Source organism: Oryctolagus cuniculus, chromosome 3 (assembly GCF_964237555.1).
Source record: "Oryctolagus cuniculus chromosome 3, mOryCun1.1, whole genome shotgun sequence".
NCBI lineage: Eukaryota > Metazoa > Chordata > Mammalia > Lagomorpha > Leporidae > Oryctolagus > Oryctolagus cuniculus.
Window position 1 is genome coordinate 138,968,095 of NC_091434.1, and position 576,716 is coordinate 139,544,810.

The 576,716-nt window shown below is 44.1% G+C and overlaps 2 protein-coding genes, 3 long non-coding RNA genes, 1 other non-coding gene and 1 pseudogene across 52 annotated transcripts in view; 4 read left to right on the forward strand and 3 right to left on the reverse strand.

Moving 5' to 3' along the window:
- Positions 1-51,153, forward strand: part of LOC103348695 (uncharacterized) — a 126,632-nt gene extending 75,479 nt beyond the window's left edge. For 2 of the 7 annotated variants that reach the window (XR_011387374.1, XR_011387377.1), the window contains exons 6-10: positions 1,474-1,736; positions 8,476-8,938; positions 10,934-11,024; positions 27,559-27,685; positions 28,964-29,274. This is a non-coding gene — a long non-coding RNA (uncharacterized lncRNA). Of the gene's footprint in view, positions 1-1,473; positions 1,737-8,475; positions 8,939-10,933; positions 11,025-27,558; positions 27,686-28,963; positions 29,277-49,580 lie in introns of those variants that run through there. The other 5 variants (XR_011387375.1, XR_011387380.1, XR_011387378.1 and 2 more) reach the window with 5 other exon arrangements.
- LOC127491799 (small ribosomal subunit protein uS2-like) lies at positions 44,732-46,621 on the forward strand (annotated as a pseudogene).
- Positions 51,154-85,966: 34,813 nt separating the features above from the next.
- On the forward strand, positions 85,967-375,370 carry SRPK2 (SRSF protein kinase 2). Of its 29 annotated transcripts, XM_051849698.2 has the most exons (20): positions 95,453-95,497; positions 96,068-96,122; positions 180,066-180,245; positions 211,098-211,161; positions 243,314-243,406; positions 287,976-288,130; positions 321,067-321,175; positions 322,570-322,657; positions 322,871-322,958; positions 326,594-326,700; positions 342,526-342,691; positions 344,141-344,166; positions 345,313-345,559; positions 346,111-346,593; positions 356,818-356,918; positions 357,033-357,140; positions 360,851-360,920; positions 361,573-361,665; positions 362,051-362,143; positions 373,722-375,370. In XM_051849698.2, exons 1-20 carry the CDS (start codon positions 95,468-95,470, stop codon positions 373,904-373,906), a joined length of 2,541 nt encoding a protein of 846 aa, XP_051705658.1. In that variant the 5' UTR covers positions 95,453-95,467; the 3' UTR covers positions 373,907-375,370. The 29 variants fall into 29 exon arrangements, with proteins under 29 accessions (XP_051705664.1, XP_051705666.1, XP_051705673.1 ...); XM_051849704.2 differs by lacking the exons at positions 95,453-95,497; positions 180,066-180,245; positions 211,098-211,161; positions 243,314-243,406 and adding exons at positions 85,967-86,184; positions 274,662-274,736; positions 287,474-287,508; XM_051849699.2 differs by lacking the exon at positions 362,051-362,143.
- Positions 375,371-376,906: 1,536 nt separating this feature from the next.
- KMT2E (lysine methyltransferase 2E (inactive)) lies at positions 376,907-460,670 on the reverse strand. 9 transcript variants are annotated; one of them, XM_070071172.1, is made up of 29 exons: positions 460,340-460,477; positions 439,422-439,494; positions 437,643-437,787; positions 435,414-435,598; positions 423,142-423,256; positions 421,649-421,878; positions 421,089-421,177; positions 418,392-418,472; positions 412,549-412,607; positions 410,935-411,107; positions 410,104-410,142; positions 407,578-407,808; positions 407,346-407,476; positions 404,969-405,086; positions 403,594-403,703; positions 400,679-400,943; positions 399,780-399,878; positions 390,169-390,333; positions 389,538-389,846; positions 385,990-386,244; positions 385,688-385,832; positions 384,440-384,690; positions 384,019-384,075; positions 383,324-383,887; positions 382,090-382,379; positions 381,306-381,394; positions 381,080-381,205; positions 380,816-380,913; positions 376,907-379,901 (listed from the first exon to the last, which is right to left on the reverse strand). In XM_070071172.1, the coding sequence occupies exons 8-29, from the start codon at positions 418,448-418,450 to the stop codon at positions 378,393-378,395; spliced, it is 5,142 nt and encodes a 1,713-aa protein (XP_069927273.1). In that variant the 5' UTR covers positions 418,451-418,472; positions 421,089-421,177; positions 421,649-421,878; positions 423,142-423,256; positions 435,414-435,598; positions 437,643-437,787; positions 439,422-439,494; positions 460,340-460,477; the 3' UTR covers positions 376,907-378,392. The 9 variants fall into 9 exon arrangements, with proteins under 9 accessions (XP_069927273.1, XP_069927269.1, XP_069927272.1 ...); XM_070071168.1 differs by lacking the exon at positions 421,089-421,177 and adding an exon at positions 436,875-437,003; XM_070071171.1 differs by lacking the exon at positions 437,643-437,787.
- On the reverse strand, positions 447,057-447,159 carry LOC127491887 (U6 spliceosomal RNA). Its single transcript, XR_007920819.1, has one exon. It is a non-coding gene; the product is annotated as a U6 spliceosomal RNA (small nuclear RNA).
- A 32,500-nt stretch (positions 460,671-493,170) lies between the features above and the next one.
- LOC103348694 (uncharacterized) lies at positions 493,171-510,127 on the forward strand. Of its 4 annotated transcripts, XR_011387387.1 has the most exons (9): positions 493,236-493,438; positions 506,533-506,678; positions 507,637-507,787; positions 507,985-508,063; positions 508,903-509,003; positions 509,188-509,282; positions 509,473-509,593; positions 509,710-509,776; positions 509,910-510,127. It is a non-coding gene; the product is annotated as an uncharacterized lncRNA (long non-coding RNA). The 4 variants fall into 4 exon arrangements; XR_011387385.1 differs by lacking the exon at positions 509,188-509,282; XR_011387384.1 differs by lacking the exons at positions 509,188-509,282; positions 509,910-510,127 and having other exon boundaries at positions 509,710-509,846.
- Positions 510,128-564,967: 54,840 nt separating this feature from the next.
- Positions 564,968-576,716, reverse strand: part of LHFPL3 (LHFPL tetraspan subfamily member 3) — a 568,228-nt gene continuing 556,479 nt past the window's right edge. For both annotated transcript variants that reach the window (XR_007920724.2, XR_007920725.2), the window contains one exon: positions 564,968-567,288. This is a non-coding gene — a long non-coding RNA (LHFPL tetraspan subfamily member 3). The remainder of the gene's footprint in view (positions 567,289-576,716) is intronic.

Genomic DNA, 576,716 nt, shown 5'->3' on the forward strand with positions numbered 1-576,716 from the left:
ATGGTTCCCTCCCCAGATGGCCGCAACAGCCCGAGCTGCGCCAATCCAAAGCCAGGAGCTTCTTCCGGGTCTCCCACATGGGTGCAGGGGCCCAAGGACTTGGGCCATCTTCTACTGCCATCCCAGGCAATAGCAGAGAGCTGGATCGGAAGTGGAGTAGCCGGGTCTCGAACCGGCGCCCATATGGGATGTCGGCGCTTCAGGCTAGGGCTTTAACCCGCTGTGCCACAGCGCCGGCCCCAAGGTTTGACAACTTCTAACATAAGGGCCTTTTTTGTTTGTTTGTTTGTTTAGATTTTATTTATTTATTTGAAAGAGTTAGAGAGAATGGCAGAGAGAGAGAGAGAGAGAGAGAGGGATCCTTCATCCACTGGTTCACTCCCCAGATAGCCACAATGGCCGGACCTGTACCAATCCAAAGTCAGGAGCCAGGAGCCTCTTCTGGGTCTCCCGCATGGGTGCAGGGGCCTAAGGATTGGGCCATCTTCCACTGCTTTCCCAGGCCATAGCAGGGAGCTGGATCGGAAGTGGAGCAGGCAAGACTTGAACTGGTGCCCATACGGGATGCCAGCACTGCAGGTGGCGGCTTTACCTGCTATGCCACAGCGCCGGCCCCAAAGGGCCATTTTAAGTTCATTTATTCTGCTGTACTATGCAGTTTTCAAGTAATTCATTATTACGCAATTTGCCGTTGTTAAGAAAGTGGTTATTAGGAATGTCAATCGTTTGTCACACGTGCACACACACACTCTTAGTGCCTCTGGATCTAAGCATAGTTTGGAAAGTTTTCTTCTGTGTATATAGTCACCTTTTCTTTACCCATCCTCGTCGTTTTGGAATTTCTGCTAGGGTGTAGTTTGTTAGGAGATTCAACTCTTACTTCCATCATGTTGAAGTCCAGTTTTCCCAATGTCATTAATTATAAAGTCCATCTTACACCTGCTGGGCCTTGTCCTACCTCACCAATGGCTGCAACGAGTGCAGAGGCTGTGGCTGAGACAGGGGTCTTGCCCAGGCTGGTAGAGCTCATGACCAGCTTGGAACTTTTTGCATCTTGACTCCTTCTCTCTGCACTGCAGGGAGCATTATCATGGGAACCGTTCACCAGACCCAGATGGCCATTGACTCAGGCATGCTGAGGGTGCTGCCCCAGCTCCTGAGACACCCCGAACCCTCCATCCAGAAGGAGGCAGCCTGGGCCTTGAGCAATGTGGCTGCAGGGCCCCATCAGTACATCCAGCAGCTGATTGCTTACAACCTGCTGCTCCCTTGGTGACTCTGCTGAAAAATGAGGCATTTAGAGTCTAGAAAGAGGCTGTCTGGATGCTGGCCAACTTCACCATGGAGGCCACAGTGAGCCAGTTGTACCATTTTCTCCACTCAGGGGTCCTGGAGCCCCTGGTAAACCTCCTCACCATCCCAGATGCTAAAATTGTCCTCATCATCCTCAATGTCATCTCATACTTCCTCCAGGAGGCAGAGAAGCTGTGCGAGGAGGAGAACCTGTGCCTTCTGATAGAAGAACTCTGCAGGATGGACTGACTTGAGGCCTTGCAGCTGCACGAGAACCGGCAGGTTGCCCAGACTGCTCCGAGCATCGTCAAGAAGCAGTTTGGGGAGGAAGAAACGGTGGCATCGTTTCACCTGTCCAGGACAAAGGCTACAAACACAGAACGTTCTTAGCAAACTGATGACAAAGCACCCCAACTTCTAAATCAATAGCCAAACCCTAAGAGGTACGTCTTCATGGCACATTCTCCTCTATCTTAGTAAATCACCAGTGGAAAGCTTTTAGAACTCCGTGTTAATAAAAGGTTCAACACTTAAAAAAAAAAAAAAAAAGTCCATCTTTTCCTTACTCGTTAGAATGCTAAATTTCCAATGCATTTATGGCTGTTTCCTGTGTCCTCCTCAGTTCCAAGGTGTCTGCCTTGTCACAGAACCACACAAACTATGAATATTTTAGTTACCAAGGTTTTGTATGTTTTCTGTGTGTTTAATGTAATATTTTAGTCTGGCTCTCCTTGTTCTTTTTCTTGAAAAGTTTTCCTGACTATTCTGAATTGGATTTTCTTTCCTGTGATTTTTATGTCAAGATCCAGACATTTGTGTTGTGAAGCCTGTGTGCTCACTTTCTATCCTGCTTCCCTCTTCTCATCCCTTATGGCTTCACACGGTTTCTCCATTGATGTCTGAGATTTCCAAATCTGCAGTCACGTTATCTGTGATAAGTTTTTGCTTCTCTCTTTCTAGTTTTCTTGCACTGAATTGTTTTATCTTTACTGACTAACTTGGCGAGTACATTTTATAGCAGTGGAGATAGTGAATGTCATTATTTTGTTCCTGATCTTAGTAGTTATCCATCTAATTTTTCTGTATCAATCAAGATACTCACTTTGGGACAGAGGTAGTTGGATTTTATCAGGTTAAGAAATAATGTATTCTTTCCTATTTTGTGAAATTTTATTTTTTAAGATGCTGGCTTTTTTTTTTTATTAGAAAGCTTTTATTTAAGGTATACAAACTTCTTGCATTTCATATATACAAATTAAGGAAAATAGTGATTCTTCCCACCCTGCCTTCCCTTCTGCCCACACCCCTACCATTCTTTCTCCTCCCTCTTACTATTCCCATTCTTATTTTTTACAAAGCTCTGTTTTCGATTAACTTTATACTCATAAGATCAACTGTACACTAAGAGTTCAACAAACAGTATGGAAAACAAAATCCTGAAAACTATTCCTCAACAGCCGAGACAAAGGCTGTTCAATTCTAAAATACTCCTTAATGACTTCAGTTTCATCAAATACTTTTTGCCATCTGCAAAGTTCAAGTTTTTCTTCTTTGAGCTATTAATATAGTGAGTTATATTAATGAATTTTCTAATTATGAGCAACCTTGTACCTCTAGTTAGAGAGGATGAATTTTTTAAGCCTTGGCTATGATGCAGTTCTCACTTTATTTTTTTATTTATTTGAGATGCAGCTGTAAAGGACAGTTAGAGAAAGAGACAGATGAGAGACATAGAGAATGCTCCAATCTGCTTATTCATTCCCCAAGTGGCTGAAATGGACAAGGCTTAGTAGGACTGAAGTTGAAAGCCTGAAATGGAATCTGAGTCCCCCATGTGGATGGCAGTAACCCAATTACTCGAGCCATCACCACTGTCTTACAGGGTCTGGGTTAGTAACTTGGAGTCAGGAACCATAGCTGGGAACCAAACCCAGGCACAGAGATATGGGATGCAAGCATTTTTAATTCCAGGCTAAATGCCTGAGCCAGAATCTAACTTTTGAATGTGATGTTAGATTCTTTTTACTAATACTATACTAAGATTTTTGCATTGAATTCACAAATGAAATTGACTACAGTTTTCTTTTTTTGTTAGGTTGTTGTAGCAACGTTATATTTGCTTAATAACAAATAATTTAGAAGAAAAAATGGACATAAGACACAAAATCAGAATTTCTAGGAAATAATTACAATGAAAGAAAAAATTAGAATCTATGATTTGTAGAAAAAGTAGTACCCCAAGGAATATCCACCATATTAAGTACTTATATCAACACAATTGAAATTGAAAGTAAATGACAGGGCAGGCACTGTGGTGTAGCAGGCAAAGTCACTGCTTGCAGTGCCGGCATCCCATATGGGCGCTGGTTCAAGACCTGACTGCTCTACTTCTGACCCAGCTCTCTGCTATGGCCTGGCAAAGCAGTAGAAGATGGCCCAAGGACTTGGGCCCCTGCACCCACATGGGCAACCCGGAAGAAGCTCCTGGCTCCTGGCTTTGGATTGGTGCAGCTCCAGCTGTTGCGTCCACTTGAGGAGTGAACCAGCAGATGCAAGAAGTCTCTCTCAGCCTCTCTTTCTCTCTCTGTGTAACCCTGACTTTCAAATAAATAAATAAGTCTTACTTTAAAACAAAAGAAAGTAAATGACTCAGACAAGTGGAAAAAGATATAAAAACACCAACTGAAATGTTGAGTTTGATATATAATATTTTGCTCATTTCAAGTAATGGAAAATGGGACTCCTGGTTAGTGTTGTCACATAAGATGTCACATCGGATGGTTAAGAATGACTGACTCTCTTGAGCAGAAAGTACCTAAGGATACAAGATCTGCTTTATGAATATGTTGTTACGTTTTCTATGATAGTGCTTTTGTTCAGTCTACTGAATCCATCTTAGATGGAGAGATGGATGTCAAAGCCTTCTACTCTATTCATGTTCGACTACTTTACTTGGTTCAGGTACAGTTTCCCCTTTATGAAATTTGACAGTATCCCTAAGTCATCAATGTCAACAACTTGTATTATCATTATAAGTGGTGGAACCTTAGCACTGTAAGATGTCTTTGTGGACCTTGCCTGGCTTTTTAACCACTCTTGTAGTTTAGTACTCATTTCGGAAATGACCTTTTCTAATCTTTCTTTGGTTGTCATTAGCTCTTTTTGTATTACCCTTTTGTTTACAAGACTTATTTTCTACCTTCCTTTTTCTGGTCTTGCAATTCTTCCCATGGTTGTTTTAATTTGCTTGATCTCATTTGTTAATATTAGTTTATAGTTTGCAATTTCTTGGGGACCATTTCTTTCTGCTGTGACCTTTGCATTTGTTAGTGTGTTATTCACATCATTTTCAACTTTTCTTGCCTTCCTTTGAACATCTTTTTATGGGGTTTTATTATAATCCATTTTTTTCTTTTCTTTTTTCTTTTTTTTTTTAATTCATTGACTTACATGACAGAGTGACAAGGAGAGAGGTAGAGACAGAAACAGAAACCTTCCACCCTCTGGTTCACTCCCCAAATTCCCAGAAGAGCTGAGGTTGGTTCAGCCCAAAGTCAGGATCCCAGGACTCCATCTGGTTCTCCCACATGGGTGGCAGGTGACCAGGTTCTTAGGCCAACATCTGCCACCTTCCCAGGCACATTAGCAGAGAGCTGGATCAGAAGCAGAGATGTGGTGACTTGGATTGGCACTCTGAAGCCAACCCCTGCAATTCTTTTCTGTTATCCATCTTTAAATTAGATGTGTTTTCCTGTATTTTTAGTCAGAGAAGTATTTTGTGTTTAATATTTCTGTAGGAGGTGGGGGCCAACGAGCATAGCTGTCTCATCTTCACTTCTGCAGTTCCTTTGCTGTTATTACTACCAAGAAACCAAAACTATGGCCTCCGTGTATACCCACTCCCGCAGTCCTCGGTGGCTAAAACTGTTCTCTCCCTTGCTCTCAGTGAAGGAACACTTTCTGCCCCTTAGGATGCGCTTACTTTCTGCTCCACTCCTAGCTGCCTTTCCAATGAAATGTATTTCTGTCCATACTGTATGGAGTTTTCCAGGGTATTTCCGAAGTCCTTAAGGAATGAGGCTGCCTCAGGACTTGCTGATCTTCCTAACCCCCCTCAGAAAATTCTTCCTAACCCCCTCAGAGAGTTTGCGTGTACTCTTTTTTTTTTTTTAAGATTTTTAAATTTATTTGACAGGCAGAGTTACAGAGAGAAGTAGAGACAGAGAGAGAAGTCTTCTATCCACTGGTTCACTCCCCAGATGGCTGCAACAGCTGGAGCTGTGCCAATCTGAAGCCAGGAGCCAGGAGCTTCTTCTGGGTCTCCCACATGGGTGCAGAGGCCCAAGGCCTTGGGTCATCTTCTACTGCTTTCCCAGGCCGTAGCAGAGAGCAGGATGGAAAGAGGAGCAGCCGGGACTAGAACCGGCGCCCATATAGGATGCCGGCGCTTCAGGCCAGGGCGTTAACCTGCTGAGCCAGTTTCGGCCCCTTGCACGCACTCTTTCTGCCAGCCACATATTGGATCCGACTTCCAATGTCACTGATGCTTTCAGATTTGCTTTCTGAGAATTCTGCTCAGACTTAGGTCTCCTCTTGGATCACTCAAGAATTTGGGGAAAATTTTCTGTGATGGGGCTCTTTGGGCATCAGAATTCCCCTGTCACTTCCATCTGCGACTCCTTCACAGCCTTTAAACCTCAATTAGTTTTGCAGGATCTTGCTTTTTTGAGACCGTGTTTCCTGACCCACTGGAGTCCTGGGTTTCAGGGGATGTGTTCCCAGGTGTATGTATTCAGGATGTCTCATATTTTTCTTCTTCCCTCCTACTTGCTCTCTCTCATATGAAGGCATTTGAAGATTCAAAAACTCCATGGCTATCTTGATCTTGCTAGTTCTACCAGTGAGTATCCCTTATTCAAAACGCTTGTGACCTGAAGTATTTCAGATTTCATTTTTCAAAAACTGTTTTTCTCAGATTTTATAATATTTGCCTATATATAATGAGATATCTTAGCTATAAGATCCAAATCTAAACATGAAATTCACTTGTGTTTTATAAATGGCTCATGCAGATATGAGCCTGAATGTAACATTTATAATAATTTTGTCACTGAAACAATGTTTGGGTACCTGAACTACATTTTGACTGTAACCTTTCAAATGAGATCAGGGTGGAGTTTTCCATTTATGGCCATAATGTCAGCACACAAAAAGTTTCAGTTTTTCAGGAATTTAGATTCCTGAAATAACATGGTAAAGGTAATTCCAAGAGAATTCTAGAAATTTGGGCTTAAATAACTCATTGAGAAAAGCGTTTTGGAATTTAGCAAACACTGTGATCATTATATATGTATATTCTACTAAGCAGTATATAATTATCTTGTTTTATGTTCCTGTAGCATTTTATCTTATTTTAGAAATGTAATTGTAATGCATTATCTTCCTTCTTGTCTCTGTATGTCTTCTAGTCACTATATTATTTCTACTAACAATCAGAACATATTTTAAATCAAAACAGCTGCATTATTTTAAATCTTTTACTTTGTCTTTGAATGCTTTCTATAACTTCTATATATCATAAATATCCCAGGGTAAGCCAATCCTAGCACTGAGACCCTAAAGCCATGTTGACTGGCGTTGTTATAAATCTATAATTTGTCCTGTCAAATATCTATGATCATAGTTTTTCAGAGTCATCTTAAAGCAATGTAAACATTTTCACATGCTAGGTAACTTTTTGTCACCTTTTATGATTTTTATGTAACTCTGTCTTGTCCACTGATTTTGCAATTTTTTCAAATTGTGACTCTAGACAGTGATAGATATCCTTTATGATTATAATGGTATCAGGATGTTCATTTTCAACACTGTATTTCAGAAGCATTTACTATATTATTGATTACTTCATTTGCATTTTTTATTTGACAGATGGAGTTAGACAGTGAGAGGGAGAGACTGAGAGAAAGGTCTTCCCTCCATTGGTTCACCCCCCAAAATGGCTGCTACAGCCGGTGCTGTACCAATCTGAAGCCAGGAGCCAGATGCTTCCTCCTGGTCTCCCATGCGGGTGCAGGAGCCCAAGCACTTGGCCATCCTCCACTACCCTCCCGGGCCACAGCAGAGAGCTGGACTGGAAGAGGAGCAACCGGGACTAGCCCATATGGGATGCCGGCGCCTCGGGTGGAGGATTAACCTAGTGAGCCAGGGCGCTGACTCATTTGTATTTTAAAGACAGAGAGGGAAGAGTGAAAGGCAGAATGAGTTCTTATCTGCTGGTTCATACTTCACATCTGCAATGGCCTGGGGCCAAAGTCAGGAGCCAGTACCTTAATGCTAGTGTCCCACATGGGTACAAGGGGCTTGACTGTTTTAATCATCACCATTTCTTCCCAGTGACCACATAGCAGGAATCAGAAGGTGGAGGTGGGACTAGAACACAGGTACTTCTGGCACTGGCACAGAATCCAAGTGCTCCCATGTAGGACAAGAGCATTCTAACCAGAGTCTTATCCAGTGAGACAAAAACTCACTCTGTGTTTATTTTTTGAAATGTAATTATAAAATTATTTTTCATTCAGTTTCCTTATCCTGCTTTTCACTCCAGCTAATCCAGAACCAGGGGCTTTTTCTGGGTCTCCCACATGGGTGCAGGGGCCCAAGCACTTGGGTCATCTTCTGCTACTTTCCCAGGCCATTAGCAGGGAGCTGGATCAGAAGTGGAGCAGCCAGGACTTGAACCAGCATCCATATGGCCTAGAGTGTGAGACAGAAGTTTCGAATTCCCTGAGAAGAGCAAGGAATCTGTTGAGATGATATAAATATCTTTCATATCTAATGTGGTGGTGGTTATAGGTATTTGTATCTGTCAAAAGTTATCTCACTGTACTCTTCAGATGGAAGCAGTTTATATATAAACTTAACAACCTCTTTCCAGAGGGTTAACTCTATTCATCACTTTGTTGATGTTTATGACACTGATGCTGTGTATTTTAATTTTATATATCTAATAACCTAATGGCATATACCTATTATGTGATAGGACCTAGTCATTTAGATTTACCCAAATGCTTGATTAGAAGAAACTCATTTCTATTGTCTCTCCTTCCTTCCCTTCATTCCTTCTACTTCCTGGCTTTTGCTGTGGTGGTTGAATTACCTCAAGTTTGTTTCTTTTACTTTCAGTTGTTACTGGACTCCCTGCATCCTGCCTGAGGAAAGATGGCTTTCCCTTGACCTTGATGTGGAGTAAAGCCGAACCTATTCCCAGATGTTGGGGTCCACGCATCAGGCAGCTGAATAAATGCCACCTCAAAGCCTTTACCTATGAACTCTACCGAACATTACAACATCACAGAATTCAGAACTCATTTCAGGTCTTCCACACAGGTGGCAGGGACAACTAATCGAGCCACCATTACCTCTGCCTCACAGGGTGTGCACTAACAGGAAACTGAAATCTGAAGTGGAGCTGGGACTCAAGTTCAGTCACTCTCACATGGGATGCAGGCATCCTAAGCAGCGTCTTCACTGCTGTGCCAAATGCTCACTTCTGGAATAAAGTTTTTGAAGCACTATCTTAACAGTCGAATGGAGCCACAGAAGCCACTGCCTACCAATGGAATCTTGAGCAAGAACAATGCTGGAGGTAACACACTACTGATTTTAAAATATAATACAAAGCTACAGTAAGCAAAGCAGCATGGCACAGGCATAAAAAAAAAGACATTTCCATGAATGGAGCTAAATAGAGAGTCCAAAAGTAAATCCACACATTTACCATTGATTTGTTTCAAGAAAGACAGCAAGAATGCACAATTAGGGAAAGCACAGTGTCTTCAATAAATTTTGGGAAAACTGGTTATCCACATGTAGAAGAATTAAATTGGACCCTCATCTCACCTCATATATATTAAATATCACTCAGAATCTATTAAAGGAAAGGGTATTTGGTTTGATGGTTAAGATACCTGCATCCGGCCGGCGCCGTGGCTCACTAGGCTAATCCTCCACCTTGCGGCGCCGGCACACTGGGTTCTAGTCCTGGTCGGGGCGCTGGATTCTGTCCCTGTTGCCCCTCTTCCAGGCCAGCTCTCTGCTGTGGCCAGGGAGTGCAGTGGAGGATGGCCCAAGTGCTTGAGCCCTGCACCCCATGGGAGACCAGGATAAGTACCTGGCTCCTGCCATCGGATCAGCGCGGTGCACGGGCCGTGGCGGCCATTGGAGGGTGAACCAACAGCAAAGGAAGACCTTTCTCTCTGTCTCTCTCTCTCTCACTGTCCACTCTGCCTGTCAAAAAAAAAAAAAAAAAAAAAGATACCTGCATCCTACATTGGAGAGCTTGGGTTTGATTCCTGGATCTGGCTCCTGACTCCAGCTTCCTGCCAATGTGCCAATGTAGACTCTGGAAGGCCACATGTGGTGGCTCAAACAGTTAGCTGGGTCCTTGCCACCTGATTGGGAGGCCTGGATTCAGTTCTCAGCTTCCACTTTCAGCTCCATAGTCCTGGTTATAAAGGACATTTTGGGAGAGAATGAGTAAATAGGATTTCTCTCTGTTTCTCTTTCTCTTTATCTCTCTCTCACTCTGCCCCTCAAATAAATAATGTCTTAATAACCCCACATGTTAATCCAACATGTTAATAATCCAACATCCAACTGTTAAGATAGTACTTCAAAAACTAATGGCCACCCTGGGGAAAGCTGCAATGCATACTTTGTCTTTTTTTTTTTTTTTCTAAATTTGTTTATTTGAAAGAGCTACAGAAAGAGAGAGAGAGACAGAGAGAGAGAGAGAGAGAGAGAGAGAGAGAGAGATTTTCCATCTGCTGTTTCACTCCCCAGATGGCTATAATGCTCAGGGCTGAACCAGGCCAAAGCCAGGAGCCAGGAGCTTCATCTAATCCTCACACGGGTGTAGGGGCTGAATAACTTGGGCGGTTATCTGCTACTTTTCCCAGGACATTATCAGGAAACTGGATTAGAATGGAACAGCTGGGACCTTAAATGGGCCCATATGGGAATGCTGGTGTCTCAGGTGGCAGCTTTATGTGCTGTGCCACAACACAGGCCCCCAGGAATGTGTAATCTGAGCTAAATCTGTACTCTGAGTATTTGAGTAAAGCCCTTCAGTGTTGGGTTTTATTTGTGTTCCTGGGATCACAGTTTCTGAGGACAAATTGGCTGTCTGATCATGCTTTCAATATTCTATGGTGAAAAGAGGGATGGTCTTCTAAACCTTGCTCCTGTTTTCTACAAGATTAACCATCATCTTGAGTCTCATTTTTATTTTTTCTCTTCTTTTTTTTTTTAAATACCTATTTATTTATTTGAAAGGCAGAGTGAGAGAGATAGAGAGGTGGGGGAGAGGTCTTGCATCTCCTGGTTCACTCCCCAGATGGCCACAACAGCCAGAGCTGCGCCGATCCAAAGCCAGGAGCTTCTTCCGGATCTCCCATGCGGGTGCAGGGGCTGAAGGACTTGGGCCATCTTCTACTGCTTTCCCAGGCCATAGTAAAGAGCTGAATTGAAGTGGAGCAGCTGGGACTCCAACCGGCGCTCATATGGGCTGCCGGCACTGCAGGCTGCAGCTTTACCTGCTACACCACAGCCCCAGCCGCAGAGTCTCATTTTTCTATTACAGGAGGCATCTCCAGGGAGAGGACAGACACAGGTTCAAGAAGTCCATTCTGCAGGTGGCTGAATATGTGCCCTTTGTATGAACGTTGCCTTAGGTCAGTATTTCTAAACCCTTCAAGAACTTTGGCACAGGTCTTGTGTTTGTGTTCCTGAGAATTTCTCTGTTCAGTTTTATCTCCCAGAGGTGGGAGGGCTGCATAGGGATGACTTGTCTTGGGTCAGGTTTGAGAGGCTTCAGGTTTCACATGCACCATTCTTTTTTTTTTTTTTTTTAACTTTTTAAGGTTTATTTATTTATTTGAAAGTCAGAGTTACAGATATAGAGGTTTTCTTTTCTTTCTTTTCTTTTCTTTTTTTTTAAGGATTTATTTATGGGGCCTGCACTTTGGCACAGTGGGTAAAAGCCCTGGTCTCCAGTGTTGGCATCACATATGAGCGCTGGTTTGAGTTCCGGCTTCTCTACTTCCAGTCCAGCTCTCTGCTATGGCCTGGGAAAGCAGTACAAGATGGCCCTTGTCCTTGGGCCCCTGCACCCATGTGGAAGACTTGAAAGAAGCTCCTGGCTCCTGGCTTCAGATCAGCTCAGCTCTGGCCATTGTAGCCATTTGGGGAGTAAACCAGCGGATGGAAGACCCCTCTCTCTCTGGCTCTACCTCTCTCTGTAAATCTATCTTTCAAGTAAATAAATAAATCTTAAAAAAATTATTTATTTACTTGAAAGTCAGAGTTACACAGGGAGAGAAGGAGAGGCAGAGAGAGAGAGAGAGGTCTTCCATCTGCTGGTTCACTCCCGAGTTGGCTGCAACAGCCAGAGCTGTGCCAATCCGAAGCCAGGAGCTTCTCCTGGGTCTCCCACACAGGTGCAGGAACACAAGGACTTACCCACTTTTACCTGCAGGCAGCAGCTTTACCCGCTACGTCACAGCACTGGCCCCTCATATGCACCATTCTAATCCACAATCTCAGAAGTCTCATTGCTCTAAACAGTGCCTCATCTGGGCCACATATCTCCCTTTTTTCACAGATTGATTAGTTTATTTGGAAGGCAGAGCCACAGAGAAAGGGAGGGAGGGAAGGAGAAAATCTTCCATCTATAAGATCACTCCCCAAATGGCCACAAGGCTGGAGCCGGGCTGGTCCAAAGCCAGGAGCCATAGCTTCAATCTAATCTCTCAGATTGGGTTCAGAGGCCCAAGCACATGGGCCATCCTCCACTTCTTTCCCAGGCATTAGCAGGAAACTGAATTGGAAGTGAAGCAGCCAGGATTTGAATCAGTGCCCATATGGGATGTCAGCATTGCAGGTGGTAGCTTAATGTGCTGTGCCTCAATGCTAGTCCCAAATATTTGCTTTTTTTTTCCAGGCTTGCTTCTAGAGAACCCATTCATGCATCTTTTCCTTTCATTTTTTAAAAGTCAATGATAACATGGATTATGTATTTATGTATTTATTTTAGGTGACAAATGAAAAGTGTGCACTTATCTGGTGGTCAGCATGATGTTCCTTTACCTTTATTTTTTTAGGTGTATTTATTTTGAAAGACAGAGTTGGAGAGATAAAGACACACAGAGAGAGAGAGAGAGAGAGAGAGGTCTTTCATCAGCTGGTTCACTCCCCAATGGCTGCATTGGCCGGAGCTGAGCCAATCTGAAGCCAAGAGCCAGGAGCTTCATCCAGGATTCCCGCTGGATGCAGAGGTCCAAGGACTTGGGTCATCCTCTGCTACTTTCTCAAGCACGTTAGCAGGGAGCTGGTGAAGCAGCCAGGACTTGAACCAGCACCTGTATAGGATGTGGGATGGGTTCTTTAACCTACTGTGCCACAGCACTGGATCCTGCACCTGTCTTTCTAACTGACACAGTTTCACAGGACAGCTACTATTACAATGACCACTCTTTAAAACCGTTGAAATAAATAAGACTGTTTCTTTGAGATACTCCTTGGAATTAAAGGAAAGCAAAACAAAATTCCACCTGTCCAGTGCTCTACTTTCTTTGGTTAGTTGGTGGGGAGAAGGGACAGTGTTCATGGAGCTTTCTCTCTGTATTTGCATCTCTGAAATCTCCATTGAGGCCATTGAAAAGGTTCAGAACATCAAACAGGTGCACTTGTGGCTCTGTCTGAGGGTGCTTTCCCTGTTCTTGTTTGTAGCTTCCCTTCCCTTTTCCAGATTGTGATCAATACATACCTTTCAAAATTGATCCTATTCAGATCCCTATGCCACTTTAGAGACTTCCCAAACCCGAAGGGGTTCTGCCTCCCATTAAATCGTTAAACAGATTGAAATTGAATATGCAGAGTTTTTGACATAATTTAAGGACTTTTTCAATTTGGTTATTAATATAAAAGTTCATAAATTACCTTTTTGAAACTATCTGAAATATTCCTCATAAACATAAATTTTAGGACAAATTAGAGTGAGCTCAGAATATTAATTCAGAGACAGTACTATATATCTTTTCTCAAATTTTTTCATATAAAAATTGTTATAATGTTTTAATTTGTACAAGTTCATGATGACGAATTATGAGAACATGCAGTGCCTTTGAAATGATGTTACAACATACGTTTATTTTTGCAACATTACATTTTTTTTAACTTTTATTTAATGAATATAAATTTCCAAAGTACAGAATATTGATTACAATGACTTCCCCCCCATAACGTCCCTCCAACCCGCAACCCTCCCCTTATCCACTCCCTCTCCCCTTCCATTCATGTCAAGATTCATTTTCGATTCTCTTTATGTACAGAAGATCAGTTTAGCATACATTAAGTAAAGATTTCAACAGTTTGCTCCCACACAGAAACATAAAGTGAAAAATACTGTTTGAGTACTAGTTATAGCATTAAATCTCAATGTACAGCACACTAAGGACAAAGATCCTACATGAGGAGTAAGTGCACAGTGACTCCTGTTGTTTACTTAACAAATTGACACTCTTGTTTATGGCATCAGTAATCACCCTAGGCTCTTGTCATGAGCTGCCAAGGCTATGGAAGCCCCCTGGGTTCACTGACTCTGATCATTTTTAGACAAGGCCATGGTCAAAGTGGAAGTTCTCTCCTCCCTTCAGAGAAAGAACATTACATTTGAAACAAAGGGTATAAAATGTATGTTTGCTAAAAGGTAAAATAAGGATAGCATAACAGGCTGGCACCATGGCTCCCTAGACTAATCCTCCGCCTGCGGCATTGGCACTCCGGGTTCTAGTCCCAGTTGGGGCGCTGGCTCTGTCCCTGTTGCTCCTATTCCAGTCCAGCTCTCTGCTGTGGCCCGGGAAGGCAGTGGAGGATGGGTCCTTGGGCCCTGCATCCGCATGGGAGACCAGGAGAAGCACCTGGCTCCTGGCTTCAGATCAGCCCAGCATGCCGGCTGTAGGGGTCATTTTGGGGGTGAACCAATGGAAGGAACACTTTTCTCTCTGTCTCTCTCTCTCACTATCTAACTCTGCCTGTCAAAAAAAAATTTAAAAAGATAGCACTACAGCTTTTTTTTCCCTATTAGTTTTCTTTTCTGAACTATCTAAGGTACAAAAGATACAGAAATATGTAAGTATAGATAGAAAAATACATTGGTTATTTATCAAGAAATCTGTTGCAAAAAATTAATCCAACATAAATTATGTAATTTTATTCAATGCACTTATAAAATAGATATTAAAACTGGTTAAAATAATGAACATTTATAATTATTTATATATTTATTATTTATATTATTTATATATTTATTATATATAGTATATATTTATATATCCTTGCAATTCTACATATACCCCAAATAGCATTAAATTATTTGCTAAAAATAACCAGTTATGAACAAAATTTTTGCATCACTTAGAAACCAAAAGAAATAGACTAGAATTTGGCTTGTTTTCTGTAAAGTATGTCAGGTATTTTGTGGGCATGCTCTTGAATCATTTTATACAAAATCCCTTCAAACAGCAAAGGTCTCTGCCCATGATTATTTCTTTTTGTGGTGTGCTTTTCAAATCTGCCAGAACAAGACATCGGTAAGATGGCTTACTTCTAGAGACTGAGTCTTACGTTTATGTAGAAGACTGTGTATAAATCTTGATTTTGCCTTCCCAAAATTCAGAAAAATGAAATTTATGTAAATGATATGATTGATTTACAGCTGAACTGCAAATACTCTATCTCTGCCTCTGTTGTGTGACGTCTTTGATTCTGGCCCAAGACAGGGGCAGATTTTTTTTGGTTGTTGTTGTCTGTTTTTAAGATTTTTATTTGTTTATTTGAGAGGCAGAGTTACAGACACAGAGAGGGAGAGACAGAGAAAAAGGTCATCCATTTACTGGTTCAATCCCCAAATGGCCGAAAGGGCCAGAGCTAGGCAGATCCAAAGCCAGGAGCCAGGAGCTCCCTCCAGGTCTCCCACATGGGTGCAGGGACCCAAACACTTGGGCCATCTTCTACTGCTTTCCCAGGCCATAGCAGAGAGGATCAGAAGAGGAGCAGCCGGGACTAGAACCAACGCCCATGTGGGACGCTGGCACACTGCAGGCGGAGGCTTGGCCTACTATGCCACATCGCCGGCCAACAAGCAGTTTCAAAATCTGTTGATGAAAGGGTGAACCTCCCCTGGCAATTCCTCTATTCCAAGGACAGCTTCTTGATTGCTGATGCTCAACGGATCCTACCAAATAAAGTAGCCGGACTTGGTTAGCTGGCTAAAGAGGTGTAAGAGTGCCTTCGGGGAAGTCTGGGCTTAAGTTCTGGCCTAAGTGCAGATTTGTTTCATAGATCCTGGTGGGTCAGCATGTTCTGTGTCTGAGTGCTGAGAGCCTGGTGGGAGCCATCACATTCCTGACCTTTAATGTTCCTCTAACTCTCTGGCTGCCCTCCTCCTTTGTCTCTAGGGCAGTGTTATTGCATGCACTCTGGAGTCTGGTAAGTCCTTTTAAATATCCCAACTGGGTCTGTCAGTTTAGTTCGGGGGAGGGCATATGGTATAACCAATAAGGTACCAAACTGGAGCCACATCCCATATGAGAGTGCCTAGGTTCAAGTCCTAGTCCAGTTCTGATTCCACCTTCCTGCTAATGCAAACCCTGGGAGGTGGTTGGTGGTACTTGAAGTACTTGGGTTCCTGCCATGTACATGGAAACCCAGATTGACTTGTTGGCTCCTGGTTTTGGCTTAGCTGAGCTCCAGGTGTTACGGGCATCTGTGGAGTGAATCAGCACATGGAAGATCTCTGTCTCTGTTTCTCTTGCTTTACAAGTAAAATGAAAATAATTTTTTCTAAGATAATTTTTTTCAAGATTTAGATGCAAAAAATTTTGGCACACAAATAGACATGAATTTTAATTCCATTTGGCCACAGACTTTGTTGGGTACCTTAGTATTAGCTGCCTTTAATAAAGGTGTCCTGTGAATTTAAACTGAATCTTCTGAAACCTTCCAGTAGTTAAATACTTAGTGAAAATAATTAATGCTCTTTTTATAACTAATTTTGTTCATTAATAGTTCATAGTTAATAACTCAAACTGGCCAGTACCGTGTATGCTGTAGTGTGTCATGCATATCCGCCCTTGGCACCTGAACCTTTCTCAAAGTTAATTCACAGTAGAGAACTCAATTAACTGTCCTCCACTGCATCTACCAGTGAGCAAGAAATGAAAGAGCAAATATGGTTCAGTCAATACAAGAATACTTCAAAAAGTTGTGGAGAAGTAGCAATAAATAATGTCTATTTTGGTGTAAAAGATTGAAAGCATGTGCATAGTGTGTTGGTAATGCACACATTCTATGACCTTTTTAAAGACCCTTCATATTTTGGGTAAGCTTTGATAATTATTTACTTATTTGTAGGAGGGAGTGACGTGGTTTCTTGCCAGACGATCATGAAAGAACTTTGGTGGCTTTTCATTTTACTCTCAAACTTCTTGTCCTTGCCCTCAATCTTCCAAAAAATGTAAAGAAGACAAAGGAATTCTAAAAATTGTCAGAATTCTTAGATACCCTACAATTTCAATGTTCTAAGTTATTTATCCCATTGGCCTTAATTTCAACTTAATTACACACACACACACCTTGCTTTTAGTGAATTCACTCTTTTTCCAGTCTTTGTCCTACAGCACGCTGAGAGGAATAAATACTTCCAGTCTTAACATTAATTAAATAGGTATGGGGTGGGGATGGCGGTATTGTGAAGTAGTGGGATAAGCTACCACCTGTGATTCCAGCATCCCATATGGGCACCAGTTCAAGTCCTGGCTGCTCCACTACCCATCCAGCACCCTGCTAATGGCCTGGGAAAAGCAGCGGAAGATGTCCCAAGTGTTTGAGCCCTGCCACCCATGAGGAGACTGGATGAAGCACCTGGTCCTGGCTTTGGCCTGGCCCAAACTTGGCAGTTGTGGCCATCAGGGGAATGAACCAGCAGATAGAAGATCCCCCTTTTCTGTGTCTCTCTCCCTCTCCTCCTCTCTCTCTCTTTCTCTTTCTCTCTCTAACTCTGACTTGTAACTCTGACTTTCAAATAAATAAATAAATCTTTTAAAAAAAATAGTCGTCACAAGGGTACTTTCTGGAATAACCATGTAAGCAACCTGTAGAAGACCTGAAATCTGTAGATTTTTATCTTCTGGAAGAGAAAGCAAAACATTGACCTTGTGCTTCAGTCATTAGGGACCTTATCAGATACTACTAATAGTTATCATTGTAGAACAACTCGAATGTGTTAATTTTGGATTTATGTGTTTAATTAAAAAGCCATACATTTCCTCGGTATCATTGGACTTGTAGTTCCCTTGCAGATCTCAAGCTGAGAATTCTTTATCCCCAAAAGTTAGCAGTTGATCCAAAATCTTCAACTGAAGCTGATGTTTACATAAACTAGCCAACTTTTGCTCGAATCTCTGCACCAGGATTAGGTTTCAGATAGTTCGACATCTTTTCTTTTGTGTCTCTTGAACTAATAACATGCATTGACGGTCCCTGGTGAATGACTACATGATTCTCATTTTCCCATGTCATCATTTCGTCTTTCTCCCTCTCTCTCTCTCTCTTTTCCACTTCTAAGCTCCTATGGGCTTCTGTGTGTGTATTGTTTCAAGTGAGATCAAACATCCATGTGCATTGTCCTCACACATGGTCACTGCTATAAATCTTTTTTTTTTTTTTTTTTTTTTTTTGACAGGCAGAGTGGATAGTGAGAGAGACAGAGAGAAAGGTCTTCCTTTGCCATTGGTTCACCCTCCAATGGCCGCTGTGGCCAGCGTGCTGCAGCCGGCGCACCGCGCTGATACGAAAGCAGGAGCCAGGTGCTTCTGGTCTCCCATGTCATGCAGGACCCAAGCACTTGGGCCATCCTCCACTGCACTCCTGGGCCACAGCAGAGAGCTGGCCTGGAAGAGGGGCAACCGGGACAGAATCCGGTGCCCCGACCGGGACTAGAACCCAGTGTGCCGGCACCGCAGGCGGAGGATTAGCCTAGTGAGCTGCAGCACCGGCCACTGCTATAAATCTTATTGGTGCCACCTGATCCTGCTGGGGAAAAAAATGTAATAGATATTTCCTCAAATATTTTCATAACAAATTTCTTTGTACAGATTTTCTCAGGTACTGATATTTCGCTCATATTGTGAGTCCCAAACTTCAGCTTTTAACTGGTTCAATTTTGCCTCCCCATTGACATAATATGGCTTTTAAAAAAAGATTTATTTATTTATTTAGAAAGAGTTATTGAGAGAAAAGGAGACAGATCTTTTAACTACTGGTTCATTCCCAAATGGGCCACAATGGCCAGGGCTGTGCCCAGTCAAAGCCAGGAGCCAGGAGCTTCATCCAGGTCTCCCACAGGGATGGCAGGGACCCAAACACTTGGACCATCCTGTGCTGCTTTTCCCAGGCCATTAGCAGGGAGCTGGATAGGAAGTGGAGCAAACAGGACATAAAGCAGGATTCACTTGCAATGCTGGCACCATATGCTATGCCACAATGCTGCCCTACAATATTTCTTAAGAGACTATTAGACCTAATTTACCAGGAACGAGAATTACTGTCTCAGTATATCCTGCAGGCACTCTCACTTCCCTCAGAAAGCATGTCTGTCTTTAAAACCCAGGGATTGGTTTACTCCTTTTAGGATAAGCAATATTTCTACTCACCTAGAGTCCATGCCATGCTAGAGAACTGTTTGTAATGTGGACACTATCTCCAGAAACCCATTCAACCAATTTAAATTCATTACCTAGGGAATTCTCATATAATCACACAATCCATGGTTTCTTTTTGGCTAACTCAGAGAGGGAATTTATGCCAGAATATTCCCTGATACAAATATGTAAATACTGGAAGAGACCCAGCTGGATATATAAATACTGCTCCACAGCCTTATTTGTCTGTCCTTGGCCAAGTGGAGCATAAGGGGGAAAAAGAGCAAACCTGGTATCTTTCTGGTGGTAGTTGGTGTCCTACTGCCTCTACACCGTGATGTTTTCCTGCTAAACATAATAATTCCATGTACTATTAATACCAGGTGAGGGCTCTTCATTATCATAATGGAATGATACAAATTAAGTCTACCTCATAATTATGCCTTAGCAAAGACACTGTGCAACCACAAAAATACCAAATATGCATAGATGGCTAACATGAGTAATGGTTACTTTTTCTCCAGTCATAACATTGGCTGTGCTCTGTTTGAATTTCCAGATTAAAATTAGTATATGTCTCCTGTGTTAAGGGAAAACACACACATATACATAATATCTTATGTCCTTCAATCCTTCCCCAAATCACCTAACATAAGCCCGGTGTCGACAATGAGCTTTTCCCATCTCCCTCTTACTAAGATCCTGTGGTTTCCCATGCAATTCCATCCTGTGTCTTACAGGAAGTTTGTAAAACCAACCTCAGGGGTTATAGGTATGTTCCTAGTGGTGCTTGACTATCATTAGCAAGTGATTGACTAATGGAATTGGAGTGCCTTCTAAAGTACCTGACATAGGATGGCTGAATAGGGGACAGGCACACTAACGTAAGCTGCTCTGGGATATGAAAAGGCCAAAGGAAGGACTGTGTTCCCAGGAGTCTGACTGACAGAAATTTTATGCATTGAAGTGAAGAAAAGAAAACCATGTGATGTGGGGAGCAACTCGGACTAGACTGTTACTGGAATTAAGACTTATTCTATGCATCTGCTCTCCCACAATATGGCGCTGAGAAGGGAGAAACAGCTTCTACACAGCTGCCTCCAGTTCAACCAATAAACTGTAGGACCTGCTCCTGATTGGAGGAGAGCAGCGTACTCGGTGTGTGGGTAGCAGAGTTGGGATTGGTGGAAGAGGACTATAAAGGAGGAGAGAGACAACATGCACCAGGAACACCTGAGGAACATCTGAGCGGCCCCCGAGGGAGCCGGCCGGCGGTGTGCCGCTCCCCCGTGGAAGTGGGGAAGGTGGCAGGGGGAACCGCCCCTCCACGGAGGTGGAAGGGACGGTAGCCAACCCGGGAAGAACCAGCAGCAAACCCGGGAAGGGCAGAGCAGGCAAAAGAACAACGCAGGGTCCTGTGTTGTTCCTCCGCGAAGAGGGGGAGCGACAATGTGAGACAAGAGGAGAGAAGATAGAGCCACCACTGTCGCCAGCCATGCGGAGCCGCCATCTTCCCACATAATGTAGGAAGAAATCCCTGCGTGTCCTGTTGCTTGCAGTTTTAGCTGAGAGGGAGTTCCACAGTCACCCACCGACTTGTACGTCAGCCTGGAGAGCTGACTGGGGTCTGAACAACTGCCGGGCTTGGAGCAGGAAGGCTGACTTGGCTTCCTTCCCCTCCCTCCTTCCCACAGAGCGCCGTACTCCGCAGTGAATAGTTGTGCAGTGCAACTCTGTTTTCCAGCCAGCATCATAGTCAGAGTCAGGGTGATGTGCAGGGCACAGGACAGATCCCCTGCAGCCTGCAGCTGTGGGAGTTTTGGGCATTAGCCCCAGAGTTATGTTCATACACTTCACAGGAGCAAGGGGGATTCACTTGAGTTTCTAGGGCCTAACACCAGAAGCAGCCCATAAAATATCTGCTCCCACCCCGGATGATCTGGATAGTGACCCCTCTGTAGCCTGTGACAACAGGACTATAGCAATTCACTCTAAATTTCTTGGTGCCACTGCAATCTATCCATTGGACATAGGAGAGAACCTTCTGCATTCCAGCTCTCTGGACTCATCCCTTCCAGAGTAAAACTTCCTGTGTACATTATAGTCCCCCTGTAGGACTGGAACAGGGTTCAGTTCACATCCCCTAGCCCCAGAACCAGGGCTCTTTGGATTATAAGCTACAGCACAAGTTGGGCTCTCCTAGCAGGACCTGTGAAAGGATCCATCTATATCATGCAGTACTAGAGCTACAGCAATTGGTGCCACAAGCCCAGGCATCACTCAATAGGACAAGAGGGTAGCCAGCCTTGTTTTCCTCAGCACCAAGAGCAAGGCCCTGGCTATCACACTCGACAGGGTGACTGACATTGAACTCTCTGTGGACCAAATATACACACCCAAGGAAACCCTTACTCATCTCAGAGCCACATGTCTATCCCTATGAACTGAAGCAGACTAGTCTACTGCATAACTCATAGACACAGCTGACATTAAGACCAAAAAAAAAAAAAAATCACTCAGAGACTACATTCCTGGGCTCACCTAGAACCAATGCCAAAAAACTCTTTTACAATAAAACCCACTCCATAAAGAAGGGTTGAATATACCAGATGGGCAGATGTCAATATAGGAACACAGGAGACATGAAGAAGCAAGGCAGTATGATGTCTCCAAGAGAACACAATATTCCTGCAGAATTAGATCTTGAACTGAAGGGAATCTGTGAGATGACAGATAAAGAATTCAAAATAGGCCGGCGCCGTGGCTCAATAGGCTAATCCTCCACCTTGCGGCGCCGGCACACCGGGTTCTAGTCCCGGTCGGGGCGCCGGATTCTGTCCCGGTTGCCCCTCTTCCAGGCCAGCTCTCTGCTATGGCCAGGGAGTGCAGTGGAGGATGGCCCAGGTGCTTGGGCCCTGCACCCCATGGGAGACCAGGAAAAGCACCTGGATCCTGGCTCCTGCCATCGGATCAGCGCGGTGCGCCCGGCTGCAGCGGCGGCCATTGGAGGGTGAACCAACGGCAAAAGGAAGACCTTTCTCTCTCTGTCTCTCTCTCTCACTGTCCACTCTGCCTGTCAAAAAAAAAAAAAAAAAAAAAAAAAAGAATTCAAAATAATGGTTGTGGAGGCCAGTGCTGTGGTGTAGCAGGTTAAAGCCCCGGCCTGCATGTTGGCATCCCATATGGGCACCAGTTCCCGTCCCAGGTACTCCACTTTCAGCCTGGCTCCCTGCTGATGCACCTGGGAAAGCAACAGAGCATGGCCCAAGTTCTTGGACTCCTGCACCCATATTGGAGACCTGGAAGAGGCTACTGGCTTCAGCTTGGCTCAGCTCCAACCATTGTGGCCATTTGGGGCATGAACCCATGGATGGAAGACCTCTCTCTCTCTCTCTCTCTCTCTCTGTCTCTACCACTCTCTTTAACTCTGTCTTTCAAATAACTAAGTCTTTTTAAAAAATGATTGTAAGGAAACTCAACGAGATGCAAGAGAATACAGATAAAGGAAATGAGGAAATCAATGAGTGATGTGAATGAAAATACTACCAAGGCAGAACTCATTAAGAAGAAAATTGAAATTTTGGAGGTAAAATCCTCAAACAGTGAAATAAAAAGTACAATTCAGAGCTTTCACAGCAGAATAGACCAAGTGGAGGAAAGAATTTCTGACTTCAAAAATAAGAATTTTGAAATAACCCAATCAGGCAAAAAGAAAAAGAAAATACTTAAGAACTGTTAAACTACCAAATATTCATATTGTAGATATTCCTGAGGGAGAAGGAAAGGGAAAAGGTGTTGATAACCTGCTAAATGAAATAACAGTTGAAGATTTCCCAGGTCTTGAAAGAGACATGGACATCCAGATACAAGAGCTCAAAGAGCTCCAAGCAAACTCAACCAAAAGAGGGCTTCTCCAAGGCATATTTTCGTCAAATAGTCACAGACAAGGAGAGAATTCTAAAGACAGTAAGAAAAAAGTGTCAAGTTACATATAAAGGAAAACCAATTGGATTAACATCAGCCTTCTCAGCAGAAACCCTACAGGCCGGAAGAGATGATATATTTATTCAAGGTCTTACAAATGTTCCAACCAGGAATATTATATGCAGTGAAACTATCCCTTAAAAGTGAGGAAATAAAGTATTTTCCAGATAAGTAAAAACTGAGAGAACTTACCACCAGACCGGCCTTACAAGAAATTCTGAAGGGGGCTGGCACTGTGGGTTAATGCCCTGGCCTGAAGTGCCGGCATCCCATATGGGTGCAGGTTCAAGACTCAGCTGCTCCACTTCTGATCTAGCTCTCTGCTGTGGCCTGGGAAAGCAGTAGAAGATGGCCCAAGTCCTTGGACCCATGCTCCAGCGAGGGAGACCCAGAAGAAGCTCCTGGCTCCTGGCTCCTGGATTTGGATCGGCACAGCTCTAGCCGTTGTGGCCCTCTGGGGAGTGAACCATCGGATGGAAGACTCTCTCTCTCTCTCTCTCTCTCTCTCTACCTCTTCTCTCTCTGTATAACTTTGACTTTCAAATAAATAAATAAATCTTTAAAAAAAATTCTGAAAGGTGTCCTTTGTTATAAGTAAAAATGGAATACATGTCAACACCAAATTCAGTGACAGAGCAGATAGAATTGTTATCCAATCAACGAAATGTCAGGTTTTAGTTCCTACCTATCAGTACTAACCTTGATGTAAATAGATTAAATTCATCAAGCAAAAGACCTAGGTTGGATGACTGAATAAAAAATCAGGACCCAGGGGCCGGCGCTGTGGCTCACTTGGTTAATTCTCCACCAGTGGTGCCGGCATCCCATATGGGTGCCAGGTTCTAGCCCCGGTTGCTCCTCTTCCAGTCCAGCTCTCTGCTGTGGCCTGGGAGGGCAGTGGAGGATGGCCCAAGTCCTTAGGCCCCTGCACCCGCATGGGAGATCAGGAAGAAGCACCTGGCTCCTGGCTTTGGATCGGCTTAGCTCCGACCGTAGCAGCCATTTGGAGAGTGAACCAACGGAGACCTTTCTCTCTGTCTCTCTCTCTCACTGTCTTTGACTCTACCTGTCAAATTAAAAAAAAAAAAAATCAGGACCCAGGGCTGGCACTGTGGCGCAGCGGGTTAAAGCCCTGGCCTGAAGCGCCAGCATCCCATATGGGCGCCAGTTCTAGTCCTGGCTGCTCCACTTCCGATCCAGCTCTGCTGTGACCTGGTATAGCAGTGGAAGATGGCCCAGGTCCTTAGGCACCTGCACCATCATGGGAGACCCAGAAGAAGCTCTGGCTCCTGGCTTCGGATCGGCGCAGCTCCAGCCATTGTGGACATCTGGGGAATGAACCAGCAGATGAAAGACCTCTCTCTCTCTGTCTCTACCTCTCTCTATAACTCTGTCTTTCAAATAAGTAAAATAAATCTTAAAACAAAAAATCAGGACCCTGCAATATTCTGTCTACAAGAAACCACCTGCGGCACCAGCATCCCCTGTAGGTGCCAGTTTATGTCCTGGCTGCCCATCTTCTGATCCAGCTCTCTGCTACTTCCTGGGAAATCAGTAGAAGATGGCCTAAGTGCTTGGGCCCCTGCACCCACGTGGGAGACCTAGAACAAGCTCCAGGCTTTGGATTGGCCCAGTTCTGGATGTTGCAGCCATTTGGGGAGTGAACCAGCAGATGAAAGACCTTTCTCTCTGTCTGTCCCTCTCTCTGTAACTCTACTTCTCAGATAAATAAATAAATAAATATTAAAAAAAGAAATTCACTTCACAAAGATATACACAGACTGAAGATGATGGGTTGGAAAAAAATATACCAGGCAAATGGAAACCAAAAGCAAGCAGGCACAGCTATCCTGATATCAGATTAAAAAGACTTTAAATAAAAAACTGTAAAAAGTGGTAAAGAAGGACATTATATTTCCTTGAAAGGCTCTATTCAGCAAGAAGACATAAAAATCATAAATATATATGCATCCAAAATAAGGCTATCCTGCTATATACAACAAATACCTAAAGTAAGACCTAAAGTAAGAGCTAGGTCCCCGTACATTAATAGTGGGTGATTCCAACACCCCACTTTCATCAGGTCATCCAGACGGAAAATTGATAAAGATATATCAGAGTTGAAACGTTGTCAGATAAATGGACCTAACAGACATTTACAGGACATTTCACCCCACAGCTAGTGAATACACATTCTTATTATAACATGGAACATTTTCTAGGATAAACCATATACTAGGCCACAATCAAGTCTCAGCAAATTTTAAAAGATTGAAATCATTCCATGTATCTTCTCAGACCAAAAAGGAATAAAACTACAAATCAACATGAGGAACAATAGAACACTCACTCATAAATGCTTGGAAATTGAACCACACGTTACTGAATAATCAATGGGTCATTGAATAAATTTAAAAGGACATCAAATTCTTTCTTGAAATAAATGAAAACACAAATATCAAAACCTGTGAGATACAACAAAAGCAGTATTAAGAAAGAAATTTGTAGCATTAAGTACTCACGTTTTAAAAAGAGGAAAAGTCTCAGATTGATATAATGAGCAGGAGGTGAGAAATAATAAGGATCAAAGCAGAAATAAATGAAGTTGAAGCTAAAAAAATACAAAAAATCAGCAAAACAAAATGTTGGTTTTTTGAGAAGATAAATAAAATAGATAAACCTCTGGCCAGACTATCAAAGAGAGAAAAAAATTCAAAATTTGAGATGAAGAAGGAGACGTTACAATCAAAACTATTGAAATCCAAAGGATCATAAGAAACTACTATGAGAGGCCGGCGCCGCAACTCACTAGGCTAATCCTCCACCTTGCGGCGCCGGCACACCGGGTTCTAGTCCCGGTCCGGGCGCCGGATTCTGTCCCGGTTGCCCCTCTTCCAGGCCAGCTCTCTGCTATGGCCAGGGAGTGCAGTGGAGGATGGCCCAGGTGCTTGGGCCCTGCACCCCATGGAAGACCAGGAGAAGCACCTGGCTCCTGCCTTCGGATCAGTGTGGTGGGCCGGCCGCAGCGCGCCGGCCATGGCGGCCATTGGAGGGTGAACCAACGGCAAAGGAAGACCTTTCTCTCTGTCTCTCTCTCTCACTGTCCACTCTGCCTGTCAAAAAGGAAAAAAAAAAAAAAAAGAAACTGCTATGAAAACTATATGCTAATAAACTGGAAAACATCAAAGAAATGATTAAATTCCTAGATTCATATAACCTGCAAAGATTAAATCAACAATGTATAGCCGACCTAAACAGACCCATAACAAGCAGTGGAATTGAAGCAGTAATTGAAAGTCTCCCAATGGGGCTGGCGCTGTGGCATAGCTGGTAAAGCCGCCGCCTGCAGTGCCGGCATCCCATATGGGCACCAGTTCAAGTTCCAGCTGCTGCACTTCAGATCCAGCCGTCTGCTGTGGCCTGGGAAGGCAGTGGAGGATGAACCAGGCCCTAGGGCCCCTGCACCAGGGAAACCTGGAGGAGGCTCCTGGATCCTGGCTTCGGATTGGTACCGCTCCAGCCATTGCAGCCGAATGGGGAGTGAACCGGTGGATCAAAGACCTCTCTCTCTCTCTCTCTCTCTCTCTGCCTCTCCTTCTCTCTGTGTGTAACTTTGACTTTCAAGTAAATAAATAAATCTTTAAATAAAAAAAAGAAAGAAATATAAGCCAACAGAACCATTTTCAGCAAAATGGACACAACTGGAGGACACCATGTTGAGTGATACAAGCCAGACCCAGAAGGACAAATACTGTATATTCTCCCTCATATATGAGAGCTAAAATTTAAAAATAAGAAAAAAAATAAAGAAAAAAGAAATCTGTGTATCAGTATTGTTGCAAATGTACTTTTAAATAACTTTTTTGTATACCTTTGTCAAACCAATGGGTAGGAATGTTATACTTAGGGCCAGAGTTTTGTCATAGCAGGTTAAAGCCAATGCCATCGTCTCGTATGGGCACTGGTTTGAGACCCAGCTGCTCCACTTCCAACCCAGCTCCCTGCTAATGTGCCTGGGAAAGCAATGGAAGATGGCCCAAGTGCCTGGGCCACTGCTACCCACATGGGAGACCTGGAAGACGTTCCTGGCTGCTGGCTTCAGCCTGGCCCAGCCTCAGTGGTTGCAGCCATTAGGGGAATGAACCAGCAATGGAAGATTCTTTCTCTTGCTCTTGCTCTCCCTCTTTCTGTAACTTTGACTTTCAAATAAATCTTTTAAAAAGGGAATGTTATACTACTAGTTTTAATGATCTGTGATTACTTTAAAATTTACTGTACATTTTTCCAGTCAATTATTGTTTATAGCCATTGTCTATATTCCCATGAAACTGTGATCTTTATGCTTTTTACTTGTTAAACTTCTTATTTGGTAAAGTATTAAGCCTTTTTTACTGTAATGCAAATTTAAAATCTGTTATCTCAAAAACTTAAAAAGAAAAGAAAAGGAAAGAGAGAAGGGGAGGAAGGGAGGGAGGAAGGAAGAGAATATTTTTTATTAAAGATTTATTTTATTTTATGGAAGAGTTACAGAGAGAGGTAGAGACAGAGAGAGAGGTCTTCCATCTGATGGTTCACTCCCCAGAGGGCCACAACAGCCAGAGCTGAGCTGATTCAAAGCCAGGAGTCAGAGCTTCTTCCAGGTCTCCCACGTGAGTACATGGGCCCAAGGACTTGGGCCATCTTCTACTGCTTTCCTAGGCCATAGCAGAGAGCTGGATTGAAGAGGAGCAGCCAGGACTAGAACCAGCGTCCATGTGGGATACCAGCGCTTCAGGCCAGGGCGTTAAGCTGCTGCGCCACAGCACCGGCCCTGAGAATATGTTCTTAGAATTGTATCTACAAACATATTTTATGTAATTTGGGTAGACATCTTACATTTCAAGGTTATCACATAATTTAACAAAAATGTACAACCTCAAGGGTCTTCACAATTACTTTAAGAAATTTTCAAGCCAGAACTATTTACATGAAAATATAAAAAAAATGTATATTTAAGGAATAAGATAGCAAAGGGGAGGTGTATCACCAAGGTAAGTAGTAGAGTTAATTGCAAGTTCTGCCGTTCTTGATTCTTCAAGATGCTAAGTGTTTCAATTCATACTTAATGATACTTAAATTGTGGAAATTTTAATATTTGTCCCAAAATACCAGAAATTGTAAAAATTGTGAATTATTGGATAAAATGCCATTACTTGTATATCTGACATTTAATTTTTTAAATTATGGAGTCTACATGCTTTTGTAGTACAATGATTATTCTCTTGTAAAAGAAAAAGAAAACTAGTAAAGAAAAAAGTTTTAGTTAAAAAAAAATTGTATCTACAACTCACATTGAAAAAAACTAGTTATAAATGAAAATTTAAAAAATTTTGAAGGGAAAAAATAAAGTACCTTCATGAAGGTGCTTTAATATACCTTAAATGAAAGGTTTCTGGGGGAAAAAAGTTTACTAAGAAAAAGAAAATAAAGTACCTGACATAGGATCACTTAACAAATATTTACAATCATTTATTGTTATAACTGTTATTGTTTATCACTGCTGCAGTAAATAAGTCAGGTAAACTCATCTCTGATACAGCCAAAAGTAGAGATTTTCCTATCATCAGATCTGCAGAGACAAGAATATCAGTTTGATATTGTCAGTACATTATATAGATGTCTCACTTTATTTTCCTTTATTTTTAGTGCAATATTGCTTATTTAACATCAAACATTTGGGCATTCTAAACCTACAAAAAATAACAATGTTGCAAAGTGTGTTTAAGTACAGGTTCTTGAACTTTCATTGATGGCAGTGGTTCTTAGCTTTGCTAACACTGAAGAGTTCTACAGTTTGTTTAAAAACCAGTTTAGAAACTACTGCAATTATCAAAAAAAAAAAAAAAAAACACCTTGTCATGCCAACTGATCCCCTCTTTTTTCCACAGCTACGAGTGGCAGCAGAATACTATGTCCCTGTATACCAAAACAAGACAGCCTAGAGCGCCAGCCCCTGCAGTGGCGCCTTCCCAAAGCCTCAGTGCCACGCAAGGAACATCTTGAGTTTGTCTCAGTTGTTTGGCTCTTTTTACAAACTATAGATAGGTATGTACAGTTGGTAACTCAGGAGCTCTAGCTCATAACCATAGAGTTTACACCACTTACAAATTAAATGAAAATGCCAGAAACATCTTGAAATGCCTTGTCACACCAACAGCAAAGTGCACAGAGTAAGAAGAACAGGAGAATTCCTTTACCTTTTTTTTTTTTTTTTTTTTTTTTTTTTTTTTTTTTTGACAGGCAGAGTGGACAGTGAGAGAGAGAGACAGAGAGAAAGGTCTTCCTTTGCCGTTGGTTCACCCTCCAATGGCCGCCACTGCTGGCGCGCGGCGGCTGGCGCACCGCGCTGATCCGATGGCAGGAGCCAGGTGCTTCTCCTGGTCTCCCATGGGATGCAGGGCCCAAGGACTTGGGCCATCCTCCACTGCACTCCCTGGCCACAGCAGAGAGCTGGCCTGGAAGAGGGGCAACTGGGACAGAATCCAGCACCCCAACCGGGACTAGAACCCGGTGTGCCGGCACGGCAAGGAGGAGGATTAGCCTAGTGAGCCACGGTGCCGGCCTAGTTCCCTGCTGAGTATTAGAGTATGGTGACTAGAAATGCATGGCTCTGGAGCTGGACAACTTGACAGTTTTGCAATTTCTTGAGCAGATTTCAACCTGAAGACTCTCTATAAAGCAGATATAATATTGCTGCTTTCACTTGTAAGGCACTACCATAACAAATTACCACAAAGTGTGTGGCTTCAATCAAAAGACATTTATTCTTATAGTTCTGGAAGCTGAAAGTCCAAGCCCAAAGAACCAGCAGAGACTTACTTCTCAAGATTCTAGGAAGTAATTCTTGGTCTTTTGCTGTCATCTATCCATGGCGTTCTGTGGCTCCTGGATCGTTACTGTAGTCTCTTCCTCTGTCATACATGGTGCTCTTCCCTAAGCCTCAGGGTCCTTGTTTTCTCGTTTTATAAAGACACCAGTCATTGGATTGGACCCACCTTAACCTAGTATAAACTTAGCTTAACTTAAATAATTTTATCATCCAAGACTGTTTCCAGATAAGGTCACATCCTGGCATTTTGTGTGACATAAACTTTTGGGGGATTTGAACAACTCAGTACACTTACCACATGAAATTATTGGGAAAATTAAATTCCAGAAGCAACGTGAAGTGCATGATAAATACTAGAAAATCTCACTATTGTCACCATAAATTTTGTGAATTAATACCTACAAAGGATAATTCACAAGAAATTGTTTTATTAAATGAAAAGAATTATTTTAGGTCTACTTCTTTTTAAAATACCAATATAGAAAGAGTAGCTTTAGCCATTCCTGACAAGAAAAGCAACTCAGTAGTTCAATTCACATCAACTTGGGATGTGTAATACATTAAAACTTACTCTAAAAAATACATAAGTGTTCCATTTGGAGGTAAGATGGAGTAAGCATACTGTACCCAGACTCTCCCACTGACAATCGCTCTAAAGCCAGGAATAATGGCAGGGCAGTTATTGCAGAACTGTGGTGAGCACATAGTGGCAGGTGGATGGGGAGAGAAGAACAGAACTCAAGTGCCTGTGAGTTCCTAGGTACATGTCAGCCAACCAGAAGGGGGGCACCAGGGTGGTGACAACTGTAGGAGACAGCCTGGAGTCCTGGTTGGAAGAGGAAAAATGCTTAATACTCAAAGAGTGTGAAAATACCTCATCCCCCTACATCTTTTTCCTTTATTTTCTTTGTCCTAGTCCCTCAAAAATTCTGGGGTGGAAGTTGTATCAGATTTAGGTAACTGGGCGAAGAAGAGTCCAAACTATTGCAGCTATGTGGCCAAGCAGTTAAGATGCTGCTTGGAACACCCACATCCCGTATGGGAGTGCCTGGGTTCATCCACCAGCAGTGCTACCTGCTATATGTTCCTGCTTATGCAAACACTGGGAGGCAGCAGGGCGTGGCTCAGTTAACTGGTGCCACCCACATGGGTGATAGATAGAATCCTCGGCTCCTGGCTTTGACCTGGTCTTGTCTATGCTATTGTAGACATTCGAAGAGAGAACTAGCTAATGGGAGCACTCTGTGTGTCTGTCTTTGCCTTGCTAATAAATAAAATGAATAATTTTATTTTTTTTTAAAGTTGAAAATGCAGAAGGAAAATCTTACTATTTTCAGTGCAACTATGCTTCCCAAAGTGTGGCCTCTATTTCTTTTATCCTCCCCATCCTCTCATCACATGGACCTGAACACAGATGTGCTCATGGAAGTACATAGTAGAGCAAGGTAGACAAAACTTGACCAAAAACAGAGCATTAAGAGACTAGAAAGTAACAGGAGGATAACTGTGAGGGAGGAATTTGGAAAAGTGACCCTGTAGTTTATGAACACCTTGGGACCACTTCTAAACTGCCCATACTTGGATCTGACGTTATTCAGCACACCAAAGACTTTTAGAAATGCCTAGGTCTCCTGCTGGCCTTCCAGCGGTATATGATGGACAGATACAAAGATCACTGCAAAGACTGAGAACTGAACAGGTGCTGGAACTACAGTGTACAGAAGGAAGGTGGCACCTTATGGCTGGCACCTAATCATCTAGACTGCCTTCTAAAACGAAAGTATCAATATCTGTCCTAAAGTATTTAAATACCACTCTGAATCTGAAACCTAATATTCAAAAAGTCCTCAGTGCGATGAACAGAAACCATACCACCATGTAATAGCAGTCCCAAAAGAAGAGAAGAGAAATAAACAAAAATGGAAAAAAAATTGAACAAATGTTTTCTAAATTACATGGAATCAAGGATTCCCAAGGATCAAGGAACTCCAAGAAGGATAAGACAGAAGAGACTCATGGCAAGACACATGACTGTCAACTTATCAAGACCAAAGACTCAGAATGCAGAAAGCAAGAGAGAATTGATACCACATAGAAGAGATGATCTGTAACATTAACAGTTAACTTTTCTTAAGAAAGCATAGAGGGCGGCTGGCGCCGTGGCTCACTTGGCTCAACTCCGGCCGTTGCGGCCATCTGGGGAGTGAACCAGTGGATGAAAAGACCTCTCTCTAATCGAAAATGAATCTTGATGTGAATGGAAGGGGAGAGGGAGTGGGAAAGGGGAGGGTTGTGGGTGGGAGGAACGTTATGGGGGGGAAGCCATTGTAATCCATAAGCTGTACTTTGGAAATTTATATTCATTAAATAAAAGTTAAAAAAAAAAAAACCTCTGTCTCTACCTCTCTCTGTAACTCTACCTTTCAATAAATAAAATAAAATAAATCTTAAAAAAAAAAAAAAAGAAGCATAGAAACAAAATGGTGAGAGCCAAAACTTGTCCACCGAGAATTCTATATCTAGGAAAACTCTCTGTTAAAAGTACAGCAGAAATTTTCTCATTCCCAGAAAAGCAGAAAAACACAAAAGACCTTTCCTGAACAAAAAAGCTAAAGTAAGTCTTTCATGCAGAAAGGAAAAGGATATTTGGAGCCATATGAAGAAATAAGAGTACTTGGGGCTGGCGCCATGGCTCACCTGGTTAATCTTCCACCCATAGCGCCGGCATCCCATATAGGCGCCGGGTTCTAGTCCTGGTTGCTCCTCTTCCAGTCCAGCTCTCTGCCGTGGCCCGGGAAGGCAGTGGAGGATGGCCTAAGTGCTTGGGCCCTGCACCCGCATGGGAGAGCAGGAGGAAGCACCCGGCTCCTGGCTCCGGATCGGCGTAGCTCCAGCCATGGCGGCCATTTGTGGGGGGAACCAACGGAAGGAAGACCTTTCTCTCTGTCTCTCTCACTGTCTGACTCTGTCAAAGAAAGAAAGAAAGAAAGAAAGAAAGAAAGAAAGAAAGAAAGAAAGAAAGAAAGAAAGAAAGAGAAAGAAAGAAGAGTAGTAAAGGTGTCTAAGAAGATGCATATGAAAAACAGGCCAGCACCGTGCCATAGCAGGTAAAGTTGCGGCCTGCAGTGCCGGCATCCCATATGGGCACCAGTTCAAGTCCCAGCTGTTCCACTTCCCATCCAGCTCTCTGCTATGGCCTGGGAAAATAGGGGAAGATGGCCCAAGTCCTTGGACCCCTGCACCCACGTGGGAGACCCAGAAGAAGCTCCTGGCTCCTGGCTTCAGATCAGCTCAGGTCCCTGCCGTTGCAGCCATCTGGGAAATGAACCAGCAGATGAAAGACCTCTCTCTCTCTCTCTCTCTCTCTCTCTCTCTCTCTCTCTGCCTCTCTGAAGCTCTGCCTTTCAAATAAATAAGTATTTTTAAAAGATACAGTTTATAACTTTAATTATGATTTTCAAAGATGGTGGAATAGCAATGGGACAGTCCGAATCACACAGGGAAAAATTAATGTTTTATTTTTTAAGATTTATTTATTTATTTGAAAGAGTTACACAGAGGAGGAGAGGCAGAGAGAGAGCTGCTGGTTCATTCCCTAATTGGCCGCAAAGGCCAGAGCTGTGCTGATCCAAAGCCAGGAGCCAGGAGCTTCTTCCAGGTCTCCCACTTGGGTGCAGGGGCCAAGGACTTGGGCCATCTTCCACTGTTTTCCCAGGCCACAGCAGAGAGCTGGATAGGAAGTGGAGAAGCTGGGATATGAACCGGCGCCCATATGGGATGCCAGCACTGCAGGCGGCGGCTTTACCTGCTACACCACAGCGCTGGCCCCTCAAAATTAATGTTTAGAAAGTGTTGAAACTACATGCCTGAGATAAAGCCATGGGAATTCGCAGCAGAAAACCCAGAGAGAACAGCAGAGATGGTCCAGGTCCATGGTGAAAGAGTAAATAAGAAAAATTGGGGGGTGGGAGTGGGAAATGGCAGAGGCTCTGACCTGGAGAGAACACCGGCCCCAGCAGACCAGGTGAGAGGGGCAGGGGAATCGCGGCTTCGAGGAACTGCAGATAGCAAGGGGAGGAAGTGCTTGGCGAACTGCTTCTGAAGTTACATGCAGGGAAGGAATAAATGAACGGATTTGGGGGTGGGGTGCATCTCCCTCCCCCTCCCCCAGCTGGATCTGAAAATGTAAATTGAGTCTGAATTACTGAAGACCTTGATACCATGCTAAGGAGTCACATCTTCATTCTGTAGATTGGAGAAATCCTTAATGGGGCATGTGTTTGGCCTAGTAGTTAAGACGCTAGTTATGACGACTGTACTATATTGAAATGCCTGGGTTCAACACCCGTCTCTAGCTCCTGACTCCAGCTTCATGTGAAACAAACCCTGTGAAGCTGCCATGATGGCTCACATAACTGGGCTCCTGCCACCCACAAGAAAGATCCAGATTGAGTTCCCGGCTCCTGATTCCAACCCTGGCCTAGTCTTGGCTGTTGTGGGCAGTTGGGCAGTGCATCGGTATATAGGAGTTCTGTCTCTGTCCCTCATAAAAATGAACGTTTTTAAAAAGTTGAGGAGCCGAGAAATAGCATCACGGCATCTGTGGTTCTGAAAGATAATTTTGGTGGCTGCTTGGGAAATGGAGGCAGAGGAGGAGAATGATAACACACGTACCAAGAGACGTTGTATCATCATCCCACATCCCTGTTAATTACACACTTCCCTTGTTTGGGTAATGCAAAGGAAAGTCACTCATGGAACCTTTAAGAGTCTGTGCCCTTGTCTGCCTTCTCTTCTTTCTGTGCCCATTGTCTCTGTATGACCTCATTCATAATCTGGGTTCCTACTGCATATGTGCAGACTCCTTAACATATATTTCCTGTTGTGTTTGTATTATCTCCCTCATACAGCCACATCAGAACTGCCTGGGACATGTTTTTGATGTACAGATTTTTTTTTTTTTTTACTTGACAGGTAGAGTTTTAGACAGAGAGAGACAGAGAGAATGATGTACAGATTCTTGATCCTCCCCTCTGAACTAGTAAATATAGATCTCTGGCCGGCGCCGCGGCTCACTAGGCTAATCCTCCACCTTGCGGCGCCTGCACACCAGGTTCTAGTCCCAGTCGGGGCACCGGATTCTGTCCCGGTTGCCCCTCTTCCAGGCCAGCTCTCTGCTGTGGCCAAGGAGTGCAGTGGAGGATGGCCCAAGTACTTGGGCCCTGCACCCCATGGGAGACCAGGAGAAGTACCTGGCTCCTGCCATCGGGTAAGCGCGGTGCAACGGCCGCAGCGTGCCGGCCGCGGCGGCCATTGGAGGGTGAACCAACAGCAAAAAGGAAGACCTTTCTCTCTGTCTCTCTCTCTCTCACTGTCCACTCTGCCTGTCAAAAAAAAAAAAAAAAAAAAAAAAGAGAGAGAGAGAGAGAGACTTCTTGCATGCCCTTATACCATATTGGAATGCACGGGTTCAACCCCTGGCTCTCGATTTCAGCTTCCCGGTCATGCTTATCCTGAGAAGCAGCAGGTGATGGCTCAAACAGTTGGGTTTCTTCATGTGAAAGACCTAGATTGAGTTCTTGGTTTGTTTTTTTTGTTTTGTTTTGTTTTGTTTTTTCTTGAAAGTTAGAGTTACAGAGAGGTGGAGAGAGAGAGAGAGAGAGAGAGAAAGAGAGATCTTCCATCCACTGGTTCACTCCCCAGATGGCCACAATGGCCGTATCTACACCTATCCAGAGCCAGGAGCCTCCTCCATGTCTCAGCATGGGTGCAGGGGCCAAGGACTTGGGCCATCCTCTACTGTTTTCACAAGCCATAGCAGAGAGCTGGATCGGAAGTGGAGCTGCTGGAACTTGCACCATCACCCACATGGGATGCTGTCACTGCAGGGAGTGGCCCTACCCACTATGCCACAGCACCACCCCCTCCCCCTTTTTTAAAGCTTTTATTTAAAGAATGCAAATTTGGGGGGCCAGAGCTGTGGCGAAACGGGTTAACGCCCTGGCCTGAAGTGTCAGCATCCCATATGGGCTACGGTTCTAGTCTCGGCTGCTCCTTTTCCAATCTAGCTCTCTGTTGTGGCCTGGGATAGCAGTGGAGGATGGCCCAAGTCTTTGGGCCCCTGCACCCATGCGGGAGACCCAGAAGAAGCTCCTGGCTCCTGGCTTCGGATCAGGGCAGCTCCAGCCATTGCGGCCATCTGGGAAGTGAGCCATTGGATGGAAGCCCACCCTCTCTCTCTGCCTCTCCTCTCTCTGTAACTCTGACTTTCGAATAAATAAATAAATCTTTAAAAAAAAAAAAAAGAAAAGAAAAAGGAATGCAAATATCACAGGTACAACTTTAGGGATATAGTGGCTTTCCCCCCATACCTACCTTCCCACCCCCACTCCTGTCCTACCGCCTACTCCTTCTCCTTCTCCGATCCCATTCTTCGTTAAGATTCATTTTTATTTTATTTTTTTTTTATTTTTTTATTTTTTGACAGGCAGAGTGGACAGTGAGAGAGAGACAAAGAGAAAGGTCTTCCTTTTTGCTGTTGGTTCACCCTCCAATGGCCGCCGTGGCCGGCGCACTGCAGCTGGCACATCGCACTGATCCGATGGCAGGAGCCAGGTACTTATCCTGGTCTCCCATGCGGGTGCAGGGCCCAAGCACTTGGGCCATCCTCCACTGCACTCCCTGGCCACAGCAGAGAGCTGGCCTGGAAGAGGGGCAACCAGGACAGAATCCGGCGCCCCAACTGGGACTAGAACCCGGTGTGCCGGCGCCGCAAGGTGGAGGATTAGCCTAGTGAGCCACAGCGCCGGCCAAGATTCATTTTTAATTAACTTTATATACAGAAGGCCATCTATACTAAGTAAAGATTTCAACAGTTTCCTCCCAAACACACACAACGTGAAAAATACAAAATGTAAAAGTAAAACTTGAGGACAAGTTTTGCAGTTAATTCTCTTTTTTTTTTTTTTTAAAGTAAATCAATTTTTTAATTTATTTATTTGACAGAGTTAGACAATGAGAGAGAGAGAGACAGAGAGAAAGGTCTTCCTTCTGTTGGTTCACCCCACCCCCCCCACCAACAAATGGCTGCTACAGCCGGAGCTACACCGATCCAAAGTCAGGAGCCAGGTGCTTCTCCTGGTCTCCCATGCGGGTGCAGGGGCCCAAGGACTTGGGCCATCCTCCACTGCCTTCCCAGGCCACAGCAGAGAGCTGGACTGGAAGAGGAGCAACTGGGACTAGAACTGGCCCCCATATGGGATACCGGCACTGCAGGCGGAGGATTAACCAAGTGAGCCATGGCACCGGCCCCAGCAGTTAATTCTCATAGTACAACTCACTGAGGACAGAGGTCCTACATGGAGAGTAAGTGCACAGTGAGTTCTGTTGTTAATTTAACAATCAACACTCATGATGTCAGTGATCACCCAAGGCTCTTGCCATGAGCTACCAAGGCTATGGAAGCCTTTTGTGACCCAAACTCCGACATTATTTAGACAGGGCCATAAGCAAAGTGGAAGTTCTCTCCTCTCTTCAGAGAAAAGTACATCCTTCTTTGATGGCCCCTTCTTTCCACTGGGGTCTCTCTCACAGAGTAGACTGAGTTCTGACTCCTAGCTTTAGTCTGATCCAGCCTCAGTTGTTACAGGCACTTCAAGAGTGTACCAGTGTATGGGAGATCTTGCTCTCTGCCTTTCAAATAAATAAATCAATAAATTGTAAAAAATAAAGTTCCTTGGGTACATCTGATGTACAAGCAGGTTTGCTCTCTGCCTTCCTCAGACAACTAACTCGGCGCAACTTCACTTCTTTCCAGTTCTCCCATCAAGTGACTTAGCCACAACAAGCCATTCAAGCCAAAAATCTCCGAGTGCATTCATTCTACCTTCCTCATCTCTGCTTTTCAAATGATATCCAAATGTCGCTAAGTCTCTGTTGATTTTCTTTCTGTTTCCAATTAACACCCTCCTGTGTAGCCCTAGGGTAGGCTCCTGGGATATTCTGATTTTGTTCCTTCCCAGTTCATTATCAGGCTGAGACCAACAGAATCTTTCTGGCACCCGAAGATGAGGGTGCCATGAAGCATGCATTTCAGTGCCTCCCTATCAGTTATGGAGTGAAGTCCATGCTCCTTGCCTGTACACAAAGCCCTTATAGTTTAGCCAGTGCCTCCCAACACAGCTGCATCAACCAACACTCTTCTCCCTTTTCCTCTGTGTTAAAAACCAGTTTCTAAATTCCTCAGATAACTCCCATTTCCATGAGCTTGCTGCCTCTACCTGGAACACCCTTTCTCCTCAGCTACTCATTTTCTGACTTCTACTAAACTTCAGCAATCATTCCCGGGGGCCAGTCCTGTGGCTTAGTGGGTTAAGTCGCTGCCTGCAGCTCCGGCACCCCATATGGGCACCAGTTCAATTCCTGGCTGCTCCACTCCCCACCCGGCTCCCTGCTAATGCACATAGGAAAGCAGCAGAAGATGGCCTGAGTGCTTGGGCCCTGAACCCATGTGGGAGACACAGAATAAGCTCCTGGATCCTGGCTTTGGTCTGGCCTAGCTCCAGCCATTGTGTTCATTTGGGGAGTGAACCAGCGGGTGAAAGATTCTTTCTCTCTCTCTCTGTAATTAAAATAAATAAATCTTTTCTAAAAAAGAAATTCTCTCTCTGTAATTAAATAAATCTTTTTATAAAGAAGAAATTGTGTGTGTCTCTCCCTCTCCATCTGTAACTCTTTCAAATAAATAAATCTTAAAAAAAAAAAAAAAAGAGTAATCTCTCCAAGAAATATCTTTCCTTAGAAACCCATTTCCCAGTCACCACACCTTGCCTGTCCTACATGTTCACATAGAAACTGCTGGATTCTATTATAGCACTTGTCACACTACCTTGGAATCATTGCTTCTCTGTACTGTTCCTCATCAGACTGGGAAATCCATTAGGAAAGAGACCATGTATTACTCAGCTGTATGTTCTCAGGATAGGTCTAGTATTTATTGACTATTTAACTAATGCTTGTAAACTAATGAATGAGTCTGTGAGAGAGGACATTGATGTGTACATCACAGGGTATGGGGATGCAAATGGATACAATAGAATAGCTTGGCTCTTTTAAGGGTTTGATAATACATTCAGTTTCTAATTGAATCCTGCCAACATTTTCAACTACATGCCAGTTAACCCCGTTAACAGACAAGGAAACTGAGGCACAGAGAGATTAAGGTGCCCCAAGAGTATAATGCTGATGAACAGAGCTGGGAATTGAACCCACATGGTGCACCAGATTTGTGATCAGCAATATTACCAATTGTAAGTTAATATATTGGATTAGCCAGTGTGTTTCACAAAGTCAGAAACTGTGATGAGAGGAAAAACATATAACCTCTATCTGGAAGGTTTGGAGTAAAGGGGTAGATCTGAGGTTCCAGAGGTAGGGGGAGGAGATGAGGAGCTGGGAGAACAGAGTGTCTCACGTGGAACAAACTCGTGTCTTTCTATTCCAAGCCACACAACTGACCAACACCTGAGTCACTGCCCAGGGGCTGATGAAGAAGCTTGGATCATCCATACTCAATTTGATCACCTGAAATAAAATCACTGAATTGGATTTAATTTCAGAATCAGTATTAGTGATAGAGATGCAGTCTGGTGCCAAAATGTAGTCTTCCCTTCCATCAAAGACAGACAGTGACTTCTAAGTGGAATATGTAAGTTACAGTGTTTTTACCCACTCCACAGCTGTCTTTTCAGTCCGTTTGTTTCCTTTGCTGCGCACTAGCTTTGTAGCCTGATGTAGTCCCATGTGCTTTCGGTGTCGTATCCAAGAAATCATTCCCTAGTCCAACATCATGAAGCTTTTCTCTCAGGCTTTTTTCTAAGAGTTTAAATTTCTGCCTTAAAACCTTTCATCCACTTTCACTTGACTTTTGTGTGTGGTGCACAGGTCCAACGTCATCCTAAGGATGATTCCAAGTTTAGGTATCTGTGCCTCTGTTTGGGCTATCATTTATTCCTGTCAGTTTGCACTATGGAATCTTATTTTCATGGGTATTTGATTCTTCAACTGTGTACAGGTAAGTTGTCATGAAAAAAAAAATAGTATTTGCCTGCCTCTTGAAAACCAAGTATTATTTGTGTTTCTTTCTCCTGGGTGCCCTGATGATTTCCAGGTGCTCCCCAATGACCACAGTGACTGATCACCAGACTCTGGAAGTATGGGATAAAACTCTCCTGGGAACTAGGTGACCATAGCCTTTGCTTTACTTTCCATCTTTGTCTCCTAATTCAGACTTCTCCACAGATTTATTCTGATAGATGCATAGTATCTTTTCATGTTCAATGCTCAAACTATTTTATAAAAGGTTTTAATCTAACATTTTTAATTTTCTTAAGTGGAACGTGGTGCCATCACACACTTTAGAAGACAGTGTGTCTCATTCTTCAATGACATTATCTTTTTTTTTTTTTTTTTTTTTTTGACAGGCAGAGTGGACAGTGAGAGAGAGAGAGACAGAGAGAAAGGTCTTCCTTTGCCGTTGGTTCACCCTCCAATGGCCACCACGGCTGGCGCGCTGCGGCCAGCACACCGCGCTGATCTGATGGCAGGAGCCAGGAGCCAGGTGCTTTTCCTGGTCTCCCATGGGGTGCAGGGCCCAAGCACCTGGGCCATCCTCCACTGCACTCCCTGGCCACAGCAGAGAGCTGGCCTGGAAGAGGGGCAACCGGGACAGAATCCGGCGCCCGGACTGGGACTAGAACCCGGTGTGCCGGCGCCGCTAGGCAGAGGATTAGCCTAGTGAGCCAAGGCGCCGGCCCCAATGACATTATCTTTTATTTTTAAGTCAGAATTTTTTTCTTTTTCTTTTTCTTTTTAAGGCAGATAGACACATAGATAGACACACACAGAGAGAGATCTTGTACCTGCTGGTTTAATCCCCATGGGCCTGCAGCAACCAGAGCTGAGTCAAGCCAAACTCAAGAGCCTGTAACTCAACATGGGTCTCTCATGTAGATGGTATAGAGCCAAGTACTGGGGTCGGTGCTGTGGCACAGTGGGTTAACGCCCTGGCCTGAAGCGCCAGCATCCCATATGGGCGCCAGTTTGAGTCCCAGCTGCTCCACTTCCCATCCAGCTCCCTGCTATGGCCTGGGAAAGCAGTAGAAGATGGCCCGAGTCCTTGGGCCCCTGCACCCGCATGGGAGACCTGGAAGAAGCCTCTTGGCTCTTGGCTTCGGATCAGCACAGCTCCGGCCATTGCAGCCATCTGGGGAGTGAACCAGTGGATGGAAGACCTCTCTCTGTGTCTCTATCACTCTCTGTAACTCTGTCTTTCAAAAAAAAAAAAAAAAAAAAGATTAAAAAAAAAAAAAGAACCAAGTACTTTAACTAACACCTGCTGCTTCCCAGGGTGCACATTAGTGGGAAGCTGGGATTTGAAATAGAATAGAGCTGGATCTCTAACCCAGGTCTCTGATATGCAGTGCAGGCATCTCAAGTGGCATCCTAACCACTGTGCCGCATGGCCACCCCAGGAGCCACATTTTTTTAATTTTAGATACTCTTATCATAACACCTATTTGAGTCTCTAAAGGTGTTATCCTATTTGATATTTCTGATTTACATTAAAATGGACTTTCCTAAAGTCTCTTCAGTTTCTTTATGCTACATTTACGGTTTATAAAGAAGCACTTTCCTCATGTCCATCCACATTTCCAGTTAGTTGTTCCATATGGGTTAGAATGAAGTCCAGAATCGTCATTTGCCTCACCGTTGTGTCTGCCAGCTGAGGGAGGATGTGCTTACCGAGTGAATAGCATAGCAGGCACCCGGTCTTTAGAACAGGCTCCTGGATGCCTGAAAAACTGAAGATGTTCACACTGTCACTTATTCCTGTGCCATATGTGCACAGGAAGTCCTGTGCCTCATTAATGCGGCAGCATCCATGTACTACAGCAGGCTGGGCAGTCCACCAGTCCACGCTGCCTGCCCCCTCAGTCCTGTCTCTCTCTCTTCCTTTACTCTAAACACTCTGTGCTCTGCTTTTTGTGCATTCACTTTTGAAAATAAAAGCATATAACTTTTTAAAGATTTATTTATTTATTTGAAAGGCAGAGTTACAGAGAGGCAGAGAGAGAGAGAGAGAGAGAGAGAGAGAGAGAGAGAAAGTCTTCCATGCATTGGTTCACTCCTCAAATGGCTGCAACGACCAGAGCTGGGCTGATCAAGAGCCAGGAGGTTCTTTGGGGTCTCCCACGTGGGTACAGTGGCCGAAAGACTTGAGCTATCTTCCACTGCTTTCCCAGGCCATAGCAGAGAGCTGGATCAGAGGACTTCCTGTTTTTTTGTGGGACTATAAGTCGATCAGAAAAGCACTCCAGACTTCTTATTTTACTAGCTCTACAGCAAATCAGTATCTGGGGTCAGAGTGACTCATCAACGATGTGATTAGAATGCTGAGAAACAGAAGAAGATACAAGTATTGCTCAACACAGGCCACAACAATCACCACTGATTATGAAGATAATAAAGTCAGCAAATGGGATTAATTGTCTCCCAAACACACTCTAAAAGATGATTTGAAATTTTTACTTGATGAGACTACATATGTGTCTTGGTGGAAACCACCATTAGGCCTTTCTTTCTCATTAAAGAAAATGTAACTAAATTAGAGTCACTCTTGTGTACTTAAATGCCATCTTAACAGAAGAAAAATGATGTATGTGGAATCTGAAAAACGGAGTCTTGGTCGTTTTGTGCTGCTGAAACACAATGCAGTGAGCACTGTAGCCAGGCATTCTGCACACAGATGCAGCCGAGCTAGCATTGAAAATAGTCACAGAATAATTCAGGAACAGGCGTTTACCTGTTCACCTAGAAGTTAAGAAACCTGCATCCCTCTTTCAAGTGCCTGAGTGTCATTCTTGGCTTTGGCTCCTGACTCCTGCTCCCTGCCAATGCAGGCCCTGGAAGCCAATGATGATGGTTCAGATACGTGGGTCTCTGTCAAACACCTGGAGACTTGCACTGATTCCCTGGCTCTGGGCTTTGGCCTCCCCTGGCCTTGGCTGTTGTGGGCATTTAGTGAGTGAACCCGTAGAAGAGAGTTCTCTTTGTCTGTCAAATAAATAAATTATTTAAAATTGGGTTTGTACTACAAACATAGGGACTTTTTTCTTGTCACCCCCCCAATTCAGTATAATGACTACTTACACAGCATTTACATTGTTATCATTTATTATAAGTGATCTAGATATAATTTAAAATATGCAAGATGTAAAAAGGTTATATGCTAAAATTATGCTTTAAAGGACATGAGAATCCACAAATGTAGGCATCTCCAGGCAATTCTGGACTCAGTTGCTCAGATACCAAGGGCAACTGCACCTGCAACTGAGTAACTTATAAATAGCAGTTCATTTTATTACAGTTGTGGAGATCAAGTCCAAGATCAAGGTGCCAGCAGCTTAGGGCCCAGACTCTGCTTTCTAGACAGTGCCTTTAATGCTGAATCCTTTGGCGGGAGGAACACTGTTCCTCACACAGCAGAAGAGGGGTGAATCCATTCCCACAGGCCCTGCTCATAGCAGAGTCATTCACTCATGTGGGCTCTGCTCTCCCATAAGCCCACCTGCCCCACTGCTGCTCTGGGTATCCAGTTTCAATCGGAGGTCTGGAAGGACAAATACCTTCAAAGATAGCAAGTGGATAACCTCTACCTCAAATGGAAAAATGTGGCAGGGTTTATTTATCCTATCAGTGTTCAGGAGACAGGATATTCTAATTTTTATGCTTAATGCAGGCCAACAAAATGAAAAATATTTAGTTACTAAATTTGACAAAAATATGTTTTTGAAGGATCGTCCCTGTGGTGTAGCAGGTTTAGCCACTGCCTGGGAAACCACCATCCCATATGGGTGCCGGTTCATTGCCCGGCTGCTCCACTTCCCATCTAGATCTCTGCTAATAGGCCTGGGAAAGCAGCAAGAACTTGGGGCCCTGCCATTCATTTGGGAGACCCAGATGTAGTTCCAGGCTCCTGGCTTCAGCCTGGCCCATCCCTGGCCTTTGTCATTTGGGGAGTAAACCAGTAGATGGAATGTCACTCTCTCTCCTTCTCTCTCTGTAACTTTGCCTTTCAAATAAACAAACAAACCTTTTAAAATGGTATATCTTGAAATAGAAACAAGTCTGGGGCCAGCGCTGTGGAGTAGTGAGTTAACTCCCTGGCCTGAAGGGCCAGCATCCCATATGGGTGCCGGTTCAAGACTCGGCTGTTCCACTTCAGATCCAGCTCTCTGCTATGGCCTGGGAAAGCTTGGGCCCCTGCACCCTCGTGGGAGACCCAGAAGAAGCTCCTGGCTCCTGGCTTAGATCGGTGTAGCTCCAGCCGTTGTGGCCAATTGGGGAGTGAACCATCAGATGGAAGACCTCTCTCTCTCTCTCTCTCTCTCGTCTCTCTCTGTGTAACTCTGACCTTCAAATAAATAACTAAATCTTTAAAAAAAAGAAATAAAAAAAAGAAATAGAAACAAGTCTCTTAACAATCTCTCTCCTCACAGCTGTCTTGAGGAAGAACTGACAGACAATAAATACATTGCACATATGAACGTATGCGGTTTGGTGAGTTTAGCATATCCATTCACATGTGAAGCTGGCACCACAGTCACATTAATGACCATATCCATCAGCCCCAAAAGTCTGTTTGTGCCACTGTGTGGTCCCTTCTCCCTACTCCTACCCTTCCCCAAGCATTCACTGCCCTGTGTCTGTCCCTACAGAGCAATCCTAATTTTCTAATATTTTATGTGTATTTTATGTGTATTGAATCTTGTGGGTCTGGCTTTAGAGATTCATCTGTGTTGTGTGCATCAATAGTTCATGCCCTTTCATTATGAAGTCATATTTTCTGTTCTACTCACCAGATACCAGAATCTTAAGAGTTATAATTCACCCTTGTCCCATGGACATGTGTCCTCCTGTAACAAAGCTTCCATGAATCCTCCTGTCCCTGGCAAAATGGATCAAACCAATTTCTGCAGGCACACAGCTGAGGGCAGCCTGTGGATGGAGCAGTCTCCAGCTGAGGAACGGGAGGCCTCTGGGAAGTCAGTGCCTCCCGCATCTGGACACTATCTTCCAGTCACCCCAACATGGAATTGGGGAGGTGTCATGTGAGCTATCAAACAGTGGATACACATGCAAAATGTCCTGGTTAATGATGACTAAAATATGGGAAAGACTCCGTTCTCTTCCCTCAGCTTCCATGTCATTTCAGACTGCCAGCGTCACCTGTGCAACACCTGTGAAGATTGGCATGGACACAGGGTACTGACACTTGGATGTTGCCTCTGTCTACCAAAATGAATAGTACATGGGGCCTTTCCGAGCTACCCTGCAAGGGGCCCATATGGCATTGTTCTTGATTCCCAGCATAACTTAAGGGGAAGCTGACACAATGTCCAGAGCCCTTGATGTCCTGCAAATGAAGGAGGAGGACGTCCTCAAGTTCCTTGCAGCAGGAACCCACCTAGGTGGCACAAACTTGACTTCCAGATGGAACAGTACATCTACAAAAGGAAAAGTGATGGCATCTACATCATCAATCTGAAGAGGACCTGGGAGAAGTTGGCGGCTCGTGCTATTGTGGCCATTGAAAAGCCTGCTGATGTCAGTGTGATGTCCTGCAGGAACACTGGCCAGAGAGCTGTGCTGAAGTTTGCTGCTGCCAGTGGAGCTACTCCCATTGCTGGCCTCTTCACACCTGGAACCTTCACTAACCAGATCCAGGCAGCCTTCTGGAACCACAGCTTCTGGTGGTTACTGATCCTCGGGCTGACCACTAGCCTCTCACAGGGGCATCTTCTGTGAACCTGCCTACCATTGCTCTGTGTAACACAGACTCTCCTCTGGGCTACATGGACATTGTCATCCCATGCAACAACAAGGGAGCCCACTCAGTGGGCCTGATGTGGTGGATGCTGGCCCGGGAGGTCCTGCGCATGCGTGGTACCATCTCCTGTGAACACTCCTGAGAGGTCATGCCTGATCTCTACTTCTACAGAGATCCTGAAGAGGTTGAAAAAGAAGAGCAGGCCGCCGCTGAAAAAGCTGTGACCAAGAAGGAGTTTCAGGGTGAATGGATGGCCCCAGCGCCCGAGTTCACCACTACTCAGCCTAAGGTTGCTGACTGGCCCGAAGGTGTGCAGGTGCCCTCTGTGCCTATACAGCAGTTCCCCACTGAAGACTGGAGTGCTCAGCCTGCCACTGAAGACTGGTCTGCAGTGCCCACTGCTCAGGCCACCGAGTGGGTGGGAACAACCACTGAGTGGTCTTAAGCTGCTTGTCACGGTCTCTGAAGCAAACATGGAAATGAGGTTGGCGGAAAATAAACACCAGTTTCTACAAAAAAAAAAAAAAATACATGGGAGGAGCCATCAGGCAGAAGACAGCAGAAGGGAAGGTGCAGAGGGAGGGTGTTTTCTACTGTGGAGAGGTGAGATCTTGAGTTCACCCTCCCTGTCCTTATGCTACTGATGGGTCTGTTACCCCTTTTCTCTTCCAAAGAACCTTGAACTCACTGAGAGGAGAGGGAGAAGCTCCCTGTCCTTCCCCACTCTTAGTTTCCGAGATCTTTCTCCATCCCTGGGCAGTGACATAAGGGAACTTAATTTAAGAAAAGTCAAATCTACAAAGCAGAAAATTAAGACCTTGATGGGAGGAGTGGAGGTGGCTCATATCCCATAAGCCTTTGCCAACACTACCTTGAAAGAGCAGTCTTCTTTCGGCGCCACGGCTCAATAGGCTAATCCTCCACCTAGCGGCGCCGGCACACCAGGTTCTAGTCCTGGTCAGGGCGCCGGATTCTGTCCCGGTTGCCCCTCTTCCAGGCCAGCTCTCTGCTGTGGCCCGGGAGTGCAGTGGAGGTTGGCCCAAGTCCTTGGGCCCTGCACCCCATGGGAGACCAGGAGAAGCACCTGGCTCCTGCCTTCGGATCAGCGCAGTGCGCCGGCCACAGCGCACCAGCTGTGGCGGCCATTGGAGGGTGAACCAACGGCAAAGGAAGACCTTTCTCTCTCTCTCTCACTATCCACTCTGCCTGTCAAAAAAAAAAAAAAAAAAAAAAAAAAAGCAGTCTTCTTTTTCTTTTCTGTGCACCATTTTTCAGGAGAGCACTATTTTTTAATTGAGATCTAATTCACCTACCATGAAGTTTACCACTTTCATTAGAGGTTGTTGGTGTATCCACAAACTTGTGCAAGTATTACCTTTACCTAACTGCAGAACATTTTTGTTACTCCACAAAGAAACTCCATTTCCCTTAGCAGTCACTTCTCATTCCTCTCTCATTGTTTCTTTTTTAAAAAATATTTATTTATTTATTTGAAAGCCAGAGTTACACAGAGAGAGGAGAGGCAGACAGAGAGGTCTTCCATCCGTTGGTTCACCCCCCGGTTGGCTGCAACAGCTGGAACTGTGCCAATCCAAAGCCAAGAGCCAGGAGCCAGGAGCCAGGAGCCAGGAGCCAGGAACCAGGAACCAGGAGCCAGGAGCCAGGAGCCAGGAGCTTCTTCCGGGTCTCCCATGCATATGCAGGGGCCAGAGGACTTGGGTCATCTTCTACTGCTTTCCCAGGCCATAGCAGAGAGCTGGATGGGAAGTGGAGCAGCCGGGTCTCAAACCAGCACCCATATGGGATGCCGGTTCTTCAGGCCAGGATGTTAACCATTGCACCATAGCGCTGGCCCCTCTCCTTGTTTCTGACAGCAGTTGATCTGGCTTACTCTGGGTCTGTAGTTTTCTGATTCTGGACGTTTCGTACAAACAGAATCTACAATGCGTGGCCTTTTGCGCCTAACTTTATTTACAGGGGCCGGCGCCGTGGCTCACTTGGTTAATCCTCCGCCTGCGGCGCCAGCATCCCAAATGGGCATCAGGTTCTAGTTCCGGTTGCTCCTCTTCCAGTCCAGCTCTCTGCTGGCCTGGGAGGGCAGTGGAGGATGGCCCAAGTTCTTGGACCCCTGCACCCGCATGGGAGACCAGGAGGAAACACCTGGCTCCTGGCTTCGGATCGGTGTATCTCCGGCCATAGTGGCCATTGGGGGGTGAACCAATGGAAGGAAGACCTTGCTCTCTGTCTCTCTCTCTCACTGTCTAACTCTATCTGTTAAATAAATTTTAAAAAAATAACTTTATTTACATAGTATAATACTTTCAAGGTTTACCCATGTGAAGGTGAAAATATGCACATCTTTTTAAAAGAAATATTTATTTATTTAAAAGGCAGAGAGACAGAGAGTGAAGGAGAAAGGAGAAGGAATCATATTCTCTCAGTTGGTACACTGCCCAAATCCCTGTAACAGCAAGGCTGATGCAGTCTGAAGTCTGGAATCAGGAACTCCACCTGGGTCTCCCGTGGGGATAGCGTGGACTCAGGTCTTGTATCATCATCGGCCACCTTCCCAGTGCATTAGCAGGAAGCTGAATTGGAAGCATAGTGGCCAGGACTCAAGCCAGACACTCTGATATGGGATGTGGGGGTCCCAGGTGGCCCAGAGGGTTATGCCTGTTGCTCATGCATACCGTATTACCTAATAATTTCCCTCCTGAACACCTACTTCCTAAAGCACTTTTGTCTGATACCCTCAAATTTTCCTCTTAGGGGTCCTGGAACCAATCCCCTGTGGAAACTGGGGGAAACTGCATGTTGTGTTTAATAATAGTAATTGTCTGGGTTTTCTGTTTAAGGTAAACATAAGGTGACACCAAAATCATGCCAAATAGAATTTTCAACATTCTTGTCTTATCGGATTATGGGAGAAGTGATAATTAAGGAGAGTAACATTTTAATGAGGCAAAGAGGTATTCAAAAAAGTGTAATAGGCCGGCGCCGTGGCTCACTAGGCTAATCCTCCACCTTGCGGCGCCGACACACCGGGTTCTAGTCCCAGTCGGGGCGCCGGATTCTGTCCCGGTTGCCCCTCTTCCAGGCCAGCTCTCTGCTGTGGCCTGGGAGGGCAGTGGAGGATGGCCCAAGTGCTTGGGCCCTGCACCCACATGGGAGACCAGGAGAAGCACCTGGCTCCTTGCTTCAGATCAGCGCGGCGCACTGGCCGCGGCGGCCATTGGAGGGTGAACCAACGGCAAAGGAAGACCTTTCTCTCTGTCTCTCTCTCTCACTGTCCACTCTGCCTGTCAAAAAAAAAAAAAAGTGTAATAAACTAGGAAATCTGATCCATTTTTGGAAGCAGTGGATTATATTTACTAAAATCAAACAAGCATAAATCAAAAACCAGTTAATAAGCTCACAAATCTAAAAGCCAGCTATGCAGACATCTTCAGCAAGCACACCAAGCAAGCCTCCTGCCTGACATACTTTAAAGTAATTCTCACTATAATGGGTGCTAAAATTGGCAACTAAGAAGAAGGTGGTCAAAATATCTTTACAAGCCTTTTTATTATTATTATTATTTGAGAGATGGAGAAGGACAGGGAGGAAGACACACAGAAAAATGGGGGCAAGGGGAGAGGGGTAGGCTCATCTGTCTGTTGGTTCATACCTCAAATGCCCTCAGTGGCTGGGTAATGTGTGCCATGAGGACTGGAGCCAGGAACCCACTCCAGGCCTCCTGTGCAGGTGTCAGGAACTCAGTGAGCTGTCACGAGTGTGTCCTTCCCAGGGTCTGCGTTGGCTGGAAGCTGGAGTGAGGAGCAGAGTCAGGAATTGAACCCAAGCACTCTGATGTGGTGTGGAACTGGTGACAGGCTAAAGGCAAGTCTCCCCAAAATCCTTTAATTCCCCCCAAAAGTGCATTTGTGTCTACAACCCCGTATTTATGCACACACAGTGTCGATACTGTGCTTCGAGGAATAAAGCACACACAGGGAGACCATGACCCTGTGTACTTCAGTAAAGCCAGGTGAGTGGTTGAGCATCTGTGAGGCGCAGTCGTTAGGATCCCAGCAGGGCCCGGGGGTCACTGCAGCTCAGCCAGCGCCTGTGTCCCGTAGTGGCTGAGGGCACAGACCCTGGTGCCTGATCGCTGGGGTCATGATCCCTGGTCAGTCACTGTGGGTTTAAGTTTATTTAGTTTCTGGATCTCAGTTTCCCTCTCAGTAAAGTGGGGACACTAAGGTCAACCATGTCTGAAGGTGGTAGTGAATTAACACGTGCAAAGCACTGGAACAGTACCTGGCGCAAAGCTGACACTGTAGGTGCTTGTTGGATAAAAGTAAAATAAAACAAGAAACAGAAGTCGGCTGCAGCCGACAGACCGGCGCACCCGGGTTCGGCCACGCCCCTTTCTCCCACCGCCCACCGCCCGCCGAGGGCGCCCTGGCCAGAGAAGCCGATGGTCCCGACCCGCAGCTGCTGCACGTGCCGGGCCGGAGCTTCCGGATCCTGCCCCGCCGGCCGCTTCTCCTCGGCTTCCCCTGGCTTCTCCGGGTGAAACCGCAGCTCGTGTGCGTCCTCTGCGCCGGCGAGGGACCTAGGGCGTCCGCGTGGTGAGAAACGCGCGGCTCCACGCACCTTTCTGCCGGAGAGCGTCCCGTGGCGAAGGAAGAACCCAGATTCCCAGCGTGGTGAACTCCGAGCGTGCGCGAAAGAAGAGGAGGTGGTGCCCGGGACAGAAGCAGCGGCTGCTTATAGAGCGAGAGCCATCAGAGCGTGGCTGCCAGGGCTCAGAGGAAGAAATGCTCAAGCCTCGGGGTTCCAGGAAATCAAGACAGCTTCAGGGTAGAGGCAGGACCGCGGCTGGGCGGCAGGAGTGGCGCTCTTTCTGCTCTGGCTGTGATAATGAGACCCAGAGAGCAGTGGCAGAGTGAGGACGACAGAGCGGGCAACAGGGAATCAGACTGCTCCTGTCAACCGAGCCGTCCCCGACCCGCGTGGACACGTGGGGAGCGTCAGGAACGCATAGAATCTGAATCTGGGGACCACGTTGGGATGACGTAGTGAAGAAGACCTGTGACAATGAAGGCGAACTGTGAACCTGAAGACATCCCCGCGATCCTGCTTGATCTTGGCTTTGACAGCTGCCGTCACAACCCATCTTCGAGGCAATTCTAATGTTTCAAAGTTACATCTCAAGTAAAGGCTAGAGAGTATATAGTTAAAGACAAATTCAGTTTTTGATGTTCTTTTTTGTGTTTGTCACAGACGTGGACAGTGAATTCAGGTTTAACTTCAGCTTGGTCATGGTGCTCACAAAACAAGGAAACACATTAGGTAGCTCATTTTATACAGAAACAATATCCCTTGTATACTTTGCACCTTCTGTGAGCAAGACTTTTAAAATATGGATGTTTACAGCTTTCTGCTGTGGCCCGGGAGGGCAGTGGAGGATGGCCCAAGTCCTTGGGCCATGCACCCGCCTGGGAGACCAGGAAGAAGCTCCTGGTTCCTGGCTTCGGATCGGCGCAGCGCCAGCCGTAGCGGCCATTTGGGGAGCAAACCAACGGAAGGAAGACCTTTCTCTCTGTCTCTTTCTCTCTCTCACTGTCTAACTCTATCTGTCAAATAAAATAAAATAAAATAAAATATGGATGTTTAGTAACTACAACAAGTTGAGCTTAGGGATTCCCAATTCCTCTTTTTCTTGCAGATTTTAAATTTCCAACCTGTTAAGTGCATTTGTGAACCAAATTTGAAGGGAGTTCTGGGTACCGGGTTCTTGCACAAGGTGTCTGGTGAACAAACTCATCAAATGGATTCCCAGCCGTGTTTTCATATTTATCAAATAACTTGGCATTGGGTACAGAAAGGTAAGGAAGCTTAGACTTTGTTTTATTAAAACTTGTACAGAGTCATTTCATAGGGCATATTCTTTGCTTGCAAGGGTTGTGTTGGGGGCACTGGAGGTTCAGAGCCTGGCACAACAGTCAGCTTTACTCTGACATCATCTGAGGGTAGGGGGGCTAGGATCTCATCAGATGGCATGAGTTCCGTGTTCTCTTCCTTGTCACCATGAAACTGACCTCGGCAAAATTCCCAGCCGTGTAACCCTGAAATGATTCCATCCACATTTCAGGTACCACCTCAAAGGGTGTTTTTGTTTTGGTTTTGGTTTTTGGTTTTGTTATCTAGACTAACTTAGAAGAAGCAATCTAATGGTTAAAGTTCTCATTTGTATTTTCTTGAATATTTTCCCACAGGTACTTGTTTAAGAAACTATACAAATCATTGCCCTTTGGTCAGAAAAATAACATCTATCTTACAGAAAATAAGCAACAGAATTTTCACTTCCATGGAACAGTGTAAGAAACAACAAATGGGTCACAGTGGTAACAAAAACATGTTTTCCACTGCTGTCCTCATGTTCAGTTTCTGCTTCTCTGTGATGTTAAGGCAAGAAGGATTAGTCTGCACACCTGTGGCACCTGAGGGTACACATGCTCCAGGATGTGTACCTTACTCCCTCATTAGAGTTAGAAATGAAGCAAAGTCTAAAAGTAGGAACTCATAGAATGGTTCTGGAGTCTGAGAAGAACCAAATCAGAACAAAAGAGCAGGAAGAGGGATTGAAATATTTGCAATAATTTAAAATTTCACCAGGCACCTGTACTATACTTATCACAAGCTGAAGGATTCCTTGAAGCCGCACATAACCATATTTGCTCATTTGGTACGCGCACTTCTGTCAGAGTGGCAGAAAAATGAAGTGGATCACTAGGTCAGGACATCTGCCAGATCTGTGTTCCCTAGTTTCACAACGAGCAAATACAAACACAGTAAGGGCCAACTAGGAAATTAGCGCGGGAAGATGTTGTCACTGAGTTGGCAACTCTGTGTTCAAGTAGATCTTTATTTTATTTTATTTTTTAGATTTATTTATGTGAAAGGCAGAGCCACAGAGAGGCAGAGAGAGAGAGAGGTCTTCCATCTGTTGGTTTACTCCCCAGATGGCTGCAACAGCCAGAGCTGGGTAAATCCAAAACCAGGAGCCTGGAGCCTCTTCTGGGTCTCCCAAGTGAGTGCAGGGGCCCGAGGACTTGGGCCATCCTCCACTGCCTTCCCAGGCCATCGCAGAGAGCTGATCAGAAGTGGAGCAGCTGGGACCCAAACCAGTGCCCTCATGGGATGCCAGCACCGCAGGCAGCAAGCCTTACCCACTATGCCACAGCGCTAGCCCCTCAAGTAGATCTTGACGTCTCTTGCACTATATTTGGATAAAGTTATTCTCTGGGTGTCAAGAGTCTTATCAACTTTATGTTCAGATGATGCTGCATATAGACATATTGTTCAATAAGTGAGTGATATATGGATGAGTGTTTACAAGGGGTAAAAGACTGCATTAATGTGAAAATAGCATGTCTATCAGCTAACTCTTCCCCCTTTGACTCTTTCAGCTGTGGGCTACAAACCATGACCTCAGAGATGGAACAGCCAACCCAGGAGACAACTCAAAGTCCTCAGGTTTGACTTTGTGGATTCTGACATCACAGAAATACCCGTGACCTTCAAGGTAAGTTTAGGTGCCGGCGCACCACACTGATCCGATGGCAGGAGCCAGGTACTTATCCTGGTCTCCCATGGGGTGCAGGGCCCAAGTACTTGGGCCATCCTCCACTGCACTCCCTGGCCACAGCAGAGAGCTGGCTTGGAAGAGGGGCAACCGGGACAGAATCCAGCGCCCGACCGGGACTAGAACCCGGTGTGCTGGCGCCGCAAGGCGGAGGATTAGCCTAGTGAGCCGCGGCGCCAGCCTTAAACTTCCTTTATTGAACTGGCATGTAGTCCCCTAACTATAGTCTATGTTCTAGTTGTCCAGTACCTAGACACACCCTCTTCCCACTCACATGGTGATAAAAATGATCCTCCACAAAACAGGGCAAAATAATATGGACAACTAACAATATACCCACCACCCACCACTGGGAAACTAACTCAAGGAATAGTAGAATCTCAGATCCAACTGCAAGATCTTTGTTTCAAGACTATATCTGTGGCCGGTGCCGCAGCTCAGTAGGCTAATCCTCCGCCTTGCAGCACCGGCACACCGGGTTCTAGTCCCGGTTGGGGCACCGGATTCTGTCCCCGTTGCCCCTCTTCCAGGCCAGCTCTCTGCTATGGCCTGGGAAGGCAGTGGAGGATGGCCCAAGTGCTTGGGCCCTGCACCCCATGGGAGACCAGGAGAAGCACCTGGCTCCTGCCTTCGGATAGGCGCGGCGGCCATTAGAGGGTGAACCAACAGCAAAGGAAGACCTTTCACTCTGTCTCTCTCTTTCACTGTCCACTCTGCCTGTAAAAAAAAAAAAAAAAAAAAAAAAAAAAAAAAAAAAAGACTATATCTGTTCTTCTAGTTCAAATGCAGTCCTTCCTTGAAATCTCTCAATCTGCAGACTCAATAGCAATTTATTTTTCTTAATTTAAAGTAGCATGCAGGGGCCGGCACCATGGCTCACTTGGTTAATCCTCTGCCTGTGGCACCAGCATCCCATATGGGTGCTGGGTTCTAGTTCCAGTTGCTCCTCTTCCAGTCCAGCTCTCTGCTGTGGCCCAGGAAGGCAGTGGAGGATGGCCCAGGTACTTGGGTCCCTGTACCCACATGGGAGACCAGGAGGAAGCACTTGGCTCCTGGCTTCGGATCGGCATAGCTACAGCCGCAGAGGCTATTTTGGGGGGTGAACTAACGGAAGGAAGACCTTTCTCTCTGTCTCTCTCTCTCTCATCATCTAACTCTGTCGAATAAATGAAGAAAAAAAAAAGTAACATGTGGAGTTTTTCTGCCTAAGATGTGCTTGTGTGTGTGTAGCTTTTTTTGTATATGAGGAGGAGATCAAATGGTTTTTTTTTTAAAGATTTATTTTATTTATTTAAAAGATTTACAGAGAGAGAGAGTCTTCCATCTGCTGGTTCACTCCCCGGATGGCCACAATGGCCGTAGCTGTGCCTATCTGAAGCCAAGAGCTAGGAGCTTCTTCCAGAGCTCCCACGTGGTTGCAGGGGCCCAATGACTTGGGCCATCTTCTACTGCTATTCCAGGCCATAGCAGAGAGCTGAATTGGAAGAGGAGCAGCTGGGTCTCAAACCGGCACCCATATGGGATGCCAGCACTTCAGGCCAGGGCTTTAACCCACTGTGCCACAGCACTGGCCCCTCACTATCAATTTAAAAACCAAGAACACACCTAGTATACACAGGTGAAAGTCACTATCCACTTTAGAATTTCATTAAGGGGGCCGACACCGCGGCTCACTAGGCTAATCTTCCACCTTGCGGCGCCGGCACACCGGGTTCTAGTCCCGCTCGGGGTGCCGGATTCTGTCCCGGTTGCCCCTCTTCCAGGCCAGCCCTCTGCTGTGGCCAGGGAGTGCAGTGGAGGATGGCCCAGGTGCTTGGGCCCTGCACCCCATGGGAGACCAGGAAAAGCACCTGGCTCCTGGCTCCTGCCATCGGATCAGCGTGGTGCGCCGGCCGCAGCGCGCCGGCCGTGGCGGCCATTGGAGGGTGAACCAACGGCAAAGGAAGACCTTTCTCTCTGTCTCTCTCCCTCACTGTCCACTCTGCCTGTCAAAAAAAAAAAAAAAAAAAGAATTTCATTAAGGGAAGGAGAGATTGAAAAACAAAATTGGCCACTTGTCCACCAGGTCAGTCAGATTTTTCTGGTCAGGAAAAAGGAGGACTCTCAGTCTACCAATCTGGCTTCCCTGTTCTGTTCTCTGGGAATCAATAGAAGGGCTGTCTCTTCTCTGTGGTCACATCAAAGGCAGATTTTGGGGAAGATGTCTCTTGCATCCTACTCCATGGAAACGTGGGTTTGAGGACTTCCCAATTGCCTTGGTCATCACAGGCTTTTTTTTTTTTTTTTTTAAGATGTATTTATTTATTTGAAAGTCAGAGTTACAGAGAGAGAGAGCGAGAGAGAGAGAGAGAGGTCTTCCATTGACTGGTTCACTCCCCAGTTGGCCACAATGGCCAGAGTTATGCCCATCCTAAGCCAAGAGCCAGGAGCATCTTCCAAGTCTCCTATGCTGGTGCAGGGGCCCAAGGACTTGGGCCATCTTCTACTGCTTACCCAGGTCATAGCAGAAAGCTGGATCGGAAGTGGAGCAGCCAGGTCTCGAACCAGCACCCATATGGGATGCCGGCACTGCAGGCGGCGGCTTTACCTGCTACTCAACAGTACCCGCCCTGTCACAGGCTTTTGTTAGGTGGGGATTCCTGGACAAGGTAATATCCCTTAAACTCTTGATAGGAATTCAGTAAATTCACATTCATTCAACTCCATGAATGAGTAATGAAAACTAGAAATCTTACATGATCATGTTTATTATATCTATTCTTTGGCCTCTGTGTTTTTTTTTTTTCAAATATTTTTGTTAAAATTTGTATTATTTATTTGAGAGGTTGAGTTAGACAGTGAGAGGGAGAGAGAGAGATAAAGGTCTTCCATCTGCTGGTTTATTCCCCAGATGGCAGCAATGGCTGGAGCTGAGCCGATCTGAAGCCAGGAGCCAGGAGCTTCTTCTAGGTCTCCCATGTAGATACAAGGTCCCAAGCACTTGGGCCATCTTCTACTGTTTTCCCAGGCCATCGCAGAGAGCTGTTTCAGAAGAGGAGCAGGCAGGACTATAACCGGTGACCATGTGGTATGCCGGCACCACAGCCAGAGGATTAGTCTACTGCACCACAGCACTAGCCTCAGCCTCTGTGTTTTTGTTTCGTAGCGTAACACCTGCTTGCTCTGCGCAGAACCTCAGTACTTAATAGCACTTATCTTGAAGATCTCTGACTTGAAATAACACAGAACAGAGAGGCACAGAAAATGAAATGTGCTCCTTATTCACAGCTGGTGGTGCAATTTTGTTGGGCAGGGCATCTGTGGCCAAGGTCTTTTGTTTTTAAGATTTACTTATTTATTTATTTAATAGGTTGAGTTATAGACAGGAGAGAGAGAGAGACAGAGAGAAAAGTCTTCCTTCCGTTGGTTCACTCCCCAAATGGCCGATACGGACAAAGCTGCACTGATCTGAAGCCAGAAGCCAGGTGCCTCTTCCTGGTCTCCCACGTGGGTGCAGGGGCCCAAGCACCTGAGCCATCTTCTACAGCTTTCCCAGGCCACAGCAGAGAGCTGGACTGGAAGTGGAGCAACAGGCAGAGGATTAACCTAGTGTGCCACCATGCAGGCACCGGCCCTGGCCTAAGGTCTTGCCTTCAAGGGTAACTTAAGAACTATTATTCACCCAAGGCCCAATTGCAGAGCAAGTTCATTGTGTACCAGCTACTTTGGCAGGTTGACTGATCGATGGTTATTCTAAGTCTACTGCGCCTTGGGCTATAGCTTCTTTCTTTCTTTCTTTCTTTCTTTCTTTTTTAAGGGAAAGGTTTACTGGAGAAAACCCAACAGACTGGAGGGAAGTGGGGAAGAAGGAGAAGGAGAGTGTAAGAGAAAGAGACAGAGAGAGACAGAGATCATGAGACGAAGAGAAAGAGAGAGACACGTGTTGAGGAACAGGTCCTTTTAAAACTTTGCCATGGGTGGGCAGGGAAGTAGGAGCTTCGAATCCCATTAGGATGGGGGTGGGGCTGACACCGGTGGTTGGGCCATGTGGCTACCTGGCTTCCAGCAATGGTGGTGGGGGCTAGAGCCTAGGATGGTGTCAGGACTGCACCATAGATAAGCCTGGGTCATTTTACTAACATTCCCCCCTTTAGTGTTTTATGAAGCAGAAGTTGTATGGGATTACATTAGCACCAAAAGACCAGGAAGAGTATAGGGGTGATGATCTGTCTTTAGAGCTACTTCCTGCTGACATGGGTGACGAGGTACTCTTCGCTGGCATGGGGCAATGTCTCAAGCCACTGTCTCCTGGGCGGGGAGCCGAGTATAACCCTGTAGCAGCATTTGGTTGACTGCCTGGTAGCTGAAGGCTTTGGTTCATTCTATTATCAACTCCTGTAAACACTTAAACAGATAACGGTAGTATAAAAGACAGGGTGAGAATAGCAACCAATGATCCCAAGAGTGGCATTAACCAGGTAATGAGAGGATTTCATAGAGGAGAGGAAAGGTGGGGGGGGAGGTATCTCTGGACCTTTGTGAGGACTGTTTGATGGATGTGGTTTAAAGCTGATCCCAACCAAGACTGGGAGAAAAGCCACTCAACTTTTGCAGGTAGAGTGGTTTGTCTGTAGAGAAATTCTGAACAATCATACAAGATTAAGTGGGGGAGAGGACCATCAGTACACACAGGTCAGGAGTAGAGCCATTGATGTTAGAATAGAGGCTGTGATTATAAAGGAATGAGACCCCAGTTGGGCTAGACAGGGACTAGAACAAAGGACAGAGTCATTACTAGCACCTAAGAAAGGTGCTATCTAAGCCACGACTAAATTTTCAGATCGAGAGGTAAATAGAAACTGACGGAGGGGCCTGATAATAATCTGGTGAGCTTTAAGGCCTTGTCAGTTAGGAGGCCTAGACCTATCTATATCTTCACATGGGGTACATGCTAAGGGAGGTGTGAACCTCCTTGGGGAAGGCACCTGTTGACTTCCATTACCTAGCTGGCCTGGGAGGAAAGCTGGCCAGGTAAAGGCAGGTGGCATCTCTAACAAGAAATTTACAGTTCTGCCTGCAGTGTTAGTAACCCTACTTGGTCATCCCCTCAGCAGCAGTGGTCACTCTGGAAGCTGGGCCAAGTAAAGAGCTCTTTGTCTTGGAGCCAGCAAGATCCTGGCTCTGACCTGGGCGTCCTTCAACTCCAGGGCAGGTCCATTTCTGGTGATCCAACTCTTGGCTGGCACAGCTGCCAGGGCTCTGTGACTTCTGCTGATGGGCTATAGTTTCTATCACCTGCATGAGTCCAATAGGAGAATACTCATGTGACACGCTAAATGGAGTTCCATGCCATCAACTGGTGTGCTCTGGGGCAGCCCACTGCGCTTTGCTGTCTTGACTGGGGCAGGGGTGAGCAGTGCAGACATGTGACTACCTACCCCCAGGGCTACTCACCATGGAAGAAGTGCTCCCTCTCAGTGGAGCAGCTGGGACTGGAACAGGCAAATTGCAAGCTGCCTCTTAACCCATTGCGCCAGCCAGAGTTTCATTCAGTTCTGACACTATTCACCTGGACCCGGTATCAGATCCCACAAATGAAAGCGCTCAGTCCCACAAAACTGCCCCCATTGCATCGCAAGCCCAAGCTGCATGTACTTCTCTAAATCGAGGTCTGACAGTTTGCTGGAACAGCTCAGAGAACCCCGGGGAACCACTGTACTGATGGCGACTGGTTTATCAAAAGAGTACAACTCCGAACAGCCATACTCATGACATGCTCAGAGCAAGGCCCTGCAGAACTTCTGTGGCCTCCCCAGGAGGAGCACCCTCCCAACAACTCTTTCCTGCTCGCCAGCTCAGCAGTCGAGCCCTGCCCTTTCCCTTCTTAGAGAGGCCTCATACGTACCCGTGAGTGCTTCCATCCTTGACTGTTCCTGATTAAGTAACTCTGACTTTCAAATAAATAAATAAATCTTTTAAAATAATACAGTACAAAGTGGGTAATTCAGTTGAATGCTGCCTGTCCTTGGCTTGAGGTTGCTGTCCACCTCATAAAGAAAAATGGAGGGTTTGTCTTCTCCTCTGTAAGAGCCTCCTGCATAGTTGACTTTGGCATTTACCAGGAATAAGAGGGCTAGGACTGAGGCCTCATGAGTCGAGTTTTCAACTGAGGTCAAAAGAGAAGAGAAGACAGTGGCTGGCACTGTGGCACAGCGGGTTAACACCCTGGCCTGAAGTGCCGGCATCCCATATGGGTGCCGGTTCTAGTCCTGGCTGCTCCTCTTCCAATCCAGCTCTCTGCTATGGCCTAGGAAAGCAGTAGAAGATGGCCCAAGTCCTTGGGCCCCTGCACCCACCTGGGAGACCTGGAAGAAGCTCCTGGCTCCTGGTTTCAGATCGACGCAGCTCTGGCTGTTGCGGCCTTCTGGAAAGTGAACCATCGGGTGGAAGACCTCTGTCTCTGCCTCTCTTCTCTCTGTGTAACTCTGACTTTCAAATAAAATAAATAAATCTTTACAAAAGAGAGAGAGAGAGAGAGAAAGTGACTGTAATCAGAGTATCCACGGTGTGGCGCTGTTACCTCCTGAGCTCAGCCCAGTTTCATGACAGTCACAAAAGTGGGTTCCATCACAATAGTATGTCAATACAGTCCCCTAAGTTATGTTGATTGCACAAATACTCAGAGACTGGGAAACTGAAAGAATTTAATTTGGCTTCTCAGGAATTGCAATTCAGAGACAGAGTCAGATAGCTCAGAAACATTGTTTAATTTCTGTAGGCAGGTGGTGTTGATTTGTTACAAAGTGGTAAAAAATCTTTGGTAGGAATCCTTAAGAGAGAACAGAGTGTGCTTTGACCAGTGCATACTTGGTGAAAATGTCCAGATAAACTTGGACTTGTGTCTGGAGTGTCCAGACCCAATGAAATTATTCAGTCCTGCAGAAGCCTGCAGTAAGAAGGTGGAGGTACCCAGGGTTCACATTCCAGGCAGCAGCTTGAGACACACGCGTCCTGCTCCCTCAATAGTCCCCCAATTCTGTTTTGAAAAGTTCTTCCAATGTTGTTGTCATTCTAATATTTTTTCTTATCTTTTTACAATTGGTAAATTAGTATGTAAAAGTGAAAGGATAATATTCACTAATTTTTTAAGATTTATTTATTTGAAAGAGACAGAGACAGAAGCAGAGAGAGAGAGAGAGAGAGAGAGAGGTCTTCCATCCTCTGGTTCACTCCTCAGACGTCTGCAAAGGCCGGAGCAGTGCCGATCCAAAGCCAGGAGCCAGGAGCTTATTCCTCTGCATCTGCCTCTCTGTAATTCTGCCTTTCAAATAAATAAATAAATCTTTAAAAAAAAAAAAAGACACCATTTGGGATGCTCATATCCTATGTCAGAGTGCCTGGATTCAAGTTCTGACTCCACTTAAAATTTCAAACAAATTTTTAAATGTGTGCATTGAAATATTTTAAAAATGTGTTTAACATTATAATGATAATGAACTAAAACCAGAAATTTGGATATCCATTCTCTTTCTCTGTGAACTGAGAATGAGGGAGGAGAAACTGCTATTGTTTTCTGTCCTTCAGAACTACTTGCGCTCCTTCTGCCTTTTCTTTCTTTTAACCCTGCAAGCTTAGCTTTCGTGTTTTTTAAAAAAATTTTTATTTTTATTTATTTATTTTTTTGACAGGCAGAGTGGACAGTGAGAGAGAGAGAGACAGAGAGAAAGGTCTTCCTTTGCCGTTGGTTCACCCTCCAATGGCTGCCACGGCCGGCACAATGCGGCCGGCACATCGCACTGATCTGAAGCCAGGAGCCAGGTGCTTCCCCTGGTCTCCCATGCGGGTGCAGGGCCCAAGCACTTGGGCCATCCTCCACTGCACTCCCTGGCCACAGCAGAGAGCTGGCCTGGAAGAGGGGCAACCGGGACAGAATCCGGCACCCCGACCGGGACTGGAACCCGGTGTGCCAGTGCCGCAGGCAGAGGATCAGCCTATTGAGCTGCGGCACCAGCTGCTTTTGTTTTTTAAAAGATTCATTTATTTGAAAGGCAGAGTGACAGAGAGAGAGAGAGAGAGAGAGAGAGAGAGAGAGAATCTTCCATCCTCTGGTTTCACTCACAACAGCTGGGGCTAACCAGGCTGAAGCCAGGAGCCAGAAATTCGATCTGGGTCTCCCACATGAGTGGCAGGGACCCAAGTGCGTGGCCCATAATGTGCTGCCTTCCCAGCACATTATTAGGAAGCTGGATCAGAAACCCCAAGTAGACAAACCAGGATGCAAGCCAGCATTGTGGCGTACCGGGCTAAGCCACAGCCTGCAATGCTATCATCCAATACAAGCTCCGGTTCAACTCCCAGCTGCTCCATTTCTTGTCCAACTCTGTGCTAATACTCCTGGGAAAGCAGCAGAGGATGGCCCAAGTACTTGGGCCCCTGTGACCCACATGGGAGACCTAGATAGAGTTCCAGGCTTCTGGCTTCAGCCTGGCCCAGGCCTGGCCATTGCAGCTGTCTGGGGAGTGAACCAGCGATGGAAGATCTTTCTCTTTCTGTCTCTGTCTGTCTCTCTCTGTAACTCTTTCAAATAAATAAATATTTTAAAAAATAAAAATAATATGTCATGGTTTAGCCATTTAAAGATTAATGAATCTTTTGAATATTTCTTTTTTTAAAAGATGTATTTTATTTATTTGAAAGACATAGTAACAGAGAGAGATAGAGACAGGGAGAAAGAGAGAGAGAAAGAGGTCTTCCATTTGCTGGTTCACTCCCTAAATGGCAGTAATGTCTGGAGCTGAGAGGATCCGAAACCAGGAACCTGGAACTTCTTCCAGGTCTCTCATGTGTATGCAGGGAACCCAAGGATTTGGGTCATCTTCTGCTGTTTCCCAGGTGCATTAGCAGGGATCTGGATTGGAAGTGGAGCAGCCGGGACACGAACCAGTGCCTATATGGGATGCCAGCACTGCAGGCCAGGGATTTAACCCGCTGCACCACAGCTCCGGCCCCTGAATATATCTTGAAATTTTTTTTAACTCCAATAGAAATTTTCCTCTTTGAAAACAGTTATCCTGTGGAGATATCTGAGGAACTGACCCAAATAATTCTAGCTAGAAGCGCTTGATTGACACAGTATGTCAGTTTCATTTGAATTATGATCCCTTTTTCTTTGGATGATGAGAACCTGAAAACAAAGACTTTGTGTATACATATATACATACATGTATATACATATATCACATGTCATCATGTATGTATATGTATATATGAAAATGAAGGTGGTAACCAAGGCTTGAAATGAAGGCTATCTGCATTTACTGACTGGTCAACATTTTATATGCTGTTAATAAATCCTACATACATAACATGTTGAGATCAGCCAGCAGGGGGAGCCAGGGCACTACACCTTTTGGCAGCTGGGCGGTCTTCCGCCTCAGTAAGGAAGTGCCATCCAGCTGCACTTAAGCAGGCAGACCTTAGAGATTAGGCACACCAAGTTCTGCGTTTTTCAAATGAGGAAAAGGAAACCCAGGGCAATAAAGTGGCTTACACCAAAGTGAGCGGCGCTCGCTGACTCCCATCCTAGTGCTCTTGCCTCTACCCAGGTTCTCAAAGGCATCGGTACCATCCTCTCAGAACTTGGAAAATGAGGGATGGAGGAGTGTTGTTGATAGTCACGATGACTGGGTGGCACTACTGGTATTTTGATGGATGGTCACCAGACAGAGACATTCACCAGGTCTGTCCATCACCTCACACAACTTCCCCATATCCTATCAGATGTGGGTAGAAAGCTTGTTTATAATTACCTGACCATGGGCCGGCGCCGCGGCTCACTAGGCTAATCCCCCGCCTTTTGCGGCGCCGGCACACCGGGTTCTAGTCCCGGTTGGGGCGCCGGATTCTGTCCCGGTTGCCCCTCTTCCAGGCCAGCTCTCTGCTGTGGCCAGGGAGTGCAGTGGAGGATGGCCCAGGTGCTTGGGCCCTGCACCCCATGAGAGACCAGGAAAAGCACCTGGCTCCTGGCTCCTGCCATCGGATCAGCGCGGTGTGCCGGCCGCAGTGCGCTGGCCGCGGCGGCCATTGGAGGGTGAACCAACGGCAAAGGAAGACCTTTCTCTCTGTCTCTCTCACTGTCCACTCTGCCTGTCAAAAAAAAAAAAAAAATTACCTGACCATGGACAAGAACTTCATTTAACAAATGAGCACAGTATGTTTTGCATGTTTTTTATATACTCTGAATTTTCCAGGTATGCAATTATAATGTAGATGAAAGAAACATTTGACTGGGTTATATTCTGAACCTTTACCAAGAGTTTTTCACCATTTCAAAAAACTGTAACACCTATGTCAGCATCCTTGGGATAGTTAGCTCACTCTGTAACACATCCGTGTGACTTCATGCTTGAAGCTGCCGCATTCACTGTAATTTTATGTACAGATGCAAGTATCTGCCTATTGCACTAAGCCTCCTTGTATTGTCATGCCTAGATATACATGCTGAAAGGCATATTCCTTTATTTCTGCTTTATAATAGAGCATAGAACATTATATTAATTTTAATTAAATTATATTCAAGGAGATATGTTATGATCAATGGATTCCACTTGTGAATAATTAAAACTATTACAAAATGTTTGTAAAAATCTTTGGCTGTAGTCCCCAAATAGATCTACAGATTCAGTGCAGTCTCTGAAAATTCCAGGTGCCTTTTTCACAGAAACAGCGAACTGTTGTACAATGTGTACAAAGGTATAAGGGACCCCCAAATAGCCAAAATAATCTTGAGAAAGAAAGAGTTGGAGACCTCACGATTCTCAGTTTGAAACCCCACAACTACGGTAGTCTAAGCAGTGTGCTAATGCAGTGGGCACTGTGGCTCAGCAGCTTAAGCTGCCTCTTGGGACACCCTCACCCCCTATCTGAATGCCTGGGATCGAGTCCTGCCTTCTCCTTTGAATCCAGCTTCCTAGCAATGCACCTGGGAGGCAGCATATGATGGTTCAGGTGTGTAAGTCCCTGCCACCCACATGGGAGACCATGGAATTCCAGGCTGCTGACTTCCCCCTAGTCTAGCTCCTGCCATCGTGGCCATTTACAGAGTGAACCAGCAAATGGAAGGTTCTCTCTCTCTCTCTTTCTCTCTCTCTCTGGCTTCTCTATCACTCTGCCTTTCAAATAAATAACCTTTTTTAAAAAAAATCTCAAGGCATACTACCTCACACCCATTGGTATGGCGATAATTTAAAATAATAGTAATAATTAAGAGTTTTGGCACAGATGTGGAGAAACTAGAACCCTAATCCATTGCTAGTAGACATGTCAAATGATGCAGCTGCTTTGGAAAACAGTTGGACAGCCTTTTCAAACACTTTAACACGGAGGTACCACATGACCCAGCAATGTCACACGTACTTACATACCCAAGAGAAATGAAAACATACCGATGGAAAAAAAAAGACTTCTACATGAATATTAACAGAAGCATTATTTATAATAGTCAAAAAAGAAACAATTTAAAGATCCATCAACTGAACAATAGATAGATAAAATGTGACATAATAAAAATATAATATTATTCACACATCAAAAGGAATAAAGTACTAATACATGCCACTTGTGGATGAACCCTCAAAACGTAAAGGTAAGTACAAGAAGCCTGGTGAAGCAGGCCTAATGTGGTTCATGTCCGGAATAGGCAAGGCCACAGAGAAAGAATTCTTGGTTACTGGGGGATGGAGGAGAGCAGCAAATCAGAGATATGGGGTTTCTTTTTGAGGTAATGGAAATGTTTTGGAATGAGATAGTTGGTGATCCTTGTACAACATTGTCCATATAATAAAAACAGCTGAATTCTATAATTCAGGATGATTAAAATACTGAATTTCATTTTTATGAATTTCATATCTATAAAACATTGCATAAACAATAATTAACTCATTACATATTAATTAATATTACTAATATCTCAGGGCTGGTGCTGTGGCATAGTGGGTAAAGCTGCCATCTGTAGTGCTGGCATCCCATATGTGCATTGGTTTCAGTCCTCACTGCTCCTGGCTGCTCCTCTTCTTCTTCTTCCTTTTTTAAAAGATTTATTTATTTATTTACTTGAAAGTCAGAGTTACACAGAGAAAAGGAGAGGCAGAGAGAGAGAGAGAGATCTTCCATTCACTGGTTCACTCCACAGATGGCCATATTGGCTGGAGGTGTGCCGATCCAAAGCCAGGAGCTGTTCCCTTCTGATCAGCTCTCTGCTATGGCCTGGGAAAGCAGCACAAGATGGCTCAAGTCCTTGGACCCCTGCACCCACATGGGAGACCCAGAAGAAGCTCCTGACTCCTGACTTCAGATTGGCCCAGTTCTGGCCATTGCAGCCATTTGGGGAGTGAGCCAACGGATGGAAGACACCCCCCCCCCCGTTTCTACCTCTCTCTGTAACTCTACCTTTCAGAAAAATAAATCTTTAAGAAAACTATCTCCATGAAAATAACTGTGAGGGTACCCCATAAGGTATAAAAAGTGGAATTAAAAGGTAAGTTAAGAGGGCCGGCGCCGCGGCTCACTAGGCTAATCCTCCGCCTAGCGGCGCCGGCACACCGGGTTCTAGTCCCGGTCGGGGCACCGGATTCTGTCCCGGTTGCCCCTCTTCCAGGCCAGCCCTCTGCTGTGACCAGGGAGTGCAGTGGAGGATGGCCCAGGTGCTTGGGCCCTGCACCCCATGGGAGACCAGGAAAAGCACCTGGCTCCTGGCTCCTGCCATCGGATCAGCGCGGTGCGCCGGCCGCAGCGCGCCGGCCGCGGCGGCCATTGGAGGGTGAACCAACGGCAAAAGGAAGACCTTTCTCTCTGCCTCTCTCTCTCACTGTCCACTCTGCCTGTCAAAAAAAAAAAAAAAAAAAAAAAAAAAAAAAAAAGGTAAGTTAAGAGGCTAGCATTGTGTTGCAGCAGGTTCGGCAGCCACCTACAACACCGGCATCTCATAGGAGCATGGGTTCAAAGTCCTGGCTGCCCCACTCCCAATCCAGCTCCCTGCTAATGGCCTGGGAAAGCAGCAGAGAATGGTACAAGTTCTTGGGCCCCTGCATCCATGTGGAAGACCTGATGGAATTTCAGGCTCCTGGCTTTATCCTGGCTCAGTCCTGGCCATTGCAACCATGTGGGAAGTGAACTGGTGGATGAAAGATGTCTGTCTCTCCATTTCTTTATGTAACTCTGCCTTCAAGCACATAAATAAACCTTAAAAGAAAAATAAAAGGTAAACTAATTCAGATGCAAAAAAATTTGGAATCTGCGCTGTGTGGCCTAGTAGTTAAGACACTGGTTGAGATACCTACATCCTGGGCCAGCATTATTGCAAAGCAGTTAAAGCTGCCACCTACCACACGACACTGACATCCCATATGGGCACTGGTTGGAGTTCTGCTAATGCGCCTGGGAAAGCAGTGGAAGATGGCCCAAGTCCCTGGGCCCCTGCAACCAGCATGGGAGTCAACTAGCAGATGGAAACTCTCTCTCTTTCTGTCTCTTCATCTATCTCTGTAATTTTGCCTTTTAATAAATGAATAAATCTTTTTGAAAAATTAAAAAAAAAATTGTATAAGAAATTTTGAAATCTGTGCATTGTTTTTTCATAGCACATTTTTTCATGAACTTTTTCAAGAACCCTCATATTCATGAATTTAAAAAATTTTTTTTTTCAAATTTTTAATATATTGTGAATGGCAGAGAGATAAAGACAGAGACAAAGAGAACCCCCATCCTCTAGTTCACTCTCCAAATGCCTATAATGACAAGAGCAGTGCTGGGCCAAAGCTGGAAGCCAGAACTCAATCTGGTTTTCCCATATGAGTGGCAGGGTCCCAAGCCCTTGAGCCATCTTATACTGCCTCCCACAATGCCTTAACAGGAAGCTGGACCAGAAGCAGGGTAGCCAGGACGTGAACCATGACTCCAATACAAAATGTGGGCATCCCAAGCAGTCACTTAACGTGTGCCCCAACGCTTGCCCCCCTTTTTAAAAAATGTTTTTAAAATATGGCTATTTTCATATACTTGAAAAGCAGAGCAAGAGAGAGAGAGAGAGAAAGGGGTCACAAGCCGTGGCCTAGCCTCCTATGCCACAACACCCCCTATGTCTCTCCCTGAACTTTGTTAAGTCTCTGTTAATTTTCTTAGAAGTAGTGAGAGGGGCCGGCATTGTGGTGTAGTGGGTAAAGCCTCCACCTGCAATGCCAGCATCCTGTACAGGTGCTGGTTCATGTCCCAGCTGCTCCACTTCCAATATGGTTCCCTGATAATGGCCTGGGAAGAGCAGTGGAAGATGGCCCAAGTGCTTGGGCCTCTGCCACCTATGTGGGAAACCTGTAAGAAGCTTTTGGCTTGGGTCTAGTGCTGTGGCACAGTGGGTTAAAGCCCCAGACTGTAGCGCCAGCATCCCATACGGGCACTGGTTCAAGTCCTGGCTGCTCCACTTCTGATCCAGCTCTCTGCTATGGCCTAGGAAAGCAGTAGAGGATAGCCCAAGCTCTGTGGGAGACCCGGAAGAAGCTCCTGGCTCCTGATTTTGGATCAGCTTAGCTCTTGCCATTGCGGTTATTTGGAGAGTGATCCAGCAGATGGAAGACCTCTCTCTCTCTCCCTGGCTCTACTTCTCTCTGTAACTCTTTCAAGTAAATAAAATAACCTTGAAAAAAAAAAAAAAAAAAGCTCCTGGCTCCTAGCTGTGGCTTGGCCCATCCCTGGCCATTGCAGACATCGAGTGTGAACCAGTGGTTAGAAAATCTCTGTCTCTACCTCTCTCTGTAACCCTGCCTTTCAAATAAATAAATAAATCTTTTTAAAAACAATGAGAAAAATGACATTGTTTTACATTTTTGCAAATCTCTTTAATGTCTGCTACAAAAGAAGACAGCTGGATTCCCATATCTGCTATTGCATTTACTCTGTTAAAAATTGTTGTTTTGGTTGAAGACTATAGACTGGCCTCACACAGAAGTGTGGTTACAGAATGGAATTTTCTCACCTGTCGGGATGTTTAAAATTGGAATAATTAAAATAAGAAGACTAGTTACACCAAATGTTGGCAAGAATGTGGAGCCTCATAGCTCTCATAGTCTTTTTTTGAATTTTTATTAATATAAATATAACAGATTTCATGTATTTCATAGATAAAATTCTGAGAAGACAACCATACTTCCCTCTCTCCTTCCTCCCTCAATCCTCCTCCTTCCTCTCTTTTTTTCCTTTAATTTTTACAATAATATAATTTCAACTTGCTTTATAATCACAGGCACCACTAACCGTAATGTTCAACAAGTTAAAAAGTAGAAAAAGCACTATTCCACAGGAGTATTGACAAGGGCTATTAATAATAACAAAAAGGGGGGGGGGGTTGGCGACGTGGCTCACTTGGTTAATCCTCTGCCTGCGGCGCCGGCATCCCATATGGGCACCAGGTTCTAGTCCTGGTTGCTCCTCTTCCAGTCTAGCTCCGCTGTAGCCCGGGAGGGCAGTGGAGGATGGCCCAAGTGCTTGGGCACCTGCACCCGCGTGGGAGACCAGGAAGAAGCACTTGGCTCCTGGCTTCGGATCGGTGCAGCACCGGCTATAGTGCCCATTTGGGGATTGAACCAATGGAAGGAAGACCTTTCTCTCTGTCTCTCTCACTCACCGTCTATAACTCTACCTGTCAAATAAATAAATAAATAAATAATCAGACCCTAAGATGTCAGTTTCATTCTCTCCTTTTTTTTTTTTTTTTTAATTTTTGACAGGCAGAGTGGACAGTGAGAGGGAGAGACAGAGAGAAAGGTCTTCCTTTGCCATTGGTTCACCCTCCAATGGCTGCCGCGGCCGGTGTGCTGCAGCCGGCACATCGCGCTGATCCAAAGCCAGGAGCCAGGTGCTTATCCTGGTCTCCCATGGGGTGCAGGGCCCAAGCACTTGGGCCATCCTCCACTGCACTCCAGAGCCATAGCAGAGAGCTGGCCTGGAAGAGGGGTAACCGGGACAGAATCCGGTGCCCCAAGCGGGACTAGAACCCGGAGTGCCGGCACCACAAGGCGGAAGATTAGCCTATTGAGCCATGGCGCCAGCCTCAGTTTCATTCTTATACATTTTTTGTAGTGAATATTAACTACCACATATCAGAGAAAGCATAATATGTGTCTTTTGGGGACTGGACTATTTCACTAAGCATAGTGGTTTCCAGTTGCACCTGGCTCCTGAATGAAATTCTGTGAAGACTGGGATTTTTTTTTTTTTTAAGATTTTATGTATTTGAGAGGTAGAGTTAAAGATAGTGAGAGAGAGAGACAGAGAGAAAGGTCTTCCTTCCGTTGATTCACTCCCCAAATGACTGCAATGGCCGGAGCTGTACCGATCCAAAGCCAGGAGCTTCTTCCTGGTCTCCCACACAGGTGAAGGGGCCCAAGGACTTGGGCCATCTTCCACTGCCTTCCCAGGCCATAGCAGAGAGCTGGATTGGAAGAGGAGCAACCAGGACTAGAACTGGCGCCCATATGGGATGCCGGCACCCCAGGTGGAGGATTAACCTGCTGCACCACGGTGCCGGCCCCAGATGACTAGAATTTGCCAAGTGGGACTGATACGGGGAAACTATGCGGGGAGTTAGGTAGGAATAACTGAGCTGCAGATTTTCCCGCAGCTTCTGTTTCTGCGGCCCTGCATGGCAATCCGTGCACCCACTTTCCATGATGGCCCTGCATCTCTTCTGAGACTGGAGGTACCATGATGGCTAGGTGGAGGTCAAACTCCACGTGGAGATGCCAAGAAGCTCCTGGGAAACCTCGTATGCATTAAATCCCACCCTGTTTGCATGTTCAACTGGGGAGGCACCCCCTACCCATAAAGCAAACTGTTGCCTGTAAGGTGACCCTTTTGGCTTCTTGCCTTGCTACCGGCCCTTCTCCCTACTTTTCCCACGATCTCTGTTCATGGGCAACTCTGTAGCCCTGTTGTGACAGGTATCTCTTCCCGTAGGATTGCCCACTCTCCCATGTGAATGTATTCACATTCTTTTACCTTAAATAAATCCTGGTTTCACTTTTGCAGTAATTTCTGCCTCTGCTTTGGAATCTTATCTCGCATGGGGACAAGAGCTTGAAATAAAAACCAATAAATATATTCCCATAACTGATGGAAATGATGACTATCAATGAAACATTACAGAATTTAAATGATAGCTACATGGGAGTTTTAATACTATTCTCTCTAGTTATGCATATGAGATTTCCCATAGTGCAATTTTGTTCTCTTTTTTTAAGAAGAGATTTATTCTTGTCATGCTCAGAAACTATGAATTGGACTAAATGGCTTCTAATCTTTCCATCTGACAAAGCATATTTCTATTAAGTGATGATCTCCGTTATAAACTTCTGCTTCTCACTGGATGGGAAAACTAAAGGACTCATGGGTCTTTTTACCACTTACTCATAAATCTCTATGTTCATATACTATTGAAAGCATTGCTTTAAGAATAAATAAGTGGCAAGCACTGTGGTGCAGCATGTTAAACTGCGACTTGGGATACCTGCAATGAATATCAGAATGCCTGGTTCAAGTCCTGACTACCCTACACTTCTGATTCAGCTCCTTGCTAATGCACCTGGGAGTTAGCAAATGAAGGTCCAAGGACTTGGGTTCCTCTACCCACAAGGGAGACACAGATGGAGTCCCTGGCTCCTGGCTTCAGCCTGGCCTGGCACTGGCTGTTGCAGGCATTTAGGGAAAGAACCAGCAATAGAAGATAATTGCCTGCACTCCTTCCTCCCTCCTTCCTCCTTCTCTCTGTTGTCACTCTGCCTTTCCAATAAATAAATACATAAGTATTTAAAGATGAAATAAGAACCAGAGGCATATGCCATTTTAAAAAAAGATTTATTTATTTATTTAAAAAGCAGAGTTACTGAGAAAAAGGGAGAGACACAGAGAGAAAGAGCTTCATCTAATTGTTAACTTCCCAGATGGCTGCAACGGCCAGAGCTGGGTCTCCCATGTGGGTAGCAGGGAACCAAACACTTGGTACATCTCCCACTGCTTTTCCCAGGCCATCAGCAAAGAGCTGGATCAAAAGTGGAGCAGCCAAGACAGGAACTGGCATCTACATAGGATGCTGGCATCTCATGTGGCAGGTTTCCTGGCTTTGTCACCATGCCGGCCCCCAGCATATGCCATTTTAGAGCTCCCAAGTCACACAAACATAAATTGTCACCGGAAGGGGAACATGTTTTTTATCAGGGTTAAATACAAAGAAATTAGTTTTTATTTTGACTAGGGAAAACAAAAGTTGGTCTGATATTATCTGATAGCATACAAGTTTTCTAAATAAAAAATTGAGACAGGGACCAGCTCTGTGGCATAGTAGGTTAAACATCTGCCTGCAATGCCAACATCAATATGGGCACCAGTTCAAGTCCCAGCTCCTCCACTTCCAATCCAGCTCCCTGCTGATGGCCTGAGAAGGCAGTGGAAGATGGCCCAAGTCCTTGGGCCCCTGCACCCATTTGGGAGACCCGGAGGAGGAAGTTCCTGGCTCCCCGGCTTCAGATTGGCCCAGCTCCGTCTGTTGTGGCCATTTGGGGAATGAACCAGCAGATGGAAGACCTCTCTCTCTCTGTCTCTGCTTCTCTCTGTCTGTAACTCTGATTATCAAGAAAATAGATAAATCTTAAAAAAATTGAGACAAACTGGAAAACTTATGTGTAGGCACAACGTCTGTAAATTAAATAATTATGATAAACTATTATTTTCAGGAAGTTTGAAATATGACACTTAGAGGTAGGCATTTGACCTAGTAGTTAGGATGCTCATTGAGATGCCTGTGGGGCTGGCTCTGTGGTATAGCAGGATATATATATATGTAAAAATATATATATATATATATATGTATATATGTAAAACCACATCCAAAACAAGTCTCTTTGGAGGTCCATAAATTTTAATTTTTAAAAAAGATTTATTTATTTTATTTATTTGAAAAGACAGAGAGTGACAAGGAGAAAGAGATCTTCCACCTGCCGGTTCCCGTCCCAAATGGCCACAACGGCCAGGTTGGGCTCAGGCTGAAACCAGGAGCCAGGAACTCCATCCTAGTCTCCTACATGGGTAGCAGGGTCCCAAGTACTTGGGCCATCATCCACTGCTTCCCCAGGCACATTAACAGGGAGCTGGATTAGAAACTGAGCAGCTGGGACTGAAACCAGTACTTTTTTTTTAATCTTTTTTTTTTTTTTTTTAATTTATGTGACTGGTGGAGTTATAGACAGTGAGAGAGAGAGAGAGAAAGGTCTTCCTTCTGTTGGTTCACTCCCCCAAATGGCCGCTACGGCCAGCGCTGTGCCCATCCGAAACCAGGAGCCAGGTGCTTCTTCCTGGTCTCTCATGCAGGTGCAGGGACCCTAGCACCTGGGCCATCCTCCACTGTCCCCCCCGGGCCACAATAGAGAGCTGGATTGGAAGAGGAGCACCCGGGACTAGTACCTGGTGCCCATATGGGATGCTGGCACTGCAGGCGGAGGATTAACCAAATGAGCCACGGCGCCAGCCCTGAAACCAGTACTTTGATAAGGGATACCAGTGTCACAAATGGTAGCTTAACTCATGGCACCACAACCCCTGAAGGACTATAATTTTTTTTTTTTTAAGATTTATTTACTTACTTGAAAGTCAGAGTTACAGAGGAGAGGTAGAGGCAGACAGAGATCTCCCATCCTCTGGCTCATTCCCTAAATGACTGCAAGGGCCAGGGCTAGGCCAGACTGAAACCAGGAGTCAGAGGCTTCATTCAGTTCTCTCACATGGTTGCAGGGGCCCAGGTACCTGGGCCATCTTCCACTGCTTTCCCAGCTGTATTAGCAGGGAACTGGATGGGAAGTGGAACAGAAGGAACTCAAACCGGTGCCCATATGGGATGTCTGAGCAGCAGGCAGTGCCTTTACCCACTGTACCACAACACTGGCCCCAGAGGCCCATAATTTTTTAAAAGTATAACAGGGGCTGGCGCTGTGGTGCAGTGGGTTAAAGCTCTGGCCCGAAGCGCTGGCATCCTAAATGGGCCCTGGTTCTAGTCCCGGCTGCTCCTCTTCTGATCCAGTTCTCTGCTAAGGTTTGGGATAGCAGTAGAAGATGGCCCAAGTGCTTGGGCCCCTGCACCCACATGGGAGACCTGGAGGAGGTTCCTGGCTCCTGGTTTCTGATCAGCATAGCTCCGGCTGTTGCGGCCATGTGGGGAGTGGACCAGTGGATGGAAAACCTCTCTCTCTGTCTCTACCTCTCTCTGTAACTCTGTCTTTCAAAGAAATAAAATAAATTTTAAAAAAAATTAAAAAAAAAGTATAACAAATCCTGTGACCCAAAAATTTAAACAAAAACTGATTTAATATAATATTAATATTGAAGTTACAAGCTACCAACAAGGAAATGATATACAAGCAAATAGTTGTACTTTTATTATTTTTGTTTTTTGTTCTCACTTGTACTATCAAACTCTTGAAAGAAAAGCTTATTTAAAGGACAAAAACATTGATCTACTCAAGTCCGACAAAAATTTGACCAGAAATAGAACTTACCAGAACTATTTGGTAAGAATTTATATGTTATCATTATTGATAAACTTTGCCCTGTTTATTATATATTATACTTTTATGGCATATTTTTCTTTCTTTTAGTCATTAAAATCAAATACTGAAATATAAGCAAAAGTAAGTTATCGGCCGGCGCCGCGGCTCAATAGGCTAATCCTCCACCTAGCAGCGCCGGTACACCGGGTTCTAGTCCCGGTCGGGGTGCCGGATTCTGTCCCGGTTGCCCCTCTTCCAGGCCAGCTCTCTGCTGTGGCCAGGGAGTGCAGTGGAGGATGGCCCAGGTGCTTGGGCCCTGCACCCCATGGGAGACCAGGAGAAGCACCTGGCTCCTGCCATCGGATCAGCGTGGTGCACCAGCCGCAGCGCGCCAGCCGCAGCGGCCATTGGAGGGTGAACCAACGGCAAAGGAAGACCTTTCTCTCTGTCTCTCTCTCTCACTATCCACTCTGCCTGTCAAAAAAAAAATAATAATAACTGATTGAACTTAGAGACTTTTTATGAATTTATTATTTCACAAAATAAACCAAAAATCAAAAAAAAAAATGAAAGATATGAAGCAAGTGTTTGCCCTAGTGGTTACAACACAGACGGGACATCCTTGTTCCACAACAGACTGCCTGGATTCCGTGCCTGCTTCCAGCTTCCTGCTAATAATGCAGACCCTGGCAGGCAGCAGGGCTTGGGGCAAGCGCTTGGCTTCCTGCCACCAATGAATGACAGACCTGATTCGAATTCTCAACTTCCAGCTCAGGCCAGGCCTGCTGTCCTGGAGCATCTAGTGAGTGAACCAGCAGATGAGAGCTCTTTTTCTGTTTCTCTGCCTTTCAAATAAATAAAAGCTTAAAAATAAATATATAAATATGGCCGGTGCCGCGGCTCACTTGGCTAATCCTCTGCCTGCAGCATCGGCACCCCGGGTTCTATTCCCGGTTTGGGCGCCGGGTGCTAGTCCTGGTTGCTCCTCTTCCAGTCCAGCTCTCTGCTGTGGCCCGGGAGGGCAGTGGAGGATGGCCCAAGTGCTTGGGCCCCTGCACCCGCATAGGAGACCGGGAGGAACCACCCAGCTTCTGGCTTCGGATCGACACAGCGCCGGCTGTAGCGGCCAATAGGGGAGTGAACCAACAGTAGGAAGACCTTTCTCTCTGTCTCTCTCTCTCTCTTGTTGTCTAACTCTGCCTGTTAAAAAATAAATAAATAGGAGCCGGCGCCGTGGCTCAATAGGCTAATCCTCCACCTTGCGGCGCCGGCACACCGGGTTCTAGTCCCGGTCGGGGCGCCGGATTCTGTCCCGGTTGCCCCTCTTCCAGGCCAGCTCTCTGCTATGGCCAGGGAGTGCAGTGGAGGATGGCCCAGGTGCTTGGGCCCTGCACCACATGGGAGACCAGGAAAAGCACCTGGATCCTGGTTCCTGCCATCGGATCAGCGCGGTGCGCCGGCCGTGGCGGCCATTGGAGGGTGAACCAACGGCAAAGGAAGACCTTTCTCTCTCTCTATCTCTCTCTCACTGTCCACTCTGCCTATAAAAATAAATAAATAAATAAATATATAATTATGTAAAGGCACTTTGTTCTCACTGCGAAGTTATTTATAGATGATAACATTTACAAGGGAATGAAAAGTCTCATGGGAGACACAGGCCTCTGAAACACTAGGGTACAGATTAAATGCCTGTCCCAGAATGTCTATATTTTCCCTCTTCCCTTTATTTTTTAAAATTTTTCTTTTAAAAGTATATTCATTTTTATTTATTTGAAAAGCAGAGCAAGAGAGGGGTAGCTTCCGTTCATGCATTCACTCCCCAAATGCCCAGCACAGCCAGGGCTAGGCCAGGCGGAAGCCAGGATCCCGGAACCCCATCCAGGTGTCCCATGTGGGAGGCAGGGACTCAAGTACTTGAGCCATCATCTGCTGCCTCCTAGATTGCACAGTAGCAGGAAGCCGAAGCAGAGGCAGTGATGGGATTTCATTCCAGTCACTCAGATACAGGATGCAGGTGTTCCAAAATTAAACATGGTTCTTTGAGCTGAAAGTCTTAACTCTAAGAAATGAGTTTCTAGTGGGGAAGTCTCTGTCGTCAATTGAGGGAAAGAAACTTGAGTTGGGAGCCTTTAATGAACCCCTAAATCTTACATTTAAGTAGGTGTTCAGCTCTGTAGAGCTAGGGTTATGAGGTGGGTTCTTTAGAGAAAGCAGACCGGAGACGGCTTTGTAGCTGGCATTGGAAGAAGAGGAGGCAGTGATTTATTCCATGTGTTACTCTATATACAGGAGAACCTAAAGGCAAGGAATTGAATGCAAGAGAAGGCCAAGGGTAAAAAAGGAGAAGTTGGGTAAAAACCCAGCTTAAAATACTTCAAATACAGACCAGTGTTGTGGTTCACTGGGTTAAGCCTCTGCTTGCAACACCAGCGTCTCTTATCATAGCACAGGTTAGAGTCCCGGTTGTTTCACTTCCGATCCAGCTCTCTGCTAATACAGCTGGGAAAGCAGTGAATGGTGGCTCAAGTACTTGGCCCTTTGGGCCCAGCACTGTGGGGTAATAGGTTAAGGTTAAGCCTCCACCTGCGGCACTCGCATTCCATATGGGCGCCAGTTTGAGTAATGGTTGCTTCTCCAACTCCCTGCTAATGTGCCTGGGAAAGCAGTGGAAGATGGCTCAAATGCTTTGCGCCCCTGCACCCATGTGGGAGATCTAGAAGAAGCTCCTGGCTCCTGGCTTCAGATCGGCTCAGCTCTGGCCATTGTAGCCATTTAGGGAGTGAGCCAGTGGATGGAAGACCTCTTTCTCTGTCTCTCCCTCTCTCTGTCTGTAACTCTGCTTCTCAAATAAATAAAATCAATCTTAAAAAAAAAAAAAAAGTACTTGGGCCCTACCATTCATCTGGGAGATCTAGACAGCGTTGCAGGCTCCTGGCTATGGCCTGGACCAGCCTCAGGTAATGCAACAGTTTGGGGAATAAACTAGCAAATGCAAAATCTCTGTCTCTCCCTCTCTGTCAGTCACTTTGCTTTTCAAATAAATAAATTAAAAAAAAATACTTTAAATCACGACTTATTATGGCATATAGTAACAAACCCAGAGAGAACATATTTCAAGGTTGGCTAACTCAGTAGTTTAACTATGGTATGAAGGACCCAAGAGGCCAGCACCGTGGCATAGCAGGTAAAGCCACTGCCTGCAGTGCCAGCATCCCATTTAGGTGCTGGTTCAGGTCTTGGCCGCTCCACTTCCGATCAGGCTCTGCTGTGGCCTGGGAAAGCAGTTGCAGATGGCCCAAGTCCTTGAGCCCCTGCACCCGCATGGGAGACCCGGAAAAATTTCCTGGCTCCTGGCTTCAGCTCAGCTCCAGCTGTTGCAGCCATTTGGGAAGTGAACCAGCAGATGGAAGATCTCTCTCTGTCTCTCCCACTCTCTCTGTAACTCTGCCTTTCAAATAAATTAATTAATTAAAAAATAAATTAAAAAAAAATCTTATGGTGAGAAACCGGAAGCCGGGAGAAAGACAGCGTCTGGATGCAGTGCCAGTAGTATATATTTGTAGTAAGGATGGGTAACATAAGAGGAGGTTATAATAATCCTGTACCTCAAGTATAAAGTTTATTTCATCTTTTTCCCCCTCTGGATTACTCGTTTATACACTCTAAAGAAAACATGGTTTTATATAGCTGAACAAAACATCTTGGGGAAAAGTTATTTCAAAGACAGTGTCACTCCAAGAGGAGGAAGTGACGGAGCACGTTCACAGGCCTCAAGGGGTCTAAGGAGAACCCCCATTGAGAGCCACAGCAGGTGAGACCGACCACATCCTCCGTGCACAGTCCTGCGAGCGAGGGGACGCTCCAAGTGCCATGAAGTCAAGATGCACGATGTTATCTGTCGCTGTTGCTGGTTACTCCAGGACTCCCTATCTGTGCTTTCAGAACACATTGGCCCATTTTTCCAACTGTACGTCCCTGAAAATGTGCAGGATAAGCCTTTTTTCTTTCATTTTGTTTCTTATTTCTCAGCAGAACTCATTTTCTGGACACTCCCAACATCACTATCTCCTCTCTACATAGATTGTAATGCTTGCCAGGAAGTATGAACAAAGAAGTTTGTTGCGATGATGTCCTGTTTATTTGCTTTCAGACAGCTTAAATACTTGCTATCGAGTGTGAGTGTTAAGTATGTCTATAGGACTATGTGCTGTCAGCTCCGTTTTCTGCTTGGAACTCTGGATCGGGTGACAAGAGCTTCAGTTCTCTCTAGACATTTCAGCTGCTGCTGGAAAGTCTGCTTGCTGGCATGGCTGTGATAAGGACTCACACTTCATTGGTTTTCTTTTGGTCATAATTTAATGGTCTCTAGCTCTTGCTACACATACCAAGAGGGCATGGACAATGTCTTAAGATTTGTGAAATGATTTTTTTTTTAAGAGAAGCAATCAATGTGGAAAAAGAAGTGTGTGTTGAGTCAAAGAATTGTGTGTGTCCTGGCTGTCCTGCTACTGGAAAATGAGGAGAGATACCCTTCCCTACTCCATAGGGTGGTTTTGAGACAATATGAAACAAATGGATTCACAGTTTCTAACCAGAAATTGCAACATAAATATAATGTATATTCATCTCATATTACTTTGTCCCTTGTAATAGCTCAAAAATGCCTGTTGAGACAGACTTTGCAGAAACACAGGTGTACATTGGCAAAGCATGCCTCTGGTGAGGCCCAATAGGATGTTATACACACACACACACACATTTGAATAGTAGATTTTAAAAAAGATTTTATTTATTTGTTTGAGAGGTAGAGCTATAGACAGTGAGAGGGAGAGACAGAGAGAAAGGTCTTCCTTCTGTTGGTTAACTCCCCAAATGGCTGCAACGGCCAGAGCTGCACTGATCTGAAGCCAGGAGCCAGGAGCTTCTTCCTGGTCTCGCAGGGGCCCAAGCACCTGGGCCATCTTCTACTGCTTTCCCAGGCCATAGCAGAGAGGTAGATTGGAAGAGGAGCAGCTGGGACTAAAACCGCTGCCCATATGGAATGCTGGCGCCGCAGGTGGAGGATTAACCTACTGTGCCATGGTTCTGGCCCCCCTTTTTTTTAACTTTTAAAATTTATTTATGATGTATCTGACAGGCAGAAAGATGAGCACAAGAACTCCCATCTGCTGATTCTCTCCCCAAATGTTTGCAGTGGCTGGGCTAGGCTGAAGTCAGGAGCTGGAAACTCAATCCAGGTCTCTGACATGGGTGACAGAGACTCATGTTCTTAAGCCATCACCCACTACCACCCAGGGTCTGCATCAGCAGGAAGCTGGAACTGAGAGCTGGAGCTGGAATTTGAACCCAGGTACTCCAATATGAGACACAGGCATCTTAACCACTAGACCAAGTGCCTGCCCTCAGATTGTTATTAAATGACCCAATGATCACACTTCCCTGAATTCACACCTCTGTGTGGTTGCCTCTTGCTGAAAATCTGGCCCTAGTCTTTGCTCAAAATGACAAAATATTGCAGAAGTGACATTCCACGAGTTCTGGAGCCCACACAGCCTGTGCCTCTGTTCCCCTGTGATTTGCCATCTAAAGAAGCCCACCTAGACAACCCAATGATGGAAGACCCTATGGAGAGAGAGGCTCATCCTGCAAGCTTCTGCTCTGGCGGATCCACCAGGACACAGGCAGCGTGTGCGTGAGCCCAGACCAGAGCAGAACTTCCCAGACAGCCCCCAGAGTTGTGAGAAATAGTAAGTTGCTTTTGTCTTAAACTACTAACTTTGGGTTATTCTGCCCTGCAGCAAAAGACAACTGAAGCAATATCCAACTTTTGCTGAGCGGATTCTTTATTAGGTGACTATCAATTTTGCTTTAGACAGGAAAGGAAAAGGAGAGGAAGGGAGTTGAAATGTCGGAGACGTCAGAAACAGGAGGTACTTCTATTGCCTTGCGTGATGACATCAGAATGCATTTGCTTCCTCTCTCATGACAAATAGCGCGAGAAGAGGCACCTGCTTGCTGCTAGTCCAGGCTGGTCACGGCCTGTGATGAGTCGAACAATATGCCTTAGCCACCCAGAGGTTCAAAGCTAAATTGTTGTTAAGCTGTATCTGCTTCCTCATCATTTCGTCAGTATTTTAAAAATCCCCATTTTACAGATTGTTAATGGAACTTCAGTAAGGTTGTGTTCCTTGTAAAAACAGAAGAAAAACATATCTAATAATGTTGTTGTATATATAAAGACATTTCTGATGTTTGTAACGGCATTGTTTTAGAAGCTTATATTTGGTGTTGGTGATTTTTTTTTAAAGATTTATTTATTTATTTGAAAGTCAGAGTTACACAAAGAAGGAGAGGCAGAGAGAGAGACAGAGACAGAGAGAAAGAGAGGTCTTCCATCCGCTGGTTCACTCCCCAGATGGCCACATTGGCCTGAGCTGCACCGATCCAAAGCCAGGAGCCAGGAGCTTCTTCTGGGTCTCCCGTGAGGGTGCAGGGGCCCAAGGCCTTGGGCCATCTTCCACTGCTTTCCCAGGCCATAGCAGAAAGCTAGATCAGAAGTAGAGCAGCAGGGTTTTTGAACCAGTGCCCATATGGGATGCTGGCACTGCAGGCGGAGGCTTTACCCGCTATGCCACAGCACTGGCCCCATTGGTGGTGTTTTAAAAGATTTATTTATTTATTTGCGAGGTAGAGCTATAGACAGTGAGAGGGAGAGACAAAGAGAAAAGTCTTCCTTCCATTGGTTCACTCCCCAAATGACCGCTATGGCCGGAACTATGCTGATCCAAAGCCAAGAGCCAGGTGCTTCTTCCTGGTCTCCCATGCAGGTACAGGGCCCAAGGACTTGGGCCATCCTCTACTGCCTTCCCAGGCCACAGCAGAGAGCTGGACTGGAAGAGGAGCAACCAGGACTAGAACCCAGTGCCCATATGGGATGCTGGCGCCACAGGCAGAGGATTAACCAAGTGAGCCACAGTGCCGGGCCCAAGATTTATTTATTTATTCAAAAAGCAGAGAGAGAGAGCGCAGAGCCAGAGAGATCATCCGTCTGCTGGTTCACTCCGGACGTGTGCCCCAACAGTCAGATCTAGGCCAGGCTGACGCCAGGAGCCAGGAACTCTATCTGGGTCTCCCACGTGAGTGGCGGGGGTGCAAGTACTCGAACCATCTTCCACTGCCTTCCCAGGCACTTTCACAGAAAGCTGAATGGGAAGTGGAGCAGCCAGGACTCACACTGACACTCTGATGTGGGATGCTAGCATTGCAAGTGGTGACTTAACCCATCGCCCCACAGTACTGACTCCTGGATTCTTTTTTAAATAAACAAAAGCAAATACTGTTTTCACTATCCTTCTCCCTGCCCCGTGCCCTGGTTTTTCTTGAGTGGGTTTGAAAATACCAGATGGCAATCAGTCTTCTATGCTGATATCTAGCAAGTTGCTCCTTTGTCTCCCCGGTTAACTCAGTTAACTTGAGACAGAAACCCTGAACTCACAGCAGGGTCTAGAGATTCCCTGGAGACTGAGAGCCATTTGTCAAGGTTTGAGGTGGAGTGAAGCAGGTCATGCTATTTTTTAAAGAAACATTAATTGTTTTTTGAGTTAACTTATTTTAAAAAAATATTCCTTTTATTTATTTGAAAGGCAGAGTTACTTAGAGAGGAGGAGGGGAGGGAGAAAGAGAGATATAGAGATAGAGATATCTTCCATCTGCTGGTTCACTCCCCAGATGGCTGCAACAGTTGGGGTTGGGGCTGAGCCAGGCTGAAGCCAGGAGATAGGAGCTTCATCCGGGCCTCCCACATGGGTGCAGGAACACAAGGACTTGGGCCACCTTCTGTTGCTTTCCCAGGTGCATTAACAGGGAGCTGGATTGCAAGTGGAACAGCCAGGAATTAAAGCTGCCCCTATGGGAATGCCAGTGTTGCCCGCCAGCAGCTTAACTGGTTTCTCCACAATGCTAGGCTCTGAGATAATATTTTAGTTTACATTGTGGTCAAAGGCTTATTGGCTCCACTAAATAAAGATTTCAACAAATAAAAAGACCACAGTCCAGCAGGAAAACAGGCAAGGAGAATATACAACAATCAAAGGAAAAGCTGTTGAATTTCACTCTTTCCCATAAATTTTAAAATAGTCACAAAATCACTAAAACTATAGTAGCACATGATTCCTGTTCACAGGTGATTCTTGAGCCATCACTGGGGTTTGGGGAGGTGGGAAGTGCAGCTTGAAGCCTGAGTCACTCCAAGAATAAATCTCAAGAAGGTTCAGTTCCATCTGGGATTCCCTTGACCACAGGCTGCCCCAGGCCGTCAGCAGCCCTGTTGCTGCCATTGTGTGCGGCTGCTCCTGTGTCAATGTATTTAAGCAGACTGAGGAGAAAGCTTTATCTTGCAGGACAGTAGGAGCAACCTGTGGAAACTGAGACCCGTCTGTCTACAGCTGCCCTGTGGTATTGTGCTGTGTTTATCAGTAAGACCGACATCAACTGGCTGTTTCTCATTGTTTCAACTATACAAAATAACAGGTTTAAATTTCTTTGCTTTCTTGTTTATTCATAACACCTATTGTGTGCCGAGGAACTGAAAAAGGCATTCAGAATATAACACCTGTCATCAAGTATGGGAGTTTTCTTTGAGACTGGAGCATAAAAATTCTGGAGTAGAGGGGCGGCCATTTGATGCAGCAGTTAAACTGTTGCTTGGGAAACCCACGTCCCATGTTGCGGTGCCTGGGTTTGAGACTTGGCTCCATGCTCCCTTCCAGCTTCCTGCTAGTGCACACCCTGGGAGGCAGCAGGTGATGGCTCAAGTACTGGGGTCAGTTTCTTTTTCTTAGAGATTTATTTATTTACTTGAAAGTCAGAATTACACACAGAGAGAAGGAGAGGCAGAGAGAAAGACAGGTCTTCAATCCGCTGGTTCACTCCCCAATTGGCCACAATGGCTAGAGCTGCACCAATCCGAAGCCAGGAGCTTCCTCTGGGTCTCCCACGTGGATGCAAAGTCCCAAAGACTTGGGCCATCTTCTACTGCTATCCCAGGCCATAGCAAAGAGCTGGATTTGAAGTGGAGCAGCTGGGACTTGAACTGGCAGCCATATGGGATACCGGCACTGAAGGCGGTGGTTTTACCCGCTATGCTACAGTGCTGCCCTATGGGTCTGTTTCTTTTTTCTTTTTCTTTTTTTTTTTCTTTTTTTTTTTTTTTGACAGGCAGAGTGGACAGTGAGAGAGAGAGACAGAGAGAAAGGTCTTCCTTTGCCGTTGGTTCACCCTCCAATGGCCGCCGGGGCCAGTGCACCGCGCTGATCCGATGGCAGGAGCCAGGAGCCAGGTGCTTTTCCTGGTCTCCCATGGGGTGCAGGGCCCAAGCACTTGGGCCATCCCCCACTGCCTTCCCGGGCCACAGCAGAGAGCTAGCCTGGAAGAGGGGCAACCGGGACAGAATCCAGCGCCCTGACCGTGACTAGAACCTGGTGTGCCGGCGCAGCTAGGCGGAGGATTAGCCTAGTGAGCCGCGGCGCCGGCCCCCTATGGGTCTGTTTCATGAGTATCTGGTTCCTGGCTTGGGCCTGTCCCAATTCTGGCTGACTATTGAGGACATTTGGGGAGTGAACTAGTGGATGGGAGCACTCTGTCTTTCAAATAAAATAAATAAATAAAAATTTAAAAATTGCAATAGTTCAGAGTTTATTGACTTTTGTTCTAAAATTCTGGAAATTAGATGTGCAATGTTGTCAAAAAGTTTCCAAAGTGCTTTTACCAATAACAGCTTTGATTTTAACGTATTCCTAGCATTCCATATTTGTTAGAGTATTAGTCAAATTTCCAAATCCATCCTAGTACAGCCCTGGGAAAAAATCTTTAGGAGTAATTTCTTTTTTCTTTTCTTTTTTTTTTTTTTTTTTTTTTGACAGGCAGAGTGGACAGTGAGAGAGACAGAAAGGTCTTCCTTTGCCGTTGGTTCACCCTCCAACGGCCACCACGGCCAGTGCACTATGCTGATCCGAAGCCAGGAGCCAGGTGCTTCTCCTGGTCTTCCATGCGGGTGCAGGGCCCAAGGAGTTGGGCCATCCTCCACTGCACTCCCGGGCCACAGCAGAGAGCTGGCCTGGAAGAGGAGCAACCAGGACAGATTCCGGCGCCCTGACCGGGACTAGAACCTGGTGTGCCGGTGCCGCAGGCGGAGGATTAGCCTATTGAGCCGTGGCGCTGGCCAGGAGTAATTTCTTAAAAAAAGATTTATTTATGTTATTTTATTTATTTTTAAAAAATTTTTTTTCCTTTTTTTTTTAAAGATGTATTTATTTGAAAGTCAGAATCACACAGAGAGAGAGGAGAGGTCTTCCATCCAAGGGTTCACTCCCCAATTGGCCACAATGGCCGGAGCTGTGCCGATCCGAAGCCAGGAGCCAGGAGCTTCCTCTGGGTCTCCCACATGGGTGTAGGGACTCAAGGACTTGGGTCATCTTCTACTGCTATCCTGGGCCATAGCAGAGAGCTGGATTGGAAGAGGAGCAGCCAGATCTCGAACCAGCGCCCATATGGGATGCTGGCGCATCAGGTCAGGGTGTTAACCCGATGCACAATAGCACCGGCCCCTATTTATTTATTTTAAAAATCAGAGTTACAAGCCGGCGCCGTGGCTCAATAGGCTAATCCTCCACCTTGCGGCGCCGGCACACCGGGTTCTAGTCCCGGTCGGGGCGCCGGATTCTGTCCCGGTTGCCCCTCTTCCAGGCCAGCTCTCTGCTATGGCCAGGGAGTGCAGTGGAGGATGGCCCAGGTGCTTGGGCCCTGCACCCCATGGGAGACCAGGAAAAGCACCTGGCTCCTGGCTCCTGCCAGGATCAGCGCGGTGCGCCGGCTGCAGCGGCGGCCATTGGAGGGTGAACCAACGGCAAAAGGAAGACCTTTCTCTCTGTCTCTCTCTCTCTCACTGTCCACTCTGCCTGTCAAAAAAAAAAAAAAAAAAAAAATCAGAGTTACAGGGGAGAAAGAGAGAGGGAGAGGGAGAGAGAAAGAGAGAGAGAAAGAGAGAGAGAGAGAGAGAGAGAGAGAGAGAGATCTTCCATCTGCTTGTTCACTCCCCAAATGGCCGCAACAGCTGGGAGCTGGTTCCATCCAAGGCCAGGAGCCAGGAGCTTCATCCAGGTCTCCCACCTGGATGTTAGAAGTCCAAGCACTTGGACCATCTTCCTCTGCTTTCTGCAAGCCATTAGCAGGGAGCTGGATTGTAAGTGGAGTGGCCGGACACGAACCAGCACAGATACGGGACGCCGGCATCACAGGCAGTGGTGTTTAAACACTGCGGCACAACACCAGCCCCAGGAGTCATTTTTGAGCTAACATATTTAAAGTCTTAGATGGAATTTTATTTACAACAAGTTTGTAACTATTATTTTTTTTAAATCCATCTATATTCTGTTTTGTTTGAATGTTGAGCTGAAAACCCTGTTATTTCTACTTTTTAAACAACAGAATGAGATTTTATAAAGGGTTCTCACTTGAAATCAGAGGTGTTTAAAGGAAAGAAGGAAGGACCCAACATGATGATTTAAAAATATGTCCAATGCTTTCTGATAATCCTCCCTTCCAGTGGTTGAGTTTAATTTCACTCTTTTGAGGGGTGGGCATTGCCGTGCAATGAACACCACTTGTGACTCTCACATCTGTATCAGAGACCTGGTTCAAGTCCTGGCTGCTCCATTTCTGTTTCAGTTGCCTGCTAATGTGCCTGGGAAGGCAGCAGGAGATGGCCCATGGACTTGGGCCCCTGCACCCACTTGGGAGACCTGGATGGAGTTCCTGGCTCCCGGTTTTGGCCCACCCCTCCTTTGGACCTGCGCTGTGCTTGTTTCTGGTGAACAGAATGTGGGGAGCAGGCAATGCATTGTGACTTCAGAGGGTAGGTCACAAGAGGCAGTGCAGTCTCTTTCTTGTTCTCCCTTGGCTGCCTCGCTCTGGGGGAAGCCAGCCACTCCAGCAGACCTATGGAGAAGGTGCAGGCAGTAAGGAAGTGAGGCCTCTGCCGCAGCCAGCAGGGAGCTGAGGCCCGCTGACAGCCATGTGGATGAACCATCCCAGTGACACACCTTCCTGCCTCAGTCAAGTCTTGAGATGACTGCAGCCCCAAGGGACATCTCGACCCTCCAGCTCAGAGGCTCCCGAATTCCTGGACCAGAAAAACCGTGAGATAATAAATGTTTGCTGTCTTAAGCTGCTAAATATGGGAGAGATTTGCTAAGCAACAATAGATAACACAATCCTTAATGTGAGTGTGTACTAAGACCAGCTAACGTGTATGCAGTGCATAGCTACTTCTCCACGTGTTATATGTGAACTAACTCCTTAAATCCTCACAACATTTAGAGGGTAGATAATGTTATGAACTGTATTTTGCAGATAAAGCAACTGAGGCACAAAGAGGATGAGATATGTGTCCAAACTTACCCAGATAGCTAAGGACGGAACTGGCATTGGAAGTCTGGCTCTTCCACCCCTGCACTAACTGCTGTGTCAGTTAGCCTGTTGTTGTGATGGTGCTGGTGGCATTGAGAAATACACCATCAGGAAATAGTGAAGGTCAAGTCTGAGTGTTTCAGAGAAAGTGTAGATTAGATATAAACTTTCCTACCAAGTGAACAGCCTTGGACAGTTATTCAGAGGAAAGTAGGTTCTCGTCCACTGAGGACCCTAAAATGGGTTGTATTCAGAAGACCTGTTGAACCTTTTTGTCCTGTGGTGTAAATTCTCCTTCTGAGATGCAGCATGATGTGGTGGCTCCATGGCAACAACACAGTGCAGTTGGTTTTATTTTTATTTTTTAATTTTTTTTTATTTGACAGATAGAGTTAGGCATTGAGAGAGGCAGAGAGAAAGGCCCTTCTTCCGTTGGTTCACCCCCCAAAATGGCCAACACGGCTGGTGCACTGAGCCGATCCGAAGCCAGGAGCCAGGTGCTTCTTCCTGGTCTCCCATGCGGGTGCAGGGGCCCAAGCACTGGGGCCATCCTCCACTGCCTTCCCGGGCCACAGCAGAGAGCTGGACTGGAAGAGGAGCACCCGGGACTAGAACCGGCACCCATATGGGATGCTGGTGCCGCAGGCGGAGGATCAACCAAGTGAGCCGTGGCACTGGCTCCACGCTTGGTTTTATAACATTCTTTACAAGAACTGTTACATTTGGTCAAAATTAAGTTCCATTGTACCAGATTGGGGAAAGATATGTGTGTACTGTGCTTCTCACTTATTTTGGTCATCTGCAGAGACCAAAATGCATCTAGTTCTAAAGCTATGGGGGAGGAGGGCAGGCATTTGGCGAGGCAGTTAAAATGCCACTTGGGACACCTGAATCCTATTATCAGAGTACCTGGGCACTCAGATCCAGAGCCAGGACTCAAACCCAGGGATGCAAGTGTCCCAACTGGAGTCTTAGCCACTAGGCCAAACACCTGCCCTGGTCATCATTATTTTAAATTCATACTGAACACAAACACATACACACATGTTTTCTTACAAAACACTTCTGCACATGAGAGAAAATGTGTCACTTGTTCCAGCTTGTTTCACTTGTCACAGCCATCTCCAGTTCATCAATTTGTTGCATGTTTCAGGAAGATCTTTAATTTATTGTTACTTTCTCACTTAGGACTTCCCAGCCCATCTTCCCTATAAGTTGCTAACTTTTTTTTCCATAAAACTACCACCTTCTAGTAAATATAATGTATATTTCACATATTAATATTATTTTCTATCTTCTAACCATAGAATGTAAGCTTCATGAGAACAGGGAAATTTTCTTGTGCTGTGTGCAGTGCTGTGCATTTAGTAACTAGAAGTCTACTTTATAGGTGTCTGATGAGTGTTTATTGAAAAATTAAATGCAAAAGATCTGGCAAACAGATTGGTTATGTATCAGCCAACCAAGGTTAATCATTACTATTTATTGAAGATTTACTTATTTTATTATCATACTGGCCTATGAGGGTTGGTATTAGTATTATTACAGTTTTCCAGATGTTATAATTAAGTAACCTGCCCAAAGTTAGGCAGAAATTAAATAGCAAGGCCACAGATTCTGTTTCAAGGAATCTCTGAGCTTGCTGAGCAAAGCCTACCCTCCCAAACTGAAATTGACCTTGAAATTAGATAAATTAGATGGTGGCAGACATATCCAAGGGATATTAAGGGGATTTGATTCCTCTTGTGATAGATGAATGTGTGGAGGTGGCAAATAGTGGATAGCAATGTTGGAACGGTGGTAATACGAGGAAATTGTTCATCATGTTTATGCCTTAGAATGAGTATAGTAACGGTGTTCAACAGAGAAATCCATGTCCCCTCTCCAAAGAACCTGTTTTATTTTTTTTTAAAGATTTATCTTTTATTTGAAAGGTAGATTTACAGTGAGAGGGAGAGATGGAGAGAAAGGTCTTCCATCCACTGGTTCACTCCCCAAATGGCCGCAACGGCCATAGGTGAGCTAATCTGAAGCCAGGAGCCAGGAGCTTTTTCCACATCCCCCACATGGGTGAAGGAGCCCAAACACCTGGGTCATCTTCTACTGTTTGCCCAGGCCATAACAGAGAGCTGGATCAGAAGTAGAGCAGCTGAAACTACAATTGGTGCCTATGTGGGATACAAAATGGATTAACCTACTGTGCCACAGTGCTGGTCCCAGAACCTGTTTTACTATGATGTAAAAGATGGGTCATGTTGGCCAGCACCGTGGCTCAATAGGCTAATCACACCTGCGGCATTGGCACCCTGGGTTCTAGTCCTGGTCGGGGCACCGGATTCTGTCCCAGTTGCTCCTCTTCCAGTCCAGCTCTCTGCTGTGGCCTGGGAGGGCAGTGGTGAATGGCCCAGGTGCTTGGGCCCTGCACCCGCATGGGAGACCAGGAGGAAGCACCTGGCTCCCGGCTTTGGATCAGCGCCGTGCGCCAGCTGCAATGCGCCAACCGTAGTGGCCACTTGGGGGGTGAACCAACAGAAAAAGGAAGACCTTTCTCTCTCTCTCTCTCTCACTGTCTAACTCTGTCAAAAAAAAAAAAAAAGTGGGGGCGTCATGTTACATTTTGATATTAACCTTTCGTTAAATACGTAAATAAATAAAAGAAATGAAATAGCAGAAACCAGTGAAAGAGGCCAGTCAGGAAAAGCCACAGATTTTATGATTCTACTTAAATGAACTGTCCAGAATAGGTAAGTCTACAGAGATCAGAACTACCTGAGGGGCTGCCTAGCGCTGGGGCAGGGGAAAGCTGAGGAGAGTAGGGAATGACTACTAATGGATATGGAACGCCTTTAAAAGGGAGACAAAAAATTTTTTTTTTGATAGGCAGAGTGGACAGTGAGAGAGAGAGACAGAGAGAAAGGTCTTCCTTTGCCGTTGGTTCATCCTCCAATGGCCGCCGTGGCCGGCGTGCTGCGGCTGGCGCACCGCGTTGATCCAAAGCCAGGAGCCAGGTGCTTTTCCTGGTCTCCCATGGGGTGCAGGGCCCAAGCACTTGGGCCATCCTCCACTGCCTTCCCTGGCCACAGCAGAGAGCTGGCCTGGAAGAGGGGCAACTGGGACTAGAACCCGGAGTGCTGGCGCCGCAGGTGGAGGATTAGCTTAGTGAGGCATGGCGCCGGCCAAAATGTTTTAAAATTAGGTTGTGGGAGTAGTTGCACAGCCCTGTGAACTGAATAAATTGAATTCCACACTCTAATTTTTTTAAGTTTTGTTTATTTTCATTTTATTCAAAAGACACACACACACAGAATGAGAGAGAGAGAGAGAGAGAGGGAGAGAGAGAGAGAATAGAATCATATGGGCTTTCCATGTGAGTGGCAGAAACCCAGGTACTTGAGCCATCTTCTGCCACCTTCCAGGGTGAGTATTACCAGGATGGGAAGCATTTGTACTTGGAGTGGGGTGCAGGTGTCCGAAGTGGTCATTTACGCTTTGTGCCAAAAGTCCACTTCATGAACTATAAGTGAATGAATGACAGGGGGTGGGGGTGGGGCAGGGAGTGCAGCCTTGTAGTGCAGTGGATTAAGCTGCCACTTGTAACCCCCACATCCTGTGTAAGCACCGGTTAGAAACCTGGCTGTTTCAGGTCTGATCCAGCTCTCTGCTAATGTGCCTGGGAAAGCAGCAGAGGATGGCCTGGGTGCTTGGGCCTCTGCCACCCGTGTAAGAAGCCTGGATGGAGCTCCTGCCTTCTAACTTCAGGCTGGCCCATCCCTGGTCATTGTGACCATTTGGGGAGTGAACCAAAGAATGGAAGATGGATAGATCTCTCTCTCTCTCTCTCTCTCTCTCTCTCTCTTTCTCTCTCTCTCTAACTCTGCCTTTCAAACAAGTAAATCTTAAAAGAGAATGAATTATATGGGATGTGAATTGTATCTCCGTAAAGTTATTTGAAATAAACTGGCTTCAAATTCAGTGCTCATTGGCTTCAAAGCACCTGATTACCCACTAGAAGCCAAGGCAGGAGATGTGGTTGTTTCTGACTTAGGAAGAACACATTTTGCTAGGCCAAAAATAAAAGAAGTACTGAAAAATTGGTCAAATACAAGTCAATTTAACCATGAAAAAAAAAAAAAAAGAGGAGGGGGAACAGTAATTACTGTCAATATTGATACTAAAATGAAAAATAAAGACCAAGAAAAACAGGCGAGTGTAGAGAAAAATAAAAGCTTTTCCTTTAGTAAAAGTGCCGATTAATATAGGTGGAATGATAGGATTATAAATTCGTAGTTCTACAGCCACTAAAGACATAGTTAATTCGGGCAAGCATCATCGAAAATTGTTAGGGAAAAACTATGCAGTCTCAAAGTTATCCCACAGAGAACTCTTTTTTAAGTGAAATGAAATTCACAAACAACGAGATGAACCATTTTAAGGTAAACAATTCAGTGACATTTTGTGCATTCCCAAAGTTGTGCCACCCCACCTCTATTTAGCTCTAAAACACTTTGATCACACCCAAATAAAACCTGGCTCCCATTAAGCAGTTGCTTCCCCACTTCCCTCTTCCCCCCAGTCCCTAGCAACCACCAATCTGCTCTCAGTGATTTTGCCTATTCTGGGTCTTTCATTTCAATGGGCTCATATAATATGTGATATTTTGTATCTGGTTTCTTTCACTTGGTATAATGTTTTTGAGGTTCATCCATGTTGTACTATATGTCAGTATTTTATTCCTTCTTAGGACTGAAAATTATTCCATGGCATGTATACACTACACTACTACACTTTACCCATTCATCTGTGGTTAAGCTTTTTTTTTTTTTTTTTTTTTTTTTTGGACAGGCAGAGTGGACAGTGAGAGAGAGAGAGACAGAGAAAGGTCTTCCTTTGCCGTTGGTTCACCCTTCAATGGCCGCCGCGGCCAGCGCGCTGCAGCCGGTGCACCACGCTGATCCGAAGGCAGGAGCCAGGTATTTCTCCTGGTCTCCCATGGGGTGCAGGGCCCAAGCACTTGGGCCATCCTCCACTGCACTCCCGGGCCATAGCAGAGAGCTGGCCTGGAAGAGGGGCAACTGGGACAGAATCCGTCGCCCCGACTGGGACTAGAACCCGGTGTGCCGGTGCCGCTAGGCGGAGGATTTGCCTATTGAGCCATGGCGCCGGCTGTGGTTAAGCTTTTTAAAAAGATTTATTTATTTATTTGCATGTCAGAGTTACACAGAGAGAGGAGAGGCAGAGAGAGAGAGAGAGAGAGAGAGAGAGAGAGAGAGGAGAGAGAGAGGTCTTCCATCCACTGGTTCACTCCCCAATTGGCCGCAACAGCTGGAGCTACGTCGATCCGAAGCCAGGGGCCAGGAGCTTCTTCTAGGTCTCCCACACAGGTGCAGGGGCCCAAGGGCTTGAGCCATCTTCTACTGTTTTCCAGGCCATAGCAGAGAGCTGGATGGGAAGTGGAGCAGCCAGAACTAGAACTGGCGCTTCAGGCCAGGGTGTTAACCTGCTGTGCCACAGCGTCGACCCCTATGGTTAAATATTTATTTATTTATTTATTTATTTTGACAGGCAGAGTTAGACAGTGAGAAAGAGAGAGACAGAGAGAAAGGTCTTCCTTTTCCATTGGTTCACCCCCCAAATGCCTGCTATGGCCAGCATGCCACGCTGATCCAAAGCCAGGAGCCAGGTGCTTCCTCCAGGTCTCCCATGCGGGTGCAGGGCCCAAGGACTTGGGCCATCCTCCACTGCCTTCCCGGGCCACAGCAGAGAGCTGGCCTGGAAGAGGAGCAGCTGGGACAGAATCCGGCGCCCCAACTGGGACTAGAACCCAGGGTGCCGGTGCCACAGGCGGAGGATTAGCCTAGTGAGCTGCGGTGCTAGCTGGTTAACCATTTTTTTTTTTTTCTTTTTTGACAGGCAGAGTGGACAGTGAGAGAGAGAGACAGACAGAAAGGTCTTCCTTTTGCCGTTGGTTCACCCTCCAATGGCCGCCGTGGCCGGCGCGCTGCGGCCAGCGCATCGCGCTGATCCGATGGCAGGAGCTAGGTGTTTTTCCTGGTCTCCCATGAGGTTACAGGGCCCAAGCACTTGGGCCATCCTCCACTGCACTTCCGAGCCATAGCAGAGAGCTGGCCTGGAAGGGGGCAACCAGGACAGAATCTGGCGCCCCAACCGGGACTAGAACCTGGTGTGCCAGCGCCGCAAGGCGGAGGATTAGCCTATTGAGCCATGGCGCCGGCCTAGTTAACCATTTTTTTAAAAAAAGATCTATTTATTTATTTGAAAGGCTGAGTCATAGAGAAACAGAGGGAGAAACAGACCTTCCATTTGCTGGTTCACTCTCCAAATAGCTACAAGGGCTGGGACTGGATCAGGCAGAAGCTAGGAACCTGGAATTTATTCAGGTCTCCCATGTGGTAGCAGGGACCCAACCACTTGGACCATCTTCTGCTGCTCCCAGGCACATTAGTAGGAAGCTAGGTTGAAAGTGGAGTGGCTGGCACTGGAACCGATGCTCATATGGGATGCTGGCATTTCAGGAGGCGGTTTAACCTGCTATGCCACAATGCTGGCCCTGGTTAGACAGTTTTTATTCCACCTTTTAGTTATTGTAATAAGGATCATATGAGCATTTATAGAGAAAGATTTAAGAACCTATTTTCAATTTTGGTGGATATATACCTAGTAGTAGAATTGCTGATAATTCTATGATAAGAACAGCTGATAAAACTTTTCCAGAGGAACTGCATCATTTTATATGTTCCTCTGCCCCCCCCAAGTAATGTATAAGGATTTTAAAAAAAATATTTATTTATTTGAAAGTCAGAGTTACACAGAGAGAGGAGAGGCAGAGAAAGAGAGAAAGGTTTTCCAACCGATGGTTCACTCGCCAACTGGCTGCAATGGCTAGAGCTGCGCCCATTCAAAGCCAGGAGCCAGGAGCTTCCTCCAGGTCTTCCAAGTGGGTGCAGGGGCCCAAGGACTTGGGCCATCTTCTACTGCTTTCCCAGGCCATAGCAGAGAGCTGGATTGGAAGAGGAGCAGCTGGAACTAGAACTGTAGCCCATATAGGATGCTGGCGCTTCAGGTCAGGGCATTAACCTGCTGCGCCACAGCGCCGGCCCCAAGGATTTTGATGTGTCTAATATTTGAGGGTCAAATTTTATTTTAAAGACTTAGTTATTTGAAAGGCAGAGTTATGGAGAGAGAGATCTTCCATCCACTGGTTCACTCCCCAAATGGCCCCAATGGCTGGAGTTGGGCCAGGCCAAAGCTAGGAGTCAAGAGCTTCTTCGGGTCTCCCATGTGCATGCAGAGACCAAAACACTTGGGCCGTCTTCTGCTCTTTCCCAGGTACATTAGCAGAGAACTGGATCAGAAGTGGAGCAGCTGGGACAACAACAGGTGCCCACATGGGATGCTGGTGTTGCAGTGGTGGTTTTATTTGCTACAACACAATACCAGCCCCCAAAATTCTTGCCAGTACTTGTCCATTAAAATAGCCATCCTATTAGATGTGAAGTATTCTCATTGTAGTTTTGCCTTGGATTTCCCTAAGGACTAGTGGTGATGTTGGACATCTTGTGTGTGTTGGCTATTTGGAAAAATATCCATTCAAGTCCTTTGCATACTTTTGTCTCAGACTACCCTTTAAATACAAAGGGAAAAAGAGATGTTTATCATGGGGAAACCATTAGAATAAACATAACATCACCGTCACTGAACAAGCTGGCATGACTTGGTGCTCTAAGAGGGGTACAGTATCATCCATAGGGTGTAGCTGACAAAATTTTTCAATTCCAGCCTAATCATAGGAAAGCAGTCAAATACGAATTGAACACTCTGCAAAACAGTAGAACTGGATTCTTCAAAAAAAAGTCAATGTTACAAAAGAAAAAAAAATCCAAACCAGGGATTACTCTAGAATAAAGGAGCTAAAAAAGACATGAGAACCAAATGCAATGAAAGACCCTTGACTGTATCCTGAGTTGGAAAAAAAATCAACTAAAAGGGCTAATAAGAGGGCCATTTTGAAAATTCACATATGGCCTGTATATTACAGATAATCATACTGCATCAGTGTTAAATTGTCTTGGAGTGATAATGGAATTCTGATTATGTAGGAGAACATCTTTATCCTCAGTAGAAACCCATTGAAATATTTGGGGATAAAGGGTACAGAAAGCAAATGTGGTGAAATTTTAAATATTGGTGATTATGGGTTCGTATGGCTGTTCATTATATTTTCTTGCGCCTTTTCTGTAGGTTTGATACTTTGGAAAAGAAAAAGTTGCAGGAATCTAAAGCTTTTCAAAATTCAAGCAATGTTTTTATTTTGGTCTTGTTCTTGGGTTTAACATCTTTGGGGTAAGATAAGCTACTTCCGTTAGTTCAGGATCCAGTTGTGTGACCGGGGAGAGAGTCAATGGCCAGGATGCCTATTTTTTCAAAACGATTGTAATGATTTAAATCACTATGGGAGCACTGCGGTTAAATTTGTGTCATCATCGACTTGATTCCCGCCTGTAGACTAGGCAGTCTGGTAAGGTGGACCGGGTTTGGAGCCGCCAGACCTGAATTCGGATCCTGACTGGTTAAACGGTTGGACCTCCGGAGGACTTCATGGCCTTCTTTTAAGATGGAGACCAGAACTACTTGGTGCAGTTCTTTGTTAGGCTAACACGTTCCTCACCGGACTGGGCTTCAATTCACGTGCAGAAGCCGCATCCTATTTGTCAACGCTCTGTGGATCTTTTCATCCCTTAAACTTAACCCAATTCTGAGGGGCGGGTGAAGGGGTGCGGTGGGGTGGGGAGAGAAAACGACTTTGCCAAGGTCACACTGCAAACCTAGGGCCCAGGGCTCCCGGTTCTTGGTCCTGTGCCCTTTCCACGCGCGCCGGATTGGAGGAAGCGGCGCTCATGGGGATGCAAGGATGTAGAGGAGCCAAGGGGGAGAAGAGGCCGCGGGAAGAGAGGTGGTGTGAGCCCCGCGGAGGCGCCGGGCACCGACGGGCGCATGGACAGGCGGCCAGCGCGACCGGCCGGGGTGCGGCGGGCAGGGGCTTTGGCTGGCGAGGGAGGGTCGGCGGGCCGGGGGCCGAGCGCGATGGGCGGCCCCGCGCCCGCCGCAAGGGCGCAGGAGGCGGCAGCCTGGGCCGCGGACCGGGGCGGGCGAGGCCGTGGGCGAGACAGGCCTAGAGGGCGGTAGTCCTCTCGCCACGGGTGGGTGGCGGCGGCGGCCGCGGGGTGGGGGGCGCGCGTGGGGTCCCAATCCCCCCGGACCGCCGGGGGGCGGGGCGGGGGCGGGGCCGGACGGGGGCGGGTCTTGCTGGGTCCCCGCGGGAGCGGCGGCGGCGGCGGCGGCGGCGGCGCAGGCGCGGTTCTGACTCCTCGGCTGGCGGAGTGAGGGGAGGCTGCAGCCCGGCTCGGCTCTGCTCGGCTCGGCTCCCGCGTTGCCGCCGCGGCCGCCGCGGCCGCCGCCGCCGCGAAGCCCCCCGCCCCGCTTCCGCCGCGTAGCGATGAGTTCCCGGAAAGGTGAGCGTCCCGCGGCGCCCCCCGCCTCGCGGCCCTCACGCCGCCCGGCCCGACCGTTAATGTGTGTCTTCTCTTTCCTTAGTGCTGGCCATTCAGGCCCGAAAGCGGAGGCCGAAAAGAGAGAAACATCCGAAAAAGTGAGTCCACGCCGCGCTCGTCTCGGGGTCCCCTCCCTGCCTCGCCGGGGGCGAGGGGCGGCAGCCGGCGGCCGCGCAGGGCAAAGTTGCCCGGGTCCCCCGGGCCGGCGGGCGGGCTGGTCCCCCGGGACGCCGGCGCTCGGCTCCAGCGCGCCCCGCGGGCGGCCCGGGGGGAGGGGCGGCGGGCGGGGGAGGGGTGTGCGGCCCCGCGCCCGCCCCGCCGCGGACCCCCGGGCCCGCGCCCCCAGACCGGGTCTCCGCGGCCGGCGGCGGCGAGCGGCGGGGAGGCGCCGGGCGTGCGCCGGGCTGGCCCGGGGGGTCGCAGGCCCTCCTCAGGAGGGGCCCCGGCGCCCGTGCCTGGCTCCCTCGCGCTGGGCGCGCGCGTGAGGCGGCTGCGCGGCTAGCACCTGGGCGGCGGGGCCCGGGAGGAAGAGGAGCTGGGCGTCTGAGTGGGCGTCGCTGCCGCCGCCGCCGCCGCCGCCGCCTCCTTCTCAGCGAGGCCGCCTCGCGGCCTTTCTGCCCCACACGCGAGCCGGGCGTCGAAGGGATCTCCTGAGACTTGTCCCTGGCGCGAGCTCAGCTCTGAGACCCGTGCGTTTCGGCGCTCGGGTACGTCTTCCAAACTTTGTGCTCGGGTCGAGCGTGACTTTGGTGCGCGGCGGGGCGCGCTGCAAGGCCCTGGGCCGGGGGCGTCGACGTCGCGGCCGCCGCCTGCGCCCGGCCCTGCCCGGGAACCTTTCCCGGAGAGCGGCTTGGGGCCGCCGCTGCCGCCCGGCCGGGCTGTGCCCGTGCCCGTGCCCGCCGTGAGCCTCGTTACCCCTTCCGAACGGGGGCCTCGCTCCGGGTGTGGAGCGAAACCTACTCTGCGCCGTGGCTTGGTGCTTCGGGGAAGGGCGCAGAGGCGTTCCCGTCGCTGTGTCCTTCGCCGCGGCCTTGACCCGTGACGAAGGTGCTGGTGTGTCCACGGCCGGGTGTTTTGTTCGCGGAAAGCCCAACTGCAAAGTGCATGGAGGGCTCCGCAAGCCGGGTTTCGGCTGGACCATGCCTTCCTGAACAGGAACCCGCGAGTGCGGGAAAGGGGTTTCTTAGGCACTTGAAGAACCGCCGGGTCAAGTCGGACGTTGAATTCTCAGGAGGGCGAAAGGCGTGGATTTCTGGTACTTTCAGACGCGTTTAAGAAATTAATGCTAAGCTGTCAGGTCCATTAGAGCCTTCCATTTGGGATTTCCCTTGGCGAACCAGTGATGTTGAGCCTGTAAGTCAGGAGACCTGTAACGGGGAGGATTCGGAGTGAGTGAGGACTGAGTTTTAACCACAGCTGTCAGAGCATTGGTTTATTTCCACGGAGCTCGTTATGTTCAGAAACATAGAAGTTGGGAAAAGCATAGCCTCAGTTTGAGAAATGATTGAATTTGTATATATAAATAGATATGAAGCTACTCGAGAAAGTGGAAAATGGAATTAAAAGTTTCATGCATAAAGTTTTTGAAATGCATGCATATAAGGCATTCATATTAGCGTTCATGAAAGCATATGGTGGGAAAATTGCAAGGACTTCAAAGTTGTCTGAACTGAAAGACCTTTAATTCCATTTCCTGTGAGTTTTATGAAGTACCCCATACACAAGTATGCATGGTTTACTTGAGTACACGTAGAAAATTTGTTTCAATTCAGTGTGTTTTATATCTTAATATTTCAGGGTATGACTTTCATGGTGGTGAATAGCAGTTTTTGGCATGCTACAGTTTGGATTTATGTAGGATATTTATAAAGAGTCAGCGAATATCCACAATGTTCTACTTTCACTCTCATAGGTTAATCTCCCAGTTCCTTCCACTGTGTACATGTGATACGATTTAAGGGAAAGAACACTAGCTATGAGGAGATGAACTGGCTGGTCTGCCATATAATTAGCAAGAAGGGACCAGCCAATTCCCTAGCTGATGCATCGAGACATTGCCGCTTTTCACTTATTCTTTGAATCCAGACATTATCTGCAAGAAACACCGGATGTGATTTAGTCATGTACTCACCAGATACCCGCACATCTTTTGGAGGTGGTCATGGAGCGTTGAATGAAGCACACACAGCTGCTCACGAAGCAGACACTCTAGGGTTTTGGGGAGAACCGCAGAGCGGGTGACAAATAAGATAATTCCAAGATGGTGCGCATGGATAGCAAGGGATTTACGATGGGGCACGTTGAGTAATGATGGTAGTAGATGATGTTGGGCACCATGCTAGGCACTCTGCTGGTTTGCGTGCATTTATACCTTGGGGCAGCCGGAGAGGTGCGTGCTGTGACAGTCACCATTTTACATTGAAGAAAGGGACGCAGCGTGAGTAATGTGTTAGACTGCAGCCTGAGGAGGTGACATCTGAGCAGAAGCTGGAGAGGAGGAGGAGGAGTGGGCTCTGGGGAGGAGAGGGCTGGCAGTGTTTGAGGAACGCAGAGATCCTGGTGACCGGAGTGATACTGAGGCTGTTGGGACAGTCAGGAGTCAGAGTGTGCAGGGCCTCGAAGACTTAGATCTGTGAGGGACAGCATCTTATTTCTGTTGAGAGAGCACTGGCTGTTATGTGGAGAACAGATGGTGAGGGTAAGATAGGAGTGGAAACTGGCCCATAGTAGGACTTGGGCAATGAGAGAGACATCATCATTCAGAATGCAGGGTGTGACCCTGCAGAGAAGGGACTTCAGGAGCCTGGTAGTCTCCAGGTGGTTCCAACAGGGCAAGGTTGCACGTTCAGTTAGTTTGGACTGGAATTCAGTTTTGCTATTCGATTACTTCTCTAGAGGAGGTCAAGGAGCAGTAGGTCTAATTTTAAACAATTTATACAGTGACTGATAAGCTTGAATTATGTGACTCTCTGGGCCTGGCTTGGTGCAATATGATCAATTTGTGTCATTCTTCCCTGGTATATGCGAGCTGGCTCTTCATTAATTTTTTTTAAAGATTTATTTATCTATTTATTTGAAAGGCAGAGTTACACACAGAGAGAAGGATAGGCAGAGAAAGAGAGAGAGGTCTTCCATCTGCTGGTTCACTCTCAGATTGACCACAACTGCCAGAGCTGGGCTGATCCAAAGCCAGGAGCCAGGATCTTCCCCCTGGTCTCCCATATGGGTGCAGGGGCCCAAAGACTTGGGTCATCCTCCACTGCTTTCCCAGGCTATAGCAGAGAGCTGGATCAGGAGTGGAGCAGCTGGGACTAGAACTGGTGCCCACATGTGATGCCAGCACTGCAGGTGGTGCCTCTACCCTGCTACGCTACAACGCCTGCCCTTCTTCGTTAATTTTAGTTTAGTTCAGTTCCATGAGCTTTTATTAATTGAGCCTGTTCCTAGAGGCTACTCTCTTAGTAGATCAGAATTTATAGCTGTCAGGAAAAAAATTAAGATTTCTATATGTAGTTGAGTAAACATTTTTAACTAAAAAAATTTTTTTTTTTTTTTTTAATTTTGGAAGTAGAGTTAACAGAGAGAGGGAAAGACAGGAGATAGAAAGGTCTTCCATTCTCTGATTCACTCCTCAAATGGTTACATCGGCCAGAGCTGAGCTGATCCAAAGCCAGGAGCTTCTTCCTGGTCTCCACGCGGGTGCAGGGGCCCAAGCACTTGGGCCATCTTCCACTGCTTTCCCAGGCCATCAGCAGAGAGCTGGATCAGAAGAGGAGCAGCCAGCACGATCCAGCACCCATTTGGGATGCCGATGCTGCAGGCAGAGGTCTAGTTTACTATGCCACAATGTTGGTCCCAAGTCAAAAATTTAGTACTGGGGCTGGCACCGTGGCACATCATGTTAAGCTGGTGCCTGGGATGCCAGCATCCCATATTGGAGCACCGATTTAAGACCCAGCTCCTCTGTTTCTCATCCCATCCCATGCTAATGCTCCTGGGAGAGCAGCAGAAGATGGCCCAAAACACCCACATGGGAGACCAGATAGAGCTCCTGGCTTCTACCTGGCTTCTACCTGGCCCCAGCCCTGTCCATTGTGGCCATTTGGGGAGTGAATCGGCAGATGAAGATTCTTTCTCTCTCTCTTCCCTTCTGTTTTTGCTACTCTGGCCCCAGCCCTGTCCATTGTGGCCATTTGGGGAGTGAATCGGCAGATGAAGATTCTTTCTCTCTCTCTCCCCTTCTGTTTTTGCTACTCTGCTTTTCAAATAAATGAATCTTTAAAAAATTAATCTTGTTAAATTTTTATAGTGAGTTTAGTTTGCTAATTGTTTTTTTGAGTGGGAGAGAGAGAGACAGTGACAGCAAGCTTGCCATCCATGGCTTCACTCTGTCAATACCTGCAAGGGCCAGAATTGGGCTGGGCCAGAGATGGGGACTGGGAATTTATTTCAGGTATCCCATGTGAGTAGCATGAACTCAACCACCTCAGCCATCACCTGCTGCCTCTCAGGGTCTATACTAGCAGGAAGCTAGAATTGGAGCCAGAGCTCAGACTCCAACCCAGTTCCTTAACAGCTAGGCCAGGTACTTGCCCCAGTTTGCAGATTATGAATTGTGCTGCTGTAAAAACAGGCAGTAGGGAAAAACTGTAGTGTCATGAATCTTACAAATTAGATAAACCAGGTAGCTTAGGATAGATTTTTGCCTTGTCTACAAGTATATGCAGATAACATTTTTATGGTCTTTTTCATTTATTGATTTTTTTATATAACTTATTGAAACATAGTTCATATACCATAAATTTATGAGTTTTACAATTTGTGAGTTTTAGTTTATTCATGAGGTTGTGCAGCCATCATTATTACCTAATTTCATGACATTTTCACTACTTCAAAAAGAAATCTGTGGCCGGCGCTGTGGCGCAGCAGGTTAACACCCTGGCCTGAAGCGCCGGCATCCCATATGGTTGCTGGTTCTAGTCCCGGCTGCCCCACTTCCCATCCAGCTCTCTTTGGCCTGGGAAAGCAGAAGATGGTCCAAGTCCTTGGGCCCCTGCTCGGGCTGTTGTGGCCATCTGGGGAGTGAACCAGCGGATGGAAGACCTCTCTCTCTCTCTCTCTGTAACACTTTCAAATAAATAAAATAAATCTTTAAAAAAAAAAATCCCACATCTGTTTAGAAGTTACTGTCTATTCCCTTAGTCCTCACCTTGGCAACCACTAACTTACTTTCTGTCTGTCTTCCTACTCTGGCTATTTTATGTAAGTGGAACCATGTAATATGCAACCTTGTATCTGATTTCTTTTACTTAGCAAAGTGTTTTGAAATTTCATTCCTATTGTAGCATGTGCTGCTACTTCATTCCTTACATTGCCAAGTAATATTCCATTGTGTTGGTAGACCACATTTTCTTTATCATTTTTCTGTTGTTGGACATTTGAGTTGTTTCTACTTTTTGACTTTTTATCTTTATTTCTTTTAAAGATTTATCTTTTTTTATTTTTTATTTTTATTTTTTTTGACAGGCAGAGTTAGACAGTGAGAGAGAAGAAGACAGAGAGAAAGGTTTTCCTTCCGTTGGTTCACCCCCCACCCCAAATGGCCGCTACAGCCGGTGCACTGCGCCGATCTGAAGCCAGGGGCCAAGTACTTCTCCTGGTCTCCCATGGGGTGCAGGGCCCAAGCACTTGGGCCATCCTCCACTGCACTCCCGGGCCACAGCAGAGAGCTAGACTGGAAGAGGAGCAACCGGGACAGAATCAGGTACCCCAACTGGGACTAGAAGCTGGGGTGCTGGTGCCGCAGGCAGAGGATTAGCCTATTGAGCCACGGCACCAGCCTTAAAGATAGAGTTACAGAGAGAGAGGTCTTCCATCTGCTAGCCAAATGACTGCAACAGCCAGAGCTGAGTTGATCTGAAGCCAGGAGCCAGGAGCTTTTTCTGGGTCTTCCACATGGGTGTAGGGGCCCAGGGACTTGGGCCATCTTCGGCTACTTTCTCAGGCACGTCAGGAGGGAGCTGGATCAGAAGTGGAGCAGCCAGGACTTGAACCAGTGCCCATATGGGATGCTGGTGCTGCAGGCCAGGGTTTTAACCCACTGTGTCACCGTGCCAGCCCCAAAGTGAAAAAAAGTTTTAAATTTAGAGATAATTTTACTTAGAAGAAGTTGTAAAAATATTAGAGTTCTTTATGTACCTTTCATTCAGCTTCTCCCAGTGGTGATATCTTATAAAACCGTAGAACATTGTCAAAACTGGAACATTGCCGTTGATGCAGTTGACACAGTATTTTTTTTTTTAATTTTTTTTTTTTAATTTGACAGGTAGAGTTATAGACAGAGAGAGAAAGAGAGAAAGGTCTTCCTTCTGTTGGTTCACTCCCCAAATGGCCGCCACGGCTGACACCGTGCCCATCTGAAGCCAGGAGCCAGGTACCTTTTCCTGGTCTCCCATGTGGGTGCAGGGGCCCAAGCACCTGGACGATCCTCCACTGCCCTCCCAGGCCACAGCAGAGAGCTGGACTGGAAGAGGAACAACCAGGACCAGAACCTGGCGCCGACACAGTGTTATTAAGAACAAGTTTATTATGGGCTGGCACTGTGTTGTAGCGGGTATAGCCTCTGCCTGCAGTGTTGATTTCCCATATAGGCAACTGGTTGGAGTTCCGGCTGCTCTACTTCCAGTCCAGCTCTCTGCTGTGGCCTGGGAAAGCAGTAGAAGATGGCCCAAGTCCTTGGGCCCCTGCACTGGCGTGGAGATCCAGAAGAAGCTCTTGGCTCCTGGCTTCAGATCAGCCCAACTCTGGCTTTTGCGGCCATTTGGGGAGTGTCCCAGCAGATGGAAGACCATTCTCATTCGTTCGTTCGTTTGTTCTCTCTCTCTCTCTCTCTGCCTCTGTAATTCCTTCAAATAAATAAAAAATCAAATCTTTAAAAAAAAAAATTTACCAGTGTATTTACCATACACTGTTTGTAGTTGTATCAAATTTTATCACTTGTGTAGATTAGGCATTGCCACAAACAGGATGCATTACTATTTTCATCAGCACAAAGAAACTCCTTGTTATCTTTTTATTATTTTTAAATTATATACTTATTTATTTTAAAGAGTTTGATCTTCCATCAGATGATTCACTCCCCAGATGACTGCAATGACCAGGACTGAGCCAGGCAGAAGTCAAGAGCCAGGAGTTTCGCCTGGATCTCCCACGTGTACGGGAGGCCCAAACACTTGTGCTATGTTTTGCTGCTTTCCCAGGGCATTAACAGGAAGCTGGGTCGAAGTGGAACAGCTGGGACAGGGATGGATACCAGCATCACAGACGGTGGCTTTCCCCACTACGCCACAATGCTGCCCTCCCCACCCCCCCAGCCCCCTTCAATGATTTATTTATTTGAAAGGCAGAATTAAAGAGAGGGGAAGAAAGAGAGAGGGAGGGAGGAGGAAGGGGTGGGGAGGGAGATACAGATAGATATCTTCTGTCAGCTGAATCACTCCAGATGACTTCAACAGCCAGGGCTGGGTCAGGCTGAAACAGGAGCCAGGATTCCACCTGGGTTCCCTGCCTGGATGCAAGAGGCCATTCTCTGCTGCTTTCCCAGGCACATTAGCAGGGAGCTAGATCGGAAGTGGAGCAGCCAGGACTGGAGCCAACACCCATATGGGATGCTGGGGTTGCCTCATAGAGGGCCTAATCCTCTTTGCTGCCATGCTGGCCTCCTTGTTACTTTTTAATAGTTTTACTCTTCTTTATCTCCACCTCCTCCCCCACTGCTGTTCCTCATCACTGCAGTTTTGCCACTTGGAGAATGATTTGGAAATGGGAATTTATAGTATGTAACCTTTTGAGATTCACTTTCTTTTGACTCAGTGCATCCCCCTTAAAATTTGTCCTTGTTGTTGCCTGTCCCAGTTGGTCATTCATTTTCACTCCTAAGTAGCATTTCTGTTTCGTGGAGAAACATTTTATCTATTCACCTTAATGAGCATTTGGGTACTTTATAGTTTCTTACTCTTAAAGTTGCTGAATGCTGGTGTACAGGTATTTGGGTGAGCTTGTTTCCATTCTATAGGATAACTACCCAGGAGTACAGGTGCTAGAGTACTTCTGCTTGAATTTGGACTTGCTCACTAGATAGCAGCTTGGTCTTTTGGTGTTTTGGCTATCTCCCTTGATGTTTCTCTGCATAGTTACTTGTGTGGTATTGTTGGCATTGTTTGTGTTTTTTTTCTGTTATGTAGTTAGGTGGATTCATTGAGTATTGCTTTTCCATTTTCTATAGTTTGGATTCTGTCACAGAAAATGAGAGGCATGGGACTGGTGGCACTGGGTCAGTAAATCATAGGTGAGACAGTTGGAATGCAGTGGTACAAGTTTGTATTCTTTCTTGGTAAGCCTCAGCCCTTCTCTGAAGAATATACTCAGCACTCACAAACCCTCTCATGGAAGATGATCACCTATTTTTTACTTCTTATTTTTTACCCATTTGTTGGGTGAGCATTTTGGCATGCCAGGTGTCCAGTAAATATATATGAAGCAGATAATCTAGTGCTGGATGCTGGGACGATTATGACAAATAAAACTCAGGATTAACTGGCAAAAAAGGGGAGATTGCTTTGTAAACAGATCACTGCAGGACAATGTGATGTGCACTGTAAAATTTATTTAGATTTTATTTTATTTGAAAGAGTTACACAGAGAAGGAGAGAGGCAGAAAGAGAGAGAGGTCTTCCATCTGCTGGTTCACTCCCCAGTTGGCCGCAATGGCTGGAGCTGCACCTATCCGGAGCCAGGAGCTTCCTCCAGGTCTTCCCATGCGGATGCAGGGGCCCAAGGTCTTGGGCCACCCTCTGCTGCTTTCCCAGGCCATAGCAGACAGCTAGATCAGAAGTGGAGTAGGCGGGTCTTGAACTGGCGCCCATATGGAATGCTGGTACTGTAGGCAGCAGTCCTACCCACTATACCACGGCACCGGCTCCTTTATTTATTTATTTTAAATAAGTGAGGTCATGTCACCCCTTTTTTTTTAAAAAAAAAAAAAGATTTATTTATTTATTTGAAAGAGTTACAGAGAGAGGTAGAGACAGAGAGACTGAGGTCTTCCATCCTATGGTTCACTCCCCAGATGGCTGCAACGTCTGGAGCTGCGCTGATCTGAAGCCAGGAGCCAGGAGCTTCCTCCGGGTCTCCCACATGGACCCAGGGGCCCAGGGACTTGGGCCATCTTCTATTGCTTTCCCAGGCAATAGCAGTGAGATGGATAGGAAGTGGTGCAACCAGGACTCGAACTGTACCCATATGGGAAGCTGGCAGTGCAGATGGTGGTTTTACGCATTATACCACAGCACAGGCCTTTGGCCCCTTTATTTTTAAGATTATTTATTTGATGAGGCTGGTGCCGTGGTGTAGTGGGTAAAGCTGCCGCCTGCAGTGCCATCATCCCATATGGGCACCAGTTTGAGTCCCATTTGTTCCACTTCCGATCCAGCTTCCTGCTGATGTGCCTGGGAAAGCAGTGGGAGATGGCCTAAGTGCTTGGGCCCCTGTACCATGTGGGAGACCTGGAGGAAGCTCCTGGCTCCTGATCGGGCCAGCTCTGGCCATTGTGGTCATTTGGGGAGTGAACCAGAGGATAGAAGATTCTCTCTCTCTTTGCCTCTGCCTCTCTTTCTCTGTAGCTTTGACTTTCAAATAAGTTCAAAAAAAAAAAAAAAAAAAAAAAGTGAATCCAACTTACATACAAATTTTTTTTTCTTTCTTTTTTTTTAAAGATTTATTTGAAAGGCAAACTAGAGTGACAGAGAGAGAAAGAGAGAGATCTTCTGTACGCTGGATCACTCCCCAAATGCCTACAACAGCTGATACTAGGCCAGGCTGAAGCCAGAGGCCAGAAACTCCATCTGGGTCTCTCGTGTGGGTGACAGGAACTCAAGTATTTGAGATGGCATCTGCTGCCTCACAGGGTGTGCAGTAGCAGGAAGCTGAAACACAAGTGGAGTCAGGACTGGATCCCAGGCACTCCAATCTGGGATGTGGTTGCCTTAAGCAGCTGCTTAACATCCTGCATCCAGTTCGCTGTAGCTCTATACGTTTTAGGTACAGTGGTGCATAGATTGGTAAGGGATGGCTTCAGGAGACTTTTTTTTTTTTATTTTAATGTTAGTATTATTATTTTAATAGCATTTTCTTTTAAATAATAGAAGTAAGTATTATGATATTGGTAGATTCCTATAGGAGGGAACGATTTATAGAAACAAGCAACTGGCACCCACATGGGTGGGTAGGTTGGTTAAGTAACTGCTCATGATGCTTGGCGTCCCATGTTGGAGTACTCATTTGAGTCCCCACTAACGTGCTTCTGATCCAGCTTCCTTCTAATGCACTTGGGAAGGCAGCAGAGTTTTTGGGCCCCTGCCACGTATCTGGGAGACCAGGGGCTTGGCTCAGACTTGGGTGTTGTCCCCATTTGGGGAGTGAACCAATAAACAGATGGTCTTTCTCCCTCTCTGTCACTCTGCCTTTCAAATAATTAATTTTTTTTATTTGACAGGTAGAGTTATAGACAATAAGAGAGAGAGACAGAGAGAAAGGTCTTCCTTCTGTTGGTTCACTCCCCACATGGCCACCACGGCGGCAATGCGCCGATCCGGAGCCAGGTGCTTCCTCCTGGTCTCCCATGTGGGTGCAGGGACCCAAGCACCTGGGCCATCCTCCTCTGCCCTCCCGGGCCACAGCAGAGAGCTGGACTGGAAGAGGAGCAACCGGGACTAGAACCTGGCGCCCATATGGGATACTGGCTCTGCAGGCAGAGGATTAACCAAGTGAGCCATGGGGCTGGCCCCATTTTTTTTTTTTTTTTTAAAGTAAGCATTGGTTGGAGCTCCTCAAATTGTTTTGGAACATTATCTTTTAAACTTGCATGCATTTTTTTTTTTTTTTAAATCTTACTGTTTATATATATGTAAGTGCTTTTCTAAAAATTTACTTTGGATCTAAGAGTATTCTTTTTATTTTTTTCTTTTACTCTTTTGAGGGAGGAGAGAGAGAGATAGCAAGAGATCCTCCACCAGCTTGTTCACTCCCCAGAGGGCCACAGTGATTAGGACTGGGCCAGGCCAGAGCTAGAAGCTTCATCTGGGTCTTCCATGTGGGTGCCAGTTGTTCAGATGCTTGGACTGTCTTGGCTCTGATTTTCCCAGGCAATTATCAGGGAGCTGTATCGGAAGTTGATCAGCTGGAACATGAGCAGGTGCCGGTATGGATGCTTGTATTACAGGTGGTGAATTAACCTGCTACACTGGAATAGCAGCTCTAAACTTTATATTTTATAAAGTGTCTAAGTCCTTTACCTTTTTCTGTTTTAAAGATTTGGGTTATAAAAGTCTTTCTGTTACTGATTTATAAAAATTCTTTGTAGGTTTTTGGAGGAGTTCTTTGTATTATTGTGTATATCTTCCTAAATATTAATGTGTTATTGCATATAATTTTGTAAACTAAAAACAAGCTGGAAAGGAGGCGGACACTTTCCACTAGATCTTTTTTTTTTTTTTTTTTTTTTTGACAGGCAGAGTGGACAGTGAGAGAGAGAGACAGAGAGAAAGGTCTTCCTTTGCCGTTGGTTCACCCTCCAATGGCCGCCGCGGCCGGCGCGCTGCGGCCGGCGCACCGCGCTGATCCGATGGCAGGAGCCAGGAGCCAGGTGCTTTTCCTGGTCTCCCATGGGGTGCAGGGCCCAAGCACCTGGGCCATCCTCCACTGCACTCCCTGGCCACAGCAGAGGGCTGGCCTGGAAGAGGGGCAACCGGGACAGAATCCGGCGCCCCGACCGGGACTAGAACCCGGTGTGCCGGCGCCGCTAGGCGGAGGATTAGCCTATTGAGCCGCGGCGCCGGCCTCCACTAGATCTTGAAGAGCCAGTAATTATTTGCCAAGTAAAATAGGAGGCAGGGCTAGGGCCTCAATGGGAGCACTGAGGTTGATGTCCATTCATGGAGGTTTAAAGTGACTTGACCTGCATGTAGTCCTGGAATGTCAGGCTGGGGTGCAGGGAGTTGGTAAACAATGAATGGGGTTCTAAGGTCTGAAAAGGAATCTGGGAGTTGTTAAGAGGTGCAGATTTTTGATATGCTGTTGTGTGGACCATGGTGTGGAAGCCAGGAGTTTCACTGGAGGAGACAGGTGGTCCTAAGGAGCAGAATTAATTGGATTTCATGGCTATTTAAATTAGGGGTCTAGGCTGAACCCCAGCTAAATTTGTGGGTGGTGTTGCCATTCCTAATGATTGGGGAGTGCAGAATGTGTTAGGAATCATTAGTGATGGTTTTGGCTAGGCTGTTCAAGGTCTCTGGGTGCTTTCTGATTGGAGATATTTAGCCACTGTTTGCAGCTGGAGCACTGAGATGGGCTTGGTTTGGATATAGATATTGAGAGTTGTCAGGTAGTTGATGGTAGCAATTACCTGAAGGCATTGTATGTGAGGATAAGGCAGAAGGTAGGGGTGATAAAGGAGAAACCACAGAGAAATGGGAGAACCAGGAGAAAATTGTTTCACAGAAACTAAGGGAATAAAGCATTTCAAAAAGGAAATGATTAACATGAATCTGGAAGAAAATCTTGGCCTTAGATTCTGGCGGTTAGAAAGTCATGAGACTGCAGCTGGAGCAGCCTCAGCGCACTGCCTTAGGACAAAAGCAACCTTGCAGTTGTATCTGAATAAGAAGACAGAGTAGTCTTTAGAATATTACATGCTGAATAAGCTTTTTTTGTGTGTTTATAAAGTAGAAAAGTTGGAAAGGAAATGGTTCTTAAGTTTTCTTTTTAAATTTTTTAAAAAAAATTTTTATCAGTAAAATGTAGGTGGCAAGTTAGGAAGAGTTTGAAGGTACAAGTGGGAATGGGTATTTTGAGTAGAAGCCCTGGGTTGGCAGGAAGCATTGAGATGAGAGCACAGGGTGCTTTGCACAGGGAGGAATGAGATGGAGAGGGCTGGAGGTTGCATGTTTTTAAATACCTAATGAGGTGCTGTCACAGACCTTGCTGGAATGTTGCACAATGCTCCTATGTGTTAGACTCACATGTTATGTTTGGACAATCCAAAACCCTTCAGTCTGCAAATATCTGGCCCCAAGGGTTGTGGATCTGTGTTAAGTGTTCAGTAAAGTTTGACTCATTTTGTAGTTGTAGGCTTTTATTACTTTTTTTTTTTTTTTTTTTTTTTTTTTTTGTTACTAGTTTATCAGGCTATCTCAGCTCTACTTTATTTCCACCTGTAGTTGAATGTGTTGACTTCTCCATTCCTGCTCTGGTTCTGTTCCTGCTGTAGTTTTGAGTACGTTTTAGTTTCGGCAAGGACTCTCTGAATCTCGCATGCATACCTTATGATTATTGTTTTCAGGTACCTTTAAAATTTTACTTGAGAGGCAGAGAGAGCGAGCGAGCAAGTGAGCACTCCCCATTCACTGGTTTACTCCTGAAATACCCACAATGGCTGTAAGGCTGCCACAAAACACAACAAATACTGGAGTAAGGGAAAGGTTTTTTGGGGGAAACCCGACAGACTGGAGGGAAGGGGCAAGGAAGGAAAAGCAGGAGAGACAGGGAGTGATCAAGAGACATGGGGCCGACAGCGTGGCTCACTTGATTAATTCTCTGCCTGCGGCGCCAGCATCCCATCTGGGCGTCGGATTCTGGTCCCGGTTGCTCCTCTTTCAGTTCAGCTCTCTGCTGTGGCCTGGGAAGGCAGTGAGTGGCGGATGGCCCAGGTGCTTGGGCCCCTGCATCCACATGGGAGACCAGAAGGAAATACCTGGCTCCTGGCTTTGGATAGGCGTAGATGCGGCTGTAGCGGCCATTTTGGGGCTGAACCAATGGAATGAAGACCTTTCTCTCTGTCTCTCTCTCTCACTATAACTATAACTCTGCCTGTCAAATAAAAAAAAAAAGAGAGACAAAAAGATGGAGAGATTGAGATCAAAGAGATCAAGAGAGAGATATCAGGAGAGATGGAGATCAAGAGCCAATTCAGAAACAGGTCCTCTTAAAACTGCCTGGGGGTGGGCAGGGAAGTAGGAGCAGTGAATCCCATCAGGATGAGGGTGGAGCTGACTTCAGTGTTTGGGCCTTGTGGTCACCTGGCTTCCAGCCATGGCAGGGATGTGGGGGCTAGAGCCTAGGATGGTGTCGTGGTATAGATCTTGCCAAAATGGCCAGACCTGAAGCTGGGAGCTAGAAGCTAGGAACTCAGTCTAGATCTCCCGCCTAAATGGTAGGAACCTAGTTACTTGAGCCATCACCGCTGCCTCCCAGGGTACAGGAAGTTGGAGAAAGGATCCGATCCAGAATTAGTGATTGAAACGAGATACTTTTCTTTATGGTATGTGGGCATCTTAACTGTTAGGTTAAATTTCTGACCCTTGTTTTCAGATTTTTAGGTGCTTTTCTTATATATTTGTTAACATATTTTCATATCCCTCTCTCCCTTTTTCCTTTTGCTGTTTGGTATGGGATAATATTGAATTTGTAGATTAATTTGGGAAGCCTGAGGAGTCTTAAATTGAAAACACATATAAAGAATCACTTTTTTCTGTTTTTTAAAGAAAATTTATTTATTTAAAAGGCAGAGTTACAGATACTTACAGATAGGCAGAGAAAGAGAGAGAGAGAGGGAGGGAGGGAGGGAGGTCTTCCATCCACTGGTTCATTCCTCAGATGGCCGCAATGGCCAGAGCTGTGCCGATCCAAAGCCGGGAGCCATGAGCTTCTGGGATTCCCATGCAGGTGCAGGGGCCAAAGGACTTGGGCCATCTTCCACTGCTTTCCCAGTCCATAGCAGAGAGCTGGATAGGAAGTAGAGCAGCCGGGTCTCAAACCAGTGCCTATATGAGATGTTGGCATTGCAGGTGCTGGCTTTACCTGTTCCACCACAGCGCCGGCCCCTGTTTTCTGTTTTTTAAAAATAATTTATATCATATCTAGAAATTGTAGAAATATATAAAGAAGGAAAAACCAAACTTAGATTCTTAACCAGCATGCAAGATATGCACACATGGAACATTGTTAATATTTGGTATATTTCCTTTTGATCTGTTTTTTCCTATTCCTGCATTTTTGTTATTTTTATCATTTCTTTTATGTAATTTTGTGTATTGCCTCCTTATTTTATTACTTGTTACAAACTTTTTTTATGTCTTTAAACATTTTTCATAGTTATTAATAACTACAACATTCTGATTTCCTTAGTTATTCAATTTGCTTAAACATTCCCCTGTTCCTAGAAAAATTGTTTCCAGTTTCCTGACATTATAATACATCTGTAAATATGTTCGTCTACATTTCAGATTTTCTGAGAGAAGGTGGAATGTTGCAAATAGAAATACTGGGTGTGGGCCAGCATTATGGAGCAGGGTGTTAAAGCCACCACTTGCAGCGAGGACGCTGCTGGCATCCCATATGGGCACCAGTTCAAGTCCACTTCCAGTCTGGCTCCCTGCTAATGTGCCTGTGGCCATTTGTGGAGTGAACCAGCAGATGGAAGACCCCTGTTTGTCTCTCCCTTTCTCTTAACTCTGCCTTTCAAAATAAAATAAATAAAATCTTAAAGAAATACTGGGTGAAGGGCAGTGAACCTTTTAAAGGCTCCCAAGTCTTGAAAGGGCTCTTTTCAAGAAGAATCAGCAGCACTGACATAATTATTGTACATAAAGTGGAAAAGCAATGGAAAAGGGAAAAATGAAGTTTGCTTGACTTACAGTGTTGCATTTAAAGAAGAGTAAGGAAGTTAGGAGAAATTGGAGCTGAGAAAGAGTCTGTGTTTTTAGACAGATGTTACAGGGAGCTAGTGAGCAGGTTTCCCACCTGGGATTCAGAACACACATTTCAGAACAGTTAGGACAGCAAGGCCAATGTACTGCAGACAAGGAGGGCTTGGATCTGAAACTTGGAAAATGTCTGTTGGAGCAAAATAAAGGAAGATTAAAGAAGACTAGCTGAAAGAGGGAACCAGTGGGAGCAAAGTCTGAGAATGAGACTTGAGAAAAGGTCATGGGGGCTGGAGGTGTGGTGTAGCGAGTAAAGCCGCAGCCTGCAGGGCTGGCATCCCATATTGGCACCAGTTCTAGTCCCAGCTGCCCCACTTTCGATCCAGCTCTCTGCTATGGCCTGGGAAAGCAATGGAAGATGGCCCAAGTCCTTGGGCCCCTGCACCTGTGTGGGAGACTCTGAGGAAGCTCCTGGCTCCTGGCTTTGGATCGGCCCAGCTCTGGCTGTTGCAGCCAGTTGGGAAGTGAACCAGTGGATGGAAGACCTTTCTCTTTCTCCCTCCCTCTCTCTCTCTCTCTCTGCCTTTCTGTGTAACTCTGACTTTCAAGTAAATAAACAAATATTTAAAAAAAAGAAAGAAAAGGTGATGAGGTTTGTTAATTTAGTTTATCGTTGATGGCCTTCAGATTTTGTGAATATTAGCATTTTTTTTCTTCTTGACAGTTTATAAATTTACCTGTTATCACTTCTTATCGGGTCTGGGCCGACAGTATTATTTATGTAGGAGACTAAGGATTAGAGAAGTTTTGTCTTTTTTTTTTTTTTTTTTTAAAGATTATTTATTTATTTGAAAGAGTTACACAAAGGGGGGGGGCGGGAGGGAGGGAGGGAAGGAAGGAGGGAGAGAGGTTCACTCCCCAACTGGCTGCAATGGCCAGAGCTGCGTGGATCTGAAGCTAGGAGCCAGGAGCTTCTTCTGGGTCTCCCACACGTGTGCAGGGGTCAAAGGACTTGGGCCATCTTCTACTGCTTTCCTAGGCCATAGCAGAGAGCTGGATAGGAAGTGGAGCAGCCAGGACTTGAACTGGCACCCATATGGGATGCCAGCACTGCAGGCAGCAACTTTACCTGCTACGCCACAGCACCGGCCCCTTGCTCTGTTTGTTATGGAGGTCTGATAGGACACCCCCAGATTTTTAATATCAAGTGTAATATTCTTTCTCATTAAAAAAAAAATGTTTGTAGTAGCCAGATTTTTGAGCTTGAGGCCTTAATTCCAGGAGCATTGCCATAGGTCAAAGGTGAAGGCAGAGCAGCCTAATCTAATTTTCTGACCTTGGAATGAGTTGTATGAATGGTTACTCACCAGAGAATTTTTTCTTTCTTTTTTTTTTTTTTTCCTTTGGTGAAGAATGTTTTATTTTGTGTAAATCTTCCAGGGAACATTTCAGATAGTTTCTGTTGTAAGATATCTTATATATAAAGCTGCCCTGGTTTTAAGTCCTCTAATATTCCTTTGAGAAGATAAGCATTGTATGACAACAAGGACTTGGGCCATCTTCTGCTACATTCCCAGGCTATAGCAGAGAGCTGGATCGGAAGAGGGGCAGCTGGGACTCGAACCAGTGCCCATATGGGATGCTGGTGCTGCAGGTAGAGGATTAACCTACTGCACCACGGCGTCGGCCCCCTCACATTTCATATGTGCAATATCATTGACTATTATTGTTAGAAATGCCGTTTGGCAGGGCCAGCCCTATGGCATAGTAGGCTAAGCTTCTTCCTGCAGCGCTGGCATCCCATATTGGGTGCTGGTTTGTGTCCAGCTGCTCCTCTTCTGATCCAGCTCTCTGCTTATGTCTGGGAAAGCTGTGGAGGATGGCCCAAGTACTTGGGCCCCTGTTCCCACATGGAAGACCTGGAAGAAGCTCTTGGCTTCAGATGGGCCCAGCTGCATCCGTTGCGGCCCTTTGGAGTGTGAACCAGCAGATGGAATACCTTTCTCTCTAGCTCTCCCTCTCTCTCTCTCTAACTCTGCCTCTCAAATAAATAGTTTTATAAAAAATGCTTTTTTTGATCAGCGTTGTGGCATAGCGGGTAAAGCTGCCACCTGTGACACTGGCTCCACCTCTGATTCAGCTTCCTGCTATTGTGCTTGGGAGAATAGTGGGAGATGGCCCAAGTCCTTGGGCCCTGCACCCCTGTGGAAGACCTGGATGAGGTTCCTGGCTCCTGGCTTTGGTCTGACCCAGGCCTGGCTATTGTGGCCATTTGGGGAGTGAAACAGTGATTGAAAGAGTCCCCACCCACCCACCCAACTATGTCTTTCAAATAAATAAATTTAAAAAAAGAGAGAGAAATACTTTTTAAATCAGTGAAATGATTTTCCAGAGAACATTTAAAAATTTTTTTAAAGAAATTTTATTTATTTATTTGAAAGGCAGAGTTACAGAGAGAGAAAGAGAAAGGTCTTCCATACAGTGGTTCATTCCCCATGGCCGCAGCAGCCAGAGCTGTGCTGATCTGAAGCCAGAAGCCAGACGCTTCTCCCAGGTCTCCCACGAAGGTGCAGGGGCCCAAGGACTTGGGTCATCTTCTACTGCTTTGCCAGGCCATAATGGAGAGCTGGATCAGAAGTGGAGCAGCCGGCTCCTGAACCAGCGCCCATATGGGATGATGGCACTGCAGGTGGTGGCTTTACCTGCTCTGCCAGCTCCAAGACTTTATTTTTAAGAATAAATTTACAGAAAAGTTGAGAGAGAGTACAGAAAGACCACATGATAGTTACTTTAAACTGTTAGAGATATTGTGCTTCTTGGATCCGTATAGCATTCTGATGCTGGATATTTTCATATTTTTGCTGAGTACCTGTAACAAAGAATTGGACAGTTTTTATTTATTTTCATTCATTGTGTCAAGTTCATTTATTACCATTGCAATTTAGTGACTGACTTATTTTTAAAGTGATTTTATAGAAAAAAACAAAGGCTTGGGGCCGGTGCTGTGGCATAGCAGGTAGGGCTGCCGCCTGCAGTGCCGGCATCCCATATGGGTGCTGGTTCGAGTCCCAGCTGCTCCACTTCTGATCCAGCTCTCTGCTATGGCCTGGGAAGGCAGCAGAAGATGGCCCAAGTCCTTGCACCTTCATGGGAGACCCACAAGAAACTCCTGGCTCCTGGCTTTGAATCGGCGCAGCTCTGGTCATTGCGGCCGTCTGGGGAGTAAACCAGCTGATGGAAGACCTTTCTCTCTCTCAGCTTCTGCCTTTCTGTGGCTCTGCCTTTCAGATAAGTAAATAAATCTTTAAAAAAAGAAAAAAATTAAGGCTTGGGACTGGCTAATTTCACTAAGCATAATGATCTGCGGTTGCGTCCATTTTGTTATGACAGACAAGATTTCATTCTTTTTTTTTAAAGAAAGCTGCTTAGTATTCCATGGTGTGTATTCATACTACAACTTCTTTTATCTTGTAGTCTCAGAAAAGACAAATGCAATCTGTTTTCCCTGATTTATCACAATTTCTTTTATCTAGTAGTCTCAAAAAAGATAGATACCGTATGATTTCCCTGATTTGTGATAACTTATATACAGAGTATAAAAAATGTAATGTATAGAGCAAAATTGACATTTTGAGATTTGATTATTGTTTATAGCCCTTGTCTATACTCCTGAGGAACAGTTTTTTTCTACTTACTTGCTGAATTCTTTATTTAGTGAAGGTTATGCTTGTGATTATGAAGTAAATTGAAAGTATGTCATTGTGGGGCTGATGCTGTGGCACAGTAGGTTAATCCTCTGACTGTGGTGCCAGCATCCCATATTGGGTGCTGGTTCTAGTCCTAGCTGCTCTCTGCTGATGGCCTGGGAAAGCAGTGGAAGATGGCCCAAGTCCTTGGGCTCCTGTACTTGTGTGGCAGACTTGGAAAAAGCTCTTGGCTCCTGGCTTCAGATCAGCCCAGCTTCAGCCATTGCAGCCATTTGGGTAGTGAACCAGCAGATGGAAGACCTTTCTCTCTGTGTCTCTCTGTCACCATCTGTAACTCTACCTCTCAGATAAATAAACAAAAATCTTTGATAAAAAAAATATGTAATCGCAAAAATTCAAAGAAAAATGGAGGAGAAGGTGGGAACCAGGGAGGGAGGATAGGGAGGAATATATCATTATGTTCTTAAAACTGTGTATATGAAATACATGAAATTTGTTCTCTTTATATAATTAAAGCAAATTTTAGAAAAAACTTGTTTATATAGCATTGATGAGGTCATTTGGAATTACTTCCAAGAATTTATTAAAAATACTTACTGCCTTTTAAATTTATCTTACTGGATTGATATCTCTAAGTCTCCCAAATTAATATTGACTAAAATAATTTTAGACTTCCTCAGTTCTTTGAGGTTTCAAATAGTTCTCAGCCAGTGGGTGAGGATTCCACTAAACCATGCTTCCTCCAGCAGTGAGTCGTCTTGTTTCATGTTACACAGGGCAGCTTCTTTTTTTTTTTTTTTGGATAGGCATAGTGGACAGTGAGAGAGAGACAGAGATAAATTTTTTTTTTTTTTTTTTTTTTTTGGACAGGCATAGTGGACAGAGAGAGAGAGACAGAGAGAAAGGTCTTCCTTTTCTGTTGGTTCACCACCCCCCCCCCCCCATGGCTGCTGTGGCTGGCGCACTGCGCTGATCCGAAGCCAGGAGCCAGGTGCTTCTCCTGGTCTCCCATGCAGGTGCAGGGCCCAAGGACTTGGGCTGTCCTCCACTGCACTCCTGGGCCACAGCAGAGAGCTGGACTGGAAGAGGGGCAACCGGTACAGAATCCGGTGCCCTGACCAGGATTAGAACCCGATGTGCCTGCGCTGCAGGCGGAGGATTAGCCTATTGAGCCGCGGCAGTTTCTTACCACCTGTTACCAAAGCCCTGCATTATTCCAGTTGTTCACTTCTTCTTCTTTTTAAGATTTATTTATCTATTTGAAAGTCTGAGTTACAAAGAGGCGGAGGCGGAGCGGTGGCCGAGAGAGAGAGAGAGAGACAGACAGACAGAAGAGTATTCTATCCACTAGTTCACTCCCCAAATGGCCTCAGTGACTGGAGCTCGGCTGAACTGAAGCCAGGAACTTCTTCCAGGTCCCTCATGTGGGTGCAGGGGCCCAAGCACTTGGACCATTTTCCACTGCTTTTCCAGCTGTAAGCAGAGAGTTGGACCTGAAGAGGAGCAGCTGGGACTTGAACCGCCACCCATGTGGGATGCCGGTGCAGCAGGCAGAAGCTTAGTATGGTGTGCCACAGCACTGGCCTGGATAGAACAGTCATATAAGAAAGGCTTTGTAAGGACTTAAATGTTCAAAGTATTACTTCTTTCTGAGGGATAATTTTTGAGAAAAGACCATTGCTTAAATTTGGGCTGAATTCTTAGCCTTTTTTCAAAAAATCCTATCAGCTACATGAGGGGGCTTGGAAAACTTGATGAAAAATGTAAACAATGATACCAGCCATTTAGTCCATCCCTAAAGAATTTAGAGTCCTGGCGCCGCGGCTCACTAGGCTAATCCTCCGCCTAGCCGCGCCGGCACACCGGGTTCTAGTCCCGGTTGGGGCGCCGGATTCTGTCCCGGTTGCCCCTCTTCCAGGCCAGCTCTCTGCTGTGGCCAGGAAGTGCAGTGGAGGATGGCCGAAGTACTTGGGCCCTGCACCCCATGGGAGACCAGGAAAAGCACCTGGCTCCTGGCTCCTGCCATCAGATCAGCGCGGTGCGCCGGCTGCAGTGTGCCGGCCGCGGCGGCCATTGGAGGGTGAACCAATGGCAAAGGAAGACCTTTCTCTCTGTCTCTCTCTCTCACTGTCCACTCTGCCTGTCCAAAAAAAAAAAGAATTTAGAGTCCTGGGAATGTAGCCATGTTAATGCAGTCTTACATTATTAACTAAAGGAAGCAACGTTCCCTTTAAAGATTTTTCAAGATTAGGCAAAAAAGTCAGAGGAGCCAAATCAGGACTGTAAACTGGATGCCTAATGATTTCCCACTGACACTGTCAAAATGGACTTTGTTTGATGAGAGGAGTGAGCCAGGAGCATTGTTGGGATTGGAAGGGCTCTATGGTGAACCTTTCTCAGGCATTTTTCTGCTAAAGCTTTGGCTTGCTTTCTCAAAGCATTCTCTTACGAAAAAGACATTATCATTTTTTGGCCTTCCAGAAAGTCAGCAAGTGGAGTACCTTGAGCATCCCTAGAATCAGGTGCTGTGACCTCTGCTCTTGAGCTTTGATTAAACCATTTCCACCTTTTGGTAGTCATTTCACTGTCTTTAGGATTTACAGGGTAGAGCTATGTTTCAACTCCTGTTGCAGTTCTTCCAAGAAATGCTTCAAGCTCTTGGTCTCTTATTTAAAATTTCCATTAAAAAGCCCTGCTCTTGTTTGCAGCTGTTTTGGGTGCAACAGTTTTGGCATTTATTGAAAAGAAAATAGGGGCCAGCACTGTAGCGTAGCAGGTAAAACAGTGCCAGCATCCTGCTGGCTGCTCCACTTCCAATCCAGCTCTCTGCTATGGCTTGGGAAAGCAGTAGAACATGGCCCAAATCCTTGGGCCCCTGCACCGGCATGGGAGACCTGAAAGAAGCTTCTGGCTCCTGGCTCCTGGCTTCGGATTGGTGCAGCTCTGGCCATTGTGGCCATCTGGAGAGTGAACCAGTGGTTGGAAGACCTCTCTCTCCCTGCCTCTCCTTCTCTTTCTGTAGCTTTTTCAAATAAATAAATAAATATTTTTTAAAGTGTTTTCCAGTTTAATTTTTTTGTTAAGAATTGTATAAATTGACCCAGATGAACTTAGATGGCAATCGTATTGGCTGTTGTTTCTGTGGTTAATAGTTGGTCCTCTTTAATTAGGACACAACAAGATTTTTTTTAAAAAATATTTATTTATTTATTTGACAGAGGGGGAGACAGAAAGAAAGAGAACTTCCATCCACTGGTTTGCTCCCCAGATGACTACAGCTGGGCCATGCCGAAGCTAGGAGCCAAGAGCTTCATCTACGTCTCCCATGTTGGATATCAGGAGTTCAAACACTTGGGTCATCTGCTGCTTTTTCCAGGCCACTAACAGGGCTCTGTATTGAAAGTGGAGTAACTGGGACTTGAATTGGCATATGTATGGCACTTCAGGTGGAGGCTTTACCTGCTATGCCTCAATGCTGGCCCCCTTTGTGTCTCCTCTTAAAATGAGTAACCCATTTGTAAACTGATTTTCCTCACCACTTTTTCATAGAGCACTGGTGACTTCACCATTCTTATACCCAAATTTCACCATAAATCTGCTATATGGTGTTCCCTGTTTTAGTTGCTCTGATCAAGCAACTAAAATGTCTTATCCTTAATGCCTCAAACTAGAGTCTGTAGAAATATAATTATCACAAGTTAATACCAGTTTATTTTGGTGTAAAAAGTTTGAAATTCATGCATAGCTTTTTTTTTAGATTTAAATTTTTTATTATTTATTTGACAGAGTTAGAGAGACAGAAAGGTCTTCCTTCCATTGGTTCACCCCCAAATGGCTGCTATGGCTGGAGCTACGTCAGTCCGAAGCCAGGAGCCAGTTGCTTCCTTCTGGTCTCCCATGAGGGTGCAGGGGCCCAAGCACTTGGGCCATCCTCCACTCACTGCCATCCCAGGCCACAGCAGAGAGCTGGACTGGAAGAGGAGCAACCGGGACTAGAACCCAGCACCCATATGGGATGTCAGCACCACAGGTGGAGGATTAACCAAGTGAGTCATGGTGCCACCCCCTAGATTTATTTATTTATTTTAAAGGCATAGTTACAGACAGGTAGAGGCAGGGAGAAGTCTTCTCTGTCTACTGGTTCACTCCCCAGATAGCCACAACAGTCATGACTGGGCCAGTTGGAATCCAGGAGCCAGGAGCTTTATCCAGGTCTCCCATGTGGGTGCAGGGGCCCAAGTACTTGGACCATCCTCCACTGCTTTCCTAGGCACATGAGCAGGGAGCTGGATTGGAAGTGGAGCAGCCGGGACTGGAACTGGCACCCATATGGGATGTCAGTGTCACAGGTGGATGGATGCTTAACCTACTATGCCACAGCGCCGGCCCCCCGTAGCCTTTTCATAATATGCACTTCCCATGAACTTTATGAAGGTGCCCTCGTACATATAGGTCTTGTGCCATTGATATTAAACTGTTAAATGTTGAATATTTTTACACGTTAGCAATTTTACTAGTAAGTATTTAAGTGAATAATTGGCTTATCAATTCTGGAATGAATTTGTTTCATATATCTAGGACACATTATTAATATTTTTAGGCATTATATTTTTCAAGTCAGGGTCTTAGAACATAGAGCCTAAAAGGATTGGGGCAAGAGAGAACATCTGATTTATAATATTGAATGCTTTAAGCTTGGTTATGTTGCAGTACCTAACACTTAGCTGAGCATGTGTACAGTTGTGTGCCATTGTCCCCTGTACTATTGAGAGGTAGTAGATACAAACAGCCCCTGGTTGGACAGTTTGTGCTGGAGCTGGGCGGGTTTGGAAGATAGGGTGGGAAAAAGGGTGAACAAAGACTTTTAAGCCAAGCTACTGGGAAGCATATGTATTGGAGATAAGATGGATAGTCCACTTAGAAGAGATCCTTTGTTCTGGGCAATTAACTTGTGTGCCTGGCTGCTTCTTCCTTTCAGGGTGTAAAGGCTGCTGCTAGTGTTCTGTTGCAACTAGCTATAAGAGTCACTTTTATAAGGAATTTCATCCTGTTAATTATCTTACTTCTAGAATGTCCCAATGATAGTTTTTTCATTTTTGGGAAGAGAGGTGAGGCATGATGTGTTTTATCCTAAAATAAGATGGTAGTCAATGTTAATTGTGCAATTTATGTGAAATTGACCGCATCTTTCACAAATGGAGTACACTGCGTATGGCTGTGCATCTGAGAATGCAGGGAACATCTTGACCACTGTTTTCAGCCTTGCTTTGTATTAGTGAGACTTTTTAAGTCTTAGGTAGAACTTTACTATCTATAAAGTGGAACAACTGGCTCTGCTTTAGGAGAATTAATTGGCAGGTGAGATCCTGGTCCTGGCCACCTGGCCTTCCCTTCAGCCATTGCAGTGCTCTCCAAGGAGCACAGAATACATTTTATTTTATTATTTTTAAAAATATTTATTTATTTGAGGCCGGCGCCACGGCTCACTAGGCTAATCCTCTGCCTTGCAGCGCCGGCACACCAGGTTCTAGTCCCGCTCGGGGTGCCGGATTCTGTCCCGGTTGCCCCTCTTCCAGGCCAGCTCTCTGCTGTGGCCAGGGAGTGCAGTGGAGGATGGCCCAAGTGCTTGGGCCTTGCACCCCATGGGAGACCAGGATAAGTACCTGGCTCCTGCTATTGGATCAGCGCGGTGCGCTGGCCGCAGCGCGCCGGCTGTGGCGGCCATTGGAGGGTGAACCAACGGCGAAGGAAGACCTTTCTCTCTGTCTCTCTCTCTCTCACTGTCCACTCTGCCTGTCAAAAAAATATTTATTTATTTATTTGAAAGAGTTACACAGAAAGAGAAGGAGAGGCAGAGAGAGAGAGAGAGATATATCTCTGGTTCACTTGCCAGTGGGCTGCAAAGGCTGGAGCTGCGCCGATCTGAAGCCAGGAGCTTCTTCCGGGTCTCCAATGCCGGTGCAGGGGCCCAAGGACTTGGACCATTCTCCACTGCTTTCCCAGGCCACAGCAGAGAGCTGGATTGGAAGTGGAGCAGCTGAGACTTGAACCGGCGTCCGTAAGGGATGCTGGCACTGTAGGCGTCAGCTTTACCCATTATGCCACAGCGCTGGCCCCCAGAATATGTTTTAAAATCCACTGACCTACACCCTTGCATGTTTCTACTGAAGGAGACAGGAAAGCCTGTTGAAATGAAGTCATTTGATGAACTTCCTTTTAGTGCCTAGCCAGAGTTCTGGCTTACCGTCCTGGCTTCTGATTCAGTGGTCTTTGAAAGTGGTATATATGTATATCTTCAAAAGATTTATTTATTTGAAAGGCAGAAATACAGAGAGAGAGAAAGAGGGAGAGAGAGAATGAATCTTCTGTTTACTGGTTCACTCTCCAGATAGCCGCAGTGGCTGAAGCTGGAGCCAGGAGCTTCATCTGGGTTTCCCATGTGGGCCATCTTCCACTGCTTTTCTTGTCCCATGAGCAGGGAGCTGGATCGGAAGTGGAGCAGCAGGGACTCAAAATGGTGCCCATGTGGGATGCTGGCACTACAGGCGGAGGCTTAACCTGCACCACAGCGCCAGCCACTGAAACTGAGACTAATCTGCAGGAAGAGTCCATTTTGGCACTGACAGAGGAGATAAAGTTTCTCGTCCTCGAAGAGAGATTATTGCAAAAACTTTATTTTTGAACTCTTGCTGGGAGAACAAAGTGAAAAAGTATCTTCCTCTGAATGGAGACGCTGGCTTAACCTGTCACGTGGGTTTGTATTATTTTATCTAGTGTACGTGGTAGGGAGGGATAGAAGGTGCTGTATGTGGAAAATCTTAGTCAGAAATAGGAAAGCAGTTGTTTCATTTTTTAATTGGAAAGGCAGAGACAGAGAGAGCTCCCATCTTCTGGTTCAGTTTCCACATGCCTGCATCGCTAGGGTGGGCTTATGCAGGAGGCTAGGAACTCAGTCCAGGTCTCCTACATGGATGGCAGGGACCCAAGTACTTGAGCCATTTCCGGTGCCTCCCAGGAATTTGTATTAGCAGGAAGTTGGAATCAGGAGCTGGAGCTGGAAATTGAATCCAGGCACTCCTGTATGGGACATGGGCCTCTTAACTGATGTCATCACAGGTCCAAAATACCCTTAGAAAACCACTTTCTTTTAATTCATTTATTTGAAAGGAATAGAGGGAGAGAGAGAAAGAACTCTTTTGCTGTCTTGTTCCCCAGATGACTACAACAGCTGGGACTGGGCCAGGCAAAACCATGAATGAAACTCTGCTTGGGGGCGGGGGGAGAGGGGAGGAATATAACAGATTATTTATTTTTAAAAGAGAGGGAGAGACGGAGAGGGAGCCTCCATCCACTGGTTCATTTCCCAAATGGCTGCAACTGCCAGTTCTGGTCCAGGCTGAAGCCAGAAGCTAGGAGCTCCATTTGGGTCTCCATGTGGGTGGAAGGAGCCCAAACATGGGCCATCTTCTAGTGCTTTCCCAGGCCACTAGCAGAGAGCTGGATTAGAAGTGGAGTAGCTGTGATGCTAACTGGTGCCCAGCTGGGTTGCTGGTGTTGCAGGCAGCAGCTTTATCTGCTTCCCAACAGTGCTGGCCCCAGACAGTGTTTTTTTTTTTTTTAAAGATTTATTTTTTATTTATTTGGAAGATAGAGTTACAGAGAGAGGTAGAGACAGAGACAGAGGTCTTCCTTCCACTGGTTCACTCCCCACATCACTGCAATGGCCAGAGCTGAGCTGATTTGAAGTTGAGAGCCAGGAGCTTCTTCCAGGTCTCCCAAGTAGGTACAGGGACTCAAAGACTTGGGCCATCTTCTGCTGTTTTCCCAGGCCACAGCAGAGAGCTGGATCGGAAGTGTGGCAGCTGGGACTCGAACCTGCGCCCATATGGGATGTTGGCACTTCAGGCTGGGGCTTTAACCTGCTGTGTCACAGCACCAGCCCCAGACAGTAGTTTTTTATTTTTATTTTTTAATCTTTTTTTTTTAAAAGATTTATTTGAAAGTCACAGTTATACAGAGAGAGGAGGAAAGGCAGAGAAAGAGGTCTTCCATCCGCTGGTTCACTCCCCAGTTGGCCGCAACAGCCAGAGCTGTGCCGATTGGAAGCCAGGAGCCAGGAGCTTCCAGGTCTCCCACATGTGTGCAGGGGCCCAAGGACTTGGGCCATCTTCCGCTGCTTTCCTAGGCCATGGCAGAGAGCTGGATCCGAAGTGGAGCAGCCGGGTCTCAAACAGGCACCCATATGGGATGCTGGCACTGCAGGTTGCTGCTTTACCTGCTACGCCATAGCGCCAGCCCCAACAGTAATTTTAAAAACGGGTATTGTAGAGGGATACTAGAACAGAGAAGTGAGACACTGAGGCTTTCAGGAAGCAGTTTTATTGTGCCAGCACGGGCTCAGAGGATTTACATCTGAAATCTGAGCCCTGAACAGAGGGTCACTGCCTTATATGTCATTAGTCTCTTTGTCGCACATGTATGGTAACACTCATTGTGATTGCGTGCTCTAATGTTACAGGGTTGCTTTTGCTATAGGATTGCGCATGTGGACATAGTTACCGATAATGCTAACTAGTTCCCCTTAATAGATCTAGCACATTTCCCCCATATATAGTAAACTATACATTGATTGGCTAACACTACAGCATTGAACTGACAAACAGTTCTTAAAACTGGCACAGAAAAACAGGTTACAAGAAAGCAAGTTGAAGCTGTCAGTTCCTCTTCCCCAAGAAAAGCCCTTTTTCTTTACTTGTTTTGGGAGGGCTCCTACCACAGTATTACCATGTTTTTTACCTTAGCTTTAAAAGCTTTGAGTATTGGCTGGCGCTATGGCTCACTTGGCTAATCCTCCGCCTGTGGCGCCTGCACCCCGGGTTCTAGTCCTGGTTGCTCCTCTTCCAGTCCAGCTCTCTGCTGTAGCCTGGGAGGCCAGCGGAGGATGGCCCAAGTCCTTGGGCCCTGCCACCCGCATGGGAGACCGGGAGGAAGCACCTGGCTCCTGGCTTCAGATCGGCACAGTGCCGGCCGTAGCAGCCATTTGGGGAGTGAACCAACGGAAGGAAGACCTTTCTCTCTGTCTCTCTCTCACTGTCTATAACTCCCTCTCTGTCTCTCTCTCTCTGTCTAACTCGGCCTGTCAAAAAAAAAAAAAAAAAAAAACTTTGAGTATTTTGTTGTTGATTAGTAGCTGTAAGGCTATCATATGTATTTAGGGGGTGCTGTGTGATGTTTCTGTGTATGTATATATCGTGTGTTATCTAGTCAGTGTAAATGTTCCTGACTCCTCAAAATATTTATAATTTCTTTATGGTGAAAACATTCAAAATCTGTTCTTATAGTTTTAAAAATATGTATATTTGTTTGAAAGGCAGGAGAGACATAGAGAAGGAGACTGAAAGAGACTGATCTGTTCACTGGTTCACTCCCCTGAATCCCATAGCAGCGAGGCCCAAGTCAGGAGCCTGAAACAGTGCAGCCATGTATGTTGCTGGTATTTGGGAATAAACCAGTTGATGCGAGATCTCTGTCTCTCTGCCTCTCAAATAAATGAAAATAAATAAAATTCAAAAAGTGTCAGCTATGATATTTTGGTGTTTTAGTTGTATTTTAGGAATTTTTAGGAGAGAACAAAAGGGAAGCTACAAATTGTGATAAATTTTCTTTAGCATCTAGATATGTATACATATTTGTTTATTATATTTTATTTTTATTTATTTTGGCTATCTTAGGTCTTTATTTTTCTCAGTAATTCCTGTAAGCAATTTGTAGTAGGTAGGTTGTCTAAACATAGGTCCTCAAAGTGAAGTAGAGCAGTGTAGACACCATCAGCTGAAGAAATCATGAAGAGATACAAGTTGTTCACAGCAGGTGATCTCTGAGTATCTAGGTCTGTAATCTCAAACTAGAATAAGGGGGCAAATAGAGGACTGGTGCATGATAAAAGGAATGAATGATGTCAACAGTGTTTACATTTTTATTTTTTTAAATCATGTTTTGGCAAAGGGTCCAAGAGGGAAATAAACATTTCCATTTCTGTCTTCTGTGTTGGTATCCTTTGTTTTATGGAAGAAATGTATTTTGGACAAGGTTGAAAAAAAAATCACTTTTTGTAAAGGTTATTGTTTCTTGTTAGTTTACATTAAAAGAAAAAGAATTAAAGCAGTGTTTACCCAAGGAAGGATTTCTTAATAGTCTGAATTGGGGACTTTGGCTGATAATGATTAAGGTGGCTACATGTATGGTGTATACCAGAGTTACTGTAAGGGAAGGCAATGCTTTTCCAGTGCTACTGGTCTTAGGATATTTTTCTTTTTCTTGTTTTATTTAAAAAGACTTATTTATTTAAGAGGTTAGAGTTAGAGAGAGACAGAGACAGAGAAAGTCTTTCATCTGCTGGTTCAGTCCTCAGATGGCCGCAATGGCTGGAGCTGAGCTGATCCGAAGCCAGGGGCCAGGAGCTTCTTCCTGCTCTTGCACGTGGGTTCAGAGGCCCAAGCACTTGGGCCGTCTTCTACTGCTTTCCTAGGTGTGTTAGCAGAGAGCTGGATCCTAAGAGGAGCAGCCAAGATGGGACGCTCAAATGGGATGCCAGTGCTGTGGGGGGGAGTTCAGCCTACTGTGCCAGAGCAGCAGCCCCTTAGGATCTTTTTTAGCAGAACTAGAGAAATCCCTTGCAGAGTAGAGATTCATGACTTTTTTTTAGCCTAAGTTTTTAAACATTTTGAAAATAAGCCGTGGCCAGGGCCGCGGCTCACTAGGCTAATCCTCCACCTAGCGGCGCCGGCACACCAGGTTCTAGTCCCGGTCGGGGCTCTAGATTCTGTCCCGGTTGCCCTTCTTCCAGGCCAGCTCTCTGCTGTGGCCTGGGAAGGCAGTGGAGGATGGCCCAAGTACTTGGGCCCTGCACCACATGGGAGACCAGGAGAAGCACCTGGCTCCTGCCTTCGGATCAGCGTGGTGCGCCAGCTGCAGCGCGCCAGCCGAGGCGGCCATTGGAGGGTGAACCAACGGCAGAAGGAAGACCTTTCTCTCTGTCTCTCTCTCTCACTATCCACTCTGCCTGTCAAAAAAAAAAAAAAAAAAAGGAAAGAAAGAAAATAAGCCGTATTCCCTCTTTTTGTGTTTTTGAGTATTTTTCACTATGAAGAATTAAATATGGCTTGAACATGCCTTAATTTTGAGCTGAATATACATGACATTGTATGATACGAAATTGACTTTTTTCCCTGAAATGTCAAGTGCCAAATTTCATGTGGTTCATCATAATATCGTGACTAATATAGCAGTAACATGTATTAAGGATATACTGGTTGGGCATTTTCCTTTATGCTTAATTTGCATTTATAATGTTTAATTCTCACAATCTTAAATTGAGCCTTTAAAAAATTCTCATCCAGGGGCTGGCGCTGTGACTTACTGGGTAGAGCCCGCTGCCTATAGTGCAGGTATCCCATGTGGGCATCAGTTCAAGTCCTGGCTGCTCTACTTCCGATCCAGCTTTCTGCTGTGGCCTGGGAAAGCAGTAGAAGATGGCCCAAGTTCTTGGGCCCCTGCACCCGTGTGGAAGACCTGGAAGAAGCTCCTGGCTTCAGATCGGTGCAGCTCTGGCCATTGTGGCCATCTGGGGAGTGAACTAGCGGATGGAAGACCTCTCTCTCTCTCTCTCTCTCTCTCAATAATTCTTGAAAAAAAAAATTCATCCAGGGGCCGACGCAGTGGTGTAGCAAGTAAAGCCGCTGTCTGCAGTGCTGGCATCCCATATGGGTGCCAGGTCTGTGGAGCACTGGGGACTCAAACCAATGCCCATATGGGATGCCAGCCCTGCAGCAGCAGGTTTACCCGCTACACCACAGTGCTAGCCCCTGACAAATCTCTCTTTCTGCCTCTGCCTTTCAAATACATAAATAAATCTTTAAAAAAAATTTCATCCAGAATCTATTTTTTAAAAATTTTTCCACCAAAGAAACCCTTTTTTTTTTTTTTTTTTTTTTTTAAGATTTATTTATTTACTTGAATGTCAGAGTTACACAGAGAGAGAAGAGGCAGAGAGAAAGTCTTCCATCCACTGGTTCACTCCCCAGTTGGCCGCAACGGTCGGAGCTGAGCCAATCCAAAGCCAGGAGCCAGGAGCCTCCTCCGCATCTCCCACGTGGGTGCAGGGGCCCAAGGACTTGGACCATCTTCTACTGCTTTCCCAGGCCACAGCAGAGAGCTGGATTGGAAACAGAGCAGCAAGGGACTCGAACTGTGCCCATGTGGGATGCCAGCACTGCAAGTGGTGGCTTTACCTGCTGCACCACAGTGCTAGCCCCAAAAGAAATCTTTTATTTATGGAATACAAACTTCATGAATTTCATAAGTACAACTTTAGGAATATAGTGATTCTTCCCACCATACCCACCCACCGAAGAATCCATTTATCTTATTGGAAATGGGCTTCAGTTTTTTACAGGGATTGTCTTTTTTAAGTGACAGAGAGTCTGTCCAAAGCATATCTCAGAGCTCTTGTGGGAAGATCTGGGAAAAGCTTTTTTTTTTTTTTTTTTTTTTAAGATTTAATTTATTTATTTGAAAGACAGAGTCACAGAGAGGTAGAGACCGAGAGCTCTGCTGGTTCACCCCCTAGATGGCTGCAACAGCCGGAGCTGCGCCAATCCAAAGCCAGGAGCCAGGAGCTTCTTCCAGGTCTCCCACGTGGGTGCAGGGGCCTATGGACTTGGGCCATCTTTTACTGCTTTCTCAGGCCATAGCAGAGAGCTGGATTGGAAGTGGAGCAGCCGGGACTAGAACCAGCACCTACATGGGATGCCCGTGCTTCAGGCCAGGGCTTTAACCCGCTGTGCCACAGCGCCGGCCACTGGGAAAGGCTTTTACTTTCTCCTGTTGGCTTGACAGAAAGGATGTGAAATGAAGTTATGGAACCACTTTTCCCCAAGTAGATCCTGAAAATGAACAGAAAACAGAGCCTAATCATGAAGTGAGGACACACGAAATGCTGCTGATGAGTTTAAACCCTCATTGTAGTTGTGTCTGTATAAAGAGCTGCTTGCTGGACTTTTGGTTATTGCTTTATGCCAGACTGAGTTGGATTTTCTAGCACTTAAAACTGAAAGAGCAGCATTATTTGTAACAACCAGGTGGAAACTTCCCAAATGTCTATCAATTGATGACTGGACAAACAAAATGTAGTGTATCTATGCAGTGGAATGTTACTCAGCAGTGAGAATGAAGTACCGCTATGGTACCACATGGGTGTACTTTGGAAACATGCTAAATGAGAGAAGTCAGTCATAAAAAAACCACATTTATGAAATGTCCGGAATAGGCAAATCCAGAGAGACAGGAAATAGATTAGTGGTTGCTAGGGCTGAGGAGAGGGGAAAACGAAGAGTGACTGTTGATGGATGTTTCTGGAATGCTGAAAATATTCTAAAATTGGTTTGGGGTGATGCATGTACAACTCTTTGAATATACTGTATGTTATTAAGTTGTATACTTCAAATTTTTAAAAAGGATTTATTTGTTTGAAAGGCAGAATGACAGAAAAAAGGGTTGGGGAATATCTTCCATCCACTGTTTGATTTTCCCATTTGGCTGCAGTGGCTGGAGCTGGGCTAGGCTGAAGCCAGAAGTCAGGAATGCCATCTGGGTCTCCCATGTGGGTGGCAGGGTTCCAAGCAATTGGGCCATCTGTTACTGCTTTCCCACGTGTGTTAGCAGGGAGCTGGCTTGGAAGTGGATCAGCCGGGACTTGAACTGGTACTCAGTTGGATGCCGTAAGGCAGTGGCTTAACTTGCTCTACCACAATGCTGGTCCCTACATTTTTGTTTTTTAAAAAATTTGAGGGCTAATGTTATGGTATGGTGGGTTAGTTAAGCTGTCGCTTTAGACACTGGCATCCTGTATATGGGCTCCTGTTTGAGTACTGGCTGCTCTGCTTTCTATTGGCTCTCTGCTAATGTGCCTGGGAATGCAGCAGAGGGTAGCCCAAATACTTGGGTTCCTGTTACCCATGTGGGAGATCTGGATGGAGTTCCTGGCTCCTGGCTTTGGCCTGGCCCAGCCCTGACCTTTGCAACCTTTTGGGGAGTGAACCAGCAGATGGAAGATGTCTTTCTCTGTCTCTCCCTTTGTCTCTGTCTCTGCTTTTCAAATGAATAAATAAATCCTAAAAAAATTAGAGACAGAGAGCTCCCATCTTCTGGTTCACTCCCTAAATCCCTGCATTTGGCCCTAGCAGAGACCAAAGCTGGGGATTGGAAGCTCAATCTAGGTCTCTTATAGTGACAGGAACCCAGTCACTTGAGCCATCACTGAGTCTGCATTAGTAGGAAGTCAAGAGCAGAGCTGGATATTAAATCCAGGCACTCTGACATAGGATGTGGACTAAATGCCTGCCCCATATTGTATGCTTTTTAAATGAATTGTATGCTAATGCTAATTTTATCTAATTAAAGCTGTTATTAATAAAACTCCCCAAACTGAAAGAATTCTAGCAGGTAACACTATTAGTCTCATTTTTCTTTTTATTAAAAAAATTTTTTTTTATTAGAGAGAGAGAGATCTTCCATCCACTGGTTCAATCAGCAAATGGATGCAACAGCCAGAGCTGAGTCAGTCTGAAACCACAGCCAGGAGCTTCTTCTGGGTTTCCCGAGTGGGTGTAGGGGCCCAATGATTTGGGCCTTCCTCCACTACCTTCCCAGGCATATTAGCAGGGAGCTGGGTTGGAAGTGGAGCAACCGGGACTTGAACTGGCACCCATATGAGATGCTGGCGTTGTGGGCCAGGTTTTTTTATTTTATTTTTTTGACAGGCAGAGTTAGACAGTGAGAGAGAGAGACAGAGAGAAAGGTCTTCCTTTTCTGTTGGTTCACCCCCCAAATGGCCGCTACGGCCGGCCAGGAGCCAGGTGCTTCCTCCTGGTCTCCCATGCGGGTGCAGGGCCCAAGGACTTGGGCCATCCTCGACTGCCTTCCTTGGTCACAGCAGAGAGCTGGACTGGAAGAGGAGCCAGGTTTTTAACCTGCTGCACCACAGCCCTGGCCCTCTCTCTCTCTCTTTTTTTTTTTTTTAAGATTTTTTTGTTTATTTGAAAGGCAGAATTACAGAGAGAAAGAGAGAAGGAGAAGGAGAAGGAGAGAGAGAAAGACCTTCCATTTGTTGATTCACTCCCCAGATGGCTGCAATGGCCGGAGCTGGGTTGATTAAAGCCAGGAACCAGGAGCTTCTTCCTGGTCTCCTATGTGGATGAAGGGGCCCAAGCACTTGGGTCATCCTCTGCTGGTTTCCCAAGCACATTAGCAGAGAGCTGGATCGAAAGTGGAGCAGCTGGGACTCAAACTGGCACCAATATGGGATGCTGACATCTCAGACAGTGGCTTTACCCGCTGTGCCACAACACTTTCCCCGTAGTGTAATTTTTCAAATGAGAAACTGAAACACAGAGGTGTTAAGGAGCAGGTCTGTTGTCACGAGCTGGTATGTTGTATACTTGGGACAGAATCCAAGCATACAGCTTTGCTATACTGCCCTTTTCAAAGATGAGTAAGAGTCATCCTTGGGAACTTTGGAGCTGGGAGTTCCTAAGTAATTACTTAATCTAACCCTTTCCTCTTACTGATGAGAAAATTGTACCTCAGCTAAGGCAGTGACTTAGTCAGAATTGCCCAGCCAATTAATAGCAATGAGAGATTTATAACCTATTCACAAAGACAGGTTATCAACTAAAGAGTGATTTAGAGTGTACTGAAATGTGTGATTTAGAATAGAATGGAATGGAAAGAGATGTATAGGCATTGTGCCATGTAAAATTAAGGGAAGTTAACTGTGATGACTGAGGGGATTTTTGTAGAGGGAATAGTAGTAGCTAAGCAGAGCCATGAGTGTTGGGAGAGCGGAATGTCTTGAATATGTCAGTGTGCACTTGGAGTGTATAGCAGAATGCACAGGTTACTTTGTGTGGAAACATCAGGAAGCACTGTCATTGTAATGTTAGGGAATTCTGGCTTTCTGAGTAAGCAGTGGGAACCATTGCAGATTTTTGAGTAGCTGAGCAGCATGGTCATCTACTTGAGAGAGGTAAGTGGCAGCCGTGCAAAGGATGGATTGAGGTGGAGCAGAGATTGATTCTATTTAGGTAGAAATCCTAGGGTCTGTTGTAGTGGTCTGGGTATGAGAGGACTCGTGCTTGTGGAAGGCATGGAAAGCAGTGGATAGAGATGTGTCTCTGCATGGGTGGAATCGTTAGGACTTGGCAGTTGATCAGAAGCATCCTAGATTGAGCTTCTCGAGGCAGTTTTGTCTTGTTGACACACATCCATGGAACCTGTTGAAAGCAGAGGGGTGGGGGTGGACGTTGTGGTCTAGCAGGTTAAGTTCAGGACCCTGCATCTTATGTCAGAGTGCCAGTTCAAATCTTGGCTGCTCTGCTTCCGAACCGGCTTCCTGCTAACGCATCCTAGGAGGCAGAGATGACTTGGACTTCTTCTACCCACGTGGGAGAACTGGATGGAGTTCCAGGCTTCTGGCTTTAGCCTGGCTCAGCCCTGGTTGTTTCAGGCATTTTGCAAGTGAACCAGCAGATGAAAATTCTCGCTCTTGTTCTTTTTAAGTAGATGAAAATAAAATTAAAAAAAAAATAGCAAAGGAGGAGAATTATAATATGACTTTGAACATCTCATCCTTGGTGACTTTGGAGATTGTTGTGGTCTGTCAATGAACATAGAAGAGAAGCAAGAATGCTGGCATTGTGGCAAAGTGGGTTAAGCTCCTGACTGTAATTCCAGCGTCCCACATGGGCACAGGTTTGTATACTGGCTGCTCCACTTCTGATTCAGCTCCCTGCTAATGTGCCTGGAAAATCAATGGAAGATGGCTCAAGTGCTTGTTTCCCTGCCCACCCACATAGGAGTCAGATGGAGTTCCAAGCTCCTGGCTTTGGCCTGACCCAACCCTGGCCAGTGTGGCCACTTATGTCTCCCGGTGACTCTGCCTTTCAAATAAATAAATAAATATATATTTTGAAAGCGAGGGAGCGAGAAAGAGAAATTCTGCAGGGTTGGACATGGGGAAGAAAGTAAGGGGTTGCGAGAGAGGCAACATTTTCTAGTTTTGTTGAGGTGGGAGCTGCTTGTGGGATGTCCACATGGAGATGCAGAGCTGGGAATTTGGGATCTTGACTTAGAAGTGAGCTGGAGACTGTGTAGTGCATTTGGGAGTCAGCAAGGCATACACAAAAAGGCTATCATCGAGGGTAAGAATTAAGATGAGAAGAAGACCAGGAGATAACCTTGAGGCTGAGCTACATTTGGAGGGCAAAGGCAGGAAGTGGAGATCAGAGAACTGGTAATTTATTCCCTGGAAAAGCGTAGTATGCAGTGAACTGAATGAAGACCAGTAAGAAAAGGCTATTGGAAAACTTAAGGGAGTGATGGAAATATTCCTTACAGAGAATTGAGAATTTTTAAATCATGATTGTACGTATTGGGAGGCTGCTACTGGAGGGCAGATTGAAGGTTAGTGACAGTGAACATTTGTGAACCTTTACTGCATGTTAGGCACCATGCCACATGCTAGCTGTATTCCATTTCTTTTTTTAAAGATTGGTTTTATTTATTTGCAAGAGTTACAGAGAGAGGCAGAGAGACACGTAGAGGTCTTCCATCTGCTGATTCACTCCCTAAATGGCTGCAACAGCCAGAGCTGTGCCAATCTGAAGCCAGGAGCTTCTTTAAGGTCTCCCACACAGCTGCAGGGGCCCAAGGACTTGGGCCATCTTCTGCTTTCCCAGGCCATATCAGAGAGCTGGATCAGAAGTGGAGCAGCTGAGACTCGAACTGGTGCCCATATGGGATGCTGGCACTGCAGGCGGCGGCTTTACCCGCCACACCACAGCGCCAGTCCCAGGGTAGTGTTTTAATATAATAAACATTTTTCATTTTGTAGTTTCTGTGAGTTAGGAATTCAGAAGCAGGTTAGTGGGTTGGTTCTGGCTCCAGGTTGCAGTCCTGTGAAGCTTTGACTTGCTGGAGCATCTGTTCCAAGCTGTTGACAGGAGGCTTTGCTCTTCCCTATTCTTGAGTGTCCTCACAGTGTGTCAACTGGCTTTATTCAAAGGGAGCAGTGCTTTTTGTGACCCATCCTTGAGAGTCTCAACCTATCACTTCTGCTGCATCTTATATGTTAGGAGGAAGTTAGTGACCCAGCAGAGAGTTCAGGTTCTGGCCTTTGAAGAGAGGCGTATTGAAGACTTTGTGAACCTACTCCTGAAACCACATGTTGGTCAAGTACACTGAGGAGGAAAAGCAGTGGGTGAGGAGTCAGAAGGCTGCCTGCTCCCCAGGAGACTTCAAAGGCACGGTGCTTGTCCTGAGCATGAGTCCTCTGGGAAAACAGGACTGTGAGCACACAACCTGCTTCACAGGAAATCAATCTTGGAGGTGATACGCAGAGAAGCCATCTAAAAGGGGCTGTGCTGAGATTCGTGCTACTTACCCCACTGCTGCTGGTTAATGGCTCTGTCATCTAAACTTGTTGTTTCATCCCTACATGCCTTAGTTTCCTCATTTGTAAAATGGGATGCATTTTAGTGTGTACCCCATGAGTTTATTGTAAGGATTAAATAAGAACACATATAGTTAGCAAAGAGCCCAATAGTGCCATATTGGGTCATATGTTTAATCCAAATATTAGCATACATCATATTTTTAACATCTATTACTTAATAAGTAGTAACTTTAATACTCTTTTCTTGCTGATCATGTGCATTCTGTTATCTTTGTTTTTTGGGCTTTAGCCAGTGCTTGATCCAAGGACATTCTTGTGGATATTTATGAAGGATCCTTGGTTACATAGGGTATTAAGATATGGTTGTAATCTAATACTACTATTATATTACTGCTTTTCTTTTCCCAGTTACTTATATGTTCCTCTTTTACAATTTTAATTAATTTTTTAAGAAAGGTTTTATTTTTTTGAAAGGCAGAGTTACAGAGGGAGAGGCAAAGAGAGCTCTTACATCTTCTGGTTCACTTCCCAAATGGCTGCAACACCAGGGCTAGTCCAGTCTGAAACCAGGAGCCAGGAACTCCATCTGGGTCTCCCACATGGGTGGCAGGGGCCCACACACTGGACCTGTCACTTGCTGCCTTCTAGGCTCATTAGCAGAAACACAGATCATAAATGGAGGCAGAACTCAATCCAGGCACACTGATTTGGAATGCAGACATCCCAGGCACCAGCTTAACTTGCACCACAACACCTGCCCCAATTGTATTTTTTCATTAATACATACTATTTGTAAACATTTTTGAAGTACAGTGTGATGGTTCATGTATATATTGGCTAACAATCAACTAAGGATAATTATTACCTTAAAACTTCAATCATTTCTTAGTGGTGAATGCTTCAAAATCCTCTTTTTAAAATATTTTGAGATGTATACTAAATGTTGATTATATTCACCTTGGTATGCCATAGAACGCCAGTAGGTATTCTGTCTGATTAAAAGTTGTATTCCTTGCCTGATCTCTCCCTGTACCCACTTCTTCTTAGTTTCTGGTAACCATTGTTCTGCTCTCAACTTCTGTGAGATCAACATTTTTGGATTCCTCTTAGATGTGAAATCATATAATGTTTGCTTTTCTGTGCCTCCCTTATTTCACTTAATGTTCTTCAGGTTCATCCATGTTGCTGCAAGTGACAGGATTTCATGCCTTTTTATGTCTGAATTTTATGGTTGAATAGTAAGTATCGTGTATATATACATACCAGATTAATGTGCTTTTTTAAAAGATTTATTAGAGAGGGAAAGAGGTGTTTTCCATCCACTGAGTCACTCCCCAAATGGCTGTGACAACCAGGGCTGGTTGTGACCTACTCCAGGTCGAAGCCAGGAGTCAGGGACTCTATCCAGGTGTCCTGCATGGGGTGGTAGGAGTGCAAGTACTTTGGCTGTCACTGCTTTTCTTTCTTTCTTTCTTTCTTTCTTTCTTTCTTTCTTTCTGTCTGTCTGTCTGTCTGTCTGTCTGTCTTTTGTTATTTACTTCAAAGGTTAGAACATCAGAAAGGGAAGGGGAGAGAGACAGATACAGACAGACCAAAAGAGAGTGAAACTTGTCTTTCATCTAGGAGGGGGAGGGAGGGAGGGAGGGAGGGAGAGAGAGAGAGAGAGAGAGAGAAATATCTTCTGTCTGCTGGTTGATACCCACCAAATAACTGTGAAAGCCATGGCTGGGGCAAGTTGAAATGAGAGCCAGGAACTCCATCTGAGTCTCCCACATAGGGTAACAGGGGCCCTAGCACTTGGGCTATAATCTGCTGCCTTCCCAGGCACATTAGCAGGAGGCTAGAATGGAAGAAGAGGACCTTGGACTTAAACTGGTACTCTGATATTGAATAGCAGCTTTGCAAACAGTGGCTTCATTCACTGCTACAGTGAATGAGGTACCACATTATTTTTATCCACTGATGGATATTTAGGTTGATTCCATATCCTGGCTGTTACGAATTGTGATGTGATAAACATGGGAGCACAGTTTTTTTTTTTTTTTCTTGAGATGCTGATTTCATTGCCTGTGAGTATATACCTGGTTGTGGGCTTAATGGATTGTATGGTATTTCTGTTTTTAATTTTTTGATGAGCCTTCATCCTTCATATTGTTTTCCTTAATGGTTGTACTTTCCACCAACAAGATATGAGGGTTCCTCTTTCTCTACATCCTTGATGGGACTTATTTTTTGTCTTTTGGATAACAGTTACTGTAACTGGGGTGATAGGGTATTGATTTGCATTTCCCTGATGATGAGAAATGTTGAACATCTTTTTGTTTGTTGGCCATCTGTATGTCTTTGGAGAAACGTGTATTCAGATCTTTAGCATATTTTAAGATTGAGTTATGGGGCTGGCACTGTGGTGTAGTGGGTAAAAGCCATCACCTACAGTGCCAGCATCCCATATGGGCGCCGATTCGAGTCCCAGCTGCTCCACTTCCGATCCAGCTCTCTGCTATGGCCTGGGAAAGCAGTAGAAGATGGCCCAAGTCCTTGGGCCCCTGCAGCTGTGTGGGAGACCTGGAAGAAGCTCCTGGCTCCTGGTTTAGGATTGGCACAGCTCCAGCCGTTGCAGCCAATTGGGGAGTGAACCAGCAGATGGAAGACCTCCCTGCCTCCCTCCCTCTCTCGCTCCTTCCTTCTTTCCTTCCTTCCCTCTCTCTCTCTCTGCCTCTCCTTCTCTCTCTGTGTAACTCTGACTTTCAAGTAAATAAATAAATCTTTAAAAAAAAAGATTGAATTACTTGATTTTTCCAATTGAATTTCCTTATATACTCTGAATATTAACGCCATGTCAAGGTGCATAGTTTGGTAGTCTCTCTTTGCTGATTGTTTCCTCCATTGCACAGAAGGCTTTTAGTTTGATGTGTTCTCACTTTTCAGTTTTTGCTTTTATTGCTGGAGAATTTGGCGTTATTTCCCAAGAATCTTCATGCAGGCCTGTGTCCTGAAGCATTTCCCTTGTGCTGTCTTCTAATGATTGCTTAAGTCTTTTATGTAGATCTTTAATTTACTTTGAGTTGATTTTTTGTGCATGATGAGAGGTAGAGGACTAGTTTTCTTCTTCACATGTATATAGTCTGTTTCCCCAGGACTGTTTATTGAAGATCATCCTTTCTCCATTTTGTGTTCTTGGTTCTTTTGTCAAAAATCAGTTGGTTATAAATGAGTGTGGTTGTTTCTGTGGTGTCCTATTCTGTTGGTGTATGTCTGCTTTCATGTTGATAGCATGCTGTTTTGATTATTTTAGCATTGCAGTATATCTTGACATTGATAATGTGTTGCCCCCAACTTTTGTATTTTGTTCAAGATTGCTTTAGCTGTTTGGGATCTTCAGTGATTCGATGTGGATTACAAGATTGTGTTTTCTAGTTCCGTATTGAGTGACATTGATATTTTTGTTGTAGCATGGTAGGATTCAGGTTCTTGTCTCTAATGCAGGAAAGAATTTGAGGATCAGATGGAGGTAAAGGTCAGCAGAGAAGACTTACCTGCAGGCAAAGTGAAATACACACTCAAGAGGGAGCTGTAATCAACTAGGTTCCAGGTTGTCCTTTATATATTTTGGAGTCATAGGGGGTGGTGTCTGGGATAGGGTTTAATTGAAAATTCTTAGGGATGTAGTTTGGGCAGGATTTGAGGATTACCCATTTTCTTGCCCTTTTTTGGAAATCTTGGAACTGTCATGACATCAGGTGCATCATGAGAACAGAAGCATCAGCCATGCTAATTTTATTTTAATGACATTGTAATTAGGTACGAGATCATTGTTGGGATGCAAACAGCAGGACATGTTGGTTAATTTTGGCAAGTAGTGATTTCATGGAAGCCCTGGTTTTCTACTGCATGGGAGGGGAGTGGAGTGGGGGTGGAGCTGAAGGGAGAGGCTGGTGATCTGAACGGACTGTAGGGAGAGGCCAGGAGAAATGAGGGAGGAATATTGTTGGAAGAAAATTTAGGGAAACATACCGGGTAGAGAAAAATGTTAGGGGGGATGAAGCCGCCGCGTGCAGAGAGAGCACGGGGCGTGAATAGATAGGGAATGCGGGGCTGGCGCGAAGGCCGTGGTGCGGGCGTGAAGGGCGTGGAGACCGCGGAGTGTGCGCGCGAAGCCGAGCCGCGCAGAGCCGGGAGCCCGCCGCAGGGCGGGCGCCGGGAAGCCGCGCAGATGAGAGAAGTGTGGGCTGAAGCGACACAAAGCCGGGAAGCCGCCGCGGGGCGGGCGCCGGTGGGGCGAGGCGCCGGGAAGCCACGCAGAGCCGTGAAGCTGCCCTCTGCCGCGGGGTGAGGTGCCGAGAAGCAGCCTTGGGGCGGGCGCCCGGAAGCCGCAGGGATAAGAGAAACAGAAGTTTAGAAGTAAAATGAGAGAAATAGGAATGCTGGCAGATAGAAGTAAAATAGGAGAGATAGGAATGCCCGGAGGTAGAGAAATAGAGAAAAATAAGGCCTCCCCTCAACATGGCAATGAGAGAGCTTGCATTCGGTCTGCCTGATTAGGGAGGTGGTGAGCACCAGCGGGCGGCTAGCAGCTTATGCGCCGCAGGTCACCGAAGACAGGCACGAATCAACACCAATAAGTCTCCCCACAATACGGCAATGAGAGGGCTTGGATTCGGTTTGCCTGATTGATAGGGCTTGTAAGCACCTGCAAGCAGTTCTAGCAGAACAGAGCATGCGCTGCAGGGCACCGAACACAGGCACGCATCAGCGCCTAGAAACCTCCTCACAACATGGTGAAGAGAGGACCCGGATTCGGTTTGCCTGATTGGTAGGCTTGTAAGCACCTGTGGGCAACTCTAGCAAGCAGAGCAGAGTGTGTGCCGCGGGGCACCGAAGACAGGCGCGTATGAACGCCAAAAATAAAAAGAAAGGGGGATCTGTGGGGAGCAACTCGGACTAGACTAAGTTACTGGAATTAAGACTTATTCTATGCATCTGCTTTCCCACAATATGGCGCTGGGAGAGGAAGAAACAGCTTCTACACAGCTGCCTCCAGTTCAACCAATAAACTGTAGGACTTGCTCCTGATTGGAGGAGAGCAGCGTACTCGGTGTGTGGGTAGCAGAGTTGGGATTGGTGGAAGAGGACTATAAAGGAGGAGAGAGACAACATGCACCAGGAACATCTAAGGGGAACATCTATCTGAAGGAACACCTGAGCAGCCCCCGAGAGAGCCGGCCGGCGGTGTGCCGCTCCCCCGCGGAAGTGGGGAAAGTAGCTAGGGGGAGCCGCCCTTCCACGGAGGTGGAAGGGACGAGGTGGAAGGGACGGTAGCCAACCCGGGAAGAACCAGCAGCAAACCCGGGGAGGGCCGAGCAGACGAAAGAACAACGCAGGGTCCTGTGTCGTTCCTCCACGAAGAGGGGGAGCGACAGAGGACTATCTTGCAGTTTTCCTGTTTAGTATGATACTAGATGTGGATATGTTATGGCTTTTGTTATATAAAATACCAGTTGATTTCTCCATAATCTTGAGAGTTATTTGTACCTATGGTCCTTGCTAAGTGGGAGAGAAGTCAACAAGAGGTCTTAGACTGTGGTTCAGGAATCGTTGTAGGAAGTGCCCCCTGTTGATGTCCATCATGCTAAGCTGTCATGAGATGATCCCGGCGCTTTAATAGAAAGTCTATTAGGGCCGACAGCTATGGGGCAGCGAGTTAATGCCCTGACCTGAAGCGCCGGCATCCCATATGGGCGCTGGTTCGAGACCCGGCTGCTCCACTTCCAATCCACTCTCTGCTGTGGCCTGGGAAAGCAGCAGAAGACAGCTGATCAGGAGCCAGGAGCCAGGCGCTTCTTCTTGGTCTCCCATGCGGGTGCAGGGCCCAAGCACTTGGGCCATCCTCCACTGCACTCCTGGGCCACAGCAGAGAGCTGGATGGAAAGAGGAGCAACCAGGACAGAATCCAGCACCCCAACTGGGACTAGAACCCAGGGTGCCGGCGCCACAGGTGGAGGATTAGCCAAGTGAGCCATGGTGCTGGCCAAATTTCCAGTTTTGATATCTGCTTTTTTCATGAGTAAAAGAAACCTTTAAAATATATAAAGCTAATTAAAAAAAAAACTTTTTTAAAGATTTATTTGAAAGAGTTACACAGAGAAGAGAGGCAGACAGAGAGAGAGGTCTTCCATCTGCTGGTTTACTCCCCAGATGGCCACAGTAGCCGGAGCTGCCCCGATCCGAAGCCAGGAGCCAAGAGCTTCTTCCGGGTCTCTCACGTGGGTACAGGGGCCCAAGGACTTGGGCCATCTTCTTCTGCTATCCCAGCCCGTAGCAGAGAGCTGTGGATGTCGGCGCTCCAGGCCAGGGCTTTAACCCGTTGTGCCACAATGCCGGCCCCAAATCTAATTTTTAAAAAGATTTATTTGAAAGGCAGAGTGACAGCGAAAGCGGGAAAGACAGAGAAAGAGATCTTCCTTCGGCTGGTTCACTTTCCAAATGCCAGCAACAGCCAGGGCTGGGTCTGTGCTGTAGCCAAGAACCTGAGACTTCATCTGGGTCTCCTGCCTGTATGGCAGGGGCTGGATCTGCTGCCTCCCAGAATGAATACAAAGGCAAGCTGCGGGGACTCAAACCAGATGCTGTTTTATGCCATATCACCTGGCCCCTTAATTCAGACCTTTGAGATGTCTTTGTTAATGGTAGCTTAGAATTAATTGTGCAAGTTTCCACACAAGGCTTTTCTTAATAGTTGCTTATAAACTTCTGCAGATGACCTAGGTGAAAGCTTCTCTTTATTCATGCAGTTAATTGAAACCAGAGTGGTGTTTTCTTTATTTTTTCTATGGTTAAATATACATAAAATTTATTATTTTAACTGTATAGTTCAATGATGTTAAGTACATTCATACTGTTGTGCAACCACCACCATCACTCATCTCCAGAATTTTTTCTTAATCCCAATGTAAAACTCTATCCTTAGAACCAGAGCTTTTTTTTTTTTTTTTGGCTTGACATGTTATAGACTTACTTGATTTTCAGTTTTTTAAGTGAGAAAAAATTTATCCCACTCTTATTTCCAGCACTTGTAATATATGAATTGATGCTGCTTACTCAGTGTTGTTAAAATGTTTGTAGTAAAGTATATCTTTGTGAAGGTTTCCAGTTAGCTTATTTCATATAAACTTAAGAGAAAGCTTTAATAGCAGCAAAATATTATGGATACCTCCTCAGAGATGATTGTAAGTAATTTAATGTACCTCAGTTTTGTTTTAAATTCTCTTTAGAAAAATTTATCTCATGGAGCTGGCATTGTGGCGCAGTGGGCTAAGCTGCTACCTGTGACGCTGGCATCCATATGAGCATGGTTTCAGTCCCGACTGCTTCCCTTGTGATCCAGCTTCCTGCTAATGTGCCTGGGAAGGCAGTGGAAGATGGGCTAACTGCTTGGGCCCCTGAACCCATGTGGGACCCCTGGGTGAAACTCTTGGCTTTGGACTGGCCCAGTCTTGGTCATTGCAGCCATTTGGGGAGTGAACCAGCAGATGGAAGATCCATTCACCCTCTCTCTCCCACACTTTTCCTTCTCTCTGTAACTCTGCCTTTAAAATAAATGGATAAATCTTAAAAATAAATGACTCTTGAAGCCATTTGGGGATTAAAGATCCCCCCAGTGCTACCCCTGCCTGGCCACTCTGCCTTCAAAATAAATAAATAAGTCTTGGGGCTGGGATTGTGGCGTAGTGGTAAAGCTGTCACCTGTGATGCCCAAATCCCATACGGGCACTGGTTTGAGTCCTGGCTGCAACACTTCTGAGGAAGCTCCAGGCTTCTGGCTTTGGCCTTGTCCATCCTTGGTTGCTGCAGCCACTGGGAGTGAACCATCGGATGGAAGGCCTCTCTCTCTCTCTCTGTAACTCAGCCTTTGAAGTAAATAAAATAAATCTTAAAGAGATATTTCATCTCTCTCATCATAACTTAATTGTTATATAATATGTGTTATCTTTATAATACAGTGTTCTTGAATTTCTTGTAATATTTGGTCATAGCATCCATCTTTGGTTTTGGGCACTTTTTAAAAATGTGAGAATGAATTTAGGATATATCATCATCAAACTCAAAGCTTTATTGGGGAAGACTTTTGGCCTGATGCTTAAGACACCTGCATCCCATATTGAAGGGCCTGGGTTCGATACCTGGCTCTAGCTCCTTGCTTGCTGTGCACCCTGGGAGACAGCAGGTGATGTCCTTAGTAGTTGGGTCCTTGCCACCCACAGAAGAGACTTGTATTTAGTTCCCTGCTCCTAGCATTGTAGGCATTTGGGGAACAAAGCAGCAGATGCTGAGCTCTCTGTTGCTTTCTGCCTTTCAAATAAGTAAATACAGTTTTAAAAACTACTGTTTAGGGGTTGGCATTGTGGCATAGCTGGTAAAGCTGCTGCCTGTGATGCTGGCATCCCATACAGACACCAGTTCATGTCTTGGCTGCTCCACTCCCCATCCAGCTCCCTGCTAATGGCCTGGGAAGGGGGATGATGGTCCAAGGGCTTGGGCCCCTGCCATCCGCATGGGGATGTTAGAGGTGAGATCAGAGACACAAGTAAGTTGTATGGGTATGAGAGACTTTGTCTTGTAGCAGAAGGTTTTCAGATATTAGTGTGTGTAAGGCTCATCTGGATTAAAGATTCTTTGGCGCCGCTTTGAGAGATTCTGAGCTGCACCTCTTAGGAATCCAGGATGTCTGATGCAGGAAGTGAGGTACAAGGTCTTGATGTGTTCTTCTGAGCTCCTACTTGTTAGGAAGAACAGTAGTGAAGGTTGTTCATTAGGAGACTGACACTGGACAAGCTGCTCCAAGAAGAATTATTTGGAATGTATTACGAGGAAGAAAAGTAGTTGAGGTAAGCTAGGAGGCTATCGTAGCAAATAGTTTGCATTTGGAACTCTGTCTAGAAATGATTTGAATTGCTGACATTTCAGACTTAGGGTATAGAAATTGGAAGAGAGATAATCAGACTAGTAATTTGAAACTGGAAATAGTGAAACTCCTGATGGGATAAAGGCCATGAAGAGTGAGGTAGCGTAAAATAAGTTGCATTAAGTTTTAGGAAATGCAAATAGCTGATCTCTGTCTTAGTCTGTTCCAGCTGCTTTAAACGACAGACATTCATTAGTCACAGTTGTAGAAGTTGGAAGGCCTAGATCAGGGTGCCGGCATGGTCAGGTTCTGGTGAGGGCTTTCCAGATGCCTGAGAAAGAGCCATGTTGTCAATGTCTCTTCATCAGGATTCCTAATTCCATTCCTAATTCATGAATTCCTAATTCGTGAATTTATCTCCTCATGAATTTATCTCCCATGGGTCTCACTTCCAAATACTGTCGCGTTCAGGGTTAGGGCTTTACTATACAAATTTTGCAGGGTGCAGCATAGTTTAGTGCTTATCGGTCAATAAAACATTTGGACAGGGGCCAGTGTTGCAGTACAGTGGGTTAAGCCACCACCTGTGATGCCAGCATCTCATATGAGCACCCGTTTGAGTCCGGATTACTTCACTTTGATTCCCGCACCTTACTAATGCACACCCTATGGAGCAACAGATGATGACCCCCAGTACTTGAGCCTCTGCCACCCACATGGGAGATTTGGATGAAGCTCCTGGCTTTGGCCCAGCCTCAGCCATTGAGGCCATTTGGGAAGTGAACCAGCAGATGGAAGATCTTTCTCTGTGTTTCTCCCTGTCTCTGACGCCACATTTCAAGTAAGTCTTTAAAAAAAATATGTTGACATTTTCTTACATAATCACAGTATCTGATAACATTTAACAGAATTCCTTGATATCATCTGAAACCCAATCATTTTTCCATAGTGACTAGCAGGAGTTTCTCTCTCTCTTTAAAAACCAAATTCTCATTTTTAAAAAAGTTCATCTATTTGTAAGCAGACAGATCTCCCACCGGTTGGTTCACTCTTCTGATAGCCACAACAGCCAAAACCATTACCATGGAACTGCATCCAGGTCCTCCCCGGTGGGTGGTGGGGAACCAAGTACTTGAACCATCATCTGCTGTTTCATAGGGTGTGTGTTAGCAGGATTCTGAAATCGAGAACAGAGCTGGGACTAGAAACCAGGCATCCCCAGGGGCGTCTTACCATGGCACCAAACATCTCATGAAGGTCTTTTACAGTGATAGATTTGAAAATAGGAATATTTATTGTTAAATTCATTATGCTTTTTAAAATCTGGAGAACTATAAGAGTGATTTTAAAAGTAGTGTGAGGGGCCAGAATTATTAGAGCTGCCGCCTGCATGTTCTGGCTGCTTCACTTCCGATCTAGCTCCCTGGTAATGGCTTGGGAAAAGCAATGGAGGATGGCCCAAGTGGTTGGGCCCCTGCACTCACATGTGGAGACCAGGAAGAAGCTCCTGGCTTTTGCCTAGCTTAGCCTTAGCTGTTGTAGCCATCTGGGGAGTGAACCAGTGATGGACAATCTCTCTTTCGCCCTTCCTCTTTTTCTTGTTCTCACTCTGTCTCTGTCTGTCCCTCTCTGTATAATGCTTTCAAGTAATTTAAGTCAATCTTTAGAAAAAGAAAAAAGAAAAAAAGCAATGTGATAGGACGAACAGACTTTCTTCAGCCAGTAAATAGTGTAGCAAGAGAAGGTGGAGAGGACAAAGATTGCTGTAGCCTGAAAAGGTAACTTAAAATGCGTAACAGATGTACCTCTAATATTTGGGAAAATTGGTGCAAATAAGCATTAGTTATTATAAAGAAAAAATATTCTGAAAGTAGGTTCATTAAATGTAGGTTTTATGTTCCTCAAATTGTTATATATTAACGGGCCGGCGCCGTGGCTCTATTGGTTAATCCTCCGCCTGCGGCGCTGGCATCCCATATGGGCGCCAGGTTCTAGTCCTGGTTGCTCCTTTTCCAGCCCAGCTCTCTGCTGTGGCCTGGGAAGGCAGTGGAGGATGGCCCAAGTGGTTGGGGCCCTGCACCCGCATGGGAGACCGGGAGGAAGCACCTGGCTCCTGGCTTCGGATTGGCGTAGCTCCGGCCATAGCAGCCATTTGGGGGTGAACCAATGGAAGGAAGACCTTTCTCTGTCTCTCTGTCTATAACTCTGTCAAATAAAAAATTGTTATATATTAAAACAATCTCAGCACACTAATGAAAAAAAAATTTTAATGATTCATTCATTTATTTGAAAGGCAGAGTTATAGAGAGGCAAAAACAGAGGGAGAGAGAGATCTTCCATTTGCTGGTTCACTCCCCAAATGGCCACAATGGCTGGAGCTGGGCCAATCCGAAGCCAGGAGCTAGGAGCTTATTCCGGGTCTCCCACGTAGGTGCAGGGCCCAAGCACTTGGACCATCTTCTGCTGCTTTCCCAGGCACATTAGCAGGGAGCTGGATCGGAAATAGAGACCCCGGACTTGAACAAGGCACCAAATGGGATGTTGGCACTGCAGGTGGTGGCTTAACCTGCTATGCCATAGTGCTGGCCACAGCTAATGGAAATTTTGCATGAGGATATTACCAAAAGTCAAGAAATCAGGGTGGGCATTTGTAGCAATTAGGGCGCTGCTTGGAATGCCTGCATCTTGAGTCAGAGTGCCTGGGTTTGATCCAGCTTCCTGCTAGTGCACACATCATGGGCGGCAGCAGCTAATGGTTCAAGTACTTGAGTCCCTGCTACTTACATCAGAGATCTGGATTGAGTTTCAGGCAACCTGCTCTGGCCTCTCCTAGTGTTGGCTGTTTTTAGCATTTGTGGAATGAACCAGTGGATGAAGATCTCTCTGTTGTTGTGCTCTTCAAATAAATTTTAAAAAGGTAAAGATTATTAATTCATGATATACCTTTAAGAGTGTCACCAAAGCAGAATTTATCATAATTTAGTAAAACATTATAAAGAACAAAAATATACAGATATATTTTTAAAATATTTATTTATTTTCAAGTCAAGAGTTACACAGAGATGGAAGAAGAGGCAGAGAGAGAGAGAGGTCTTCCATCTGCTGGTTCATTCCCCAATTGGCTGCAATGGCCAGAGCTGCACCAATCCAAAGCCAGGAGCCAGAAGCTTCTTCCAGGTCTTCCCACTTGGGTGCAGGGGCCTAAGGACTTGGGACATCTTTTACTGCTTTCTGAGGCCACAGCAGAGAGCTGGATTGCGAGCAGAGCAGCTGGGACTCAAACTGGCACCCATATGGGATGCTGGCACTGCAGGCATCAGCTTTACCTACTACGCCACAGGGCCAGCCCCATTGTCTCTGTTTTATTTTAATAGTAGTGACTATTAAATGTGAAATTACATTATTCAAATATGAGTGTAACCAGTAGGTGGCAGAAAATCAATATATGATTTTAGTTTTAAGAAAATTGGTACTATTTTCAAGGAAAATGGTACAGCTCTTAAGCAATATACATTTAATTTTTCCCACCCACAAAAAAACATTTTGTGCTTATGGCCTTAGTATACATACTTTATAAGTTGAAAAAGTGGTATACATTTATTTTAATGTTTAGTTTGCTTGAAAACTGTGGTTTTTTGAAAACAGTTTACTTGGATGGGGAGAGAGGAGAGGTCATGTTCATATATCACAAATTTTCAGCCTTTGATTCTTTTAAATTGTCCTTTATGTATCACTTCTGTAGATATTTTGTGTAGTTTTGAGGTGGAGGGGAAGCAGTTTTTTTCAAAGTAGAAATCTGCTTCGAGTCTGATTGAGTCCAAAAGGATGAGTAGTGTTATAGTTCTATTATCTGTTTCCAGATTGACCTTTATTTTGAAATGAAAAAAAAAAAAAAAAAGTATTCAAGAGGCAGAGAGAGAGAGACAGAGAGTTCTACCTCTAGTCTGATATTTTACTCCCCAAATTGCTGGCTGAAGCTGGGAACTCAATATAGGTCTTTCATGTAGGTGGCGGGGACCCAACTATTTAAGTCATTACCTTCTGCCTCATAGGGTGCAAATTAGCAGGAAGCTGGAGTCAGGAAAAGAGCCAGATATAGAACCAAGGAACACCAATGTGTCACGTGCGGTGCTGTAGTTTCTATTACCCATTTTCAGATGATCTTTTAGAAAGAGAAGCTAGTTTACAGTTCTGCTGATTGTATGTATATATGTACCCCCCTCCATTCTCTTGATTTTTTTTGCTTCATATTTTGTTTGGTTTTGTTAGGTGGAAAAATGCAGATGGCTATCAAGGATATGGGAACTGGTGTTTTTCTGCTACTATTGTCTTTGTTTGTTTGTTTAATATTAATTTATTTAATGCGCCTGCCCTCCCAGGTGCATAAGCAGGTAACTGAATCAGAAGTGGAGCAGCCAGGGGGCTGGTGCTGTGGCATAGTGGGTAAAGCCACCGTCCCTGGGTAAAGCCACCACCTGTGGTGCCGGCATCCCATAAGGGGGCTGATTTGAGTCCCAGCTGCTCCACTTCCGATCCAGTTCTCTGCTATGGCCTGGGAAAGCAAAAATGGCCCATCTGTGGGCCCCTGCACCTGTGTGGGAGACCAAGAAGCAGATTCTGGCTCCTAGCTCCTGGCTTCTGGCCGTTGCGGCCAGTTGGGCAGTGAGCCAGGGGATGGAAGACCTCTATCTTTCTGCCTCTCCTTCTCTCTCTGTGTAGCTCTGACTTTGAAATAAATAAATACATCTTAAAAAAAAAAAAAAAAAAGAAGTGGCGCAGCGAGGATTCAAACTGGCACTCACAGGATGCTGGTGTTACAAGTGGTGGGTAACCTGCTTTGCTATGGTGCAAGCACCCAGAAATACGTTTTACCTGTCAGAACTCATTTTGCTTTTTCCTATTCTCCTCTTTTTATCCTCATTAATGAATATAATATTGTAGTGATTTTCTTTTCTGTCTCTTTCAAACCACTAAGCTTTTAGGTTCAAAATTTTTTGTTGGTGTGCATGTTTGGCCTAATGATTAAGACATCGGTTCCGTTGCCTCCATTCCATTTCAGAATGGCTAGGTTTGAGTTCTGGGACCACTCCTGATTCCAGCTTCCTGCTAATGTACACCTTGGGAGGCAGCAGGTGATGGTTCAAGTATTTGAGTCCTTGTTACCCCATGGGGTGTGTGGATTGAGTTCTTGGCTCCTGAGCTGGCCCTGTGCCTGGTCCTGGCAGTTTAAGGACATTTGAGGAGTAAACTAGATGGGAGCTCTTTCTGTCTCTCTGCCTCTTGAATAAAAAAAGATAAGGTTTTAGAAAACAGTCTGTGTGAGATTTGGCATTTCACTTACTCTGATTTATAGTACTTTGATTTTAATATTTGGATAGGTTTCATATTTTTAAGTTAAATAGTACTCAGTTTGTATTTTGTTTTCCTGGTTTTCATCTGTTAGTGGAGTGATATGATTTTAGGACTCTTACTATATAATATGAATGCCCTTTTATTCTTATTTTTTACTTATTTATTTTTAAGATTTATTTTGAAAGTCATAGTTAGAGAGGGAAAGACTGAGAGGGAGAGATTTCCCATCTGCTGTTTCACTTCCCTGATGGCCTCAATGACCAGCACTGGGCCAGGTTGAAGCCAGGAGCTTTATCCAGGACTCCCATGTGGGTGGTAGGGGTACAAACACTCGGGCCATTTTCTGCTGATTTTCGCTACCCATTAGCAGGGTTCGAGATCAGAAATGGAGCAGCCGGGACATGAACCAGTGCCAGTACTCAATGCTGGCATTGCAGGTGGCAGCTTAATCTGCTGTGTCATGAAGCTTAATAAATGGATTAATGAATTTATTAATTACAGTACTTCCAGATGAGTTTCCCTTGGGTTTTCTTGGAATTCGTATCATTAATAAAATATCTGTTTTCCCACTGTTGTACATTTGTTACTCCCTTCCCCCCAAGCATTGTTAATATTTCCAGCCTTGGAATGGAGAGGAATGGAGAGGAGTCATCCTGCTCTTGTTACATTGGTTTTAATGTTTAAGATGCCCACGCTTCTTGATAGAATTTCAGATTGTGGTTAAAGTACTTGGATCATGGGTGGGAAATTTTTCCTTCCTTAAGAGGACTCACTGAATGTTACTTTATTCACAGATATCCCTGAATGTTTCCTTTTTATTCATATCTGAACCCAAAAAAAGTCAGTGTAGATTGTGGTACAAAGTTCATTCTGATTTTCTTTTTAATAATTAAACCATAAATTGTTAGAGGACAGTGTGTATGTATGTGTGTGTGTGTATTCTAAGCAAAGTTCTTCTAAGTAAATACTCTGTTAAGAAAGGTAACTATTGGTCATGACTATAAGGATATCATGACAGGGTGAAAGCCAGAAGGCTTTTCTTTTTTCAAATTGCCTATTCTATAATACAGGTGTATTAGTTACATAATTTGTTATATTTTCTCTTCATTTGATTATTTAATTTTAATATAAAAGTAACTCTTATTTCAATTGTTAAAAAATATTTATTTATTTGAAAAGTAGAGAGAGTGAGAGACAGAAGATCTTCCATCCACTTGTTCATTCTCCAGATGGCCACCATGGCCAGGGCCAGGAGCTTCTGATCTGCCACATGCGTGTAGGAGTCTAAGCACTTAGGCCATCCTCTGCTGCCTTCCCATGCACAGCAGCAGGGAGCTGGATCAGAAGTGGGACAGTGGGGGTTAAACTCGTGCATATATGGGATGCCGATGTCGTAGGTGGTGGCTTTACCCACCATGCCACAATGCCAGCCCTCTTGTTTCAGTTTTAATATATTAATTAATTGATGTCTCATGTATAGTTTAGGAACAGGAACAATGCAGAAGTAATTGTGGAAAGTTAAAAACTTAATGATTTCCAGGCCGGTGCCGTGGCTCAATAGGCTAATCCTCCGCCTTGCAGTGCCGGCACACCGGGTTCTAGTCCTGGTCGGGGCGCCGGAGTCTGTCCCGGTTGCCCTTCTTCCATTCCAGCTCTCTGCTGTGATCTGGGAGGGCAGTGGAGGATGGCCCAAGTGCTTGGGCCCTGCACCTGCGTGGGAGACCAGGAGAAGCACCTGGCTCCTGGCTTCGGATCAGCGTGGTGCGCCGGCCGCAGCAGCCATTGGAGGGTGAACCAACGGTAAAGGAAGACCTTTCTCTCTGTCTCTCTCTTACTGTCCACTCTGCCTGTCTCAAAAAAAAAAAAAAAAAAAAACCTTAATGATTTCCATAAAAATAAAAAAATATTTGAGTACAATGCAACAGTCAAGAAGTATGCCTATGGTGGGAAACCATTTTTTTTCCCCCTCCAAATAATGAGAGAGAGAGAATCTTCCATGTGGTGGTTCAATCTGTAAATGGCTGAAATGGCTGGGGCTGGCTAGGCCGAAGCCAGGAGCCAGGAGCTTCTTCCAGGTCTCCCATGTGGGCACAAGGACATCTTCCTCTGTTTTCCCAGGCACATTAGCAGGGAGCTGGATTGGAAGTGTTGCAGCCAGCACTTGAACCGGTGCTAATATCAGATGCCGTCACTGTAGATAGAGGCTTAACCTACGATGGCCACAGCGCTGGCCCCCAGGAAACCTTTTCAGTTTTGGTTTTTTTTTTTTTTTTTTTTTAAATTTATTTGAGAGGTAGAATTACAGACAGTAAGAGGGAGAGACAGGGAGAAAGTTTTTCCTTCTGTTGGTTCACTCCCCAAATGTACACAACAGCTGTAGCTGCGCCAATCTGAAGCCAGGAGCCAGGTGCTTCTCCCTGGTCTCCCATGCGGGTGCAGGGGCCCAAGGACTTGGGCCATCCTCCACTGCCTTCCCAGGCCACAGCAGAGAGCTGGACTGGAAGAGGAGCAGCCGGGACTAGAACCCAGTGCCCATATGGGATGCCGGCACCGCAAGGTAGAGGATTAACCTACTGCGCTGCTGCGCCAGCCCCAGGGTTTAACCTCTTTAATTCTGGAGGAGCCCAGCTGTGTTTTAATACATGTATTGCTGGCTTAGCATTCTGCCTGGGTTCATGCCGCACCCTTGCTTTTTCCTTCCTTTGGTTTTGTTTCCAGGCCTGTTCTGTTCTGCGTGACTGCTGGGGTTTACATTGTAGCTTTGGACTTAGGATTTTAAAAATCTCTGCAAGTGATTCTAACAAATTTTGCTAAGTGATCCCTAGAAAACCTTTAGACTTGTTTTTCTTTTCCTGATTGTTACAGTTTGATTTTCAGTTAGGTACAAGTTCTGTGATGTCTTCCTACCCTCACTGTCAGAATGGTAATTGGTATGTGATGTATATAGTGATTGCTGAATGAGTGAATGTAGAATAGTGTTGTCACTTTCCGATTCTGGTTTCCTTCTGTCAAAACAAACAGGTTTGAGGAAGTCTGGGCTTTTTGTACTTGCTTCCCATCCTAGCTTTTGAAAGTTTTCCTGGACCATTACTGGGTTGAAATCTTATGTGTCAGGACTGGCAGATTTGTGTTTTTTCCTCTAGCATTTATTTTGAAAGCTTTTAAGTTTTCAGAACAGTTGCAAGAATAAATCAGTGGTTTCTTATGTGCTTTATATAGGTTGCCAGGTTTTTATATTTTGCTGTATTTGTTCTATCCTATCACTTGTGTGTCTTTGCCAAGCATCCATCTAGATTTATGATTTGAATGAGCTGAGGGCTGGAGTCATTTGTATGTATGTTTCCTCAGGAAAGGCTAACACAGTGTGTCTTCTGGAAGAAACTCTTGTAAGTTTCAGAGTTGTTTCATTAGCTTCTTCTGAAGTAATCACTGCTGTCTGTCTTCAACAAGCTTTGGACATGTAGTATACATAGGCATTGCTTGACACTGGGGTTAAAACATACAGGGACACATGGGTCTTGATTTTTAGCATCTTGTAATCTCGATGGAGGAGTCTTCTGTGCAACAGGCAATTCAATATCTCAGAATGGAATGTAAGGGCAGGCATTTGGCCTAGTGGTTAAGATGCCAGTTAGGATGCTCACATCCCATGTTGGGGAGTGCCTGGGTTCTGTTCCTGGCTCCCTCTTCCAGTTTAAGCTGCCTGCTGGTGGAGATTCTGGAGGCAGCAAGTGATGGCTCAAATGATTGGGTCCCTGCCGCTCATAGGGGAGACCTGGATTGAGTTCCCAGCTCCCAGATTTGACCTGTTCCAGGCCTGGTCTTTGCAGGTATTTGGGGAAGTGAGTCAGTGGTTAGGAGCTGTCTGTCTGGTCTTTGCCTCTTGAATAAATTATAAAGGAAAATGGGATGCAAAGTGTTGGGAGAAGGAATGGGTGTCAGGAGAAAACCTCACTTTGACTTAGTAGGAAAGAAGAGGTCAAGGAATGCTTCTTGGAGGTCAAAATGTTAGGGAGATTGCAAAACCAATAGACTGGCAATAGTTGGCAAACTTTTTTCCTGTAAAGAGCCTAAATAGCAAATATTTTAGCTTTCCTGAGCCAAATGATCTCTATTGCAACTGTTTAACTCTGCTTTTGTAGTGTGAAAGCAGAATGGACAGTAAATAAGTTTGAAAGTGTGACTGTGTCTAGTCAGACTATTATGGACATGGAACTTTTGAGTTAACATATAATTTTTAGGTGTTGTGCGTTATTCCTTGGTATTTTCTTCCATTTCAAAATGTAAATGCCATTTTTGTATTCATGTCCCTTAGCAAAAAACAATGATAAGCTATAGCTTGCTGATGCCTGGAATCTGGTGCTAATGTGCTCACTCATTATTTGGGACCATCGGTAGGTTTGATAGAGTATTTCTGCCCCTCTTGCTGTTCTTTTCAACATTTCAGTAATGTCTCAGTAATTTTACAGATTGAAAGAAAAGGAGATTAGGATTTATGAAGGTGACTAATCAGTGGTACATATGCAGTGAGGCATGCATTACATAATTGATAGTACTTAGTAGGCCTGAGTTTAGTCATGATCTTGTCAAGTTACTAGTTATATAATATTGGACGAATCATTGCACTTTTCTGAGCATTGCCTGTGAAATGCTACTACTCAGCATTTACTACAAGTAGTGGGGCAGTCAATTTACTATATAGCCTGTGAAAATCATTGTACTATACTTTTCTACAATTTTGATTGTTTTCATTTTTCTTTTTTTAAAGACATTTATTTGTTTGATAGGGAGAGTTAGAGAAGGAGAGAGAGAGAGAGAGAGAGAGAGAGATCGATCTTCATGCACTGGTTCATTTTCCAAATGGCTTCAACAGCCAGGGCTGGGCCAGGCCAAAGCCAGGAGCTTCTTCCATGTGTCCATGTGGGTAGCAGGATCCCAAGGACATGGGCCATCCTCTGCTGCTTTCCCAGGCACTTTAACAGGGAGTTGGATCAGAATTGGAGCAGCCAGGACTTGAACTAGCACCCGTATGGGATTCCTATGTTGTAGGCTATGGCTTTAACCTGCTTGCCATGTGCCGACAGCCATTTTTCTTTTTTAAAGTCCCTCTGGTCATTGAATGGGGGAACAGATTATACAGTGGCAAGAGGGAAATCTTGGAAACCAAGAAGGAGGCTGCTGTGGTAATATAATCGATGGGTTGTGGTTATGGTTTGGCTGGATTGTTTGAGGAGAGGAGATGAAAATGATCAGATTATGGACTTGTTTCGAAGGTGGAGCTGACTAGATTTACTGATGGAATTTGAGGTAAGAGAAAAGCCAAGAATGATTTTTGTTTAAGGCTTGAGGAATTAAGGGAAAATTATGTCATTAAAAAATGCTGTGAATTCCTTTTTGAAAAATAGGGTTTGTCAAAAGACCTAGTTTCTAGTGTTAGCTCCTCCTTGTTGAGGTGGCATTTGATTAACTTTTGTGTCTTGGCTGTTTCTGTGGGCAGCATGGCATGGGATCTTTGCTGAGGCATCAACAAGCTGCGTTAGCTGTGTTGGCCATACCAGGTCTCTCCTGACACCTTGTGTAAAGAGCTGAAAAAATGTTGTTTATGTAGCTGCATAGCTACATGGTTTAACACTTGTTCTCCAAAAGCTTTAATGAATTAATCACCAATTTCAAAGGGTCCTTTAATGGTGAGGTGAAATACTTGTCTTTGATTGTATTTTGTTACATGTTTTCATCATTAATTTGAGCAGAGCTTGCCATCACTTAGTTATGTTAGCTTGTGTAAGGACGCGGAGCACTGCCCTTTTGGGAAATGTAACATGGGAATTTTTGATGTCTTGTTTGAGTGAAACTGCCTCTCAATGAGTGTTAATGATGACTGGCTTCCCAACATGCTTTGTTGAAGGACCACGGTAGATTTAACGATAGGAGTAATAGGATTATTGGCACTTCAGTAGTAACAGCTGCAGAAACTCAGGCACCTGACAGACACACTCAATTAATGTTGATAGTGTTCTTTTACATTTAATTGGACTACCAGCCTGCCTTCTTCATATTAAACCTCTTCATTAGCTGGTTTTCCCACTTACAAATGGCATAGTCAAAGATAGTTTAAGGAAAGATAGTTTGAATCCTTCCAGAGATTTATTTATATTGAGCCTACTTGAGTTTACATTTAATTTTTTGAAAAATCTTCTTTAGGTTTTTGACAAGTTAGCTCAGGTCCACTATAGGAGAAATTTGAGTGACATGTCCCAAAATCATGCCTCTAATGTAGAAGATATACTATCTTACTCTTTTTGGAAATGTATTATTTCAGCTTTGTCCTTAAAATAGTCACTCTAAAAGACAAGTTTAAGTTCTGTGTTAGTAAGTAGTGTCTGGTACACTTTGATGCTGAGAAAAATAAGTTGATGGGAAGAAAAACTTTATGGTTTTAATATCCTGAACAGTGCCAGTATTAGAATTTACTTCACTTGCCTCGTGTTAGCCCTTAAAATAATATACTCCTCGTGTCTCATGATACACATAGGTATTTGAAAGAAATTTCTTGGTGGTTCTACTATATAGTTTGAAGTTTTAAATTGAGGAGGAAGTGGTTGACTGCTTGACATTTTTTTTTTTAATTTATTTGACAGAGTTAGTGAGAGAGAGACAGAAAGGTCTTCCTTCCACTGGTTCACCCCCTAAATGGCCGCTACAGCCGGAGCTATGCCGATCGGAAGCCAGGAGCCAGGTGCTTCCTCCCGGTCTCCCCTGTGGGTGCAGGGGCCCTAGCACTTGGGCCATCCTCCACTGCCTTCCCAGGCCACAGCAGAGAGCTGGACTGGAAGAGGGGCACCTGGGACTAGAACCCGGCACCCATATAGGATGCCAGCGCCGCAGGCAGAGGATTAACCAAGTGAGCCATGGCGCTGACCCCTGCCTGACATTTTCTAACATTGATAGAGTAGTGCAGGCTTTGAATATTCACTTCTGCTTGTTTTCACAGGAAGCTTCACCTACATTTGTTTTGGAATTTTGTTAAAGGAAGTTTTAGCGTATATGAAGACATAGAGGGGCTAGTGTTGTGGTGCAGTGTGTTAAGCCATCACTTGGACACCCACATCTAATATTGTAGTGCCTGGTTTAGCCCTAGCTACTCTGTTTCTCATCTGTCTTCTTGCTAATTCATCTGTCTGCTAAGTGATGGCTCATGCACTTGGGTCCCTGCCACCCATGTGGGAGACCCTGATAGAGTTTCTGGCTCCTGGCTTTGGCCTGGCCCAGCTCTGGCTGTTGTAGCTATTTGGGGAGTGAACCAGCAGATGAAGATTCTCTCTCACTCTGCCTTTCAAGTAAATAAAATAAATCTTATATTTGGAGACTAGAGTCTGGCTTTTTGTGGTAGGTAGGGTTTTGTTACTTGATTGCAAAATTAAGTTAAAGGGTTAAATTATTATTTGTAGACCTTTTTAGTTTGCCCATTCATTTTCAGTACTAGGGAAGTGGTCTTTTTGGTTGCTATTTCTGAAAATCTATAGTTTAATTTATGCTGTAGTTTATTTTCAAGGTAATTATTAATGCTTTTAAAATGAAAATTATATTGATTCTTTTTTAACATATGCATATGTAGCTCCTCCTTTTTCCTCTTCCAGTTGTTAAGTTTGCAAAGTTTTTGTGCTAGAAGAATTAAGGTGAGAGGTGCTGTGCAAAATATGAATGTTATCTTCCAAGATTTATTCTTGTACCTTGTTAGGGATGTGAGTGGGTGTTGGTGTGATTGTGTGAGAGAATGTGTCTTTTTTTTTTCTTAAGGCATAGTTTTTTTTTTTCTTTTTTTTTCTTTTTAGAGATTTATTTATTTATGAGGTAGAGTTACAGACACGGAGAGGGAGAGACAGAAAGAAAGGTCTTCCATTCGTTGGTTCACTCCCCAAATGGCCGCAGGGGCCAGAACTGAGCTGGTCCCGAAGCCAGGAGCTTCTTCTAGGTCTCCCACATAGGTGCAGGGGCCCAAGAAGTTGGGCCATCCTCCACTGCTTTCCCAGGCCATAGTAGAGAGCTGGATTGGAAGAAGAGCAGCTGGGACTTGAACCAGCATCCATATGGGATGCCAGCCCGAAGCATAGATCTTTTATCTTTTGCTGTAAATATACAGCAAAATCAGCCAAATACAGTGCCACACATAAGCATTTCAAGATTTAATGAACTGGGTCACTGGGAAGATCATTTATTTGAAAAAACAATTGGAAAAAAAATTTAGAAGAAATGTATATTATACCATGTCCCATACATTGAATTTAGTATATATTGAAAATAAAAAATACACGTTATTACCAGTATGTTTGTTAAGTTAATGCTTGCTAATCACTAATATGTTTTCAAAAATGTAGAAGGGACATAGAAGAAGTTAGTTTTTAGCTTTGAAAATACTAATAAAGAATGCTAAAGAAATATTTCATAAAATAGTAAGTGGGGAGGCTCTGTACTTACACCCTTCTGTTCTTAGTAATTAATATGTAATAGATAATTCCATTTTTTAAAAAAAGATTTTTTTATTTGAAAGAGTTATATAGAGAAGGCGAGGCAGAGAGAGAGAGAGGTCTTTCATCCGCTGGTTCACTCCTCAAATGGCTGCTGCTATGGCTGGAGTTGGGCTGATCCAAAGCCAGGAGCCAGGAGCTTCTTTCTGGTCTCCCACATGGGTGCAGGGGCCTAAGGACCTGGGGCATCTTCTGCTTTCCCAGGCCATAGCAGAGAGCTGGATCAGAAGTGGAGCAGGAACTTGAACCAGTGCCCATATGGGATGCTGGTGCTGCAGGCAGCAGCTTGACCTGCTGTGCCACAGTACTGGCCCCAATCATTCCATTTGATTTTAACTCTTTGTATTGAAAAGGACATTTACATGTTTGAAAAATTTTATGTCCATGATTAGCATTTATAGGATTTAAAAATAGTGTATTAGTTGCAGTTTATGGAAATTACATATGTACTGGATAATACTGTGAACATGTTTTTCCAAATAACTTTTGAAATACTGAGTAAATTAAGCAGTTAAAAAATATGATAGATTCAGTTTTCACCCTTTTGGATTTGTGTTTATTTTAATTAAGATATGACTCTTTGATTTACTTGGAAATGTTGCTTGGGTTTTAACACATGAGTTTTACTCAGGCTTGTCAGTTGTGTTTTATAAACCAGGTGGTAATTATTTGGTTTACAACTCTGTTCCTTTGAATGCAGTGGACACGTGTAGCACTGCTATTCACTGCTCTCTAGTACCAGGACTTTATGGCAGGCTGCAGTAGTGTAGACCGAAGGACCATGTACTCGGGCCTAGAAATTGCATGAAGTCTGTAATGCCCGTGAGTTCTGGTTTCTGGAATTAGAACTTTATTCATATTCTCAAAGGGAGTGGAGAGATGAATGGCTTGGGGTGGGATGGGGGTGGGGTTAAAGGTTAATTAAGTAAAAGGTTAATTAAGCTGGTATATTGACAGCTGAAGGGAAATGAAAAGTAAGGTTTGTGAAGTTACCTTCTTTTAAGGACATGACAGAAAGATGTAAAATGATTTTTCTGTTTAGACAAATAGCCTGGATTAAAGAATTTGTTAATTGTACAAATCGTGTTTTTTTTTTTTTTTTTCTTCAGTTTTTATTTGAAAGGGAGAGAGAGAGAGAGAGAAAGCATAAATATGCTAGCTTACTCCCTAAATGACTACAACTGCTGGAGCTGGGCCAGGCCCAAGCCAGGAGCCTGGAATTCAATCCAGGTCTCCCCAGGTGGGTATCAGGGACCCAACTACATGTCACTCTGCTGCCACCTAGGGTGCACATTAGCAAGAAACTGAAATTAAAAGTAGAGCTGTGACTCAAACCCAGGCATTCTGAAGTGGGGTGCTGGCATCCCAAGGAGCATCTTAACTACTGTACCAAATTTCCGCCCCTGAATGTTTTCACTTAGTTGAAAGGCAAAGAGACATAGACACAGAGACATACAAATGGAGAGAGATTGGCCATTTGCTGGTTCACTCCTCAAGTGCCCAGGAAGACAGGGCTGGACCAGGGGGAAGTCAGGAACCCAGAACTCGGGTTTCCCATCTCCTATGTGGATGGCAGGAACCCAAGTACTTGAGCCATCATCTGCTGTCTCCCTGGTGTGCATTAGCAGCAAGTTGCATCAGAAAGTGGATTAGCCAAGAATCAAACCTGGCATTCCTGTATGGGATAGAGGCTTCCCAAGCATTTTAATTGCTGTGCTGAACACCTGTTCTCCATAAGCTTTTTGAAGTATACTCACCTGTACTTTTGGTCTGTGCAATATATTGATTTGGTTAAACTATATGAAGAAAATATTCAAACCCATTTCTTGTCCTTGCATCAGTTGTTTCCTTTAAAGTTTCAGTCTCATTCATTTTGAGAAAATGTCTGTCAGGTACCCAGGTTTGAATAATTAAGGCTAGACTGTCAGTCCAGGTAATCCCTGGAAAAAGTAAGTGAAACAGCTGCTAGTGATTTTCCTTGAGAAATGTATCTTACTTGATGTGCAGCAGGAATGCTTTTTTTCCCCTCACGTAATTTAGTAAAAAGGTGTGTATCCAGGGTTGTGGTTTAGTTAAATTTATTTTACACAGCATTTTTAGGAACACTCTCCTGTGGATGTGATCTTATTTGAACTCCCACACCTTGTCAGTGAAGACACTGAAAGCGACTGTTCATGCCGTTTGGATCCACTGCTTGATTCGTGCTAAGACACCAGCAGTTCTCCTACCATTGCTTTTACATTATCATTGTAAACACCAACCCAGAGAAAAAGAATCATTGGATCATTATGAAAATAATTTTTATTTATTTACTAATTTCAGGGATAGAGAAAGAGACAGCAGTTCCATCCACTGGTTTTCTCCCCAAATATTTGCAATAGCCAAGATTGGGCCAGGGCTGAAGCCAAGAGCCAGAAACTCAGTCCATGTCTCCCATATGGGAGGCATGGATCCAAGTACTTGAGCCATCACTGGCTGCCTTCCAGGGTCCACATTAGTAGGAAGCTGAAGTCAGGAGCCAAAGGTGGGTATTGAACCTAGGTATTCTGATATGGGAAGTGGGCATCTTAACTACTAGCCTATGAAAATAGTTTTGGCCAGTGGTTTCTGGTTTTGTTTTCATTTTCAATTATTTATTTATTTTCATTTGATTTGAGAGACATATCTTCCATCTGCTGATTAACTCACCAAATGTCTGTGGCTGGGCCAGGCCAAAGTAAGGAGCCTGGAATTCTATGTGGGTCTCCCATGTGGGTGGCTAGGACCCACGTATTTGAGCCATCATCTGCTGCCTCTCAGCGTGGGCATTTTAGCAGGAAGCTGGATTGATAAGTGGAGGATCTGGGACTTGAACCAGACACTTGGGTTCGGGATGTGGGCCACCCCACAGCCCTAGACACCTACTCCTTGGGAGGTTTGAATTAACCATACTTTGAGAATTGTAGGGAAGAATGGACATTGCTGCTTTTGAGTTACTGTGGCAGTTCTTCCACCTGAGGGGAAAAGAAAGAAATCAAACTGAAAGCCTAATGGAGAGGGAACACATGTTTATGACATTTCCTTTTACTCTCATTTAAGCCTCATGACTGTCCTGTAGATACTGTTGTTCCTTATGTGCATTTTAGGCACACAGGTTCCTGAGGGACCATATAGCTTGCTTGAAGTCATAGAATTGCTAAATAATGGCTAGAGGACTGAACTTAGACTCTGGGTGTCTGTGTGCTCTTTGCTGAGCCGCAGCTACATCCAGATGATATAACTGATCCTGGAATGAGAAGAGAATAATTGTGCTCTAACCTTTGTATCTCTTGTGTCCTGGCATCATTTCTCTATTGTCCCTGGCTTGCTAAGAATACTGGGAGTGGGGCTGGCGCTGTGGCTCAGTGGGTTAAAGCCCCAGCCTGCAGTGCTGGCATCCCATATGGGCACCAGTTCTTGTCCCGGCTGCTCCTCTTCTGATTCAGCTCTCTGCTATAGCCTGGGAAAGCAGTAGAAGATGGCCCAAGCCCTTGGGCTCCTGCATCCCTGAGGGAGACCTGGAACAAGCTCCTGGCTCCTGGCTTCCGATTAGCTCATCTCTGGCCGTTGCAGTCATTTGGGGGAGTGAACCAGCAGAATGGAAGACCTCTCTCTCTCTGGCTCTACCTCTCTCTGTAACTCTCTTTCAAATAAATAATTCTGAAAGAGAGAAAGAGAGAGAGACAGAGCCAGAGAGAGAGAGAAAGAGAGAAAGAATACTGGGAAGGACCTGCATTGTGGTACAGTGGTCCTCTGTGAAGGCCAGTTGTAGTCCTGGCTGCTTTGCTTCCTATCCAGCTTCCTGTTAATGCACCTGGGAAGGCAGTGGAGGATGGCCCCAGGTGCTTGGGCCTCTGCCACATCTTTGGAAGACCTTGATGGAGTTCTGGGGGCTGGATCAGCCATGGCCTTTGTAGCCATATGGGGAGTTGAACCAGTGGATAGAAGATCTTCCTCTATTTGTCTCTTTCTTTCTCTACCTTCAAAAATAAATGAATGAATCAACTTTAAAAAGTGGGAATTCTTGAATACAAACATGATCGTAGAAACAACTGATAATTTCTTTATCTTTGGTCTGCTTTGTAAAATTGAAATAAAGCTGTGGAACAAAATATTGCCAAGGCAAGAAGTCATAAGCATAGTGTATTTTGGTAAATACTGTGCTTTACTGAAACTTTGAAAGTGAACTTGAAAGAGGAGTGAATAGACTGTAGAAGTTAATGATACTGCTCAGTCCTTTCTTTTTAAGATGTGATTTATTTGAAAGGCAGAGTGAGAGAGAGATCTCCTCCATCCGTTGGTTCACTCCCCAAATGGCCGTAGTGGCCAGGGCTGGGCCAGGCGGAAGCCAGGAGCTTCTTCAGGGTCTCCCACATGGGTGCAGGGGCCCAAGAAGTTGGACCATCCTCCACTGCTTTCCCAGGCCATAAGCAGAGAGCTGCATTGGAGGTGGAGAAGCCAGGACTCAAACCAGCACCCATTTGGGAAGCTGGCACTGTAGGCTGCGGCTATACCCGCTACACAACAGTGCTGGCCCCATAAAAGCGACACTTTTAAGGTTACCTAAAAAGATGTCTTTTCACTTAGGAAATCTTTTTACTTTATATAAAAGATGGGGAGTTTTGTGATACCAACCAGGAAATAATTACAGAAAACTTTCAGTGGCTAAAACTTACAATCTGGAAGAGGGTTAAGAGAGAAAGTAATCACAGAATCTCAAAATTAACATAGTGCCACACATTACAACCTTGAAAACTACAGTTTACCTAGATTTTTATTATTTGTGTGTTCATTGGGGCTTTGTCTAGACTTACCAAGAGAATGAGGACATAGATACCTTTTCTTTAATTGGAACTGTATGCAGAAATCAGTATTTGAAGTATAAAAGCAAAATGGTTGAAGAGAGTTGTGGCGTGGAGTTCTCTTGTTTTACTTGGGAGATTCTGTTTGGCACTGCAGCATGCCTTGAGTTGGTGGTAGTGAGCAGGGTCACCATGTGCTGATTGTTGGTTCTTTGCCACTCCTTAGTCTGTACTCAAAACATTTTCTTTTCTTTTCTTTTCTTTTCTTTTCTTTTCTTTTCTTTTCTTTTCTTTTCTTTTCTTTTCTTTTCTTTTCTTTTCTTTTCTTTTCTTTCTCTCTCTCTCTCTCTTTCTTTCTTTCTTTCTTTCTTTTTATTTTTATTGATGAGCTGATGATCCTTTGAACATACTGTCTCTATCCCTAATATCTTTTTTTTTTCTGAAGATTTATTTATATGAAAGGCATTTACAGAGAGCGGGGATAGAGAGAGAGAGCATGAGCGAGCGAGCGAGAGAGATCTTCCATCCACTGGTCCACTCCCCAAATGGCTGCAACAGTCGGAGCTGCGCCAATCTGAAGCCAGGAGCCAGGAGCTTCTTCCAGGTTTCCCATGCAGCTGCAGAGGTCCAAGCACTTGGGCCATCCTCCCCTGCCTTCCCAGCCAGGCCATAGCAGAGAGCTGGATTGGAAATGGGGTAGCCAGGGCTCAACTTGCACCCATATGGGATGCTGGCACTGTAGGCAGTGGTTTTACTTGCTATGCCATAGCACAGGTCCCAACAGTACCCTTCTGAATGCTTTTTGCCAGACTTTCTGCTTTGTCCACACTAATATAAGACCCATTCTCATGGTTTGGTGTACTTCCTGCATTTGTCCTTGGTCTGTCCCTTTTTTCCTGCCCCCCCCCCCCCTTCCTTTACCATGTCTTGGACTCAGCAGAGCACCTTCCAGGCATATCTCCCTGGTTTGCCACATTGTGCTAAGTGCTCTCACCACTTCCTCTGTGTGTTTATCTCCACTGGCTTGTCAGCCTTTCCCCCAGCTCCCCACCCAGACACAGACTAACACTTCCTTGTTGTTTGTTCCCATGCCTGGTGCAGTGTGTGGCACAGAAGACAGCAATTCATGTCTGTTAAATGGTTAAGTTACATCTATATGGTCTCAGGGTACACATTGGTAAATATGTCCATGTGGCTAACATTGCTTTAAAATAGGATATTTTGCATAAAATTCTGTGTTTCCATAGTCTGGAAAAAAAAATGAGGCTGTTTAGCCCCCTGGGTCAGTATGTTTTTCTGACAGCTGTTCACTACATCTTTTAGATGATTTGCCCTAGTCTAACCTCTCCTGCCAGGGGACTGTGTTACTACCTGTCCCTTGAGACACTTGGGGTATGATTCCTGATCTAGAGGAACAGTGGCCTGCTAACCTTCCAATCAGATTGACAAAACTGCGTTTGGTGTTTTGAAAGAAGGTGAGGTTTTGATCTCCATAGTGTTTCTGCAGTTTTGGCTTTCTGTGAGGCTGATTAAGGATAGAGCCTTAAATTTTCCATATACACTTAACTAAGACACCCATCGAGTGCTGATGCATTGCATTTCCAAGGACGTTAGCAGAATGATTGTTGTAGAATACTTTCATGATACAAGCTTGCATGAAATAAAATGTTTAGGGCTGGACTTTCTGGTGCAGTACTTAAGACACTGCTTGGGATGCTGCATTTCATATTGTAGTGCCTGGTTCCAGTCTTTTCTGCTGTTGTGCATCCTGGGAGACATCAGGTATTGGCTCAAATACTTGAGTCCCTGCCACTGATTTGGGAGACCAGTTTGTGTTCTGGGTTCCTGGCTTTGGCCTGGCATTTGGTGAGTGAACCAGTAGATGGAAGATCTCTGTGTTTATCACGCTGCCTTTCAAATAAATGGAAATATTAATAAAATATTTAGTTACTGGGAACATTAATCAAATTGAAGTTGGATTTACTTTTTAGATACTATTATTATTATTATTTTGAAAAACAAAGTGGCAGTGAGGTGGCGGCGGGAGATTTCTATCTGCTGGTTCACTCCTCCAATGGTCACAACATTTTGGGCTGGGCCAGGTGGAAAACTAGGAGCCAGGAACTCCATCTGGGTCTCCCAGATGGGTAACAGGGGCCCAAGCACTTGGGCCTTGTTTCACTTGTTTCCCAAGTACAGTAACAGGGAGCTGGATCCGAAGTGGAGCAGCTGGTACTTGAATGGGTATTCCAATATGGGATGCTGGCATCACAGGCAGCAGCTTAATCTGTGCAACAATGCTACTCTCCTGGATTTTATTAAAAAATTATATATATATATATATATATATATAATGTATGGGCTCTATTATGGTTTTAAAAATTATTACTGTGTTGGCCAGCGCCGCGGCTCACTAGGCTAATCCTCCACCTGCGGCGCCGGCACCCCGGGTTCTAGTCCTGGTTGGGGTGCCGGATTCTGTCCTGCTTGCTCCTCTTCCAGTACAGCTCTCTGCTGTGGCCCGGAGGGCAGTGGAGGATGGCCCAAGTGCTTGGTCCCTGCACCCCCGCATGAGAGACCAGGACGGGGAGCCTGGCTCCTGCCTTCGGATCGGCGCAGTGTCGGCCGTAGCGGCCATTTGGAGGGTGAACCAATGGAAGGAAGACCTTTCTCTTTGTCTTTCTCTCTCACTGTCTAACTCTGCCTATCAAATTTGGGGGGTGCCCATATGGGATACTGGCACCGCAGGCGGAGGATTAACCAAGTGAGCCACAGCGCTGGCCCCCTGTTTGCTTTCTGTGAAGTTTTATGGTTTCTGCATATTAGGGTTAATTGTACAGCTCCCTTTCTGATCAAAATGCATGCCTGCCATAAGCATACTGGGAGTCCTGGGGCTGGGAGGTCCCTCTTGGTGAACTCTGTGTGGACTAGATAGAGGGAAGAGTTGGATGGTCTCACAGTCAGTTGGACAAGCAGGAACTCATGTAACCCCCTTTTGCCCTGTGATTCCTTTATGGCATAGGTGTCAGGTGCTTTAGGAACTACAGGTTGGAAGTAGTACTGCCATCAGAATTTTGCTTCTAATTTTTTGGGTAGTCATTAGAATGCAGATTATGTTAAAGTACATACAGTTAAGTAAAAGTCAATGCATGTCTACTACCCCTTAAGGAAACCTCTCCCCCTATTGGTTGGCCTAGATAGGAGTTCTGATATTTAGAGATTACTCATTTTTATAAATATCAACTATCTGAACACTTGGGCACACAAAAACATCCAGTTCAGCCTGTGCAAAAATGTGTTTTCTAGAGTGCCCAGGAAACATTATCCTGTAAGGGTTTGAGAGGTGAAATGGGAGAAGAGAGAGCAAAAACAATGTTCAGGGGCTGTCTCAGTGTGCTTCACAGGTGATTCTTGGCAAAAGAAGTCAAAATTTGTTTCCATTGTGTTTTTAGAATTCCCCTTGGGGGCAGAGCTTTGGCCTAGCAGCTAAAGCTGCCGCCTGCAGTGCCGGCATCCCATATGGGTGCTGATTCGAGTCTTGGCTGCTCCATTTCCAATCCAGCTCCTTGATGTGGCCTGGGAAAGCAGTAGAAGATGGACCAAGTGCTTGGGGCCTTGTACCCACATGGGAGATGGGGAAGAAGCTCCTGGCTTCAGATCGACTCAGCTCTGGCCGTTGTGGCCATCTGGGAAGTAAACCAGCAGATGGAAGACCTCTCTCTCCCTCCCTCTCTCTCTGCATCTCTGTAACTCTGCCTTTCAAATAAATAAATTCTAAAAAAATTCCCCTTGGTGTACAATTAATTTCCCATGTAAAGTGCCATAAACCGTTATGACCTCCAGGTGGAGCAAGAAAAGCTCTATCCTGAAGCTGCTGACTTAGGGACATATTTGGGTGGTAGCTTTCTAGTGTCAAGCCCTTTCACTTTGACAAGTACTGGCTAAACATGTCCTCATACATCACCTGTGTGGTCATCATTATAATCTTATGACATATAGGTTATCTTACTATGTTTTTGTAGATGATGGAATCTAGAGTTAGGGATAGTAATTAATTTGAATTTTAGGAACTATCATTTTGAGTCTATAGTTTGCCAGAGTCCATGTTGTTAGTCACCATGATATATTCCACTTCATTGTTAAGTTATTGTGATGATTATAAAAATATTCATTAAAATTTTAATAGAGAGAATGAGAACAAGAGCCAGATAGAGAGAAGAGGAGGGAAGGGGAGACCAGGAAAGATAAGACTTCGCTACCTGCAAATTCATTCCCCAAATGCCTGTGACAGCTGATGCCAAAGCCTGGTGCTGGGAGCTCAACTGAGGTACTCCAGTGTGGGATATAGACATCTTAGTTGCTAAATTGCTGCTCCAAAAAACATTTTTCTGGTGATAAGTTACATATAGTAAAACATAGGAAATTTGGGAAAGAGGGAAAATCCCCAGTCTTGCCAGACGTGTAATTTTGAACATAAATTCATATGTTTTTTTCATTAAATCATATTTGCTGGTGTTTTTAAAGACCTCTGCAAGGCACTGTGTGGGGGCATTTGTAGAGGTGTATTTTTGGTACTTTTTCTCATGCAAGCCTTTTCTGTATAAAAGTACAGTATTCAAAGTAAGATTTAAGGGCTGGGCATTTGGCCTACTGGTTGGGACGCCTGACATTGGAATGCCTGGGTTTGATTCCTGGTTCTGGCTCTGGCTCTGGCTCCTGATAGTAGCTTCCCTTTAATTCAGGCCCTGGAAGGCTGCAGTGATGTCTCCAGTGTTTGGGTTCCTGACATGGGAGACCTGGATTGAGTTTCTGGCTCCTGGTGTTGGCTTTAGCTTCCACCCACTGACTGTTGTGGGCATCTGTGGAGTAACAAAGCAGATTGAAACTCTCATTTCTGTCTCTATCGTTTATGGGGAAAAAAAGATTTTTTAAAGATAAGATTTAAATAATACCTGGAAACAATAGACGAGCGTGAAAATACAGGACATGTTACTTCTTAGCACTGCCAGTGAGGCCTGTGAGAGCTGTGGCAGGCTTCTCTCAGCTGACCTTCGTGTGTGCCTCATATAAAGGAAGGGACTAGCCTGCACACAAACCACGCACTCTGCTTTGGAGAGTGATTGGTTCTGTAGAACCCTTTTTGGTGATCATTTGTTTGTCCTCTTGTAAAATCATGGAATTCCTTTTTTTTTTTTTTTTAAATAAACAATAAGGCTTTCTTGTTTGAAGAAAAGCCTCTCTGTAGCTACCACAGCAGATGGAATGGCATTTGTCCTTCTAAATTTTTCAGTAGTAACACTACTAAAATAGTACTACGCATTAATTATTTTGATTGATAACCTCTCCCTGCTCCTTCCTCATTGGGGAAAGCCATAGTTAAATTTCCCTCCTAGCTACTTCTATTATCTCTTTCACAAGAAGAAAACCTGATCCTTCAAGGAAACTGTTCTTTTGAGCTGCATTTTGTGTTTCCAGGCCACGGAACTGCACCTGCCTCATGTTCTGTCTCTTACTAAACAGATGTAAATAAGGAGAAAAGGATTGTATTCCTTTTCAGAACTAGGATGCCTTGGTGATTTAACACCTGACCATAAGTGTGGGTCTCTGTTTCTATAATCAAGTTCTAAGTTTGTGTTGAAGCATTTATTTTTTTTTCAATAGTTAGCTGTGTCTTTCCTTTCTTGGTGTTATTTGCTTTTAAATAAATGCTTCTGTGATAGTTCTGAATTGAACTTTTTTTTTCTTGAAAGTTGCTGTCTATTTCACAGAGACATATACCACATTAAAATGGATTGTTGATAAAGACACTTATAAATAAGTGCTTTGGTTAAATGCTTTTCCAGCTGAAGATGGCAACTTGCCCGTGGGTGGGCGGCAGTTAGCCAGTGTGTTTTTCGTGGCTGTTTTTTTTTTTTTCCCCTTTGTTCAAGCAGAGTACATCCTGCTACTTTAAAGGTAGAAAACTCCTCACTCCTTTTCTTCATGGGATTTTAAAGCAGTGTAGTTTGTATGGTTTAACTATGTAGACCAGATGACCAGAAGTTGATTGTGATGTGGTCTCTTCAGTTTAATAGTTTCTACTTAAACAACTTGATTCCAGTGCTATGTTATTTGCAATAACACTTCATACTTATTCTGACTTTCATTAATATATTGAATGCATTTTTATGGTATTTTTGGCAAATATCTTTCAAGGCATGAAGTGAGAGGACAAAGATGGGTGACTCTCTAGGTTCTAATGAAGTCCTTTCAAATCCTAGAGTAGTGAAGGGATCATGGTGCCTTTTTTCCTTCCTGTGAAATGAAAAAATGACACTATCAAAATTCAAACTTTACATAAAGAAGCCCAGAGGGATTCACATGTTTCAGGGCTTCAAAAAGTACATCGCATATTGATATGAGGAAACGGGAAGGGTAGCCTCTTAATTTTTTTGGTGCTCCTTTTTGTTGGTTCCCCAAGCTTGTTGAAGGGAATCAGAATAGGCCACTCCAAAATAGGCTACTTTGGTATAAGGATTGTTTTGAGGTGAAGGCAGTTAGCTCTCTGCCCTCTCTGTTTCTGTCTAAAAGGTAGATGTAAATTTCCACATGCAAAGGTGTTGCTTGCTAATAATGCTATTTATCATACATTTTCTAATCATCTTACCACAATTTGCCCCTCAACCAAAGTGTAGAAGTCTACTTTCTTTGTCTGTCCTTTCCATACTTCATCACTCTTTGTTAAAAAGGTATATGAGCCCAAATTCTAACCATACCTTTGAGCTACTTATCACTTGCTGTCTCCTGTGTGTATGTAAACAGATCCTGTTTGCTCATGTTAATCTGTCTTTTTTCAGTTTGAAATCTGGGAGCCCAGATTGAATCTAATAAGATCGATGAAGAGTCTTCTTTCCTATAGTGTGCTTCATCTTTTTCCTGTTAGGTAAACTCTGACTCTCCTCCAGATTACCTAAATGAATGAAAATAACACATGAATAAGAGAACATACATCATATAGGTGCTTTAAAAGTTTTTTTAAATTCTAGAATAAATTAAATGCTAATGTCTTGCTCTTTTGTGTACTTCTGTGATAAGTGAGTAGGTAGCAGAATTTTTATTGAGTAAAAATCTTATTTTCTTTCCTTCCAAGGTTTTAGAAATCCTAGAGAACACAGTATTTTGAGCAAGTTATTTGCTTATTGCCACAGTTCTTGATGGGTTCCAGAATTTAGGCTGGAGTGACAGTTTGTATCTTCCAGTTAGGTTAGAGATTTTCTTTAGCCATGTAGTTGTTTGGCTTTAAAGCTATATCTCTTTTATTTACCTAGTTGAAGAAGGCTTTTCGTCTTTGTTGAGGCCAGGGAGGTGTTTCTTGTCTGAGGGAATCTGCAGGCAGTGTATAGCCATTAGTACTTGTAGGTGGGGCTCCATTAGGGCAGCCCGAGGTGCTCAGGGTGCTGGTTTACACAACACAGGTTTCTGGATTCCTGTAGTCACAAGGCTAACATGAAAAGATGGACCAGATACACCATTTTAGTCATCTTGCTGAGGCTTAATATGTTACCTAATGGGGCATGAAGAGTTAAGAAAAAATCAGGCCAAGTCTTTGGGCAAGACATTTTTGTTTACTTTGGTTTGAATACATGCATATCCTGCTTTGTTCTAAAAAGGATTTAAGGTGGTGCTTCTTGGCAGTTTTTATTGTATGAGTGAGGCTTATTTATGAATACACTTACTGATCTAAAGTTGAAATGAACTGAATCTGGCTCCCAAATGCTGTGTACTTACTCCCAACAATGCTGCCATTGTACTTCAAGGTCTTGTTACACCTTTAGGGTTTGAATATGTTCACTGTTCATAACTCTTTACTCTTTGATGTTAGAATCAATTTTTGGATTCTGCCAAAGGCTTTTTGCGTGCCAAGTCTGGTGAATAACCTGGATAGGCAATCTGGGGTGTTACAGCTTTTGCTTTATTGTTTTTTGACTCACATACTCTGAGAGCCCGGATCTTTGCAGGATAATGAAACCTCTTTTTTGAGCCACAGTTAACTCCTTGTTATGTACACCAGACTTAAACAATGCGGCTGGTTCACTCTTAGTTTTTGTGGGTGTTTCTATGTTAGCAGTATCATTGAAGTCAAACAAGTTAACACTGTTCTGGCTTGTCATTAAAAAGATTTATTATTTATTTGAAAGGCAGAGTTATATATATAGAGATCTTCTGTCCACTGGTTCACTCCCCAAATGGATGCAATGGCCAGCGTGGGGCCAGGCTGAAGCCAGGAGCTCAGAACTTCTTCCAGGTCTTCCACTTGGGTGCAAGAGCCCAAGTACTCTGGCCATCTTCTGCTGCTTTCCCAGGTGCGTTAGTAGGGAGCAGCAGGGACTTGAATTGGCGCCTATATGGGATGTTGGCGCTGCAGACAGCAGCTTAACCTGCTATGCCATTATGCCAGCCCCCTGGCTTGTGATTTTTTTTTTAAAGAAAGATTTATTTATTTATTTGAAAGAGTTACACACAGAGAAGGACAGGCAGAGAGAGAGGTCTTCCATCCCCTGGTTCACTCCCCAGATGGCTGCAATGGCCGGGCTGTGCCTATCCGAAGCCAGGAGCCAGGAGCTTCCTCCAAGTCTTCCCACGTGGGTGCAGGGGCCCAAGGACTTGGGCCACCTTCCACTGCCTTCCCAGGCAATAGCAGAGAGCTGGAGCAGAAGTGGAGCAGCTGGGATTCGAACCAGCTCCACATGGGATGCCAGCACTGCAGGCAGCGGCCTCACCCGCTACGCCACAGCACTGGCCCCTGGCTTGTGATTTTGATATGTTTGTTTTGTTGGACTTGGTGCTACAGCAGAATTTTCCACTGCAAATTTTGTGTTTCAGGTCATGATGAGAACTTTTATTACTAATTCTACTAATTTTCTAAAAAGGTTATTTTTTTTTTTTTTTTTTTTTTTTTTTTTTTTTTTTTGATAGGCAGAGTGGACAGTGAGAGAGAGAGACAGAGAGAGAAAGGTCTTCCTTTGCCGTTGGTTCACCCTCCAATGGCCGCCGCTGCAGCCGGCGCACCGCGCTGATCCGATGGCAGGAGCCAGGATCCAGGTGCTTTTCCTGGTCTCCCATGGGGTGCAGGGCCCAAGCACCTGGGCCATCCTCCACTGCACTCCCTGGCCATAGCAGAGAGCTGGCCTGGAAGAGGGGCAACCGGGACAGAATCCGGCGCCCCGACCGGGACTAGAACCCGGTGTGCCGGCGCCGCAAGGTGGAGGATTAGCCTACTGAGCCACGGCGCCGGCTTAAAAAGGTTATTTATTTATATTTTTTCAGCTATCCATGAAAAACCCAAAACAGAACAGGTTCTAACTGCTCTTTGTTGCTTAATATAGATATTTGAAAAAGTTTTTAATAACCTCCTATAGTAAGCTGCCCCACCTCCAACTTTTTTGTGTTTTGATTTTCCTGTGTAATTATTCAGTTGGATGATTCAAATTACTACTTTAACTGCATTTAATAGATGAGGACAACAGGCTTATGGAAGATGAGACTTAATTTAAGGAATCAGAGATAATAAGGAGTCAAGATTCAAATCCCAATTGTCTGACTCTTAATAATAGAGTTTGAGTTTTTTTTTTTCTTTCCTTTTTTTAAGTAATAATATTGCCATATATCAGCATCAGTCACATCTTCTTTAACTTTCTTAAGGTAATATAAAATTAAGAGATTTTCCTTTTTGTTTCCACATATCTCACATATGGACTTAATAGCACACAAAATTAAATATTAATTTTTTAGTCAGTATAGTTATTTTTTTTTTAACTTTATACCAGCATAAAAACATTTGTCTCAGTGGGAGTGAATTTTTGTTTTGAATTTCATTGTTGAACATGAAAATGTTATGGTCGCTTTGTCCTGGACTATTGGTTTGTTTCTATAAATCAGGACAGGGAATCACTTTTCTTTTTATAATCATGTTTTTCTTTTGAAATATTAGTTTATCCTGGTCATTTATCCTATTCATACCCTGTAAGATACGTAGCTATAAATATTAAACTTAAGAGTTTGCTATGTGAGTTATTTAGTCTTCATTGTATTACTATGTTTTTAAAATTAGTTTGCACATTTTAACTAGGTTGAAGCATAAAGAATTTCTTTATTTGTTAAATATTTGATTTATGATGGAAACCTCATGTGTTTGTAATTTGACTGATTCTTTTTATTTTGGAAATGTTTGCATTGTATTCTAAGAACTTGTTAGGATTGGACTAGTTTAGGCCATCTGTCTTTTAATTCAGCCCCAGAGAAATGCGATATGAGAATTCACTTACATTCTAGTCATGTGCTGTGTCCCCTGTGCAGTTGTGGCAGCTTCATTACAGAGTCAGTAAAGCATTGCAGAGGGGGAAAGTTCCCAAATAAAAACCAGAAAGAACACTGTTATCACAGGTGTGAGCTTGTGTTGCAGCAAGGCCGTTGCCTGATCATCCTGAGGAGGTAGTTTCCTTTGCCTCTTTGTTCTTGCAGTGAGCACATAGACTGTGTGGATACTTGGTAAGTCTAGTAACCTCCAGCTCTTCCCACATGTAGATTCTCCCAACATGTATTCTTTAGCACCTGGCTTCGGATCAGCGCAGCGCGCCGGCTGCAACATGCTGGCCGTAGTGGCCACGTGGAGGGTGAACCAGCAGAAAAAGGAAGATCGATCTCTCTCTCTCTCTCTCTCTCTCTCTCTCTCTCTCTCTCACTGTCTAACTCTGCCTGTCAAAAAAAATTTTTTTTTCCCCTTGGGGCCAGTGTTTTGGCATAGTGGGTGACGCTGCCGCCTGCGACACAGGCATCCCACAAGTACCATTTAGTGTGCTGGCTGCTCCACTTCTGATCTTGCACCCTGCTAGTGGCCTGGGAAAGCAGCAAAAGATGGCCCAGGTTCTTGGACCCCTGCACCCATGTGGGAGATCCAGAAGTCCATCACACAGTCCTTTATTCTGTAAGCATTGTTTTCTGCTGAGCTTTGGGAACTATGTGTGTGGCAGAGAGCTTAGTGGGACACTTGCTGATAAGAACTTGGGGCATAGTTATGAAATGCTTCCCCATCAGAAAACACACCTGGCCATAGGAAATTCTTGGTAAAAACCAGCCCCCTTTTCCCACTATACCTAACAATTCCTTAAGCTTTCCTGGGAGTACAGTCTGTTCCAGTGCTGTAAGAGGAATACTAAGCTCAGAACAAAGGGAAAATTTTTTTTATTTATTTATTTGAAAGGCAGAGTTAGAGAGACAGAAGAGGAGAGACAGATATCTTCCATCTGCTGGTTCACTCCCTAGATGACTGCAGTGGTGGTGCTGGACTGGTCCAAAGCCAGGATCCCAGAGCTTTTTCTAGGTCACCCACGAGGGTGCAAGGTCCCAAGCATTTTGGCCATCCTGAGCTGCTTTACCTGTCACGCCACAGTGCCAGCCCCCACATCATATTCTTAATTGTATGATGCCATTTTTGTGACCAGCATTTCAGTAAACACTGTATCAGTATGAATTATGCTTCCTATGTTGTGAAAGGGATATTTTAGCTCTCCTGTGCCTGTGTACAGAATAAGAAAAGGTTACTTTATCTAATTTCTTAAAGTTCCTCTTTAATCAAAATGTGCTAATTTTCTTTAGCTAAAAATAGGTGGGTTAGCTGTAGTATTTGAAGTTTACATTTTTTTGGTAAGCCTAAAAAAGTGAGAAAATGGGGGGGATTGGAGTTTCTCACAGTGTTAGACATTGTTTAGGACACCTGTATCCCATGTTGGGGGCCTGGGTTCAAATCCTGGCTCCATTTCCAATTTCAGTTTCCTGCTCATGCACACCCTGGGATGCAGCAGGTGATGTGAGATGCCTGGATAGAGTTACTGGCTTCCGTGTTTGACCTGGCTCAACCCTGGTTATTGTTGGCACTTTAGTGAATTAGTGGATGGAAGATCTCCTTTTGCCACCCCCTACCCCTGTCTCTGCCTTTAGAACAAATAAAATAATTTATAAAAGTGAGAAGATATGGGACCAGCGACGTGGCTCACTTGGTTAATAATCCTCTGCCTGCAGCGCTGGCATCCCATGTGAGTGCTGGGTTCTAGTCCTGGTTGCTGCTCTTCCAGTCCAGTTCTCTGCTGTAGCCCGGGAGGGCAGTGGAGGATGGTCCAAGTGCTTGGGCCCCTACACCCACATGGGAGACCAGGAAGAAGCACCTGGCTCCTGGCTTTGGGTCGGTGCAGCACTGGTCATGGTGGCCATTTTGGGGGTGAACCAACAGAAGGAAGACCTTTGTCTCTCTCACTGTCTATAACTCTGTCAAAAAAAAAAAAAAAAGTGAGAAGATAATGGATTTTTCATAAAGAAACCTTAAGATGTAGCCCCTTATAATTAAGTTATATAGAATGAATTTGAGAATATGATACACTAAAACTCAAAAAAATTTTTTTTGACCGCCAGAGTTTTAGAGAGACAGAGAGAAAGGTCTTCCTTTGGTTGGTTCACCCCCCAAATGGCTGCTACGGCCGGCGCTGCACCGATCCGAAGCCAGGAGCCAGGTGCTTCCTCCTGGTCTCCCATGCAGGTGCAGGGCCCAAGCACCTGGGCCATCCTCCAGTGCCTTCCCGGGCCACAGCAGAGAGCTGGACTGGAAGAGGAGCAACCGGGATGCTGGCGCCGCAGGCGGAGAATTAGCCTAGTAAGTAAGTTTTATATATTTGAAAGGCAGAGAGGGAGAATGTGTGCACATATTCCCATCTGCTGATTCACTCCCAAATTCTGAAACTGGGAGCAGGAACTTAATTCAAGTTTCCCACATGGGTGGCAGGAGCTTCGTTATTTGGCTCATCACTGCTGGCTTGCAAGGTATGCATTAGCTGAAAGCTGGAGTCCCGGAGCTGCAGCTGAGAGCTGAACCCAGGGACTCTGATGTGGGACATGGGATGCCCTAACCATTGTCTGAACTGCAGGCTAAATACCTCTAATGCTCACATTTTAAAGATTGGAAAACTGAGACCTAACAAATTTCAGGATCTTTCCTGAAGTTTATAAAACTTAGCACAGGCTCAGTGTTTGACCCAGGGCTTAGGACACCAAGTCCAGTGCTGGGTGCAATACTTTATACTCTTCTTGAGGCTTTGGGATTACTGGAATTGTTGAGTGAAGATACCTGGTGCTGAGACTGTGGAAGGAGGCACGAGAGCCAAAGGAAGGAGTAGGGATTGGAGAGAATGGCAAGCTGGAAGTAACCATTTGTTTAATAATCTTTATCAGCGACTTTTATTGATTGCCATATCAAGGGCATTGTGTTTGAGGTCTTGAGAATACAGAGAAGTCAGGCCTCACATCAAGGGCTGCTAGCCAAGGCAGGGGAGAAGGGAAGAGGAACATGAGAAGTGATAGCTCTGATCAGATGACCTCTAAAATTTCTTTTAACTCGATAAGAATCTGTGATTCTTTAACAAGCCCTGGTCTCTGCACCACTCCCCAGCGTGTGTACCTGGTGAGCATGAGGGATAGCTAAGGTTTGTTTCAAAGTTGGAGCTGTGATGGAAGAAAGTGTTAGTGTTAATGTTAAATGAAAGAAAGTGTTATTTGTTCTACAAATGGTAAATTGCTGTTAATGATAGAGGTGACATTTTATCCATATAGCAGTTATCTATATCTATGCAGTTCACCATTATTATTTCTTCTTCTTCTTCTTCTTCTTCTTCTTCTTCTTCTTCGAGAGAGAGAGAGAGAGAGAGAGAGAGAGAGACAGAGACAGAGACAGAGACAGAGACAGAGAGAAAGGTCTTCCTTTTGCCATTGGTTCACCCTCCAATGGCCGCCACGGCTGGCGCGCTGCACTGATCTGAAGCCTGGAGCCAGGTGCTTCTCCCAAGCACTTGGGCCATCCTCCACTGCCTTCCCTGGCCGCAGCAGAGAGGTGGCCTGGAAGAGGGGCAACGGAACAGAATCTGGTGCCCCGACCGGGACTAGGCGCCGGCATCATTCTTTCTTTCTTTTTTTTTTTTAAATATGAATGAGTTTATTTATTTATTTATTTATTTTTTTATCTGATATAGTTAAACAGTGAGAGAGACAGAGAGAAAGGTCTTCCTTCCGTTGGTTAAACCCCCCCCCCCCCCCCCCCCCCGGCCAAGTGGGTGCTACGGCTGGTGCTGTGCCTATCCGAAGCCAGGAGCCAGGTGCTTCCTCCCGGTCTCCTATGCGGGTGCAGGGCCCAAGCACTTGGGCCATCCTCCACTGCCTTCCCGGGCCACAGCAGAGAGCTGGACTGGAAGAGGAGCAACCGGGACTAGAATCAGCGCCCATATGGGATGCCGGCGCTGCAGGCAGAGGATTAATCAAGTGAGCCACAGCGCTGGCCCTGGCATCATTATTTCTTATTCTTAATTTATGGGAAGTTAATTCACCTTCATGTCTTTCATTTTATGGCTTTATTTTATCTGAGAGACGGGAGTGGGAGAGGGATGGAGGGATGGGGTATTTTCATCCACTGGTTCACTCCCTAAATGTCCCAAATTGCCAATACTGGGCCAGGCTAAAGCCAGGAGTTGGGTGCTCAATCCAGGTTTTCCATGTGGATGGCAGAAAGCCAGCTTGTTGGGTCATCCTTTGTGGCCTCCCAAGAATAAACATTAGCAGGGAGCCGGAGTCAGGAGCTGGAACCTGGGATTGAACTGATACTTTGTAGTGGGATGTAGGCATTTCAAATGCTAGACTAAGTGCCGGCTGCTTTGCATATTTTTACAAAAAGTAAAACAAACCAAAAAAAGCAAACTTCTTCATTCAGAACTTTTGACTTTCATCTTATATATGGGCTATATGAGAAATGCTTCATCTACAAGTAAGTATGTAGATAAAACAGCACAATTAAAAATGTTGAAATGGAACGAAGGCTGTAGCTGAAAGGGCTGTAGGGACTAGAACCCGGTGTGCTGGCACCGCAAGGCGGAGGATTAGCCTAGTGAGCTGCGGCGCCGGCCTTTACCTCTGTTTTATCATTGCTGATCTTACAGTTTAATGAATTAACTTGCTGTTCCCTGTATTAGCCTATGCATTTTTGTTTACTCTTTCATCACTAGGCCAATATGCATATTCAAAAAATACTTGTTGAGGCTGGTGTAGCAGCATAGCAGGTAATGCTTCATCTGCAAGGCCAGCATCCCATATGGGTGCCAATTCGTGTCCCAGCTGCTCCACTTCTGACGCAGCTCCATTGGGAAATAGCAGAAGATGGCTCAAGTGTTTGGGTCCCTGCCACTCATGTGGAAGGCCTGGGTGAAGCTCCTGGCTTCAGCCTGGCCCAGCCCTGGCTGTTGTGGCCATCTGGAGAATAAACCAGTACATGAAAGATCTCTCTCTCTCTCTCCCTGTCCTGTCTCTCCTTCTCTCTGTAATTCTGACTTTCAAAAAAATAAAGCTTAAAAAAGAAAGGGAAAATGTTTGTTAAATAAATATGGTGTTAAAGATATCAACCTTGGATAAAGCAGTAAAAATTTTAAAAGGAAATTGACATTCTATACAACACATGAAAATTAAAATTAATCTCCATCCAGGTCTCGCACATGGGTGGCAAGAGCACAAATACAGGGACTACCTTTTGCTGCTTTCCTAGGCACATTAGCAGGGAGCTAGAGTGATGCAAAGTAGCCAGGATGCATACCTGCCCTTGGATATGTGATGCCTGTGATGCTGGTCTTGTGGAGGCAGCTTTTTTTTTTTTTAAGATTTATTTATTTATTTGAAAGGCAGCGTTACAGAGAGGCAGAGGCAGAGAGAGAGAGGTCTTCAACTCACAGATTCACTCCCCAGATAGCCACAACGGCCAGAGCTACACTGATCCGAAGTCAGGAGCCAGAAGCTTCTTCCAGGTCTCCCACGTGGGTGTAGGGGCCCAAGGACTTTGGCCATCTTCTGCTGCTTTCCCATCAGAGAGCTATATCAGAAGTGGAGCAGCTGGGACACGAACCAGCATCCAAATGGGATGATGGCATTACAGGCACTGGCTTAACCTGGTACTCCACAGCACCGGCTCTGACTGTTAAAGAGCCAAACTTACACATTATTTGATGTATGACTGCATATTTACCTGTGTGAAATGGGAACTTGCTTCAGGGGCTGGTATTGTGGTGCAGTGGATTAAGCTGCTGCATCCTATGTTTTAGTGCTGTTTTGAGTCCTGGCTACTCCACTTCCAGTCCAGCTTTCTGCTAATACATCCTGGGAGGCAGCAGATTATACCTCAGGTTCTTGTCTCTCTGTTACTCTTCCTTTCAAGTAGATGAAAATAAAAAAAATTAAAAAAAAAAAAAACTCTTTGTACCTAAGCAGTTTCTTTCCTTCCTTTTCCCTTCCCCTTTCCTTTTCCCTCCCTCCCTTTCTTCCTTCCTTCCCCCTCTTTTAATAAAAGTGATAAACATTCAAATTATCCTAATTGTTGAATGGGTAAATAAACTGTAATATATCCATACAGTGGAATTCCATTAACCAATAAAAATAAATGGCTGCATTCACCTTAGCTTCTTGTTACTCATATGAAATACTTTCAGGTAAGTTTGTAGAGAAAGTAAGTTTTGTTTAGCTTGTTTTTGAGGGTTCAAGGGCATGGCACTGGCATCTGCTCAATACTGCTGTTGCCCTTGTTGCCCGAAGTCCCAAAGTAGCATGTGGTATCACATGGGAAGACATGGAGAGTGTGTGTGTGAGAGAGAGATCTCTCTTGTAAAGCCACTGGGATCTGGTCATGGGTGCCACAACCCTAGTGACCTTTTCTAATCCCAGTCAGTTCCTCTAGGCCTTGCCTTTCAGTATCATGCGGGTGAAATATGAAGTTTTGGGCTGGCACAGGATTGGGGGTAAGAGTTGTCATTCAGACCACATCTAAACCATAGCAACAGACAACAAATGGATGTGATTGAAATGCAGTGTGTAAGTGAAAGAAGCCAGACGCAAATACAGACCTTCTATTGCTTTAAGCAGAGGTTCAGTCCAGCTCTCTGCTATGGCCTGGGAAAGCAGTAGAAGTGGCCCAAATCCTTGGGTCCCTGCACCTGTGTGGGAGACCTGGAAGAAGCTCCTGGCTTTGGATTGGTGCAGCTCTGGCCGTTGCCGCCAACTGGGGAGTGAACCAGCTGATGAAAAACCTCTCTCTCTCTATCTGTAATTCTGACTTTCAAATAAATAAAATAAATCTTAAAAAAAAAAAAAAAGGCAGAGGGAAAGGCGAGGGAAAGGCAAACCTATAGGGACAAAAAACAGATTGGCAGTTGTCACTTTAGGGGATGGATGACTGAAAGTCTCACGGGTGATGGAACAATTCTGTACTATGAATAGCTGTATTTTGTATTGTTAGTGGTGGTGATTATGTGACTGTCAAAACACACTCAAATGAACACTGAAAAGGGTGAATTTTACTGTATATAATTTATACCCTAATTAAAAGTAAAGCAAAACAAGCCAATTGATATATGTGACTTAGTAACAATTTTTTAAACTGCTAAAGCCTGATAGGGCATTTCAGATTTGGGGAAACATCTTGGCAGAATATGACAATAATTTCTGCAGGCCTTTGGTGCACCTGTGCTTATATGCCTAGGCTTTTGTAGAGGTTGAACAGCCCAGCAGGTGGACTGGGGGTGTGGACGTATCTAGGCTCAGATGGTCTCCATCTCAGGGAGTCAAGTGTCTTGCAATGTATATTAAGACACTGATGTAAATGTTCAATCAGACAGCATTAACTACAGCTGATGATAAAGGACAGCATGGCAGGGACAGCATACGCATATCCTGCCCTGCATTTCCAACTCTTGTGTGACCACTGTGGTTTATGGACTACAGGTCTGTATCACGTTCTTTGCAAGTTTATGGAACTATGCAGATCTAACGGTCTGTGGTAGACAGTTGTTTGCTGTTTATAACACTTGTTTTTATTTTTTATTTCTGAAATAAACTTGGACCACATTAATTTCATTTTGAGATTTTTATCAAACATGTGAGTTACTGAAATATTATGTAGTGGGTGATTGATGGGAGGCTCACTATACTGCCTCTCCTAATACCTGTAGAGGCTTAAGCATAGCAGTTATGCTGGAGTTCTGAACTCATTACAAGCATTCCAAGAAGGCAGTTTGTAGTAGGAGGTCCTGAAACTAGGTTGCCTGGATTTGTTTCTCAGTTCTGTCAGTCTGCCAGCTGTGTGATGTTGGGTGAAGTTACTTGACCTCTCTGTTTTAGTTTTGCCTTCTGTGAAGGAACGGGCAATAATTACAGTATCAATTTTCCTGCAGAGTTTGGATTAAATGAGCTAATAAATGGAAAGCCCCCACAACGGTGCTTGGCACAAGCTGAGTTTGACAGTAGTGAGCCTCAGGAGCCTTTCTCAAGTATTTAAATGCAAGAATGGTTTTGATGTTGACTCTCCTTTCTAAAACCAGATTCCCTGTTTTATTTACATATTTACTTATTTACTTTACAGATCTATTTATTAATTTGAAAGACAGAGACAGAGAAATCTTCCATCTGCTGGTTCACTCCCCAGATGGCTGCAATGTCTCGAGCTGGGCTGATCTGAAGACAGGAGCCAGGAGCTGCTTGTGGGTCTCCTGCATGGGTGCAGAGGCCCAAGCACTTGGGCTGCCTTCCACTGTTTTCCCAGGTACACTAGCTGGGAGCTGGATTGGAAATGGAGCAGCCGGGACTTGAATTGGTGCCCATATGAGATGTTAGCACAGCAGGCTGTGGCGTAACACACTAGGCCCCTCCCTTAGTTCTTGAAAAGCCAGTGGATTTGTCTTTTTTTTTTTTTTTTTTGACAGGCAGAGTGGACAGTGAGAGAGAGAGAGAGAGAGAAAGGTCTTCCTTTGCCATTGGTTCACCCTCCAATGGCCGCTGCGGCCGGCGTGGCTGGCACGCTGCGGCCAGCGCACCGCGCCTATCTGAAGGCAGGAGCCAGGTGCTTATCCTGGTCTCCCATGGGGTGCAGGGCCCAAGCACTTGGGCCATCCTCCACTGCCTTCCCTGGCCACAGCAGAGAGCTGGCCTGGAAGAGGGCAACCGGGACAGAATCCGGTGCCCCAATCGGGACTAGAACCCGGTGTGCCGGCGCCACAAGGCGGAGGATTAGCCTACTGAGCCGTGGCGCCAGCCGGATTTGTCTTATTTCACTGTAATTTCTTTATTATACTTCATTGCATGTTTAATTTTTTTTTAAGTAAAAATCCTTGATATACTTGGAATTTGTCTCTTTTTAAAAAGATTTATTTGCGAGTGAGAGATGATTTGATTTGATGATTTAATGATTCATTCCACAAATGGCCGCAGTGGCCGGACTGGGCCAGGCCTAAGCCAGGAGCCTAGAACTCTGTGTCTCCCACATGGGTGACGGTGTCCCAAACATTTGGGCCATCTGCTGCAGCTTTCCCAGGTACATTAGCGGGGAGCTGCATCAGAAATGGAGCACCCGGGACTTGAACCATATCTCATATGGGATGCAGGTGGCAACTTAACCCACTACATCATAATGCAGGCCTCAGACTAAAGATTTTTATCATATAAACTAATTGGAAATAATTTGCCACATTTTCCTCTTCTGTGTTCAGGGGCACAAAGCTGTCTTAGCCTTAAGAAATAGGAAACAATGGGGCTGGCACTGTGGCAGAGTGGAATAAGCTACTGTCTGCAGTGGGGCATCATTTATGGGCAAGGATTCGAGTCCCACCTGTTCCATTTCCAGTGCTAATGAGTCTGGAAAAGCAATGAAAGATGGCCCAGGTGCTTGGGCCCCTTGCATCCATGAGGGAGACTTGGAAGAAGCTCCTGGTTTCAGCTTGGCCCAGCCCTGGCCATTGTTGCCATTTTGGGTTGAATCAACAGATGGAAAACTTCTCTCTCTCTGTTTCTCCCTCTCTCTCTGTAATTCTGACTTTCAAACTGATAACTTTAAAAAAAAAAGATAGGAAATGAAATTAAATGTTATTAGCTACCAGGAAATGTTTATAAGCTTGGGATTCAGAAAAAAAAATGGTTAATTTGGTTAATTTATGACTACGTTCTGTAAATCAAAAGAACATGATCTTTGTTTCTCTATGTGGTATATTACTTTCGAGAAGTTGTATGACTTTTGTACAGAGGAGTGCTCTCAGCACAAGACTCTGTTGAGTATTTTGAAAATGCTTGTTAAAAAGCACTTGTGGAATGCTTTGTGAAAATGGCTGTTAGGTTGCACAGAGTATTTTTGTGCTGTTCACATCTATTCTTTAGCAAGAAAGAATAAAGTGTGTCTTTTAAGCTTAATGGCAGAAAACTAGCTCAATAGTTTTTTACCTTGTAGGGTGAAATTGGATGTAGTGTATATAGTGCTTACTCATTTCCCTCTACCAGGGGTGGGGAAGCATTTTTTCTGCCAAGGGCTATTTGGATATTTATAACATCATTCACAGGCTATACGATATTATCAACTTCAGAATTAGCCTGCTATAGATTTACTGAATTTCAAGTCCTGCCTGCAGGTGCTTTGGCAGTGCTAGGCCAAGTGATTTCACAGGCCTTATATAGCCCGTAGCCTAGACATTGCCACCCTACATACTGACAGTTTGAGGTTACTTTTAGCTGTTAGTTTTTAAAGGTTTATTTATTCATTTAAAAGGGACAGGAAGAGGTGTGGGGGGGGGGTGGGGACTAGAGAAAGAGATCTTTCACCTGCTGGTACATTCCCCAAATACTGGCAACAGCCCGGGCCGGGCCAGGCCAGGCTGAAGCCAGGAGCCAGGAACTGCAGCTGTGTCTACTACATAGGTGACAGATACCCAGCTTCTTGAGCCATCATCTGCTACCTCCCAGAGTGTGCATCAGCAGGAATCTGGACTGGAGTGCAGAATCCAGGCAATTTGATACTGATGTGGGCATTTTTAGAGGCAACTTAACTGCTGTGCCAGATATCTGCCCCATGACCGTAAATGATGTCAAAATATGCACAACATAGGCTTCATGGTTTTAACCATTTTCAAATATGTAGTTCAGTAGCATTAAGTACATTCACGTTGTTGTGTAACTGTGACCATTGTTTTCTAGAAAAATTTCAACATCTCAAGCTAAAACGCTACCCATTGAGTAATAACTCTCCATTTCCTCTTGCCAGGCCCTTATAACCTTGTCGCATTATACCCCATATACATGTTTGTGTATTTGGTATAAAATATTTATATTTTGAAAATATAATACATTCATATACATATTATCTAAACACTATAAGTAATATAGAACCCATGAATGAAATCCATCAATGAAATTTTCATTCTTTTTTTTTTTTTTGGCAGGCAGAGTTAGTGAGAGAGACAGAGAGAAAGGTCTTCCTTCCGTTGGTTCACTCCCCAAATGGCCACCACGGCCAGTGCACTGTGCCGATCCGAAGCCAGGAGCGAGGTGCTTCCTCCAGGTCTCCGATTCAGGTGCAGGGCCCAAGCACTTGGGCCATCCTCCACTGCCTTCCCGGGCCACAGCAGAGAGCTGAACTGGAAGAGGAGCAACCGGGACAGAATCCGGCGCCCCAACCGGGACTAGAACCTGGAGTGCCGGCACCGCAGGCGGAGGATTAGCCTAGTGAGCCACGGCGCTGGCCTTCATTCTGTTTTTATACTGAGGATATCTCAATAGCAGTATGTTGCTAGTAATTCTCTATTAGACAGCGTAGGTCTAAAATAAAGGAAAGGTAGGCGCCGTTGTATTGGCACAATTGGTTAAGCTGCAGTTCACAACACCATGCCCCAGAGTACCGATTTGAGTCCTGGCTACTTTGCTTCTAATTAAATTTCCTGCTGAAGCGCTTGGGAAGGCAGCAGAATATGGCCCAGGTACTTAGACCTCTGCCACCTATTTGGGAGACCTGGATGGAGTTCCAGGCTTCTGGCTTCCACCTGGCCCAATCCTGGCTATTGCAGCCATTAAGGGAGTGAACCAGTTAATGGAAGGTCTTTCTGTCTCAGTTTCTCTTTCTTGTCCCGTCACTCTGCCTTTTGAATAAAAAATTAAGTAAATCATTAAAAAATAAAATGAAGGAAAAATAATATAAGATCATTAAGCAGCATAGATTTTTATTTAAATCTTTATTAGAGAGAGAGAGAGCGCCCATCTGCTGGTTCAATCCTCAAATGCTCACCACAACTTGGGCCAGAGCTCAGTCAGGGTCTCTCACATAGGTGGCAGGGACCCAAATACTTGAGCTGTCATCAGCTGCTGCCTCTCAGAGTGCATTAGCAGGAAGCTGGGATTCAAACCAAGGTACTCCGAAGCTGGATGCTGTGCAAACCCGCCCCCCCCCCCGCCCCCCAATATTTACTGAAAGACAGTATTAGAGAATATTATAGCCAACAGCCATGGGGAAAAAAAGGATTGAAAAGTGACAGGAGCAGTCATAGCTTTTCCTTTGCTTCAGTTACCGCAAGAGAGGATTTAGAAGAAATATTTCACTATTTCTTCCCACTGCCTTCTGAAGAAAGAGACTAAGGAACTCTTGACAGAATTTTGTTTCATCCACTCCTTTCTAAATACACGGCTGGAAAACAACAGGTGCTTGCTCTTTCAGGAGAGCTTTTTTTTTTTTTTTTTTTTGACAGGCAGAGTGGACAGTGAGAGAGAAAGACAGAGAGAAAGGTCTTCCTTTTGCCGTTGGTTCACCCTCCAATGGCCGCCGCGGAGGCGCGCTGCGGCCGGCACACCGCGCTGATCCGGTGGCAGGAGCCAGGAGCCAGGTGCTTTTCCTGGTCTCCCATGGGGTGCAGGGCCCAAGCAGCTGGGCCATCCTCCACTGCACTCCCTGGCCACAGCAGAGAGCTGGCCTGGAAGAAGGGCAACCGGGACAGAATCCGGCGCTCCGGCGCCCCGACCGGGACTAGAACCCGGTGTGCCGGCGCCGCTAGGCGGAGGATTAGCCTAGTGAGCCGCGGCGCCGGCCTTCAGGAGAGCATTTTGAATGACTAGAATGGGGAAGCCACTGCTGTAGAGCTGGATGGAAAGCTGGTGCAGACTGGCATCCGTCCTGGGTTGTGCTTGGTTGACGTCAGGCATTCTTCTCACCCTCTGGCAATCAGCAACCAGGGGCCGGTGGGTGGTGACGTAGATGGGAGGTGCCCACTGCTGGGCTCTGGGATATGGCTGTGTTGTGTGCTGTATCACTGCGACTGCAGTGCAGGAGGTCCACTAATAGTCCAGCATCTTATGACTGGTGTGACCTGGCTGAAAGTAGTAAACTGGGATAATGCATTCTCTGCCTTAGAAATTTCAATATCTGAAACTGAGATATTAAGTCAGTTCACTGGAGCCAGTGTGTATCATTGTGAGTTTTTTATAGCATTGACTTCTTTTTTTTTTTTTTTTAACTTTTATTTAATGAATATAAATTTCCAAAGTACGACTTATGGATTACAATGGCTTCCCCCCCATAACGTCCCTCCCACCCGCAACCCTCCCCTTTCCCACTCCCTCTCCCCTTCCATTCACATCAAGATTCATTTTCGATTATCTTAATAGACAGAAGATCAGCTTAGTATACATTAAGTAAAGATTTCAACAGTTTGCTCCCACACAGAAATATAAAGTGAAAAATGATAGATGATTTTTTAAATGATGATGAAATCAGAGCAGACCTATTGTCATGTTTAATCCCAGTGAGAGTCAAGTTGGGAATTGATAATTTCTTTCTTTCTTTCTTTCTTTCTTTCTTTCTTTCTTTCTTTCTTTCTTTCTTTCTTTCTTTCTTTCTTTCTTTTTTTTTTACAGAAGATCAGTTTAGTATGCATTAAGTAAAGATTTCAACAGTTTGCACCCCCATAGAAACACAAAGTGAAATATACTGTTTGAGTACTCGTTATAGCATTAAATCTCAATGTACAGCACACTAAGGACAGAGATCCTACATGAGGAGTAAGTGCACAGTGACTCCTGTTGTTGACTTTACAAATTGACACTCCTGTTTATGGCATCAGTAATCTCCCTATGCACCAGTCATGAGTTTCCAAGGCTATGGAAGCCCATGAGTTCTCCGACTGTTATCTTGTTTAGACAAGGTCATAGTCAAAGTGGAGGTTCTCTCCTCCCTTCAGAGAAAGGTACCTCCTTCTTTGAAGACCTGTTCTTTCCACTAGGATCTCACTCACAGAGATCTTTTTGCCAGAGTGTCTTGGCTTTCCATGCCTGAAATACTCTCATGGGCTTTTCAGCCAGATCCGAATGGCTTTAGGGCTGATTCTGAGGCCAGAGTGTATAGCATTTACTTCTGAGTTGCATAGGCCTGGGGTCAAGTTTTGGGTCTGCCACTTTCTAGCTGGGTGGCTTTAGATGTGTTACTATATCTTTTCAGCTTTCCTGCTTTTGCTTACCTATAAAGTGGAAATGATGTTTGTATCCACCTCATAATGCTTTTACACAGGTGAAAATATGTAATGCTTGCTAAATTCAAGGGTGAATGCTGTCAACATAATACAAAGCATGATTTATTGTTGACACCACAACATAAAGGGGCCTGGCCTACTTTTATGTTCCTTGTGCTAATGGTCACTTGGGAAAGAACTAAGCAGATGCTGAAAGAGAGGCAGATGTATTGTGGTAAGGGGAACCTCAAAAGAGAACATGGCTAGAACTCTATATGAGCCTGTGCAGGGCTCACATTCAGATGCCACAGATAGCTTAAGGAAAACATTATGTACAGGTTGGGCAACGACTTGTTTGTAGTTTTCTCAGCATGTTTGAATCAGCCTGTGGACTGACATAAATAGTGATGTCAAGCCATGGTCTAACTCTAAGGGACAAAACAAAAACACTAGCAAGCAGAAGCTGCATTCCACTCCATAGCCATTAGAGGCAGACCTACAGCTCCATTTCAGAGGCCCTGTGATGGAGTACTGTGAGTTAGCCAGGAAACTTTATATTACGCTGTTAAGTCAAATGTCAATGCTTCAATCCAGAATGGCTTAAATAAAGTGAAGAATGGTGATGTTCAGCTCTCATGGCATTGAGAATCACTCATTCCCATGATGCCCTCTAGCTGAGGCTTATCTGCATTTCACAAGAGACTGTACCCTGAGAACAATGGGAAAACTTGGAGGTGATAGGCAACTTGAGTGTAAACAATAGTCCGCTTTTCTCTGGCACCTCTTTCAGTCATTCTTCTAGTTAAACTGTTTTTATTTACTTGGTTTTTTTTTTTTTTAAGATTTATTTTATTTATTTGAAAGACAGAGTTACAGAGAGAGAGGTCTTCCATCTTCTGGTTCTCTCCCCAGATGGCCACATCAGCCAGAGCTGTGCCGATCGGAAGCCAGGAGCCAGGAGCTTCTTCTGAGTCCCCCACGTGGGTGCAGGGGCCCAAGGACTTGGGCCTTCTTCTGTTGCTTTCACAGGCCACAGCAGAGAGCTGGATGGGAAGTGGATTAGTCAGGACTAGAACCAGCACCCATATGGGATGCTGGTGCTTCAGGCCTGGGTCTTAACCCGCTGCGCCCCAGCACTGGCCCCTATTTAAAAGATTGGTTTTACTGGCGCCGGTGCTGTGGCATAGCAGGTAAAGCTGCTGTCTGCAACCCTGGCATTCCAAATGGGCATCGGTTCTAGTTCTGGCAGCTCCACTTCCAGTCCAGCTCCCTGCTAATGCACCTGGGGAAGCAGCAGAGGATTACCCAAGTGTTTGGGCCCCTGCCACCCATGTGGGAAACCCAGATGAAGCTCCTGGCTCCTCCTGGCTTCTGCCTGGCCCAGTGCTAGCAGTTGCAGCCATTAAAAAAAGATTTATTTAACTGTTTTTGAAAGTCAGAGTTACAGAGAGAGAGAGAGAGAGAGAGAGATCTTCCATCTGCTGTGTCACTTCCAGATGACTGCATGGTTTGGTGCTGGGCCAAACCATGGAACCTGGAACTCCATCTGGTCCATCTGAATCTCCCACATCAGTGGCAAGGAGCCATAGTACTTGACCCATCATCTCTTGCTTTTCCAGGCTCATTAGCAGGGAGCTGGATAGGAAATAGAGCAGCTGGAACTGGAACCAGTACTTGCATGGGATGCTGCTGTCATAGGCAGCAGCTTTAACCTGCTGTGCTACATTGTTGGCCCCTAAAATGTTTTTAAATTGTGAAAATTTCATGTATATAATATGAGAGCACTTCAAAAAACTTGTGGAAAATTGAATTAAAAAATATTTTGATGCAAAACAGTTTGAAATCATACATATGAGGTGGTTTTCAGTGGTTGGGAATGTTATATACTACTATAGTTTTAATGATCTGTAATTACTTTAAAATTTACTGTAAATGGGTGAAATGGTCATTTTTCCACTCAGTTGTCTATAACCATTGTGTATATTCCCGCTAAACTAGGGTCTTTTTGCTTTTACTTTGTTAAACTTCTTATTCGGTAAAGTATTAAGCGTTTTTAACAGTAATGTAAATTCAAAATATGTTATCTCAAAAGCTAAAAAAAAAAAAAAAGGAAGAAAGAACGGTGGGAGAGAGAAAAGGGGAGGGAGGAAGGGAATATTATTATGTTCTTAGAATTGTAACTAAAACCATATTGAATCTGCTAAAAACTAATTGAAGTTTTAAAAAAAGAAAAACACTGAGAAAAATATATAACCCCCCCAAATCATGGAAAGTGTGTATTATGAAAAAATTAAACACGATTTAAAAATCTCTGCACAAAATCTTTCATTTCACTTTCCCACCAACTTTTTTAAAAGTACTCTTTTTTTTTTTTGACAGACAGAGTGGACGGTGAGAGAGAGAGAGAAAGGTCTTGCTTTTGCTGTTGGTTCACTCTCCAATGGCCGGCGCATCGCGCTGATCCGAAGCCAGGAGCCAGGTGCTTCTCCTGGTCTCCCATGCGGGTGCAGGGCCCAAGCACTTGGGCCATCCTCCACTGCCTTCCCGAGCCAAAGCAGAGAGCTGGCCTGGAAGAGGGGCAACTGGGACAGAATCCGGCGCCCCGACCGGGACTAGAACCTGGTGTGCCGGCGCCGCAGGTGGAGGATTAGCCTATTGAGCTGGCCTGAAAGTACTCTTGACAGGCAGAGTGGACAGTGAGAGAGAGAGAGAGACAGAGAGAAAGGTCTTCCTTTGCCGTTGGTTCACCCTCCAATGGCTGCTGCGGCCGACGCACCGCGCTGATCCGATGGCAGGAGCCAGGTACTTATCCTGGTCTCCCATGCGAGTGCAGGGCCCAAGGACTTGGGCCATCCTCCACTGCACTCCCGGGCCATAGCAGAGAGCTGGCCTGGAAGAGGGGCAACTGGGACAGAATCCGGTGCCCCGACCGGGACTAGAACCTAGTGTGCCGGCGCTGCAAAGTGGAGGATTAGCCTAGTGAGCCGCGGCGCCGGCCTGAAAGTACTCTTATGTATCAGTATGTAAGTATGAAGAATTGGAAAACAGGCATCTGTGTGCCCGACTGCTACCTTAAGAAATAGAGCACTATCAGTAGCACAGATACTTTCTTTTTGTTCTATTCCATTAAAGAAAAAGAATCTCCCCCCAAATTTCAGGCAGGCTTATTTTAAAAAAAGGGAAAAGTTGGGTACTTGAGATGAGTGAAAGTACATTTGCTAATATGTTTAACTATACACTGAGGAAACATTTTATTGTTAAAATAGGTAATATTACTGGAAGGAAGTTAGGAACACTGGAGTTTGTGACAGCTGTGCTCCTGAGCCATGGCACGCCTGCATCTTTATTATGGTGGCTCCTTTCTTCCCGTGTGAGTACCTGGGCATCAGACTCTGGCTTCCTGTCATGTGTGGTCCAGCAAGGGAATATCTGTGAGGCCGGCCAGGCTGTGTTCTTGGCTGCAGGTGTCTTTGGCTACAACAGTGGCACACCTTTCATCAACATACCCTTTTTACACTAGACACTTGATGTTTTGAGACCTGCTTAATTAATACCCAACTTTTTAGACAGTTTTTAGCTCACTGATTTAGTTTGGCCATTTCATTTTGTTGTAGGAGCCTCTTGTGGCTGGGATTAGAAGAGACTATATTGAATTCTAGTTTTATGGCCTCTATAAGACTTCCCTTTTCATGACAGTGTGGTGTTAGAAGAATTTAGTTGTTCTTTTTTTCTGTTCAGTATAACACTCTCAGAATTGCAACAGAGCAGTACTTTCACCTTGATTAAACTGTGAATTTTATTTGAAAGTGAAAATTGGCATTTTGGAGGCTATTTATACATGTGTGATGGCAGTCTTTTTGTATAGTGCCCACTTGAAAGCTGTGTAACCACAAAGGGGATGTGTTCTAAATGGGGCATCCTTTGGTAAGACAATGTTTCTTAAAAATAAACTTTTTAATTACGCAAATGTCCATGAAAGGTTAAAGTGTAGGTAAAGATCAGTCCTCTCCCTTCACTCCACAATCATTTCTCATTCTACATCCCTTCCCCAGAAGTAAGGAAAATGTTTCTCTCTCTCTCTCTCTCTCTCTCTCTCTTTTTTTTTTTTTTTTGACAGAGTGGACAGTGAGAGAGAGAGAAAGGTCTTCCTTTTTCCATTGGTTCACCCCCAATAGCCGCTGTGGCCAGCACACCACGCTGATCGGTAGCCAGGAGCCAGGTGTTTCTCCTGGTCTCCCTTGCAGGTGCAGGGCCCAAGCACTTGGGCCATCCTCCACTGTACTCCTGGGCCATAGCAGAGAGCTGGACTGGAAGAGGAGCAACCAGGACAGAATCCGTTGCCCCGACTGGGACTAGAACCCAGTGTGCCGGCGCCGCAGGCAGAGGATTAGCCTATTGAGCCACGGCGCCGGCTGGAAAATGTTTTTCTAATCATTCTGAAATGAATCCTTGCCCAACTTATCTTTCATGGACATACATACATATATGCCCTTGTGAAAAGTGTATCTATAATAAAAGTGGTATCATATTTGTGTTCTGCAGGCTGCAACTTTTCTCTTTACAAAGAGTGATGTTTTGAATATCTTTCCATGTCAGTACTTGGGGCTCTGACTCATTCTTTTCAGGTGCTGTGCATTGCAAGTGTACCGTAGTTCATGTAACAATTGGGTTGTTGTCCATTACTTGCTGTTGCTTACTGCATTATGATGCACATTTTTGTGCAACTTCCCCAGGTGTCATGTGTATGTTTTTCTAGAGTAGAATTAGAAGTGGGATTGCTGGAGTACGCTTATCTGGCCTACTCTGTATTTAAACAAGTAATAGAATATTGTTTGGAGTGCATTTCTAATTGTGCTTATAAATGAATTGTGTATTTATAATTTCAGTTTAGGTAGCTAGGAAGGGCAGAGCCAGTGCAAAAACCAGTAGTTCTTATCAGAACTGTCTGTAGGAGTCTCTGGGCATCACCACCTGAGAGAATGATACAGTAAATCTGTAAAACAGTACAACTGGTTTTCTTAGCATGAAGAAGAAAATTAAATACAAGGCATGCAGGTGGCTTCTAAGAGTTCACAGACAAACAATTTTAAAAACACAGGTTTTTGTGAAATCTTTGAAGACCCCTTGTTCCTCCTGAGGCTTTATTAAAATGCCCAGATTACCCAGTATCTAACTTAACCAAGAAAATGCTGTCAAATGTAGCAGAAAAATTTGATTTTCTTTATACTTTTCATATAACTTAATGACTTTTGAAATCCCTTTACGTGCTTAGCACAATGTAAATGTATGTTACATGATTAAAATTTGACAAAAGGAATCATTTTTAGAGGAAGGGACAGTAAGATTAGAAACATGAAGTCTAAAAAGGACTGAATTTGTAAAACTGTGTTCCAGTTTTTATAAATATTACGGATGCAGATGAGTGATTAAGTTATTATTGAAAAATGTGATAGCATTTGAGTGTAGAGATGCCTCAGAACAATAGTGGTGAGGGCCTAGAATCTTTAGTACCTTGCTTCGGATCTCCCCTCCACTGCAGGATCTTTGTGGACCTTGGTAAAGTTAGTCTTTCTGTATCTCAGTCCCCTTATCTATAAAATGGTGGTAATGATCTTCATCTTACAGGTGGTATAGGAGTATCATGTGTTAGTATATTTAAAGCATGTAGAAGCATGCCAGATGTAACTGGTATGAAATGTTAACGTTAATGATTTCTGTTTATTACCAGTATGGTTATTAATCCTAATATTCAGACATTATTTTATGCTTAAATATTGATCTGAAATGAACAATCCAGTGCATGTCTGTAAGTGACAAAGATTAAGACCTCGGGCTGGCGCCGCGGCTCAATAGGCTAATCCTCCACCTAGCGGCACCGGCACACCAGGTTCTAGTCCCGGTCTGGGCGCCGGATTCTGTCCCGGTTGCCCCTCTTCCAGGCCAGCTCTCTGCTGTGGCCCGGGAAGGCAATGGAGAATGGCCCAAGTGCTTGGGCCCTGCCCTGCACCCCACGGGAGACCAGGAGAAGCACCTGGCGCGCCAGCCATAGCGGCCATTGGAGGGTGAACCAACAGCAAAAGGAAGACCTTTCTCACGTCCACTCTGCCTGTCAAAAAAAAAAAAAAAGACCTGGTACTCTGGAATATTGAATTGAGGTCCCTTTAATGTTACAAAGCTAAGACTTTTTGTGTCTTTGATACCTGTTTGAATATCTTTATGTTGATTCATTCTTACTAAAACAAGCTAGTTCAGATTTCCTGTTCATGTAATTAGTAAGAAATTTCACAGACAGTAACAAGAATCGAGTAGATCTGATTGATTTTGCTAAAGCGTTTATGGTACTTGGAAGTGTTTTGTAAAGCAACAAAGCCTTGGAAGTAGACTTCACTATTGCTTGCTGCTATGAAAGATTTTTATGGAAATAAGGGACAACTGATGATTGAGGCGAGAAATTTAGAAATTAAAAACGAGAGAAGTGATAATTGGTAAAGTTCCCGAGGGACACTGTGTGGGCAGACAGAAAATGAATTGTGAATTGACAAGCCTTAAATAGTTTAGTATTTTCCCCAAGTATGGCATATGATTTTTAAAAAGTTGCTTTTCCATTTCATTCACCTGTTGATTCTCTTATTTTAGTTTTGACTGTGTAGTCTGCTCTTTCTGCCTTCTATGAAACTGATATGGAAGCTGGTCTACGGACAGGCCTCTGCCACTTTATCTGGCTTCATTTCCTACCAGTGCCTACTTCATTCAGCTTGCCACTGGAACAACTCAGATCATGTGTGTGTGTTCTCTGCAGCCTTTCTTGTGCCCCCCCCCCCCTTTTTTTTTTTTGCGTTTATTCACCTAGCAAATCATCCTGACCTTCACCACCAGACCCAAGCCCAGATGCCTTCTTCACTTCCCTTCCCCAGTCAGGTCCCTCATTTCCTCTTGGTAGGCTCCACAGTACAGCTGTGGCATCAGGTCTGGGAGCTTGACTACTGGGCTTCTTATCCTGGCTTGACTGGCTCCGGAATCTTTTTTAATTGAGAAAAATTTACAAATAAGTTAAGCTACCATTTTTAACTGTTTAGACTATACAGTAGCATTTAGCATATTAAAAAGATCTATATTATCTAACTCTAGGACATTTTCATCATCTTTGTGTGTTAGCATTCACAATTCCCTTCTTTCTCTAGTCCCTGACAACCACAAATCTTTTGGTCTCAATGAGTTTCTCTGTTCTGGACATTTCATATACCTGGAATCTACAGTATGTGTTTTTGTGTCTGGCTCCTTTAACTTTAGCACATTTTCAAGGTCCATCCGTATGTTAGTATGTATTTTGCCTTCTATTCCTTTCATCTCTGAGTATACTGCATATTGTTAATCGTTGATGGACATATGAGTTGGGTTATTTGTAGCATTGCTCTGAACATTTGTGTACATAGTTTTTTGGTGAAGAGTGTAAATATGTTTTTAGGTCTTGGGTATAAATGTGGGGTGAAACTGTAGGGTCATTGAGTAAGTCTTCGTGTAACTCTTGGAAGAACTGCCAGACTGTTTCCAAAGCAGCTGCACCATTTTATATTCTCACCAGCCATGCCTGAGAGATCCAGAATCTTCATAGCCTCATCAGTACTAGTATTGTCTTGTTATAGCCACCTTAGTGGGTGTGAAGTGATACTTCTCTGTGGCTTTGACAAATGATGTTGAATATCTTTTCACGTGCCTACTGGTCATTTTTACTACTTCTTTGGAGAAGTGCCAACTTAAACATTTTGCCCACTTTTTACTTGGGTTGTTGGTTTGTTTCTGTTTCTTGCTTTTTGTATTTTTGGGTTGTAAGAGTTCTTTATATCTTCTGGATGCTAGCCTTTTATTAGCTATATGCTCTGCAAATATTTTTCCTGGTTTCATGATAATGCCCTTTGATGCATAAGCACTATTAATTTTTAGGATGTGCAATTTATTATTTTGTTCCTTATAGTTTTCTTTTTTAAAAGATTTATTTATTTATTTGAAAGGCAGAGAGGCAGAGGCAGAGAGAGAGAAGTATTTGATCCACTGGTTCACTCCCCAAATGGCTATAACAGCTGGTGCTGGGTTGATCCGAAGCCAGGTCTCCAAGGTGGTTGCAGGGGCTCAAGGACTTCGACCATCTTATACTGCTTTCCAAGGCCATAGTAGAGAGCTGGATCAGAAGTGGAGCAGCCAGGACTCAAACTTGTTTCCAACAAGGGATGCCAGCAGTGCAGCTGGTGGCTTTAGCCGCTATGCCACAGCACCAGCCTCTCCTTACAGTTTTCATGTCATATCTAAGAAATTGTAGCATTATCCAAGGTTATGAAATTTATGCCTGTATTTCCTTCAACTTTTATAGCTTTAGACCTTATTTATAGGCCTTTGATTGATGGTCATCCAGCTTCATTCTTTTCCATGTGGATATCCAGTTGTGTAATAAATTATTTGTTAAAGAGATTCTTCTTGGGGCTGGCACTGTGGCATAGCATGTAAAGGTACTCCTGCGGCACCTACATCTCATTTGGGTGCCAGTTTGGGTCCTGGCTACTCTACTTCTGATCCAGGTCACTGCTAATGCGTCTGGGAAAACAACAGAAGATGGCCGAAGTGCCTGGGCCCCTGCACCCATGTGGGAAACCTGGAGGAAGCTCCTGGCTTTAGATCTGCCCAGCTCTGGCTGTTGCAGCCATTTGGGGAATGAACCAGCAGATAGAAGACCAATCTCTCTCTCTCTCTCTTTCCAATAAATAAATCAATCTTTAAAAAAAAAAAAAAAAACAACCCACATTCTTTTCCCATCAAATAAATGGTCTTGGCACCTGTATTGAATATTGGTTGACTGCTGTGTGACTGTTTACATCTGGATCTTCAGTTCTGTTGTGTTATTTAAAAGTCTATCCTTCGGCCAATTTATCACTTATTTTCATTACTATTGCTTTAAAAATATAACTAGTGATTCTTGTAACTTAAACAAATTTAATTTTATTTGAAACGCAGAGAGTGTGTGTGTGAGAGCTCTTCCATCTGCTGGTTCATTCCCGAAATGCCTGCTGCATTTGGGGCTGGGCTGTGCTGAACCTAGGAGCTCAGAACTCTATCCAGGTCTCACATGGGTACCCAAGAACTTCAGCCATCATTTGCTGCTGCTCAGGATGTATATAGCAGGAAGCTGGAATCAGAAGCAGAGCCAAGACTTGAATCCAGACTCTCTGATACGAGAATCTCAAAAGGCAGCTTAATTGCTGTACCAAATGCTCATCCTACGATAGCTTATTAGTTAAAAAAAAAAAAAAAAATTGAGAGAGACAGAGAAAGCAAATGCCTACAACACCTGGGCTGGACTGGACTGGTCTGGACTGGACTGAACTTAACCGAACCTAGGAACCATGTCTCCTGTGGGGATGGGAGGAACCCAGCCACCTGAGCCATCACTTCTTGCCTTCCAAGGGTGCATTAGCAGGAAGGCAGAGTCAGGACCCACAGCTGGAAATTGAACCCAAGCATTGTGATATGGACATAACCATCTTAGTTGCTAGGCTAAATGCCTGCCCTCTGATTACAATAGCATTATAGTAGTTTTTAAAAAATTACTTTCCTATTTGAAAGATGGAGTGACAGAGAGATATAGAGGGTGAGAGAAGAGATCTTCCATCTGCTGATTTCACTACCCAAATGGCTACAGTGGGCAGTGGTTCACCAGGCCAAAGCCAGGAGCCTGGAACTCCATCCTGGTCTCCCATGTGAGTTGTGGCAGGGGCCCAAGTGCATTATCAGGGAGCTGGATTACAAGCAGAGAACTGGCAGTTTAAGATGGGATTGTCAGCCGGCACCGCAGCTCAATAGGCTAATCCTCCACCTTGCGGCGCTGGCACACCGGGTTCTAGTCCCGGTTGGGGCACCAGATTCTTTCCCGGTTGCCCTTCTTCCAGGCCAGCTCTCTGCTGTGGCCCGTGAAGGCAGTGGAGGATGGCCCAAGTGCTTGGGCCCTGCACCCCATGGGAGACCAGGAGAAGCACCTGGCTCCTGGCTTCGGATCAGCGCAGTACGCTGGCCGCAGCAGCCATTGGAGGGTAAACCAATGGCAAAGGAAGACCTTTCTCACTGTCCACTCTGCCTGTCCAAAAAAAAAAAAAGATGGGATTGCCAGTGTTGCAAGTGGTGGCTTAACCCACTGTGTCCCAACACTGAACTCAAGGATTATTATTGAATTTGTAGATTAATTTGGTTAGTATAGCCCTCATAACAATATTAAGTCATCCAATTCATGAACACGAAATATCTTTCCATTTATTTAGGTTTTCAATTTTCTTTCAGCAGTATTTTGTAATTTTCATCATATGAGTCTTATACATCCTTGGTTAAATGTATTCCCAAGTATTTTATTCTTTTTGATGTAGTAAATGGAGTTGCTTAGGTCAGGAATCTAAAACAAATTTCTTCAATTTTCAGTAGTAGTTTCATGCATGTTAAGTGGCAATTATTTTAAGTACCTACCTTCTCCAGTTGTGAGGATTAAATGAGTTCATTCATATAAAAGGGCTTAAATAAGCTTGATGGTTCAAGTGAAGTAGTAAATACTGGACTGTGAACTCTCAGGGTAGGAATTTCACCTTGCATGTTTTTGTGAATAGGTACCACCTGGGTGGTACCTAGCTCACTCAGTACCTAATGGTGCTGCAGAAATGTGGAAGGATGCAAAAATCAGACCATATTTTACTAATTTTGGTTTCTGAGGTGTCAAAGTTAATCTGAGTTGGAAGTGAGGGGCGCTAATTCCTTCTTAGGCTTTATAAATAAGCTTATTTTGATATGACTTTTAGAAAACACATGTAAATAATCTTGCAAAAATAATTTCGCCATTCCTTAGCATAGTGAAGCTTTTTAAAAAAATTTTTTTGAGGTGATTGAGTGGCCTAGGCTTACCAAAGAAGTTGAAAAGCAAGCATTCTTGACCTTGGTTCCTTCACAGTCCTTTAGGTATAAAAATTGTGAATAAAGTTAAAATGTCTTCATTTATGACCTGTGAATAACAATGTTAGAGAGCAAACTAGTTTCAGTGGTCATTAACTAGTATAAAAAAACCCCTTTGGTTAGGTTTATAAAAATAATTTTCTTTGTGATATTCTGTGATGTAATTTCTAAAATTTCTACATTATATCAGAAAAATATACAAGTGTTATTTACTTTTTAAGAATAATACAGGGAAAGCATACAAACTTGGCCTTGGTGGTGAGCAGAGCATTGGATGTCACCCTGAGTCTAACAGCTTATAGCTATCTAAGTACTTGGGTTACTTCTGTCTAATGAAGAGAGTCAGGGTGAGAGCACCTTTGTTCTGTTGAGAGGCTGATAAACTATTAATGATACTTGGCTGTGGGGAGAAACCTGTACACAGTTTTCGAGGATTAGTTTTGCTGGATTTTATTGCTTATAGAGGGAAGTGGTGGAGAGGCTAATAAAAATAGGAGTTCATTTCTACATTCATGTTTTCACACTTTGATAAATTTTTGTATTTAGTTCTTAAAAGTCCACAAAACCCAAATCTGGTATAAAATAGTGTTTGGTGACCTGTATGTAACTTGAAAAACGTTATTTATTTTGTAAAGATTTATTTATTTACTTGAAATGCAGAGTTAGAGAGAGAAAGAGAGAGAGAGAGAGAGAGAGAGAGAGAAATCCCATCTACTGGTTCACTCCCCAAATGGCTGTAATGGTCAGAGTTGGACGGATCCAGAGCCAGGTTCCAGGAGCTTCTTCTAGGTCTCCCACATGGATGCAGGAGCTCAAGTACTTTGACCGTCCTCCGTTGCTTTCCCAGGTGCTATTAGCAGGGAACTGGATTAGAAGTGGAGCAGCTGGGACTCCAGTGGGTGCCCATATGGGATGTTGGCATTACAGGTAGTGGGTTTACCTGCCACTCCATGGCACTGGCTATCTATTTATTTTCATTTCATTTGAAAGAGAGATCTTCCACCTGCCAGTTTCCTCCTCAAATGCCCACAACAGCCAGGACTATGTTAAGTTAAAGCCAGGAGCTTGAGTCTACTACATGGATGGCAAAAGCCAAAGTACTGGAGACATCACTGCTGTGTCCTAGGTTAGGCATTAGCAGGAAGCTGGAACGGAAGCAGAGCAGAAGGGATTCAAACCATGCGTTTCACTATGGGATGAGGACATTCTAGGGATGACTTAATTGCTATGCCAAATGTAATGTATGTAATGTTCCTCCCCCCACCCTGAAACCTTTTATTTAAGGTATAAAAACTTCATACATTTCATAAATACAACTTTAAAAACATAGTGATAGTGATTCCTTCTACTGTACCCACCGTCCTACTCCCACTCCCACGCTTCTTCCTCCTCCCTCCCTCTCCTACTCCCATTCTTACTTTTTACCAGATCTATTTTCAATTAACTTTATACACAGAAGATTAACTCTACACTAAGTAAAGATTTCAGCAAACAGTATGGAAAAAAACCAAACTGTTCTCACCAGTTGTTTTGATTTCTGTTTTTGATTTCTTCTGTGACCCACTGTTCATTCAGGATCATGCTGTCTAGTCTCCATGTGTTTGCATATGTTCTAGATACTCTCAAGTTGTTGATCTCCAGAGTCATTCCATTGTGGTCAGAGAAGATGCATGGTATGATTTCGGTTCCTTTGAATTTGCTGAGACTTGCTTTATGGCTTGCTTGGCCTGTGGTCTATTCTACAGAAAGTTCCATGCACTGGTGAGAAGAAAGTGTATTCTGCAACTGTAGGATGAAAAGTTCTGTAGATACGCTTTAGGTCCATTTGCTCTATAGTGTCAATTAACTGTTGTTTCCCTGCTGATTTTCTGTCTGGTTGATCTGTGCATTGCTGAAAGTGGGGTATTGAAATCCCCCATTGCTATTGTTTTTGAGTCTATATCTACCTGTAGATCCCTTAACAATTCTTTTAAATTGCCAGGTGCCCTGTAATTAGGTGTATGTGCATTTATTATAGTCACATCTTCCTGTTGGATGGATCCCTTAATCATTACATAGTGCCCTTCTTTGTCTCTTTGAACAGTTTTGTGTTAAAATCTATTTTGTCTGATATTAGGATGGCTACACCAGCTTTTGTTTTTTGTTTCTGTTGGCATGGAATATCTTTTTCCATACTTCCCATTTTTCCATAAATATTTCTATTTTTACTTTGAATTTCCTTTGTACTTTTACTGGGAGATTTTCTGCCTTCACCTTATTTCATAGTAATGACCATGTTTCTGTGTGTAGCACATCCTTAAACATCTTTTGTAAGGCTGGACTAGTGACAGACTCTTTCAATTTCTGTTTATTATGGAAGGTCTTTATTTCACCTTTATTAATAAATGAGAGCTTTGTAGCATACAGTATTCTGGGTTGACAGGTTTTTTTCTCTTAAGACTTGGAATATATCTCTCCATTCTCTCCTAGCCTGTAGGGTTTCTGATGAGAATTCTTCTGTGAGTCTAATTGGAGATCTTCTGAATTTGATCTGGCATTTCTCTTGTGCACATTTTAGAATCTTTTCTTTATGTTTTACTGTGGAGAGTCTGACTACATTGTGTCATGGTGAGGATCTTTTCTGTTCATGTGTATTAGGAGTTCTACATGTTTCCTGTACTTGGATGTCCCTTCCTTCCTTCCTTCCTTTCTTTCCTTTCTTTCCTTTTTTTTTTTTTTTTTTTTTTTTTTTTTAAAAACAGGCAGAGTGGACAGTGAGACAGAGAGAGACAGAGAGAAAGGTCTTCCTTTGCCGTTGGTTCACCCTCCAATGGCTGTTGCGACCGGCCCACCGCACCGATCCGAAGCCAGGAGCAAGGTGCTTCTCCTGGTCTCCCATGCGAGTGCAGGGCCCAAGGACTTGGGCCATCCTCCACTGCACTCCTGGGCCACAGCAGAGAGCTGGCCTGAAAGAGGGGCAACCGGGACAGAATCCGGCGCCCCAACCGGGACTAGAACCCGGTGTGCCGGCGCCGCAGGCAGAGGGGATGTCCCTTTCTTTCTCCAAATTAGGGAAGTTTTTTGTTATTATTTCACTAAAAAGGTCTTCTAATCCTTTCTCTCTTTCTACACCTTCAGGAACTCCTAGAACCTGTATGTTGGGTTGGTTGATAGTACCTTGTAGATTCCAACATTGTTTTTTAGTTTTCTAATTTCTTTTCCTTGTTTTTGGTTTGATTGTATTATTTCCTGTGCTTTGTCTTCTAAATCCATTATTCATTCTTTTGGTATACTGATTCGATTCTGTTGTTAAGACAGTCCACCTCATTTTTAATTTGTTCTATTGAATTCTTCACTTCCAATATTTTGTTTTGATTTTTCTTTAAAAATCTCAATTTCATGAGAAAAAATTTCTTGTCTTTAGTTCATGGACTTGCTTCAGATTACTTCTAAGTAATCTACAATCAATTTTTTGAATTCCGTTTCTGGCATTTCTTCAATCTTTTCATTTTCACATTGTAGTTTTGAAGTGTTGTTTTATTCCTTTGAGGGTGTCATGTTGTCTTCCTTATTCTTGTTTCTTGAATTGCTGCATTTATTTTTAGGCATTTGTGGAGATACTTGCTGGTTTATTTATTTGTTTTTTCTCCTGTAATGACTTTTGTCTTTGGACTATTCCTCTGTGGCTTAGTGGATTGTCTGCTCTTTCAGTGAATACCCTGAGGCATGTGCGGGTATGGCCAGGGAGCTCTGTTTGGTGTTTCAGGGTGAGGGGAGTGTCCAAGGTGACTCCCAAACTGGGCGTGGTAACTCTTATTATTTTTTTTAATCAGAGGGGAGGTTTGTTCAGTTCAGTTGCCATAATCTCAGAGCTCACCTCATTTCCTCCAAGGAGACCAGTGCCTGGCAGCTAGACCCAGAGTGTACAATATTCATCTGCCCTGGCCCAAGAACCACACCAAAGGTTCTGTACAGATCCCACAGCAATGGCCCTCATCAGGGAATCGGAGCCCTGAATGTGTGGAGCCACCACAGTGACTGCCCAAAGACCGAGCCACACCCTGTGCCCTCACATGCAGCCACAGTTTTTTCACAGTCCCAGCACACAAAGCTCCCACACTTACGAGCACCCAACCCCTTTGTTGGTTCTCCTAGCGCCTGACTGAGGCATCTCCTCTTGGCTGGTACAGCTGTTTTGTGCAGTACACCAGTGCTGGCTGGATGGGGAGAAAGAAGCATTCTACCTTTTTCCTCTAGATTGGCAGGTATACTGCACCCCATGGGGCTCCAAGCCATACTCATGTCAAGATCTTCCCGCAGCATTATCATCAGTGGCTTGGGCTGCTGCAGTCTGGTCTTACCTTACTCTCCAAAGCTGGTGTTGAGTCTCTCATCTGCTGGCGTCCTGAGTTGTGTGCATCCACACCCTCCACGTAGATCCTTGGTGTCCCTTTAATTTGTATGGAGTTTCCTCTGCCGCTTTCTCCCTAACGCTTCCCTGAGATTGCACTCTGCAAAAAAAATTTTTTTTTTAAACTATCTTCCCCTAATCTAGAGCAGTAAGCTCACTCTGTTCTGCCATCTTGTGCCTTTCGACCCTAACACTCTTAACCTGTGTCCTATGTAGTGTTTTAATATATCCCATACAGCTTTTAACGTAGGAGACCTTCTCTCAGATTATAAAATGTACTCATAATCTAAAAAGTAACAGAAATAAAAACATTTCTTCTAGTAAATGAAATTTCAGCAGCTACCTTGAAAAGTTCTAAATCAGAAACCTAATCAGCTTCTCCTTTGTCTTTCCTGCCCCATTTAGTCAGATGGCACTGTACCACATTCCAAGAGCACAACCAACCCTGTTATGGAATTGTAGCAGGAAGCAAGTTGATACTAGAAGGCTGGCCTAACGATTTTTTTTTAAAGATGTATTTATTTGGCAGAGTGACACAAAGAAAGATCTTTCATGTGCTAGTTTACTTCTCAAATGGCCACAACAGCCAGGTCTTGGTTGGGCTGAACCCAGATCCAGAAACTCCATCATGGTGTCCCACATGGGAAGTAGGGGTCCAAACATTTGAGCCATCTTCCTCTGCCTTCCCAGGTGGATAAGCACTGAGCCAGATCAGAAATGATAGTATAGCGGAGACTCTAGCATTCCAGTGTGGGATGCCAGTGTCCCAAGTTGGGGCTTAACCTGCTGTATCACAGTGTGGCCCCAAAGAAGGGGATCTTGAAATTGGGACTTCAAAAATGAGATAAAAATCTGAAATTAAGCATCTTATTTTATTTATAATAAAATTTAAGTTGTAATTGAAAAAATGTATTGATTTTTAGAGTGAGCATTGTATGTATCAAATATTGATTGTTTGTGGCATAAATTTCCACACTAAGCAGTAAATCAGCCTTATTGGGTATCTTTTAGATTACAATAATAATAATAATACCATAATGAAAAGCGTACTTGTAAATTATTTAGGGTTTCATTTTACTTCTTTAGCCTTTGATAATCAAATAAGTATTATTCTTGAGGTACTTAGTATATTATTGCCCATGTTGATTTTTCTCTTCAGTTACTAACCTTTTACTGTATACTCATCTGTCAGTGAATCTGTATGGGATTCTAACATTTCATTAGTATCCTATAGCTTTCACAGCTTTTCCATTTTCACTTTGCTGTAGATTTTCATTTTATTAAATTGTTGGGCTTTATGATGTCAGTGAGAGATTGACAAAGGGTTTTGATGAGTGAGGATAGAGGCCGAGATCCAGAGATGGGTATTTGAATGCTCATTTAATCAGTGATTATATTTGCACAATTTTGGCTTTCTATATATTCTTATTTAAATAATGCATACTAGGATAGCAAGGGCACCATCTTAGGCTACAGTGTCCTTTTGAGACATTGGTGAGTTATATCACAACCTCTCTGGATATCTCATAGCACTTGCATTTCTCCTGCCCCTCTGAGCGTCCCTTATATGTCTATCCTCATACTTGGCCTTTCATAGTAGTATCTGAGATTTGACACTGAGCCAGGAAAGACTCTGCAGGCTTTTTGCATTCCAGAGGAGTCCTGGAAAGATATTCAGTGGCCTAAGTTGGATAGACCAAGAGGGGAGGCCATAACCATGCATCTTGAGACAGTAGAGTCTGCCAACACGAGAAGTGGAGGATGGGAGGTAGTGAATTGGAAGTGACCGGAGAGATGGAATTGGGATCAGAGAGGGGCTGAAAACCCAGAGTGGTAGAGGCGAAGGTGCAGAGCAGTCCCACTGAGTGCCTGGTAACTTAGTTTTGAGAGCTGCCTTTCCCCCTGAAGAAGATTCCAGTTCTGAGGCTTGCGGGTGCATTTTCCTATTAATGGCCAGATGTCTTCTTACAGTCTCACCCTGCTGGCTGGGGTAACCCAAGAACAGGCTTGTTTTTTTGTAGTCTAAAATAGCTCCACATAAATTTAAGTCAGTAATTTTTTAAAAAAAGAAAAACTCACAAACTCCTTATGCTTATATACCCTCAATAAAATCAAATCTGTGGATGATCCTTTCAAAAACTTGATGAGTGAAAGTTTTGTTAAATTTGCCAGAATAACAACCATGGTAACAAGGATATAGGTCTAAGAACTTAGGTAACACTATGTCATTTTTAATTTTTGTATCACAAAATTCAGGGTCCTTTTTTTTGGACAGTAATTAATGTAAATGATTTGGGAGGATGTCATGTTTGTGGCGTCCCTGTGTCTTATGCTGCCATCACTTACATGTGGGGTTTCAGGTGGATTTAGGGGTGCTGGTTTTTATAAGGATTTTTGCCTCTCTGATGCACCTCTTTTGTTGGACTGCATTCTAACAGTGGTCATTAATAACTTGCTGCTATTGGTCATTGTGTTTGGGGATTGGCTCAGCTCTGAACTCATGGCCTTTCAATTCCTGAAGTCCTAACTGTTACTGTGTTAAGAGTAGAAAATGAAATATTAGACAGGAGACGATTAACTCTTCAAAGGGTTAAAGTACTCATCTTCATAAGGAATTTGAGTATCTTTATTTAAAGGTATTTTAAAAGATTTATTTATTATTTGAAAGGCAGAGAAGAAGAGAGGATGAGAGATATCTCCATTCTCTGGTTCACTTGCTGATTGGCCATAATGACTGGTGCTGAGCTAGGCTAAAGCCAGGAGCCAGGAACTCCATCCTGGTCTCCCACATAGGTGGTGAGTGGCCCAAGTAGTGGAGCCATCCCCTGATGCCTCCCAGGCACACAAGCAGGAAGTTGAATGGGAAGTGTGTGGGGAGCAACTCGGACTAGACTAAGTTACTGGAATTGAGACTTATTCTATGCATCTGCTCTCCCACAATATGGCGCTGGGAGAGAAGAAAACAGCTTCTGCACAGCTGCCTCCAGTTCAGCCAATAAACAGCAGGACCTGCTCCTGATTGGAGGAGAGCAGCGTACTCGGCGTGTGGGCAGCCGAGTTGGGATTGGCGGAGGAGGACTATAAAGGAGGAGAGAGAGAACATGCACCAGGAACATCTAAGGGGAACACCTGTGCAGCCCCCGAGAGAGCCGGCCGGCGGTGTGCCGCTCCCCTGCGGAAGTGGGGAATGTGGCCAGGGGGAACTGCCCTTCCACGGAGGTGGAAGGGACAGTAGCCAACCCGGGAAGAACCAGCAGCAAACCCGGGGAGGGCCGAGCAGACAGAAGAACAGCGCAGGGTTCTGTGTCGTTCCTCCATGAAGAGGGGGAGCGACAAAGTGGAGCAGTTGGGACTCGATATGGTGCTCTGAACTGGATGCTGGCATTGCAAGTGATGGCTTAACTCACTGCACCACGATGTCAGCCCCACATTTGAGTGTCTTTTTAAGTGTCATTAAAAATGAGAATAAAAGATTATCATGAGGAAAGTCTTGCATGTTGGCTATCTCAGTTAATGGATTTTTTTTTTTTTTGGTGTCGAGTAAGAAGAATATGATACCATAAACTAAGTAGTTGCTTTAAGAAAGCGCTTTTTTTTTTTTTTTTTTTTTTTTTTTGACAGGTAGAGTGGACAGTGAGAGAGAGAGAGAAAGGTTTTCCTTTTTCCGTTCAGCCCCCAGTGGCTGCTAAGGCCGGCACACTGCCGCTAGCACATCGCGCTGATCCGAAGCCAGGAGCCAGGTGCTTCTCCTGGCCTCCCATGTGGGTGCAGGGTCCAAGCACTTGGGCCATCCTCCACTGTACTCCCGGGCCACAGCAGAGAGCTGGACTGGAAGGGGAGCAACCGGGACAGAATCTGGCGCCCCGACCAGGACTAGAACCTGGTGTGCCAGCGCCACAGGCACAGGATTAGCCTATTGAGCCGCGGCGCTGGCCTTAAGAAAGCTTTAAGATCCTGATCTCTCTCTCTCTCTCTGGATCTCTGGATCTCTCTATCTCTTACGCTCTCCTTCTCCCTCTTTTCCTTCTTCGCCCCTTCCCTCCAGTCTGTTGGGTTTCTCCCAATAAACTCTTTGCCTTTAAAAAAAAAAAAAAGCTTTAAGAAAACTGATAAGTAGTGATTTTAATTGATTTAGGATAGGAGAAAATAGAATTTTAAAAGAAGGCAGAAGGGGCCAGCACTGTGGAGTAGTGGGCTAAATTTCCCTCTGCTTTGCCAGCATCCCATGTGGGCGCTGGTTTGAGTCCAGGCTGCTCCTCTTCCGATCCAGCAGTAGAAGATGGCCGAAGTGCTTGGACCTCTGCACCTGCTTGAGAGACCTGGAAGAGGCTCCTGTTTCCTGGCTTTGAATCGGCTCAGCTCAGCTGTTGGGGTCATTTGGGGAGTGAACCAGCAGACTTCTCTCTCTCTGCCTCTGCCTCTCTGGCTCTGCTTTTCACATAAATAAGTAAATCTTTAAAAAAAAAAAAAAAAAGAAAGAAAGTAGGGCTTTAAAAAAAAAAAAGGCAGCGGCTGAAATGTCCTGCTTGGGTTGCTGGAGTCCTTGGAAAGCTACCTCTGTGGATCTCAGAGACAGAAGTCTTGGGGATGGTAATGGATGTGATTGCCTACTGTAATCATTTTCCCTCAGATTTTTCTTTTGTTGATTCATGTGATTCAGCTATGAGATGATCTCTAAGACCCTTCTGGATCTGAAATTCTGTGGATTTTTGATTGTTTAATTCTGTCTGGAAATATACATATAAGAACAAGGGAACTAACTTACTTAGACTGCAACTTTAATGCTAATTAAATGGACTTGAACACCTAGGAAGACTGACATACTCAACAAATAAGTGTCTGGGGTATGCCAAGTTATCTGTGAATTGAACTGAAAATTCGGGTTCTTCTCCTTAAGGAAGCCATGGTCTCAGAGTCAAACAAGTAATTTTTGTATTTGAATAATTGAGCACTGCAAATGTCTACAGTCTATGGAGACGCAGGGAGCTGAACTTAATTTTCTTTGGGAAGATGTCCAGGAATATGTAACAATTTGAGCTTGAGATAGAAGAGTAGTAAGTTGGGTGTGCAAGAGAGACAAATGGGACTGTGCAGTCCAGGGAGAGGAATGTGTATAAGGAAAGACTTGGTGGTATGAGAAAGCATGGTGGGTTTGGGGAACCACATAGAATAGTGGTTATCATGAGGAAAGTCTTGCATGTTGGCTATCTCAGTTAATGGATTTTTTTTTTTTTTTTTTTTTTTTGGTGTCGAGTAAGAAGAATATGATACCACATCTAGAGCACATGCTATCAAGAAGGGAGAATGGTAGGACTGATATCCCAAGTCAGGAACTCTGGAGTCTCTGAAAAAATTGTGACTTGGAAGTGCGGTGATGCTGATATTCACTGAGATAAAAGACTATAAAATGCGTCACTAGATTGAGAAGTTGGTGCATTCAGTTTCAGACACTGCATTCAAAGCATACGTGGACTGTCTGGGTGAGAATGTCTAGTGGGAGTTGGAAGATAAATGTTTCTGGGTTGCAGGAGAGAGTTTTGGGCTGGAAATTCAAGATATAGTCACCATGTGAGACTGAGTAATTCTTGGTATCAAGGTTGTGGATGGAAGGGTCAGTGAGTAAAAAGGGTCCTGAAGTTATGGCCAGCTTTTAAGAGCCAGGTGGAGATCATCATTCCTACTGGACCCAGAGTTCAGAGGAAAATCATATAAACATAAAAGCCTTAAAAAATTAACCCAGAACTTATGTCTTGTTATTTAGAAATTACAAACAAAATTATGCGATGAGTGTTTGGTATAGCAGTTGATGTCACTTGGCAGAATGCCTGTTTCGAGTTCCAGTCTGGCTTCCTGCTAATGCACACCTTGGGAAGCATGAGGCAGTGGCCCAAGTAGTTGGGTCTCTGCCATCCACAAAGGAGATTCAGAATGGAGTTGCTGCCTCCTGGCTTTGGCCTGGCTCAGATCTGGCTATTGTGCACATTGGAAGAGTGAACCAGTGGATGAAAGGTCTCTGAATGCTTCTATCTGTTTCTGTCTCTGCCTTTCAAGTAAATATAATTAAATATAAACAAGAGTAATTATGAATAAAACTTCAATTTACCATAATTAAAAAGATATTTATGGGGCTGGTGCTGTTGGTGCAGCGGGTTAAAGCACTGGCCTGAAGTGCCGGCATCCCACATGGGTGCCGATTCGAGTCCCAGCTGCTCCTCTTCCGGTCCAGCTCTCTGCTATGGCCTGGAATAGCAGTGGAGGATGGCCCAAGTCCTTGGGCCCCTGCACCCATGTGGGAGACCCAGAAAAAACTCCTGGCTCCCGGCTTCAGATCGACGCAGCTCTGGCCATTGCAGCCATCTGGGGAGTGAACCAGCGGATGGTAGACCTCTCTCTGTGTCTCTACCTCTCTCTATAATTCTTTCAAATAAATAAAATGAATCTTTGAATATATATATATTCAGACTACACAGGAACCACTTGCTTAATTTTTGTATGAAGTAAATATGGTCGTTAGGTATGAATAGAAATGGGATCTTGAGAGCATTGGTAAAAGATTAAAGATGGAGAAATATCAGAGGAGTGATCAGTGGACTGTCAAGCATTTTTTGAGCATAAGTACAGCAGTATGGAGGACAAATTTCATAGGAAATAATGATGAAAATTGTGGGGAAACTATTCTTCTTTTAAAAAGATTTTTTTGTTTGGAAGGCAGAGACACAGAGAGAGGAATGTTCCATTTGCTGGTTCACTCCCCAAATGGCCAGAAGAGCCAGGGCTGGGTGAAGCTGAAGCCAGAGCCAGGACCTCCATCCTGGTCTACGATCTTCTGCTGCCTTGCATTGGAAGGAAGCTGGACAAACAGAGCAGCCAGGACTTGAACTGGCACTCTCATGTGGGGTGCTGTTGCAAGCAGCGGCTTAACAACACTGACCCCACAGGGAAACTATTAGATAATTAGTTTGATGGACCTTTATTTTTGCACTCATTGGCTTAAATGCTTAATTCAGTGAGTGATTAAATTAATATGTAATTAAGAGACTGAGACTGCTGCTTTGGAAGTACAAAGGAATGGGTAAACAGAGTCGGTTTAGAATTGTTGGTGTAGGGTATAAGGTTTTAGAATGTGACTTTAAAAAGCAGATATAGGTCTCTCTGTTCATAAACCAAAGTAAAATTCTGGGAGGGTCTATCATTTACATACAGCATATTAGAGCAAACTGGGATGAAGATTTTAAAAGAATGTTGATGTGGGAAAAACCAAAATTTAATAGGAAGAGCAGAATTTTAAAGGAAAAGATGGCTGACATATTTGCAAAAAAGTAAAGTGTAGGGTCTTAGATCCTACCCTGGAAGTAACTGAATACACTTGGAAAATAGCTGTTTGGGGCAAAGCATGTGCAGTGTAAGAGTGTGTTCTAATTGTGGGCATGTGAGTGGGAGACTTCTGGGATAGAGAGGTTCAAGAGGAGGCCAAGGTGCATAACCAGGGGTTTAAGAAGTTGGTTGATTTGAATGTCCGAGTCCCCAGGATTGTGGTAGGTGTTGTGGCATGGAAGTCGGTGACTGTGGCAGGTAACCAGAACCATGGGTGAGCACCAGGCAGGAGCAACAGATGGAATGCATAAGGCTCAGAGGTTGCAATGGTGACAGAATGTTTACAAGGTGGGTGTTAACTTCATTAGAGCTTGGGATTTTTCATTTTAACTGACTGATTTTATATAGATAAACTGAAGTATGAACTTTTGGTCTTTTTGATTTAAATGTGGCCGTGTTGAAGAAGACAGGTTCAAATGTAATCTCATTTCTGAAGCAGCTGGTTGATAGGCTTGAGAAAGTTCTCTAGAAAGAGGTATGAGGTAGATTAACACTGTGGTGATAAAAAAAAAAAATTACTGTGGTGATGTTGAAGTTGATAGTTTGAGGTGAGTTTAAACTATGGAAACGAGATTTAAAATCAGATGGACATGGCTTACATTTCACTAACTCACTCAGTAAATATTTATTGAGGGAGTACAGTTCTTTGCTAGGCATTATATAGCAACAGGCAGGAGGGCTTAGCACATGCCAAGCACAATTCTTGATTTTTCATGGATTATTTCGTTAAATCCTAATAACAGTCTTTCAAATTGAAATTATTATCCCCATTTTATAGGAGAGGAAGACTGAGGCTATGGGGATGACTCCAAGGTCATACAATTATTGAAAATATGGAAGAACCTATTTCTGTATTCAAAGCAGAGTCTGAGCTATTGAACGCTGACTCTGTTTAAAACTGGCAGTGGTTGGGGCATGGCTGAGTGTTTTTGGACACTGAGTGTTTTTGGACACCTGTAATCCACTAAGAATCCTAAATTAAGTTTCCTCTTTATCATCGTTTTGGTGGAACCACTGTGGTCTGTGCTCTTCCCCGAGTCAGGCAGTTTGGCTATAGCCTGTGATACATTCTGTTCTTTCCATCATACATTCACTTTCTGCTATTTTGATAATGCCCCTGAGATGAAATGGTAAGCCTAAACAAGTTGGAAAAACCCTTATTTTAGCACACAGGTCCATTGCATATTTTGCAACTATAACTTGATCTTCTTTTTCTTTAAATCTTTTCATATTCTACTTTGACATCTTTAGTCAACATTTTTAAAAATAAAAATTTATTCCTCCCCTCCTGCCCTGAAAAGCTGTCAAGATCTGCTTTGAAATACTGAGACTGTTATTGGCATTTCAGTGATACTAGTTTTTGTTTTGTTTTGTTTTTTTATTTTTTGGTATGTAAACTTTTTATAATGAAAGTAGATTTTAATTTTAAGATCAGTTGGAAATACTTTTCAGGAATAGGAAAATAGCCTTACACATAAAATAATAGGATCGTGTCCATTTTGTTCACTTGGTATGCTTTAGGTTGGTCAGTATTTTAAAGGGAATCTTTTAGATTTTTTTCCCTGTCTTTCTCCTCCCCTTCTTATTTTCACACTTCCTTCCCTTTTAGTCTGATATCTCCTTTCCAAATCAATATTGGCAATTATTTTTCAATTAAATTGAACTGGTGCTCACATTTCTGTTGTGGCTGGGCATTGTCAGTCCTTTCCTAAAAGGACAAGTATATTATCTCTGCTTGGTAACTGGGTGTTGCTATTCACTTGTACCGTACTGCGAAGGAGGAGGGGAAATTCAGGTACAAAACAAAAAGTCTTTCTCTAAGGGAGTTGGAGACTAGGTAGTAAATATAGCTTTAAAGATAATTGAGAAAATAGAACAAAGGTTAACAAATTTTAATCTGTATATCGGGGTGCTGGTTTAATATTTCATTCTTAAGTGACAAAAATGATTCACTGAGCCATATTTTTTGGACTGGAGAAATAGAAGCAGCCCAGGGTTGTATATCTGTTCATCACAGCCTGTAATATTATTCCCCAGGCTTTTTAAATTATCTACTGTGTTCATTTCTGACGTTAGCATTTCTTGTCTGGATTTTGATTTGCTGAATTTAAAATCTTGCTGTAGAGCCATGCTAGTTCTACCTTAACAGAGAAAACACCCCCTCTGCTTTAAAGAAATGGTACTTCCTGCTTTCATAAACAGTCATGTGCATAGTTTAGCAAGGCCCGATGCCTCTGGAGCCTTTTCCCTTTATAGCACCATTGAATCCCGGTCCTAACAGAAGTACTGTGAATCTTGTGGCCTCATTCTGAACAAAAGGGATTAGAGAAGAAAAATCTCTTGATATAAGGCTTGGAAGCCAGAGCAGGCAATCTTGGTTGTGAATATTTTCTGATTTTTCCAGAAATCAAGCAGAAGATTGAGCTGCTGATGTCAGTTAACTCTGAGAAGTCGTCCTCTTCAGAAAGGTACAGCTACATCTCTTGCATGAACAATTAATGGTGTAGCATTGCTAAGAAACAAACCAGGACATATTTTTTTTTTCTTGTCAAGTTTGCTATATAACGTATTGTACTGCATGCTGGTATTGTGCTGTATTGAAGATGTATTTGGGCAAGCTGTTCTGCTTTTGCGAAGGGTAATTGATTTTTTTTTTTTTTAAATTAGTGAAGCCTGATCAGCTGCAGCATGCACACCATAACACAGCCTACCGCTGGCTCCTGTGTGACAGCTGTGGAGGGCTTTTAAAGACCAACAAGCAAACAAAAATCTTGCTTTCTGTAAGAAAGACTACTGTTAGATTTTCCATTTTTTGAGGTTGCTGCTACACAGTAAATAACCAAGGTTATTTGTAAGGCTCAGGTTAAAAATACTTGATATTTGGTTGTGATAAATATTTTCTTATGTGGAAAAGGAGTGCCATTTGTAAATAGCTTAGGAATTGCAAACCCACAGATTAGTCACATTCTGAAAGAGAGATATGATGCTTCTTCAAGTCTGTGCTAGGAAATGGAACAGTCACTGCATGCAGTAATGGTTCATGCCTGCAGGTAAGGACAAAATGACTCAGAAGTATTTTTAAAGCAATTATTTTATCTGTCAATCATGTGATTTTACCTGTAAAGAGATAATTCGTCAGAATGACTATTTTGTCTTAAAAACACAATTAAGATATTTTTGTCTAAAGAAAGAAATGAGGCTGTAGTTGCCTATTTTGATATACAAACACTGTGTTCACTTCTGTTTATCAAAATTGTGTATACTACATAATGTTTTAAATTGAGGTTCTCAGGCATAGTTTATGCTTATCTTTCTCTTGGGGACCTAAACAGTTTATACTTAATATTTTATATTTAAAGTATGTTGATTTTTCTAGGATTAGTTTTCAGGGTTATCTTTTTATGTTTGTAGGTATAATATTTAAGAAAATATTATGGGGAGGTAACTTGGTAGTTAAGGAATCGTACACTGAAAACACTGAGAAAAAAATGGTGATGAACCTGCCCTGGTAGAATGGATTTATTTAAAGTACACTAGTCTATGCAGGACACAATCTGATGTCAAAATGATCATATATATCAATGTATTTAGTATACTCAGGTGAAAAGCTTCTGGGTATAACTTAGGGCATTATAATTAAAGATGATGTTACTGCTTTCGTTAGAGATAGAAAATAGAAAGATGTAGGACCGCTTGTGTTTGTTTTTATGTGGTGTTCAACTTCTAGTTTGTGGCTAGCTGTCTGGTTTTAAGCATTCTGTTTGCAAGATGAAAAGCAGTCTGGAGCCTTGGGAATGTTCTGCCAGTGAAATGGTGGTGCTAGGAAGGGAAAGGGTGGTGGTGAGAACAGCCAGCAGCCCAGGTGCCAACTGTAATGTTGGAGTTTGAAGATGACAGTTGTAATTAAGGCTAGCTGCTGCTGCTAACCTTTTTTCCTTTTTTTTTTTTTTTTTGGTATCATGAATTCTTTATTGACAAATTGAGAGTAGAACAGTGGGTGAGTATTACTGAGAGACAAAGAATGGATAAAGTTTTTCTGGCTTAAATACATTCTCTAAAGGAAAAGATTCTAAAATAGTTTATTATCTAGGTTCTTGGGTTTCTCTGAAGGAAAGGGAGGGATGCATATGGTCATGATCTGAAAGATTAGAAAACGGCCACTGTGCTTAAGGTAACTTTATTCATAGTGATACCAGACCTTGCCTTATCAGTTTTAGAGATACATTTGGCAGTTGTGATATTGCTGGCTTAATGGAGATAACTGTACCTTATGGCTCAGCACAACACTGTGGAAATGTGGTTGTTTCATTAATGTAAACATGTTAAAAATAGAAAATATTATTTTTTCCTCTTTTAATTAAAAGTCATGTAATAATGAGTAGTCAGATCATTTATCTTTTTGTTGGGAAGGAATTGAAAATAAAAATCTGAAGTCAAAAAAACAAAAGTCATGTCTTGGTAATGCTATATTCTGCCCAGGAATCCAATACTTTTAGTATCATGTTGTATTACCATCACATTCTTCAGTTCTTGTTCACCAGTTACCTACATTTGAAAAGTCCTTGGTTTGACATTTAAAAATTTTAAGTTAGAGTTAGTGGTTTAAGCATGGTGGCATAAGTCTTAAAAGATATTTGTAATTTACATCCAGTCAATGTTCCAGTATATGTGTTGGTAGAAAGTATAAAGAAACCTGGCTTTTTTCTTTGAAGATGGGAGAAGCTACTTGATTGCACAAAGCCAAAAGTTGTCATTAACACAAACAGATTTTGTTTCTGGAATATAAAAAAAAAAAAAGAAAAAGAAAAAATAAACCTAATTTAATTATGTAGCCTCTTAAAATCCCTTCACTGAAAAAGAAAAATGTGATTTGAGGTAGATTTATAGTGGAATTTTGAGGCTTGCGGGTTAAATTAGAAAATACATTAGCAAAGAAAAAAGAAACAGAAAATGTTATCCTAACATCTCAATACCACTCAAAATTCAGAATTATGTTTTTAGGTTTTAATAGAACAGGGAGGTCCATCAAATGCCATTTCATAGGAGAGGTATGGGGGTCCTTATTATGTTCTATTCTAAATAGACTCAGGACTCAAACTCATGCAATATAACAAAAAGTCATAGTTTATGTTGTTGTGGTTTTGTGTTTTGGAGAGAGAAAAACTTAAATTTACTCATTTTAAAAGTGAAGGGCAAAGATATTGTTGAATGAATTTTTAAAAATGATGCCTGATAGGGCCGGCGCCGCGCCAGCACACTGGGTTCTAGTCCCGGTCGGGGCGCCGGATTCTGTTCCGGTTGCCCCTCTTCCAGGCCAGCTCTCTGCTGTGGCCTGGGAGTGCAGTGGAGGATGGCCCAAGTGCTTGGGCCCTGCACCCGTGTGGGAGACCAGGAGAAGCACCTGGCTCCTGCCTTCGGAGAGGTGCGTGTGGGCCGCAGCGCGGCAGCCATTGGAGGGTGAACCAACGGCAAAGGAAGACCTTTCTCTCTGTCTCTTTCACTGTCCACTCTGCCTGTCAAAAAATAAAAAAATTAAAAAAAAAAATGATGCCTGATAATGAATAAAAACAAATTGTGGGAGGCCAGGCATTGGTGTACAGTGGGTTAAGCTGCCCCTGCAACACTTGTATCCCTTAAGGTTGCCAGTTTGAGTCCCGGCTGCTGCACTTCTGATTCAGCTCCCTGCCAATGCACGTGCTGAAGCAGCAGCAGATGGCCCAAGTCTTTGCCCCGCACCCATGTGGGAGACTTGGATGGAGTTCCTGGCTCCTGGATTTGGCGTGGCCCAGCCCTGGCTGTTGGGGAGTGAACCAAATGTGATGGAATATTTCCCTCTTTGCCATCCCCTCCCCCCAGTAACTCTGCCTTTCAAACAAACAAACAAATCTTTAGAAACAACAATAAATGATGTGTATAGCTAGTTAAGGGGAAGGCATCTAAAATCTCCTGCTTTGGAGATTTTAGAAGTAAATCCTGCAAACATTTTCTTTTTAAATTGAGTGTATTTGGAATGAATGCCTGTCCTAAACACATTAGAGGTGGTGCTAGACAGTTTTATTTTCTTATCTGCTCCCATTTAATGAGATTTTCAGAGCCCCCCCCCCCCCCCCCCCCCCGTCTTCATATTGAACTTGAGAAACAGAATGACAGAGACAAAGAAAGATATTTGTCCTCTGGTTCCATGGTTCCATTCGCCAAATGCCTGTAACTGCTGGGATCAGAGCCAATGGCTTGGAATGCAGTTCTGCTCTCTCCCATATGGGAGATACGAACATTAGTTGCTTGAGCCCTCACTGCTACCTCCCGAGGTCTGCATTAGCAAGATGCTGGAGTCAGCAGCCCTAGCCAGGACTGGAACCCAGGCACTCCATTGTTGAACTTGGGCATCTAAACAGTTCAGGTACCACTTCTAAGTCATTTATGGGGAGACATGAAGGGAGAAAAAGTGGGATGTGTGTGTGTGCATGTGTATTTTAAAAGAACTGCTCTTGGGAAGACTGGCAGATCATACCAGAAATACCCCAAGGGTGCAAGTTTTTGTCAGTTATATTGCTGCTTCTGCAGTGAACTTTTCTAACAGAAGTATATGGCTTAAAGCGTAAGCCCAGAGTGCTCAAAGCTGTGAATTCCAACCCATTCAGACCAAACCCTGAGAGGGCTGCTGAGTTTGTGAAGGGAATCTGAGAAGCTGAGAGTCTACATTTATTTGTCCTCAGCATCGCCTACACCTGCTATTGTTAAGTATAAAATGGATGTTGTTGTAATTAGTAAAGTTCACAATCAATTAAAAGTTAATAACTAAGCAGTGCTACATAGGTTTGGTTTTTCTCAGGAAACAGATACTAAAGGCCAATTTTCTTTGTGTTTTTAACTTTTTTTTTTTTTACTGTTAAAAATGAGTTCTTAGACTTGTACTAGTGCAGAGAAGAAGTATTCTAGCCTGATGCTTTAGCATCCCAGAAAGCTGGCAAATACCGAATCCCCACATTGCTGGCTACCTTGTTTTGGAGAAGAGCAAGTACCATAATGCTACTGTGCTGTGGCCTATGTTTCACTAGTGCTGAATAAACAGGACAGGTGAGATGTAGTGGAGCCTGCTTATTGTTCCTCCCCTAGTATAACCATGTTTCAGGTACTTGAAGAACCCGTGCCATTTGTGTGTGTGTGAATTTTAATTCTGTCCCTTAATTTGGAAACTCTTTTAAGTGAAGAGAAAGAGGGCAGATGATAATGATGAGTGGATGTGGAAAGCAAAAAGAGAAACCTGGAAGAAAAAGGAAACTGGCACGGGGGGGGGGGGAGGGGAGGATTAAAAATTAAGGAATGTACCAGCAATAGGTCTATTAAACCCAGCTTTTTGATAATTAAAAAAAAAACCCACGTGTGTGTGTGTGTTTGTGTGTGTGTGTGTGTTTTACCTTAAGAAATCTTTGCCAAACCCAAGGTCACTTAAGACTTTCTCTTAGATTTAGAAGCTTTAGGGTCTTCATAGTGAAGAAGTGGTTCATTTTGGGTTTTAGAATTAAGATAAGGACTAAATGCTTTTCTTTCAAATGGCTGTTCATTTGTGTCTGATTTCAAACACTGTAAATGGAGACTCTCTGTGTAGGCTTCCGGCCTGTCTTCTCCCGACATTGTGTAAGATTCACCCATGTTGTATGTAGCTGTAAATTGAGTCTCGTTGCTGTATGGTAGTCACTACATGATTGTACCTCAGTCTGTTAATCCAGTCTATAGAGGGCATTCTGGGTGTTTGCTGCTGCTGGCTGTTGAGAGTGGTGCTGCAGTGCACACTTGCATGCTTGTCTTTTGGGAAAGGAACCTGTGCATGCATCTCTGTTGAGTATGTTTGTAGGAGTGCACTCACTGGGTTTTAATGGCTGTACCGCCTTTCCAAAGCCTGCCAGCTCTGTGCAGCTTCTTGCCAACTTGGTACCGTGTCTTTTTCTCCCTTCCCTTTCCTCTCTTTCCCTTCTGTCCTTCTTTCTCCTTGTTAGCATTCTGGTGGGTGTGCCAATGTCACCCAGAGTTGGAGCCATTTGAGGATTAGCAGCTGACAGGGCCCTCTGTCTGAGTACTGACTTCCAGGAAGGAGGTCAGTATGAGAAGACCAGGGCAGAAGGGAACACTAGGTGCAGTGATCTGAGGCTCTGCTTTCCCATGGGCTCATTCTCATCTTTTGTTCAGGTCCTGGAGACCATAGGTGTTAACACTGGTTTTCTGACTCGGTTTCTGTAGCAGAAATTTTCCTCAGTTGACGTAAAACAGAAGGAGCAGTTCGATTTGGGAGCTCAGGGAAGTAAATCGGAGAGCCCCAGTGATTGTTACCTGCCCTTAACCCTGGAACCCCCCTCTGCCAAACTCCAGTCCACTTCACTTTAAAGCCCTCAGGGTAGGTTGACCACCTTAGGGCTGACCAAGAATTCATGGTATTTTAGAAGAATTAAACTTTAGGCCATTTCTTTTTTTTTTTTTTTTTTTTTTTCTTCTTTGACAGGCAGAGTGGACAGTGAAAGAGACAGAAAGGTCTTCCTTTTGCCGTTGGTTCACCCTCCAATGGCCGCCGTGGCCGGTGCACTGCGCTGATCCGAAGGCAGGAGCCAGGTGCTCCTCCTGGTCTCCCATGGGGTGCAGGGCCCAAGCACGTGGGCCATCCTCCACTGCACTCCCGGGCCACAGCAGAGAGCTGGCCTGGAAGAGGGGCGACTGGGACAGAATCCGGTGCCCCGACCGGGACTAGAACCCGTTGTGCCGGCGCCGCAAGGTGGAGGATTAGCCTATTGAGCCGTGGCGCCGGCCCTAGGCCATTTCTAGTGCTTAAAATATCCATATCGTCTACTTTAGAAGTGTAGTGTTATCATTTACTTTCTGGTAAAAAAAAAAAAAAAAAAGACTTTTCTGAGCTGCCATTATTTCTTTGGTCTAGATGTTACCAACTTAAGCTTTGATCCTATTTTCTTCTGCTTCCCTGGCTGGTGGGTTGCTCACATCACAGTTCAGAACACAGATCTGATCAGGTGGTCACTCCCTTTTTAAAACCCATCCACTGTCTGCCGTTGTGCTCTGGATGAAGGTGAGCTCCACATCTGGGTCGTCGAGCACCTCCGCTCTCCAGTCCTCACCTCCCTTCTCAGCTGAGTCCAACTCCTGTCTCTGTTTGGTCATCTCATCGTGGCCTTGCTGTTCTGCTATTCCCATCCCTCTCATTTCATGGAAGCCCTGTGTGGGTCAGATTACACCTATTATAAGCCCTCACAGGATCAAGTACATCCCCTTTGTAGCATTTGTCACAGCTGCTGTTTGACATTTGTTCTGCTTACTGGTTTACTTGTTGTTAACCCCATCTTATGATCTAATACATATAAATGTGCTTTTATCACAAAAGGATGACAAAATACTGTCATTGACAATTTACAAATTATGAACTTTGTGGAAAGATTTTTGGTAAAAGGAGTCTTCTGTTTCTGTGATCCTGGCATAGTTAATTTATATTAACATGTCAAATTTAGAAATTCTAGCTTTTTATTACGTAAAGTATAGTTTATTATGATACATTTTTAAAATTTGTTTTAAGGTAGAATGGAAATTAAATCTGAATGGATTCTATCTTTGCGCCAAAAAAGGAACATCGAACCATTGGCAATTATTTCCCAAATATCAGTGATTTGTGTATGACCTTTGTGCTTTTCGTCACATTTGCACTTTATACTATACTGATACTTATTTCATATCATGTCTTTTTAATTGTGATTAAAAAATGTTCTAGTCAGGACTCTAGAGGCCAAACCAGTAGGATACATATAGAGATACACGAAGTGGGATTTATTAGGGAAGTTGGCTCACAAGTTCTTTAACAGGCTGTCTGTAGGTTACAGACCCTGGGGTACCAATAGTGGGGCTTGGTCTGAGTCAGGAGGCCTCAGAACCAGGAAAGCCCAGTGTGTAACTCTTTTGAGCTCTACTGGAAGCCAAAAGCCCCAGTGTCTAGAGAGGGAGCAGCTGGTGTGAATCATGGAGTCCAAAGGCCACAAAGCCTCGAGTTCTCATGTCCAAGACAGGTGACAAAAGTTCCCCCAACACTGAGGGCTGGTCTTCCTCATCTAGTCCAGACTCACTAGCTGGCCTCCCTGGAAACCGCAACCCTGACGCACCCACAACAGTCCTTTTCCAGGTTTCTAGTTATTCCTTAATCTGGTCAAGTTGACATCTAAAATTAACTATCACATTATAATGGTCTTTAAAAACTTAATTTTCTTTAGAAAGAAATCTCTCTGTTCCTATCAGAAATGGAGAACCAGTACCATTTGCCTTGAAAAGCAGTTGCTGTTAAATCCTGTCTAGATTCTGTTGTCTGATAAAGGATTTCAGCCCGAGCCATATGCTCCCACTGTTTACAGGGGAAATTAAATTGGCAAGAATCATAAAGGGGCGTAACATGTGTTAGGACCAAAGTGGGACTTGCTGTTTGATAGACTCAGATAGATGGAAAGAACCATGGGAGAAGAGTGACTTTCTCAGTATGTGCTTCAGTGTAATCCAATGCCAAGTCCCAAGTATACCCTAAGATCATTTTGCATACCAGCAGTCATGCTTTTTCTTCACATTGGCATCCCCTCCTGCTTCCACTGTGGTGGATTAAGAAGAATTTATCAGGGAGGTTCTAAACAAATGTGAGCAGCTATTATACCAACAGTGGTAACAGTAAAAAGGTAGCTGCTTTTCACAACCGCAGTACAGATTCCTTTTGTATCAAAATCCTTTATGTACCAGGGACTGGAAGAAATTAAGACTCATTTTAGTAGATTATGTTTGTTATCTGTCCACCATCCATTATTTATCAGCAGCTGCTGTGCACTAGCCACTCAGTGATCTGGAAACCAGGGCCACAAAGATAGCACAGAAATTTAGCATTTTTCAATATATTTGTGTAAAATTTCAAACAAAAGATGTCTTGATGGATGGCCTCCCCCTAACATAACTTGGTCCATTTCTTGGGCACACAGTGCTAAGCGCTATTCCATGGATAATAATAGAGTGGGTGGCCCTTGACACTCCGTAAAAGAATTACATGTAACTGTCTCTGCATTTCTGGGAAACATATTTTACAAGACCAAACATAGTTGTTTACTAAGGCCAGGACAAGTGAGTGAGGTGGGCCAGGTAGGGGTGTATTGAATGCAAGAGACTCCAATCCCACCTGAAGAGAGGGATGCTGGTCAGCACTTGCTGATGACTGTCACGTGGAAAGGTAGGCCAGGTTATGCCAGCCACTCTGGTTGTGAAAGACAAGCTGAAAATTTGGAGTTTAAGGACTTAGTTCACTTTTAAATGATGGTACAAACGAAACTCACAGGAGCCTTAAAAATAGAGTATTTGCTATTCAGGCTCAGCTCCTGGTAACATCATTCTCTTCTGTGCTGTAGCACCTTGATTCACAATTTTGAGCCATGGACCTATGCAGACTTGTAAGAGATTTTCAAATCCTGTGAGTACTAACCACTATCTATAGATGAAGGCATGTAACTACAAAATTATTTTCATGCTCAAGGATATGTCTCTGGAGTTTTCTGGCCTTTCAGATATGCCAAACACTGGTGAGCACTGTTCAAGTAACTGCATACTCAGATACCAACACTCAGTAAAATATCAACTGTTTGGAATGAATACTTGTGGGAAGGTTCCTCCCCCATAGATACACAATTTTTTAAGTTGGGTATTAAATAATGTATTTTCTGCAAATATTTAAGTATCTACTATGATGGAACTAATCTAAAAATTATATAGAGGCAGAATAGTGTTCTATCCTTATGCCTTCCACCTCATTCCTTTTCTTCTTCCCCCTTTTCCACATTCCCCTCCTCCTTACCACAGAAAAGGCATTCAGGCCAATGTGACATCCACCTGCAGTGTGGTGCAGTGGGAGAGAGAGCCAGAGGCAGTACAGGCAGAGAAGGTTAATGGGGGGTGGTCAGAAGCACACCCAGATAAGTACTGGGAGGAGGTACTAAAGGTGCTGAATAATTTTGGCTCAAGTTTCTGGACCACCATACTAGAAAAGAGACATTGCTTTTTTTTCTATTTATAAGGAGAAAAAGATGCCAGTTTCCCCAGGATAACCAAACCTTTCTTTTTTACTTGCTTATGAGCTTACTGTATATTTCAAAATACTTACCTTTTTTTTTTAAAGGGATTTCAGGCAAAAAGATTATAAAACCACCACATTTTTACAAAACTTTGAAGGTCAGTTGCTGTGATTAATTTTTTTCCCATTTCATTTTTTGTTCTAGTCTAAGTAGATCTCTAGAGACTAACTAAGCTGACATACTTCAGCAGTCACACCATCAACAGTCGAGCCAATATCATACTGACAGATGACTTAATCTGGCTTTATACATGTAACATATGCAATTTTTAATGTGGTTAAATAATCCTGTGTCATATTTTTAAAAAGTTTGTTTTCATCTACTTGAAAGAGAGAAAGATAGGTATTTTGTATCCATTGATTCACTCACTCCCCAGATGTCTGCCTGCAACAGCCAGGGCTGGGTGAGGCTGAAGCCAGCAGCCTAGAACTCTGATGGGTCTCCCATGTGGGTGACAGGGGGCCAAGCACTTGAGCCATCAGCAGGAAACTGAAACAGAAGCGAAGGTGCCCAGAGTGGCAGTGGCACTGTAATATTGAATGTGGACATCCTAATAAGGCAGCTTAACACGCTGCACCACAACACCCACTCCAACATCACTTTTTATAGTATTGTTTTGAAAGGCTGCAGGACTGAGTTCATATGTACCATGATTTTCCTCGCCAGATCTTGGTCTTAGAAGTGGAAACACTTGCAATGCCAGTCTGTATGGTTCTTGATAAGGAAGGAGTATGAATTTCCCTTCAGAAAGTGCTTCTTCATTCTTTCACTAGCAGGTTACAGAAAGACTTTTAAAGTTACTCTTCATTTAAGATTCTCAAAATTGTCTCCTTTTGAGTGTTGCATGGGTAATATTAAACAACATGCTAGATAGTGTTGGCCTATAGGTCTTTGTTCCTTATCTTTTTCTGCTAGTAAAGTCAGATGTTACTCTGGTACCTTCTGTGTTCATTACCTGAGTGTACAAGTACTTAGTGTGCTACTGATTAGATGTTAGCAATTAAGTGACATAATGTGTGAGGAACATTTGCATATTCCATTTATGCTAATAAACCTTAATTTTGGCAGGGATTTCCAAAAGTTGTAAGATCTGCACCAGACAGAATACAAAACATTCAAAGTAAATGGATGGCTTTCTTTCTTTTTTTAAAGAAAAGATGGGCAGAAATTAAGCTTCTCTCACTTTATTTGAAAGGCACAGTTGCAGAGAGAGAGAAAGAGACAGAGAGATCTTCCATCCACTGATTCACTCCCCAGATGGCCGCAACTGCCAAGGCTGGGCCAGGAGGAAGCCAGGAGCCAGGAGCTTCTTCCAGGTCTCCTATGTAGGAACGGGGGCCTAAGGACTTGGGCCATCTTCCACTGCTTTCCCAGGCCTTAAGCAGAGAACTGGATCGAAAGAGGAGCAGCTGGAAGAGGACCTGGAGCCCATATGGGGATGCCAGTGGTGGCTTTATCTGCTGGGCTATAGTGCTTTCTTTAATCTTTGCTGTTTACCCAGGCCTGTAGATGTTCAGTAATTTGCCAGTGACTATTGTGTTACAAAGTTTAAACATCTTTGTAGTCAAGACCTTTCCATTTTTCTTTCTGGAATTTAAATTCCAGGCTGAGTAAAGAGCATGTGGGCCATCAGGGTGAAATGAAATGTGGTACCTTCTTGAGACTGAGTAATTTCATGAAGTTGGGAAACAATTGGAGGGGAAGGATGGGAAGATTGGTGAGGGATGCGTTGCACCCAGGTAGCAAGGAGAACTGTCAGATTTTATGCTGAGGTTTACCAAGAGCCATTAGAAACATTTTAGGAAGTGAGATGGTTGCTGATATTGAAAACATGTGCTTGCTCCTGTGGAGCATAATAATGTCTTTTTAAGAATATGTTAAAGAAATGCATTGTCCTGTCTAGTGTAGAAGAATGTAAGAGATACTGTAGAGTTGCAGCAAGGTATTCATTATCTACTCTGGAAATGGGTAGAAAAATTAAGGCAGTATTTACCATTTCATTGATAGAGAGTGGATGAATTCCTCAACACTGGGATCTCGCTATTCTGTACCCCCCACTCTTGTGTGTGTGTGTTTTAAAGTTAATATGAGAGGCAGAGACACAGAGAAAGCTCCTCTCCATTGATTTACTTCCCATAATGTATTTACTTCCCATAATGTTCATAATGTATAATGTCTGGGACTGAGCCAAGGCCAGGACTTAGCCAGGGCCAGGACTTAAACTGGGAGCCAGGAACTCAATCCAGGTCTTCCATGATGGTGGCTGGAGTCCAAAGTTACATTATACCTCACTGCTACCTCTCAGAATCTGCATTAGCAGGAAGCTGGAATCAGAAGCTGGCACTGGGAGTCAAGCCCAGGTACTCCTTTGTGGGGCGAGGTTATATTAACTGATGTCTTCACTATTAGGCCAAACACCCACTCCAACACACAGAGTATTGAACATTGGCATGAATTATCAACAGAGGCTATAAGGGGTGGGCATTGTGGTACAGTGGGTTCAGCCACTGCTTGGGATTCTCACACTCTGTGTCTCGGTGGCAGTCTTGGATAGATAGAGGTGCTGTTTCCTTTCCTTTCCTTTCCTTTCCTTTCCTTTCCTTTCCTTTCCTTTCCTTTCCTTTCCCTTTCCTTCCCTTTCCTTTCCCTTTCCTTTCCCTTTCCTTTCCCTTTCCTTTCCCTTTCCTTTCCCTTTCCTTTCTCTTTCTTTCTTTCTTTCTTTCTTTCTTTCTTTCTTTCTTTCTTCCTTTCTTCCTTTCTTCCTTTCTTCCTTTCTTCCTTTCTTCCTTTCTTCCTTTCTTCCTTTCTTCCTTTCTTCCTTTCTTCCTTTCTTCCTTTCTTCCTTTCTTCCTTTCTTCCTTTCTTCCTTTCTTCCTTTCTTCCTTCCTTCCTTCCTTCCTTCCTTCCTTCCTTCCTTCCTTCCTTCCTTCCTTCCTTTCTTCCTTTCTTTCTTCCTTCCTTCCTTCCTACCTACCTACCTACCTACCTACCTACCTACCTACCTACCTACAGGCAGAGTTAGACAGTGAGAGAGAGAGACAGAGAGAAAGGTCTTCCTTTTTCCATTGGTTCACCCCCCAAATGGCCGCTACCAATCCGAAGCTGCGCCGATCTGAAGCCAGGAGCCAGGTGCTTCCTCCTGGTCTCCCATGCGGTGCAGTCCTTGGGCCATCCTCCACTGCCCTCCTGGGCCACAGCAGAGAGCTGGACTGGAAGAAGAGCAACCAGGACAGAATCCGGCGCCCCAACCAGAACTAGAACCTGCGGTGCCAGTGCTGCAGGCGGAGGATTAGCCAGGTGAGCCACGTTGCTGGCCGAGGTGCTGTTTTCTAATGACAAAGATTGTTGGCTTGTTAAATCTTATTTTTTATTGTTGTGCCTATTTAATCATAATCAGAGGAAATTACTGTCTGAACCCTTTTTTTAGTGTTGTTTATTTGAAAGGTATAGTGACACACAGACACACACATGGAGAGGTATTTCTTTATTCCACTGGCTCATTTCCCAGATGGCCACAGTGGCTAGGGCTAGCCAGGCTGAAGCTAGAGCCCAGAACACCTTTGAGGTCTTGGTGGCGGGGACCCAAGCACTTGAATCATCCCTTGCTGCTCTCTCGGTGCATTAGCAGGAAGCTGAATTGGAAGCAGAGCAGCTAGGATTGGAACAGGCTCTCAGATATGGAATACTGGCTTTGCAAGCTGTGACTCAGCCCTCTGTGTGCCACAGCACTGCCTCCTGTTTGTTGCAGAAGTCTTTGCTCAGTGGATATATAAAATATCCTTCCTTTCATTCATTCATTCTTTCATTTGTTCTTTCTTTCTTTTAAAGGCAGAGTTGCAGAAGGGCAGAGGCAGAGAGAGAGAGAGGAGAGAGAGAAGTCTTCCATCACTCCTAAATGGCCACAACGGCCTGAGCTGGGCTGATCTGAAGCCAGGGGCCAGGGATTTCATTCATGTCTCCCACCCAGGTGCAGGGGCCTAAGTATTTGGGCCATCTTCTGCTGCTTTCCCAGGCCGTAGTAGAGAGCTGGATCAGAAGAAAAGCAGCCAGGACTTGAACCCATGCCCATATGGGATTCCGCACTGAAGGCCATGACTTTACCCACTATGCCACAGAGTCAGCCCCTAAAGTATCATTTCTATAAATTATTTAAAATACTCTAGAACAGTACTGTCCAATAGACTTCACAGTGGTAGAAGGTTCTATAATGTCAGCCAAGCTTCTCAGAGTATTTGGAATGTGGCTAGCATGAATGAAGAATTGAGATTTTAATTTTTCTGAACTTTAAAACTCAAAAATCACTGAACTTTATATTCAGATGGGGATGCTAATGAATCATGTTATTTTAACTTTCTTTATCATTCAGAAAAGAATTTCCTTTATATATCTTTTTTCCTTAAGCCCTACTCTATTCTGTTTTCTTATTCTTTTGCTTTCCTCTTCTGACACTGTTATGCTGTGGGAGTAGAATGGTGTATTTCTTTTATTGTGGCTCTAATTAGCAATTTAATTCATTGTCTAGTTGTCTTATGATAAAGTTATTTTGAGGATTTTGGTTTTTTTTTTTTTTTTTTTTTTTGGCAGGAGATGCTTCGTTCCTCTTCCTCTTCAGGAAAAAAATTATAACTATCTGCTGTCCTGACTTAGCAAGATTTTAATGTTGTACTAACTGAAAGCAGAGTATATTAAGGCAGAAGCAGTTTAATGTCTAATGTCTGGTTTAAAAGAGAGAAAAAAATGACACGACATAGATTTTAAACTCTTATGTTTGATAAAAAAGAAAAAGCTTTAATAGATAAATTACGTTTGTGGTAGACAAAACTCACTAGTGCATACATGCTATAGTTAAAAATTCAAAATTGTGGTTTGAATTTCAGTTCTTGTCCCCTTCTCCAGCCTCTTTTTTTTTTTTTTTTTTTTCTGGTGGAGTCAACTCGTGATTATTAAAGTCCTCTTTGGACGCAGAGTGAGGTAAGCATATCATTTTCTTGGCCAGAGTAATCATCAGCCCACGGGAGAGCCCCTGCATAATACGGAGCTGAGGCAGGTTTGCAGTTTGGTCATGTTGAGTGTTGCTATATCCATTTATAGAAAAGGGAGTTGGTAGGATTTCACATAGAATTGTGAGAATTTATTTTGTTGTTTGGCCCAGTCTTTTCCATTAAGAAGAAAAGATTGCCTCCAGGCTTACTGGATATTTTACCGTTATAATTTGACAGTCTATGATGGAATGGTTGAAATACTCTTCTGGGGGAATCTTTGGCTGCTTGTGATTGAATAAATACCTTGGGCTATTTCACGTGACTTTCCTCTTTGCATAGGACTTTTAATTTTTTCTGGGCTTTTGTAGTTGCAGGAAGAACATGTGTGCTTGAGGCTGTGTTGCTGTGATGGTCTCCTGTCACAGTCCCTTCCATTTCAGCATTGCTATAAGTATTTATTTTGGAGCACACAGGTGAAGAAGTGGTGTTGGGGTATGATGAGAGTGCAGTGTCTGTGCCCTCCTCATTTCCTTCCTCCACTCCATGTACAATTGCATGGCTTCTGCTGTGGTCAGCTCTCTCCTCCCTGCAGCCTGGGCCCTGCTTGGCAGCCCACCTGGCTCCTGAAGACAAATGGAGCTGTTTTCTCTTGCCACACTCAGAGTTGCTATAAAAGATTTAACAGCTTTTGGCAAGATGAAGCTGATGATCATAATAGTAAAACCTGTTTGCTCTTCACCAACCTGTTTAATGGAATCACAGATTTTATGGGGAGCCATAAAGGCCTTCTTGTTCTTCAGACCACATATTCATGATGGATTTGTTTGTAGGAACGGTTTTAGATCATTGCAAATCAAGCATTTCCCAAGAAATCTTGTCAAGTTTAGTAATGTTTTAAAAGTAGACCTACCAAAGTTAACTTTGTCTAAAAATGTCTAGATTCATCATGTGTGATTGGTACCTTTTATTGTTTTGAACTTAGAAATTCCTATTAAGGATTCAGTGACACAACACTTTGAGTGTAACATGTAAGGGAAAAAGCCTGTGTATTTACCATGAGAAATCATCATAGTAGTTGACACCATGCCCCCCAGAATTCTAGCACAGCTGGTTTTCTCCAGGGATACAACACACCAGTGTTTCCTTTCTTGTGTGTTTGCATTTAATGACATGTGGTTTAGAAAAAATGTATTTGTTTCTTTTTTGGAGAGAGAGAGAGAGAGAAAGAGCTTCCCCATCTACTGGTTCTGTCCCCAAGTGTTACCATTGGCTGGGACTGGTTTGAAGCCAAAAGCCAGAAATTCAATACAGGTCTCCCACATTGATTGCAGGAACCTGATTACTTTGAGCCATCACCTCCGTCTCCAGTGTCTGCATTTAGCAGGAAGCTGGAGTCAGAAGCTGGATCCAGGTATAGAAACCCAGACAATCTGACATGGGATGCAAGTGTCTTAACTGCTATGCAAAATGTACCCCGCACCCTCATCCTAGATGTATTTTTAAACATTAAAGTAGTAGTTTGCTAAAGGAAATGGTTATGCTTTGAGAAACATGGGCAGCATGTGATAATTCCAGAAATTAAAGATTTATACATCATATATAATCTTTGTTCCAGGTCATAGGCTTATGAAAAGAATGTTAGGAGAAGTCACCATGCCATCAAAAGTATCTTTTTTTTTTTTTTCACTTTGAGATCAGGAAAGATCAAAGGGTATTTATGATGACCCAAATAGGTACCCCCCCCAAATATTTTTTATTTTATTTGTAAGGCAGTTACAGAGAGAGGGGGAAAGACACACACACACACAAACACACAGATTTTCCGTCTGCTGGTTCACTCCCCAGATGGCTATAACTGCCAGCAATGGGCTAGGCCAAAGTCCAGAGCCAGGAGCTGCTTCTAGGTCTCCCATATAGTGGCAGGGGCCCAAAAACTTGGGCCATCTTCCACTGCTTTCCCATGCACACTGGTTGGGAGCTGGATCGGAGTTGGAACAGCCAGGAATCTAAACCAGTGCCCATATGAATGAGGTCCTGGAACTGAAGGTGGCAGCTTAACCTGCTATGCCACAGCACCAGCCATGAAACTCAGTTTTAAGAATTCATTTTTATTTACTAATTAAGAGTACCTACTCTTTAATTTTGGCCAGGCAGATATAGGATAGAGATAGGATAGAAGCATGATTTGCTAAAATCAAGCCCCTCTGGACTGACCTGTGTCCATCTCCAGCTCCAAGACAATTGGGAGCTTGTGAATGGATTGTAAAGGAATGACAGCAGGAAGGAAACCTGGGGATTCAGCGAAGGCTCCAGAGAAAAGTCCTGTAAACCTGTAACTTACAGTAATTGAAATTAAGACATTTAGAGTTCTAGAACACAGAGAAAATGGAGTTAGTTTGACCAGTTTTCTTTTACTTCTTTAAGAGAACCAAGAATAAAGATTTAAAATTTTCCCAGTACAATTCTTTTTATTTATTTATTTTTTAAAGATTTATTTGAAAGAGTTACAGAGAGAGGTGTGGGGGGGGGTGGATCTTCCATCTGCTTGTTCACTCCCCAAATGACTGCAATCGCTGGAGCTGAGCCAGTCCGAAGCCAGGAGCCAGGAGCTTCTTCTGGGTCTCCCATATGGGTGCAGGGGTCCAAGCACTGGGCCTCTCTTCCACTGCTTTCCCAGGTGCATTAGCAGGGAGCTGGACTGGAGGTGGGGCAACTGGGACTTGAACCGGTGCCTATATGGGATGCTGGCACTGCAGGCCAGGCCTTAGCCCACTCACTGCAGCGACCCCCCACTCCCACCCCCGTACTGTTCTTTCAGCTCTGTTTCTAGCAGTGGAAGAATAACTTAAATGCCTTTAAAAAAGGAAAAGATTTATTTATTTATTTGAGAGGTAGAGTTACAGAAAGGGAGGTAGAGATAAAGAGAAAGGTTTTCCATCTGCTGGTCACTCCCTAGATGGCCACAATGACCAGAGCTGGGCCATCTTCCACTGCTTTCCCAGTCCCTCAGAAGAGAGCTGGATCGGAAGAGGAGCAGCTGGGGCAAATCGGCACCACAGAGTGTTTTCCCGCTCTCTGTTGAATTCTTAAAAGGATCCTTGTGGATATCCAATGTGATGTCTCTGTTCTAAGAACACAAGCATGTTTACAATTTAACAATGTCACTGTCAACTTAAACCCCTGTGCCACAAAATATGTTGTTTGAGTAATAAAGATGTTGAGTGCTTTCCTGTACAAGGTGTCATGTGTCAGGTTACACACATGGGATAAGAACATGTGCTCTTCACATCTCCTAGTGACTGCAGTGTCTGTTCTTGAAGGTTGCAGAGATTAGGAACTGCTATCCTTGGCCCTAAACAGCACAGGTAACCAACACACATGGACGTAGTATACAGGTTTGCTGCCTTTTACCCTTTTCTTTTTTTTTTTTTTTACAGGCAGAGTGGACAGTGAGAGAGAGACAGAGAGAAAGGTCTTCCTTTGCCGTTGGTTCACCCTCCAATGGCCGTTGCGACCGGCACACCACAGTGATCCGAAGGCAGGAGCCAGGTGCTTCTCCTGGTCTCCCATGGGGTGCAGGGCCCAAGCACGTGGGCCATCCTCCACTGTGCTCCCGGGCCATAGCAGAGAGCTGGCCTGGAAGAGGGGCAACCGGGACAGAATCCAGCGCCCCGACCGGGACTAGAACCCGGTGTGCCGGCGCCACAAGGCGGAGGATTAGCCTATTGAGCCACAGTGCTGGCTGCCTTTTACCCTTTTCATATCTAGCCTGGTTTGACATTTGTGTTTTTAATTCCAAAGCTTGTCTCTCTTGAGTTAACTATGTAGTTTTCTAGACTAAGTGACAAGTGTTTAAATATAAATGTGACTCCAACAGTATAAGATTTCAAAATGCGCTTCCTTTTTTCTTTTTCTTTTTTTTAAATGTGTTTGTTCATTGTGTGTGGAAGGCAGACAGAAACACACACAGAAAGGGGAGAGAGGGGTGGCATACCTGTGGTTCACTCCCCAAATGCCCACAACACCCAGGTGTGGTCCAGGCTGAAGCCAGGAGCCCAGAACTCAGATTGAGTCTCCCACATTAGTGACAGGGATCCAAATAATTGAGCTGCAGTCTGCCCCCTCCCCAGGTGCACATTAGCAGGCAGTTGGAATCTGAAGGAGCTGAGATGGATTAGGCACTCCCATATGGGATGCAGCATCCCAAGCAGCATCTTAGCTGCTTGCCAAGCACCTTCCTCTGTGCTGCTTTTTATTAGACTTTTCAGAAGATGATCAAAAAGGTCGCCAGTGCAGTTAATCCAAAGGCCAAGAATTAAACTTTTTCATTTTAATAGCTGTTTGATACATTTTGTTAGGCACCATTAAATAGTCACATTATCATTTGTGTCCAGTTAGTAGTTTAAAATTTTGAATAGTTAAACAATAAAGTGTTTAGCTTTTAGTTTGCTCTTTTGACATTGTACCGTACTTAGTTGATTTGTGTAGCTGTATCAGCATTACTTGGCGCTTTGATGACCAAGGATGTACTTAGAGAGACTCCATAATCATTTCCTTATTCTTCTCCTCTTCCTCCTCTTTGTTCCTTCATTAATGTCTAACCTGCACTGAGTGCTAAGCTTTTTTCAAGCACTCTTTCAGTAGGTCCTCATAGCAGTATTTCTGTTTTACACATGAAGAGAAATTGAGGCTTGGAAACAACTTACCCAAAGGCACAGGGTGGCTTAGTTTGAAAAGTGCTACCTCTTATGACACAGAATTTATGTGTACTTCCTCTAAAGATAAGATTATTAATGACAGGAAAAAAAGGCCTTAGAGATATTAAATATAGGCTGAGTATCTTTTGCCCAAAATGCTTGGTATAGAAGTGTTTCAGATATGGGGATATTTGCATATACATAGTGAGATATCTTATGGATAAAACCACCCAAGTCGAAACATGAAATTCATTTATATTTCGTATACACCTTATAAAGATAGCCCGAAAGTAATTTTGTACAATGTTTTAAATTATTTTGCGCAGTGTTTCATGTTGTGCAACCTTTCTTTTGAGCACCTTGGATTTTCAGATTAGGAACACTTGGATCAATGTAAGAAAAGGGTGTTAGTGGCCAGCACCGCGGCTCACTAGGCTAATCCTTTGCCTGCGGTGCCGGCACCCCGGGTTCTAGTCCTGGTTGCAGCGCCGGTTCTGTCCTGGTTGCTACTCTTCCAGTCCAGTTCTCTGTTGTGTCCCTGGAAGGCAATGAAGGATGGCCCAAGTCCTTGGGCCCTGCACCTGCATGGGAGACCAGGAGGAAGCACCTGGCTCTTGGCTTCGGATCAGCGCAGCGCGCCGGCCGCGACAACCATTTCGGGGGGTGAACCAACAGAAGGAAGACCTTTCTCTCTCTCTCTCTCTCTCTCTCTCTCTCTAACTCTGCCTGTCCAAAAAAAAGGGGGGGGGGGAGGGAGGGAGGGAAGAAGGGAGGAAGGAGTGTTAGTATTACTGTGAATCCTTGTCCAGTAGTGATAGGCTCAAGGAAACCTAGCTTTTGTTTACTAGTTCATCCCATACCACTAAAGCAGAGCCCTCTATTTTTCTGTATAAAACACTGAATTGGAGTGCCCTTAAGCAGCATGGGCCCACTCCAGGTGATGTAGGACCCAGCATTTACTTTCTTGTCTTAGTGCTTCAGGCTCATCTAAACTGACTTTTAAAGGTATTTGAGCTGTGAACCTTTCACCTAAAGGGAGAATCTTCCTTCGTCAGGAAATACCACTCATGTGGAATCTCTCGCTATAGCAACCTATTGAAATGGACAAAATTCGTAGTTGATTTCTTTTTTAACATTTATTTATTGAGGCCGGCCCTGTGGCATAGTGGGTAAAGCCACTGCCTACAGTGCTGGCATCCCATATGGGTGCCGGTTTGAGTCCCAGTTGCTCCACTTCTGATCCAGCTCTCTGTCATGGCCTGGGAAAGCAGTGGAAGATGGCTTGGGCCCCTGCACTCAACGTGGGAGACCTGGAAAAATCTCCTGACTCCTGGCTTCAGCCTGGCCCAGTCCTGCTCATTGTGGCCATTTGGGGAGTGAGTAAGTGGGTGGAAGATCTCGCTCTCTTTCTCTCCCTCTCTTTGTCTGTAATTGTGCCTCTCAAATAAATAACTAAATCTCTTAAAAGATTTAATTTCTTTAATTTTTTTAAGTTTTAATTTAATATCTTAAAAGATTTAGTTATTTATTTGAAAGGCAGAATTATAGGGAGAGACAGAGAAAGATCTTCAATCCTGATTCACTCCCCAAATGGCCACAATGGCTGGGGCTAGATCATACTCAAGCCAGGGGCCAGGAACTCCATCCAGGTCTTCCATGTGTGCTATCTTCCACTGTTTTTTCTTGGGCACATTTAGCAGGGAGCTAGATGGGAAGTGGAGCAGCTGGGACTTGAACCAGCACTCAGATAGGGGGCTGACATCACACGAAGGCCGTGGCTTAACCTGCTATGCCACAACGCTGGCCTCTGTTGATGGTACTCAAAACACCTGGTGTGGGTATAACAGCCATAGGCTCCAGTACAAAAGGAATTCTGTTTGCAATTCCTGAAGGATTATGGAGGAAGGATGAAGACCTAGAAGGGATACTTGCCACTCTGTTTGTTGGTTTCTCTTTTATCCAAATGATGGCTAGAACTTCTGCGGGGACTCTCTCCGAAGTCTGTTGCTTTTCTGATGTGTGTTCTCTCTGAAGATAATCTCATTTGTTTCCATGGTGTTGAGCACCATCTGGTGTGGGAGACTCCCAGTTCTAACCATCCTGAGCTGGAGATGTGTATATACAGCTGACTACTTTGCATCACTACTTAAATGTCTATTAACATCTCAGATTTAACTGACCTTCAACCAGACTCATGATCTGATTTAATTCTTCCCTGTGTCTTGAGAAACAGCACCTGTCACTCCCACTAGACTGTGAGAGACCAGGGGTTTTGTCCTCATGTTCCTGGCGCCCCAGTGCAACCTCTGGCCACAAGACAAGACAAAAACATTTATTTGAGTGGTATTTTTAAATTTTCCGCTTGGACAGGAAGTGCACCTTAAGAAAAATATATCTGTGTTTTTTAATTAGAAATTTTTTTTTGCTGCTTCTTTTTACTGCATGTGTTTTCCTTTTTCTTTGAGCAGTACTCTCTTCTGAATGGCTTTGCAGAGCGTTTCTTTCTTTTGATGTGCCCAGGTACCCTGAGGACTTCCGTTGCTTTCAGTGGGTCCTCCAGCCAGTGAGGTAGTTTCGATCCATTGGAGAAGTCTCCTGACAGGTGGGACAGACTCAGTCATGACATCCCTGCCAGCCTCTCAGCCCAGGTATCTTGTTGGTAGTTCTCTTTCCTGTTAGAACTGTTCCCCTGATGCTTCGATGGAGGCATTTCCAGTCAGTTAACAGCAGAGCTGGGACTTCAGCATAAGTTACCTACTGGACTAGTGGTCTTTCCCTTCCACTTCATTGATGCCAGGAGCTAGACTACTCAGAGAAGCTTCCTGGATGGGACTGATACCAATTCTCACCTAGATTTAAAGCTGCTGTACTACAGTTGTTTGTTAATGTGATATGATTTAGAGACAATATAACCTTTATAGTAGAAATCAAATTTTTTTGCCTTGCCTAAAATTCAGCTATTAAAATTCTCCACTTTATCATAATCCTGAATTAATCACTCATTCCCTCCCCGCCATCAGTTTGTTTTGCAGTTAACTTTAGAATTTTAATCTTGACACCTTTTGTTCTGTCTCAGGCTTCTCAGTTGTGAAACATCTTCCTCTTAGACTTGGAGAATTAAGATTTGAATGTACAGATATGCAGGTTTTTTGAGCTATGAGGAATACCTTATACCAGAATAATTAAAATACTGAAGCAGAACTGTATTTGCATTGTTACTGCCCTGGCAGGCATTAGGGGTTTGCAGCTTTGCTTTGGGTGCCGTCATTCAGCATGTAGCTGTAGTAAAGCCAGAGGTCACTCTTAAGGATGACAGACCTTTTCTTTTCTTTTCTTTTCTTTTCTTTTCTTTTCCTTTTCCTTTTCCTTTTCCTTTTCCTTTTCCTTTTCCTTTTCCTTTTCCTTTTCCTTTTCCTTTTCCTTTTCCTTTCCTTTCCTTTCCTTTTCTTTTTCCTTCCTTTTCTTTTCTTTTTCCTTCCTTCCTTCCTTCGTTCCTTCCTTCCTTCGTTCCTTCGTTCCTTCGTTCCTGGCAGAGTGGACAGTGAGAGAGACAGAGAGAAAGGTCTTCCTTTTGCCGTTGGTTCACCCTCCAATGGCCGCCGTGGCCGGCGCACCACGCTAATCCGATAGCAGGAGTCAGGTGCTTCTCCTGGTCTCCCATGGGGTGCAGGGCCCAAGCACCTGGGCCATCCTCCACTGCACTCCCTGGCCACAGCAGAGAGCTGGCCTGGAAGAGGGACAACCAGGACAGAATCCTGCTCCCCAACCTGGACTAGAACCCGTTGTGCCATCGCCGCAAGGCGGAGGATTAGCCTAGTGCCCTTTGTTGAGTGGGTATCAGCTGAAAATAGATGATTCATTTTGGATTGGCAGTGAAAAGCTGTTTTTGTTGTTGTTGTTGTTGTTGTTGCTTATTTCAGTTACCTTGTATGTGTGCTTGTTGGTAGGTCTTTGTGTGCACAATAGAACCTAGTAATCGTTACTTTGCTTTGCTTGCCAGAGGGTTTTACCTGCCCCCATCAGTGAGTTCCCAGCCTCTCTCTTACCAGCAAGCAGAGGCAGAGGGAATGTCCATCACTTAACTTAGGGCAGTGACAGGAGGACTCACTTCAGATCACACTCCTCTCATTGGTGAAGTCATAGACCTAGAAATACTGCCTGATAATGACACAAGACAGAAATGACAGTTGGAAGTGCTTAATTTTTTATTTTAAAAATGTACCACACGTGACCTGGTCTTTTGACTTAGAGTAAGGTTAAGAGGCAGACTATGGCAGCGGCCCCAGTGACCTTTCCTTTCCTTTGTTTTAGAAACATTTATTTATTTATTTGGAAGGCAGAGTTAGAACGAGATCATTTTTTGGTTTACTCCCCCAAATGGCGTGGCAGCTAAAACTGGACCAATCCAAAGCCAGGAGCCAGTAGCTTCTTCAGTTCTCCCATGTGGGTGCAGAGGCCTAAGCACTGGGACCTTCTTCCATGCTTTCCTAGGCCATAGCAGAGAGTTGGATCAGAAGTGGAGGAACTGGGAGCTGAACTGACACCATATGGGGTGCTGGCACTGCAGGCAGGGGCTTTACCCACTGCACCATAGTGCCAAACCCAAGTGACCTTTCTTGGTAGAAGTCCTTCAGATTATTTTTTACTACTTACCGTCCTCAGTTTTAAACAGGTTGTCCAAGGGATGATTGATAAATGCAAGTCCATGAGATATTGGCCATTTTGCTGGGAGAGATGATGAGGCTGTGAAGGGAGAAAGAAGAGAGTTGCAGTAGTAGTGAATGAAAACTTGACCTGGCACAGAATCGTTGTTGTAAAGGAGGGGTTTGATTTATAGAATGTTAGAACTGAAAATATCATGATATAGTGGAAGAAGAGTATGTGGCCTTTGGGGCCATGGACCAGAAGCTAGATCCTGACAAGGTATGTAACCTCCTTAAATCTTAGTTTTTGGGGAAGATGAAGAGCCAGAGAACTCTAGTCTGCAGGTTCAGTCCCCAGATGCCTGCAGTGGCTGAGCCTAGCCAGGCCGAAGCTGGCAGCTAGGAACTCAATCCGCATCTCCCAAGTTGGTGGCAGGAGCCTGATGACTTGAGCCATCACCACTGCCTTCCAGGGCTGGAGTCAAGAGCAGAGCTGGGTGTTGAACCCAGGCACTCTGATACAGAAGAGCAGCTTAACCACTAGGCTAAATACCCAGTGTAGTTTTCCTAATCTGTAAAATAAAAATGAGAATCCTTCAGGTAAAGTTGTGAGGATTTTGGAGTTAAGGCGTATATAAAGTGGATGCTGAGGATGTGGTGGGTGGTATGGGAGGCAGTTTGACAGAGAGGAATGATGACATGCTTTGGAGTCAGACCTGATTTTCAAATGAACTTGGCCACCGAATTTCTGTTTACCTTGAGCAAGTTAGGCAATCTCCTCTGGACCCTAGTTTGTGTAAAGCAGACAAAATAATGTACACTGATTGCTTAGACATGAGCCCTAGCTCAAATAATATTCATAAAGGGTTTAGGACAATTGAATCATTCAATAAATGGTCTAGGAGCTGCTGGTGGATGCTTCCAAGAAGGAACGTCTAAATTTAGCCTAACAGTCCTGTTATATGCCTCAATATGCCACCATCTAATTTTGGTATTGAAATTAGAATTCTTCAGCAGCAAATGTACAAAAAGAAGTTTACATCCTTTCTTTACCATGCAGTTCTTTTTTAAAAGTTAATTTATATTCTGACATCATTTCTGTGCTTTCATTTAGACTTTTTACATCGTTTTTTCTCAAAGCCCTTACCTTCAATTTGGTAAAAATGGTTCTGAAACACTCTTTAAAAAAAAAGCAAACAAACAACACAGGTAATAAAGTGTTATAGGCTGTGAATCAGAGTAGTACTCACAAAGGTTACTTTCATTAAGCAGTGTGAACACTTTGGTGAATAGTTTGACAGATATTGGCTAAATGTTTTTCTGGGTGGGAAGTAAAGGCCCATAATAAATAAGAGCTTATTTAAAATATATTTGGAGAAAAGTATTTTAAGAATTACCACCTCATAGCAGGTATTCTTCTTATTGTTCAGAAATTTTCCTATTTTTAGAGTTAAGTGAGTTTCAAATGTAAATTGTTATTTTACCCTATACTTTCTGAAGCTAGATGTCCAGTTTGTAAATTTTTTTAAGGATTTGTATATTTTGAAAGAGTTACAGAGAGAGAAGGAGATACACACACACATGCACACACACACAGATCTTCCAACTGTTGGTTTACTTCATGGATGGCTGCAATGGCCAGTGTTGGGCCAGGTGAAAGCCAGGAGCCAGGAGCTTCATCAGGGAGAAGAGGTAGGAGAGTAGGTGGCTGGGACCTAAGCACTTGGGGCATCTTCCCCTGCTTCCCAGGCCGTTGGCAGGAAGCTGAATTGGTAGTGGAGCAGCCAGGACAAGAACTGGCAGCGCCCACACAGGATGCTGGTGTTGCAGGCAGTGGCTTTACCTGCTGTGCCACAGTGCTGGCGCCTATGTTCAGCCTTTTAAAATTTTTAGAAATTCCCCATCTTCATCCTCTTTCCTCCATGTGTGATTCCCAATTCCCAGTAAATCACATTTCTCTCAAAGTTTTTGAAGACTCCTTGTATGCGTGGATTTCATTTTTTTTCCCTCACCAAAATAAACTTTCCTTTTAATTCCATTTCTAATGGACTTTATGAAATACCTTCATTTGCAGAGAATATTATAAACCAGGCATATAATGTATGGTGGTTCACATGATTTCTATAACTCTACATTTTGAGGCTCCAGTTAAAGAGATGTTTTAATGTATATTCATTCCATATTATCTCCAGATAAAGTGATTATTTCATCATCACTCCATGAAAGAATGAATAGATGTGCATGGAAATTTCACTTTTTACCTGCTGTGCTCTGAATGTCCCCTTTCCGCATTCATCTATGGAAATCCTAACCCTCAAAATGATTGTATTAGGATATGAGGCTTTTGTTTGAGTGCCTTCAGAGATATTTGAGAGACTTCTTCCTCCTTTCACCATGTAAGGACAAAGCAAGAAGGCCCCACGTTATGAACCAGGAAATAACTGTCGCCAGATGCTGAATCTGCTGATACCTTGGTCTTGCACTTGCCGCTGTCTGGAACCATGAGACATAAAATGTTTAAAAACCACCTCGTCTGGCCGGCGCCGTGGCTCACTAGGCTAATCCTCCACCTTGCGGCGCCGGCACACTGGGTTCTAGTCCCGGTCGGGGCGCCGGATTCTGTCCTGGTTGCCCCTCTTCCAGGCCAGCTTTCTGCTGTGGCCAGAGAGTGCAGTGGACGATGGCCCAAGTGCTTGGGCCCTGCACCCGCATGGGAGACCAGGAGAAGCACCTGGCTCCTGCCATTGGATCAGCGCAGTGTGCCGGCCGCAGCGCGCCGGCCATGGCGGCCATTGGAGGGTGAACCAACGGCAAAGGAAGGCCTTTCTCTCTCTCTCTCTCTCTCACTGTCCACTCTGCCTGTCCAAAAAAAAAAAAAAACACACCACCTAGTCTCGGTATTCTGTGACAGCTGCTCAGATGGGCTAAGAAAGACTTTTTATGATGTGTCCAAGGTATTTGATCTAGAGATTAAACACCCTGTCATAAGTAAAATTTGTTCAGTAGAGATAGAGTTTTCTGCAGGATTTATCCTCAAAAAAGAAAAGTCTGAGAAAAGTGCCTGTCGTTACAGAGTAGTGTCTGAGTAAGGCAGAAGCAAGTCCGAAGTGATGCTATGTGGAGCAGAGGAGCAAAATTAAGGGCAGGAGATGGACCATTTTGTTCTTCTTCACCCTGTTATCACTCTAGGTAACCCTTTTTTTATACAAATTTTTAAAAGTATTTGTTTATTTGAAAGGCAGAGTTAGAGCGAAAGATGGAGAGAGACACTCAGAGAGAGATCTTCATCCACTGGGTCCCTGGGTCATTCCCCAGATGACTGCAGTGGCAAGGGCTGGGCAAAATTGCTTCACCAGGGTCTCCCACCTGGGTGGCAGGGCCCCAAGCACTTGAGCCATCTTCTGCTACTTTTCCCAGGCTATTAACAGGGAGCTGGATCAGAAGTGAAGCAGCTGGGACACGAACTGGCGCTGATTCGAGATGCCAGCATCGCAGGCAGTGGCTTTATCCACTGTACGGTAATGTCAGCCCCTGTACTTCGGTCTTGACTCTGATTTTCCTTACTTTAATGATCTCTCTGTTGTTAGTTGTAGAGTGTATACAGTACTATTCTGTACCTTTCTGTATCTGGATTTTCTTAATATTGTTGTTTTTGCCTTCATCTGATCTTGACAGTACCTAGGAGCATGTTTGAAATAATTTTTTGATGTTCAGGCTGTTTGACCCCTCTAGTCTTAAGGGCTCTAACCCACTTAAGGGGTGGAGGGGTTGTATTTTGTTTGCTAAGAACCAGATGTAACTGCTTCAATGGAGCCTTGATAGTTTAGGAGAAAAGACCTTTGTTCCCTATGAGTTTTTCATTGAAAGACTTCCTGTGCAATGACAAATGGTATCAACATCGTGACATAGGAGTAAGGAAACAATGTATTTTATGCTTTCTGATCTGAAATTATTTTGGAAGCCTTTGAGAAGATTTTATAAAAGATTTGGATTAGTTAGGACTTAGAGTTGTCGTTTTCTCTGTTAACAGCTGATAGAGAAATATATTGTGCTAGCTAAGAATTTGTGAATTGTAACTGCTTCTGATGAATGGTACTCTTTCTAATAAGGATTTCTTTTTTTAAAAAAAAGATTTATTTATTTATTTTAAAGTCAGAGTTATACACAGAGAGAGAGAGGTCTTCCATCCGCTGGTTCACTCCCCAATTGGCCGCAACGGCCAGAGCTGCGCCGATCTGAAACCAGGAGCCAGGAACCTCTTCCGGGTCTCCCATGCGGGTGCAGGGACCCAAGGACCTCTGGGCCATCCTCTACTGCTTTCCCAGGCCATAGCAGACAGCCGGATTGGAAAGTGGAGCATCTGGGACTAGAACCAGCACCCATATGGGATGCCGGCGCCTCAGGCCAGGGCATTAGTTAACCCACTGTGCCACAGCACTGGCCCCTCTATTAAGGATTTCTAATCAGTAAGCTGGAATATTCAGATATGTAAGGCAACTGCCTGACCCTCTGGTTTGCCACTGTGTTTTCTGGGATTATTATTAATAGAGGAAAGATGCAGGAAGCCTGCACTGTCAAGAGTAAATTGAATGATTATAGAGGCCATCCCTGCTTAATGACCAGCAGTCTTAAGAGTGGCTGCTGCCTCCAGGCTTTGTGCCCTTTTGTCATGTCCGTTTGGGAAGAAAGCTTGGAAGGGTCAGCTCCAGAATAGGTAGTTGATTCTATGTAAGTGGTTGAGTTGTAAATTATGTTACTGTCTTTATTATACTTGTTGGTTTGTAATTTTCTGCTAAATCTTATTTTTGCTGTTAAAACCAAATCAAATGAAAACAACTGAATAACATTTTCAAAAATTGTTTAATTTTAGAAAAAATAAAATCAAAACTGGTAATCAGACTTCTGGATTCCAAAAAATAAAAATTAACTCTGACTATTCTGAATGATTGAAGCAGGTGGTGGAGTCAACAAAAAAGCCTTGGTCGTACCAGTGGATTGGATCAATCTTGGGAATCCTGGCCACTGGACACACCCTACCAGGGTAGCTGGTCACCAGTTGTGACCGTGAATTTCTTTTTCTTTTCTTTTTTTTTTTAACTTTTTTTTTAATTTTTTTATTTTTTTTATTTTTTGACAGGCAGAGTGGACAGTGAGAGAGAGAGACAGAGAGAAAGGTCTTCCTTTGCCGTTGGTTCACCCTCCAATGGCCGCCGTGGCTGGCGCGCTGCAGCCGGCGCACCACACTGATCCGATGGCAGGAGCCAGGAGCCAGGTGCTTTTCCTGGTCTCCCATGGGGTGCAGGGCCCAAGCACCTGGGCCATCCTCCACTGCACTCCCTGGCCACAGCAGAGAGCTGGCCTGGAAGAGGAGCAACCGGGACAGAATCCGGCGCCCCAACCGGGACTAGAACCCGGTGTGCCGGCGCTGCTAGGCGGAGGATTAGCCTAGTGAGCCGCGGCGCCGGCCCTTTTTTTTTTTTAACTTTTATTTAATGAATATAAATTTCCAAAGTACAGCTTATGGATTACAATGGCTTCCCCCCCATAACGTCCCTCCCACCTGCAACCCTCCCCTTTCCCACTCCCTCTCCCCTTCCATTCACATCATGATTCATTTTCGATTCTCTTTATATACAGAAGATCAGTGTAGCATACATTAAGTAAAGATTTCAACAGTTTGCTCCCACACAGAAACATAAAGTGAAAAATACTGTTTGAGTACTAGTTATAGCATTAAATCTCAATGTACAGCACACTAAGGACAAAGATCCTACATGAGGAATAAGTGCAGTGACTCCTATTGTTGACTTAACAAATTGACACTCTTGTTTATGGCATCAGTAATCACCCTAGGCTCTTGTCATGAGCTGCCAAGGCCATGGAAGCCCCCTGAGTTCACCGACTCTGATCATATTTAGACAAGGCCATGGTCAAAGTGGAAGTTCTCTCCTGCCGTCAGAGAAAGGTACCTCCTTCTTTGATGACCCGTTCTTTCCACTGAGATCTCACTTGTGGAGATCTTTCATTTAGTCCCCCCCCCCCCCCCCCCCAGAGTGTCTTGGCTTTCCATGCCTGAAATACTCTCATGGGCATTTCAGCTGGATCCGCATGCCTTAAGGGCTGATTCTGAAGCCAGAGTGCTGTTTAGGACATCTGCCATTCTATGGGTCTGCTGTGTATCTCACTTCCCATGTTGGATCATTCTCTCCCTTTTTGATTCTATCAGCTAGTATTTGCAGACAGTATTCCTGTTTATGTGATCCCTTTGGTTCTTAGTCCTATCATTATGATCAATTGTGAACAGAAATTGATCAGTGGGACTAGTGAGATGGCATTGGTACATGCCACCTTGATGGGATTGACTTGGAATCCCCTGGTATGTTTCTAACTCTACCGTTTGAGGTAAGTCAGCTTGAGCATGTCCCGAATTGCACATCTCTTCCCTCTCTTATTCCCACTCTTATATTTAACAGTGATCACTTTTCAGCTAAGTTTCAGCACTTAAGAATAATTGTGTATTGATTACAGTATTCAATCAAAAGTATTAAGTAGAACAAACAAAAAAAATACTAAGAAGGATAACATATTATTATACATATATACATATACTCCATGTGACTTTGGTGTCTGTGACCCTGTTAGCACTCCTTTGGAGGGTCATATCCAGCAGTGAGAGTGTTCCAAGCCAAGCCTGGGCCCCGGGCCTGTGCCTTGCTGCCAGGGAGGTGCCTGGATCTTGAAACAGTGCTTTATGCCGACTCCAGTTGGAACTTTTCTTAGCATCTGTTGAAACCCATGGCCTGAGAAGAAGAATAACAATGATTTTGTTAACTTGATATTGAGCTATAAGGGATTTGAATGAGGTAAGCACCACCTTTAAAAGGAATCTGTCCTGACTTGAAAATGATCGTTAATTGCCATGATTCAGTCTTTAGAGCCTGTTACTGTTTGGTTGGGGGAGTATGGGGTAGTTACTTTGACAGAAAAGTTGATTTCTGTGTATGCCTTGCCTTTGACTTTGGACCATTTTACTTGTTAGTTGTGCCAAACGTAACAATACAGTAGTTTCTTAGTGCTGTAGTTAGGAGAATGTTCTGCTGCTGTTGCCTGTTTATAAGCATTTAAATGCTTTCCCCTACTTCAGTCCAAGACTTGAATGTTTATAAATCACCTAAAACAAAGTAGGAACATAGAGGTACCTTGAGTTGATAGCTGTGGACAGTGCTTCCTTGAGTTCTTAACACTGGCTTGTGGCTCTGAGCAAGCACCCACTCTGTTGGGTCTGCTTGTCGACCCCATCTCCACGCAGTCTCTCCACTCAGTCTTTGGGACAGCTCTTGGCTTAACTAAGTCAAGATGTTAAAGTATTTATAATGGTCACAGCAAAAGTTCTGTGACCACTCTTCAGTCTGTTTTGCATTTTTCCAGTCAGAATGTGAGATTTAAGAAGTATTTAGTATCCTTTCAAAGATGAAAACCCTGTGGGCTCCAGAAGAAAAAGGGATAGCTAAGAATGTTCTCTCCCCTGAGCTGTGATTGATTTCGGTGAAGCACATTTGTGTGATAAACAAGAATATTTGCGCATTCTTCCCGCAGGAATTCAAACATTCAGCTGAGGTGAGCAGAGGTGGAAGTGTGCTTTTTTTGGGGTATGTTGAGGAGACTGCATAATTTCACATAGACTTGCGATAGGGGTAGGGATGGAGAGAGTGTTAGGACAGATCACACAGATTAGGTTTTTCTCTTCTTTACTTTTTCAGATTAAAAAGTCATCTTGTAGCCCACAGAATGGTATTTCAGAAAGTCACACCTTTCCAAACCACATCTGTGCTTTTGAGAGTCGTTTGGTGAGGGGTGGAGGGAGGGGGGTGACTGGGATGCCATGGATTTCTGGTAGTCTCCAAGAGAGCTGATCGCAAATGGTATTCTGGCCGCTCCCTGGGCACTCTGCCTGTCCTGGCAGAAACCTGACTTCATGGTATCTCCTGCTGTAATTTAGAGTGAAGCCCCAGACCAGCGTCTGTCCCTTTGGAGACGTTACATCATATTCTGCATCTTGCAGCACTGCCTGGGAACAGTGCTCCCAAAATGCTGCTGTGGCTTTATTGGCACATTTCTGAAGGTGGTTCTCTTGACTGATTTCATTTATTTATAGTTCCTTAATGAAAGTCTTGAAGCTGTTCATCTCACTTGCTTGGGTGTGGTATTTTCCGCCTGGTGCCTGTGGCATTTCTCTTGGCTCCTGTTGGTGAGTTGTGTTGCACTGATTCTTTTCTCTCGGCAATCCCTCCTGCAGGCTGCTGTTGTCACAGTGTCACACGGGGAAAGAGGTTTGGTTTAGTGTCAGGGGTTTTGGACTTTGTAATCATGGGCCTTTCACTGGCAGTGTGAGCTTAAATGGCTCACTTACATTTTGCTTACATCTTTTCTTCATCTGTAAAACAGAATAAAACAATTTTTGCCCTTCACAGCAACACTGTTATCAGAAGCAGTAATTTTGTGTTTCAGAGAATCAGCTGCTTGAAGATTATAGTTCACACCATTATTTTCTGTACCACTAAGAAAAAAAAAACTGCCAATTGAACTGTGATATACCATTGATTAGAAGATGCAGGGTGTTATTATGAATTAAGGATGGAAAGGTACATATTGGAGTAAATGAAATGTGTTATGTGAAAGTACCATTCTTTGTATTGCTGTCTGCCTACCTCTATTTCTATTTCTCTTAACAAAGTTCCTGAGGCTGGTACTTTATATTATTCGGCTCACAGTTTTGGAGATTGAAAGTCCAAGATGAGGCATCCCCATCTGTTTGGCTTCTGGTGCAGGCCTTGTAGTGAATGGCATCCCTGCAGTGGGAGCATGTATATGAAAGGGACCGTGTGGTCAGACAGGAAGCTAGAGAGGTATAGGAACCAGGCTTGCTCTTTTCAGAACAGCTGCTTTTGCAAGAGCAGACCATGGTCCTGAAGAATGGTCTGGATCCCCTTTGAGGGTGGTCCCATAGTAGCAAAACCTCCTCCCACCAGGCTCACCTCCTAATGGTCCCATCACCTCTCAGTATCACCATACTGGGAACCAAACTTCCAAACACATGAACAGACTCAGACTATATCCCAACCATAACATTGTTAAGAGTGGTATTTTAGAAGCCAGAAGCCTGAAATTTCTCAACTATAGAATCACATCCTTCACGAAATAGCAAGATGTCCAGCATGATCTATATTGAAGTGTGACATTGACAGCACCTGAGGGCTTGTTAGAACTGTGCCTTTGCAGACCCTGCTCCATTCCTAGGGGATCAGAAACTCAGGGATAGGGCCCAACAAGTTGGTGCTTTCCCATGCTCTGTGACTCTGATATATGCCAAAGGTTGTGGACCACCTATTTAAAGCAAGCCTATTTCAAGTTTCTCCCTTCCCTTCCCCATCCCCTCCCCTCCCCCCCCCCGTTGTACATATAGAAGTACTAAAACTACTAGAATATAAGTGAATTCCCCCTTCCCAAATAAATTATTCCCCTGGGAAAAGCTTTGTGTACCATCTTTCATAGTGGGGGAGTGATCTCATTGACTTTATTTTGAATAGCAGAGAATTCTTTGTGATGACATTTTCTAAATTGAAATGATTTCCATCTTTGCTAATTTTAGATATACTTAGAATTCACTAATAGAAGTAGTAAAAAAGACAGGAATTTAAACATTGATTTTTATAGTTAACATATTTGTGTGTGTCATATCTGTAGCACCTTTTAAAGGTCATAGAAAAAAGCAAAGCAACAGAGGATAGTGATGAGTATATGAGTGTGTGTGTGTGTGTGTGTGTGTGTGTAAAATCAAATGCAAGAACTACCTGACCTGAAAGAATATTTATTTCTGACTTGGGACAACAGTTCCTATGGAAATATCATGTATGTTTCAAACACAACTGTTTATACCCAATCATCTGAAACAGCTCAGAAGTGAAGATGCTGCATTTTAGAAAACCATCTGTAGGGGCCAGTGCTGTGGCGCAGCTGGTTAAAGCCATCACCGGCAGTGCTGGCATCCCTTAAGGGCGGCAGTTTGAGTCCGGGCTGCTCCTCTTCCGATCCAGCTCTCTGCTATGGCCTGGGAAAGCAGTGGAGGATGGCCCATGTCCTTGGGCCCCTGCACCCACAAGGGCGATCTGGATGAAGCTCCTGACTCCTGGCTTCAGATTAGTGAAGCTCTGGCCATTCCCACCATCTGGGGAGTGAACCAGCAGATGGAAGATTGATCGATCTATCGATCTCTCTTTCTCTGCTTCTGCTTCTCTGTAACTCTGCCTTTCAAATAATTAAATAAATCTTAAAAAAAAAAAGCCATGTGTAGATTAAGAACTGACTTGACTGATGAGTCCAGTGGTGACACAGAGGCATGTAAATAAACATGGGAGTCTGGTGTTGTGGTGCAGTTAATTAAGTTGCTGCCTGCAGTGCCAGCATCCCATGTGGGCACTGGTTTGAGTCGTGACTGCTCCACTTCTAATCCAGCTCTCTTCTAATGTGCCTGGGAAAGCAGTGGAGGATGGCCCATGTCCTTGGGCCCCTGCATCCACAAGGGCAATCCGGATGAAGCTCCTGGCTTCAGTCTGGCTCAGCCTTGGCCATTGTAGCATCTGGGGAGTGAACCAGCAAATCTGTCTGTGCCTCTCCTTCTCTCTGTAACTTTGCCTTTCAAATAAAGAAATAAATCTTTAGAAAAGAAAGAAACTTGGTTCATGATGGTGTAAACAATCTTTTTAAATTGTATTCTATAATATGAATTTAAATAGATACTCATGTACTTAGTAATTAAATATTAAAAGTAACCATTTGACCATTTCCTCTGTATTCCTAAAAATGCAAGGAGTTTTTTTGAGAGCAGTTGCTAAGTAATGTTTGTAGTTCCCAGAAAGCCTGGCATTATTCTGCTACTTCTTTCTTCTCCTTAATAAGATTCTTGTGTTCTTTGAAACCATTACCTCTTCTCCCATGCATGTGATGACTTCTTTCCTTTCGCACCCCGGGAATAAGAAAACCTTTTTTCTGCCTCCTATCCAATCTGGTGTACACTGAATTACTGCCTCTACCTTCAAGGCCTTGGTGTTTTCTTCTTTATTTCTCCTGTATGTATGCTGGTTACAGTTGTAAGGCAGCACTTAGGTAAGTGGCTAGGAGCATGAACTTTGAGGCACTCTTGGTTTGAAGGATGGCTTATCCACTGTTTAGTTTTATACCTATTGGCAAGTTACTTGATCTTTCTCAGTTGTTAGAGATTGACAGTCATGGTTTGCTGGATTATTTTAAGGACTGAATGGAGTGGCACAGAAAAAGGAACAGTAAATGCTGTTACTCAATTTGTTGGAGTATTTAGTTCATCATAGACATGTAGAGAATCTCTCACGTATGGAATAGAAATTTTCTTGAATTGCCTAGTAATAGATTGAAAGGCAGTAGTAATCTGTAGATGAAATATTGGTATATACAGACACAAAATCTTATTTGTTAGTAAATACATATGCATTGTTTGCTTATTTTTAACATTTTGAAGTCTTTAACATTTAAATATAGTTCACAGATACAATGATATTCTCTTCCTCCTTATTTGCATGATTTTAAACAGGATTTAATTCTGTCCTTTTGTTTATAAAAAAACATGATGTTACTTCGTAGTGGCAACTACTGTTAAAATCTGCGTGTTCTTTCCTGTTTTTCTATTTTTTACATGACTGAAATTTCTGAAGTAGAGTTAATCTCATTTTCTTAATAATAACTGATATAAAAGCATTCTTAATGTAAATCTGAACTGGGTATGTGAATTTTGTATGAAGAACGAAAACATTTAACTTGGCCTTATTTTCACAGAATTATAAACTATTAAAATTAAATTCATTTTGTTCTTAATAAAATTTATCATCATTACCTCTGTGAGCCAGTTTGTAGGATGAACAAAGAATGATGAAGTGTTGTTTCTGGTGTAATATTCTCCTTCTCTTCCTCTTCCTGTCTCGTCTCGTCTCTTCTTCTCAAGATTTTATTTACTTATTTGAGAGATAGAGACAGTGAGAGAGAGAGAGACAGAGAGAAAGGTCTTCCTTCTGTTGGTTCACTCCCCAGAGGGCCACAACGGTGGCTGGAGCTGTGCGGATTGAAGCCAGGAGCCGGGAACTTCTTCCAGCTCTCCCATGTGGGTGCAGGGGCCCAAGCACTTGGACCATCTTTTGCTTTCCCAGGCCATAGCAGAGAGCTGGATTGGAAGAGGAGCAGCAGGGACTAGAGCTGGCATCCATGTGGGAGGCCGGTGCTGCAGGCAGAGGATTAACCTGTGCCATGGCGCTGGCCCCTCCTTTCCTCCCTCCCTCCCCTCCCCCTCCCTCCCTTCCCTCGATCCCTTGCCACCCCCCCCCCTTTTTTTTTTTAAAGATTTATGTATTTATTTGGAAGGCAGAGAGAGTTAGAGAGAGAGAAAGAAAGAAATTCTGTTTGCTGTTTCACTTCACACATGGCCGCAAGAGCCAGGGCTGGGCCAGGCTGAAGCCAGGAGCCAGGAGCCTCATCTGGGTCTCCTACATGGGTGGCAGGGGCCCAAGCACTTGGACCATCCTTCACTGCTTTCACAGGCTGTTAGCAGGGAACTGGATGGGAAGTGGAGCAGCCAGGATTCGAACTGGTGCCCAGATGGACTATTGGTGCTACAACACAGTAGTTTAACCTGCTACACCACAGTGCCAGTCCCTTCTTTGTTTAAAAATGGTTAATGTTATTTATTTGAAATATATAGTGACAGAAATTTTCCATCTTCTGGTTCACTCTCCAAATGACTGCAAAAGCCAGGCCAAGAGCCAGGCCAGAGTTCTGGAATTCCAACCTGTTTTCCCACTTAGCCCTAGCCCTTGGGCTGTCTTCAGCTGCCTTCCCAGGTGCATTAGCAGGGAGCTGGACTGCAAGCAGAGCAGCCAGGATTTGAATTGGCATTCCAGTTTGGGATACTGATGTTTCAAGTGGCAGTTTAATCCTCTGCACCACATTGCTGGCCCTTGGTATAATGTTTTCCATGAAAATGTAGTTTTTACTTTATTTTTATAGGAACTATTACAGGGAGCCTTCATTTTTGTGAAAGTAGTTGAGAACTTCATCTCATTTTCTAATCATCTCCCCAGATTCTCTTTGCAAGTTACTGTGTTTTGAAGGGCTTGTCATTGTCTGCTTATCTTGTTTTCCCCACTCTAGTTTAGAGCCTACACATTGTATATGCTGTAAACCAGACCCAGTTGAGTCTGGAAGTCTTCCTGGATCACTAAGTCCTCATCATTTTGATCAAAACCATGTAGTATTTAAAATGTGGTATTTGTCTAGGCCTTGGAGTAGATCCTTAGGGAAAGAACTCTGTTTCATGTCTTCTCTCAGCCCCGCCCCCTTCCTGTGGCCTAACACAGCACAGTGTCAGTCTATATTCCTGTTTAAAAGTCTTTTCCAGTTGTTTTGCTCTGTCCATGCATGTTCCATATTTCTCTGCTCTTAGTCTCAGGGTTGTGCAGTAGTTTAACCTAACCAGGACTGACTCCAGGGTATTGTGAAGGACAAGGGAGAGGGAGAAATAACTGTTGTAGCAAAGATGAAGGATGTGTCTTTGTTAGAAAAAATCTGAATACCTAGGTGTCTAGAATTTTTGTTAGTCTTTAAAAAAAAATGTATGTATTTGATAGGTCTACTTATAGAGCAAGAGAGAGGGAGAGACAGGGGGAGAAATCTTCTATCCACTGCTTCACTCCCCAAATGGCATGGTCTGCAGCTCAACGAATCTAATCAATTTAATCCTATCTGCCTGCCTACATCAGTGCCTCAGCGCCAGCCCCTTGTTAGCCTTTTAAGTAAGCAACAATGACCCTCTGAAATTTGGGGTTGGTTTCATGTGCTTTGTCTGTTTAGCTGAATTTTACAGTGAGAAAGCAGCAAAGAGACTGCTCCTGTGATCAGTTGTTATAGTTGATGCAGTGTTTCTATAAATTGGTTCTATATAAAAATGATATGTGACTATATGTATCATCTTGACTCCAAAGTTTAAAAGGGGGGCTTTGGTAACATCTCCCTTTGTTTCTTCTCTTTGGGCACATTATAATGTGTGTAAGGAATTTATTTTATTGTCTTTCACGATTCCTTTAGTATCCAGGTACTGGAATTTCATAATTTTTGTTTAAAATGATATTTTTATGTTTATTTTCATTTACTTGAAAGATACAGCGGGGTGTGTGTGTGTGTGCATGCAGGGTGTGGCAGGAGAGATAAGAAAAGGGGGAAGACAGAGAGATAACTTCCATCTGGTGGTTCATTCCCCAAATGCCTGCAACAGCTGGGACTTGGCCAGGCTGAAGCCAGGAATTCATGAACTCCATATGGGCCTCCAACATGGGCAAGCAGGATCTAAGTACTTGAGCTGTCATTACTGCCTCCATGGGTGTCCATTAGCAGGAAGCTGAGTCTGAAGTGTGGAGTAGCGGGAACTGAAGTTGTCACTCTGATACGGGATGCAGGTGTTCCAAGTGACGGCTTAACTGGCTGTGCCACAGTGCCCACCCCTGAAACAACATTTTTGATGAGAGATAATTTTAGAAAGTTGAAATACTTTCTGTTTTGTAACACAGCTTCAAAGGGAACATTTCCAAGTGTTGTTCACGTTGATATCTCTTATGCAAAATGCTTGGAACCAAAAGTATTTCAGTCTCTTTAGGTTTTAGAATATTCACGTAGACTTTGCCGCTTGAATACCTCTAATCTCAAAATGTGAAATCTGAAATGCTCCCAAATCTGAATTTTTTCAAATATTACATTGGCTCTCAAAACTTTTGATTTTGGATTAGGAATTTTCAGTCCGTATACTATTCTGGTATCTGCTAGTTGATTTTATACATATTGTGAGGTATGTCCATTCGTTACATCAATTTAGGACATTGGTTTGACCACTATTCATTTTTGTTGTTGAAACCTCCCTTAACTTTTTTCTTAAGATTTAAATAGAGAGAAGGAGACATTGGTTGATTGATTGATTCCACCCACTGATTCACTCCCCAAATGCCCACAACAGCAAGGGCTGGCCAGGCCCAAGTCACAGCCTGAGCATCCATCCAGATCTGCCACACAAGTGGCAGGAACTAAAGTACTTGGGTTATCTTCCACTGCCTTCTCAGGCATGTTAGCAGCAAACTGGATTGGACGTGGAGCAGCTGGGACTTGAACCAGTGCTCATATGGGGTGCTGGTTGTATTAAAAATTACAATTATAAAAATAGTACATGGGGGCTGGTGCTGTGGAGTAATTGGTTAAGCTTCAGCCTGTGGTGCTGGTGTTCCCAGCTGCCCCACTTCCAATGCAGCTCCCTGCTAATGCGTATGGGAAGGCAGCAGAAGCTGGCCCAAGTGCTTGGGCCCCTACACTGATGTGGGGGACCTGAAAAAAGTTCCTGGCTCCTGGCTTCAGATCGGCCCAGCTCTGGCCATTGTAGCCATTTGCAGAATGAACCACTGGGTGGAAGACCTCTCTCCCTTTCTCTGTCTGTAACTCTTCCTCTCAAATAAATAAATAACTCTTGGAAAAAAAAATAATAAAGCACACGGACTGGTGGTTTAGTCCTGTCCATTGTATTGTGTTAGTACTCTCCTGTGTGAATATACCACATTTTGTTTATCCACTCATCAGTTATTTTTTATTAATTTGTAGATGTTTGGGCTGTTTCCACTCTTTTGCTGTTAGCTATAATGTGACTATGGATATTCATTTACAAGTTTTTGAGTGGCCATGTCTTTGATCTCTACTGGGTATGTATCTACAAGTGGAGTTGCTGAATCCTTTGGTGACTCTTAGGTTTGACTCTGTGAAGCCTGTTGGATGATTTACACAGCAGCTGAGCCATTTTGCATATTACCTTCCTGTCTGCAGTGTAAGGGGTTCCAGTTTCTCAGCATCCTCTCACACTTGTGTGTAAAGTGCTATCTCACTGTGGTTTTGATTTGTATTTCCCTGATAGATGATTATATTGAGCACCTTTTTCATGTGATGTTGGATGTTTGTGTATCATCTTTAGAGAAATGTCTGTTCAGATACTTTAATTTCAAATTGTATCATTGGTATTACTACTATCACTTCTGCTACTGCTACTACTGAGTTGGAAAGGTTCTTTGCTTTCAATATTTGATTTGGGAATTAAATGCCTTTGATTCTAGGGGAAGAAGGACCAGACAGTGCTTTATTGTCCCATTTCTCATTTGTAAAGTATTTCCAGTAGTCCAACTCAGAAGGGTTAGAGGAAGCCAGGGATGAAACGTTATTTGCTGCTATGCAGATGAACCAAAACCAAAAACCACTGCCTTCTTACTCTTGTATTTTAATCAGTATATGAGTATTCCATTGATTTAACCCTAACCTTGGGGGAAAAAGGGTTTTCTTTTCAAGGCGGAGGTCTTCGCTGCTAGTGGCTTGAATGTCTTTATTTTATCTAAGTTAAAAAAAAAATTCCAAAACTTTATTTGTTGCAGCTGTTAAGACATCAGTATCTCATATTGGAGTATCTGCTAATTTGCACCCTGTGAGGCAGCAGATGATGACGCCATCATTTGGGTCCCTGCCACCCACTTGGGAGTCCCAGATTAAGTTTCCCCAGGTATTCAGCGAATTAAAGATCTGTTTCTCCCCCCACCCCCATCTCTGCCTTTCAAGTAAAAATAAATAAAAAATTTTAAAAAGCCATTCTTTTAAAAAGAATAGTACATGCACATATGGAAACCCACACAATAGTTTTACCTGCCGTTTTACTCCCCCAGATGCGTGCAGTGGCTCTGCTGAGCCAAGGTAGAAGTTGGGAACCAGAAACTCAACCCAGGTCTCCCATATGGGTGGCAGGAGCCCAATTGCCTGAGCTATTACCTGCTGCTTTCCAGGAATGGAGAAGAGCATTGAACCTAGGCACTCCTATAGGAGATAGAAACATCTTAATTAGCATCTTAACCACTAGGCCAAATGCTTGTACCTTGGGAATATTTTTTTTTAAAGATTTAGTTGTTTATTTGAAAGTCAGTTATACAGAGAAAGGCAGAGGCAGAGAGAGAGAGGTCTTCCATCTGCTGGTCTACTCCCTAATTGGCCACGACGGCCGGAGCTGCGCCAATCCGAAGCCAGGAGCCAGGAACTTCTTCCAGGTCTCCCACGCAGGTTCAAGGGCCCAAGGACTTGGGCCATCTTCTTACTGCTTTCCCAGGCCATATCAGAGAGCTGGACCAGAAGAGGAGCAACCGGGACTAGAACCGGCACCCATATGGGATGCTGGCGCTTCAGGCCAAGGTGTTAACCTGTTGTGCCACAGTGCCGGCCCCTTGGGAATATTTTTATAAAGCATGAATTTTGTTTCTTCCTTGAATACATATGCAATGATTATTCAAAAACCAATCAAGAAGTATTTTCTTATGTACTGAGAAATGTGTGATAATTCCCTAAGTGGTTCACAGGAAAATATGAACTTATGTTTATTTTATTAAAAAATGGATTCAATATATTAACACAGTTATTAACATTTTAGGTCTTTCAATTCTGAGACTCACTAGAATTTAGGTCTTTTAGGTCTTTGAATTCTGAGACTCACTAGAAGGTCATATTTGGTAGTTATATGCTGCACTGTAAATATAATTTTATTAAAGAGCTCATAGGTTTTAAAATGTATAGCAGCATTGTTCAGGAGAAGTTTCTGTGATGTTCTGTCCATTATGGTAGTAATTCCCAGTTTGAGATGTGGTGAATACGATTGATGTGCTAAAATTTTATTTAAAAATTAAATCTAGGTACCCACGTGGCTAGTGGTTATCTTTTTTTTTTTTTGGGGGGGGGTGACAGGCAGAGTGGACAGTGAGAGAGAGAGACAGAGAGAAAGGTCTTCCTTCGCCATTGGTTCACCCTCCAATGGCTGCTGCGGCCAGCGCACCACGCTGATCCGAAGCCGGGAGCCAGGTGCTTCTCCTGGTCTCCCATGCGGGTGCAGGGCCCAAGCACTTGGGCCATCCTCCACTGCACTCCTGGGCCATAGCAGAGAGCTGGCTTGGAAGAGGGGCAACTGGGACAGAATCTGGTGCCCCGACCGGGACTAGAACCTAGTGTGCCAGTGCCGCAGGCGGAGGAATGGCCTATTGAGCCGCGGCACCGGCCGCTAGTGGTTATCTTACTACTATAAGACAGCTCTGCTAGTACCTCACGAAGCTTCTGTTATTTTTTTTTAAAGTGTTAAGTTGTAAGAGATTTTAAAAGAAATGAATATGGGGGCCAGTGTTATGGTGTACAGTTGATTAAGCCACTGCCTACCATGCTCTTCCCACGTGAGCGCTCATTTGAGTCCAGGCTGCTGCTCTGCTTCCAATCCAGCTCCTTGATAATATGCTTGGGAAGGCACCAGAAGATGTCTCAAGTGCTTGGGGTGCTGCCACCCACCTAGGACACATAGATGGGGTTCCAGTCTCCTGGCTTCGGGCTGGTCTAGACCTGGTTGTTGAGGCCATTTGGGAAATAAACCAACAGATAGAAGTGTCTGTGTTCTGTTTGTTTCTCTGTCTAATTCTGGCTCTCAAATAGCTTCTTGGTAAACAGTTCTACTGAAGTTACTACTTTCTCTACAGTCTTAAGACTGCTTGTTTTCTAGACACAGCCTATTAAACAGTTTAAATAAAATTAAGCTTCTGTCTCTGTTTCTGTAATTACAATGTGAAAAATGGTTGGGTAGATTTTCACCAAATTTAGAAGATTTGAGATGTTCTAATGGAAAATACAGGTTGTATGTGTTACACAGAAGTGGCTTAGAGTAAGTATTGCGTTGGCTGTCCTCTGTTGGAGTGACTGGCTGATATTTTGGGGGCTGTATCACACTTGATTCAGGACAGACTGATGGAGTGATGACTGATTTCAGGGTGAGTCATAGATAGAAAGTTGCTAGGGCAGACGGTCCTAACTGCTGGGTAGCAGTTGTTAGAGCTTGCTCCAGGGGTAGTAACGCTGATTCTCCAGTATAGAAAGGATAGTGCTGTTTTCAAATGAAGTCAGTCTGCAGCAGTCATAGCCTTTACAGGCAGAAAAGCAAGCTAGATATTACTGACAATTTTGGATGGTGACAGTCTCATAGGTAAATGAAATTTTTATGAACATGATTAATGGAAACTTTAGAAAGGGAAAGGAATCAGCTGATTTAGTGTTTTTTTAGATGACTTAATATTTTGACACCCTTTTTACACTTGAATTCACATGTATTTTGAGGCTAGAGTTGTTTCTGATGAAAAGTTTAGCTTTATTTTAGAAAACATATATTTGATTCTTTTGGGGTGCCAAGGAGAATGTTTAGCTAACTTTGAATACTAGCTCAATGTACCAGATTCATGAAGTAAAATGGGAATAAATTTCAGGATGTATTTTAATGGACAGTCTGAAGTTAGAATTCTCAGTGTTCCAGAATGGAAGATGGTACCACATTGAAACTACCTTCAGCCAATATTAACCAAAAGGTGAGTGAGGGCTGCATTCCCATTTATTTTTTGGGGCTGGCACTGTGGCTTAGTAGGTAAAGCCGCCGCCTTCAGTGCCAGCCTCTCATATGGGTGCCAGTTCGAGTCCCAGCTGTTCCTCTTCTGATCCAGTTTGCTGCTATGGCCTGGGAAAACAGTGGAAGATGGCCCAAGTCCTTGGGCCCCTGCACCCGCGTGGGAGACCTGGAGGAAGCTCCTGGCTCCTGCCTTCGGATCGGCTTAGTTCCAGCCATAGCGGCCAATGAGGGAGTGGACCAGCAGATGGAGGATCTCTCTCTCTCTCTCTCTCTCTCTCTCTCTCTCTCTGTAAAACTCTGACTTTCAAAAAATAAATAAATCTTAAAAAAATAAAATTTATTTTTTGCTAAATGACAGAGATTATGAATTGCTAGAAATAAAAATCTAACAAAAGCCATGCATGACTTTGATGGAGAAAATTACAAAATAGCACTGACATAGAATTGTTCCAGATAGATAGATAGATATAGGGACAGACTAGTATTGTATAGATGCCATTTTTTATGAAACAACCTGTAGATTCCATCTATATGTGTAACTTGATGACCTGATTGAAGAGAACCCCTGGAACAGTTGCTTACAAATACAGAATAAATTGAAACTGGAGCTGTACCTCACAGATGAAGAATAATACAGTTCTAAATATGCAGAATTAAAGGTGTGCAGAGTTCATCCCTTAAGGTTTTTTTTTTTTTTTTTTAAGATTTATTTATTTATTTGAAAGGCAGAGTCACAGAGAGGCAGAGGCAGAGACAGAGGTAGACAGAGAGAGAGAGAGAGAGAGAGAGAGGTCTTCCATCCAGTGGTCTGCCCCCAAGATGGCCGTAGTGGCTGGAGCTGCACCAATCTGAAGCTAGGAGCCAGGAGCTTCTTCCGGATCTCCCACATGGGTGCAGGGGCCCAAGCACTTGGGCCATCTCCACCGCCCTCCCGTACCATAGCGGAGAGCTGGATCAGAAGTGGAGCTGCCAGAACCGAAACCGGTGCCCATATGGGATGCCACCGGCACTGCAGGCGGTGGCTTTACTCACTACGGCAACAGCACTGGGCCTCCTCCCTTAAGGTTTTTACTTCCAGGTGAATCCTTAAGCAGCACCTTCCATACACTCACTTTTTTGTGACTGAAGCTACACGTAGTTCTATGTACAATCAAAATATGTGTCAAGAAACGATACTAATACTACATGAAACACATCTTGGTGTTTTCTGCTGTATTTTGTTTTTTTAAAAAATGCTGTCTGTGACTCTGTTGATTCCTTGGGTCACTTAGTCTAACTTGACAAAAGAAACTCTGGTGGAACCAGCGTTGTGGCATAGTGGGTTAAGCAACTGCCTACAATGCCAGCATCCCATGTATGGGCGTCAGTTTGAGTCCTGGCTGCCCTGCTTCCAGTCCAGCTCTCTGCTAATGTGCCCAGGAAGAAGTAGAGTGTGGCCCAAGTGCTTTGGCTCCTGCACCCACGTTGGAGACCTGGATGGAGTTCCAGGCTCCCGACCTCAGCCTTGCCCAGCACTGGCCTTTGCAGATGGAACCAGCAGATAGAAGATCTCTGTTTCTAATTCTTTCTCTCTCTGTAACTGTGCCTTTCAAATAAATAAATCTTTAAGAACAGGTGAAAGACACTCTTGTATGTGTATGCAAGCAGAGATGGGAGTGGTAGTTATGGCCTCTTTGAAAAGTAACCGCAGGGGCCAGTGCTTTGCTGTAGCTGGTAAAGCTGCTGCCTGCAGTGCCAGCATCCCATGTGGGTGCCGATTCGAGTCCTGGCTGCTCCACTTCCGATCCAGCTCTGTGCTATGGCCTAGGAAAGCAGTGGAAGATAGCCCAAGTGCTTGGGTCCCTGCACCCATGTGGGAGACCTGGAAGAAGCTCCTGGTTCCTGGCTTCGGATTGGTGCAGCTCTGGCAGTTGCAGCCAGTTGGGAGTGTGAACCAGTAGATGGAGGACCCTTCTCTTTCTCTGCCTCTCCCTTCTCTGTGTAACTCCAGATTTCTAAAAAATAAATCAGTCTTTAAAAAAAAAAGTAATGTAGACTCAATGTTGAGAAAAGTGATCAATATGCTGGTAAATTGTCAGACAGTGCATGGCATGAGAGAGATCTTCAAAAAGTTCATCAAAGTGCCTATTATGAAAAAGATGTGCTTGGGTTTCAAGAACTTTACTCCAAAATAAACTTAACTCTTAATGCCATTTTCCGTGAGTGTTTTGAAGAGCCTTTTCATAAAATGAGAATGGGAATTCTGTCAACGTAGGTAAATCAATCTCTCTCTCTCTCACACACACACACACATAGCAAACCTAACTGAATAAGCAGACTGTAGGATGACAGAATCTGGCACAGTGTACCATTTACTGGTCCAAGCTGTATAGTAATAGTGTGAAAACATGAACTGAAAGAATGGATCTCTTAACTAAGGGAGCAGGGGATTAAGTGATCTGTGGCTTTAACTGTTACAATATGTTACTCCTTTGCTTAAGGAGATTGGAAGCAAGTATGAGGGAATATTTTTATGAGTAAATATTAATAACTGTGAACACTGCATGTGGGCATACCTGTCTGCATGTTTGAAGTAACTAAGTGTGATTGGTTAACAGGAGGAAGAAGAAATGAGCAAAGAGGTTGCCATGAGATTAGAATGGTAAGCAAAGCTCATATCTCTGGAGCTGTTTATCAAGTTATGAATATTTTGCTTTATCTTGAAGGCACAGGGATTTAAGGAAGGAATGGTAGGATCAGAGTGGTGTTTTTGAGGGAATTTCCATGTAGAATGTCTTTGAATGAGCAGATGCGGAGGGAAACATGCAGTAACTCCCAGGCGGCATGTTGGAGCCTGTGCAGAGCAAGGCAGTGAGGTTGTCGATGACATTGAAGTGGGACAGCAGAAAGTGCAAGGCAAGGATGATGCCCAGCCTCCATGTCTATCATCTGGGTGCACAGGAAGGAGCCGGGTGAAGTCACGGGTTATGAATGCAGGGAAGGATACGATGATCCATAGTTTTCTGTGGGAATTGCTTCTTGGCCTTTTGGCTAAGATCAAGTATAGTTTTCTATGGGAGGATGTTTGTGCCAGTTGCTTTCAAAACATTTGAAAGAACTAAAACTCACAGTTACTGTTTTTATATGTCCAGAGGAATTTTTTGGTTGGTTGGTTTTGATCGAAAAGATGAAATTTTTTTTGTATAAAGATGGAGCCAGGAAGGGTACCGATGTTGTCTAAGAAACTATATGAATAGTTATGAGGATAACTGGAATGATGATACAGAGAACTGATTTTTGTCTCATGATACAGTGTATGTATGTTTTCAGAACTTTCACATGTACCATTAGGTTGAGGGTTAAACTCTCCTGCCTCTACCCATGAGTTAGTTTTCTCAAATATTGCAAGAATTTTTTTTATACGTACTTAATTTTACATTTTTAAAAGGCTGAGGGAGTGAGAGAGGGAGAATCTTCCACCCACTGGTTCACTCCTCAAATGCCTACAACAGCCAGGACTGGGCCAGGCTGAAGCCAAGAGTGAGGAGCTCTACCACATGGTGTGGCAGGGGCCCAAACTTGAGCCATAACCAGCTGCCAGTCACATTAGCAGGAAGCGGGATTAGAAGGAAACAGAGGAGTCAGGACTCAAACTGGCACTCTGATATGGCATATGGGCGTTCCAAGCAGCAGATTAACCCACTATATGCACTACAGTGCCCACTCCATGCTAGAATTTTTAAAATAATGCCACGGTTCTCTAGGTCTGTAATTTTGCTAACTTTTTGCTAACAGTTTTTGTTACTGGTTTCAAGAAGACAATTTGTATTTATTCTTTTGTTGTCTTGCTTTCAACCTGAAAAAATTTGAACTAGCCTAGACTTGATAAGTCTACCTGGACTTAAAAATATTTTCTATCTTTGCCACTGGACTGGAAACCTACTTTGCTTCTCTGTGTCTGTCTTTATGTGGTAGAGCTGGTACATGAGAATCTTTGTGCATTACATGTTGGTCAAACAAGCAGGCTACTATAGTTTCATCATTGAAGATTCTGCCCCCTTGTTTGCAAACCAGCCTGTGCCTGGCATGGTGCTTGGCCAATAGTCAGCCTTTAATAAACACTTGTTGAATGAAAGTACATGGCATGTTTTGTATTTTAATCTTTTACAGTTTTCAGTATCTTGTGAAGTTCAGGTTTTGTTTTTTGAAGATAAGACATCACTCCCAGAAGCAAATTTGTCTTTAGCAAAAGAAGGCCCGGTGATAGTTCTCAGTGACTGGGATTAAGTTACATAGTTTGAAATGATCCCTTAACATAATTATGGTAATACAGGACTTGTTTGTGCTGAGCTATTCACTGATTGGGCAGTTTGATAAAGTGTGCATGGGATTTCCAGATAAAACTGTGCTGTTTGTTTAAATTCTCATGGATATTATCTAGAGTTATGAGGTAAATAATTTTATTGTGTTTGGAAATGCAATTTATTTGAAAAAAGTAAGGGTGGGAAAGAATTCAGTAGGTACTTGTAAAAATAAGGAAATAGTTTCATATTTTTGAATTAAAACAATTGAATGTTTGGGCATTTGGTCTGTATTGACTCAGTGGATTAAATAGTGAGACCTCAGGTATCCAGGGTTCTCAGCAGGAATCCAGTTTTGAAATGTTGCTGTGTTGGGGGTGGTGTGCAGATAATTTGCCTCCAGTGGGAGGAGCAGCATATGCCTGTAACTGATGCAGGAAACAAGAGTCAAGCCCTTTGGGGGAGACAGACCATTCCCAGGGACATGATCCCATTTGAGCTGATAGAATAGAATCTGCCTACAGAGAGTAAGGAAGAATGGCATTTATAGGGCAGGAGAAATAAGGGGGAATCAAGACGGGGACAGTTTAATTCAATTTGTTGACTTTTGGGACAGGGAGGCACATCAGGGAGAATGGAAGGAGCAGCCTTCAATTCCGTGTTCTGTTTGGATTCTTACGAACTTGTGACTACCTGGGCAGCATGTTAGGAACTTCTTTTGGGGGTCTTTCCGGTTCTTCACCTCACTGCACAGACAAGGTTTATTGGGGGCTTATGCTCAGGGAGCCTAAGGAGACAGCACACTGACTTAAGGAGGGCAGCCAGCAGGGTTTTTATTGTGCAGGGAGGTGTGATGGTTCCCCCTCAGCACAAAGTAGTTTGATTTGCACCTGGCCTGGTGCTCTTTGCAGGTGTGGTTTTTCTCTTGCATGCAACATCACCCCAGGAAGCTTGTATGTCAATCACATTGGGCTATTCTGGGCCTGGGCACAGGTTGGGGAAGCCCTTAATAGGGCAGTAGGGGTCTTTGGCTGTAGGGTCTGGACACTCTTTGCTCCTGATTGGTTTGAACTGGATGGAGGCGGGGAAGGAAGTTGAGTTTGTAGGTCCTATTTCTATCCTGTCTCAGTTGTGCTTGTTTTGTTTTTAGCACAAGAGATACACAGAGCCTTTTTGGAATTAGTTCTCCCTCTCCCTCTTTTTAAAAGATTTGTTTATTTATTTATTTGAAAGGCAGAGTTACAGAGGGAGAGAGGGAGAGACAGAGATCTTCCATCCCCTGGTTCATTCCCCAAATGGCTGAAGCCAGAAGCCAGGAGCTTCTTCTGGGATTCCCACGTGGGTTGCAAGAGCCCAGGTACTTGGGCCATCTTCTGCGGCTTTCACAGGCACATTTAGCAGGGAGCTGAATTGGAAATGGAGCAGCCGGTACTTGAATATGTAGGTGGTAGCTTTATCCTCTATGCCACAACGCCAGCCCAGAATTATTTATCTTGAGCCCAATCTAGACTAGTAGATTTGGGGCTATGAGGGCATTGTCCAAAAATAGCTTTTCTGGACAGGGAGCCCTGTGGAGGCTGGCACCCTGGAGGAGCCTGAATGCAGTCATCAGCAGACAGCACCTCTCCACCTGCATCTTGATTGTTCTGTGCAAAGAGTAATGGTGAACATTTCTTTTGTGCTGCTTGAGCTTTTCAAGTAATTAACTTAAACATGTATTTGAATAAATATAAAAAGCGATCATGCCTGGCTCATAGCAGGTATGAGACATTAGCTGGCTTTTCCCACCAATAGAATTAAAAACATAAATTTTGTTGTTCCGATTCCAATGTAGTCCACACAATACCCTGTGAGGTGGGAGGTTGTATCAGTCTTATTCATGATGAAACAAGCACAGAACCAGATGACAAATGGCCAGTATGGTTGTATTTGCTGTAAGTTGTTATTATCAGTTGAATTTCTTTGTCACAAATGAGAGAATCGTTTAAGGAATGCTTGGGATACCAGTGTTTAGGTAGTTAGCACTGCTTAAATTATATACCGAAGTTGGCAAAAAGAAGTTTTAAGAGTTGCCTATGATTTTAATCTTAAGAACTGCTTTCTGTTTTGTTTTTAAAAGATTGATTCATTGATTTGAAAGGCAGGTGACAGTTCAGGGGAAGTGGAAAGGGAGATTCTCCATCTTCTCATTCACCCCCAGGTGGCCACCGTGGCTGAGACTGGGACAGGCTGAAGCCAAGGAGCCAGGAATTCCATCTGGGTCGCAGAGGTCCAAGCACTTCGGTCATCTTCTACTACCTTCCCAGCCACTTTAGCATGGGGGCTGCATCAGAAGTGAAGCAGGGGCTGGCGCTGTGGCATACCGGGTAAAGTGCTGGCATGCTCTACTTCCCATCCAGCTCTATGCTAATGTGCCTGGGAAAGCAGTAGAGGATGGCCCAAATATTTGGGCCTCTACACCTGCTTGAGAGACCTGGGAGAAGCTTCAGGTTCCTGGCTCCAGCCATTGTGGCCATTTAGGGAGTAAACCAGTGAATGAAAGATCTCTCCCCCCCCCCCCCTCAAATAAATAAATCTCTTTTAAAACAAACAAACAAAAAGAAGCAGCCAGGACACAAACCAGCACTTGAATATGGGATGCCAACATCAAAAGCAGCTTAACCTGCTATGCCACAACACTGGCTTCTACTTCCTGTTTAAAGTGTTTAAATTCTTTTTTTTAAATTAAAAAAAATTTTTTTTTGACAGGCAGAATGGACACTGAGAGAGAGAGAGAGAGAGAGAGAAAGGTCTTCCTTTGCCATTGGTTCACCCCCCAATGGCTGCTGCGGCCGGCGCACCGTGTTGATCCGAAGCCAGGAGCCAGGTGCTTCTCCTGGTCTCCCATGCAGGTGAGGGGCCCAAGCACTTGGGCCATCCTCCACTGCACTCCTGGGCCACAGCAGAGAGCTGGACTAGAAGAGGAGCAACCGGGACAGAATCTGGTGCCCCAACCGGGACTAGAACGTGGGGTGCCGGTGCCGCAGGTGGAGGATTAGCCTAGTGAGACGTGGCGCCAGCCTAAAGTGTTTAAATTCTTAGACTATTTAGTTACTGTTCAATTAAATTTTATTTCAGATTATAAATTCCAAACCTTGTTGATTACCAAGAAATGCTACTTATTAATAAAATCAGAATGTCATTGTGAAGAAGCAACCCTCTCTTTTTGTTGGTGGGATGTCTTTCTTAGAATGTGTTCAGGAGCCTGCCTTAAGCAGTTCAGTCACCATTAAATTCTCCCTGAGGGGACAGTGCAGTGTGTGTAGGATTTTGTGCAGCAGTTTGGCAGTGTGTTTGGTTTTCAGTTGTCTATGAAATTCACTCGAGTACTTTACTTCTGTTACTGTGTCCCAAGTAAGGAATGTGTAAAGTGCAGTGAAGATGGGACTAACAGCTTCATATTTCTTTTTGTTTCATGATTGAAACTAAAAACCGAACTAACAGTTGGTTCTCTGAAATGAAATATAAGTAAGCATCTTACAGCCCTATTGTGAGAAGGGCTATCGTATTAAGAAAAGAAATTAATTACCAAAAAAAAAAAATTTGCACTCCTGTGTGTGACTGAAAACATTTTTCATAGTGCATACAATTTTCCAAGGAATTACTAAGTAATTTTGATAGGTGTGTGTGATGAAGTTGTCCGTGCCTATTTAAGTGATATTTTATGGAGTTTTTAATGACAGGAGCCAAATGCTCATGAAAAGAATGATCTCAAATTATGTGAAACCTGTGGACTGAAAATTGAGAAGAGATACCTGGAATTGTAATGGTTGTTTCTGGATGCCAGTGCTGCGGGCAGTTTATTTATAAATAAGTAGCTCTGTGATTGACAGGTTTTAAATAATCAGCAGGTATTATTTTATAATCCGGAGGCAAACACTCTTTTTTTTTTTTTTTTTTTTTTTTTTGACAGGCAGAGTGGATAGTAAGAGAGAGAGACAGAGAGAAAGGTCTTCCTTTTGCCGTTGGTTCACCCTCCAATGGCTGCCACGGTTGGCGCGCTGCGGCCGGTGCACCGCGCTGATCCTATTGCAGGAGCCAGGTGCTTTCCTGGTCTCCCATGGGGTGCAGGGCCCAAGCACTTGGGCCATCCTCCACTGTACTCCCTGGCCACAGCAGAGAGCTGGCCTGGAAGAGGGGCAACCGGGACAGAATCCGGCGCCCCGACCGGGACTAGAACCCTGTGTGCCGGCGCCGCTAGGTGGAGGATTAGCCTAGTCAGCCGCGGCGCTGGCCGCAAACACTCATTTTCAAGTAGAAAAGTTGGCTGTGATGAAGGAAGATGGATTGACTGGGCAGTAGGATATAGCATCAGAGGTGAATGAAGAAGGGTGACATTTGGATGTTTAGCAGGGGAATTGATAAGGGAGACACCACAGTGGAAAAATGTCGTGGCCAGGGGTGGGTTTGGAGGGAGTAGTGCAGAGTGTACGGTGATGGCTGCTTTGGCAAATACCTGTGGTTCCATGGGGTGTAAGTGAAAATATTCACCAGCCTTGTTCAAACGAAGACTTGCTGAGTTTACATCCCTAATACATTATGTTACAATTGCTTATATTTTAATAGGATTAGCTAAAAGTAGGTGATTGAAAACTGATTACTATAGCTTTCAAAGAAAAACATATTTATTGAAAGTGGAGGTCCTGAAATCTTTTGGGACACTGGACATTCGTATTTGTATCTGTCTGCGTTTGTATCAGCTTTCCTTGCTGGTGCTTGGATGTAGGCCTCTTTTAGAGGTGGTAAGGCCTCCTGAGAGCAGTGAGATGTAGCCACGGGTATGAGTCAGTCTCCTGATAATGTGTGTGCCCAGGTCACATTCCAGACCTACTGAGTCAAAAATTCCATGTGAATGTGGTGTATAGTCCTCTATATAAGAACTATTGTTTTATAACTTACAATGTATATCGATGCTGTTTTGCATGGTATTTTATTTCCTACCAGATTCTTTACTCAAAGATGTCAGAATCTGATCCTAGCCATTCTGCCATTTCTGTCAATATTCTAGTGTGTACATGTGGGCAAGCCCTTTCTTGCTTTCTTAGCTGACCTTGTTCATGCTATTTCTCCGGCCTGAAATTTTCCGTAGCCAGGTCTGTTGACACTTCTTTCTTCTCCACATTTCTCTTCACTTTTCTTCTCTTTCTCTAACTGTTCTAGTGGCTTAGCCAGCCAGAGAGGATATTTCTGTCTGATACATTTTGGTTTTGTATCCCCTAGAACTGTAACAGTACTAGAAATTAAACAGGTATACTTTGCATATGTCTTAATTAATGTTGACAGTTCTCTTCCTGTCTTGTTTCATGTGCTTAGTATACCTGTCTGGTCTAATCTGCTGGACTCTTGGTGCCATGAGAGATGACTCACTCTTTTCTCTTTTTAACAATAAAGTGATTTGAGCTTTCTAAGTAACTGTGAACAAATGAGTGAGATGTTTTTCATGTCCTTTGGTAAGCAGAATTTAGAATCTTGGTATGGAATTTAAGATTTGATGACACAGGGGAAGGAGAGAACATCACAGCCTGGTTTGATGGGAGGCCCCGATAGGTGGGTTTCAGACCTGTGCTGTCAGGTACATGGATCTGTTGCTTTCCCAGACAGTCTTCAGTGGTCTGAAACACTGTGCTGACAGGCACCTTCTGTGTGAGGAGAGAGTGATTTGTACTATTTGTCATGGGTGCTGGTCTTAGCAACACCTTATGTTTTGAATTTCTATTCCACCTTAGGTAAGTGTCTTTTTATGTTCAGCTTTTTTTCTTTTGTTTTGTCACCTGTTAAATACTGCCCTTTTAACTCAGGATTAAAATTAGGATTGAAGGCTCGGACTGAATTTCCCTTGTATTAATGTCAATGACTGTGAGGGGTTTACAAGATTTTATATTTGGCAGTGCAAAGTGTTGGAGTTTAATCAGTTGGCATGTGATGGGAGCTGTGTTAAGAGCAGCTCACAGGGGAGAACTCACTGGTGGCTATGGAGTCAGGTGTACTTATACAGAATAAAAATGCACTAATTTTAGCTATGCAGTTTAATGAGTTGTGAGCAGTGCACATGGCACTGTACAAGTCCAGTTCCACAGCTCCGAGGGTTCCTGAATTCTTTCCAGACAGTGCCCTACTTCCTCCCTGGACACTGCGCCCGCTGCTCTGCCTTCTGCACTGCAGCTTCGCCCTGAGAAAATGGAGTCATGCTGTCTACTTTGGCTTATTTCACTCAGGACACTGGTTATGACTTCCTGTTGTGTTTATTGTTCGATACCTTGTTATTGTTGTGCAGTATTCCATTATTTAGCCACAGTTTATCCTTTCTACAGTCATTCATTTTTTGGGGGGAGAGGGAGGAAGCTTGGAATTAACATGTTAATTTTCTTTTTAAAAAAGATTTATTTATCTGAAAGAGAAAAAGAGAGGCAGAGAGAAACCTTCATCTGCTGATTCACTCCCTGAATGGCTGCAGCGGCCAGGGTTGGCCCGTGCTAAAGTCAGGAGCTTCATCTGGTGGCTCCCACATGGGCGCAGGGGCCCAGGCACGTGGGCATCTTCCACTGCCTTTCCCAGGCCATTAGCATGGAGCTGGATCAGAAGTGGAGCAGCCAGGACATGAACTAGCACTCATATGGGATGCCAGCATCGCAGGCAGCACCTTTGCCCACCATACCACAACGCTGGGGTTGACTTTGACCGCATTGTTTTTCTTTATAAGAGTGTGTTATAGACAGGTATTTCGTGTAGCAGTTAAGATATTCACATCCCATATCAGAGTGTTTGGTGTAGCAGTTAAGATACCCACATCCCATAGCAGAGTGCCAGTGTTTCAGCCCTGGCTGTGCTCCCTATTCCAGCTTCCTACTGGTGCACACTCTGGGGGCAGCAGTGATGGGTGAAATAGTTAACATTACTAACACATGCATGGGAGACCTGAGTTAGGTTCCCAGCAGGTGGGAAATATCCTGTTTTTTCTCTCTTTCACTCTCTGTGTTTCTCAGTAATTAAGAAAAAAATAAATAAAAAAAGTGTGAAAAACACATTTAAGTCGGATAGAAAGTTAGTCTAGAGGGACCTGCTTGTAGTGATTATGGTAGTTACATATGCATGTAATAAAGTGTTTGCTTTAAAAAAATACTTTCAAATCATGTATTTTTTGGCATAACAGCCTGGAGATAAGCATTCAGTGTTTGTGGTACCTTAACCAGTTTGTTTAGAATCATATTTTCTGGAAATTTAGAATTCCTCATGGTCATTTTATGTTTAATTGAAATATTTTCTTTAGAAGAAAATATGTGATTGATAAATTTAAGGTTTTTTTTTTTTGTTTGTTTGTTTGAAAATATATTTGCTCGAGCCAGTGTTGTGGTGTAGTGGATGAAGCCACAACTTGTGAAGCTCACATCCCATATAGGAGCACTGGTTCAAATCCTGGCTGTTCCATTTCTGTCCAGCACCCTGCTAATGTGCCATGGAACACAGTGGAAGATGGCCCAAGTACTTGGGCTCCTGCCACCTGTTTGGACGACCAGGAGGGAGTTCTGGCTCTTGGCTTCAGCCTGGCCCAAAGCTGACTGTTGGAAGAGAACCAGTGGGATGTGGGAAGAGAACCAGTAGATGGAAGTTCTCTCTTTGTCTCTCCTTCTCTCTCTGTGTTGCTCTACCTTTCCAGTTAATAAATAAATTTAAAAAACAAAGGAAAAGAAAATACATTTGTTTTATTGATTATAATTTTGTGAGCCAGGCTCTCAGCACTTGGGTGATTTTTACTTTATTATTGTTTGAATTATGTTTCTTTTGAGATACTAAAGATGGTGAAATTGCCATTTCTATAAGAAAATGTCTTTTTTCTCTGGCTATTTCTCTTTGGTTCTTTACTTTTACTGTGCGGGGGATTTCTCTATCTGGTGTACTTTGTGCTCTCCTAATCTCCTGAGTTACATGTTTTTAAATTTTGAGCATTTCTCTTCTGTTATTTCTTCTAACTGTGCCTGTTTCCTGTTTTCTCTCTTCTTCAAGAACTCCAAATAGCAGATCAGTTAAGACTTTCTCATTCTCTGATTTTCAGCTTTTCTGTTTTCTTTATTTTTCTGTGGTGTATCCTAGAGTCATCTTCGAGTCCCATATTTTTTGTCTAGTCAGTTTAGTGAAAACATTTTTTTCTTTTTCATGCATTAAATTCCTTACTTTATTTCCATCACTGTTACGAACATATATTCAGTCCCCCTATGTCTGTGGGCGCCACATCTGTGGATTCCACTAGCTGTGAATCAAAATTACTCAGAAACAAAATTGTGTCTGACCAGAACAGGTACCGACTTTTCTTGTCATTATTCCCTAAACAACACTGTGTAACAATGATGGACATAGCACATAGATGTTGGGTATTATGAGTCTCTAGAAGTGGTTATCAGGGGGATGTGTGCAGCAGGTACTGTGCAAACGCGAATGTGATAAGGAGTTAGAGCATTGTGCTTTCTAGTGTTCTTGTGAGGTCCTAGAACTGACCCCTCTGCATGTCTTGAAGTCAACTTATATTTATACTCTGTTTCATAATACAATGACTAACTGTAATTTATTTCTTTTTTTGGCTTACTCAAAGGTGATTTTGTTGTTGTTTTTTATTTGGTGATTTAAGAGAGTTGTTCAGTCACATTTGCCAGACCAGGATTGCTGAGTATCACAAGGAGCCCAGGTTGAAGCTTTGTTTCTCCCACATGGATTTGTCGTCTTCTAGGCACCCTGGGATGCCTCCAACCCAAAAGTGCTCTGAATTGACTTTTTAAAAACTGACTTTATTTATTTGAAAGGCAGAGTGACATAGAAAGAGATCTTCTATCTGCTGCCTCACTCCCCAAATAGCTGCAACTGCCTGGCCTGGGCCAGGCTGAAGTCAGGAACTGCATCCTGGTCTCCCACATGGGTACTGGGGCCTAAGCACTTGGGCCATATGCTGCTGCTTTCTGAGGCACATGAGCAGGGAGCTGGATCAAAGTGGAACTTCTGTGGGCCTGCTTTGTTGCATAACAGGTTTAAGCTGCTGTCTGGGATGCTGGCATCCCATATGGGCACCAGTTTGAGTCCCTGCTGCTCTACTGCCAATCGAGCTCCCTGCCAATTCACCTGGAAAAGCAGCAGAAGATGGCCCAAGTCCTTTGGTCCCTGCACCCACATGGGAGTCTGGGAAGAAGCTGCTAACTCCTGGCTCCAGTGTGGCCCAGCACCGACCGTCGTGGCCATCTGGGGAGTTAATCAGTGGATGGAAGATCTCTCTCTCTTTCTCTCTTTCTGTAACTCTGTGTTTCAAATAAATAAAGTACATCTTTTAAAATGAAGTATAGGAGTCGATGCTGTGGCGTGGTGGGCTAAGCCTCCGTCTGTGGTGCCGGCATCCCATATGGGTGCCGGTTCAAGTTCTGGTTGCCCCTCTTCCAATCCAGCTCTCTGCTAAGGCCCGGGAAAGCAAGAAGATGGCCCAAGTGTTTGGGCCCCTGCGCCCGCATGGGAGACCTGGAAGAAGTTCTTGGCTCCTGGCTTTGTGGCCATTTGGGAAGTGAATCAGTGGATGGAAGACTTTCTCTCTGTCTATAACTCTGCCTCTCAAATAAATAAGTAAAATCTTAAAAAAAAAAAAAAAAGTGAAGCTGCTGGGACTTGAATCAGCACTTTGATATGGGATGCCAGTGGCTTAACTGGCTTTGCCATAATATTGACCCCTGAATTAATTAATTTATTGGCTGGAAGATTTCCAAGACTGAGTAGTTGATGTAAATTCAAATGCTAACTGTTAGACTTTACAGACTCAGGGGGTGTTTCCCCTTGCCCTGCAGTCTGAAGAAGTATCAGCATCCTGAGTATGTCTTGGGGATGGCCTCAGATGGCTTTCTTGAATCCTGGTTCTAATCTAGAGCCTGTTAGGCAATAGTTTATTTAGTTGTAGTCCTGACCTACTCTTCCCTTGTTCTTTTTTTTTTAAGATTTATTTTATTTATTTGAAAGAGTAACAGAGAGAGAGAGGGGGCAAAGAGATAGAGAGGTCTTCCATCCGCTGGTTCACTTCCCAATTGGCTGCAACAGCCAGTGCTGCAACGATTCGAAGCCAGGAACCAGGAGCTTCTTCCAGGTCTCCCGCCTGGGTACAGGGGCCCAAGTTCTTGGGCCATCTTCCACTGTTTTCCTGGGCCATAGCAGAGAGCTGCATCAGAGGTGGAGCAGTGGGGGACTGCAGGTGGGATGCTGGCTCTGCAGGTGGCAGCTTTTCCTGCTACTTCACATCTCCAGCCCCTCTCCCCTTGTTCTTGAACCTCTCCTGGTGGGCTTGGATTTGGTGCTTCTGGAATCCCTCGTTTTTTTCTTGGAAATTGTTTTCCTAGTGGATTCTTTTTTTTTTTTTTTTTTTTTTGACAGAGTGGACAGTGAGAGAGACAGACAGAAAGGTCTTCCTTTGCTGTTGGTTCACCCTCCAATGGCCGCCACGGCCGGCGCACCGCGCCTATCCGAAATCAGGAGCCAGGTGCTTCTCCTGGTCTCCCATGGGGTGTAGGGGCCAAGTACTTGGGCCATCCTCCACTGCACTCCCTGGCCACAGCAGAGAGCTGGTCTGGAAGAGGGGCAACCGGGACAGAATCCGGTGCCCCGACCAGGACTAGAACCCGGTGTGCCGGCGCCGCAAGACGGAGGATTAGCCTACTGAGCTGCGGCGCCGGCCCCTAATGGATTCTAAAGTATATGCCAGTCTCTGAAAATTGCCAATCCTACCAGAATAATGTTAATGTGCTTCAACATCTTTAAAGAATTACATACACAATTCCTTTAGACAGTTGACGTTAGTGGTAATTGACATGACAGTATTCAAGAATAGAGCTGTGTATCTCAAAGGAAAGAACTGGATGAGAGAAACTGCAGTTTCAGGGAGGCAGAGTATGTGGAAGAGCCTACTAACTCTTCATGTCACCAAAACTTTGTGCTGGCAATTAAGAATTTTGTTTTCTCCCCAGAGGAACCTGTTCCTGAAGTGGAAACAGGTGTTTTTTTTTTTTTTTTTTTTTTTTTTAAAAGACTTATTTATTTGAAAGGTAGCATTACAGAGAGAGAGGGAGAAACAGAGAGAGGGATCTTCTATCCACTGGTTCATTCCCAGAATAGCCACTGCAGCTGGACCTTGGCCAGGCTCAAACCAGGAGCCTGGAACTTGATCTGCATCTCACATGTGGCTTGCAGTGCTTTCCCAGGCACATCAGTAAGGAGCTGGATTGCAAGTGGAGTAGCTAGGACTGGAACTGTTGCTCTTGTGGGATGTTGGAGTCCTAGGCAGTGGTGTAGCTCACTGTGCCACAAAGCAGGTCCCAAGTTGGGAACAGTTTTGATGTGTGAAGCACATGGTGGGGAACCCTTGTTCATAAGAAGGTCTTTGAGGACTGAACTTAACTTTGTATTTGTCAAAAGAGACCTAGACAGACAGAATTATGGGTTTTCAAGAGGATATTTTAAAAGCAGTTTACTTATAAGTTAATTTTAAAAATCCATTTTAGACATCCTTTTCTTTGAGAATAATTACAACCCATTTTGTCAGATTGCATTGTAGAAATATGTTAATTAACAACATAGATCTTTGTGAACCTTTTTGAGAAACTAATCTTGCTTGTAAAATCCATGCGTTTGGCGTGGGTGCATTTCGAGGTGGGAGTATGTTGTCCTGTGCAGGTTGTGCATGACAGATGGACAGAGGGCTGAGAGGAGCTCCACACAGGGGTAGAGGTCAGGGTGCAGCATCATGCAGCATGTGTCATCGCATTCTGGATCACACTGGAGCCCGAGGCATCAGATGCATCGTGCCACACCCTGGCATTGTCTGTGAGAGGGGGCAGGGAGTTAGCCTTTACTGACTGCCACCTCTGAACATAGTTGCCACGCTGTTTCATCCCTTTTGGTTTCCACAACACTTCTGATTTTCATTCGACAACCTGAGAAGTCACAGCTTGCGTTTTTAGTGGTGGAACAGGTATCCAACTGAATCCAGGGACTTTCTGCCAGGAAGCTGCTTGCGTCTTGGACTTAGGCTTTTAACTCTCCAGCCCTACACTAATAGTTAGATGTAATGTTCTTTTGTAAATTCCCTCTAGGTGCTGGGAGGTCAAAAAAAGGAACCATTTCCCTAGGTTTCATGTTTTTATAAATTAATAATTTGTTTTCAGTTCATTTATCCAAGTTGTTAAATTGAAAAATATGAAAAGGGTACAGAAGATTTTGAGGACGCTATCTACTCCCCCCTTTTCCCCGTGACTGAACTCATTTTTTCTTGAGGGAGCCTTATTGACAGTTTCTTGTTGCTTCTTCCAGAGATAGTGTGTTAACATGGGGATCCTGCTTATGTGTCTGTGTAAAGCAGTGATGAATGCCACACGAATTGCTCAAGCAGTCAATGGTATATCCTTCATATCAGTAAATACAAAACTATCTCATTTTTGTGTGACAACCAACTTGAGATTATTCATATACTGTGAAATGCACCATTTAAAGTCCATAATTGAATGGTTTTTCTGTATACTTGGAGTTGTACAATAGCCATCTACTTTTAGAACATTTTCATCACCACCAAAAGAAACTGCATACCTTTGAGTAGTTACTTTTATTTCACCCACCCCTTTACACATTGGGAGTCACAAATCCAATTCTGTCTCTACGGATTTCTGTCTTCTAGGCATTTTATATAATGGAATTGTATAATAGGTGGGCATTCACTGGCTTGACTTGCTTTAATTTTTAAAGCTTTATTCATCTTGTGGCATCTGTCAGTATTTCCATTTTATGGTTGAGTAATACTCCATTGCATGTATATGTCACTTTTTATATATCCATTCATCAGTTTGTAGATATTTGGATTCTTTATACTTTTTATTAAAATATTCTTTTTAAAGCAGAGAGAGAGAGAGAGAGGGAGGGAGGGAGGAAAAGAGACCAATCGACTGACGACTGACTGACCTACCAAGACCTTGATATCTTACTCTTTCTGCTGGTTAACAGCCATGTGCCCACAACAGCTGGGTCTGGGCCAGGCCAAAGCCAGCAACTGGGAACTTAATCCTGGGTCTTCCACAAGGGTAGCAGGGACCCAATATTTGCTTCTCAGGGTGCACTTCAGTAGTTAGTTAGAATTAGGCATGGAGCCAGGATTCTGATATGGGGTGCAGGCATCCTGAGTGATGTTTCAACCCCTGTCGCTCCCCCACTCGCGGAGGAACGACACTAGACCCTGCGCTGTTCTTTTGTCTGCTCGGCCCTTCCCGGGTTTGCTGCTGGTCCTTCCCGGGTTGGCTGCCGACCCCTCCACCTCCATGGAGGGGTGGCTCCCCCTGCCACTTTCCCCACTTCCGCGGAGGAGCAGCACACCCCTGGCCGGCTCTCTCGGGGGCTGCTCAGGTGTTCCTTCAGATGTTCCCTCAGATGTTCCTGGTGCATGTTGTCTCTCTCCTCCTTTATAGTTCTCTTCCACCAATCCCAACTCTGCTACCACACGCTGAGCACGCTGCTCTCCTCCAATCAGCAGCAGGATCAGCTCCTGCAGCTTATCAGTCAAACTGGCGAGAGGCAGCTGCGTAGAGGTTGTTTGGTGTCTCTCTCAGCGCCATATTGTGGGAGAGCAGATGCATAGAATAAGTCTTAATTCCAGTAATTTAGTCTAGTCTCAGTTGCTCCCCACAAACCCCTATGCCAAATGACCACCCCATACCCCATGTTTATACTTTTGACTAATAAGAATAATGCTGTTGTTAGCATTCATATTCAGGTCTCTGTGTAGACATAAGTTTTCATTTCTCTTGAAGCTGTGGATTTTCTGGGCCATATAGTAACTGGTTAACCTTTTCAGAAAATTGCCAGATGTTTTCCCAAAGAGGCTGCACTGTTTTGTGTTCCTATTGATTGTGTATCTGAGGGTTCTTAATTTTATACATCCTCAACAGTGCTTGTCATTATCTGCCATTTTGATTGTTGCTATCCTGGTAGACATGAAGTGTTATCTCATTGTTGCTTTGATTTTCATTTTTCTGATGGCTGGTGTTGTTGAGCATCTTTCCTAGGAGTTTTATAATTTAACGCTTACATTTCAGACTTAGATACAGTGTGAGTTAGTTTTTGTGAATGGTGGAAGTAGGAGGTCGGCTTCATTCTTCTGTATGGAATATCCAGTTATTCTATTATTGCTGTGGAACAGACTGTTCTTTACTGATTGAATGATCTTGGCACCTTTGTTAAATCACTTTACCTCTTTGTGAGGGTTTATTTTTGGATCCTCAGTTCCATTCCATTGATTTATTATGTCTTTCCTTATGTTAGGACCAGATTGCCTTGAGTATTATAGTTTGGTAATAATTTGTGGCTTTGAAAAGTCTGAGTCCTCCAATTTTTTTTTTCATGATTATTTGTCTATTTTGGAACTTTTAATTTCCATATGAACTTAATGAATGACATGATTTTTTGCAAATAAGTCAGTTGGGATTTTGATAGGGATTGTGTTGAATCTATAGGTTAGTTAGGGCATTTTGCCATCTTAAAAATAGTCTTCACACTGTGAATATGGTATAGTTTTCTGTTCATTTAGGCATGCTTTAATTTCTTGAAATGTTCTATAGTTTTCATGGCATGTTTTGAACTTCATTTGTTAAGTATATGTATATTCTTTTTGATGTAATTGTGGGTAGATTTGTTTTCTTAATTTAATTTGCCTCTTTTTGTGCGAAATTGCGTTGTATAGATGTGCCATAATGTTAATAAGTTTTCTACTGCTGGGCATTTAGATTCTGATATATTGCTCTTTGAGTGTGTTACTAGTGTTAACTCCAATATGGAGATGTACTGACTAAAGAATATTCAGATACAGGAGTAATCTGTAAAATTTTGGATAAATATACCCTTGCTCATTTATTTTTATATATCTTTTACATTTTAGTGTGATTTGTAAGGCTTTATTTACATAGTTCTTCAGAAAATATTTCAGTTATCCACTCACTATTCTAAGTGTGAAAACTGGCAAATAGGGACTGGTGCCATGGCTCAGCAGGTAAAGTTACCTACCTCCTGCAGTGTTGGCATCCCATTTGAGCACCAGTTTAAGTCCCAGCTGCTCCACTTCTGATCCACCCCCCTGCTAATGGTCTGGAAAAGCAGCAAAAGATTATTCATCTCCTTGGGCCCTTGTACCCATGCAGGAAACCCGGAAGAAGCTCGGGCCTGGCCATTTATGGAGTGAACCAGTGGATGGAAGATCTCTTTTGCTCCTTTCTTTCTCTCTCATTCTCTCTAGATAGATAGATAGATAGATATACACACATATATGTGTATGTATATTTCTGCCTTTCAAATAAATAAAAATCTTTAAAGAAAAAGAAATACTGGCAAAATAAATTAGATTTACAAGACAGCATAGGACAAGCAAACAGTTCCACAATTTAATATATATAGTGGTGGTTATTTTTAGTTTTTTTTTTTTTTTCTTAAGGATAATCTGAGTTTTTCACTGATAACGTTTCAGAGTGAAGTGGTTTTCAAGAGCAGATTTCCAGATAATCAAGAGTGTAACAGTCCAGTGTTATATGACAGTTTATGAGTAGCATATCATTTTTTTTTTCATTTTTTTTCAGAAGTCTTGGATGATGAAGAGTCATAACTTTCACCACTACTATAGTACTTTCCATATTGTACTCAAGCCGCCAGCTGTATGTAGCTACTGAACACTTGAAATGTGGGGAGAATGACTGAAGAACTGTCATTTAAACTTTACTCAATTTTAATTAAGTTGGATGCTGGCCACATGTTGTATAACAGAGGCCTTGGGATTTCCTTTATTTCCTGGTTGTGTTCTGTATTATCTTAGGGTATAGATAATGACTGCACTTGAATTTTGTTCATTCATTTTATATTAGTAATCGTGGGTACCTTTAGATTTAAAGCTTGTGGCAGTTTGCAGAAGCCTTGTTAGAAGTGGTGCATCTTGCGTTATTTCCTGAGTCTCATGAGACAATCATTAATGACTACAGGAAGTTTCACAGCATAGATCTTAGTAAACAGTTCTTTTGGCAACAGTTTACCCTGAACCCAGCAGGTTTCAGATTGCTTACAAATGGAGCTTTTAAAACCCTGATAGGTATATGGGCTCTTAGTTTGTTAGTCTTTATTAGATGTGTGCCTTATCGTAAATTAAAAGGTAGGGTTATATGAGGCTTTTGTATATCTGTGTTCTCTAAAAATATACCCTTTGAAACTTAATTGGCAATAACAATATTGGTCATTTATTATAGATCATGAGCCAAGAAGACTAGACTCTGCGAGTAGTTTGATTAGCCTTGTCCTGTGGTTCTGAACTGGGCTCTGCCTTTCTATTCTTCAGTTACTTCCTAGTACCCTCACATGCTTGGAAAGGCTTCAGTATTAGTTGCAATACTTATGACTTCTACTTCTGTTTATAGCCCAGACCCTTATTTTTTTGTCTAAACCTTTATGCTTTTGGTCATAGATTCTATGTATTGAGTAATCTCTACAGTATTTTGTGTTGCTGGGTATCCTACCTGCTCCTCAAACTCAGATGAGCTCAAACAGAAATTTCTTTTCTCTAGAACTCCTTCCTCCTCCTCCTCCTCCTCCTCCTCCTCTTCCTCCTCTTCCTCCACCACCACCACCACCACCACCACCACCACCACCACCACCACCACCACCTCTGTCTGTTTTTTATCTAGGTGAATGGTAACGTTATTTCACTACCAGAAATGTAGGGGGAGATACACACCTCCTGCAAATGAATTCCTAAGCTTCGAGTTCCCTGGATAGACAGTCCTAGCATTTCCTCACTAATTTGCTTGCTTCTTGCTTTTATCCTTTTCTACCCATTCTACACACTGATTCCTTATGTTTTTTGGAGGGAGCTTGTCTTGTCTCTACTCTGAAACTGAATTTCTGTGGTTCCTACTTGCCTCAGATAAAGAGCCCAAATTCCTGTGGACTGACTCTTGCCAGACCTCTGACCTGTCTCCAGCCATACCACATTATTTTAGTCTTTGTGCTTTTTGTTTATAGGGTTTAAAATTTTTTTTTTAAGATTTATTTATTTGAAAATCAGAGTTAGTGAGTGAGAGAGACAGACAGGACAGAGAGATCTCCCATCTGCTGATTCACCAGATGGCTGCAACAGACAGCACTGGGCCAGGCTGAATCCAGGAGCCAGGAGCTTCATCCTGGCCTCCCACATAGGTAGCAGGGGCCCTAATACTTGGACAGTCTTCCTCTGCTTTTCTCAGGCCATTAGCAGGGAACTGGATTGGAAGTGGAGTAGCCTGGATACCATCCATACCATCCATAAGGATGCCAGTTTTGCAGGTGGCGGCTTTACTTGCTATGCCGCAATGTTGGCCTCCCTCAAATGTTTTATAAAATAGTAATAAAAGTAGTGGCAAAAGATACATGTGGCACTGAAATATAGCCCTAGGACTGGAGGCTTGCTTTCTACAGAGAACATAAGGAATCAGTGTATACATTGAGTAGAAAGGGTAAAAGCAAGAAACCAGAAATTTAGTAAGGAAACCAATGTTACAGTTCTCAGTCCAGAAAAGATATGCTGCAAATGTGACCTCACAGCCCCAGAAAGCAGAACATAGCATCTTTATAACACTAGCTCTGTCTGAAATGAAGACTGCATGAGGAGCAGGTCTGAGATTTGCTTATGTCTTCACTCAGTTCTAGTTGGCCTTGTTCTACCTTATGGAAGACAATACGGTCTTAGAAAATAAGAAAGTCAAGGTTTCTGGCTGGGAATTGTGATTGATTGTTATTGAAACTTGAGGAGGAAGATTGTGTTTTACACATGCCTGTGTCCAAAAGAGAATCTTCTCCCATTCCTGGTTACCTAGCTTTTTAAGTCTTTTGGCCATTTAACTTTTTGCTAAGCCAATTTTAATTCTGAGACCAAAGTCTGATAATTGTATACTACTTTGTAGTACATTTTAAGAAACTTACAGTGGTATTCATTTCCTAAAAAGGTGTGCAGCTTAAAATAACACCCCTTTACAAACACAGAATCCCATAGGCCAGGCCAGCACAACACAGAGGGCCTGAATTCTTGATGGACTGACGTCAAGTGTACACCTTGTCTGCCGTTCTCATCTGTGCCTGGGGTCCTCATCCGACTCCCTGGTTGTCAGCAGAACTCTTCTTGATTGGCAGACTGACACTGTTTCTCCTGTTACCTTTCTGGAACTGCTTCTCTACTTCCCCTGTGACCAGCTGGAGAAAACCCTCTACATTTAAGGACTTGTGTGATTAGCTCAGGGCACCCTGTGCAGTTTTCATTGCTACAGAGTGATGTGATTATGGGAGAGGCATCTCAGCAGGGGTTTCACATGCTGAGGGCACTGGGGCAGGTGTTAAAGAGCTCTACCTTGGGCTGGCGCCGCGGCTCAATAGGCTAATCCTCCGCCTTGCAGCGCCGGCACCCCGGGTTCTAGTCCTGGTTGGGGCACCAGATTCTGTCCCGGTTGCCCTTCTTCCAGACCAGTTCTCTGCTGTGGCTCAGGAGTGTGGTAGAGGATGGCCCAGGTGCTTGGGCCCTGCATCCCCATGGGAGACCAGGAGAAGCACCTGGCTCCTGCCTTCGGATCAGCACGGTGCGCTGGCCGCAGCAGCTATTGGAAGGTGAACCAATGGTAAAGGAAGACCTTTCTCTCTGTCTCTCTCTCTCTCACTGTCCACTCTGCCTGTTTAAAAACAAAAACAAAAACAAAAACCTCTACCTGCTACATCAGAGTTTTCATGCTGAAATTGGGTTTATATAAAGTTTTGACAGTTTCTTTTTGTTAAAGGGGAAGTCATAGGATCATCATGGCCTTTCCCTCCTTCGCTGTGTGCTTACCAGTGTTACAGCTTTTTTTTTTTTTTTTGGACAGGCAGAGTGGACAGTGAGAGAGACAGAGTGAAAGATCTTCCTTTTTTTTCTGTTGGTTCACTCCCCAATGGCCACTACGGCCAGCGCACCTTGCTGACCCGAAGTCAGGAGCCAGGTGCTTCTCCTGGTCTCCCATGCGGTGCAGGGCCCAAGCACTTGGGCCATCCTCCACTGCACTCCCGGGCCACAGCAGAGAGCTAGACTGGAAGAGGGGCAACCGGGACAGAATCCGGTGCCACGACCGGGACTAGAACCCGGGGTACCGGCGCCGCAGGTAGAGGATTAGCCTATTGACCCGTAGCGCCGGCCACAGCATCTTTTGAGATAGTTGTTTTGAAGGGAAATGTGTATTGATTAATTATACCCATAAGTAGAAATGCTCAGTTAGATATTTCTCAGGCTAACAGTTTACCACCAAGAGAGGAGGGAGGAAGAGAGAAAATTTTTAATCTGTAGTGAGGGGCTGGCGCTGTGGCGAAGCAGGTAAAGCTGCTGCCTGCAGTGCCAGCATATCATATGGGCACCAGTTTGAGTCCTGGCTGCTCCACTTCCAATCCATTCCAATCCAGCTCTCTGCTATGGCCTGGGAAAGCAACAGAAGATGGTTCAAGTCCTTGGGCCCCTGCAACCACGTGGGAGACCCAGAAGAAGCTCCTGGCTCCTGGCTTCGGATCAGTGCAGCTCTGGCCATTGCGGCCAACTGGGGAGTGAACCAGCAGATGGAAGACCTCTCTCTCTCTCTCTCTCTCTCTCTCTCTCTCTCTCTCTGCCTTTTTGCCTCTCCTTCTCTCTCTGTGTAACTCTGACTTTCAAGTAAATAAATCTTTTCAAAAAAAAAATCTGTAGTGGACATGGGGAGGAAAAAAACGAAATAGGAATATCCCTAAAATACTACCTGAAGAAATTCATCTAGGACTCTTTCTTTATGTTGTGGTAAAAGATTAATTTAGCACATTGCTTAAGTTATGTCAATTGCTAAGGTGATGAGAAAGGAAAGCACTTTTTTCCCTACCAAGTGTGTAGTTTACTTGTCCTTTTCTCTGCTTGAAAGAAATACATAGTAGCAGCTGGAAGGAAATCAGAACACCAATTGAGTTTCCATGGCAACTTAGAGCAGATGCCCTGTGCATTTGCCAGGGCTGTTCACTTCTTTCTCCCTTTTCTGATTGAGCAGGTATACTTGCAAAACAAAATGTGAGGCAGGTAAGCCTGTAAAGCAGTTTCAGTTTTTACAGTATAACATTAAAAGAAAAACGCTTTATAGCACTGTTTAGAGTAATGATTATATATTTGTATATTATGTGCGACAAAATAAATATAATTCTCAGATAGGCATTGTAGCACAGCCAGTTAAGCCACAGCCTGTGTCACCAGCATTCTCGTATGGGCACAGGTTCAAGTCCTGGCTACTCTGCTTATGATCCAGCTCTTTGGAAATACACCTGGGGAAGCAGCAGAAGATGGGCCCCTGCCATGCATGAAAACTTGGATGGAGTTCAGGCTCTGGCTTCAGCCTGGACCAGTCCCGGCTGGTGCAGCCATCTGGGGAGTGAACCAACAGGTAGAAAATTCCTTTCTTACTGTCTCTCTGTAACTCTGCCTTTCAAATATATTTAATCTTTTTTTTTAAAGAATATAAATGTAGTTCTTTGTGAAAAGATACAAGTGATTATTCTTTTTTATTTTTATTTTTATTTTATTTTATTTATTTTTACAGGCAGAGTAGACAGTGAGAGAGAGAGTGACAGAGAGAAAGGTCTTCCTTTGCCGTTGGTTCACCCTCCAATGGCTGCCGTGGCCAGCGCACTGTAGCCGGCGCACCACGCTGATCTGAAGCCAGGAGCCAGGTGCTTCTCCTGGTCTCCATGTGGGTGCAGGGCCCAAGCACTTGGGCCATCTTCCACTGCACTCCCAGGCCACAGCAGAGAGCTGGCCTGGAAGAGGGGCAACCGGGACAGAATCCGGCGCCCCGACCGGGACTAGAGCCCGGTGTGCTGGTGCTGCAGGTGAAGGATTAGCCTATTGAGCCGCGGCGCCGGCCCCCATTTTACTTTTGGAAGAACTAAATACTGCTTTTTTTTTTTTTTTTTTTTTTAGGGTAGAGTTACAGAGAGAGAGAGAGAGAAGTCTTCTATCTGTTGGTTTACTTCTCAAATGGCCTCAACAGCTGAGGCTGGCCAATAGCCAGGAACCAGGAGCCAGGAGCTTCTTCCAGATTTCCCATGTGGGTGGCAGGGGCCCAAACACTTGGGCCGTCTTTGGCTGCTTTCCTAAGCCATTGGTGGGGAGCTGGATCAGAAGTAGAGCAGCTAGCACTAAAACTGGTGGCCATATGGGATGCCAGTGCTTCTGGTGATGGCTTTTAACCTGCTACACCACAGCACCGGCCCCCTTAATATTACTTTTTACCATGAGTATAAATGGGCAGTTGTAGAAGAGTTTGTACATATAAATTGCATAAATCTAATGTTAGATATTTCCAATTTTTCTTAGAGGCTGTATTAGTCTACTTTTTGTTACTTTAGGTAAAATACTTGAGAGGAGCTTCTTGAGGAAAACAGGGTTTATTTCCACTTACAGCTTGGTTATAGTTCAGGATCAGGTGATCTATAGCAGGGTGTCTGTTGAGGCTGGTCAGGGAAACCATCACATGGTGAGCCAGGAAGCTGAGAGAAAGAATCTCTAGAATGAACTTGAACTCAAATAACCTACCCTCTTACAAGAACCAGCATCCGAGGACATGACTCCAGGGACCCCAGCACCTCCCACCAGATCCTTCCTCTTTGATAACATAATTTGTTCAAGTCCCCACACTTAATCCTCAGTCATTTACATTAAGAAATCAGTATTGAGGGGCCGGCACCGTGTCGCAGTAGGTTAATCCTCTGCCTGCGGCTCCGGCATCCCATATGGGTGCCAGTTCTAGTCCCTGGCTGCTCCTCTTCCAATGCAGCTCTCTGCTGTGGCCTGGGAAAGCAGTAGAAAATGGCCCTGGTCCTTGGGACCCTGTACCCACGTGAGGGACCAGGAAGAGGCCCCTGGCCCCTGGCTTCGGAACTGCGCAGCTCCAGCCATGGCTGCCATTTGGGGAGTGAACTAATGGAAGGAAGACCTTTCTCTCTGTCTCTCTCTCACTGCCTGTAACTCTACCTCTCAAATAAATAAATAAAAATCTTAAAGAGATTAGTTTAAAAAAAGAGAAAAAAATCAGTGTTGAAACAGCACCTGTTTTTTTGGAGACAAGTCCTACTTGGCCCGTAACAGAAGCATATACTGTGGCTGGGGTGAGTGTGATACAGCAGGTTAATCTGTGGTTTGGGTTGTCCACATCCCATATTGGAATGGCTGGGTTGAGTCCCAGCTGCTTTCACACATCCAAATCAGTTTCCTACTAAAGTGCAGCCTGAGAGGCAGCAGTTGATGGCCCAAGTGCTTGCGTTGCTGCCACCCATGTGGGAGACCAGATGGAATTTCTGGCTCCTAGCTTTGACCTGGCCCAGACCTGATTGTTGTGACCATTTGAAGAGTGAACCAGTGTATGAAAGATCTCTCCTGTCTCTCTCTCTTTTTTTTTATTTTTTTTTTTTTATTTTTGTCAGGCAGAGTGGACAGTGAGAGAGAGAGACAGACAGAAAGGTCTTCCGTTGCCGTTGGTTCACTCTCCAATGGCTGCTGCGGCCAGCGCACCACACTGATCCGAAGCCGGGAGCCAGGTGCTTTTCCTGGTCTCCCATGGGGTTCAGGGCCCAAGCACTTGGGCCATCCTCCACTGTACTCCCGGGCCACAGCAGGGAGCTGGACTGGTAGAGGGGCAACCGGGACAGAATCCGGTGCCCTGACTGGGACTAGAACCCGGGGTGCTGGCGCTGCAAGGCGGAGGATTAGGCTATTGAGCCGCTGCGCTGGCCCTGCCAATACTTTTCTCATATCAGTTTGCCTTTCAAATAAATAAATTAATTAAAAAAATCCTTTAAAATATTATGTAGATTTTTTTCTTTTTTTTCAAAAAAGCTTTTGAGGTATAACTGACATAATACATGTTTACTCATTTAAAATATACAATAAGGGGCTGGCACTGTGGCGTGGGTTAAGCCTCTGTGTGCAGTGCTAGCATCCCATATGGGCACTGCTTTGAGTCCCAGCTGCTTCACTTCTGACCCAGCTCCTTGCTAATACACTCGAAAAGCAGTAGAAGGTGGCCCAAGTCCTTGGGCTCTTGCACCCATGCAGGAGACCTCGAAGAAGCTCCGGGCTCCTGGCTTTGGATTGTCCCAGCTCCAGCCCTTGCAGCCATTTGTGGAGTGAGCTAGCAGATGGAGGATCTCTCTCTCTCTCTTTCTCCCTCTAACTCTGCCTTTCAAATAATAATAAAATATTTAAATAAATAAAGTATACAATTCACTGGCTTTTATTATGTTCATAGAACTATAAAACCATCACACATAGCACTGTTTTAATCTCTCCTAAACCCCATACCTATTAGCAGGCAGTCTTCATTATTTCTATCTCCCTCTTCACCTGTCAGCATTTAGCAACTGCTAATGTACTGTCTACATAAATTTGTTCTGGTCATTTGTTTATAAAATGGAATCATATGACCTGTGGTCTTTTGTGATTGGCATATTTTAATCAGACTTACTTATTTGTTCATTCATTTGTTGTTCAGAGGGAAAGAGAGAGCCAAGAGTCAGACAGTGCTCTCTTCCACTGGTTTGCTCCTTAAATGCTCACAAATTCTGGGACTGGGCTGGGACTGAAGCTGAAGCCAGGTCTCACATGTGGATGACAAACATCTAAGAATATGAACAATCATCACCTGCTGCCCCCAGATGGAGCCGGGCCTTGAATCCAGGCACTGCACTGTGGGAGGTGGGTGTCTTTACTGCTAGACCACATGCCTGGCCCCTGATGACCTTGTTGTTTTAGTATCCTTGCTGAAAACATTTTGGGTCCTTCCTTTACCATGGCTGCTTGTAATTTCCTCGTTATTCCTACATGAATAACTTTGACAGTTTTTGTTAGGAGTAATGGAAGTTACCTCTTTTTAAAAATCTGCGAATATACTTCCTGATTGCATACTTGGTGGAAAAGCTTGTCACCTTTTGATCTTTCTGACAGTTGAGATTTAATTGGCCTGCGTGGTCAGGGAGTCTGAGACTTACTAAGCCATCTGGGCTGCTCAGCAGAAAATTAAAGAGTTAAGAGAGAAATGAAGAGTATGTTGGGCTGGCGCCACGGCTCACTAGGCTAATCCTCTGCCTGCGGCACTGGCACTTCGGGTTCTAGTCCCGGTTGGGGCACCAGATTCTGTCCCTGTTGCTCCTCTTCCAGGCCAGCTCTCTGCTGTGACCCGGGAGTGCAGTGGAGGATGGCCCAAGTTCTTGGGCCCTGCACCTGCATGGGAGACCAGGAGAAGCACCTAGCTCCTGGCTTCAGATCGGCACAGCTTGCTGGCCGTAACGGCCATTTGGGAGGTGAACCAACGTAAAGAAAGACCTGTCTCTGTCTCTCTCTCACTCTCTCACTGTCTGACTCTGCCTGTCAAAAAAAAAAAAAAGAAAAGAAAAAGAAATGATGAGTGTTTTGAGGCTTTTTAAAGGAAAGGGAATGGGGCTGAGAATGGAATCTTCCCCATCACCGCTCTAGTCTTTGTTTGCAGTAAAGCTGTGTGTAGCAAGTGCCACTGGAGCAGTGGTTCTCAGCGTGATTTTGCCCTCCAAGTGGCCATTTGTCAGTGCCTGGAGGATGTTTGCTGATCCCAACCGAACAAGGGTGTGTACGCACTTCAGACTTACATGGAGTTTCTGGCTCCTGGCTTCAGACATGCAGTGTTAGAGGCCAGGGTGCTGCCTAGGCATCCCGCGATGCTCTAAACAGCCTCAACAATGACTATCCAGTGCAAATGTCAGTGGTGCCAAGCGCGATGGTGGCCTGCACCAGTGGAACAAGATTCCCCTTTCTTCTCTATTCATTGAATAGTTTCTACAGTGACTACAGTGTTCTAAATGCAGAAAATGAGCTCATATTTTTTTCCTATCTAAAATGTGTACTTCAGGTAGAAGTAGGCAATGTTCATATTGGAGTGTACTTTAAAAAGTAAAAGATAAATTTACTTTTGTATAAAGATAGTTTTGAAATCCATGCATATTAGAGGTTTTCAGAAAGTTTATAAAAATGTGTATTATGAAAAACACTGCGTGGATTTCTGATTTTTGCCAAAATAAACCTCTTTAATTCCATGCCCCCCCCCCTTTTTAAGGGTTTATTTGTTTATTTGAAAGAGACACAGAGAAAGGATGTGGGGGGTTGGGGGAGATCTTCCATCTGCTGTTTCACTGCGCAAATGGCCACAATGGCCAAGGCTGGGATAGGCTAAAACCAGGAGCCAGGAGCTTCTTCAGGGTCTCCCACTTGGGTGCAGGGGCCTAAGTACTTGGACCATGTTCCGATGCTTTCCCGGGCTTATTAGCAGGGAGCTGGATTGAAAGTGGAGCAGCTGGCACCATATTGGATGCTGGCACTGCAGACAGTGGCTTTACCAGCTATGCCACAACACCGGTCCCAGTGATCTTTCTTTAATATGCTAAGAGTTTTTTGGTCATTTGGCCTCTTTTTTTTTTAATTCCATTTTTCTATCCACTTTATGAAGCATCCTTGTATGTCTAATTGAGTTAGTTTGTTGGAGTCTGTCCACATTACTGAACAAGTAGTGCATGCGTCGGGGAGCCCATCTCAACCTTCTGTTTCCTATGAGGAAGTGGAAAACTGGTGTAAGTCTTCGCTTGCCCCCTCTGCGGAACTCTGTTTTGCTTGGGTACATTCTACTATCAGTAAATGCACATATGCAAGGTTGCCAGAGAGATGATGGCACATCCATAAGTTCTGCTGGGATTTTCGGTTGTATTGTCGAAGTGATGTGTGTGTTTCTGATTTTTCCTCTTCATTGCTTCGAGTGATGAGTGGTTAACTCTTGTTAGACCCTCTGAGTGAGGATGCTAACACGTCGAGAGGCACACCCCAAAGACTCAGAGTCCAGACCAGCTGATGCAAAAGCAAGAGGATTTATTCGGCGTCTGCGCAGACGGGCCTCCTAAACTCGGGAGTCCAGAGAGCGCCCCCAGCACAAAGCCACACGGTTTATATACCCGCAGCGACCAATCAAAAGCACTATAGTGTCCATGCACACAGCAGTCCAATCCGTGAGCTGATCATGTGAAAGGCTTGTGTCTTCTAGCCAATCAGCTACGGGATCACATGGGAGGCATGCACCTCGTCTCCATTTTGTTGTTTACTTCTTTAGCAGTTCCTTTCCCTGTCAGCGTCATCTTTTTTTTTTTTTTTTTTTTTTTTTTTTTGACAGGCAGAGTGGACAGTGAGAGAGAGAGACAGAGAGAAAGGTCTTCCTTTTGCCGTTGGTTCACCCTCCAATGGCCGCCGCGGCTGGCGCGCTGCGGCCAGCGCACCGCGCTGATCCGATGGCAGGAGCCAGGAGCCAGGTGCTTTTTCTGGTCTCCCATGGGGTGCAGGGCCCAAGCACCTGGGCCATCCTCCACTACACTCCCTGGTCACAGCAGAGGGCTGGCCTGGAAGAGGGGCAACCGGGACAGAATCCGGCGCCCCGACCGGGACTAGAACCCGGTGTGCCGGCGCCGCTAGGCGGAGGATTAGCCTAGTGAGCCGCGGCGCCGGCCGTCATCTTGTTCACCCTGAGGGGGACGACGTCTCGCTCCCTTCGTTCCCCTGGAGGGAGAGCAGCGTCCCGCTTCCCACACTGTTACTTGAGTATTAGGAGGCATACAAACTGGGTTAGGTCTTAGCACAGCCCGGCACAAGTGTCACAGCTAGCTAAGCATAGGGTCCCTTATTTTATAACTGCACCTAATTTTAGCTTTGGGGGAAAAAGTTTAGGGCTGTAATTTTAAACTTTAATTTTTATTTGGGGTAAAGGTGACTTCTTGTTTTTAAGGGTATTGGCTTAGGTCACTCCATCTTGGTTTGATTTTTTAGGTTCTTCACTCTGAGGGTGGTTCTGTGTGTCACACCACACTCCTGATGTCTGTTACCCAGGGAGCTATAATTTTGAGTCTTCATAATTTCTAGAGAGTAGAAATCAATACAAATCATTTTCAGCTTATAAACACCCTTGCCTTTAAGATTACCTATTGTGTGCGATCCCTGCTCCTTCCTCATGGTATTTAATGTGTCTAGCAGCTTCCATCCCTACCCCCACTTTCTTGGTTGATTGTGGCAGTTTGTTTTTTATAGACAGGCTGCACATGGCAAGTAATGGTGCCGAAGGCAGTGTAGTGGAGGCTGTTGGGGGCTCTCACATTTGGCAGAGTTAGAGATCCAACTTAGAAAAGGGCAGCGGTTATGATCGCTCCTCTGGCTCTGTCAGCTAATTATGGCAGCTGCAGATGAACCTATACTCCTGTGACAGCTGACTTCAGGGTTCTGGGCCTGGAGAAGTGAGCTTTTACAAGGAGAGAAAGGACCTAGACCCAGCCTTCCTCCATCATACAGGGAGTAGCAGTGGCTCAACAGGACATTCAGGTGTTTTTAGAAAGAGAGTGCATACTGGGAAGGCCAGCAACAACAAAAAGTCCACACCAGTGCCACTGGGATTCCCCTTGCTCTCCACCACTGGAGCCCCAGCTTCCTCCTGCTGATACCGCCTCTGGTCATACCCCATCAGCCCCACTCTCCCCTGCCATAGGCATTCCTTTGCCTGCTGTTTACCTACACAGCAGTGGCCATTTCACACAGGGCAGTTGGTGGTCTCATTAGGAGGACAGCGTAAGGGTGGGAATAGCTTCTGGATTTCAAGTTGAGACTTCTGGTTCGTGTTTCTCTGTTGGGACAGAAGTAGCAGTTAACTTTCGCAGTAAGTGAAAGTTTGATTTTACAGAATCCCATTATGAATGTGTTACTTCTAAGCCAATGTATTTAATGTATGTGTGAGTTATTCTGGATATCTCAAGGTTTGTATCTTTGAGACCTCAGCTTATTTTTTTCTTTTCGTTTCAAGAATATGAGGGGCGGTGCTGTGGTGTAGCTGGTTAAACCTCTGGCATGCAGCCCCGGCATCCCATAAGGGGACCAGTTCAAGTCCTGGCTGCTCCACTCCCGATCCAGCCTCTCTGCTATGGTCTGGTAAAGCAGTAGAAAATAGCCCAAGTGCTTGGGCCCACACACCTCCATGGGAGACCTGCAAGAAGCTCCTGGTTCCTGGCTTCGAATAGGCTCAGCTCCTCCTTTGGAGCCATTTGGAGAGGGAACCAGCTGATGGAAGACTGACCTCCCCCCGGTCCCCCTACCCCGTGTGTGTGTGTGTGTGTGTGTGTGTGTGTGTGTGTGTCTGCCTCTCTGTCTAACTATTTCAAATAAATAAAGATTTTTTTTAAAAAAAGAATATGCTGTGCGTCATTTAAGATTTTTGTGACAATTAGAAGTAACTGTAGCAGATGTTGTATATTGCCTGTACTTTATTTAAACCAACAGTGGGCCCTCTTTAATTTTCAGGTTTGGATAGTGTTCTTGATAAGCAGTGCTGATAGGTAACTGAATTCCTTAATGAAAATAACTATACTTTAGCTGTAGTATGTACTAATCACCTTTTATGAGTTATCCTTGAAACCTAACTTCTTTCCTACTATTTCTACAGAAAAAAGAATTCCGATTTTCAAATAACCGAAAACAAACCCCTTAATTAAAAACTGCTTGTGCCTGTTTTTGTTTGTTTTGTTTAATCTCTGTGGGATGCTTTAAAATTAATCAGGCTGTGTATCATGGGATACTCTTATCCTACTGAAATTTGGTAGTTTTGAATCTTTGAGTGGTCTCTCCCTTCCACTTGTGACTTGGCATTACTTGAATTCAGCTGAAATGAGTGAAGGGATGCTGGTTGAGACTGCTAATTCCTGTATGATGTTCTATTTTTTCTTATATTAAGAAACTCTTCAAACATGTGCATGCTGCAGGATTTACTTCTGAGTAAACAGGGGTTTTCTTTGTGCCATTTCAGGCCGGAGCCTCAGCAGAAAGCTCCTTTAGTTCCTCCGCCGCCGCCACCACCACCACCTCCGCCACCTCTGCCAGACCCCACCCCCCCAGAGCCAGAGGAAGAGATCCTGGGATCAGACGATGAGGAGCAAGAGGACCCCGCAGACTACTGCAAAGGTGACTGGCTGCGCAGAAGGCAGTGCGGGCTTCCTTTCTCTGCCGGGCTACTCAGTAGCCTGTGGGAAACTGAATGAGGCACATTAGTGGTGCCAGCTGACCTTGGTCTTTATTCAATTAACCTCCTTGGTTCAATACCGTTTTAAATTCTGAGACCATCCCTTTTAGAATGGTACCAGAAAATGTAGGAGATATGGGAGAAAATTGTAAGATACAAAAAACAGGTCCATATGAGGGTACTTTAAAAAAGTTTGTGGAAAATGACATCAAAAGCTAAGTTTATTTTGGCATGAAAATTTTTTAAATCCTTGCATACAAGGTGTCTTCAAAAAGTTTGTGGAAAATGTGTATTATGAAATAATGCACGAACTTTTTGAACTAGCCTTGTCTGCAGATATACTTTTGGTTTCGTTGTAATTCCAAAGATATTTAATATGTTACAGTTAAAGATGGAGGACAGAGTGAGCTGCCTGCATGGGGAGTGCAGGGTGCCAGGCTCCCAAGGCGGGTAATGACAACTGCTGGGCACTGTGTTTAACATTCAGTTTTCTGACTCTTGGGCCTAAAAGAAACTGTTCCTTTCTCTGCATAGCGTTGAATGACATAGTGTTCATTGTCTTTAGAAAGAAAACTCGCATGTTTGTTTACACAGAGAGACTTTTTCCTGGCATTGTACTTAAGAAGAAAGACATTCTGTGAGTTCTATTATTGTGTGACATAGTGGATTATGTTTTCCAACATGATTTCACAGAGGACATAGAAACCATTCAAGTGGGAATGTGCTTGTTCATGCTTCGTAAAGACCAAGAGTATATAAAGTCTTGAAGGGTGGGCGTGTCCTGTGATGGTTATTGGGAATGATGCTGTCTAGACACCATCCTTCTTGTAGACTGGACTCAGAATCTAGGAGAAAGGGAAGTTGTCTATTCAGATGGCTGTTTGTTACTTAGTTTACTTGTCTGGAGATTTTTGAGCAATTGGGGAAGTAGTTTATTTGTTACAGATTATAAAACAATATAAATAAGATTTTGTGTAGTGTTATGAATAGGTGGAAAGGGGCCAGCATTGTGGCATATAACAGGTAAAGCTGCTGCCTGCAATATTGGCATCCCATATGGATGCAAGTTCAAGTCCCAGCTGGTCCACTTTTGATGCAGCTCCCTGCTTACGGCCTGAGAAAAACAGTAAAAGCCCAAGGGTTCCTGGCACCCATGTAGGTGACCTGCGTGAAGGTCCTGGTTCTTAGCTGTAGCGTGGTCCAGCACTGGCTGTTGTGGCCGTCTGGGAAGTGAACCAGAAGATGGAAGATCTCTCTCTCTCTCTCTCTCTCCCCAGCTCCTTCCTTGTAACTTTAACTTTCAAAATAAATTAAAAAATCCTTTTTAAAAAGAATTTACTTATTTGAGAAGTCGAGTTATAGAGATAGAAAGGCCCTCCATCTGCTGGTCCACTCCCAAAATGGTCGCAATGGCCAGAGCTGTGCTGATCTGAAGCCAGGAGCCAGGAGCTTCCCCTGGGTCACCCACGCTGGTGTAGAGACCCAAGCACTTGTGCCGTCTTCCACTGCTTTCCCAGGCTATCAGCATTGAAGTGGATCAGAAGAGGAGCAGTTGGGATACCAACTGGCACCCATATAGGATGTCTGTGCTACAGGCAAAATCTTAGCTCACTATGCCACAATGCTGGCCCCAGATCCTTTTTTTTTTTTTTTTTTTTAAAGAAAATATGCCAGAAGATGCACATAAGTTCAAGCTGTAAAGCATTGATGAGTCTTTGGGTCTGTGATATTTTAGCAATCTGTCATGTTTCTACTATATGAAGGTCGTTTGTGTGTTGGGTAAGAATGATGTATTTTGAATTATCTGCCAAGAAGAAGAGAAAGTCACTCTACTGTGAACGTCTAAGAACTCGGCTTCCACTCTAACCTGATTCTTGTGTGGATGGAGTTGTGTCAACTCCCGAATGAACACTTTCTGCAAGAAGGCCTGGTTCCTTTTGATGAAGAGTAATATTTAGAAGGAAGATCTGGATATCATGTATGCCTGTTGCTATTGGGGTAATAGTAATTTCCCTCGTAATAATAGTAACCATTAATGTTGCTTCCAGATCTTGGGTCAGAGCTAGTGATTTGTATATTTTCTCTTTCCGTTTATATTTGTATATTAAAATGTTCAAGTTTAGTCTGAAATCTTTGATTCCACTCTAGTAGAGGGTCAGCCCAGTGTCCTCTCCTTCTGTGTTTGTGCTTTCTTCCTTTGATGGTAAGAGTCCAGGCCCTCCTTGTGGCATTTTGTTTGCTTGGTTCATTTCCCATGTGTGAGGCGCCACCAGTCACTGTCTCTGCCATTCCTCTGACCCCTCTCCCTGGCCCCCTCTCTTAGCTGTGCTTTCTGACACCACTTTGCTGACTGATTCTGCTAATGGCTTTGGCTAAATTATCCCAAAATTGGAGGGATGTCTTTTCCAGGCTGGGACCGTTTTACTTTTTTTTTTTTTTTTTTTTTGACAGGCAGAGTTAAACAGAGAGAGAGAGAGAGAGAGAGAGAGAGAGAGAAAGGTCTTCCTTCCATTGGTTCACCCCACAAATGGCTGCTACGGCCGGCGTGCTGTGCCGATCCAAAGCCAGGGGCCAGGTGCTTCCTCCTGGTCTCCCACGCGGGTGCAGGCGCCCAAGCACTTGGGCCATCCTCCACTGCCTTCCCGGGCCACAGCAGAGAGCTGGCCTGGAAGAGGAGCAACCGGGACAAAATCCGGCACCCCGATCGGGATTAGAACCCAGGGTACTGGCGCTGCAGGCGGAGGATTAGCCTTGTGAGCAGCGGCGCCGGCCTGGGACCGTGTTTACTTAGTCTGAGGTGTCTCCTTTGTTCCCTTCCACTTCATGTGTTCTCTTGTTTTTTATTTTTTATTTTTTAATTGATTTATTTATTTGAAAGAGTTACACAGAGCAGAGGCAGAGAGAGAGAGGTCTTCCACTCGATGGTTCACTCCCCAATTGGCTGCAATGCCGGAGCTGCGCCGATCTGGAGCCAGGAGCTTCTTCCAGGTCTCCCATGTGGGTGCAGGGGCCCAAGGATTTGGGCCATCTTCTGCTGCTTTCCCAGTCCATAGCAGAGAGTTGGATTGGAAGTGGAGCAGCCCATATGGGATGCCGGTGCCTCAGGCCAGGGCGTTAACCCGCTGCGCCACAGTGCCGGCTCCCTTCTTGTTTTCTTTAACTTTATTCTTGGAGCTTGTCTGCCCTTTTCTTAGCTCTCCCAAAACATAATAAAAGATCATCACAGAATATGCCACGTACCTTTTCTCTTTACGAGAGATATTTGCTCATCATGGAAATAGAGTTGTAGGGCATGGCTGGAAGCTGCCTGGAATTCCATCTGTAGTAGCAATGGTGGCAGCCTCTGGGCTACTGCTGTTCCTGGTCATCTGTGACCAGCTATTTGCCTCCTCACGTTTCCAAGTCTCCCCTTACTCAGAACTTACAGACCGTCCACCATCCAACCAAGGCCACTGATTACTTTTTACGCTACTGGAGCCATGTGCATTGTTCCTGTTAGCTCGTTCATCATCCTCTTGGGAGGGGGCTCTTCTCCCTTCTGTGTAGCCAGCTTTTTTAATCTCAGTTCTCCAGGAGCACGGTGGGCTGGTGTCTGAGAGATTGGGTTCACAACCTGGTTCTGTCATTTCCTGGCTCTTTGTCTTTGGACAAGTTCCTTTCCCTCCAGGCTTTGGTGTTTTCCTAGTATAGTTCGTAGTGGTGTCTTACCACCTAAGATACTATACGGATCAAAGTGAGATAAACATGTGAAGGGTGTGGCATACTGCCTGATACATAGAAGGTGCTTAAAAATGTGAATTGTTTTCTTCTGCTCTGTGTCTCCTTCCATGGTTCTTCCCCCATGTGTTCTCTGCTTTGATGCAGCACCTGTTAATGCTGGATCCATTAATTCTCTAACTGCTTTCCTGTGGAAGGTATTTCCTTAGCCTCTGCAGAGACCCGTTGGCACCAACTTTTTTTGGGGTGGTGAAGGGGAAGCATAGGAGCCAGAGAGCCCTTCCCATCTTCTGGTACCTGCTACAGATGCCCGCAGTGGCCATGATCTGTCTAGGCTGAAGCTGGGAAATAATTCCAGATCTCCCATGTGTGTAGAAGGAACCCAGTTACTCAAGATAGGAGTGCTGCCTCCCAGGGTGTTCATTATCAGGAAGATGGAGTCAGGAGCAGAGCCAGGAGTTGAACCTGATACTCTGATGTGGGATATGGCTGTCTTAACCAGCATTTCAGCTGCTATGGTAATGCCTACTCCTGCCTACATTTTTTTTTTTTTTTTTTTTTTTGGACAGGCAGAGTTAGACAGTGAGAGAGAGACAGAGAGAAAGGTCTTCCTTCCGTTGCTTCACTCCCCTAATGGCCGCTACAGCTGGCGTGCTGTGCTGATCCGAAGCCCGGAGCCAGGTGTTTCCTCCTGGTCTCCCATGCGGGTGCAGGCGCCCAAGCACTTGGGCCATCCTCCACTGCCTTCCCAGGCCACAGCAGAGAGCTGGACTGGAAAAGGAGCAACCGGGACAGAATCTGGCACCCCAACAGGGACTAGAACCTGGGGTGCTGGCACCGTAGGCGGAGGATTAGCCTAGTGAGCCGCGGTGCCTGCCCCTGCCTATCTTTTTTATGTTATTTCTTTTCTGGGTCAGGAACTGTGGCAACAGATAGTGCAGTTTATTTAGATTCTACTTCGAGGCCCGGAGGATAGCAAGGGTTAGGCATAGTACATTCTAGAAACGGTCACTTCTGGAGGCCCCTGTGTAATACATGCTTTCATCGAGTTTGCACATAAAGCCTGTGTTATGGCCAGACCTTCTGCTGTGGGGAGATGTTCCAGTCCCATAGTCGCTAGTGATGCCTGGTAAACATTCCTAGTCACCACTGTAAACTCCTGAGTGGAGATCCCTGGGAGTGGGACCTGGGACTCTATGACTTAGTGAGTTCAGCAGGTGATTTTCCTGCACCTTACAGGCTGGGGTCTGCTCATCCAAGGCGGGTGCTGTTCTTCCAGAACTCCAGAGTGATGTCTAAGTGAAGTGACACTTCACTCCAGTCCAGAGTTTCAGGGGAATCATTGCTCAGAACTGCCTTATTCCTAAGTTCTTTCCAGAACCTTGAGCATATGCCTGCCACAAGGACCTGCTGCATGGTGGCTCTCGGAGTACTGCATTGTTGTACAGGCTACCTGCACTGACTACTTGTGGATTCTGTCTCACAGCTCACTGAAATCTTTCTCACACAAATTGGCACCTTTGTATGGTTTCTTTATTTGTATTATTTTTGGAGATACTGATTTCACCATTTTCTTGATCTGACTAGTTAGGATAACAGCTGTCATTTCCTTAGAAATAATTTCTTTGGCTTCCCCTCATCAAATTTTAATCAGGCCCCTCCTCTTCTTTTTTTCTTTCTTTTTTTAAGATTTTATGTTACTTGATTTGAACTGTAAACCTCCAAATGAACTGAAATAAAACTTTTTCCTCCCAAGAAACTCTGCTTGAATATTTTAGTTAAAGTAATGAAAAGCTGATTAAAACAGACACAGAAATAAGTATACAGGTCCTTCATTCGTGCCTTTCATCCTTTCAGAACTGTCCATAATGCTCCAGAATTATTTGGTATTCCACTCATTTGAGTGATAATATGGATTGTATTTGTAGAAACTTAGAGGCCGGCGCCGTGGCTCACTTGGCTAATCCTCTGCCTGCAGCACTGGCACCCCGGGTTCTAGTCCCTGTTGGGGCGCCAGGTACTAGTCCCTGGTTCTCCTCTTCCAGTCCAGCTCTCTGCTGTGGCCCGGGAAGGCAGTGGAGGATGGCCCAAGTGCTTGGGTCCCTGCACCCGCATGGGAGACCGGAGGAAGCACCCGGCTCCTGGCTTCAGATCGGCACAGCGCCGGCCGTAGCGGCCATTAGGGGAGTGAACCAACGGAAGGAAGACCTTTCTCTCTGTCTCTCTCTCGCTGTCTATAACTCTGTCAAATAAAAATAAAATTTAAAAAAAAGAAACTTAGAGACAGTGTCTTCTTCAAAAACATTAAATCAGTAATGTGAATACTTGCTAGAAACATGTCACATGACTTCCTTTCTTTTATTATGCACATTGCCTTTACCCATATGTGTCCATTTTCCATCACTGGAAACTGTAGACCGGTTGACTTTAAAGAAAAAAGTGTCTTGGCCAGGTCGAATCCCTGAGCCAGGGACTCCATCCAGGTCTCCCACATGGGTGGCAAAGGCGAAAGTATTTGGGCTGTTTTCCACTACCTCCCCAGGCACATTAGCAGGAAGATGGATTGGAAGCAGAGTACTCAGGATTTGAATTGGCACTTTGATGTGACATACTGGCTATGTACGTGGTGGCTTAACCTGCTGTACTAACTCCCTATAATGTTTAATGTTTGACTTTTAATTATTATCACAATATTTTAATCTAATTTAATTTAACTTAATTTAATTTATTTATTTTTAAAGAAAAAGCAATACCCCTTATTCAAGATTGCCTTAGAAACAGTAGTTTACAAGCATGGTTGTTGACTGTCCCACATCAGCATTCTTTGCTGTCAGGGGTTTGCTTCCCAGGGCTCATTGGTAGATATCTGGAGATTGTCTCAGTTGTCCTATCAGAGGCTGCTGCTGGCCGTCTAGTGGGTGGAGGCCTGGGTACCATTAAATGCTCCACAAAACATAGGACAGTTAGAAAGAATTACCTAGCTCCTGATGTCAGTAGTGCCAAGATTGGAAAGCTCTGTGTACAAAATGTCTGGTTTTCTTTATTAAAATGGTGTCATGTGGCACAAGTATTTTATAGAAATGTAGTCTTTAGTTTCTATCATTTTTGATATTTAAAAAGGTGACTTATTAATGCCACTTTTAGTTAAAGCTACTAATGCACACATACTTAATTTATCACTTCTTCCAAGTGTTTTTATAATTAGTTCTCTTCATTTGGCTTACTTGAAACCTTACAAAGACACTCTGCTTGTCTAAATGAACAGAGTAATAGATAACTTCGCAAGGCTTCATTTCTTTTCTTTTATGTATAGACTGAGGAAATTCTGGTTCCTGATGGACCTCTGGTGCTATAAATTGTTAAGGGTATTGATGATGCCTTGGTCTATTCATTGAGGTTTGACCATGCGTACGTTGTTTATTACAAAAAATGTAAAGGAGGAACAGCACTGCTTGCCTTTTTTTTTTTTTTTTTTTTTTTTACACAGGCAGAGTGGATAGTGAAAGAGAGACAGAGAGAAAGGTCTTCCTTTTGCCGTTGGTTCACCCTCCAATGGCCGGCGCGCTGCGGCCGGCGCACCGCGCTGATCCGAAGGCAGGAGCCAGGTGCTTCTCCTGGTCTCCCATGGGGTGCAGGGCCCAAGCACCTGGGCCATCCTCCACTGCACTCCCGGGCCATAGCAGAGAGCTGACCTGGAAGAGGGGCAACCGGGACAGAATCCAGCACCCCAACCGGGACTAGAATCCAGTGTGCCGGCGCCGCTAGGTGGAGGATTAGCCTATTGAGCCGCTGCGCCGGCCAGCACTGCTTTCTAGAGTTTATGGTCTCAAAGACTTGGGCAGTGCAAAGTAAGTGACTTTGCTTGTCTTGTTTCCATACTCAGTACCTGGATCAGAGCAGTCTGTAGTGACAGTTAATTGTGGTTCATTAATTATAATGGGAAAAAAAGAATATAGATGGGTTAAAAGAAATGACATTTTAATTTGTTGTTGGAGTCTGAAAAACAGTTCACAGAGAACTACAAGGAGGCCTTGCCAAGGGCAGGGAAGCAATTCCCTGGCTAAATGCTCTGGCAGGAAAAGGTGTCCCTGAGAAGCTGTAAATGCTTTTGTTTTCCTGACAAATGGGAGAGCCAACAGCTGGTGGTAGAAGATTAGGTTGAGAAGGAGTCTGGGGGCCGGCGACACGGCTCACTAGGCTAATCCTCCGCCTTGCGGCACCGGCACACCAGGTTCTAGTCCTGGTCGGGGCGCCGGATTCTGTCCCGGTTGCCCCTCTTCCAGGCCAGCTCTCTGCTGTGGCCAGGGAGTGCAGTGGAGGATGACCCAAGTGCTTGGGCCCTGCACCCCATGGGAGACCAGGAGAAGTACCTGCCTCCTGCCATCGGATCAGCCGATGCGCCCGCAGCAGCGCGCTGGCCTTGGCGGCCATTGGAGGGTGAACCAACGGCAAAGGAAGCCCTTTCTCTCTGTCTCTCTCTCTCACTGTCCACTCTGCCCATCAAAAAATAAATAAATAAATAAAAATGAAACAAACAAAAAAAAGAGAAGGAGTCTGGAAGCATCATGTTGACATATATCAGAAGGAGAAATTTGTAATGAAGTAAATTCTAGAAATGTGTTTTTAAAACAGAAAACTGAAAAAAAGCAGAATAGGAAAAAAATTCTTGTGCTGCGATGACCCCACCCCCTTTTAAAAGATTTATTTATTTATTGAAAGGCAGAGTTACAGAGGGGCAGAGGCAGAGAGAAAGAGAGATCTTCCTCCACTGGTTCACTCCCCAAATGGCCTCAGTGGCCAGAACTGGGCCATTCTGCAGCTGGGAGCTTCTTTGTGATCTCCCATGTAAGTGCAGGGGCCCAAGAACTTGGGCCATCTTCTACTGCTCCCCCAGGCCATAGGGGAGAGCTGGGTAGGTAGTGGAGCAGCCAGGACTCCAGCTCACACCCAAATGGGATGCTGGCCGTGCAGGTGGTGGCTTTACCCTCTATGCCACAGCCCCTGGCCCCCGGCCCCCGGCCCCCAAACCTCTCTTTGTGGTTTTTTGTTTTTTGTTTTTTTTTTTTTTTTTGGCAGAATGGGCAGTGAGAGAGAGACAGAGAGAAAGGTCTTCCTTTTGCCGTTGGTTCACCCTCCAACGGCCGCCGCGGCCGGCGTGCTGTGGCCAGCGTACCACACTGATCCAATGGCAGGAGCCAGGTGCTTCTCCTGGTCTCCCATGTGGGTGCAGGGCCCAAGCACTTAGGCCATCCTCCCCTGCACTCCAGGGCCACAGCAGAGAGCTGGTCTGGAAGAGGGGCAACTGGGACAGAATCTGGTGCCCCGACTGGGACTAGAACCTGGTGTGCCGGTGCTGCAGGCGGAGGGTTAGCCTGTTGAGCCGCGGCGCTGGCCAAACCTCTGTTTTTAAAACATCTTTTTTGCAAAAAGTACACCAAAATCTCAACATTGTGGCATGTGGTTGGCGAAGCTGAATATTTCTTAATATAGTTTCTTTCCTAGTTGTTACAGCACCATTAGCTGAAAAGACTTTACTTCCTCCATTGAATTATTTGGTGCTGTTATAAATGAGGTTACTGTGAGGGAGGGTCTGTTTGTGGACTCTTAGGTTTCATTCCTGTACAGGTCTCAACTTGCTGCTTTTTGTTTTATGGTTTATATATTTATTTGAAAGGCAGAGAGGCAGAAAGAGAGAGCGGGAGAGGTCTTTTGTCCGCTGATTGACTCCCCAGATGGCCACAATGAACAGAGCTGTGTCAATCTGAAGTCAGGAGCCTGGAGCTTCTTCCGGGTCTCCTACTCAGGTGCAGGGGCCCAAGCACTTGGGCCATCTTCCACTGCTTTCCCAGGCCATAACAGAGAGCTGGATGGGAAGTGGAGCAGCTGGGATTAGAACCAGCCGCCAGTATGGGATGCTGGCACTGCAGGCGGCAGCTTCACCTGCTGTGCCACAGTGCATGCCCCCTCACCTTGCTCTTAACACCTGGTTTGCTTGACGGCTGTAGCTTTGCACAGTTATGTCTGAAGTGACAGTGTAAGTCCTTTACTTGTGCTTCTCTTCCAGGGTTATTTTGACTGGTCTGAGGCCGTTTGCATTAATGTATAAATTCAGAGTCAGCTTATACATGTACATTTTAGACACATCTTAATACTGGATTTTTCAATCTATTAACCTATCGTGTCGAGAGAGAGAGGGAGGGATAGAGAGAGAGTGCAAGAGAGAAAGAAATGGAGGAACGACTCTCATCTCTTGGTTTGCTGGGAACTCAATGCAGGTTCCCGGTCTCGGGTGCACATTAGCAGGAACTCCAGTACGGGATGTGGTGTCTTAACCACCAGGCCCTAGCAGTCTTTGTGTATTTTCTTTCTTGCCTCAGTGCTCCTTGCCATGCTTGAGTGGACATGGTCAGAGTGACATCTCTTACTTCTGATCTGACAGTGAAGGCTGTAGTTTTTTAAAAATGATAATTTAAAGATCTTAGTTGGCTTTATTTTTGATTCTAGAAATGGGCAATAGTACATTCCATAAATAGGAGTGTTCTGAGGGAGCTGAGCAAAAGTGGTTGGTTTTACAGAAAGAAATATTGAAGAGAGCAGAAGCAGCAGAACAAAGATTGTACACTTTCCTTGTAAGGGAGAGGCAGAAAAATAGAAAGTAACTGGTTAATAATAGATTACATCAGGTTATTTGGTAAAGATTAAAGGCGGGGGAAGCCTCAATATAATCCCCACTGAAACTAGCCTGTTTGGTTAATTTGACTGTGATCTCACTTTTTCCTTCTTGGAAGATCAGATAAACAGGTTAGTTTCAGATTATTGACCTGGAACTTTAGAATATGTGACTTTGTGTTAGTCTGTTGGGGCCCAGTGCAGGAGCTTTAGTCCAAAACAAGCCTCCTGTACATTTTATTTAACACTGTGATATAAAAAGATTAATAAGTTGGATTTCCTGAAAATTAAAATTTCTTTTTCTCATTGAAGACTTTTTAAAATATTTATTTTCATTTACTTGGAAGGCAAAGCAACAGAGAGATAGAGAAGAAGACAGATATTTTCCATCCTGTTTTTCTTTCCCCAAATACCTGCAACAACCAGGGCTGGGTGAGGAGGCTGGAACTCCATCCAGTTCTCACACGTGGGAGCAGGCCCCAGGTACTTGGGCCATGATCTGCTATATCTCAGGATGCATTAGTAGGAAGCTGGACTGGAAGCAGTATAGTTAGGACTGAAACTGATACTCAGACACAGGGTACAAGCTTGCCTCCCAATTGTGACACATTGCCCCCACTTAATGACATTTTTAAGAATAAAAAGAGTGGCATCAGATGGGGAGAAAAAATTTCTAACACATATACCTGACAACATGTCTTGGAGGGAACTTCAGGAGCCTTCCTGAGATGTGGGAGAAATGTTCTATGTATTGATTAAGAGATTATATATGTGTATGCATGTGTGTATACACGCATATGTATAAATTAATTACAAATAGCAAGAAATCATACAGTAAGGTCTTCCATTTTATGTAACTTGCATACATGAAATCTTTCATTTTATGTAAACTTTAACTCATTGAAAAAACTTCACAGGTTTTTTTTTTTTGATTGTAGGATTTTTATTTCTGTTCTTTGTTTTTTTTTTCTGTTTTGAGCATGTATTTCTATATAGAAGAAAAAATTTAAAAAATTTAATAGTGAGGAACTGATGTAGATTTTGAACAGAGAAATCAATAAGGAAGGTAATTTGAAATCTTGGATGGCTGACACTGCAGAGGAAGAAGGTATACATACAAAAAGGAGAGGGCACAAGCTTAAAACTTGATGGTGATAGCATATCTGTTGTCTGACCACTGTTGAATATGGAAGGCAATGATGAGAAAACTGCCAAGTCTTGAGCCTTGGAGTGGCTAGAAGGAGGTTTGTGCCTTCTAGACATCATTCTTGTTAATGGGCTCTCTGAATTAAACTGCTTGTTGATGGTTCTTTACTTTGGATATTGTTTGATCATGAAACAGCTTGGAGCCAAATGTGCAGCCCACCTCTCTCAAGTGAGCAGTGATTTATGGCATGTATTCTGTGTCCTAGCTTCATGGTCGCAATATTCTGCTTTATCTGGGAAATTTTTTCTTTTCCACAATTTTTAAAAAAATATTTATTTGAAAGTCAGAGTTATACAGAGAAAAGAGAGGCAGAGAGAGAGAGGTCTTCCATTCGCTAGTTCATTCCCCAATTGACCGCAACAGTCAGACCTGTGCCGATCTGAAGCCAGGAGCCAGTAGCTTCTTCTGGGCCTCCCACGTGGGTGCAGGGGCCCAAGGACTCAGGCCATCCTCCACTGCCTTTCCAGGCCACAGCAGAGAGCTGGATTGGAAGTGGAGCAGCTGGGACAAGAACCGGCGCCCATATGGGATGCTGACACTTCAGGCTAGGGTGTTAAGCCACTGCACCACAGTGCTGGCTCCACCATGCCACAGCGCCGGCCCAGCCACAATTTCTTTTTAATTTTATATTATGTTTTTAGAAGCTGCCTCATTTCCTTATTTGATACTGGCAATCAAGTTACATATATCAAAGCATCACATTTTGTCCTGTAAATTTATAGTATTTTGATTTATCAATAATAATTATGATTAAAGAAGAAAGAATGTTGGTACTGTTAGCAGAAACAGTGAATCACAGTCAGTCATCTGTGGAAAATTTTGATAAGTTTGATTGTGGTGGGTATCACAGTTTGGATGTGGTTCGTTCTCCAGAGATTTGTGTGTTGAAACCTTGGTTCCCGGTTTGGTAATGTTCAGAGGTGGTGGAGCTGTCAGGAGGTAGCGCCTAGTGGGAAGTCATTGCAGGTGCTGCCTTCTGATGAGATTAGTGTAGCTCCTTGAAGGGACCAAGTGTGTTCTCAGAGTTCTTGTGGGACTCCAGTTGGTTGCTGCAGGAGAATGTTGTTAGAAAAGAGCCAGCTTGGCCTCTCCCCACCTCAGCTTCCTGTCTCATCCTGTGATCTCTCCCTTTTACACACACTCCCATAGTGATGCCACCCTCCATGGTGTGACGCCGCCATGGGGAGCCTCACCAGACCTGCTGTCATGCTGTTTGGACTACCTGCTCCAAAACTGAGCTAAATAATCCTCTTTTCTTCATATATTATCCAGCCTCGGATATTTTGTTGTAGTAACAGGAAACAGAATAATGCAGTAGGGAAATCAGGAAGGCCACTAGTATAAGAATCTGAAGCCTCGTTCCTGCCTGGCAGGGGCCTTTGTTCATCTGAGGGTCTGACCAGGTAACCCATGGAAGGGGCCTTGGCTCACAGAACCCACTTGACCTCTGGACTGGAGACTGAAGTCAGCCATGGAGGCAGTCTGCTGTCCTGTGTGACCAGGCCCTGGTAAACATGGCAGACCCCCAGCTTGGATGAGCTTTGCTGGGTGGCAGCTGATGCTGTCATGATTCCCCTTGAGAGGACAGCAGAGCTCTGCAGTGCCCCACCCCCCGCCCCGTGTTCTGCCCTGTGTGTCTCTTTCTTTGGCTGATTTTTGGTCTGTGTCATCCACACACAGATAGACTGGGACCATGGCTGGAGCAGCTTTCAGTGAGTGTGTTGAGTTCTCATGAAGTATTGGACTTGAGGGTGTTCTTGGGATCCCAGAGTGCTATCTATCAGAAATGAAGTCAGTCTTGGGGATAGTTGCAAGCCTTACTCGTACAGCTTTGAGAGGTCTAAGAGATCATAGAAAGTTTAGTGAGTGGTAAAACCAGGATGTGCAGCAGTCAGGGAGGTGGGAGAGCAGCCAGGCTGAGGGTTCCAGTTGACTCGGAGCTGACTGAGGAACAGGAAAACGTGGTTGTGTTACTCTGAATGGAAAATTTTTCACCACATTCAACTGTAACCTAAGCCTTACAGTTTTGGGGTATACATCAGTGTGTTTTCTGTTGCTAATAACACAATTCCACAGAATGGGTTAGTTACAAATAAGGGAGGTTTATTTTAGCTTACAATTCTGGTACAAGGTCAAGGGGCGCATCTAGGGATGATGACCTTGTTGCTGGCACCATCCTGATGTGGTGCACGACATCGTGTGGCAAGAGACAGGGCATACATTAGAGGCCTAGCCAAACTGGCTTTTTTTTCTTTTTTTTTAAAGATTATTTATTTGAGAAAAAAAATTATTTATTTGAAACTCAGAGAGAGAGAAAGAAAGAAAGAGAGATCGATCAATTTTCCATCTGCTGATTCACTCCCCAGATGGACATGGTGTCTGGGGCTGGGCCAGGTTGAAGCCAGGAGCCAGGAGCTTCATCCAGGTCTCCCACATGGGTGGCAGGGGCTCAAACACTTGGGCCATCTTCTGCTGCTTTTCCCAGGCCATTAGCAGGGAATGGAATCAGAAGTGGGAGCAGCCAGGACTCGACCTGGTACCAATATGAGTTGCTGGCATCACAGGTAGTGGTTTTACCTGCTATGCCACAGCACTAGCACCCCAAACCAGCTTCTGTAACAGACCCACAATGGATCCTCCTTTTAGCCTATCAGTCACATGAGTTCGTTTATCCATGAGGCCAGAGCCCTAATCACTTCTTAACAGTCTAACTTAGTTTTCCCTCTTATTATGTCATACTAGGGGTTAAGTTTCAACGTGAGTTTTGGAGGAGACAAACCATCTTCAAATCCTAGCAGTACAGATGGGTCATACTGGGGGTCATATAAATATGCAGCTCTTGTCCCTACCTGTCATCCCTGTATAGTTTGTCCTTTGGGGTCTGGCAGTCCCCAAGGACATGGGCTAGTGTTAACATGTGCATTCTATCACGTTCTTCGTTTCTGCACCTCATTCCTGCCTGTGTTGCTGGTGTCCATTAAGAGCCTGCTGTTGTGCCTACCATAGGTGCTATTCACGCTGTACTCTGTGCCAAGACAAGGTTGTGTGGCATAGCAGTAGTGAGAAAGATCAGCCTGCGTGCTTCCAGTGATCCCCTTCATCACACAGGGGTCTAGACATCTCACCTCTGTGCCTCTGAAAGCCAGCCTGTACCCAGCCATTACACACTTGATCTTAGCCAAAAGGCTGAGAAGCGATGTGTACATCTGTAACTCCATGGCCTCCCCCACAGGCCCTGGAGTCTGACTTCAGAGAGTCCACAGGCAGAGTGATGGCTGCTCCTCTGCTCACGCTCTGCCCCTCCTCCTTGCACCCCCATGTAGGCTCACTGGAGTGTAAAATCCCATCCTACTTTGCTCCCAGGCAAGACCTTGAAACGCTGGCTCCTTGGGGCTGTCCTCCAATTCTCAAATGGCCTAGCATGTTTTATTCTTATTTAGGACCTAAGGTAGGGTTTTAAAAGCATTTTATAAACAGAACCTAGTAATAGGGCAAGTTTTGAAGTGGTGTATTTCCGTCTTTTATTTCTTACTTGGGGATGATGTAAAAATCAGCTGCAGTCTTAGAGTCCTTTATCCAAATTTCTGCCCTCCTTGTTAGCATTGATTGGGTGAATTGGGAAGAAATGTGATTTCCTCTGGATCCAGTTTCAACCTGGAATTGCAAAGAGTTAAATGAGTTTAAGGAAATTTCCTATTTGGGGGAGTTTTATCTGTTTTATGTAGGAGGTGGTAATTGAACATTTTTTTCACTCATGGTTTTAAAAATTGAGAGATGATTCATATATACAACATTCTTCCTTTTAAAGGCTACAATTTAGTGGTTTTCTGTTCACAGATTGTACAGATATCATCTCTACCTAATTCTAGATGCACCCCTGCCCCCAAAGAAATGTGGGTCCTTCTCAGTCCTCATTCTGCCTCCTCCTAGCCCTGGCAGCCACTGATGGACTTCTTAACCTCTGTGGGTTTGTGTGTTGTGGACCTTACCTGTAGGCAGTGTTGTGCAGTTCGTGGCCTGCAGTGCTTGGCTTCTCTGAGCACAGGTTTTCAGGCTCCATGCACATTGTACCATGCAAATCAGTGCTGCCCCCTCTTTGTGCTGAGTGATAGTACATTGCATGCAGATGACATCTTGTTTATGTAGGCACCAATTCATACACATAAAGGTTTTATGCTTTAGCCAATTGTGAATAGACTGCAATGAACATTTGTGTGAGGAAGTGAACATTTGTTTGCCTTTTTCTCAGTGTTTCTAGAAGAGGAGTTGCTGGGTCATGTGGCAATTCCACACTGAGTTTCTTGAGGAGCTGCCAGATGGTTGCCCAAGGGACTAGGTACATTGCTGCCGTATTCCCATGAGCAGTCTTACCATGACTACACTTTATTCTCCTTTGTTATTTTACATCTTTGTTATTTTACATTTTCTCTTGTGAGTTATTTTCTTATTTATTTACCATTAAAGGTAATTTTTTAAACACTATTTTTTAAAAAAAGATTTATTTATTTATTTGAAAGGCAGAGTTGCAGAGAGAGAGAAAGAGAGATCCTCCATCTGCTGGTTTACTCCCCAAATGGCCGCAACGGCCCAAGCTGTGCCAATCTGAAGCCAGGAGCTTCTTCTGGGTCTCTCACACAGGTGCACGGGCCCAAGCACTTGGGCCAGGGCCATCTTTGCTGGTTCCCAGGCCATAGCACAGAACTGGATCAGAAGTGGAGCAGCTGGGACTCGAACTGATGTCCATATGGGATGCCAACACCACAGGCGGTGGCTTTACATGCTATGCCACAGTGCTGGCTCCCATTAAAGGTGATTTTACCTGCTGCTTACCTTTCATTGATCTTCCTCGGCTCTATGTACTTTGCCACCCTTGTTCACTTCCCTAGGACAGCAGTGATTTTATTGGGAACACTGTTGTGGAGTGTTCTCTCCAAGACCATATGTCTGAGGCACAGGAGCATTTTCAAGAAGGCAATGTTCACTTTAGCACTGTTTGAGGAGGGTGAGGGTTGTGAGGGCCGGTGAACTGCCTGTTGGGAAGGTTTCTAGCCACCTACCAGATTCCTTGGTGAAATTTAGCAATGAAACAAGTGTACTTGTAGGGGGTGGGATCAGATATGAGCAGAGGAAGGTTGTTTTTATGATTGAGGTATTTGAGTGTATTTCTAAGCAGAAGAGAAGAAATTGAAGAGATTTTAGAAAGGCCAGCATGCGGATTAGTTGAGTGGTTTTTAGAGGTAGTGGGAAGGTCTTGAAGACTGAGGGCACATCTTTTCTAGTAGAATGGTGGAGGAGGTTTTAAATAGCTGTGTGAGCAGAGTGAGGACTGTTCTCGTTACCTGCAGACTTTGCAGCCTTAAACCACCTTTATCTTGCTGGTGATATAAAGCATCAGGAATTCAGAAAGGGCAAAGCTGGCGGGACTTGTCTCTGCTTCCTGATGTTGACCTCAGCTGAAACATCTGAAAGGCTTGAGGTGACTCACTGGCTGGAGACTGGAATCAACAGAAAGGTCACAGGTCTGGAAGGATTGACAACCAGGACTGCTGGCTGCAGCACCTGTCTGTGTCCTCTCATGTGCTTGCTTTCCTCAAGCATGGAGACCCCAGAATCGTCTGATTTCCTACCTGGCAACTCGGAGTTTCAAAAAGCAAATATACACTTTGCAAGGTTCCAAAAGTAGATGGACACTTTACAAAGTATGACAGAGCTTCAGAAATCACAACTACTTCGACTACATTTTGTTGGCTAGAAACACATCAGAAACTTAATCAGATTTCATGAGAATCCATTTCTTAATAGACTTAAGGTTTTAGGGGCTGGCATTGAGGTATAGTGGGTTAATCTCATATTGGAGTGTTGGTTCAGGCCCTGGCTACTTCACTTCCAGTCCAGCTCCCCATTAATGCACCTGGAAATGCAAAGATCAGTGACCAAGTACTTAGGCCCCTGTCACTCATGAGAGACCCAGATGGAACTCCTGGCACCTGCTTCACACTGGCCTAGACATGGCTGTTAGAGCCATTTGGGGAGTAAACCAGCAGATGGAAGATTTTTTTTCCCTCTCTCTCCTTTCTCTCTCATCTTCTCTCTTTTTCTCTGGGTCACTCAGTTACTCACTCTGCCTTTCAAATAAATAAAAAATAAATCTTTGACCATTGAAGGCAAGTAAGAGGAAGTTTTAAAAATGAAGGAAGAAAGCTTTCCATAACTTTACCCTTCAAAGCAGTGACAGACTTGGATGCAGCAGTATCAGCCGTAACCTAACCAAAGGCCTAAAGACCATGTCAGGGTCCTGTGCTTTATTTGCACATGTTGTGGCTTTAATTATTATTTTTTAGGGATTTATTTATTTGAAAGGCAGAGTTAGAGGGAAGGAAAAACAGAGATCTTCTATCCGCTGTTTCTCTCCCCAAATGGCCACAATAGCCAGGGATGGGCCAGGCCAAAGCCAGGAGCTTCTTTCTAGTCTCCCATGTGGGTGCAGGGGCCCAAACATTTGAGTCATCCTCTGCTGCTTTCCCAAATGCATTAACAGGGAGCTGAATCAGAAGTGGAGCAGCTGGGACTCCAGCCAGTGCCCATATGGGATGTTGGCATGGCAGGTGGAGGCTTTACCTGCTACGCCACAACACCAGTCCCTGTCTTAATTCTAATGTTATTTTTTTTTCTCTGTGTACAAGTAGTGTAAAGCCATAGTACAATGATACAGAAATTTTGCAGTGCTTCTTAGGATTTTAGAAGCTAGCTGGTTTGGGAGACAATGTTGTTACCTTCCTTAGAGAACACAATCTGGAAGAATACAGTCACAAGAAAGTTAAAAAAAAAAAAGTGATGGAGATTCCTAAATATACATAATTGTTTATGTGCAATTATGTATGTATTTGTATATATGTACAGTAACTCCATTTCCTAGGACGTAGATTCATCTCATACTACTTTTATGTGGTACAGTTTATATATGGTAAGCCAGAAGTCTACTAATTCTGTCTAACTACCTATATTGGGTGCCCAACACACAAGTTGGAGCATGAGTTAGGCTTTCTGATGATGACTAACCTGGAGAGTATTCATTATTCCTGGATTATAAAAATAGGTGGGGCTTTAGCATATGGCTCAAAAATTTAGTTTTATTACTCACACACACACCCCAAGACCTTTTACTTACTCATTTGTAGTTTATCTCAAAGACTTTTTTTTAAAGAATAATTGCGAATGTCTTTAGATAATTTAGAGTTCTTATTATTTACAGAGCTTTATGCATTATTTGTTAGAAGAGAAGGTTACACAGCTGGGAACATGTCTTCAGTTGTATGGTTGAATCAGATAATGTTGTGTGCTCTCACAAACACTTGTGCCTCTTAAACAGGAAGAGCCTAACAATCACAATAGGTCTTCTGTTTTTTTAAAGATTTATTTATTTATTTGAAAGGTAGTGCTACAAAGAGAGAGGGAGAGGGAGGATGGGAAAGAGAGAGAGAAAGAGAGAGAGAGAGAGAGAGAGAGAGAGAGAGAGAGAGAGAGAGAGAGAGAAAGATATCTTCTATCTGCTGTATCTGCTGGTTCACTTCCCACATGGTAGCAATGGCAAAAACTGGCCAGGCCAAAGCCAGGAGCTTCATCTGGGGTCTGCCTTGTGGATTCAGGGTCTCAAACACTTGGGCCATTCCCCTCTGCTTTCCCAGGTGCATTTACTGGGGAACTGGACTGAAAGTGGAGCAGCTGGGACTCAAACGGCACCCATATTGGGTGCAGGTGTCACAATTGGCGGCTTAACCTTCTACACCACAGTGCCTTCCCCAACATTGTGTCTTGACTTACTTATTTTTTTAAATTTTATTTATTTATTTGAGAAGCAAAGTTACAGACAGAGGGAGGGAGGGAGAGAACCCAAATAAGACCTTTTCATTCTCAGATCAATTATTTTTTTCCCAGTTTATTACTCAGTGACTTATATTTTATTTATCCAGAACATAATTAGAACCAAGAAATGAAAAAGAACCCAGAAGTCTGAGTATGTATAACCGTGCACAAGTTAAAGTACTAAAGCTCATGTATTATGAAGAAAGCCCCCTTTTAATGGTTTCAAGTACTGCTTACTCATACCTCTTTTACCCACAGAACAAGTAAGGAGAGTGTTAACAACAAAAAAGGAAATGGAAAAGATATGAAATTTATCATATTAACATCACAGGCTGGATCCACTAGACATAGTGATAAAATTTTTAGGCAGAAAGACCACATTACTTACTAGGAGGAAATTAAGACTTCATCAAGCTTTGTGTGTGCGTAGCTTTAAAAATTTTATTTATTTGAGAGAGTTAGAGACACACAGAAAGGGAAACCTTCCCTCTACTGATTCACTCTCCAAATGGCTGCAACAGCCAGCTCTGGGCCAGTCTGAAGCCAGGGGCCTGAAACACCATCTGGGTCTCCCATGTGTTTGTCAGGGGCCCAAGCACTTGGGCTATCATCTGCTGCTTTAGCAGAGAAGTGGATCAGAAGTAGAGCAATGGGACTTGAACCAATGTTCATATGGAACCTCGGCATTGCAAGCAGTGGCTTAACCCACTGCACCACAACACTGGGTCCTTTTTTGTACAGCAAAACTTTAGGCCAAGAAAACGGTAAGTGCAATTCACATACTTGTGGGAAGAAAATGTTTGCCAAAGGTTTTCTGTCAAACCAAATTGACCTTCAGTTATAAAGATCACATGTAAATTATCATGTACATGCTTGAGTACACTAGGAAACCTTTTTAAAGGAAAGGCGCTTCTAGTAACCAAAATCAATAAAGAAGCTTAGGCATAAAGACTGGTTGCTTAAAAAGGCAGTTTCATCTGTAAAAGGAAACCTGTTAACATTCCTCTGAAATACTCAGCTTATAGTGTACTATGAAGTAAGTATCCTAACCAGGTACTTACTGAAACAAAAAACAATCTGTATTTTGCCTACCTAGACTATATTTTTCCAATTAAGGGTAAGTTTTATAACCACATATTTCATGTAGCCATAGTTTAGATTTTTCTGTCAAAAATATCCAGAGGAGAAAAATGGCTGTGTCTGCCATTCTGTACTTGTATTAAAGAAATAAGAGACTGGTAATGGATACAAGATGAGTTTATGAACTCCTTTTCCTGTGGAACCTGGTATTTGGAGGGTATTAATGTATTCCAGGTACATTCAGCACAACTGAGTGTTGTATGTGTTTGTGAGAAAGAAGCATGTGATCCAGATTACAAAGTCATGTAATCTTTAGACACGGCCTTTTATGAACAGCCATTATCCATTTTGATCTGGTGTTAACTACTGTGCACATGGAGGAGTCCTGCCTGCCTGCAGATGCATCTGACGTGTGTTCTGGAGTGCACTCACAGATTGGAGAAATGATTCAGGAGTCCGTCCTTCCTTCTTTCCTTCCTTCCTTCCTTCCTTCCTTCCTTCCTTCCTTCCTTCCTTCCTTCCTTCCTTCCTTTATTTGCTTTAAAGGTAGAGTTACAAAGATGCAGAGGGAGGGAGGGAGGGAAGCTCTTCCACCCATTGGTTCACTCCCCAGATGGCCACAATGGCTGGAACTGTGCCAATCTGAAGCCAGGAGCTTCTTCCAGGTCTCCCACGTAGGTGCAGGGGCCCAAGGACTTGGACCATCTTATACTGCTTTCCCAGGCCATAGCAGGGAGCCAGATTGGAAGAGGAGCAGCCAGGACTCAAACCAGCGCCCATTATGGGATGCCGGCACTGCAGGTGATGGCTTTACCCGCTTATCCACAGCACCAGTCCCCCAGGGTTTCTTGACTCAAGAATGCAGACTGGGATTTTGGATACTGGTTTCTACAGAATGTTATCTGCATGTCCATTGTGGGATCTAGCATTCTTTAGGGTCTTTTCTAGGAAATTAGAAATGCTAGTGTCAGTGTATTTTAGAAAAAATTTGTTACAGCTACAAAATGATAATACAAAAATGACAAGAAAGCTAGATTATTGATCATAAAAGAAGAAATCCATATTTATATTTGTTTAATTATCTGTCTAGAATCTGATTCCAATTTTGTAAATGTATACTTTGACCTTTTTAATGTTCATGGATCTCATGACAGCTTTGCTCAAGATCTTATAAGTATTATTATAACTCAGTAGCTTTTTTGTTATTTGATATAGGTAGTCCACATTTTAATTTTGCAGTGCAGTAAAATTTTTTTCTGTTATGTAATTCTCTTTGCAATATTTTTATATTTTGCATTTTTATTTGTATAAAACTTGGGATACATTTAGATCATTTACTTTACCCCAGTCTGATAGTAAGAAGAATTAATAGAAATCTCCTAAGGATATGCTTTGTTAATTCCTCCCACAAATAATGAAGTCAGACCTTCTCCACAGCTCTTAGGGCTCTCTGCAGTTTGATCCCAACACATTGCTTGTTTTCTTCCTCAGCATCAAACAGAACTATTTATTTCACCTTTAATGTGTGTTCCTGATGCTGTGGTTTTCCTCATGCACGGTCGTCTTTCTTCAGGACTGTGCTTTTTTTCTGTTTGGTGTAACATTTCAGAACTTAATTTTAGCCTACATTTTAAACTCAGTTGTCCCACTTCTTCCTCGTGTCATCCAGGGAACAGAAGAAACCTCCCTCCCATCCCTCTCTGTCCCTCTCTGTCTCCCATTAGGTTTTCTTGCTCTCTCTTTCCATGTATTTATTGAATGTCTGTTAGGATGCAGGTACCATGTGCCAGATGCCAGATGAAGGTGATGTCTTGAAAGAAAGCCCTGTCCATGTGTGCATAGAGTTTATATAATCTCCTGGGAAGGAACAGTGAGAATATGAGTGACTGAAGCACACGGCATTGTTTCTGCAATAGGAGTTAACAGAACACAGCAAGGCGTTGTAGAAGTGGGTGAGAGAAAGCACGGGACAAGCACTTCCGTAAGCGAGAGAATCAGGAAGTGCTTCTAGCAGTGGGCCTTGCTTGTTTGTCCTGAAGGAGATAAGTAGCTGTGGTGGTTTTTTTTTTTTATTTTTTTTATTTTTTTATTTTTTTGGTCTTATCAAGTTGCCTGCTTACCTGATCAGTTTTACAAGTACACACAGAATGACAGACAGATGGATGAAGAAATTATAGACACTGAAGCCAGGTTTAGATTAGTACGTAAAGATTTATTATGAAGAATATGTACGATTTGAGAGAATATTACACATTTCTTAGTCATCAAAGCAAGCAAGGAAATGCAGTGGTTCTAAGACTGATGGTTTTCATAAAACGAGAAACTTGTAGGCAATTTTTTTAACATGCAAAAAGAAATTTTTTCCTTGTGCCAAAGATAGATTGGTCAAAAACCAAGACATTTCCGAAATTTTATCCTATTTGCAAGCTGAGTTAATTTACCCCATTTTCATAGGTGGTTTGTGAAGTTGTGCGTTTCCTGGGTCAGATGCAAAGGGCTTGATTACTTCCAGCTCCACAGGCACTTTGAGCTTTCTGTTCTTAGTCATTCCCTTTGCCCATAAGTCCTACTGTGTGATGTGGGGCCAGACCCAGCCGGGGGCCTTACTCTGAGTGAGTTTGTGTCATGTCTGCAAACTCTTAGCTTAGGAAACACCAGTCTTTCTAAGGGCCGACAGCCAAGCCTGCCTGGAGGAGATGCTCACTACCTTGGGACCGCAAGGAATGTCTACTTCCCTGTGTTGTTCATTACAGAAACCTTTGAAACACAGCTTGGAACAGAGGCCATCACTGTATCTGTTAAAGAGTACAGAGGCCGGCGCCGCAGCTCAGTAGGCTAATCCTCTGCCTTGCGGCGCCGGCACACTGGGTTCTAGTCCCGGTCGGGGTGCCGGATTCTGTCCCGGTTGCCCCTCTTCCAGGCCAGCTCTCTGCTGTGGCCCGGGAAGGCAGTGGAGGATGGCCCAAGTTCTTGGGCCCTGCACCCCATGGGAGACCAGGAGAAGCACTTGGCTCCTGGCTTCGGATCAGCATGGTGCACCGGCCGCAGCGCGCCGGCCATGGCGGCCATTGGAGGGTGAACCAACGACAAAGGAAGACCTTTCTCTCTGTCTCTCTCTGTCTCACTGTCCACTCTGCCTGTCCAAAAAAAAAAAAAAAAAAAAAAAAGTACAGAAATACATGAGAGTGTGGTGGAATGAGAAGGCCATGCCAAGATGGCCACTGGCAAGCAAGCATCAGTTACTCAGGAATGGCTTCGAAACCCACCTGGCAATGGAGCCTGCGTGGCAACAGGCTGTGATTGGATGGTTTTGGAAACCACGTGGCAAACGGAGCCTGCCTGCAACAGGCTGTGATTGGTTAGGGCATAAACCGCCCCTTGACTGGATTGGCTGCCTTGGCTATTTAAGCTGCTGTACCAACTGAAATAAATTAGTCTGCGAGCTGCTCGCCTCTGGCCCGCTTTCACCCGACTCGCAGGGTCTTGTGGTGACTCTGTGCCTCTTGCCCCCACCGTGCTCCTCCTCTCAGAACAAATCCACCTCAACGAGAGCTATGGAGAATTTTCTTTCAGTGAAATTTCTTTATGAGTCCCACTATTGGAATGGTGAAATAATGTCCTTACACTACGTATTAGTTGTAAAGTCATGACATATACCAGTTGGTGCCTCTTACATGTTTGCTGTATTATCTACTGCTGTATGATACATCACTCCAACCTTTAGCAACTTAGAAGAAGTATTTTTTATTTTGTATAGTTTCTAAGGGTCAGAAATTGGACAGTAAAATGAGCTAGTTGGTTCTGGGTCAGGGTCTCTGATGGGCATGCAGCCAGCTGTCACCTTGGGCCTGAGGAACTGTTGCCCTGCCCTGCCTAGTTCCCTTTCCTGCTGGTCGCCAAGCCTCAGTTCCTTGGTGTGTGGGCCTCTCACAGGGCCACTCATGACATGGTGCTGGTCTCCCAGAGAGAGGACCCCACCTCCACCTCAGAAGCTAAAGGCTTTCTGAGTGACATTAAACCTGATGTTGAAAGTCTCGATTCTCTTAAACAATATTCATACATGTAAATACACCATCAATAGGTGAGTTAATCTTTGTATTTATTATTTGACAGCTGTAAACATCATCCAAGCTGGAGTGTCAATAATCTTTTGCTGATTGGGCTAATCTAGTGAATTAGGTTACACTTGGGGCTGGTTAGCTTTACTGTTTGAAGGAGTACCCTTAACTCTACCTGCTGATTTATTTATTAATCTCTTTGATTAGTGACAAAGGGATGGGTTAATGGCAGAATAACAGTGAACACTAAGGGGCATTGCACACGCACCAGGTGTAGTTCTGCACAAGCCAGGTAGGGGCAGGTGCCCAGAGATTCAGCACTGTGTTCATTGTATCATAGTGAAATGCAAGCATCCCTGATCCAAGCACAAACCTTTGTAAGTAATTGGTAGGAAGAGGGTTCATAATTATTTGTTGGCCTTTGTACTAACATTCAGATAATCAGGGTTCTTCCATCAGTGGTTTTGCCTGTAATCTGTGTAGACCCCCTGCCAGAATTGTTTGGGAATCTATCATAGTTGTCTTACCCTTGAGTAGTAGTTTTTATTAACTCTGGGTCATAGATAGGTGGCCTTGTAGTAGTAGCCTTTGCTCTGTTTTCCCTCTAGAGCACTCTCCCATTCATTAGTGTTACAGGCAGACAGTGTAATAATGTATTAATTTACATTCAAGAGTTTTTAATGTCTGATTCAATTTTTTTTTTTTTTTTTTTTTTTGACAGAGTGGACTGAGAGAGAGAGACAGAAAGGTCTTCCTTTGCCATTGGTTCACCCTCCAATGGCCGCTGCGGCTGGCGCACTGCGGCCCGTGCACCGTGCTGATCCGAAGGCAGGAGCCAGGTACTTCTCCTGGTCTCCCATGGGGTGCAGGGCCCAAGCACTTGGGCCATCCTCCACTGCACTCCCTGGCCACAGCAGAGAGCTGGCCTGGAAGAGGGGCAACCGGGACAGAATCCGGCACCCCGACCGGGACTAGAACCCGGTGTGCCAGCGCTGCAAGGCGGAGGATTAGCCTAGTGAGCCGCGGCGCCGGCCCCGATTCAATTTTTTAAAATATTTTTATTAGTTTATATTGAGGACTAAGTTAATTCTCTTAAAGACTTTTTTTAAAGAGTGGTTTTATGTTCACTGCAAAATTGAGAGGAAAACAGAGGCATTCCACTTACCCCCTGCCCTGTTATCACCATCTCCCATTACAGCACATTGTGTGTCCCCTTCAACTGATGGACCTGCACTGACTCATCATTTCTGTAGTTTTTTTTTTAATTTGAAAATTAAAAAAATTTTATTTGAGAGAGAGGCACAGAGAGAGAGAAAGTGCCTGTGTTTGGTCTAGTGGTTAAGATATAGCTTGGGGGCCGTCGCGGTGGCATAGCAGATTAAAGCCACTCTGCAGTGCCAGCATCCCATGTGGGTGCTGGTTCAAGTCCTGGCTGCTCCACGTCCAGTCCGGCTCCCTGCTAACACACCTGGGAAAGAAGCACAAGTTGGCCCAAGTGCTTGGGCCCCTGCACCCATATAGGAGACCTGGAAGAAGCTTTCAGCTCCTAGCTTCAGATCGGCTTAGCTCCGGCCATTTCAGTCATTTGGGGAGTGAAACAGCGATGGAATCTCTCTCTGACTCTACCTTTCAAATAAATTGAAAGGCAGAGTTATACACAGAGAGGAGAGGCAGAGAGAGGGAGAGAGAGAGAGGTCATCCATCCACTGGTTCACTCTCCAGTTGGCTGCAGTGGCTGGAACTGCGCCAATCCAAAGCCAGGAGCCTGCAGCTTCTTCCAGGTCTCTCATGTGGGTGTAGGGGCCCAAGGACTTGGGCCATCCTTTACTGCTTTTCCAGGCCATAGCAGAAAGCTGGATTGGAAGTGGAGTAGCCGGGATTCGAACTGGTGCCCAAATAGGGTGCCAGCACTGCAGGCCAACAGCTTTACCCACTATGCCACAGTGCAGGCCCCCATAAATCTTAAAAAAAAAAAAAAAAGACATGGCTTGGGACACCTGCAGTCTCATACTGGAGTACCTGGGTTCAAGTGCCTGTTCCACGCCCTGCTCTACCTTTCTGCTAATGCATAGCTTTGTAGACAAGAGCAGCAGGTGATTGTCTTAAGTAGATGGGTTCCTGTAACCCACGTGGAAGGCCTGGATGGAGTTCCAGGCTCCCAGCTTCAGCCTGGCCAAGTCTCAGCTGTTGCAGGCATTTTGGGAGTGAATCAGTAGATGGAAGCTCGCTCGCTCTCTCTCTCTCTTTCTACCTTTCAAATAAATTAAAATAAAATAAAAATTTAAAAGGAGAGATGGATATGTGGATATGTAGTGGTATAAACTCATTCATTCCCATGTTGTTTCTTTGTATCCCTGCCCCTACCATCAACCTGAGCTGAAATTTATTTTCATTTTCTCAGAGGACCAGCCTTTGTTTTCATTGATTTTTTTTTCCACCACTGTTTCTGTACTTATTTTGTAGATTACAGATCATGTCATTATTTCCTTTGAGTTGTGTTTTCTCTTTTCCTACTTTCTTAAGGTGGATACTGAGGTCATCCTTTGATAATTTTTTTAAAAAATTTGTTTATTTACTTATTTATTTAAATTACTTGAAAGGTAGAGTGTCAGAGAGGGAAGGAAAAATAGAGGAGAGAGATCTTAATATTGGCTGTTCATTCCTCAAATGGCTTCCACAATATCCAGGGCTGGGCCAGGCCAAAACCAGGAGTCAGAAATTCCATTCTGGTCTCCCAATGAGGGTGGTAGATGTAGTGTTCTGTGTCAGTCAGGTCAAGTTGATTGGCATGTTCAGATCTTTCATATCCTTATGAGTTTTCTGTCTGCTTTTCCTAGCGATTTTTTGGAAAGGTAATATTGAGATCTTCAGTGACGTAGAGTATGTCTGTGTTATTTTAGTGTGGAGAGGTTTCTTTTTATACCAGTTCTCTTACTCCTCAGATGCTTGCAGCAGCTGGAGCTAGGCCAGGCTGCCTAGCCATGAGCCCGGAACTCTTATCTAGGTCACTCCTTCCTTTTTTTTTTTCCTTCTAAAGTATTTATTTATTTTCATTTTATTTGAAAGGCAGAGAGAAAGTGAAATCTCCCACCTGCTGGTCTGCTGGTTCATTCCACTAATGCGAGCGGCAACTTGTGCTGGTGGGCCAGGCAGAAGCCTGGAGCCAGGAACTCCCTCCAGGTCTCCCCCTCATGGATGGCAGGCACCCAGGTACTCGAGCCATCATAACTGCCTCCCAGAGTGCACAGTAGCAGAAAGCTGGGTTGGAAACCAAGTAGCCAGGACTTGAACCAGGCACTCTGAATGGGATGTGGGCATTGCAAATGCTGACTTAACTGCTATACCAAATGTCCACTTATCCCACTTCCCTTTTGAAGACTGTGGCATTGGAAATCATGTTCAAGTCTTCCTTTGTCCTTTGAAAACTTTCAGTGGTCGTGGAGAGACAGAGGCCTGAGGAACTAATGTCAGCAAAAAAATGAATAATACTTCATGTTATCTTTAGTGGAAAATACGGGCTCCTGGTAGTTAAGATGCTCATGTCTCATACAGGAAGTGCCTGGTTTGACACCTGCCCCCCTTCCTGGGAGGCAGCAGCAATGGCTCAAATCACTAGGTGGTTGGTGCCTGTCATTCATGGTGGGAGAACTTAATTGGGTTCTAGCTCCTGACTTCAGCCGTAGCTGTTGCAGGCATTCGGGGAGTGAACCCAAGTGGATGGGAGCTCTTTATCTGTATCTGCCTCTCAAATAAATACATATTTTAAAAAGAAAAAAGAAAAAATATTTCCAGTGCATTTGTTGGGTGTCATGGAGTTCTACACTTTGATGAGTAGAATCTAGCTTTTGCAGGGCAAGGAAAAGGGAGTCATCTTTGTTTTTGTCCAGCGCATATCCCAAAACAACTGAGAAAGAGAAGTTTAGACCTAACTGCTTTGGAATCCTATGACTGGTGTAGGTGGAACTTTCAGCATGCTTTTCTTGGGCATGCTGGCGGGTAAGAACAGGAGAAGCCAGAGCAATCAGTTAATGGTCACTTCAGAATCCATTCTGGTCCTGTTTATAGTTCTAATCCAAACTAAGTTTTTTTGTTTTGTTTTTGTTTGTTTGTTTTTTTAAAGATCCATCAATTTATTTGAAAGAGAGAGAGAGAAAAAGAGAGTTCGTCCATCTGACGGTTCACTCCCCAATTAGCCGCAACGGCCAGAGCTGTGCTGATCTGAAGGATCTGAAGGCAGGAGCCAGGAGCCTCCTCTAGGTCTCCCACGTGGGTGCAGGGGCCTAAGGACTTGGGCCATGCTCTACTGCTCTCCCAGTCTGTAGCAGAGAACTGGATCAGAGGTGGAGCAGCTGGGATTCAAACCAGCGTCCATATGGGATGTACCCACTACTCCATAGCCACAGCCCGGGCCCGAGCCCCAGTCCCTAAGATTTCTTTTTAAGAAGAAAAGCTTTTAAGTAATAAAATGTGGTTTTTGTGCTGGATGGGACAGATAATGAAATGTGCATGTATCACCCACACCCTCAGGGTGTGATCTCCTGACCTCTCAGGTGTTTTGCCTGATGTCCTTGCCAGGGTCCGTGCAGTGCTAGTATTGTCTGTCGTCTTTGCTACATGTTGGGGAAGCCAGTGGAAGGACCCGAAGAGAGTTTGGTTCTTCCTCCAGCCTGTAACTGCTGTCAGGATTCCTTGTGTGCTAGACAGCATAGTGGAACTTAACAAAGCCAGGGAAGTGGAGGAGTTGCTGGGTTGACCATCATGTCTGATTTCATGGGTGTTGGTTAGGTTGGCATGCTATGCCATGTGGCAGCTAGCTCCTCCCTTCCGACCGCATGAGTGGCAGGTAGAGCCTTGGCTGCAGTTCTTTGTGAAGGGAAAGATGAATGATCCTGAGAGATGTTGTTTTCCGTGGAAACTTAGAAGTTAGGGTGTGAGAAAATTTAGAATACAGATTTGAAATTACACGTCATATTTTCAAAATAAAAGTGTTTCATATTTCCAGTGATTTTTATCTTTGTGTTAATTCTCTTGTTATATACTTGGTCATTTTTAGAGACAGTATTCTTAACTAGCTTGTGGGGTCCAAAGATACTGGACTCAACTACCAATTTTTTTTTACTCAACTTTCAAATCCTCCAGAGAAAAGGCTGTCCTCACACTACGACTGCATTAGTGATGGTGCTTTTCTGTTTCTCTGGCTGATTGAGATTTGAATCTGAAACATATGCTGGTGATGAAGTTTCTTCATTTATGCATAACAAATATTTTTCAATCTGAAGACTTCAATATGAACAATAGTATATTTATATACTTGTGATATACAGCTTTTAGTTACTTACGCCTCTGCGGTTGCCTGTGCACTAAGACCGGGAAGCAGTCGTCCAGATCTTAAGAATGGAGTGTGTTTCTTGCAGGTGGACAAAGCATGGGCTTTGGAGTGAGACCCAGTTTTCAGTATTTCTCTGATGCTTGATGTCTTCTGCAGCACTGGAGCAAGAATACCATCTGCAGACAAAATCCTGTCGTTTTTAAACGCAACAAAGGATCACAACTGGAATCCACTATACTTAGAGAAATAAGCCAATCCCCAAAAGACAGATATTGTATATTTCCCCTGATCCAGTGTAACTAATAGATACCCAAAATATAATGTGTTAGAGTGAAACAGACATTCTGAGATTTGATGATTGTTTTTAGCCATTGTTTGTTCCTTGGAGGAACAGTGTTTTGTATACTTTTGTTTTCTTTATAGACTGTTTGTTGAACTCTTTTAATTAGGTTTAACTATATGAATTAAAAATAGATCACAGTATAAATTAAGAATGGGAATCCACGACGGAGGGGAAGGAAGGGTAGGAGTGGGCAGGGGAAGGGAGGGTAGAGGGGGATATCCTACTATGTTCCTAAATCTGAATATATGAAACATGTAAAAACTAAATAAAATTAAAGAAAATACAGATGTGCAAAATCTTAAACAGAAAAAAAAAGAAAGATGGATATCAGTGTTTCTTAAATATTTGTGTTATAAAACATATCTGGGTCCCTGAAGAAGTAGTTTCCTGAGTGGCTAAGTCCAGAATATGCAGCATTGCCCTCTTCTCTCAGAGGTTCGTACTGTGCATTGAAACACGAGGTGTATAGTCAAGAGCACAGCTTTGCTTTGTTTAACTCTGCACTTCCTCTCCTCCCTTCTTCTTTGCCCTCTCCTCTCCCCTGTAGAACACATACAGTACTTTGTGGTTAACTTTTGTTTCATGGAATGTGGTTTTGAAATAAGGTGAGTAGCACAGTGCTCCTAGTTCATAATAAATAAATGTCGATTTTCTCTTACCCCTTTTCAGTGTTAATTTTAATGCCTTAAAACTGTATTGTAAATTCAAAGACTATTCACTTTATTTCATTTTAACTTATCTTCCAAGTAATGAGCCATTTAATAATTTGTTATAAGTTATTCCTAAATGTTGTAGTCTTTGAGATTAAAATCCAGGAAAAGTAAGCGTAATTGTTAAAGGAAAGTAAAGCTCTTAGAAACCCAGTGTCTGGTTAGATTCCTGCTTCACTAATTCAGTGTCATTTAAATAGTCATGGTATTTTTTGAAATATGACTCAGAACCCTCTGGGAGTTACACAAGTCTATTGAAGGATGTGGTTTAGATACTTCCTGCACCTGCTCAAGCCGCTCAGCAGTAGGCATGAGCCACCCATATCTTTGTTGAGTGATTTGTAAAAATTCTGCCGATTAAAAAAATGAGAAAAGTAAAAAAAAATTTTTTTAAGATATATTTATTTGAAAAGCAGAGTCAGAGAGAGGTCCTCCATTTGCCTCCACACTCCCTATATAGCTGCAGTGGCCAGGGCTGGGCCAGGCTGAAGCCAGGAGCTTCTTCTGGGTCTTCCATGTGGGTGCAGGTGCCCAAGCACTTGGGCCATCCCTTGGGTGCTTTCCCAGATACATTAGCAGGGAGCTGGATTGGACACAAACGAATGCCCAAATGGGACGTCGGCATCACAGGAGGTGGATTTACCCACTGTGCCACAGTGCAGGCTCTCAAAAATTCTTCACAATAAAAAAGCAATATGTGTTAAATTAAGAAAATGAAAAATCTGTCCCCAAAGTAAAAAAGTAGAAATGCACTGTTTGACTTAGGGAAAAATGAAAAAACTAAAAAAAGGAAAGGATAGAAAGAATGAAATGTACATAAAAAGAGCAAGTGGCCAGCGCCGCGCCTCACTAGGCTAATCCCCCGCCTTGCGGCACCGGCACACCGGGTTCTAGTCCCAGTCGGGGCACCGGATTCTGTCCCGGTTGCCCCTCTTCCAGGCCAGCTCTCTGCTGTGGCCCGGGAGTGCAGTGGAGGATGGCCCAAGTGCTTGGGCCCTGCACCCCCTGGGAGACCAGGAGAAGTACCTGGCTCCTGCCATCGGATCAGCATGGTGCGCCAGCTGCAGCAGCCATTAGAGGGTGAACCAACGGCAAAGAAAGACCTTTCTCTCTGTCTCTCTCTCTCGCTGTCCACTCTGCCTGTCCAAAAAAAAAAAAAAAAAGCAAGTGATTTTACATACAGAATTTCCATTGCTACCATCTTATCATTCTAAAGTTTCTTGTGTCTTTCACAAGTATGGTGTCGAATTACCATTCTATAGGCTGCTCTTTTTATGTAATGCACAATGAGAGTCTGTTCATGTCAGTGTAGGGAGGTAACTGTATCCCCCTCAGCCTTAGCAGGGTACACTCTTGTGCTCTCTAAATGATTTCCTTTCTAAGGAGTGTTGAGTGTGAGGTTGGAGGAAATAATGAGAGGAAGAAGCCCTGTTGGGTAAATAAGATGTACATTATGTAATTCCTTGTGGTATGGTTATACATAAACTGTCAGTGTCTGCAGAATTTTGCAGGGTAACTAATCTTTAATTTGGTTAGTTTTCTAGTAAAGATAAAAGAAACTTACTACTTAGAAGGGGAAAAAGCTTGTAAATGTCAAAAACTAGTGTCTGAAAATTGCATACCTAGGCTTAAATAAAAAATCTCAAATTATTGTTATGAAGTGCTAGATGGTTATTATTGCCTTTTTAAATTAACTTAAAAGCTTCATAGTTGTTCATAGAACATTATTTTCCTATTGAACAAATATTCCTGAGAAAATGTTACTGAACATATTTTAATCTGATTGTATTGTTTAGTTTTCTTTAGTGACCTCAAGAGTTGGCAAAGGAGAACATGAAATATTATTGCCATTTTTCTGAGATTGTGAATGGTTTTTCTTTTTTCTTTCTTTTTTTTTTAAAGGTGGCTACCATCCAGTGAAAATTGGAGACCTCTTCAATGGCCGTTATCATGTCATTAGGAAGCTAGGATGGGGGCACTTCTCTACTGTCTGGCTGTGTTGGGATATGCAGTAAGTATTCTTTGTCATTGTCTTTTGATTCTTCATCTAGTTCAACATGCATTTTCTCAGAAGGTATGGCTGAGGGTTGCACCTACTTTGTTGTGGCATGTAAAGTGTTTAGCACAGGCCTGCCCCAGCTAACCAACTTTTTCTTTTTTCCTCTCTCAGTTTGAAGTTCATTTGCTTAGACATCTTAAAATGCTAGCTGTCATCTGGCTGTATTTCTGAAGCTTATTCTTTGAAACTGCTCTGTATAGGAGTCATACTATTTTTCTAGCAATTCATCCATATTGGAAGACCATTCAGATAGAAAATTTTTCACACGTAGGCCTTTGACATTTGAATTTTTTTTAAAAAGATTTATTTATTTATTTTAAAGTCAGAGTTATACAGAGAGAGGAGAGGCAGAGAGAGAGAGAGAGAGGGAGGGAGGGAGAGAGAGAGGTCTTTCATCTGATGCCCAATTGGCTGCAACAGCCAGAGCTGTGCCGATTCGAAGCCAGGAGCCAGGAGCTTCTTCCGGGTCTCCCACATGGGTGCAAGTACCTAAGGACTTGGGCCATCTTCTGCTGCTTTCCCAGGCCATAGCAGAGAGCTGGACCAGAAGTGGAGCAGCTGGGTCTTGAACCGGTGCCCATGCCGGTGCTTCAGGCCAGGGCGTTAACCTGCTGTGCTACAGTGCTGGCCCCAACATTTGAAATTTTTGTAAAGCCATCACTGATAGTAAGAAGCTTCACTGCAATCCAGTGCATAAACATGTAACATATTTTGTTTTCTGTGTATTTGTTTTTATTTATTTATTTATTTTTGACAGAGTGGACAGTGAGAGAGAGAGACAGAGAGAAAGGTCTTCCTTTGCCATTGGTTCACCCTCCAATGGCCGCCGCGGCTGGCGCACCACGCTGATCTGATGGCAGGAGCCAGGTGCTTCTCCTGGTCTCCCATGGGGTGCAGGGCCCAAGCACTTGGGCCATCCTCCACTGCACTCACTCCCTGGCCACAGCAGAGAGCTGGCCTGGAAGAGGGGCAACCGGGACAGAATCCGGCGCCCTGACCAGGACTAGAACCTGGTGTGCCGGTGCTGCAAAGTGGAGGATTAGCCTAGTGAGCCGCAGCGCCAGCTAGTTTTCTGTGTATTTGAAGAGAAGTAGAAGTGTCAGAATATTTTCCATTACTCTAAGTGTGTGTGGTAACACTAGTATTTTTATAGTCTTCATTAATTAGAGAGGACAGCAAAGCATGAAAGAATTGTGTTGACCCATGGACCTCATTGTCTCTAGTGCCCACTCAATTTGAAAAGTACTGTTTTAAAGAAAGCTTGTTAATTTATCTTTGCAACATCTCAGTGTAATGTCACTTCTTCTCTTGATAATATAGGTAAATACATTTTTTCTTTTTCCAAGGGGGAAAAGATTTGTTGCTATGAAAGTTGTAAAAAGTGCCCAGCATTATACAGAAACAGCCTTGGATGAAATAAAATTGCTCAAATGTGTAAGTACTGCAAAAATGTGAATGTTGTAACAGAAATTAATGACTGAAAAAAATCTTTAAAAAGTTAATTTCTGGCTGGTACTAAATTAAAGTAGAATTTCTTTTTCCTAAGTTCAAATACTGAACTTAAAACAAAATCACCTTTATTACTGCAATGCAAAATATTCTCTGTCTTGAACTCCTCTGTTCTTGGATTTGATTGTGTCTGCACAGGTTCGAGAAAGTGATCCCAGTGACCCAAACAAAGACATGGTGGTCCAGCTCATCGATGACTTCAAGATTTCAGGCATGAATGGAATACGTATCCTTTTCTTAATTGTTGATGACTTATAATTTTTTTCCTTTAAAAAACAGGATTGTTCAGGCCCCTAAATACTCATGTTTGCTCTTACATCCCTGTCAGCACAAAGCCCTTGGGATTTTGGGAAGTGTTAGAAAGTGGTGCCCCTAGGTGGTTTGGAAGGACTTTTTGGTGTTTTTTTGTATAGTGGCATGTTAGAAACTTGAAAAGAAAACTGTTACAGCAACTTGATGTGGTTTTTGAATGAATTATTGATCTTTTTTCCATTCATTGTGGTGAACTTTGTTTGCAGAGATAGAAGCATAAAAACAACACTTCTTTGTGCTTTAAAGTCAGTGCCCAAGGGCTAGCTCTGTACATGCTCCAGGGACCAAGAAGCACCTTGTAGGGTTGGAACATTTGTTGAGGCAATAAATGGAAAAATGCTCTGTTTGTGTTGACATCTCCAGGTTGCACTTGAGTGCTGTATGTGTACGGTGAAAACTAAGGGCTGGCACTGTGTCATAGAAGGCTGAGCCTCTGCCTGCAGTACCGGCATTCCACATGAGCACCTGTGCATGTGCCAGCTGCACGTCTTCTGCTCCAGCTCTCTGTTTATGGCCTGGGAAAGCAGGGGAGGATGACCCAAGTGCTTGGGCCCTGCACTCTCATGTGAGGCCCAGATGAAGCTCCTGGTACCCTGGCTTCGTCTCGGCTCAGTTGCAGCCATTATGGCCATTTGGGGAGTGAACTAGAGGGTGGAGGACAGTTTTTTGTGTCTCCCTTTCTCCTTCTGTAACTCAACCTCTCAAAAAAAAAAAAAAAAAAAAAAAAAAAGTCTTAAAAAAGTGAACACTAGGTCGGCGCCGCGGCTCGCTAGGCTAATCCTCCGCCTTGCGGCACTGGCACACCAGATTCTAGTCCCGGTCTGGGCGCCGGATTCTGTCCCGGTTGCCCCTCTTCCAGGCCAGCTCTCTGCTGTGGCCAGGGAGTGCAGTGGAGGATGACCCAAGTGCTTGGGCCCTGCACCCCATGGGAGACCAGGAGAAGTACCTGGCTCCTGCCTTCGGATCAGCGCGGTGCGCCAGCTGCAGTGCGCTGGCCGCGGCAGCCATTGGAGGGTGAACCAATGGCAAAGGAAGACTTTTCTCTCTGTCTCTCTCTCTCACTGTCCACTCTGCCTGTCAAAAAAAAATAAAATAAAAAAAAATAAATAAAAAGTGAACACTAGCACTAATAATACAGTGGTCCTCTCTTGTCTGCAGGATATACTGTCCTGGACCCCAGTGACTGCCTGAAACCATGTGCTCCATTCTTATTTACTGATTAGTGTTTTCCTGTACATTCGCTAACTTAATGCCTTCTATTTTTTAATTAAGCACTTAGCATCCGTTTTTCCAATAATTTTGCTGGTTGAGGTGTTAACGACAAGACTGGCCTGAATGTTATTTTTCATTCACAGATTTATGGATAGAAATTGCATTCTTACCTTAGATTTTGAACAATCTCAACATGGGATTTTTTCCATTAGTGGAGAACTTTTCTTTTTTCAAGGCTTCTTTTGGGTAAATCCACATTGCCAGCATCATGACTGTAGAGCTTTGGGATGATTATTGTATAAAATAACACAAGTACTGTGATGCTGAAGCGCGATCAAGGCTGCTGAGAGATTAGGGGGCAGGCAGCATCTGTTGTGTGGGTGTTCTCAAAAAGGTAGGAGTCCCATCTCCCTGCAGGACAGTGCGAGGTGCCATCATGCTCCTTGGAACCATGGTCAGCTTAAAGCTGTTGATTTCTGGAATAGGCCATGCAGTATATTCGGACCGTGGTTCACTGCAGGCAGTGGTGCTGTAGACAGTGAAGCTGTGGTGGTGTGCAGGGGAGCTGCTGTACTCGGTTCTTTCTCTAGAATGATGCAACTGAATCTTTCAAATAATTGCTTCTGCAGAGGATCATCTTTCTGCCCTGTGAGGATGCAAGTATTTTAGTTTTAAAATTTTTTTAAGATTTATTTATTTATTTGAAAGAGTTACACAGAGAAAGGAGAGGCAGAGAGAGAAGGAGAGGTCTTCCATCCGATGGTTCACTCCCCAGATAGCTGCAATGGCCGGAGCTACACCATTCTGAAGCCAGGAGCAGGACTTCGCCCAAATCTCCCACATGGGTGCAGGAGCCCAAGGACTTGGGCCATCTTCTTACTGCTTTCCCAGGCCATAGCAGAGAGATAGATGGGAAGTGGAGCAGCCAGGTATTGAATCAGCGCCCATATGAGATCCCAGTGCTTCAGGCCAGGGCGTTAACCTGCTGTGCCACAGTACCGGCTCCTAGTTTTAAAATTTTATACCCAGTTTCTCTGCTTTGCAAAAACCTGGTAAAAATAAATTATTTTCTCTACTAGTTGGTAAATCTGGCATAAAGCAGGGGTTAATGGAAGATTATCTTTAAAACCTTTATTATGAAAAATTTAAAACATATAAAAGGAGATATTAAAATGAATTTTTGCAAATCTATCACCCAAAAATAATAATTATCAAGCTCTGGCCATAATCATTTGATTTAGTATTCCTTTCTCACTGAATTACTATCATTTGTTTTCATTTTTATTTGAAACAGAGAGAGGTGGCCAAAGTACTTGTGCTCCTGCCACCCACACAGTGGGGACCAAGAGAGTTCATGGCTCCTAGTTGTAGCTTGGCCTAGCCCTGGGTGTTGCAACCATTTGGGGAGTGAACCAGTGGATGAAAGATAGAATCTCTGTCTCTGCCTCTGTGTCTCTTTTTCTATTGCTCCTGCATTTCAAATAAATAGGGATTCTGTGTCCAATGGCCTTCACAGGAAGGTTGCTTTGGAATTTGTCATGAATCACGCCACTGTTTCCTTGAGCACAGGTTACCTTTCTCCAGATTCCTCTGGTTTTGTAAGGTTTACTGCCAGGAGTCACCGTGTTGTTTCTTTTGTATACATAAACACTTCTCTTTCCCAAGTAGAATTGTTTCATCTTGATCATAAACACCTTCAGTTTTTTTGTTAAGGTTTATTTATTTATTTGAAAGTCAGAGTTACAGAGAGGCAGAGAGAGAGAGATAGAAAGAGGTCTTCCATCCACTAGTTCACTCCCCAGATGGCCACAAAGGCTGGAACTGTGCCGATCTGAAGCCAGGAGCCAGGAGCTTCTTCCAGGTCTCCCACATGGGTGCAGGAGACCAAGGACTTGGGCCATCTTCTACTGGTTTCCCAGGCCATAACAGAGAGCTGGATGAGAATTGGAGTAGCTGGGACTCAAACTGGCACCCATTATGGGATGCTTGCACTGCAGGCGGCAGTTTTACCCCCAGCACTAGCCTCCTACACTTTGAGTTTTAAGAAGGTCTGTGTGGACCCTTTGGTTCCTGAGACCTTGCTTGTGGCAAAAATGGCCTCACACCACAGTCTCCAGACATAGTGCATGTTAAATAATACATGTATGACTATTTGGTAAATGTCAGTTCATTTTATTTAGTAAGAAACAGCAGTGGGCCTCTTTTGCTACTAGTAATACTGTTTTTGTTATATTTTATGAAGAAATAAAAGTTTTGCAAGTGATACACCGATGCTGCTTTCAGTAACTGCCTCACTCCTGGACACGCACGCACGAATGACCCTTAACCCTGTCCCAGATGTCTGCATGGTGTTCGAAGTGCTTGGCCACCATCTCCTCAAGTGGATCATCAAGTCCAACTATCAAGGCCTCCCGGTACGCTGTGTGAAGAGTATCATTCGGCAGGTGAGGCTTTCGAGAGCACACCCTGTTCCCATACCTAAGTGACTGGGTTTCAGCAGTTCTTGTTTTATTCATATGTGTAACATCTTGACATCTTGTTAAATCAGTTTCTATTTATTTAATAACAGGCCATTCTGTGTTGTAAAGAGCAGTATGTCAGTGTTGGACATTTGCCACATCACTCTTAAGATAAGTGATATGGTATCATCAGCAATTGTTTATCCAGTATCCTGCTTTAAAATATCTTAGGTATTTCCTTAGAAAAGCTCTAAGAAATAATTGTTCCTTTTTAATTGTTCCTTTTTTTTTTTTTTTTTTTTGAGTTCTAAGAATCCTTGAATGGAGGATAAATCAGAGATAATCTAAGAGTAGTACACAGCATACACACTATAGTTAAACTATACACTATTTTCTAAGACTTGATTTTTAATGTTAATGACAAAAAAAAAAAAAAAACAAAAAACTAAGATAACTGTCAGGTGATGGGTTATTTAGCTGGTTTGTGCTAAGCACTTAACAATGTATACATTTATCAAAATTACTGCCTTTTTCCTGGTAAATCAGTTTTTTTTTTTTTTTTTAAGATTTTTATGTATTTATCTGAGAGGTAGAGTTACAGACAGAGCGAAAGACAGAAAGAAAGATCTTCCATCTAGTGGTTCACTTCCCAAATGGCCACAAGGGCCAGAGCTAAGCTGATCTGAAGCCAGGTCTCTCTTACGGGTACAGGGCCCCAAACACTTAGGCCATCTTCCGCTGCTTTCCCAGGCCACAGCAGAGAGCTGGATCAGAAGAGGAGCAGCCGAGAATTGAACTGGCTCCCATATGGAATTCCAGTGCTGCAGGTGGAGGCTTAGCCCACTACACCACAGCGCTGGCCCTGGTGAATCAGTTTTTATTACCAGTTATTCCTCAGTACATTTGGAGCATAAAAGAAATATTTAGGGAATATAGGAAGCATTGTACAAGGGTGCTTCAAAATAGTCCTAGAAAATGGAATTAAAAGGTAAGTTTATGGGGCCAGCGTTGTGGTGCAGTGGATTAAGCTGCTTGTCTACAATGCCAGAATATACCATATGAGAGCCAGTTTGAGTCCCGGCTGCTCCACTTCTGATCCAGCTCCCTGCTAATGTGCCTGGAGAAGTAGTGGATGATGGTCAAAGTGTTTGGTCTCTGCCATTCCATGTGGGAGACCCAGAGGGAGTTCCAGTTCAGTCTGTCCATTATGACCATTTGGGGAATGAACCAACAGGTAGAAGTTATCTTTGTCTGTCTCTCTCTGTAACTCTGCCTTTCAAATAAATAGTTAAATCTTAAGAAAAAAGTGAGTTTGTTTTGGTGCAAAGAAATTTGAAATCCATGTGTAGTTTTTTCATAACACATTTTTCATGAATTTTGAAGTACCTCATGCATGGATTTCAGTTTTTATTTTTTTTTTTGACACCGAAGTGAACTTACCTTTCAATTCCATTTTCCATGAACCTTTTGAAGCACCCTTTTTTTTTTTTTTTTTAAGATTTTTTTAAAATTTATTTGAAAGAGTTACACAGGGAGAGGAGAGGCAGAGAGAGAGATCGAGAGAGATCTTCCATCTGATGGTTCACTCCCCAATTTGCTGCAACGGCCGGAGCTGTGCCGATCCGAAGCCAGGAGCTTCTTCCAGGTCTCCTACACAGGTGCAGGGGCCCAAGCACTTGGGCCATCTTCTACTGCTTTCCTAGGCCATAGCAGAGAGCTGGACGGGAAGTAGAGCAGCTGGGACTCGAACCGGCACCCATATGGGATGCCGGTGCTTTAGGCCAGGGCGTTAACCCACTGCGCTGGCCCCATGAAGCACCCTTTTATTACATGTGCACATTCTTCACTTGGCCAGCATTTGGCCTGTCATTGATGTGCCGTAAATATTTGTGGAACGAAGGCATACCTAGCTGAGGAGGGTCCTTCTGGCTAGCAGTATTGATCAGATTCTGTGATTTGTGTGGATTGATCAGTCTGTATGCCAGTTGTTGCCCTCACTGCCTAAGGAAAGTTTCAGACATGACTTACTCTGGATTGCCCTTCCTGATGTAGTGGGTCTTCATCGTGAGTGATTCTGCAGAGCAGGTACTGGATCAGGCAGGTGGCTTGACAGGAGGGCTTTGTGGTTTGGAGTACCTTTCCTATAGTCCTAGTTTCTTGACCTTTCCAGGGGTTCCAGGCATGAAATGTGGGCCTCAGTCCAAAAATAGGAAAAGATCAGAATATTTACAAGTAAAGAATTGTGAACTCAAGAGACAGGTGCCTACAAGGAACCTTCCCAGCAAGTGTAGGTAATATTTGTCTGTGAGCTCTTGAGTAGGTTTTTTAAAACCCATGTGGCCGGCGCCGCAGCTCACTAGGTTAATCCTCCGCCTTGCGGCGCTGGCACACCGGGTTCTAGTCCCAGTCGGGATGCCGGATTCTGTCCCGGTTGCCCCTCTTCCAGGCCAGCTCTCTGCTGTGGCCCGGGAGTGCAGTGGAGGATGGCCCACGTCCTTGGGCTCTGCACCCCATGGGAGACCAGGAGAAGTACCTGGCTCCTGCCATCGGATCAGCACGGTGCGCCGGCCGCAGCGGCCATTGGAGGGTGAAGCAACGGCAAAGGAAGACCTTTCTGTCTCTCTCTCTCTCTCTCACTGTCCACTCTGCCTGTCAAAAAATTAAAATAAAAAAAAAACAAACCATGTAATAAGAACAGTTTTGAAGCTTAATTTTGTGTTGTAAAAACATGTTAGATTTTCATACTGAAACTGTGTAGGTTACTTTGTTTAGCCTGCCCTTGTGTTTATCTTTACACTTAACTTTGTCCCTTTATACTATAACTCGGCAACTTACTTCTGACATTTTTAGATGTTACGTAAGAGAGCTCGAGAGACTTGAAGGACTCTGCACTGGCTTATTGCAAATGTATTGAGAGATTTCTACACAGTTTTATGCTAGTTGTACATGCATGCCAACTATAGGTTTGTTGCTAACTTTAACAGTATATCTATTCCCTTTCAGATTTCAGATAGTAACATTTCATTAATATCTCAAATGAGAAAAAAACAATTGCCATTGTAGACAATCTGTGCTAAGGGTAGAAATTAATACCATAATTTTAATTCGGGTTGTTTGTTCCCCAAATGTGACACTTGGGTTTTTGTATTTAGTGGCAACTCTAAAAATAAATGATCTTGTTAAAATCAGGGGAAAAAATCTCTGAATTTTCTCTGATAAGTCCTGAAAGTATTAAAGGATTTGCATTCTCTAACACATAGTAATTTTACACGGGCGTTGTCATTCCAAGGGCCTTGTACTTTTAAATATATCTGCTGTTTCCATAGGTGCCTAAGCACACACCCACACATACTTGGCAGTATATGAAGGCGAATTTGAAGATGAGCTGATACTTATTTTATGTTCCACAGTGGGGAAACAGAATCTGGCCTTTCTTATTTAAAGTCTAAAGTTAAAATTCCGAGGCTTCAGTGGAACCTCAGTGTATGCTTGTTGGATGAACAGATGATTTCAGTGCTCCCTCACTGAAATGCGCATAGCCTGTCCTTTGTAGGACTTTGATTTTGTCCTGCTGGGCGCACTTTGTTCTATGTGCTGTGAATGGAACTTTGGTTTACTTTGCTTTTGTGTTTGTACTCATCTTTATTTGAGAGAGATTATGGAATCTGGATTATTTTTAAAGGTTCCTTAAAACTTTTAAGAAGCTACACATCCCAATGTTAATAATATTTATGTCTGCGTTTCCCTTCACTGCCTTTGATTTGTCCTGGGGGTGGAGTATTTGACTCCCGAGTAGTACTGAGAAGATCCTGTATTGATAGACCTACAGTTAGATCATTTCCCAGGACAAGGCAGGGTAGATCAGTCTTAATGTTCCTTAACTACTGGCCATTGGGTGTAGATGATCGTGACTCAGTCATTCTTTTAGTTCTGTCACCTGCCGTGCATCACCATCTGCAGAGGGTTCCATCCTTTTCCCACATTTCTGTGACCCACGTTTTTAAGGCCTCGCAGACTCCCAATGCTGTGAGAGCCATCACTGTGTTGAGCCCTGCCTCTTACTCTTGATGTTCCTGAGATGATGCCCTTGTTCCTCCAGTGGTACCTTTGCTTGGACTTCTCTGCGCTTCTAGTGCATTCAACCTGTCTATTCCAGTTCCCTCTTCCAGTTTAGGCTCCTTTTCATTGCCAGCTTCCTTCCCAAGCAAAACCTTGCTTTAATAATTCACAGTTCACATTTGGAAATTTTTAGTGGCTTCCCATTGTCTGTTTGCTAAAGCTTAACATTCCAGGCCTTGGGGCTGTCACTGTGACATAGTAGGTTCAGCCTCTGCCTGTGGCATTGACATCCCATATGGGCACCAGTTCTAGTCCCGACTGCTCTCCTTCCAATCCAGCTCCTTGCCAATGGCCTGGGAAAGCAGCGGCAGATAGCCCCAGTGGTTGGGCCCCTGCACCCATGTGGGAGACCCAGAATTAGCCCCTGACTCCTGGCTTTAGATCCACTGAGCTCCAACTGTTGCGGCCATTTGGGGAGTGACCCTCTGTAGCTCTGCCTCTCAAATAAGGCAATACATGGAGTGATTAACAGCTTGGGCTTAGAGTCAGATACACCCTTCTTATCCAAAGGTTCTTTGTCCAGATTACTTAACCTCCTTAAACCACAATGTCATCCGTGAAGTTAGAATAATAATGGTACCTTCTGCATTAGGTAGTTGTGAAGATGTAAACAGATAGTGCTGATAGCAGTTATCTACTGCCTACTCTGTGCCAGGCATAGTTCAAAGTTCTTTGCACAGTTTGCTTCCCTGAATCCTGACCGCCATGCTATGAAATAGGTATTACTGCTTTCCTGGTTCTATGGGAGAAGAAATAAAGCATAGAAAAGGTAAATAGCTTGCCCCAGTGAGGAAGTAACTTAGGAAGTAGAAGTGGTAGAGCATCGATTGCCACCCTGTTGTGTCAGAGTCTGGCCTTGGAGCTTAGGTGTTCACCCTCCTGCCAAGTAGCATGTAGTACATTGGGCGCTGTCCTGGGCCTGTGTCCCACAGAAGTCAAATCACTGTTCTTCCTGATAAGCTCTTCAAGGCCTTCTGCCCTCTGATGTCAGTCCCTGTTTCCCTGCACAAAGAGAAAGTTATGTCCTCAGTTACCCAGTTTCCCTCCTGGAGTTTATAAATATTTAGAGATGTTTCCAGCATTTATAAACACTTGCAGGTTTACCAGAACCTTTATTCCTACATTTTTACTGGATTCATTTTGCAGGTGGTTGGGAGCAAAAGTGCCTGATGATGATCATTGTGACCCTTAAATGTACCTACCTTTTCTCTTTCCACATATTTTTTAAGCTTTTAAAAGAGATTTATTTATTTATTTGAAAGGCAAAATTATGGAGGCAGGGAGAGGGGGAGAGAAAGAGAGAGAGCTTTCATCCTCTGGTTCACTCCCAAAATGGCCACAACAGTGAGGCTGGACCAGGCCAAAGCCAAGAGCCAGGTGTGGGGAGCAACCCGGACTGGACTGAGTTACTGGAATTAAGACTTATTCTATGCATCTGCTCTCCCACAATATGGCGCTGGGAGAGGAGAAAACAGCTTCTACGCAGCTGCCTCTTGCCAACTTGAGTGATGACCTCCAGGAGCTGATCCTGCTCCTGATTGGAGGAGAGCAGCGTACTCGGCGTGTGGGCAGCCGAGTTGGGATTGGCGGAAGAGGACTATAAAGGAGGAGAGAGACAACATGCACCAGGAACATCTATCTGAAGGAACACCTGTGCAGCCCCTGAGAGAGCCGGCCGGCGGTGTGCCGCTCCCCCGCGGAAGTGGGGAAAGTGGCTAGGGGGAACCGCCCTTCCACGGAGGTGGAAGGGACGGTAGCCAAACCCGGGGAGGGCCGAGCAGACGAAAGAACAACGCAGGGTCCTGTGTCGTTCCTCCACGAAGAGGGGGAGCGACACCAGGGACTCCATCAGGGTCTCCCATATTGGTGACAGGGGCCCAAACACTGGGGCCATCTTTCCCTGCCTGGAGCTAGATTGGAAGTGGATCTGCTGGGACTTGAAATGGTACTCATATGGGTTGCTGGTGTTGCAGGTGACACCTTAACCCACTGCACCACAATGCCAGCCCCTGTCTCCACATGTTTGATCATTTCTTTTGTCCTGGCTACAAAGATTCCATCCTTTCTCTCTCTCTCTCTCTCTCGTTAAAAAAATTTTTTTTGCTTTTTAACTATACTTTCTGTTCTAAAATTTCTTTCACTTATTTTTATTTATTTATTTTTTTGATAGGCAGAGTGGACAGTGAGAGACAGAGAGACAGTTCTTCCTTTTCCATTGGTTCACCCCCCCAATGGCCGCTGCGGCCTGCGCACTGCGCTGATCCGAAGGCAGGAGCCAGGTGCTTCTCCTGGTCTCCCATGCGGGCCATGGGCCATCCTCCACTGCACTCCCGGGCCACAGCAGAGACCTGGACTGGAAGAGGAGCGACCGGGACAGAATCCGGTGCCCCGACCGGGACAAGAACCCGGGGTGCCAGCGCTGCAGGCGGAGGATTAGCCAAGTGAACCACAGCACCAGCCTTTACTTATTTTTTTAAATAAGATTTATTTATTTATTTGAAAGTTAGAGTTACACAGAGAGGAGAGGCAGAGAGAGAGAGATAGAGAGACACATCTTCCATCTGCCAGTTCACTCCTGAAATGGCTGCAACGGCCAGAGCTGTGCCTATCCGAAGCCGGGAACTTCCAGGAGCTTCTTCTGGGTCTCCCATGTGGGTGCAGGGGCCCAAGGACTTGGGCCATCTTGTACTGCTTTCCCAGGCTATAGCAGAGAGCTGGATCAGAAGTGGAGCAGCTGGGTTTTGAACCGGCGCGGACCCCTTCACTCATATTTTTGAGGCTCACCAGATTCCCACTGCTGTGACAAAGACTTCACACCCACCCTCATTGAGAGTGACATTCTCCACCCCCAGCTGCACCCCCACCCCCAGAACACCTGCATTCGGTGTTTGGTCCTTTAACCAATTGCATTCCTCCTGGCTAGGCTAGATCCTCACAACCCTGCACTGTTGATATTTTGGACTTGATAATTCTTTGCTATAGAGGCCTGTCTTGTCTTGTGTGTTGTGGAGTGTTCAGCTTCTTGGCCTCTATCCCCTAGGTACTGGTTTTATTCACTGTCATCCTTGGTTGTCTAATGTATCCCTGGGGGCAAACTTCCTCCTTCTTGAGAATCACTGGAATAGGGCAGAGTGCAAAATGTACATGATTTGGTGACAGGTTTGGTTTCAGATCAGCTTTGGCACTGCCTGTCTTGTGACCCCATTTCTTTCTTTATTTTTAAATATTTTACTTATTTATTTGAGAGAGGGGGAGACAGAAAGATCTTCCATCTGCTGGTTCACTCCCCAAGTGGCCACAACAGCCAGAGCTAGGCCAATCTGAAGTCAGAAGCCAGGAGCTTCTTCCAGGTCTCCCACGTGGGTGCAGGGGCCATAGCACCTAGGCCATAAACAGCTGGATGGGAAGAGGAGCAATGGAGACACCAACTGGCCCCATATGGGATACCAGAGGCAGAGTCATAGTTTACTCATGTTACGATACTGGGCCCATGACCCCTTTTCTTCATGTGTACCCTTTTGTTAAGTGTCATTTGTAGGCTTGCTGTGGAGGTTGAAAAAGGGTAAATCATCCATCATAGTGAGTGGTGCTAAGCAGCCATTGTATCTGCTCCACTCCACTGTGAACACCTTGGAGCTCAGGATCCTGTATGGCAAGTGGACAAGCTGTTTATACCATTGCTGGATTGTGTATTGCATTGTATATTGGTGGATTAAATAAAGAAATGCGTGTGTCTTCCTTTTGCAAAACAGCCGGCCTCTGATTGAAATAGCTCATTAATTAATGTCACTGCTTGTATTTTCTGAGGGTGATGACAGTTGAATCAACTGCTTTTATGGAACTCCTTATACACCACCCCCAAGCCTTTGGTTAGTTGTTACCTGTCCTCATTTAGTTATGGTAACCCTGGACTGTGGCAGGAGAAGGGCCATCCAGGTGGTTTCTCATGTTGGGCATGGAAGCACTGTGTGCAGCCCACTCCCAGGTCACCCCTGTGGCTGTGTAAGCATGCAGTGTTGGGACTGTGTATTTGTGTTCCCTCCAACTCTGCCCCCCCCCCCTTAAGTCCACTCCATCCCCTTTCCCCTAATACTGAAAAAAAAGTGTGTGGGGGGTACTGTGTTGACTATTTGTGTTCCATTAAAAGATGTACCACAAGGTAAAGGGTTCCTTAAAATCCTTTGGTGCTCTTTAAAAGTGGCTTTGACTTTCTTGTATCATTGAAAGTGTAGCTGGCATTTTACTTTAAAAAAAAAAAAAAACCTTTACAGTTTAAATTTATTACCCTTTACAGAAACCTTGTAAGAAGGTGGCTGATTTTCATTACTTAAATGAAATTTGCTAAAGGACAAGGCTTAGATTTTGTGACTGCTGTGTAATGCTGGAAAATCTAGCAATTATAGGTGGTAGCTGTAACTCTTTGTGTTATCATGACTGTAGCTGACATTTGTCATGCTCTTCCAGGCCTCCCTGTTTGAGGCCTGATGTGGTACCATCTGTACCTCACCTCGGCCTTGGGGGCCAGGGCTGTGACTGAGTCTACCCTACAGAAGATAAACATCTTCCCCAGGCTGCCCCAGCAATGATGATGGACCCAGGATTTGAATCCAAGAGCTATAACACCAGATCCATGCTCTTAACTGTAGGGTAGTGAGCAGTGTCCTACCTGGGAAGATTTGTGAAGTGCACATGAAAGTGTAGCCATTGGGTTTATGACAATAGATAAGTTGTAATACATTCCTCAGGTATGAGGATACCTGAGGAAGTCATGGAAAAATGGAATTCATAAATAAGATTGTGTTGGTGCAAAAAAATTTTGAAATCCATACACAGTTTTCTCATGCATTTTTTACAAATTTATTTTATTTCTTTCAAAGACAAAGAGGTAGAGACTGAGAGGTCTTCTGTCTGCTGGTTCACTCCCCAGGTGGCTGCAATGGCCAGAGCTGAGCCAATCCAAAGCTATGAGCTGGGAACAACTTCTGGGTCTCCCACGTGGGTTCAGGGGCCCAAGGACTTGAGCCATCCTCTGCCGTTTTTCCAGGCACATTAGCAGGGAGCTGGATCAGAAGTGGAACAGCCAGGACTTGAACTGGTGCCCATTTGAGATGCTGATGCTGCAGGCTGGGGCTTTAGCCTGCTGCACCACAGCACCAGCCCCATAATACGCATTTTCTGAAGACCTGTTGTATTTAAGCTCTAATGGGGTCTTTAAAGCCCGGTGATTTGCCAACTCTAATATGTCAGGTGGCAGACCCAGGGCCACACCAGGAGCTGTGGTGCTGATACCCTGGCAGGTTGTCTCATCTGTTATCAATTGACTGATTTAGCTACACATAGTATTTATTTACCATTTTAATTGTTTTACCAGTCCTTGTTGTCAGTGAATTCATATGATCAAACCAGTATTATTCAGTTTTTTTTGTTTTTTTTTTTTTTTTAGATCAGAAGCTTTAATATGACATTGGTAAACATTGGGATATTATTGAGTTTGTTCAGTGTGGTGTAGCGCAAGTGATTCTGTGTTCACATGCAATTCTCAGAAGTACAAGGATGGTAAAGTGGCCCCCTTCAGGGACTTAAGCCTCTCCTCAGCTTGTTACTCTGCTGGGAAGGGCAGCTTCATCTCCTGACTGCATGTGGCAGTACAGCCACTGAGTCTGCTGATTAATTCTCACCATTTGGAGTTGGAAAGAACAAGGAGCCCAGGCTATTTCAGGACAATGCAGACAAGGACAGTATCCACTGCATTTCTTTGTCTGAGCTTGTCTCCAATTCTTGTCTCTTGTTTCAATAGAAACAAGCATTTCTCATACTTCTCCATTCAGCTTAACTGCATGGCTTTCAGAAGCAGTTTGTAGGATTTGCCTCAAGTCTGTTCGTTGAGGAATAGAAATCCAGTGGGAGCCTCAGCTTTTTCAGTAGGAAATTTTCTAGGCTTGAGGAGAGCCCCTGTGGTGTTTTCCTCCACGCCCACTAGTAATTAATATCTAAATTAAGAACTCCTGCTCTAGGCCAGCTCTCTTTTCCCGTGCCAGCCCATCTGGCTGCCTGTTGGGGTTCCCTGTGGGACTTCATTAGTTTCTGATAGCAACAAAATAAGAAGCGGGCCTAGAGTCTCTTCCTTGAATGTCATCCTTTGTTCAGGTGTGGGAGGAATAAAGTCCTGTGCTGTCACCAGGATCAGAACATAATTTGGAAAGCTGTTCTTGTTTGATTCCTCCACAGTTTAGTGTTTGGGAGGAAGCTTCTCTGACCGGGCAGTGAGAGGGCCAGGGGCCAGTGTTCTCACTAAATCTCTGGTATTCTTGACTTACTCCTCCTCATCTGCAAGATGGTACCATTGCTGATTCAAGCAAATCATGATGGAGAGGGCAGGTTTACATTGCCAAGGACATTAACAGTAGGCTGACACTACCATTGGTGTACAGAAAGAAACCTTACAGGACAGCTTGACCAAGCCACGTATTTCACCAGGTGTATTTGAGATTCAGGCAAGGAAGGGACTTTGAGCCCAGCCCCAGATTCTGGCTTCACCTCTGCATTGCTGCTGAACTCTTGAGTCTGACATCACCTGGAGGAATCCAGCCTGTGCTCCTGAAGTGTGTGACCTGGCTCCTCTGCGTGGGTGATTGACAGCCACTGGCCTGTCTGTGGTTAGAGTGATCTCAGCTTTGCTGGCAACCAAAGGCCCTCTGCTGCCTCCTGCTGCTGACGCCAGCCTGGAGAGAGAAACATGCCAGGATATTGTGACAAGTGAAGACAATAGAGGAAAAAATAGAAAAGGTCCTTCCAACACTGTTAGATTTTAAAGAGATCTTTCTACCAAAGCTTGATTTCTTGTCTTTTCCATCCTTACAGTTATTCTGCATCAGTGGTTGTAAGATTGCCCATCAATGTTTGTTGATTTGGGGATACTTTATTAGTTTAAATTTCACTTTTAAAAAGTAGTCCTTGGCCAGCACCGCAGCTCACTTGGCTAATCCTCTGCCTGCGGTGCCAGCACCCCGTGTTGTAGTCCCTGTTGGGGCACCAGATTCTGTCCCGGTTGCTCCTCTTCCAGGGCAGCTCTCTGCTGTGGCCCGGGAGTGCAGTGGAGGATGGCCCAAGTCCTTGGGCCCTGCACCTGCGTGGGAGACCAGGAGGAAGCTCCTGGCTTCGGATCAGCACAGCACGCTGGCTGTAGCAGCCATTTGGGGGGTGAACCAATGGAAGGAAGACCTTTCTGTCTGTCTGTCTCTCTCACTGTCTAACTCTGCCTGTCAAAAAAAAAAAAAAAAGTAGTCCAAGATGGGGGCCTGCACTGTGGCTGATCACTTGGTTAATCCTACACCTGCGGCGCCGGCATCCCATATGGATGCCGGGTTATAGTCCTAGTCGCTCCTCTTCCAGTCCAGCTCTCTGCTGGGAAGGCAGTGGAGGATGGCCCAAGTGCTTGGGCCCCTGCATCCACGTGGGAAACCAGGAGGAATCACCTGGCTCCTGGCTTCAGATCGGCGCAGCGCCGGCTGTAGCAGCCATTTGAGGAGTGAACCAATGGAAGAAAGACCTTTCTTTCTGTCTCTCTCTCTCACTTCGGATCAGTGCGGTGCGCCGGCCGCAGCGCGCCAGCCGTGGCGGCCATTGGAGGGTGAACCAACGGCAAAAGGAAGACCTTTCTCTCTGTCTGTCTCTCTCTCACTATCCACTCTGCCTGTCCAAAAAAAAAAAGTTATGAAATCCAAGTTTTATTGCTAGGATGTACCGTAGAAATCATCAAGTACTACCCTATAACGTGGAAATTGAGACACGTGACTCCCAGAGAAGTTTAATAAGTGACTTGAGAAATTATTAGCTAGTCAATACCAATCTGAATGTTCTTACTTCAATTCTGTCTTTTGTTCTGTGCTTCTGTTGTGCTGGGCCTTGTTTTTGTGAGTTTCCATAGCTTATTTATCACTCTTAGCTATAGTTGTGTCTCGTAGGTTTTGCACTCTTTTGTAGCTATGGAAATGGAAGCACAGAGCACTCAAGCTTACACAGGGGTACCATGGTGAATCAGATGCATGATGGAGCACTCTGAGCCTCAGGGCCTTATTTCCACACTGGCCTGTACTGTGTGTCTTTAATGGTTTGCATTATCCTAATGAAAATACTTGGTATTTGTCCTAGTGGTAAAAGACTTTTCCTGTGTTCATCGTCAGACATTGTAGTTGGTGATTCTTAAGGAAAATTATTAGCCTAGTTGCATACAATAATCAATTTTTTTTAAAACTCTGGAACCTTAAGTTCTGAGAAGACTTTGCTTGTGTAGAGTGCATTATCATCATGAAGAGCTCCTATGAACACATTTGCACACCAACTCACGGTAACTCTTAGCCGTGTAGCCTCCCACATAGGAGACAGCCTTGAAATGGTAAAAGCAGCCAAGATGGAGGATAAAGGACAACTTGTGTATGAGAACGTGATCAACAAATATTTTTGGAAAGAAAGATACTGACAGTTTTTCTTTGCATTAATATTTGATAAGTGAAATGTCAGTTGGAATAATTTTGTTTAAAATTTCTCAAAATTCTTGTTTTGACCTCTGTAGCTTGGATATCATCCATTTGCCTATCCATTAATTATGCTTCTCAGAATCTCTTGTTCAAATGTTAAAATTGCACAGGAAGGTACAGGAAGTAGGAGTGTGTAGAGCATATGGGCCCATTGAACTGTGTTATCTTCAGGATGTAACTATATTCCTTATGGAAATACATGAAGATACCCTTTTTAAAAAAGATTTATTGGGGCCGGCGCTGTGATGTAGCGGGTTAAAGCCCTGGCCTGAAGCGCTGGAATCCCATATGTGTGCTGGTTCTAGTCCTGGCTGCTTTTCTTCCAATCCAGCTCTCTGCTGTGACCTGGGAAAGCAGTAGAAGATAGCCCAAGTCGTTGGACCCCTGCACCCACATGGGAGACGCGGCTCCTGGCTTCGGGTTGGTGCAGCTCTGGCCGTTGTGGCCAATTTGAGAGTAAACCAGCAGATGGAAGAGCTCTCTCTCTCTGTCTCTCTTCTCTCTCTAGCTCTGACTTTCAAATAAATAAATCTTTAAAAAAGAAAAGATTTATCTATAATTTGAAAGGCGAAAATGGAGAGAGAGATACCTTTCTTTTGTTCTTTTGAAATTTGAAATATAATTTAAGCATATTCTAATATGGTATTCTCTAAAACCATATATATTCCCTAGATTAAAAACCAAAAGTCTTTCCTAGCCTAGTTTTATTCCTTTTATTGATTTTTGCTAAGAACTTAGCAGTATCTCATTAAATCATGTTTGCTTATGCCCATGGTTCATCTAGGGTAGTTTTTGACCACCCCCTGTCAGGAATGAGTAAGCTCTAAGAGGACACAGGTTTGCAATACCATGAAGACAGGAAACTGTTTATTGTTACGTATTCACCACCACCAGCGGTTTGTCTCATTCAGTGGATTCATGCAAAAAATTCTTCCTAAGGAAAAGCTGTTTTCAATGATTTGAAGGGTTTTGGTCCTGTTTCAGTGACAAGTCTTCCTGTTTTCCTTTTCCTTCCAAAATCTGCATTGCCTCTCTCACTTTGTAGTATTGTTGTATTATCCCTGGTATTTGTTTCGCCAGCTACTCAAGGTAGACAGAAGCACTAGGTTTTTGTTGGAAGATTTCTAGTGTTGGGTAAATGTTATGTGTCTTCTGAATTTTTTTCATACTTCTTGTTTCTTTTGAACAAGATGCCTAAATGAATTAATGTTTGAGTATTGATGTTAAACATCTAAAATTTTAAGTGTGCAGGAACATGATATTTTTTATTTTAATGTATTTATTTTAAAAGCAGAGTTGGAGAGAGAAGGAATCAGAGAGAAAGATCCTGCATCCACTGGTTCAGTCCCCAAATGACTGCCACAGTTGGGACTGGGCCAGAACAAAGCCAGGCACTTATTCCTGGTTACCCATCTGGGTCCCAGGGCCCAAACATTTAGATCATCCTCCACTGCTTTTTCCAGGCATTAACAGGAAAGTGGCTTGGAAGAGGAGCAGCGAGGTCCCAAGCCTGTGCCCACCTGCTCTGCCACAATTCTGGCCCAGTGATCTGCATTTTAAAAAAAGTTTTTGTTTTTGGAAATAATTGAAAAACTCATTCTACAATGGAAATAATTCCAGAAAAAAACATTGGTTTTCTGTTCAGGTCACTGGCTGTCCAGTGTTTTTTTGTTTGTTTGTTTTTGTGTTTTTCTTTTAATGTGATAAGCCTGTGAGAATTTTGGTTCAGCAAGTTTCTTTTATTATACCAGGGTGTCTCTCCTCTCCTCTCCTCTCCTCTCCTCTCCTCTCCTCTCCTCTCCTCTCCTCTCCTCTCCTCTCCTCTCCTCTCCTCTCCTCTCCTCTCCTCTCCTCTCCTCTCCTCTCCCCTCCCCTCCCCTCCCCTCCCTTCCCCTCCCCTCCCCTCCCCTCCCCTCTTTTTTAAGAAAAATCTATTTGCAAAGGAGAGAGAGAGAAAAATCTTCATTTGCTGATTCATTCCCCAGATGGTCCCAAACAGCTGAGGCTGGGCCAGGCCAAAGCTCTGTCCAGGTCTCCCATGTGGGTGGCAGGGGGTGCTGCTTTCTCAGGCACATTAGCGGAGAGCTGGATTGGAAACAATAGCTGGGACTTGAACCAGCACTCTTTATTGGTTGTAGGCACCAGCTTAGCTTGCTGTGCCACAACACTGCATCAGGCTGTTTTCTTTCTATCTGAATTAAATATTTATTTTCCTTTAGTATTAAAAATATATGCACTTCATTAATAACCAGGAACATGAACATTAAAACAACAGTGAAATACTGCAGGCGAGGAAGCTAAGCCAGCTTCATTTTAGCCTGCTTCACACAGACTCAAATGGTTAAAAATAAAACAGTGGTTGGTCACGATGAAGACATGAAGACATAGACTCCTCATACATTGGTGGGAACATTGGATGCTGCAGCCACTCTGAAAAACAGTTTGACGGGTCACCTGTCAGATGCGAGTGTTACCATGTGACTCCGCCCAGGAGAAATAACAATTTGTACAAGAATGTGCATAGCAGTATTACTTGTTATAACTAAGAAGGGGTTACAACCCAGATGTCTATCAAGTGATTGAACAAAAACAATGTGTATCCATCCAGTAGATTATTACTTGTTAATAAAAAGGTATGAAATGTTAATACATGCTACACAAGAGTGCACCTTGCAACCATCATGCCAGGTACAGAATATCACTTTCTGTGATTACACTTTTGTAAAAGGTACAGGATTGGAAGAGTACAGGGAGTGACTACTAATGGGTATGGCGTTGTTTTAGTTGGTGATGAAACTTATAAATTATAGTAGTGGTGGATGCAAATTTAAAAGCCATTTAATATATACTTATGAAGATAAACTCTGATATGTGATTGTTTTTCAGTAGAACTTGCACTGAAGATGTTCATGTATGGTTACATTTATTGCCAGGAGCATATGTTGCTTCTGGAAATTATACACGTTGGTTGGTTGTGGGAAGGAGAGCTGGACTCCTTTGGGTGATGGGGTGGGAGGGGGACTTTTACCAGATACTTTTTTGCGACTGCTGAATTTTGTGCTTTGTGATTATTGTAGCTGTTTTTCAAGTAAGTAAATGTTAAATAATGAAGGTATTAATAGCTCATCTCCTTTCTTGCTGTTACAATGACCAGGTCCTTCAAGGGTTAGATTATCTGCACAGTAAATGCAAGATCATTCACACTGACATAAAGCCGGAAAACATCCTGATGTGTGTGGATGACGCCTATGTGAGAAGAATGGCCGCCGAGGCCACTGAATGGCAGAAAGCAGGTGCTCCCCCTCCTTCAGGGTCTGCAGGTGAGAGAATTGAGTCAGCTTCATTTCCATCTATTTGGGGGCGTCGTGAGCTTGCAGAATCTCATGAAGGCCATTGAGTTAAACCTATATACATCTGGGACCCTTTTTTTGAGAAGAAATTAAATTATATTTAATCAAATCAATTAAATTATATTTTAATATTGTACTTACTTAACCTTTGTCCTCCTTTAAATGCTTAACTGCTGCTTTCTGTACATTTGAACATTTTCTTGAGTTGCCTAGTTATTTCGAGAGTTAGATATAATAACAGGTTTGTAGCTGACCTGTAGTCAGCAGAATTTTTTTCCTAGCTTTGGTTTTGTCAAATGCCTCCAGCTCACCAGTTCACATAGCTATATCAAATTGAAATTAACTGGTACATTTGGAATTAGTTACGAAAGACATGAAAGTGGGGGAGACCTAGTGGCTTGAGTATTGGCATATGGAGGATTTTATTTCTGGCTTTCACAGAATTCAGTGGTGGCAGTGAAGTGCCAGCTGTGCCTTCACACTCTTCACACACATTGTCTGTGCCCCTTGAGTTGCTAGGCAAGCATACAGGCTCGGGTGGAGTGACTGAGGTCTTTGGGAGGTGTGCTGTCTCTGGTCTCATTTCCTACTGATTAGGATGTGGTTTAGAATATGCAACCAACCTGTCAGGCTCTTGACATTGGGAGGAATCTAATCATGGGATTTCCAGAATGCTACATACTTGTGGCAGTGTTTATTTAATTCATTTGTGGAAAGCTTACAAATAGATTGCAAACAAATTTGGTTCAGTGACAATGTGCTCTTTGTGAACTCTTCTCCATTTTCTTAAGTCACCTTTTTGTGTTTTAGGGTTGATTGTTTTTACAGTTTTATATAGATAAGAGAAATGGTTCAGGATCAATGGTATTGCTGTGCCTTTTAAGAGCCAGTTATTGGCCGGCGCCGCAGCTCACTAGGCTAATCCTCCACCTGCGGCGCTGGCACCCCTGGTTCTAGCCCCGGTTGGGACTCTGGATTTTGTCCCAGTTGCTCCTCTTCCAGTCCAGCTCTCTGCTGTGGCCTAGGAAGGCAGTGGAGGATGGCCCAAGTGTTTGAGCCCTGCACCCACATGGGAGACCTGGCTCCTGGCTTCACATCGGTGCGGTGTGCCGGCCGTAGCAGCCATTTGGGGGGTGAACCAACAGAACGAAGACCTTTCTGTCTGTCTCTCTCTCTCTCACTGTATAACTGCCTGTCAAAAAAAAAAAAAAAAAAAAAAAAAAGCCAGTTATTTCAGAGTTATTTCAGATGCCTAAACTTTTTGAATCCCTATAATTAAGAAGCTCTGAATTTGAACAATTTTTGAAGTTAGATAGCCTTTAAGAGATAGTAATTATTTTATTTTGCAATTTGAATTACCTATGTAAAGATATGTATTTATTTTCTTCTAAACATCTATTTTATTTTATTTTGTTTTAGTGAGTACGGCTCCACAGCAAAAACCTGTAAGTACTTAACAAATACATCTGTGTTCATTTTGTCATCAGGGACTGCTTACTATAGCGTTTCCCAAAGTATGACAGATGTTCTGATACATACTGAAGAGTAGACATGTTTATGAATGCTGTGTGAGTTGCTGTTGGGTTAAGATGAAATGCTTTCTTCAGGGCTGCAGTAATTAAAGGCCTACCTTCCTTATTCCTTTCTGGAGTGCCGTTGGCCACATCTGGTGAAATGTGAGGTTTGAAGTGTGATTGTTTCCAGGTCATTTACATTATTTCTGGTTGGCTTCCACGTTACTGCTGAAGTTCTTGTTCAGAACAAGTTCTGAAGTTCTTGTTCCAGTTTGTTTTCTAGCCAGTTATTAATTATGAGAGTGTTACCTATTTTGTGGCTCTATCAAAACACTATATCCAGTACATCAGCCCTCACTTTGAGGTGGGAGTTCAGTTCAAGTTGTGGGGGTGGGAGGCTGTGGTAATTGGGCTTCCTCATCTGTGAGGAGCCCAACGCGTTCCCTTAATTCTAGAGCAGCTTGAGATTGCTGGTTCTGTGGAAGACTCCAGACTGTCACTGCCAGTGCTTGCAAGTCACATGGCCATGGCCGTGGTATTCCCGCAGTGCACTTTGTATGCTCATTTCTTTGAATTCGTCCTGTCTTGGCTGTTGATAACACTGAGAATGTGAGAGCCAGACACCCAAGAATATTTTTGACCAACAGTGACATACACCTCTTTTGGCAGGTGTTTTGTTTTGTTTTTGTTTATTTGTGGCAGTAAGATGAGATGGTGTTACTTTGTACACAGGCAGCAGCAAATAAAACTTGCAAGAGGAGCTTCTTGTTCAAAGCCAAGAGTGTTGCAGGATTTTCAGTTCTTTCAGAGTTAAGTGGTGCAGTCTTTTGGGTTTGAACTCTCACCTTCTAGAGCAGGGCCTGATGGTAGACCCCACATGTGGTTTCTGCCTGCACTGAGTTCTTTTTTTACCACAACCCCAACCGCAAGGTGGACTTATGTCTGAGCTTGTGCCTGTCAGTGGGTAGGACACAGAAAAGCAGTTTGCTGGCATCTGCTATGCTGCCAGCACTTGTACTATTGGGTGGTACTTGAAAAAGATGGAAACTGACCTGTGGTGTTTTCTTAACATTGTAGATAGGAAAAATATCTAAAAACAAAAAGAAAAAGCTGAAAAAGAAGCAGAAGAGGCAGGCAGAATTATTGGAAAAACGCCTGCAGGAGATAGAAGAACTGGAGCGTGAAGCTGAAAGGAAAATAATAGAAGAAAACATCACCTCAGCTGTACCGTCCAACGAGCAAGATGGTGAATACCGCCCAGAAGGGAAACTAAAAGCGGCAGGGCTGGAGGAGACCGCCGAGGAGGAGACCGCAAAGGACAGCGGTCAGTGGGGCCTGGGGGCTGCTCGGTGCTGGGGGCCTGCACCTACTTCACACTGCCTCTTCAGATAGTGAGACCGTTCCCTGCACCTCCGTATTGGCAGTATCAGAGATAGGCCGGGCCCTCACTTGCAAAATATGGGCCAGGAATACGGTAACTTCTCAACATAGGGTTTAAAGTACAGAAAATGTCTGAGAAGCACAGAGTCTGTCTTACTAGTGACAGTCCTTCCTTTGGTTTGTAAGTAACCTTTGGCTAATTGTTGGGCACCACAAAAACCCTTTCTGAAGGCTGCAGAGAAGGTAGAAATTGAAGTACAACATTTTTTAATGAAGATTTTCCCTAAAAGCTAACTTATCCTGAGAATAGGCCAATTAGTGAGTAAACAAAAATTAAGATTTAGGAAACCTAAAGGTTTTACCCCAAGGGTCAAGAGGCATTCACTCTGTGATACATAAATGAAGCACGGCCAGGTTCAGTCTTGTGGAAGGGGAGGTAAGCACCCATGTCACAGAGGGAGAGGGTGCTAATTTCTAACCCATCCACTTTTTAAGGTGACGCCGAGGACCAAGACGAGAAAGAAGATGCCGAGAAAGAAAACATTGAGAAAGATGAAGATGATGTTGAACAGGAACTTGCGAACCTAGATCCCACCTGGATAGAATCCCCAAAAACCAATGGCCATATAGAGAATGGCCCCTTCTCACTGGAACAGCAGCTGGAGGAAGAAGAGGATGATGAAGATGACTGCCCAAATCCTGAGGAGTATAACCCTGATGAGCCAAATGCAGAAAGTGATTACACGTATAGCAGCTCCTACGAACAGTTCAATGGTGAATTGCCAAATGGACGACATAAAATTCCCGAGTCACAGTTTCCCGAGTTTTCTACTTCTCTCTTCTCGGGGTCCTTAGAACCTGTGGCCTGCGGCTCTGTGCTGTCCGAGGGATCACCACTGACCGAGCAAGAGGAAAGCAGTCCATCCCATGACAGAAGCAGGACCGTTTCAGCCTCTAGTACTGGGGATTTGCCAAAAAGTAAGTGTCCCTTCCCATCAGCTGTGTCTGTGGTGGCCCTAGGGTCGTGCCTTTGACAGATCCTGTGCATGGAGCTGGCTGGAGGCGGTGAAGCCATGGATGTGTGCGCTCGCCGTTCCCGTGGCCCTGCTTGTATACTTGGGAGCAACATGGATTAAAAATAAATTTTGTGCCGCTAGGCTTTCTCTTGGTCTCAGCAAATGAAATCTCCTTTCTGGGTTTTTCTCATCCTTCTATGTTTAGTCAGTGACATCACACATTTCCTAGAACTTAGTGGGTTTCTGCAGTATGTTGTTTTGCTTATAATTTGTGACGTCTTTGGTCTGGTATTGTTATTTTTCGTTTTTCTTTTATTTCTGTTTTTAAAAGTGTGCCTCCTCTATAGCTATATTGAGAAAGAAATGTCATAATTTATTCTGATAGTTGTTCCTGATTATAGGACCCTGCTCTTGATGAGTGCCTGGGATAATAATTTTAGAGAAAGTGGCATGGATTTAAATGTGATGACAGGTTGTGTATTGAATCTTGTGTTACTGTCTCTCTACCTGAGGCCCTGACCTACTTCGGATCTTTATTTCGGGAGCGTGTCACGTGACATGCTGCTGAGTGACTTCAGTAAGCAAATCACCACTGATTTCCACTCGGGCCCACAGTGGAAAAGCTCAGAAACCTCCTCTGCTCCCTCTGCTGACAAGAGTGCTTAACACACAGTGAGCAGCTGCTGAGCACCCTGCCAGCGGCCCCTTCCACATGTGCAAAGTGGGGAACGGAGAAGAGGGAAGTCTTCATCCACTGGTTGACTCCTCAGATTGCCAAAATGGCCTGGACTGGTCCAAGGTGGATCCAGGAGCCAGGAACTCCATCCAAGTCTCCCATGTGGTTGGCAAGGACTCAAGTCCTTGAGCCATTACCTTCTGTCTCCCAGGTATATTAGTTAGGAACTCATGGCCAGCACCATGGTGCAGTAGGTTAATCCTTCACCTGCGCTGCTGGCATCCCATATGGGTACCGGTTCTAGTCCTGGCTGCTCCTCTTCCTATCCAGCTCTCTGCTATGGCCTGGGAAAGCAGTAGAAGATGGCCCAAGTCCTTGTGCCCCTGCACCCGCCTGGGAGACTGGGGGAAAGCTCCTGGCTCCTGGCTTCGGGTCTGCACAGTTCCAGCTGTTGCAGCCACTTGGGGAGTGAACCAGTGGAGGGAAGACCTTTCTCTCTGTCTCTTCCTCTTACTGAATATAACTCTACTTCTCAAATAAATAAATAAAATCCTAAAAAAAACCAAGTAAGGTGCTGGATTGGAAATGAAAGTATGAATTGATCCCAGGCACTCCAGTATATGGGATGTAGGCATTTCACGCAGTAGCTTAGCCTGCTGCACTGCAGCACCACCTCCCCCTACTCCCACCCCCATTACTGTGGCAGCTTATTTACATAGATTACTATAGAAATTAATTCATAACATACCTTATATATTATTTTGCAGGTAGCAGCTTAGGCAGTTGCTACAAACACATTAAGTGAAATTCTAGGCCAGAGAAATAGCTATGAGACTCTTTTTTTAAATTTTTATTTATTTTAATGGCAGGCTTACAGAGAAAGAGCAAAATTTTGCATCTGTTGGTTTACATGGTCACAACAGTCAGGGCTTGGCCAGGCTGAAACTAGGAGCTTAGAACTCTGTGTGGGTCTTCCATGTGGGAGGCAAGGACCCACGCACTTAGGCCATTGTTTGCTGCTTTTCCAGGCACAGTTATGTGGAAAATGGATTGAAAGTGGAGCAGCTGGGACTTGAACTGGCGCTCATGAGATGACAGTCTCAGCAGCCAAACCAGGTGCACCACAACACCAGCCCATGGTCTTTGATGTCTTAACCAATTTGATCCTCAGTTTGTTCCTCCATCAAAGGAAAGAAATGGCCACCTCATGGTTGTTACTAGCATTGTGTCAAATAATACAAGTAAATGAGGGGCTGGTACTGTGACGCAGGGGGTTAACGCCCTGGCCTGAAGCACCGGCATCCCATATGGGTGCCGGCTCTGGTCCCGGCTGCTCCTCTTCCGATCCAGCTCTCTGCTATGGCCTGGGAAAGCAGTAGAAGATGGCCCAAGTCCTTGGGCCCCTGTACCTGCGTGGGAGACCTGGAAGGGGTTCCTGGCTCCTGCCTGCGAATCGGTGCAGTTCCGGCCATTGCGGCAAATTGGGGAGTGAACCAACGGTTAGAAGACCTCTCTCTCGCTTTCTGCCTCTACTCTGTATAACTCTGACTTTCAAATAAATCTTAAAAAAAAAAAAAGTAAATGGGATAGGTAAATAAAAAACACGTAACACATAGTTAGACTAACATATGAGGACGTCCTCAGAGAATATAAGTAGCTCTGATAGTTCCCGCCTGTCATGTGTGAGGCCCATGCAAGTTGTAAGACTCAACACAGTCACTTGGCAGGTAGCTTGTAGACCCTGAGCCCATGTGTCCTGCTGCTGGTCCAGCTCTGTCTACCACAGCAGGATGCACATAGGGAAGGGGAAGAAAGTGGGTATTGGTTTAGACCTGGAAAGAGAAAAATCCAGTGTGAACAGGAGAAGTAGGGGGAATTTTAGATTGAGGTCCATGAATGAGTGATGAGGAAAATTCCTGATTAGGCAAAATATAAAATCCCAGTGGAGATGGGCTGTTAAACTCGGAGCACATTTCTTGTATGTAAAGCGCATTCAGGCAGTCTGTCCGAGCTGTCCATCATTCCTGACGGGCTCGAGGCTGTGCTGCCTCTCCAGCCTGTCTGTGTTGTCTCACAGCTTACCTGTGGCCCCACACTGCTGACCCTGCTGGCGCCTCACCCCAGCCTTGGTCTCCCCTGGCGTCCTGGCTCTGCTTTAGCCTGCTGCTTCTCTGGGAAGTACCCTGGTGTCTTTCGGGCATCTAAGATGTTGATGTCTCCTGCTGTCTATTCTCAGTCCGGTTCCTTTGCCATGCCACAGCCTCTCACCAGCTTGCCTGAGCCTGCCTTCTGATTTCTGCTGTCTTCTGTGTGGGATTGATGCCCAAATCTACAGTCATTCATTCAGTGTGCTAAACCCTGTTTTGAGTACTGAGGAACAGCTGATCAACAAACAGCAGTGGGCGTGCCCTATTTGCAGGGTAGGCAGCCAGAGAGAACTGACTCACGGTGGACCCTGCTGAAGGAGAGACTCAGCTTACTGGGGTTGATGTGTGGCCAGCAGCAGTGGGCAGGCAGGGGCTGCTTTCTATGTTGTCTAGAACTTGGTGAGCCCCACCCAAGCCTAGCATTTAACCAGAGAAGACAGAGGAGGTGAGGGAGCAAGTTGAAAATCCAGGACACGTGTTCCTGGGAGAGAACTCCCTCACCCAGCTCTCCTGTGCGCAGGGGCCACTGCTCCCCACCTATTGATGTGACAGCTCCGTCTCTGTCTATACCAGAACACAACTTTCCCCGGCAACCTGCCAAGCACACTGTGCTCCCGCATCAGCCTTGCTGTTCCTCTTTTCTCCCCAGTCCAGTATCCTGCCCTGTGTCTGTTCCTCCTCCTCGTTCTCCTTGCCTTGTCCCTGCTGTGGTCGCCACTACCTCTGCTGAGCTGCTGCAGAGCTTCCTTGCTGCTGTCGCGACTTCGCCTTCACTCTGGCTGTCAGCCCACCACCTTTCAGATCATTCTTCTGAGTTGCTGTAGGGAGTTTTTGCAATAACACGGATTAGCTCAGTTTATCCCCTGCTCCACAGTGGAGCCTGTGTGCCCACACACTGAGGGTGCAGGAAGGAATTATGAGAACATTTCCATATGTTAATTTTATTTTATTTTGAAAGAATAGCACAGTATGGACTGGCATTATAGTGTAGTGGGTAAAGCCACTGCTATGGTGCTGGCATTCCTGCAGGCACCAGTTGGAGACCTGAGCGCTCTATTTCTGATCCAGCTGCCTGCTACTATGCCTGGGAGAACAGAGGAATGGCCCAAGTCCTTGGGCCCTGCACCCACATGGGAGAGCTAGAAGAAGCCCCTGGCTTCAGACAGGCCCAGCCCCAGCCTCAGCCATGTGGCCATCCAGGGAGTGAACCAGCAGATGGAATCTCTCTCTGCCTCCGTAACTCTGTCTTTCAAATAAATAAATAATCTTAATTAAAAAAAAAAAAAAACACGGTAAACAACTGTGTATTCTCCTCATAAATTCAGAAATAATATTGTGGCACATTTGTGTGTGTGTTTGATACAGCCCCTGCCTGCCACATACATAGAGTACATAGGGTACTACTCTTGTTAGTGCTTGCACTCCTCTCCTACACAGTGAACACAGACGTGGCTATTACAACAGTGATGCCATTGCCACAGGCAAGAGTAGGGGTCAGGTCACAGTCACACCCACATTTGTTCGATTGTCCTAAAGCTGTGTTTTCATTTTCCCCGGCCCAGCATGTGATAAGCCTTCTGAGTGTGCTTGCCGTGTGTCCCCTGGCATGCTTCATCTCTTCGCTTTTTTTTTTTTTTTTAAAGATTTATCTATTTATTTGAAAGTCAAAGTTACACAGAGAAGCAGAGAAGGAGAGTCAGGGCGGGAGGTCTTCCATCTGCTGGTTCACTCCCCAACTGGCCAAAACAGCCGGAGCTGGGCCAATCTGAAGCCAGGATCCAGGAGCTTCTTCCTAGTCTCCCACACAGGTGCAGGGACCCAAGGACTTGGGCCATCTTCTACCACTTTTCCCGGCCATAGTAGAGAGCTGGATCAGAAGTGGAGTAGCCAGGATTCTAGCCAGCACTGCAGGCAATGGCTTTACCTGCTAAGCCACAGCGCCGGCCCCAATAACCACAGTATTGAAATCACTGCTGAGATCATGATGTTAGTTCATGGTCAGACAAATGAGTAACATCTGGTTCTAGTCTTCTGCTCTTTCCTTTCTCCCAGTTTTCCATTCGTGATCACAGTTTTACTCTGCCCAACACACATACCATCCGCAGTAGTTCCATCAGCTGCATTAGGTAGAAATGGGAATTCTTGAGGCTGGCATTGTGGCAAAGTGGGTTAAACTGTCCTACTTGTAACATTGACGTCCCACATTGGAGTGCAGTTTGAGTCCTGGCTGCTCCGCTTCCGATCCAACTCCCTGCTAATGTGCCTGGGAAAACTGCGGAGTATGACTCAAGTACTTGGGCCCCTTGCCACCCATATGGGAGACCGGATGGAGCTCTTGGCCCCTGACTTTGCCTGAATAAGCCCAGGCTTTTGATGCCATTTGGGGAGTGAACCAGTGGGTGGAAGATCTTTTTCTCTCTGTCTCTCCCTCTCTCTCTCTGCCTTTTGGTTAAATTTAAAAAAGAAAGGAATAGGAATTGGTGTTTCTCACTGATCCCAGCCTCTTACCCAGAAAAGTTTTCAGTATGGTTAAATTCTAGGGATGCAAGGGCTATTACTTTGGTGTAGTGGGTTAAGTAGCTGCCTGCAATACCAGCATTCCATATAGGTGCCAGTTAGAGTCTCTGCTGCTCTACTTCTGATCCAACTCCCTGTTAATGTGCCTGGGAAAACAGTGGGAGATGACCCAAGTCCTTGGGCCCATGCACCCACATGGGAGACCTGAATGAAGCTCATCGCTTCGGATTGGCCTAGCTCCAGCTGTTACGGCCATTTGGGCAATGAACCAGCGGATAGATCTCTTTTTTCTTATCTCTCTCTCTCCCCACTGCCTCCGGCTCCCACTCCCTCTCCAACTCTGCCTTTCAACTAAATCAAATCTTTTCTGTTTTAAGATTTATTTATTTACTTGACAGGCATAGTTACAGACAGAAAGGTCTTCCATCTGCTGGTTCACTCTCCAAGTGGCCGCAATGGCAGGAGCTGCCAGGAGCTTCTTCCCGGTCTCTCATGTGGGTGCAGGGGCCCAAGCACTTGGGCCATCTTCTGCTTTCCCAGGCCATAGCAGAGAGCTGGATCAGAAGTGGAGCAGCTGGGACTTGAACCAGCGCCCATATGGGATGCTGGAGCCACAGGCAGATGATTAACCCACTGTGCCACAGCACCGGCCAAAATAAATCTTCAAAAAAAAAAAAAAAATTCTAGTGATGCAGCAGAGATAGGGTCTCCTTATGTGATCATTTTTGGGGAGATGCTCAGCTTTCCCTTACAGAATGGTCACTTGATCACCCTGTACATCTTCCCCTCAGGGAGCTGTTTTTTGTTTCCTTCAGGGAAAGGGGTGTGGCCTGGGGGCTGGTAGTTATCAACAGGCGCTACATGAACATGAGGCAAGACAAGTTTCATTGAGAGTTTGTTTCAGTCCTTATCATTAGACTAGGGTGTATACATTGGCAAGTAATAGAGAAAAGGTTGGAGCCATGCTTAAGAACATAAAACTTGTTCCTATGAGTAATTGGGCAGGTGGCAGGAGAGGGCAGGGTTCTCTTCTGTTAGCTGCTAGAGTGGGAGCACATATCTTGACTATTCCCCTCTCAAGGACAAAGGCCCTGGAACAAGGATGTTGCTGATTTTGCCTGTGGGGTGTTATGTGGAGTCTGTTCATTTGTCATGCAGTGACTGTTGGCCCAGCCTGTGCTGCTGTAATACAGCCCACAGACTTGTCTCACACCAATCCTTGTTCCCTAACATGATCTTTCTCTAACAGTCCAGAGAGATCTTTCTTTTCATTTTTCTAAGACTTATTTTATTTATTTGAAAGACAGAGACAGAGGTAGAGCCAGAGAGAGAGGTCTTCCATCTGCTAGTTCACTCCCCAAATGACTGCAATGGCCATAGCTAAGCTGATCTGAAGCCAGGAGCTTCCTCTGGGTCTCCCACGTGGGTGCAGGGGCTCAGGCACTTGGCCCATCCTCTACTGCTTTCCCAGACCATAGCAGAGAGCTGGATAGGAAGTGGAGCAGCTGGGACTTGAACCAGCGCCTACATGGGATGCCAGCGCTGTAGGCCATGGCTTTAACCTGCTGCACCACAGTGCTGGACCCCAGAGAGATCTTCCAAAAGCCTATCCCATCATCCTCTCCTTCCCCCTACATAATGATGTAATGTGTGCCACATAAAGCCATGTTCCGCAGCGTTTCTCACTGAAGCTGACAGGCTGTCCGTGATCTGTTCCCTCTGCCGTCACCCCTCTCTCTGTTTGCCTGACTCATTCTCCATCATTCGCATTGACTGCTTCCTAAAATGCCTCAGAATCATGAGCTTGTTTCTGCCACTGGGCCTTTGTACTTCTTGTCTTTGCCTAAAACTTGTTGCCTCCTCCAACCCTATCTCCCCTACATAACTTCCTTTATTCAGGCCTTTTTAAATGTCTCATTTTTAGAAAAAAAAACTCTCCTGAGCATGCTTATCCATCTCTGTGTGCTGTTTTTGGTCATAGTGCACACAGCTGCCTGACACGGTGCACAGATGAGTTACCTGTTTGGTCGCCCTGGTGTCCAGCTGGTCCACACAGTTCCCAGTGTGAAGTGTGTGGTTTTCTTCATGCTGTGTTCCCGGTGCTGAGGCACACGGAGCACATAGGGGGCGCCTCAGTAGCTCTGTTGCTGGCGTTAAATCTGCTCCACTGCTTCCTTGGGCCTGGTGCTGAATCTTGGCCGTGTAGAGAGGTTGTGCATGCTTACCTAGGAAGGCAGTCTTGAACTGCACAGAGTTGACTTGTGCCTCGGGCACCCACGGGGGTGGAGGCAGGCCACTGGTGCTATCGTGCTGATTTCTGGGACAGCCACATGTGGAATTATCGCAGAGTTGCCCGGAGACCTGCTTGTCAGAAAGGGAGTTAAGCCTCCCACCCCCCTTCCAAGTGAGCTCTCCCCACGCAGTCTTTCCTGGGTGGAAGGGAGTGCCACTGCAAGCCTTCTGTTCTGGTAGGAAGACAGCTCCAGATTGTCCTGTTTCTCTTACCAATGAGCAGGGCTGGGACAGGCTGCAGGGGCAGCTTCATCAGAGGAGGTGATTGCTCCCAGCAAAGCCGAGTGCTCACTGGCTTTTTGGAGTGCTACGGTAAGGGAAACTTGCACAGGAGCCATCACGGGGGAAAAGAAAGTCAGAAATAACTGTTATGGTTGTGTTCTTACACAATTAAATGATTGGAGAAATTGCCCCTTGTCACTTGCAGTGCATTGTGGGCTAGGCAGTTCTTTACAGATCTGAACCAGGAGCAGAGAAGCATGTCATCAAAGAGATTCTGTGTGGGGATACAAAGAAAGGGTACTTACCTGTGTGTGATGTGGCTTTGAAATTGTATTTCCTCCTGCTTAATTGAATTATGCAGCTCTTGGCAGGTGTCTTTAGAAACAACTAGGGGTGGGTAGCAGGTTACAAGTCACCTCCTTCCACTAGGGTACCCTCAGACAACAACTGACGCTCAGAGTCAGTATGGGAAAAGGAAATGAAATCTCCCTGGGGGTGGTGGGGGCACAGGACATCTGTGTACTTACTGTAGCTCCGCCCTGTTCCCTCAGCAGAACTTTAATCTGCATCATGGTGTGTGTTCGGGGAGCTCCCCAGGCCTCCAGTGGCCCCTGGCATGGGTGGGTCCTGGCTGGTCCTGGCACAGCAGAGCCTTGGAGCTGGCCAGTTAGCCAGATGTTGCCTTAACTCTCCTGTGTGTTTGGAGTTTATTGTTTCTGTGGTCGGAAGGGGGTGGCTCCTTTCTCTTCCTCTTCCTCTTCCTCTTCCTCCTCTCCTGAAAACTAAGCCTCGAAGTTTGTCATTTGCCAGTCTTTGAACTTGGAGGTGTTAAAACTTAGAGTTCAGTTCAGCAAGCCTCAGATTCCATTGTTGTTCCTGGTGACTCCCCTTGGTTAAGTGACAGGAGGGACCATCTGGTGTTGTCATTCTGTCCCTCAGGTGTGTATCCTGTAGCTCTGTTCTGTTATCCAGGGATATGTTTCACCCTCTCCTGTGGGTGCTTGTGCTGCCTGTGTTCTTGTTTCCTGAGTGTTCTGTGTCTTCCTCGGCGCATCCCTGGCCTCCCAAGGGGCTGCATCGTGGATCCGCATCCTCACGCAGACAGATAAAGGCTAGGGCAGGTAGCACAAAGGGAGCCACTGAGCTTGGCCAGGCCAGACCAGTCCACAAGTCTGAGGAACAACTCTTGAGAGCCAGAACGTCAGCCAGAATTCTCTTAGCGTTTCCTGGGGGCTGCCAGTCACGAGCCCGCTGACTGTCAGCAAGGCTGGTTCCCTGCCTGTCAGGGCTTGCCGAGGAAGCAAGCCTGTTTTTGTGCAGGGCCTCTGCAGCTCTGTGCACCCACAAAGCTGCGGCTTTCATTTTAGTAGGGCTCAGCTCAGAGTGAACAAAACGGCTCTCCGAGGTGGGTGTTCAGGATTCTGCATGGAGCAGGCTTTTCTGTTGAGTCTATAAATACCATTTCAGAGTCACTTCTAAAATAAATAAAAGCCATGGTTACATTTCATCCTCCCCAGAAATCTCAGCTCCTAGGTCACTTTGAGGTTTGGTGATGAAGGTGCTGCCTCACTTTAAGATGTTCTTTTGGGCCTCACCAAGGTTTTTTTTTTTTTTTCTTTCTGTCACTTGCCCTGTGATGTAACTGTGTGGTACAGCCGTGATCCAGACCTGTCTGAGAAGCTCTTCTGGCCCCAAAGCTCTAAGTCACCTGGAATTCAGAGTGACCTGAGCCTTGTCACGAGTTCATGAGCAGCCCCTAGGCCATCTCTGGAGACCTCTGTTCAAGCATCTTCCTTATCTGAAACTAAGCCAGAACAGATTAGTCCCTGCCTGTGATCTGTAGGTGTTAGAATAGCTGTCAACTAGCCCTTGAGGCTTGTGTCTGCTCAGCCTAAGCAGAAGCTGTAGTGGGGATGCAGGTGGCAGGTGAACCACACTGCTGCCTGGGGGTTCCTTGCAGTGGTACTGCACCAACGGGCTACGGGCTACGAATGGCCGATAATGGGTGAGTTCCCATATGATGAACAGCCACACAGATGCAGGCTAAGAATGAGGCTGGCTGTTCTAGGACTGACGGAGACGCCAAGAAGTCAGAGATAAAAGAAGAAAGGGCCAGACTGTCCAAGGGGCCCTTAGGCGGTCTAGTTTGCTAGACTATTTTCCAGAGAGGAAGACTGAGAATTTGTAATCCTCTTGAGTTTAACTTCAGATTCCAGGCTCAAATGACCACCCCCTGCCCCCTTCTAAAAAGGAGAGTCTGCCTGGCAATGTTGTGTTCACACAGGCGAGTCGTTGTCCTAATCACTAATGTCCTGCTGTTTGCTCACGCCAGCAAAAACCCGAGCAGCTGACTTGTTGGTGAACCCCCTGGATCCTCGGAATGCAGATAAAATTAGAGTAAAAATTGCTGACCTGGGAAATGCTTGTTGGGTGGTAAGTAGAGTTTGCTTTCTAAAACATTTTGGTGGTGAATCTGTGTGAGAAGAGACATTTCTTTCTGTGTTAATGCCTCTGTTTCCCCATGGTAATGCACGTGTTCCTTTCCAGCATAAACACTTCACAGAAGACATCCAGACGCGGCAGTATAGGTCCATAGAGGTTTTGATAGGCGCAGGTTACAGTACACCTGCTGACATTTGGAGTACGGCGTGCATGGTAAGAGCGGCCTTGGCCATTTTCTTTTTGAATTGGCATTGGGACGGGCAGATGGTCTCAGTTCTGAGGATGAGAGTCATCCATGGTGGAAGAGTTCTCCCCAGGTGTACCCTGGGAGGGTTAGTTTTATTGGGCTTGTGAACTGCACTCTCATTAAGACAGCCCCCACCCCGGGAATCTAAGGGCTGTGGTGATGCAGGACTTGAGGTCATTGTTCTTGGCTGCCAGAGCCCTCCCCTCCCTCAGGCCTGGGGAGAAGGTTACCTCGGCTGAGAGTCTGCAGTCCTTCCCACTGGCCTCTCCCACACCCACCGGAGATGTGGAATGCCTTGTCTCCAAGGGGTTTCTCTGCACCAAAGCCAAGTGTCTCTCCCCGTATAGAGCACACGCTAGAGAGTGTACTGGCGTATTGTCTGTCCTGCGATGCCTGGGCGCTTGTGAGGAGAACGTATTTTCTGCTCAGGGCTGTGGGGCTCCTGGTCCCGCGTGCTGTGTAGCAGACCCATTTCTGCTGCAGGTTTGCGCTTCACCAGCTTGGTTGTGGGTGACTCTTCCCCCAGCCCCACTGGGTGTCTCCTGGCAGTTCCGTCCACCCAGCACCAGGTCCTGGAAGCCTGGGTCCTTTCTCTCTGTGCCTTTGCTTTTCGTTCCTGGGCTGGAAAAGGCAGGGCTTGCATGTGTGGCTTAGTGTGGGGTGCTGTGCTTGTCCTGTTTCATACCATTTTTTTTAACCCAGGTTCTCCTCTAACATATTTTTTTTTTTAAATTTTTTATTTGACAGAGTTAGACAGTGAGAGAGAGAGAGACAGGCAGAAAGGTCTTCCTTCCATTGGTTCACGCCCCAAATGACTGCTACGGCCGGAGCTATGCCAGTCCGAAGCCAGGAGCCGGGTGCTTCCTCCTGGTCTCCTATGCAGGTGCAGGGGCCCAACCACTTGGGCCATCCTCCACTGCCCTCCCGGGCCACAGTAGAGACCTGGACTGGAAGAGGAGCAATCGGGACTAGAACCCGGCGCCCATATGGGATGCCAGTGGCACAGGCGGAAGATTAACCAATTGAGCTACAGTGCTGGCCCCTCCTCTAACATTTAAATGAGAGGCTGTGGATGAAGCTTAGTATTTGTCTTCTCACTAAAAAATGCAATGCAGAATAAATGTGATAGTTTTGTTTTTCTAAGGGTAATTGAATGGTTCTTACGGACTCACTGAATTTTATGTCCATTTGTGCTGCAGCAGAAGCGCTGTGTTAGGCACATAGTGCCCGATGGTGTGCGCAGAGCTCTGTGCTCTGCCTTGTTCAAGGGGATGATTTGAGGCCAACACAGCAAGGGTGGGCAGGGCCTGCCCTGTGGCCTCGAATCCCTCCTTGCTCTGATGAGTGACACCAGCTGATTTTAAAATTGTCAAAAATGTACAAAGCTGTTCAGTGAACATCAAACACCGAGTCCCTGCTTTAGCTGGGCCATGGGTGAGAAGGGTTGAAAGCATTGGAGGGCTTGTGGTGGTGCCTTTGAACTTGGAGACTGCTGTGTGGAGGAGGCACATGCCTCACATTCTGTGTAAGTCCTGAGGGCAGCCGAGGTGGAGGCTGGACACGTGGGCGGCAGGGGTCAGGCCAGAGGGAAAGCAGCACTTTGAACCGTGTGGGCTGCAGGGAGCTGTGGGGCATTTCAGGACACAGCGAGGACGCGGAGCACGCTCCCCCAGCAACAGCGGAGTGGGGTGGGGGTGTCAGTGCTGCCCCGTGTAAGGCTCGGAGAACTCTTTCAGCTCTGAAATCTTTGGCTTCTCATTTCGGTGATAACAACCAGAAAACCAGGATAGGATCGCAAATGTAGCAGGATGGCTGGTGGAGCTATCAGTGTGGCTCTGTACCGGGTCATCCCCCTAGCCTTCCATAGGTAAGGATTTGTCTTCACCAAACGCCCGTGTTCTCCCAGCCTTCTTGAAATGTGGTGGCAGCAGACATGGTGGCATTCATGTCAGTGAGCACTAGTGAGAAAGAGCGTTCCTTCCGGCCCTCCTCCCACCTCCCACCTTCCCCCTTCCCCCCTTCCCCAGCCAGTGCTGCTCAGGCCACTCGTGAGGCTCCCTGCCCCTGGCCATTGCTTGTTGGAAGGCGACAAGCCTTCATCTCCTGCACACTCCAGCCCCACTGGGAGTCCCTTTCTTCTTCCTGGAGAACCTGGTAGAGAGGAGGCAGTGCTTTCCCACCCCTGACTCACCTGGGCGGGCGTTTCAGGAAAGAGATGTTTGGTCTCCAAGAACAGAGCTTGGTCCAGGGCGCATCCTTCCCTGGGGACTGAGCCAAGTGCACAGGGAATCATAAAAAATTCCCAAGTATTAAATGGTAATAAAGGTTATCTTGAGAGTGATTTACCTTTCATATTCTTATAGCTACCAGCATAAAAGCATCTTGTAAAGTACTGAAGCTGATGTTTTTATAGTTCTGTGCACTTGCTGTGTTGTGCATATCATTATCTGTTAGAAAAATCGAGCTGCCCCTCCAAGAAGCAGGCCTAGAAAACATGATGGGGGAACCTTCACCTTCTTCCTTCCTTTTCAAAAAAAGCTTTCATTGATGGGTTTCCTCTGGGATTTTGCTGGAGATACACGGTTGCTAATAAAAACAGTCATCTTTTAAAGAACATTCAGCTGATGTACTCAGCTATTAGGCAGCACACCCAGATGAAAATAATTTTGAAAGTGAAAGGATATAGCCAGCATAGGTGTCAAGGATGGGCTCCAGACACATCAGGCACTCTTGCTGAAACTCACTCCAAGTGGCTTCCCAGGACCTCTCTGGCCCAGTTGGGTTTTCATGTTCCTCTCTGGGGATGCGCCCTGATCCATCCTTCAGTGAAGGAGGAACCTGGCCCTGAGGACATCTCAGAATAGCATAGTCTCATTCAAAATACAAGTGTGGAAAGAAGTAGAAATGGGATTTTGTGTGTTCTTTTTCTCCTTTCATTTGTAAACACTCGACTACAGAGCAGTAATAATTGCTGTCTTTGTATATCATTAGCAAATTAAACTTGTGGTCCTGAGCTTTTTTTACGGAGAGCAGGAAAAGGGATACAAATAGCCTTTCCCACACACCAGCATGCCTAGGGTTAGCCAACAGTAGCACAGGAAGCAGCTCTTCATGACGCCCACAGTCACATCCACGGCGTGCCAGGCAGTGCGCCTCATCTGGCCCTGAGGATGAAGGAAGAGGGGTCTGTTTTGGTTTTACGTTGTCTGTTGGTAGAGGCAGATTGAATGAAATGATGAAGATAGACAATGAGGTGATGAAGATAATCTTTGATTATTAATACACAAAGGTCTTTGCTTACAGAGAGCCACACATCTACTAAAGGGCTCTGATAGCATGCAGTTGAGGGCTGTCTCTGGAGTGTGGCAGGCCTGGCTGAAGCCTCGTTCTGGCGTGTACAGAGCGAGTGGCTGCCTCCATCTACCAGGCCTGCCCACAGTGCTGCTGACTCACTGGTGCCTCGACCTTGTCTCCTGCAAGGGGAAGGGAGTCCACAGCCCATATAGCTTCCACTAGAAGAGACTGGAGAACATTCCAAGCACTGCTTTGTAGGAGGCTCTGTGGGTTGATTCAGATGCACGTGCGGCGCCGGTCTCCTGTATGAGGAGAGGAAGAAAGCCGGGACGTGGGGGCCAGCATCTGTGCGGTGCTTAGCATATCTTCTGTTGTGTCCTAGGCATTTGAGCTGGCAACAGGAGATTATTTGTTCGAACCACATTCTGGGGAGGACTATTCCAGAGATGAAGGTGAGTCTTGCTTCCCGCTGAACGCCCCCCGTCTGAGTCTGCTCCCAGCCCTGAACTCCTGCAGGGGATTGTGTTTTTAGCCTGAAATAGAGCCATATTTGGGTTTTCAAACACCAAATTCAGATGCCTTTCCTTTGAGTTTGAAGCCCCCTCAGCTTCAGTGAATGGGCAGAGGCTTCAGGCCCTAGGCAGCACTGCGGAGAGCCCTCAGGGCCCGAGTCCATCTCTCCTGCTGGCTTCCTACTGGCAGGAGCCTGGCCAGCCAGGAGAGGTGAGACTGTGCGGACCCTGGAGCTGTTCCGCGGTCCTTTTGCCCACTGATCTGCTGCCCATTTCTCTGTCCTGTTTGGGAGCTGAGTTGAAAACCTGGGAATTCTGGCCTGAATTCCATCTGTGCGCCTGACCATCTCCATGCTTTATTTGCTTGCGATGCCGAGGTGGCCTGGGGTGAGCTGGCATCAGTCACTGTTTCTGCTCCAGATGGTGCCTGAGGCCCTCCAGGCCCGCCAGCCTCTGCATGGATGTGCTGCAGACATTGTTGATTTGAATCTATTTCTGAGTTTTTACTAATTTCAATTTTTTCCCTCTTCTTTTGTCCCATCCTTCCCTCTGCCCCTCCCATTCCCATCTCCTTTTTTTCTCTCCTCCATAGACCACATAGCCCACATCATAGAGCTGCTAGGCAGTATCCCAAGGCACTTTGCTCTATCTGGAAAGTATTCTCGGGAATTCTTCAATCGCAGAGGTAGTACCTCTTCTTTTTGAAAAGCGCCACGATGCAGACAGAAACGAATGGCAGCTGTTGATTATAGCATTAATGGTGACAAAGGCATTTCTTCTAAATTCAAAAGGCAACCCAGCAGGATTCCTATGCTGATTTAAAAGTTGTCCCGGAAGACTGCGTTGGCCCTGGGCTGCAGTCACCGTGTGACGGCCCCTCTTGGGGGCCCTTGACCATTGGCTGCCCCCAAGCTCTGGGTCCTGAATCTGGCTGCATGGGGAAAGCCTGTGCTTTTGATCTTCAGGTCGCGCTCTGTTTCTGTCTGCGCGGGCGGTGGTAGCGTCTGCATGCAGTGTACTGATTAAACTGTCGTGTGTTTCTGTTTTGCTGGCAATGTTTCCCAATGCAGATCACATAGCATTGATCATTGAACTGCTGGGGAAAGTCCCTCGAAAATACGCTATGTTGGGGAAATATTCCAAGGAGTTTTTCACCAGAAAAGGTAACGGTATTTATGCAACGCTAATTTTCAGCATAATCCTCTCCCAAAAGGAGAAATTGTGCATTCGTGTTTGGGCAGTGGAGAAAGATCTGGACTTTCACTACAGGGGAATTCTGCTGAAGAAAGCTCTCAAGAATTAACGCTGAACCAGCTGATAATCTGTGGAATGAGAATTTTGTAAGAGAACAACTGCCTAAAATCCTTTCTCTCCTCCCCCTCCTCTCTGCCTCCCAGCACATATCTGAGTATTCAGGTGCTTGTAAAAGGGAGTGTAAGTGGTTTAGAGACCCGCCATTCTCTGTGCTCATGGACCCTCTGCACTGGAACAGAGGCAGCCTGGAGACCCGACTCATGAGTGTCCCTAGGTGCCCTCCACTTGGCCTGTGCCTGTGAGATCCCATGCACATGAGATCCCTGGAGATCCAGCCCTGTTTTCCAATTGTGTTCATTCGCACTGTTAATGATAGGCTGAATGTTGCAGTTCTCACTGATTCAGTTGGAAAACATCCCCAGAAACCCAGGAATTATTTGTTTGTTTATTTTTCAAGACTTCCTCCCAAGTGCTGTTAGATTGTTCCTGTGATGGACATTCCGGTCCTCTGAATTCAGCGCACTTGTGTGTGTGTGTGTGTGTATGTGTGTATTTTTGGTCACAGCCTCCTTTAGGAAAGAACTTTCAGAGTTGATATGTGTAGGTCATGGAGTTTGTAGAAATGTGTGGAAGTCTGTCCTGCTTCAGCTAAGTTTGGAGAGGCAGTCTGGCTTCTTGCCTGTGACATCAGGGGTTCTTGTGGAGCAGTAATCCTGTGTTCCCACCGGGCGACGTCCACTTGGCAGGCCTCCTTTTGTCCTGTAAGTCACATTGCCCTGTGCCTTGTGACATGGGCAAGGTCTGAGGACTGACCCTCCTGCCTGCTCTAGGCACCTTAACCCTGCCTCAGCTTCTCCAGCTCCCCCACTGCAGGCTACTTTTGCGCATTAGTCATGAAGTGTAGGCCTTTTTCTCTTTACCTTTGTAAGACATAACAGGAAAAGAAATGGTCAGGAAAAGCCATTTGTTAGAGCACCAGCATGCGTTTCTGGTTTTGAGCATCTCAGCCTTGAGTCTGGGCCCCAGGAGCCAGGTGCGGGGCTTCCCTCCCAGCACAGATGCTCCCAGAGCTGCCAGGCTGTGCAGTAGTAGTGCTGGGATTTAAACTTGCGGTGAGGGACATGGCAGGTCATCTGTAAACCTAGGCTTCCTCGTCTGTGGGCAGGGGATTCAGGTTGGGGCATTGTTACAAGACGCGTGAGAGGTTGCCCAGGCAGCCCTTGGCACAGCAGGACTTGGTACTGCTGAGGCAGAGTTGTGAACAGCAGCCACTGGAAGCTCATGACTCTGCAGACCAAGTTTCCACTGGAAAGTTCCAGAAAAGTTTATTCAAAAATGGCTGAAGCGAGGAAGAGCTCTGGATCTTGTAGGATTCTGTGTGGCTTGGGGAGGCAGGCTCCTCTTGCCACATTTCTGGGCACTTCCAGGGTTTGTGAGAGACAGCCTGGCCTGGGGAGCAGCCGTTCATGGTCAGAGGTGACTTGGATGATAGGTGACCTGTGAGTTATCTGCCTGGCCTGCCATGGAAGTAGAGAATCTCAGCCTGGTGATGCCCTAAAAGTGGGAGAAGAGCCCGGAGGTAGTGCTGTAGCACCTGCCCCTCTCTTGGGGGCGGTTGCAGAGGTTGGAACACTCTTTCCCCAGCACAGGCATCTGTTGCCTGCCAGTGAGGACCTACAATTGGCAAAGCCACTCCATGGCCAGGACCATGCTCTGCATCTCTTATTTATCCATTGTCTTGGGACTGGTGCCTGGTGGGGGTGGGGGTGGGGGCAAGGATTGAGGACCACATACTGTGTACAGTGGGGAAGAGGGACAGAGGACACTGCTTCCATGATGACAGAACAAGTCACTTGGGTTATTGGGAGGTGCTGGTCCTGGACTTCCTCCTGGAGGCAGCTGCTCTTAGGCTTTCGTGCCTCTTGGGCTTTGCTGCTGGCCTGGAGCTGAGACCTGAGGCCCTCGCCCGCTGGATGCTGGCCCAGAAGCAGGAGCAGAGTTAGAACTTTTCTTCACCTGTTGGGCAGGCACCCCTTCAAGGCACAGGTTGAACAGTGATGCCTGGATGACCCTTATCCAGGTGGCAGGGTAGGGGTGGGGTTGGGAGCCGTGCCCTGGCACCCTCCTGGCTGGGAGGCATTTTTCACGCTGGCTTTGCTGCTGGCACAGCTGTGCAGATTTGTGGCTGCCGGACACTGTCATCACCCTCACTTGCCTGATTCTTTCTGAGCCTCTTGTTGGAAGGTGGCCTAGGAGTAACACGCATTTGGACTCTCAGTGTTGCCGTGTTGACCAGATTCCTTTCTTCCCTTCTTAGACTCAGAGGAAGCATTCATGACTAGCTGAGAAGTCCCCTGAAAGACGAGGGCTTGGGACCTGAGTTCTTTGCTGATAATTGTTTATGTGGAGAGCAGAAGCGATTTGGGGTGAAGAGAAGTGAGGGCCACTCGTGAAAATAGATTTCACCACATCCCCTAGGAGTGGGGATGGTTTCCATGTGGCCTCCCAATTAATGTCTGGATATATATTTTGGAAATAATGAAATCTTAAAGTGTATCCATGTAAGGTTTTTTTCCAAAATACTTTTGTACCAAAACGAATCAAGAGAAAACCAGATTGAAACTTAGCTTGCCACAGTTGCATTTGCCAAGTGGGTGCAGCTGGAGAGGAGTCTGACAGGAGCTCCCTCATCTCCTTGGGTTCTCTGGGGTGAGAGGAGTAGTTGTTGTTGCTAAAGCAGAGTTACAAACAGGAAACACTGTCAGCCGGCGAGTGAGCAGACAGCATCCGTGCTTGGAAACTTGGGGAAAATGCAGGGCAGGCGGCAGCGAGGGCCAGCGTGGCCAGCATCGTGCGCCACGAGCTGACCTCCCCTCGCCTGTAGCGAGAAGCCGTGATCGTGCATGTTTGAATCATTCCTTGCTGGGGAAGTTAAACTTGGCCCTGAAATGTGGGTTAGGGAGGTTACTACTGCTTTTACCCTAGTGATGTTAATTTGCTGCTTGTTCCTTCAGGTGTGAACATTAGCCCTCGGTGAAGATTAGGGGATTAGATGTGATCGGATACAAGCTAACACCTCCCTGGAGTCTGTCCCCAGGAAGCGTGCAATCCACCGCAAGGTGGTAGGGGGAGAAGCAGTACTGCCAGGAGCAGATCTCTCTCGTCTGTGCTCTCTGACCCGCAAGTGGCCACCATTGGTCACAGGCTGTGTTGAGAACAGATACATCAAAGAGAGAGCTAACTTTAAAAAAAAATATTTTATTTATTTGAAAGACAGTTAAAGAGAGAGGTAGAGCCAGAGACAGAGACAGAGGTCTTTGATCCGCTGGTTCACTCCCCAAATGACTGCAATGGCCAGAGCTGAGCTGATCCGAAGCCAGGAGCCAGGAGCTCTTCTGGGTCTCCCATGCAGGTGCAGGGGCCCTTGGGACTTTTGGGCCATCCTCCACTGCCCTCCCAGGCCACAGCAGAGAGCTGGATTAGAAGTGGAGCAGCTGGGACTCGAACTGGTGCCCATATGGGATGCTGATGCTGCAGGCTGGGCCTTTAACCCACTGTGCCATAGTGCCAGCCCAGATACCCTTTTTTTTTTTTTTTTTAAAGATTTATTTTATTTATTTGAAAGAGTTAGAGAGGTAGAGACAGAGAGAGAGGTCTTCCATCCACTGGCTCACTCCCCAGATGGCCGTAACAGCCGGAGCTGTGCCGATCTGAAGCCAGAAGCCAGGAACTTCTTCCAGGTCTCTCATGTGGGTGCAGGGGCCCATTGACCTGGGCCATCTTCTACTGCTTTCCCAGGCCAAAGCAGAGAAGTGGATCAGAAGAGGAGCAGCCGGGACTAGAACCAGCACCTGTATGGGATGCTGGCACCACAGGCTAGGGCGTTAGCCTGCTGCGCCACAGTGCCAGCCCGATACCTAACTTTTTAATAAGAAGAAACTTGGTTCCTTGATGGTGGCACTGGTGTACTGTTGTGTTTGTCAGACTGAAGACCTTATATGCATTTGAGAATTTGAAAAGTGCAATATGTACAAGAAGCTTCTGTGTGGCAGCATAAAAGTCCACATTTCCCCCTTATATCAGGGACAGCATCAGGGCAGTGCTGTGAGGTGGGTTAACAAGGAGCACAGGGGAGGGGAACCCGACAGCTGATGCAGCTCAGAGGCCAGGGTCGGGTAAGGTGCTGCATCCCCTATCGGAGGGCCTAGGATTCAGGCCCATCTTGGCTTCTGACTTAGCCTATTTTATAGCATGGGTCACTTTATAATTACCATTATTCACTGAGATACAATACCAGGATTTTCTTTATAATCTTCCTATGTGTAGTTTGAAATCTTAAATGCTCCTGTGTTTAATTCTAACATGGTCTATGGGCAGAGTAATTTCTTTCATAAATCACTTAAACTAACATTAAAAAAATATGATGGAAGTATTTAAAAAGCACTCTGGGGCTGGCACTGTGGCACAGGGAGTTCAGGTGCTGCTTGGGGCATTCTGATCTCATATTGGAGTCCATGGGATCAAATCCTGCCTCCACTTGCACGCCAGCTTCCTTCCTGCTACCGCACAGCCTGGGAGGCAGCAGGTGATGGTTCAGATACTTGGGTTTCTGCTGCCCACATGGGAGACCCGGGTGTAGTTCCTGGCTCCTGGCTTTGCCCTGACCCTGTACTGGCTGTTGTGGTCATTTGGGGAGTGAGACAGTAGATGGAAGATCTCTCTGTCTCTGTCTCTGTCACTCTTCCAGTAAGTATAAAGAAATAAGTGGACCATTAGAAAGCTGCAGGGGTGGTCTGCGGCTGCTGAGTAAGTCTCTCCGCAGAGGGAAGAGACCTTGCTCAGAGCTGCTTGTTGTCAGATTGCAGCTCTGCCAGGGTGTCTGTCGGGCACGTCTGGAAGCCGGAGGGCTGCTGGAGGCCAGGGCCTGGTATGAGACTTCCACCAGGCCTGCTGAGCGCCTTTGCACGGATGTGTGAGACAGTCATGCTGTGGGTGGCAGCTCCTGATCACAGGACAGGCTAAGTGACATTCATTTTCTTCAGGCAAGGGTTGGAAGCAGGCTACTAGTAGAATTTGTCACAATTTTAAGTATCCAGTTATCCAGAAAATTTATTTCAGTGAAACATAACCTTTTTCTAAGAGAAAAAGTTAATGTCAAAATCCTTTTGTTTAAAAAAATTTGTTTAATATTTATTTGAAAAGCAGAGTTAGAGAGAGGTCTTCCATCCACCCCTGGTCCACTCCCCAAATGGCTGCAATGCCCGGGACTGGACCATCCTGGAGCCAGGAGCCAGGAGCTTCTTCCAGGTCTCCCACATGGGTACAGGGCCCAGGGATTTGGGTCATGTTCTACTGCTTTCCCAGGTGCGTTAGCAGGGAGCTGGATTAGAAGTGGAGCATTGTGGGGCTGCACTATGGCGCAGCAGGTTAAAGACCTGGCTTGAAGTGTTGGCATCCCATATGGACCCTGGTTCAAGTCCTGCCTGCTCCTCTTCCAGTCCAGCTCTCTGCTGTGGCCTAGGAAAGCAGTGGAGGATGGTCCAAGTCCTTGGGACCCTACACCCATGTGGGAGACCTGGAAGAGGCTCCTGGCTCCTAGCTTCGGATCGGCATAGCTCTGGCCATTGCAGCCGGTTGGGGAGTGAACCAGTGGATGGAAGACCCCTCTCTGTCTCTACCTCTCTCTGTAACTCTGTCTTTCAAATAAATAAATCTTTTAAAAAGAAGTGGAGCGGCCGGCGCCGCGGCTCACTAGGCTAATCCTCCACTTTGCGGCGCCGGCACACCGGGTTCTAGTCCCGGTCGGGGTGCCGGATTCTGTCCCGGTTGCCCCTCTTCCAGGCAAGCTCTCTGCTGTGGCCCGGGAGTGCAGTGGAGGATGGCCCAAGTGCTTGGGCCCTGGACCCCATGGGAGACCAGGATAAGTACCTGGCTCGTGCCATCGGATCAGCGCGGTGCGCCAGCTACAGCGCGCTGGCCGCGGCGGCCATTGGAGGGTGAACCAACGGCAAAGAAGACCTTTCTCTCTGTCTCTCTCTCTCTCACTGTCCACTCTGCCTGTCAAAAAATTAAAAAAAAAAAAAAAGTGGAGCAGCCTGGACACAAAGCAGTGCCCATATGGAATGGCAGCAGTGGCTTTACCTGCTGTGCCACAGCACTGCCCCAATGTCAGAATTCTTTAATTTGGGAAGGAGCTGATTTTAGAGTAGGAGCAAGTAGTAACCTTATCAACTATGAGGGCACTTCAGAAATTTGAGGAAAATGGAATTAAAGGTAAATTTAGGGCCGGGGCCGCGGCTCACTAGGCTAATCCTCCGCCTAGCGGCGCCGGCACACCGGGTTCTAGTCCCAGTCGGGGCGCCGGATTCTGTCCCGGTTGCCCCTCTTCCAGGCCAGCCCTCTGCTGTGGCCAGGGAGTGCAGTGGAGGGTGGCCCAGGTGCTTGGGCCATGCACCCCATGGGAGACCAGGAAAAGCACCTGGCTCCTGGCTCCTGCCATCGGATCAGCGCGGTGCGCCGGCCGCGCCGGCCATTGGAGGGTGAACCAACGGCAAAGGAAGACCTTTCTCTCTGTCTCTCTCTCTCTCACTATCCACTCTGCCTGTAAAAAAAAAAAAAAAAAAAAAAGTAAATTTATTTTGGTGCAAAATAATTGAAATCCATGCACACCAGGAATCTTTGCAGCCATCATGAAAGTGTATGTGTTAGTCAGCCGCTCACTAGACAGCAGACTTGGGAAGGACGGAGGCTTGCTGTGGCTCTCAGTTCTGGGGGCTGCAGGCCGAGCTCAGGTGGCCCTGCTCACGCAGCGCTGGTGGTGGCCCTTGGCCTTCCAGTCCTGAGGCTGTGCAGGGCATGATGTGGCCAGAGAGACGGTGCATGTCTGTGCTGCTCCCCGGAATGCCACCATCATTTGGTTTGGTTGTGGGGCTTCTTCCTAACCCCCTCATCCAGTCTCATTGCACCCCAGAGCACTGGAACTGGGTGAAGTTTCCACCCACTTGGTGCTGTTAACCCGAGACTTTGGGAGCCCAGCCTTTAACACATGGGCTTCCTGTGGAACACTGGGCATCCACACACGTCTCTAAAACCATAGCAGCATGTTATGAAAAAACTGTGCGTGCGTTTCAAAATTTTCTTGCACCAAAATAAGCTTGTCTTTTAATTCCGGTTTTCCATGAACTTTTTGAAGAACCCTGATATTTATAGGATAGCATTAAAAATTTTATTTACTTTTATTTGAAAGGCAGAGCAACAGAGAAGGGCTGGGTAGGAGAGTGGGGGAGAGATCACATAAATTGGTTCACTCCCAGAATGGGCACCGTGGGCAAGGCTGGGTGAGCCAGGCTGAAGCCAGGAACTGGGAACTCCATCCAGGTCTCCTATGTGTGTGGCGGGAGCCCAAGCATTCAGGCCACACCTCCATTGCTTTCCCAGTCGTATTAACAGGGAGCTGGATCAGAATTGAGCAGCCAGGTCTGGAACCAGCACTTGGGTAGGGGATGCTATGGTTGCGGAGAGTGGTTTAACCCATTGGGCCACAGCACTGGCCCCAACCTTTTTTCTTAGATTGAGTGTGAAGATTTGTACATAAAATTCTAGGGTCTATGTGTGTGTCTCTGCCTGTTTTTACTTACAGAGTTGTCCACATGTCTACGTAATCCACATATTTTTAGGGACAGTTGAGTGTTCCGGGTGTTCAGGAGCTGTGAGTGTTGACGGTTACCCTGCCTGTCGCGTGTTCTGCTGCTGCAGACTGCCCCTTTGCACGTGGTTCTGCTGTGCGGGCTTACCTAGTCAGAAGTGTCTGAGGCACCTGTGGCGCTCCTGGCCCATGTTTTTATCACTTTAGAGTATGGCTGTTAAAACGCAGCTGTGAAGTCGTCCATCATGGGACAGCTTCTCTTTTCATGTCTGATTGTGTAGTTGACCCTCTGTATTCTTGGATTCTGTGTGGATAAATACAGCCAATTGCAGATCAAAAATATAGTCCAAAAAAATTTCTATCTGGAACAGGTATTTTTTTTTTTTTTTCACTTTTTTGTTTGTTTGTTTGTTTTTTTTGTTTTTTTTATTTTTTATTTTTTTTTTTTTTTATCTTTTATTTAATGAATATAAATTTCCAAAGTACGTCTCATGGGTTACAATGGCTTTCCCCCCCATACCGTCCCTCCCACCCACCACCCTCCCCTTTCCCACTCCCTCTCCCCTTCCATTCACATCAAGATTCATTTTCGATTATCTTAGTATACAGAAGATCAGCTTAGTATACCTTAAGTAAGGATTTCAACAGTTTGTGGAACAGGTATTTGGCACAACAGTTAAGATTCTACTTGGGGCCGGCGCCGCGGCTCACTAGGCTAATCCTCCGCCTAGTGGCGCCGGCACACCGGGTTCTAGTCCCGGTTGGGACGCCGGATTCTGTCCCGGTTGCCCCTCTTCCAGGCCAGCTCTCTGCTGTGTCCAGGGAGTGCAGTGGAGGATGGCCCAGGTGCTTGGGCCCTGCACCCCATGGGAGACCAGGAAAAGCACCTGGCTCCTGGCTCCTGCCATCGGATCAGTGCAGTGCGCCGGCCGCGGCGGCCATTGGAGGGTGAACCAACGGCAAAGGAAGACCTTTCTCTCTGTCTCTCTCTCTCACTGTCCACTCTGCCTGTCAAAAAAAAAAAAAAAAAAAAAAAAAAAAAAAAGATTCTACTTGGGACACCCACATGCCATGTCGGAGTGCCTGAGGTCAAGTCCTGGCTACCCTGTGCTTTCCAGCTTCTTGCTAATGCACACCCTGGGAGGCAGCAGGTGATGGATGGCTCAAGTAGTTCGGGTCCCTGCCACCCATATGGGAGACCTGGGTTGAGTTCCTGGTTCTTGGCTTTGAGTTGATCAAGCTCTAGCTGTTGTAGTCATCTGGGGAATGAATCAGTGGATGGGACATGTCTGTCTGTCTGCCTTTAAAATAGACAAGGTTGCTTTGGAGAGCCATCATGAATTTAAAAAAAAAAAATGTATCTGTACTGAACATGTACAGAGGGTTTTTTTTTGTTGTTGTTGTCATCATTTCATCATGTCAGCTGCTCACACAGCTTTTACATTGTGTTAGGTTTTGTCAGCAATCTGGAGATGGTGCAGTATCCGGGAGAGTATATGCAGGTCCCATCTGCAGACACCTGCTATAAAATAGCGTTCTAGCAGGGGCCTCGAGCAGCTGCACATTCGTATCCTTGGAGGGTCCTGCAGCCAGCAACCCTCTGTAGCGCACTGAGGGATGATTCGAGTTTGATTCTTGAGAAAGGATCTTAGTTGACAAGCTGCTGCCCTCAGAGATACTGTTTGTTGTTGTTCTGGGCAGATGGTATTTCTCTGCCACCAGTGCTTGTTTCAGCATGTCACAGGTGAGTTTTCTTGGTTTGTGACCATGGCTGTGCTGAGGATCAGGATAGCCCCAGGAAATGGGGAACCTGTGAGAAGCCCCTCATGGAGCTGGTGCTTCGGGGCGCTTGCTTTCCACCTCTCTGGGCGCTCTTGAAGTCAGTCTCATGATTGGCTGTGGAACATGATCCAACTGTTGTTTCCCTCCCAGCCGCGCATCCTAGCTAAGCAGCAGTCAGTAATGTTCATCAGGTGGATGGGCCTTGCTTTCAACCCTGTTCTCCTGTTACTGAGCACTTGTAATTTTGCACAGAGTGGATTTGAGGAGGGGGCGTGGGGTGAAGCACCAGGGTCTGTCTCCTTAGGCTGATTTTCTGGGCCTGGAATTCTGGCGTAGAGGGTCTTGTTCTCCCTTAGCAGAGAGGGAGGCCCTCCCACCTCTCCCACTGTACATCATGTCCTCCTACCCACAGATCAGACTGCGGCTCCATTTTTTTTAAAAAAAGATTTATTTATTTGAACGGCAGAGCTATAGAAAGACAGGCAGAGAATGAGAGAGAGGACTTCCATCTGCTGGTTCACTCCCCAAATGGAGGAGCCAGGAGCTTCCAGGTCTCCCACATGGGTGCAGGGGCCCAAGGACTTGGGCCATCTTCCGCTGGTTTCCTGGGCCACAGCAGAGAGCTGAATCGGAAGTGGAGCAGCTGGGATCCTGGCACTGCAGGCGGCAGCTTTACCTGCTATGCCACAGCGCTGGCCACTGTGGTTCAGTGCTTACGCTGGAGCTGGAAGCTTATTTTATACTCCAACCCTGTTAACAAGAAACCGTCAGAAAACACTCATTATCCAGAACCCTGTGCAGATGCAGGGGGATGGTGTGGACATAGCAGTGGGTAAGCGCACACAGTGCTCAGGCGAGGCGCAGCAGGTGCTGACAGGGTCGTGGGCCATGTCCCCTTTTGTTCTGGGATCCTCTGTGATTGTCCTTTTTTGATATTAAAGGGGGAGGGCAGTGGATTTCTAAATTGAGCTGAAGAAATGAGTGAACCAGACCCAGCAGGCACAGCGCTGCTTCTCTGCTCTGCCTATCACGGAGACAGATGGAGCTGGCTGGTTACCCGACAGCAGGGGAAGTGGGCTGCTGCCCGCGTGCTTCCTCCCTCCCTGCTGAGGCCTGGCTGGGGGCAGCTGCGGCCTCGGCCCCTGGCTCCCCCGTACTGTCTGTGTCTGTAGCCCTGGCTCAGGACGCACTCCTGGAACTCGAAGGAGACCTCCCCCTGGATGGGGCTGGGGTGGCCTGTGATGAGTTGTTCCGCAACTGGAAACATGACTTTGGCCCTGTTACGAAGAAAGCCCTTAGCTTTCTTAGTTTGTTAGTCTTTCTGGTAAGTCGGAGCTGCTGGAACCCTTACATTTTGAGAAGTGTAACTTCAGGGTTCACAAATGGATGTCCTGGAGTCAGGGTGGACATTGAATGCAGGTACACGAGTGCTGTTTGATTTGGGTTGACCTCTGAAGCTGTGCCATCCGGCACGGGAGCTTCCAGCTGCGTGTGACTATTTCAATGTAGGAAAATGAAAATTACAACTTTAGTACTCCAGTCACACCAGTGCATTCCAAGTGCTACTTAGCGACTTGTGACTAGTGGCTGCCATCATGGCCAGCACAGATGAAAAGTACAGCTTGTCCATTTCCCAAAGTTCTGGAGGGAAGGTCCTCCCTTTTCTCTTAACTAGGGATGTGCAGAAATAATGGTACAAGGAACTCAACTGGTGTACGTCCTACAGCTTTTCCTAAGCGTGCTTGCAGATTGCAAGATTCCAGGTTGGCCGTGAAAACAGTCTGGGTGCTCAGTACACCTTCTTTATTTAAGGCACCTCAGCTCTGATGTGAATGAACCATTAACCCCAGTTTGCATCTGCTGAGCTTACTTGAAACATGACCTGGTCATGGGTACATTTAATGATGATTGAGCGGGGCGGGGCGGGGAGGCACCTTTTTTGTTGTTATCAGAAAGTGTCCAGCAGACAGGTTGTCTGCTTCCGGAAAAGCCCGTGGCTGGACCAAGTGTGGGAAGTGCAGGATCGGAGCGCTCTTGACACTGGCCGTTCTTCCCCCTAGGAGAGCTGCGGCACATCACCAAGCTGAAGCCCTGGAGCCTGTTTGATGTCCTTGTGGAAAAGTATGGCTGGCCCCACGAAGACGCTGCGCAGTTCACAGATTTCCTCATCCCCATGCTAGAAATGGTTCCAGAGAAGCGAGCCTCTGCTGGCGAATGCCTTCGGCATCCGTGGTTGAATTCTTAGCAGATTCTACAAATCCAGCATTCTGTGCTAGCACATGTTTTCCAGTGCATTGGACCTAAACGGGGACTCTCATTCTTTAACAGGATTGCAAGTGAGCTGGCTTCATCCTCAGACCTTTATTTTGCTTTGAGGTACTGTTGTTTGACATTTTGCTTTCTGTGCACTGTGGTCCTGGGGAAGGGTAGTCTTTTGTCTTCAGCTAAGTAGTTCACTGACCACTCTCTTCTGGAAACAATAACATGTCTCTAAGCATTGTTTCTTGTGTTGTGTGACATTCAAATGTCATTTTTTTGAACGAAAAATACTTTCTCCTTTGTGTTTTGGCAGGTTTTGTAACTATTTATGAAGAAATATTTTAGCTGAGTACTATATAATTTACAATCTTAAGACATTATCAAGTTGGAACCAAGAAATAGCAAGGAAATGTACCATTTTACCTAATTCTGGCAGAGGGACGTCATTCCTGTATGATAGTGCATGTGAATGCGCTCTGTGAATGTGAACTCCCACCAGGTGTGGGACGAGGACTCAAGTGCAGAACAGCTCCAAGTCTCGAGTGCTTTACAGCCTGAGCCGCATGCGGCAGATTTTACTGCTCCGAGGAGCTGTGCAGACTTTTCATTCCCTAACAGTCCGTTCATGTTGGACTCGAAACGAAGTGGCTCTGGTTTACAAGGTGTCACTCCCCATATGGCACCTTAAGGAAGGAAAAGACATGCTTCTCGTTCTAAAATATGCATTATGATTTAGCAGTCCCATTTGTATTTTTTGCATATTTCTAAAAGTACCTTTAAAGGAAAAGGGTGATTTCCCTTTAAAAATGTGATGACTGGGTACTATGTGGTATTGCCTCCTCCAAACACTGTTAAGTTAAATACATAGATTAAATTGGACAAGAGAAACATGTTTGGTGTGTGGAATGGAAAAAAAAAAAAAAAGAAGCCTCTGTTTTTTCGAAAAGCTTGGTCGTGTTTGTCTAGCACACGAGGTATGGGGTTTAGAGTTTGCAGTGCAGTGGGCAGAACGCTCCTCACAGCTCGGAGGTGACAGTGGTCACGCGCATTCTGTGGCTAGAACAAACTGTACGCGGTTGCTCATTGCCTTTCCATGAACGGAGTGGAGAACATGATTTTCCCTTTGCAGGTTGCACACAGTAGTGTCTATGCATTTCCTCAAGATCAGTTGTAGAATCCAGGACACAAACCATAGTAGGCAATACGATTTTAGAATGTAACATATGAGGTATGTTTAGCCTCTTTTAGAAGTCAGTGGAGTGAATGTCTCTTTATTTTAAATTTTACATTCTTAAGGTGCCTCGTTTTTCTTGACTTTGTCCATTAACTTTTACCCATATGCCTTTGCAATAACTAGATTGTGAAAAGCTAACAAGTGTTGTAACAATAACCCATTGTTTGAGGTGCTTGCAGTTGTCTTAAAAATTAAAGTGTTTTGGTTTTTTTTCCAGCCATTGCCTTGATCATTGCCCTATATTTGAAGTGATAAAATCATCATGACTTTCTACCAGGGTAGTGGCATCAAAACTAAAGGAAGTAGCAACATTGCTGTCACAGCAAATACAGTGCAGAACATGCATTAAGGCTTATCATTAGGGAATAAAACCGAAGTTTTGTTATGGGCAGAAGTGTTCTGGGGAAGATGGCTACAGTATAGGTTCATTACCTAGAATTTCAAGTGATCCTTTCTCATCTTTCATCAAAAACATAGTAACTGCATTCTATTTGAACATCTCAGACTTTCGTTTTTGAAGAACAGCATTCACCATGAGAGAACAAGACACATAATCCTCTAAGGAATTAGCTCTAGCACATGCCACCATGAGGTAGAGTGTATCACCCATCCGTGTAATGTGCATGGACAGTTTGTCTAATAAGGCTTTAGGTTACCTTTTAGATTGTGTGACACATGGTAGCTGTGGACCAGTGAGGCTATCCACGATTTCCATAGGAAACATTTTTACAAGAACCACAGACTATGTATGTCTTCCCTATGTCTGCAAGAATTTTTACCAGGATAGTAGTGCACTTGAATGAAATTTTTTCTAATACAGGTTTTAGCGTACATTGGAAAATAAACTAGCTTAATTATGAATTTTGAGGGGGCATCCTTTCAGGTGAAAACAGCCTCATCAACAGTGTAAGAACAATTGTTCTAGAAGGACTACACATTTGTGTTAGGTCTGGTCTGGTGGTTGGTTGATGAGGAATGCATATGAGCTAATTGAGAACTGATGGCTCTGCAGCTCAGAGCAGTTTCATTTGAATCTTGTGTTGTGTCTTTTGAGTCCATGTGAAGTCTTCATAGAAAATGACAAGCTGTAGATGATGTATGTGATTATAGTGGATTCGGAGGCTGGCTGGCTGGAAGTTGGCAGAGCAGCCACCCAAAGGCAGAGTAAAAGTATACGATCTTCAGGAAGACAGAGATGCTTTTCAGGTGAAAACTGATTTGTTTCTTCCTGTACCTGGACCATACAGGATAAAGAAAGGAAACTTTTTTACAGGAGTACAGACCTTCAGCTTGTATTGATAATTATTTCTTAAATTCCACTTTTCCCTCCCATTTAAAAATAATTCTAAAGAAAATTTGGTAGGTGACAGCATTTGAGAGTAAAAAATAAGATTTTGCAGTTTACACAAAAGCTTTTGAATACATTAATGTACGTAGTAGCAGAATTAAAAACTGAGCAATTAAAAATTGTTAGAAAGTTGGTCTTCTCAAAGAGGTGAATTTTGAAAAAGCTACCAGATGTGTGATGTGAAGGCATTTCTTTTCAGACAAACATGTCAGAGCATCCCGTAGTGATTGCTGAGTGGAATTGTGTGTGACATGGCAAGGACGGCACACTTGACCAGTGTTCTTCTAAGATGTGAAGCTCATTTGGGCCCTACTGTGCCGTGTGCGTGCACCGTCGTTAGCTAATTCTCAAAAGGAAATGGAAATTAAGTGAAAGTATAAAACACAACTTAAAATACTACCAGATCTCATTCAGTCATTTTTAAGTTTACTTTTTTTTTTTTTTTTTTTTGATGCAGAAAATTTGTATACTGTGCCAATGAAAACTCTGTTGACAGTCATTACTGTTGGATATACTGTAGTCCTTCTGAGAGGTAGAAGACAAAGGCTGGGAATTTTTTTTTATTTTTCCAATACTATAACTAGCATTTTCTATTTCAGCAATAAAATACTCACTTTAGAGGTCATTTTCATTTCACTTGAATGCTAAGAACAATGCCTTTTTCCTTAATTTTATACACCCTAGACAAATTTAAGGAAAGATAACTTCCCACGAATTTTTTTAAAAAAAACTATAGATGCTAATGTTAAGGTCTTTAAGTCATTTCCAATCACTAGGTCCCTTCTGTATTCTTGTGTTTTAGGCAAAACTCTTCATATTTCAAAACAGTTGTAAATTGCAGTCTATCACTGTTATCGTGTATAATGCGTTAATGGTCTGGATTAATTTTGTTGATGTCAAAATTCTTAGTAAATTTACACAGCATGACCAAGTAGTTTTCCTGTGGCTCTTGCTCCTGCAAAAATGTCAAGTAGGAACCATTATAGGAACAATCTTATTGCTTCTAGCTACCATCCAACCGAGGTAGTAGTTGCTAAAGAAAATTGAAGGCTCCTTACAAATTGTATTTGGAATCTTTTGTAAAAACACTTGAACAGACCTCAGTCTTAGAACTTGTACAGAACAATTTGGTAAAACTGACATAATTGTGATTTATTAACATGAATTAAAATGCCCAACCAGTGCTTCAATGTGACAGTATATTTAAAATAAAAAAAAAGGAAATTAAAGGTCATGTACTGTACTACTTTCACAAAGATCACACAGTTTTGCAAGACTTGTCATATGTACAATGCTGTATACGAAAGGAGAAAAGCTGTAAGCAGTTACATGCGCAGGAGAGACGCAGTATTTACAGTCTTTCAGGAGACAATAGAAATCGTCTGTACAGTAAATTACATTTTGCTTGCAAATAACCAGTAAAACAAAATGAGCCATGTCCACACCAAACTATAAAAATCTGTATTGCGTTTTTATACCTAAGATGCACCCACAGAACTGCTGACAGAAAAAAAAAAAAGTCCTCATAGTGCCATTACTTAGCTGTGTACTAATGCACATGTATAAAATAATATAGAAAATATTCACTAAATGAATTTAATTGCAACAATAAAATTTAAAGATCATGTAGCATTAAACCTACTGCCAGAAAAATAGCTGGAATGTTCACTTACAAAATAAAAGATCCTAATACTGGCTTAACAGCACATTTTTAAAGGAATTTTGAAAAGCAAAACTGAGAAAAATACAATGAAAGAGCACTGGTGTTTTTTTCTTTTCTTTTTTATACAAAGTTTCATGTACAAGCTTTAAAAAGTACCTTTAACAGGTACATATGAAATATACAGTTTATCTTACAGAACATTTTAAAAAATGTTTTTGGAGTCCATTTTAATGCCACCCTGAACCATGGTAATTGTTCTGAAATGTTGGTGGCACCTGTGCTCTGTGAATTGGAATCTGTCCAGGTACTGGAGATGCCTGTTGAGGTCCTTGAACCCCATGTGGCAGGGCCACAGAGCCAGGATGAGGACAGAACCCTGAAGCAGTAGGTGTTGGAATACTGTTTGGTCCTTGGGGCTGGAGATGAGGACCTGCGACTGGTAGTGGACAGTGTGGCCCTGTTCCAGAAGGCTGGTGTTGGGGTCCCGGTCCCAAAGTGGTATGATGTGTGGCTTGTGAGGGGTACGGTGGCACAGCTGGATGAGCACTTGCTGGGAAAAGTGGAGGTCCTTGATGGGGTGGGTGATGTAAGGCTTGACTTGACGTGGTGTGATGCCCAGCAGCCAAAACACTGGAAGGCGGTGGGGGCGGGGGTGGGGGCGGGGCCGAATTTACAACATGCTGGTGTTGTGCTTGTAGACCTTGAAGTCCTGGGGAAGGATGGGGCGGTGGGTGGTGATGTGGAGCTGGCCCAGGTGGGGGAGGGGGTGGTGGTAAGTGGTGCCCCGCAGTTTGAGAATGAATGTGCGACCCAGGGGTGACGGCATGAACAGGCCCTCCCACGTGAGCCACAGAATGTTGCTGATGGGAAGTGGGCTGTTGCACAAGGTGGGGTCCTGGAGCAGGTGGTGGCGGAGGAGGGGGTGGGACTACAGCAGCAGACGTCTGATGGTGAATGCTAGGGTTCTGAGTGGGCAGAAAGTGCCCTGGAGTAACATGGTGTCCTGGAACTGTTTGCTGGCTTGTGGTGCCAGGAAGTGCTTGATTTGGTCCTGATGTAAACACAGTTTGTTGGGCAAGACTACTTTTGAGCTGATTATAATTCTGGAAGCTTGCAGAGGGCTGCTGGTTTTGATAGTAAGACGAAGAAGAAGGAGGCGGAGGGGGTGGAGGAGGTGGCGCCGTGCCGTTCAGGCTTTGGGGGTTAAACTGACTGTACGTTGCCGAAGATTGTCCTGAGGGGGTCTGGGTAAATAACGCTCCTGAAGCTGCCTGCTGAGTGCTGGCTTGGAGGTTCTGTGCTGTTGGATAAAAATTCCTCTGAGGCTCTCGCTGAGGTGTTCCGACTTGAGGTGACTGTGAGTGATGAGGCCTGTATGGAGATCCTAACTGCTGGGAAGGCGGCTTTGGTGAAAGGTAGCCATGCTGGACAGGGGTGTGAGGCGTAGACGACTTGGGAGGATTTTCTATATGGGGTGATGGAGGACAGTGCAATTTCGTTGGGGCAGAAGGCAGCTTCTGTGAGAGTTGCTCAGATGAACTGCGAAGGTGTGGCTGAGGAGGAGGGTTCTTGGAAAGTGCTTGGGTGTTGCTTGGTAGCTGTTTCTGTTGCAGCTCTGCTTTTAGGTGAGCACTGTTCTCAGCTTCCGATACAGCCGCTGCCTCCCAGTGGGGATCTGGCTGCGTGAGAACTTTGCCATGTGGATGAGCAGGAGTTACAGGTCCCGGTGAACCAGGCTATGAAGAGAAAACAAATCATACAAACTTTATGTAATGACAAAAACTTAAAAACCATTTTATGTGCCTTGAGTTGGACTCTTGTTGGTTTTTAAATATGAATTTTTAAAGAAAGAAACTATACAGGTTGAGAATGGTCCATTTTTATAAAGGGTTGAGTTGTTGAAAGGTCACTTTTTTCAGTAGCTGTAACAAGTTCTCAAGTAAGATTTATTGGAGAAAAGATGAGGAAGCAGTCACAATGGTCTTGAAGTTGTATCTGCCTGTTTTCCTTAAAGCAGTGAAACCTGTTTGAGCTGTACACTCTAAAAGAACTCTAACAACCTTAAACTTCTAGAGAGTTTCAATTCCATAATTGAAATTTCTACATCCAGTCTAAGGATAAATTTAGTTGGGTAATGTTTTTACTTCTATTTTTCATTCCTCTTCATCATTTTCCTTGAAAACTTATTAAATAATCCAAGACTATTTAAATGCATGTGATCTTTAAAAAAAAGAAAAGAACTCAATACTGGATCCTTCATTTATAGTTTACAGTGCTACCCACGGCATATTAGATGCTCACAGCCTTATGACCCAGAGTGGACAGCACTCCTGTTAAACGGCTGTCCTCTGACCCTCTGCGTCTAGAGCATTACCTGGCTGGCCACGACAATGCTATGAATTTCCCAGACACCATCAGCACAGAGACAAGTGGAAGCTGCTGAGGTGTGCTTTGTAGGAGCTTCAGTGTTCCATTACAGTTGTCAGACACAGTTCATTGTGGCAGAATGAATAAAGCAGTAGACACAATTGAGTATATCTGATAGGAACAGTGTCCAGAATTCACAAATTGCTACTTGCTATAGCAGAAAAAAAGTCTGTCTGCGTATTACCACTCTGAATGCGGGCACTCAGAAGATCCGTGCAGTTACCTTGCTCATTTTGGAAGGGCTTTTACAAGTAATCTGAGAAGTATCTGGGGACAGACATTCGTTTGTGGTCATGGGTTCTGGATTCTCAGGATCAGCATCTGTAAAGCAGAAGAAACCTACAGTAAATGTAAAATTACATGATCAATACTGCCTTCTAGTAGCGCTAGAAAACACTGTACAGTGTGCTTTTTAACAAAGGCTGTCTTTTTTGGATTTAAAAAGGTATTTAAAACAATAACCATGATCGGTCATCTGCTTACTGACCTTCCACAAGTTCACTGAAAGAAGGGACTAGGCCCTTAGCTTGCAACTGGGGAATGTGATTTGAATGAGATGAAGGTGAAGACTGAACATGACTCGGTGAACATGACACACAGGGTGATTCGCCCCCTGGAGATGAAGCAGAGCAGACCCAAAGAGCGCATTAGAGCTGCAGAGAGCGCAGTGCAGTGGAGCGGACGCAGCTCTGCTGAGGGAAGAGCGCACTTACCGCCGTCTTTGTCTTTGCGGTGATCACTGAGCAGCAGAGCTCTCTGATAACTCCTCTCTCTCACTTGTTCTACTGAAGTGGAGGCGGTCCTTTAAAATAAAATCACAGCATGCTCAATTCAACGAAGCTACTGCCAGCTAGAATATGCTTTGTCCTTTGATCAACATGTCTTCTCAGACCAAGGCTTTGGCTCTACTGGGAAAATACTTGGGTGTTGAGCTTTGAAATCAGCTAATCTGTTGTTCTGCTAACTGTTCCCCAAACTGAGATTTTTACGTTTCCGTTGACCTGAAGAACTCAGTCAGATTCCTTTGTTCTCCACCAGTTTCTTGGCGAGAAAGGAGGAGGGAGGAGTTGGTGATAGCATAGAATATTAACTTTCAAAAAATGCCACTTGAGATTATTAAAAGTGCTAATTATACCCCTCACAACTGGCCTTGGGTCAGAACTGTATGCTCTCAGGGGAGGAGGAAGCTTAGGACCCAAGGAGCAATGTGGACATGACCCAGCCTATCTGTGGCTGCTTCTGTTCCTACTAAAGAAACACCCTTCTTTCAAGGTAACTGACAGAGGCTTAGAGAAGACAACTTGCATGAAAAATGTGAACAAGTTATCAAGGAGTAAAAACAAGCAGCTATTTAAACCCCATCAGCAAAGAGCTTTCAAAATGAGGACCCCAAACCAGTATCTGCCTACCCCTGGGAGCTGACCAGCAAATAAGCACAACAGGTCATTAACCCAAAGCTGGTACTTCCCAGAGTAGCAGACTTCCAAACAGGCTTACCATTGAGCTTCTGGGTCATTCTTCTCCGTGGCAGTAGCTTCCTTAACAGGACAGTTATTGCTGGTTTCTTCAAAAGCAGCACCGTAAGCTGCAGCTGGTGTTGGGAAGGGCAGGCTAGCGGGGTTTTGGACTTGCTCCCCAGCCTCACTGCTGTTGGCGCACCCATCGCCACTGGTGTTGCCCATGTGGCCACTTGCATGAGGTGATACACTGACCAGTGCAAAGTTTTCGGACTTAGAGCCACTTTTCCGAGCTTCACGTTGTCTCTTACGGTATTCTAGCAGAGAAACCTTAGGCAAGAAACAAAAATGCAGATCTTTCACACTTGACTCAAATGGTAGAATTCTTTTTTTTAATCTTCTAAAGGGAATTACTATATTTACATTGGAAAAACTATAAAATACAGTTATTCTGAACAAATAATTACTAACGATTACCAAATATCTACTACATGCCAGGTACTGTACTCAGGTATTTACATACATTTAATCCTCACAACAGTCCTATGAAATAGATATGTTATCATCCCCATTTTACAGGTGAGGAAATTGAGTAACTCACTCACTCAAGGTCACACAGCTGGTGAGTGTTGGAGCCGGGATTCGAACCTAGGTCTTACTTGAAAGCCCGTGCTCTTTCCACTATACTACATTGCTTCCCACAAAGTTGCCAACTGGACTCTGTTACAAAAATTAAAAGCACACATCACTAAAATTCTTGACTTATAAAGCAATAAGCCTGTTAACAAAGTAAGTGTTGTAGCTCCCTCCCATTCTTTGGCAATAAGGCATTCCGATTGTCTGAAATAACCATTGGTAAACAGAGAGCTTATTTATGAATACATAATACTTTTAGGCTAATACTTTTGAAGCATTCTTACATCCATGGCTTAAATACTGTAGACAGTTTGGATGCAGAAAGAGGCGTGCCTTTTATATACAAGGTTTGCCTATTCTATAAGGGTAATAACACAGATAGTATTTATTCTTGGTGAAATAAATCAACTTGAGGTTTCTGTCTCTGAAACCATTGCTTCCTATAAAGAATCTCTCATTTTTTTTTTACATTTCTGTGTACATTTTTTAAATTAGGTGAGCATTATCAAAAGTTTAAAAATGTACACATAAAATTTTAACCTGAATAAATTAAGAATGCCTTCCATGATTAATATTTTAACTACCAATTACCCTCAACAGTAGTATTTAAAAAAACAATAAATTGTTAAATTTGTAACCTTTTTCTTTTGTGGTGGGTTCTGGGGTGTGCAACTCCCGTCGATCAAATTGTCATTAACAGTCCGTCCGAAACCAGACACAAGCCCGTCTTCAGCAGTACAAAACACAGCTGTTTCCATAAACATGCCTCTAGTATCATCCTGCATCAGGCACTTTGACTCACTTATTCGGAAGCCTCCTCCAACCTCCAACTGATGTGAGGGTGTCAGGTCCCTCAAGTTGGAGTTCACTGAGAAGTTAACGCCTGTTCTGTCAGGACTCTTTACCCAGGAAGAATATAGTGAGCCCCGTCCAGAGTGAGTGGGGTCCAGCTGGCTGCTGGGCTCCGTCCTGTCGTGTGCAGGTGTCTCCATGGATTTATGTAAGGCAGGTGGCTCGACCGCATCGAGTCCCAGGGGAAGGTCTGACGCGAGTTCTTTTTCTCCAGGACATTGCCTGTTGACTTCAGGCCTGTTCCTAGGGCTGGTATAACCAATGGTCTTTATTTCTTGCAGACCCAGCTCAGTTAAATTGGAATTTCTAAAAGGCCCCAATGTTAACATGGTTGAAGATCTGTCATATCCCTGTTTGTGGAGGTAACAAAAGACAAATAACCACATCTTGGTACTGCTAACTTCAAAATCTAGTAATGCAATTTAAAAATAATGATGCTAAGAAAAAAGTAATCATGTCCCCCTTCTTTAGCAGTACCGACCTCTTGGCTGTAAGTGCGTCTCTTTATTTCTGGAGAACTTTCTGGGGAAGAAATATTCTAAAGAAAAAGAATTGAATTGAAAATTAAAATTCATAACTATACCCATGGGATTTATAGAAATGAAAACTTAAAATGAGAAACTACTACACAGACTTAGGTTTTAGAAGACTTTCTTTCCTGTTTTATTTCCGTTTCCCAAATATTTGCTTTGAAGTTGATACATACGTTATCAGTCATTTAAACTGCATGGATGAAGTTATGCTCACTTTAGTAAAAAATATTTAATTCCTATAAATATGTTTCCAATTTTTTCTTATAGTTTCTCAGAATCCCAGTTGTTAAAAGAAAACAAAAACACCTCTTAAATCACATCTCCAAGGGTTGGAGAAAAAAAATTTTTTTTTCCATTTAAATGTCATACCTCAAAGTGCATGGTGTTTCCTGGTGTACCAGGAGTTACCGGGGTAACTGGTGAATATATGGGTTTATAACCATTTCTACAAGTTTCATCATCCGATTTCATCCGTGGAGGAGTGGCAAATGATGGGTCTGTAGGAGTAATGTCTGCGTGAGTTGGTGTAGCATATGGTGACGGAGTAGGTGTGGAGGTTTCTGAGTACACAGAATCCAGCAACTGATAAAGTCTTCGTTTTTTCAGTGGTGTAGTTAAATCTGTTGGTGAAATGATTAGCTATAAGAAATACTGCTGGTATTTGCTACAATCTAATATATTCTGGGAAAGAAAACATCAGTAGTAGTAATGATAGTAACTTTTACCCAAAACTAAATTTTATGGTTTTAAGCAATGGTATTAATATGAACCAGTCATCCCCTTTACTACCAAATCAGTTCATTTCACAATTAGCAAACATTATCTTGCCTGAAAGTTTGTAGGCCTGGGGATGGGGATGGGTCTCTAAGAACTCTTACAAGTACTGATCTTATTTGCACTGATTTCTAAGAGTCCTCTTGAATCCACGTGGAAAGCATCCAGAGGCCAATAGTAAGCCTTTAAAAATTTCACCATAGGTGCCAGTGTTGTGGCACAGTGTGTTAAGCTGCCACCTGCGATGCCTGCATCCCATATGAAGGTTGGTTCGAGTCCAGCTGCTCCACTTCTCTGATTCCAGCCCCCTGCTTAATGTGCTGGGGAGAGCAGCAGAAGATGGCCAGGGTCCTTGGACCCCTGCCACCCATATGGGAATCCCAGATGGAGTTCCAGGCTTCCCAAACCTGGATGTTGTGGCCATTTGGGTAGTGAACCAGCAGACAGCAGATCTCTCTCCCTCTTCTCCTCTCTCTCCTAACTTTGCCTTTCGGATAAATAAATCTTTTAAAAAATAATAATTTACAACCATAAACCCCAACATACATGATACTGTAAACTGAGATTTTTCTGTTCCCAAAGTATTAAGGGGACAGAAATTGTTATGATTCTAAAACTAGACTGTGTAATAATTAGAACATGATCATTACAAAGTTACACATAAGGACTCTTCAAAAAGTCATGGAAAATGCTATTATGAGAAAATCTGTATGCATGGATTTCAAAATTCTTTTGCACCAAAACTAACATCTTTTAATTCTATTTTTCCTTTAACTTTCTGGAATCCCCTTACATATCCTACCACATTCTTCATACTAAAATAATAATGAAAAGAAATCCTACCTGGAAAGGAACAGCTGTCATTTAACAGTAGTGGACTTTTGTTTTCACCATTTACTGTAGGACTTCTGGATCTTTCTTGACAGGGTGAATTAAATCTATGTAAAATTGCTGAATTTTCTTCTTCTAGAGCTTGTTTCAACCATCGCTAAATAAAGGAACAAGAAATAAAGAATCAGTTTGTAGCACTGTAGGGCCTATGAACTCAGTTTATTTCAAAAGCATTTCACCACCAAGAACAGTACTAAGGAAAGACATTGGCATTTTGCTTATCCTCAATTTTTAATTCTCAAAGAAAAGTTTACCTTTTTGCATGAGCCAGAAATGTTTTCAGTAGGTTCTTTCCTTCTCCTTTTTTCTGAGAGGAATGGTGAAGTAAACCTAATGTAATGCTTAGGAGTCGAGTATACGTGAGGACTGTAAGTGAGACCCGGTAAAGAATTGAGTTGTGTAGCGAGCACTTCAGGATCTGTGGTGATGCGGAGAGGCCTTTCTGAAAGGCTGTCTGAAGGCTTTCCTGTCTTCTCGTTCTTCTCACTTAACCATTCATTGACCAAGTGCTAGAGAGAAGAAAAATTTGGATCACTAAATATGTAATTGCACAAATTCTCCAACAGAACATTCTAATTTGAAATTAGAAACATGTATTGCCTATGATGATAAATTGGGTGATTTAGAGCATTCCACATAGAAGGTCTGAAAAAAATCTGTACGTCATTCTACATTTCCTTGGTTATCTACTATTATCCTGAAACTTTTCACACTATTTTGTGTGAGCAAAACTTAACTTTTATAAAATTTATGTTACATAAATACACAAATGCTTTTTATAAATTTTTTAAAGATTTGTTTATCTGAAAGGCAGAGTTACAGAGAAGGAGGGAGAGAGAGAGGGAAGTGGAGCATCCATGGGGCCGGCGCTGTGGTGCAGTAGGTTAATCCTCCGCCTGTGGCACCGGCATCCCATATGGGCACCAGTTCTAGTCCTGGCTGCTCCTATTCTGACCCAGCTCTCTGTTATGCCCTGGGAAAGCAGTAGAAGATGGCCCAAGTCCTTGGGCCCCTGCACTCATATGGGATACCAGGAGGAAGCTCCTGGCTCCTGGCTTCGGATTGGCGCAGCTCTGGCTGCTGTGGCCATTTGGGGAGTGAACCAACAGACATAAGACATTTCTCTCTGTTTCTCCCTCTCACTGTCTATAACTCTACCTCTCAAATAAATAAGATCTTTAAAAAAAAAAAAAAAAAAAAAGAGCATCCAGGACACGAACCAACACCTATCAGCACTGGCCCCCAAATGCTTTTTAATATAATAAAATCTAATAGAGCTCAGTATCACAAACACTAAATAAATTTAAATTTGTTCCTGCTTCTATTAGAGGTAGCAATTGTTCATTTTGTTGGAAAAATTTGATTTTAGGCAGTGCTATTCTACTCTGGCTGCCCATTAGTCTCCTGGAGACAAGTATGGGGGTATATACCTTAAAAAAAAAAAAAAAACTGTCAGCATTGACAGTCACTGATGTAAAAGTTTAAATATCTCTTAAGTTCCTATGCTCTGAAGATTTACATATTCCTTAATTCTGTTCTTTTATGTAAAATAAATATACTTTATTGACTATATAAATACACCCCGGTCCTAAAGTATAAAGATTACTCACTTTTTTAAAAGCTCATTATTTAGTAACATTTTCTCTACTGTCTGGGCTCTTTCCCTACTCATCAAATGATATTTTAGTTTCTCATTATAGATATGTTATAAATATGTGCATTTGTATATTCACACATACAGAAATATGTTCAAATAATCTCATCCTGTCATACAGATATGACAGTACACAATTTGGTGTTTTCCTTTCTCTCTTTTTTCTGTATGTCTATGTCTAGGACAAACAGTAGTGGTCACTCTGTACTCTGGAGCCATAGAGCCCCAGGAGCAGTGTGCAAGGGATGGGGCCTGGCTTTGCCACTTGCACTGTGACTGCAAGTTTCGTCAACTTTTCTACACCTCGGTCTTTATGTGTAAAAGAAAAAAGTTTTAATAATACCTGGTTTAGCATATAGTGTGGTGACGATTTAAAGAGTAAAATAACATAGATAAATCTCTTACAGCAGTATCTGGCACAGTGTAAGTGCTTTATGTTAGTAAACTGAGTGAGGCCTTTTGGGCGAATGATGATAATTTGGTACTCCATTAGATAGTATGTTGTGTAAAGTAACAGTGAGGTGGGTAATTTGGTGCAGAGGTTAAGATGCTGTTTGGAACACCCACATCTCAAATCACGAGTGCCTGGATTCAAACCCCTGCTCTGATTTGCAATCTAGTCTCCTGCTAATGCATACAGGAAACAGATTGCGTTCCAAGCTCCTGGCTTTGGTCAGGCCCAGCCCTGGCAGTTGCAGGCTTCTGGGGAATGAACCAGTGAATGGAAGATCTGTCTGTATGTCCAACTGTCTCTATCTCTTTGCCTTTTGAAGAAAATGAAAATTAAAAAAAAAAATACCGTAAGCAAAACTTACAGGCAGAGGCTTTTAAGGTAATCAGATAGGATAGAGGAGCCTCCATTTCACACCAAAGGGATATGTGAGCCCCCACCTCAGACCAAGTACTTAAATCAATGTGTAGCAACCCAGCAGTCTTATTAAGGAAAGGGTTTTGTCACATTTGTAATTAAAGCAGTTTTACCTCTTTTAAAAAGGATTTTTTTCTACTTTACAAAGAAAAGTTGGTACTTTTTTTTAACTTCATAATATTGTCACCCTAATTAAAACCATGACTATAGTAAGTAAATTATTAATCTCCACTATTAAAAGTTTATACTAGGTGCTGGTGCTCTGGTGTTGCATGTAAAGCCATCACCGGCAGCGCCAGCATCCCACATGGGTGCCGGTTCAAGTCCAAGCTGCTCCACTTCTGATCCAGTTCCCTACTCATGTGCCTGGAAAAGCAGTAGAAGATGGCCCAAGTATTTGGGCCCCTGTACCTATGTGGGAGATGTGGACAAAGCTCCTGACTTTGGCCCAGCCCAGCTCCAGCCGTTGTAGCCATTTGGGGAGTGAACCCAGTCAGTGGATGGAAGATCTCTCTGTGTCTCTATGTAATTCTGCCTTTCAAATAAATAAATCTTAAAAAACAAAAAAGTTCATACTAGAATTTTACTAAGTATAGAATTGAGCAGCATTATACAAATTGTATTGAATTAGGTAAGGACAAAGACAAAGGAAGTTTCAAAGTACTTTGTCATAGAAGTTGATGAGAAAGATCCATTTATGATCTACCCCCTTACAAAGCCCATGGATTACTACTTTAGTCAAGAGTGGGAGAAAAACACCAGCTTCTAAGGTTGCATTATTTCTGAGCTGCAAAGTTCATTTTGGCTTAATTCAGTGAATAGCTTTTAATAATTTTTATTAAATATGACAGTTTTTACAAGACTTGTATTAATAATCTGACCTAAAACTACTCTTCCTTATAAATTTTCACATTCTTAGGACATTCAATGAAAGTTAACAATTTCTTTACACTTCTTATAATCTTATACAATTAAATTTATTTTAAAAGATACATACCAATATACAATCTAAAACCAACTGGAGTTATAAATTTTGTACACATAGTAGGCAAATTATTAACAAATCATGAGTTGCGGAAGTCTTGACAGACTGAATCTAACGCTCTTCACAGTAGTACAGATGACTGTAGTTTCTGCAGTTCTCATTCCTAGTTTGAAACTGCAAGCATATAATCTAGGCACCTTATTCGGTTGATCATGAGATGTTAGAATTTTTCAAGCATCAACATAACTATGTCATAAGACTGTTAGAGAAACAATTCTTTCATTAAGAATCATACCTTCTTTGTTTTGGGGTACTTTGTAGGACATTTGTTAAGTGCTGGAACTTCAGTTTCAGTAATTATTTCTGCTAATGCAGTTTCAGTTTCGGGTTCTATTGTAAGTACAGTATGTTCAATATCATTTTGTTGTGAAGTAACTTCTATATCCGGAGAAGATGGCTGGATATCCGAACACATGCTGACAGTTCTGTGTCTCCGACGTTGCTGTCCAATGTGAGTCCTACTCCGAGAAAAACTTTTTCTCTGTTTAGTTCTATTCACTTTGGCAGGAGTTGGCTTGTTAGTAGTTTCTTCTTTTGCTTGTTCCTAATTTAAAATACAGCAGAAAGGAACTCTGAATACTAGTTTATAGATACATGTTTATATAAAATGAAATATAGTAGCATTAACCAATTTCAGAAGGTAACATTCCATCATTTCCTTATGAATTCTGATTTGTGATAAACTGATAGAATTATAAACTTTTCATACTCAAAACAAAATATAGTTTTGCATCTTATGTAAATGTCTAGAAAATTTGAATACTGCTATTAAAAGGCTATTGTCCAACATCATTATTAAAAACTCCTTATATGTATAATAAAATAATTTGAAGTATGAAAGTAAAGCTAGCGTTGAATAACAATACCTGAGTGACTTCAGCATCACTGACAATCTGTGTGTCTTTACATTCAGCTTTAACTTCTGTTTTGGCTGTGCTGATCCTTTCCAAAGCTTGCTCTCTTCTTTTCTCTCTCTTCTCAAGTCTGGCAAAAGCTTGCAAAATTGCTTCCATTTTCCTTTCTTCTCTTGTCTGCAAAATTTAAAGTTTAAATAACATAATACCATTGCTTTGAAGTAAAATCCAAAAGTCCAGTGCTCATGCAAATTTAAGATAATTGCTGTGATACCTTTCTACTATTGGGAAATATGAGAGAAGAAAACATCCATTTGAGATATCTTAGAATCCCAGACTTCATCTTAGTAAGCCCTGTTATTACAAATGCATTCTATGGAAGGAACACTTGGATGATTGTCAGTAAGACTACCTTGGTTTTACCAAACTTTTTTTTTTTTTTACAGAGAAGCCAGCCTTTTAAAAAAGTCACATTTTCCTAGGGTAAAATTCATATGCACTTAATGGAGTCAAAATATTACTGTTGTATTGTAGCTAGATGTTGTTGGGTGAAGCCTTGGGTTCAGATTATGACTTGTCTCTGGTCCTAAGCAGGTTTGTTAACCTTCCTGAGACTATAAAATGTGGGTAATACTATTCACACTTTACTGGGTTATAATTGAGCTCAAACAGAAAACATCTATGAGATTTTCAAACCATACTTGGAAAATGGTAGGCATTCCAAAAGTGTTCATTATTTCTGCTTTAGCCTCTTGCCCTTCATTTTCATTCTTATAAAGCATTCCTTTACTGTGTTAAGGGCAGGGCAAGAGTCCCTCTGAGCATCCATCTCTGGATGGATAGAGAACATAAGACCCAGAGCACTGACCAGCAGGCCGGGCCCCGCTTCAGCTCTCAAGCAGAGCAAGATGACACATGCTTCAACTATCCCGTTCTTCATACTGAAAGAGCCAGGACCTGAGACTCACGTCCATTTGTCTCTCATCCTTTATTGTCATCAGTGTGGGGGGAGAAAGAAAGATCAGAAGCTCAAGATCTGGCTGCCTGTCTTCTCAACACTGGAGCTTCAGTTCCGGTAATTATCAGCAGAGATTTCAGCATCAGTTCACCTACTCTCTCAAATCCACCGCTTTGCTTTCCTGTATTTAGTTTTTTCCTTCTCTGTTACAGTTGGGAAAAAAGTAGGATGTCAAAATTGCTAAAATACTTCTGTGTTTCTAACTTGTAAAGCAGTCTGATATGTTGCAAATATGACTCTCACAAAATATGTTTTCCCCATCCCCTTAGTTATACAGATAAGGTAAGATTACCTGTTCATGGATACCTGTCTGCATCGTAACTCTCCTGACCTGAGATGAATAATTAGATACGAAAATAAACAGAACAGGCAAAAGACCATCTGTCTTGTTCACTGGAACTAGCTGTTTTAAAGCTGAATTCCTTAGACAGCTTCATAGCTCTAATAAATTACCATTTTTGACCCTTTTTGTCATTTAGTGCTCTATTAAAAACCCAGTGTGTTTATCAGGGCTTTTCTTAAAAACCCCAATTTAGAAACCTGGAGTATTTAAAAAGAGAATTTTCACAAAAATGTTTTCTTGCTGAATCTGGTTGGATTTTCAAAAATTTTCAAATGTTGGAGTAAGTACATTTTTCAAGAAGACACAAGCTTTTCTTTGAAAGAATCACTTTATTTGTGAAAGAAATAATTTCCCATTAGCAGAAACCCAAGGAAGACAATACAGACTCTTTTTTTCCTGTATTATGATTATCTTGAATTTTCTAAGATAAAGATGAATTTAGGTCAGAAACAACTATGTTTGACATAGTCTAATAATCCCTTGTATAGGAGCTTGAGGGTCAGAGATAAAACTGATGTAAGGGTCCATACTCATTCAATTAAAAACCAAATTCCCCAAGTGTCCCACATCAGAAAGCCTGAGTTTGATACCCAGCCCCTGCTAATTCAGACAGCAGTGATAGCTCAAGCAATTGGGTGGGAGGCCCAGACTGGGTTCCCAGCTTCTGCTTTGGCCATTTGGCATTTCAGGGTAAGGAGAGTGAACCACCATAAAGTTCTCTTGCTCTCCCTGTAAATAAATTAACATTTAAAAAAAATCAAACTCCCATGTAAGTAATATACCTAATTGATAAAGCAAAATCTCTATAGAGATGCTCGTTATATTTTAGAGCTTATCAGAATCTTAAAAAATCAGCATACTTCTGAAGAAACCAGAGCCCATGTATACTAAGTAACTCAAAGGCAGAGTCATAATTTTTTAGCTTCTTGGCTCCTAATTTACTGTTCTTTCCAGTTAACAACCTCTTATTCAGTAGCAAAAGTGGCACACTGTGTAACTGTCCCTGAATAACCACAGCAGTAGTGGAAAACTAAAGCTGAAAGCACTCAAGAGATTTCCTAATAGCTTTAACCCAGCTTTGTCTTTTAAACACACAAATGCTTGGAAATACAAACATGATTGATTTTCTACCTGGATACAAATTGACCCGCTCTTATTTTAAGTTAATCAGTCATTCTGCTTTCATATTTGCCTTCCATCAAACACATTCTTTAGCATATAACTGTATAATATTTATTTTTATGACTGAAATTCTGCCGGCCACTTTATAGACCCAAGCTGTTATATAGGGAATTAGAGCAATCGGGGCTAATTAACCCCAGCAGACTGCCCTTAGCTCCCTGGACCTGTGCTTGGTGTAGTTTAGCTTATACACATCACATAAGGTTGCCACTCTGACCAGTGTATTCTATAATTATGACTCATTCCAGGTCACAGTTCTACCCAGAGCTTCAAGCCACCTTTTACGCTGTAAGCTCGCAAGTGCTGGATACCAGGACAGAGTTAGCCTGTAGTAAGGAATACTACATAGTTTTTGACACTGTTAATGGTAGTGTTGGGTGCTAAAGAATGTGAGTTCCCTGATTTTTTATTGTTTTTAAATTGTACATTGTTTTTATGACAAAGCTTAGTATGGTTTTATAACAGTAAACAGAGTATTATAATTTCTGTAAGAAAGAGTGCTTAATATCTTTAACAATTGAGGTATAAGTGGCTCTTTTTGAAAATTTGGAATCTATGTACATCATAGTATAAACTCATTGAGACAAATATTTAGCTTGAAATTACATAGTTTTATACTCGGAAAAGACTACAGATACCTTGTCTGTTTTCCTCTTCAAGAGTGGGCAAGCCTATGGTTCACATAGATCAAGGGTTACATAATAAAGAATAAATGAACTGTTACACAATAGAACTGTTAAAACACTAAGTTCATCTCATTTATTATGTATCTGGTAATTTGAAACAATAAAAACAAGCCTGTGAATGTGAGTGAGTGCTTTAGTAGCTTTAGAGGGAAATTTCCAGTAGTAGGCTATAAAACTGAGGATAAAACAGGCGGCCATCTAGGGACTTTTGAATCAATTCGGCCTTGTTACCAGCTGGGAAAGTGGCTTTTAAGATTTAAAAAGAAAAAAAAAAAGTGTATTCATTTGTACTTACTTTAAAGGCAGAGAAATGGCACCTAAATCTGCTGGTTCATTCCCCAAACTGAGGCCAAAGTCAGGAGGCAGGAACTCCAGTAGAGTACCCTACGTGGATGGTGAGGACTCACGTACTTGAGCCATCATCTGCCAGATCCCAGGCACCTTCTGCACACAACACTCACCCCCAGGAAGTGGCTTTTCTGAACAAAATCAAAACACTCGCCTTGAAAGGAAAAGGAATGCCAGAGCCCACCTGCAAGTTTACTATATTATCTTACACTCTTGATACAGAGAAACTAAAAAATCCTTTACTTAAACTTCCTTTATCCTTGCAAATGGCAGTTGCTTTCCCAGTTTTACAGATGGGTCTGATTATTTGTCACCAGTAAAAAGTACGTGTGGCTTGTTGAGATCTGTGTATGATCTCATGACTGAATTTACCCCCAAAGTACTGTTTCCTATTTTGATATTCATTATTCCCTGTTCCCCCTCCTCTCTTGAAATCTTCTCCAGAGCAGTACGACCACGCCTTGTTTGTCCACTGCATCACCTCTGATGGTTTTTATGTAGCAAGCACTCAGACTGTTGTTAAATGACTAAGAATTGTGCATACACTGTATTACTTATTTGAACCCATGTAACTGGAAGTATTTTTTAAATAAGAGTCTTTATTACAAAGCAGCTAAAGCTTAACTTCATTATGTTTGAACACAGTACCTATAAAAATAAGTGGGACCCCATTTACTATTTAGTCCTACAGTGTCATCAATAACTCATCTTCAGAAGTATAACCCTTAATCTCTATGAGAGGAAACAGACCTTACAAAAATAGTTACTAGCATCAGCTTAATCATACTAAATGGAAAAAAAGAGTGAGTTGGATGATATCTATCATGTTCCAGCCATCATATGACTTTTCTGACAACAAAATTACCACAATGATTGTTACTACACACATTATTAAAGCACTGCTTTTTCTAAAGTGATTTTCTAAATCAAATCACTTCCTAGAGACATTACAAACAACTTAAGGTTTTTGAATAGTAGTGTTTTAAGTGTTTCAAAGAGTAAAAATCTGGGTTGTCAGTGTCATGCACAAAAAAGTGGCTGGGGTATACAAGTTTAGTCAGTACGTACACTTTCTCAGCATGTCATGTACACTGGGAATCTCCAAAGCTGTGTCATGTTTACTGAACTCAGCTGGCCCCAGAGCTGTTTCACAGCACAGCTCAAATTACTGTGGGATACTAAGGCTGAGAAAATTGGGACATCCTGCTTAATCCTGTGAAGGCCTCCAAAGCTTTAAGGAAGCCTCATGCAGTTCATACTCACAGGCCTATGCAGGTCTTCCCTCAGATGGCTACCATGAACATTTAGTCAGCTCTTACTGTGCATCAGTTTTTATAAAAGCAGGCATTTCCCCCCTAAGAAGCAGGGAGTAACAATGTATAAGACTACACAGGCTCTTGTGGAGCTTATGTTCTGGTGACAGAGAGTTAAGTCTAGGGTACTGTAGTTTGCTAAGTCCAGGAGTCTCACACCTAAGTGACCATCTTTTCATATGTTTTCATCATTTCTCAAATTTCTGTCCTTTAAAATGTGAAGACGAACTTGAAACACTTTCCACAGACTATAGTTAAGGCAATCTCACTTAACAGTATCACATGTTACCAAGACAATGCTGACAGCTACATTAAGAAGGTGATGTGGAAAATTATTTTGGAAATATATTAAAAGATACTACATAAAGGAGGTTCGTTTCACACCATTATAAATGGAGAGAGGAGCAAGTATCTATTTCAACTGGTTGTTTTCACAATAATCACCTTTTAAGGTACATTTAAAATAAATGATCACTTGTTAAACTAAAGGTATGTTTCCCATTATCTAAGTACTTGTCACAGGATTTCAGCTGACAAGACTGCAGCCTCCTAACCCTACCTCAACAAACATGTACCAAGAGGAGTCATACAGTAGTGCTCTGGTTTGGAATAAAGTGAAGATAAACACTCTACCTCCAGTGCCACAGCTTAATTTATCAATTACAGGATCCTTCCAAACCAGTTCTAGCTCACTGCCAAAGTATCTCTTGCTAAAGAATTATTTCTAACCAGATGTACATTATCTACTCAGTATCATATGTGTTAGCCACAGGTTTGCTTCTGTAAGCAAGTACTACTCAAGGAAAAATTAAAAAATGGAAAAATGTGTTAATAAAACAAAAAACTAAAAGAGTAGAGTAGTGGTGTTTGTAAGTGTGTGTGCAAGTATATGCACAAGTACATCCTTTCCCTCCTGGTCACAACAGTGTTCTGAGTGCTATTTTATGAAATCTTCATTGCTAAACATCTGTATTCTCTATCTGCCATCTCCCTACAGTCCACTCTTCTCCCAAAAAGGAGCCTAGAATCCCAGGCAAATAGATCTTACCACAGTTATAACTGTTTCTCCTAGAGAAATAAATTTAATTCCACACAAATTAGCCACAAGAGTTATTAAAATAGTCTTTGAATGCCTCTCCCAGGTATCAAGTTATCTTCAGTAATTCTATTTCCTTTACTACTTCTTGTTGAATTGTAATAGTTTTGTAAATGTCCCAAAGGCCGAGACATTGTTTTATCTGCTATTTACATTTTAAAAAATGAAGCCAATAACTGAAACATATAAATCCACTCATGCAATTTTTAGAGAATCAGTAAGATGTTAAATTAGGTAGTGTATAAAACTAATTTACATGGGCAAAAACTATTAATCACTTCCTGTTCAAGCTACATACTCTTAAGAGGACAAGCTGAAGATTACATGAAATTTAATTGGAGGGGGAGTGTGGGGCTGGTATCAGTCTGGTTAAATACACTTGGTGGTTAGTATCTGCTGTTATATACTCAATGGTTTTATAAGTCTATCTTGTCACAGCACAAAATTTAAATCACTTTGACATTATTTTCTTGGAGTAATATGGTTACTGTCTTCATTTTGTCTAGTTTTACCTGTCCATTTTTTCCACTATATTTAACCTTATCTTTTAAACTAAAGTGAATCCAATCAATTTAAATGGTGAAGATTTAAAAAAAAAAAAAAAGGCTCATTTATGTTTAGATGGTTCAAAAACCAAATACTAATGCTTTAAGGGGGAAAACATACTGATTGCCTAGGAATCATGGGATGTGTTGCTGCATTCTGCTTATCTGGCTACATCCAAAAACTCCAATTCAAACATCAAAGCAAATATACCAGTTGGAAAGATGGCAATGACTTCTTCGACAGATAAGGATCAAGGGAGCCAAAGAGAAATTTTTAAATTTTTATTTCATATCCTTTCAAAATGCCAAGTAATAAGCATTTACACTTTCCAGGTTTTCCACACTTTGTTTGCATGAAAAATACCCAGCTTCATAGCAACCTTAGTGGCAGGTATTGTAATGATGACACTAAAAAGGATATAAAAACCTTGAGTTATTGTATGTTAATATAATAATAAGCAAAATCAGGAACAAAATGGATTCCAGTAGGCAGAGACATGAGGGAGCTGCAAAGTGTTCATGGAAACTTTGCTGCAGAATCTTTTTTTTATATAGTGTTTTTTTTTGTTTCTGGTTTTTTTTTTTTGGACAGGCAGAGTTAGACAGTGAAGAGAGACAGAGAGAGAAAGGTCTTCCTTTTTCCGTTGGTTCACGCCCAAGTGGCAACTACAGCTGGCATGTTGCAGCTGGTGCGCTGCGCTGATCCGAATCCAGGAGCCAGGTGCTTCCTCCTGGTCTCCCATGCGGGTGCAGGGCCCAAGCACTTGGGCCATCCTCCACTGTACTCCCGGGCCATAGCAGAGAGCTGGACTGGAAGAGGAGCAACCAGGACAGAATCTGGCACCCCAACTGGGACTAGAACCCGGAGTACCAGCACCGCAGGCGGAGGATTAGCCTAGTGAGCCAAGGCATCGGTCTGCTGCAGAATCTTTTAACTAAAGCCCCCTTATATATGCACACATGTGCATGTGTGCACACACACACTTAAACATCAACAAGAGGGCATCTAAGTTTCCTCTGAGATCTGAAAACGAGAATTTTTTCTAGGTTTCACACTAACTTGATAAAAGGGTGTATATTTTAAAAGTAGTCCCACAGTTATAAAAACTGTTAAGATACAGACTGCATAAAATTATTGTATGACCACACTACAAGCATCCTGTGTGTTTTTAAAAATATAACATTTTTTTTCAAGTGGTTGTTATACATATCCTTTGAAGATAGCTGTAAAAAGTTTCTGCTAGATACATGCTCCACAGTACTATAAATTGCTGGTCTCAGAGTTCCTGCAGGATTAATAGAAATATAAGATTGTGGCAGCTTTAGAACGGAGAGTCCAAGAAACAGCTGTAAGTAATTGGGGAAAGCATGGGTAATTTAGGCAAAAAAGAATTTTTCAAAAAGGTTGAAGATAATTCCTTAAGGTATAGGAATTCCTTCTTTATAACCAATTTCCTCCAAATTTTCTCCTCTATTTTTCTTATGTCCTGTCTCTATTACTACATACTCTCAAAAGAGTAGTCTTTCTGGGCCGGCACCGTGGCTCAATAGGCTAATCCTCCACCTAGCGGCGCCTGCACACTGGGTTCTAGTCCCGGTTGCTCCTCTTCCAGGCCAGCTCTCTGCTGTGGCCCGGGGAAGGCAGTGGAGGATGGCCCAAGTGCTTGGGCCCTGCACCCCATGGGAGACCAGGAGAAGCACCTGGCTCCTGCCTTCGGATCAGCGCGGTGCGCCAGCCGCAGCGCGCCAGCCGCGGCGGCCATTGGAGGGTGAACCAACGGCAAAAGAAGACCTTTCTCTCTGTCTCTCTCTCACTATCCACTCTGCCTGTCAAAAAAAAAAAAGAGTAGTCTTTCTGAAGTCTTGAGACTATAAAACAGTACTGCATTACTTTCATAATTCTGAGCACTAACAATCAGTACTGGAAGAATGATCATCAAGGTGATGAGCAGACTCACATTAAGTGATCTACAATGACCAAATTTACAAACCTCTCACCTCTATTTATGTGACATAGGGGATTCCATGAGATGCAGCATGAAAACCCATAAAGCAGGATACAAGGCAACATAGTAAGTAAAAAGAATAGGGAAAACCTATACTAAGGCCATTGGGTAGTTGAAGTCATTTTCAAGTTTTAGGGCACTCGAGGTATACTATGATAGTTCATCAACTGGCCTGAACATATTAATGCTAATTACCATCAGTTTGCAAGAAAATACCTTGTTCTAGTTTTTATGCTGACAAAATATTAGCAAGTAAATAGTAAAAGCAATACAGATCCTAAACTTACTGAAAAACCTTACTTTGGGGCCAGCACTGTGGTGTAGTAGGCTAAGCATCCACCTGTAGCACCAGCATCCCATATGGGCATTGGTTCATGTCCCACCTGCTCCTCTTCCAATCTAGCTCTCTGCTACGACCTGTGAAAGCAGTAGAAGATGGCCCAAGTGTTTGGGCCCGTGTACCCGTGTGGGAGACCTGGAAGTATCTTCCCAGCTCCAGCCGTTGCTGGAGTAAACCAGAAGATGCAAGACCTTTTTCTCTCTCTCTGCCCCTCTCTATCTGTAACTTTGCCTCTCAAATAAAAATAAAGAGAATCTTAAAAGAAAAAAACCTACCTTTATGATAGCAGTATGGGAATATATAAATAGAAACTACCAAACAATGGTGATTTGGGGGCATTTATTTGTAGTTATAAGATTTAGACATTTTGTTTTTGTTCTATATCTAATCATTTTATCAAAGTTATATTTAACTAATGAAAGATATTTTGAACAGTACTTGTGGCATTAAAATTTATTAATAGTTCTCCACTTCAAAAATGTTGAAATATTGGTAAAATGCCATACAATCCTAAATACCTAATGAACGCTCAGTAAAAATACAAAAGATTAGTGTGAGTGTATTTAAATGATAAAGACAAAGCCAAATAAAAATGTTCAGTGGCACAACATGTGCCCCAAAATTGTTACCTTCAGACAAAGAACAGTGTAAAAGCCCACATAAAGTCAGCATCAATTTACTGTGAGAAGAACAGCTGTCACCAAGCCCAAGTAACAGCAAGAAGCAGTTACTGTGTCCCAACTTACCATCTTCCTTTTCCTTTCTGCAATCTGTTCCTCTGATTCCATTTCTACTTCATTGCTAATAGGAGTTTTTTCTTCTATATCATCAATAAAATCTGGTTCCTGAAAGACACAAATGACTTGTTTATACAAACTACATGTCTTACAACAAATTCAATATATAAAAATTACAAACCCACTTAAAACTGGTCTCCTAATTCAAGACATTTTTCTCAAAACCATATAACCAAATAATTTTGTTTTAAAGTTCTAGTCAATAAAGTCCTAATCAGTAAAGATTGTGGCCTTATGCTTATCTTCTTCCCCAAACAGAAATACACTATTTCACAAAACCTACAAATACAATTGCCCAATAAACATGTCTGTTCAATTTAAAGCTTATGGAAAATGATTCCCAATAGATATGGCCATGGAGATGAGCAAAGCCTTAATTTTTAGATTTTAATGGCACTGCCCAGTTTTTCAGAGAGCATATAACAAAACATTGTTGTGGCAGAAGTATAGGTCAAACTTTATTTCCAGTATTATGTGGTACTAGTGAATTTTTAGGACTATTTCTCTGTTGATTATGGCACCTTCAGAGAATTGATATGATAACCTTGTGTCCAGATATTTAAGGGAAGAAAACTTTATGACTTCAAGAACATAAGGAAAGTGCCCTCTTGGAAGATGTTTTTAAACTTATCCAGTCTTAGGACAATTCTGTTTTCAATAATGCAAATGTTAATTCTGCAGATTCTGCTGGCTATTTCCTAATAATTTAATACTGTATAAACTAGCATATTTTATACCTTTAAGTACTTCATTGAACAGAATGCACTTTAAAAAAAATACAGGTTAAAATATGACATTATTTTCCTTTGTTAGTTCAATTTCATGAAGAATCAGTACAAGTTTAGTACCTGATTATTTGATACCGACAGTCTCAATGGAGAAAGCTTTCTCTGTTTTGTTTCTGGGCTCTTTATTTTGTTAGTTGTTCCTTCACAGTCCAAAGTAATATTCTGATTTTGTGTGTCCTTTTCTTTTGAAATATCTTTTTCTTTTTTTCCTTTTTTCCTTCTGGTCTCATAACCACTATTGATGTTTTCCAGGGATTCAGAACTACGTTTTAAAACAGGGCATTCTGGATTTTCTTTGAGGCATGCACAGTCCACCTTGTACTTACTAGAACAATAACCAGTTAAACATTTAATTATATGTAACAGAACTGGAAAAGTTCTAATCCATTTTAAGTTGCAGCACAACAAAATTATATGCAATTACTGGCTATATGCAATCCTTACATTTCTGTTAACTAGCTGAAAAGAAGTTTTATTTTCTCATAAGAAAAATAAAATAATTAGATGTTGATTTCTGACCATAGATTTGGCCTTACAATAGCTAGTAATATCTTATAGAAAAAAATTAATTAAATTTTTTTGAGTCTTTTTAAGTGAGATGGTACTTTACTGTGAATTACACAAAATAACATGAAGGCCAAAACTGCAATTACTTTTTTGGCCCCATAATGTTCTATAAATTACTGTCCTGAAATTTAGCCTTTATAAAAAAAATGCCAGATATAGCAAATACTAGACATTAACTTAGTTTATCTTCTACTTTAAGGAAGGACTTAAATAACGAGGGTCTTTAAAAAGCTACCTTGAAAAGGTTTCCTTTTAGATGGAAGCTTGAAAAATAAGTAAACTATCTCATTACACAGTAATGATTATTATTCCTATTGTACAGGTGATTCAAAACTCATTGAGCGCCAGCTCCGCGGCTCACTAGGCTAAACCTCCACCTTGCGGCGCCAGCACACTGGCTTCTAGTCCTGGTCCGGGCGCTGGATTCTGTCCCGGTTGCCCCTCTTCCAGGCCAGCTCTCTGCTGTGGCCCGGGAGTGCAGTGGAGGATGGCCCAAGTGCTTGGGCCCTGCACCCCATGGGAGACCAGGAGAAGTACCTGGCTCCTGCCATCGGATCAGTGTGGTGCGCCGGCCACGGCGGCCATTGGAGGAAGACCTTTCTCTCTGTCTCTCTCTCTCACTGTCCACTCTGCCTGCCAAAAAAAAAAAAAAAAAAACTCATTGAGGGGGCCGATGCCGTGGCGCACTAGGCTAATCCTCTGCCTGCGGCGCCAGCATCCCATATGGGCGCCGGTTCTAGTCCTGGTTGCTCCTCTTCCAGTCCAGCTCTCTGCTGTGGCCTGGGATGGCAGTAGAGGATGCCCCAAGTGCTTGGGCCCTGCACCCACACAGGAGACCCGGAGGAGGCTCCTGGCTTCGGATCGGCACAGTTCCGGCCATTGCGGCGGCCATTTGGGGAGTGAACCAATAGAAGCAAGACCTTTCTCTCTGTCTCTCTCTCACTGTCTGTAACTCTACCTATCAAATAAATCAATAAAATCTTTAAAAAAAAAAAAAAAACTCATTGAGGTTCAGTATCCTATCCAAGGTCACACAGTTAATAAGTGACAGGGATTAAGTATTGGGTCTGTATAATTCTAAATGTTTAGAATGACAGAGCTGCAAATAAATATGATACAAGTAGTTTATGTTTATTAAGCACTTACTTCATGCCAGGAACTGCTTTTTGTTTTTAATTTGAAAGGCAGAGAGAGGAGAGACAGATGGAGCTCCCATCCAGAGGTTCACTGCCCAAATCCCATAACAATAAGGCTGGGTCAGGCCAAGCAAAGAGCTGGGAACTCAGGCTGTATCTCCCAAGAGGGTGGCCCAAGCAAGGAGCCAGGAACTCAATCTGGGTCTCCCAAGCAGATGACAGTGACCCCAATACTTAGAGCCATCATCTGCTGTTCCAACAGTGTGCATTAGCAGAAGCTGAAATCCAGAGCAGAACAATGTGCTACCCTAAACAGCATCTTAACTGCTAGGCTAAATGCTTGCCCCTAGGAATACTTTTAAACACTTGGCATGTTAACTTCCTGTTAAGTATTATTATTATTCCTATATATATTCGAGGTAACTGTACAGAGATGAAGAACTCTGTCTGAGGTTATAATAGCTAGTAAGAAACCACATTAGAATTTGAAACTAGATGGTTTATAAAAAAGCCCATTTATTTTTTTAATGCACTGACTGTCATTTACTTAAAAGGCAGAGGACTTGGCCAGGCCACAGCCTCCCTCGGCCTTCCATATGGGTGGCGGGGACTCTTCACCCTTTATCTGCTTCCTCCCAGGTGCATCAATATGAAGCTGATTCTGCATCAGACAGCTGGCTGGGACTCGAACTAGGCCACGTGACATGAGATGCAGGCATCCCAAACAGTAGCCTAACAAAGCCCACCCCTATGTTAAATTTTTTAAAAACTTAAGTATAAGTTTCTATACTCAGAATTAATAGTTTTTTCCCTATTGTTTCAGAACAAAAGTTTTGAGGTCTTTGCAGGATCCCCAACAAACCCTTTCTATTTATATTGAAAAAAAAAATTGGCACTATTTCTTTTAAGGTGCAAAAAAATATTACTCATATTAACCAAATAAATTGTATGACTAAAATTATATTCCCTAAAATACAAGGAAGAAAAAATTCTCAAACAAGGTCTCTGCTGTCTGACTGAATTAGAATTACTAATTATAATTATTGTGAATATTTACATTACAATAGTAATTGAGGAAAGCTTACAAAAGAATTAAGTAACGACGATATAATGGAAGCTGATACCAAAATGCTTGCTTTCTATTATTTTTAACTACTTCATAATAAATAAAAATTAAAAGCTATAAAAGTAATGAAAATACCTTAATTATAATAAGGACATTAAGGAACTCTTTTAAAATAACAGATGATACATTTATAGATTTGAACTTACCAATTCCCATAGTCAAAATCAAAGGCAATAGTAATTTCAGTTCCCTTTGGAATACTTTGTATAGAATAAATGTAAAGATGTATGGTTCCATCTTCAATTTCATGCCTCACCTGTTAGTTAAAATCATTTATGAAAATATAAAATTATTCTATCTTGAGAAGCATCTTATTCTGTAATTTTGAAAACTATTCGAAGTATTTCAAATGCCACTAATTATAATACTTTTAACCATAAATCACTGGTTATCAAGCAGGAAGGTTTTTCAAAGGCATGTTGGTACCTGCTGCCAATCTACCTCTATAGCCCATCATATAGCTAGCATTCCCTGTTGCCCGCCCCCCTCAAAAGAGTATTTAAGCAATTCTAAGATGTAGATTTTTTGTCTCTTACAAGTGATGGCATCTTGGGTTTGATGAGATGCCATAATGGTATCCTTAACACTGTACTTTTCTATGAAAGAAATTGTTCTTGATACCTTACATGATAGCCTTTAGTCCTCACTATCATCTTTTAACAAATGGAACTGAAGCACAGATAATATTACAAAGCAAGTAAGTCAAAGAGAACAATGAATCTATTAAGTGTGGCTCAAACATCTACACTATTAGCTACAACATAAAATCTAGAACGTTTGGGTGCCAGCGTTGTGGCAAAGCCAGTTAAGCTGCCACCTCCAATGCAAGCATACCATATTAGCAATTTTTTGAGTCTCAACAGCTTCACTTCTGATCCAGCTCCCTGCTAATGCACCCAGGAAAGCAGCAGAAAATGGCCCACATACATGGGTCCCTGCTGCTCACATGGAAGACATGGATGGAGTTCTAGCTTCCTGGCTTCAGCCTGGCCCAGTCCCACCTGTTGCAGCCATTTGGGTAGGGAACCAATGGATAGATGGAAGATCGCTCTCTTTCTCTCCCTCCCTCTCTGTAACTCTGCCTTTCAAATCAATAAATAAACCTTTACTTTTTTTTAATGTTTTGAGATGCAGAAAACAAAACCAACATTATTTTATATGCAACTACAATGTAATTTTATACATTTTATGATGGATCGTATAAAATCTACTTTAGCTTTGCCATCTGGGTCAAAGCACAGCATATATTTGACCCATAAGTATAACTTCTAGGATAAACATAAGTCTTATTATAATAAGTCTTATTATAAGTCCTGTTACAAGGAACAACACAATTTCTTCAACATGCAAAGTAATTTTTTAACACCTCAAAGCCTGTATCACCTAAATTTTCACAATAGAAGAATATCGGGTAGCATAAAATCTATTTATAGTTCATAAGCATTTTAAGCTACCAGAGTTTTCCACTTAATATATTCCTTACACATTCTATGCTCCCTCCCAAGATTTCAATAAGCTTACCTCTGCATTGGGTATACAAGAACGTCTGATGAATCGAGCCTCATTCCCAAAAGTTCTTGCATCAACACACATTTCTAGCCCATGAAATTTAGAGTAGAATAAAACAAAAGGGTATGGTCTACAAAGAAAAAAAAATTAAAACTATTAACAATTTAGTATAATAATCACGTTATTCTTCAGAGGGAAACTGATGAAGCAACTTAAGAACAGAGTGTTTTTAAGAAACTTCTGGGGCCGGCGCCGTGGCTCACTTCGTTAATCTGCCTGCGGCACCAGCATCCCTCATGGGTGCCCGGTTCTAGTCCCAGTTGCTCCTCTTCCAGGCCAGCTCTCTGCTGTGGCCCGGGAAGGCAGTGGAGGATGGCCCAAGTGCTTGGGCCCTAAACCCGCATGGGAGACCAGAAAGAAACATCTGGTTCCTCGCTTCAGAACGGCACAACACCATCCGTAGTGGCCATTTGGGGGTGAACCAATGGAAGGGAGACCTTTCTGTCTCTCTCTCTCACTGTCTATAACTCTACCTGTCAAATAAAAAAAAAAAAAAAAAGAAAAGAAAAAGAAAAAGAAAGAAAAAAAACCTTGTAAGTAGTGAAGCCAAGATTTGAGCATGAACAGTCTTACTCCAGAATTCACTCTTAACTTATGCTAGTGTACACTAGTAAGATTTTTATCTGCTCTAATTTTACCTAAGTCAAAAGCAATTAATAGAAGGTGGAAATTCAAATTTACAAAGATAAAAGGGCAGTGACTACTGCCTATATAGAGGATTCATAATTCTATACCTCTGAAGTCCATACTTCCTGATACATTTTTTAAAAATTTTTCTAAAAGATGTATTTTATTCATTTGAAAGACAAGAGTTACAGGGAGAGGTAGAGCCAGAGAGAGAGAGAGAGAGAGAGAGAGAGAGGTCTTCCATCCGCTAGTTCACTCCCCAAATGACTGCAATGGCCAGAGCTGAGCTGATACGAAGCCAGGAGCTTCTTCCCGGTCTCTCATGTGGGTGCAGGGGCCCGAGGACTTGGGTCATCTCCCACTGCTTTTCCAGGCCATAGCAGAGAGCTGGATCAGAAGTGGAGCAGCTGAGATGCAAACCGGCACCCATATGGGATGCTAGCGCTGCAAGCTTGGGCTTTAACCCGCTGTGCCACAGCACTGGTCCCAACTTCCTGATAATTTATATAAGTAAGTAAAAAAATAAAGTTATAAACAAGAAATTTTTCAATAATTGTAGGATGTATACTGGGTATACAGACTAGTCCCCAGAGACAGAAACATACTTCTAGGGAGGTAATGGCTATCGGAGGTTCATTTGGATCAATTCCCCAAGAAACTGCAGACCATAGATGCAGATTTCAAAACCATTACAACACCAACAAAGTTGGAGTTGAAAACGAAGGCAATAATAGAAGACCAATTCTAAGAGCATCTAAAAAGAGGAAGGTGTTGTGTTAATGTGGTCTTTTCAATTTCTGTTCTGTTCTGAGTAATTAACTCAGGTCCTAGATGAAAAAGGTGGTTCCTTATAATCTCAAGTAATTAGAATTCCTGATTGATACCCTATATATATATATCCAATCTATAAGGCTGTTGGTTTATCTTTGAAATGGATTGTTTATGGGCCGGCACCACGACTCAATAGGCTAATCCTCCGCCTAGCGGCGCCAGCACACCGGGTTCTAGTCCCGGTCAGGGCGTCGGATTCTGTCCCAGTTGTCCCTCTTCCAGGCCAGCTCTCTGCTGTGGCCCGGGAGTGCAGTGGAGGATGGCCCAAGTCCTTGGGCCTTGCACCCCATGGGAGACCAGGAGAAGCACCTGGCTCCTGCCTTCGGATCAGCGCGGTGCGCCGGCCGCGGCGGCCATTGGAGGGTGAACCAACGGCAAAAGGAAGACCTTTCTCTATGTCTCTTTCTCTCTCACTGTCCACTCTGCCTGTCAAAAAAAAAAAAAAAACAAAAAAACAAAAAAACACACACACAAAAAAAAACAAAAACAAAAAAAAAGAAATGGATTGTTTTAGGATTTTCAGCAAGAGAGAGACTGAGGAATATATCAGTGCATTTTATTGATATAGTTTATCATAGTTGAAGGTTATCATTAACCACTGTTTAAGCATACTACAGTGTTAAGTACTGAAATGATCATATAGGAAAATAAAATACATAGAGTGGTACTTCAAAAAGTTTATAAAAAAACAGTATTAAAAGTTCATTTTGGTGCAAAACAAAAAAATTCAATCTATACATAGTTTTTTGTTAATACATATTTTCCATAAACTTTTTGAAGTTCCCTGGTAAAATCATAGCATCCAAGCAGAAAAGCCAAAAATTTAATATTTAACTACAGAAAATGAACATGACCAAAGAAATGAATATACCTTTTAAAGAAATATCCATTTGCTTCAAACTGTTCTCTCAGCATAAACTTTCCTCTGTATTCAATGATAAGTGCATCAGGAGGCAAATCTTTTGCAGATTTCAGAATTTTCTTATTCTTCTGTATATGGCTCTAAAATTAGAGTAAATGTTGAGATTAATTAAATTTGGTTGCTTTCAATCTAAACAGTATTAAAAAGATTTTATAATTTTTTGACAAATGGTGGTATTTACCTCTACAGGAGGTTTAAAGAGTAAATTGTTAGTATTCAAATCTGATTTATTCATGTCTTTTTTGTCATTTCCACTGCCCAATCTCAGCGCTATTCTTTGTGCCTCCCTCTGAACACCCTCACTATACTGGTTATTATTTGCCTCTTCATAGCGATCCATCCATGCTTTGATTTTTGTTTCCCATCCAAAATTTGAACCATCAGATGAAGGATCAATCTCTGGAGCTGAACCCTAAAACCACAGCAAATTAAGTATTAATATCTGGACTTATGTACTTACATACACACACAAAAACACAATAATGGCAATGTATATAAAAGGACCTAACATAAACTAGATAAAATGTTTGTCTTTCTAAATTGGTCCTGTTGGAAACAAGACCATAAATTAGTGATCTTGTATGTTTTTAATACTGCAGATATGAGTAGGAGAATTGAAAGAGGCCAAATTAAGTTAGAATAGCAGAAACTAAATCTTCACTGTCACTACTGTTGCCATGTGGAGGATATCAATAAAATTTGCAAATGCTCAAAAGTTTGAATCAATGTCAGCTAAAGGTTCAAAAAACAGCAAGTGATTTTAAAGGCTACCAATATATCTACTCCAATCTATAGCCAAGAACCAAGCAATTTATGTGCTCAGTTTAAATCCAATATGCAATTAAGTATAATTTATTTTTGGGTATAATTTTAATGTTGTATAATAGAGCTACATTTAGATACCTAAATTTAGTATAATTCCAAGATCTATAATCAACTGTCCACATGATAAATTTAGTTGTAAACATCATTCATAATTTCTTCCTATAATGTTAAATAACTTGATAAGAAAACATTTTTTGGTAGTATGTGTAACCAGATGTAACTGAAATTTTATTATTACATACAGATTTCACAAAGATCCTTATATATTCTGTAAGGAATGTACATGGTCACGTGTTACTAAAATTTACCGTAACAGTTACCATATGAGTGCCCATCTTTTATATAAAAATATCACTTTTCTATAATGAAGAATAAACTATAATAAAAACAACTCTTTGATGGGGCAGCCTTATTTTACCAACTGAAATTTTATGTACAGACATATTCTATATTATAATGACCACCTCATAATGAACTGATTTTTATACAAATGTGAGACACTATTTCATATCAAAGCTTTATTAAAGGAATCTATTCTGTTTTCAAATTATTTTTTTTTTGGCCCTTAAGAGATTCCTCTACTGACTTGACATACCTTTAACACAGCTCCTAACATACATCTCTTAAACCCTATAAAATTAATATAGAGTTACTATGATTTTATTTATTATTAAATTATTTGAAAGACAGAAATAGAAAGAACCTCCAACAGCTGGTTCACTCTGTAAATGCCTGCAATGGTGAGGGCTGAGCCAGGCTGAAGCCAGGAGCTGAGAACTCTTTCTGGGTCTCTCATGTGGGTGGCAGGGACCCAAGTACTTGAGTCATCTGCTGCTTCCCAGGGTACAGACTAGCAAGAAGCTGGAATCACAAGTGGAGCTGGGACTCAAACCCAGGCACTCCCAAGTGCCAAATTCTCATCCAGTTAAAATAATTTTACAGAGATATCTTGAAGTTAAATATTTTTAAATAATTTTAAAAATTTATATCCCTAGTTACTTGTTTATATACTAAAGGAAAGTTTCAGTTAATGAAAAACATGTTCCTTCCTCATTAAGCCTGGTATTAGGATATTAAGATATATTGGGAAGAAGGGAGGACTGCTAGAGAATCAATAGATCTTGCAGCTTAACTGAAAATCTTTTTCAGGCCTCTTTATTCTCATGTCAGAGCAAATTTCATAAATCCAGGTTAACGTAAGTACAAAATCACCAACTTTAACATATAAAGAACATTTGTTAAAAAAAATATTATGAAGCTTTGGATATTCAGTGTGCTGATACTTTTTTTTTTTTTAAAGATTAACTTATGGGGGCTGGTGCCAAGGCCAGGAGCTTGGAGCTTCTAGGTCTCTCACGTGGGTTCAGGAGCCGAAGCACTTGGGCCACCTTCTACTGCTTTCCCAGGCACAGTAGCAGGGAGCTGGATCAGCAGTGAAGCAGCAGGGTCTCAAAACCATCGCCCATATGGGATGTAGCATCATAGGTGGCAGCTTTACCCACTACACCACAATTAAGCCTCAAGGCCAGACCCACATAGTTTTTTCACAAGCATTTTTCCACGAAACTTCAAAAGACTCACAAGCATAGGTTTCAAAATTCTTTGCACCAAAATAAACATCTTTCAATTCTATTTTTCCACGAACTTTCTGAAGTTCCCCCATATACCTTCCCTTTTGATCAATGTATTACGGTAATAGGGTCAAAGGACTACAAAAGTAGTATATTCATCTAGTTAGACTTCTCTAAGGACCCACTTCCAGTAAAGAAAAAGCAGTAAGACCGCACACAATAAAGATAGCATAAAGATAAGAAAAAGCAAGCACACTGTTAACTCCTGAATAATTAACAGTTGATAATAACATCATATTTAACGTATTTACCTTAACTCTTGATGACTTCCTAGATCCTTCACGAAAGGCCTAAAAATAAATATGAAATTCTGGATTGGTTTTTTAAAAACTAGATATAATTAATACTTAATAACCAGGTTCACTGAAGTTTTTTACTTAAGTGTTAAAATACAAAAAAACAAAAATCTGGTAATAACCAACAAACCCACAGGTAAGAAAATATTTTGTATAAATACTTATTAAAAATGGAGACTATTTAGAATGTTAAAAAATGCATGCACTATGATGTTCTAAGACAGAAATCTCCAAAACTTCTAGGTGCTCAATATAGTAATCATGGAAAAATATTTATGAGGAAATTGGGGAAGACACTAGAAGCATTATAATAATTTTGTTGAAGTGATGAGATATTTTATGTAGGAATAAAACAATGTTGTTATTTAATTCTCTAGGTAATCACTTAGTAATATTTGAGTGTTTATTGGGGCTTGCTTAAGTAATAAGTACTTAAAGTAATGGAATTTTTCAGTTCCATCATTTCATGGGAACACTGTCATATGTACAGATATCACTGACAAATTTAATGAAAAATTTGCTTACAGTTTTCCGCCATCAGATCCTAGGGATAACTTACCACATAAAATTTAAGTGAAAAAAAAATTCTATATTGTAAGAAACTCAACAAATGGAAAGCTAATGCATTAAAATTTTAAAGTGAGTTCAACTGTTTAAAATAAAAACTTGCTAGATCTTTCCACCTTTTTAGCTGCTGTCCATTACTCTCAGTCTCCTGCCTTTCCTGTAAGACTAAGCTCCCTATCTATATACTATCTACTTATTTTTAAAAAAGCAAAAACGTACTTTTTTACATTTTGAAATATTTTGTTCTTTCTCCCCACTTTTTTTCCTTCTTTTATCATTAACTTTGGAAACTCTTGAAGCAGTTAAAGTAATTGAAGTTGGAGTATGCTGAAATGCAGTATATAATTCCACAGGAACCTCATCACCACTCTCAGTTGCACTGGTATCACCATCTTCAAAGGCAAAATAAAAATTATTGCACATGTAATATTTCTATTTCAAACAATAAAAATAGCATTCCACACAATAAACTATTATTTCTATATTTGCAAAGAATAAAATACATATTTTCACTTCTTCAGTCACCTGACTTTTGTAAGATACATCTGAATGTAAACTACAACTATTTCCTCACATTAAACTAGAAAGGATCTGTCTAAATGGCTGACATCATATTCTAATGGTGTAATTGTAGGAATAGGTACTCCCAGGGGCCAGCACTGTGGCGTAGCAGGATAAGCTGCTGCCTGCAGTGCCGGCATCCCATATGGGCGCCAGTTCAAGTCCCAGCTGCTCCACTTCCGATCCAGATCTCTGCTATGGCCTGGGAAAGTATTGGAAGATGGCCCAAGTCCTTGGGCCCTTGCACCCATGTGGGCGACCCCGAAGAAACTCCTGGCTCCGGATGAGCACAGCTCTGGCTGTTGCGGCCAACTGGGGAGTGAACCAGCAAATGAAAGACCTCTCTCAGGGCCCGCACTGTGGCACAGCAGGTTAAAGCCCTGGCCTGAAGCGCCGGCATCCCATATGGACGCTGGTTCAAGATCAGGCTGCTCCACTTCCGATCCAGCTCTCTGCTGTGGCCTGGGATAGCAATAGAAGATGGCCCAAGTCCTTGGATCCCTGCACCCATGTGGGAGACCCAGAAGAAGCTCCTGGCTCCTGGCTTCGGATCGGCGCAGCTCTGGCCATTGCGGCCAACAAGGGAGTGAAACAGTAGATGGAAAACTGACCTCTCTCTCTCTCTGCCTTTCCTTCTCTCTCTGTGTAACTATTTCAAATAAATAAATCTTACAAAAAAAAAAAAAAAATAGGTACTCTCATTCCCCATGAAGGAGGATTTACCCTCTGATGCAGCCATTCCATTTCTAGGTATCTAATACAAAATTAAAAAAAAAAAAGCTTTCTCGAAGAGGCTTTCATTGAAGGTACTATCTGTAATAACAAAAACAAAACAAACAAAAATGACTCAAATATTCATCAAGTAAGAATGGCTGAATAAGCTGCTATCAATATATTTCAAACCAAAAAGAGAATTGTTGCATATATTACACAGAAGTTAGAAAATTCCCTTCCTAAAAATGAAATACCATTCCACATGATAAACTAATAGATCACCATCTTTCTGAAGCGTAAACATATAATTACTTCTTTAAACCAGGAAATTATCTATGAATAGGAAAATCATGAATGATCTAAATTATTTTAGTTTCCATATTTCTTATAATAAGTATATACATACTTTGTAATGCATTAGAATATATAAAATCTACACTAGAAATTGTAAACTAATACACAATCAAAATTCATCAATAAGGCATTTACATCTAATAAAATATATGGCCACTTATTCTCTCAATTACACTAAATGTACTATAAGTCCTTTTTACCCACCTGACATATTTTCCCTTTTCCGGCGTTGTAGTAGCACCGCCCTTTCTTTATCCAAACTCCTACATTAAAATATAACATGATTATTTATCAAACTTTCATAAATTTAATACAAAGAGAACTGTCTTAAATAACAATTTATTATTTCTAAGTGAAAAACCAACCATATTAAAATATATGCAGCATTCCTTGCCTTAATGAGCTAGCATTTTAGCAGCAGAGATACCACTTAAGTGCCTCCCTTTCACTATTAAGAAAAGTTGTTTACTTAAGAAACTAGCACATTTTTAATCTCCCCCAGCCTGTACCTATGAACTACATCATTCTTTACCTTTTTCTCCCAACTTTTTCAATACATACACTTTTTAATCTAGAGGCCATATATAAATTGCACTAGATTATTCTTAGATCGGAGAATAAAAGCTCCAGGCTAAAATATCTACAACTCAGTAACAGGCTTGCTTTGATGTCTGAGACATGTTACTATCCTAACCATTACAGACAGCTATCCTAGTTACCAAAGTGACCACCTTTGTAATAGTTACTTTTTAACCAACTCTTAATGAATTCATCAACAGATATTTACCCCCACCAAAAGACTTGTGGCACAGTGGGTTAAGCTGCAGCTTGCAACGCTCACATCCCAAATCGAAGTGCCCATTTGAGTCCAGGACTCTGCTTCTCATCCAGTTCCCTGCTAATGTGCCTGGGAAAGCAGCAGATGATGGCCCAAATACTTGGGTTCCTGCCACCCACATAAGAGACCCAGATGGAGTTCCAGGCTCTTGGCTTCGGCCTGACCTAGCCCTGGTCATTGCGGCCATTTGGAGAACGAACCAGCGAACAGAAGATCAATTCCTCTCTCTGTCACTATACCTTTCAAATAAATAAAATAAATCTTAAAAAAGAAACAACAAAAGAAAATACAAAACAAAACAAAACTATCTGGCAAAAAGCAATCATTAAGTGAAACAAAACCTACAGAGAAAAATCTCACTCATAATATAAGAAATGCAAAATGTAACTGAGTTAGCATTTCTTGCCTAATTAACCTGGCAAAAATCTAAGTCTGCCAAAGCAGTATTGTGAGGCTTGGGAAAATAGGCATGCTTACCTATTACCAAAAGGAATTCAAAATTACACAGCTTCTACTGGAGGGGAATTTGGCAATACCTGACTAAATCTTATAGGCACATTTACCCTTTTACTTAACAATCCCACTTCTAGTTTCAACAAGAAAAGACTGGAAACAAATCCCCACCCAAATAGGACTGCCTGTATAAACCATTGTACATGAAAAAGATAAAAGTACCTTAAAGTTACACAAAGAAATAATAAATCTCTATATGCTACTATGATCTTTGGCTTTCAAATGGAAAAAAAAATGTGGCAAGTATCCTTTATAATAATAAATTATCATATACATAGGAGAGGAAAGGACTACAAATATATACATCTACATAGGAGAGGAAAGGACTACAAATATATATATATATATACACACATATTTGTATGTAAAGAAAGAAATCATGGAAGGAAAATTGATTTTAAAAAATTGTTACTTCTGGGGTTGAAGCAACACAGATATAAGTTAGACTTATTTTGAATATATTTTGTTTTATATATTTAAATAAGACAGAACTACTTCTTCCATCAAGTTATTATACAAGAAAACCATTAAAGCAATTCTTAAAATAAAAAACTCAATTATTCATATCTTTCTGGTGATACGAATAGAAAATGATAGAGCCATTTTAGAAAATAGTTTGACAACTTCTTATAAAATGAAACATGCAGCTATCAGAGAACTGAGGTATTATATTCTTGGGCATTTGTTCCACATGAAGAGAAGAGATATACACAAAAACCTATACAGAAAAAATTTTGGCACTGAAATAAATTTCGTTTTTCCATGAAATTTCTGAAGTACCCTCATATGTACATGTGTATAGTTACATGAATAAACACTGATGTAATTATACTTATATCCAGAAACACAAACACAAATTCATAAATTCTTTATCAATGAGGGATCTTCAAAGGTTTATGGAAAATGTACATTACGAAAAATTATGCATGGATTTCAACTTTTTTGCCTAACAGCTTAATTTTTAAAAACAGTTTTATTTTATTTATGTGAAAGGTAGAGTGACAGAAAGAGGGGGAGAAACAGAGAAAGATCTTCCATCCTCTGTTTTACTCCCCAAATGGCCACAATGGCCAAGGCTAGGCCAGGCCAGACCCAGGAGCCTGATATTCCATCTGGGTGTCTCACATGAGTGGCAGGGACCCAAGCACTTGAGCCATCCTCCGCTGCTCTCCCATGTGCATTAGCAGGGAGCTGGATCAGAAGCAGAGCAGCCTGGACTCAAACCGGCGCTCCAATATGGGATACCAGTGACACAGGCAGTAGCTTAACCTGCTGCACCAGAATGCTGACCCCAGTAAACTTTGAATTCATTTTCCATGAACATGCTGAAGTACTTTCATTTGGCTACTGAGTGCGAAGGGGTTTCAGAGCATGACATTATAATAGCAATGAACATACACAGTACCCAGTGTATATCATAGAATGCTACTGAGCAGTAAAAATAATAATTTAAAAGATGAAACAGTGATAAGATATATGTAACAAATGTAATGGTTCTCCACAGAACTATGCCGAGTGTTAATTCATAAGCTAGATCATAAACTATATAATTCTACTTACATAATGTTCTTACAGAATTCTTGAAATGACAAAATTGCAAAAATGGTATACAGCTTAGTGGCTGCCATAAGTCAGTAGAAACAGTGGGGTATGATTATAAAAGAATGAGGGAACCCTGTGATGATGGCAATGTTCTGTGTCTTCACTGTTTTAGCGTCAATATCCTAGTTGTATTACTATATTAATAGTTTTGCAAAAATATTATTACTAGAAGAATCCAGGTAAAGGGTACACAAGATATTTGTACATCATTTCACAACTGCATGATAATGTACAAGTAAAATGTTTATTTAAAAACAAAAATTAAATAAGCAAACAACCTAAACAACATAAGTATCTATTTGGTATAATAACCACACAGTGAAATTCTTTAAAGGATTGTTTAAACAATAAATTGCTTAAAAATAAACTGATTGTATATCACTGTGGACCATTCCCTAAGGGGGAAAAAATGTTCCAAACTTTTTGTGTAATCATATTGTTGATCCTAGTATTGGTGCTGATGCTTTCATACTATTATATTCTTCTATGGGATTAAGCAACTGAGTAATTATGTGATAGCCCAATCACATTATCATCTGTGTTGTTGAATGCCAGGATAAAAGGAGATATAGATATAAAATTGGTTAAATAAAAATTTGTATTCCTGAATTAGAACTGCAAGTATTGGTATAAACTCAGATATTTTATCTTAAAAATAACCAAACATACAAAACATTCTTCCTAGCTTTGTCTATTAAAAAGATGAGGAAGAGTGACCAATCTAATAGAAATGAAGATGACTAACTCCCAGATTCCAGCCTGGAAAGCCAATTCTGAGTTTCCGACACAGAAGTATAAGATAAGCCAAGACATTTTGCCATACCAGATAGCAAAGAATCTATCAGGTACCACTGTGGTATTGTCAAAAGACCTTGAAAGCCAACTTGTAGAGGTTCTTAGTGACCAAAATTGGAACAAAATTTAAGCATCAATAAGGACCCACCACATTTATATCTGTAAGTTCATAGTTAATACTTTAATATTTCCATTATTGTGAAACTGGTAAATCAAGGCTAGCTATCAACAACCACTTATCCTGGGTTTCCTCACTGAAACATACTGTAAGAGAGTTGAGGAGTTACCTTAGGAAGCCTTTTTCTGTATTCCAGCCATCAAGTGATAAGCAACAGAATTGATAGATCACTAATTTGCAACCCCTAATAAATTAACAATTTTAAAGAATGACTATGTGCCATATATGTACCACCTGACAGAACACAGTCTTATCAAAAAACAAAAGAAATAAAACCCAAGACCCTAAATCTGATCAAGCTGATAGGTTCAATATACCTTTTCACAGCAATTCAAAGGGCAGAGAACTTGTGAAACCATGACATTGTAACCAGCAAAATCCATCAGAACAAACAACTGAATTTTGTAGTCATTGCAAAGAGGACAGAGGGTAGCAGAGTGAGGGAAGTAAGTTTAGATAACTAGGGACTTTAAGAGATGTATATCAACCAATCAATATTGTAACAGTGGCTACAGTGATTTTGTTGTATATAATGGCTTTATGATTATAGTGGTTCCTCTTTACCTGCAAGAGGATACATTCTAAGACCCCAAGTGTATGCCTAAAACTAAAGTTAGTAGTGATCCTATATATACTATGTTGTTTCCTAGATGTTCTTACCTATGGTGAAGTTTAGTGTATAAGTTGGGCACAGTAAAAGATTAACAACTAATAATGAACTATAACAATTATAGCTACTATAATAGAAGTCATGTGAATGTCATTTCCCTTTCAAATATCCTATTGCACTGTACTCAACCCTTCCTGTGAAGACATGAGATGATATTTAAAGAAGTGCTTTACCAATTTTCACTGGCATATCTGAATTGCCAACATCACTACTCTTGTGCTTTGAGGTCATTATTAAATAAAAGACTGGTACTTGAACATAAGCAATATAATACCATGAAAGCTGCTACGTGACTTATGGGTGGGTAGCATAATATAGTGTGGATATGCTGGACAAAGAGTTGATTAATGGCCCAGATTGGATCAGACAAGGTATCATTACACTACTCAGAAACGTGTACAATTATAAAACTTATGAATTGCTTATTTTGGAATTTTCCATGTAATAGTTTTGGATGGTAACTGAAAGCAAAGCTGCAGATAAGGGAGGATTACTTTTTTTTTTTTTTTTTGACAGGCAGAGTGGACAGTGAGAGAGAGAGACAGAAAGGTCTTCCTTTGCCGTTGGTTCACCCTCCAATGGCCGCCGCTGCAGCCGGCGCACCGCACTGATCCGTTGGCAGGAGCCAGGATCCAGGTGCTTTTCCTGGTCTCCCATGGGGTGCAGGGCCCAAGCACCTGGGCCATCCTCCACTGCACTCCCTGGCCATAGCAGAGAGCTGGCCTGGAAGAGGGGCAACCGGGACAGAATCCGGCGCCCCGACCGGGACTAGAACCCGGTGTGCCGGCGCCGCAAGGTGGAGGATTAGCCTATTGAGCCACAGCGCCGGCGGGAGGATTACTTTTTTTAAAAAAAGGATCCTTTACTAGATATATATATTGAAATACGCATTATACATACAGATGAAATAATATGATTATCTGGCATTTTCTTCAAGATAATGTGAAGGGAAGAAGAAATACATGGGAGTATAGATAAAAAAATTTGTTGACAATTATCGAAGCAGGGTGGTAGAAACATATAGTTTCATTGTACTATTTTACTTTTACATAGGTTTAAAATATCCATCAGAAAACCAAAACAGAAATGGGGAAAAAAAATACTAGAAACCAAAGGGATGACAGACCTACCAAATTCTTTACCTTGAGAGAGTGTTTGTCTAGTAACTTTTTTATATGGATTAATTCAATGAAAAAAGATGCCATCAATTAGAAGACGGACTGTGATTTGATGCATTGTTAAGTAAAAACCTTACAAAGCAAACCATTAAACACTATCAAAGAAAATATTTTTCTCAATTTTACAGATGTCAGATTACAAAAATAATAAACATAAAATGCTTCTTAGAATTGATAAAATATAGTGATTCAATAATTCATAAATAAATTTCTGTTAACTAAAGCTTACTTCAATAGAATTACCGGCAATTTTATCAGGCACGCACAACTTACCTAGGCTGACAACGTTCACATAGATATGTATCAGGAATATGCTGCCTGTCAATCCCCATGCAGTCAATATGTTGCCAGACACTTAAAGGAGAAAAAAAGCAAAACATAAAAAATATTAAAAGTATCCTTACATTAAGATTTGATATTCCTTTTACCTGTCACTTAGTAAGCACCTACTTTGAGCTTAGTAATCTAAACAGTGCTGTGAGGAATTCCTAGAAATCTGTCTTCACAGGGATAAAATTTCGAAATGCAAAAAGAAGACGAATAAGAGATACATGAATTTCTAAAGCAAGTATGATTTAAAAGATAAAAACATATAGGTTACAAATGCTATTAGAAATCATAAAGTGACGATGTTTACTCTTGGAGTTAATAGGAAAAGCACCTCAGAAAACAACAGACTTGAACAGAACTTCATTTGGGAAATAGGAAGAAAAGGCATTATTACAACAACATTTATTAATTAACAGATATGAGAAGGTACCCAATATATATAAAGAGGATCATTCATTTTGAGAAATACATGGGGTAAAACTGGATTAGTTAAGTACAATCATATAGAACATGAAATGTTGGAATATCTGTAGATTTCCTTCATTAACAGGTAACTACTAGAAGTGCTTTAGTGGCTAATAGTATTAATTCAAAAAAGTTAAGAAACTGAAAATACAAAGACCAAGAGACATTTTCAACATTCCAGAGTTGAGGTAAAGAAGAACAAAATTAGAAATATGGCAGAGGGAAAAAATTCAAGAATCCAAGAGGTATCCCATGAAGATAAAGATTAATTACTTTTAAGGGAATACATGGACCAAATTGAGACAAACTTCTCAATTTGTTATTAATTTTCCATTCGTTTCTTCTTGTTCTTCTTCAGATTTATTTTATTTATTTGAAAGGCAGAGTGACACAGAGAAAGGGAGAGACAAAGAGATCCTCTATCTGCTGGTTCACTTCCCACATGGCTGCAACAGCCAGACCAAAGCCAGAGTCTGGAACTCCATCTGAGTCTCTCCTGTGGGAGGCAGTGGCCTAAGTACTTGGGTCATCTTCTGTTGCTTTCCCAGGCATGTCATCAGGGAGCTAGACTGGAAATAGAGCAGCCAAGACTTGAACCAGTGCTCCAATATGAAATGCCAACACTGGAGAAAGCAGCTTAAAATGCTATGCCACAGCATTGAGTCCCCTAATTTTATTTTCTTGTCAAGACACCAATTTATCTAAAACTAACATACAAGGAGTTTTCAAAGAGTTTACAGAAAATGCATAGTATGTAAAAACTGCATGGACTTCAATAATAAACTTTTAATTCCATTTTTAATTAACTTTTTGAAGTACCCTCATGTATGCATGTTTCCAAAAACAGTCTTATTCATTCTATACACAGTAATTAGCCAGTTCCAATTGAACTGCTGAACTAATTACTATTGTGCTGCTCTTAACTTCTCAAGTGAAAATACTGGGGCAAAAACTGGTAAAGAAAAACAAAAAGAAGGGTAATACAATATATATCTAAGATGTAGAAAAGCAAAGCAAATCACAAGGTTTTATATATATAGTTAAATTTGTGAGGTAAGTAATGATGTCATGTGAACAAGAAACAAAGCTAGGAAATGAATAAATGGTCACAGTATAGGTGTCAGGCTTGAAGGCTAAAGAAACATGAAAAAAGGGGCAATGGAAGTAAGAATAAAGGAAAAAATATAAATCTTGGAGTATATTACAGGTTAAGCAACAGAAAATTAGAGTAACAAAAAAACAGATTTATAACAAAGCAGTCACTGAGAAGCAAATACCTTGATTAACCCAAAAATTGTGACTGCTTCTTCAAGAATATGTAGATAGATATAAAAAATCATAAGGATAATTTTACTAGTCTCTAATAGAGGTAACTGCATATCAGATATAAATTATTGTAATTAAAGAAAAACACACTTATATTATGCATTAAAATAAAAACAATGCAAAGTGGTATGTTATCTATCACATTAGATGAGATCAGCTAAGAGAAGTTCTTTTATATGATTGGCTACAATATGAATTGACATTTTATGATAAAATAAAGCACGTTGCCATTGAATAAATTTTCTGAGGTCATTTTTCATGTAATTACATTATGGGTAATCAGGATTTATTTTTAAAATTGAAAGGGTACCACAGTATTTTTATTATTAAAACAAACTCAGGGTATTAATATTATAACTTTTCATAAAAATACTAACAGATTTCACACTCCACTTAACACTGATTTCCTACATTTTGGCAAAATTAAATGAACTTTTTGAAATGTAATTCCAACTACATATTTGTATCAACATCCAATTTTTACTCTAAAAGATGGGAATAATATTACAAATAATACAATTTAATTTATATTTGGTTCTAGGATACATTTCTATAATCACATTCAAATATGTGTATATGCCGTACTACTTCAAACCAAATATTGAAGCTACACTGTTAAGGACCAGACCCAGGAAATGCTGCAAAGCTACCACCAGACTGTTTTGCTGTCTATAATGTACTTCTTAAATACTCTCTGCTCCCCATCCTGTGAAGGGAAAGGACCCAATAACTTTAATGCTGAAATCCTGTTCCCTCTCCATCCTCCCCCAAGCCTCCCCCACAAAACAAAAACAAAAACAAAAAACCCAAAAGCCAAAAAGAAAACCCCACTTTCTATCCCAATCACACCTTCTCTAGGGGAAGAGGCCTTTCTTGGTGGTTGAACCAGGGTTGGGGGAGGGGAGACTGTGGTTCTGGTTCAGGGAGACTCCAGAGTGCTGCAAGGTTCAAGTCAAAAGGAGGTGAGAGAGTCAGGTCAAACAAACATCAATCAAAATGTTTAATTTCCCCCAAAACTGGAAAATTACAGTTGACTATACAGCACAAATAATTCCAAAGGATATACAGAGGACTCAATTTTATACTCATATCTACTGTGTCTACTACTTTACATACTTAGGTTACTAATGAACTAGCTGAAAAAGAGATGTGATCTTATATGAATAAAGTTCAAAACTGATCAACTATGACTCAATTAACAAAGGGAACTTCTAACAAATTCTAAGATAGCTTTTTTTTTTTTCCAGAAAAGGCTTTTCCTAGGAATAAAATAGACTACACCAACAGTACCAGAAGTCCCATTTTAAAAATGCTTTCATTAATTTCTTCAAAAGTGACTTTAGTTATGTTTCAGCATTAACAACCAAAAGTAGCATTCAAGAATAAACTAATGGTTTGAAATATTTTACCTGCATTTGTCACAACAGATCATGTATCCATCATCATGTGTAAAACCACATATACACCTGGTTACATCAGTACCATAACTTCCATCCTCAGATGTGCTGATTGTAGTAGCACTGGAAGTTTCATCAAAATTAGGAGTGGTAAATATGCCTACTTCATTTTTGCTAATAAGAACTGATGGAGGAGGGGATGCCGGAGGTGTTGGAGGAGGACGAGCACCATAATTATGGTCCTGGATAATTGAACACAAATAGGGCACAACGTTATTTAATTTCAGCAACAATGTGAACTAAGCTACTTAAATAAAATTCAGCCCTTATTATGAATTCTCAAGAGAGATGAAACTGACCTATTTCTTCCTTAATATCTTTAAAATAATGACTCTGCAACTACAGGAATAAGTGAATATATCTATCTATGAGGTAGAGGTGGTCACCTTCAAATCAAACTGGAATCTCCCCAAAATTCCAAAGATATGAGGAATATTCAAAAATTTTGTAGAAACGGGGAATTAAAAGATAATGTAAACTTTCTGTGAACTTTTTGAGGCCCCTAATATGGCCACACAACACCATCCTGAAGGTAGAAGTACAAGATGTGAGAGGTTAATGTAGACAAATATAGGGCTAACAACATAGAAGCTAAACAATAAAACAACAAAAGATATACTATCATTATAAAATACAATATGGGACTTAAAATTGTGGTAATTTTTATTCTATTCCAAGTAATAAAAAAAATCATAGTTCTATCTCCATATTATCACAAATGTTATCAGTTCTGCAACTATGTTTGAACCTACACTCTGCATCTCAATAGCTATGTAATGCTGAGTAAGTTAGATAAGCTTACATTTTTTCAGCTTTAAGAGAACAAAATGACACCTTATGAAGCAGTTTTTGAGGATTAAATAAGATATCATATGCTAAAAAAAAAAAAGCATAGATCTTAGTAAAAAAACAAACAAACAAAAAAAGAGATAAGGGTCTTGAGCTGTGGCATAGTGGGTAAAGCTGCTGCCTGCAGTGCCGGCATCCCATATATGCTCTGGTTCAAATCCTGGCTGCTCCACTTCCAATCCAGCTCTCTGCTATGGCCTGGGATAGCAATAGAAGATGGCCCAAGTCCTTGGGCCCCTGCACCCACGTGGGAGACCCAGAAGAAGCTCCTGGCTTTGGATAAGCTCAGCTCTGGCCATTGCGGTCATCTGGGGGAGTGAACCAGTGGATGGAAGACTCTCTCTCTGCCTCTGCCATCCTCCACTGCCTTCCCAGGCCACAGCAGAGAGCTGGACTGGAAGAGGAGCAGCCGGGACTAGAATCAGCACCCATATGGGATGCCGGCGCCGCAGGGGGAGGATTAACCAAGTGAGCCACGGTGCCAGCCTCACAACTGTACTTTTAAAATATGTAGTTTTAGACACAAAACCACAGATATGTACTTTCTGCCTCTAAATTTCAAAAAATATCCTTCCAGAAAAATGTTTAATACTTACCGCATAGGGCAAACCAATGTAACTGTGTGAATGATGTGAGCTGCTGGTATATAGCTGGTGGGGATAACTGTTGGATTTCTCGACTACCACAGGGCTAGCTTCTACGGATTCTGGTCTGGGGAGAAAAAAGTTGCATTACAGAGAATTCCATTCATTTTCTTTTAATCAATTTTAAAAAGACAAATACTTTTTTTTTAAAGATTTATTTACTTGGAAGTCAGAGTTACAGAGAAAGAGAGCAAGAAAGAGAGAGAGAGAGAATCGACCTTCCATTTGCTGGTTCACTCCCCAATTGGCTGCAATGGCCAGAGCTGTGCCGATCTGAGCCAGGAGCCTCTTTTGAGTCTTCCATGTGGGTGCAGGGGCCCAAGGACTTGGGCCATCTTCTACTGCTGTCCCAGACCATAGCAGAAAGTTGACTTGGAAGTGGAGCAGCTGGGACTTGAACCAGCGCCCATATGGAATGCCAGCACTGCAGGCGGCGGCTTTACCTGCTACACCACAGTGCTGGCCCAAAATAGACAAATACTTATACTAAAGTACTGGCTATCCAAACACAATACCTATTTAGTAAGGATCCTGGGAATTTAAATTTAAAAGTTAGACTTTTTTTTTTAAAGATTAGGAAACTGTGAGATATCAGGAGGAGCCAAATCCAGACTGTAAGGTGAATGTCTCATGATTTTCTATCAAAACTCACAAAACTGTGCTGGTTGGATGAGTGAATGAGCAAAAGTACTGTCAAGGCAGAGACTCTGGTGAAACTTTCCCACTAACACTTTGGCTCACTTTCTCAAAACACTCCTAATAAGCCCTGCAAAAAACAAGCAAGCAAAATGTCTCAAGCATCTCAGAAAACTGCTGCCATGACCTTTTGCTCTTGACTGACTGGTCACTTTTGCTTTGAGTGGACCACTTCTACTTCCAGGTCATCGTCGTTTTGATTGTGCTTTGTCTTCAGGATTGTACTAGTTTCATCTCCTGTTACAGTTCTTGGAAGAAATGCTTCAGCATCTCGATCCCACTTGTGTAACATTTCCACTGAAAGCTGTGTTCTTACCTGAAGCAGATCTGGCTGCAACATTTTTGGCAACCATGATTAGAAAGTTTGTTCCAATTTAATTTTTCAGTCAGAACTGTGTAAGCTGACCCAGTTGAGATGTCTTAGTGTTTGCTATTGTTTCTTTTTTTTTCCTTTTTCTTTATTTATTTGACAGGCAGAGTTACAGACAGTGAGAGAGAGAGAGACAGAGAGAAAAGGCTATTGTTTCTTGTGTTCATAGCTGGTCCTCTTTAATTGGAACAAACAAGATGAATTTTTTTACTAGTAAACTGATGTGGATGATCTGCCACTACAGGCTCCATCTTTAGTATCAACTCATCCCTTTTTAAAATGAGTTAACCACTGCTCAACTGCCCATTTCTTTGGGCATGGTTCCCATAAAAGTTTTGTAAAGCATCAATGATTTCATCATTCTTCCATGCAAGTGTCACTATAAATGTGATGTTTGTTCTTGATTTGGCTCCTTTGGACTTTTTGTTTACTAATCTTTAAAAAAAATTTTTAAAAGGTACTAATTTTTTGCTTCAGTTAATAATGTGAAAAAGATTGCAGTGACATGGTTAAATTTCCAGGAACTTCAGTTCTTTACTGATGGGACTAAATGGCTGGTATCATCACTTGTAAGTGTCTTGAACGTGATAAAGTTTATGTTATGAAATAAAGTTTATATTTTTCACTTATTTCCTTTATTTCCAGTTTTCCATGAGCCTTCTGAAGTCCTCAAAAAGTTAATGAAAAACACATTATTAAGGGGGCAGGCATTTGGCACCATGGTTAAGATGCCTCTTGGGACCTGTGCATCCCATATGAGAGTGCCTGGGTTTGATTCCTGCTTCTGCTTCTGATTCCAACCTTCTAATGTGCACCCTGGGAGGCAGCAGGTGATGTCTCAAGTAGTTGGGTCCCTATCACGTAGATGAGAGATCCAGATTGAGTTCCAGGCTTCCAAATTTGGACTAGTCCCAGCTATTCTAGGCATTTGGGGAGTGAACCAACACAAAAGAGATCTCTGTCTCTTTCTGCCATTTAAATAAATAAAATGAATGCTTTCTAAAAAGTAGCAAAAATATATATGTTATAAAAAACTATGAGTACATTTCAAAAATTTTTTGCACTAAAATAACTATCACTTTATTATATTTTCCATAAACTTTTTGAAACACCCTTGTATAATCTCATTCTAAGCACTAGGGATACAGATATAAATGAAGATGTAGTTCCAGCCCTCAAGAAGCTCAGTCTGGTGATGCAGGAGAGAGACATAACATAGAAAGTTATACTTTCACTCTGCCTTCCAAATAAATAAAAAAATCTTTTTAAAACATGATTAGTATAGTACTGACTATATTGAGTTTGAACTACTTGTGACACATCTATGATAAGAGATCTAACAATGCAGAGGGGGCTGTTTTCTGTGAAGCTTATGAGACAGAAATAGATCAAAGATTATTTCGAAGTCATAAGCATGTGAAAACAGTGAAAGCTACAGAAGCAGATGAAATCTCTGGAGCAGTTCACAAAGTACAGGCCCCTAGAAAATACAAATATTTAAGAAACAGAAGAAATACTTTAAAAATAGATTAAATCATAAACAAGAAAACCAGATGGAAAAGGGTTTTATAGTTCTTCAAAATGTTAAACACAATTTCACTCCTAGGTATACACACAGTTTGACTTACACTGGTTCAACATACAGTTTTTTGACTACGATGGTAGGAAAGTGATATACATTAAACACTTCAAATTTTGGTATTTTCTTGGGCTAGGGATATACAGTATCAATTGTGATCCTAGTGAGTGGAAGTGAGTCAACCGATGTGGTCATGAAGGTAAATAACTGCAACTATGTAGTGCATTTTTGACTTAACAAAATATTTTCATTTTAAGATGGGTTTATTAGGATATAATCCCATCGTAAGTTGAGGAGCATCTGCATACCCAAAAGAAATGAAAATGGGGATTCAAACAGATACTTCTACACCATTGTTTCTAGCAGCATTTAACAGCCAAACGGTAGAAAGTTAAATATCCATCAACAGATGAGTATACAAGCAAAACACGGTACATCAATACCATAGAATATATTTCAACCATGAAACAGAATGAAATTCTGACACATGCCACACATGGATTAAACTTGGAAAGACTGCAGTGCAATAAACCAAACATAAAATATTATTTTATGATTCTATTTATGTGGTTAACACTGTAGATGTTATCTATATTTCTACCACAATATATATGTATATAAAATAAGGGCTGCTGCTGAAATACATAGGTTAAGCCATCACTCGAAATGCTGGCATCCCATATCAGGGTACTGGTTCAAGGTTTGGGGGCTGGTGTTGTGATGTAGCAAATTGAGCTCCTGCCTGCAATGCTGGCAGTTCCATCTAGGCACTAGTTCAAGTCCTGGTTGTTCCACTTCTGATCCAGCTCCCTGCTGCTGCAACTGAGAGGGCAGCAGAAAATAGCTGAAGTACTTGGGCCCCTGCACCTACATGGAGACCTAGATAGAGCTCCTGGCTCCTGGCTCCTGGCTTTGGCCTGGCTCAGCCCTGGCCCTTGTGGCCATCTGAGGAGTGAACCAGCAAATGGAAGATATCTTTCTTTCTCCTCGTTTGTGTCTGCCTCTCTGTAACTCTGCCTTTCAAATAAATAAATAAATCTGTAAAACAAACAAACAAAATCAGCTTCTGGCTGCTCTATTTCTGAGCCAGCTTCCTGCAAATGTGCCTGAGAAGGCAGCATACTCCTGCCACCCATGTGTGAAACCAGGATGGAGTTTCTGATACCAAGCATCAGCCTGGCCCTGACCAGGAGGCTGCAGTCATCTAGGGAGTGAACCAGCACATGGAAGATATCTGTTTCCATGTGTCTCTCTACTTCTTTTTTATTCTTCCCTTCAAAGAAATAAATAAATCTTAACAGAAAAAAAAAAAAAGATTATTCTCACTAAAGCCAAAGGTAGACAGCCAAATTAACAAATCCTGCTGTTAGTATTAGGCAACATAAGGCCAAGAAAATATGCATTATCTTTAAAATGACAGGATATGGTCAAACTAAAAGTCAAATTGTATGTGGACAAATTAGTAAAAGGTAGAAAAATGCAAGGATTCATGCATTTTAAATAACACCTAAGGCAGTACAGGAGTGAGAGGTATAGCTAAAACTGACATAGTCAAGATTTAATCTAAATGGGTGACCCAGATCCTACCTCTGACCCCTTTAAGTGATCCTTGGGGCCTGAAGAAGCTCAATGCTTTTGCTAAGCCTTGACAAGCAAAGCAGGCAGAACAAACAGTAAGTTTGGGCTGGCTTGCATGTGGCCCCAGGAGAGTATCAGGGTTTGGCTTCCTTTCCTCTAGAGGTATTAGATACTGAAAGTAGCATTGCCCTAGCCTACAGCTGGTGGTGGTACATCTGCAGAGGACATATTATGGACTCTGCATTCAATGATGTCATGAAACTACTGGCTGGTAGAGGATTAGCTGCAAGTCCTGCTTGGGGTAAAACAGAAGCAATGGAACAGGAACTGTTCAGGGAAATAGTCTTTCCTGCTCCAAACTGATGTTTGGATACTGCCCTAGGAGATATTTTAGTTCAACCTCCAGTTTTACAGATCAGAAGATAAATGATCTATGTGTCAGAAACTCTAGACCTAAGCCCTGATTCTACCACTAAAGTCACCAGGAATCTTTGGAACATGCCACATAAACACCCTCGGTCTCAGTTTCTGCATTTGTAAAGTGAACTCTAAATTCTATATCATATGGTGTTATAATAGCAAAGAATATACTAAAGTCTGGGTCACTTAAACTGGACAAGCACATGTCTTACTGAACTGCACTGTCGCCATGATTCCTGTGAAATTTACCAGCATGCTATTTATGCTTGTTAGTGATTAATGAAGTAAAAAGTTTGTATTACAAAATGGTACTAGGTCTTACTGTAATTCTGACAATCTGAATTTCTAACACTTTAACTTTCATTACTTCACCAACTGTACAAATATGGAAAACATTTTTGGTAATCCAAAACATATTTTTTATAAATATTTCCATTCTTAATAATGGAAACAGGAGGCATTAGGCACACCTGTTAAAATGCTATCTGGGACACCTGCATACCAAACTGGAATCCCAGCTGCACTTCTGATCCAGCTTCCTACTAAAATGGACACTGGGAGGCAGCAGGTTATTGCTTAAGTACTTAGATCCCTGCCATCCACATGGGAGACCTGGAGGGAGTTCCTGGTTCCAGTCTGGCCCAGACCAGGCTGTTGTAGGTATTTGGGAAGTAAACTAGCAGAAGGAAGCCCTCTGTCTCTGACTCTCTGCTTTTCAAATAAAAAATATTTAGAAAGATTAACAAGATCAATCCTTTAAATTTTTTTGTTGTTTTAAATATTTATTTGAAAGTCAGAGTTACAGAGAGAGAGAGATCTTGATTCTTTGGGTCACTCTCCAAATGGCCACCCATGGCTGGGGTGGGGCCAGAGTCAAAGATAGGCACCAGGAGCTTCTTCCAGATCACCCACGGGGTGCAGAGACCCAAGCACTTGGGCCATCCTCCACTGCTTTCCCAGGCACATTAGCAAGAAGCTAGACTGAAGGGTCAGCACTGTGAAGTACTAGGTTAAGCATTTGCCCTATGGCTCTGGCATGCCATGTGGTCATCATTTTGAGTCCTGCCTGCTCCACTTCTGATCCAGCTCCCTGCTGATAGCCTGGGAAAGCAGTAAAATATGATCCAGAAGAACCTCCTGGCTCCTGGCTTCGGACTGTTCCTGCTCTGGCTGTTGCTGCCATTTGGGGAGTGAACCAGAGGATGGAAGACCGCTCTCTGTCTCTCCCTCTCTCTTGTTTGTAATTCTGCCTCTCGAGTAAATAAACAAATCTTAAAAAAAAATAAAAAAATAAAAAAAAAGCTGGACTCAAACGAGCGCCCATATGGGATGCTGGTGTCACAAGTGGTGGCTTAACTGGGTATGCCAAAACGCCAGCCACTAAAATTTTTTTTAAAAACAAACTAATGAAGATAGGCTATTTTCAAAGATATTATGGTTCTAAAGTCAAAAACTTCAAAGGAAGAACAACTGCCATTTTGTTTATAGTAATCTACTTTATGTTGCTACATTTTTGGGGAACAACTTTAGAAATTCAAAATCTTATTTGGGGGCTGGCGCTGTGGCGTAGCAGGTAAAGCTACCGCCTGCAGTGCCAGCATTCCATATGGGCACCGGTTCAAGTCCCGTCTGCTCCACTTCCGATCCAGCTCTCTGCTATGGCCTGGGAAAGTATTAGAAGATGGCCCAAACCCCTGGGCCCCTGCACCCCCATGGGAAGACCCAGAGAAAGCTCCTGGCTCCTGATAGGTGCAGCTCCAGCCATTGTGGCCAATTGGGGAATGAACCAGCAGATGGAAGACCTCTCTCCCTCTCCCTCTCTCTCTTTCTCTCTCTGTGTAACTCTTTCAAAGTAAATAAATTAAATAAATCTTTAAAAAATCTTATTTGTTTATATCAAATGTCCTTATTCTTTAAAAAGCCATAATAATTACTTTCCAAGCCACATTATATATTCTTAGTACAAACATTCAAGTTAGGTGAGCTGAAGATCCAAAAAAAGAAAAATGTCAATCATGAAATTAGGAGAGGCATTTAGGGGTTGGTGTTGTGGAACAGCAGGTAAAGCTGCCATCTGTGATGCCAGCATCCCATATGGGCACCAGTTCAAGTTCTGGCTGCTCTATTTCCATCCAGCCCTCTGCTAACGCACCTGGAAAAGCAGCGGAAGATGGACCAAGTGCGTGGGCCCTTGCACCCAGCACATGAAGTCCTGGATGAGGCTCCTCATTCCTGGTTTCAGCCTGGCTCAGTCCTAGCTGTTGTGCCCATTTGAGGAGTCAATCAGCAGATGGAAAATCTTTGTCTCTCCCTCAAACTGTGCCTTTCAAATAAATAAAAAATAAATCTTAAAAAAAAAAAAAAAGAGGCATTGCCAGCACCGAGGCTCACTAGGCTAATCCTCCGCCTTGCGGCGCCGGCACACCGGGTTCTAGTCCTGGTCAGGGCGCCGGATTCTGTCCCGGTTGCCCCTCTTCCAGGCCAGCTCTCTGCTGTGGCCAGGGAGTACAGTGGAGGATGGCCCAAGTGCTTGGGCCCTGCACCCCATGGGAGACCAGGAGAAGCACCTGGCCCCTGCCATCAGATCAGTGCAGTGCACTGGCTGCAGCGCGCCGGCTGCAGCGCACCAGCCGCAGCGGCCATTGGAGGGTGAACCAATGGCAAAGGAAGACCTTTCTCTCTGTCTCTCTCTCACTGTCCACTCTGCCTGTCAAAAAAAAAAAAAAAAAAGAAAGAAAGAAAAAAAAGAGGCATTTAGAGAAAATGCACAATTTGGGAAAACCATCTTCAGAAATTCAACTTTAATGATTTTCTTCTTGGTAATCAAAAATTCAATTTCTTTCTACAGAAATCCTCAAAATATAGGTGGGTTTGGATGAGAAGTTCACATCAGTGTTTTTGGTGAAACTTAGAATTTTCCCTCATAAAGCTAAAAATTTCAATAACAACACTGTGTATCAATAACTACAAATGAACAGGCTATACTAATTGTTATACTAAAGAGTATAATAATTCTCCATTAATTCTCAATATGCTTCCTGAGATTTATGATGAAAACTTGTCTATTTCTGTTACCCATTTAAATCTGTTAGTCTTTAAACATATAACAGCTAACAGCAGATTCAAGAAATCAAAAAATGAAAAACTGATTTGGTGTAAAAATTGTCCTTATGTTATTGTATGTGGCATTTTATTTCATTTAATTCATTTATTAATAAAACCTGCCTCTTCTATGTAGCAAAATCCACCTGGAGTCAAACAAGTCTTGCTCAACTATAACTCTATTTTTTATGAATTAAAATGTATTAATCTCCTTGACTAGCATTTGTTTTGTAAAATGGGAAAATTATCTCCTTTCTATTTTACTGGGGTACTTAAGAGATATTATATATACCTTGCTTAAATTGGGGAGTTATGTAATTGATAGTATATTAAAGACAGTTGCACGGATATAGCAAGCTCTGTATGTAGTACCGCAAGAAAAAAAAACTTAGAGGAAAAAGCTTGTTAATAATAATTAGGAAATATATGAAGAACATTCTACAACAGTTCTAAATGCTAGTAAAACTTTAAAATCTGTTTGAATATTAAAACAAAATCACATTTAAATGAAAACACTTCTAAATTAGAAAAAGCAAACCAACACTCACTTTAAGAGTAGCATAAAATATTACTGCCTTGATAATGAATTAAATGTAAAGAAACCATAGGCCAAAAAAAAGTAAACACCAAAGACAAAAGCTACTTTAATACATAAAACAGTCTAGCATCTTCAATTATACAAATTCAAACTAACAATACTCAAACACCAAAAAATTAATTAATTCTATCAGCAGGTGGCTCTACTGACACTGAATATCAAATCCTACAGCAAAATATAAGAGGTGAAAATGTATTGAGTCTCAAAAATCTGCAGTGAAAAAAGTGTCAAATCAATATCAATCCAAACTTCCTTTTTTAAAAGAAGATTAATGAAGTCTAGAATAATTAAGAGGCTTGGTTTAAGAGCTTACAAGCATGTTAATGGCAAACAAAACTGAAAGAACCTCTCTCTTTAGTACGTTGTGAACAAATATTCAGCACTTACTGTGCTGCCAGATACAGTGGTAAGAATTCTCCTCCAATTTCACTTCTAATTTACATGTCATATTTACTAATTTGTCCACTCAAATATGAACATAATACAATGAAGTTCAATAAAATTATTCCTAATGGTACTGCAAAATATTTGCAAGCAATAAAAATTAAAAGGAATACAATATTGGCAATCACAGTTCCAGTGCCAGAGAACAGTAACAGCTTTTTTTTCTTAAAGTCTAGGAAAGAAAAAAAATTTTTTAAAGATTTATTTGAAAGGCAGAATGAGAAAGAGACAGAGATTGATCTTCCATCTGCTGAGTGACTCCCCAAATGCCTGCATCATCCAGGGCTAAGCCAAGCTGAAAGCAGAAGCCAGCAATTCCATTCTGGTCTCTCACGTGGGTGCAAGGACTCAAGTACTCCTGCCATCATCTGCCAACTTCCCAAGTGCATTAGTAGGAAGCTAGATCTGAGGAAGTAGCCAGGACATGAACCAACACTCTGAAATACGATGGCGGTATCCCAAGTGGCAGCTTAAGCCACTGTGCCACAATGCCCACTCCAAGGAAAGAAGAATTTTAACATGTCCCATTTGTACTTCTACTTTCAAACTCCATAGAGTTTCCCATCCTTTCTCTCCTTTATGTAACCATTTATGATTCAGATGGTTGGAATACCAGAAGTCAAATGAAGAGGTTAAAAAGGGGATAGAAGTTCTATGATAACAAAAACATGTAACTCTAATGAATGGCTAAACTTTGGCTCAATTTTTCTATCTATGTAGTGATAATGAAGTCTAGGTTCTTTCAGTTTTCCAATTTCTTATCCTTGAACAAGAATCTAAAAGTATCTTTGTATAGTCATTTATTATACTGACTTTACTACTGCTAAAACTTAAGCTACTAACTACTAACATGAACCATTCATCAAATGAAGTATTTAAGTTACACAAATCATTCTAAGTAGTAATATTACTAAAGATGCTGTAACAGAAAAGGCCTAAAATTGACACAACATTATTAGATTCTGCCTTTGCCACTTACTTGCTTTGTGACTTCAGTTTCCTAAACCTGTAAGTGATTTGTTATGGTCATACTTTAACAACCAGCCTGTTCTTTTCTCTTCTGAGTTCCTAACACCTCGTTATCTTGACTAGAGCTGCTCTAGTTAATCCAGTAAACACTAGTCACACATGCTGACAAGTATCTGAAATGTGGCTAGATCGAACTGAAAAGTGCTAGAAGCATAAAACAAATACAAGCTGTAAAGACTTAGTGTGGAAAAAAAAAATCTCATTAATGTTTTTATACTGCTTACATGTGGAAATATAAGTTGTTAATAAAATAAATAATATGGATTGCACCTTTTCTTAAGCCTTCTTAAAGTGGCGATTAGAAGATTAAAAATTACACATGTAACTAAATTATATTTCTATTTGATGGCTATGGTCTAGAGTTCTGACTTCCCAACTGATTATAATTTCCTTAAAAATAGACATAAAATTTTTTGCCCTTACTTTCATAACACTAGCCTTTAGTAAAACATTTTCCACTCAGTTGATTTTTAAAATTAATTAATTATTTCCTTATTTGAAAGGCACAAAGAGAGAAACAGGAGAGAGATAGAGATCTCCCATCTGCTGGTTCCCGAATGCCCACAAAGGCAGGGGCATGACAAAGTCAAAGCCAGGGACACAAGTCAGGTCTCCCACAAAGGTGGCTGGGACCAGATTACATGAGCTATCACCTGCTGCCTCCATCAGCAGCAATAGGAAGTAGAGAACTCAAAGGCAGGCCCTTTGTAGCATATGTTCTTTTTTTTTTTGCACAGGCAGAGTTAGTGAGAGAGAGAGACAGAGACAGAAAGGTCTTCCTTTGCCGTTGGTTCACCCTCCAATGGCCGCCGTGGCCGGTGCACTGCACTGATATGAAGACAGGAGCCAGGTGCTTATCCTGGTCTCCCATAGGGTGCAGGGCCCAAGCACTTGGGCCATCCTCCACTGCACTCCCAGGCCACAGCAGAGAGCTGGCCTGGAAGAGGGGCAACAGGGACAGAATCCGGCACCCTGACCGGGACTAGAACCCGGGGTGCCGACGCCGCAGGCGGAGATTAGCCCATTGAGCCATGGTACCGGCCCATATGGTCATTCTAAGTGGTATCTTAACTGCTAGACCAAATGCCTGCCCCAGTTAATGATTATAATAATGACACAAAATGTTCTTCCTCTTGAATTGCTAGTCCTATCCTACAAAATTATACCATAAATGAGAATTCTATAAAAAGAAAAAAAAAGAGAATGCTATTTTCTTTTTAAGAATTATTTTTTTAATTTTTTTAAAGAGTTACAGCAAGAGGTAGCGCCAGAGCCAGAGCCAGAGCGAGAGAGAGATCTTTCATTCCACTAGTTCACTCCCCAAATGGCCACAATGGCTGGAGCTAAGCTGATACAAAGCCAGGAGCCAGGAGCTTCTTCCAGGTATCCTACGCAAGTGCAGGGGCCCACGGACTTGGGCTATCTTCTACTGCTTTCCCAGGCCACAGCAGAGAGCTGGATGGGAAAAGGAGCAGCCAGGACTTGAACCGGTACCCATGTGGGATGCCAGTGCTGCAGGCTGAGGCTTTAACCTGCGCCAACCACAGCGCCAACCCTAAGAATTCTGCTTCTAATATTAGCCTAAATTTATAGCCATGCACCTAAAAAAAAAAAAAAAAAAAAACTTTAGTTGGCACTTTCTAGTTTTAAAATAAAGGTGGCTTGGTCACCTGATTATTTTAGTTATGATTATTTTGTTACTCAGTTTTTTAAAAAAATTAATTATATGGGGCTGGCACTGTGGCCAGTGATGTAATGATGTAATAGGTAAAGCCTCCACCCATGGCACTGGCATCGCATATAGGTGCTTGTTCGTGTCCCAGCTGCTCCTCTTCCAATCTAGCTCTCTGCTCATCGCCAGGGAAAGCAGAGGAAGATGGCCCAAGTGCTTGGGTACCTGTACCCATGTGGGAGAATTTTTTAAATTTTCTAAACAGGATGTGGATGTCTCAAGCAGTAGTTAGCTTATCCCACTACATCAGAATGTGTATCATTGTTAATGCCAATAATTAACAAATGGAAAAAATAATAAGAAAAAGATACAGTATTTTGGCTCAAAAGCTATTTATAACAGTAATTTTAGTAGGTAATGCTGATGGCCCCAATAGTTGCATTCCTGCTACCCACATGGGAGACCTAGATTGAGCTCCCACTGTTACAGGCATTTAGGGAGTGAAAGCAGATGGGAGGTCTCTGTTTCTCAAAACAAAAAATGAAAGCAAACAGTAATCTTAGCTGCAGGAATTTTTGCCTTTAAACTTCCAACGTTTTAGCCAAGAGTCCAAAAAGACAAAAAAAGTATATAAATGCAAATAAACTGCTTGGTTGTACCAAAATAATTGTACAAAATATTTTGCCTTTCCTTTTTCAAAAAAAAAAAAAAAAAAAAAAGACATTGGTATACTTACTCTGAACCTGCAGCCATTTCCAAGTATGACGTTTCTGCTGTATCAACCCCCAATGGGATCACTATGCTCATGACGTTCGCCTCTGATAAATTCGATTACTATGGAGTCCTATGCATTGGTATCCAAAACACTGGGGCATGCCAGCCACAGTGCTCATTGCAAACATCTAAGTGCATCCACAAACCCTGTTTAAAAAAGAAAAAACAAGGAGGGGGGAACAAAACAGTTAAGAGCCATCTACATATTTCTAGCAACAGCCACACTCTAACAGTAAGTAAAATAGATGAAGAACGTCATCTTTATTAAAAGCTCAATGTAAATTAGGAATTTGCCCAGGGTATCTCTGTTTCATTTATTTTTCTGGAATTAAGTTGTGTAATCATGATCAAAAGAAAGATTTTTCAATCATAATCTCCTTTAGGGAATGAATTTAGGATACCTTAAAAATGATTATGAAGGCATACTACTTACTGAAGAACCAGCAAATATTATTCATTTTAAAGGAAAAAATGGAATTTCTTAACAGTACTAGCATCCAAAAATAAGTCTTCTTTGATTCAGTGAGTGACCTAACTATTTACTAACAAAAAATGAGTACTTAACAGTGGATTAAGTACCATACTATGTCTTTTAAATGAACAGTCTATTTAATTCCCACAATTCTGAGGTAGGTAGGTATATCCACTTTACTACTGAGGAACAAGAAAACCAAAACAGGCTAAATAACATAATCAAGGTTGCTCAGTTTAGAGATGAAACCAGGATTTGAACAAATTCTACTCTACTGTTTATGTATATATACAAGGAAAACTATTTTATTTGTAATAAAATCCACTGTTTTACAATGGGTGTCATTTTCTATAAGTAAATCTGTTTATTGAACAGGTTCTTTATTTCTTAAATATGAACTAATGCAACTAGTTAGTAGAGAAAACTAATAAACTTGACATGCTTTTTAAAAGAAATTTATAACAGTAACTAAAAGATATTCACCTTCGCCATCAATTTTTCTAATCTAAATTCACTATAAAACACTTGCTACACATATTGTTTATAAAATACCTACTCAAAGTCTTTTCAAAAATAGTAATTTGCAGGAAGGGCATTTGGCCTAGCAGTTAGGATGCCCATGTCCCACAGCACATTGGCTTGATTCATTGTCCAGTTGTGTCTCCTTAAACCAGCTTACTGTTAATGTAGAGCCTGGGAAGCAGCAATAACAGCTCAAGTGATTGGGTTCCTGCCACCCACATGATAGACCTGTGGGCATTTGGGGGGGTGGACTCATGGATGGAAGTTCTGTCTCCAATTAAACAAAACAACACAACACAGATATAAACCTTTTAAAAAAGAAAGAAAAAAATGATGTACTATAGCTTAGGAACATATGTATATATGGATAATCCTATAAACTGGGAAACAGCAATAGTTAATATTGTTCCTGCCCCTCTAATGTTATACCTGATACTGAAGAGCAGAGTTTCTTCAGACAATAGTTCTTGTATTTACCTTTAGTTTCCACAGTTAAGGTTGAGAATCCCTACTCAGTTTATTTCTCATTTCACAGATGGTACAGATTGTGAGTTCATGCTTTATGATGGAAAATTACAAAATGGGGGAAGAAGGTGTTAACAGTGGCTTGAATTCATCAAGAAAACTAGCCTTTAATTTTAAACCATGTGTAACTAAAGGACGGCCACTAGATTACAAGTTATTTTAATATAAAAATATGTAATACTAGGTATTCATACCTAAAATTACAAACATTAATTTTGGAGCTTCTCTATGCATCAGACTCCACGCACTCTTCCATTTTTGAACAATTTTAATTTCCGATTTTCAGGTTAGGGACCCTCAGCTGGTAAAGTCTACAAGAATATTCCAAAATTCTAAAAATTCCAAAACCTGGGGCCAGCACTGTGGTGCAGTGGGTTAAGCTGCTGCCTGAGACACCAGCATCCCATATCAAAGTGCCTTCTGAGTTCTGGTCGCTCTGCTTCCAATCCAGCTTCTTGCTAATGCATCCAGGAAAGCAACAGAAGATGGCCCAACTACTTGGGCCCCTACCACCCACATGGGAGACCAGGATGAAGTTCTAGGCTCCTGCTTCTTTCTCCCTGCCCCCCACCCAAATAAACAAATAAATCTGAAACAAACAAACAAATAAAAGAAAACATCTCAAAACTAAAAACATTTCTGGTCCAAGCATTTCAGGTAAGGGACACTCACTTGTAGTGCTTATTTCATCACAATGTGTGGACACAAAAACTCTCTCTAGTCCTCATATAAAGAGACTCTTCTAAAAGCTTTTGAAAATAATTATGGTTCTCTACTTGTCACCTTTTTATAGTTTGCGCCACAAATTAGCATTCCCCTACAAAGATAATTAAAGCAGAGTGAGTAGAAGGAAAAGTTGCCCAACCTTCTTTTCTATACCTGCCACCATATTAGCTAATTTATAAATGTGATATTTATTAACTATCACAAAGCTACAAAGTTTCTACATGGAAAAGTACAAGCAATGCACAAAATTCTAAGTTTGTTCTATCCAAATGCTATTATTTTCTTAAAATGCTGAAGACCTGTACCTATCAGGTAACAACAGCAAATTACAAAGAAAAGAAAAAAAATCTAGTTCAGAGCATATAGACATTTTCTTTATCTCAGTTCATCAGTAAGATTTTATAACAAGTCTTGTATTTTAGGTATACATTATATTTAGCTCTGGATTTATCTACCAGAGGCAGATAGTTACTAGAAAGCAAAAATTAAGTTGTAATGTAACCTTTGTAGTAACTGAGTAATATTTCAACTTAAAAACTACCTATCTGGGCCGCCGCCGCAGCTCACTAGGCTAATCCTCCACCTGAGGCGCTGGCACATCAGGTTCTAGTCCCAGTTGGGTCGCCAGATTCTGTCCCGGTCGCTCCTATTCCTGTCCAGCTCTCTGCTGTGGCCCGGGAAGGCAGTGGAGGATGGCCCAAGTCCTTGGGCCCTGCACCCCATGGGAGACCAGGAGAAGCACCTGGCTCCTGGCTTCGGATCAGCGTGGTGCGCCGGCTGCAGCGCGCCGGCCGCAGTGGCCATTGGAGGGTGAACCAACGGAAAAAGGAAAACCTTTCTCTCTGTCTCTCTTTCTCACTGTCTACTCTGCCTGTCAAAAACAAAAAACAAAAACAAAAACAAAAACAAAAACCTACCTATCTGGATACACACCAGAAGGTATACCCCTTTTGTATACATATGCAATCCTCAATAAACACTACCCTTGAGCTGTTTTTAAACTGCAGTGTATAGCTTGCTATAAAAGCCTATTTTGGACTGAAAAGTTTATATTTGTGTGATTATTGCCTCTCTTTCAAACCCTACACAATGCCCAGAACATACAAAACAAAATTTGGGATGAAACTGCTGCTTTGGCCTTATTAACCAAATGAACTGTCAAACTATACAATCGAGGGCTATAAAAACAAGTACCTGACATACCTGAAGTATCTAAAAACACAGATGAACCTTATCCTTAGGATACAAAAACATCATTTCTGAAACAGAACTGAAGACTCAGAATTTGACTCAACAGGAAAGAAAATCTCAGTAATTTACTCACAAGAGGTCAGATGACAAGAGGTCACATCTATTGAGATCATAAAATGGTAAATGTTTCACTATTCTCATAAACATAAAAATTTTATATTTTGAAAACTCAACACTTAAAAACCTGATACTTAATAAAAGCATTAATTTATTAGGGTGGGACCAATATCCTTAAACTAATTTTTTAAAAATGAGAAAGTCAATATAGTGAGTAGAAAAGATGTGAGCTTATAAAACAGGCATAAACAAAGGGAAAAAATGTTCAAGAACACAATCCCAACAATTACCACAAAGCCTTCACATCTCATGTGAATAAAAAAAAAAAAAAACTAGTCATTCAACTGTCAAAATATATATACAAAATATACTAAGAATAAATGGCAGCCATTAAAGAAATAATATAAAAGGAAATACCATGAGATGTCTGGTAAATCTGAGGTCCAAGAAAGAATAAATGTCTTCACAAAACCTGCTATCCAGAATAGACCTAGAAACCAAGTGAACATAGGAGTATTGAGCTATTTTTAAATGGCATAAAATTCTAGGTACTTCTAACGTGGTACCTAAAACCAAAGAAACTCACAGACAGAAAAGCAGCCAATTCTTAAAAGGATAAATTTATTATTTACCTTTTTACACAAATGAATATAAACATAAGTAAAGGCAATAATCAAAAGTAACAAATCAAACTGAAGAGAAACTAGGAAAATACAGTATTAAAAACATTTAGTAAAGCAAAGGTAACAATACCAAAACAAAAACAAAAAAACCAAATGGAACCATAAAATAAGAAAAAATAATATAAAAGACAAAAAAATCAATTAAAGTAGAAAACAGTCTATCAGAAAAACTGGAAGACTAAAGCTGCCTTTAAGATCACGTCACAGGGCCTGCGCTGTGGCGTATCAGGTAAAGCCGCAGCCTGCAGTGCCAGCATCCCCTGGGGTGCCGGTTCAAGTCCCGGCTGCTCCTCTTCCAATCCAGCTCTCTGCTATGGCCTGGGAAAGCAGTAGAAGATGATGCAAGTCCCTGAGCCCCTGCACCCGTGTGGGAGACCTGGAAGAAGCTCCTGGTTCCTGGCTTCAGATCAGTGCAGCTCCGGCCTTTATGGCCAACTAGGGAGTGAAACTGTGGACGGAAGACCTCTTTCACTCTCTTTCTGCCTCTCCTTCTCTCTCTGTGTAAGTCTGACTTTCAAATAAATAAATAAATATTTAAAAAAAAAAAAAAAGATCATGTGGCAAAAGACAGAAGACAAAAAATATGAACGATACCTAAAAGGCAGAAAGAATGAAAATTTTTTTCTGCAATTACAAACAAAAATGGCCAACCTAAAAATCTCTTTGAGGAAATAGCCAATAATTATCATCTTTCTGTCCTTTATAAGCACGTTGTATAATACCTAATAAATATTTAAAATTAAAATTTATTTTGTATGTGTATCCCTAATAGACAGATGAATTTCTGGCTTAATTACTAGTGGAAATGAAATAAAGAAGCTTGAGAGAAATTGTGAGGGACCATGTACCTGAGATCTCCCTTAAACGACCCTTAATACTGAAGATTTTAAAACCAGAGGACTAAGGCATAATAAAAAGCATACAGGTTGATCAAGATCCATTCCAATTTACAACCTGTGAGGGCTTGGGCAAGTCAATTCACTGTCCTTGGTTTCTAGGTTGACAATCTTACAGTTTAAATCTTTTTTTTTTTTTTTTTTTTTTTTGACAGGCAGAGTTAGTGAGAGAGACAGAGAGAAAGGTCTTCCTTTTCTGTTGGTTCACCCCCGAAATGGCCACTACAGCCAGCGCACTACGTTGATCCGATGCCAGGAGCCAGGTGCTTACTCCTGGTCTCTCATGCAGGTGCAGGGCCCAAGGACTTGGGCCACAGCAGAGAGCTGGACTGCAAGAGAAGCAACCGGGACAGAATCCGGTGCCTCAACCGGGACTAGAACCCAGGGTGCTGGTGCCACAGGCGGAGGATTAGCCAAGTGAGCCACGGTGCCGGCCAACAGTTTAAATCTTATAATCACAAGTACATTAAAGGATTATTCCTGCTAATCAAAACAACAGAATATTATATTCCAAGAAGCTATAAAATACAAATAGATAAATAGAATGACTGTATTTCTCCAACTGAGTTAACACTACCAGATGGTGCTCCGCAAGCACTGATTGATATTCAAACCTCCACAACTAGCTGTTCAAGGACTGACAGCAGAAACCAGCACTGCGGTATAGCAGGTAAAGCCGTTGCCTGCAGTGCTGTCATTCCATATGGGTGCTGGTTCAAGTCCTGGCTGCTCCATTTCCAATCTAGCTCTCTGAGAAAGAAGCCAAAGATGGCCCCAATTTTTGGGCCTCTGCACCTGCATAGGAAACCCAGAAAAAGGTCCTGGTTCCTGGCTTTGGATTGGCCTAGCTCCGGCCATTGCTGGGAGTGAACCAGCTGATAGAGGACTTCCCTCTCTGCCTCTGCTTCTGCCTCTCTGTAACTCTTTCAAATAAATACATAAATAAACATTAGAAAAAAAAAAAAAAAGACTGACAGCAAATAGTGTTTACAACACTTAATCCTCACAACAAGCCTATGGTATATTTACATTTATTATCTCTATTTTACAGATGTATAGAGGTTAAATTTGTCAAAATTCATAACTAATAAAAGCCAAACCAGCATTTGAACCCTAGTGGTCTGATTTTGGAGTATACACATTTGTTTGCCTGAAATTTAAATTTGCCAGATTATTGGTAACATAAGTAATTTAGAATATACAGTGAAAATGGAAAAACTCACAGTAGCCTCTCAAAAATGGAAATTAAATATATGTGTAAGCATCTCAAGGTAGAATATCTAAACTACACTTACTCTAGCACATAGAATGAAGATACAATAACAAAACCCACCATGCTCCTTTCCCAAACTTGATCTAGTTAACAAACTTATACCCATTACACAAAGCCTTAAAACATCACAAAAGGAGCCGGCACTGTGGCATAGCGGGTAAAGCCGGCACTGCAGCCGGCACCCAAGTGGGTGTTAATTTGAGTCCCAGCTGCTCTACTTCCAATCCAGCTCTCTGCTATGGCCTGGGAAAGCAGCAGAAGATGGCTCAAGTCCCTGGGGCCCTTCACCCATGTGGGAGACCTGGCTTTGCATCAGTGCAGCTCCAGCCATTGTAGCCATCTGGAGAGTGAACCAGATCCTCCCTCCCCACCCTCCCTCAGCCTCTCTGTAACTCTACCTTTCAAATAAAAAAAAAAAAAAAATCACAAAAGTAGAGAAGCACAGACTCAAATTATTTCAGAGAAAGTGCAAAGCACATAACCAAAGGATAAAGATAATTAAATTATCCATTATTCTCAGGAACATGTGCCTCACTCAAGGGTTAAAAGCAACTCTTGGGGTCAGTGTTGTGGCATATCTGGTAGAACTACCACCTGTAATACCAATGCAGGCAACCCATATGAACACCAGTTCATGACCCGGCTGTTCCTATTCCAATCCAGCTCCCTGCTAATGTGCACAGGAAAAGCAGCCAAAGATGGCCCAAGTGTTTGGGCTCCAGCCACCTATGTGGGAGACCTGGATGAGGCTCCTGACATCGGCCTGGCCCAGTTGGCCATTACATCCATTTGGGGAGTGAACTAGCAGATGAAAGATCTCTATCTCCTCCTCCCTCTCTGTAACTCTGATTTTCAAATAAATTCTTAATAATTCAAATAAATTCTTAAAAGAAAAAGTTTGAAATGAGTACTGGAGAACAATTTCCAGCTATTTTAAGTGTAAAAGCCCTGTAAATTACTAAGAGTTTCCACTGTATTCCACAGTCTATTCTTGTCAGTAAAGGAGAAGAATCCTCCTGTATTGAACTGCAAATTTAGGTATGTTAGAAGTAATTTCATTTAAAAAGTCAGGGGTGGTTGTTATAGCTCAAGGTAAACTGCTGGTTGAGATGCCCACACCCTGTATCTAAATGCCTCTTTGAATTCTAGCTCTCCCTTTCTGACACAGCTTTCTGCTAATGTATCTGGCAAGGAAGGGAATGACAGTATTTAACAAAGACCAAGGAAGCCCTGCCCTTTTCTTCTCTTTTTAAACATTTATTTATTTGAAAGGCAGAGTAACAGAGAGACAGAGGGAGACAGAGAAGTCATTCTTCCATCTCCTGGTTCACTCCCCAAATAGCTAGTAAGGGCCAGGATCCTGGAACTTGATCCAGGTCTCCCATGTGGGTAGCAGGGGCCCAATTACTTGGGTCATCCTCTGCTGCTTTCCCAGGCACATTAGCAGGGAACTGGATTGCAAGTGGAGCAGCTGTGATGCAAACTGGCACCCATATAGCATGCTGGCACTGCAGATAGTGGCTTAACCCACTGCACCACAGCACCAGCCCCTACACGAGTAATTTTTAAACTGTGCTCCCAATAATCCTGGTGTGGTTAGGGATTTCTGATAGTGGGAGAAAACAAAAAAGTTATCAAAAGGAAAGTGAGAGACAACACAATCTATAAATTTAAAAAGAAAGTTTGGAGCTGAATGTTCTATGTAATAGCTGCCAAATGTGAAACTAACACTACATGGGATAGTACTCCGCAATATAAAGGAAGAAACTCTTGATGTTTTAAACAACTTGGATGAATCTCAAGGGAATTATGCTGTAGAAAAAAAGTAAATCCTGAAAGGTTACATACTGTCCAATTTCATTTACATAACATTCTTAAAATGATAAATTATAGAAACAGAGAACAGATTAGAGAGGGGAGGAGCACAATGGGTATGATTACGTTAGAGGACAATACCAAAGATCCTTGGGATGACAGAACTGCTGTGTATATTCACTGTGGTAGGCAAAATTACCTGCACATGTTAAAAATGCATAGCATTAAAAGCACACAAACAAAATAATACAAGTAAAACTGGAGAAGTATGAATAAAATGGCTGGACTCAATGACAATATTCTGGTCATGACATTGTACTACATTTTTGCAGGATGCTACCACTGAGTGAAACTGGATAAAGAATACATAGGCTCTCTTCGTATTACTTCTTACAATATGAATGTACAATTATCTCAAAATTTTAAATTTAATTTAAAAAATGGAATTATGGAAGCAGACATTTATAGTGGTCAAGAGACTGGTAAAGAGGTCCACATTCCACACTGGAGTACCTGGCTTCAATACCTATTTCTAGCTCCTAACTCCAGCTTTGGAAAGTGAATCAGAGGATGGGAGCTGTCACTAATAATAATAATAATAATAAATTTTAATGACATTAAAATTGTGGCCTTTCATTTTATTTTGAGCACTGGCCACAATTTTACTACAAACGAAATCCTATTTTAAACATTTACTTATTTGAAAAGCACAGTGACAGAGAGAGGGGACACAAAGAAAAGGAGAGGATAAAAGAGAGGGAGGGGCTGACGTTGTGGTGTAGCAGGAGAAGCCACTACTTGCAACACTGGCATACCATATGTGTACCAGTTTGAGTCCTGGCTGCTCCACTTCTGATCTAGCTATCTGCTCATGTGCCTTGGAAAGCAGCAAAGGATGGTCCAAGTGCTTGGGCTCCCGCACCCACATGGGACATCTGGAAGAAGCTTCTGTCTTTGGCTTGGACCCGTCCCGGCCATTGTGGCCATTTTGGGGACAGTGAACCAGCAGATGCTTCACTCTCTCTCTGTAACTCTGCCTTTCAAATGAAAAAAAAAAAAAATTTTTTTTAAAAGGAAGAGAGAGGAAGAGGAAGAGGGAATAGAGATCTTCCATCCACTGATTCACACTCCCTGGATGGCCACAACAGCCAAGTCTGGGCCAGGCCAAAGCCAGGAACACCATCCTGGTCTCCCATGTGGGTGGCAGAAATCCAAGTACCCTACTGCCTTCCATCCACATTAGCAGGAAGTAGGATGGGAAGTGGAGATGGAACATTACCCCAGGCACTCTGATAAGGAATAGAGTCCTAAGTGGTGGCTTAACTTGTTCAATTAAAACACCTACCCCAGAAATGAAATCTGAGAGTCTACTTTGATTCTAGGAAGAAAAACAGTTTTATTGTCTTACATTGTTTTCAGTGATTGCTAGTGTCAACCTTAAGTGCTACATTAAGTAGGCCACTGCCAGATACAATGAAAGAATGCCACGTGATTAATGATGTCTACCAAAGGATACAGCAGACATTTGTACCTTGTACTTGCCCATCTGTGGTTTAAAAGAATGGCAAAGGACTGTTTGGGACCTCCTCCCACTCACCAAGTAAGTTCCACTAAAAGTCTAAGGCTTCCTAAACAAGTTTGAAAACCACTGGCTAAAATAAGATATTCACTGACTCAAAATGTGACATGAGGGCCGGCGCCACGGCTCAATAGGCTAATCCTCCACCTAGCGGTGCCAGCACACCGGGTTCTAGTCCCGGTCGGGGCGCTGGATTCTGTCCCGGTTGCCCCTCTTCCAGGCCAACCCTCTGCTGTGGCCCGGGAGTGCAGTGGAGGATGGCCCAAGTGCTTGGGCCCTGCACCCCATGGGAGACCAGGAGAAGCACCTGGCTCCTGTCTTCGGATCAGTGCGGTGCGCCGGCCGCAGTGCACCGGCTGCGGCGGCCATTGTAGGGTGAACCAACGACAAAGGAAGACCTTTCTCTCTGTCTCTCTCTCTCTCACTGTCCACTCTGCCTGTTAAAAAAAAAAAAAAATTGATAAATGTTTAAGAGGCTAGATGTGCCTACCTTGATTTGAATATTTCACAATGTATACATAAACTGAAACATTACGACACTTACGAATATGTATAATTATTATGTGCCAGTTGAAAGAAAAGGTTAAAATAGTGCACTGAAGTGAATGCCTTTTCTTTTCTTTTTTGATATGACATCCAGGCAATATCCCAGATCTACTAAGTCATAATCACTAGGGTGAGGCCTAGGAATCTCTCACTTTTACTCCCACCTCCAGATAAATGAAAAGTAGCAGTTTATATATCTGTGTTTGGAAGCCACTGATTTAAATCAAGTGAGAATGGGGAAAGAAGTCACTTCAAACATTATTCTTGTCGCCCAGGTCTGAGGTAGTAAAATGTAGACAGCAGGATCAGAAAGATTTGTTTAAATCCTAGTAATTACAGTTGATGCACATTATTATTAGATTGGAAAGAAGACTCAAAATTTGCTGATCTGAAATAGGTTCAAAATGTTGACAAAAAGCATACTGAATTAACCTTAAAGAGTAAAGAGTGAGTGTATAATCTTACCTGAGATTAAAGAGTGAGAGAATAAAATTTTTGCCACCTTCTACTGTTTCAATAAAAAGTATGCCCCTGTTTGGCAATCTTATTTAAATGCTAAGAAAGTAATAATAACCATAATAGTGTACTCTGTGTAGGTTAAATGAATAAAAAATAAATGTGCTTGGAGGGTTTTTTTATTGTTATTGTTTAATTCTTAATTATAGCAGTCTGACATTACTTTTTGGCAGGGCTTTCTCTTTCCTACTTTTTGGGCAGTACAACAGACCAGTAAAACAAATTTTTCATGTTACTTTTTTTTTTGACAGGCAGAGTGGATAGTGAGAGAGACAGACAGAGAGAAAGGTCTTCCTTTTGCCTTTGGGACTAGAACCCGGGGTGCCGGCGCCGCAAGGTGGAGGATTAGCCTATTGAGCCGTGGCGCCGGCCCCAGCATTTATCAATTCTTTGTGATGAAAATATTCAGAGGAGCTGGCACTGTGGTGCAGCAGGTTAAGCTGCTGCTTGCAACACTGGCGTGGGAGTCCCAGTTCAAGTTCCAGCTGCTGTGCTTCCAATTTACCTGCCTGCCAATGTTCCTAGGAATGCAGTGGAAGATGGCCCAAGTAGTTGGGACCCTGCAATTCATGTGGGAGACCAGGATAGAACTCCTGGCTTCTTCTTTTGGCCTGGCCCAGCGCTGGCTTTTTAGCCATTTGGGGAGTGAATCAGTGGATGGAAGATTTCTTTCTCTGTTTCTCCCCCTCTGTTGTTCTGCCTTTCAAATAGAAAATCTTTAAAAAAAAAAAATTCAGAATCCTTACAAACATGGAATGCTTTATAAATCTGCATGTTATCCTTGCACAGGGGTCATGCTAATCTTCTGTGGATCATTCTAGCTTTAGTGTAAGTGCCACTGAAGTTCAGTGCTTTATTTTAGAATTATTGCTTACAACATTGGACAGAATATATATTACACTTCAAAGGCCACTAGTTTCCTCATAACGTTGTCCTGTTTAAAAGAAAATGTAGATCAAATTACAGTCAGGTTCCTAATCTTGAAATTGTAACAGGTAACTTTGTTCCATATAAATAATGTTTACATACATTTATACATTCTTTGATTATGCAAGCCTTTTTGCTACTGTTGGCATATCCTTGTTCCTTCCCTTTCAAATTTCACTCTTTTCCTACCCAAAAAGTCTTGTTAAACCTTATAAGGACCATTTAAGTGACAATGCTTCCTTGAAGCCATCTCAACTTTCCAACTTGGACATTGTGCCATAAAACTAGCTTTGGTATACCTTCCTTAGAACAGTTTCTTCCATGGTAAACAAAACTTTAACTAGGTTATCTCAAAAGACTGTTCCAGCTATAACATCTGTCCTACATAAATCTTTTTTCTTAACCTCCCAAAGAATGTATTACATGTCTTTTTAACTACTAGTCTGTGGTTTTTAAAGATTTATTTACTTATTTGAAAGAGTTACAGGGTTGGTGGGAGGAGAGGGTGAAGGAGAGGGAGAGGGAGAGGGATAGAAAGAGCGAGAGAGAGTGCTCAATTCTCCATCTGCTGGTCCACTCCCCACATGGCTGCAACAGTAAAGGCTGGGCCAGGCCAGAGCTAGGAGGTTCATGTGGGTCTCCGTCATGGGTGACAGGGACCCAAGGACTTGGGCCATCCTCTGATGCTTTCCCAGGAGCATCAGCTGCATCAGAGGCATAGCAGCCAGGACTCGAACCAGCATCTCTATGGGATGCAGGTATTGCAGGCAGTGGCTTAACCCATTACACCAGATTGTTGGCCCCTAGTCTATGTTTTGACACATACTATTTTTGAAACAGCTATTTGATTTATTTGGATCAACCTTATCCCACAGATATCTGTATATTAGCTCTCAAACTTCAGAATTTGGTGGCTAATATAGTTACTTGTTAGTATTGAATAAACCACCTGTTCCCTTGAGATGAACATGAACATATCTTTAAAAACAAAATCTGGCACTGAAGAATGTTACTAATGTAGCTATCCCCAAGGCTACATTATTAGTCTTCCCATTATTAGTCTCCCATCAATCTTGTATTTATTCATTCCTATTTCAGTTCTATTCCCAGCCACCTATATGATAATACCCAACTACCTTTTTCTATTCCTTTTTTTAAATTAGTATCATATTCTCTCAGTTCTTTTTTTTTTTTTTTCCAATTTATTTGACAAGTAGAGTTATAGACAGTGAGAAAAGAGAGACAGAGAGAAAGGTCTTCCTTCTGTTGGTTCACTCCCCAAACAGCTGCTACGGCTGGTGCTGCACCGATCTGAAGCCAGGAGCCGGGTGTTTCTTCCTGGTCTCCCATGCCGGTGCAGGGCCCAAGCACTTGGGCCATCCTCCACTGCCCTCCCGGGCCACAGCAGAGAACTGGACTGGAAGAGGAGCAACTGGGACTAGAACCCAGCGCCCATATGGGATGCCGGCACCGCAGGCAGAAGATTAACCAAGTGAGGCACAGTGCCAGCCCCTCTCAGTTCTTTTAATCCTAGTTTCCTCTAGTCTTCTATTACATTGTCACCTAGTCTTTTGTGCCTCCCCAGTGTTTAAGATTCATTCTTTCTCAGTCTCCACAAAGCCTTACTATCATCATCATCATCATCTGAATAACTTACAACAATCAACAAACCTTTCTGCTTATTACCAACAAGTTCTGAGTATCTTATCTCAAAAGAATGGGAGAAATTATCACTGTCATTTAAGCAACTCCCTGCCCCCAATTATCACAACTATTCTATTATTTCAAAATATAACAAAATCAGTTCAAATTCATTCCTTTAACTTATTTATTGAACACAAACTATATTCTCAATACTGCTATATTTATGCTTAGAAATAAGCAATAAACACAACTATAATGCTTTTAATCCAACATGTAATTAAGAGTATCTCAATTTTCTTAACTACCTCTGATTATTTACTTATTCACACTACCTCACCACGAATTAGTCCTTTATGTAAAGCTACAGAAAGCCAAAGTTTCTCAAATGACTGATTCAAATTTTTGACCCGTCACTCCTTAGCTATACAATCCTAAGAAATGTGTGTCTCTCTAGGCCACTCATGGAAAATGGTTAAAATCTCTTTTGGAAAATTAATGTTCAGACTAAGATATTTAAACCTTTATAGTAGACACTTTATTAATGTTCGTTGTCTTGCTTTTTTAGAAGACCACACCATTGAGTCCAATGATGATTTAATCAGTTCTAGTTCAAATACTGCTGGTCCCTGAGACTGCTCAAAAGGTGAAAGAAGAGCTGGTGCTGTGGTACAATGGATTGAAGCCCTGTCTGCACCACTGGTGCCTGGAGCCAGTTTCAGTCCTGGCTGCTGCACTTCCAATCCAGCTCCTTGGTAGTGCATCTGGAAAAGCAGTGGAAGATGACACAAGTGCTTGGACCCCCACACCCACATGGGAGACTCAGAAGAAGCTCCTGGCACCTGGCTTCAGACTAGCTAAGCTCCAGCCATTGCAGCCATTTGGAGAACGAATTAGCAGATGGAAGATCTTTTTGTCTCTGTCTCTACCTCTCTCTGTAACTCTGCCTTTCAAATAAATAAAATAAATCTTAAAAAAAAAAAAAAAAAAAAAGTGAGGGAATGGTGCTGTGGTGCAGCAGGCTAAAGCACAGGTTTGAGTTGCGGCTGCTCTTCTTCTGATCCAGCTCTCTGCTATGACCTGGGAAAGCAGAAGACGGCCCCAGTCCTTGGGCCCCTGCACCCACGGAGGAGACCCGGAAGAAGCTCCTGGCTCCGGATCGGCGCAGCTCCAGCCATTGCAGCCATCTGGAGAGTGAACCAGTGGATGGAAGACCTCTCTCTCTGCCTCTCCTCCTCTCTGTGTGTAACTCTGACTTTCAAGTAAATACATAAAAATCTTAAAAAAAAAAAAAAGTGAAAGAACAGTAATTCTATTACTATAAGAAAAAGCTTAATATTCAAGGTGCACTTAAAATATTGACCACAGGGGCAGATGTTTATCCTAGCATTAAGATGCTGGTTAGGATGTCTGCATCCCATATCAGAGTGCCCGGGTCTGATATCTGGATCCAGTTCCTGACTCCAGCTTTCCGCTATTGCAGACGTTGGGAGGCAGTGATAACAGCTCAAGTGTAATTGGGTTCCTGCCACCTCTTGTGGAAGAACCAAAAGTGAATTTCTGGCTCCCAGGATACTGAGGGTATATGGAGAATGAACCAGCTAATAGGAACTCTCTTGCTTTCAAATAAATAAATAAAATTTAAAAAATAATTTAATATGAAAATATTAAAACTAAAAAAAGGAACAGCTTAATTTTTAAGTACTTAACCTATAAAATCAGCAAGGCAACAAATTAATTTTTAAAGACATTTATTTATTTTGAAAGTCAGCATTACAGAGACAGAAAAGATGAGAGAGACAAAGATCTTCCATTTACTGGTTGAGTCCACAGATCACTACAACGGCCAACATTAGGATACGCTGAAGCCAGAAGCCTGGAGCCTGGAGCTCCATTCAAGTTTCCCACAGAGGTAGCAGAGCCCCAAATACTTAAGCCATCTTCCGCAGCTTTTCCCAAGACATTAGCAGGAAAATATATTGGAAGAGGAGCAGCCAGGACTTGAACCAGCACTCTTGGGATGCCGGTGTCACAGGCAGCAACTTTACTTGGTATGCCACGATTCTGGTCCTCAAATTAATTTTTTTAAATTATACATAAGGGGTCAGCATTGTGATACAGCAGGTCAAGCCACAGCCTGCAATACTAGCATCCTATATCAGTGCTGGTTCAAATCCCAGATGCTCCACTGTCAATCCTGCTCCCTGGTAATGTTCCTAAGAAAGCAGCGGAAGATGGCCCAAGTCCTTGGGCCCCTGTACCCACGTGGGAGACCCAGATGAATTTTCTGGCTCCTGGTTTTGGATTGGTACAGCTCCGACCATTGCAGCCAATTGGGGAGTTAATCAACAGATGGAAGACCGCCCCCCTCCACCTCTCTCTCTCTCTGCCTCGCCTTTCCTCTGTGTAACTCTTTCAAATAAATAAATAAATCTTTTTTTAAAAAAAAGGTATCAAAGGTTATTAGATCTTGAGTCAATCTGCTGAGTTCCCAGAATCACTTGAAATTGTCTTTTCATCAGGGAGTCTTTCCTACTAAACACCACTGAATAAACTATGGAGTCATATTCTAAAGCAGCATTTTTAACTTTCCAAATATTACATGAAAGAAAAAGAGAGCTACAGAATATAGTATGAGCCCATCCACTTTTGATTAATAATTTTGGATCTATCTATCTATAAAACAGGGGCTAGAAGTTTGTAAGTTCATCAAAATCAGTTAACATGGGTAAACATTTTAATATATATTTACATAATAATATATCTTAATAAATACAGAAATATTGTATTTTCAATTTAAAATATCACTATCAGGAGCCAGCGCTGTAGGGTTAAGCCTCTGCCTGCAGCACCAGTGTTTTATATGGGCACTGGTTTGTGTTCTACCTGCTCTTCTTCCAGTTCAGCTCTCTGCTTGTGGCCTGAGAAAGCAGTAGAAGATAGCCCAAGTGCTTGGGCCCCTGGACCCATGTGGGAGACCCAGAAGAAGCTCCTGGCTTCAAATGGGCCCAACTTCGGCCTTTGCAGCCATTTGGGGAGTGAACAAACAGGTAGAAGATCTCTCTGTCTCTCCCTCTCTGTAACTCTGCCTCTCAAATAAATACATAAAGTCTTAAGAAAGCAAGCAAGCAAGCAATTGTTTTCAAGTGAATCAGAAGTGTCTTTCACTTGCTATCCATTCAAGGAAATTCACCTCTCCACTTATCATAAATACCCACCCTGCCCAAACCATCTCCCTAATGTGTCATAGCTAATTTGAGGGATCAAGATGCAGAAAGAACAGTGGCTTCTCTGACACCTTGCTAATTCCTGTGAAGCCCATCTGAACTTTTTTCAAATAAATTTTGTGAAATTTCTCTATAGCTTTATAAGTGCTTTAGTTTAGCTATAACCAATTTCTGTTTCTTGCATCCATATAAACTGTAAAACAGCAGGCTTTAGAGGCAGAAATAAACTAAGAGCTTCCTAAAGGCAGGAACAATCTTGTCTCTTAGTATCCTTAGTGCCAGAAAATAGTAGCCACTCAAATTCATCTTTTATCTATGTTTCAAAAATATTGCTTTAAGTGAGGATTAACAATTTAAGATGTAATATAATTTGATCAATTAAGCAACTTCACTTAGAGAGAAGCAGAATAACAAGTAACTCCAAAAGGAACAATCTTACTTTCTGGACAAGAGTAACAAATGTATAAGACCAACCACAAGCCCTCATCAACTTACTGGCTACTAGAACACAGTCCTAATCATTCAAATGAATCACAAGGCCTTCCCATGGGACCGGCACCCCATAGAGTGCCAGTTACAGTCCCAACTGCTCTGCTGCCCATACAACTTCCTGTTAATGCACCTGGGGAGACAGCAAATGGCTTAAGAACTTGGGCTCTGGGCCAGCATTGTGGCATAGCAGGTAAAACTGCTGCCTGCGGCACTGACATCCATATGGGCGCTGGCTCAAGTCCCAGTTGCTCTACTTTCAATCCAGCTCTCTGCTATGGCCTGGGAAAGCAGCCCAGGATGGCCCAAGGACTTGGGCCCCGCACCCATGTGGGAGACCCAGAAGAAGCTCCTGTCTCCTGGCTTTGGATGGGCACAGCTCTGGCCGTTGGGGCCATCTGGGGAGTGAACCAGCTGATGGAAGACCTTTCTCTCTCTGCCTCTGACTCCCTGTAACTCTGCCTTTGAAATAAATAAAATCTTAAAATAAAAAGAACTTGGGACTCCAGACAGCCTTCTGGCTCCTCACCTGGCTGTTGCAGCCATTTGGGAAGTGAATCAGTGAATGGAAAATTTCTTTTTCTTCTCTCTCTTCCTCCCTCCTTTTCAAATAAATATTTTCAAAAAGGAACCTTCCCATCTCTGCCATTTCATAAAGAGGAAATGGGCTTTCAAATTCCTGAACTTTGTCTTTCTTTAAATGATATATAAAGAAAAATGGGCCAATGCCACAGCTCACTAGGCTAATCCCTCTGCCTGTGGCGCCGGCACCCCGGGTTCTAGTCCCGGCTGGGGCACCGGATTCTGTCCTGGTTGCTCCTCTTCCTGGCCAGCTCTCTGCTGTGGCCCAGGAGTACAGTGGAGAATGGCCCAGGTCCTTGAGCCCTGCACCCGCATGGGAGACCAGGAAGTGCCTGGCTCCTGGCTTCAGATTGGCGCAGCACGCTGGCAGCAACACACAGGCTGTAGTGGCCACTTGGGGGGGGTGAACCAACGGAAAAAGGAAGACCTTTCTCTCTCTCTCGCTAACTCTGTCAAAAAAAAAAAAAAAAAAAAAAAAAAAAAAAAAAAGGAAAAAAAATAAAGGAATTCAAAATGTCTCTATAAACTCAAACAGAAACTATTAGGTTTGTCTGTGAAACAACAAAAATATCAGAAGACAGTATTTTTCTCATATACATTCTCCTTATCTGTGAACCTCTGAAAGCCAAAGCTGAGTTTTTCTGACAATATCTTAAGTGTCTCTCTTTACATTCCTCACTTTTTGTTAAAACTACTAACCCTGTTTGACCTTATTCTTAGACAAAACAGTAAGAAAACATTTTTTTCCCGTTTAACTTATTTATTTGAAATTCAGGGAGGGAGGGAGAGGGAGAGGGAGGGAGGGAGGGAGAGAGGGAGAGAGAGAGAGAGAGAGAGAGAGAGAGAACTTGCAAATGCTGGTTCACTCCTCAAACACCTTGAACAGCCAGGGCTGGGCCAGGCCAAAGCCAAGACCATGAACTCTAACCAGGTCTCCTGTGTGGGTAGCACAGACCCAAATACTTGAGCCTTTCAGGATGCACATCAGCAGGAAGCAGGATTAGAAATGGAGGCAGGACTTCAACCCAGGCATTCTATGTGGGATGTGGGCATCCCAAGGTGGCTTAACCACTGCTTGACCCTGATTTTTATATTTATTTAAATCTGGTTTAAAATAATGTACTAGGGTAAATTCTATTTAAATCTTCAATGTTTGGAATGACCTTTGAACACAAAACTCAACCTATCCTTAAAAATTAAATATTTTTTAATCTCAGAAAAAATGTTATACAACTTAATTATGTGACCTTTAAAATTATAAACATCACAAATCAAAAACTAATGCAATCTCATTGACACACTGCAACTCTCTATGACAGGTTTAAACCTTAACTGCTGCAAACAAGTTAGCTATGACAGAGGTGTGATTACTCAGTGTCATCTTTTTCAACACTAAACTTCAGGACCAAGAATGTTTCTTCCTCTGGGTTAACTCTAAATTATGCAATCTGAGAATTGCTAGTAATTTACCTTTCTTTACCAAATACTGTAAAAATAGAAGAGCTACATAATTCATTTTGTTTCTCATGTTGACAATGTATGCAGGTCCTTTCTTAAACCCATAGTTCATACTGAAGACACTTTAAAAATGCAAAAATAAATATTTTAATGTAAAATGATAGATAATTTCTTGCTTAGTCATTAAATTATCATATTATAGGTTAACTGTTTATTCATTGAAAGGTATAATGTCTGTTTTGATGGCTTCTTAATGCAATGCATACAAAAAAGAATTCTTTGTTGACCTAGCACGTTGGCATGGAAAATGTTCAACATCCCAAAGAGCATAGTTCTGGTAAACAATCAAATAAGATTTTCAATAAAGCTTTAAAATTCATCTAACATTATGACTTTCTTAAATTGTCTGGAAATGTTTAATTTATGAGCTGTCCATGGAGGAGGGGACAAAATGTAGATCAAATGAAATGTAAGACAAACTGTTTTTCCTATTATGTAAATGAAAAGCATCCTAGTTACCAACGGCTAATAACAACTTCTCACTCCCCTAAAGAAACAAATAAGATCTAACCTACTTAGTCTGAGTCTTTATCAACTTATTATTTTTTTAAAAAGGAGACATAGCTTATGTTTTTTAATTTCTATTTTATCGGAGAAGCAGAAAGAGACAAACACAGACAAACAGCAAGTCCTCATCCAATTGCTTCACTTTCCAAATGCCCAAAATGGTTGGAGCTGAGCTGGGACCAGAGCCAGGAACTCAATGCAGGTCTCCTACATGGTTGTGGGGATCCAATTTCTTGAGCCATCACCACTGCCTCTCAGGGTCCACACTGGCTGAAAGGAAGCTGGAGTCAGGAGCAAGAGCCAGGGATTGAACCCAGATACTCCAATAAGGGACATGGGGTCTGAAGCAAGAGGTCATATGTACACTCCCATCATTTGACTCGTAGTGAAACACTTAGCACTGAAGTTCACAACAACAAAAACTAATGACTTTGCACTCATAATATGATTTAATTTCTAATCTTTATAAAAGATCCACTGCTTAATAACAGCAGTAAGATTTTTTAAACATCATCTACTTCAAATTTAGTGTATAGAGTAAAATTCAACCAAAAATATTGCTCTTCAGTAAAATAAAATGGTAAGTAACACAAAAATTACCATTTTAATATAGGTTCCTTCCAATATCTGTGCATTGCAAAACAGAAATAAATTTTAGCCACTCCAATTTTAAATTCAATATAAAAGCTAGTAGCAGTCATACAGTAATATTTCAAATAGATCATTATTATTTGGCCAGTCAACAAAAAAAATTTTACTGTAAAATTAAAATAATTATATACTGAATTTTAAAAAGTCTCATAGAACACAAGGATTTAACATTTATTCTAACACATGATGAAGATCAATCTGGTTCATTCTAAATATTTAAGATGTAAATGTGGGGCCAGCACTGTGCCGTAGTGGGTAAAGCCACGGCCTACAGTGCCAGCATCCATTTCTGGCTCCAGTCCCGCTGCTCCACTTCTGATCCAGCTCTCTGCTATGGTCTGGGAAAGCAGCCCAGGATGGCCCAAGGACTTGGGCCCCTGCACCCATGTGGGAGACCTAGAAGAAGCTCCTGGCTCCTGGCTTTGGGTGGGCACAGCTCTGGCCATTGGGGTCATCTGGGGAGTGAACCAGCAGGTGGAAGACCTTTCTCTTTCTTTCTCTCTCTCTGCCTCTCTTGTAACTCTGCCTTTCAAATGAATGAATAAATCATAAAAAGAGAGCCATTTAAAAAAAAGATGTAAATGTGTTCTCTTAAACAAAAGCTTTAAATTCAACAAAAACTAAGCACCTACCATATGTTAATATCTTTAGAGATAAAAGCTATTATACCTTTTTAAAAGGTTTTAAAATAATGAGTGTAGTATCTTTTTAAAAAACTGCATACTAATATTTCCCAAGCAGTTTTGATGGCTCTTAAAAGTTCTGTTAGTTTTACACATTTTAAACACATTATTATGGTAATACACATTTAAGTTCCAGTAGTAACTTCCAGAAAAGCAGAGCTTTAAAAATCACAGGTTTTTTTAAGAGATTGATACATGAAAATAGACGCATGATTCTTGGAAGTTAAGAAACCAGTTTAAGATGTTATAATTTCCCTAAGACAACTGAGGTATGTGTTGAGGGGAAGAATTTCTCCTAATTATTAATTAGTTTTTCTTCCCACTTCCTCATTTTTAGATTGAAGAATTCCCAGGGCTTACTGTGGTATATATGGCAAAGATTCTCTGGGTGGACATTGCGAGAGAAATCAGACAAGCCAAAATTTCAAGAGAATTATGATGGTCCTATAGTGTTGAAAGGAAAAGGACATCTGTAGAGGTTCTAAACTTAAATAGGGATCAAAGGGATCCATTAATTTACACTGACAACAAAAGGGAAGTATGATCAAAATGTAGTCTCTAAAAATAAAATTTACTTTCCAATTACATTATGGTTTCCTACAAATCCACTTAAACAGATAAACAAGTAATCCCTCAAACTCAGCTACCCTCAGAACAAAGACCATTTGATGAGTTTTTCCCCCAAGAGACCAAAGGTTTCTAAAACTCTCTGGGAACAAAAATCACGCCTAACCTTTTAATAAATTTGCCTCCACAGTCCAAACTTAAAACATGCACAGTGGATTGATAAAAATAAACATCTATAGCCATGGTATTTATTAAGTAACAACTTAAAATAAGGTATAACACTCTCTCTCTTAAAAAAAAGGCATCTCATTTTGCTAAAACATCAAAACAAACAAACAAACCAACCCCAAAGCAATAATGAAGCAAGCCAGTATGAAGAAGGTTAGTAGACTGAAGCAGCTTTTCTTACTATCACAAACTTGGTATTTTATTTGAAGCCAAATAAGTCCAACTGCCTTATACATCTAGAACTGACCAAGGTCACTATCAAGAAAAACATGGGCATAGACAATGTTCCTTCCTATGGCTATACAAATCAAACTTAAAAGAATACACTGATTTCATACACGGGGATATTAAGATTAAAGGACTAACCTTCTTATGAACCACAGATCTCATCCATCTAGTCCATAAAATAAATGCACAGCGTTTTCCGCAGGAGTGAAGGATCTAGACTTACTCAAAAGCATAATACATAAGACTATTGATTCTAAATTCCTATACAAACTCACCCAGTACCCATTAATATTTCATTTTATAATAAAATATTTCAAAGATTCCAAGTAAGGCTGTGCTCAATCTTCCATGATGAAACTCAATGGTTCAAAGCAAAATTCCTAAACCAGTTATTCCTGCAATTATTCTGCAGACTAGAATCTTTTCATAAACTAGTTAATATATTCAACATATGAACTAAATTCACTCTCAACTATTTACAATGGAATAAGAGAATCATGAAAGGGAGTATGCTCTCCAACCTTCTTAAGTACTACTGGATTGAAAGGTACTCATCTTTCAGTTGCTACACAATCAGAATGGTCATTAAAAGCCATTAATGGCCCACTCATATCTCACTATGTAGTTCAGCCTAAAAAGAAGATCAACCTCCCACTACAGAAATAATTTCCAATCATTCACACTTTCAAAAATACAGCTGAATGACACCTGACACCATTTAATTTTCAGCCTCAGTCTATAAGATTCTGAAAATAGAAAAAAAAAAAGGATTCAAGACCCTATTACAGTAATGCTTTTATTTAATATCTATTAAAACAGACTAAACTCCGGACTCCAGAATCCCATAATAGGAAAATGGGCATGGGGGAAGGGAGAGGAAGGGAATCAAGAGCCAAAGCCTTACTTTTTACTTACATAATGATGATAGTATGCTATAAGGCAATTTTAGAAACATGCAGCTTCCTTCACTTTACCAAATACAAAACAACTTTGAAAATTCTTATAGAAAGCATAAACAGGAAAATGGATGCAAAATACAAGAGTGGAAAGAACAGCATCTTTATACCAGTGAAGTAACAGGTTCAGGCTTGTTGGTATAGCTACCTAAAATCTAATCTGAAACAGAATACAAGAACCAAAATTCACAAAATCGGCCAAGAGTTGATGAGAAATGTTTTATCCTAGATTAAAACATGTAATCATACAAAACAGGTTGCACTTAAACATTTAAATTTACTTCGGTATGTTAAATAAAAGATGGTTGGATTAAACCAAACAAAACTATCACTGCTACCCCAAATTTGTTTAATGTTTAAGCGCACCTACTTGACACTACAGAAATTACCAAGGCTACCTGAGTGTTTTTATTTTTTTTTCAAAAGTAGTGTCATTTCATTTGCCTCTCAAGAGAAACCAATAAAATTAATCAACTAAAACACAGTACTGCAATTTGCAGTAAAATCAACACCTTTTTGTAAACGGCTTGGGCAAGGAAAAAAGCCCACTCTTTTCATGTAAACATAATAAGCCTGTAATATGCTGCAGACAAACGCACTGCATGGGGTGTGGAGGACCCGAGCTGATTAGATTACCACAACATCAGCCTGGGGCCGCCATTTTTAGAATCTGTAAAGGACAAAAGAGGGAAATTACAGTTTTGACTCCCCATCTCAGAAATTAAAGAGGAAAACAAGGACTTTTTTCCAATTAGGGACTGCTGTCTCCAGCCTAGAGTTGCATGCACCTCGCTGAATTCTCTACGAGGTCTCCGCCAAGTCCAGACACCTTACGTTATTCCCAGCTCTTTAAAAAGGGGATGAAATGGGCCAGCCGGGGTGCACCCGGGATGCCACTGTAGCGATTTCGCGTTCAGTTCAGCTGGTCTCCGAGCTCACCGCGGCCTCCAGCAGCAAGGACGGAGCGCGGCGGCCCGGCGACCAGCGGCACGGAGCGCTCGGGATTGTCTGCTCGCCCCCCGCCCCCGGCTGCCTGTACAGGGAACCGTTTGTTTCTCTTCTGTGTCTGCTGCCACGGTGTTTGTGCCAATGCCTTGGTCAAAATAAGCTTTTCTGAAATGAGCCATATTGTGGATTCTCAGGCTCCCGCACGGGGAAAGGACGGCGGCACTGCGAGAGGAGTGGGGGAGGAGACTGGGAGGGCTGGGTACTGGGGTGACCACCTCAGGGGCGGGTTCACCCGCTCCCGGAGAGGATGAGGAGCTGTCTCGCCCGCTCGCCCGCCCGCTCGCCCACAAAGAGAGATGCCCAGGGCGTTCTCTGAGCCCCCTGCCTATTGACGCCAGCAGCATCCCGGACACGTCCGCTTCCGAAATGGACCAAGAAAAACGGGGCCTGGGTGGCTCCTCAGCACCTGAAGCCGACGCGGTGGAGAACAGGGAGCGCGCTGGCAGTGCCCGGGACCCCTTCGACACCAACCCTGCTAACAGTCACAAGCCTCCCTCCTCGGCCTGGCGGCCCTAACCCGCTGCCGCCCAGGAGTGCGCCCCCTCCCTAACTCCCACTCCCAAGGGGGTTTAACTGCCAGTTTCCCCGGCCCCTACCCTAAAACCCGCCATAATGCTCCCTTTCCAGGGACAGGAAAGAGAAAGGATGTATTCGGCTTCAACCAGCAACGTCCTGCCCCGCCAAAGACACCCCAGAGTCAACGTCGACTCCCGGCTCCCCACGGATAAAGATGGGAAGCCCCCCGACCCCCTCGTCACACCAATCCCCCCACCCTGCAAACCCCATGAACTCCCACAGAGACGACAGGCACTGACCTGTGATGTTCACACACCAGACACCCGAACCCCGTTATGTGCTCGACCCCCAAGGAGTCTCTCCACACCTCCGCGGCCAGGCGACCCCCCGACAGCAGCCACTGCGGACACAGGACCAGGCTCCACACACCCCCTCCCCAAAGAGCAGCGCGCAGCCTCTTCGTCAGGAACCGAGGAGTCGGGGAGGGGGCACCCAGGCAGTCCACAGGAACGCAGAGGCGACGGCGAGGCTGCTCCGAGTGTCTGTACCCCCTCTGTGGCCGCTCCCGAACTCAGGCAAGGTCTCCGACTCGGCCCCCTGCGCCCGCTCAGTGTCACTGCCTCTCGCTCTGGGAAAATGGCGGCGACGGCGGCGGCGGCCGCGGCGGCGGCGGCGGCGGCCGCGGCGGCGGCAAGTGCACGGGGCCCGCCCGCCCCGCTCCGCAGGGGCAGAGGGGGAGGGGACGAAGCCGCCCGCCGCCATTTTGCTTGTGGGCTGCCGCCCGCTGTTGCCTCTCCGCCGAGGCGCAAAGGCAGTAGTAGCAAACTGGAGGCGGTGAAGTGGGCAGGATCTCCGTCTTTTTCACGACAGAGCCATTCGACAATTCACCGAAGGTCTGGGGAAGTTTCGGTATCGGGTGGGATGGAGGCTTCACCCCGGTCCGCTCCAGGTTGGATCTAGGGGGAGCCTGGGCCGGCAGCAACTGGGTGGAAGTTGGATGACAGTCGGGCCTGGGAACGACCCCGTCCCGACACTCCCCCGAAAGCGCTGCGCTATCCCCCACCCCCAAAACCACCTCAGTCCCGGGCTCCCCCTACTCCCTCCCCCCAGGCTGGCCTCCAGCGCAGGGTGAACCCGGTTGGGATGTCACTCGACGCCCACTAGGGGCTGAGGAGGCTCCAGTGCGCAGGCTCAGGGCGCCGGATAAAAGCGGAGCTGGCGAGTCCAGTGCCGTCTCGATGGAGGAGCACGAAACGGAAGAGGTCGGGGGGAGAAGCAGCAGGAAAAGTGCAGCCACCGTCGGCGCCGCCTCCCTGCCACAGTGTATCGGGGTAAAACGCTGCCGTTGCCGTCGCTGCCTCCTAGACTTCTCTTGGCCCCGGGGAAGGATTTCCCCCGCCTGCGGGACAATGTGGGGGGTGGGTGGGAGGGGGAACTGGGAATTCCTTTATGTGGCGGTGATTCAACGAGGGAGGGACAAGGAGACGGTTATCTGGAAGAAGACTGTCGGGGGAGGCCAAAGAATAAAGGGTTTCCCTCACTAAAATGACACGGCGATTCCGGCTCTTGCTGTCGGGGTCTTTCCCCGAAATGGCGGTTTCCGTCTTCTTGCCCCACGGCGACCCGGAGCGCCTGGTAAGCTGAGTGGGGAGAGGCAGAGGCGGTCTCGGCAGCCAATCGGTGCCTGATGTGGTCTGTCGGGCGCGTCGTGATTGGCTAGCGATGACCTCATGCTGCAGCAGCGGGTGGGGCCAAAGCCGTCGGGGGAGGCTGTTGCAAAGGCAGAAAGGGAGAAGTGACGATGGTGATCCTTGCTGCCGCGGCCGATATGGAACCCGAGCAGCGGCGAAGGGACTCGCAAGCCTCTTCCCTGACCATTTTCTCCTGTCTCTGCGCGAGGTGAGGGCCCCGGCTCGGCCTCTGCGAGACTTTGGGGCGCTGGCGCGGACGAGGAGACACGATTTCTCCTGTGACTTTTGTAACTGCGTCAGGGCAAGATGGCGCTGGGTCTCCTTGGGGCGCGGGGGGAGAGGCACGTCCACCGCCGCCGCAGCGCATGTGACCGGGCTGCATTCCTGTGGGGTTTGGCTCTGGCCCAGGCTGGGGCGGGGGAGGGGACCGGGCTGGGGCGGAGGAGACTGTGGTGCGGTCGGCGTTGGCGGCCCGAAGAGGAAGAGATGACTGTTTGCAAGCGCTTCCCCTCCCCCACACAGCAAAACAGCTGCAACTCCCAGGGGAAAGCCCCGGGAGGGACACTCCTCGCGGGGTGTGCCGGCTGTTGGTGGAGGAGAAGGTTTGGCGCCCTATTTTCTTATCTGCCTGTCTCCCTGCACGGCGTTCTTATGTAAAGTGGCAGGGCCCTGATGTGGGAAGCGGAATCCACTGGGAGTCCCTGAGGGCTCCCGGGAGGACAGACAGGGCCTGGGGGCTCGTCGAGGAGTATCGGTTGTGTTCTGAGATGACGTCAAGTTTCTCAGCTTCCAGTAGAAAACTCTAGTATTCTCAAAGTTGGGAAGCCAGCGTGAAGGTGTCAATCACACCCAGGAACACTCTTTAGTTTCCTGAGGGCTACAAGCTGCCGAGGACTGTGCCGACTAAATAGCCCCTTCTGAGCTGTCTCTTCATTCCTTTTTGTACTGTGTACTCTGCCAGTATCTTCCCTATCTGTACATGCTGTAAGCCTGTGTAATCTTATCAGTGGGATTTGCTTTTCTCTCTAAATCTAGGCATCAGTAGTAAAACAGAATAAAGCTGCCGGTGTTTTTATCTGGATGAAGTTGTAAGGTTCTTTTCAATACTTTCAGCCTGTCCTCTCTCTGCCCTCACAATGGTTTTTACAAATAAAAGATGAACTTGCAAGCCCTTGTGGTAAATGTTGCTCATTACGGTGTCTGCACCATTGGGAGGTAGTAATGCCTACTTATTTAAGCTACCTATTGAAAGCATTTTTGTGGTAGTATCAACTAGTTTCTGAAACCTTGATAGGCGGCGAGATCTCCAGCAGTTCAAACTTCTGAAGGGGTATTTTCACAGATGTAGAAAGGTAGACTGACTTTGTTTTTCATTATTCTCTTGGGCAGACTAGTTACAGTAGCAAAAAAGTAGTGAAGATTTAAAGAGCTGCTTTTGGGTGGTGTGGAGAGTGGGGAGTTATTCAACAAGTATATTTGTTACTAAAATCTGACGTTTTGACAAATACATAATTGGTGCTGGGAATTTAATGTCGATAGGGTTTTTAATACCTTTTTTATTATTTTTATTTATTAATACCTTTATTTAAAAGAGTTATGGGGGGATTTTCCATCTGCTGGTTCACTTCCTAAATGGCCCCAATGGGTGGAGCTGAGCCGAACTGAAGCCAGGAGCTTCTTACAGGATTCTCCCGTGGGTGCAGAGGCCCAAGGACTTGGGGCATGCTCTGCTGCTTTCCCAGGCGCATTAGCAGGGAGCTGGATTGGAAGTGGAGCAGCTGGGACTTGAACTGGCCCCTGTTTGGGATGCTGTGCTTGCTGCAGGCCAGAGCTTTATGCTGCACCATAGCACCAGCCCCAATACCTTTAAGTCTTTACGAACTTTTGTGACTTTCTTTGACCAGTTAACAAAATATGAAGAAACCAAAATGCCTATAATTAAAGTGTTATTATGTAGTAAAAAGAATTTACCATTCTAAGACTTCTTTTTCCTCAGCCACTTCACTTTTGTCTGTAAAAACTCTTGAATAACTCTAAGGGTTACTGTACTTGTGTGTCAGTTGAGCCACGTCCTCCATTTCCTTTGCTTTAAAAAGAGACTAAATATGTAATCAGATTTTAAGGTAATTTTCAGAATACCCCTAACATCACTGTGCCCAAATAAGGAAAGGGGGGCATTTTTTGGAGCTAATACAAATCCTTTTTTTACTTTTAGCAGCATGTTACCTTTTTTTTTTTTTTTAATGTATTTATTTATTTGAAAGTCAGAGTTACCCAGAGAGAGAGAGAGAGAGAGAGAGAGAGAGGGCTTCCATCCCTTGGTTCACTCCAGGAGCTTCTTCCAGTCTCCCACGTGGGTGCAGGGGCCCAAGGACTTGGACCATCTTCTGCTTTCCCAGGCCATAGCAGAGAGTTAAATAGGAGGTGAAGCAGCCGGGATTTGAACCGGCGTCCCTGTGGGATGCAGGCACTGAACGCGGGAGCTTTACCCACTATGCTGCAGCACCGGCCCCATCTCATCCTAATTGTCAAACCCATGAACTTCATGAGCTCTTAATTTTTTCTTGATTCTTGTAAGTGGTTCCTGTTTCTATTTATTATTTGAAAGATGGGCAGACACAAACTGAAAAGCACTGTTTTTTTCTGTTGATTCACTCCTGAAATTCCAGGAACAGCAGATTCTGGGCTAGGCACCTGAGCTGTCTCCCAGGGTCTGCCCTGGTGGGAAGCTGGGATCAAAAGCCAGGCTGGGAGAAGGGGAGATAGAGCGGGAGGTGGGAGGGAAGTTATGGGGGTCGGGGGAGCCAGGCTGGGACTCCAGTGTAGGCTTTTTAACCGATAGGCCAAATGCCCCATTCCTGCACTTCCTCCATCATGGTGTTTTCAGTACTACTTGGGAATACTTTTCTGTTTTTCTTGTATGTTCTTCCTAGGCGATTTCATTTGCGCCTGTTCTGTTCTAACTCTCCAGCTTTCATCCACGGATTAGTTCTTGCTTCAGAGCTGCAGATGCAGTGTTAAGGTTTACAGGGCCACAGACTTCCTGAGCACATATGAAAACATTCGGCGAGACTGATTGAGACATTCACATCCCATCTTGGAGTGCTTGGGATCCAGTCCTGGCTACTGTGCTTTTGGCCCAGCTTCCTGCTAAAGTGACCCTGGGAGGGAACAGATGATTGTTCAAGTAGTTGGGTCCCTGCCACCCATTTGGAAGACCTCAAGGGAGTTCCAGGCCTGGCCTGGCCCAATCCTGATGTTTGCAGGCATTTGGAGAGTGAACCAATAATGGGGAGATATACCCCTACCCCTAGCTTTCAAATACAATTAATTGAAAACATTTTATTTTTAAATATTTATTTATTTATTTATTTATTTGAAAGGCAGAGTTACAGAGACAGACAGATCTTCCATCTGCTGTTTCACTCCCCAAAAGCTTGCAATGGCAGGAGCTGGGTCAATCTAGACCCAGGTGCTTCTAGGTTTCCCACATGGGTGCAGGGACCAAAAGACATGGGCCATCTTCCAGTGCTTTCCCAGGGAGCTGCATCAGAAGTGGAGCAGCTGGGTTTGGAACTAGCACCCACCGCAGGCTGTGGCTTTACCTGCTTCGCCACATTACCAGCACCTGAAAACATTTCTTAACAAATACTAAGTATTGATTCCTAAAACATTCCCCTATATTCTCAAAAAATTATTTTATATAAATTACATGCTAGAACCAATTCCCTTAGTTTTCTTCTAATCATTGTCTCTTGGGCAGTCAGAATACTTTATCACTATCTGGAGTGTCTTTTCCCATTTTCAGATGATGCAGCTTTAGTCTTTATTTGCTTCTTAAAACTTCCAAATCCCCACTCTCAAATAAGATGAGCCATTCTTTACATTGATGACCAGCCCAGTGCTTGACACTTAGTAGGCATTCAGGTAAACCTGTTTAGAGATTGGTAAGATTAGACACTTCACCAGTAGATCATCTCTTAGGAATTATAGCAATCTAAACTGTGAAATAACTGACGTTCAGCTTTAACAAGAGCTCTTTTGACCACTAGAGTTTGGATAACAGGTGAAACGAAAGCTTGGGAGTGAGATGATTCGATGGGCCAGAGAGATCTGCAAAAATGGTGAAAGAAATAAATGGGCTGAGGAGATTCTCATATTATTTTCAAATCTGATGAATGTTTTCACCTACTAACTTGAACAGTATATAAACCAGTGACTATATGGGTTTAGGATTCATTCATGTGTTGGAGGTTTATCAAAGTATATGGCACTGCTTGCTCTGATAGTAGAGGACCCAATTTGCTGTGACTGATTTTTTTTTTTCCTGTTGCTTGATGTCATTTATTTATGTCAATGTTCCAGCCTCTTGTAGCCACATGTTTTATGTACCATGAGCTTGACATTCTAATAACAGCCTATTAATATTGTATATTATATGAATCTGAAATAAAGGAGTCAGGTTTAAACACTGATAACCCTTTGGTCATAATGTTTTCTGATTGGGGGGGACACATATAATGCTTTATCTTTTGACACATTTGATGAAATTTAAGTTCAAAGTAAGAAGACATGAATGTGAGTCACTGAATTTCATTTTTGTATAAAATTTTCCTCTACTTCCCCCCCACTTCTGATGCTTCGTGTCCTAAGTACATAAGAATGGAAAGATTCATATGTGAAAATGGTTTGAACTTAAACAGTTGGGATATACGTTAAAATATTATGGTTAAACACATATAGCCTGATTAGTTTAATTCTTGAGTGAATGGATTGGATGTTACCTTTTTTCCTGGGTAAAATGTTATTTATGGTAACACTAATCTTGAGTTACATTTTTGCAGATAGTGACCCAAAAAAACTAAACTTTCAAGGGTTTTGGATACTTTGAATCAGACTATTTTCTTATGAAGAGGCAGGCTAAGAAGTATATTCTTACATATCAAAAAAAAGTTGAAAGTTGTGTGCCCTCTTCTGCAAACCATAAAGCCCATAATCTCCACGCTATTCAGTTCAAGTGTCAAACATTTTCTAATAGGAATTCCATCCGGAAACCAGAGAAACCAGTAGTATACTTGTGTGAAGAAAACAGGAAGGCAGCAAAAGCCAAGAGCTCACAATTCCGGAAAGATTTTAAATGAACTGAACTAATGGCTTGCCATTCAGACTGTGAAGCTGAGTGTTTCTAAATGGCATGTGTTAAGTAAAAGGGGTTCTTTAATGCTCAGTGTACCATCTACTGGAAGTGTGGAGCTGCTGAAGAGGAGCTGTGCAGTCTATCAGAAGTCCTTTAGTTAGCTTGGACAAATAAGTGATGATAATTCTGCATGTACCAAGTTTGTCATTCTGCCCTAATTGAGCTTGTAAATGTGTTAATTCTTGTGTTTCTTTAGGAAAAGCATTTTGTGGCACATTTTCCATTGCTTACATTTGTCCTAAGCCCTGATGTGGGCTGAGTTTATCTGGTAATTGTGTACTCCATATTTTCAAAATTGGATTTGGGGGTCTTGTTTGATCCTGTGGTATAAACAGACCACAAAACATAAACAGTAAGGTTGTCCTTTTTAAGTATAGAATATACCTTCAACGAAAAGCACTTTTCTGTATCCCAGGTGTTTTTTTTTTAAACTATTTGCCAACCTAGGAAAAAATGGTATTTCATACAACATAAGCCTAAATTGGGTTAAGTTACATAGAAGCTTACTCTCCTAGAGGTTATTTTACTCTTATTTTTATGTTCCTTATCCTCAAGAAGTATTTTGAAAGTGCTTTTCCCAAAGTATATTTATGGCTATTAATATCAAATTTAAAGCTATATTCTCTCCTCCTCACTTGTTCTTTTTACCTGTAACAAATTGGATCTTCCTCCTAAATTTCAGTCAACAAGTAATAGCGTTCCTATCATAAAATACAACTTAACTTTTACATGTTTTTTTCTTTATAGTTAATTCCTACCCTTTACAGTCTGGTGAATACACTGCTCAGTATTTAAAGCTTTTTAATGTTTTTCTCCCAGCCTTTATTCTACCTGTTTAAATTTAGCTCAATTTATGTCACTTCCATTTCTTTATGTATAACTAACTTGGTGTATTGCTGACAGCTAACACCACAAAAGGAAAGACTGCCAGTTAAAACTGATGGCATATCAGTTGGAAGTAAAAACTTAGGAATAACAAGGCTTTTTTTTTTTTTTTTTTAAGATTAATATTTATTTGGAAGGTGGGGTTAGGCAGAGGTAGGAAAGAACAAGTGAGATCTTCCATCCTCTGGCCCACTCCCCAGACGGATGCAACGGCCAGAGCTAAGCCGATCCAGAGCCAGGAGCTTCCCCCAGGTCTCCCATGTGGGTGCCGAGGCCCAAGGACTTGGGCCATCTTCTGTTGTTTTCCCAGGCCAGAGCAGAGAGCTGGATCGAAGTGGAGCAGCCAGGACTTGAACTGGTGCCCATATGGGATACTAGCACTGCAGGCGGCAGCCCCTGTTTAAAGATTTATTTATTTCAAAGAGTTACAGAGAAGGAAAGACAAAGATTTTCCATTTCCTGGTTCTCTCCCAGATGACCGCAATGGCCTGGGTTGGGCCAGGTCAAAGCTCAGAACTGAGTGTTTCATCCAGGTCTTCCAAGTGGGTGCAGGGTTCCGAGCACTTGGTCATCTGCTGCTGCTTTTCCCAGGCCTTTAGCAGGGAGCTGATTCAGAAGTGAAGCAGCCAGAACTTGAACCAACACCTTTATGGGATGTCTGCCCCTGGAATAGCAAGTGTTTTAAGCTAGCAAAGTGTGCCACATCAGGTCATTGGTGACAGTAGTTGATTGGGAATGAGGGAGAGTTACTCTAAAGTTTTGATTTTAAAGCAAGACTGGAGGGCCGGCACTGTGGCTTGCATCACTGGCATTCCATATGGGCAACCAGTTCGTATCCCAGCTGCTCCTCTTCCAGTCCAGCTCTCTGCTATGGCCTGGGAAAGCAGTGGAAGATCGCTCAAGTGCTTGGGCCCCTGCACCGGCATGGGAGACTTGGAAGAAGCTCCTCCCCTCTTTTTTAGTGTTGGCCCAGCTCCAGCCATTGTGGCCATTTGGGAAGTGAACCAGCTGATAGAAGACCTTTCTCTCTGTCTCTCCCTCTCTCGTAACTCTACCTCTCAAATAAATAAAAATCTTGGGGGAAAAAAAAAAAAGACTGGAAATCCTTATCAACTAGTGTGACTTTTCTCCCCCTAAAAGAGAATGCTGTTTGAGTAGTCGGTGCTGTCTGATGCTGTCATATATGCTTGACCTCAGTTAAGTAATAATCTTACCTAAGCTGGCAGAGCAGTGATTTCAACACCTGCCTTCTGACCTCACCAAAGTTCGTATAATTTGCCCTAGTTGTACTGTCGGAGTAAAGAGTCAACTTTGAACTTGTTTTAAAACTTAACCTCACCCTCAACTCAGAGAAGGTCTGACTGTAGAGCCCTTAATGTATAAGAGTAGGAGTAATAGCATAGAGGAGGTATATTGGCATTACAGAAACATCCATGCTTATTGCCTGAGTATGGAACTGACTTGTAGGGGAAAGAATTGAGATTTGGTAGTCTTCAGAGTACATTTACTCTGAATAAGAAAACAAATCTAGAAGGAAAGCTGACATGACCACATTTTAGACCAAGTAGAAGAAACAGAGTCCATTTGTTCTAGAAAAATTTTTCGCTGGTGCATACATATTTACTTGAGTCTGATCAGCTGTAGTAAGAATAATAAAATGATTTTGGGCCGGCGCCGCGGCTCACTAGGCTAATCCTCCGCCTAGCGGCGCCGGCACACCGGGTTCTAGTCCCGGTCGGGGCGCCGGATTCTGTCCCGGTTGCCCCTCTTCCAGGCCAGCCCTCTGCTATGGCCAGGGAGTGCAGTGGAGGATGGCCCAGGTGCTTGGGCCCTGCACCCCATGGGAGACCAGGAAAAGCACCTGGCTCCTGGCTCCTGCCATCGGATCAGCGTGGTGCGCCGGCCGCAGCGCGCTGGCCGCGGCGGCCATTGGAGGGTGAACCAACGGCAAAGGAAGACCTTTCTCTCTGTCTCTCTCTCTCACTGTCCACTCTGCCTGTCAAAAATAAAAAAATAAAATAAAATTATAAAATGATTTTTATTTGGGCAGGCATTTGGCCTAGCAATTAAGATGCCCACATTCTATATCAGAGTTCCTGGGTTTGAGTCCTAGCTTGAGTCTTCCAGCTTTCTGCTAATGTGAGCCCTAGAAGGTAGCAGGTAGTGGCTCCAGTAGTTGGTTCCCTGCCACCCACGTGGGAAACCTGTATTGAGTTCCTACCTCTTAGCTTTGGCCTGGTTTGGCCCCAGCTACTGCAGGCATTAGGGGATTGAAGGAGCAGATGGGAGTTTTGTCTGTCTCTGCCCCTTAGCCTCTCAAACCAACCCTCCGAAAAAGAACTTTTTTCATAACTATCCTAAACAATACCTTTTACTGCTAAGTCTATAATGATATAACAGGTAGCATTTTGAAATACTTATCAAAAAAACTTAAATGATTACCTGAAAAGAAATTTTATTTGAGTGAAATTTTATTTTAGAAGTTGTTTGCTTTTAAACCTAAGTGTTGTTATTCACGCACTGTATGTTTCCACCTTAGGAAGTAGGTATATTGTGAATCGCTTCTGAAAATTGTGAGGCCTGCACTGCTTCCTCTCTCAAACCAAGTTTGTCACCAAAGACTGAATTCCTAAGGGGCAGAGTAAGACAAGTAGTTGATATCAAACTTTGAAATTGCGGTTGATTTATTAAATACTTCAAGACTTACGTTAGGTCAGAACTGTAAACTTCTAGTCAAAATGCATAAATCCTGTATTCCATTTTAAAAAGAGTTTTATGTATCATATTTGTACCTCTACATGACATACACTTGTATACCCATTATACCCAAAGTCTGGCCCCTGTTGTATTTTTGTTAGGTTAAGAGAGAACTTGTTCCTCGAGTTTAGTCTTATCTCTAGTACTTACATTTTTTATGAAGGAAGGCCACGCTAAGGTGACAGTTCATTCCTGAAGAAAGCTTACATTCCTAACTCAGGTTCGTGTGATAACAATAGCATGGTAGTCCAGACACCTTTCCCCTGGAAACAGCTTGTCTAGCTACAATGCAGTAGACTTCATCACTACTCTGTTCTGTGCTCCCAGTTTATGGTCAGTTAAAGGACAGGTGGGAGTAAAAGGGATGAGGGTATATCAAACATCTTTCAAAGTGTCTGAAAGTCAGTTCCCTTTCTCCACACTTAGATAAGTTTTGTTTTCCTGGAAAATAATGCCGTTGTTTGTGTTTGTAACATTTTGTGAAAGTTTTTTGTTTTGATGTGTTCCATATACTGGTGCCTTGTATAACCTGTAGTATTTCCTTAGAATATATTCTAATTCTTAAAACTCCTGGAGTCTGTAAAAAACATTATTATTTGAAATGCAGAGAAAATGAAGTCTTTCATCCATGGGTTTGCCCCTCAAATTCCAGCAACAGCTGGGCTGAAACCAGGAACCCAAAATTCCATTCAGGTCTTCCACTTGGATAGCAAGGCATCAAGTACTTGAGCCATCAATTGCTGCCTCCCAAGGTGTGCAGGATACTGGATTGGAAGCATAGCTGGGACTACAATCAAGAGACTTGGATATGGGGTCCAGGCATCCCAAGAGATGAGCTAACTGCTATGTCAGACACCTGCCTCTCCTTAGCTTATTTATTTTTTTTATAATATACTTGGCTAGTTGCTACTCTTGTTCTTTCAGGCTTAATTAGTTGCTTTGTCCTGCTTAAATGGTATTTCCCCAGCTAGTTATAATCATCAGTTCCCACACCTTCACTCCAGAATTTATAATCTCTGAGCTATGAGATATCTGTCCTTACAGGCACCTCATAATCAAAACTGAACTTTACCCTTCTAAATTTACTCCTTGTGTTTCCCTTTTTTTGTTAATGGTTTTACCCCTCTACTTTAATTCATAAAATCAAATGTTTCCAATCCTTCTAGTTTAAAATGTTCAGTTCACCAGAAATTTGAAGATCAAATGAGAATACCCTGCGATGTGTCAGATCCTTTATCTGGCCCCTGTTTTAAATGGAAAGGTATTACAAATGTCATGGATCTACTGAGGCTGGAATGACACAGTTTGAGTATCTACTCTTCTGTGTCTTGTGAGACTTCAGGTGGTTTGCTTTCTGGGCCTCAGTTTCATGACCCATATAATAGATAAAATATTTGTTGCTTAAATCAATAATCTGTTTCAGTGCCAAGTGCCTAAACCGTTTTCCATGTGTTTCTGGTTGTAATAGCAAGTCAGTTGAATATAAAATTGGTTTCAGAATGCTAGCCAGTCAACCAATTATAGTTGATTCTATACCATGTTATAAAACTGAGGGGAGGTTCTCCCCGCACGCACACACACACACACACACATTTTTTTAAATGAAAGGTTTCTGTGTCCTCTGTTTCTTTTTATTATTATTATTATTTATTTGAAAGTCAGTTACACAGAGAAGGAGAGGCAGAGAGAGAGGTCTTCCATCTGCTGGTTCATTCCCCAGATGGCCGCAACGGCTGGAGATGCACCAATCCGAAGCCAGGAGCTTCTTCTGGGTCTCCCACGTGGGTGTAGGGGCCCAACAAATTGGGCCATCTTCTGCTTTCCCAGGCCATAGCAGAGAGCTGAATTGGAAGTTCAGCAGTTGGGTCTTGAACCGGCACCCATATGGGATGCCTGCATTGCCGGAGGCGGCTTTACCCACTATGCCATAGCAACGGCCCCAACACTCACTTTTTTAAAATACATATTTTACAGTGTTGTCAACTCTCAAATCTGTCCACATTCCTCTTCACTCAGATACATGTATGTCACTGTGCAAATTATTTTAATTCTGTAATTTAGGATTAAGCCATGTGAGCATGTAATCATATAGTACATGCATTCAACCAGAGTCCCTAGTTCATGAGTAATGGGTTTCATAGAAGAAATAGAATTTTTGGTTTAGGAGGCAAAATAGTTGTAGATTTCAAATGTGAAGGGATGGGGACAGTGAAGTACAACACATCTGCAGTCAGCGTGGCTTGTTGTGCAAAGACATAGAACAGGAACAAGGAAAGTGTTTTAAGTAAACCAGTTTGCCTGAGCTTGTATGAAGTACATTGAGAAATGAGACTAGCAATTTGGTGGGGTAGGACCAGGTAATTTCATCTGTTAAGTCTTTCCCCCTCTCCCCACTCCCAACAGTGGAACTGAGGGCCCCCCCCCTTTTTTTTCCTCCTTTACTCATGTGTTTGAGGAAACAGTTTCAAAAAGGGAACTGACTGACCTGAAATTGATAGCAATGAATGACACAGCTAGGCCTCGAACTCAGGTATTGCTGTTTCAATTCTATACTGGAAATTGAAAAATTAGTAAGGAGTGTTGTACACTGGATAGCATATCTCATTCCTGATGTTATCTCAGCCTTAGAGAGAATGAGGGTTAGAAAAGTATTTTGATTCCTTATCATGTTTTCTTCTTGCAGGTTATACTCTTTAGAAAAGGGGAATAAGAGCAAATATGAGTTTTGGTGTCAGCTTTTCCTCTCCCAGCTGTGCAATCTTTATTAACTTAGTTGACCTCTTTCCTTGTCTGTGACTTGTCTACAGATGTGTAGCTTGATGCCTGGCAGCACTAAGTGTTCTACAGATAGTTGGTAGCCATTGTTAATAATAAACAAGGGGCCGGTACCGGGGCTCACTAGGCTAATCCTCTGCCTGCAGTGCTGGCACCCCAGGTTCTAGTCCCAGTTGGGGCACCAGATTCTGTCCTGGTTGCTCCTCTTCCAGTCCAGCTCTCTGCTGTGGCTCGGGAGGGCAGTGGAGGATGGCCCAAGTGCTTGGGCCCTTCACCCGCATGGGAAACCAGGAGGAAGCACATGGCTCCTGGCTTCGGATTGGCACAGCACTGGCTGTAGCGGCCATTTGGGGAGTAAACCAACAGAAGAAAGACCTTTCTCTCTGTCTCTCTCTCACTGTCTAACTCTATCTATCAAATAAAAAAAAATTAATTATTTTTAAAAGAAAAACTTAAGCCCTATTTTAGCATGTGAGATGTTACCAAATATGATTCTTGGCAGGCTAAATATTGGTAGTATAGCCTGTTCCTTTTTTCCTAGAGGTTCCCAGGCATCCTTAAAGAATGAACCTTCCAAAGTTACATAGTTAAACATTTTTTAAAAAAGAACTGCACTGATCTTGTATCTTGTGTCTGGTTTGTGTATACATTGTATTGTACTGGATTTTTGAGTGACTAGAATTTTTGAGATTTTTTTAAAATTACTTAAATTCTTTTTGAGGGGCAGAGATCTTCCATCCACTGGTTCACTCCCCAAATACCTGTAACAGCCAGGGGCTAACCTAGGCTGAAGATGGGAGATGGGAATGCCAAGTTGGTCTCCCACATGGGTGGCAGGGACCCAAGTATTTGAGCCATCACCACTGCCTCCCAGGAGGTGTTAGCAAGAATTTGGCTTAACTCACTGTGCCACAACACTGGTCCCTGTATTTTCTTCCTGGTTATCAAATTGATCATATTTTCTTCATTTTTATATGAATCCAGTTACTCAGTGGTTACTTTCAATAACTTATTTTCAATACTTCTTCCTCTGTTATGTTTTCCTGGGTGCTTAGCAGAGCAGGCACCTAACTTTAAGTCTCCATTCTTCCCATCCCTGTGTTCTACAGAAGTCCTTCTGGGTCAGTAACTGTTCTCTGTATATTAGTGTAGTGTATGCCCTTCTGCAAATAGATGTATATATCCAAGTACACTAAATTCATTATTATTCTCCCTGGAGGCAAGTATAAGTTTGTATTTATAACTGACAAATCAGACTTTGATACAGTAAAGCTGACCTGAGGCTATTAAGAGGGAAATTGAGACTTTAACTTTGCTCATATTAAGCTACAGACTGACCTTAAGTTTTCTTGTGTAGTAGACTGGTTCTTGATTGATAGCTTAGGCCCAAATAGACTTCTGAAATTAAAAAAATAAACTTCGAAGGAAGTCCTAGGGTGAGGTTTTATTTCTGAATGTCATGATATTGAGACTGTAATAGCTTGTAATATGTAGCTATTTCTATGTCTATCTACCTTTTTTCTTTGACAATGAAATGCCAACTCGAAATACTTAACATCTAAATCGGAACTATGTAATTATAGTCAAAGATAAGGATTAAACTTTTTTAAAAAGAATTATTTATTTTAAAAGAGAGGGGGAGAGAGATCTTCCATCTGCTGGTTTACTACTCAGATGGCCACATTGGCTGGGGCTGGGCCTGGCCAGGCCAAAGCAGGGGCAAGGGGAGCTTCATCTGGGCCTCCCACGTGGATATAGGGGCCCAGACTCTTGGGTCATCTTCCACTGCTTTTCCCAGGCCATTAGGAGGGACCTGGATGGAAAGTGGTGCAGCCTGGACTAGAAATGGCACCCATGTGTGCCAGTACACCAGTACACCAGCCCTTAAGGATTAAACTCTTGAGAGTAGTTTCATCAGAGACCTAAATCATAAGGTAACATATATTTAAGAGTAAACTCTCCAAATGCATGGTTAAGGTGGTACTCATTTGTGGAAGAGAAACTAACTACTTGGTTTTCTATGCAAAACCTTTCTTTTCCCCTGCCAGCACTTGCTGTAATGCATCCCTCCCCCACAAAATAAAGATCAACAGTACTTAGGTTATGTCTTCCAAATCTAAAACATTGAAACAAGTCACATGTTCATGGAATAAATTACACACTTACTACCATACTGAATGTTTGCCTTGCCATGTATTTTTATGAAATAACTATAATTTGTATGAAAATTAAAATGTGAATTAGCGAAATAAAATGAAGGGACCCAATTCTAAAATCAGGTAGTAGGAATGGGAAGAGGATAGGCAAGCATTCATATATGGTGTATTCCATTCTTTAAATTTCCCAGTGAGAAGGGCAAGATAACCATCACAGCAGTCATAAAATTTGGTGTTTTGAAAATAATTAGAGCCAGACCAGCCAACTTTTTTTTTTTTTTTAATCTTGGAGCTTAGCCTGTTCAGATGAAGGTTAAATAATAGGGTCTGGGCCCTCTTTAAATTGAGGGAATGGAAAGAATTTTGAAATCATAGGCTATTTGGACTTGGAGCTATGAATTTAAAGTAGTTTGATTATTCATCTCCTTTGTAGCCTCTTTGTTCCTCTCACTGGTAGAACTTTCTTATTTATTTATTCTGATTATTCCTCACCCAGAGAGGCTTTGAGTAGCTTGGAAGAAAAGTGCTTATAAGCATGATAAACAGTCTTTGTCTACATATATGAGTAACTCCCTTATACATAGGTAGCTGTCAGTGACTCCATGGCTACCCAGGAAGCAGGTTAGATTTGTTCCTTCCTATTCAAGGACTCCTTTGCTTCATAATCTAGGTCTTGTGACTTCTTGAAGTCTTCTTAATAACATATAAACAGTTAAGATGGGAAAGGCTCATATTATGTATTCCTGGAATACAGATGTGTTGTTTAAAGGTAGAATAATGTCCTGAAGGATTTAGAATAAATCAAATAACTGTATATCCACAACAAAGCAAAATAATTATGAAACTCCTGTGGGGATTTTGGTAGAATTAGAGATCCAATATATGTAAGAGCAAACTATGAAAAAGTTCACAAAGCTTTAGAGTGATTTTAATTAAGCTCCCAGATGCGGGGACTTGTTGATTAGTAATTTGAAAACCAGTGTAGTTGCTAGTTTTCTGTAAATAGCATTCTGATTCCAACACTTACTTTTAAAATGGATAAAGTCTTATGATTTTAAGAATTGTCATTTTGAAAAACTTTGCCTTACATTTGTGGTGATTTTGCTATGAACTAATGAAACATCAAATTTGTTTTGAATTATTATTGGAAATCATGTATCTCACCTGTCTTACAATTAAGGAAGGTACAGCTCAAAGACTATCATATAATCAGTTTTTAAAACGAAATTACGGCCGGCGCCGCGGCTCACTAGGCTAATCCTCCACCTAGCGGCGCCGGCACACCGGGTTCTAGTCCCGGTCGGGGCGCCGGATTCTGTCCCGGTTGCCCCTCTTCCAGGCCAGCCCTCTGCTGTGGCCAGGGAGTGCAGTGGAGGATGGCCCAGGTGCTTGGGCCCTGCACCCCATGGGAGACCAGGAAAAGCACCTGGCTCCTGGCTCCTGCCATCGGATCAGCATGGTGCGCCGGCCGTGGCGGCCATTGGAGGGTGAACCAACGGCAAAAGGAAGACCTTTCTCTCTGTCTCTCTCTCTTACTGTCCACTCTGCCTGTCAAAAAAAAAAAAAAAAAATGAAATTACTTGTCTCGGATATTAAAATTGGATTTAATAGCCATCAGCACTTGTTTATTTTTTAAAATTGTGACAGGTAGAAGTAGATAAATGTGAAAGGCTTGTAAATTTCCAGCAAAAATTTAAACATTTAAATAGTGCCTGGGCCGGCGCTGTGGCTCACTTGATTAATCCTCCACCTGTGGCGTCGGCATCCCATATGGGCGCCAGGTTCTAATCCCAGCTGCTCCTCTTCCAGTCCAGCTCTCTGCTGTGGCTCTCGAGGGCAGTGGAGGATGGTCCAAGTGCTTGGGCCCCTGCACCTGCTTGGGAGTCCGGGAGGAAGCACCTGGCTCCTGGCTTCAGATCTGCATAGCTCCAGCCGTAGCGGCCATTTTGGGGGGTGAACAGATGGAGGGAAGACCTTTCTCTGTGTCTCTCTCTCACTAACTCTGTCAAAATAAAATAAATTGTGCCCAAAATTATTTCCAAAGGATTAATCAAAACACCAAATGTTATTAAGAAATAATGGCCAAAATATGCAGATTAGCATTTTGTGGGACTTTTATATATTGTATGTTTTTGCATAGAAATGAGTTGAGGAAAATAGAACAATTTCACTGGTTCTCTCTGGGTTATAGATTTACAGATGGATTTTCTCCAACAAATCATACTGCCAGAATTAGATTTTTTTAAAAGATGTTCTAGTTTGTGTATGCTAAAATGCTTAATGTAGTACTAAAAAATGGGGTTCAAATGGACAATATTATGGTCTCAACTTGTCAGAAACCTAGGAATCAGAAAACTGGGAATCAGTCTTATAATATTCCATGCCCACGTCCCCAAAGGATGTCTATTCCAACTATTTCTTGTTCTACCTCCCCTTTTCTTCCCCACTGCCACTACTTTAGTGCCAGCCTGAAATAGTCACTCTGAATATTTGCCTCTCTCTATATACATATATATATGTGTATATATATGTATGTATATATATAGAGAGAGAGCGCGCGCTATGTAAAAATCTCCTAGTTTACCTAACCCTGGCATTAACCTAATGCTACAATTCATGTGTTAAACCTCAAAATAATTTAATCAAAATGTGAGCGTGGTATAAAATACTTAATTTTTAACAAAGTACATGATCCTTAGGGTGACATGTGAGGCTCTCTGATCTGGTTATTGCCCCTTTTTCCAATCAAAAATCTTTCACCTGCCACGTATCATTACCACTTTGAATTCTCCCAGACTTGCCTTGTTCTCTTGTACTGCCTTCCTGTTGTACACAACTATTATCTCTTTGTGCATTCTCTTATGAATTCAACCCTTTGGTGCAAGTGTCTTTCCTCTAAAGCTTTCTCTGATTGTCTTTGTCTTCCCAAAAGTCCATTGTTATTTATAATCCTTGTGCCATTCACCCAGTTCTATTATAGTGTATTTGCAGTTTGTTGTAGTTCTTTAGATCTCCTCACCCTGCTAGAATGTGAGTCCTTGAACAGAGTCCCTAACTTGTATTGTCTCCCTCAGGTAAAAGGATCCAGTTTATCTATTGCCAAATACTTACTGTCTGCGTTAGGACACCAGGACATTATGAGTGCTTAAGTAAATTTTCAATTAATTAGGTCTCAAATAGAAAATCACAATATAGCTTCAAAATTTAAAGTGTAAAAGCAGGGAAAGAGGGCTAGAGATGTATTTTTGTAGTTTAAGTTTAGGGAACCTGGAATTGCTAATTTTTCATGCCCAAAGTAGCCATCCTTATTCTTGGAAAAGTAAAACCAATTGGACATCTATTCCTCTTAGTTTCCATAAGACATAATTTTGAAAGACTAGCCATCTCCAGTAAACATATTCTGGTATAAGTTATCGGTCCATTGCAAATAAAACCGCCTCACAAAAAAGTATTAAATCCCATCGAGCAAGTTGATAATCCTTATTTTTCAGATATAACCTTCCTTCATAATGTTTTTTAAAAAGAACTATAAGATATTTAATTACTTCAGAACAGAAAACTTTCCCACAGTTATTCTTTCTAAATAGTTCAACAGCTGTATTAACAGGATGGAAGTTAGGTAGACTTTGGTATCTTATTTCAAAGAGTAGATTCAGTCCCACAAATGTGGAGATAAATAAGTGCTTACCAATATGCAGTAATTAGGGACTAAACAGGTGTGCATCCCCAAATGGCACTGGTAAAAATATATGTACATGTCTTCACAAAGTTACTTAGCTTCTTCTATTATGAATGGTTTACACTCAGCTATAGATTATGTTGCTGCGTGATTTTATAAGGCTGAGACTATTAATGTGCTCACTAACTAATCCCTCCCATTACAAGTTAAATTCTTTGGGAAGGTTGGGCACTAAGTTAAAAGTCACTTCAAGTCTGGCGCCATGGCTCAACAGGCTAATCCTCCGCCTAGCGGCGCCGGCACACCGGGTTCTAGTCCTGGTTGGGGCACCGGATTCTGTCCCCGGTTGCCCCTCTTCCAGGCCAGCTCTCTGCTATGGCCCGGGAGTGCAGTGGAGGATGGCCCAAGTGCTTGGGCCCTGCACCCCATGGGAGACCAGGAGAAGCACCTGGCTCCTGGCTTCGGATCAGCGTGATGCGGCGGCCATTGGAGGGTGAACCAACGGCAAAGGAAGACCTTTCTCTCTCTCTCTCTCTCTCTCTCTCACTCTCACTGTCCACTCTGCCTGTCAAAAAATAAAAAAAAAAATAAAAATAAAAAAGTCACTTCAAGACCTTGTAGCAATAAGTTGATCTATTCTGTCACATAGATGACAATAAGGTTTTTTTTCCACATTGGTATTACAAGTACTACATAAAGAACCAGTACACACATAATAATACATTTCATTCTCAAGAATTTAGTCATTCACTTATAATAGCTTATTCTGTTACTGAAAGCAGAGTCTTATGGTAGGTCATGGATTCGAAGTCTTTTTTTTTTTTTTTAATCCACTTTTTAAAGTAAGACTCCTGAGGTGAACATTTGGCCTAGCATTTAAGACTCTTGTGTCCCATATCAGAGTGTTTGGGTTCAGTAGCCAGCTCTGGCTCTTGGCTTTCGTTTTCTGCCAGTACACACCCTGGGAGGTAGCAGGTAATGGCTCCAGTAGTTGAATCCTTGCCACCCACGTGGGAAAGCTGGATTGAATTCTCAGCTCCAGGCTCTCTGCTTCGGCCTAGCCCAACTGCAGCCATTGCAGGCATTTGGAGAGTGAACTAGGTAACAGGACTTGATGCTGTCTCCCTAATACATGAAATGCTGTGTGTGATGTTCCCAAACCAGTCTGATCCTCACACTCATTTAGGAAGCTTATTAAACACAAATCTCCTGGGCTCCTCACCCAGAGGTCCCAAAAACAAAACAAAAAATTTGCTATTACACATTCCTAATTTTCTTAGATACAGCAATTCCTGAAGACTCATATGCTAAACTATTTAGTGAGCCCAGGAATCTACGTTTTTATAAAACATTCCCAAGTGCTTGGTACGTGATGCTATGTTTCTATAAAACAACCGCAATACAAAGATCCTTCTTTGGGGGAGTATTGTGGTATTAGCTTTGGCCAACCTGAGAAGCTTGTATACACTATTGCCATGAACCATTTCTTCTGCAATTCAAAAGTAATCTTTGAAGGTATTGCTGATAGTAAACATTCCTGGGAATGAGAAGACCTCATTTTGGAAAAAGGCTGTATTTAACATGAACTTCAGGGCAGAATAAACTGATGTTTAGTTTACTACAGGTTGTCATGAAAAGTTCCAGTGAACTCATTGCTCAGTCTAGTGTGTGATAGAAATTTAGGATTAGTTCCAGGAATGTGGAGATTTTGCTTAGTAAAATTGATTCAGCACTTCAACAGTGAACTCCAATCTTGGTATCATGATTCATTACCTAACTTTAAAAATAAAAGTCTCCTGGGGGCGGGTGTTTGGCATAGTGATTAAGACACTGCTTGGGATACCCGTATCCCATATCAGAGTGCCAGTTCTCCTCCCAAATCCAGCTTCTGATGTCTTCTTAGAGAGGTAGAGGTTGGGTCTCCAAACCCATGTGAGAGACTTGGATTGAGTTCCCAGCCCCTGCTTTGTTCTGGTCCAGTCTTGGCTGTTGGAAATAACCCAGCAAATGAGAGATGCCTATCCCTTTCTGTGTCTCTGCCTTTCAAGTAAATAAAAGTTTTAACAATAAAGATAAGTATCTTGGAACAGCTGGCTTTTGTATTAACTCCAAGCATATATTTAAAATTACATACCGGCGCCTCAGCTCACTAGGCTAATCCTCCACCTGTAGTGCCAGCACCCTGGGTTCTAGTCCCAGTTGGGGCGCCGGATTCTGTCCCGGTTGCTCCTCTTCCAGTCCAGCTCTCTGCTGTGGCCCGGGAAGGCAGTGGAGGATGGCCCAAGTGCTTGGGCCCTTCACCCACATGGGAGACCAGGAGGAAGCACCTGGCTCCTGGCTTCAGATCGGCGCGGTGCGCTGGCTGTAGCAGCCATTTGGGGGGTGAACCAGCGGAAGGAAGACCTTTCTCTCTGTCTCTCTCACTGTCTAACTCTGCCTGTCAAAAAAAATTACATATTAAATAACCCCACCGTTGTATTTTGTACTTGAGGAGCAGACACATAAACTGTGAAGTTACTCTTGAAGTCAAGCACTTCGTAACCTAGCTGAGGCACAAAACTCAGTTACACTACCTGATAGCTGTTCAGGTGTTTGGCTTCCTGAATAAACTTGGAAGCCAGTCTTGGTTCTCTGAAGTCAAAAGGCAAAACCTTTCTAGCAGCTTGCCTGTCTCTTTAGGAATATAATAAATCACTGATAATCACTTGTTTTTTAAAAATTAAATTCCAAACCATCCAGAACAATAGTAAATAAATCATAGAAATAGAGGTTCATCTTAGCCATGTACCCCCGAAGAGAATTTTTTCATTCTTTTGCTAATTTGTATTTGGAGACTTCATCAGAACAGTAATGTTAATTTTTTTTCTAAGAAGCTTAAAATATTCTGATGGGCTAAACTTATTTTTTAAAAATTTACTTTTCTAAATATTTATTAATTTTAAAGGAAGACCTGGCGAAACAGATCTCCCATCCGCTGGATCACTCTCAAAATGTCCTCTATAACCAGTGTTAGGCCAGGAACTCCATCTAGGTCCCCCATGTGAGTAGCAAGAACCTAAGCTGTTGGGCCATCATGTTCTATCTTCCCCTGGTGCATTAGAGGGAAGCTGGATTAGAAGCAGAGGTGGGACTCAAACCAGCAGCCCGATATGGGGTGCAGGTTGCAAGTGGTTATGTAATTTCACGTTTTAGTATGTTTATCAAGCAGCTTTCCAAATGTAGTTAGACTTCTTCAACAGTTAAACTCCTTGGGGATAATGTGCTGGTCAGGGAGATATTTTTTCCACACCTATCTTTTAGCTTGTACCTCCATCCTGAGAGAGCTCAACTTATTCATTACAGGATCAGATTCTTTGATCCCTTGTGTTTGAAATCCTCAGCTTAGACTGGTAAATAAGCATTTATCTGCTTTTTAAATTATGAGGATACTTCAGAGTGGTCATGCAAAATCAAATGAAAAGATAAGTTTAGGGGCTGGTGCTGTGGCTTATGGGGTAAAGCCACTGCCTGTAGTGCCAGTATCCTATGTGGCCACCAGATCAAATCCCGGCTGCTCCACTTCCAATCCAGCTCTCTGTTATAGCCTGGAAAAGCAGTAAAATATGGCCTAAATCCTTGTGCCCCTGCACCCACATGGGAGACCTAGAGGGAGCTCCAAGTTCCTGGCTTCAGATTGGTGCAGTTCTGTGGCCATTGTGGCCATCTGAGTGAACCAGCTGATGGAAGACCAATATGTCTATCTGTCTCTCCCTCCCTCCCCTCTTCCTCTTCCTCTGCCTTCCTGTAACTACTTTTCTTTTTTTTTTATTTATTTATTTTTTTTTTTTTGACAGGCAGAGTGGACAGTGAGAGAGAGAAAAAGAGAGAAAGGTCTTCCTTTGCCATTGGTTCACCCTACAATGGCCGCCGCGGCCGGCACATCACGCTGATCCGAAGGCAGGAGCCAGGTACTTATCCTGGTCTCCCATGGGGTGCAGGGCCCAAGCACTTGGGCCATCCTCCACTGCACTCCCGGGCCATAGCAGAGAGCTGGCCTGGAAGAGGGGCAACCGGGACTAGAACCCGGTGTGCCAGTGCCACTAGGTGGAGGATTAGCCTATTGAGCTGCCGCGCCGGCCAACTACTTTTCAAATAAATAAATAAACCTTTAAAAAAAAAAAGATGTTTATTTCAGTCAAAAATTTTTAAACCCATGTGTAGTTTTTAGTAATCATGTTTTCATGAACTTTTTGTAAGCCTCGATTTTTTTTTTAAAGTTTTATTTACCTGAAAGAGGTAGAGAGATAGAGGGGGAAGATATAGAGAATCTTCATCTACTGGTTCACTCCCCAGATGGCCGCAACAGCCAGGGCTGGACTAGGTCAGAGCCAGGAGCCAACTTCTTCCAGGTTTCCCAGGTGGTGGGTGGCGGGGGCCCAAACGCTTGAGCCATCTTTGGCTCTTTCCCAGGCACATTAGTAGGGAGCTGGATCAGAAGTGGAGCAGCCAGGACTCAAATCCATATGGTACCCATATGGATTGCCAGCATTGTATGTAGCAGCTTTATCTGCTGTGCCACGATGCTGGCTGGTTTCTTCACTTTGACATTCAGAGCACTGGCAGAGATCACAACAGCCCATTAGCTCTGGAGTTTTGGATAAAAGAATGAGGAGAGAAATTCTTTTAAGATGACTATATTTTAACTCCGTCTGCCTGATAAATTCATAACTGAAGAAATAAATGAAGCATGAACCTTAATCCTTCCAACATTCCATTGTGTTAATTATTTCTGTTCAGAGAAGCAGTGAGGGATAACCTGTGAATGGCTGCAGGTAGAAATCAGGTGCTGTTTAAGCATCCAGGGGTTGGAGTTACAGGTGTGAAAGAGAACAGGGCCTTCATTCTTTTGTTTTTCATTTGCTGATTTCTGTTGTCCCTAGAGACTCCTGAAGTATCACTATTCCTGGTACCAGAGTTAAACAAGTGCTAAATACATGAACAAGACACCCCATTAAAATTCCTCTCAGACATTTTTTTTATTTTGAGAGCAAGTGGATCTGTAGGCTATCACAAATGTCAGTCTTGCTACATTCAGCATAAGCTTAGCAAATATCAGTGGAGACTGATAACATAGGATTGGCCTAACCTAAAACCCTCCAAAGTATCCAGTGTTTGCTAACTCCTCTTCTACCTTTGCATGGACAATAATGGGCCTCTGTTTAAGTAGCCACCATTAGTACGGAACAGTTTTACTGGATCTTTGATCAGCTCTTGTTTTCCTCTGGACCCTAATGCTGAATACATTTATTCTGATTTGATTGTGTTCAACAGAACATGAATAAAATGAGGAATTCAGTAGGAACGTGGCAAACAGCATAGTTATTTGGACTTGAAGCTCACTCCATAAGTTTACTAACCAACCAACAAGAAGCTGGTTAAGAAATGTCATTTATTTTTCAAGTTTTTTTTTTAATTATATGGGAATATTTATATAAGAACAGTAATTTCCATTATGTTGCTACTAGAATTTTAATGACAGACGCAGGAGTTATTTGAAATGTGAGAAATGTGTATATGTATATAAAACTGGAAAATTATCCATTTTTGTGCATGGTTGTACTTATATTGCTAAAGTAAACTTAAATATTCTAGTTATTTTTTTAGTTTATGACCATTAAGTTTCTCTTCCCCTGGGTATACGGTGAGTATATTTTGATACTTGTTCTTGCTATATTAATTGGCCAAACAGAATTACCTAGTGATAATTTGAGATGCTAAAAAGCATTTCAGTGAAGGCCAAGTTGAATTAAATATTCAACCAGCATTTTTTAATGAGTTACTATAATCATACATATATATGCATGAAGTTCAGCTTTGTTTAGCCTTTTTCCCATTAAGAACAGGAATGAGCAGACTCCTGCAAGTGTAGCCTGTGTTTTTACAGTCCAGGAGTTAATATATTTTTAAGGGATTACTGAAAGGGGAAGGAAGGGGTAAAATATGTGACTGAGACTGTGACCTGTTAAATGTTCAAAGTATTTCCAAATAGGATCCTATACAAATAAGTTGTGGATTCTGGACAAGAGGACTATTTGGAACTCAAGGCTTAAAAAATAAATAATGCTACACCCTGCTGATCATCAAAGGATCACAGTGCCCAGAAAAGAGGGAAGCTAGCTTACCCAAGAGTGAGAATACAAGTATTTGCAACTTGATAGTGAGCAGGCAAATAGTCATACACCATGTCCCAGCCAGTAGATGGAATAATTTGATGATCATTAAAATGGGTTAATACTGACATGTAAAAAAAATGTTTGGGTTAAAGGGCTTTATCCCCAGGTTTTAGTTACATGTAGGAAGAAATATAATTAAAGCAGATCCATTACAGTAACTAGAAAATACAGACATGTTATCTTAAACTCAGTACATCTCCATGGGGATCTTACATAATCTCACTGTTAGCTACTAGACAGTGCAGGTAGTTGGTGGTACAACAGCATTCTCTGAAATATCACATTGTCAGGGTTCTTAGCTTTAAAGAAAAACAGAAGCTAACAGGGTACATAAATTGTGAGCCAAGGCCTATATCATGCTCACTATTCAAAAAGAATAAACTAATTGCATAAGTTACATTAATTATTTTCCCCCTGGGAAAGCATAACCTTCAAAGATGGCACTACAAAGTTAAAGTCTCAATGCAGTGAACTTACTCATTACTACTATGAATACTTACTACTTGGCAGACTGCTAATAAAGTGAATTGGGCATAAACATAGTAAAGATGGTCTTTTAAGCCAATGAATTCTTCATTAAGTAGAAGCCTTTTATGAAGCAATTACGGAAGCTATATTAGACTTAAAAATGGCCATAAATATATGTACATGCCTTGGGTAGCTGCCCTCCTGGGGCAGCCTGTGACTCCTCTGCCAAATTTTTAAATCGAGCTGTGGATTTAATCACATTCCCCGAAAGGAGACTTGACTTCATGAAGTGGTTAATGAACAATGTTTATTGTACTAATGATTTCACAGGAGAGACTGAGCAGGATATTTAAGTGGAAGAAAATGTTTAGTTTTTAAAAAATTAGATCAGCCTTAAAATTTTAAGCATATAGTAGTGTTTCTCCTCAGCTGCTTTTAGCTGCCTAGTAATCTAAATTTCCTCCTCTTAAGTCTTTTTATACAGAACAACTTAGCAGTGAAAGGCAATATACAAACCCGGAAAGTAGGAGGGTATTCCCAAAAGTTTATGGAAAAATCATATTATGAAAAAAACTACACATGGATTTAAAAGGTTTTGTGTGGGATTTTTGTTTTTTTAAAAACAGAGACGGATAGAGCTCCTATATGCTGGTTCACTCCCCAAATGCCCACACTGGCTGGACTGGGGCTTGGATCTCAGTCCAGGTCTCGCATGCCGGTGGCAGGAACTCAGCTCACTTGCTTGAGCCACCTCTGCTGCCTTCCAGGGTCTGCGTTCACATGAAGCAGGAGCCCACACCTTGCTTCAAACCCAGGCGCAGCCATATTGACACAGGTGTCTCAGCCAGCATCTTAACAGCTAGATTAAATGCTTGCTTCTAATTCCATTAATGAAGTACCTTTGTATACTGTTTAGGAAATAGCAGATCTGACCACATTCAGCGCTGTACGTGACATGAATTTGCTATGTCCCACTGAGTATAGGGCTGATAGGCGTCATGCAGGGACATATCCATATGAACTAAGCATCTGTCACATCTTTAGGGAGCATCTAACTGGACTTATTAGCCAACTAATTTTACTAGGTATTTGCTAATTGTGACCACCGTACAGGGTCTTTGCCAAAGCTTGATTTGCTAACTCCAGTACTTGCTACCTTTAGGCCCTCAGTCAACATCAGCAAGGTAAAAAAGAACTGTAAAGTGTTCATCATAAATAGATGGTTTAATAAACTTGGAAGATATCTCAAAGCCAGAATGTCTTAAATGAGAAAGCTTTTGTGAAACAAGTTTTCCCATAGAAAGTCCACAGTTTTCTATATGGCACATTTCATTTGGTTCTGTTTTTTAACAGCACAGAACAATAATTTCCAAACAGTTTTGCAGTTTTGCACAAATTGTGTGGCTCTCATACCTCCATAGATAGTGTTCATCTACAGGATAACCTGGGACCAGCCATAGAAATTAATTCCAAACACACTTGATACTGATACAATTACCTCTAAGCCAGCGGTTCTTAAAATGGAGATACTGGGTCAACCTGCGTCAGAATTACTGTGATCTCTGTTTCAAGTGTAGATTCTTGACAAACCTACCAATTAAAGTCAACTCAGTACTTTATTATAAAAAAAAGTCCCACTCTCAAAATAAGATATGATCCTAGAATATTCAGCTCCTCATTTACAGAATGTATTATGAACAGTATTTTAACAAGCCTTTCTGGAATGCAGATGTTACAGGGCATAGCATGAGCAATGGGGAAAAGGAGCACATCTGAGCAGTCTTTGCATTTTTGAGAAATATGAATTTTCAGTGCAATCCTGGAAAAGAAGAGGGAGGGAAGAACAGTGCTATTTTGAGCTGAACGCGGAGTTGCATCACAGCTGAGATTTGATACTCCCTCTCCTCTCTATTCCTGTTGAATATGAAAGCTACATGGTTTAAGATGACTTCAAGTTAAAAATAAAAGATATTTGTTGGAGGTTGGAATATTTATAAAATACCACTTCTAGAGGTTAATTGGGGCAGAGAACTCACCGATTGGCCTTACCAAATAAGTTAAAGTGATTAACAATCATAACTTTTGTGTCTGAAGTTGTCTTTAGTGAGTTCAACATAAGCATACACCACTACTCGAATGGCCGTTTGTCATGGACTTTGTGAAAAATGTTTTAACAAATTACATGAGTGTCCTGTGCACTCACCCATAACTGGAAATAGTGTAAGGAAATCCAGGTTTGTCAATCTGATTCTTTGTAATACACTTCCTAAAGTATGGATTGAGGCAACGATCAGAATCCTTCCTTTTCTGATGATTTCATGGAGCCAAATTATTTGCAATGAAGAAGCAACCGTCTGATTGTCAACAGAAGATGGAAAATAGGGGAAAGCAACATGCCCGCGTGATTTCGGGAGTCAGTCTTACTGGCCAAGACCATAAGCTTCATTTGCTAGCAGTCCCTAGGAAATAAGCTTAAACGGTTTTAACATGACGTACTTCCCTAGCTCCCAAATAACGAAAGAATTCTTAATCAGTTTTGTGCCATGGAGCTTTTGAGAGTTCTGTAAAAGCCGGCGGATCCCTCTCAGACGGTTTTAAATGTGCATTACGTAATGCGCACACACACACACAGTTTAAATTCCACCTTGGGGCTCCTAGTTAGAAACCTTGCCTGCTGCTGAGATTCTGAGAAAACGCTGATAAGTTACCGGGCTTGGAGCAGCACCCTGTTCAAGTCGGAGGTATGTTATTGTAGCTTCTCTTGTTACTCTAGCTTCCAGCTAGAATGACCTCCTCCCTCAGCTGACCTTGGAGAAACTAGTCCATTTAAAGTGGGGGAGGTGAGAAGCCACAGTGAGGTATTTTTCTTCAAGAAGAAACACTAGAACGGACTTCAGGTCTCTTGAAACCAGTCAAACCAAAAAGAGGAGCGGTCGTGTATCCCAGCTTTGACCTTTTGTAGGAATAGGCCTGTTACTGTGTTTGCTGTATAACTGACGTATCATAATGATGGACACACCCAAGATCCCCCGGCCAAGCCCGTTCTCCTCTGGCGCCTGCTCGCAGGCAGTGGGGTGGTACCGTGAACCCTGCGGAGCCGCCCAGGCTCAGCGGCCCTGGCTGGGGCGCTCACGGGCGTGGCCGCAGCCGCTTCCTGCGTCACGCGGGGCGCTGCCCTCCGGCCCGGGAGAGGCGCGTCGCGGCGGAGGCCCCTGCGTGCTGCGCAGCCGCCCTTCTCGCGGCCTCTCGGGAAGGCTTCGGGCTCGGCCTGCGGGCCGGCAGCAGCGATCCGCAGTCCGTTGGTGTCCTCGGGTCACAGGGAGGACAGGTGGTGCGCAAGCCAGCTTAAGCTCCCCCACCGCTGATCCTCCCCCGCGCCGCCTCGTAGGATCTCCGGCAACGCACTTCCGCCGCGGGGCCCGCTTCCGCTCTGCGCTCTCGGGGGCCCGAGGCTTCGGCTTGCTTAGTATTCGGATTCTTTAACTCCCTTTCCCCGCTTACTCTGTATGTTCTCTTGCCCCTTGTAAACAAAGCAGTCGTGCCATTCCCGACTTTGCGCTGACGCGTCCTTCACCGTGGGCCCGCGCGGCCGCCATCTTCCGGAAGTGCTGGCCGCGGCCGGTTAGTCCATTGTCCTGTGCGCCGAGAGCAAAGGACGGTTGGTTAGGGCGGGGTGGGAGGAACCGAGGTCCTGCTGTGGCGCTGGCCTGTTTGAATTCCTCCTTCCGGCCCCCGCGAGCCAGCCGTGTCTGGACGGAAAAAGTGAACGTCTCCGAGCGTCTCGTTTAGGAACGGAACAGACGAGAGGAGGCGTGCGAAGCGCTTAGAGCCGTGCCTGTCGTTAGCGGTGTGTGACAAGGGTGCATGCGAGGCTGCGGGGGGTTCCGCCGCAGCGCCTCACTCGGGGCGGCCCGCGCGTGGGAACGGCCTCCCGCCCGTCCTCAGCGGGCTGGTGTGTGCGAGCCGGGTTCGCCGTCTCCCGGGACTCCCGCTTCCTGAGGGGCGTTGTGCGTCCAGGCGGCGTGCTCCTCCTGCAGGGCCGGGGGTGATGGTCAAGCCGAGGTTGGGCAGGGAGAGGGGAGGGGAGGAGGTGGCTTTTTCCCAAGTACGCTTGGAGGCCGCCCCTGCTCCCTCCGCCCTGTCTTTGTAGGGGCTTCTGCTGGGTTTGGGGTCAGGTGCGGATCGGCGGGTTCTTAGAGCAAGGGAGACATGCCAGAAGTGGCTCTTATGACGTGTAGTAGTAGCTTTGCGTCCTGTGATCATTTAGAAGACAATGGTAAAGAATTAAACATAGAAAAATGGACAGAATGCAGCCTGATGACTTCTGTTGGTACCCGTTGCGTTTTGAGACATTGAGTAATTAGAACTTTCCCCTTCCGGGCTGTGTTGTTAACTTGGGATTCGGTTGCTTCCTGCCGCCCCTGCTCCCTCCTTGCCCCTTCAGATACCATTCTCAGCGGCCCGTAATTGGCCCTGAGTGATACCATTAGTAGCCACTATTCACAGAGCGGAGCGAAGTTATCTGATTCCATCAGTTGTGGAGCTGGAGGTTTCCTTATTCTTTGGAATATTGCTCATCTTTTCAAGGTTGACAGGAAAGTTAATGTGAAGTTTAAAAATTTTGTTTGTGGTGACAAATTAGCAGAGCACTTAGCTTTGAGGTAGCATTGATGGGAGGAAGGATGAGGTCTGGTTATACATTTTCTATGTAAATTAAAAATGCATCCAGTATGGACTTAAGACTTAGGCATTTTAAGTTATACCATAACAAAATTGTAAAAAATAAAACGAATAATGGCATGGGAAGATGATCATGTATAATAAATCATCTTTAATGAAATAACATGTACAAAAGCAATCCCATTTTTCTGAAAGTTGTTTCTGTGCATTAAATAATTTCTTCTGGGTGTTGAGATAATGCAGAGTTTTATTTATGTTTTTAAATCTGTAATGATAATGTATTTGTAATGATGGAAAACAATAAAACATTTGTGAATTCTATGTATAAAGGATGAATATTAGCTAACTCAATTTTCAGAGGATAATATTTTTAAAATGCATGTTTTACGTTGCTAAAATAAAATTTAAAAGATAAAGTGAGATGTATCTCAGTGCAATTTTTAAAAATTTATTTTCAACCAATTCACCCTCCTTGTTCCCTACCCCACCCATCAGGCAGAGCAAAGAGAAATTAAACACCTAACTGAAAGGCACTTTGAATAGCAATCAGGATCAAGTAGAGACAAATTATGAGTTGCTCAATAGAACTCATGAGGCCTTTTTTTAATTGAGGGGATAGAAATACAGCTTCTCAATTATCATAAGCTGCGTCATACCCTTTTTGGGAGGGCCCTTTTGGCATGAATCCCTCGCTGATTATATGTCTTGTACCACTGTGGGAACTGCATAATCAAAACAGTTGCCACAGCTTGTATCTTTTAGCGCCCTCTAGTGCACGAGTCTTAAATTACAAAAGCATAGTTTATCCCTACTGGAAGAAATGCCAATTTCAGTTTGATTCACTTTGCTACTTTTCCTGACATCTGACTGCTCAGCACCTAAGTGTTATCTCCCGGCCACAAGACACACTAGGCTGTGACCTTGCATTAGTTCCTTATGGCTTTAGTTTTCTCACTGGTAAAATGAGGATGAGAACAAAAGCACCAAATACTGTTCCTCTGAGGACAGAGCTGATATGTGTAACGTCAATGCATGGCCCCCACAGGAGGGGCCATAAGTGCTAGCTATTCTTTACATGCAAATAGGTCTAATCCTAAACATGTTTGAAGGTCAAAAATTAGTCTTGACTCAAGTGTCATAATCCACTGGTTGGGAGGTACAAGGAATGCTAGAGTAACCCCAAAAAATGAAGACTGAAAGCCATGCTTCTAATCTGTGGTCCTGTTTTGCTGAGTCCGTTCATGCCGGTTCTGAAGTCGGAGCATGTTAAGTTTCTTTGCACCTTTCACAGTATGTGTGGTAGCATACTCTCAACAAAGACTTGTTTTAGTGTTGATGCTGAAGGCTTCTGTGATAGATATTTCCTCTGACACAATCCAGAAGATACCTTCTCCCGGTATTCTAGGAAACTATCTATAGTTCTTGACAGATATGGACTTGGGTGCTTAGCACCACTACCTCCTGGGCTCCCCCAGGAACCCACCTGCTGAAGAAAATACTGGGTGCTTCTGACCACAGAGTCCCTGGAGTCTGGTTGATCCTACATATGACCTTGGATTTGACATGTCACAATGTTGTCCCTCCTTGTATTGTCTCAGTACAAAACCAGATTACTTTTTTCATTCACAGCTACCAGTTAACCATGTGTTGGACCTCTGTTAGCATTTGGACACTATTCTAAGTGTTATATACCTCAGTTCCACCTTTTACAACCATATCCAGTAAGGTAGAGTGCCCCATTTTCTGGGGGAGAAAATTGTGCTTGGCCATACGAAAAATAAGTGGCAGAGCCAGACTGCCAACCTGAATCTACCCCCTAGGGCCTGTGGCCTCAACACCTCATCAGAAACCTTGCTGAGGGAGAGTTCTGAGTCACCCAGTCTGCAGAAATGCATGTGAGGCGCTTGCTTCATGCCCAGAGCCTCCAGTTCCGAGGCTTCCTCTTGTTCAAGAAAGCCCTCCCGTCCGGCCCTGGCAGAATGATAATAATTAGAGCTGTGGTGGCTCACTTCACAGGTGTCCAAGGGTGGCCCATGGGGTCCCTCCTTTTCTCTCTGAGAAAACCTTTTGCATTTGTCATCACCGCCTGAGCCTCCAAGCCGGGGAAGCAAGTTCTTTGCTGGCAGAGACTGCAGCTGCTATTATTTACCCCGCAGGGGATAAACTGCAAATCCCAAGCCTTACAGCTGGGAACACTGCGATCTGGCTGTGCAAGCATATAAAAGAAACCTTGACAAAGGGGGAGGAGGGTTCACACGCTGGCCATCCTGGTTCCAGCGCACTGGGCAATGAGCTCTCAGCTGGAAGCTGTGTGGCAGAACCAAAGGACTGTCTCAGGGTGAAACCACATTCAACAGCCCTTCAATCAGCCGGGCTCATTCACTTAGCCAGCCATGTGGTCTCGCCTAATTGCTTTGCCTCTCTCCAACTCTCTCTCCCTCCTTTCCCCCACCCCCCACTCCCTCTCCTTAAAAGCTTCCTCCTGCTCTATACCTGAACCTCTCTGAGGGCTCCTGTCTAAGACTTGTGCCGGTGAAGATTATAAATCAAATCAAAACCAGAGCCACTGGCAAGGGGGTGGGGAGGTCGCAACTTAAAAACAAATGAACCTCTGGGGATTTTGGTTCCTTTTTTTTTTTTTTTTTTTTTTTTTTTGAGATCTGCTCTTCTGGTCGGGCCAGACTCTTCAGAAGCCAGCATTTCTGGAACTTTTAGAACAAGCACTGAGGGTTTATGTCCACAAACAGCCTCAGCAAAACAAGGGCCGGGAGAAGTCCTGTGGTCTCGTGCCTGCTCTACAGAAGAGGTTGCAGGTTTTCGAAGCAGGCACATCAGCCGGTGTTGTCTTCGGAACTGAGAAGTTTCACAAAGTGACGGAAGAAGGGTCAGGTGTGACGGGTGAGTAAATACCTTGGAAGACAGCCCCAATCTGGTCAGCTGTCAGTGATCTGTGCTGGAGCGGAGGGAACCCAGAATCAGAGTTCCACTGGGACTTCGACTCCCTGTTTATGTGCCTTTGGCGCTAGGAAGCCTCCTGGTAATTACCATTTGAAAATGGGTGTGCCCGCAGTTCTGGAAATGCACAACTGTGTAGAGCAAATAACAAAGCTCCTCATTGAAGATGCTGATGGGGCCTGGAATGCGGTCCAAAGACTTTCCAGCCTCTGGAGCAACGCTGCTTGCTGAGGCCTGGAAACAAAATGGGCTTTGGCTTCACACAGAGTAAGATTTAAATCCTGCTGCTGCTGCTGCTATGTTAAGTTCTCTGATTCCTCAGCTGAAAAGGAGGAGATGAAGTCATGTCAGGAACCTTGACCGTGAGTATCAGAGGTTGAGGGAGTTCCAACAAAACCATTCAGTATAGCCAGTCAGGGCTTATAGTCGTCTTCAAGGGGCCTGTGTGGGTGGGTTGCCAAGTTCATGAACACACTAGAGTTACTGAGTACTAGGATTAGGGGGCCTTCAGACCAGCCCTTCTCTAAATTGGGGCCTTCTGGCTGTAGGTTATAAAGGGGGCTTCACCAGACGCAGGGAGTTCCAAAACCAGAATCATTGGCTGAAATCTCTCGCCAGCTGAGCCACGTCCGCTCAGAAAGGAAGCATACTTTGTGTTCCTGGGAGCCATCCAGAAAGTTTGACATTCCTATTAAGAAGGTGCTGCTTCCTGGAGAACCAGAGACCTTCCAAGAGCCACAGGAATGCACATAGAAGCGAATCCACCCCCAGCAGAGCCTTCAGATGGAAGGTGGACCCTAGCCCAACACCTGTTGAGAGATCCTGAGGTAGAGGCCCAGAGCTAAGCTGTGCCCAACATTTCCTGACTGCCTCGAGGCGGCTGTGAGGTTATGCACGTCTGTTGTTTTGAGCTTCTTTAAAAGCAAAACCGTGCTGCTCCGTGGTTCACCCTTAGTCACCTTAATTTATCCTATGTGTGTCCACGGGAACAGCTGCGATCCTGTCATTGGATGGAAATTGCAGTAAGGGGCAGTCATGGCCCTGAGCTCTCCACATTGCCCGAGGGGCCAGATGGCAGCAAGGCTCCGTTGGGCAGCCCTCCTACACAGAACCCTTTGCAGCACATGCACACATTCTGAATTAGGTCTGGAGGAGGAGGGGGTGGTTTGAATCAGGCAGAAAGAGCTGGAAACCAAGTGCGCAAGCACACAAACTTCTGTTGAAAATACCAGAGGAAGTTCTGCGGTTTCTTTACCATCCCTATTATATAACATGTTCTGAATTAAGGAGTCGCGCTTGATCACTGAGTTAGGTTTGGGCCCTTGTGTCCATAAACGAAAGAAAACATGACTATCCGTTGTGCATTCACCCCCACCCCCCACCCCAAAGAACACATTTCTCTTTCAGGAACACTGTTTGGCTCAATGTTTTGATCTGCTGTTAGAACACAAGTTTCACAACTGTATCAAGAAAGTACCAGTTGAGCCACGTGAGCAGTCCAGTTTCCTCTCTCCTGTTGCCACCTTCAGTCCCGGAGGGCTGCTCAGCTCCCACCCTCGCATCTACATTCAAGCAGAGGGGAAGGTGAAGACAGACTCCCCTGGAAAGGCACCAGTGCAGCTGGGAACACACATCACTTCCTCTTCTGTCTATGGCCACATCCATCTAGCCGCAAGGGAGGCTGGGAAGCTGGTAACTGAGTTTCCAGCTAGAAAAGTGTGGATCCAGGGATAATTAGCAGTTTCTGCTGCTCCAAGCATACCTGGTTAACAATTCAGGATGCCAGACTAGAAGCCTGTTGAGTTCCTTAAGAAAAATGGCCATCCTCCCCCCCATTTAATTAATTAATTTATTTATTTGAGAGAGAGGGAGAAAGAACTCCTATCTACTGTTCCACTCCTTAAATGCCCAGAACAGCTGGGGTGAGGCTGGAGCTGAATCCAAAAGCTGGGAACCCAATCCAAGTCTTCCATACAGGTGACAGGAAGCCAGTGACGTGAGCCATCCCCACCGTCTGCACCAGCAGGAAGCTGGAGTCACGAGTCAGAGCTGGACAACGAACCCAGGCCCTCCAACATGAGACCTGGGCATCTCAACCAGCGCCTCGGGCCAAATACCCACTCCCTCCTCTATTATTTTTGGATAAGCATAAATAACAATTTTTTTCCTTGTGGAAAAAAATAGAAACTACAAGTCTGTAAGAATTTAAGGGTGCCGGTACTGTGGCATAGTTGGTAAAGCTGCTGCCTGCAGTGCTGGCATCCCATATGGGTGCCAGTTCAAGTCCTGGCTGCTCCACTTCTGATCCAGCTCTTACCTATGGCCTGGAAAAGCAGTGGAAGATGGCCCAAGTCCTTGGGCCCCTGCACCCACGTGGGAGACCTGGAAGAAGCTCCTGGCTTCTGGCTTCAGATCGGCCCAGCTCCAGCCGTTGCAACCATCTGGAGAGTGAACCAGCAGATAGAAGAACTCTTTCTCTGCCTCTACCTCTCTATACCTCTGCCTTTCAAATGAATAATAAATCTTAGAGAAAAAAAAAAAAGAACTTAAGAATTAGAATCAACATTGTGAGACCCCTTCATCCAGTGATAGTGATGTTAAGATTTTGATATCATTAACTGATAGGCATAATAGATAGACTGTCCTGTGGTGACTGACATATAATGCTGATGATAAATGGCTTGCACTATTGTGTGTGTGGAGTGGGGTGAGAAGAAGATTTAACCTATCATACAGTTCAAAGGAAATAGAAATTGGGAGGCTTGGATTTTAGTTCCACCTCTTGACTGACTTATCTCGGGCCCTGAGCAAGTAACTTAAATTCTTCCTGTTTCCATTTCTCCATCTGGAAAATGGAAATTCATTACACTGGGTTTTTCCCAATTCCTACCCCCATTTTAAGATTGTTGTGATAATCGATTATTTCCTCCTACATTCTTTGAAGCACCCCTGGGTGCCCACTATGTGGCCAGTGTTGAGAACCAGGCAGACATGATCTCTGCCTCCAGGGAGTAGAATCTAATGGGTGAGGCACATCAGAATGATCCGTGAAAGGGGTGGGCCCTGGGGTGCCTCACCCCCTGCATCTCATCTCAGAGCACTGGTTCAAGTCTTGGCTACTGTGCTTCCTATCCAGCTTCTTGCTAATGGATCCTGGGAAAACAGCAAATGATGACCCAAGTAATTGAGTCCTGGAAACCCACAAGGGATTTTAAGATGGAATTCTGGACTCCTAACTTCAGCCTGGCCCAGTCCTGGCTGTTACAGGCATTTGAGAAGTAAACTAGTGAGTGGAAGACCTCTCTCTCTTGCTCTGTTATTCTGCCTTTCAAATAAGTAAACGTGTTTTAAATGTTCTGAGAAAGATCTGGGATTCGTAAGTGGGGTGCTACCAAGGAGTAGCCAATGTTTCTTAGCCTTTTATACCTGTGTTCCCCAAGGCCAAAGGGGCTGGGTAAGGGGGTGGGAGATAAAGTGATCAAATGGGATGAGTTGTTCTGGCCGGGTCTAGTTGCCATCTCACCATCCACCCAACCCCCAGGCCCAGCCAGCCCCAGCTCTCCTACCCTACTAATCAGCATGTTCTAGTTTTATGTAGCCTCATATCTGCCCCACCCTCTGACAGGGAAGTAGGAAAATTGAGATTTGCAGAAGTTGGTAAAAACTAATGTCAGAAGGCAGAGTTCCATTTCTAGATCCAAGAAAAACTTCCTGTTTTGTTAAGACCTTTCTTAGGAGCGGAAACTAGCTCATTCAAATGAAAACCACAATGAATAATTTCACTGATGTGTACCGTGTGTTTAGCAAGCCTGAAATCCCAAGAGGAGGCTGGGGAATGAGAAGAAAAACCACCAGGAGGAGGCTGTCACATAGCAACCCCCATCTGACCCCACTTCCTCCTCTACCACTCCCCGAAGGGACAGGGACAACCCAGGGAGTAACCTCCTTCAAAGACTTTGAAACTCAGACGGCTCATCCTTTCTCCAGATGGTGTTTCCTTTTTCACAGAAAGATCTAGAAAGCCTGCTGTATTGACCTAGACCATGCAACACTGACACATTCACCCCAGAATTTCAGGTGGACACAGAAGTATATGTCTTGCTTCTGTGATGTGACAGACACAGGTTGTCACACTCCACACGGGAAAGTGGAGACAAGGGAATTCCACTCAAGAATGTCATCCGATACAACACTTGCTTTGTAAAAAACAAAAGGGAGGAATGTTAGTAAAATGGTGCGGTCTCATCTGTGACGCCATCTTAAGGCTCTGGCCTGTTGCCATTTTGTACAAGAAGCGTCATTCTAAGCCCAGCCTTGCTTACTGTAAGTCAGGTGGTGATTGTTCAGAATTTTTCTACACACAAACTCCTCTACCTGCAAGACGAGTGGCCTTTCTCTCAGTCTTGGTTGGAATCAGCTTCACAGCCTCCCTCTCTGTAGTGATCTCAGGGACAGCTTTGGGACACAACGTTATCTTGACCAACCGACTCCCAAAACAACTCCAACAGTTACAAGAGGAGGTCACTAGATCCTTTGAGACGCCAGCTGATGCCATCCGAAGTCTCCAAAGCCCAGTCACCTCACTAGCAGTGTTTACAGGAGGTGATAATGGAACGAACCAAAGCCTTTACCAACCAGACAGTCAATCAAATGCTACTATAGGGATACACTCGGCTTCCCACCCAAGATATCACATCGCCCCATGCCAGCGGAGAGTAACTCGTCACCCCATGTCAGCAGGAAGCAGCTCTAGATGATAGATAATCATCCCTCCACCTGTCCTGGACTTTTAGGGCTATTGTAATCCTATATAACACCTGCTTTATAGAAAACAAAAAGGGGGAATGTTAGTAAAATGGTACCATCTTCCTAAGCCCAGTCTGGCTCGCTAGAAATCAGGTGACCAAATGGCCTAATGACAAGCATCAGCTCCACCCCCACCCTAATGGGATTTGCTGCTCCCACTTCCTTACCCCTGCAAAGCTATGTAAGACCTGTTCTCCCAGTACAGGCTGCTGTTCTGCCTGGGGAGGCAGTCTGTCAGGTTTTCCCTCATCCGACAATAAACCTTTCTGCTTATTCCCATGTTTGGTGTGTTTTGTGGTGGCCTTTCCTTTCATTGGTGCCAAAAACATTTTACTAACAGAACCCTGGTGGATAGAGACTGTGGCATTTGGAGCTGTATCCCTGGAGCCTCAGGCCTCCTCCCCAGCAGTAGAACAAGAAACTACATGGAGAATGCATACCTGCCCTTCTGTGCATCAGCTGGAAGGCACACTTGTCACTTCTGTCTCAGTGGTAGGACAGAAGAAACTGCAGAGCGACTGGGGACAGATGGGAAAGCAGAAAGATAATTTGGTGAGCAAGATGCTCCTGGGGCTGGTGCTGTGGCGCAGCAGGTTAAAGCCCTGGCCTGTAGCGCCAGGATCCCATGTGGGTGCCGGTTCTGGTCCCAGCTGCTCCTCTTCCGATCCAGCTCTCTGCTATGGCCTGGGAAAGCAGTAGAAGATGGCCCAGGTGCCATCTTCTGCACCCAGGTGGGAGACCCGGAAGAGCTCCGGCCGTTGTGGCCATCTGGGGAGTGAGCCAGCGGATGGGAGACCTCTCTCTCTGTCTCTACTTCTCTCTGTAGCTCTTTTAAATAAATAAATCTTTAAAAAGAAAAAAAAAGGAAAAAAAAGAAATGCTCCTCCAGAGCAGCCCTTTAACTCTGTACCCATGCTACAACGTGTCACGGCAACTCAGAATCCTACACTGATCATTTGTCTGAATCTGTTGGCAACCTATCCAAGGTCCTTTCTTGTCTATTTATTGAGCATTTAACAGACAAGCCCTCTGATCAAAAAGAGCCTACCCAATTTAATGATACGTTCTTTTTTTTTTTTCTTTTAAAGATTTATTTATTTATTTGAAAAGCAGAGTTATAGAGAGAGAGGGAAAAACAGAGAGACCTTCCATGTGCTGGTTCATTCCCTAACTGTTCACAATGGCCAGGGCTGGGTCGGGCTGAAGCTAGGAACCCCATTTGGATCTCCCACGTGGGTGGCAGGAGCCCAAGTACTTGAGCCATCTTCCATTGCTTTCCCAGGCACATTAGCAGGGAGCTGGCTTGGAAGTGGAGCAGCCAGGACATGAATCAGCCCTCGTAAGGGATGCCAGCTGTCATAGGCTGTGGCTTAACTTGCTGCACCTCCAGTGGTAGTTCTGCATAATGATTTTGCCCTCTGAGGGTTTTCCTCTTTTAAATCTTACTGTTTTACATAATTAGCTTGTGCACAATAGCTAATAGCTCAGCATAGCCTCACAATGTGTTGTTGAGAGACTGACACAACTCTGTCCCTGGAAGCACCCTTCACTCACTCATGGGGATCAAAGCTGTTTTTAGACATCATAGAGGGTACAGGTGTTTAGCCTAGTGATTAAGAAGCTGTGTCTCAGCCGGCGCCGTGGCTCAATAGGCTAATCCTCCACCTTGCGGCGCCGGCACACCGGGTTCTAGTCCCGGTTGGGGCGCCGGATTCTGTCCCGGTTGCCCCTCTTCCAGGCCAGCTCTCTGCTATGGCCAGGGAGTGCAGTGGAGGATGGCCCAGGTGCTTGGGCCCTGCACCCCATGGGAGACCAGGAAAAGCACCTGGCTCCTGGCTCCTGCCAGGATCAGCGCGGTGCGCCGGCTGCAGCGGCGGCCATTGGAGGGTGAACCAGCGGCAAAGGAAGACCTTTCTCTCTCTGTCTCTCTCTCACTGTCCACTCTGCCTGTCAAAAAAAAAAAAAAAAAAAGAAGCTGTGTCTCTCAGAGCACCTGAGTTCAATTCCTGGCTCTACCTCCTGACTCCAGCAGACCCTTGTTGACACACTGTTGTCTCTAAGTTTTTGGGTTCCTGCCACCCTCAGAGGAAACCTGGATTGAGTTCCCAGCTCCTGGTTTTGGGCTCAGCCCAGCTCTCAGCAGTGCAGACATTTGAGGAGTGAACCAGCGAGTAGGTTCTCTGTGTGTGTGTATGTGTCTTCTTCTCTGCCTCTTACATCAATAAAAATTAAAAACAATAAAAAGCTGTGGACTTCTAAGCTTTTCACATTTAATCCCACCAAAATAACAACAGAAAACTGAAGGATTGTTCTCGGAAGGATTGTTGACCAAAATTTTTCCGACTATATTATGATTCAAGTCTCTGCTTGCAGTTGACTCATGTTTGATTCTTGTCCAATGTTTCTGTGCCCAGGGAGGATACTGTGCGCTCACCATCATCACCAATTAAAGACACACACAGCCCATACATGACTGATGCAGTGCTTCTGAATGAACCTGGGCCGTCTTGCCAGCAGAGCAGGGGCTCCATTGTGAAGTGCTAACTTACCCAGGTCTTGAGTTTCTCTGCTCAGCCCCACCGCCAGCAGCCCCCGGCTTTGGGGACACGTCGTCGAGCATGGGAAGGACAGACGGTTTCGAAGTAGACTGACTTCACTGGGTGGTTCTCCGTCGCTTTGTTGCACTTGGCTGCCTCCGGGCTGTTTTGGGACACATAAGGTTCTCCAGCCATGAGGCCCTTTCCAGACCTGAGTTCCCCTTGGAATGACACATTAGTCTCCCTTCAAATGTGGCAATTGTAAATTCCTGCCTAGGGAGCAGCAATTGCTTTGAATTACACACTATTGGAATAAACCAGTATGGGATTAACAAGGCTTTATTGTTCTGTAGTTGGTTATTGAAACTTGCCATAGTAATTTCTGGTGACATAATATTCCCTTGCCTGGCACTTAACTATGCCCAGGAACACTTTCCCTACACTTTAATTAGTCCTTTTTAGTTGTGTGTAACAAAAACCTCTTTTCTCTTTTTACCATTTTATCAACACAGAACAGGAAGAAATAATACCAGATTTTTCCAGTTCACTTTTCTTCTCTTCCTTTCCTTTTCTCATTTCTACTATGACTCTACCTTTTAGAAGCTTCTCAGATTTATGGTACCTAAAACATTACCTCCTGGCTGCTGTATGCATAGAGAATTGCACACACGGTTTAGGATTCTCTTCTCCTTTACAAGGCCTGTAGAACTATTTTAGAAATCTATCGGGAGCACATAATTAGATGAAGAATAAGCTATGCTTTGTGACGCACTCTCACACTGGTCTGGACATGCTATTTTAAACATGTTTTTATGATGACTCAAGGCAAGCAATCTACATTGACTCTTCAATTTTTAAAAACATATCTCTCATTCACTTTTTTTTTTTTTTAATTAGAGAGTGCTGTCGTTTTCTGGTTCACTCTCCAAATGCCACAATGGGGAACACAATCCAGGTCCTCTATGTGGGTGTCAGGTACCCAATTACCTGAGCCATCACTGCTGCCTCCCAAGGTCTGCATTAGCAAGAAGTTGGAGTCAGGAGCCAGAGCCAAGTGTTGAACCCAAGCACAGTCTGATATGGACAAGGTCACATTAACCAGAGTCTCAACTGCTTGACTAAACAACCACCCCTTCATTAACTTTTTAATGATCCTCAGTAGAACTCAGTGACTAAGAGTAAGTCGCCCAATATTTTCTTCTTAACTAAAATAAGTTCTAATAGAGCTAAGAGGGAATCTCTTTATAATGAACAAGCTTAAATGCAGCACCAAGAAAAATGTTGAGACCAAAGGTTTAACCAGGCTTTAAGTAGTTATATTTTTATGGACATTATTTGCCTATAGAATAGACCTTGTAAAAGCTTCTGAGTCAGAGAATGTGAAACCAATAAATTGGAACTATCATGGACTCTTTTCGAGCTTGTTCAAGGCCAGCTAAATCTAATAAAGGAAGACAGGAAGCCAACCTGAAGCCAAAATAACTACCAAGTCCATTCCGTATTTCACTAACAGGCAATGAAATTAAATCTATGTACTTATTAAGGAAAATATAAATACTACTTGCTTATATAAAACTTTAGGCCTACATAGTGATCACCCCTCCAAAATTAACAGCTTAATAGCACAATGTTTTAAAAACAGGCTTTGATGAAGTCCACAGAGGAATAATCTTTATCCATTTGTTGCTAAACTATCTTCGGAAATCTTGTCCCTGAGTTGAAATTTTTGTGCCAGGAGGGAGTTGGAAGATAATTCAGATATAGTTACGCTACAGGAAGTATAACGAATCGGGGCAGGCATCTAGTTCAGCAGTTAAGATACCACTTGAGATGTCCTCATCCCATATCAGAGTGCCAGGCTCAAGTTCTGACTCCTCCACTTCTCATCCAGCTCACTATTAACGTGTGTCCCGAAAGGCAGTGGTGATGGGTCAAGTAGTTGGGTTCCTACCACCCAAGTAGGAATCCTGGATTGAGCTCCAGGTCCCTGGCTTTTGCCTGGTTCGGCTCTGGCTGTTGCAGGCATTTGGGGAGCAAACCAGTAGATAGAAGATCTCTGTCTCTGTTTCTCTCTTTGCTTTTCAAATAAATAATGAAAATGCATAAGTTTTTTAAAAGAAAAAGATAATTATTAAGCTATTTTGAAATTATTATATAATGATTGTGGGTTAAGCCACAGTTTGGGACAACCGTATTCCATATCAGAGTGCCTGGTTCAAGTCCCAGCATCTGTTTCCCGTCCAACTTCCAGCAGGAGATGACACAAGAGCTTAGGCCCCTGCCACCCATGTGGGAAACCAAGATGAATTCCTAGAGCCTAGTTCAACCCTGGCAGCTGTGGGCATTTGGGGAGTAAATCAGTGGATAGAAAATCTCTTCCTTGGGGCTGGCATTCTTGTGGCTTAGTGGGTTAAGCTGCTGCTTGCGATGCCAGCATCTCATTTGAGTGCTGGTTTGAGTCCCAGGTGTTCCACTTCCAATCCAGCTCCCTGCTAATGTGCCTGGGAAAGCAGCAGAAGATGGCCCGAAGTGCTTGAGCCCCTGCCATCCATGTGGGAGACTCAGATGAAGCTCTTGGTTCCAGACTTCGGCCTGGTCCAGTCTGGACCATTGCAGTCATTTGGGAGAGTGAACCAGCGGATGGAAGGTTCTCTCTCTATTTCTCTTTCTCTATCTCACTCTCTTCAACTCTGCCTTTCAAATAAATAAATAAAACTAAAGAAAAAAGACAATCTCTCTCACTCTCTCTGCCTTTTAAGTAGATGAAAATTAAAAAAATAAACATTTACATTTAAAAACACACTAGTCTCTAATGTGCACTGGATTTCAAGCTATGAAGTTCTAAGCTGGTGTCCCCCACTTTTAGCATATCCTGTCAGAAAAATAAAAAGAAATCAACACTGCTGCTGGTGGTCATTTCAGTATCAAGGAGCAAGAGCTCATTCTTTCAGGAAACTCGTTTCAAAGTCGGAGTGCAGATGAAATCTTAGGGCAAACAATTGAAGCTGGGCGGGCCTTGTATAGAAACTTGGCTCCCAGGCAACAAACATAAAAGTTCCACAAGATTAAACAAAGCCGAGGCCAAAATCATGTAGCAATTTACAGGACAGCAATAGACACTTTGAACTATAACCAACCGAAATGTTAAAGTAAATCAAAATCCTACAAGCAAATTAAAAAAAAAAAAGTCTGTGAAATTTGGAAAAACTGCCATGTCTCCCAGAAATTGCCAGGAAATTTCAAACACAAACTTCCAGACTTCTGGTAACACAATTTATTCCAGGGTTCAAATATTCAGAGTTGCTTCTAAATTAAAAGAAGCAACAACAAGAAAAATCCAAACTGGAGCTCAAAAGCATTTCATAGTTGGTCAACTGTTTGGGGAATTTCCACCAAATCTGCTGGCCAAGTAATTTTATTTGCTCTTCGCCTCCAACCTTTCCATCTCTTTCTTGCTACAGCCGTTGTTATAAAAACGGAGGAGACAGCTGGGGTAAACACCGGCGCTCTCTTTTCCAAGAACTAACTACAGTGTACCCTAGGCAGATAAGAGAAGTCTTTTTCTTCCGAGCGCAGGCTCTGTTGACTTGCGGAACGTTCGGTATCCTGCTGTCGGCCCAGGTGGCTGAGTCGTGACCGCTCTCGCCTCCTTGGACGCCAGATGATCGTGTTGGTAGCTGCTGTGCTCTGGCACAGGACCCCTTGTATCCTGTGTGCAGCAGTCACTGGTGGCCATGACTGTGCTGGCAAGGATTTCCGGAGGCTCCACCCCATCAGGCAGAGCTGTGGGTCCCGGCAGAGCTCTGAGAACCTTCCAGGTCTTCCTCATCATGGCTTTTCCTCCCCTTCCTTTCTCTGTTTGACATTCCACCCTGCAGAGACCTGGCTCACTAGACTGCCTCAGTTTCCCTCTGTAGGACTGGGGCCTTGACCTCCGGCTGGGGTTCGGTTGTCCTATCTTACTCTTTGCCAGTGATTTGCCTTCCTGTCCTCGTTTCCACAGCCTACAGCAGCTGGGGCCGTGCTGGGAATATGTCAGTTGCTCAAGAGCCATGGTCTCTTGGAGACTTTAGTGAGCCATCTACGCCTAGACCTTCCTGCTGTCCCTCCTACTGCCTACCTTGCTCCCTGACAACGCTGATAACGTGGCCAGAATCAGATCCTAGCTTGCTGTCTCCTTAGCCCACCTGGTTACCTTTCACAGAGCCAGTCTGGCCACCAGCGTAGGCTCCCCTTGCTCTGATCCACTCAGCAGATCCCAGATCCGCCCCCTTCCCTCAGCAGGTGCTGCTGCAATGTTGATGATGATGACGATAATTAATGGTAATTAAGAGGTCTGTCTGTCTTAGGCACTGTCTTTAAGTGGTAGTTGATGATGATGTACTTAAGTTCATATAATTTTTATTTTACTCACTTGAAAGGCAGAGACAGGTCTCACATCTGCTGGTTCAACTCCCTAAATACTCACAACAGCCAGGGCTGGGCCAGGCCAAAGCCAGGAGCCTGAAACTCAATCCTAGTCTCCCAGGTAGGTGTCAGGGACCCAAGTACTTGAGCCATCACATTAGCAGTACACTGGATCAGAAACAGAGCCAGGACTCGAGCTCAGGGACTCTGGTATGGGATGCAGACGTCTTACATGATGACTTAACCTCTGGGCCAAACATCTGCCCCAAGAATAGCCACTCCAACCAGAGATTTACTGCAATGCCAGAGACTGCTCCAGGTCAGCACTCTGTGTGCTAGGTACAGGTATATTAGGTATAGTTTGAGCCACACAACAGCTCTAGGTAGTGGGTGCTTTATCATTCCCATTTTACAGATAAGGAAACTGAGCCCTAGAGAGGTTAATTTGCCCTAGGTAATGCAGATAGGAAGAGGCAGAACCAGTGTCTGACTGAAGTTGTTTCTGGGACCTATCACCCTGGACTCCTGCTGCAGATTGGTTTTCATGGGGAATGAAAGTTTTTGAAGATGCTCAGAAAGACACAGGCTTCTGAAACCTTCTGTCCAGAAGAACCAGTCACCACAGGCTCAGACGGTCCTAGGTTCAAAGCCACTGAGAGGAGATTTTATGGCCTGCAGTGAGTTTTTCAGAGCCTGTCACCTTGCTGTAGGAAATTGCTATCCAGCCTTATGTGGTTCCCGGGCCACTCTAGGATCAATTCTTAATATTTAGAGCAGATAAAGTGTGTGGAAACATAGAACGGGAACCAAATAAAACTAACAACAAGGTTAAGTTTGGTAATTTTCAAATCTCATTGCATAACTCCTTGCTTGGGAAGAAATGCTCGAAAATCAACAAAAGGAGAGAAAAAAACAGGATGTGAAAAAGTACTTTTATTATTATGCTTTCAGACATTTACTGCCAAACTAGAACGATTTCTGCCAAGAATAACACGCATCTTCCCTACACCCCACACCCTACACAATTTGAGGTTTACTGGGAATTTAGCAGGATTTTTTGTGAAACCATAAGTTCCCAGGAAGTTCATGTTCAAAAAGTGTATCCCAGGCATGAACACACACACACACACACACACACACACACACAGGAAAGCATCTTCCAAGGGGAACAAAAAACCCTGCAGTTCCCTCCTGGGGGCGCTGTGACCTGGGAAGCTTTGGAGACTGTCACCTGACAGCAGGAGTCGCTTTAGTATAGCCCTGGTTATTGATGGTCTCTGTTGTAAGGTCTCTGCCCCATGGCCTGGATGCAGAATGACAGAAGGTCATGACGGTGTGGGAAGAGCATGGAACTGGGAGTTACATCATGATACCCACAGCCGAGACCAGCTGACCTCAGGTTTAGCAGTAGTGCGGACTACAAGTTACAACAGGTAGGTGAGTGGGTGGGGGCGGGCAGGTGAGCTCAACTCCCGGATCAGCCGGCTCCTGGCACGGCGACCTCTCTGAGCCTCACCTGTGGAACGACCTCAGAAGTATCATCCTGCGGGACTGTCGGGAGGATTCAACCAGGTATTGTAAGTACATGGCTCAGCACAGGCGCTGAAGCCCTTTCACGCGGGAGACCAGATACACCCAAATAACTAACAGCCAGCAAGAGAGAGAGCAAGCTAGGCTGGGGGTTGGTGAAGACAGAAGACTCAAGGGGAAAAAGAGAAATTATGAGAATCATCCAGTAACAAGATTCTTCAAATGCTTAACCTTTGCTTTGCCAAACATCAAGAGCAAAGGTGTTACATTATTATTATTGAGTGGTAGGGTAATGCTTTTTAAAGTTTCCTCTCTTTTTTCTAGATTTCTTTATTCCCTGAACTCATTTTCCCATTTGAACAGATAAGCCATTCTTTGTTCATACTCAAGGGATGGGATTTAAGAGCAAAAAGTATAGTTTTGTAGCTTCAAAAGCCTTTGACCACTGGTTCTCAAAGCTTGGTCCCCTGACAGCAGCATCAGCATCACCAGGGTCCTTATTAGAAAAGCAAAGTCCTGCTGAATCAGCAACTCTGGCAGTGGGAGCAGGCAGTCTGTGTTTTAACAGGCGAATCGGGAGCTGGCTGAAGTTCAAAAGCAACTGGTCTAGGTCCTTAGTGGCCTGGAGAGGACTGTGAGGCAAAAGATTAAAGAGAAGACATCAGGCATAAAAGCAAAGCCCCTTACCCAGTGTAGAAAAATATTCTCCATGCTGAGGGGTGAGGAAAGACAGAGGGAAGTAACGAAGACGGAGTGGCGGTGGGAACAGGAGGAGAGGGCTAGATCTGAGCGCTAGCCAACATCTGAGTAAGCCCTACTCTTTGCCTGTGCCAACGGGTTATGTCACTTGCTCCCTGACAGGTGTCTGATGAGGACTTACACTGGACATCAATGAGGAATTTCTCTCATGTAACAAGCAGAAGAATATGTTGGGTCTCCATCCTCCCTATTGTATGAGGCAAAGCTCATCCTTGCACCATCGTGGAATGCTCCTTAGCCCTTGAGAAGGAAGGTGAGGAGTGTGAGAGATAGGGGACAGAGAGTAAGCCTTGCACTTGATCTTGGATGGGCCTGAACAGACCCAGAATAAGATTAGCCCTGAGCCACAGCAGGGAGGCCACCTCAATTATAATTGCTACTTGTGTTGGAAATTGATTGGCACTGAACATCCATTCCTGCCTCCTCCTGGGGCACCTTCCTGTGTTGCAGAGGCTGGCACTACATTTCCCAGACCCCTTTGTGACTGTGGACCATACCTCATCCACTGTGTGAGTTTCAGAAGGTGGAGGTAAGGCAGAGGCCGCCAGAGTTCTCTGACTTGCTTGTTCAAGCTTTATGTTGGTGGCAGCAGGTGGTGGTTCCTAGCCCCAACTTCTACATTTCTGGGGTGCCACTACTTCCGTGTATTTATGCGTTCTACTGTTCCAGTGATGGCCTCCTGATCCCCTCCCTGCTGATGCGGGCAGAGATCATAGCTCTTAGGAGGGAGAGAGGTCAATTCCACCTGTTCAGGTAGTCAGATCCAGGCTACAGCCCTGTTCCTTCAGCACCTCCAACTGTTTCCTCAGCATGGTTTCCCTGTATTAACTCCTTTTATACTTAAAAAACCTAGTCTGGTTCTCGTTTGTTACACTAAGCATATAGTATTCAAAAAAAAAAAAAAGGCAAAACAAATAAATAAGTCTGCCTGTAAATTGTCAGGATGATTGCTCAGAAATGCTTCTAAGTCCAGAAAAATCAAGCCCTGTGCCAATGGAGCAATAGGGCAGCACAGGGCTCAGAGACAAAAGTCCTTATCACCCTAGCTTTGGTTAGGCTGTGTGGAGACGTGGAAGTTGAAGGAATCGTCTTCTAAGATGAAGCAATGGACGGGGACTTTCTGGCTCTTCCTGTTCTGTTGACCTTGGCTTTCGCCTTGCCTCTTGCTTCCTTGTTTATGCCTCTAGACCATGTGTTGTGCAACTCTGCTCCCTAGGAGCTCCCATTCCTTTCTCCTAAAACTGAGCAAGCCCCTTTGTCTTTTCCTCTGACACCTGCCTGATTCTTGTTTCAGAATATGCGTGTCTCTGTGTGTTTCAAAGATAGCTGGTGCTAAGCATGACTGTATGTGCTGTCTGTTTCTTTCAGAACAGGAGCCGTGTTGACCGCCAAGAGTTGTTATGTTGTTAGGGAAGCTTCAAGGACTGGCTCCCACTGTCTGGAGGAGGTTTGAGAAGCTAAATATGAAGGTGACTGCTTCTACCCCTGTCCAAACAGTACTGGATTAGCTTTGTCCACAAAGAGGAGACATTGAAAATGGGTCCTTGCAAGCCTCAAGAGCCAGGCATTTCCTACTTCAACCCTCAGGTGGGGCAGGCAGGACTTGCTCTCACATGTTAGCAACTCTGTTTCTTTACGCCACCCCTGCCATAGGCGTAATCTAGAAGTGCTGTCTCCCAACCACTCTCTTGTAGTTGGAGGAATGGTGGAATCTACCCCACAGCTCGGCCATCAGCTGTGCATAGCAGGTAACCGCACGAAGGCCTCAGCTCCAGCCCAGGAAGCTTTGTTCCTGGACTGATGCTGACTTCTCGTTTCCTTTTGCTGAGGTCAAAGCTGCACTCAGTTCTGCTCTAAGAGTCGTTCATGAAGAGGAAGAAATATTACCTGTTGGGGTGGGCATTTGGCCTAGTGGTTAACTCCTTTGTCCCACATCAGAGTGCCGGGGCTGGATACCTGCCCTCACCTCCTGTGTCCAGCTTCCTGCTAATGCGGATCATGCTGACAATGAGGATGACTCAAGTAATTGCAGCACTGCCATCTACATGAGAGACCTAGAGTGAGTTGCCAGCTCCTGGTTTTGGCCTTGACCCAATCCTACAGTTGTGGGCATTTGAAGGATCACTCTCTCTCTCCCTCTCTCCCTCTCCCTCTCTCCCTCTCTCTCTCTCTCAGAGAAACAAAACCAGCAAGATGTATGTATGACAGCACTTCAAAAAGTTTATCAAAGTGGAAGTTAAAGGTAAGTGTAGGGGCCAGGGCTGTGGCATAGCAGGTAAAGTTGCTGCCTATAGTGCCAGCATCATATGGGCACTGGTTCGAGTCCTGGCTGCTCCACTTCCAATCCAACTCTCTGCTATGGCCTGGGAAAGCAGTAGAAGATGGCCCAAGTCCTTGGGCCCCTACACCCATGTGGGAGACCTGGAAGAAGCTCCTGGTTCCTGGCTTCAGATCAGCGCAGCTCCGGCTGTTGCAGCCAATTGGGGAGTGAATCAGCGGATGGAAGACCTTTCTCTTTCTCTGTCTCTCCTTCTCTCTCTGTAACTCTGCCTTTCAAATCAAAAAATAAATCTTTTTTTTTAATCTAAGTTTATTTTGGTGCAAAAAATTTGAAAACTATGTGCAGTTTTTTTCATAATACACATTCCCCATAAACTCTTTGAAGCTCCCTTGTATATATAAAAAGAGACTTTTAAAATATTATTAAATATTTATTTATTTATTTGAAAGGGAGAGCAACTGAGAGAGAGAGAGAAAGAGAGAGAGATTGATCTTCCATCCACTGGTTTAGTCTCCAAATGGCCACAATAGCTAGGACTGGGCCAGGCCAAAGTAAGGAACCAGGAACTCCTTTCAGGTCCCCCATAAGGGTGGCCTGAGGTGCTGGAGGAAGTAGATCAACCTCTTAGACCATACAGGACTTCAACTAATTGGATGGGGCCAAAATAATGTTTGAGCATACCTGGGTATTGTGGCCCAGCCAAGCGGACACAGAGCTCACCACCCCAGGGCCCTTGTTCCTAAGTGACAGTCGCTAAGTCGCCCTGCCCTGTCTCGGGTGCAGTTCCTTCATTGTACCCCTCCCGTCTCCCGTGCCCTGACTCCAGGGACCTGGGGGTCATGGATATGGGATAGGATGGAAGAGGGGTGCTGGGTTCAAAGTTAATCAGTAGAATATAAGGCTCAAAATGTGCTTTTCTCACGGATGCCCAGTGGGTACCTCCAGGCCAAGCCAGCCAACACTCTTTCCCCTCAGGGTTATTTTGACATCAAATTTCCACGCCGGGCTTCACCGACATCCTAGTCCTGGAGGACAAGTTTGGCCAACCACTGTCCTTCCGGCTACCCAGTACCCCGGCCTCTAGCACACACCCCAGACTTCCTGGATCCACGTATGTGGCTGAGCCCAGCCATGGTGACATTAGTCATGTTTATTGTTGATCCAAAACAAGGGTAAGCTGTAACCAAGGCCTCGCCGTGGTTTCTGACTTCAGAGTTGCTCACTAACTATAACAAGACTGTAAAAAGGACCCAAATAGAAATGGTGTGTGCAGCAAGAGCAGACAGGACTGGAGGCCAGACGCCCCCCCTGCAGGAAGACAAGGGAGCTCGTCTCCGTCCCTGGAACAAAGCCCTGTACACGTCCCCTTCACTGTCACCTGAGCATTGCCTGGTTGGCTGGTTGGTTGGTTTTTTTTAATAACAGCTGTATTGAAATGTTCACATTCCATACAATTCACCCACATGAAATTTACATTTCCGTGGCTTCAGGGTATCCGCAGCGTTGTGCAACCATCATGACTAAACAATGTCAGGACATTTTCGGCGTTCCCCAGAGAAACCCTATATCCTGAAGCCATCACTCATTTTCCTCTGTACTCCTCAGCCCCTGGCAACCACTCATCTACTTTCTGTCTCCATGGATTGACCTATTCTACACATTTCATATGCATGGAAGCACCCAAAAAGGGGTTCTGACTAATTTCTAAAGAGGTAAAATGAATGTAGAGCTTGCCGTGACAGCAAGATAGCCACACCACATGCTCACTTCCCAGGGATCACTGACCATCGCTCATCGTCATGCAAAAGGCTGGAAAGAATTCAGGGAGAGTTCCAGCGGCACTGAGCAGAAAGAAATCCTAGAAGCTATAAAAATTCAACTTACCATCAAAGGAGGTTCTAGGACACAATTAGTGGCCAAGGCATTTACAATGACATCCAGAGTCCGTCTGTTGCTCGACCTGGCAGCCGGGTGGCAAATTCCTGCAGTCCAATCGTGTCCTTTAAAGTGTGCTTCTTGGGGAATGTGTTCCCCTACCACTTGTAATTTTCTTTGCTAGGGGGATTTTGTCAGTATGGAAGAGACATTTTCTTTTGTTGTCATGTTTTGATTAAGAGAGGAGTGTAGGCCCGCGCCCCAGCTCAATAGGCTAATCCTCCACCTTGCAGCGCTGGCACACCAGGTTCTAGTCCCAGTTGGGGCGCCGGATTCTGTCCCGGTTGCCCCTCTTCCAGGCCAGCTCTCTGCTGTGGCCAGGGAGTGCAGTGGAGGATGGCCCAAGTGCTTGGGCCCTGCACCCGCATGGGAGATCAGGATAAGCACCTGGCTCCTGCTTTCGGATCAGCGTGGTGCGCTGGCTGCAGCACGCCGGCCGCGGCGGCCATTGGAGGGTGAACCAACGGCAAAGGACCTTTCTCTCTGTCTCTGTCTCTCTCTCTCTCACTGTCCACTCTGAAAAAAAAAAAAAAAGAAGAAGAAGAAGAGAGGAGTGTAGAGGATGTAAAATCAAATTTGCATTTTACTAAAATCACATCAGAACCTAGCCCCAAGACCAAGAATCCAAATTTTGCTATCCTGCAATGCTGTGTCTTTGGATGATAAGAAAACAAAAGTGCTTAAGGGAGCCAGTATTGTGTTACCACTGGTTAAACTGTGGCTTATGACACTGGCATCCCATATTGTAGTGCTGGTTCCCTGTTTTCTATCCAGCTCCCTGCTAATGTACCTAGAAAGTCAGTGGAAGATGGCCTAAGTACTTGGGCACCTGCTGCCCACATGGGAGACCCAGATGGAATTCCTAGCTCCGGGCTTTAACCTGTTAATCCCATTTGGGTGCTGGTTCTAGTCCTGTGTTCTACTTACAATCCAGCTCCCTGCAAATGCACCTAGGAAAGCAGAAGATGGCCCAAGTGCTTGGGTCCCTGTACTCGTGTGGGAGATTTGGAGGAGGCTCCTGGACCCTGGCTTTGAATCAGTCCAGCTCCATCTGTTGTGGCCATTTGGGGAGTAAACCAAAGGATGGAAGATTTTTCTCTTTCTCTAACTCTGCATTTCAAATAAATAAATAAATCTTAAAAGCAAACAAAACAATTTGTGGGGCTGGTGCTGTGGCATAGTGAGTTAAGCCACCATTTGCTACACCAGCATCCCATACAGGCACCAGTTTGAGTCCTGGCTGCTCCACTTCCCATCCAGCTCCTTGCTAATGGTCCTGGGAAAGCAGTAGAAGATGGCCCAAATCCTTGGATCCCTGTACCCACGTGGGAGACTCAGAGGAAGCTTCTGGCTCCTGGCTTTGATCAGGCCCAGCCTTAGCCATTGAGGCCATTTGGAGAGTGAACCAGTGGATGGAGGATCTCTTTCTCTCTCTCTCTCTCTCTCTCTTTCTCTCTGTTTCTCCTTGCCTCTTCATAACTCTGCCTTTCAAGTAAATTTTTGAAAATATTTTAAAATTTTTCCTTTTGTTTATTTGAAAGGCAGAGAAACAGAGAGACAGAGATAAAACCCATCATCTCCTAGATCACTCCCCAAGTGCCCACCACAGTTGGGCTGGGCCAGTTTGAAGCTAGGAGCTAGAAACTCAGTCTGGGTCTCCTACACGGGTAGCAGGGCCCCCACCACTCACATAATTACTTGCTTCCTCTCAAGGTGCTCATTGGCAGGAAGCTGGGACTAGAGTGGAACTGGAGCTTGCACCCAGGTACTCCCACATGGGATATGGGTATCCCAAACCACATCTTAACTTCTGTATCAAACACCCTCCCTGGGTATGAAGTTTTTCAAGTTTTCAGTTCCTCAACCCCACTGTGAGAAAACCCTTCTGCAACAAAGGACTTCAGTATTTCTTTTTCTAGTCAATGTATTCTCCCTCATTTAACACCTTTGCACTCTCCCAAGCAAAAAAACTTTTTAGGCTGTTTCAAGGAATTATAAAGAAGGTTTATTAGAATATAATTTCCTTATACAACCATGCCTTTGCTTTAGTTCACTAAAACATGCAACACACATCCTGGGATTCATTTCTAAAACACTTTTGGGTCTTGGGATAGTGGGTTTCATTGTGCTACAATTAAGTACAGATAAGTTTCTCCTGCTTGTCTATTTTATGAATAAATAGGAGAACTCAAAAGCTCCCAAAACAAAGTAACGAAGAGGAGAGGAAAATGTTAATTAACCTGATTTGAGCAGTACACAGTGAATATATTGCAGTATCACACTGCACAATTTTTAAGTGTCAATTAAACTTTTTTTTAATGTTTAAGGAGATAGAAATGCTAACCAACCTGATCTGATCATCACTCAATGAATATATGTGTTGATTTATCACTCTATACCTTATAAATTAAATAAAAAATAAAGTAAAAAATAAAAAGCAAATAAAGCAGCTTTGAAATGTTGAGACAAACTAGCTATTTTAAAACAGAGGAAAGGGCTGGCATTGTGGCACAGCAGGCTAAGCTGCCACGGGCCGTGATGGCATCCCATATCAGAGTTCTGTATTCAAGTCCCAGCTGCTCTGCTTCCGATCCAGCTCCCTGCACTTACGCCTAGGAAGGCAATGGCTCAAGTGCTTGGGCCCCTGCCACACATGTAGGAGACCCAGATGGAGTGTTCCTGGCTTCTGATTTCAGCCTGGCCCCAGCCCCAGCCATTGTGACCATTTGGGGAGTAAGCCAGTAGATGGGAGATTTCTTTCTCTCTCTCTCTCTCTCTCTCTCTCTCTCTCTCTCTCTCTCCCCCTTCCCTCATTGCTCTGCCTTTCAAGTAAATAAATAAATAAATCTTTTTAAAAAGAAAAAAAAAATTAGCCAGCTTTGACATTTCCTCTCTCTGGACCCTGGGGTAGGTATGGTTTTGTTTTCTCAGAGTTAGAAAATGATAAAATGTTGCTCAAAAAGAAATGTAGCACAAGAGCTTAAGAATCCTTTGGCAAGTACAGGAGGTCAGTCAAGGACCTGCATTCGTAACAAAGGTCACTGTGGAGTCTACAGCGTGCAGCGTACGGAAGGCTGGCTCCTCTGCCAAAGGTGCTGCCCAGATCAGCAGACTTGGGCTGGCAGGGAAAGAGCGGCAGAGCTTATATAACAGCAATGACTAAAGTGGAAGAGCGAAGACAGAGGGTGGGGAGCGCCCCTGATCCTGGCTCGCTCCACTAGCTACTTGGACACAAAGCTCTCTGTGAAGCACTCCAGGGTGCAGGAGTGTCAGTGATAGCAGACAGTGATGCTCCCCTCTCTTTTCTAGAAATGCTTACAAAGCTCAGGTTACTCCACGGGCTCTTGAGCAAATGCTATTTTGCCTTCTTAGAAGCCCAAGCCTGGCCAAAGAGGAACAGAGAAAACACATTACTCAGTGACTCTCCTCAGTGTAGTGAACAGTGAATACAGATTGCAATAAATGCTGATTACTCTACACATGGCTTTCCAGTGTCACCTCTTTCTTGTTCTAACGCCGTCTTCCTGCCTGCATTTCAGCCTAGGGAGGCAGGAATACGTGTTCTCCTTTCCTTGCTGTCCTCCATCACACCTGTCACACAGCAGACAGAGGACACCTGGTTGCTATTGGCTGAGTTGAAGCTGGAGAGCCACACACAGAGACAAAGAACAAACAGGGGAGAGTGGCCATAACAGCTGGAGCTGAGCCAATCTGAAGTCAGGAGACAGGAGCTTCTTCTGGGTCTCCCACGTGGGTCATCTTCCACTGCTTTCCCAGGTGCACTAGAAGGGAGCTGGATTGGAAGTGGAGCAGCCAGGATTCAAACCAGTACCATATGGGATGCCAGAACTGCAGGCTGGGGCTTTAACTCGTTGTGCCACAGTGCTGGTCCCATGTTCAACACATTTCAAAACCAGTTTGTGTTTTATCTGCAGTAGCATCGTGAAACCTAGTATCCCAAAAGTGTTTTCGAAATGAAGCCCAGTGATGCATGTTGCACATTTTGCCAAACTAAAGCAAAGTCTTGATTTCAGAAGCAAATTTAGATATTCAAATAAACCATCTGTGTAGTTCCTTGAGACAGTCTAGAAAATTTTCTGTTTCTTGAGTGTGTGCAAGAGTGTTAAATGAGGTGGAAGTTATCGACCAAGAAAGAAAAATACTGGTGTCCTATGTTGTAGAAGATTTTCCTATCGTTGCAAGAGAAAACCCCCAAAACTTCAAAAAGCTTGGGTAGGCATTTGGTGCAGCAGTTAAAATGGAGCTTGGGACAGCAGCAACCTACATAGGGATACCTGGGGTTAAATCCTAGCTCAGCTTCTAATTCCAGCTTACTGCTAATGCACACTCTGGGAGGAAGCATGTGATGGTTCAGATACCTGGGTCCCTGCCACCCATGTGGGAGACCTGGATTGAGTTCCTGGCTTGGGCTCCTGGCTTTGGCTTGGCCCACCCTGGCTGTTGCAGGCATTTGCAGAATGAATCAGTCAATGGGAAGCGGGAGTTCTCTGTCTGTCTGCCTTTCAAAAAATTACACAAAAACAGCAAAATAGTGAACACATTCAGATATGGGATATTACAATAAGTTGAGGGAGAAGGTTGCATGTTGGGACCCAAAGTGAGAAAGTCTTGAACTACAAGAGAAAAAGAAGAGCAAATTGAACAACAACAACAAAAAAATCAGTATTTGAAAGTGAAAATTGGGACCAGCACCGTGGCTCGCTTGGCTAATCTTCCACCTGCGGTGCCGGCACCCCGGGGTTCTAGTCCGGGTTGGGGCGCCGGATCATGTCCTGGTTGCTCCTCTTCCAGTCCAGCTCTGTGCTGTGGCCTGGGAAGGTAGTGGAGGATGGCCCAAGTGCTTGGGCCCTGCACCCACATGGGAGACTAGGAGGAAGCACCTGGCTCCTGGCTTCGGATTGGCGCAGTGTGCCGGCCGTAGTGGCCATTTGTGGGGGTGAACCAATGGAAAAGGAAGACCTTTCTCTCTGTCTCTTTCTCTAACTCTGCTTGTTTAAAAAAAAAAAAAAAGAGGGGAGAAACTGGGGTATCTTATGAAATGCCTCAATACTGAAGTTGCCCTCTGAGGTCCCAATATAATGACTGTTCTCAGTTAACAGTTCTCATCTTAGGATGCTCAAGACAATGATCAGGCAACGATTAAAAAAGTTAGATACCAGCATATGGGTGATTGGTGCAGCAGTGAAGATACCACTTGGGATGCCCACATCCTTTGGGAGTGCCTGGCTTTGAGTCCTGGCTCTGGTTCTGATCCCAGCTTCCTGCTAATGTGCACCCTGGAAGGTTGCAGGTGATGGCTCAAGTACTTGGGTCCCTGCCACCCACGTGGGAGACCTGAGTTGAGTTCTAGCCTCCTGCCCTCTGCCTGACCCAGCCCTGGCTGTTGAAAGCATTTGCAGATGGAAGTGAATGGAAAATTCCCCCTCCCTCTCTTTCCCTCTGTTTTTCAAATAATAAGCAAGCAAACAAATAAATAAAACTTAAAAAAAAATCAGATGCTAAGGCCCAGCTCAGACCTACTGGATCCAGAACAAATTTTCTGGTACTGATATTTTTAAAGGCACAGCAGGTGATTCTGATGTGGTTGAGTCTGCTGCCTGCCAGGGTGCACTTGAGCAGGAAGCTGGAATTGGGACTAGAGCTGGGACTGAACCCAGGCACTCTGTTATGGGCTGCTCATCCATCAGGGGGTGTTTTGACCACTATGCCAAGTGCCCACTACTGACATTTTATAAGAAGCCCATACATGGCATCCTTACACATATCCCTCAGCACTTATCTCCTTGAGATAAGGACTCTTATTTTTAAACCATCATTACCACAATAACATTATCAACCCTAAAAAGATGAACCATGATTGTAACACCAACAGATGTCCAATCAGTATCCAAATTTGCCCAATTGTATCATAAACAATATTTTTTGTTTGGACTTGACTGAATCAGGATCCAGACAAAGCTCACGCATCAGATTTGTATACGGTCGACTTCCCTCTCCAACCCCTTTCACCAAAAAGGCCTCTTCTGTTTTCCTTATTGCGACTTTGGTTTTTGTTGTTGAAAAAGTCAGATCGTTTGTCCTGCAGAGATGGGAACATTCTGGATTTTTTCTGATTCTACCACCCCCACCCCACATAGTTTACTGGGGTATAGTGTGTATTTCTAACACATTCCCTAGCCCTGCAAACAGGTAAGTATAGTTATGCCTAGGGGCTTGGTAAGATTCAAATCCTTTTTCTTTGGGGGGAGGGTGGAAGTTGGTACAGAAATGCTCCTGTGTAGTTGCAGTTATTATATACCAAATCAGAAAAAAACTAGCAGCATAAACAATTTTTAAAAATTTTTCTCATAATTTCATGGGCCAGGAGTCTGGGTCAGGGAATCAGAGTTGGCTTATGTTTGCTCCAAGATGTCTGGGACCTTTACTGGGGCTAAAATATAAGCTAAATACACATCAATAGCAATTTGACAAATACAATACCGTCTACAGCATTCCATTTCTTTATAGTTTATAACAGAACTTTGTCCCCAATCCTCTTCTTTCCAACTAATGTGTTGAAGAACCTGAGAGTGTGACTGTCTTTATAGAGGTCATTGAGGTTCAACTATATCACTGGGAGGACGGGTTCCAAACGGATGGGATTGGTGTTTCTATCACAAGAGGAGAGTAGGACAGAGAATGGACAGAAGGGAGACCGTGTGCATGCCAAGGACAGAGGCCTCGGGATAATCCAGCCCCAGCCACACCTTGACCTTGGTCTTCCAGCCTCCTGAACTGTGAGGAAATACATTTCTGTTGTTTAAGCCATCGGGTTTGTGAGACTTTGCCACAGCAGCCCTAACAAGCCAACACACGGTTCCTTTTCATTCTTAGGATCTATTACAATAGGCATGTGGAGTCAGTTTGCTGTATTTCAGTGTTACTTGAGATGATTTCTCTCTCTGTGGAATTAAATCACTAATTCAATACACAATTAAATTTATTTGCTTTCTTTTTCTATTTTTTAAAAAAAGATTTTTTTTTTTTATTTATTTGAAAGACAGAGTTACAGAGGGAGGTAGAGCCAGAGAGAGAGAGAGAGAGAGAGAGAGAGGTCTTCCATCTGCTGGTTCACTCCCCAAATGGCTGCAATGGCCAAAGCTATGCCGATCTGAAGCCAGGAGCCAGGAGCTTCTTCCAGGTCTCCCACGTGGGTGCAGGGGCCCAAGGACTTGGGCCATCTTCTACTGCTTTCCCAGGCCATACCAGAGCTGGATTGGAAGCAGAGCAGCTGGGACTCCAACCAGCACCCATATGGGATGCCGGCACCGCAGGCTGGGGCTTTAACCCACTGCGCCACAGCACTGGCCCCTCATTTGCTTTCAATTTTTAGGATTTTCCTTTGGCCTCGCAGTTTTATCAAGTTTTATTTCATGACCTCTAAAATAAGGCCCATTCTGAGGAACCATGTCTAACTTCTGGTTCTCTTTCCTCCATTCTACTCCTCCATCTCTGCAGATAACCATGTTTACAAGTGTTTGGTTTATGTTTCTGGTCCTTAACATTTTTTAAAGTATTTATTTTTGTTTCTTTGAAAGACAGAGAAAGAGGGAGAAAGAGACGGAATTCTTCCTTTTGCTGGTTCATTCCCCAAATGCCCACAACAGCTGGGACTGGGCCAGGCCAAAGCCAGGAGCCTGGAACTCAATTCGAGTCTCCTACGTGGGGCCAGGGACGCAAGCACCGAAGTCATCACCCACTACCTCCCAGGGCACACATTAGCAGGAAGCTGGAATCGGAATTAGAGCAGGACTTGAACCCAGGCAATCTGATATGGGATGCCAGTGTCCCAAGCAGCATCTTAACTGCTTGTCAAACTCTTGCCTCTCTGTTTGCATTCTTATTTATTTATTTATTTATTTATTTTTTTAAGATTTGAGAGGCAGAGTTGCAGCTAGAGAGGGAGAGACAGAAAGAAAGATCTTCCACCACTGGTTCACTTCCCAAATGGTCGCAATGGCAACCTTTATAGATGGATATCTGCTTCCAGTCTTTGCTTAAAGCTTCCTTTTTATCTGAGACTGTCAGCAGAAATCTGATTACACCTGCCAGGGTCCTACGTCCATCACTCAAAGTGGCTCTTTCTGTAGCTGGCCCTGATTGTTAAGGCTGCATCTTTCACTGTTCTCTCACTCCACATAGGAAACATGTTGTGAATAACTCAAGATCCCATATTCAAGGTAACACTCATGGTGGGGCTTTTAAAGGGAAAAGAAGTAGCAATCTATGATTCCGTGGGAGTCTCTTCAGCAGCCTGTCCCTCCTCCTTACCCTGTGCACCCAGACCAAGTCAGAGGTTAGACAAATGCCTCCAGCTCAGCATTCTGTAGCGTTGTCCCTCCTAGAGCCACAAAAGGAGTGAGCCCACCTCCCCTTAGGCACAGTCTCCCATCATTTAACTTGTTAAACGGTTATCAAGTTATTTTGAAAACTTTGTGGAAACAGAATGAAAAGGGAAGTGTATTTTGTTGCAAAAACATTTTGCAATCTATGCATAGTTTTTCCATAATTCATATTTTCCATAATTCATATTTTTGAAGACCTCTTTATGCAAAGATTTGAAATATTTTTGTGCCAAAATAGACATCATTTATTTGTTTATTATATGAGATGCAGAGAGACAGAGAAAAACACACACAGATAAACTGAGAGGTAGAGCCCCGACCTGCTGTCTTACTCCCAAGAAGCCTGCAAAGGCCGGGATGGGCCCAGCGGAGTTAGGAATTCAATGCAGGTCTCCCATGTGAGTGGCAGGGGCCCGACTGCTTGAGCCATCAACTCTACCTCCCAGTGGCTGCCTCGGCTGGAAGCTGGAGTCAGGGACCGAAGCCAGACACTCCAAGATGGAATGTGCTTCTCCCAATCGAAGTCTTTAATGGCTAGGCCAAATTATCTTTTTTTTTTTTTTTTTTTTTTTTTTGGACAGGCAGAGTGGACAGTGAGAGAGAGAGAGAGAAAGGTCTTCCTTTTTGCGTTGGTTCACCCCACAATGGCTACTGCGGCTGGCACACTGTGCTGATCCGAAGCCAGGAGCTAGGTGCTTCTCCTCGTCTCCCTTGCAGGTGCAGGGCCCAAGCACTTGGGCCATCCTCCACTGCACTCCCGGGCCACAGCAGAGAGCTGGACTGGAAGAGGAGCAGCCAGGACAGAATCTGGTGCCCCAACCAGGACTAGAATCCCTGGATGCCAGCACCGCAGGTGGAGGATTAGCCTATTGAGCCGCGGTGCCGGCCCCTAATTATCTTGTAATTCTCCAAGAACTGTTTCAAGGACTTTTACATTTTGTAAATGTATATTATGTGCCAGACACTGGTGACAAAGTGGCGGATAAGGGACAGATATGTTGGTCCTGGCTACTGTACTTCCAATCCAGCTTCCTACTAATGCACTGTGGGAGGTGGGAGGTGATGAATGATGTCCTTGGGCCCTTGGTACCCATGTGGAAGATCATGATGAGTTTCTGGCTCCTGGCTTCAGCCTGGCCCTGTCCTTGTTGGTGCAGGCACTTGGGGAGTGAACCAATAGGTGAAAAATTATCTCTTTCAAATTAAGTGAAAATAAGTTAAAAGTTTTGGGGTCACGACTTGGGTCATCTTCTACTGCTTTCCCAGGCCATAGCAGAGAGCTGGATGGGAAGCAGAGCAGCCAGGACTCGAATCAGCACCCATATGGGATGCCGGCACTGCAGGTGGCGACTTTACCTGTTGCAGCACAGCGTCAACCCCAATCCACTATGTTTCTATCATGCTAAGCCCTGTATGTCTAAGTCCTATAGTCCTCCCAATTATTAGGCACATACTATTATTATACCCTGAGCCTGGGGAGGCAAAGTAACACATCTAGTGTCACACACATCCAATAGTGGCAGACACAATTCGAGACGTCACGCCGATGCAGACAGAACAGTCTCTGGTATGACTAATAAGCTACAGCAAGTGATGGCTTTTATTGAGCTCATAGCGTTGTCAGGCACCAAGCGCCTCACCCGTGTCTATTAGGGTGGTAAAAGATTCTTGAACATCCTGGAGGTCTCCTTCCCAGCAGTAGAAACTCCTCTGGCCCAAGATTTCCCATTGTTCCCTATCCTTTGATTGACTTCTCCCCAGCAGGAGTCAGGGCGGTGGTGGTGAGGTCGGAGGGATGGGGAGAGGAGAGAGGAGCAACTTCTGTCTGTAGGAAGTGGGGTGGGGACCAGCGATGCCCAGTCATCTTCCTCCTTTCTTCCTCCTTCCAGCAGCTAGCCGCCCTCAGAGCATGTTCTGGGTTCTGTTCTCCCATGCTCTGCTTCATCCAGGGATGGTTCCCATGGGAGGCCTTTCTGAGCCTGTGTTGGGTACACTGTTTAATTCTGAGGTTCACCTACTCATACATACAGGCCACTGACTCCAACACAAAACTTACCAATGACAAAGTTGATATTAAACAATAATTTATTTGAAAGTCAGAGTTACAGAGAGAGAGAGAGAGAGAAAGAGAGAGAGGCAGCCGGCGCCACAGCTCACTAGGCTAATCTTCCGCCTTGCGGTGCCGGCACACCGGGTTCTAGTCCCGGTTGGAGCACCGGATTCTGTCCCGGTTGCCCCTCTTCCAGGCCAGCTCTCTGCTGTGGCCAGGGAGTGCAGTGGAGGATGGCCCAAGTGCTTGGGCCCTGCACCCCATGGGAGACCAGGATAAGTACCTGGCTCCTGCCATCGGATCAGCGCGGTTCGCCGGCCACAGCGCGCCAGCCGTGGTGGCCACTGGAGGGTGAACCAACGGCAAAGGAAGACCTTTCTCTCTGTCTCTCTCTCTCACTGTCCACTCTGCCTGTCAAAAAAAAAAAAAAAAAAAAAAAAGAGAGAGAGAGAGAGAGAGAGGAAACCTTCTATCCACTGATTCACTCCTCCGTGGGTGTCGGGGCCCAGGCACTTGGGCCATCTTCTGCTGCTTTCCCCGGGAACATTAGCATGGAGCTGGATCAGAAGTGGAGCAGCTGGGACTCGAACCGTTGTCCATATGGGATGGGGGCGTGACAGGTGGAGGCCTAACCTGCTGTGCCACAGCACTGGCCCCTCAGGTTGCCATTGTGACCGCACCTGTTTTTATTTCATCTTGTCCATCCCTCCTCACTCAGAACTCGGGAGGGGAGCTGGAGTGCTCTTGATTCTATCCTCTTGAACCCCGAATCTATGAACTCATTTCTTTTTTTTAAATCTTTTTATTGTTTTTTTTTATTTATTTTTATTTATTTTTATTTTTTGACAGGCAGAGTGGACAGTGAGAGACAGAGACAGAGAGAAAGGTCTTCCTTTTTGCCATTGGTTCACCCTCCAATGGCTGCCGCGGCCAGCGCACCACGCTGATCCAATGGCAGGAGCCAGGTACTTATCCTGGTCTCCCATGGGGTGCAGGGCCCAAGCACTTGGGCCATCCTCCACTGCACTCCCTGGCCACAGCAGAGAGCTGGCCTGGAAGAGGGGCAACCGGGACAGAATCCGGCGCCCCGACCGGGACTAGAACCCGGTGTGCCGGCGCCGCAAGGCGGAGGATTAGCCTAGTGAGCCGGCCTTATGAAATCATTTCATCCTGACATGAATTCCATTCGAAAAGCACACATTATGGTCCCCCATGAAGAAACAGAGCAGTCCTCACTTGGCCTGTCCCTGGAAGAAGAATAAATATTTACCCTCAGTCCAGGATCAGATGCAGCCAAAGCACGGAAGTGTTTGCAGACTGTTAAACGTATGCCCACAGAAGGCCACCAAGGGTCATGGCTCTGCCTTTGACCTCCACCCACTGGAAGTCAGGCTCTGATCAAGTGCTTTCCGGAATTTTCTGGTTCCTTCAAGCGCAAGGCTAATCACGCTGAAGGTGCTTGTGAGTGAGAGATGACTACCCATTGGCTGTTTTCCCCTGACGTTTTCTTTGGTGACTTCTCCCCTGGGCGACACACGACACAAACCGCTGGGTTCTGCGCTCCCCGCCCCAGCAGTGGGCTGGGCTCAGCAGCCGGAGGTTCGCTGCTCTGTGCCTTCGGTTGCCGCAGCAACGGAACACACAGTCACACTTCCGTTTCCGAGTGAGGGCCGCTGACCCACCCAGGTTGCTGGGCCCTGGCTGTCCCAGGCCCAGTGACTGGGCAGAACTTCCCCTGGGGAAAGATACCCACCAGCCATTCCCAGGGAGGGTTGGGACTGCCGCGAATACTTTCCCAGGGAAAAGCCGTAAGCTTCCATCACATCAGCGTGGGGGTGGGGGTCGGGCAAATCACTAGAGCTTCGGGTTCCTTTTACTTTTTTAAGATTTACTTTTTCATCTATTTGAAAGGTGGAATGAGAGAGAGAGAGAGAGAGACTAACATGTGCTCGTTCACTCCCCAAATGGTTGCAGTGGCCAGGGCTGGGTCAGACTGAAGCCAGGAGCTTCTTCCAGGTCTCCCACCTGGGTGCAGGGGCTCAGGCACTTGGGCCATCTTCTGCTGCTTCCCCATGCACATTAGCAGGGAGCTGGGTTGGAAGTGGAGCAGCTGGTACTCGAACCGGCACCCATATAGGGTGCTGGCACCACAAGCAGCAGCTGTACCTGCTACGCTATTAAGAGACAGATTCAGACCAGTGAGGTCGTGGTCTGTGAACAGGCATTTCTCCTTGCTGATACCCTTGGAAGTGCCTGTCTTTTTTTTTTTTTTTTTTTTTTTTTTTTTTTTTTTTTTTTTTTTTTTCTGACAGGCAGAGTTAGACTGAGAGAGAGAGACAGAGAGAAAGGTCTTCCTTTCCATTGGTTCACCCCCCACATGGCTGCTACAGCCTGCGCACTGCGCTGATCCGAAGCCAGGAGCCAGGTGCTTCCTCCTGGTCTCCCATGCAGGTGCAGGGCCCAAGCACTTGGGCCAAGAAGTGCCTGTCTTTTGACAACAACTGGCATCATGAAATCTAGTTCATGGGGTTAATAGAGACTGTGGTGGGTGGGTCTTTGCTTTGGTGTGTTTCGCCTGATTCTGAAACTCAGCGGTTTCACACCGGAACATAGCCACATAGCACAGAACAGGAAGTGGAAAAAATATTTTGCCCTAGTGGAAACTACCTTTTTGTTCACCTGCATTCCTTCAAAATAACAGTCAAATTAGCCCAGAGGCTTAACCATTCTGGGGGGGGGGGTGTCCCAGATGGTGTATCCACCCCCCACAGGGGACTTTGTCAATGAATTTTATGTGCCGCTTATTCAGAAGGGTGTTTTATTTTTAAAGAAATTGTTCATTTATGTATTTATTTCAAATGCAGAGAGGTGGGGAGAGATAGCTCTTCATTCTCCAATGCCCACAACAGCCAGGGCTGAGGCAGCCTGAAACCAGGAGCCAGGAACCCGAGTTGGGTCTCATCTGTGGGTGGCGGGGACCCAAGTACTTGGGCCATCACCTGTTGCCTCCCAGGAAGAGGAAATTAGAACCTGGGCCTGGACTCAAACCCCAGCACTCTGATACGAGATGGGGGTGTCCCAGGCAGCTTAACTGCTGTGGGTATTGTTAGGGGAACTTCAGGTTGCATCTTTAAAAGTCATTCCTTCTTTCGTGTACCTGAAGAAAGAAACTGCATCAGGGTGAGCAAACAAAGACAGAAGCAGGGCAAAGCTCTAAACCAATGTGGAAAAATCTTCAAGTGCAATATCTAGAACAGCGCCCCCATAGGGAACAGCAGAGATGTGCATTGGCTTTGGCCAGCGGGGACAAGAGGAATACTTGAGGACAGGCTTTGAAGGTTCAGAAGGAGGGGGATGTCAGTGTGTTCCAGGAACAAAAGGCAGGCGGCCAGGATCAGAAGGACTCCTCTGTCCTTTGGACCCTGGTCCTCCCAGCACCTGCCCCCACCAGCAGCCAGCAGCCACTTCCTCACTTAGAGGGGAGGAAGGTGGCTGTGGCCCTGGGTGGCATTGTTCCCAGAATGGTAACTGTGGGTGTTGGCAACTATATCAAAGGCCTGGAATTGTTTAGAAATCTGTACGCCTCCCATCAGCAGACCTCAGAACCTGAGGGCCATTCACGACCCGTGGAAACTGTAGAACAATAGCCTTGGCGCCCTGCCTGTCTGTTTGCCTGGCTTTTTGAAGGAGGTGGATGGAACCTCAGCCCAGTCACCAACCAAGGCTGTCAAGAGGTTAATGTGGGTGCTAACGCCAGCACTGGTGAGAGATCAAGAGCTGAGAATAGTGCACTCCCCTCCTTGGCGACTGAAATTCCAAAGAGGTGAAGGAGGCGCTGTGTCGGGGCCCAGAGTTTAAGGGGACGCCAACAGACTCAATCACCGTGACACATCAAATTTTGATGCAATCACTTAAAAAATCAAAACTGATGCAAAATTACCCACAAGAACAAAATATCAAAAACATTTAAAGACTTGCACTCAAATATTATTGATCTCACTTATTGGGTGCTTTGTTGCCCCCTTAAACGTTGCACCCAGGGCGAGCACTTGATGCGTGTCACGCTAGTCTCTGCTCTGGTGTGAAATGTTGTCCATGGACATTCAGAAACATGAGACAGGGAAAGGCCCAGGATAATTAAGCTGGGACTTAGAATTCTACAGAAAGTATGGAAAGGATTGCCCAGATATGCCAGGCCATATTTTTTTGCTTTTATTTTTATTACTATCACATAAAAAATTGTATATATGGGCGTGTGTTCCAGTGCAGAGGGTTAAGCTGCCCGCTGGGACTGCCACACCCCATACTGGAGTGCCTGTTTGAATCCTGGCTGTTCTGTTTCCAGTCCAGCTTCCTGCTAATGTGCCTAGGAAGGCAGCAGGTGATGACCCAAGTACCTGAGTTCCTGCCACCCACTTGGGAGATAGATGGATTTCCTGGCTCCTGGCTTCAGCCTGGCCCAGGCCAAACTGGGCATTTGGGGAGTGAACCAGTACATGGATGATTCTCTCTCTCTCTCTCTCTCTCTCTCCCCAGCACTCTGCCTTTCAAATAAATAAATCTTCACAAACATTGTATATATTTTAGAGTACCATGCAATATACATGTATCAGGCCTTCTTTCTTTTTTTTTTTTTTTTTTTTTTTTTTTTTTTTGGACAGGTAGAGTGGACAGTGAGAGAGAGAGACAGAGAGAAAGGTCTTCCTTTTCCGTTGGTTCACCCCCCAATGGCCGCCGCAGCCGGCACACCGCGCTGATCCGAAGCCAGGAGCCAGGTACTTCCTCCTGGCCTCCCATGGGGTGCAGGGCCCAAGCACTTGGGCCATCCTCCACTGCCTTCCCAGGCCACAGCAGAGAGCTGGACTGGAAGAGGAGCAACCAGGACAGAATCCGGCGCCCCGACCGGGACTAGAACCTGGTATGCTGGCGCCGCAGGTGGAGGATTAGCCTATTGAGCTGCGGCGCCGGCCAAGGCCATCTTTCTTAAGACCTTAATGTTGATGCTGCAAGTTCCAGGTATCTAACAGTTCTTCTAGAGAGTGCAACTGGGCCTTTCCACAGAAGGCTGGGGCCAGCCTCAGGAGGAGGTGGTTGCTTACTTGGCATTGTCTAAGAAGGATCAGAAAGGCTCATTTTCCTGAATGTCTTCCCACTGTGCCATCAGCACAGTAGTCAAGTCTTTGGTTCTTGTAATTGTCTCAGTTTTAAAGAACTGTCTGTTATTTTTTTTTTTTATTTTTTTATTTTTTTTGACAGGCAGAGTGGACAGTGAGAGAGAGAGACAGAGAGAAAGGTCTTCCTTTGCCGTTGGTTCACCCTCCAATGGCCGCCGCGGCCGGCGCGCTGCGGCCGGCGCACCGCGCTGATCCGATGGCAGGAGCCAGGAGCCAGGTGCTTTTCCTGGTCTCCCATGGGGTGCAGGGCCCAAGCACCTGGGCCATCCTCCACTGCACTCCCTGGCCACAGCAGAGGGCTGGCCTGGAAGAGGGGCAACCGGGACAGAATCCAGCGCCCCGACCGGGACTAGAACCCGGTGTGCCGGCGCCGCTAGGCGGAGGATTAGCCTAGTGAGCCGCGGCGCCGGCCTTAAAGAACTGTCTGTTAAAGAACAACTCCCCCCCACCCCCAACCATTGTACATGATTAACAACAGAGATCTTGGCAGAGACATATATTTTCATTCATTCAACAAAGTTGATCTTTCACTAGGAACACAGATGGGCAGCACCTGCCTTGTCTGGTCTAATAGGAGTGAAAGATGGAAGTGTCACCTGTCCTGAGGGCAGGACTGAAGCCAGGGCAGGATGGCAGAAGGACCTCTCTTTCAAGTCAGACCTACTCTTCTACTACTGGGACTACAACCGAGAAACAGCAGGCCTCAGGGCCGTCTCCCATCTGAGATTATCAAAATGGGGTGCAGAGAGAGGAGAAGAGGGCTCTCAAAACACCCTTCACTCATTTCTGAACTTTGCCTGGGCTCAGCAGGCTACAGGATGCAGTAGGAACTGGCTTTGACTCATGGAGGTCTTGTTGCACAACTCCAGGGGGCACCATTCTCATGGAACGCAATGTGTTCCTCAGAGGCATTGGACCAGATTGGGGAGGATACTGTGTTGACCCAGTAGAGGCAATCTCTGGGGGCAGGGCATGGGAGGAATCCTGAGTTTGTCCCTGAGGGTATTCATCTGTGCACCTGTGGGCCTGTGGGTGGGATCCTGATCCTTGTGGGGTGGGAAGAAGAGTCTGTATGGACCCCCGCTTCTTGGGTCTCCGCCCAGCTCAGGCCTCACTTTAAGGGAATTTGACTTTGGAGCCCTGGTTCAGACCCCGGCTTTCTTGGTGACCCCAGAGAGGCAGCCTCCGACAGACAGGGCGACTGGACATTCCACCCTCTCTTTGATGTGCTTCCCCAGGGAGTGGGCCTGGGGCCTGTGAGCTAATCATTGATTTAATAGCCTGGGAACTGAAATGGAGAAGGCTGATCAGGAATGTTTCTGGATCCTGAAACCTCTCTTTTTAAACATTTAACAGACACTTCTGCAGCACTTTTATATCCATCACCCTGGTTCTTTTTCATGACAACTCTGTTATGAGAGGTTCTATTATTCCCATTTTCCAGCTTGGAGATCATATAGCCTCTGGATGGTGTGGCCAATAACTGGGCAAGGGAGGAGCTGACTCTGTCTTCGGTGCCTCTTTTTCTTACAGAACCAAGTGCACCTGTCCCTCAGGCAAGTCGCCTGCCCCCCTCCTCTCCTCCTCTTCCTCGCTGCTCCTCACTTACAACATGGAGAGTAAAAGACTTTTTGCATCTCAAATCTCTTTATTTTTCTCCATCTCGCTGCCGCCATCCTAGTCTAAGCCGTGTCCACCCCTCACCTCCTTACAAATTTCTCTGCTGCCACTTTTGCACTCCTTGGATTTTTTTATTTTTCTCTACTGTGTGACTCTGAGCGAGCTCACCTCTCAGGACCTGAGCACTGTCTCTAAAAACAAATGAAAATAGCCTCATCCCTCTAGTTTATGCTATGCCTGGAGCTGGGCCCCCTGAAATGGGCTAGAACAAACCACTGTGGTGTAAGGATTATTTCAAACCAAAAGCACTTTGTTTCCAAAATCCCGCATCCGCCTAAAGGCAGAGCCCCCCAAGACCTCATCTGTAATAAGTTCCCTTCTCCAGGCTTGTCTGCTAGACAAAGAAGGACATTGGTGCCACACACACACACACACACACACACACACAGACATTGTCACAAAGCTGTCATCTACCATCTGTTCAGCTAAGGGCCCACTGAGCTCTCCAAAAAAGGACTTTATTTTTACATACGTGCTGTCACACACTTGCTCTCCAAGAAGTTCCTTGTTCTCCCCACAAGTGTCCCCCCCCCACTATGAAGATGGCATGTCAACCCCAAATTCTAATTGCCTCTTTGAGTCATATTTCTTTGTGAGCCTCATGAGTAAGTAATTAAATATGAATTTTTTTTCTCTTGCTACTCTGCCTCTTTCTTGTCAGTTTAATTTGCAGGCCCCTAATAATGAACACAAGAGGGTAGCGGAGGGCTGGTAGGGTGGTACGGTGAGTTAAGCCACCACTTGGGACCCACGCACCCCATGTTGGAGTCCTGATTTCTCCACTTCTGATCTAGCTCCCAGCTGATGCACCTGGAAGGCAGCGGGAGACGTCCCAAGTACTTAGAACCCTGCCACTCATGTGGGAGACCTGAATGAAGTTCCTGGCTCCTGGCTTTGGCCTGGCCCAGGCCTGGCTGGCCTTTGCAACCATTTGTGGAAAGAACCAGTGGATGGAAGACCTCTCCCCCTCTCTTTTTTTGTCACTCTGTCAAATAAATAAATCTTAAAAAACAAAACAAAACAAAAAACAAAAAAAAAGAAGGTAGAGGAAAAAAATTTTCCTTCATGACATATCCAAAGGAAACATAAATATGAGATAAGTATAATATAAAAGTTTATAGGAGCCAAATTAAAAAGGGCAAAAATAGAGGTGAAATGCATTTTTTGCATTTTAATAATATAACCTGCTCAATACAATGTAACATCTACTTAAGATGTAACCAATATTATAAAAATATGAGATACTTTATATTTCTTTTTTGTAGTAAATCTTCAAATTCCAGTGTGTACTTTACTCTTACACATCTCAATTCAGATAAACCATATTTCAAGTGTGCAATAACCAGTCCCTACTGTGTTTGCAGCACAAGTTTAAGGCAAGGGCCTGCCTTACACTACCAGATTTGCTGTACAACATTTTTAAAGATCCATGCATACGGGGATTTTCAAAAAGCTCATGGAAAAGGTGCATTATGAAAAATTTTTAAAAAAATTTTGAATTCACATGCAGTTATCTTTTTACTGAGTTTCTCCGCAAACGTTGTGAAATCCCCTCCTGTTCCAGTGGCAGTTGCTGTAGGGGGAACTCTGGGCCTCAGGCTGGTGGTTCCTCCTGGGTTCTTTGCTGGGTCATACTCTCACGCATGCGCTCTCATCTCTCCCCGCCCCTTAATACCTTCCCTACAGCAGGTTATGGGACTGACTCCAGGAGGCCCTGAAACTCTGGCTTCTGTTTCCTGCTAGCAGCTTGAGCCTGTTGAGGCCCATGCGGCCTCCGTTTTCTTGTCTGCTAATAGGGAACCTATTCCATCAATTCTAATAGACTTAGCGGGTCTGCTGGGTTGGGAGAGGGCGTATTGCTTGGACGGAAGGTTCCGGAAAAGTCCCCTTCGAGGCAGGAGGCGGATTTCCGCATCCCTGGTCCCAGCCCAGGCCGTGGCCGGCTCCGGGGCTTCAGTGGAAGCTGGTCACCAGGGCGTGGTTTCCAGGGCCCTGCTGGGCAGCCGGGCTGAGCCCGATGACATCCTTCCATTGACTTCTGAGAACTTGGCTGGAAGCACCTGGGCCCGGGAAGGAGGGGCCTGTCCTTGGGCTGCATTTCCTGCCTCTGTCTCCACTACTGTCACTGACCCTGCTCAAGCGCACAACCCAAACCCGCTTCCAAGACCCGAGGGAGGCGGGACGGCTACTGGCTCACGCCCCTCAGTGGCCCACCAACCACTTCCGTGGAGCGGCTAGCGCGAGCTTCCTGCAGCCCGGGGTGCCGCGGCTCTGCGCATGCTCCAGACACCTCAGCCCCCTGGTGTGGTCCAGCGTTATCCTCCTACAGCCCGCGGCCCCAACTCTGAGACGAGCTTCAGGGGTCCCAGGACTGGGGCTGCCGTCGCTGAGGTGCACAGGCTGCGAGGCCTAGGACTACAGGATTTTATCGCCTCACAGGTCCAGAGTTCAAGGTGTGGGCAGGGTTGATTCCTTTCTGAATGCAAAGTGGGAGACGCGGTTCTAGGCCTTTCTTCTGCTTCCGGTGACCTCCCACACTGCCAGCTTTGTAGGTGACGTTCTTGTGACGTCACACATCTTCCCTCCATGCATGTCTGTCTCTGTCCAAGTGTCTCCTTCGCACAGGCACTCCAGTCAGGCTGGATTAGGGCACATTCCAAGACTTCATTTTAACTTGGCCTTGGGGGCAGCCCCCCCCCCTTTTTTTGGACAGGCAGAGTGGACAGTGAGAGAGACAGAGAGAAAGGTCTTCCTTTGCCGTTGGTTCACCCTCCAATGGCTGCTGCCTCCGGTGCCCTGTGGCCGGTGCACTGCGCTGATCCGAAGCCAGGAGCCAGGAGCTTCTCGTGGTCTCCCATGGGGTGCATCCTCCACTGCCTTCCCTGGCCACAGCACAGAGCTGGCCTGGAAGAGGTGCAACCGGGACAGAATCTGGCACCCCGACCGGGACTAGAACCCGGTATTATTTTAATGGGGGGGGGGCAGCTCTTAAGCAGCCCATTTCAGAGTTATTGGGTGCCACACTTGGCCCTGCGTCTGATTCCAGCTTCCTGCTAATGTGCACCCTGGCAGGCAGCAAGAGGTGCCTTATATAATAGTTGGGTCCCTGCCACCTACCTGGGAGACCTGCATGAATTCTGAGCTACTTTCTTCAGCCTGGCCCAGCCGTGGCTGAGGTGGGAGTGAAACTGCAGATGGGAGATCTCCATCTCCCTTTCAAATACACAAAATATAAAAATTATATATCTAACAAAAAGACCTTATCTCCAAATAAAGTTACAGCTTGACATACTAGGGGTTATTCAACACAGTTCAACCCATAACAACAGCCTGGACACCTTCATGAGTGTAAACTTCTATTTTCCTCTTCCAGTGTATATTGCATAGAGCCGCCAAGACCAATACCGGATAATGACCCAGCCTAGAGTGCACATAACCTCAGAATTCCTTGGGGCTGCAAACTGTGCAATGGCCACCCCCCCAAAAAACCAGAAGCCTTTGCTGCTTCAGGAACCGTAACCCAGTAGGGGAGATAGGACATCAGGACAGTGGGAGGTTCAGATTAAAGTTGTGGAAGAGAGAGTGCCCTCTTGTGGTTGGGAGCGAAGTGACAGATTCCTGGAGATTTGCTTTGGACAGCCCTGATGATTCTCACCATGAGGGCCAGAAAGGCTGGTCACTTACAGGGGTGGAGTTCCAGGGAAAGGAGTGCATCCGGGGAAGACTGGTCACTTGGCCTGTCTGGGAGGTGGACGGGAGCAGCTGGGCTGGGAAGCAGGACAGAGTTTATTTGTGACATGGTTTTTCTGCCAGGCTAAAGAAACTGGACTTCATGCACTTGGCAAATGGGCTCCATTGAGAGTTTCCTAGTGGGGATGAAACAATGCAAATGATCTGTTAGGGGCCTTAATCATGCAGATGTTGTTAGAACGGGCTAGGAGGAGTTAAAGGGTAGGAGGTGTGGAAGTGAGGCCAAGTAGGAGGGTCGGGGCAGTTATTCAAATGTGCAGGGGATGGGGCTGGCGCTGTGGCATAGCAGGTTAACGCCCTGGCCTGAAGCGCCGGCATCCCATATGGGCACTGGTTCGAGTCCTGGCTGCTCCACTTCCGATCCAGCTCTCTGCTATGGCCTGGGAAAGCAGTAGAAGATGGCCCAAGTCCTTGGGCCTCTGTACCCATGTGGGAGATCCGGAAGAAGCTCCTGTCTCCTGGCTTCGGATTGGCACAGCTTTGGCAGTTTCGGCCAATTGAGGAGTGAACCATCGGATGGAAGACACCCCCCCCCCCCACCTCTCCTCTCTCTCTCTAGCTCTGACTTTTAAATAAATAAATAAATCTTTAAAAAAAAATGTGCAAGGGGAAGGCCTGAAGTAGGGTAGCTGCTGCAGAAATAGGAATCAGGAATGGGAGTGGGAGAGTGGGAAGGAAGAACCTACAGAACCAGGCAATGGAGTGGATGTGGGGCGGTGAGAGAAAAAGAAAGAGAAGGAGCAGGTGTTGTGTCACGGCAGGTTAACCCTGGCTTGCAGTGGAGTCCCAGCCTGGTCGTCTTCTGATTCAGCTTCCTGCTCGTGTGCCTGGGAGGCAGCAGATGATGGCTCAAGACTGAGTCCCTGCCATCTGTGTAGGAAACCCGGATGGAGTTCCTGGCTCCTGGCTTTGGCCCGGCCCAGCTCTAGCTGTTGTGGCCATTTGGGGAGTGAACCAGTGGGTGGGAGATCTCTCTCTCTCTCTCTCTCTCTCTCTCTCTCCCTCCCTCCCTCCCTCCCACCTCTCCTCCCTCTGACTTTCAAATAAATAAAAGTGAATAAATAAACATTTTGGAAAAAAGAAGACAAAGATGGTTTCAGGTTTTCAAGTCTGGGCAGGGTCAGGAGGGCGAATGCCATTAGGAGAAGGAAGCTGGGGGCTCCCTGCCTGCTCTCCTCCTGCCTCTTTTCCCCTCCCCAGCTGTATCTTAACCATTTAAAAGCACACAGTTGCTGTCTCAAAGGTGTTCTGGTCACAGTGGGGGAGATGAGAAAAGAGAAGGACCCTAAGACAGTATTAACTCTCACTGAGGTGGGTCAGGCAGGGGTATGTGTCTGACAACCTATCTCTGCCCAGAGCTGGCTCAGACACCTCCACCCCCCACCCTGCCAACTCCCTCTGATCCTGGGCAGCTGGTGTTGAATGGGGCAAAACCGACACTTGGATGATTTGGTCCACAGCATCCTGGCTTCTCTCGTCCTGAAATGCAGAAGATACAACTTTTGTTTCCCCTTTTCACACTTTTCCTTTGTGCAGAGGCCTGGGTGTGTGTGTGTGCACGCATGTGTGTTACATGTGTGTCGGCCTAGTTTGCATGCTTTCTTGCCCGCCCCTGCCTCAGCACTTCTCACTGTGGGAATGTTTGCTCTCCCTGCCAGCCAAGTCCAGGACCTCTAGTCTAATAGAGCAGGAAACCATAGTGTGGGGCAGGGGACATGCCAGGAGTGTGGTTGCTGTCATCTTCCACCTCTGGAAGATGGGAGACAAGCTGGAGTTGAAGCCACCTGTTTTCTGTTTTTAAATATTTATTTATTTATTTGAAAGTCAGAGTTACACAGAGAGAGAAAAAGAGGCAGAGAGAGAGAGAGACTTCTTCCATCTGCTGGTTCACTCCCCAGTTGGCCTCAATGGCTGGAACTGTGCCGATCCTAAGCCAGGAGCCAGGAGCTTCTTCCAGGTCTCCTACGTGGGTGCAGGGGCCCTAGGACTGGGGCCATCTTCCACTGCTTTCCCAGATGCGTTAGCAGGGAGCCAGATTGGAAGTGGAGCAGCTGGGACTCGAACCGGCACCCATATGGCATGTTGGCACTGCAGGCGGCGGCTCTACTCGCTAAGCCACAGCACCGGCCCCTAAGCTACAGTGCCACCTCAACTGTGGGCTTTTGTCTTTTGTCTCTGGGAGCTAAGAGGGGAAGCCCAAGGAAGGGATGGTGTTGTAGCCTTTGTAACACACATTTACAAACAGGGCTCAGCTCGCACAGGAAGACTTCTGGAAACTTCCCAGGGGTGAGTCCGTGGGAATACAACATGCTGAAACCTAGAGAAGCCAATTTGGAGTGAGCTGGTGGTTGAGTGGATGGGCTAGAGAACTATTAAATAGGCCGGGATATCAACTCCTATGGCCTCAGTTTGCTGCTTCAGAAAAGCATTTGAATTTTCTTGTGTACAATCTAATATACAACAGTGGGGGACTGGCTTAAACTATTGTTATTATACATACAGTGACACTGTGGCCATTATGAAGTGTGAGGTACCATATTTTCCTATTTCTTTGTGTGAAAAACCTATGTTGCCTAAATATGGAGAGTAGGGCCAGTGTTGTGGCACAGTGTGGATGCTGGCATCCCATATCGGAGTGCCCGGGAAAGCAGCAGATGCTGGTCTAAGGGCTGGGGCCCCTGTCACCTATGTGGGAGACGTGGGTAGAATTCTTGGCTCCTGGCTTCGGCCTGTCCCAGCCCCAGCAGTTGTGGCCATCTGGGGAATGAACCAGCAGATGGAAGATCTTTCGCTCCCTTTGTCCCCCCCCCGCGCCTCTCCCCTGTCACTCTGCCTTTTAAATCAAATAAAAATATAAATCTTCTGAAAAAAACTAAAATAAATCAGGAAAGTAGCTATATCCTTGGTACATTATAGGTGATTTTTCTCTTATATTCTGTTTTTTTTCTAATATGAAAATACATTGTGAAATCTTACAAAGAATAAAATGATTTAATAATAACATACGCCCTCAGAAATGAGTCCTTTGGTGTTTAACTGGAAAGGGGAATTAGGGGAAGAAGGCTCTGGGTCGTCCTGCCCCCCCTTCCTGCTTTCCATCTCAAAGCTGCTGTCAGCAGGACAGCCCAGTGAGCCCTGCTGGGAAGGGTGTGGGAGACTGGATGAGCATGGCTGCCTCCATTAGCACAGGGGCCTAGGGGGTCCTGGGCAGGTTGAGTGACTCGCTCTCAAATCCCCAGTTAATCTGGTCTTGGAGGAGGTGGGAGCTGCCTTTCCTTTCTCTCTCCTTCTGTTTCCCAGCTGCCAGCTGCCCCTCTCCTGAATAGGTTTTCTTCTGGTTTCTGTCCCATGACTTTGCTTTCCAAGTGCTATTGTGCCCAGGGCAGCTGGTTAGCAGGACTGGTTTTTAGGGTTATAGAGTTGTCAGGTCACATGGGGGTTAAGCGCCACGGGAAAGGCAAAAGCGAGGTGAGAGGGTCACCTAGAGATCAGGGCCAGCTCAGGGCGTGCAAGGCCGGGGTGAAGAGGGTGGGCCTCCCTGCCTGCCTGCGGGGTCTTGGTCTCCGAGCCAGGGCCAGGACCGGATCTTGGCTGCATTGTTAGGGACCTGGTTGGAAGGTTCTTGTGGCAAACCTTTCAGAGCCTGGAGAGTGTCCAGGTGTTCCCTGGACTACTCTGCAGACTCTTGCCACTGCTTGGGAGGTTAAATTGCGTCGTGCCCACCTGCTCAGCTCTGCTGTGTACCAAGGACACCACAGCTGAGTTTTTGTAGTTCCCATGGTGAGGAGAGGCCTGAACCCCTGTGACACTGTAGGGACCCATCTAATGCAGGGCTGCTTGTTGTGAGTTGTTTTGTTTTATTTTATTATTGTTTTAAGATTTACTTATTTATTTGAAAGACAAGAGTGACAGAGAGGAGAGAGTGAGATCTTCCATCCACTGGTTCACTCCCCAAATGGCTGCAACACTGGGCCTGGACCAGGCTGCTGCCAGGATCCAGGAACTTCATCAGAGTCTCCCCTGTGGGCAGCAGGGGCCCAAGCACTTGAGGCATCCACCACTGCTTTCCCAGGCTCATTAACAGGGAGCTGGATCAGAAACAGAACAGTCGGGACTAGAAACTGTACTCCAATGTGTGGCGCCGGCCTTGCAGGCAGTGGCTTAATTGGCTGCGCCACACCTTAGGCTTCTGTTTTTGAGTTTTTGCTATGACCCAGCACCTTTCTTAGTGTCTCGCTATGGGGAGATCTTATCTGGGGGGAGGGGAAGTGGACCCCTGGAGACACTGCAGCTCCCCAGGGCCCTGGGCTGTAGCCTCTGGACTCTTGCGGGCCTTTTCCTCTTGCGAGGTTGAAGGGAATCTGACCTGCCTCTTCCAGGGGCTAAGTCAGGGAGACTGTGCAGTGATGCAGACTGTTCCTTCTAGCAACACCACCTGGGGACAGCTTCTCAGTTCCTCTGAGCCTCGGTTTCTACCTAGTGAAGGACACACCACAGCCTGTGATTCGGGGTTGCTGTGAGATTGTAGATGGTAACGAACCCAGATGGCAGTGCTGGGGGCCTGCTGAGCAGGGATGAATGTGCAGAGCCTGTGACAACAGGCGGGTGCGGGGGTTGGGGGGGTGGAGGCAGAGGCCTCTTCTCAGATCAGAGGTGGAGATTGCGCTGGGGCGGGTTCTGGGGATGACGAGGGGTAATGCTATTTATCAACAAACATGGAATTATTTAAATGTTTTATATTTTTATTTATTTTTTAAAGATTTATTTTTATTTGTTTGAGAGGCATAGTTACAGAGAGAGAGAGAGACAGACAGACAGAGAGAGAGAGTGTCTCTCTGCTGGTTCACTCCCCAAATGGTCACAATGGCTGGAGCTGAGCCGATCCAAAGCCAGGAGCCAGCAGCTTCCTCTGGGTCTCCCATGTGGGTGCAGGGGCCCAAGAATTGGGGTCACCTTACACTGCTTCCCCAGGCCAGAAGCAGAGAGCTGGATTGGAATAGGAGCAGCTGGGATTTGAACTGGCGTCCATAGGGGATGCTGATACTGTAGGTAGAGGCTTAGTCTACTATACCACGTGTGGGCCCCTAAATGCTTTTTTTTTTTTTTATAAGATTTATTTATTTGGGGCCGGTGCTGTGGTGCAGCAGGTTAATGCCCTGGCCTGAAGCATCAGCATCCCATGTGGGCACTGGTTCTAGTCCCAGCTGCTCCACTTCTGATCCAGCTCTCTGCTATGGCCTGGAAAAGCAGTAGAAGATGGCCCAAGTCCTTGGACCCCTGCAACCACATGAGAGACCTGGAACAAGCTCCAGCCATTGTGGCCAATTGAGGAGTGAACCATTGGATGGAAGACCTCTCTCTCTCTCTCTCTCTCTCTCTCTCTCTTTCTCTGCCTCTCCTCTCTCTGTGTAACTCTTTCAAAGAAATAAAGATTTATTTATTTAAAGATTTATTTATTTATTTGAAAGGCAGAGTTACAGAGAGGCAGAGGCAGAGAGAGAGATAGAGGGCTTCCATCTGCTGGTTCACTCCCCAGTGGCCACAACAACTGGAGCTGGGCCCATACAAAGCCAGGAGTCAGGAGCTTCCTCTGGGCCTCCCACATGGGTGCAGGAGCCCAAGCACTCAGGTCACCTTCCACTGCTTCCCTAGGCCAGAATAGGATCAGAATAGGAGCAACCAGGAGTCGAACCATATGGGATGCTGGAACTGTAGACAGAGGCTTAGCCTACATACACCATAGAACCGGCTCCTAAATGCTTTTAATAATTGGGTTTGGTTGGGGCCAGTGTTGTGACATAGCAAATAAAAATCTGCAGCCTGCAATGCTGGCATCACACATGGGCACAAGTTCGTGTCCCAGCTGCTCCACTTCTCATCCAGCTCCCTGCTAATGGCCTAAGAAAGGCATCCAGAAGATGGCCCAAGTGCTTGGGCCTCTGCCACACATGTGGGAGACCTAGAGGAAGCTTCTGGCACTGGGCTTCAGCCTGGCTAAGCCCTGGCTATTGTGAGCATCTGGGGAAGTGAATCAGCAGATGGAGGATTTCTTTCTCTCTCCCTGCCTCTCCTCCCCCTCTCTGTTACTCTTCAAATAAATAAATATGGGGCTGGCCCTGTGGCATAGTAGGTTAAGTCTCTGCCTGTGATGCCAGTATCCCATAAAGGTGCTGGTTTGATTCCCGGCTGCTCCACTTGTAATCTAGCTCCTTGCTAATGTCCTAGGAAAGCAGTAGTGTGAAGAGACTGCTGAGGCACACCTGGGAAGCAGAGAACTGAGCCGTTGCCGGCCACTGAAGCTGCCGATGCCTTTGTCTTAGACTGCCCCGCCTCTGGTAGCGTGAGCACTGCCATTCTGTTGTGTGTAAGTTACCCAGTCTGGGGTGGGACTTTAGCCTAGTAGTTCAGGCACCACTTATGATGCCTGTATACTTTACTGGAGTTGCTGGTTCAATCCTTAGCTCTGGCTCTTGACTGTGGCTGCCTGCTCATGTGGACCTGTGAGGCAGCAGCAATGGCTTAGATAGTTGGGTCCATGCACTGGCTCCATGCAACCCACATGAGAGACCTGGATGGAATTCTGGGCTCTGGGCTTCGGACCGTGCAGGGGGCTGTTGTAAGCATTTGGGCAGTGAACTAGCAGAGGGGAGCCCTCACGTTCTGTATCGCTCTCTTCTCTCCCTTGCAAAAAATAAAATTAATAGAAAATTATCCAATCTTTTTCTTTTTCTTTTAAGAGATGGAAAGACACACACATACACACACATACTGGATGACAGAGAGAGAGAGAAAGAGAGCGCAATAGAGAGAGCAATAGAGACCTCCCATCTCCTGGTTTATTCTCCAAATGCTGGCAGGAGCCAGGGCTGGGAGCCGGAAGCTCAATCCAGGTCTCCCGTGTGTGTGGCAGAGACTCAGTTACTTGAGCCACCACCTGCTGTCTCTTAGGGTCTGCATTAACAAGAATCTGGAATTGGGAATAGAGTTAGTACTGAACACAGGCACTACAATATGAAATGTGGAAGCAAGGACTTCACTGATGTGCCGAATGCCCTCCACTGAGGTGTTCTGTTACAGCGACCTGAACTAAGATGCCAGGGCTGCCTCAACAAAGTGCCACAGTCTGGGTGACTTAACAGAGATGGATTTTCTCTGAAAGTTCTAGATTAACATTTCAGCAAGGATGGTTCCTCCGGAGGTCCAGGCCTCTCCTTGGCTTATAGGCAGTGGTCTCTACCTGTGTGTCCACCGTATCTTCTTCTCTGTGTTGTGTCTGATCCAAATTTCTTCTTCTTTTAAGAATACCAGACATTTGGGATTAGAGCCCACCCCACGGAGCAGTTTTAATGTACTTGTCTCTTGGAAGACATTACCTCTACATATGATTAAATTCTGAGATATTGGAGGTTTGGACTTCTACATAAGGATTTTGGAGGAGACAGAGTTCCTCCTATACCATGTTCATTCCTCCCAGCGTGGGGTAGCCAGGGTATTTTGCCGGCTTCTCTCTCTTGCACATGGAGGGCAGATTTCTGAGATTTTTCCCAGTGTCTTCTTTTTTCCCCCAACTTTTTATTGTAAAAAATATTCAAGCATACATGCGAAGGTATATACATAGGGTACATACCTATCCCTGTACCCACCCTCACCTAAATTCACTACTGGTTAACAATTGTCTAGTGTCATTCATTTGTATAGGTACAGGTAATTTTGGGACCATTTCAAAGTTACCTCTTGAGGAGGCAGTTTGGTGCAGTGCTTATGACAACACTTCAGATGCCAATGTGCCATATTGGAGTACCTACATTTGAGTCCTGGCTCTGCTTTTTTTTTTTTTTAACTTTTATTTAATGAATATAAATTTCCAAAGTACAGCTTATGGATTACAATGGCTTCCCCCCAATAACGTCCCTCCAACCCGCAACTCTCCCCTTTCCCACTCCCTCTCCCCTTCCATCCACATCATGATTCATTTTCGATTCTCTTTATATACAGAAGATCAGTTTAGTATACATTAAGTAAAGATTTCAACAGTTTGCTCCCACACAGAAACTTAAAGTGAAAAATACTGTTTGAGTACTAGTTATAGCATTAAATCTCAATGTACAGCACACTAAGGACAAAGATCCTACATGAGGAGTAAGTGCACAGTGACTCCTGTTGTTGACTTAACAAATTGACACTCTTGTTTATGGCATCAGTAATCACCCTAGGCTCTTGTCATGAGCTGCCAAGGCTATGGAAGCCCCCTGAGTTCACCGACTCTGATCATATTTCGACAAGGTCATGGTCAAAGTGGAAGTTCTCTCCTCCCTTCAGAGAAAGGTACCTCCTTCTTTGATGACCCGTTCTTTCCACTGGGATCTCACTCGCAGAGATCTTTCATTTAGGTTTTTTTTTTTTTTCTCCCAGAGTGTCTTGGCTTTACATCTGGCTCTGCTTTTGATTCAGCTTCCTGCTAATTCACACACTGGAAGACAGTAGGTGATGGCTCAAGTCCTGGGGTCCTTGCTACCCATGTGGGTGACCTGGATGGAGTTCCAGATTCTTGGCTTCAGTTTGGCCCAACCCTGGTTGTTCAAGGCATTTGGGAAATGAACCAGTGATGGAAGATCTCCATCCATCTGTCCCTCTCTCTCCTCTCTGCTTTTCAAATAAAAGGAGGAAAAAAAGAAAAACATTGTCTCTAAAGACCTCAAAAATTTATTCAAAAACAAATAAACATTCTTTGACATAGCTGTAGCACCATTGCCGCACTTAATTCCCTCTGTAGTCTAATAATCAATCCATATTTGAATTTACATCTTTTAATGGTTTTTATCAGCCCAGGATCCAACCAAGATTCATAAGGTAAAAATGGTTGTATCTGTTTGATGTTGGTAGTATCTTTTAATTTTGAGCACCTTCCTCCCTCTTGTATTTTTGTGATTTTGACACTTTGAAGACACTAAAGTATGCTAGGATATTTGAAATCTGGAGCTAATAGTCTCTGTTGAGATAATCAGATCATTTGTATTAAATAGTCACATGCAAGCCATTTATTGACTGTAAAACAGTTGTTGAGGGCAGTGCCTGATGGGGGGACTCCAGTTCCTTGTGTAGATTCAGTACAAGAAATTGCCACCAAAACTCAGTGCCAGAAAAGAGTAGTCTCCCCCACAAATTAGCATTTAGCTTTTTACTGATGAGAGCTGTAAACCTGACTGTCTCTCTATTTAAGAAACAGAGTGAGGGGCCGGCTCTGTGGCTGGTGGATAAAGCTGCCACCTGCAGCTCCAGCAGCGCTGCTTCGAGTCCCGGATGCTTCACTGCAGCTCCCTGCTGATGTGCCTGGGAAAGCAGCGGAAGATGGACCCAGTACCCGGGCCCCTGGCACTCATGTGGGAGACCCTAAAGAAGCTCCTGGCTCCGGCCTGGCCCAGCCCTGTCTGTTGCGGCTATTTAGGGAGTGAATGAGCAGACTGAAGAGTACTCTCTCTGCCTCTCCCTTTCTCTGTAACTCTGCCTTTCAAATAATAAAAAAGGAGGGGGGGGGGTGAAGTTTACACTGCATTGGTTGTGTGTTCTAGGGTTATCAAATCTGCTTCTCTTTTTCCCCCTCAATCTTGAGTTCTGTTTTGTTAAATCTCTAGCATATTTTTATTGTAAATTCTCTTCAAAAATTTCTTTGGTTTATTTTATTTTATTTTTTAAAAAAAGATTTTATTTACTTATTTGAGAGGTAGAGTTACAGAGAGAGAGAGAGAGGGAGAGAGAGAGAGAGAGAGGTCTTCCATCCGCTGGTTCACTCCCAGAATGGCCACAATGGCCAGAGCTGCATCAATCTAAAGCCAGGAGCCAGGAGCTTCTTCAGGGTCTCCCACGTGGGTGCAGGGGCCCAAGCACTTGGGCCATCTTCTACTGCTTTCTCAAGCCATCAGCAGGGAGCTGGATCAGAAGAGGAGCAGCTGGGACTAGAACTGGCATCCATATGGGATTCCAGTGCCACAGGCAGAGGCTTAGCCCACTCCGACCTCTCTTTTTTTTTGTTTTAAAGATGCAAGATATAAAAATTCCATCTGAATTCTTCAAAGCTCTCTTTACCTCTTAGCTAGGAAATGAAGAGCAAAGGTGTTTTAGGACTAACTCCTTTTTGGGAGCATTCATTGGCCATCCAAGGAGCACTCCTCAATTCTTGAGATAGTCACAATTTTAACACTGACTTTGTCTTTACAAACAATGGAATGAATGAATGAATGAAGGTATTAGAGAGAAAGAGAGAGAGAGAGAGAGAGAGAGAGAGAGAGAGACTCCCCTCTACTGGTTCATTCCCCAAATCCTCACAATGCCTGAGATTGGAGAGAGCTGGGAACTCAATCCAGGTCTCCCATGTGGGTGGCAGGAGTGCAACTTCTTGAGCCATCACCACTGCCTCCCAGAGTCTGCATTAGCAAGAGGCTGGGATCATGAATGGGAGCTGGGAATTGAATACAAACACTCCAAATGCTTAACTTGGGGCTTCACTGCTCAGCTCAACACCTGCCCCTACTTGGTCTTTTGACAATGAACAGGAAGTCTGCTCTGTGTGTTATTTTTCAAGATGATCTTGGCTCTGCCAGAGTCCCCCCCCCCCCACCTTTTTTTTTTGACAGGCAGAGTGGACAGAGAGAGAGACAGAGAGAAGGGTCTTCCTTTTGCCGTTGGTTCACCCTCCAATGGCTGCCGCGGCCAACGCACTGCGCTGATCCGATGGCAGGAGCCAGGTGCTTCTCCTGGTCTCCCATGGGGTACCGGGCCCAAGCACTTGGGCCATCCTCCACTGCATTCCCTGGCCACAGCAGAGAGCTGGCCTGGAAGAGGAGCAACCAGGACAGAATCCGGTGCCCCGACCGGGACTAGAACCCGGTGTGCCAGTGCTGCAAGGCGGAGGATTAGCCTAGTGAGCTGTGGCGCCGGCCGCAGAGTCCCTTTTGATGACTCCCATAGGCACCTGCCTGTTTTCATCAGTTGTTACCAAACACAATGCCAGGCATAATGAGGGATTCAAAGAAGCAGTTATGATTTCTGATCTATAGAGTTTAGCATTTAGAGATCTCATCTATGTTTTTTTTTTTTTGAGATTTCAATATTTCTTGATAATCAAAGACTTAAACACTTCCTTTTAAGGACATTAATCTCTGCAGAAATGTGATAGTCAGCCACAAACACCATAAGATCTGGTTTTAGTGACTGTTTATTAAGCACTTATTATATGCCAGGTATTGTCTTATTTAATCCTCACAATACTTTTGCCATGTAAGCATTGGTGTCTAAATTTTTCTAGAGTAGAAATCAGAGATTGAGAGCTGCTAAGTCACTTGCCCATGTTTCCAGAGTGATCAAGTGGTCCAGTTAGCATTTGAACAAGTGCTTGTCTCCTAAACTCATTCTTTAATGCTATGCTATATTGTTTGTGTGTTTTGTTCCTTGTGCAGAGGAGAAAAACACTGCTTCTAAACTCAGAGTGAGGGGAAGATAGATTATTTATTATGTTTTTGACTCCCTCCAACCCACATGAGGTATGATTGGGGATGGAACCTGGTTTAGGTTCATTGTGGGGAGCAACTCGGACTAGACTAAGTTACTGGAATTAAGACTTATTCTAGCCGGCGCCGTGGCTCAATAGGCTAATCCTCCACCTTGCGGCGCCGGCACACCGGGTTCTAGTCCCGGTCGGGGCGCCGGATTCTGTCCCGGTTGCCCCTCTTCCAGGCCAGCTCTCTGCTATGGCCAGGGAGTGCAGTGGAGGATGGCCCAGGTGCTTGGGCCCTGCACCCCATGGGAGACCAGGAAAAGCACCTGGATCCTGGCTCCTGCCATCGGATCAGCACGGTGCGCCGGCTGCAGCGGCGGCCATTGGAGGGTGAACCAACGGCAAAGGAAGACCTTTCTCTCTCTGTCTCTCTCTCTCACTGTCCACTCTGCCTGTCAAAAATTAAAAAAAAAAAAAAAAAAGACTTATTCTATGCATCTGCTCTCCCACAATATGGCGCTGGGAGAGGAGGAAACAGCTTCTACGCAGCTGCCTCTTGCCAACTTGAGTGATGACCTCCAGGAGCTGATCCTGCTCCTGATTGGAGGAGAGCAGCATACTCGGCGTGTGGGCAGCCGAGTTGGGATTGGCAGAAGAGGACTATAAAGGAGGAGAGAGACAACATGCACCGGGAACATCTATCTGAAGGAACACCTGTGCAGCCCCCGAGAGAGCCGGCCGGCGGTGTGCCGCTCCCCCGCGGAAGTGGGGAAAAGTGGCAGGGGGAACCGCCCTTCCACGGAGGTGGAAGGGTCGGTAGCCAACCCGGGAAGAACCAGCAGCAAACCCAGGGAGGGCCGAGCAGACGAAAGAACAGCGCAGGGTCCTGTGTCGTTCCTCCACGAAGACGGGGAGCGACAGTTCATCCTGTTTTTTTTTTTTTTTTTTTTTAAGATCTATTTATTTATTTATTTGAAAGGCAGAGTGACAGAGAGAGAGAGAGAGAGAGAGAGAGAGAGAGGGAGGTTGAGACAGATCTTCTCTCTGCTGGTTCACTCCCTAAATGGCTTCAGTGGTCAGGGCTGGGACAGGCCAAAGTCAGAAACCAGGAGCTTCCAACCAGGTTCCACATGTGTGGCAGGGGCCCAAGTACTTAGCCCATTTCCTGCTGCCTTCCCAGGAGCTTCAGCAGCAGGTAGCTGGACTCAAAACCTGGGATCCATGATGGGACACAGGCAGAGCAAGCGACCAGTTAACTCTCAGTGTCACAACACTGGCCCCTCATTCTGCGGTTTCTCCTGGCCACTATGCTCAGGGGCTTTTGAGCAACCCAGCAGCAGCTGGCCTCCTCCAGACGGCCCACCCACAGTCTGCTCCTCACCACCCTGCAGAAGGAAAGCTTCAGCATTTCCAGATCACGGGGCTTGCAAGACCTCAGATATGTGTTCAAGAAAATCGGCCCTTGCACCCTGTGAGCCTGCACTAATGGGGGATGCTGGCACCTGGGCCTGAGCCTCAGATGATTTGCACTTGGATGGGCTTCGGCTCTGGAAATTGTGAAATAAGAGTGATGATGACTCAGGGTGCCTCTGCGTGCTTCAGAGTCCCAGCATTTCCTTTTTAAAGATGTATTTATTTATTCGAAAAACACAGTTACAGAGAGAGAGAGAGAGAGCGAGTGAGCCGTCCATTGTTTTACTACCCAGATGGCCACAATGGACAGGGCTGGGCCAGCCAGATTCCAGGTATTCCATCCAGGTTTCCCATATGGATGGCAGGGGCCCAAGGACTTGGGTCATCTTCCACTGCCTTCCCAGGTGCCTTAGCAGGGAGCCTGGATTGGAAGTGGAGCATCTGAGATTCGAACCAGTGCCTCATATGGGATGGCAGGTTGCACAGGCCCAGTGGCTTAACCTGCAATTCTAAGCACACGTTTCTGTTTGTGTGTCTACATACATCTCTCTAGGCAGAGGGCCCTTATTGTTATCAGCTTGTCTGAGGGACTCTGACCCCTAAAAGTTAAGAGCCATTATGTTAGGACTCATTTGGATAATGTCCTGTTAATTTAATATTAACTTTAGCGAATTTGCGATTAGTTCTCCTTTCTCAAGAGATTTCTGTTCAAGTGGGATTTGGTTTGGTGGCTGGAAAACGTTCAGGAGAGTGCAACAGGTCATCAGTTAACCAGGGAAGGCTTAGTGCAGCAGAGGAATCTGTGGTGGAGTGAGATGGCTGGGGCTCAAGGCCCCGCTGTGCTCCTCACTGGCTGCACCATCTTGGCCCCAAGTTACCCAGCTTCCTGGGCAGCTGTGTCCTCTGTAGGGCTGTGATTGTTGCAAGAGTCCACACTGCTTACAATCCTTTTTTCCGCCCTCCCCACAGGGTTTGCATCAGGGAAAAAAAAATGAGGAACAAGGACAAGGAAGGGTGTGTAAGGTAGGAGGGGTTTACTTAAGAAAAAAAAAAAAGCAAACCAAAGTGATGGAAGAAAAAATAACTCAACAGCACTAAGGGGGTTCCCTAAAGAAAGCAAAAGTGAGGAAAGACTTCCAGGCAGCTCTGAGAGGGGGCTCCAGAGGTGGGAACCCTTTTGAAGGCTGAGTGGGTGGGGTTTTGTAGGCTGTAAAAGGGGACATTTGCATGATGAGTCTGGGAAGGGAACCCTTTTCACTGGTTAATCAGATTATCATTCCAATCAAGACCTGACAGAAAACACCTGAAAGTTTCCCCAACAGGGATGGAATTCTCATTACCTAGATCAGTTACAGCAGCACAGAAAAGCCTTGGTTATAAGGACATATACATGACATCAACATTGCTCACGGAAGCTGGTGGCTTGAATCTCCTCCTCCTCCTCCTCCTCCTCCTCCTCCTCCTCCTCCTCCTCCTCCTCTTCCCCTCTCCTCCTCCTCCTCCTCCTTTTTGACAGGCAGAAGCAGACAGTGAGAGAGAGAGGCAGAGACAAAGGTCCTCCCTCCATTGGTCCACCCCCCAAATGGCTGCCACGGCCGGAGCTACACCTATCTGAAGCCAGGAGCCAGGTACTTCCTCCCGGTCTCCCATGCGGGTGCAGGGGCACAAGCACTTGGGCCATCTTTCACTGCCTTTCCGGGCCACAGCAGAGAGCTGGACTGGAAGAGGAGCAACCAGGACTAGAACCTGGTGACCATATGGGATGCCAGCGCCGCAGGTGGAGGACCAACCAAGTGAACCATGGCACTGGCCCTCAGAGTTTCAGAGTAGGCTGGCTCTTCTTATTTTACTTGTTCTTTTGTCTCCCAGGTCACCTACTCATAGCTTGCTTCAAGGACCACTTCCTTAAAATCTCCCAGCATATTCCATATTGTAGCTCAGTTTATCTCTTTCTTCTCAATAGCCTATAACCCCCACATAATATATATTAGAAATAGAGTAGGGGTCAGTGCTGTGGTGTAGAAGGCTAAGCCTCTACCTGTGGTGACGGCATGCCGCGTGGGCTCCAGTTCATGTCCTGGCTATTCCTCTTCAGATCTGGCTCCCTGCTGATGGCCTGGGAAAGCAGTGGAAGATGGCTCAAGTGCTTGGGCCCCTGCACCCACGTGGGAGACCTGGAAGCAGTTCCTGGCTCCTGGCTTTGGACCTCTGCACTGTCAGCCCAGTTTTACAGGTGAGGAAACGGAAGCACAGATAGGTAAGTGATTATCCCCAAATCCACAAAGTTAGTAAACAGCAAATCTGAAAATAAGCTCTGCGTATCCAAAGCCAATCCAGCTCATTGTGTTATTTGGTAATTTACTTCTTTGAGACTCACTGTGTAGCGTTATGCTAACTACTCAGGTGTTGTGTTATTTTATCCTAAAGAGTAAATTCCTTGAAGACAGATGTTGGCTTAGACTACTTTGCATGCCTCCTGGTACTTAATGGTAACATCAGGCATAAAAGGCACTCAGTATGTAGCTGTCTATGGATTGTTGGCTGATGACATGGGAGGCAGCTGAAATATGAAATATGTTCAGTATATGTTGTCAGTTTAACAACTTATACTATAAGCAAGTAATTTCTTTTTACTGTGATTTCTTTCTTTTTCTTAAGATTTAATTTTTTATTCAAAAGGCAAAATGATAGAGAGAGGGGGAGACCAAGAAAGGAAAGATCTTCCATCTACTTGTTCATTTTCCAAACAGCTGCAATGGTCCAGGCTGGGCCAGGCCAGAGCCAGGAGCCAGGAACTCCATCTGGGTCTCCCTCATGGGTGGCAGGAATCCAAGCACTTGGGCTATTTTTTGTTGCCTTCCCAGGTGCATTAGCAGGGAGCTGGATTGGAAACAGAACAGCCCTGACTGGAATCTGCACTCTGTTATGGAATGCTGGCCTCGCAATCAATGGCTTAACCTGCTGCACCATGATGCCAGCTCCTTGTGTTTTCCATTTAACAAATTTCAAACATATATAATATGTTTTAAACATATTTTATATTTTAAGTGTATACAATATGTTACCACTAATGCTACAATCTTCCTAATTTATATATAGAAAGAGAAAAAGCTGAAGTAATGTGTGGGAGATTTATACCCCAAATCTCAGTGCTTGACATTTTACATCTCAGTCCTTATGTATAATAAGGACTGAATAAATATTAGCCGCACTATTAGTATTGCAAAGCTGGTTGTGCAATTATTGCTATTATTATCATCACAGCAAGTTATACAGAGCAAGTGGAAGGAATTCTTAGCTCCAGGTTTAAAATATTGAGTAGAGGAATATTCCCTGTTTTAACCTCTTTGCTTTGAGTCTCACCTAACGTTGACATTAAGCATTATCATCCCCACTTGGACTCACCAGGAATCTGTGGAGCCAGCAGGACTGGAGGTTGTGGCTTAGCTCAGTGGTTCTGACTTTGTTTTTTCTGAGGTTGTAGCCAAGCTGTTCATTGAGACTTCAGTCATCTCAAGGCTTGACAAGGGACTGCAGAATTAGCTTTTAAGCTCATGAGGCTATTGGCTAGCATCAGTTCCTTGCTGGCTCTTAGCTGGAGGCCTCAGTTCCTTGTTATGTAGGCCTTTTATTTTCTTTTTTCCCCAATAGATTGATTGATTTATTTGAAAGGTAGAGTTGGAGAGAGAAGGAGAGGCAGAAAGATGGGTCTTCTATCTGCTGATTCCCCAAATGGCTGCAATGGCTGGTACAAGGCCAGGCTGAAGCCAGGAGTCAGGAGCTTCTTCTGGCTCCCCACATGGGTGCAGGGGCCTGAGCATTTGGCCCATATTCTGCTGCTTTCCCAGGCTCATCAGCAGGGAGCTGGATCAGAAGTGGAGCAACCGGGACTAGAACCAGCACTCATATGGGATGCTGGTGCTTCAGGTGGAGGCTTAACCAGCTATACTACAACACCAGCCCCTGGTATAATTTTTCTACCCAGTCTGCTCCTGAAGCTCCACTTTGGAGTAAATAAGCAGCAGAGAACCCAATGTGCCTGGAATAAGGGAATTTTTTCTCTATGAACTTGTACATATTAAAGAATAGATCTGAAACTTGAACTTCCAGCATATGTTTGTAGATAAGGCAGTGTAACCTTTAGCAGTAAGGGCAGTTTGGACTCTGGAGTTAGAATATACTCTACCACTTACTGGTTGTGTGACTATGGAAAGTTATTTCACCTCCTTGAGCCTTAGTTTCCTGTACTGCAAACTTTAAAGAACTATTTATTTGAAAGGCATAGTTATAGGGAGAGGGATAGAAAGAGAGAGAACGAGAAAGAGATCTTCCATCTATTGGTTTACTTTCCAAATAGCTGCATAGCTGGGGCTGGGCCAGGCTGAAGCCCCGAGCCTGGACCTCCATCTGGGTCTCTCATTGTGGGTAGCAGGGGCCCAAGCACTTGGACCATCTTCTGTTGCTTTCCCAGGTGCATTAGTGGGGAGCTGGATCAGAAGTGGAGCAGCTGGGATTTGAGCTGTTGCACAGATGGGATGCTGGCATTGCAGGTGGTGGCTTAACCCACTGCACCACAACACTGGCCCCTTTGTAGGGGTTTTTTGGGGGGATACAGCACAATGTTACAAATTGTATTTTCTAGCTGGTGCCGTGGCTCACTTAGCTAATCCTCTGCCTGTGGCGCCGGCACCCCAGGTTCTAGTCCCGGTTGGGGCGCCGGATTCTGACCCCGTTGCTCCTCTTCCAGTCCAGCTCTCTGCTGTGGCCCAGGAGTGCAGTGGAGGATGGCCCAAGTGCTTGGGCCCTCACCAGCATGGGAGACCAGGAGAAACACCTGGCTCCTGGCTTCAGATTGGTGCAGCGCACCGGCTGTAGCGGCCATTTGAGGGGTGAACCAACAGAAGGAAGACCTTTCTCTCTGTCTCTCTCTCTCTCTCTCACTGTCTAACTCTGCCTGGCAAAAATTAAAAATAATAAATAATAAAAAAAAGATCTGCCTAAAGTGTTTCCATGACATTGGGACGTAGACCTCCACCTCTCCTGGCAGCACCTAAGAAAAGCGTGCAGGATGTGATATGCATATGCATATAGGTATAGCTATCTTTGGAAAATACAGGTTTTTTTTGACAGGCAGAGTTAGACAGTGCAGTTCAGGTCCCTGAGATCCTGGAGCAAAGATAAGCCACTCCCACTGTGTCCTGGTCAAATCCCTGGTCCATACAAAATGTGACATAATAAATGATTATTATTTTTTTAAGATTTATTTTATTGATTTTGAAAGAGTGACAGAGAGGTAGAGACACAGAGAGAAGGAGGTCTTCCATCTTCTGGTTCACTCCCCAACAGCCAGGACTGGGCCAGACCAAACCCAGGAGCTTGGAACTGCATCTAGGTTTCCCATGTGGGTGTGGGGGCCCAAGCACTTGGGCCATCTTCAGCTGCCTTCCCAGATGGATTAGCAGGGATCTAAATCAGAAGTGGAGCAGCTGGGACTAGAATTGGTGCTCCAATATGGATGCTGGAGTCTCAGGCAGTGCCTAGCCTGCTGTGCCACAATGTGAGCCCTGATCATTATTGTTTTAAGTCACTGAGTTTTAGGGTAACTTGTTATATGGCAATAATTAAGGCATAGAGCATTCCCCTGATACAGTGTCTGAAAAATAGGGGAATAATAAATTCTGAGTTATATGTTTTTTATAAAGTCTACCGTATTTCTAAAAACCTAAGCCAAAACTTTTTTTTTTTTTTTTTTTTTTTTTTTTTTTTTTTTTTTTTTTAAAGCCAAGCTCTTTCTCGATAGGGCTTTGGGAAAGAGACTTTTTGATTGTGTTTTTCCTTTTCACACATAAGATTACTCACCACGAGTAGCAAGCATGTAAGAACCGGCTTTTAATTCTCCATCTGCTTAGCTGTCTCACGGATTTCCAGTCCATTGCTGGGGGTTAGAGCCACAGCTGTTTCTGGGTCTGGCTTGTTTTTGGTTCACTGGTTCATTTAAGCTGTTGCTTAGCCTTAATCAATAGGCGTCCACATTCTGCACACAAATGTAAATTAGAATCCTGTAATACTTTCCTTCTTCTTCTTCTTTTTTTTAAACAGCATAACCTTGAATTACCAGGCCAAGACAGCCAGAGGGGAAAAATGGGCCCAGGTTTGAGTCAAGAGCAATTGTCATTTAAGTCCTGACAATTTTCCAGAAATCCACAGTGTTTTTCTTCCTAATCCTCTGTGTGTCAGAAGTTGACACAGAAACAGTGCCCGTGCTTGTGTGTATGTGTGTGTGTGTGAGTGTGTATCTGTGTTCATACCCACGGGGGTAGGGCCTATCGGAAAGCTTGGAGCCTCCCTTGACTTCTTGGTGCATCCTGGCTGATGCTCCTGCTCCCTGCCAGTCATTGCATGTAATGAGGGTGAAGCAAGTATTATACATAATGATATTTACTACTTTCATCATTTTAAAGCATACAGTTTAGTGGTATTAAGTACTCTGATATTATTGCCATCGCCACTACCCAGAACTTTTTCATCATCCCAAACAGAATCTGTCTCGGTCAAATACCCTCTCCCCACTCTCCTGATCCTTTAGCGCCTGGTCGCCACTTTCCCTCTTTCTATCTGGATGAATTTTACTACCGTAGGTGCCTTTAGGAGCTTCTTCTTGGTCTCCCACGAAGGTGCCGGGGTCCAAGTACTTGCACCATCTTCTGCTTTCCCAGGCACATTAGCGAGGAGCTGGATTGGAAATGGAGCAGTCAGGAATCAAACTGGCACCCATATGGGATGCTGGCATTGCAGGCAGTGACTTTACTAGCTATGCCATGGTGCTAGTCCAATCATACAACTTTTGTCTCTTTGTGTCTGACTTATTTCAGTTAGTACAGTGTTTTCAAGGTTCATCCATGTTGTAACATGTATCAGAATTCCATTCCTTTTAAGGCTAGATAATATTCCATTCTATGTTCACATCTCATTTTGCATATCCAGTCATCTGTCAGGAGAGATTTGGGTGGATTGCACCTTTCAGCTATGGTAAATAATAACTGCTATGAATATTGGTATACAAATACTTGAGTCTTGTTTTCAATTTAGATTATACTTAGAAGTGGAGTTCCTGGGTCATCTGGTAATTCTAGTGTCCAGAGATTGTACCTTTCTCCTCCTTTTCTCTAAGGATCTATCTACTTGAATACTTGAATGGGAGTTTCCCTGTTCTCCCAGCATCCTAAGGGGTTATGCAAATTCAGCTTCCTGTGACTGATGTATATAATGGTACCTTGTGTTTCTATGGAGCATTTGCTTTGTGTTCATCTTTGCACAAGTATACTATATTTTAAATTAGTCTGTTAGGTATGTTTGATTCTTATCTGTTTAATAGATTAGGAAATTGAGACATGAGGATGCTACATAATTAGGGACACATAAATTGTCAATTGTGAGTTAGGATTTGAACCCAGAGAGCTTCATGTTAGCTCCTGTGCATTTAACCTTGGCGTAATTCTGTCTTATCTTTTTTTTTTTTTAACAGCTCTTCATTGCAGAAGGTGGGAAGCAATTTTTTAAAAAAAGAGTTTATTTATTTATTTATTTGAAAGGCAGAGAGAAGGAGAGGCAGAGAGAGAGAGAGAAGTCTTCCATCCATTGTTTCACTCCCCAGTTCAACAACCGGAGCTGCGCCGATCTGAAGGCAGGAGCCAGGAGCTTCCTCTGGGTCTCCCATGCGGGCTTAGAGGCCCACAGACTTGGGCCATCCTCTACTGCTTTCCCAGGCCATAGCAGAGAGCTGGATCGGAAATGGGGCAGCCGGGACTTGAACCAGCACCCATATGGGATGCCAGCACTGCAGGCAGCCGCTTTACCCACCTGCTCTGTAATTCTGTCTTTTCAAGCAGAGCTGCCATTAAATGTATCAGTCAGGGTTGGATTTATTTCTGAAGGAGAAATAGACCGGTTATATGGAGGTAATTATAGTAAAACAAAAGATCTAAATTGGAAAGCTTATATAAGAAGCACACTAGTCTGTTTAAGAGGATCTCAGTTGGGAGTCTCCTTCCTTATGTTAAAAAAATGTTTTTAGGAGGCTGGTGCTGTGGTGTAGCAGGTTAAGTCGCAGTCTGTGGTGCCAATATCCCATATGGGTGTCTATTCGAGTCCTGGCTGCCCCACTTCTGATCCAGCTCCCTGCTAATACATCTGGGAAAGCAGCAGAAGATGGCCCAAGTGCTTGAATCCTGCACCCACTTGGGACACCTAGAGGGGGCTCCTGGTTCCTGACTTCAGGCTGGCACAGTCCAGACGTTGTGTTCATTTGGGGAGTGAACCAGAGGATGGAAGATCTCTCTCTCTCTGTCTCTTCCTCTCTATAACTCTGCCTTTCAGATAAATAAGTATGTCTTAAATTTTTTTCTTACTCTACAAAATAGATGAGAGGACCTGTATGTTGTGTGTAGGAACTAGTATTCACTCTATATTTGCAAATATAAACTCTTGCTTAAAATGGAGTATTGTATTGCTTTTATGGCTACTGCACGGTACGTATGTAATGTAATGTGTTGACATATTCAATAAGATGTATCACTAGGTGGCAGTACAAACTAACTTTTAAAAACCCAAGTACTACTTGTAGTAAGTTAAACTCCAAGAAAGCACCTTTAGCGTTTTAGACAGCATCAGAGAATCAGTATATAATTCAGAAAGGATTTTAGTGACCTAAAACAGAATTCCTATGCTCTGTAGAAGATCTGAAGAGTGTAAAAGTTTTTTATTAAGCAAGCTGCTTCTGAAATTTTAGAAATTGCTGCTGTGAAGGAAGCTGGAATTTTAAGTAACTGCTTTGATTTGGGAGACTGCATCAGCAAGATAATATCTCATCCGTATGTTTTTTGGAATTCTTTCTATCCTCTAATTTTGTTTGGCTAAGAATCGGCCTCTGGTCCATAATTGTAAATATAGCTGCCAGTTTAGTTCTCAGGAAATGTTAATGTAATCTTTCAGTTAATGTCAGAGAAAAATCCAGTACTCACATGATTTGGGAAGTTAGGATTGACCACTCTTTGGTTAGACATCTAACCAGTCCCTGGCAATCTTGAATTGTGATTGAGATAGTGAAATGGATCTTATGCATTAGAAAGGAATTCCCTGGGTAGCAGGCAGTGAGAGGTGAGATAAATGCATGTGTTATATCTATTTACCAAGGTTTGGCTTTCATAAGATGCATTTTTTAAAAAAGAATTATTTATTTGAAAGGCAGATCAACAATGAGAGGGAGGGAGGGAGGGAGAGAGAGCGAGAGAGAGTGAGCTTCCATCTGGTGGTTTATTCCTCGAATGACCACAATGGCCAGGGCTAGTCCAGGCCAAAGCCAGGAGCCTGGAATTCCATCTGGGTTTCCCACATGGGTGGCAGAGGCCCAGGTACTTGGGCTATCATCTGCCACGTTGCCAGGTGCGTTAGCAGGGAGCTGGCTTGAAAGTGAAGCAGCCAGGAGTTGAACTGGTGCTCATATGGGATGCTGGCATTGCAGGTGGTGGGTTAGCCTGCTGTACCACAACACCAGCCATGGGTGAATTTTTAAAAAAGATTTATTTATTTATTTGAAAGAGAGAGTGACACAGAGAGAGAGAGAGAGAGAGAGAGAGAGACATGGAGAGAGAGATCTTCCATCTCCAGGTTCACTCCCCAAATACCTGCATCAGTCAGGGCTGGGCCAAGCTGAAGTCAGGAGCCCAGAACTCCATCCAGGTCTCTTACATGGGTGGCAGGAGCCCTAGCACTTGAGCTGTCATCATCCACTGCCTTCCTACATTAGCAGGGAGCTGGGTTGGAAGTAGAGTAGCCGGGACTTGAACCAATGCTCTGACATGGCATGCAGTCTAACCTGCTGCTTCACAATGCCTGTCCCTTGGAGATAAATTTTAATGATATAATGGTTTCCTGGGTCTTTAAAGATTTAATAACAGGAAGGCACTTGTAAGTTATGTGGTACTATCTGAATGTTGAGTATCGATGCTTTTAGCATATCAGCTCATCCAACACCACTGTCCTCCCTCCCACCCACACCTGCTAATCATACAGGCTGGAAACCCAGGCATCATCCACCCTCTTCCTCCCAACCCCATCACTCAATCAGTCTTCATCTCTGTCTCCAGTCTCCCTACTGAAGAGGTCTCCTAAGTGGACTTTTCTGTTTCTGGTCCAGCCTTAGGTGACCCCATCCTGTTCGCTATTGAAGAAGTAGCCTTTTTAAAATTGTGTTTTGATTATATCCTTCCCTTGCTCAAAACCTTTCAACGGTTCCCACTGCCTACATAATAAAGTTCAATCTGCACAGTGCTGGCATTAAAAACCACTAACCCTCTGGCCCCTTTAACTTAAATAACAACAACAACAAATCACACATAAGGAAATAAAAACACGACTTTTACTGCTGATAAATGCTATGACAGAGATAGGTCATGTTGCCAAAAGGGTTTACTAACAACTTCTGGTTTCTACTGCCTTATTGTGGACTTTGTGTCAGTCTTTGTAGGGCTTTCCCTCTTCTCTGTGGTCATTTAAAGTGGATTCTACTCATCCTTCTGCCCTCTCCTGCCTCTTACTGTATTTGGTCCTGGTATTTAGTTTATTCTTGAGGAGTATGCTCTGTCACTGGAAGTCCAGAACCCACAACCCACTGGTTGAACTTGACCCATAGATGTTTTCTGGACCATGACAGTGTTAGTCTGCACAGGGTTTAACAACGTGTTAACTTCCCTGACAATTGCTATTCTAAATGATTGTGCTGAGAGACTAGGAAAGCCAGCATCCCTGGCCCCTCAGATTCTTCTTGGAACAGGTGGCTTCTTTGAGAGTTGTCTGGCTTGTTGGCTTCCCCTCCTCAGTGTCAACCCTTTTTCCCCATTCACTGTATGTACTTTTCCTATTTCATGAAGACCAGTCTTGTTAATATCAGCAGGAACCTTCATAATTGACAAAGTGGTCTCTCTGCTTTTGTCTTATTTGACTTCAGGAGTGTTTGGCATTTAACCATCTTTCACTCCTAATATATCCCCTTCACTGCTTGAATTCCAGGATAATCCATTCTGTGCGTCTCTCTTAATCTCCTTTGCTGACCTCTGTCTTCTGCTGCTCCACTTCTAAAGTCAGGATGGCCTGGGGTCCACTTCTCCAAGTGCGTATTCTTCAGAAATGATTACATCCAGCTTCAGAGCTTTGGAAACCATCCATTTTCTGTGATTGCTGAATCTTCCTCCCATGCAGGCAGGGTGTGTGCCCCCCCCCCCCCCCAGCCTGCTGTGCAGCTGCCTCCATCTGGAGGGAGCCAAGATCACAGCTCCTTCCTGGGACTGGCAGCCCACGTGTAGTGACTGGCTGATGCCCGGGGGTCAAGGCTGGGCCTCTCACCTAGCACAGGGCAACTCTGTGCTGCCTGTGTTGGGTCAGCTGAGGCCGGCACTGAGGCTGCTTCTCAGCCCAGCTTCTACTTCTGCTCACCCTCCCTCCTTCCTTTCCTTGTCTCTGGGATTGATCCTAAGAAGCCCCTACACAGTAAACTTCGAGCCCTTTCATCTTTCTCAGCGTTGCCCTCCAAGAAACCCAGTCTGAAACGCTCCTGAATTTCTCTTCCTCTTTCTGCCCCTACCTGTACTGTTCTAATGGAAGCCACCAGTGTTTCTTATCAGGAGCCTCCCTCCAGCCTCTCTGCTGTTGATCTTGACCCCTGCCATCCTTCTCCACACAATTGCCAGTTCTCTTGCTTACTATTCAATTTATTTTTATTTATTTATTTTTTTTGACAGGCAGAGTTGACAGTGAGAGAGAGAGAGAGACAGAGAGAAAGGTCTTCCTTTGCCGTTGGTTCACCCCGCAATGGCCGCTGTGGCCAGTGTGCTGTGGCCGGCGCACCATGCCGATCCAAAGCATGGAGCCAGGTGCTTCTCCTGGTCTCCCATGCGGGTGCAGGGCCCAAGCACTTGGGCCATCCTCCACTGCCCTCCCGGGCCACAGCAGAGAGCTGGACTGGAAGAGGAGCAACCGGGACAGAATCCAGCACCCCAACCGGGACTAGAACCTGGTGTGCTGGTGCCACAGGTGGAGGATTAACCTATTGAGCCGCGGAACTGGCCATTTGTTCTTAATTTATTAGATTTTATTTGCACAAAAAAATTTTAAAAAGTATATGTATATTTTAGGAAGCATAAAACAAATGGACCTCTGCACAGTCTGCTCAAGCTCTGAAGTATTTATTTAGTTTATTTCAAAGGCAAAGAGACAGAGATGGAGAGATTTTTCAAGCACAGCTTCATTCTCTACCTGCCTGCAATAACAAGGGCTCAGTCAGGCTGCAGCCTGGAGCCCAGAACTCCAAGAGGGTCTCCCACGAGGGGGCAGGGACTCAGGTGCTTGAGCCATCAGTGCTGCCTCCCCTGGTGTGCGTCAGCAGGTAGCTGGGCTCTGGAGTGGTGCCAGAAGTAGAACTCAGGCTCTCTAAGATAGGACTGGACATCCTAAGACATGTCTTAACTGCTAGCCCAAATGCCCACTGAGCTCTGGAGCAATTAGAGTAGGAAATAAGCGTTACCCTGGTTTCAACCTCTCCTGACCCTCTGGACATAATCACAACGTTGAATTTTTGGTTCTATTTCCGTGCTGATATCATTATCATTTATATCATTTTATAGTTTACCTTGTTTTGAGATTTATAAAAATGGAGTTGTGGCATATTTTTGCAACTTGTTTTTTTTCCCCACTCACCATTATGTGTTTCCAATGTAATGTAATCATTAATGCTGGTATTTGTAGCAGAGGTGTATTCATTTCTATGCTTCTTGTAGTATTAGATTGATTAATTAAAGATAATTGTGTCTGAGCCACAATTTATCTATTTGCTGCTGAACATCTGGGTTTTTAATTTGTGTACAAGTTTTTTTGGTGCTTATGTGCAATTTCTCCAGCATATATAGCTAGGAATAGAACTGATAAATTTCATATATGCAAATGTTCATTTTTATAAGACAATGTTCGATTGTTTCTCAAATGATTGTAAGTTTTTACCTTTGCCAACATTGCTTAAGAAACCTCACTGCTGGGGTTGGCATTTTGGTGTAGTGGGTAAAGCTGCCATCTGTGACACCGACATCCTGTATGGGTGCCAATTTGTGTCCTGGTGCTCCACTTCTGATCCAGCTCTCTGCTAATGGTTCAAGTGTATGGGTCTCTGAATCCATGTGGGAGACCCAAATGAACGTGGTTCCTGGCTTTGGCCTAGCTCATCTCTGGCTATTGGGCCATTTGGGAAGTGAACCAGCAAATAGGAGATCTCTGTCTCTCCCTTTCTCTCTGTAACTCTGACTTTCAAATAAATAAACCTTAAAAAAAAAAAAAAAAAAAAAGAAACCCCACTGCTACGCAGCCTCACCAATGCTTAGGAGTATCGGACTTTTCTTTTCTTTTTTTTTTGACAGGCAGAGTGGACAGTGAGAGAGAGAGACAGAGAGAAAGGTCTTCCTTTGCTGTTGGTTCACCTTCCAATGGCCGCTGAGGCCGGAGTACTGCGCTGATCCAATGGCCGGAGCCAGGTGCTTCTCCTGGTCTCCCATGGGGTGCAGGGCCCAAGCACTTGGGCCATCCTCCACAGCCCTCCCGGGCCACAGCAGAGAGCTGGACTGGAAGAGGAGCAACCGGGACAGAATCCGGTGCCCCGACCGGGACTAGAACCCGGTGTGCTGGCACCACAGGCGGAGGATTAGCCTATTGAGCCGCGGCGCTGGCACTGAGTATGGGACTTTTCATTTATGCGAATCAAATGGGTATTATCATTATGTTCTTAATGTACATTTTTTATTATTAATGAAGTTGAATATCTTCATTTGTTTACAGTTTGTGTTTGTTTTCTGTTTAGTTCCTGTACATATTTTTGCTTGTTTACTTATTTAAAAGTCAGAGAGGAGAGGAATAGGGGGAGAGAGAGAAGAGGGTGAGGGTGAGGGAGAGGGAGAGGGAGAGACAGAGATCCTCCATCTGCTGGTTCATCCCCGAAATTCCTACAACAGCCAGAACTGGGCCAGGCTGAAGGTAGGAGCTAAGAACTCTATCTGGATTTCCTATATGGGTGGCAGGGACCCAAGTACTTGAACATCTCCTACTCTATATTCTTGGGAAGGTGGATTGGAAGCAGAGGTGAGATTTGATCCCAGGTACTTTGATAGGGGGAATGCAGGCATCCCAAGAAGTGGATTAACCCACTGAGCCACAATACCCACCTCAAACGGGAGTCTTTTATTACCAATTATATCATTTGTAATTTTCATATTTTGTTCAATAGATCTTTCTCTTTTCTGGAACTATCTATATTTTCTTCTAGAAGTTAAGTTTTTGTCTTTCACTTTTTTTTTTTTTGACAGGCAGAGTGGATAGTGAGAGAGAGAGACAGAGAGAAAGGTCTTCCTATTTGCCATTGGTTCACCCTCCAGTGGCCACCACGGCCGGCGCGCTGCAGCCGGCGCACCGTGCCGATCCGAAGGCAAGAGCCAGGTGCTTCTCCTCATCTCCCATGGGGTGCAGGGCCCAAGCACTTGGGCCATCCTCCACTGCATTCCGTGGCCACAGCAGAGAGCTGGCCTGGAAGAGGAGCAACCGGGACAGAATCTGGTGCCCTGACTGGGACTAGAACCCGGAGTGCCAGCGCCGCTAGGTAGAGGATTAGCCTATTGAGCCGCGGCGCCGGCCTTTCACATTAATTACTTAATTCTTGTGGAATGGATGTTATGTCAAATGAGTAACTCTGAAGAGTTATGAGGGGCTTGGAGTTTTATCCTACTTGAGAACTACCAAGTAGCCTGCCACAGTCTCATGAATGCTGGCAGAAGACGTGAGACTCCTGGGTCAGAGGCAGATGTCTCTACTACTTATAGGAGGGCAATCAGCATGAAGGTATTGCGTTTCCTGGCCCAGTTCCCAGAAGGCTGTGAAGAGGTGTGAAGAGGTGTGATGGTTTCTACACTGAAGTGGACTGTGTTGTGGAAGAGGAACCTCAAACGTAGGGAGCCTGAGTTGCTATAATGCAGTCGCCAGCCTGAACTTATCCCCAGAGGGAAACATTATTATTGAACAGTAAACGAATCTAGTCTTTGCTCTAGAAGAACCTGTCTTCATCTTTCCAGAATCTTTGCTATACAAATAGCCTTGAAAAGAGAGCTTGGAATAAAGGCAGCCAGTGTCTCTCCATAGAGAATGTTCAGAGGCACGAGCAGTCCATGTGGAATTAGCTTCCAGTAAAACCAAGTGTTCCTGCATGATTTCTTCACAGATGCATCCCCTTCCACCTGATCCATCATGCTATTTCTTCTTATATCAATTTGGAAAGTGTACGGATAGTTTCTAGGGTCCCCATTTTGTCTCATTGGTTGGTTTGTCTATCTTAAGTGTTATAATTTTATGTCAAGTCAGTACCTGGTAGAATAAGTCTTTCACCTCATTCTTTTTTTCAGAAATGTCACAGATATTCTTGGCATCTTGTGCTTCCATAAGAATTTTAGAATCAGCTGGTGAAGGTCCTCGCAAAGCCCTGGTAAAATTTGGGTGGGCATTTTTTTTTTTTGACAGGCAGAGTGGACAGTGAGAGAGAGAGACAGAAAGAAAGGTCTTCCTTTTGCCGTTGGTTCACCCTCCAACGGCCGTCACAGCTGGCGCACCGCGCTGAACCAAAGGCAGGAGCCAGGTGCTTATCCTAGTCTCCCATGGGGTGCAGGGCCCAAGGACTTGGGCCATCCTCCACTGCACTCCCAGGCCACAGCAGAGAGCTGTCCTGGAAGCAGGGCAACCAGGACAGAATCCGGTGCCCCAACCGGGACTAGAACCTGGAGTGCCAGCGCCGCTAGGTGGAGGATTAGCCTATTGAGCCGCAGCACCGGCCAGGCATTTTGTTGATTGAATAGATCAATTTGGAGAGAATGAGCATCCTTTTTTTCCAGATTTTTTTTTTTATTTGAAAGGCAGAGTTACAGAGAGGAAGGGAGAGAGAGAGAGAGAGAGAAAGAAAGATAGATAGAGAGAGATTGTCCATTTGCTGGTTTACTGCCTAAATGGTTACAACAGCTAGGGCCGGGCCAAGGTGAAGCCAGGAGCCTGGAACTCCCACATGGGTGGCAGGCAGAGTACTTGGGCCATCTTCCACTGCCTTTCCAGGAACATTAACAGGGAGCTGGATCAGTTGGAATTTGAAGTGACACTCCAATATAGTATGCTGGTATCTCAAGTGGTGGCTTAACAAGTTGTGCCACAATGCTGGCCCCTAAACTTACTTAATTCAAATTTCCATGAAAGTTTTTTTAAAGATTTATTTACTTATTTGGAAGACAGAGTTAGAGAGAAGGAGAAACAGAGAAGGAGAGAGAGAGAGAAAGAGAGGTCTTCCATTCCGCTGGTTCATTCCCCAAATGGCCACAACTACTGGAGCTGTGCTGATCTGAAGCCAGGAGCCAGGAGCTTCTTCCAGGTCTCCCACACAGGTGCAGGGGCCCAAGCACTTGGGCCATCTTCTACTGCTTTCCCAGGCCATAGCAGAGAGCTGGGTTGGAAGTGGAGCAGCTAGGATTCGAACCTGTACCCATATGGGATGCCAGCACTACAGGCAGCGGCTTTACCTGCTACACCACAGCACCAGCCTCCAGACAACCCGTTTTTACATTTGATGGCACACCACGCTCAGTTTTCAGCTCACTGTTTTTCTGTTTTTAAAATGCCTTTGGGATTTCTCTTACTTTCTTGCAAGCTAAGCTGTGTGTTAAAAATAAGCTAATTATTCATCGAAGATCTAGTAGCATTGTATAAGGAAGGCTTTTTAGAATATGTAGTTCATACTACTAGAAGCAGACGCTAAGAGTAATCTTATTAAACCTTTTGGGTCATTGTCCTGCTTAAGACCCTCCAATGGCTTTTTCTTGCATCTAAACATTGCATGAACTTCCGTGGCTCCCTGCAGTGTTGGCTGGGCTCCCATTGTTCCTGTCTGCCACCTGCTGGTATTCGAGCATATTGAGCTCCTTCCCACCAAAGAACCTTTGGGCTGCCCCTAGGTGGCCTTCCTCTGTGTGCACAGGGCCAGCTCCTTCTTATCCTTCAGGGATTATTTTATGTATTTAAAATTTTGGCTTGTTTGGGGGGGCGGATAGAAACACAGGGAGGGTGGGAGGGAGGGAGAGAAAGAGATAGAGAAGGAGAGAAAGATAAAGATTGAGAGCCCAGCCACTGGTTCACTCCCCAGATGTCCACAGTGGCCAGGACTGAACCTGTGTCAGAAGGTGGGAACTCAATCCAGGTCTCCTGCTTGGATGGCAGCACATGTACCTCCCAGGATCTGCATTAGTTAGAAGCTGGCCCTTTCAACCTGCAGCTGAAAGTAGAACAAAGAGACTCAGATGTGGGATGTGGTTGTATTGTGTTTTTTATTTTATTTTATTTTTTTTACTTCAAAGGCAGAGTGACACAGGGAGAGACAGATAGAATAGATAGAGGAGGAGGAGCGGAGATTGTTCACCCACTGGTTCACTCCCCAGGTGCTTGCAATATCCAGGGCTAGGCCACATCAAAGCCAGGAGCCAGGAACTCTATCCTGGTCTCCCATGGGCCCATGTGTGGCAGGGACACAAGCAGTTGAGAGCCATCATCTCCTGCCTCCTAGGCACATAAGAAGGAAGCTGCGTTGGACGTGGGGTAGGTGGAGTGTGAACCAGGTTCTCTGATACGGGATGTGTGTCTCCTGAGGATGGCTTAACCTGGGCCTTAACCCTGAGGCCACATGCCCTGCCCTCTTGACTCACTTGAAATACCCCCCTTTCATAGAAGCTTTCCCTGCTTGGCCTCCCTTGTTGCTATTACACCACCTTGTTTTATTCTCTCTAGGGCTCCTGTTGTTAGCTGACATTCTCCTATTCTTGTGTTTCTTCCCCTGGAACATAAGACCTAAGAGAGCAGAGATATGCCTTGTTTGACCCACCACAATTTTCTTGGGGTTTACAACAATCTTTGGCACACAGTAAGAACTTGATGTATATCTGTTCAATGACTAGAGCTGACTGTGACCCTTAGTCCCACTAATTCCTAGTATCTTCCCAAAACCAGCTTGCTTTGTTAATTTACTTGTGTACCTGGCCCTTTTATGTGTTTAGGCTTTCAATCTGCTTTCATAATTATCACCCTTAATTATCTTCAGCATTTTGAGAATTGAGACTTTGCTTTATGTTTCTTCCCTTCCTTCAAAACCTTGTGTGGAGTAGGAGAGGAAGGAATCAATATTCATTGACCATCTCCTGCCTGCCAAGGACAACACTGTGGTTTAATTTATATTCTCACATCAGCACTGACTGCTGAGACTTATTATTTATACCCATTTTGTAGGCAAGGACACTGAGGCTTGAAGTGACTCAGAGTCATATAGTAAATGAAGGATCTTGGCCAGCACCGCGGCTCACTTGGCTAATCCTCGGCCTGTGGCACCGGCACCCTGGGTTCTAGTCCTGGTTGGGGCGCCGGATTCTGTCCTGGTTGCTCCTTTTCCAGTCCAGCTCTCTGCTGTGGCCCGGGAAGGCAGTGGAGGATGGCCCAAGTGCCTGGGCCCTGCACCCGCATGGGAGACTAGGGGGAAGCACCTGGCTCCTGGCTTCAAATAGGCGCAGCGTGCCGGCCGCAGCCCACCAGCCGTAGTGGCCATTTGGGGGGTGAACCAACAGAAAGGAAGACCTTTCTCCCTGTCTCTCTCACTGTCTAACTCTGCCTGTCAAAAAAAAAAAAAAAAAAAAAAAAAAAAAAAAAAAAAAGGAAATGAAGGATCTGGAATTGGAGCCCAGCTAGACAGCACATGCCCAATATAAAGCAAGGCGATGGGGCCACTTGTGTCTCAGGAACAGGGGCATGTTTTCCATTTGCAAAGTAGAGATTGATTGAGCAATTTTAAGTTTCAGGCCAAGTTTTACTTGAGGGCCCAGCTGTTTACTTAATTATCAAGTTCACTCCCCTGGGTGCATGAAGAATGAGCTTGAGGTATTTCAATATTTGGCTAGAAGAGGCTCTGGAAATGTTAATCATGCCTTGTAGGTGAGGGTCCTGCAGAGCTAATAAAATTTGCTGTTGGCAAAGTTATGGAATGCAGGAGGCAAGGAGATTTTTCTAAAAAGAGTTACTTCAAACTCTTAGCTATCGCTGGACCACTGGACAAAGACAGATAGTGAATGCAACAAATATATACCACATCACAAAGAGTTTTAAGTACCAAAATCTTATTTTTATTTTTTTACAGAAATTCAGATATTCCAACAAATTTCTTTACATTTCCTGGACCTTAAAAAAATTACACACAACTTTTGGACGCAATACAACAGAACAGAATGAGGAGGGGAGTCACTTCTTGTTTTTTTTTTTTAAAAAGATAAAAACAGACTTGTTATACTTAATTAACATTTAGTGATTGACACGACTATTACCTATGTACAAATGGCACATCATCAATGACCCATCTTCACAGCACTGTGGTATGCTAAATTACACTTAAGTTCTATGGCAAAACCTTTAAGGAACCTTTGTATGTAGGTGTAAAATACTTTGTCATTTTTGTTAATACCACTACTAGTGATGTAGGCCTCCCAATGGAAGCTGTAATTTACATGGGTTAAAGAAAGCCAATACCTTCTGTGCTGACTGTAGGTACAGTAGAAAGTAGAGAGGTATCTCCCTTTAAATAAAGATGAATTCTTGAAAAGTTGTGTGTAATTGAATTTAGTAAGTAGTATGTTCTGGATGCAGTAGGAGAGCTGATACTCCACGCAACAAATCACCCCCGGAACAACCAATCCTTTAGTCACAATGCCACATCTTCCCTTACTCGGTTCTTTAGAAAAGTCACATCTCTGTGAAGTGAGTTTACCCACTTGCCCATACTGGGTATATGCTTTGAGTCATTTGACACATTGTCTCATTGATGGTGAAAAGAAGGCTATACCAGAATCATGTGACCAAAACAGGCATGGTCCTAATATAGGGTGAAAGGAGTCAGCCTCGGTGCATATCAGTTCTTTGTCGGATGTGCTAGTAATGTATGCTAACTTGATCTTACTTTTGCGTCTACATGTGAAGGCATTCCATGTGTCTACATTTTCTGCTCAGGTATAGAACATGGTTTGGCTTCCACCAACTTTCCCTACATGTGCACTTAGCTTGTATTCATCAGGCAGTTGGATCTTTCAGTATTAAATACTCCTGTGTTTTGGATGTTGGCAGGGTATGTGGTGATGGCGTTGGTGGGCAATGCTTGGGAAGCAAAGACTGTTGAAGACAACTCCTTTAGTTTTAAGTGCTTCCAAATGCTAGCCAATGAAAAACAATCAGAGAATTCTCAAAACCAACATTAGTCAACAAAAAGGTCTCTTATTCCTACCAAGTTTCTTTGACCTGTATATGTATATAGTCATTTATTTCTAAGGCTATTAGATTGTTATTTGTTTTGTTAGTATTACTTACTATGATTTAGAAATAGGTTTAATGGAGTGAGGAATGATTAAAAAATGAGTACCTGTCAATAGGGGAAATAAAGAGTATGGATTTCCGATGACATCTATGGCAAAGAAATAAAAAAAGAGATATTTTAGATATCTACTTATAAAGTATATTAAACCCCTATGCACATACTAGGGAGAATTAGAAAAAAGTGTTTATTGGATAGCAGCCTATATATTACATGTGAGCATCCAAGGTGAAAATGAGCTTTTTCTATTTTTCAGAGGTCCTCGGTGGTGTTTTCTGAAAGACAGGGAAATCTCTGTTGCTTGGCAACCTAGGATGTAAAGATGTACCTTGCGCGGTATACAGCTTGGTGGAGTAAGAGTATATGTCAGAAACACTTTCTCAGTCATCACTTGCATGGACAGATTAAAGTGAACACAGACTGGGTACAAAGTTTGAGTGTTACGTCTCTTCATAACTGAGTGGTTGAAAGTAATCACACAGTGAAAGAAAGAAGAGTGGAGCTGCAGAACCGAAGGTCAGAGGCGTTCTCTAAGATGCTTTCTCAACAAGTGACACTCGGCCAGTCTCTTAGCTGTTAAGATAGGGATAATTTAGACCTAACTGTCTTTTTGAAAATAGTGTCAAAAGGTTAAAGCTTTTTGTTTGTTTGTTTGTTTTTGTTTTCAGTTTGATTAAAAAAAGGACAGTTTACAAACCTCGGTACGTGTATATAGTTTTACATGTTAATTCTGGTACACATATATCCTGCTTCCTTAAAGTATTTCCTGAATATGATTTTTTTTCGTGAATGTTATCTGATCTTATTCAGTGAGTTCCGATGAGCTGGTGTGTAATCCACGATTGCATCTTTCCAGAAAAGTCCTTCCCATCTCTGCTGCTCTAGGTTTGGAGGGTGCTTTGACAAAGGGGTGTGTCGGGCTTGTCTACATTTCGTCTCTGAGCTCTCATCTCTCCCAAGCGTCTTCCTTCTTGATGTTGATGTACAAAAGCTGTTGTTCGGTTGGTTTAGCTGTTATTTGATTTGTTTTGTGCTCATTCTAGAGAATATTGGCTTAGCAGAACTGCAGAAAGGGGAGGGAAGAGAGAGAGAAGAGGGGGAGGGGAAGAGAAAAGAATGCATTATCTGGTCTGTCAGCATGATTTTTGCACACAATATTTGTCCCAGAAAAACCACACCAACAAATGGCTCAGATATATTTCAGATTCTTTGCCAAAGAAGACAGGACAGATTGAGATTTCTGTTCCATGGAGCACACGGCGCAGCCTTCCTGATAAGGGGACGTCCTGTAGCTCCCCACAGACTTCTTTCCTCTGGGACAGGGGCACTGGCTGCTTTGAAGGAGGAAGGTAGGAGGTGGAATGATGCCACCAGGGCAGACCTCTCTGCCTGGACAGTGTCTCAGTGGAGGGTTTTGTCTGTCTTTCCCAGTTTGATTTTAAAGACAACATTCTAACCGTTACAAGTAAATGACTGTGAAGATGAATCATCTACAGCCCACTCACCTTGACCTACCTTCTGTTTCCTTCCCATTCCTTAAACACACACTTACTTTATGTAGTAGACATCACAATACAGATGACATTTTTAACATCATGTTAAATGCAGTTTTCTATATTGACACTTTTTATACACATCAGCATCACATTTCTTTTTTAAGAAGTGATTTATTTATTTATTTGAAAATCAGAGTGACACGGAGAGAGGGAGATACACACACACATGCACACACATGCATGCACACACACACAGAGTTTGCTGGTTCACTTCCCAAATGGCTGCAATGGCCAGAACTGAGCTGATCCAAAGCCAGAAGCCAGAAGCCAGAAGCCAGAAGCCAAAAGCCAGAAGCCAGAAGCCAGGAGCTTTTTCCAGGTCTCCCACATGGATGCAGGGGTCCAAGGACTTGGGTCATCCTCCATTGGCCTACCAGGCCACAAGCAGAGGGCTGGATTGGAAGAGGAGCTCCTGGGACAGTAACTGGCACCCAAATGGGATGCTGGCACCTTGGGCGGAGGCTTAAACTACTAAGCCACAGTGTCGGCCCCATCATTATTTGCTCTTAAAATGTTTTCATTAGGATAAATTCTTGGGAGATGGTAGCTTTTCCTTTTTTCTAGCAGACCAGGAACTCTGCCTGAATCAACAGAGCTAGGCCACAAGCAGAATGCTCAGCCCTTTTCTTTAGGTGGTTTTCACAGTCTCTGGCATCAGTAGGGTGTTGGGGCACCTTATGGGTGGTGAGGCTGGGTAAATGCACCTAGCTGGCCATGGTGTGGCAGATTTTGGCACATGAGAAGAGCATTTTGGTTCCAAGTCACAGAGCACTTGGAAACACAAGGTGAGACTATCATCACTGAATCTGTGCTAGACAGACCTCTCCAAGACTTTGCTGCTCTTTGCAGTGTTTTCCCCCTGGCTTTCCAACACACTGTAAAAAAGCCTTGTGCACATGATGATTTGAACCAACTTGTTTCAACAAGAGCGCTCACCGTTGTTTTAATGCCCGCAGACAACATAGGGGATAATTGAAATCTGACCGTGTCAAAATGATGCTTAGTCTGTAGCGATTCTCCGAGAATGAGTCACGCTGGCAGAAGCCCTGTGGAAGGGAGCGCTTTCGGCAGATATTATTCAAAGCAATAGGGAGCAGGCAGTGCCTGTGCACAGTGCTCCTGGCAGTTCTGCACCCGGGATGGTTTCTGCTGGGCTGCTGTCGAGGTGCTCTGGCTGCTTGGGATTCCCACGTCTGGATTGCGGGCTTCTGACTCCACGTTCTAGCATTCTTCACTCTGCACACCATTCTCTCTAAGTTCTACAAAAGCTGAATGTCTAGGTTTTCCAGTAAGACCGTGCAAGGTGCTAGCTGGGTATGGGGGAGGGGAGCAGTGGGCAGGGGCTGCTGACACAGGAAAGAGAACTTGGAAATGGGTTGAAAAGTAGCTGATCACCAGAGGAGAGGGCAGCAGGTGGAGGCGCTCAGAGCTGTACACATGCATGATGCAGGGGAAGTGTGTGTGTGTGTGTGTGTGTGTGTGTGTGTGTGTGTGTGTATGCGAGGCAAAAGTCAAGTTTCTCAAATAAATAGACTTTTAATTTCATGATAGAGAAGTCTGCTTTCATGTGAATCGTTTGTTGGCATCCGTGAGCCAGGGACTCCCTGCTTGTCTTTCTGAGGATCTAAGATGCCTGATCTGACTTTATGACCCCACAGGATGAAGGAAATCCTGAGACTTCCAGGAGGTGAGTGACTGTGTCGAAACTGCATCCCAGGTGGTGTGAGACCAGTGTTCAGTGCACTGAGAAGGGGACAATGGATGTTAGAAGGGATTTATTATTTTATTAAAGATTTTTTAAAATTTATTTGAAAGATAGAGTTACAGAGAGAGAGAGAGGTAGAAAGAGAGATCTTCTATCTGCTTGTTCACTCCCCAAATAGTTGCGTCAGCTGGGGCTGGGTCAGGTTGAAGCCAGGACCCAGGAGGTTCATTTAGATCTCCCATGTGGGTATAGGGACCAAAGTACTTGGGACATCTTCTGCTACTTTCCAAGGCACATCAGGAGGGAGCTATATTGGAAGTGGAGCAGTTGGAACTCGAACTGGTACTCATATGGTTTTCGGCATTGCAAGCAGCAGCTTAACCCACTATGCACAATGCCAAGCCCTACAATTTTTAAAATTGTAAGAAGAGGGCAACGGTGGCTAATCTCACAAGTGTCCCTCTTTATTTCCTATCATCATGCCCTGTAGCTCTGGGCCTGGCCAGGACAGGTCCTACCTCAATAACCCCTTCTGTATCTGTTCTGGTCTTGGGTCACTGGTGGCTTCCACAGGGCTGACTCTCTCATGGGGTCCCTTGTCGTAGTCTCATCTTTGATTGGCCAACCTCTCTTCATGAAGCTCTATTCTATGCTGGCTGTTATTATTATTTTTTTAAACAGATTTATTTATTTATTTGAAAGTCAGAGTTACACAGAGAGAGGAGAGGCAGAGAGAGAGAGGTCTTCTGTCCGATGGTTCACTCCCCGGATGGCCACATCGGCCGGAGCTGCGTCAATCTGAAGCCAGGAGCCAGGAGCTTCCTCCGGGTCTCCCACATGGGTACAGGGGCCCAAGGACTTGGGCCATCTTCTACTGCTTTCCCAGGCCATAGCAGAGGGCTGGATCTGAAGTGGAGCAGCTGGGACTAGAACCGGCGCCCATATGGGTTGCTGGTGCTTCAGACCAGGGCATTAACCCGCTGCACCACAGCACTGGCCCCTGTGCTGGCTATTATTTTATTATTATTATTATTATTATTTATTTTTTGACAGGCAGAGTGGACAGTGAAAGAGAGACAGAGAGAAAGGTCTTCCTTTACTGTTGGTTCACCCTCCAATGGCCACCGCGGCCGGCACACCGCGCTGATCTGAAGGCAGGAGCCAGGTGCTTCTCCTGGTCTCCCATGGGGTGCAGGGCCCAAGCACTTGGGCCATCCTCCACTGCACTCCCGGGCCACAGCAGAGAGCTGGCCTGGAAGAGGGGCAACCGGGACAGAATCCGGTGCCCCGACCGGGACTAGAATCCAGGGTGCCGGCGCCGCAGGTGGAGGATTAGCCTATTGAGCCTCGGCGCCGGCCTGTGCTGGCTATTATTAACACTGGGGCTGGACTCCCCAGTCACGGTGTGGGCGAGAAGTTGAGGAGATAATGGGAAAGTGAGAGTGTGAAGACAGGGAGCCCTGCCTGCACTGGGGGAGGTAGATGAGGTGCTTCGGAAACAAGTTCAAGGAGACTCACCCACCGGGTCCTGCATATGCAGGGCGAGTGCTGCCTTCAGTTCTGCACACTGGGCATCTGGTTCACCTCACCTTGCTACTGTGCCCTGCCCTTGACTGCAGGTGGCTCATCATGAGACTTACTCAGAGGGTTTGCTGGAGTTTGCGATACTCAGACACAGCAATGACAGGGTATTTTTTTTTTCTTTCTAGTTCAGGATACAACCATGTAACAAGAACCCCAGGACATATGAGAGTGCTGCAGAATGTTGGGCTAAAAATAGTCAGGATTTTTGTTCCAGGGGGTACTCGGAACACAAACACTCCCCATGTGATCCCAGAAAATCACTTGGCAGGGAAGATAAAACCGGAATGCTGTGATGATGACTTAGTCGGCATGCACAAGGAAGAGTTTTTCACCTGAAGGCGTCAAGCAGATTTGTGAAGAGAGTAGGCAGACGGAAACAGAGGGCAGGATTTTCCTCTCCACATGTGGCTATCACTCCTTCAGCCTTAAGACTATGGGACACCAGGGCAGTTTGCAGAATTTAGTGGAAGCACTGGGGTGGCTACGCTGAAATCGTTGCCTTGTAAAACAGTCTGCTCTTTTCAAAACTTTTGCTAACATTTCCCGTGGACCAGGGATGTTGCCTATCATGGAGGCAATTAAAAGATGCCTCGTGAGAGCAGCATTTCCAATGGCTGCGTTGTCCGCCCTATGCAGATGCTACTCTTAGATTTTCTATGTGTCTGTTGCAGTTTCAAGGTCTCCTGTGGTCTGTTCCTGCTGATTGTTCCTATCCGACCTATTTATTTAGGGTTGGGAGCCCTCCGTTCGAGGGAGACAAATGCTTGGTTGGAACAGGCAGGCTTTGCGCAGAATGGGAGTCTTTGCTGTGAGAACGAGTGAGGGAGGAATTACAGGCTACGTTTCCTTATCGGCTAAGCACTGAGAAGTTTTGTCGTTTTCTCCCACTTTGTTTTTTAAGATTTATTTATTTTATTTGAAAGGCAGAGTTACAAGGGGCGGGAAGAGAGGAGAGAGATTGATCTTCCATCTGCTGGTTCACTCCCCAAATGGCCTCAAGAGCTAGGGCTGGACCACGTGAAAGCCAGGAGCCTGACACTCCATCCAGGTCTCTCACATGGGTGGCAGGGACTCAAGCACCTGGGCCATCTTCTGCTGCTTTCCCAGGAGCATTAGCAAGGAGCTGGATCAGAAGTGGAACAGCCAGGACTGGAACCGGTGCCCGTATGGGATGCCAGCATCTCAGGTAGAGGCTTAACCCTCTGTGCCACAATGCTGACCCCATTGTCTCCCACTCCTATTTCAAACTGCATGCATCTCTACCAGGGATATCTTTTATCTCTGGGAGGTAGAACACAGTTCCCTGCAGTTCTGGTTTGAGTGCTGGCTGCTCTGCTTTTGGTCCAGTTTCCTGCTAATGTGCCTAGGAAGTCAGCAGATGATGACCCCAGTACTTGGTCCCTGCCACCCACGTGGGAAACCAGGATGAAGTTCCTGGCTTCTGGCTTCAGCCTGGCCCAGCCCTGGTTGTTTGTGGGCATTTGGGGAGTGAACCAGCAGACAGATGATCTCTGTTTCTGTCTCTGTCTCTCCCTCCCTCCCTCTGTGTGCCTTTTAAATAAATCCAAAACTGGGTACCACTACATGAGAAATTACAAACCATGGAAGGCAAATTCATATTAAATTCTCAACATAATGAATTCTTCTTTCTGTGCCGCTGTTGAGTGTTCAGGCTCACCCATCTTCCTGTGCTTTCTGCCTCTGGGAAACACCAGACCTTAGCATCATTTCCCTATGCCTGGCTTCTGTCCTAACTTCTCTTCCTGCCTGAGCTGTTCTCTCTTGATAAGACCTGCCTCACAGGCTCGCTCTTATTCTCCAAACACCATCTCGAGAGTCCATTGGTCTTCTGTGATAATGTAAGTTTCCAAACATAGTTTAGTGGTTAAATGTGTTTTTTCCTTAGCTGCTCTCTTTGGCTCTGAACTTGAGTTCTACCTCTTACTGACTGGGTAACTCCAGCAAAGCCCTTTAACAAATCTGTATTTCAATTTACCCACTAGAAAGATAAGGGTTCCTCCTTCCCAAGACTATCCTGAAGATTGAAATGTTGCCTACAAGAAGTTTATGCCTTAGGAGCCGGCGTTGTGATGCAGTGGGTTAAGCTTCTGCCTGCGAGCCTGGCATTCCATGCTCTACTTTTCATCTAGCTCTCTACGAATGCACCTGGGAATGCAGCAGATGATGGTCCAAGTACTCAGACCCCTGACACCTATGTAGGAGACCCAGATAGGGCTCCAGATTCCTTGCTTCAGCCTGGCTCGGCCCTAGCGATCACAGTCATTTGGGGGAGTGAACCAGCAAATGGAAGATCTTTCTCTCTCTGTAGTTCTGCCTTTCAAATCAATAAATGTAGAATATGATAAGCAGCACTTTCTCATTGCAGAAATGTGTATAAAAATATCCACTAACCAATAAATCTTATAATCATCTGCTTTTCCCTGCAGCAGGAAGGCCCAAGGGTTCAGCTTGGGGACACACTGTCCAGGGACTGCTCTGCATTTCCACGTCCCAGTTCTGTGACCCTGGGCATGCTGCCTGGCCAGGTCCCTCAGGTGTGAGGATAGGAAGGTGTTTCCCTTACCAAGCTATTGTGAGCATTTGACCACCTGCCACACACTGTGCTGACTGCTGCTGTAGTGTGTGGGCTCTCGGTGTTTGCAGTAGCAGTTTTACTTGGATATTAGAAGGACATATGCAAATTTTAAAAAGAGGTCTAATTCTCCCTCTGAATAAGGGAAGAGACATCCCGTCTTCCCATGGAGTGTTTTCTTCAGGAAACTCGTCAGGTCTGTCTCTGTCTCTTGGGAATATGTGTACAGGTTGTAAGAAGCCTTGTGCCCACGTTTGGATTCAGGAATGTCTGTTTGAAGTGTGGACAGCAAGGGAGCTGGACCCCAGTTTCCCAGTCTCTTTGGGAGGGTGGCAGCCTGGCTATCTTTGTGGGAAATCTTCCTTTCCATTGCAGAACTGCCTCATGTTGAAAGGATAGGAGTTTGCTTTTCCTTTGCATAACCCATAATCCACAGATGGTTACCCCCAACTATCAGGTGAATTTAGGATGCACTATGTGTGTTAAATGGTACTGACAAGTTCTCTTCCTTGAGGCCTGGCTGGTGTTTATCATGAGGACGTGTGTAGAATGGGTTGCACCTGTTAAGCTCTATCAAAGGATGGGCTGGCTCTCTTTTTGTCTTTTCAGTCTCTTAGGAAATTGCCTGTGTTGCACATCACATTGTGGTTTAATTTTATTTATTTATTTATTATTTGAAAGGCAGAATAAGAGAGAGAGAGAAAAATAGAGAAAGAGAGAGAGAGAGAGAGAGAGAGAGAGAGAGGTCTTCCGTCTGCTGATTTACTCCCCAAATGGCTGCAATGGTCAGAGCTGGGCCAATCTGAAGCCAGCAGTCTCTTCCAGGTCTCTCATGTGGGCCATTTGCTGCTGCTTTCCCAGGCATATTATCAGGGAGCTGGATTGGAAGTGGAGCAGCTAGGACTTGAACTGGTGCCCATGTGGAATGCTGGCACCATAGGCAGCAGCTTTACCTATTACACCACAGTGCCGGGCCCTATAGTTTAATTCTTGCTCAATAATAAACCTATTTTCTTTCTTTAGACTTGTATGGAGAGGTTTCCTCAGGAGAAAATTTTGCTTTTTGTTATATTACTCTGTAGTCATGTTATTTGTTTTTAGTAATATTACCTGAATAATACATATTGATATATCTGTACTTGTGTATCTAATTTATTTATTTAGTACCTATCCCCTCTTTAAAAAAATTGTTTTTATTTGAGAGGCAGAGTCAGAGAGAGAGAGAGAGAGTGAGAGAGAGAGAGAGAGAGAGAGATCTTCCATCTGCTGGTTCACTCCTCAAATGGCTGCAACATCTAGGGCTGAGCTAGGCTAAAGCCAGGAACCTGGAATGCCACCTGGGTCTTCCACATGGGCAGCAGGAACCCAACCCAAGCAAACTTGGGCCATCAGCTTCTGCCTTCCCAAGCGCATTTGCAGGAAGCTGGATCAGAAGTGGAAGAGCCAGAACCCACAACACCTATCCTAAATACTCATCCTCTGTTGCACAGAACTTACATAGGAAAGGGACTTCCTTTTGAAAGTTTCTCAAGGGACACTAGAATCAGCATTATTAAAAAGTGGATCACTAATAATTGCCTATAAAACCCAACCAAGTTTGCCCCTTCTCCTTCCCAACCACTCTACAAGCTTCATTGGTATTATTAAGGCACAGATTTTTACAACCTTAAACACATTCTGTCTTCTAGGGACCTTTTGTTTCGCAGCATGTGAGCCTATGGTCTTGAGTGAGTCTTGAGTAGGCAGAGGGTTCAGGATCATGAGACTTTACATTGCCTTGATGACCACAGAGTTAATAGCCCTGGCCTTAATTCCCCACAAGGGTGCTTGTTGTAGTGAAATAAGGCTTTCAAGTAGGATATGATATATACTTCCTCTCTAGACCAAAGGGGAAGTGGACGCAGAGGCCAGGAGGCAGTTTGTGATCAAGATCCCGTGAACACTGTCCTCCAGCCCCAGTAGAGAAGTAACCAAGAATTAAGGCACTTAGTTGCTGTGCAATCCATCTCCGAATGGTAGACATTGGTTGGCCACAAATGACATAGCAGTAAGGAAAGTTAGAGATGGGTTGAACTGCAGAATTTCAGGACTTTCTGATTTGCAGAAGTAAGCAGACTATTCTCCAGCTTAAAGCTTTTTTGAAGCAACACGTTATTACTTGCTGTGGCCTGGATGTTGTTTGAGTTCCCAAAGTGCACATGAGCTGGTTGCTTGGTCTTTCATTCAGTGACACTGAGGAGTGATGGAACCTTTAGGGGGTGGGGTTTAGTCCAGGTCATTAGCTCACCAGAGTCACTGTCCTCAGAAGGGATTAATGTAGTTCTCATAGGTCCCCTGTTAGTTCTTGAGAGAGTGGGCTATTATAAAAAGAGCTAGCCCTATCCCTGACCTGCTCTGGCTTCCTGTCGTGCTCTGTGATCACTCTTGCACACACTGCTGTCATTGTGAAGCCTGTCTTGAGGCCCTCCCCAGAGCTGAGCAGATGCTGGCTCCATGCTCTCCAATCTCACAACCTTGAGGTCAATACAGCTGTTCTTATAAAGTGTTCAGCTTTAGTATTTTGTTATAACATCAGAAAATGGGCTAATACACAACTGAATATGCCCAGTTGCTTTGCTTAGCTCAGCCCCCAAGTCCTTCGTCTCTCCCTGTGCCCGCCTCGCCTCTTAGGTATCCACCTCAGACTGCACTCCAGGCTCTTGAACATGACCTGACCGTGTCTCACCCCTGGGCAGTGGCTCCTTCTGCTGGAAGACCTTCCTCAGGTTTCCTAACTGGTGACTACCTTCTCATGTTTCACATCTCATCTCAACTTGTGCTGCTGCAGGCATTTCCTGGGCTGCTCCCTTCTCTTCTTTGGGTTCCAATGATCCCTTATCAGAGCCCACTGTGTCCTTCTAGAGAGATACCCCCCAGAGTGCAAAGGCCACTTCTGATAAGCATCTGTGTGTGCCCCAAGTGCCCAGAGCAGGGCCTGGTGCAGGGTGGCTGCTCAATAACCCTGTTGTGTTTATTGAAAGGAGCCTTGTGCTCCTTATGGGCTGAACGGTGTC

Coding starts and splice junctions, on each gene's coding strand:
- SRPK2 (XM_051849698.2), top strand. CDS start 95,468: ATGGACAGGCGGCCAGCGCGACCGGCCGGG. Junction 344,167..345,312: donor CGGCTCCACAGCAAAAACCT/GTAAGTACTTAA, acceptor TTAACATTGTAG/ATAGGAAAAATATCTAAAAA. Junction 357,141..360,850: donor TTTGGAGTACGGCGTGCATG/GTAAGAGCGGCC, acceptor GTTGTGTCCTAG/GCATTTGAGCTGGCAACAGG.
- KMT2E (XM_017342740.3), bottom strand. CDS start 435,484: ATGAGCATAGTGATCCCATTGGGGGTTGATACAGCAGAAACGTCATAC. Junction 389,847..390,168: donor GTGATGCTGAAGTCACTCAG/GTATTGTTATTC, acceptor ATTTTAAATTAG/GAACAAGCAAAAGAAGAAAC. Junction 382,380..383,323: donor ACCCACCACAAAAGAAAAAG/GTTACAAATTTA, acceptor TTCTTGCCTAAG/GTTTCTCTGCTAGAATACCG.